This window comes from Thermobia domestica, chromosome 13 (assembly GCF_964235325.1).
Source record: "Thermobia domestica chromosome 13, izTheDome1.hap1.1, whole genome shotgun sequence".
In the NCBI taxonomy this organism is placed as follows: Eukaryota; Metazoa; Arthropoda; class Insecta; order Zygentoma; family Lepismatidae; genus Thermobia; species Thermobia domestica.
Genome location: NC_137466.1, coordinates 110,644,082 through 111,220,797, shown reverse-complemented (window position 1 = coordinate 111,220,797; position 576,716 = coordinate 110,644,082). Strand labels below are relative to the sequence as shown.

The 576,716-nt window shown below is 35.4% G+C and overlaps 4 protein-coding genes and 1 non-coding gene across 21 annotated transcripts in view; 3 read left to right on the top strand and 2 right to left on the bottom strand.

Moving 5' to 3' along the window:
• The window catches only part of LOC145668428 (beta-1,3-galactosyltransferase 1-like), a 130,993-nt gene extending 50,628 nt beyond the window's left edge, over positions 1–80,365 (top strand). The window contains exons 2-3 of the mRNA XM_081736264.1: positions 51,484–52,202; positions 79,891–80,365. Coding sequence (XP_081592390.1) covers positions 51,484–52,202; positions 79,891–80,255 — 1,084 coding nt within the window. The 3' untranslated portion in view covers positions 80,256–80,365. The remainder of the gene's footprint in view (positions 1–51,483; positions 52,203–79,890) is intronic.
• A 1,713-nt stretch (positions 80,366–82,078) lies between these two features.
• Positions 82,079–100,733, top strand: LOC145668427 (uncharacterized). Its single transcript, XM_081736263.1, has 7 exons — positions 82,079–82,518; positions 85,984–86,218; positions 87,578–87,802; positions 89,175–89,405; positions 95,274–95,570; positions 96,935–97,094; positions 98,897–100,733. Exons 1-6 carry the CDS (start codon positions 82,429–82,431, stop codon positions 97,030–97,032), a joined length of 1,176 nt encoding a protein of 391 aa, XP_081592389.1. The 5' UTR covers positions 82,079–82,428; the 3' UTR covers positions 97,033–97,094; positions 98,897–100,733.
• A 5,780-nt stretch (positions 100,734–106,513) lies between these two features.
• On the bottom strand, positions 106,514–107,062 carry LOC145667718 (protein CFDP2-like). Its single transcript, XM_081735176.1, has one exon. It carries the CDS (start codon positions 107,060–107,062, stop codon positions 106,514–106,516), a length of 549 nt encoding a protein of 182 aa, XP_081591302.1.
• Positions 107,063–124,133: 17,071 nt separating this feature from the next.
• Positions 124,134–527,365, bottom strand: LOC145668426 (bromodomain adjacent to zinc finger domain protein 2B-like). Of its 17 annotated transcripts, none has more exons than XM_081736246.1 (35): positions 527,211–527,365; positions 349,268–349,376; positions 300,308–300,410; positions 254,600–254,718; positions 240,809–240,853; positions 230,797–230,991; positions 222,997–223,161; positions 221,830–222,031; positions 218,940–218,993; positions 214,781–214,994; positions 212,690–213,008; positions 211,146–211,594; positions 208,587–208,694; positions 204,637–205,165; positions 201,870–202,048; positions 200,513–200,715; positions 198,772–198,942; positions 195,748–195,847; positions 191,044–191,109; positions 186,274–186,318; positions 179,611–179,809; positions 176,754–176,873; positions 174,554–174,811; positions 173,573–173,849; positions 171,482–171,716; positions 168,166–169,651; positions 165,775–165,920; positions 160,315–160,341; positions 154,397–154,600; positions 143,274–143,452; positions 141,724–141,925; positions 136,080–136,201; positions 132,359–132,500; positions 128,824–129,143; positions 124,134–125,775 (listed from the first exon to the last, which is right to left on the bottom strand). In XM_081736246.1, the coding sequence occupies exons 4-35, from the start codon at positions 254,700–254,702 to the stop codon at positions 125,625–125,627; spliced, it is 7,215 nt and encodes a 2,404-aa protein (XP_081592372.1). In that variant the 5' UTR covers positions 254,703–254,718; positions 300,308–300,410; positions 349,268–349,376; positions 527,211–527,365; the 3' UTR covers positions 124,134–125,624. The 17 variants fall into 17 exon arrangements, with proteins under 17 accessions (XP_081592372.1, XP_081592377.1, XP_081592374.1 ...); XM_081736251.1 differs by having other exon boundaries at positions 141,748–141,925; XM_081736248.1 differs by having other exon boundaries at positions 154,397–154,588.
• On the top strand, positions 250,432–250,505 carry TRNAQ-UUG (transfer RNA glutamine (anticodon UUG)). The gene has a single exon. It is a non-coding gene; the product is annotated as a tRNA-Gln (tRNA).
• Positions 527,366–576,716: the final 49,351 nt, after the last annotated feature.

The window sequence follows — 576,716 nt, the reverse complement described above, 5'->3', positions numbered from 1 at the left end:
ACTTTGATCATTTTTATCAACTAGTTCGAGATAAAGCTGACAAAAAACAGTTACACAATCCAGGAAGAATTGTTCGTAAGCCTGGGTTTGTCATTGTATCCAAGTCTGAAACTAAAACACATCAAAAAGTTCAAAATAAAAGACGACGATTAAATCATAACAGTATTACTGACTATAGAACATTGCCCTATGGTTATCAAAGTATTAAGTGCGTGAAATGATTGGTATTCTCTGTATATGTAAATAGTAAACTGTCTAAAGGTACTATAATGTCATAACATGGTCATAATATCATCAAATATGTCCATAAGTTTTGCTATCTGTTGGTACTTGTACGTATATATAATGTAAATATGTCAATAAGTTATTAAGAATATTCTAAGTATAGTAAATATCTTATTTAAATATATCTATATATGTATATCAATATGCCAATATTGCAAAATACAATATTGTAGAGTATATAAATAGAATAAAGCGTTACAATTTACAATACTATGTTTTATTTCTCTAAACAAATATTCATATAATACGAAGTATCTGTATTCTATATAAGATAAAGGAAGAATACCTATGCTTCATATAAGGTTATTTATACGTATTTTATGTTCATACAATAAATGACTCTAAGTTGGAAACCATAATGATGGCATAATGTCTACTATAAGGTGAACAAGCATCTTAGAAGTAAGTAAAGGTATCAATATAAGACATTAGAATACTGTAGTGAAAAGATATCTATATGTAAATGGGTTATAACACAGTGATATCCTTTATGTTTAAAATATTCGTAGAACATCTATGGCAAGCATCTACATATGTAAAAATCACAATATATACATTCTAACATAGTATTCAAGGTAATCTATATACATATGCAATCACAATATTAATATAATACAATCAGTTCATGTGTTTGCATTCACATAACATATCATCACAACAACATATACAACTCTACAATATAAATAACCCTACAATAGAAACATTTCAGGTGTTTGCATCCAGCCTAGTATAGCCCCTAAAGCTACGCAACCAACAACACATGCTTAAAACACTTACATGCAAACGAAAGATAATATGTCTACAATATGATACATATATTCCTGTCCCGATATCAAAAACCAATATACTTACATACATACATCTACCTACTTACAAACTAATCATATATACATGCAATTTGTCATTCGTCTAAGCTTCGTACACCATTAGACCCATACAGTATCCAAAACATGATATTCTATGCTAAAATCCCATATCAGCTACACATACATGTACCCCACTTACAAAGTAATCATATATACATGCAATTTGTCATTCGTCTAAGCTTCGTACACCATTAGACCCATACAGTATCCACAACATGATATTCTATGTTAAAATCCCATATCAGCTACACATACATGTACTCCACTTACAAACTAATCATATATACATGCAATTTGTCATTCGTCTAAGCTTCGTACACCCTTAGACCCATACAATATCCAAAAGATGATATTCTATGTTAAAAAATCACATATCAGCTACCCATACATGTACCCCACTTACAAACTAATCATATATACATGGAATTTGTCATTCGTCTAAGCTTCGTACACCATTAGACCCATACAGTAATCAAAACATAATATTCTATATTAAAATCACATATCAGCTACACATACATGTACCCCACTTACAAAGTAATCATATATACATGCAATTTGTCATTCGTCTAAGCTTCGTACACCCTTAGACCCATACAGTATCCAAAAGATGATATTCTATGCTAAAATCCCATATCAGCTACTGAAAATACAATATCAATACATAAAATACCCCCTCATTAATATTCATTACCATCTCATTAATATTCATTATCATCTCATTAATATTCATAAATAATTAATTCATTACTCTAGTTTTTAAAAGGATAAAATCATTTATGTGGAAATACCTACAGAAATCTTCCTTCAAAACTTCTTCCAAAAAGCACAATAGTGAAAGTTGTCTTGAGTACACATTCATTCACTCTTTTTTTCCTCTTTGCAAGTCAGGTAGGAACGCTCACTCTTTTTTTCCCCCTCTACGTATGTGGCAAGGTCTTAACAAAATGCGTAAGAAGTCAAACATCCGTTTAAAGTGATCCTTTGCTCACAAAACAAAAAACACACTTCACCCCTCCATCTTATGTGTGGTCTTTCCGTATGGGGAAGCAATACATTAACTTTTAAAAAGTGACACGTACCTATCTCATTCTTAAATTCTCTGTCGTTAGAATAATGATTCCTATTTCTTTCTTTTTTCACATATTTTTCAGTTTCCATGTAGTAGAAATCACAGTCCCCCCATTAAGCAATGTCCAGAACACAGTTCGCTCCCTAAACCTCCAAAAACCTGGAACACACACATACAAGCAGGTGTCTATGTTACGTTCGTTACTCCCTATCAATGGGTTCTCTTTCTCCTACGCCATTCCTACCTAACATATAGCTATGCTTTATCCAGAGTTTCCCATGTTTCTAAATACATGAAACTAACTTATTTGACATGTGTTTCTCACCTCCTACGGTTCAAGTATTGTGCAACATCCATATGTCACATTAAATTGACAATTTTCTTACTTCCTTAATTGACACAATGATGGAATTACGAGACACCTTCAAAAGACCATCTGTTACATATACAAGCCTTTGCTATACATTGAACAAAGGGTGTTTGTCGGCAATCCATTGTTCTAATACCTCTCCTACTTTTGAGCACAAACTTCCATAACAACTACTTTTTTATCCTTTTGTTTTCTGCTTTTCTCCTTTATTTACGTCAGCTTACGACATCCCATTCTTTTATTATATGTGCCTTCTTTCTTTAGAATTAGTTTCTTGAATACCAAGACCAACTGCGTTCAAGATTAACAAAAAAGACCTGTGTGGACATGATGTGAAGTTCCTTCAGCTATTCTTCACCACTTGAGGGAGAAATAAAAAAGGAGGAAACAAGTTTCTTAAAGGCTTGGGGGAAAAACAGTAAGTAATCAGCATAAATTGTATAAATTAATATAAAATTGTATTAAAATATATGATAAAACACTCAAGAGGAAATTTGCATCCATTTTCGTGAGAAATTTGCACTGTTGACCAATTGTTGTGAGAATGAAGGAAATTTGTACCGGTTTTCGTGAGAAATTTGCACTTTTCTCCAATTCTCGTGAAAATAAGGGAAATTTGTATCAATTTTCGTAAGAAATAAGGCGAAATTATACCAATTCTCGTGAGAAATCTGCACTTTTCTCCAATGTTCGTGAGAAAAGGACACTATTCTACTCACTGTGGTACTCTATTAACTGTTTCACCTTGACGAAGTATCCACTTTAATACCATTTATCAACTGTAGTCTTTTTTTCTCCCTCATTTTGGTTTCACCATATTGTCTGTTACGTTATATAGACTACAATTTCTGTTTAATGTCCTAACTGGTTTTATTATAACTATGTTCAATAAATCCCTCCTCTGATGGTATTTCTAATATTTCATCATTAGTTTTCCGTTCGATTTAGTTAATTTTTTCCGTTCTTTCTCATACACTTTTTCGAAAGCCTCTATCCATTTATGATATATTTCTCGTAATTTGCACATTTCTGCTCCTTAACATACAATTCAGTACTCCATATTAAACATTAGATGAACCATTAAACAACTTCTTATTCAGCTACCCACAAAATATCCTTTTCTTCTTCTTAAGGCTTCTTCCGCCATTCCTATGGTTGCTTTAATTTCATGTTCACCTCTCATATCTTCATTAACAATAATTTGCTACTTAGATACCAAATTCTATATACGTTCTCAACTTTTATTTCTCCACAGTTTTATGTGTTTCGATTTTGTTTGCTTTAATTCTTTTATTACATCTATGTAGCACCAACGGCGCCGATTTTCCAAAATTTGTGTGTGTGCATATCAATGGCGGAGCGTATAATATGTTTTCAGGGGAGTCTCGATAATCTTTGATTTCCTTTTAACTAAAGTTTTTAATGAACATTATCATAAAGGGCTGTATTTCGATTCTATTTACAATATAGTTCCGTTTTTATTGTGGGGACTGCCTTTGACTAGGCCAGACAGCCAAGGAAGGAAAAAGTGTGTTGCTTAGTTGCCTTTGGACAAATTTGAAACAAATAATTAGGTTTTAGAAGTTAGAAATTTTAACTTTCATCTTAATGTTTTAATTGCTTATTATTTTTGATAATGGCAAGTGAGAAATATTTATTTTATTTTGTTCTATCAAACTAAAAGTCTTGTGGGTGCGCCGCACTCACAAGACTATTTGTGTGGGTACTGGAGCCCCGGAGCACCCATGTAGTCGGCGCGCATATGTAGCACATGTTTTTCACAGCTCTTCTTCAATTATCTATCGCCATGTTACTTTTGTATTACGAATTTTGCAACAAGACCCGTATCAGATGCAAACTGAGTACATGTAACTCTTCTACTTCTTATACGTAAATTCTATCTTCCTCAGTCGATGCTATATTTACTATTTCTCCTAAGTCCATACATATATTTTGAGTAAAAGCACTTCTGTTAAACTCCTTGTCCTATTTATTTTTATCTGTCGTTTCCTTTACTTTTTCTTACTCTTATTTGTTGATTTTTAACTTCAATTGTTTCTTCTCAGTTTATTTTTTAAGTCGTGTAGTACATTCGAAGTAGATCTATTTTCTACATGCAATATCCTCATAACTTTTTTGCATTCAATTTCGTAGCTACTGCTGATTCTAAGGAATCTTTCGATCTTTTCGACCATTCTCTCATGCGACAGCTTCATATCAGAGGAAAATATTACATCTTTGATTCTTTTCTTTCTTCTTTCCCTATATTATTCATTATCTCAATTCCTATTTTAACTATACTGATTGCCTTTCCATTTCGTTACGTTTGATTACCAGTTCTTGGACCGTTTTCAAAATAAATGAAAGATATTTAGAAACCAAACGAAAATACTGCAATTCAATATTGCTACTTACGGTACTTACCTACACAGAAAGCTGTATTTTTTTCGTAATTGTTGGGAGATACTCCAATTTTTCTGTTGCATAAATAGTAGATTAGTAGACAAACACATAATCTAAATTGTGAAAATGCTAGTGCGAACATTATACAAGACAATAATTTTTCTTTCTGTAATTCCCGAGAAATTGAGATGCAGACATTATACGAACATAAATGGCATTTTCCCATCTGTTACCCCACCCCAGAAGTATTTTATCCAAAGACTTTCCAACTATAACTTTATAAGACTCGCTCGAATCTCCCATAGCCATACGAGCAACGTCAGCTCCTTCTCGTCTCTTTAAGTTAGTTTATAGTAACCTCTCTAGCATATTCAACTCGTATGTGACAAATAAGACTTTCTCGACAATAATAATGCCCTCCAACCAACCAACCAGACGCTTTACTCCATGCCGGACGTCTGAACGGATGCGTTACGTTAAGGATAAGAAAAAGCATTATTCTTTTTTTATGCATCTGCACGAATTGTATAAGTGGCTTCACATGGCTTGATCTAAAACTCGTATATAATATCGAGTAATGTGTGCGTGGGTAAATCACGTATCGATTAATGAATTAATCGCTGGAAATATTTTGAATGTATTATTTCGATTCATAGATTAAAAGAGATAAATAAATAGAGGGTAAAAAAATTAAAAAAAATAGAAAAATGTTTGAGAATTGCTCGATCACGAAGAGCGACAATTGTAATATTGTTTACATATCACAATGATAATGTTGTTTTAAATATAGGATTGGTACAACCAGCGCTTTCACTTTAACAAATACAATTAGCATAATTTATTATTTTATTTTATTATTATTTTAGGTTAAACATGCCCAAATATTTGACGAAAGAAGAATTATTATATTTTGAAAATTGAAATCAATTTTTTGTTTAATGTCCTACGCCTATGCCCTTTATGCCTAAGAAGACGAACGATTAATGAAAGTGAATTTTAAGTGCTCTTCCACCGGCAATTGAACTTGAAACCACATGAACCAAAAGAACAAGCGCCAGCAACTAGACCGGTGCGTAAAACATTTTTTTTGTACTTTAGCATTTCGCCCGAGTCTTCGCTCCGCTGTACACCAAGCGCTAAGTGTTTAGATTTAACAGTATTATTTATTTATTTATTTGAGTTTGCCCACCAATCACCACAAACTTTACATCATATTTATAAAATTATTCAAATACTTCGTCATGCACTCAAGTGATAGCATAGATTGCGACATCTATTAGCATCATGCAGCCAAGCGATAGCACAGGTAGCGACATCTATTAGCGTCAAACAAGCAAGCGGAAGCACAGGTAGTGACATCTATTAGCATCAAGCAGGTAAGCTATAGCACACGTAGCGACATCTATTAGTGTCACGCATTCAGGTGATAGAACAGGTAATGTCATGCAGACAAGTGATAGCACATGTAGCGACATCTATTAGCGTTATGCAGGCAAGTGATAGCACAGGTAGCAACATCTATTAGCGTCATGCAGCAAGTGATAGCATATGTAGCGACATCTATTAGCGTGATTGTTCATTACCAGGATCTTAGCATAACACATGGACTGAAACTATTGCCATATGTTATTAGGATTCGTTTCTGTTTTGTTAAATAAGGTTATATTCGTTCGCTATTTTAAAGCAGATTTCAAATTAACATTTTGGAAAAGGGAGCCAGGGAAGTTGGATTTCCACGTAGATGGTAGAACCCATGTTCTCGTGCAATGATGATTTCAGGGATAATGCAGGGGAAAATCTTCTCCCTCCTCCCCTTCATTCAAAGTTGAGAATTTTCCGTGACAAATCTGTCATTGTTCTCATTAAAAGCAAAGTAATAAACTAGCAGTAATAAGTGAAACGTATTTCTTTCATAAAAAGAAACTTTTAACTTCTATTATCCAATGTTTCTTGTTCATGCAGAATTTGAAGGAACATTATTTCTCCTCAAGGCTGCATGTTTTGTTCGTATGTAATGTCTCCTGTTTTTATACACGCGTACTGGCTGTCAATATTGTCGGAAACAGGCAGCGTAATGTTAGTTGTTTCACGTTATCTGTGTACGATGTGTTATGTTCATGGATGCATTACATGAGAGTAAGAACGAATCATGATTACAGAGTACTATTGTAGATGATTTGATACTTCCTTGTCTAAACACAGAAAGATGGATTTAAAAAAAAAAAAACAAAAAAAACTCAAGGTCGAGTTACACTATGCAAAAACTGGAAACAAAAAAAAAAAGTATTAGAAAGCTATGAACAGGTTATGAATATAGTACTTATATATATAGTAAACACTACTTGTGTCAGCCCTTGTAGTTGATCAAGTGGTTAGCCCATATGCCATTGCTTCATGAGGTCTCGGTTCGATTCCTGGTGGGAGCATTGAACATATTACAGCGTTTCTGATCACAGTTTACACTGTCCATCACACCCTATATATACCCGCTCTGCCCTATATATATTTTTTACTCTAGACCAACGTTAAAAACTGGAAGTTGTTTGTGACACTTTCGATTCAAATAGAGGGTTAAGAGAAGATGGTTTCTAATTCTTAGAACGCTAAATCGATTCCAGAAACACCGTTTATCCCTCATTCTTACCGTTTTTGCTCTATGTAGATTAACATGGAAACCGGAAGTTGTACTGGATTTCTATCACTTCCGGTTTTAGTAGAGAATTAAGCATGAAAATAAAATATACAATATTCTAAACAATTTAAGATGTCGAGTGCAGGCTTTGGACGAGATTGTAGAATTTAAGTGATTTTCTTTATTGTATAATATTCATAGTATTCATTCCTTCGATTGTATATCCGGATTATATGTAACCCGATTTAGATTTGATGAGGTCCTAAGCTATTGAGGGTAATGAGGCCCTTTATACGTCCAGCTGTACTTTATCAATGATAAATTGTCGGTTTTTGTTTTTTTTGTTTTTTGTATGTACATTAGGGTGGAGCGAAAAAATTTTTTTTCGAAATGCGAATTTGGATAGGGGGCAAAAGTTGCATCATATCATAATACTTTACCATAGAAAATTTCAGCTCTCTGAAATAATTTTTAGCCGGGGCGCAAGGGGCCTTAAGTTTGCGATTTTGTAAATCAATTTCCATTTACTATGTAACTATTTGGCAGATCTTCGCTGGAAGCAGACTAAGTTTTAGTGTAGACAGGGTGCAAAAGATGCATCCTGTATCAGTAGATAACAACAATAACTTTTAATTCACTAAAATTATTTTTAGCCGGGGCGCAATGGCCCTGAAATTTGGGAATAATTAGACGAAAAGTGATCAACTATAAGCAATTTGCTAGTTTGCCATAAAGAAGTTTTTTGCTATTTAGTAACAGTCTTTTTCTGGTATAATGAACTTGTTGGCAGTACTAAGTCACTAGTATAATAGTTTGATAGTTTGATGAGTGAAGATAAGAGGGTACAGAACGAAATCAGGGCGCGCGCTCGTGCAGGTGCTAAAGTCTTGTGCAAGTGTTTGGCAGCTTGACGATTGTTATTAGTGTGTTGTAACTGTGCTCGGGGCACGTGTCTGGTTAGCGGCCGTGTTGCTACGTTAGTGATTTGATTAGTTTTGCGCTTTTGTAGTTACTGATGGCCTTATTATCTACCACTGTATTACAGCCTAACATCTGGTGTTTTTGTTTTGTGCTATAAAGAAAAAAGATGGCAAAATCAACCAGGTAGAATATATCAAGAGCACAAGAGATGTTTCGTAGTGTCAAAGGCAAAGGTCGCGACTGGAGAACGCTTCCAACTTACGAAGACGTTATGGCATGTTATTTATTTCTGAAGGGGGCGGAAGTAAAGGACCAGCAGAGAATTTGGTTTCCACGAAGGTAGCAGAAAAGGTGGAAGACATTTGGTAACGTGTTTCAATTCCTGTTGTCTCGCTACGCTGTGTTATCAATAGTGATCAACAGTTACCACAAAAAACTGAAAATATTTTTAAAATTGCCAGTAAGAGGGAGCATGAAAGAAGAAATAAATTACAAGAATTGAAGCAGGGCAATAAACCATTTGATATAGCAGCTTGCAAGTGTTTAGATTTCACGGCGTGTCGTTGCACAGGACACTCAAAATGCCTGAATCGGAGAGAGTATTTTTATCAAACCAAAGGATAAGTAGAAAAACGGTAATCGGTGGCATTGATGTTTCTTGGACAAAGAAAAGAAGAAGAAAGGAAAGCCAAAAAGCAACTAGCGGTCAAACTTTCAACCAAAACAGTACCAGTTACATTATTGAATCTTTAGACTCCTCATCATCTTTGGAAACAAAAAACGAAGGCAATAAAGAAAACGCTAAAGCTGGAGGAGATCCTGATTTTAGTTGGAAGTATCCTTTAAAGACAAGAAAGCAATCACAGATTAGATGCATAGAAATGAGAAAATTCCTCCCAACATTACCAAAAGTGAAGGAGAAAATCGGTTTCACTGGAAGAAAAATTGCAGCTATTGCTACTGAAGTTTTCGAAGATTTTAATATTGTAAGGCCAGAGCAGCTGCAAAACAATTGATAGAAGTAAAATACAAAGAGAGATTGCGAAAAATCGTAGAAGTGTAAGAACTGAAGTAACTGTTAACAAAGAGAAACCTTGTACCATCTATTTTGATGGGAAGAAAGACCAAACACTCGCAATGTCCGGCTCCGGAAGTCATAGAGATATGAAGAGGAAAGATCATTATTGTGTCCTTGAAGAACCGGGTAATAAATTTCTCAGCCATGCTTCTTTGACCGTTTTAGCATTAGCAAAGAATACTGCTAGTTCCATCTGCCGGGAATTACAAAAAATAATGTGGACCTATGAGATATGGTAGCTCCCGGCTGCGATGGTAGTAATACTAATGTTGGGTCAAAAGGATGATGATTAGAGTGCTCGAAAACCATTTAGAGAGACCCTTGCAGTGATGTATATGTTTATTGCACATCATTGAACTATTACTTCATCATTTAGCCTACTGAAAGAAATCGATGATGTGACTACAGGTACTTTGTCTGGTCCTATTGGTAGATCATTGGTGAATTGTGAGGCGAATCCAGCTTCGGAAAGATTTCTTCAGAACTCCCTACATACCTAAACGTGCGCCATCTCAGTTATGATCAAATATATTTGTATGAAATATGTCAATCTGTCATAAGAGGAGGCTGTGATAAAAACCAAGCAGATAAGAAACCTAGGAAACTTACGTATACTCGCTGGTTAACAATGGCTTGCAGATTTTCGCGTCTATATATATCAACGCCAAATTCTTCAGAGGAGCTCTAAACTCTCGTAAAGTTCGTAGTAAAAGTATATGCACCAGTGTGGTTCAGCATAAAACAAACCTCTTGCCAAATACGGAGCTAAACATTTGTTATTGATCATAAGACTTTCGAGATGTTTGCAAGAACCATACAAGAGTTTTGTCAATAAAGTAATTTCCAGAAATGCATTCTATGCGAATTCTGAAAATATTCTTATTGCCATGATTGGTGACTAGCCTTAGATCAGCTACGCGAATCCTTGCAACCGATAAAATCCTCCAATCCAGAAAACAATGTAAACGTGCCAGTGTTAAACTTCGAGGCTATCTTCCTTCCAAGTGCCAGTGTTAAACTTCGAGGCTAGTAATTACACAGAAATGATTAACTAAAATGGGTGGAACAATAGAACAGCCAATACTGACTTATATCACAGATGACAAATTGCGAGAATTGGTTCTTGAGAAAGTACAAATATTGATATCCCTGAGTTTCCATGTTATACGCAAGCAGTGAAAAGATTAGTGAAAATACTTAGTGAAGGTTCTTCGTCAGTATGTGAGCCAGGAGAGATTTCTTTATTCGTTCCAAATTTGACAAGAAAATACATGACTATTTTCAGATAAAGTCCCAGTATTTTGCTTGAATGGATTTTATAAAACATTCAATCTAATACTGGTGGGTAAGTGGGATGGAACTCGACGGTAGCCACCTCCATGTGGTAAGTTCTGGGTTGATAACATAGAATATGAACTTCGATAGCTTTAGAAATCTACCTGGACACGACAAGAAATCATAATTACCTTCAAATTACAGTCTCCTTCAAGCGAAGAGCTGCCTAATAATTATACAATGAACAATAAACGTGCATTTATTTACAAAACCTATCAAACTTAAGGCCCATTGCACTCTTGCTAAAGAATATTTTAGAGAATTGAAATTTCCGGTGGTAAAGTACTACAATATGATGCAACTTTTGCCCTATATCCGAATTCGAATTTAAAAAACTAAAAATTTAGGCTCTTTTCACTCATTTATAAAACTTATCAAACTTAAGGCCCATTGCGCCCCGGCTAAAAATTATTTTAAAGAATTGAAATTTTACATGGTAAAGTACTACGATATGATGCAACTTTTGCCCCCTATCCAAAATCGAATTTCTAAAAAAAAATTTTTTGGCCTCTTTTCACTCCACCCTAATGTACATGTTATATTTTGTCATGCAACCAGTCAATGCAGAACATAGTCACCCTATATACAGAAATATTTTAGGGAGCAGGTTACCAGGAAGGGCCTAATTATTTATACAACAGAAAACATTGCTACTTAATTTAGATTTTTTTATTGTATTTTATTTTATATTTTGGAAATGTACATCCAGTTTTCACCTTTAAATTTTTCGAGGCAAGAGAGAGGAACCTTAAGCTATAGCTTGTTTAGACTATACGCAAACCCGGCGTTCTTGCGAGAAGTTTCTTGTTCGATCTCAGGCCACATGAGTTTTTGGAGGACAAATTCGTGTCTCTCTGCTTTCTTGGGATTCTCCCTTTCTTCCCACACTTTAATTCCACCAAATCTTTCATTATCATTCACTTTCGTCACTCATCGTCCTTCTTTAGCCTAAATACCATAATAGCGGGGTGTTAAATGAAAGATTTCTTCCTTTTCTTAACATCCTCTCTTTTCCTTTAATCACCTTTTCAAATTTTTCGTATGAAGTCGCTGCTTTTAATGAGAGTTTTCCAGATTAGTCTATCTTTGACCCATTATATATACAGATTTTTCTCTCTGATGTTCATTGTAGGTCACCTTATTAATCGCTTCTTTATATTCCCTCTATTTCCATCGCCTATTCTTTCTTTTCACGTAAAGTATGTGCTTTTCCTCCTTTCTTGTAACAGGTCAATTCATGTCATTCTGGTTGCTTTGCATCTTTGCCCTCACACGTGCAACACTTATATCCTTTATTTCCTCACTTCTAATTCTACCTTTGTTGATTACTCCACATATCCATCTTAGCATTCTAATTTCCTTTGCTACTCTCTCAGATTTTTATTCAGTAATACTGTTTTGTATATCATAGGTCTACAGCATTGCTGGTCTGATTACAGTCTTATGGACTTTTCCTTCCAGCTTAACTGTGATATTATATATATATATATATATATATATATATATATATATATATATATATATATAATTCTCTCATTTACTTCCTACTTTCCCATTCTGTTTATATCGATTATTGACTTACCAGTTTATAGCTATCATCTCCATCTACTGTACAATCGATTCTAAGGTTTCTCCATTGTTTGATTCAATACAAAGATGAGATGCGTTTTCATTTTACCTCATATAAAAAGTATATTGTTTTTCTGCTACTGTGTTCTTTTTCTGAGCGTCCTTTCTTTAATTCTTTCCAATATTTTCGTAGCAGGAGGGGTTAAGTTTATTTTTCTGTAATTCGTGCAATATTGTCTAAATTTACACAATTGTACATCTTCACTTGTCAATAATAATAATAATAATAATAATAATAATAATAATAATAATAATAATAATAATTATAATTATTATTATTATTATTATTATTATTATTATTATTATTATTATTATTATTATATTTTTAGTTTAAAAATCAGCTTCCACAGAAATTATTAAAATGTTCGTGCCTTTGGTGCGGGTGGCCAATGGTTCATTTGTTGATAGAGGTACAGGGTTTTAAGCTTTTCCCCAACATTATGAAATAATTAAAAGGATATTTGAATTAAAAGAATATAAACGCTAAAAATTTGTCTATCAAGTCTTTTGTGGGTCGTGACGCCAGGGAACAGCTATTAGCCCTATTATGAGTTAAACAAATGTGGATACGTCATCATAGAACCGAGAGAAGCATCTATACAGTATATTTTATCTGTGTAGGCTTCCTCCGAATAATTCTGGTCCATTCAGTAACCTTTGAAAATTCTTTTATTAAGAAACATGTTGTGTGTGTCAGGTAGAATCCAATCTGGTTCGATAACGCTAAGTTCGGACGCTAGAAACGAAAATTATCTACAGTGTTCAGTTAATATTACCATAGAATTCAATCAATTCTAAATATAATTCATAGAAGTTAGAACTGATGACTATACTTGTGGCATGCATACCAAAGAACATAAAGAGAGAGCTCTGTCGTGGCTATATGCTGGCATAGGCGCCTTCGGCGCTGGAACCCGGGTTCAGTTACTACCGGGAGGTCGTATGGTTCGCATACTATGTTAAGCTGTAGGTCCACATCTCATACCACCTCGGTTCTGAACGGGATGCTAAGGTTAAACTAAAAATCAACCAACAAACAAAAGGAATCAATTCAAGACGTAGAGCATATAACACTATTTGCATATTTGTATTTTTATACACTTTGGACGAGTAACTGAAGTAAAAATAGTGTGTCTTGATTTAGTATTAGAATAAATCTCAAAGACTGATGATCCAAAGTTCTTACATTAACCAATAACTTCATATTGTATTTTGCTGTTATATTCTTGCCGGGTAAAAGAACAGAAGAATGTTGTTATCTCCACAATAATAACATTGCTATTCGTGTTAACACAAGGAAGAAATTACAAATTCTTTCCAGACCTCTTTCCGCACCATCATCATTATATTATTATCGTACACTGATAAAGTATCTCCTTTCATTATAGCATGTTGATCAGTCTCACCTATCACAGGAATATTTCAACGTGCGTAAGTGCATATCAATGCAATTAAATCATTCTTCTATAATTGTTTATTCTTCAGTAAGTGATATTCCTAATTCTCAATTGAGTTTCATCAGACAATCATAACTCATTTTGGTGTCAACTTTCATTTCTCATTTTAATTATCATTCTGTAGTACAAGCAAGACTAACATTTGTTCGGCATCTAACGATAAGGGACTTATTTATTACGATATATTCTTTTATCCCGTAATGTTTGCATTATGCATGTAAACGGATATAAAACGCTCTCCTGTAAAAATCCGTTTCGTATCTTACGGATTGGTTTTGTGTTTAGCGGCCCGTTTCAGCATAAAAGTTATGTGAGAAGTGGACCTACAGTTAAAGGTGGAATCTGAACCACCGTAATGCGTTCATATTTCAATGTTTTTTTCAAAGGGAATCGAATCCAGGATCCCGTGCCCCAAAGGCACTCGCTAGCAACTAGACCGACAGGAAGGGATTTTGTAGTTTTTATGATTTATTCTTCAATTTGTCTCTTCATTCAAAGTTTCATCCCTTCCCATTGGTCTAGTGGCTTGCGTGGGTGCGTTTGGTGCACAGGTTCCCGGGTTTGATTGCTGGTGGGACAACATTGAAATTTAAACGTATTGTGGCGCTTCGGGGGTCCACATTTTATATAAATTCTGTGCTGAAAAGGACCCTAAACTCCAATGCAACGAATTAATTCCAGTTCTCTAATTTTCGGTTTTCCGTACATCCTTTTGAGGTATGGAGGAAAGGAACTGCAGGCAGAACATATATAATATATAATATATATAATACTATTATATACATATATATAATACTGTAAGGTATTTTGTCTTAACGAAATAGAAGAAATGTCATTCTTCACATATTACACAAAATTGAATTCAAATTTGTCAGTTCTCGCCGGAAGTTATTGGTAATATATATGACACTTGGTGTAACAGCCCATTTGGGGGCCTGAGCCGCTTCAACGCCATCTGTCAGCGACTGGCTGAACTACGTAGAGCCCAGTGACGAGCACGTAATCAGCGCGCTACGTCGCCCTATCACTAACCGGCATATCGGGCGCTTTCTAGACCTAGTGGCTATCACATCTTTCATTCACACGACTCCCCAGTTTGTCTCACGATGCTGGGCGGACGCCGAAAATTGGGAAGCACAGGCCGGGAATCGAACCCGAGACTCCGTGGACATAAATGGTGTTCCTTTTTGACGAAAAATCACAGTGTACGAACTATTGAGTTTATCGCCTATTAGAAGAATCTATGCACTTTGTATAATACTGTCCAAATAAGAAGTCCTACAGGAGATATATTTGATATGTAATTTATATACATATAAAACAATGTTTTGAACATGCAGTATAACATATAGAAGAGAAATTTATGAATTGTAACTATGATTTATGAATTATAACAAATGTGTACCCTTGAATTGCGTTTTACCCATATCTATATCTATATCTATATCTATATCTATATCTATATCTATATCTATATCTATATCTATATCTATCTATCTATACTATATACTGCTGAACACAAGGGCGCCGATCTTGGGGGGCCGCACCCCAAAGCGCATGTGGGCCCCCTATTGTTTTTATAAATATACAATATTGACATAATTTGAATGCAATTAGTCTTAAAATCCTCATATATATATACCTTCTGCATCTGAATGTCCCCCCCTTAAATTTACAGAGAAATCGGTGCCCTTGGCTGAACACTATCAATAGGTGTAGACTATTTTCTTCAATCTACAATAAAATAAAGAAAAAGAAAAGAAGAAGAAGAAGACAGTCGGCGATGATGACGTGAGTAGGGATAAGAATCAGATGGTTGTGACGTGTATTTTGCAGGTTTCTAAAAGGTCACTACACGGTTCAAAAGCTATTACAGTGTTGTGCTTAATAATTTTATTTGTAAAATTACTGTGATACTTTGTCCTTCAATTTTTTTTCCTTTAAAAAATGTTAAATTTTAGAATGTGTCTTATACATAGGAGCATAATTGTATATACCAGTGGTTCACAACCTTTTTTAGCTGACGATACACTTTACTAAAAGTCCAAGACATTATTATTATTATTATTATTATTATTATTATTATTATTATTATTATTATTATTATTATTATTATTAATATATATATTATAATACTGAAACCAATTAGTTTTTATAATGACTCTATGTAATACTGAGCATTATTGCTACCGCTGGAGATGTTGACTAGTACAAACTGTCTCGATTTTAATTAATTACTAGCTGAACCTGCGCTGTATACTCAGCGCAGAATATCCTTGCCACTGTGCATGTCCCCTTACTCACACAAGTAAAGAATAGGAGACTCACAAAAGAAGTGAATTGCTATGCACAGATGTTGGAGTGAGTTTGTAGCAAATTTGTAGAAATAACACGTTATCAAGTTGAAATATTTTTTTCTAATAAATCCACATCAGCCCCAGTACGCCTCATTGCGTCCCTTGAGGCTTTTGAAGTTGCCTGCATACAATAGGTTTTGCCATTAAGATTTAAAACCCTTTCCAGCCCGTTGATAACTTTTGGAATTGCGCAGTATTTATAATCATAAATCTAATAATAATTCATGCAGTTTCCCCATGTAAACATTACACTCTTCGTTCGGGTCAATCTCATACGTTGGTACCTCTACTTACTCGTGGTGAACAGGAGTGAACTCTAGGGCAACAGGAAATGCTGGAAAAAAATTTTCCATCACACACGAAAATTTGGGCTGGAGAAGGTGCAATGTCCGTCAACCTGCCATACGTAACTTCTCTACTGGTTGCCTAACACCCTTGTTTCCGCCTGCAACAATGTTAAACTTATGGGCTCAAAACGGCCAACCTAAAATGTTGAATAAAACAATAACGACCCGGTTTTTGAAAATTTGAATGAGAACCGGACAATCTACACAAAATTTGGAATCGTTCAGTGAAAACAGCACGTTTCTAGCACTTGTGATTTTCAAGATCTCATTATCGAAAACGTTGCGGGCAAACATATAAACCTAGAATTTTAATATATAAACTTGCTGAACCTGCGCTCTCTACACAGCGCATCATTCACATATGAACCTGAATTTCCTTTTCATTTCTCACAACATCTGTATATGTCCTTTTACAGACATCTTGATAAAAATCGACAAGGGATACCATAAAGTGGGGATTTTTTGATTACCTCTTCAATATCTCGCACCGTTTGCAAGATTTGAACATACTTCCGGTTGAAGTTTCTAATTTATGTATGATCAGTTTTCTTTCTTCTTGCAAGTAGTATGTAATAAACAGATACATTGCATACACAATTAATTATAATGTCAGTGATGTATGGTGTCCATTGGGCAAAACACTCCAAACAATAAAGATTCATCTTAGACTGGAGAAATGTTTATCTTTCGTTTTTCACTATCATTTGACCATAAAACAAACGCCTGAGAGATATAAGATCCCTGTATACATCTTTGTTGTGTTGGAATGTATAACTCATAGGGTATGGTGCTTTTAAAAAATTTCAGCACTTCCAGTGTACCCCTAAAAAATGTAATAAAGAAATAACGACCATGTTTTTAAATATTTAATTAGTACTGGACAATCTACACAAAATTTGGAATCGACCAGCAAAAACGGCACGTTTCTAGCACTTGTGGTTTTCGAGATCTCATTGTCAAAAGGATTGGAGACAAACATAACCTTTTCTTTGGAGATAAACATAGCATTTTAATATATAGATTATTAATTTTTTCATGATCATTAAATTCTAAAATTTCGCGACACATCTTAGGGACTGCGTGACACACCAGTGTGTCGCGACACATCGGTTGAGAACCACTGGTATATACCGGAAAATCTGGTGTGTTTAAATTAATCCGACCATTCGAAACATTCTGATAAACCCACATCTATCAGTGCGAGATGGCTTTTGTTATTGATGGTTCAACATGATTGCCATGTGGCTCTTTTTGAAAATCCAAAGGCAAAAATCGCAATCACAAAGCAAAAAATGTCCTTAATATCAACTTTCATATTGAGAAAAAATCTTAAAAAACAATCAATAAACAAAATTGTAAAAAAATCCAGATGCAGTGTACTGTAGCAGACATAACAAAAAATGCAGCAAAGCAATACAAAGAGAAAGCAAGTAATATAACATTTAAATTAAAAAAAAAACGAAATAAAATATATTTGATGCATACGTAGGTGAGGCTTGTCCTTAACAGAAACATTTCTCTTCCAAAAGTTGTTTGCTTTGTTCGGGGAGACTCATTTTATTTTCTTCTAACAGCCATGATGGGTCTTAACCTCGGAGAAACTGTGTACCATTACGTGTCACTGGACTCGTTGTCATGCTCCGAAAATTTTTAGTAAAAGAAACGGCAGACAAAGAGGAGAGAGGGGGGTAAAAGATTAGCAACTTTAAAAGAAATATATAACAGGCTGGTGAACCATTTTTTTACTTTATTTTGTAAAAGCTCTTTAATACAAAGAGAAAAATGACACAATTTAAAATCTACCAACCCAATTTTTCACCACTTGACATAATTCCATGGTTCTCACACACAATGAATGAAATGGCTAAGCAGAAAAGGACAAAGGTGAATTTTATTAAACTGAATCTGCTGACAGGAAGGAAAGTTTGCAAGCATTACGCTGCAGTTTCTCTCTGTCATTCTTTTTCGTTCTTTTATTTTGCAAGAAATGAATGTTTAAGCAGGAATTCCGCAAGTATTGTTCAACAAGGGGTGAAAATTGTGTTCCGGGAGAGTAAGAATTGGGCGTTCACTTTCAGTGTGTTTGCATTTCCTCTTTCCGATTTCTATGTATACATCAGTAATCACTTTAATGCACTTATACGCTTTCATTATTATTATTATTATTATTATTATTATTATTATTATTATTATTATTAAGTTATTATTATTATTATTATTATTATTATTATTATTATTATTATTATTATTATTATTATTATTATTATTATTATTATTATTATTATTATTATTATTATTATTATTATTATTATAGCTCTTTTCCAGAAATGCAGTAAAACTACAGAAACTATGGCTTTGGGGTCAACAAGTAAGATATTTACTTTTGAACAGTAATAAAAGTGAATAAAGTCTTGTTGTTATGATTAGCCACTTCTGGTGCAAAGATTTCCTGGTTTGATCCCAGGACATTGATTTTCTCAGGTTTCCCCTTTCTTGCACAATTCTGCAGCTCTTTCATAATTGTTCACTTACCATTTACCATCCATCTTCTTTAGCCTACAAGGGATAATTACAGAATATTCCAAGCACCACAGACAGTAGGGCCATTGGGAAATGGTGGGGTAGTCAACTGCCAAAGTTGACTCAATGTTCTAACTGTCAGCTTTGCCGAACATTGGCCAACTATCTAACTGCTAACGTATTCTGTACGAAAGAAATAACAGAAATAACATTGAAATTGGGCGTGGGAGGTAGAAATTAATGGATAAATGATGGTAAATTGTTGGGAATGCGACGTAGGATCGAAAACCTCTCAACCGTCTTATGGTCAAAATTTCAGCTCAGAAATCTACACCGGCGGGGCCTCGGGATTGCACGACATTTCGATCGCACGCTATTTCAATCGTATGCCGTTTCGGTTCTACCCTGTTGCCCTGAAAAGATTTAAGTTTTAATCATGTGCCCCCCCCCCGGAAAAATATGTTTATAATCTGTTTAATCTATGCTATCAATTATAAACTCTTGTCTATCCTATGCTTGTGTGGGTTATATGCATAGGATCATAGTACAATCGACACTGGGTAGGAGGATCGGCCAGAGCAAAGATTTCTTTCTTAAGAAAGCAACCAGAGCTCTTCCAATTGATTTTAAATTATAAGAATTATAAGATATGCACAATTTGAATACAAATAATAATAATAATAATAATAATAATAATAATAATAATAATAATAATAATAATAATAATAATAATAATAATAATAATAATAATAATAATAGTAAGTAGTAGTGGATGCAAGATACAATTTTTCGGCTGCTGGATCGAGAACATTTAATTTCATGTCTATGGATGCTTACATATTGAAATGCAGAAAAGCTGGTCTTTTTGGAATTGTTTTTTTTAATTATTAAAAAGCCGTTTCTTTAGGAAAAAACTAATTTTCGCGTTTTCATTTTTTTTTTACAATTTTCTTATATATCTTTTTTTTTGTAGTAGATTCTACAATTTTAAAAAAATGGCATTACTTGTGAGTCCTATGTTCAGTTCGAGGCTGGCTATCTTTATTAGTTTTCAAACTGGCTTTTCACTAATGGCCGGTAACCGTTAGTTATGCAAGGATCGTACGGATACAAGAATACACAAGAATTGTACGGATCACAAGGATAATATTGGTTGGCTACCCACCTTATCAAGTTCCTGAAAGTTACGCATTTTTTTTACATACTTGTGTATTGTACAGGTTACTTAAATTAAAACTGGTAGCCAAGAAAAAAAATTGTTGTAAAAAACATATACAAATCCATATTTGTTTGGTATAGAGAGTTTCGCTTACATTTCGCTCTTCGTTTATTGTGAGCTTCAGATAGTCTACTCCATTAGAACCATATAAGTTCAGTTTACAAAATTAAAGCCTTAAACGACTGTTTTGAGTACGATTTATTGTAAGGAAACAAGTTGTTTTATGAATATATCACAGAATTCTAAAAAATAACAAAGGATTTCTAGGGTGAATCCAGCTTGAAGTATTTCTGGAAATGCTTTGAGTTTGCATTCAGCATAACAATATTCTAAACAATTTAGGATGTCGTGAGCAGGCTTTGGACGAGATTTTAGATTTAAGTGATTTTCTTTACTGTATAATATTCATAGTATTCCTTCTTTTGATTATATATATATACTGTATATTTTAAAGGAGTATTTTCTGTTAAGATGTCGGAATAAAATACTATTCACAGTTCATACTAGGTCGCAAAGCTGAGGACCACATTGCTTCTGTCAAAAATTCAAAATTTCCTATTGCAAATTCTACACCTACCGTTTCTAGATTGCAATCCAAGTAATTCGTGTACTCCAATTTAGCATACATAAAAAATGATAACATTATACAATTATTACTATTTCGTCGGTATCGCAGAGCTTTAATCGACTATTAAGAATTATTTATGTTCACAAATTTTTATAGCCCTACATTCAAGGTGTGAGACACAAACAGTGTCGACCTTACGCAGTGTCGAGCGTATGTCATTCGCCCTACGCCGTTTTAATCGCACACCAGTTTTCTCCTATATATCTTCAGGAATATGAACATTACTTAATATTGCCTGCTTATAAAATATTTGTTATTGTTTCGAGCGTATGCAAGTAATTGCTTTCGATTTTATGCCGATGTCAGTCCTACGCCGTGTCGATCCTATGCATGTAACTCCTTAAAACTACGTTCGGCCTTCTGCAATCACCATATCAATCATGTAGACCACTAACTTCCATACAGCCTATCAAGTGTGCTGCTAACAATGTAACTAAAATTTTAGTTTCAAGGTTGGTTCTTTTCCTATACTTCATAGCTGGTACTTTGCTTTTGAGTAAAAAAAAAAAAAGAAAAAGAAAAGAAAAAAGAAAAAGAAAGAAGAAGAAAGAAAGAAAAGAAACAAGTTTTGAGCAATGCGTTTTAAATTTTACTAAAATAAACTACAAAAATGTAATACCTCCCTGGTTAATTGAATTTACTTTCGCTAGATTAAGAAGAGATTTTCAACTACACTGTAAAAATATTTCATAGGTAAATTTACAAAAAACGGTGGCAATCTGTTTTACAAGCCTCTATGTAAATCAATTTACACGTATAAAGTAAAATAACTCATATGAAATGGTGTAAAATTACATTTTTTATCAATAAAAATATATTTTCTTATAAATTTACTGTAAATTTGTAAAAACAGCAAATTTTGTAATTTAATGTAAAGAAATGTATATCAACTTACAAAATGAAGGATAAATGATTTTACATTGATATTTGGCAATTTAAATACATAATTTTTTTCCAGTGTAATGTTCTGTATATTTTCCTAGCTGTACCGAAAATTCTTACATTACTAAAGTAATTAAAGTTATTCCATTTTATATGGATTTTCAATATTTAATGTATCACAAGAGGATTTATTAGAAAAGTGTGACAAAAACTGAAACGTTGAAAGCCATTGATTTGTATTTTAATTTTTGAGATTTTTTGTAATTCTTTTGCAAGACGCGTCATGAAGGGCGAGTCCTATTACTAATATTGTTCCAACTACAATCGGGGTTTGAATCCGGTGTAGTTAGGGGTTGCACACCCCATCATTGAAGATCAACCCACACAGTATAGTCCGTCCGTTACCACAGTATCTTGTATCAAGGAAAGCGGAATTACAGAACCACGCTATCATCCTGGGATTGGAAATCCCGAAACACAAGGAGATCTAAAGGAATAATCAAGTTGAAAAATAAATACCCCATGAAATCTATGTGCGGCAGTTCATCACAAATTCCTCGACTCTTATATATTTTCAAGTGGAGAATCGCATATAAGATTTTTTTATTATTATTAAAGCGTACATATAAGGTAACCAAGAAAGTTCTGTCGTTTTTTCACCCACTACCTTCGAACATCCATATGCCACCTGCAGTACTTGGAAGATCAAAAATAGTCCCCATCAACATCGACGACCTTCTGTCAGCGTTCTGGAAGGCCATGGATTCCATCGCGGTAGAACTTGGTGGATCGTGAAGCGAAGAAGGTATTAAGTGCATTTAGCACCTTTACTAGAGATTTGAACTGGCCTCCTCTAAGGTGATTATCCAAGGAATGGAACAGGTTATAATCGGACGGTGCAATGTCCAGGAAATATGGCAGATGCAATAGTGTTTCCCATCCAAGGTATAGAATGGTGTTCCGGGTCATCCAAGCCACGTGGGGCTTAGCGTTCTCCTGTAAAAGGAGGACCCCTTTGCGATCCAGAAGTACTGGCTCCAGAGTCGTGAGTTTTTCTTGAACACAGCACACAGTTGCATTGATGCTCTAACTAACTGGTAGCAGTTCCCCACGCACTGTGGAGGTGCCATGTTCACTCTGTCCTTACGCAAGTTCACGGTGTAACTGAACTGCCACAACCAGGTAGTATGTTGGATATACCCACACCAACAACCTTCGCCTTATCTCCATTCGCATTCAACTCACGGTGTATGGGCCAATGGAACACAAACCTCCATAAACAGCTACAGAACTTTCTTGGTTACCATTATAAAATATGCCCTTTCTTACATTTTGCTACTGCTTTTTCAAATCTAAAATTGCATGTATGATTCCTACAAAATGTGTTCTCTTAAAAAGAGCTGCGAAGTCGATAAAGGATGAGCCTGAAGGTGAAGGCAATTTCTTATTAGCATTGAATGTATTGTTCACCGGATGTTACAACAAAGACGTGCATTTAAATTCATCACATCCATAGCAATCTATTTCTGTACGCCAATAACTATTCTATATCCACAGCATCACAATAATGCATCAATTCGGCTTCTTCCTTAGCTTTTTTTTTCCTCTTTCTTCTAAGGATAAGTGATACATTGGAAAGAACTGACAGCGTAAAGTCTCAATTTTTAACACGGAGTTCACCTGTTTCATCATGAATTTATTTATAATAATTAAAAATAAGTATTATGTATATGTTACGTTAGATACATACGTAATGCAATGCATCTGTCAGGAGACGATATAATTAACTCTTTAATTAACATGTTTTTTTCTTCTTTTTTAAAGAAATTTTTGTTGAAATTTTCTTAAGAATTTACTCTACGGATTTCTAAAATTTTGAAATAAACGATGTGGATCTATAGATTAATTAGTTTATCATCTAATAGACATGAACATGCGTGTTTCTATTTAACATTTTATAGAAAGTGCTTTAGCCTTCAATAAAGTAGCCATTTTCCGATTAAGAAAAAAGTTTTGCATTGTTCTTATTAGCAAATCTCTATTATAAATAGGTCTACATAATAGTAAAACTATTTTTGCACAAAAACTTAAGTAAGCCTAAATTACAACTTTGATGGCCCATCACTCGGAAACCAAAGGTCTACAAAGACAAATAGATAGTATATGCAATGTATACGTACTAAGTAAGTCAAGGTCTACGTACTTATTCAATATCGGAGAGGGGCGCCGGGTTTTGTAAATCAGTGGAGATACTCTACTCTTTATGTACGAATTACTAATGTGAGTCGTCGCCCAGGGCTTTAACCCTGGAGCTTGGACACCATAAGGAGCCGGAGGCTTGCCCCTGGTAAGATATAAGCTAAACCAATTGTCCCCCAGTGCCATCTTAACAGAATTATGGATACCCTAGGCAAACCAGTGTGTTGGGGCCCCTACGACTAAATTTAATACGTACATTTAGTTCAGCTCATGGGGCCCCTTCAGCAAGTGACCATTGGCCCCAAGCGTTAAGACAAGGGGCCTTGATTGTTCCTCCTCCTCCTAAAAAAAATTGTTTCAAAGCACTTTTCCGTCGTCTTTTGGTATGTTTTACAGTTGTGTCATTACAGTTATGGCTACATTTTTGAAGCGATCAAAAGAGAACTTTTAACTTTAACATCATTTGAATTTCGGTGTTTCTCTATCCCACGATTAGTTTTCGTAACATTTATCTGATTCTGATTAGGAGGAAAAAATATTCCCAAATAGGCTTATTGTTTGTAATTGACATCGGTCAAGAATTAGGTGATACAAAAAAACTTTGCTTGTTTGTACACATAACCTCATTATATGTATTAACTGATAAATAGAAACATATAGGATAATGACAGTAAATATCGAACTCCCCCTAAATATCGAACACGTTGGTCATTTCGTTAAGAAATAAGAAAACCAAAAACATTGCGTACTATCTGAAATTTGTGAACACACCCTTCCAAACCTGGCCTTATAAAAATCAATAGGTCGATACGTTTCGATATTAGCGAACGCGGGAAAGTTTCCTAGTCTTTGGTTTTGGTGGGAGATTGGAGAAATCGCTATATTTTTTTGTAAGGTGCAGCACCGCAGTAATAATCTTTTTTCATATTTGTGATGGTGTCATTATAAGGTATCCTTTTAATAATACGATGTGTTAATATCAATATATGCATATTTATTTGTTATAATGTTACTTTTCAGCTATCATCTTATTTGAAGGGAAAAGAATATAATGTTCGATATTCCAGACCCATTTCGTAATATCGAATTGCCGTTCGATAAAAGAGGTTCCTTTAAGGAAAAGTGTTCTTTTGTATCGAACATTATTGTAATTGGAAGGGCTATTGGTGATTTAAATATTAATTTAACTAAGTTGTTGATTTCTTTTGCACTGAATACCGAGTTTTACACTGAATTGTAAGCCATTCACCTTGTACCTGATAGTTCATGGGTTCAAACCGTTATAAAAATATTTAGATTTACCATTTTTAGTAATGTTTCGTCAAAGAGAGCCTATCTAATCGAGGTCTTACGTCGTGCTGATCGCATTTTTTCACACTTCTGATCCGGGCTCTTCTCCTCAATATATAGACTAGTAACCCAGTTGAAGTTAATCATACATAATTGTTTACATTTTTGTTGAGTATCCTTAACTACTGCTCAGGATTTGACAATGGGCAATATTAAGAAACCCAACAAGGAAGATGTCCCCAAAATCAGAATCAAACCTGTCAGAAAATGAAACAATTCCATTATTCGTTATCTGCCTTGACAAGCTGTACAGCAGGTAAGGTCTGGTATGATGTCCCAAAGGCAGGCATCGAGAACCTTCCAGGTTCCTATCACAACTTTAAACGATAAATTATCTGGGCGTCAGAAGACAGATTGCTCTTGGCTGGAAGCCGTTCATGAGCCCACAAGAAGAGGGAATTTCTGAATGGGTAATGAACATGGCAAAGAGAGGATTTCCGTTTAAGGAAAGTAATTTACTGGACACTGTTCAGGAAATTGTACAGTCTTTAGGAAGAAGCACATCGTTCAAGCATGGAAAACCAGGAAAAATTTGATTCAGGTGTTTTATGGGAAGACATCCTTGTCTATCTCAGAAGAAGGTTGAAACTACTAGCAAGGGCAGGGCTGCGGTTTTGGAAGATAGAATTCGCGGCTGGTTTGCTAAACTTTAGAGCTATCTTAAATTTGAGGGCTTAACTGCAATAATGGAAGACGCAAGAAGGATCCTCAACGCAGACAAAACAAACTTTCTGTTCCACATGGTTTCAGGAAAGTACCTTGGTGTGAGAGAAGTACAGCGTCAAATTACAGCAACATCTAAAGAAAAAGAGGGCATAACAGTACTTGGCAATTTCTGTGCTGACGAGCTTTGCGCCCAAACCATGATTATCTACAGCTACATACAAATTAAGCAAATTATGAAGAAGAATGTACCTGAGCTATGGATCTATGAGAAAACAGAAACTGGCTGAATGAAGACTACAACATTTTTGACTTACCTCCAACGGTTTAGTCTGTGGTTAGACACTGAGAAAATCACACTTCCTGTTATTCTCTTTCTTGATGGGCACAGGAATCATCTATGAGTTCAAGTCAGTGGATATTGTCACGATCATCGAATACTGGTGTATTGTCTTTTCCCCAATGCCACTCATCTTCTGTAACCAGCAGATGTAGGGTATTTTCACCCTTGAAACGAGCATTGATGAATGCTCTTTAGGACTAGAAAATCAAAACTCTCGGCAACGAAGGTAAATTTTGCGCCCCAATTGAAGAAAGTTTGTAATGGTGCCGTCAAGCCAGAAATTGTGAAAAGCGCATTTCGTAAGTGTGGTCTTTATCCATTGAGTCCTGCTGCTGTGGACTATACCAAGTGTGTTGACGATATTCGGAAGATCCCAGTGGGAAAACCACAGGAAGAGAGTGACTAGAGTACCCCTTCATCTTCTCAACAAAAGTTCCCTACTCCTCATCAAAAACTGAAGTTCGTGCTTGATGATCTGGAAGAATTCATACCTCCTCGTCTTCTTAATATATTCCGTGCCAACTAAGACTTGACGAAGAGGAACAGAGTGATGGTGATTCAGATTTGGATGCTTATTGGAAAAGTATTAAAACCCGGTACCGTGTGACACATGAAATTAAATTGGCTGATAAAAACTAAACAAATGATTGAAGCTCAGAAGAAAACGAAGAGTAAGAAAGTGATAATCGTGAATACACATAGCATAATGAACGCTTAAATGTGTACGCACCTTCACCCAAGAAAGATATTGTAGGTGTAATCATTTCGAAAACGAGTAAAAATTCACAAGTCAAAATATTGCATCAAGATGAGATTGCTTCGGAATTATTATGCTCGCTTTCCTCAAGTAGTAGTGACGATTTTTTAAAGTTTCTCAAACTTCCTGAAGCCACGGAAAAAAACCAACAATTTAGGCTGAAGAAAGTGTATTCAATATCTTGCGAGGAATGCCGGAAAGAACCGAATAAGAAGAAAGGCAACCAAAAAGATTAACGTAAGATTCTCCTCTCTGTGCTGAATAGTGACGATATGAAACAAACATTTTGTAGCTTAGAACATTTTAATATGTATTCCTCTTTGTGTCTGCTATCTTAGTTTATATTTTAGAGTTATTGCAATACAACGAAACTACATCCATATTATCCTTAAAGTGAACTTGTTTAAAAATAAAATATTCTGTTTCTATTTTTAAACTCCGCTCTTCAATATATAAAACAGCCTGTTCGATAATTAAAACCTCATTGATCGATATATAACACAACCCGTTCGGTACATGAAGTGATATAAGTTTGCTACTTAAATGTTCTTCAAATTTCAAAATTGTTAATTATAATTGTCATAAAGGGTTGGTTTCAACCAATAAATAACACCTTTACAGTTTTATCGCTAAAACAGTGCCCTGTTCCTCACTGATAGAAAATAAAGATTAAATATTCATAGGAATGTCCTTAAGTGTTAGATATATAGTGCCATAACCCTACACACATTTATGTCATTTCCTTTTCGATTGGCTTTCATGATTGTAGAATAACATTTGACATATTGTATCTTCCATAAGTGTCGCTCAGGCCTTTAAAAAGTCTGAGTACTTCAACATGGTTTTGATTTTATGTTTCCATTGGGGGCTTCAGTAGCTCAATAGTACGTGCCTCATCTCAGGCGCGTGGAGGTCCTTGCTTCGATCCCAGCTTCCGTCAAGTGAGCTTTGTGTTAAATAAACACTGTGTGCGTGGATTTTCTCTGTGTTCTCCCACTTTCATCATTATCATCCATCTCATCACCGTTCCTCTTTAGCTTCGGAGCATAAACATGGGATGTTAAACTTACCAAAAAAAAAAAAAAAAACATATTTCCATTCTCATCGCTGTAGAATTCTTTTCCACTACAACAGTTTGTTAGTTATTTTAAATGCGAATCCATTCAATACTAATTACTTTCGTAATTAACCTGAGATAAATTTATTTATATTATTGTGATCTTAGGCAGAAACAGTACATAATAAATATCAGCAATCAATATTTTTTATCGTTTTCGAAAACTACTAAAGATTTTGGTTCAATGCACCATACTGCGACTCAGTAAAACAGAAATCCATCGCCATCAGTGAACTGCGTCCAAAATTTTTGATTCTAGTTCTTTTTATTTTATTTCATTGGGCGTTTCACAAAGTTGCTTCTCTTGAAAGCTTTCCAAACTAGTAAATCTCACATCCAAAGTTATGCACTCTATGTGAAAGAAAAAAAAAAAGAAAAAAAAACTTTTGTTTTTGTTTTTTTCTCTTGAGGTTGAAAATTGAATCTCCTATCGGCTTGGCGCAGTTCCGCGAAAGGACGAAGTTAATTTTGAGTTGCCCATATATCATTTAACAGCTTCACACATACAGATTCATATACATACACGCTCGCACATACATTTGAGTCTTAATCGCGCCATTTCGCGTGTTATGAGCCGTTAGCCCAGAACAGCTGCAGCTGTTACAGAGTAATATGCAACATAAAAAAAGTAACTTCCTCTGACAGAAGAAAAGCATAGTACTAATAAATGTTAAAAAAAAAAAAAAAATCGACATGGTTACCAAGACATAATCGTTATTGGTTGATTGTGGCTGCCACAGAATTAAACCTCTTAAATCTAAATCTCTCTTCGTTAACTTGTAATGGAGTTCTCTACAGCACTTGTGTTCAGAGTATAAATGGCCAAATTATGCTGGAAGCTGGACTTTGCTTCTTGACTTGTTCGTTAGTTTACGACAAGCAACTCAAATTTGCTTTCCTGCTGATTAAAATATGTTATAAATGCAACTCTGAAGCATATTATTAGTCAGTGTTACCAATTCCACTACCAAGAAAAAATAACGTTACTGTATTTATGAGTGTTTGAATGTCGGTGAAACTAAATATGATACACCAGAAAATGCTATTAACGATATAAAAAATAATGTTTTTTTTTTAACTTGGTTTGGTACTCATGGTCCTGGACTAGATTTTCTATATAGAGTCATAATTATCGCTTTTGTCAAAGCATGATCAGACATTACATGAATTAACAGATAATGATCTCCAGTCCATAAACCCAAAAGCAACGCCGATGGGGCCCTGTATGCTGGACGCACGTTATCCAACTAGGAGGCTTCCTGCTGTCCATAACCCTCTAGGGACTGTAAAGCCAGAAAACTTCATTTTTCAAAAGGACTTCAGGGTGCATAGTTCTTTCATTTCGTATGGGGAGAGTAGGTAAGATGGAATACTTCAAGATTTGATTACAAATAAACCTTCATTTCTCTTTCTTTAATAATGCAAACTATTTTCCTTTTTTAAAAAAAAAATATTACTCGAACCATTGACTTTCAGATTTCTTAATAATTGGCATACTAGTAACTTATTCTTGGAAGAAGTTTTAAGAGATATTCTAACATTAAAAATTATATTTCTTCCCAAATTATTCCCTAGACGTGGCAAGGTAGAGTTTAGAATTATAACACGCCACTCTCTCTCTTTCTCTCTCTCTCTCTCTCTCTCAACGGCTGATTTCTGTAAAACTCTGGGAGAGTCCACTCAAGTAATGTATTTCATTGCAAACATTCACGCAAAGATCTAAGCAAAAATATCCAGATTCTGGAGGCCTAAGCAATTTTTTTTTTTTTTTTTTTGGTAGGTGGGGTCTCATGATCGAGGCACATGTACCCTTTCCCTCCTTTTTTTGTTAAATTTATCTCCCAAGTGAAGTGATATCATGCATAATTATGGGAAGTCTTACACAATGGCTTCGTTAGAGATTAGGGATTAGATTTCTGGGTTTTCGGCATATATGATTATGTTAGCCCGAGACGTATGTGGGATGACGTCCCTCGGCGATTACACTGCCCGGAGAGAATTAAATCAGGAAGGTACGAAGAGTCCTAGAACCATTATGTTAGATACTATTTCGGCATTTGCCTGGTGTGAAAGAGGAAAACCTCTCTCAGGATGGCTGGCCTGAAAAAAAAAATGTTACACTTTTTCGATTCAGTGTCTATAATAGCTCCATAAGTTAGTCTGTCTGTTGACAGGCATCAGAACGAAAACGGAGAAAGATAGCAGCAAACGCTTTATTAATATATATTCAACATCCTTTAAAAAAAAAAAAATCATTTTCTAGCCTTATCCATCTATTAAACTGGTTAAACATAATTATAGTAATATTAAAATGTTGGAGAAACACAAAAACCTGTAACGACTCCGAGAATTGACCCGAGATCATGCGTAGACCCTATACTAACCATGCTACTACGCGAACAATTCATTTATCAGGCCAGAACGTAGTTTGTCTGTTACTTCATCAATAGTAAGGTTTGATGGATACATAAGTTGGGATTAATTCCTTTATAGTGGTTGATAAAATTGGATAGTATTACCAAACATGTTTTCCATGTATAGCTTGATTTCTTTCTTAGTAATATAATATTCTTCAGCATGTTTCTTTTAATTTATAATGTCCTAAAGAAGTAGTCCGCTGTCCTACATTTTTGGCTTTTTGCTTTTTGAGTTGATTCTTTTTTTGTTGACTTTGCTTTCTAAATCTTTGAAGAGACATTTCCAAATAAAGTTTAACGTAAATCTGCTCCAAAACACCAGAGTGATATCGAAATCACAAGTTCTCGTGTACCGTCATCCGAAAGTGCAAAGTTGCTGCAAGGAATATTTTAGCAGGATTCGTTTCACTTATTCGATGTTTCTCTTTTCTGTTGTGTTTCACATTTCCTCAAATAATGCATGGAAAACTCAGGATTTACCTAGGGAGATGGGTAATTACGAGACATTACATCCCATATTAAACTTTTACACTTTGATGTTGAAGAATCTTCCAGGGAGTCTTCTTTTAGCTATAGTTGGAGATTTGTTTCATTCTCTTTTCATCTTTTGCTGTAATATCTTCTTTACAATGTAGTATTTATGACATTCAGTTGCATAATGAACTCAACCTCTTGTCCAAAGAAGTTAATCCGCTGGGAAATTTCATCTCGCCGTATTTCAGCTGCAGTCAAGATTTTATGTCTTCCTTCTCATGTGGTTATTGTCTTCTCCTTACTCCTATGTTTATGGCTTTTATTACATTTTGAAAAACATCCATATGTGTTGAACTTCCACATCTACGAACTAGTTGTGGGCTAACAAGACGTTCATTATCACCCATTTTAATAAGTTGGTCAGATGGCTACTTAAAAATAAGAGAAAGAGTACCTTAATGCTTAATTTAACGTACAGATATTACACCAAATCATGCATTTAAAAATAGCTTCAGTAGGCGAATGTTCATGAAATATTTTAATTGATAACGAAATCAATTGCAATAATCTACGGTACTTTAACAATAAAATTATTAAACCGTAATTAGTAATATAAATAATGGTTTTGCAACACTGTTACAAACTTGGACACAAAAGCCGGCCGCACATTGTCCAGAGGCAAGACAGCCAAACCGAACCAGAGGGAGCCAGGAGAGAAACATTAATGTGTGTCTTAATACAACAACGTTGAAGAGGTCTCTGTCTAGCATGCAAGTATGTGTTTCGAGACTTTGTTGCATTGCTCATAGTACTGAACCTCGGTTCGGCTGTCCTGTTCTGTGGTCAATGTGCGGCCGTTTAAATACTGTGGAAGTACAACCAAAACAATCGGCCTTTTTCAAAGTTTGACGTCCTACGATTATGCACTGAGACTAAGGGAGACGATAATGATGAGATGGATCATAACGGCGGAATGAAGGAAGAGGGGGGGAGGAGAGAACCCCGAGAAAACACACATACACATGGTGTTTGTTCACCACAAATTTCACTTGACATGGGCTGGGATCGAACAAAGGACCTTACGCAACAGAGATGAGCGCTTTACCACTGAGCCGAACAATAGGCTATGTGAACAAAATAAAACATTCTTTATATTTTCACAGCACCCACAAAATATATCAGAGAAGCCATTTCAGTGACTGTAATAAGCTCCACTCTACCTGTATGTTCGTAGATTTAAAATAATTACCTGCTATATACACATTTTTGATGAAGAAAAACTTTGTGTAGAACATTCTTCGTAAACATATACTTACCCATGTTTTCACCCGCTCGGCGCCAAATGATATTACATTTTCTACAGCCTTATTATGTGTAAATTCGTAATTATTCCACTTCCTTACATCGCTAGATAATAATGTGAACCTCGTCCATTACTCCCAAAGCAGTGTCAGTCTATATAAAACAACGTAAGTCCAGGAAAGATGCGTTGAAAAATATAACGCAGTTTCTTGCTCTATTAAAGGCATATAACAAAAATGGTGTCTTGTAGTTTGTGTACAGATTGCTGTATGTCTTAAGCGTTCTTTAAGTATAAGACAGTGGCGTAGGTGTGGCCCGCCTTCCTTAATTTAATCTCAAACATAACACCCTAAGCTACTAAAACTTCACTAACTCCGTCAAATTCAAAGGTAGAGGAAAGATATTGGTACCGCTGGTACTCTATTATTTTTTTTCTTCGTGTCTGTTTTCGGTATCTGTTATAGTTTCATAGTTATTTTCCATAAACTGATATAAATATAAGGAGAAAAATAAAATGTTAAAAAAAAATGGCCACCATATCTAAAAACTTGCGGCACAGTGTGTGAACACGATCAACTTTCTTACAGCATCCACTCTCTTCAAGTTTTCGCAAGAACGGTTTCTAATTTTATTATATGATGAGATATTTCTGTTTGAGAAAAAATATGACATTTTCACTTGGAGGCCATTTTGAATTTCAAATTTGACAAGTTATGCCCTAATTTCCAAATGTTTACCCGAGATTTTTTCCATTGCTTAGGCATATTTTACTTGAATCTGAAGAGAAAGCTAGTGCACCTCGAAATTCCTGTGGGTCTTACGGACTATATTAGTATCAAAAAAGTTCGTGTCGTTGTTGGGAAAAAAATTAGAGTACAAATGACTGATGTTGGTAACTCTGAAGGGATGACGCCTGATTTTGACATTTCCAATTCCATCAACAGTCAGCTAGCGCAGAGTTGTGAGGCGTGTCGATCGTGTTGAAAGCAGTTCTATACGAACTACAATTCTAAAGTACCAAAGAATGTTTTACGTTTGTGTTAACTAGGCTATATGACTTCAAATTAGGCAGCAATATTGTAGACAAGAAACTGCTCGTAAGAGGCATCAGTGAATGAGCGCACAGCACGAAGGTGGTTCAGTCGATTTGCATTGGAAGATAAGAGCCTTCAGTACAAGTCCCTAGCTTGGCATCCATCTCCTATCGACGAAGTCTTGTTCAAGGAAGACATCGAGAATAATTCACATAAGACGTACAAGGAACTTACACAAGAGTTTGCAGTATCAGAGGAAACCATTCGATTGCATGTTATAACCGTAGAAAGACATAGAAGCTCAATAAATGAGTTCCTCCCATTTTGACTGTGGAAAACAAACTCTAACGACTCACTATTTGCTCTTCATTGTAGCCACGTCACAAGAAAGCCCCATTTCTGAACCAAATGTTGATATGTGATGAGAAGTTGGTGTTACACAATAACCGCAAAAGAAGATATCATTGGTCGTTCCCTGGTTCTGTGGCATTTGCCACCAAACAAAATATTCATCAACAAAAGGTACTGCTCTATGTTTGATAGACCAACACTGGTATTGTGCATTTTGAATTGTTAGAGAGTGTCAAAAGCATTACGTCCGAGATACATTCTTTCCAGTTGCAACCGAAGCAGCCAGCACTAGTCAAAGTAAAGGAGTGATTCCTGTGTGAAAGTTTTACCTCTAACTAAACTAACTAACTCTATGACCTATATGAAACTCGGAGGTTCAATGCCGCGTTCACCAAAGCTCTCCACTGACTTCTATCCTTAGCCAACTGGATCCAGTTTCTACTTTGCATTCCTATTTCTGTGAGATCTGACTTAATATTGTCTTCCATCTGAGCCCAGGTCTTCCTAATGGTCGTTTTCCGATTGTACTTCCAGGAAGCGTTTCTATTTTCTTCCATTCTGCCAACATGACCTGTCCAACTGAGTCTCCTAGTTTTGATGACCTTAACAATGTTTAAATCATATAGTTCCTCGTTATGAAGTTTCCGCCATTTCCCATTCCCGTTCTTCGTGGGTCTGAATATGTTTTACCTCACTCTCCTTATTCCCTGGACATCGCTCCGCCCGACTATCACCTGTTTTTAGCTATCAGCTGTTACCAGGATAATAATTTGCATGAGCAACAGTTCCAAGACCGAAATTATGTCACCCAGGCTATAGTACTTTTGTTTTTCAAACGTTGGACCTTTGTAACTTGTTGGGAAGATGTACTTAAAGCTGCAGATTATTGTCGAATAAAATGCATTTAGATGAAATTACTGGGTCATTGTTTCTTACTGCAAAAATCAGTACGAGCTATTATTAATACCAGTTACCTTAAAGCTAGATAATAGTTAGCTTCAAGCATGAAGAAACTAGTTTCACTTCAAACCTAAATTGATTCTCCCCAATGTTATCTGATAGAACGATTGAAACAAATACAAAATGAGTGAAATTACATAAGTAAACATCTTGTCCTCAATCACAGTATTTTGCTTACATTCTTGAAGGACACTCATTTCAAAAGGAAGACAAACCTAGGAACCGTGAAGATTTAACCACATTATATTATGACAACAAAGAATTTGTGTTTTTTTGTAACAATTAGTTTGTTCACATGTCGTGAAAAAGGGACATAACAATAAAGATATTAAAATGTTTTTTATCTTTCTTTTATCTTTCATGCTTCTTTATTAGAAGAGTTTTTTTTTGCTTATCCCAAGTGGTTTCGTTACCTACTTTTGAAATACCAACCATCTTTAAATTGTTAGAATACTCTTTACGCGTCATACCTGCAAGAGAATACATAATATTTTCATTGTTTTCATTGTTTTCTATATACAAAGTGTTTCAAGACAACACCGACAACGTTTGGAAGGTGATTCCTGAGGCTAAAATAAGACAAAAAGTATAGACCAACCTAGGTACAGAAATTCGTCATTTCAGAGTTATAGGCTGATGAAAACATGAAAAAAATGAACGTTAAATGTCCATAACTCCAATACTATGGGACCTACCGTAGTCGGGTAAAGGCTACACTTAGGAACTAGTATGTCTCCTATCCAAAAATATGTTTCAGAATCCTGCAGTACTCACGTTACAATTTTTATAGAGGGAGTTTGGCTACGGGTATATAACTTGAAGTAGTCACCAACTACCTTCATAAAAATTATTGTGGAAGTACTACAGGATTCTGAAACATGGATATTTAGATAAGGCACATACAAGTTCCTAAGTGAAGTTTTGAACCGACTACGGTAGGTCCCATAGTTTTTGGAGCTATGGAACTTTAAAGTTTATTTTTTCATGTTTTCGGCAGCCTATAACTCCGAAAGGAAGCATTTGTACACCCAGGATGGTCTATACTTTTTTGTCTTATCTTGGTGTCAGGAATCACCTCCCAAACGTTGTCGGTGTTGTTTTGACCCCTACAATACAGTGGGACCCATTGGAATGTCCTTTCAATTAGGATCATGCCCCCGTAGCAAAATATCCTAGTTACGTCAATGATTGTCACACTCTCGCGTTCTAGGCTATACTTTGGGACCACTGAGTAAAGAAAAAGTAATATGATTTCAAATATATTTCTACTTACTGAATTTGAAGGTGTTGTTTGTTGTTGTCATGGGCGGAGTTATGGGGGGCATGGGGAGCATTGCCCCCAACTTTTTGGCAAAAAATAAAAATGCTACTTATCCTTCAATTCTCATTTGTGTTTACCATGCCCCCCAACAGACAAAAATCCTGCTCCCCCAGCAGACAATTCCTAACTCCGCCCATGGTTGTTGTTACCCATTCGGTTTTAATATGTGAAGAAAAAATGTATAATGATCGAGCTTTTAGATTTTGCTGTAAATTACAAGGACTAAATTGTCATTGACAATAGGTCGAGCACAAAGTCGCAGCTACATGATGTCTCATTGTTTCATGAATAGTCTATTATATGGCAGGATTACTCGGAAAGAAAAAAAAATATAATTCGTAACGCTAACATGGGAAATTTCTAGTACAGTAAATTAATTTATCCTGTAATACTGTGTATAAATAGGAGGAGAAGGAACCGAATGTACCGCCTAGGCTCCAGTTTTCTCAGTCTAGGCGCTAATCCAAGCCTGATTCCCTTTCTTTCCAAATGCCTCCAAAGTCCCGGCTTCACTCCAGCAGACGGTTCTGCTAAATAAAGAAATTGCAGTTAAAATACGATGTGAAACATTTTTTCGAGAAGGATGAGAGTGTGAATATAAGTAATTATTGTCAGTGCACAGCATACTGAAATGACTTTTGAGTGATGTAGTGAAAGTATTGTATCTGTAAGAGCACTCTTCCATTATCCTCGTTTATGCGTATACCTCCCCGTCGCTGATACGCCTGCTCCCTATGGATGCACCCCTCGCTGCCGCTCGGGCCTCCCTGCTGCGCTTCCATCCTGACGGTTAGTTATTATTCGTGTTTTTAGTGGGCACCTAGCACAAGTTGGTTCGTGTTTTATGCACTGTACTTTTTATGCCATACGTCCACACTGTATATATATATACTGAAGTCAATCTGCAAGTAGTAATGGAGCTCCTCATTTAGTGCATGTTGTGCTAAAAGAAATACAATGCTCTAATCTAACCTAAAAATGTAAGAAATGTGTCAAAATTTGGTAGAACCATCTGCTGGAGTAATGCCAAAGACCCTTTTTGAATGAATCCATCGTTTAATAAATCATCCTAAATGTATATAAGTAACAAACACTTAAATGTCTCCGTCGACTCCGGTGGAATCAACTTAACACTGTCGCAATGGCGTCACAGTGAATTCACGCCATCTGCACATCCATATACTAATTACTTATGAAACAAGAAGCTCGCTCAGGGTAATGACTGCTCAGCTAATAATCCCTTGTTGTAAAGTATACAGTGTTTATTCATCTACTGATGAATCTCACTACAATTTGATAAACTTGTGTTTTATAATTATTCATTTTGTAATTCGTCACCTGAAGACTAATTCCATTGAAGTTAGAATTGAGTGCATATTTGAGCTGTGGGATTTCTACTCATTGAAACTTGTTGGTTGTGTTGGGATTCAGTGTCCTGTTCAGCAGCGAGGCTATATGAGGCGTAGACCTACAGCTTAATGTAGGATCCAAACCATAGTAGCAGCTCCCGCGCCGGGAAACCGAACTTATTGAAGCGTTGATACCAGTCGTTCAAGGCGTGAATAAATCGGAGATGAGACGTCGGCTGGAGATTTAGTGGTCAGTTTCTCCTACCAATCTGTACCTTATTTAGATGTGCTAGGCATTTATACAGACGAGAGAAGAAAGTATGGTGATCGTAAAAAAAAAAAAAAAAAAAAAAAATCTAATTCGAGATTTTAACGAATTTGCGCGTTTCATGGTCAATAGATTTCGAAAAAAATTAGTTTTCGACATCTCTTCGTCTGTTCGTTCTGATGTACACTTGTCTAGAGAACATACCGGTCAACGTACCTCAACCGAATTTTAAACTCAAGGTTTTTATGCAATTCTCCAGAATAGTTTTCCAAATTTTCTTCTTACCCTAAAAATATGGGTAAAAATTAAAAGAACGTGTTTATATCTCATAAATGAATTTTTCAAATACAACTTTCTTGAGGTTTATTCCTGGGGGTGAGTTTTTTCGGACGATTTTATCAAAATGAACTCAGACAATTTCGTTAATATTTTTTAAATTAATATTTCATTAATAATATGACAATATGGCGTAACTCATTTGTCGTGAGAAAAAAATTACGGAGGGTAGTTTATTCTTGGATGTAAGTTTTTTTTTCAGACGATTTTCTCAAATACGCGTCAGGCGATTTTTGACCAAAATTTCATAAATAAATACTTCATTAATAACCTGACAGTATGACATAACACACTTGAAAAATCTACGATGGTTACTCTATTCTTAGGGGTGAGTTTTTTGGAGGGTTTTCTCAAAAGCGACTCAGGTAATTTTTTAATCGTATTTATAAATAAATATTTCATTAATAACTCTATAACGATGTAAATTTACAAAGGATAGTTTACCCTTTGGGGATGAGTTTCTACTCTCCCAAAAACAATCCAAACGATTTTGTTCGTATTTCATAAATGAATATTTCATTATTATTCCTATAAAATGTATATATCACTTCCATGAGAATATCTACAAGGGGTAGTTTAATCTTGGGGTGACTTTTTTTTTTATTTTTTTAAAGAATTTTGTAAAATACCATTAATGTGATTTTGTTATTATTTTATAAACAAATATTTCATTAAAACCCTGACATATGTTACAAGTAATTTCTTATGGAAAAATCTACAAGAGCTAGTTCACTTTTAGGATTGAGTTTTGTTTGGATAAAGTTCTCCTAAACATGGTTGCCATACATGGTTACTTATTCTGAGGGAAGATTTGATTTGATTTGATTTTGAGTTTAACGTCCCGTTCAGCAGCGAGGCTATATGAGACGTGGACCTACTGATTAACGTGGAATCCGAACCACATGAGCTCCCGCCGGGAATCGAACCCGGGTCTCCCACGCCAAAGGCGCGTACGCTAACCGCTTAGCCACGGAGGAGCTCATTCTGATGGAAGAATGCAGACAAAGTATTTGAGAATAAAATCTTGAGAGGAATATGCAGATCTAAGAGGAACGGGGATGGGGAATAGCAGAAACTTCATAACGAGAATCGGCGTAGTTTATACCGTTTACCAAACATTATTAGGGTCATCAAATCTAGGAGGATCTGTCATCATATCAGTTGGGCAGGTCATGTAGAACGTGACATGGAAGAAAATAGGAACGCTTTCAAAGTTTTAACTGAAAATCCAATTGGAAAACGACCATTAGGAAAACATAGTCGGAGATGGGATCTTACAGAAATAAGAATACGAAGTAGAAGCTGGATCCAGTTGGCTAAAGACAGAAGTCAGTGGAGAGCTTTTCTGAACATGGCATTGAACCTTCGAGTTCCGTAGGCCATAAAGTTACTTGGTTAGAAGTTTTCTGAAAACGTCTGATAATTTCGTTCATATTTCACAAGAAAACGTTTCATTAAAAACTACATACATGATTTAGCCTAAGAAATTGGAGCGAGAAAGTTTAGTGCAGTGTCCCTGCCTTTTATTCGGTGTTGATTAATGTTTAAATTAATTGGGGACTTACTTAAATTAAAATATCGTGGATCCCTGCCTGCGGTAACTTGTTGAACATGCGACATCTATTCGGCAATATTTTTTTCAGTGGGTTTTGTTTAATAATAACTTAGTGCCAACTTAGTTTAATAATAAAAAAAATTAGACTTGTATCAAGTAACCTGTTAATTTTCCATGATAGAGCCAACATTATTTTCTGTTTAATTTCGGAAACAAATAAATCTTCGAATGAAGATGCTAATTCAGGAATACGTGCATAAGATTGGGAAAGAGTTGGAAAGATTGCCAGGAAGCATATGGTTTCATTCTGTTTCTTCCGATTAGAAAAAAGGGAGAAAGAATGACATTGGAAGTGAGGAATCAAATTTTAAACCTTTTAAGATTGTAATGCATGCAAGCATGCTTCTTCCATTAATTTCAAAGGATTCCTGACAGGTGTGTTTGTTTTATTTTCCACTCACTCTGCTTCGTCTCCTTAAAAAGGTGAAATATTGAATTTTGAGCTTCAAACGCTAAAAAAAAAAAAAAAAAAAAAAAAAACTACTTTTTTTACACTTGTATATATGCGTTTTCTCTTTGTGTTGTTTTTTGTATTCCTACAATCTGACTACGAAATTCAATCCTTTACTAGAATCTCTTGAAAGAAATTTCCTTGTTATCTTTGGCAAAGCGCCATTAAAAATGATAAATCTTCTTTCTCCGTCTCTATAGAAGCTCACATAACTTGAAAAATTCAGCTTCATCTCAAGTTTAATATGTCTTGCTAGTTCCAAGAAGAATTTGTACTAGATTTTTTTTCAATGCTGTATCAGCTATGATTACCCAGTATTTGGTAGAATTGAAGTCCAGCCAATGCTGCTGGTATGCTGGAGAACTGATGTTGCAGAAAAAAGATGTCCAAATAAATTGACTTAAAATAACTCGCAAATAAGTTTTCCTGGAGAAGTGTACGTGTAAGTCTTTGTGTCTTGAGTCTTTTCTGCAACACCGTGGTTATGAAGAACAAAACCTACTATTAAGTGAGTTCCAAACTACGGTTGAGACTTGAATTCAGTGAAGTTGGTGAGTGCACAGACCATCATCCATGATCGACCTCCACATTGCTCCATGATCTAGATTGCTCTGCACTGCAAGAGAGCTAGAGTACTAGAGAATGCCATCCTGAAAAAATAATTATGTATCTTACTTGTTTCAAGCAACAGTTTCAGAGTACTAACGAAAATGTTTAATGACTCCATGCATGAACCCATTCACTCCATTAATTTTGTCTTGAGATAGTTGTTGATCATGTATTTTGCAGAGAGCAGTACACTTACTAATTTGAATGAAACTGATGGAATCAAACGTATCCATCAGATTTCTCAGGAGACAGACATTATAATCCGAATGATTGAATGTATGTATTAACGTTCCCTTTTTGTAAATTATGGGTTGTGAGATCCATACACGGAGTCACAAAACGGATTATAATAATAATATTGCACCAGGAGCTGACACGCAATCTACTGGTTAATATATTTGCGTACCTTTGATAATTGCGTGCTCCTGTGTTTGATTATCAGTTAAGGTACGAATATTTCACATTTGGTCCAGTATTCTGATGTAATTTCAAAGACAAAGGTTTTAAACAAACCGCATAACAGTGACACCTTATTAATAGCAAATTTTACCATAACTCCAACGGTATAACCATTTTTGCTTCATCATTAACCAGCACAAAATTAAATGGATCGCTCCTTACCACTACTGCTTTGACGGAATTGTTAACGACAAATGTGTCAAGTGTAACTCGATTGCCTTTGTCAGGTGTGCTCACTGTGAGCAGAGCATTTGTGCAAGTCATGCACTCTTTTCTAAACTACACATTGATTGTACTAATTGTGGACTTTTCTGGAAGAAAAACCCAAGTTCAATTAAGACTCAATTCCACTTTGGTCATTTTTGGATTTATGGTAAAATTTGCTATGAATAAGGTGTCAATGTTATGCGTTTTGTTTAAAACTTTTGTCTGATTCAAAATGGCGGATTTGAACATGGCCGCCATCAAGGCAACTCTTACCATAGACCTAATATTAATCCACTTGCTTTTTATTTAATTATTATCATTAACATAACATTTACAAGGTGGGGTAAAGGACTAATACATATGCTGCAACAATATTTAATTTCCCTGTAACTTTTTACCAATTGCGCGTAAATCAAAATTAACGTCACCATTGTTCTTCTGATTAAATTTGCGCCATAAATCATGTATCATATGACCCTATTCTCAATTTAAAAACTTAACCTTAATTCAAAATGGCGGATTTCAAGATGGCCGCCGTCAGGTATACCCTTACTATATGACTTCCCCCTAGTCCTAATATGTACCCATATATTTGTTATTCACCTTTTGTCGTTACAAGAGGTCTTACAGGGCTTTTAACTCCAACTGTATGAAGACTATTCTGTACTTCCATGTGATGTTCTGGTAGCTGTATCTCCTAACCCCTGGAGCTTCGCACCTACAACTTCACTGAAATACTGACCACATTTAGTACTACTTTCTCATATGTGTCTCAGTCAGCAACTCGATTCACCCAAACGTAAGGTTTACTTGTCAGATCTCACAGAACGTTTAGGACTACTTAAAGATTTTAATTATATTTTTGAGGGGATAATGCGGTATTTAGTGACTCTATTACCACTTTTATTTGTACTATTGGAATGGTTAATTTTTAGATGTTTTCCTGTTACGAGTTTCTGTTGTTGCTACTTTTGAGTCGTTTTCTCGTTATATATTTTAGATTTTATTTATTTCTTTATCCTTTTCTTTATTTCTGTCAAAATTTTTATTCTTTTATTTATTTGTTTATTTATTGATTAATTCGTTCTCTTAATTTGTATTCCTTATTAGCCTTTAATTAATCAATTAATCAATTTACCCTGTCTGTCTGTGTGTCCGCTCATCTGTCCGGGAGACAAAAATCTCAATAACTGCTTAAGAGTCTTCATCCCGGCGAAATTAAAATACCGCTAATTTTACAGTAATTATGTGATATCTTCAAATAGATAAAAGATAATTGAAATATGGAACAAGAGCGCCCTAGACAATATTATTTTGCGTGAGGTACCGTTATCACAAGTCATCTAGTGGCTTTCCATTTTCAGTTGTTTAGAAACGCGAAAATAAATGCCGAATTTCAAAATGGCTCGAAATCGAAAGCAGATAAGTGAGTCGTGATAACGGTTTCTTATGCAAAATAATATTGTCTAGGGCGTTCTTGTTCCACATTTCGATTATCTTTTATCTATTTGAAGATATCACATAATTACTGTAAAATTAGCGGTATTTTAATTTTGCCGGGATGAAGACTCTTAATGGATTATAATCAATTTTGGCCAGAATGTAGAGGGTCCAAAGTAAGGAATGGAGTTCCTTGATGGAGATGATCCATTCATAGATAATGTGAAGAGATTTTCTGCAATTGATTAAATGACCCAGAACATTCCTAACTATCTACTAAAACCGGAAGTGATATAAATCTACTACAACTTCCGGTTTGAATATTGATTCGCATAGAGCAAAACGATAAGAAATAGCGAGAAGCGGTGCTTTTAAAATCGGTTTAGCGTTCTAAGAAGACGTATCATCTTTTCTCTTAACTCTCTATTCAAATCGGAAGTGACAGAAATCAACCACTTCCGGTTTTAACATTGATTGCTAGTAAGTAATGCTAATAAATAATCAGGAGAAGAATATATTCCATCTTCGTGGCTGTATGGATACCCGGGTTCGATTCCCGGCAGGACCTCATGTAGTTCAAATTCCGTCTCATATAGCTTCGCTGCTGAAAGGGACGATAAACTCAAATCAAATCCCGAAACTCTATCTCCACTTTAATCTCTCTACCAGGCCTGCAACCAAAGGGGGGCTAGGGGGGCCTGGTCCCCCTAAACTTTTTGTGGCTCCTCCAAATCTTAACACAAAATGCTATTATTAATACAAAAAACACAATTCAGCTATTGATAAGAGAATGTTTAATGACTCCCCCCCCCCTAACATAGACATGGCCTCCCCAAACCTCTGTGGTTGGTTGCGGGCCTGCTCTCTACTAAAACTAAAAATGTTAGAAATCAACTTCAGGTTTCGATATTGACAAACCCTATGCAAACATAGTTACATCTTCAAGTGAGCTTCATATTAGTTAGGAGAAAAGCGATTATAATGGTAACAATAGTGTTTCTTTTAAGTGAAAAATATTAAGCACTTAAGCTCACTTATTTACTTTCAGTTTCAGATACAACCAAAAAGTCATTTCACTCTGAAAGATTAACAAGTCAAAGAAAATCTGGAGGCAAGCCGGCCAGGAAAATACCATCTTGAAAGTGAAGCACTATCATTAGTTAATCTGATACGACTGATAAAATGAGCTGGCCTAATCAGATGTATGAACTTTTCTTTCAAAAGCAATAATAATATATAACTAACTTACACAGTATATAAGAAACGTGATTTTAACGGAAAATTCGACATTCGATCAATGTAACTTGTCGTTGCCCATGTAACTTGTCTCACCTTGCAATTCTTTATTCAGCAATTCCACGTTTAAAGAATTGTTAAATCAGTATAGTAATTCCACCTTGAGATTTATTTCTAAAGAACAGTTCAGTGAATTGGTTGTAAACCAGACATTTCATACCGTACGTTCTTTAAATTAACATCAAACACGTAAATATTGTTTACAATTTTATTCAGTAAAGTATAATTTTATTTGATACCTTGCAACCCTACATAATTAGTGACAGCTTAAACAGCCAGCAGCGAAGTAGATCTACCATCCCTCCCTTTCTTGTATTACTTAAGAATTTCTTTCTTTTTTTTGGGGGGGGGGGTTAATGATCATCAGATTAAATGACACTATTTCGAACAATTGAGAAAATAGACAGTTGAGGAAATAACCCTATTTCACTATAAATATCAGTAAAAAGTTGAAAGGAAGAATCATTGGACTACACTGAGAAAGGAATCGATCCCAGAGTCCAATATTATTTCATATACTCTGGTGAGACTCAAAAGAAATCCATATGAAACATCTTTTACTAAAATTTGAGATAATAACAAATTGGAAAATAGAATAGCACGCAATTAAACGTAGCATTTCCTGCACATCCACATTGTACTTGGAATTCCCATTGTCATTCCGGGAATTTTCAAGGATTTTCTATAGCACATGGAAAAGCCCTCGATATTGCATGTAAGCATAGTTGAATTTTGTTTGTGCTAACAGATTACATCCATTACGAAGATGTATAGCAATATATATATATATATATATATATATATATATATATATATATATATATATATTTGTTTGTTGTTATTTTGTTAAAAATTCATTCATTTTATTTGCAAATAGTATGTGTAACATTGTTAGAAGAAATCAAAGAACAATCTGCTAATTTAAAAGCGTATATTTTTCATGTATAATAGATAACTAAGTAAATAATTTATCCAGCAGAACTATACTTTTAAGAGCAGTAATAATTCGTTTTTCTCTATATTCTCGAGAACGGTGCAAGAGACTTTACTTTTAAATATTTCATTTTGTTTAGATCAATGTAATCTATCGGTTGATATTTGTATTTATTATCTTTGGACAATATTATAATCATTAGCATCATCATCATCATAGGTATTCTGCCATTATTGGCACGTTACTTGCCACAACTGAGAAGTTTCCGTGCTTCACAGTCTTCCACTGACCTCTTTGTCTTCACATACAAAACTTTTCTGTTTTGATATCATCCATTAATTGTAGCCTTCTTCGCCCTTCCGCTCTCTTTCCTGCCACCATACTTTCTATAGCACGTCCCTCATGATATACGGTAGTTCCTTCTTAGCCAATGTCACAACCAGTTTCTCTTCCTCATACCAATAATATCTAAAACTGTTCTTGTTCTCCTCCACCGTTTTTAACACTCATTCGTTTTCCGCTCGACCCAACTAATTCTCTCAATTCTTCTCCACACCCACATTTCGAAAGTTTCCAGTCTATTTTCATCATTTTTGCGTAATTTTCATGTTTCTGCCTATACAGTATTCTACAATACTCCACGCAAAGCATTTTATGAATCTTTTTCTCAATTCTTTAATCAAGGTCCCACAAAACACCTTTCTTCCTCCTAAAGGCTTCTTTCGCCTAGCTTTTATCATGTTTGCACTTCATATCATCAGTAATAATATTAATATAGTTAAGTAAAATTTAAAGTTTAAGAATTAAAAATAATTTTGCGTTACATCCCAACTATACCGCATACCTTCATCTTGCTAGTGTCATAATGAAATTTGAAAAAGGTATATTTTAGTATCACTTTCATCTTAAGAGGTGAAGTTGTTGTCGAACAGCATCAAGTTTTAGGTTTCAAAAAAGATTTTACTTCGATTTTCTCGAAATCTACACGTAACAATACCATTTTACACATCTCAATTATCTCTATTGATTGCTAATTCCTTTAGAAATACTAAAGGAATTAGTAAGTACTAACACCAAGATAGCACTTACAATGTACTGACAAGGAACATGATGGTTCGGTGATTGAGTTTTTCTCGTTTGGTTCGAAAGGTCTCTAGTTTGATCCCAGTCACGACCGTAGTCGGAACACTAAGATAGTATGCAAGATATTTTTGAGGGGCTAACTTGAGCTCATCTTAAAGTTTTAACATTTTTTTAAAACATATATTTATCTAAACAAACAACTGTAAGTTTCAGGGGGGACTGAACCTCCCCTATGGCCACTCCTAGCTGGGGGGCTGGTTTCAGTGCATGTTATTTGTTGTTCTACAACATAATGGATCTTCTATTGTTCTATTTTCATTCTTAGCAAACCAAAAGAGTATCCTATTGACCCGTTAGAAGCTTTAGAAAATCGTGTATACCTATTAGAGTTACCGTATCCAATAGACCTACTACAAGATTTAGTATCTCTGGGAAAATTATTCAAAATGGCTGCAGTTAAATCTCTTGATAGTGTGCTGCAGAAAAATATCTTATTATTAATTAAGGGGGCAACAACATGAGAATCCGTTCTTGCACAAGAGTAACAAATTACATTTAATGAAGTTAGTTACCTCATTAAAAACTAACAAAAAAAATAAAGAAACAGGAAAAAATGTAGCGTACGGGGACAGGGAGAGCACGTTTTAATACTCGTCTCTCATATTAGAAGTCCTGCCGTTTGTGATTTCCTTCACACTGGAACTTGTTTCTGCATATGAAAGTAGGTGACGCTTTTCAAGAAATGCTCTTCCTTTTTCTTTACCTTGAAGGAAAACGAAGCCATCTTATGTGTAGGAGGGAGAAGTTACGTAAGAAAAAAAAAGTAAAAAAGAAAGAGGTTGGTTGCCGCATCGGTAACTACGTAATTACTCTCGACTTCTGTGTATACACTCTTCTAATCCAATAGTCTCCTTCTTCAGACTCTTCTTTTCCAGCACTGAAAAATAAACTTTCCAAGTCTCTACTACTGTACGGAAGATAGCATCACCTTTTTGGATCCTTCTTTTAGTTGGAACATTGCCGACTTTTATCTTTTACTCTTTTAATCCTCGCCCATGGCTTATATTACTTGATAAAGCTAACAAACGTCCTAGTTTTCCTTCCTTCTTTTTAATTGGTAGCTTTCTCCAGCAGTTAAAAGCCTTCTTCCATAAATCCAAGATCCTGACAGTGCCTTTTCAGTTTTGTACACGATTTTCATTGTGTATACAGAGCCGTACCAAGGGTGGGGTAAGGGCCCGCACTATGGAAGGAAAGAGTTAACTCCTTTAAGAAAAATAACAAGGATACCATTTCTTAATTTATTCTTGTGATTCAAAATACTTATGTTAGAGATTATAATCATTATTTTGTACGATAGTTTTAGGACTGTTTTAATGTTGCAAAGTGCACTTGTTGTGGGATACCACCATTACTGATACGAAAAAGACAAACTTGACATAAAATAATTTATAATATCCATATATTCATGGTGGATATGACATATTCACCTATATCATTGACAAAGGAGTGTCATATAGAAGAAAAGGCACAATGGTACCCCTTAAGTTCGATAAAACTACTCATATCGGTGGAAAATCGTGCCCCCCCCAAAAAAAAATAATCAAAAAATCTGAAATGGACGGCCTTTCATTAGCCCCACAATTTACTTTTCACCTTAGGCTCCATAACTCGACGGTACGGCCTGGTCTATGTCTATATATTCCTGCAGGTAAGACCACCATATATGCATATGCTGTTTTAATAAATATATATAAATGTTTCCTAAGTCTAATTTTGTGTTAGGTTTTATTTATATAAAGTTTTTGGTTTTCGCCTCAAGTGTATTGTATTTCAACTTTTAGTGATGGATTTTAGTAAAAGGGAAGAAAAGACCTGGGACCACATTTTCGGTATCAGCCTTTGCAAAATTAATGAAGTGAAACGCAAAATATGCAAAAAGCAATTATAACAGTTATGTCTATAACAAGCTAAAACGCGGATTTTGTATTGCATTGACGCAAACCGTTACGGAATAGGGCTCCGACCCCTCTATTGGAAGGAGCAGCGAAAAAGTTTATACATTCTCCTCAATCACCTTGTTACTTCAGTACTTTATTAAGGAAAATCTCTTTAAATTGAATAAAATATAACGGAAAAAGTGAAATTAGGAGTTAGGAGTCGAAGAACATTGTCACAGATGTGGAGCAACGTTTCACTTATAGATTAAACATAAATACTATGTTCTTTGTGTTGTAAGATTTAATAGCAATTTTTTAAAAACTTCGTCAAACGTAGATAACGATAAAACTATTCTGTCAGGCCTTGTTTCAATTTTATACTAAAACACAACACACTAAGCAAGGCTATGTGATAATATGTTAAAAAGAAACAATCACGTAACAGTTTCGACACAAATACTGTGTCTTCATCAGACTTCCACTCCTTCTGGCTGCTTGGGAGTTGGTCACCTAGTATATACTCTCCGGAGATCAACTTTCAATTAGGCTCCCCCCTTCAATTACAAGACGATAACGATAATTCATAACGATAAACATTCTGTTTTTAAGGATGAACTTTCCCATTGCTACGATAGCGCCACTCTTTCTCAATATTGTTTGATTATTCGGCTACCTGTTCCCACGCACTTTTTTGCATGTTATCGCCAGAGCAGCACTATCATCGGCTACCTTGTCACGCAAGAAGCTAATAATTAAAACGGACAGACTTTATAAACTGTGTTGTAACTAACGTGAAAAGTACTTTCTGGAACCTTGTTTAGCCTTCAAGTCCCAATTAATAACGCACTGCAGGCAAAGGCAAAATAAAAATTACGTTCAGTTGGAAACCATTTTCTTTTCCCCTCACCTCTGGGTATACGGTTCACTAAACCTACATACACATTTTCTGAATCTTTGATCTTTTGCGTATTCTGCTTCTTATTTCATATGTCTTGGACAATTAGGTCCTGAGCTAGAAACACTTGAAAGTAAGTGTATGAAAAATATTTTTCTAAAAATCGATCCTATACCAACGGCCTACCTTGCAGAATAGAGCTGAGAGCCAAAAGGTTAAAGAAAATATTTTCAAGTTAAAAGTAGTCTCGAGTCAGATATACCTTTATGGCCAGATACACTCTTTCTGTTATTTATGCAGTTAAAAGAAAAGGCAAACCATGCATATTTAATTTTTATTCGCGGGCCAGATGAAACACTCGAGGGCACGTCACCATTTAACCCAAAAGGTGGTTAGAGGTTTTATTTCGTTTGTTTCCATTGAATCCCAGTAGGCAATTGACAGATGGTAAAGTTAAATAAGCCGCATTTCTTCAGAATGTTCTTCCTAAGTTCTAGTAATGATGCATCCAAATGATTATTTAGTTGCGTCTGAAATTTCGTTAAGTCCTTATTAATATATAAAAGAACGCTTGTGTATGTATGTCTGTATGTGTGCTTATCAGATTTTTGTGTAGAAAGAAGTCACCTACAGCCACCAATTAATCACATACGGAACTTTTTTTAATTTGTGACTCGAAGGGGAATTCGGGGGTCACACGTTCTGCAGGTTCAAAAAACATCTGAAGCCCTTCAAATTAGACAACCCGCATTGCTTTCTGTATTGCACGTTGCGTAATATTCGGTCCATGTTGAGAATTAACACTTCTGCTAGTAAATAGATAGAGCTCCTTCGTCGCTAAGCGGTTGCCAAACACGCTTTTGGCGTGGAATACTCGGGTTCGATTCCTGGCGGTAATTCATGTGGTTCGGATTCCACGTTAATCAGTAGATCTCGTCTCATATAGCCTCTGCTGAAAGGGACGTTAAACTGAAAATCAACTCAACTAGTAAATAGATAAATTACTAAGCAGGGCGAAACAACGCAGGAATGAATTTTTCTAAGACCGAAATATATTAACAATAAGAATTTATGCATTAAGCACAAATACCAGTATTGCCGATCCAGTCTAGTCAATCTTGTATGTAGCAATACTGAATTTTCAAACTAAAAGAAACGTCGATTCAACAAATGTGTGAGTATTGTTTTAACAATACCAACTCATTGCATGATAAAGAAATAATGGTGAAATTATCGAAGACGTAAATGAACAAATACAATAGTTAACGGCTGCGGTTAGGTGTTTCTAATCTAACGATTGACACGTTCAGAGTTTGCTTTATTTATAAGATTGGTGCCGTTGAGTAATAATAAATACTATACAATTGAGTACTATAAATACTATAAATTTAATAATAAAAGTAGAAAAGTTCCTCGGTAGATGATAATAGTTTAGCATCCAGTCTATAAATCTATTGTACAGTTATGTAATACTTTTATTTGGAGGGGAGAGATAAAATGTACTTACTCAAAACTATAATAATAATAATAATAATAATAATAATAATAATAATAATAATAATAATAATAATAATAATAATAATAATAATAATAATAATAATAATAATAATAATAATAATAATAATAATAATAATAATAATATAATAAAAGTAAAATAAAAATTAACACCGCCACGCTACATCACATGCTCTGGAACCTTTGGCTTAGAGAACGTAAACTGTGGGAGCTACAATGACAGAAGGGAAATATTAAATACATTAGGTCACCAATCCTGCTTCTTCATATAAGCATATTAGTACTTTCATTTTTTTTTTTTTTTTTTTTGAGCGTATAATAGTTTTTTCCCAACTGAAAATACAGGTACAGTAAAACATCATTAATCCGGACTATTTAGGGAATAAGTTTTTGATTTGATTTGATTTTGAGTTTAGCGCCCCTTATCAAAAGAGAGGGTATATGAGACGTAAACCTACAGCTTAACATGGAATCCGAACTACATGAGCTCCTATCGGGAATCAATCCAGGATCTCCCATTCTTCCTCTGTTTCGATCGCAATATCTCTTGAGTGGTTCTTTTGGTCATATAAATCCTTTATGTTTTCCTCCCAGACCCAAGGGACTTCTTGATGACCAATGACTACTGGACTCCAAACGTGCGTAAACCTTTTGTTAGCTTTTCCTCCCAATTCCTATTCTTACTAATACTAATGTATACTAATTACAAAAGTATTTGCATCGTATTTTTAGTTTTACTTAATTTATTAATACTTGGAAACAAACTAATTACATTTTTGTTTTTCTTCTCTTTAAAGGAAAACTATGGGTCTGTGGAGCAATCGTACTGGGCGTCTTCCAATAGCTTGGGTAGGAGTGTGTTGTTTACTGATAATTGCCCTGTGCGTCTTATTATTTGCAAGTGATACACCATCATTAACATCTACGGATGATGTTAACTCAGAAAGTGTGTGGAACCCACAAAAAGGCATTGAGCAATTGAATGTTATGAATAAGCAAGACGACAGTGCGCCCAGTATCAATAATTATGAGCAATTAATTGCTAATATAGACAATGATAATGAAAACAGTGTTAATATTCTAAATCCACATAACTTCCCATATATCATAAATGAAAAAAATACATGTGGGAAATCTGAAAAAGTGAATTTATTTATTTTTGTAAGTTCAAATATAGAACATTTTAGTGAAAGACAAGCCATTCGTGAGACATGGGGAAGTTCAAGTGAACTCAAGCCTTTAGAAGTGAAACTCCTGTTCGTTTTGGGTGCAACGGCCAAGAAAGATGTACAATCTCGTGTATTACTAGAAAGTTCCAAATACCATGACATTATTCAGGAGGATTTTGCGGACAGTTACATGAATCTTACTTTGAAAACTATTATGGCTCTCAAGTGGGCGGCAGTTCACTGTCCTCAGTTGTCATACTTCTTCAAGACGGACGATGACATATTTGTAAACGTTCCCTTGCTTGTTTCTCATGTTTCAAAGAATGGGCAGAAACGATGGATAACAGGTATGTATATTTAACTGAATTACCATAAATCTTATATTTACAGTATTCATAAAACACTCCACGTTAGATTAGTTTCAGTTCCACGAAACATTCTGAAAACTTCCATTTGCCTTCTCAAATTACATTTGTTAAATTAAGTTTTGATCCGGGGCAGACTAAGTGAAGCTGAAGGCGAATTCTGCAACGACTCGCTTGAATTTCCTCCAAAGATGTTAAGGCCGTAAGAGCGTATTAAGTTACAAGATGATATCCCGCCGTTCCTAAGGTAGTTCAAGAAACCGGCTGTGAGATGGCACCAGCCTGTGTCTAGTCGCCATAACAAAAAGTTTTGGACGTTACTGTTGAACGCGCCTGATGTTGTACGTTCCAAGACTGGAATCAAAAGGTTTTATCCACGAGTCAGTTAACAATCGAAAGTAATTAACATTGTTACAGATCTTCATGGATTTCCAAAGAATTACGTAATCACATAAACATAAAAGAAAAAATAATTAACACAGATAAGTAAAACATTACGTAAGCAGATACAGAAGACAAAATTAATAAATGTTAATAAATAATATAAACACAAGACAGCGGTGCAAATCTGTCTTCAATATTGGGAGGGACAAGTAAGACCGTTTCTTTTTTCTTAAGCGATGCTCAAAATATTTGTGAGCATATTGTTGAAAAACAATCCTGTGAACCCTGTGGAGGATCAGGAAACAGAGTTGTCTTCAACATTGAGATGTGGGCAGATTTGAGGCTTATTCTGGGAGGGGGAGGGGAACATCAATTTCATCTCACTTTCCTTTGTTGCAATCAGGCACAAATCAACACATCTTTTCCCAAAAAACACATTTCAAATCGGATTATTGGGAGGACAGTCCCCTCCAGTTCCAAGATTGAAGGGGACATGTCCCCCTCATCCCCCCCGGATTTGCGTCAGTGACACAAGACAAACAACGATTGGAATGAAGCATAGAACGTGATGCATGGGAAGTCGCTCATTACAATCACATATGTTAGTTATAATTGTGTGAACATATTTGGGAATGAGTAACTATAGATAATTACGGTATAAGTTATTGAAGATTGTGTGAACGTAAGGCCAGATATTGGTTTATCTTCAACGTTTCTCTAATCTATGCCATATTTTAAAAATCACTGTTCAATATTACGTAACAATCAGGATCTTGAGGCCAATATCATGCAGCTAGATTGTTGGGGCCAATAAAATCTAACATGACCAAAATCCCGCCGTCCGGAACATCGCCGTCCAAAATTTCATGTAACGAAATCTCGCTAGTAGAAAACTCACCTAGGACAAAATTTCACCAGGACAAAATCTCGACATAATGATTTCCTCGATGTAGATTATTCAATATATCGCTGATATACACTAATCTCCAAAGCTTAAGCATAATGACTGTTTGAGGATATAGGCCACAAAGAACGTAAATAAATCGCATCAAAAAGAACCACTACATCGAGATACTAAACATACACTACATAGAACAGGTAACATTTGCAAATATCATAAGTAATAGGGAGTAACACATATAACGCAAAAAATAGACCAGAATTCATGTTTAAAAAAAAAAAAAAGCTGTGAAACACACTACTGGCACAGGAAACAGATTAATACAGGGTGCGGTCATCCCGAAAAGCCACACATGTCTGTCACCGACGCTCCATGTTCAAGATTAGGTTGTTGCAGTGTTGCCACAGTCCTAGCTCTGGAGTGGGCTGAAAAATAGTACCAAATTGAAACAAAAAGGGCTGAATTCATTATTTTATACCAGTGTAATACATGACTCTATAATAACACGAATCTAAAAGAGGTGAAGTTCTAGAACACTCCCCCCTCTCCCAAGAGTGCAAGTCGAGAAAATACTCTTTTTTATTTTTTTTTAAAATACTTTTTAAAAACATCCAAATAGGAGGAACCCGAACAACCTTGGAAGTAGATGAAACTTCTGTTGCGCATAGGAAGTATAACAGAGGCCGCAAATTAAAAGGGAAAACAGTTATAATCTTCGGTATGTATCATAAGGAAACGAAATTCGTTTCTATTTCAAAGTGACCAATAAACAAAAACGGTATTATGGCCATATATGAAAAAATATATAAAACGAGGAACAAATCAATCATCTCCGAGTTCGAGTGTAGACAGTACGTTATAAATAATAAAATATTAAAATATAAATTATTGCACTTTATTCTCGCCTATTTAAAACCGGAGGAGGATAATAAACTTAAGAATATAAGGTAAGTAAACAGACATTTGTAAAAATATATACAACCTGTCCAGGGTGCTAGAAGCTTCCCTGAAAGACATCAAAAGAAAGAGATGTAGAGGAAGTCTTATTGACACTTTTGAATATGTGATAAGTATTTGTTAAATGGTGCTGAATTCGGTAAAATTGTACCAAATTTTTCACAAAAGAGGCTGAAAATGCTAGTGTGGTACCAACGGGCCGATGAATGATAAAAAGGGCTGAATTTGGTACAATTGTACCAAGTGTGGCAACAGTGGGTTGTTGACAAGCTTTTGGGGCAGTTGATACCACTCTGCATGCACGAAGAGAAGTGCAGGTCTCACTATGTGTTGTGGGGTGGGCTCTAACACGTTTCTTTGTGGTCCCAACCATGTTTAATCGGGTTAAGGTCGGAAGATCACGCTGCCCATTGGATGCATTGGATGTCTTTCACCAAGTTGATACGATAAGAACAGGCAGTTTCATCCATGAAAAGAAACCATGGGTCACTTACGCCTATGAAAAGCCACATAGGCACGCAAAACATCGCCATTGTACCTCAAAGTAGTAGTGGATCCTATCTTAAAAGAAAAAAAAAATAAGAAAAGCTATTCCCAATTCCCGTTCACCAAATAATTTGATTGAAGTGTAGATTTGGTGTATAAGATATCCTTTAATTTGCTTTTATTTCACGATTGTGTATAGCCTATATTTATTTTGAAACTATCAATATTTTAATGCTTCTAATGCAGGGATGCAAATAAGCAACAAAATTTTACTCGCCCAAGAAAAAAGCTACTAGCCCACATCCCACAATAGAAATCATTTAGTTATCTTCCGTATTATATTAAATACTCGCCCGCACCGAAGAAGCACTCGCCCCGGGCGACTGGGCGAGTGGTTATTTGCGTCCCTGTTCTAATGGTTAAAATAATTTTTTGGACTTATGTTAAAAATCCTTCTTCTTCTTCTATTATTATTATTATTATTATTATTATTATTATTATTATTATTATTATTATTATTATTATTATTATTATTATTATTATTATTAAAAGTAGTAGTAGTAGTAGTAGTAGTCCCCAAGCCTTCGGTTTGTCTACGAATTATCTGAAATGTTTTTGCTTTATAAATATGTATTTAAAATCTGAAAATTAATGTAAATATTATTCTCTTTACGCACGGAGTGATAATTAATCGTGACAAAAAAATGTAGGATGATAATCTCTATATATGCCTCATTTAACATTATTATATATAGTGTGTTCATGGTACGGAGTCAACTTCACTTTTATCATTTTGAACATATTTCATTTTTAAGTTCTCTATCTGAATCTCTTTTCAGAGCTTAAAATAACTACATATTGTGTACTTTATAGTGTTAAAAAGAACAGCCTTAACTTTCCCATGTATTTAAGCGTACCTTACAAATTTCATAACTCTTTTTATCACAACTTTGGTAATTGGAATTAATTCCGTTGTACTCTGAACGCCCCATATAATTTATTAGGAGGCGAAGAATACTGCTGGGATCTATCATTTGATCCTGATAAATGGGACACCAAAGATGAAACCATGAGGGCGTTCAAATTTCCTCACGACATTTTTAAGCTTCTTCTTCTTCTTTTTGTTTGTTTATTCCAACGGAATCATCATGATTTGTTAAATAATTTTCAGACCATTCTCCAGTTTCATGCATTCCTATGAATTCTTAAGAAACTCTATGGGCATATTATTTACTCCAGTTGTTTTGTTGTTCCTCGTGTCAATGGCTTTTATTTGACTTCATCTCTCATTATTCTAACCTCCTTTTTCTTCCTTTCTTTCGATAAGTTCTCATAAGTTCAAATCTCTTTCAAAATACAAGTGAGAGTAGGTAAGAGAGAGATAATGAGATTCATTGATGAAATGGTGAGAGTGAAGTTTTTGAATACTAAAAGAGTGACATACAATATATTGAACATTTTGCCACGAACTTATGTTGTGCCAAGATTCCCTCAAGGAAGTTTCGAACTGCTAGTTTTTGTACAGGCGAGGTTTTCTCCAGGTAAGATTTGGGCACGCGAGGGTTTGAGCGGTTAGCTTTTGGGCATAGGCCCATGTGATTTATCTTATACCATTATGTTATACAGGATGATTATAAATTATTCATTGGGTTTTAAAGTGAAATATGACGAAAACTGTTAATACAATACGTTTGTGCTAATGATGAAATGAAAGAACATATTTGAAATTTTAAGTTCTCATATTTGTAATCTTGACTTGTGATGATGGATGGCAGCACAAGCCTAGTTTCCACAATGGCGTCTATGCAGCAGAAAGGATGACAGTGTTTTTCCCACAGCTTTCTAGATCTCCTGATTTAACTGTTTTTTTTCACCTTTGCGAGCATTTGAAAGACACAGTGTATATGCCTCCACTACCAACAACTTTTGTGAGCTCATGGATCGCATTTCAGGTGCATTCGCGTCCATTAATAGAGATATGGTAGTATGCGTGTGGGGCAAATTAGATTATTGCACAGAGGTGTATCGCGTGACGAAAAGAAAGCACATCGAACATTTGTAACAGTGTGTATAAAACTTGGATAATTTCTGTATATTTTCATGTATCATTCGTTATTGTATGTGTTATACATTTTTAATATAGCCTTTTGAAACCCAATGAACAATTTATAATCACTCTGTATATAAAGTGTTAAACAAAGTTTTTGGTATATACGTTGTTAACATCAATTAAGCTAATTTTGTACGGTTAATTAATGGCTTTTTACCTATTTATTCTTAGAAAAGGTGAAACGTATTTCAATCAAAAAATAAATTAAAATTAAGTTGATTTGATCTAATGTTATACAGGGTTAGTTTAAATGATTAATCGAGTTTGCATATACATTGTTTTGAAACCTGGTTAATCATTTAGGCTAATCCTGTATTTTAAACTTAAAATAAACAGTGCTCAGCGGTAGCCGAGAAGCATATCCGAGCGGTTTGTGTTTAATCAATGGCGAATCGTCGTATACTATCAAGGGTTCGAGTTTCATTGAAAACCATGGACATTATTAATTGTTCTCGATGTATTTGTGTTAGTGTTCCCATTGGATTGGTTAAAGTAAACAAGTAAACAAGGAGATAAGGTAGAAACAGAAAATATGTTAAACAGGAAACTGGAATTATGTTTTATAGTTCAGTTTTATAATATGGTAAGCGCTCATTTCTGCTGCGAAGAATCCCTGGTTCGACCCCAGATCATGTAAGCTTGTAATGAAGAATATCGTGACCGCACGTTTTCTTGTGCATTTCTCATTTTCTCTTCTTACTGCATCAATTTTTCCGTCATCATTCAATTTTAGTAATCATCTCCCTTAACCTTGAAACGTAAAACTAATGATTTAAAATTGTATTTCATTTAAATTACGTATATATACATTCATTTGCAGTAAAAGCAACTTCAAAGTAGTTTATTAAATCTTCATAAAATTATATCAGAAATTGAAAACTCTACACACATCCAGTATCTGGAATGGTGGAGGCGCTAAAATCGTAGTTTCCTTCAGGTAATAGGGATTCTGATCTATTCATGTTGGAAATAATGAGGCTTTTTACCTTCTGCTCAATCGTGGTTTAGAAAAACTAAACTAAAATAGCCCACATACGGTGGTACATTTTAGTTCCAGCCAAGAATCACCACAATTTTTAATTTTTCCGTGCAATGGAATAAGTAAAAATAGCAAATATACAGTATTTTCTTATTATTATTTCAAGAAGCAGTAAATGTATAAAATAAAATCGAGCAAAGTATTATCCCGATGTATCGAAATTCTTAGTTATACACTTGGTTAAAATTCCACTAGCTATTCCTTTTCCAACTAACTTCTGTTTAAGTCGAACAAAGACATCATCAAATATTCCTTCTTTGGTTAAATCATAACACATCTTCCTTATATGACACTTCAGTTCCTTCATAGTGTTAGCTTGGAATAAGATGTTATCGTCAGACATCTTTTGAACTACTGCATCCAAAATAGTATCCAGCTTCCCCTGCTGGGAAAGTTCCTGTGCTATGTCGTGAAGCATATTGTCGATAGTATTAGAGCAAAGGCCAGAACTGAAAAGTAAGGTTGCGCAATCTTTCATATTAGTTTTGTCAATTTTGTTATATCTTGAAAGACCCGAGGTTGTAGTGGTTGAATCTTGTACGTCTTTCGTGAAATTATGAGAACACATTATTGACTTCGTGGTATCTTCTGATTCTTTAAGAGATCCAAACAATGATTCACAGTGTAGCTTAAAATCGTAAGATTGTTCTTTAAAAGTGCTGCTGTTTAATGTTCGTGCCTTCATTAACTCTTTCAGCCTTGAAGAATTAGTTTCAGAAAATCTGTTGGTATTTCCTTCCATAACGTTATTTGGAGCTGTCGTGTTTCTTCGTTGAACTGAAGACGAAAACTTTGGTCTTTTATTTGTATGTTGTTCTAAACAGGAAGATAGTGGTCGCTTCCTTCCATTGTTTAACCTAGAACTATTCGTAGTATTTACGGTTGCTGTCCTTAACATAGTATCTTCTGCCAGAAATTGCGATTTAAAACTTGGTAAGGATCTCACATGTTTAGGAAAATCTGATAAATTTGATCCATGAAGATTGGCTTGATTTTTGTTAGTAACATCTCTACGGTCAAAGTTGAAAGTAAACTTGGGTTGTTGACTTGCCTTGTTGTTTTCGTCAGCACATGTACTATTTGAAGTGGTGGATTTGTTGCCACTTTCTAAACTAGACATCACACACATATGCACAAATTTCTTTATTATTGATTTATTAATATCAATTATGGATTTCAATGCGATATATTGAAGGCTGTTTACTTGCTGGTGATCAGTGACATTTTCTATATGGTATACGTTCAGTTCGGTCTTTTTCATCCTAACGCAATTTGGAGAACTTTTGATATTCGAGTTCCTACGTTTGAGTCGTTATTCGAAATATTCTTATCGTCAGTCTGCATTATCTTGCATAACTGTGATGGAGATTTTAAAAATAAATATATATAAAAAAGGGACCAGAGAAACCAGAGTTATGATCAACACATAAGATTTAAAATTGATAATGACGCCTTTTTATTTCCATAGGAATGAAGAGCTCTCACATTGTTGAAATTTTACTTGAAATTCGCACTTGCCAACGTATATAACAGCAATTGTTTAATACTGAGTTAACGAAATTCTACAATCAGTGGCATGCCTTGGGGGAAATAACCAGTAAAAATAAGCATTTTATCCCTATAAGCCAAGAAATTAATACACATTTTATCGCTGCGAGCCAAGAAATTAATATACATCTTATAGCTACAAGGTGTACTATTAATGCACATTTTATCGCTGTATATAATAATTAATACATATTTTGAGTTTTCTTCCCTTAGCTCAGTGGCTTCTAGCCGTTTTTCACAACGCTTAAGATACTGCAATATATATGAGACATATCGAACCAGGGGCAAATTGGAACTCCTACTTTCCCCTAAATAACGCCTCTGTTTAAGAGCCTGACATACTAAAAATAATACAAAATTTACAATTTTTCTTTTGTTTGTTTATTCTTAAGTGAAAGGAGATAATGAAATGCAACTTACCACAATCATAGATAATGTTATTCTACAACAGAAAATATGAACCTGAAAATTTTTCAGTGTTGCCATAGAAATTAAAGTGTTGCCAGAATAACAATTCCCCCCAAAGTCTAAGTTAAGGCAGCGACTAGAGGAACTAACTCAACTGTATTTGATTACGTATTGTGTTGTTTTGGTATCCTGTAAACTACTTTTTAAATAACAGTTGTATTTAGTTTGTAATAGGCCTAAACAAAATAATTTTTACATATAGTTATTAAAATTAAATAATAATGTTATTTAAAAAGTAGTTCATAGGATATGAAAACAACTTGATACGTAATCAAATGCAGTTGAGTTCGTTCCTCTAGTAGCTGGCTTAATTTAGACTTTCAGGGAATTGTTATTTTGACAACACTGTAATTTCTATGGATAGCAACGCTGAAAAAATTTCAGGTTCATATTTTCTGTTGTCGAATAACATTATCTATGATTGTGGTAAGTTGCATTTCATTATCTCCTTTCACTTATGAATAAACAAACAAAAGAAAAATAGTAAATTTTGTATTATTTTTAGCATGTCAGGCTCTTAAGTTGCTTAGTTAGGTTAGAATTGAGCTTTGTTGCTGTTGACTGGTACAGTTTTCCTCAAAATTATTGATTTTAACTGATTATTAAAGACCTCATACAGCTTAGACTTACGAAGATTGTGAAGCTTAAAGCGATACTTATGTCTTGGTGATGCATGGTTGCAAAACATGGTGGCTTACTCTGAGGGAAGAACGCAGAGTGAAAGTATTTGAAAATAAAATCTTCAGGTGAATATTCGGACCCAAGAGCGACGGGAATTGGAGATGGTGGAAACTTCATAACAAGGAAGTGCATAGTTTATACCGTTGACCTAATATTGTTCATCACATCATTTCAGGTCAGCAGGTTTGATTGGTTTGACGCAGCTTTCCACCCTTCCATATCCTGGGCCAAATTTTTTTATTTCTTTATAGTCCTTCTTCCCTATGTCTTGTATTATTTGGTCCATACATTTCAATCGTGGGCTTGTTGTAGCTATTTTTCCTTCTGCAACTCTCTCCATAACTATTAACGTGATTCCTCCATGTCCCATAATGTCCAATCATCCTATCTCATCTTTGGAAATAGTCTTCAATATATACCTTTTATTTTCTTTTGTCATTTCCAATACTCTCACAGCTGATACCTTGTCCCTTCATCTAATTTTCATAATTCTTCTGTAGCATCACATTTTAAAGGCTTTCATTCTCCGTTTTTCCTCTTTACCTAGTGTCCATATTTTACATCCATACAATGCCATACTCCACACATATGCTTTTAGCAGCCTTTTCTCAGTTCTATCCCGATGTTTCCGGTTAGAAGTTTCTGTTTTTCTTCAAATGTCTTCTTCGCCTGATCTGTTTCGGATCTTACTTCTTGTTTGGAGCTGTTATTGAAGTAATAGAATTTCTCTACTTCTTCCACCAGGTAATCTCCTATTGTGGTCTAGGAGATTACCTGGTGGAAGAAGTAGCTCTTCATTTTGCTCTTGTTGATCTTCATGTTGAATTTCCCGCTAAGTAACGGTTGCATACGTTTATACCTGCCTCTAATTTTTTCTCACTGTCTGCCAATATTACGATATTGTCTACAAATCTAAGCGTGTGTATTTTCTGCCCATGAATAGTTATCCCTGTGCTGTGAATGTTCTTGATTTTTTATTGCTTCTTCAAAATTGGTGACAATGAACGTTTTTGTCCAATCCCTTTCTGAGTTGCTGCTTCTTCTCTCTCTCTCCTGCTACCTCAATTGTTGCCTTTTGTTCTTTGTACAGGTTATGTATTCGTTTTCGCTTCTTATAGTAATTTCCTGCTTCATTCAGAATTTTGAACATTTTGTTCCAATCTATATTATCAGACGCCCATCTATTTTCCCAGGTCCACAAGTGTTGTGTAAATTGTTCTTACCACTCGAATTCTGCCTTCTAGCAGCTCTCTTAATGCAAGTATTGCTTCCCTCTTTCCTGTTTTCTTTCTGAAACCAAACTGGCCACCTGCTAGTACTTCTATCTTGGATTCCAATCTTCTATAGATTATCTTCACTAAGATTTTCGAAGGATGCGAAACTCGCTTATCGTTCTGTGATTCTCGCATTTATCAGCACCCACTGTTTTTGATATTGCCACTATCTTGCTGATCAGGAAACTGTAGGAACCTGGGTTTCTTCATAAATGCTGTTAATTAATTTATACTGTACAATGTCCTGGACTTCCTGTCCCGCACTTTGTAAGATTTCTGCTGGTATCTCAGCTACACGTGGAGCTTTTCCATGTTTTAAGTCGTGCAATGTTTTGTCGTACTCGGATCTGAATATGAAGTTTCCTCTTGCCTAGAGGTAAAAGTGGATCTGAAAAGGTAGGGAGACTACTGACGTTACAACCTCCTCCGTGCATATCTTTGTCCATTGTATTTTTTAGGAAGTGGAGGGACGCCATATATATATATATATATATTTTTTTTTTTTTGGAAGTGGAGTAATAGCGTGCCTCGCGTTCCCCCTCACTTTTACCCCTGCTCTTGCCTCTTTTTCTACTTCCTCCATGTTTTCAAATTATTTTAATTAACTGTCGCTTCCATAAAGCCTTTCTAAGTATTTCTTCCATGTTTTCATTTTATCTCCAGCTTCAGTCATGGATCTTCCTTCTTTCCTTTTTAGTGCATTGGTCTTCGGTCTCCGTAGTCTGAAGTTCATCTTAACCTTCTTATAAGTCACATCTACTCTTATATGTTCATATCCTTTTCTATATCTTTACATTGTTGTCTTATTCACTCCTCCTTGGCCGTCTGTATTTACAAATGATCTTATTTCTTATTCTTTTATACTGGTCTTAGCCTTACAGTTGTTGATATTCTTCAATTTGCTTCTCTCATCCATTAAGTTCAGAATTTCTTTCGTGATCCATTCTTTCTTTGCTATCTTTTCTTCGTGACCTAATACTTGTTAATACTTCCATGTAATTGTTAAAGTCATTAAATATAGGAGGCTCAGGTGGACAGGTCGTGTAGCCAGAATGGAACAAAGTAGAAACGCTTTCAAAATTTTACTGGAAACCCAATTGGATAGAGACCATTATGAAGACCTAGGCATAGATGAGAGATTAATATTAAGATTGATCTCGCGGAAATAGGAATACAAATTAGAAATTTGATGCAGTTGACTAAGAATAGAAGTCAATGGAGAACTAAACCATATAGTTAGATAGGTAGGTTAATAGATAATAGATGCAATTTATACTGTTAATAGATACTTGCAGATTTGGATTTAGAAAAGTGTAATTATGTGCCGTGCCATGCCGTGGAAAATCAGAGCCCGGGGTGAGAGTATACGACGGCGCCCCCGTACATATGAGTGAGGTTGACAGGCCAGCCGCAAAGCGCCACCATAGTTAGCGCGAAGCGTAAGAAAATTTTCAAAAATAACCCTGCTTTTCCTTGATTTTGGGCACTTTTTATTACTTTTTCATTCCATTTGATATATATCTTTTCTTTTTTCCGAATTTTTCTCCCTCCTTACTTCGGCGCCCTCGCCCCGCTCGCTCTCCCCCCCCCTCCCAACGGCACAGCAGTGATTATGTGTGTATATATATAAGAAAAATATTCCTCGTAAAGAAGATTTACAACAGAAATGTTTCAAGATATTAAATAATGTATTTTTTAACTTGTGGATTTTTACCACGGAAGAATAGAAAATAACGAGGAACATATTTATTTGAAAAATTTGCACAATTTATTCTGTAAACCTTACTTCAAACGATAAATAATGTTGAATTCAATTAACTGTTCCCATTACATCACATTTACTTGTTTTACTTCAACTTGAACAAACTAAAAGCAGTTTGATTAGCTACTAAATTATACTGCGCGCTTTACTTGAGTTAAAGAACACATTTCAAGATTTTATTTATTCATGATTATGCCGGCTCAGTAGGTTACAAGTTCATAATTAGCTACGGTCTATGTTAATTTCTCCGATTAATGGTCGAGGGATAAAGGAGGAATTATAATAGCATAGGACGTAAGTTTCCTTTTTCATCATTTTATAGACCTCAAGCTTTAATTAATGCTTGTTACAGAAAACAGGATTTAAAAAAAAAAAAAAAAAAAGATTCGGAAAAGTATTTCGTGACATCAGACTGAATGAAGTTCGTGCTTTTAATCAATATAATTAGGTTCGGAAAGTGCATATACTTTTCTGCATCTCATTACAGTTTAGTGCATGGCAATGACATCACTGATCTCAACCTAATGATCAGGAATGTATTTCTTTTTCTTTCTTCTTCTTTTTACTTGTCCTTCGTTTCTTTTTTTAAAAAAATCAGTCACAAGGACAGTATATATACGCATGAGTAGCTCGGGCAGACATAATGATATGTTACATTTTCGAACTTTCGAGTAAACTAGGAAAGAAGGTTTAGCATCCCGATGCATTTCACGGTAACGGCACATATCAAAAAGTTTCTTTTGTCACTTGGAGGTACATTTCCGAAATTAAACTACCTACATACTATTCTATGGTTCAATCCCAGCCCATTCCACCTAATCACTCAATTTCATTGGAAGTGTTTCTTATCATTGTGTTCGCCCGAGCCGCTCATACATACAGCGTGATTCAGGAGGAATGTCACATAATTTGTTAGGTGATTCTACATGTGAAAATAAACCGGAAATGTCCTATAAACATGTGTCCGATTTTCGATTGTTACGGAACTGGATCGGGTTGATGACTACACACATCCATGAATGATTATTAAGACAAGTATGAATATTACTCACCGAAATGCTGTGTAGGCGCTGTGGTGGACAGAAGAATGGTGGTGGGACAGAGATGATTGATCTATCCTACAAGAAGTGTTCAAGAAGTCACACCCATCTCAACGCACGTGTCAACGCGTGTAGGGTGTGTTACGTTGAACATCGAACATCATCTCGGCGGGCTTTAATGCGAGCAACAACGTTTAATGCTAGCGACAAGTACTTCAAGTATATCTACCTTCTTCAAACATCCTGCTTTAACCAGCCCCATAAAGAGAAGTCTAATGGGGTTAGGTCGGGTGATCTGGGAGGCCAGTTAATGGGTCCGCCATGGCCAATCCACCGTTGAGAAAATGTGTTATTCAGATACTGGGATACTTGTCTGGTACAGTGAATCGGTGCAACACTCAAGCACGATACGCATACGGCTTTATGACTGCTCACTGATCCAACCCACGATTGCACACTGGGCATGCTTGCAGCTGTTGCCTCGGTGCGACGTCACAGTGGTACCATCTGTTGGAGAACCCCCACAGCTCTTGTTGAATCAGTCATCTGTCCACAGCGCCTACTCAGCGTTTCAGTAAGTAATATTCACATTTGTCTTCATAGTCATTCATGGATTTGTATAGTCTTTAACCCGCTCCATTTCCGTAACGCCCGAAAATCGAAGACATGTTCATAGAACTTTTTCGGTTTATTTTCACTTGTAGAATCACCTCACAAATTATGTAACATTCCTCCTGAATCATCCTGTATATCTCACTAAAAAAAAAAAAAAAATCATTAGCTGCTGTTTAGACTAGAGGAAACATTAAGGAGAAATGCCTGGAGCAAACATGTAAAATATTAATTTGAGATATGAAAACCTGCAAAAATGTTTTAAAGAATTAGGGAAAATTCTTCTGGACCTTCTAACGCTAACCTCGAATTCTTAAAAAAAAAAAAAAAAAAAAAAAAAAAAAAAAAAAAACTAGTTAAAATCAGCGAGGAATGAGTCACCCCCTCCTCCGCTCGAATCAGAAAGTTCATAATAAAGGCTTGGATTTCTACGATCTAAAAACTTTGAAAATATGCATCATTCATTTATGTGCTTAAAAACTGACAAAATAAGACCTAAAAAGTGAGGCGTCTTTGGGAATGCGGGAGGGGAGGCAAATTCCCCTGAGCTATATATAAATCAATTCCGTCTTAATGAAAAAACACGAATCTTTACCTAGGCCCTATATCGAAGAGTCTTTTCCTCCTTCTTCCCAAGTAACTTCATATTACTAGAGCACTCGGCTTTAGCATCTTGGAACTCAGTAATGCCAAGTTATATGACAAAAATTAATCCAACGATTGTCAAATATCCTTCAAACTCAAACAATATCAGTACTTCCACTGTAAAAAAAATAAAATAAAATAAATAAATAAAAAATAAAATAAAAAAGACGGATGTTATCATAAATCAGTGATGATATCAGGAGGTGAGCCGGTAAGAAGAATTCTCTCGAGGCCATATTTCCTATCGTGCTCAATGTGGATTATCAGTATTTTCATAAGACTACTTCCGTCTCCTGTGTATTTGAAATCTTCGGATATGGATGGGACCATTTTCCACCAATACGCAACAAACAAATTGAACTCCAGGTATCTTTTACAGAGGAGAGAAACAGAGACAGAGGCCGAGGTGGCGATTTCTCCTTTGAAAGTTATTGATTGGCACATCGACCCAGGTCAATCACATCGACTCCCTTACACTGATTCCTTCAAATCCTGTTACAGAAGGCTAAATGTGTCTAAGAAAAAGTACCAAATAACCTCGTAGCCATTGCTGCCAAATATATTTCTGAGTGATAAGTGATATTTGCCTAAAATATGACTCAAAACATGTTTTGATACAACTTCGGATCTATATATGATCTAAAGCTAAAATATAGTTCAAATTTGAATTTATATGACTAATAAAATCCGCATTTTTGTTTTCACAAGAGTTAGAAGTGTGTTTATGTTTAATTAGGTATGTAGAAAATGTCAGTGTAAAAACATGGCATTCACAGAAATCCGTGCTTTGCTCATAACTAGTTACAAAATTATTCTATTCCAATTTTGCAAAAGGTATTAGGATCTGGACTTTAAAAAACTCTTGTGTACTGTAAGAAATTGTAAATAAATTATTTTAGTAAAACTATTTGACTGCAAATTCTTTGATATAAGGCTACCAAAAGAAGATAATTTTATTACAACAACTGCTAAACGCACGGCATACAAAATTGAGCTGAGTGTGTGTGAGCTTTGTTTACCATCACCACAGTGCAGTTTATGTGAAGTTATTTCCAGAGGCCGTTGGTGAATACTTCAAATTATATGCCCGTAGCCAAATTACCTCTATAAAAATTGTTACGTGTGTACCTTAGGATTCTGTAATATTGACTTTTGGATAGGGCACATACTAGTTCCTAAGTGAAGTCTTGACCCGACTTTGGTAGGTCCCATAGTTTTGGACCTATGGACCCTTAAAGTTCATTTTTTCATGTTTTCGGCAGCCTATAACTCCGAAAGGAAGCATTTGTGCACCCAGGTTGGTCTATACTTCTTGTCTTATCTTGGTGTCAAGAATCACCTCCCAAATGTTATCGGTGTTGTTTTGAAAAATTTCCCCAAGATGTCTTTCAAGAGTCAGTGCTGAATATAATGGTAATGTTTTTGTGTAATTCGCTTTTCTTTTTTTCTTTCCTTTATCTGAAGACATTTCCATCCTTGCAAACTTAGTTACTTGAAGATCCTGGGATAAAATGTAAATCTTGTAGATTTCAAATGTGTCTTGGCTCAATAGGTCTAGAGGCTATATAAACGTCAGCTTTAGTGGTGAACTATTTTTCTCATGGAATATAAAGAAACTCTTGAGAAAAGAGTTTTGGGTGCAAGATTAACTTTAAAAGTTAAAAGAAGTTTGCTGCATTCTGATTAAAAAAAAAAAAAAAACTGTCGTTCTGCACTTTTTTTTTTTTTTTTTTTTTTTTTTTTTAAGTTCAATGCCTTTGTACTTGCAGAAACTCCTCCAGAGCAAATTATATGTCTGTTCGATTACTTAGAACTCAGTCGCTGTAAAACACCAGAATGACATTGCACAATAATTTAGTAGACTGTTTACGTGCAACCTGCTTGCACTTTTTTGCTAAACAATAGGTATACTCGCTAGGGGTTAACGACAGGGAACAGTGTTGGATTCTTATGTTGTTTTGTTCTTTTCAAACCTCAATTCTTATTCAGGGATCCGCAAATCACTAAGAGAGAGAGAGAGAGAGAGAGAGAGAGAGAAAGAGAAAAAGACGCTCCCAGAAATTTTTGTTGGGAAGGATCGATTTTTTCTTTTTTTGGCTCAGTGGTAGAGCGTTCATCTCTAGTACATGGGATCCTTGGTTCGATCCCAGCTCACGCCAAGTGAGCTTTGTGGTGGATAAACACCGCATGAGTGGGTTTGCTCGGGGTTCTTCCGTTTCCTCCCACTTTCTTCATTCCACAATTTTTCATTCGTTTCTCATCATCACTGTCTCCTTTAGCCTGGCTGACAAAACCGTGGGACATAAAACTTAAAGATTTCTTTTATTTTTTTTTTGGGGGGGGGGGGGAAGAGGGTCCAATTAGTCTAGATAGTATTGAACCTGTTTTATTCTGCACCGGAAAAGACAATAAGTAATTGTTAATTATTGCCACCTATATTCTTAGGAAAAGTAGTAGAACTAGAATTTGTTTTACATGAAAAAAAAAAGTTACAGATGGTCTAAAATCAAATCTTCTGGCTACATCAATAATTTATCTGTAAAACAAGTATGGTTGTGTTTAGAATACAAATATCAGTCGAGTTACAAAGTTTTTTTTTTTTTGGGGGGGGGGGAGTGGACGGTTGTTCATCTTTTTTTTTCTTGGTTGGTTTTAATGCTTTAGTTTGCGATTCAGGGTTCTATCTGCTCTTATTCAGATAGAACCAAGGAGTTTTTGAACATCAACTCGGAACCTACTCCGGGATTCATGATTCTCGGTGAATAATCACGAGTAGAAAATCATTACAGGCAAAACCACGTAGTAATCACTAAGCCATGAGAAATGTACGTACATTAAGTTTTGACGTAATGGATTTTTTTTATGTAGTTTATATTGGAAAATTGTCTTGTTTGTGCAATGTAAACTTGTAACATGGCTGTGGAGGATCTAGCCCGGTAAGACACCCAGTTTTTTGAGTGACAAAAATAATTGAAGCTATTATTTATCTAGTTTTGAAAGTTTATAGTAAAATCATGATATACCTATCATAGTCTGGGGTCTGGCTGCCCTCCCATTTTTTACCTTCTAAATCTGCCACTGCAACATGGGATTGATTTTACCCTCTTTTAGCTCCTTATATACTTGATTGATTGTAACACCAGACAACAGAGTTATTTCCGGAAGGAAAGCACATACCAAGTTCCATCAAAATCAGACAAGTTTTACGAGAGTTATCTAATTTCAGACAGATTGAAAGACGGACAGACACACAAATGGAAATTTTGAGGCATAGCTCGGTAACCATATTGTGTAAAAAGTCTTGCTAGTGTATGAAAAGTTTGATGAAGATATACTCCAGGATCGACGAAATTTATCATCTGGAATTAGGGAGGGGTTACATGGAAAAGTTATGTTTTTTAAATAAATATTATAAAAGTTATTTACAATACTTGAATGCTATTCTTTTAAGCTGTGAAAGGAACTTCGAACAGAGATCTTAAAGAATATGCCCAAAATGACACACACACAAAAAAAAAAAGTGGACTTGGTTTCCTTGTACACTCAACGTGCCATATGTCTAACAAGTATTTTTGCCTTTTTTTTTTTTTTTTTTTTGTTACACGCTAATGATATTGTATAATTTTAGAACTAACTTAACAATGCATCTCACAAACGTACACTTTTTGATTGTGCCGTAAACATATTGTGATTTCTTTTAAATTTTGGTGAGAAATAATGAGAAAATTAAACACAAGTTTCACCCATGAACTGATAAAAATGAGCTACATATGTTCTTAAATATTGCAAGAATGTAAACTGAACAAACGAATATGTAACAACATATTACTTTGCTGTAATATTATCTGTATTTTTTTTCTTGTTTAAAATTACGCTATTTAACAGAAAGAGTAAATAATAAACCCGCTTTTGGGTTGGAAAAGAACTGCTGACAACCAGATATCTTGTTTTCTATTGAAGTACTGCTATTGCGGTAATTTTCTGAGAATTTTAGTCTAGAAATCCTTATGCATGATAAAATGATTAAGAAATTAAATGTATGAAGGAAAAGTCCTACCAATATTCTGCGATATAAAACAAAATAATAATAATAATAATAATAATAATAATAATAATAATAATAATAATAATAATAATAATAATAATAATAATAATAATAATAATAATAATAATAATAATAATAAAATCATCATCATCATCAAGTTAAATCCTGTCAATAACTTATGTTATGGTTAGCCTGTAAGTCTGTTTCTAAAAAGAAGCTCCATCCGTAACAGGCATATTTAACTGAATCTAAGAGAAGACTGGCATGTCTAACAGTGTAAGTGGTATAATAACGTTTACGATTTCGTTTTACACCATGTTAAACTTGAGCAAAACACAACATAACACATGCAGAGGGGATTTTAAACACATGTTATCTACACTGAGAAATCTTTCAAGTCGAGACTGCGTGTCGTAAAACTTCTAAGAAGAAGAGAAAGATTCTGCAAGTGCATGAAATAACATGTGACATGCAAATACTGGCTGCAGAATATTGCTTGTTGTAAATGCGATTATATGTCTCTCTGCCTTAATACATCTTTTTTTCTTCATCTTTTTTAACCGACGAGAGTTTCCACTCATGCAACGTCTATCTTTTTAGTGGCAATGTCTTTTGGTCATACGGCCCCCACCCAAAAACTATCACCAATCGGAGGGAGCCAGCGAAAGAAGAGAAGAAACAGGCTGGCCCTGAACTTGAAGGCCGTGGACGACTTACCAGACAAAAAAGAATAGACTTTGAGCATCTTCTGTAGGACGTAGAAGACTTTCTTGGAATCTCATTGACTTATTTGCAAAGCGAAATTTAAAAATTTGCATTACTACATGCGTAAGCAATAGAAATGCTGATATCTAGTTTCTGCATACAAGACCATTCTGTTTGCTAATGAAATATCTTAACTGAAATATTTTGCAAACGTTCTGCAAATAGTTGAAGAGTTTGCTGCCGGAAGAAGAACATGTGCGCAGAAATGGCAAGTTTAAGAAATTTGCAACTAAAAGATTTCAATTACATGTTAAGTGGAATGTGCTGGAATTAGTTAACGGCAGCAGGCTACAACATAATGAAAAATATCACATCCTTTATATGACAGTATGAGTAATTTTTTTTCTATTGTTTGATTTTGTTTTTGAAAGTATTTCTGAGCGTGTCTATAGGTACTTCAGGTAAATGTCAAAATCAAACTATATATAGGCTATACCGAAATATTTATGTATGCTCAGCATATGTTCCACTTGCATTTACAAGTCGCACAGATTTAATATAGGCTAAAAATTGTCACTGTCTATTGAAAATACTATTTTGTATCGCTACCTCGTGGCTTTGTGGTTAGCATACGCATCTTCGGCGCGAGAGACCCGGGTTCGATTCCCGCCCGTGGATTTCGGTTCGGATTTCCTATTAAGCTTGTAGGTCTACGTCTCATACCGTCTCAATACAGGAAGGGAAACTACAAAGTTCGAGTTTCCCAGAATCTGGATATCTTTGTTTGGATATCTGACAACGAAATATGTAATACTTGAATTCAGCCTCCCCCAAAGCAATAGGCGCCTTTAACTTATATACCACTTTAATTTACATTTTCGTATATTACGAACGTCTAGTATACACAACGAGAAAATTATCAAATAAATAATTTATGAATGAGATTAAGTAGCAGTAGATTTCATGCGGGCTCTGTAAATATCCAAGGAATATTTACCTTCTTAATTTCACCAACTTGAATTGGTGCTTGGGTATACGTCATATGTGATGTAAGCCTCTTATGGTAATCATTCGGTTCCATTAACAATCATTTTCCTTAGCCTGAAGGGCATAACCATAGGACGTTATAATAAAGATTTCATTTAGTTTGATTTCCAAACCAATTTTCGAATTTATTATCTCCTTACAGCTAATATCCAAAAATCTCTACTGCTACCCCTACAATCTTATATAAAAAGCTATACCTCAGTATCACTAAAAATATAAACACTAAAAGTTACTAAATTAATCACCAAGCGCTCGTTTCAGTTGAGTTTCAAAGAGAAAACTGTATTTTAAATTGTAATGAGGAATATGTATTTAGCTTTTGTATCGTTTGCAATTAAAATTCTGATTCTTCCAGACTTAGTTTACCCAACTAAGTAATAACGTATTGACTTTCAATTTTCTCAGATTTGCCCACTTGGCTCATTGATATAACAATTGCATCTGGTGAATGTGATTTCTGTTCGAATCTGAGCGGTCCCAGGCCATGAGTTAATGGAGGATAACACCGTGTCCATGGATTTTCCCAAGATTCGCCCATTTCTTGTCACATTCAACATTTCTTTCAAAATAATTCAGTTTCATTAAATTTGTTTCGTGTAGCCTACATGACGTAAGTAGGATACAACATATTTTTTCAGTTATAAGTTATGAGTAGCCCATCCCATTTGGTTGTACTGAATAAAACATAATAAGCTAGAATCTAGTTTCCAGTTCTCATATAATCAATTTCCTTTTCTATTAATTCACTTTTTAACTTTAAATTTCAATAAATTCTCTTAAAGACAGTAAAGAGGATAACCTCAGATTTATGAATGAATCTAAGCTGATAGTTTTTTTTTTTTTTAAGGCGGATTATTAAAGAAAGTGTAAAGGCTAAAGAAGGCGGATTATTAATAAAAGTGAACGAATGTCAAATTAAATGGTGTGTTCTCCCACCGGAAATCGAACCCAGGACCATGTGAACCAAAGAGTATACTCTCTAGCCACTAGACCAGCACTGAGGCTTGCTGATAGATGAAGCGGTCATTATCATACACCCTCTCATACTCCAAGTATGTGAGATTTAACGTCATCAATATATATAATGACCAAAACAATCTTATATTTGAGGTTAACTGATGCCATTTTTTTTTAAATAGTGAAGGGTTAGCGATTGCGTGATTTTTAAATTCATAATTTGATGTCAGGCGAGGTTCCGCTGTTGGGAATAAAATTCCTAACTATTGCCAGTAGAGGGTTACGCCCTTTCTTTGGCAACCAAACAACAATAATATTCTAGACTTTATATATCTTTCATACTTCAAAAGTATGTGACTTTTAACTTTACAAATATTTTTGAAATTTAAGCAAAATATCTGTTAATATCCTCGAAACACTTTTAATCTGAAAAGAACTTTTAACCTTAAAAAAAAAAGTATTTTACATTTTAACCTCAAACAAAATTCTAACCTCAGGACATATTTCCATGCATGGAATATAGATAGCCACTGTTTAAGGTCAATATACGGTATATATCAATGGGTTGGGCTCCATGGCCACCATAATCACTCTATACCTGTCTACTGCGAAAAACAGAATTCAAAAATTTGCTTGACGGACGAATGTACTAACATTACAATCTTATGAAGCCCGCTAAGGTGATCGTAATAAAGTGACGAAGCAAAAACTATTAGAGAAATTTTCGTGAATGTTTATAACAACGTTTAACCATTCGTAAAACAACGTGAGAGCAATTTATTGAGCATGTAAAAGAACGTGAGTGAATTGTTTATTATTGGCATCAGTGAAGCAGAATAAATGGCGAAAGAATCCATTTTTCTGTCTAATATCTAATAATAACCATTATGGTCAAGGATTTTTTTTTTTTTTTTTTGTAATAACAACGGGACGCACAACACAACGAATATAAAAATTGCAATCATAAATATGAACAATTTTCTAAAATTATTTCACTCACAAAGAAGCAACAACTTCTGCAGATGTTCTTCACAAAGAGCTTTCTTACACCCTCAAAGTTCAGATATTCAGCCAGTGTTAGCATCAACATCACAGACTATTTACTACGCTCTCTATCCCTTTTCCTGGTTTTTATAATGCTTTTATTAGGTTACTTTTTTATTCATTAGTTTGTTTGGTTGTTACAGTAGTCAAATGTTGCAACTTAAGTTTCACGCATTTCCTAAATACCTAAGGCTTCAGGTTTTTGAAATTTTATACTCGTACAGATACTCAAACCCGATTAGAATACAATATTTTCACATAATTTTTTTTTCTAGATTATCGTTTTATTGTGAAATTGATTAACTTAATGCAAATGTAGTTCGTGCAAATATCATTTAAACGTAAATAATAATAATAATAATAATAATAATAATAATAATAATAATAATAATAATAATAATAATAATAATAATACGAGGGTAAGTTAATAAGTATCTGCAATCAGTTTTTAATATTTATTACCCCAAAAGTATAAAGTTTTATTCGTATGTATTTTTCAACATAGTCACCTTGCTTTTCAATACACTTGGTCCACGAAATTAAATTCGTAATGGTATATTTGAACGAAGATGGGCAAAGGAAGGCGAAGCCAACGATGATACTTAATGTCTGGTGAGCACACAATGCCGTAGAGCCAACCCTTAAAAAAATTTAAAAAAAAATGCAGTTATTTATTGACACCCTAATGCCCTAAATAAAAATAAATGAAAACGTCGGAATAAGACTAACATCACTGCAGATGATTTAAAGTTTACAGAAACTTTAAGAAGAATGTCCAATATTTTAGTCTTAGTTCCATTTCTTTATTTTAAAAAATAAATTATTCAATACAGAAAGATAATTTTGGAAAACGTGCCATTTAACATATACGTGAAATTATTTGAGATTTGTTTGCAACACGTTTCATATTGTGTGCATGAGTGAACTTCAATTGAATCAGTATTGTTTGTTAATACAACCTCAGTCACTATTTTAAGGACTCATGTTTACTGCTTTTAAGGAAGCTGTAATGGATAGAGTTATCATATACTGATAAAAGAACATGTTTTTCTTATTCATGAATGTTATCTTGTAATATTATTCCAACAATAGCCATGTCCATACTGACTCCAGAAAGCAGAACAAATTAAAATTTTTAAAATATTGACTGACGTTTTTTTTTTTAAACAAATATCAATTCAATTATGATGTAAACTGAATTGTTGACAAATTTCTAGCATTTAAGAAAATCAATTAAAATAGTTGTTAGTCTCTTTTAAATAGCATTTTGGTTTATATAATAAGGATGACCTATTTCCTGAATTGTTCTAAAATAAAAGAGTGATGTAGAGCTTAGTGAAAAGTCCCAAGGATTTAGATGTTATCACGTTTAAACCCTTAATTGTATGCGTTCTCTTTCGTGACCAAATGCCTAATGCATGTGTGCTCCCCCCCGTTTTTTTTTTTTCTGTACATTGTTCCGGGTCCGATTTCCAGTGCAAATACAAACCTCGGACATAAATTGAGTAGTAGTTCGGCTTTTGGATTCTACTTTAAAATAGTAGGTCCCGCTCACATGACCTAGTGCTAGGGTTGCCAACTGGCCCATATTTTACCTGCAGATCGGTATTTTTTTGTCAAATACAATAATTCTTCATCTGTTTTCAACATTATGAATGAGTGCCGGTAATTTTGTCTTTCAGAGATGGCAACCTTACCTAGTGCTTAAAAAAAGCGTTAAACTCCAATTATTAAACTTATTGCACGATTTTGGTTCTCCCCGTTGGTAGATACAGATTTTCTTTGTAACAGTTGAATCAAAAGCTTGAAGAAGGAAATAAATGCCAAATTGAAATTTAACTCCATATTCTCTACAATGTGAGCAAAAACATTTTTCTATATGTTGTGTAGTTTGAAGTTTAGTATGTATTAATTCTCAAGTATCGGGGTTAACATAATTTTAAAGCATGATGTATCACAAGATGTAGAAGCAGCACCAGGCAATGATGATCCCAGGAAGCGAGCCGGAAGGATTTCGGAGCTACGAAATTCCCTTGGGGGTATTTCTTTCTATTGTTCGGTTAGCATTAAAATTTTCGCAATTGTACTTTCACCCCATTCTCCATTTATTCAAATCCCTTTCCGGAAGAAATCTTCTGAAATCATCATCTGGTACCATCGAGGTCTTTTTAGCCAGTATCAGTGGACTTCCAGTGATAGGAAACTTCTATTGTATATTTTTTATCCGTCTGATATACATGGAAATCTTTAATGTAACGTTCCAAGATTATCCTCTTTATGATAAAAAAGACGTATGATTAATGAATGTAAATGGTTATGAAAGAATTGGTGGAATGAGAATGTGGGAGGAAACGGGAGAACCCAGAGAAAACAGAGGAACACGGTGTTGTCTACTATAAACTCACATGGTCTGGGATCTAACCACGGACCCCTAGCACCAGAAGTGAGCGGTCTACCACTGAGCCACCGTGCCGTCTCCATCTATATGGAGAGTGCACTTGCATATGACTTTAGTAATAGCATTCTCCCATCTCACAAAGCTAAGTCCTCTTTTGAGAGCAACTCAGTAGCCTTGATTTAACCATTTAAAACAATGAGCAAAACGATACATCATCATAAAGATATGTTATTACTGAAAGGTCACATGTCTTGCATTCGCCACGATATCCTTTATGCGCTTAGCCTTGGCGTAAGAATTGATCCACTTTAGTTTTGTCCATCAACTGCAATCATTTTATTACTCCTATTATTTCGATCATGCCTTCCGGGATACAATTTCTTATTAATGTCGTATCTAGTTTTCGTGTAATCTTGTTTCTGCTTTCCCCTACGGTTCCTTCCTAATTTCTCAACTCTTCGCCAGATTAAAGTCACCAAAGATTCTTTTTTTCAACTTTTCACATTGCGTCCCTTTTTCTGAAGTGGAAAAATATACAGGCGAAACATTTTATTATTTTTTTAAAAACTATATCTCGTCAAAAACTCACAAACACGTTTTTCTTCATGTTAACTATCGCCATTCCTATACCCTTGTTTTTAATGACTCTTTACCATTTTGTTTTCACCTACCTCGATACTAACTAGATATAAGAAATATGCTATTTTTCTTTACTTTTGTCCCTCTCACAGTTAACATAGGTCTCTTGGCTTTTGCATTCTCAACACCTATTTTCATCTCAGAGTCTTGTCTTTCTTAGTACCTTCCAATTTTCTGTCCCGATACTCAACAAGAGCCGCTTTACGAGGGTCACTACGAAAGTTTTGAGATGTGAAATAGCTTACATACTTAAAATCAATTTAACACTTACATTTTCTCAAAGTATTCACCGTTACACTGTACACAATTTTGCATCCTCAGAAACCACTTTTGGAAGCAGTGTTGCCAGTCTTTTTCTTCAAGTGTTGAAAGTTCATTCTCGTAAGCCACTACAGCTTCTTCAGGGCTGCAAAATCTCTTCCCACGCATGCGATCTTTGATCCTGGGGAACAGAAAAAAATCACACGCGGCCAGGTCAGGGCTATACGGCGGATGAGTCATAAGTTTGACCTCCGTAGATTCTAAAAACTGAATTGTGATGTTGGCCGTGTGTGCGGACGCGTTGTCATGATGAAGCAGGATCCCACGCAATCCAGTTCTTGGACGCCGTTCCCGAAGCTTCTGGAACACTTTTGTTAGGCAAACAGTGGTGTACCATTGAGCAGTAACAGTCCTTTGTTCTTCAAGTGGAACAGTTGCAAAATGGCCAGATTTGGAGAAGAAAGTTGCGACCATCTTCACTTTCTTGGGCGGATTTTCGTCTGGGAAGATCCAAACTGTAGACTGGCGTTTATTTTAAGGGTCAAATTGATAGATCCAAGTCTCATCACCAGTAACAATGTCAGAGACGCGTCGAAAATTGCCTCCATCAAAAGTATTTATTCACACCATTCCACACGCATGCGCTTCTGCTGTTCAGTCAAAGTGTGAGGCACCCAACGAGATGAAACCTTCCTGAGCCGAAGATGATCACGAAGAAATTTTCTTACTGCTGGCGATCCAATGTTCACTGTAGATTCAATGTCCTTGAAAGTTGTTCGAGGATTTTCTCGAAACATTTGTTCCACAGCGGCAATGTTTTCATCTGACACAGCTGTTGCCGGACGTCCAGCTCTCTCTTCATCTTTAAGCGATGTCCGGCCTCTTCTAAATTCACCAAACCACCGAAAAATTGTAGCACGGGAAGGAGCAAGGTTCCCAAATGCCCCTTGCAAACGGTCAAGGCTTTGTGTCTCGTTCAAACCACTTTTGAAATCGTAAAGGATCATTGCCCGAAAATGTTCCCTTTCAAACTCCATTCTAGACAGCCTAATACTGCTGACATCAACAAACAAGTGAAGGCGATACGGCCACGCCGATAAGCGAGGCGAGTTGAAACTTGCTTCGCTTCTTCGCTCTGGATACCACTACCGAACGCAATTGTTGGAATTCAAATACTGTGCTACAACAATGCGTATCTCAAAACTTTGGTAGTGACCCTCATATCTGCAAATCTACACACTTAATCCTTTTGTCCTCTAATGACATCATTTGTAGAATATGGAGACTTTTCCCCCACTATTGTTCTAGATATTGAGTGGTGTTGAAAGGGAGAGCTTCCGATGCATTTTCCTTTATCTTCTCTTATTTTACATATTGAATTCTGATTAATATATAATTATAAATCTTCGATCAACATCTCTCCTTCGCTTACTCAATACCTAAACATTTCCAAATTGAACCCTAACTTCTGCGATAGAACCAGCCCTACCCATACCCGCGAGTTCTTCTGTATGTCAGATTAGTGGCTCTGTAATATTCATACCTTTCTGGATTCTGTATTTAGCCACTGGAATCATTTTTATTCACCAATCCATCCCAAAGAAAAATCTCTTAGTTACTTTCTTCTCATATATTATATTTCACTCATAAATAGAACTTTTCCGTCTGTCCTTTATCCCATATAATCATATTAATAAATTTTAAAACTCCCATGTTTATTAATAAACTCAGGAGATATATTGTCTACATATGTTGCTTACCTGTTCTTTATGAGAGGTATTGAAAAGCATATTTCTTATTTCCAAACTTGAGGTTCCTCTTCTTTTTGCGAAATTAGCACTTGGTGGAGCAAACTTAGTGTAAATACATTTTTAAAAATCTTTTATGATTATTGATTACAACGTTCATAATGTCTTGTTCCGCGGGACTATTATTATTATTATTATTATTATTATTATTATTATTATTATTATTATTATTATTATTATTATTATTATTATTATTATTATTATTATTATTATTATCATAGGCCCGTTACCTGAACATTTAAGGCAGGGGTCCGAGACAATTGGGGGAAGAGGTAACTTGAGATCGCTTTATGTTTTTAAGTGCTTACTTTTTGAGCATATACAGGAAACAACTGAAAGTTTCAGAGGGCTAAAAGGTAGTTACAGAAGGAAGGGGTAGCTTCCCTGATTATGTATTTACTTATTAACTATCGAAACAAATGTATTTTATTTTAAGGCATTATTGGCACTCTAAACAGTGATAATTTCAGAGGGTGGCTCAGAGGGTGGGAACTACGAATTCACCCAAGACAAATCACTGATTGTGCCCAACATGGATTATTATTATTATTGTAGTATTGTTTTCACTCCCTGTGTATTGAAAGTCCTCCCCGGAGGGAAATCTTCTGAAATCATCACTGATCTAAAAGTTGTAGCAAACTTTTCTAGCCACAAATATAGGTAAGAGAGGAAAATATACAAAGTGTCAGTCATTCGAGTGTCCCCAAAAATGTTACGAAACTCTACCATGTTGAAATATATGTTTATTCTTTTGTTACTTCATTGTTGCATTTTTTTTTTGTCTGCTTTTGAATGCTATAAAGTTGGTCAATGTTTGTATATGCTAATGAGTTAATTGCTTTTCTCTTTTTCGTTGCAGGTTGTATAAAGCAATATAATGCACCGAAACCAATTCATCCAGACGGAATAACGCCTCCAAGCGCCCATCCTTTATTCGTGGCTGGTGCTGGATATGTTGTATCAGGCGATATTGTTCCGCAACTGTATAAAATATCGAGGACTCTGAGACTGGTGAGGATAGAAGATGTGTTCGTAACAGGGCATTGTGCTCGTGCGATTGGTGTTCATCCTCCAAAGCACAATAACATGTTTAGTTGTGGATCCATCGTAAAAGACGATTGCGAACTGGTTAATAAATTTACAGGCCATAAGATTCGACCTGAAAGACAATACGCCATTTGGGAGAAATTTACCAGTGATCCTAACCCTTGTATGGATTTTTAACGTCGTTTTATAGAAGTGTTTATGTATGTATGTATGTGTGTGTGAGAGAGAAATTGTTTGTTTGTAAGTCGTGGATGTATGTGATAAATATACATTTTCTTACAAATAAACGTGTGTTTTATTTATTGGTTCACATACTTGTCTATTGATGTCTATTATAAATCTTTTCATTGTTACGAACTTTGTGAAGAAGAGTAGAAAGTAAAAGAATCTTCGTTTCATTTTTTTAATATATATTTTAATACGTTGAAAATATCATGATATTCTAAAGCATCTCAGTATAGCTATCTGTTGGAATTCCCTGTTCAAAATTAGATATAGCTAGACACCTATGTCAGAGTTATATATATATATATAAAGTAAACTAGTTCCTAGTTCCTACTATTCAAAGAATTTTATTACTAAAGGTTATCAAATTAAAGATATACATATCAAGTAAAGGAATTTTAGCATGAATAATTAATCTAAGTAAATAATTGGCAAGTTGAAACCAGCCCTGTGTTTATATATTATGCGCCCCTGTGCTCTAAATAATTTGCCGCCTCCGAAAACGACCAATATTAGAGTTGAACACAGTTTTTGTTGTCGCTGTGATGAATAGTGACAGTTGTAATCCCATTCAAGGTCATACTCCGCTCCGCAGAGAGGGGGCGAGATTTTAAAAGTAATCGAGAATGACAGATATTAGTGTTAAATTTACAGTTCTCTAGGTCGCTGTGTTTAATAGTATCATACTGTAAAAAATCGTGTTATTTCAACGACATGCCTATGTGTTAACGCGTTTGTGTTAAAATATAACACAAACAGGTGGTTAGAACAACTTGTGTAGGGCACTGATAGAGGTGAATTTAAATTTTGAACAATTTAATGTAAATAATAATAATAATAAAATGAAAATATATTAATGAAGTTAATTTGAATGCAATGTAAATAATCTTAATTATATGCAAATTTACTAGCAAAGTCGGCAGAGCTGATTTAAATGTCGGTAGAGCAAAATTTTAATTTAAATTGATAAATAGATTATGCTGAACAAAATGAACTCAAATTACTTTAGAATTTCCAGCAAAGATGAGACTCTAATTTTCAAGGTTAACGCAGTTTTAGTCCAGGTATAAGGAGTCAATACTATCTCCCACTCGCGCAACAACATATGGATGTTGGTTAACCATATCGCACAGGACTCGGACAACTCCAGGACAGCTGAAAAGAATACATAATATTGGCACAATTTCTACATACCTTAATGAACTTCCTGTGGAGAATGATGAGCACAGATTTCATTGGGATGAATAAATTTTAATACGTTGTAATCACACTGTACACTAAATTTACACCTGGTGAAAAAAATACTTTTAATTTAGAATTTTCAAGATTGTTTCGCCGAAAATGTTCGTTATACTTTTTAGGCCTATTTTTATATTTATAATGAAAGTTAGTGCACGTTGCGTCCCATATCCTGGTCCTGGTTCTGGGTGTCTCCTATGGATTCCATGTCCTCTTCTAGCATTGGCCCCACTATCTTCCGTTCCTAGTGAGACGTCGGTCCAACGATGGCCTTGTTCCTCTTCCATTGGAACAATACTTTTCTGCAACACTCCTGTTTCGCCTACGCCTTGTCAGCTCAGGGAACAATTGACATTTCCCATTCTTTGGTGCCCGCAATGTAGTTAGTTTCTGGAAGCTTCTCGTTTCGCCTAACTAGCGCGATCCAGCCCGTTAAGTGGCTATGGTGCGACCCCAGTAGCACGCCGACGTGGGACCCATATTTGTGCGACATCGGCCAATGTCGGCGTCGTGGATCTAAACTGCCCCACAATAACCCACCAAGTTCCCATATGGGTCCCACATGGGAACTTGGTGGGCTTGCCGAGGTTGATTTACTGATATGGGTCCCACGTGGGAATTTGGTGGGCTTGCCGATGTTGATTTACCGATATAGGTCCCACGTGGGATATAAATAGGCTTGCCCACCAAAAAGAAAAAAGCATGGAAACATTTCCTTTTTACAATGAATAAATTTGAAACACATGAAATTAACATTTTGATGGTTCTGTGGCAATTATTTGAAAAAGTAATTTTTCGATTCGGCCTCGATCTATGTCGAATCGATGTCGATCGGAGTACGCAGATTGTTTGTCAACTGTTCACAGTTTTAAAACCATAACACCGTATGGCGCCACAAGCGGTGCGAAGCGAGGGAAAAGCAGGAATGACTGTTGTTTGTTGTGGTTTTACCATCAATTCGTATTTATTATTGAAGGTGAGTATTAAAATTATTTTTCTTCCATTAATAGAATGCATATTTTATCTTTGATTTGCATGAACGATGTCGACTATAGATTAAGAGATCCACATAAACTGTTCCAAATAAATTTTGGTTAGTTTATAGTCCGCGCTCGATGCAACAAATCTGGTACTGGTTTTGTTGTTACAGGTGCAAACATGTGTAGATATCACTATACTTAGTCGTGAATAATTTTGATTTATAGTCTTCAGGCATAGGAGGCTCAGGCCGAGACGGCCAAATATTGGAACAAGTTTATTTACTACTTAAAAATGCGTTAAAAAGTACTTTAAATTGAGAGATTATGACAAATGGAGGTACTATCGAGTTATTCACTACCGAATTGGCACATTTTCGCATAGTTTCAGGTTAGGTTAAGATCAGCAAGATTTTACTTTGTATAAAACAGTGGTAGATGCACACGCATCACAACTGATTTGTGTTAAGTACAAGGGACACAGTGTTGATAAATATAACTTGTAACTCAATTTTAAGTAAGTTAATTTACTATTTTGCTCCTTGTACTTAATAAACTTTAGGTGAGCGCATACTTTCGCTGTTCTGCGCAACGTAAGATCTTGAACCCAGCTGTTGGTCTAGGGGAAGAGCATCCGCCTGTCACGCAGCACTTGGGTAGTTCGAACGTGGGTTGGAATCCTGCGCAGGCCTGCCTGAGGCTTTCCTCCCTCCCACAATGCGAAGTACGTTCTCTTGAAAGGCCAGGGCCACTTCCTGTCCAAATCCTAGTTTTACCTGAAGGATCGATCCCTTTTTGTCCTTCCCATGAGTAAATAAATAATCAAAATAAGGTCTTGCCGATTAGGTCATATTAGGTTAGTTTATGTCTGCCACTACGTTGGTTTGCCTGTAACCGCCATTTGAAAACTAGAATTGGCCATGAAAATACAGATTCACACGTAGGTTACTTAGCCTATGATTGTCACTCAGAAACTAGATTTGCCTAAAAACTAGCTAGGTTGGTTAGATCTCTTCTGAAATAACTTACAGGATGATGTGCCAACCATGAAACAAGTTAAGGAAACAGTACAGTGAAGTTCTGGGTAGTGACGTGTAAAACTTGGAAAAGTCATTGAATTTGATCTTGGCAAATAAGTGAGAAAACTGTTTGAATAGTGGACCATGGTAATTGAGTGTGAGTGGATTCAAGTTAACGTTTTGAACGAGTTGTTGAGCTTCCAAGGACGGGACCTACAGTTTTACGTGGGATACAAATTACCTTTATCCCCACAGGAATCTAACCCGGAATCATGGATTATAAGGTAGCAAGTGTTACCACTTATCTACGGGGAACAACCCCTGGGATCAAGCCCAGAACCTCCTGAATGCTACCCACGCTCTACCATTGAGCTACGGTGCTTCAGTGGTTACCGCAAACCTTTTATACATCATGTACAGGTACAACATATTCCAGATATTGTATGAGAGAAACAGTAGGCCGTATAAATACATTGTTAAGGTCGAAACACAGTTAATATAGTGTATAAGGGTTAGATACTAGAGATGCTATATTTTTTATGCGAATAAAAAGCGGGGCAAGTCTGGTCATAACAATTTTAGACGTTCGATGTCGTTGAATTAAAATTTACTTCATTGCCTAAGAAGGGAAGATAAGGAGTAGAGTGGATATATCACATGGATAAAAACGGAGCCTAATGACAAAAATGGTCCAAAATAAGGAAAATAGGAAATGTACTCACGAATAGACAATCAGATTATCTTAAATAATAAGCATCCTCGACGTTATGATTGGAAAATGCACATAGATGAAACAGTAGAGAAGAAAAACAAACGTGACTTTTTTTTTTTTTTTTTTTACTGTTTCATCTATGTGCATTTTCCGTCCACAACGCTGCGGATGTTTAAGCGAAAGCTACGAAGATAATATGATTGTGTCTATTCCAGGGTTGGCTGGTTTAAACCAAGGTTTAAACTAGCTGTTTTTTTTCTTTTTCAAAAAAACCAACTGGTTTAAACCAAAAAACGAAAAATGTTCGTAAAAGTGTAAGTGTTTGTAAAATCTTGGTAAACACACATTTGTGGGTTATTACGTTTCACTCCCGTATATTATTCGTATTATATTCAGACCTAAATTCCCCATTCATTACTCAAAAAGATTATACTACAAAAGCAACTTTTTTAAAGTAAGTTTATGTATGTTTGTTTTGTGATTTTTTTTGTAGTTGTTGTTATTGTTATGTAATTGCAATCAAAGAAAAATTCTAAATATTGTTTCGTTTCAATGTTTACTATTGATAAAATACATCGAAATGCCGTACTTTGTGTGTGTGTGTGGGAGGGGGGTCATACAGACCTCACGAGAGGCATTTAGTGAAATGAGAAGTATCTTTGATATCTATTTATGTATAAATGAGTCTGAGCCAAAGTGGACTCAAATAATTCGTATCTTTAATCACTTTTCTTACTGATATGCAAATTAAGTCGTTGTATTTCTTTAATTTCGACCAATAAAAGTCGTTGTTAACTAACTTGAACTAAATTACTGTACTCCGTACTACTTTGAAATTGTCCATATGTAATTCTGTATAATGGTTTCACTTGTGCAACTGTTTATCTTTTTGTTCTTCTGAAATGACTCTTGACAGTTATATTAAGAAGCATGTAAAGATCAGTACAACGTATTTTTATCAGGATTCCTTCGTGAGTGCGTCGGCAGACGTATTGCATTTGTGGCCAATTAGTCCTGGTTCCGAGTTCAAATGGAGGACAATTTCTCTCGGATGTAACTCGAGAAGCGGTTTTTATTCCGCTTTAAGCTTATGTGACCCCTTCCAGTATAACCCGGTTGTTGCATAATAACATCAAGGCGAAACAAACTTATTTCTGTCCATATATGATATGAATATATGGAGCAAATTATTTAAACCAAAAAACCTGGTTTAAATAAAAAAACTGGTTTAAACCAAAAAAAAACAGTTTTTTTTTCAATAAAAACCATGGTTTTTGCCAACCCTGATCTATTCGTGAGTTCACTTCCAGGAATACCGCAAATTAGCTTTGAAAAAACCGTATAGCGGAGGACCATATGTTTAGCGGTTGTGGGTGAAGAATATAGAGCAGTGAGTTACAGTGGATTCATGATTGGTATCTCTGTTGATAAGGACAGTTTTGTTCAAGTCACTACAGGGAAAATAGGCAAAGTTACTAATATTATTGAGACAAATAGTTCGAATGATCACCCATCCATTTGGTTGATATATTTGGATGTTCCGATAGAAGGTGACTATTATTCCTTCCCATGCAGTTCGCAGTTGGTATTTGTTTATGTGTGGCAAACTGTCGAATAAGATATCCCGTGCTTCCCTTACCTCTGTGACATCAAAATGTATTGTGTGTTTGGAAGAGAAATACGCTGCAGTGTTTTCTCATTCAGTTTTTTTTTTTTTTTTTTTTTTTTTTAAGAGCATATCTGTGGACAGAATCAACATGAGCTCAGGAAGAAAAAAGTTTTGCGTAGCAGCTTTCACTGACGAGGACGGAGCATTAGAAGTTATACCTAGTAAATGGCTTAAAAACGAAAATGAATGCCTTTGGCCTAAGACATCATCCGTTACGCGTATTCAAAATTTTATCAGGGACTGTAAGGAGCCATCTGCTGATTGGACAGTTGTGAACATAAAAATCTATGGACAATCCAGTGAGTACTATTTGTATTTTCTTTTTATCTGTCTCGTTGTGTTTTTGAGTATTTATACCTCAATTTTGAGTCAAAATGTAATATTATTTCACTATTTTCTGCATTGAATAGCAAGATCTATCATACGGAGCAGCCGTGATTCAGTTGGTAGCGCGTTATCTTAGTATTTGGTAGGTCGCAGATTTCAGCCCGGTGGCTGGCCATCCTGACTAGACACCATGTCCGCATTCTGGAAAATCAGGAAAACAAGAAATAAACATAAATGCCAGGGAAATTGCAAGAGGTTGTTTCGGATTACGTTTGTTCCTGTTTTATTCGTTTATAACGGTTACTAACGGTGAACTCACCTGTTCGACGCTCCAGCGTTACAGGTCGAAATTTGTGAGGATATTTTCGTCAAAACAAGGAAAAGTTTAAAGGTTTAATTCCATTGTAATTTGTATACTTGTGACTACAGTTCGAGAAGCTTAGTTGGTAAATAAAACTCATAAAGTAAGCTTGTTCAAATTCATAGCTTCCTGTCACCAGTTGTTTCGTGACAAATATGCTTAAAAAATGTCTTCTATTTTAATACATTGCTGGAATACAGTCTTATTGAAGAAAAAAGAAAAAATGGTGTCCTCTACATTACAAGTTGGTATGAGTTGATATATATTTGTATGACCTAAAATGAACTTTTTATGTTAGGACCTTATATACTAAATTAGCTTTTAGAATCCATGACGTTTCTTATAGGATTCCCAAAGTGCTTTTGAAATAACGTTAAATAAAGTAAATAGTATATGGAAAAAAATAAAGAAGTCAGGGAAAAGTAGCAACTCCAGTCAGAGAAATAAGAAGGATTTTTTCTTTGTGTGTGTGTGTGTGTGTGTTTGTGTTTGTGTTAACTATGCTAGAGTTTTTTCCGGGATCTTATACTCAGTCAAATCAGGCAAATGCTGAATATAGTACCTTAAAGACAAGGCCTGGATAACTCTCTCCAAATCCAGCCTTGCAGTATCTTATCGTGAGCAGGAAATGTCAAAGGTACGTTAAATAAAGTTAAAAAATAAATAAATAAAATAAAAATGCTAGTATTCTTAGGCCTTCTATTCTTAGTTCTGTTACAGGCTTTCTTACTCTCGAATTTCAGTCGTGAATAACTTTACATAAACAAGAGTATTTAGTTCGTAAACAGATTTGTTTTATTTGGGATATTCTAATATTTAATGTTTTACAGTTAGCAAAGAAATCACAACTGAGGGTAGATCCATAACCATGTTGCTTTCTTATCGTGTATGGTTTTCATGCCAAGAATAATTTCGCAGCTACTTTCCCTTATCAGTAACTGTAGAATATATGTATTTTTTAACATTTCAGATTCATTTCAAAAAGCTGCAGCAAAGGCTGACAAAGCTTTACTGACTTCAAACGTTAGTAGTGATTCTTCTGACGAAGAAATTTATTCAAGAAGATGTCGCAGAAAGCCACAAAGATATTTGTCTGAAGAGGACAGTGATGACTCATATCCAGGAACTAAGAAAAGACCATATGAAACTTTTAACGAATGTAGTGTTCCAAGTCCCCCAGCACCTATTCGGAAAGGTAATTATATTTTATATTCATGCTAAATATATTTTATATTCATAATTTCGTTCAAGAACACTGCTTGTCTCCTCATATATATATCTCTCTTGATAGTAATTTCAACGCAAATTAAAAGTTTAGCTCGTAGCTGATTTGTTTCATAGGACTATGTATTGAATCGCGTTTTAAATATATATTTTTTTAAATGTGTGAAAGTTAAAATTATCAAGATTTCGTGGGCGATTCTTTATTGCCAGAGAGTTGACCTTCTTTCGCAGTGTTTGTTTCAGAAAAAAATGTTCCGGGGGTTACTCTTAGTATTCGGAGGGACTGAAACCATATATTTCCCTCTGCTGGTTCTATTCCAGTACGTTTTAACCATTTCGTCCGGGGGGGGGGGGCAAAAAAAACAGGCCTGAAAGAAACACTGTTCTTTCGTATTACTATGCCAGTGCAGACGTTACTTAAATGTGAAACTATATACTATTTTGGAGAAAGTTTATTGCTACTTCGTCTGAAAAACATTCAAAAGTAAGGCTGGCTGAAATAGTAGACAGATAGAAGTAACCTACAATGTTTTATGAACCTCTTGAAAACAATTTATTCGTTAGATGTGCAGAGTAGTTGTTGTAATGTGTACAACAAGCTTGGAGTGAGAAGCCCTAACAACTAAAAATAAGATGTCTAGTTTGTTTATTTTTATAAACAAGTTTTTCAATTTGGCGTCCAAAATTGGCTACTTGCTATATTCAAGCAAGTCTTACGTAACAAATCATTCAGACTCAGATCTAGTCTCAAGTAATTTATTTCTATGAAAAGGCTTGCTAGTTGTTTTTGTTCTTTTTTTTTTTTTTTAACGAGGTTGTTAATACTTTCCCCTTTTATCGGATAAATGCTATCTTCTCATGATGGTTAACTACAGAAAAACCGGGCTCGTAATGCAAACTGTGTCGTTAAATTGGTTCTATTATGAGTATACATCAATAAATAAATAAATAAATGAAAAATAACGTACACATTAAATATTCATTTAATTATGATAGGGAGTCTATTTAGGACAAGATCAAACAAGCAGATAAACAGCGTTAGTATCTTTTAACGTTGTGAGTTAATGTAATCAATGTACGATTTCTGCGATTTCCGGAGAGGGGGATAAATTCGTCAATAGCTCAAAAAAGTGGGTTTTATTTCCACCATATCCAAGGTTGAGAGGTATTTCGAGAAACAGAGAGGAGGAAGTTCCAGCCATCCCCCTACAGATAGAATACTGGATGTAATCATTGTAACATTTTAAACATGCTTTTAAAACCATAAGTTGTCACCTGCTTATTGTATACCTAACAGTCTAGTAAAAACTGGATGTTTGTATAATTTCATTACTTGCTTTCAGAGTCGCTTGGAGTATCTATAGGAGGAACTGCGGAGGTAAACGTATCATCTATGGTGCACAATTCAAACGGAGGTTGCTCGTCTGCATCACATCGTAAAAGTCCAAACGGATCTTCACCATCCCACTCCCAAATCCAAACTCCATGCAGAATGTCAGCGTCGTCAGTTGCCACTACTTCATGTGCAGATACAGACAGTACCTTCACATCAGCTCGTTTAGGAATTGGCAGTAGTAAGTATCCAAAGATTAAACTGTATTGCTAAGCTTAGTTACGTGTGTCGTCATTATTAAATAACCAAACAAAATGAAGACTATATTGCTTCTTTAGAGACATTTTGAACCCTGCTAGCTCGAGAGTGTGGTAGCACGTAGTCAATGCATCGATATTCTCCGACCACTTAGTGTGGCCGCCTTGACCTAAAATCTATCTCAGACAAGTTGATAGGAACTTCTATCCCCACCACCCACCTGCTAGCTGCCTACAGTTTGAGACGGGGGTTGTGTTGCTGTTCTCTTTAGCAATACAAGCCCCCATTCGCTGCTATGTATTTGGTCTAGGAATTAATTCGTGCGGTTTTTAATAAAAATTGAAGCTTTATTTCAAAAACAAAGTAAATGAATACGTTAACAAAAATATTGTCCATCGCTAGCCACTACTTTCTCCCATCTTTCAGGCAATTTACGGATTCCGTGTCGAAAGAATTCCTCATCTTTTGACGCAATCTAATCAAAGATCCATTTTTCGATATTTTCTGAAGAAGTGAACCGCTGTCCAATCAAATCGTTATTCATGCAATCGATCAAGTAGTAGTCAGACGGAGCAGTGTCTGGTGAATATCGCGGGTGGAGTAACACTTTCCATCCGACATTTTCCAAATAGGTTTTGACCGGTTTTGCGACATGTGGTCGAGCGTTATCATCTTGATAAATAAGTTTATTATGCCTGTTATTCCATTCTGGTCGTTTTCAGGCCAGAGCTTGCTTCAAACGCATTAATTGTTGTCGATAGCGGTGTCCTTTAATAGTTTCACCAAGTTTCAGAAGTTCATAGTACACCACGTGTTTCAAATTCCACCATATATACAGCATAACCTTTGCACAATGAATATCTCGTTTCGGTTGTGAAGGACCTGGTTCACCTTGCTTCACCCAGGCCTTTTTTCGTTTAGGATTCTCGTAATGAATCCACTTCTCATCACCAGTTACAATTCGATGCAAAAATCTCTTCCTTTTCTGTCTTTGAAGCAGCAATTCGCAAACTGTTTTTCTTCTTTCAACGTCTTTCTTTTCAATTCATGTGAAACCCAATAAGACATCTTTTGAATCATTCCTATGGCTTTGAGACGTTTGGAAACTGTTGTTTGCTCAACTCCAAATGCTTCTGCAAGTTCGTCCTGCGTTTGACACGAATCCTGATCAAGCAATGCTCTCAATTCTTCATCTTCAAATTCTTTTGGCTGTCCAAATTGCTTTTGGTCTTCCAAGCTGAAATCACCACCTTTAAACCGTGCAAACCACTTCTGACACGTTCGCTCAGCTAGAGCATGGTCACCAAACACTTCCACTAAAATATGATGACTTGCGGTAGCACTTTTCTTCATGTTAAAGCAATGAAGAATAACTCCCCGCAAAAACACTTTATCAGGCACAAAATGCGCCATTTTCAGTTGAAGAATAAATGTTGTTGTTTCCGCTTCAAGCAACTGACATATACTAAACAAGATGCTCAATGACAGTAGTTTTCAACGCATGTTTGGATCAACGAAACTATGGGACAATAAGCTAGTTACGCCATCTTTTGTAAAACCGCACGAATTAATTCCTAGACCAAATAGATACTTAAAAAAAACAGTGTGTAAATAACGGATTGAAACTCTCAGGTAAACGTGTACGTACTTCTTCGTTCTTAACACATTAAACAGAGTAACCAAAACAGGTTAACAAGTAACTGTCAACTCAATTTAAGTATGCTCATTAATTTAAAAAGCGGGGGGTGTGCAGAAGCGTTGGAATAGCGGACTATGTTTGCTACTCGAGTGCGCATTACAACTGATGGCAGGGTTGGACCTTGTACACAATTTATTGTATCAGCACGATGATTTTATCAGGTTTCTTTTTTGTTAATACACCAACATATGCATGAAAAAAATGAAAGGACATATTTAGTTAACGTCTCGCACGTATGCCATATAGATTAAAGGAGACTATGATAATGGAAAATGAATGATAAGGAAGTATTGATGGAAGAGGAAAGTGGCAGCAAAGGGAGAACCCCGAGAAAACTCACTGACACAATGCCATTAGCCACGAATTTACATGACCAAGGACCGGACCGGAAGTAAATAATGTACCACTGAGCCCCCATTCCTCCGTAACATATGGCAACAATAATATAACAACATATGACAAGAAAACTAAAAAGTGTGTCGACTCCTTTTCAGGCCCGTATCAAAGGGGGTCTAGGGGCCGGCCCCCCTAAATTTTTACTGGCTTCCCTAAAATTTTCACTGTAGACTTGAAAATGAACAATAATATGTTGATGAACTATAATGTGATTGGATCCCCCCTAAATTCTACCGGACCCCCTTTACATTTTTGGACTGGCTACTGGCCTGCAGTTTTCCATGAAGATAGCGGAGATACTTTCTCCTCCAGATCACAATATCATCCCTATCAACTATGAAACCTTTCCTGTTGCGCAACGCGTATTTAAATTTAATAACTTTTAATAGTCTGTGCAAAGTTGCACGAGAGAAAAATGGAAGGTCATCATCGGTGTTTATTGCTGACAATTTTATTTAACGTATCTAACGTTGGCAACTCATTTCGGAAAAAGAACTGATGTACCTTCGATCGAATAGCCGACTTCGTAAAATCGTCGTATTTTTCAAGTAGGGAAGTGCTTTTGCGCGTCTTTTTGACTTTTCAGTTTATTTTCATTAAATTTAGCCTCCCGTCGGATTCTGTACACAGTTGCTTGTCCCACCCCTGTCTGTTTTGCAGTCATGTCGGCCAATTGTTCTACCTTTAAATGAGGATGATGTTCTCTCAAAGAATTAAACACATTCAAAACGCAGGCCTCTCACCACTTCTCAAAGCTTTTCCGCGTTTATGTTTTATCACAGAACTGGAAGAGATTCTAGAATCTTGCTTAACACGCACACTAAAAACACGTTACAAATAAATAAATAAATATATTTTTGTATGTATTACACATACATCCACTAATACAATCCCTACTATATACAAGCACAACAGTATTTTCACACACTACAGAGTTCACACACGCTAAATTCATACAATCTTCACAGCGATATTCCACGTATTCGATGTCCAATCGAATATACAACTATTTTTGTTTCTTTCTTTACAGTGGGAACATATGTCAAATAAAAGAATCAGCATAAATTTGGTTTATAAATAACTGTTATGGTCAAATCAATATTTATTAGTCCTATAAAATACATAAACAATGCTATATCCTTTTCTTAAAATAACATATTAATTGAAGTTGTGAATCATGGGTGGGTTAAGAGTAGCTAAAAGGAACAGCAAACTCCTTCACATTGACAGATAGCGCGCGCGTAGTGAAGTGGAAAATTTAGATTTTAAACAATACTGATATGAATGTCTCAAACGTTTCCTTCCCTGTCAGGGGTGGTATTCCTACTTTCCCCTCTTGCGGCGAGAAAGAGGTGGAGAGTAGGGGAGTGTTCTTGTTTTCCTATCAACTAGTCTGAGATAGCGTATAGTAGTCTCCGAGATTATCACCAATTTTTGTTAATGAAAAATGAAATTATGATAAAACTTATGCTTGGAAATTGAAATTGTTATGTTCCAAGCCGTGCGAAGGAAGGGGGGGGGGAGTCCGGACCCTTCTCTTCCTCAAAAATAGATTTTTGTGTAACTAATATAAATTTCGTACTAATTACATTTTAAAACATATATATCATAATAAGATTTACTTTTTACAGTGAAACCTTTAGTGTTTAAGATCTCCTCCGAAAGTATTTCTAGATCCGGCGTTCCTTTCGTAATGGAAGTACTTCTTGGCTTTAAAATTCAGAACATATAATCTGTAATTCTAGTTTTATCACATTTTGTTTTGCAGCGCATCCTGTTGGAATGGTTGCTTTGGAACTATTCTGTTCCATATTAGAGGAGGCTTGTGGGCAAGCGTATGTTAGGAGCGATTAAACTCCCAACCTTTTGAATGCTAAACCGACGGGCTGACGATATAAAGTTTGTACTATGAAACAGAAAAATTTATATTTTTGTACAAAACAGCGTCTTGTTAGTCATTTGTTTTTTCTTACTGCCTGTGCGCAGGTAGCAGACAAAATTGTCAAGTCGACACCGATACGCCCCAGTGTTGCCAGAGTTACTGATTTTGCAGGAGATCTCCTGCTTTTTCTACGTTCTACTGATCTACTGCGAAAGAAAATTAAAAGTGAACAATCTCCTGCTTTTTCCTTATTTCGAGAAGTTAAAGAAATATATTATTATTAATATAGAATTTTCATTTTTTTCCTTATATGAAAGGAGGAAATTTTTCTGTATGCATCCACAAAGCTCTGTACAGCATATAGTTATTGGGCTTTGCTCATCTTCTATATGCATGATGGTAGGCGTTCTTTAATTCTTACTGTAAGATTTACGAGTACGTGCTGTTTAGATTGGTACTTGGGTTGGAAGTGTTTGAACGTCGTTACTCCAATTCCAAAAAATATCTATAGCGTCCCCCCATTTCCTAAAAAAATTATAATAGGCAAAGATAGGCACAAGGGATGGTGCGTCACCCTACCTTTTCAGAACCACTTTTACCCCTGGTTGGAAAAGTAGCTTAGATCACCTCTCCACGATCGTCAGCGAAACACCGTCTTATGTTACGTTTACGTGTGACTGTATCATATAGCTATACTATAGTTAGGTGTATGATAAGACATTTTCCCACCCCACTTTGTTCTTCACTACGTCTTACTTCACACACGTTTGTATCAAACATTATTAATATATCTAAAGGGGGCATGAGGGTCTTTCTATCTCCAAAAGATTACCTTATCATTGGAAAACATTTTGAAGTAATTACAATTCATATTTATGTTTTGCATGTATTGTTTTATTTTGAAATGGAAGTAATAATGAATTCTGGACTGCTTGTTTTGACCACTGTCCCCTTAATAATGACAAAATTTTTCTCTCCCTGGATTTGAACTCAAATGCCGCCGCTTTATTTGTCTACTGCTTTCTCCTGTTTTTTATCTTCGAGTCTTCTGCTTTATCAACTGATCGGTCTGGCAACACTGATACGCCCTCTCGTGGCGCTCCTGGTTTCTTCGCTTGCTTACCAACACACACTCAAGTTTTTATTGTTGCTCTGGCTGAGATTCGAAGGAACCCAAATTAGGCAAATTCCGTTCAGGTGTCTTAATTGTCACACCACAGAGACGCGATCAACGTTCTTTGAATGTTAAGCATTCCTCGCACCCCATTTGAAACCGTTACTCTGCTAGTATCGATATTTAGACATTGTTCCATATACGGAGGCTCTGCAGAGAAACATTGGAGCATATCATTCTTATACTACATTAAGTTGAAAGTTGAAATATCAAATGTAACTGCATTCTCTCGCAACAGGAGTTTTTGCAGTAACCTTTTTCAGCAGAACTTCCGTATACGGTAGAATGCCTAGATATTGACACGAGCAGGCTATTTTATTCCATTAAGACACTTGAAATGCTCTACAGACATATAAAATTGACCCAAGTGTGGTGTAATGATTAGGAAAGCCCTCAAATAGCAATTAGTAGTTTTCTTGCAATAGACTTAAAAAAAATAAAATAAAAATAAAACTGTTTATGCATTGATTATGAAGCTTTTATCAATATGTGATTTAAAATTCATCCCGTATGTTGCTGTGGGTATCGACTTCAGGGTCAATATGAGCTATGTGCCGGTCAGAACCTAGATGACTTTTGTTAATGGTAGTTGCGGCACACACTATTTTAATGTAGAATAAAAAATATTTCAAACAATGTGTACCATTGCCTCCTTGGTCTTGTATTAATTTACTTTTTTTTCTTTCTTTTGATATTTCAGCCGTTGAAAAAATATTCCAGTTACTGCAGAGAATCCAGCTAGATATGAAACATCTCAAATGTAAAGTTGATAAAATGGAAGCCAAAATACATGAGCTGCACCAAGTTCCCTGTAGTGGTAAAGAAGCTTTGCAATCTATAGAAAATGCAAACCTGCTAGCTGACAAACTCCCTTTACGCAGTTTGTCTATGGTTCACAATTTAGAAGAAGATTTAAAAGACAGAGAGATGGCTTCAAAATTGATGAGTGGTATTCTTAAGTTCGTATTGACACGAAGTATTTGTAAATATCCTTCAGGTATTGTTTGAAAAAGAAAACTTTTATTCTTTAAAAATAGATCTCGTGGCCAGATGCTTTTTCGGATGTACAGGTTGTTAAAATTATGCGTACCAAACAATGTAGGGGTGGGTACCTGACATGGAAACAAGAAAATGCTTTGTGACATGTGCATACCGATCAATAGGTTGGGAGATGCAGGCCGTCGAAAGCGTGGGAAAATAAATTTCAGAAGCCTAAAATTCAAACACTGTCCAATCAACGTAGAGAGTGCAGCTTGATATCTCATAAAGGAAGTCGTTGGTGTTCTATTGCAAAAATGAATGTTTCAAAATTCAGCAATGCATACAAAATTAATTTTACAAGGTGATGGTAAGCCGACAATGACTTACACTTCGGCTTTTCGGTGCCTTTGAAGAGTCCTTTCGCACGCAATGCACATTCTTTTAACATGCATTTTTATATAGAACAGGTATGACTTCTTTTATGAGATATGTCATGAGCCTATAACATTGCTGCGTACATGTACGGTACATCAGCCAAACTGGATTGGAGATGACGTATTTTTTTTATTTTTATGTATTTTATTTATTTTTTAATCCAAAGCTGATTGTGACGTATTCTTAATAATACACTTTCAAATCAAATAAAATCGAATCAAGTATTTCTCTAGCGGTAGCAGTTTGGACTGTGAATTCTTAGGACTTATAATTTAGGTGTCCATATTGGATCTTAAATACTACTACTACTACCAATAATAATGCAATCCAATACTAGTTCGAAAATCTTGCTTTCACTGTATAGCACCTTCGTGTTTCAACAACAAAATCATAAGGTAGGATGGTATACGGTTTCCTCGTGTCGTAGACATGTCTACAGTTATGCCTTGTTTGGCAATACCGGTACCATCTTCTACAACCTTTCCAACCATCCGCGGGTTCTCATAAAAATTAAGTGTTGAAGGGCAACTTCCACAGGTGCATGGATTCTCCAAGCCTTCGCTTTGCAAATAATTGAGAAGTCCCTTCACTTTTCGGGAATTCGGGAAGTCCTGGATACTTTCTTTGAAGTTCTCTAGCACCCATCTCCACCTTGGTAAGTGGAATCAGTGACTATGATGATGTGACGGTTTTGCAGGAAGCGAACTTGTAACACAAACGGGCAATACGATCTCAGCAATTCTCGACTTCATCTGCAATCATTTAAAGTAGTCTTAGTGTATTTTAGTGACCTGTGCAGAAAATATAGAAGATTGTTCAGAATGGAGAACTGCATGAACGAATGTTACATAATTTTTAATGCTTGATGACAAAATAAAATTTTATTTCATATTGCTGTTGTATTTCATATGGTAATGTACTAACTGTTTTTTTTTTTTTTTTTAGTGTCATTATCTTTCCAATGGGCGTGGAGAGGACTACAAAAAACTGACATTGTCCATTCTGAAGACAGTATTTTCGAGGGACGTCGCAATGAAATTTAGCATTGACGGATTACGTGGGAAGGAAAAATTTTGTGGATTACAACTGTTCCATGTAGTTATAGGTACGTCATGTACAAATTGTATTTCATTGGGCAAAAGTCATCCAGGTCTAGTTTTAAAAGTAGTATCCCAGGATTTCTTTGTGTAAGAATAAAATCGCTGGAAAAGTCTCATTAGGAATGTGTATTTAATGAAAAGTCCTAGTCTACGTGGGCCCAGGCGTTTTTATTTATTTATTTATTTATTTATTTTTTTATTGAGAAAGTACGGTATAAGTGCCTGAATACACCACGACATGGTTATACAATGATTTAAATCAGCCTGTTCCTGTGCATTTGATTACGATTAGGGATCGAACGAGACTGACAGAAGAATTACTAAGTTTGATTTAGTTCAGTGAAACTTTTGTATAGCGGACACAAATAGGGAATATAACTGTCCTATTATTGGGAAATGTCCGCTATTAAAAAAAAATTACAGTATAAACTTAACGTACTACTCGTATAAGCAACATAACGTAGGCAAAATGTCTTTCTGTTTAATAATGAGCTAATACAGTTTTTTTTTTTTTTTTCTATAGTATTATGTTCGGACAGAATACTCTTTCTCTCTTCGAAATTAACAACTTGCAGCAAGGCAAATAGACAAAGATTAAATAAACTTTTGCTGAAAATGGATACTAAACTAAATGCATGTTGAAAACAAATAAATGGAGACATTTGCGTTCGATTATCACATCCAACAATGCGCGGTACATTAACGATCCTGCCTATTATTGCTTGAAATTCAAGAAAATAACAAAGCTTTATTTCAGGCTGTCCGTTAGTTGGAAGTTCTACATAGACGCTGGGGAATAGTTTTCAGTATCCGCGTCCGTTATTGAGAATGTCAGCTATTCAGAAGTAATTTTCACATTGCACCCAATGTATTTCTGCCAGGAAATTGAAAACTGTCCGTTATTTTGAGATGTCCGTTAGAAATTTTACTGTAAATATAATTTCTATGCGTCGTATAAAAGTCTAATGAAGTCGAAACAACACATTTATCCTTCGATTTTTGTCGTGCGACGAATATGGAATGGTTTAAACAGGTAGTAAAGTGACCTCACTTCAAGATATGTGCACTAGATTCACGCCACGATGTAGTTCGGGGCCCCTAATAATTTTAGGTCCTAGCATTCTGCCGTTCACGGATGAGACTGAGGAAAAGCCCTATTCGCGATGGTGTCGCTGATTCGCCTGTGCAGGATCTGAGTTCCTAAAGAATTTTGTTATATATATACTAGAGTCTAATTTCATCTTTCGGATGTATGGCGTTTTTTAGTATATATTTTAGGGATTTTGGAGGGGGATTACTACCAGTGAAATCCTTTGTTTAGGTGCCATTCTCGCATTATCCTAGTAAAAGTAAAGCTTGCGGTAATATCTCCCATACCCCGTCCTCGTAACTCTGGTATCATTGTTTTCCTTGTTTATGCCTCTGAAAGAAGTTGTAATTTTCTGTCAATCGCACCGTGCAAGTGAATTTTCAATTTTTGACTTGAAACGAGTGGATATTCTGAGCCATCCACATATCGTTTTCCACTCCCTACTTCCTCTGTTTGACACCGAACGACAATGTCCTGTTAGATTAGCCTTTCGAGCACGTAATAATGCGCTCATGCGTACAATGGATGTTTTTTGTGCAATGTATAAAAGGTTTCTTTCTATTTTAGGAGAAAGTTATATTTTCGTTCGAATTTTATTTATGTAACTTCAAAATTAATCTGTTATTTCTCAATGATGACATTTGCTATTTAAATGTGTAGTCCCTTCTGGTGATACAGTATTATTGCATTGAGTTTTTACCATTTTTTCTTCTTCAGGAGCAGTACAACTCCGATTTCCTGATATACAAACTAGCGACATTGTCCGACGGATTGGGAAAGTCTTAAGTGGTTCACGAGATTGGGATGGCTATAGATGTAATCGGAGAAGAGAACAGGCTCAAGACTTAGGGGAAGATGAACAGTCGTTCCGCGGGGAACCCGCAAGAGTCCAAGGACCACTTGAATTCACCTTGCAGAGTCGCCCCGGAGAGAAAGCCGTGGGGTGATCGGTCCCGCGGCTAGTTGTGGTCAACCCTCAGCAGCGTGTCCGATATAAACAAACTTATATGAACGAAATGTCTTATTGTAAATAAAATAGTAGACAATAATATGTTAAAGTACAAGAGAATTATAAACTTCATGAAAGTAACCGTTATTAATAGTTTTTTTTTTTAATTTATCACAGTAACTTTCAGTTCGCTAATTTGCAGAAATATTTCCTAGTGATACATTTTTATAAGTTTTATGTTGTATTTTACTGCAAAGAACCTATCCAAATTAAAACTTTATAGTGGCATGCATATTTTACTGAATATAATGAGCTTTCCGAACTTCCGTGCTGTCTGTGTAAGTGTAAGGGATGAGTCCACACTACAGACCAGTGTGCGAATTAACGGATATTTTACAGTGGGATTAAAAAAAAAAAAAAACTTTTGAGAAGTTAAAATTTATGGGAAACTAATAATTTACAGAAGAAAAGAACTTCCTAAATTTTCTCTAAATTATTTCAGGTTAAGTAGAAAGATAAATATTATCTGCATAGTTTCTTTAATTATATATTAGTTTCCCTAGTCGGGATGTGTAGCGGAAAAATTCAATGTTTGAAATAAATTTATTTACAGTGGCTTTTGTTGACGTAGAGTGTATATGATTTTTACGTGTTTAATTTTATTATACATATGATATATTGACATAAGGGTCAGGAAAATAGCCACTTATCAGTGAACCCTTTTTTGAATAAACTAAATAGTTTCCACACGTCGCGGAACAAGAGCTGATTCCTTCTTCAGTGGAAGGAAACAATGATGTATATGAAGAGTACGCGTTAAGAACAGTGAAGGTCACATTTTGAATATGCTCAAAAAATATTTTCTCCACACCAAAAGATGCAAAATAGTTGGTGAAAACAGGGCGTAGTCCACTCGCGAATGTACACGTGAGCGAATTACGACGTGTTTTCACCATCTTAATTATACATTTTGGTGCTGAGAAAGAATTTTCTGAGCATTTTAAAACGTGCCCTTCATAGTCCTTCCTGCGAACTCTTCATATGGAATGAAACAAAATGGTGAAGACAGTGTCAACGTTTGGTAACTATTAAGTTGATGCAAGAGAAGATTCACTCATTTTTTATGTTGTTTCTATATTAATGATAATAAGTTACGTGTTTAAAAGTATTTATTTCCATTCGTTATGTTGGAAACAGCAAAACAATTGTACAATATATACCTCTATGCAATGAGTGAAGTTCACGATAAAAAAAGAAAGTTAGGGAATATGTTTTGTGTAAATTTTATTTTAATTATTTTTTTAAAAAATAAAAATGTGAATACTTCAATCTGAAAATGTTTTTATTATATACTGTTTTGTTTAGTCTAAATACTGCATCTCTGAAACACGCTAAATGTCCGACCGCCCTCTTGGATCCGCCATAGATAGAAGTGCGGCAAAACTACTTGCACCAGTGACATTTTGAAAAAATGTCAGATGTATCCGATGTCATTTTCTATTATTTTCATTAGAAAAACATAACTTGAATCCAAAATGGTGGACAAGCATGTAGCGTGCGCCAGAGATGCAGTACATGGCCCTATTCAAATCTGATATGGTGACATATCCATCTGGTGTTAAATCTGTAAAAATTATATGGTCACATCTGGTTTACCGATGTGGGTGGGATCTCCCACCCAGATCTTCCCCATACCCACATTGTCATTTTAGCTTCCATGGTTAACCGATGTAGCTCTATATGGGTCCAACCCAGATCTACAACATGCAATACAAAAGAACATATCCGCACTCAGGTTTGAATAAAACTTTTCATATTTAATCATTTAGTGTGAAAAGAAATAGGCTGAGCTCGTACGTTTCGCAATTGTGTATAGAAGCTGGACGATCAGAAATGTCGCCTATTCTATGTTCCTTGTGAAAAGTACGGGGCGATTCAAATACATTTGAATAGCTCCGTTCTTTTTACAATGAACATATAGAGCTACATCGGTTAACCATGGGAGCTAGAACGACGATGTGGGTATGGAGGAGATCTGGGTGGTTCAACATAGATTCCACATCGGTCAACCAGGGAGCTAGAACGACGATGTGGGTATAGGGAAGGTCTAGATGGGCCGACATGGATCCCACATAGATCCACATCGATCAACTATGGGAGCTAGAACGAAGATATGGGTTCAGTGAAGATCTGGGTGGTTCAACATAGATCCCACATAGGTCAACTAGGGAGCTCGAACGACGATGTGGGTATGGGGCAGATCTAGATGGGCCGACATTGATCCCACATAGGCCGGTATTGTTCAACCAGGGACCAAGATCGATTATGTTGATATAAGGCAGATCTAGATGGGGCTACATGGATTAATGTGGGGCCAACATTGATCTCGAAGAATCCACATGGGACCCACATAGATCAACATCGACGCCGATGTCGATCGACATAGATTTGCCGATATTGGCCAATGTCGAAAAAATGTTTGCCATTCTGCATCGATCGTCATCGACAGCGACATCGATCCCACCAAAAATTCCCATGTTGATCGACATCGGCCCATCAACTGTGCTACTGGGGGACTATCTAATTTCATTACCCTAATACCAAAGGGAAGATGACACTGACTTTAAAATTTACTTTCAAAACAATAGTTCGTAATTTCCACTCATTGCAAAACGTAACAAGAAAATTACTGTTCTGTACCTACGTACACAGTTGCTATGATCAACTTTTTATACAATTTAACGATGAATAGTCCAGAAGATGACTAAGATTTCATTGCTCTTGCAATGTCTATGTAGTTGCGGATCGCACACATCACTAATACGAGCGATAAAGCACCAAAATTTAAGTTCTTTATGAAAGTCCCAGATGCATACTAAATATGCTATACGCGCGTCAAGACTAATGTTTCTTCAAAGAAGACTAAGCACAAATTCTCAAAGAGCGCGAAGAGTGATACTTCTGCCCTCACAACAAGACACGAATTCCCTTGATTCCTTCCAGCTATTCCTTTTAACAAACTCTGGTTGTTGTCAAAAGTCTGGGCTCGATTTCTACCTACTGCAAATCTTATGGCGGGGGATAGTGCGGTGCGAGAGGGTTTCCACCACAGGTCATTGCACTATCTGACCTCATTACCACACTTTGCCATGTTCTCACGTTAATTACGTGAACCTGGTAAACACTATTTAAATTCCGACACTTGCACTGTCAAGTAGAAATATCAAGTTTTCATTCAATATATATCACTTCACTGAGAATATCACTAATAAATATATAGATTAGATTTAAGCACAATGTGCATGCATTGACTTGAGCTAACCCCTTCCTCACACTTGCATTGTCCGGTGCTGCCATCTGGCCGGATTACTCGTAGTCGGTTCACCTGCATGAGGGGTTGCTGTAACTGAGATTTTCACCTATTTTTCATTGTTTTTCGGTGTTTGCACTGTTTGTCAACACACAACATATTAAAATAAATATTTACATACATTAATACACATAATATGAACATATGACATGCTGTCATATCGTAACAACGTAGTATTTCATAATTTTGTTCGACGTGGGTGCTGTTTTTCTCCCCAGGACGTCTGTTTCTCCGACAAGAACTTTGTTGCTCTTACATCAATTATGCATCTTCCTCAGGTTTAAACTGTTGGACTTGCCGTCCTGAACTGAAATAAGCCTTTCTTTAATTATTTTCTAAATCATACTATTAAGCGACTAACTTATCCTACATACTACGATATCGAAACTTCAAGAAAATTTCTACAACACTTAAAGAATTACTTGTGGAAGTATAATTATTTACAGGGGTGAAGGCTTCTACGGGAATGCTCTTTTACTTGATTTTGCTCCTCTGAGGTGAGGGGAGCCTCGAATTTCTAGGCCGGAGCTGAGCTGGCGGAAAATTCGTTGGAGATGGTGCTTCCGAGGAAAAAGGTTAAATCTGGTCAGTTTTTCATATGTCCACACATCTTTGTATTCGATAATTTCCCATGTACCTCTCAACTCCAGCAAGCGTTTTTGACAATGGCTGTTCTCGACTCGGTGTCTCCAGCTGTCAACGTATCCGACCGGAGTAACATTGTCGTCGATATCTTATGTATGCACTTAGATACATAAAATTCACCCATATGCACCTATACAATGAACAATAGAGTTAGCAACGATGTACCAGTTGCTTCAAACTCATGGGTGTTCTCTTCTTGCAAACAAAGAATCTTGTCTTTAAACTTTTCTCCATTTTTTTTTTCTGTGTGCTGGGTTTCATGCGAGCTGAGTTCCCAACTTCCTACGCTTTCTATATGGAATTTAGCTAGAGCTTCGCCTTGCAATTAAATATCATTTGCAATCAATATTAATAAAAATTCTACCTTATTTCGATCCTTCACATATATGACATGATATCAAACACGAATAATAATAATACACATAAAAATGAAATTAACTCTACACTATTACTTCCACAATTAATCCTTTACTTACTACCTAAATCTAAATAAAAATAATTATACGAAAACAACACATTTTATACGCAAATTAGGTAGAAATAATGATATGCATAAATGAGATTAAAATAATTTACATAGGGTACTGTATGTATATTACAAACTCACTCTCCATTTGGAGTTGTGTGTCAAATGCTTGTAGTTGAAATGACACACAGCCTGTGTGATAAATTAACACAAGTATGGAATCTTCGGTGTTGTTTTCTGCGTGATTGCCAAATATGTTGGGCATCTAATTATAAAGGCTTATGTACTGAAGCTACACACAAACACAGTAGAAAGAAATACTTAAAAAACAAATCCAGGTATTCATACAATTTACATATGCAAACCTCGCGATATGATCTCAATTGTTTTAGATAATATTTCTGAAGAAATATGCCAACAGCGAGAAACAACACCGTATTACTGTGTCACTTCTATACTGCACTAGAACTCACCAGTCAACAGCGGGGACTGTGTTTCAAAAATGGCAGAAAACCAGTAGAAACACGATTAAGAGACAAACATACTAACATACTATAAGGATATAGGTAAGAGTTTCCTATCATTCTTGTACAAGTTGTTGGTGAAGGTTGTGTTTCGAACCATCAAGAAATACTTCTCGGGAGGACGACCAAAAAAGTTTATGAAGATTTTCTAAATGAAGTGTTCTGTAGTTTACTATTCTTATTTTAAAATTAGAATCTTTGGTATTCGTAAGCATGCACACCACAACCTTTTCCAACACAGAAAAATGGTTACATCAACACCCCACACGGAGTTATTTCAACACCGAAATAGGTGTTGTAGTAACACAGAACTGAAGTCGAAATAACACAAAAAATGGTGTTAATCTGGTGGTCTAACCTTGAATTTTAACACAGGGAGTGTTGAATTAATACCAAAACGGTGTTACTTATACGGCTTTGACCTTGAATTATGACACAGATTGTGTGTTGAAATAATAAGAAAATGGTGTTGAAATAACACAAGGATTGTGTTATATTGATGCTTGTGATGGTGTAATATTAACACACAATAATTAACACACTACACACTGAGCTACTTTCTTTGTGTTGGTACAAGTAACAGTCAACACTATTCCCCACACTACTGACCCTGACATGGTGTCGAATCAACACCGAAAATACTAACACAGATCCGAATTTAACACCGCTCAACACCAATTGTGTGTTAAAAACATAACACACACCCTGTGTTAAAGCTAACACCGCAAGGTCTGTGTTGAATTAACACCGTATAGTGGTAGTTCCGCTGAAACCACTGCTCTATGTTAAATTTGAGTTAAATTACAACCATTTTTTACTGTGCAGTTTTCATGATATTCAAGTTCATCCTCACCCCTTGGGGTGGGGGTGGGAGAGGATGACTTTTTAAAAAGAATCAGATATGCTAGCTAATTAGTAACTACTGTAATAAGTTAAACATATTTTCTTGCTACACGGTACACGGTAAAAAATGGTTGTGTTAATTTAACTCAAATTTAACACAGGGCAGTGGTTCCAGGATGACTACCACTATACGCTGTTAATTCAACACAGGCCCTGCGGTGGTAGCTTTAACACAGGGTGTGTGTTATGTTTTTAACACACAACTGGTGTTGAGCGGTGTTAAATTCGGATCTGTGTTAGTATTTTCGGTGTTGATTCGACACCATGTCAGGGTCAGTAGTGTGGGGAATAGTGTTGAGTGTTACTTGTGATGGTGTTGTACCAACACAAAGAAAGTAACACAGTGTGTAGTGTGTTAATTATTGTGTGTTAATATTACACCATCTCAAGCATCAATATAACACAGTCCTTGTGTTATTTCAACACCATTTTCTTATTATTTCAACACACAATCTGTGTCATAATTCAAGGTCAAAGCCGTATAAGTAACACCGTTTTGGTATTAATTCAGCACTCCCTGTGTTAAAATTCAAGGTCAGACCACCAGATTAACACCGTTTTTTGTGTTATTTCGACTTCAGTTCTGTGTTACTACAACACCTATTTCGGTGTTGAAATAACTCCGTGTGCGGTGTTGATGTAACCATTCTTCTGTGTTGGAAAAGGTTGTGGTGTGCATGCTTACGAATACCAAAGATTTTAATTTTAAAATAAGAATAGCAAACTACAGAACACTTCATTTAGAAAATCTTCATAAACTTTTTTGGTCGTCCTCCCGAGAAGTATTTCTTGATGGTGAGTTCTAATGCAGTATAGAAGTGACACAGTAATACGGTGTTGTTTCTCGCTGTTGGCATATTTCTTCAGAAACATTATGTAAAACAATTGAGATCATATCGCGAGGTTTGCATGTGTAAATTTTATGAATACCTGGATTTGTTTAAGTATTTCTTTCTACTGTGTTTGTGTGTAGCTTCAGTACATAAGCCTTTATAATTAGATGCCCAACATATTTGGCAGTGTTAATTTAACACACAGGTTGTGTGTCATTTCAACTACCGGCATTTGACACACAACTCCAAATGGAGAGTGAGTTGTTCTAACCACCTGTTTGTGTTATATTTTAACACAAACGTGGTAACACATAGGCATGTGGTTGAAATAACGTAACGATTTTTTACAGTGTAGTTTTAAATATTACTTTATTGTGAATCTTTCAAAAATCCAAAATTTTGCCGCCCTGTGCTCGAGCACATAATAGCACTTACCTAGATACGGGCCTGGTTGAATCATACCCCGAATAACGCTGTATGACATATTTTTGAATTTTTTGAGTTACTAGTTCGATCATGTTGTATGAAACATGATTTATATGGACAGAAAGATTCGTTTCTCCACTGCCCAAGAAGATATGGCAGTAGTATGCTGTCAAAGTGGTCTTTTGAGTGGAACAGCAGCGGATCGTGGCAAAGATGCGTTATCTGTGAGCGATGTATATCGTATCAATGAAAGCAAGAAACGGAAAATGAACTTTATTGTTAACAGTTTTATTGTCCGGTGATTTCCATGTCCCTTTGTGTATTTCTTTTCTTTCGAAGAATGTACTGCGGATGTTCATTTTGTTTCTTTCGCAGAATTGTACAAGTCTCCATCCATTTTCGCTAGTTATATTATGAAGTGAGTTCTTCCCGGTGATATGAGTTATTTGTGGTTCTTCGCCGATTTTTGCATTGAAGTCTCCTGCTATTATTGTGATGTCATGACCGCTAATTCCTTCCCTGACTGTTTGTAGTTGCTCGTAAAATTCTTCCTTTTCTTGGTCATCGTCATCTTCTGTGGGAGCGTACACTGAAACTATTGATCTGTTCTGAAATTTCCCTTTTAATCTAGCCTTGCATATTCTTTCGCTTATTGGAGTAAACGTTAGCAACGACTTTCTACATTTTTTACTAATTATAAACCCGGTACCCTTAGCTCCTCTGTTCTCTCCCCTACTGTGAACAGGAGTGATTGTCACAGTCTGCATGACGCTAAAAGATGTCACTACCTGCGCGATTGTTATATATAATACAGCCCTTAAGAGGCTCCATCATTGCGAAATTAAAATACCGCTAATTTTACAAAAATTATGTGGTATCTTCAAATAGATAAAAGATAATCGAAAAGTGGAACAAGATTTCCCTAGACAACATTATTTTACGTGAGATATCGTTATCACGACTAACTTAGCTGCTTTCGATTTCCAGCCATTTAGAAAATCGGCATTTATTTTCGCGTTGCTAAATAACTGTAAACGGAAAGCTACTAGGTGACTCGTGATAACGGTACCTCGTGCAAAATAACATTGTCTTGTAAAATTAGCGGTATTTTAATTTTCGCAGTGATGGGGCCTCTTAAACAGAAATAACGTATAGGGATTGGTTGGGGAGGCTGTGGCAAAAATTACAGGGAACCACTGCATTAAATTCCTCTTTCTAATTCCTTAAACTTATCCTGTTATGCTGCAGTTACTAATGAAATATTTTCCTACGAACAAACTTATAAGGCGACCGTTCGAAGGAAATTTGTCCCCAAAAGTAAACTGGTTTTCATAAGAAGTGACTCATGCCATATATTAGGGTTACTACACGGTGCGGCACGTAAAACCGGCCCGTAAAGTGAACACATAAAATGAAATGTAATGTATTGAATATGATTAACTACAACACATAAATGAAATGTAATGTATTGAATATGACTACTCACCTTCACAGCAGCCTTCACAGCAGGTGCTGAAAGTGTCCTCCGCCCACTTCAACACACATGTGAGCACGATTGAGGAGATTCATATATACCCTTGTCAGTTCTTGTGTTGTAATGCTATTGGTGACATCCTGGATCCTGGTCTTGAGTTCTTCAATTGTGTGTGGATTTGTTTCGTATACTCTTCCCTTTAACAGTCCCCATAAGTAAAAGTCACACGTGGACAAGTCTGGTGACCGAGAAGGCCACAAGCCTTTGCTGATTGTCCTCCCTGGTGTAAACATCTCATGCACAAGGGACAATGATGCAGCTGATGTGTGGCATGTTGCACCGTCCTGCTGAAAGTAACATAACTAACGCTCCTCTTCGGTCAAGTGTGTATAAAACTCCTCCAGGATTCCCATATACACGTCACTGTTCACTGTCGTCTCAAAGAATATGGGCCCAATAACGCGTGTGGCGGAAATGGCACACCAAACACCAATCTTCTCATAATGCAAGGGTACCTGGTGGATTGCGTGTGGATTTTCTGTCGACCAATACCGGTTGTTTTGGGAATTTACGTACCCAGACAGGTGGAACCACGCCTCGTCACTCATGATGAGCATTAGTGGATCCAAGAAACCACTGGCAACATTGCTCAACAGCCATGAACAGAAATGCACCCTCTTCTGCAGGTCAGGCTAATTCAGTTCTTGCACAACACTTATCCGGTACGGTTTTAACTTCAGTCCCCTTAAAACACGTCTGCAACTTCTCTCACTCGCATGAACCTGTTGACTCAATCTCCTGGTTGACTTTCGAGGACTTCTTGTCATTATCTCCTCCACCTGCATCTTTAGTTCAGGTGTGCAGACAGATGGTCGTCTGTTCCTGGGAGCATTTTGAACCGATCCTGTACGCCGCCATTTTTCAATCAATTCCTGAATGGTGCTTTTTGCTGGCACAGAACGTCCTGGAAATTTCTCCCGAAACAAATTCTTTGTTTTCACAAAAGATCCAGTGAGAATGAACCCTTCAACAATGGCAACACGCTCGGGTATCGAATACGGCATTATCACACACTGACACTCACCCGGCTTAACACAACGAGGCCTTTTTCTCAATTGGTTTCGACAAGTTTCACTGGCTGCGGCTGCACGTGACTGCTGCAGGTCACGTAAGTCGACCCGACCTCGACACGCCATCTCTTGGTAGGAAGGTAGATTATTTAAGTGTTGCCAAAAACACAATATACCAGAATATTACGACGGGCCGGTTTTACGTGCCGCACCCTGTATTAATGAAATATTTGTATATAAAATATACAAAACAATCGCACGAGTTGTATTTGAGAAAATTAAAAGAAGAAAAAAAAAGAACCCCAAGACTATACATTGTGGATATTTTCATAGTAGTGATTTACAAACATTATAGGGTTATTAATGAAACATTTATTTATGAAATGTGAACACAGTAGCCTTTTTTTTTTTTTTTTTTTAGAAAATCATCTAAAAAGAAACACCCTTAAAAGCAATCCACCCCTTGTGGTTATTTTCAAGATAAATGAGTTACGTCATAGTGTCAGGTTAGTACTGAAATATGAACAAAATTGCCTGAGTCATTTCTGAACTCCTTAAGATTTTTTTTTTTTTCAGAAGAAATAAGTTATATCATATTCTCATGTTATTTACGAAATATGAACAAAATAACCTGCCATTTTGAGAAAACTATCAAAAAATCCTCCAAGAATAAACTATCCGTAGTCGATTTTTTAAGGATAAATGAGTTATATGTATTGTTAGGTTAGACTATTAATAAAATATTTATTTATGAAATATGAATAACATTGCCTGAGTTATTTTTGAGAAAATTGTCTGATACGAAAACTCCAAGAATAAACTATCCGTCGTACATTTCCTGAGACCAAATGAGATATGCTCGTGTATTGTCAGGTTATTAATAAAATATGAATAAAATCAACTGAGTAGTTTTTGAGAATATCACCCGAAGAAAAGTCACACCGAAGAATAAACTACCCTCGTAGATTTGTTCCAGAGAAATTACTATACTATAGTATAGGGTTCTTAATAAGATATTGATATATGTAATACAGGGTGACCGAAAAAGAATATACCATTTTCAAAAAATATTCTCAGACCCCAAAAGCAAGGTAATATATGAAAGTTTTTTTTTATACCTACCTTTCAAATATACAATGTAGGTGCTGACATGACAGATATCTAGTCGATAGTCTATTTTCCCCTACACTCGAATCAACATATCTCTTGTAACGGCAGCAAAGCTTTCTGTGATCCGCTCTCGCAGCTCCGTCAAATCTCGTGGCAATGGTAGTACAAAGACGCGGTCTTTGACAAAGCCGTGAAAAAGCTTTATGGGTCATGTTTTGTTGCAGAAAGAACTGTAACGGGACACTCGTATCTTGACATGCTCCAGATGTGGTTGATACCACAACCTGAAGAGGACTACGAGGTTTTATTTTCCAACAGGATGGAGCTCAACGCCACTTCCATAATGATGTGAGAGGATATTTGAATAAACATCTACAGCGGTAGATAGATCGCATGGTCTCATGTCTCGAGATCTCAGGAGCCACCTCAACAACGCTTCATCATCAGGACCACTGCGATCTATCTACCGCTGTAGATGTTTATTCAAATATCCTCTCACATCATTATGGAAGTGGCATCGAGCTCCATCCTGTTGGAAAATAAAAACTCGTGGTCCTCTTCAAGTTGTGGTATCAACCACATCTGGAGCATGTCAAGATACGAGTGTCCCGTTGCATTTCTTTCTGCAACAAAACATGACCCATAAAGCTTCGTTCTGCACATGGTAGCAAAGGTATTCAACTTTTGAGAATCTCTGACATGCTCAATGATTTGCCGAGTGTTCTGAACCCCAGATTCGAGCATTATGCCTGTTCACTTTGTCCTTAATATGGAAGATCACCTCATCACTGAAGACTACCCTGCCCTTAAAATCATCATTTTCCGGAATCTCAACATGTCTACATTGAAGAAAGTGTGAAGTTTTTTTTGTCATCTTCAATGTGCCTGGACAAGTTGCAGCTTATAAGTCTTGAATTTCAAACGCTTACGAAGAACAACCCAGACTGTTGAGCGGGACAATGCTAACTCACAGTCCGCTTTCCAAATTGACTTCCTGGGGTTGCGTTGGAAGGATTGCCAAATTCTATGTACTGTTTCCTCTGAATGCGAAGGATGGTCGGTACTGTTCAGTTTGCATAGGAAGCATGTCTCCATGAGGTGTGTATGCCAACACTTAATGGAATTCTTGCCGGGTGGATCGAACCCAAAATATTGCCGGAAGTTGCGTTGAACTGTGATAACGAACGTTGTCTTTACGTATTCCACAGTACAAAATGTCTTCTGTTATAGTGTGGGCGCCATCTTGAAAAAAATGTGGTCTTGAGAACGGCGGGTATTTCAATCAAAACTTGGATTTTCTAATAGCAATCCGTGTCAGTGTTAACCCTCTCCACACACTGGAAACCTAGGAAAGATAAAGAAAGTTAACAATCTTTTTTTTTTTCACAACAAAATAATTAGAGCAGTTTTTAATAAACTACCCTTGTTTTGGGCGGTAGGAAGAAAATTTGAAAAGCAGTTCTAAAGAATCTTATAAAAACCTTAAGTTTAAAATTTGGTCTCGATACGTTGAATGATATGACCTTTAGGTAAAAACATATTTACATGAGGGCAGACGAAAGGACAAACGGACAGGCATCCAAAAATCCGTTTTTTGTTATGTAGAGGCCATGAAACATAAATTCGTTGAAATTCTGAATTCGATTTTTTTTTTAACAATTAGCATACTTTCTTCTCTCCTATCGTCGCTTGAAAGTAAGAAATGTTACCAATTTAACTTTTTAACTAAGCATGGTTTTAACCTATAGTGTATAGCGCGCCGAAAGGCTTACGCGAAACAACTAGTTATCAGCATAGATGTCCAAACTCGCGAGCCCGACGCTCATGAGCTCGGTACTAACGCTCAACCGGGCTCGGGCTCAATAATTGAGCGCGAGCCCGAGTGAGCCCGAGCCCCAATGAAATAATTGAGCGCGAGCCCGAGCCCCAAGGAAATAAGTGATCGCGAGCCCCGTGAGATTAGTGAGCGCGAACCCAATTGAGAAAAGTGAGTGCGAGCCCGAGTGAGCTCGAGCCCAGTTAACAGAAGTGATCTCGAGCCCAGTTAAGAGAAATGAGCGCAAGCCCAGTTAAGAGAAGTGATTGCGAGCCCGAGTGAGAGCGAGCCGTTGGGAGAAATGATCGCGAGCCCAGTTAGAAGAAGTGATCGCGAGCCCAGTTAAGAGAAATGAGCGCGAGCCCAGTTCAGAGAAGTGATCGCGAGCCCGATTGAGTGCAAGCTCAGTTGAGAGAAGTGAGCGTGAGCCCGAGCGAGCGCGAGTTAAATTGAGTGCGAGCCCGCGCTCACTTAACACTCACGTGGATTCATTTGCTTTAGAGTAAAAAAAAAATAAAAAAAAATATATAAAAAAAAACTCATTTCATGTGCAGAATTGTAAAGGAAGAATGAAACAACTTTACAAAAAGAAAAAGCACACTCTTGAGGTCTGAGCTATCATTTTATTGTCCAGAGGACTTCAAACACCTTTCGATAAAGAACCGACTTTTTTATGGTTATTATAAGAGGATGGTATTTGTTTGAGGCAGGTATTTGTTTTTGTTGTTTTAGTAACAACTTTCATGACCCAAGCTTTTTTTTTTTTTTTTGGTGAGATCATAGAGTAAGGAAACTACTTGACCTTGCGAAGTAGGAAATTTATTTACTAGCAACTAATGAAGCTGTGCGTTCATAGAAAAGTCAAACGAAATAATTATGTATTATTTAATTGTAGCTTCTTTAAATCCCAATAAACAAGAGTAGCTCTTAAGAATGTTGATAACTTGCACCATAATGGTTATTCAACCCATTAATTTATATGAGGAAACATTGTTTTAATTTTTTGAAATAAAAGAATTTTAGCCTGTTAATTTTACTGACTACTACTTCTTGAGATTTTTAAATGTATTCTATACGAAATTTAACTTTGGTATTATGTAATTTTAATATATATAAATAAACACTAAAACAATATTACATTGAATATTTTTAAAGCAAGGAACTCTTAAATAGGCCAGAAAAATAAATTAGTAAAATTGAATGATTAAAATCTCGTATATTTAAAAGAAAAATACTTCCTCGTATAAGTCAATGGGCTATTAAAAAAAGAAAGATAGCAATTCAACATCCAAAAAAATAAGACACACACACACCTCCTTTCATTATAAAGTCTTTTTTCGAAAGCTACCCTGAAACGATGGCGTGCCGTTTGTTACAACCAGTGTTAAAAGTGAGGGAAAACACGAGGGACGTCATCCCCCACTTCCAAAAATATCTATGGCGTCCCTCCACTTCCTAAAAAAATATAGTGGGCAAAGATAGGCACAGGGGACGGCATAACGTCATGCGTTCCCCAACCTTTTCAGATCCATTTTTACCCTTGGTTACAATTCGATTTTGATGTTTGACACAATATTTTCATTGCAGATTTATCAAATCTTATTACCGTGAAGATTAGCACATACCTGACGAAATAGCTAAGGGTTGCCAGGCACTTATTCATATTGATTCACTGTGAATAAGTGGTAAGTATTCTCATCTTCCAGACGAGCGAGATCTCATAACCTCACTGATGAAAAAGAATATTAAGCTCCAAACAAACAAACACAAAACATTCTAAATTTCACGGTAGCTTCGTAAGTTGACATAATTACATTTCCTCTTTTAACGCAGTCCTTAATATTACCTCATTTTATATAGGTACTATTTTTCCGTTATATTACGCCATTAAAGAACCGGCTTTTAATATACATAAGGAAATGTAAAGATGAATTGAAAACTACCAATGCCATATGCTTACCATTTTCGAAAGTATTACACATAACTTCTCGATTCAAACTGATGTTATGACGTAAATTTCATTCATAAACATCTTTATTGAGCTTTCATTAACTTCTAAATACTTTCTTTGGTGTGTTTTAACAAAATACAGGCTATAATCAACGCATACTTTCAAATTTTCAGTTTTAATACTCTTAAACTTAGCTTAAATTAAGAAATATTCATATTTAATGTATTTTAGCAGGACAATATGCTTTCAAATACATAATTAAAAGTAGAGGTTGCTCCTGAGGGAAGTCACAAAGTTAAAAAATTAAAGTTTTCTTGCTTCAAAGTAAGGGGAAAAAGTAATCTAATGGACTTGGAAGATGCAGGCCCGAATGGGAACACTATTGTGGGGCTCCAGGTTCCAGAAAAATATGTAAAGAGATCGCATTAAGACTATATCATCCCGGTATTCATGGAGGTGTCATATCACTTAATAGACCTATTTTTTCATCAGAAGTTGGAAACGTAAAGAAATAAAGAAACTACTGCAGAATTAACTTTAGAAAATATTGCTTGTTTGTTAATACAAACTATTCACTCCCTCAAATTCTAGATAGAGGCCAACAGGCTATACGTTCCCTTGTTTGTCTATTTGTATGTGAGATCGTGACCGCCCATATTGTTTTATACGGAAAGTACGTACACATGAAATACTTACAGAAAGTATTATAAAACACGCGTTTTCAGCTATACGTTTGCAGTCCAAAAACTACAGGATTTACAAATGTAACATACGCCACGAACACTTTTTTCTCAGTGTATGGTTTTGAAGCATGGTCTCAGATACATAGCTATTATCTACAGAGCACGACAATGAATGAGCCTCGAGGATTGGCAATACAATAAAACTTGATTGAAGGTGAAGGTCTGTTTTTAACATACCTGGGATTTACTAATTTTGTTGTACTTACTAATTCATGCAGTTCCTGAGCACAAAATTATCATCGGCCAAGGTCGATTTCCGCTTCACTGACTCGGGGTTGGATAGTTGGTTTCTTAACAATGGGGTTTGGGACGGGGGGAGGGTTACCATTCTTCAGAGCACTAAAACTTTCACTTTGAATGCCTTGGTGACAGGGGTTCAGGAGGTGTATACTGGATTGTGGACTACACAATGATTCAATACTTGCACTATCACATTCACATATTATACTGTAATTTGGACTTCTTCGTCACGCTGACTAAACGATAAAAAAATCACCTATAATTTATTCCTAATAAAAATCATTGGACAACAGTATTACAAGCCCTTCCACTGGTCTAGTGGCTTGCACGCGCGACTTTTGTCATCGATTCCCTGTGGGAAAGTATTGAACGACAGTGGTTCAGATTCCACGTTAAGTCCATGTCTCATATAGCCTCGCTGATGAAAGGGGACGGTGAAAGATAATTAATCAATCAACAGTATTTCAAATTTCAGCTGCATAAACAACCTATGACTTGTAGGACTAGTTCATTTTATTAAAGCAGCTGTTTTAACGAAGTTTAGTATTAACGTGTCAGGTATTTCTATGAAATAAGAAAAAACATTATTTTGTAACTAAATGATAGCTCTATCCACGTAGATTCTGCACACAGAAACAATGAAAATCGATATAAAAGTGACTCACATTATTTTAACAAAAATCGATTTAGATAATAGTTTGGGCTGCCGCAAAAATAGGAAAAGTTAGAAAACTCCGATTAATTGTAACAACTCCATCAGGGGTTGAAATTGGAGGGGGCATACGCCATTAATCAGCCCATTAAGGTGTACAAGCTCGCGAGCATGGCTCTTGCGCTCAACTGGGCTCGGGCTCAATAATTGAGCCCGAGCCTCAATGAAACAAGTCAGTGCGAGCCCAATTGAGGGAACTGAGCCCGAGCACGAATGAGCGCGAGCCCAATTGAGAGAAATGAGCCCGAGCGCGAGCGCAGTCGAGAGAAGGGGGCGTGAGCCCAAGTGAGCGCGAGCCCAGTTGAGACAAGAGGGTGAGCCCGAGTGAGTGCAAGCTCAGTTGAGACAAGTGAGCGCGAGCCCGGATGAGTGCAAGCCCAGTTGGGAGAAGTGATCGCGAGTCCAGTTGAGACAAGTGAGCGCGAGCCCGAGTGAGTGAGAGCCCAGTCGAGAGAGATGAGCGCGAGCCCAGATAAGATTAGTGAGTGAGAGCGCAAGTGAGCGCGAGCCCAGTTGGGAGAAGTGATCGCGAGCCCAGTTCAGAGAGATGAGCGCGAGCCCGAGTGAGTGCGAGCTCAGTTAAGAGAAGTGAGCGCGAGCCCAGTTGATACAGGTGAGCGCGAGCCCGAGCGAGCCCAGTGGAAAATGGCCATCTATGGTTATCAGTACAAATATATACTAGGTAGACAGCCAGACTGTTTCTTTAGTTGCTGCCATGCCAACATTTAACAGGTGATAATTGCTTTTTAGCTGCAGGATGTTTCGATTTTAGTGAGAAGCATTACATATTGGACTTGTATGTTTTGTTCACATCTCTCGAAAGCATTACATACATGCCGTAGTTCTTTCAACTAATGAAAATTAACAGGAGAGCTAAGATCAAAGATCTTGAATTTCTTCTCAATATAAGTACTTGATCACACATTTCCTGCGCAAAGTAAGCACTGAATTGATGGTCCAAATGAAATTTGAACTTTGAAACAACTTCACGTAATCTCTTGTACATGTTTTACAACTTAATACACGTACTATGTAGGAACGAGAAGTTTATTCCTGCGATTTACTCCACGAAGCTAAGTTCACAGCATCGCGCATCGTAGAAATGTGTCAAGTGTGTAATTTTCGTGTAGGCCGTGCCACTGTAAATCGTATTATACGGAAATATGCGGCACAAAGTCCTAGGCCCACCTCACTGACGCGAGTAGCCAAAAATGTTTTCCAAACGGGTTCATGATTGTGGTCGGTTTCTCGTACAAGTTCAAATTGCATCTCCGCGTACTACCACTCATGTCCTGACTTAAATATATACAATGAAATCCTAGCTCTATCCATCCTGATTCTGGGACTTATTATAAGAATAACTTAAAACTTTTTTGACCAGATTATACACACTTATTAATTGAAATTAAAATACAGTGTTACGGTTTCGACAACTTAACATCATCATCAGACACCAACATGAAATCCTAGCATTGTACGAACAAGACGTGAATCAGGTTGAACCGCACCAAGACAAGACATCCAGCCACACGGCGAAAACATCGCCGGAATTTTATTGCCATATGGAACAGTGGACCATTTTGCTTTCGAAATCCTCAAGCGCCGCCTGTCCCATCGTAAGTACCCACTATCACCGGTCTGTGGAAAGCCTATAAAAGTGGAGTGGGATGCAATACCGATAGTCCAGCTGCAACACAATATTCTACAATGGAAACACCGATGCTGAGCAATAGTCAATAGAGGTGGCCTGGACATCAAACACAACCGGTGGTAGTGGCACATTTAAATTCGGTTCAATATAAGCGGATCAAATTATATATATATATATATATATATATATATATATATATATATATATATATATATATATATATATATATATATATATACTCTTTATGGATGATAATATTGGTTTTAAATTGATAAAATAACATAACTAATGGATACCTAAAATGCAATCTTAAAAAAAAAAAATCGCTTCTATCAAAATAAATATACAATAGAAGATTCAAAACAATGTCTCCACCGCCATTTTATTTCAAATAATACTTTTCCATTGCAAACTTAATTATGGAGTTTAACGTCTTTTATATCCAAGAATCACTTTTCCACATAGTCCCTCCCTCCCTCCTCTCCGCATCCAGACAGTTATGCAGCATGCGAGAAGTTCTGCAGATCTGAAAGCATCATATAGCCTTTATCTATCTTACCAGAACATAACAAAAAATCTCTTATGATCTTGCCCATGGCTATTTGGTGTGCACATGTCCCTTTGAAATTGGGAGATAGGGCTAAATTCTTGCGGGGAGTTCCTGTGATTCGGTTCCCACATTAAGATCTTTGACGAGATCCAGCTCTAACAGAACTTCGGTGCTACAAGGGACATTGAACTTCAAACCAACAAATTTCCACGTATGGCACTTCATACTTGATCAGTATCGTTCCGAGTAATACTCTGCACAGTCTGTTCTAACCGCAAATTAGGATAAGGTAGCATTTGCTGAAATGCAGTGTTTAAGCATAACTTTGCTGAAAATTGTGAATACCTGGACTCTTGTTTACTGATTCTTGATAAAATTCAAGTACGTTTAGATCTGCTTTGACTCATCATTTTTCCGCACTTGCTTGTGTAAAGAACCGCCATGGTTACTTCTGCGATAAATTTTTAACGGACTGTTTTGTACGATCGGAGAAAATTAATAAATGAGTAGAAATGAAGTAAGTAGACAGATAAACGGTAATTTCACATTCCTGTACTTCACAATATATGGAATGGAACTTTCGTTTATTTTCACAGTACTTTAAAAAAAAATTAAAAACGACCAATTAAAATTTTAATTAAAATCGGTTGTCTTCTTAAAACGAAGATTCAATGATTTACCACGCATTTCCAAATCACAATGTACAACTCAAAAATAGAAGACAGGATCTGAATACTCTGATTTGGAAATGCTTGGTAAATCATTGCCTGGTCACTGGTAAATCAAGCAAGAAACAGGAATTAATGAATCAAGAGTCTGTCTGCTATTATGTCGAACAATTTTACTTTGGAGATGTTGAAATATTACGGGCATTTGAAGGAACTATATTATTCAAGCAGTGACAAGGAAAATGATTGAGTTTTTTCACCCTTTTCGTTCATAACACAATTCTATCTTCTAGTGAAAGTATATTAACTTCCCCTTGCTATTAATACTTAACATGATGTGAGTACAATCATAAGTTACACACAAATAACTATAAAAATTGGTTTTAGTTTTTAACAAACTCAAAATTTCGCGGAGCACCCTACAAACCTGAGCACAATCAGTGTAATAAGTAAAATAAAGACAGCAACAAGAGCTTTCCTTGAATAAAAAGTTTCCCTAAACAATTAGTTCTAGTTTTTTGGAATGTCTCAATTAGTTTCTAGAAGTCCCTACAACTGCAAGGTTGCAAGTGAATGCACTTCGTTACAAAAGAACTTGTCGGTGAAAAGCAACATGGTGATTATCTAAGGACACCTCTTACAGGAACAGGAAGCTTTTATACTTATATTGAGAAATGCTTCTTCCCCAAACCGGGATATCAAATATTTTTGTTTCATTTTCAGTTTGCAACCGAAAAACATGGACATCAAAGAATACAGAAGGCTGAGTAATGAATTGAGAAGAGAAACGGACAAAGCCAAAGAAAAGTACATGAAGATATGTGAAGAAATAATAGAACTTCAACGGTGCGACAGATATGATGTACCAGAAAGCACAAGAATTAGGAGGGAAAGTTAACAAAAGTATATGAACATTTGGCATCGAAAATCAACAAGGTAATGTAATCACTGACCATCAAAGAATCCTTAGAATTTGGGAGGAATACATAAAATATCTGTATGAACAGAAGAACCATCACACAGATATTGCGATCGAAGCAGAGGAAGAAGTGGATGATAAAAAAGGATCCAGTATATTGAAAAGTGAAGTAGTACAAGCAATCAAAGACATGCGAAGGAGAAAAGCCACTGGAGACGACGGCATACCAGTAAGATTTACTCAAGGGATTAGGAGACAATGCAATGAAAGTCCTGACTTTACTTATTAACAAGACCTATCTGAGTGGAGAATGGCCAAAGGATTTTCTTGATGTTATAAGGATTGCATTGCTCAAGAAAAAGCAAGCAACGAAGTGCAGCGATCACAGAACCATTAGCCTGATTTCCCACACTTGGAAAGATTACAGTGTATTGCACGCATACTGAACAGACGGCTGGAAAGTAAGATAGATGAAAGGTTCGAAGAAGATCAATTTGGATTCCGAAAAGGAAAAGACACAAGAGATGCTATTGGATTGGAGAGAATTATATCAAAAAGAATTCTTGATGTAAAGGAAAAGTTGTGTTTGTGCTTCATCGACTGGTGAAAAGATTTCGACCGGGTCAGTTGAACGAAACTTCTGAAAATACATAAAAGAAATTGGAGTCAACTAGAGAGATCGACGACTCATTCAAAACCTGTACATAGAACAACGAGTGAAGTTGCGCTTGAATGAAGAAGAAACCAATAGTGTGGAGATTGGAAGAGGAGTCAGACAAGGATGTACTATGTCGCCTCAATTATTCAACATATACAATGAAAGTTTAATGAAAGAAGCATTAATGGGAATTGGAGATTTCACGATTGGATGGCAGATCATTAACAAGATTAGGTATGCAGATGATACGGTTATAATAGCTAAAACCAGAGGACTACTAGAGATGATTGACAAAATAGTTGATACTGGAAAACTGTATGGAATAGATATCACTATCGAAAAGTCGAAAGTCATGAGAATATCCCGTGGAAACACGCCCTTACAGATCGGAGTAGAACAAAGAGAACTTGAAGAGGTCGATAATTTCAAGTATCTGGGAAGTATTTTGGTGCGAGACGCTTACTGCAGCAACGAGATCAGGTCAAGAATTGCCATAGCTAAAGAAGCATTCAACAAGAAAAGATCACTCCTAACTAGCAGGCTCAATATTGAACTTAAAAAGTTGGTCAAGTGCTATATATGGAGCATTGGACTATATGGTTCAGAAACTTGGACATTACGGAAGTTAGAGAAGAAATATTTGGAGAGCTTCGAAATGTGGTGTTGGAGGAAAATGGAGAAGATAAAATGGACAGAGAGAGCAACAAACGAAGATGTTTTAAAACGGATAGGAGAGAAGACGACACTTCTATCATGCATCCTTGATAGGAAGGCCAATTGGATTGGACACATCTTGCGAAGAAATTTCTTCTGCACATCGCCATAGAAAGAAAGATGGAAGGGAAGCGAGGAATAGGAAGAAGAATACAGCTGATTGACGATTTGAAAAACAGAAGAAAATATTTTGAGTTAAAAGCAGCAGCAGGATAGAGAAACGCGGAAGAACCATTTCCAGGCCCAAATCTAAATTGAAAGAAAAAATCCTCATTAGTTCCAGGAGCTGCCGAAAGATAGAATACTTTAATAATAATAATAATAATAATAATAATAATAATAATAATAATAATAATATCAACATCAGCTAGTATTAAATATATATTTGCTGTAAAGCGGTCACTTGAAAGAGCGTAAAATACCTCTTCTGTAGAAGATAAATACACGAGCAATCGACTTGTCATTTTATTCAGGTTCTCAATAGACTGAAATAGTGTGACGTCACATCCTTTTCGTTGTCATAGTGATCGTCATTTTATTTTCTAAATAACAAGTAGCTTAAATGAAGAACCTAAATGCAAAGCGAAAACAGTGATGAAATATTTCAGAATTGCAAACATTAAAGTGAATGGAATATTTCTTTTTAAATATTTCTAATTAATGAAACTATAAAACATATATATAGAAAGAGAAAACAAATGTACTCATCTTGTTCATAATCAGATATTAACCTTAAATAATTCTGGAAAATTTTTGATTCAGTAGTATAAGTATCATAATATTACATACGTGATCAGGACTAATGTTTTACAGTTGTTTAGAATATATGCTAAACCATTCATAATTGGATGTTTTCTTATTGTACTGTTTCTATTTTTTTAAAAAAACAGGGAATATAAGTTGATAGGGAATATAAGAAAAGATCTGATGTATATTCACGGGTGGTCTGGATTGAAAATTTCCGAAGGCTTGCTTTTTCCCCTTTCTTTTGTAATATTGTAGACATTAATACTGTGCACTTCCATTATCAAGAGTGGACATAAGAAAAGTAAATGCCCCAATAGAAAAAACATTGTTCTAAAAGATTTTTTTCTTTTAAAAATCGTATATTTTTAGCTTTCCTTGTGCCGACAGTTTATCAATTTGCAAATTAAAGAGTTTATATTGTGTATGATTGCTTCTTAAGGTGGATTACATGATGATGACTTTAATTTATTTGATTTCTGCTTTCAGAAATAAGTTCCGTAGATATCAGTCTTTCTTTATGAATTTTCTTGTTTTTATTCGGTTTCCTAAACGCATTTCCATATTCTAAATTTGTACCCTTTCCCACGAGCTTTATTAGTCGTTAAAACATTTCATACTTGTAAATAAATTTACAGCCGTTGTCCTTGTTTGTACTAGACTTTAAAATACACCATTCGCTTCACATGTTTGCATAGAAAAAAAAACATGGTGATCACCATGGTAACGTACAGGAAATGCAACACTATCTCAGTCTATTAAGACCTGGCACCAACGGGTACTTGTTCTGAATTCATACTCGGGAAGGACGGGGGCTTACGTCTTGGACTATCAGGTTATCTAAAAATTATTGAACCTTTTGGCCACGAGATGGCGTTAGTGTTCCAAATCTTAGAGTATATCAGTAGCAGTGCGTCAAACCTGACATCTTGACAGCTGACGCTAGTAGATGTACAAAAAATGGTGGAATTATCATAGACATCAGGTGTTGCGCTGTGAATATAAGGGAACTTTTCGCAGAACTGCGTCACATTTTACAATTTTATTTCAATGACGGCGCATATGCTGCGCAGGGCCGTGAAGAAATTCGTGCTGTGTATCGGCAAGATAAGTTACCAAAAGCAACAGCCAAATGATGATTCAGTCGCTTTCATTCCGAAAATTTCGATGTTCAAGATACTCCTTGCAGTGGGCGATCAACCATAGCAAAAGCGGATGATATTCTGGTAAAAGTCGAGCAAGACTGACAATATAAGGCATTGCCAATGACCTAAACATTCATCACACGACAGTATTAAACAATTTGGAGAAAGCTAGCTACAAGAAGAAGCTGCCCTTTGAGTGCTACACAATCTGACTCAAAAGCTTTCTATCTAGGAAAATCTACTGAAATGTAACGAACTCGAACCATTTCTGAAGCGTTTGATAACGTTGGATGAAAAGTGGATAACCTAAAACAACAATGTGTGATAAGAGTCGCGGTCGAAGCGACAAGATGCTCAACAGTCTGTGGCAAAGCTACACTAATGTCCAGGAAGGTTATGCTGTGCGTTTGGTCGGATTTCAAGGGTATCACGCATCACAAGCTGCTGCCACCGGGCAGAACAACAGACTCGGACCTGTACTGTCGACAATTAGCGCGCATGTACCTAAGAATGCAAAAGAACGTCCGAAACTAGTCAACACAAAGGGTGTCGTATACAATGCTAGACCGCATATTTCTTTAACAACCCATCAGAAATTCAGGTAACTTTCCTGGGAGTTTTTAATGCATTTACCGTATAGTCCGGACCTGGTAGGTCAGGCTACCATTTGTTTTAATTCTCTGCACTCCGTGAATGTTGTTGTTAGTTTCAAAAGAGGCTTGTAAAAGCATATATAATTTTTTTGATTAGAAACCACATAAGTTTTATAGCGACTGAACTATGGTGTTTCCAGAAAAATGGCAGATCATCGAACAAAATAGTGTGTGTGGGTTTCATAATTTAGTTTCAAATCACAATAAACGAATTCTCTAAACATTCAATACTTTTCAGACAACCTGATATATGAAAGAATGTGTGTGTGTCTGTCATCAGATTTTTGCATAGAAAGGAGTCATCTAGAGCCACCAAATTTTATATACGATTTTTTCGAAGCAGTTTTTTCGATTTTTGACTCAAAATTGGGAGATTTGGGGGGATAAAAATTATGCGAAAATTATATCATCTAGTGAACATAATGGATGTAAGGTAGGCAATGTAACATTTCTTCTAGTGTTTCGGGTTATATACCTTTCAGATCTTTGAATTTATTTCATTAACCTTATTCTTCCTGTACGAAGAACGAGTACTTCTGCTAGCATCAAGAAATAGGTTTTGTTTGAATAAGCTAAAAAATGTTCATTTTTGTTTTATATGCAATTATGTATAATAAAAAAGTAAATAAAGTTAACGTACCTTAGCGCATTTTGGTACTTGCTACTCCAAGGTAAAGTTTGTCTCATTAAAGACACCAGAGGTTTGCATAGATACCGAAATCAACAGCTTTTAAATGAAAATACCAAAATACGTAAAGGTATGTTGATTTCATTTACTTTAATCATGTTCTATTTTATTTTGACTGTCAAGTTGAGTATTACGTTTAAGTATTTTAACTGATTTCTCTAAAATAAGATTATTCCTACAGTAAAATCACAGTAAACACACATCATGTTAAAGTAATTTAGAAACTTTTTTTTTTTTTGCTTTGTGTATAAATAAATTTTAAAAAACTCAGAAATACAGAAACATACGTAAGCTCATATCATGAAACATCAGAAAGGAAAGTAAACGCAACATTTCATGAAGGCCTTAAGTAATTCATATATTAAATATATTACATTATACATATACTTAGCTATAAAGTACAACAAAAAGTCGTTCTTTTTTTTTTACTACTCATTACAGTTCGTATTTACTTAAAAGAAAAAATAAATATATACATCAAATTTCAAATAGTTCTTAATATAAAAAAAGACATTCATAACTTCGCATGTTAAAACTTTTTTTGTTCCCAATGGAGTATTTTTTTTAAATTTATTTGTTATCTTTTCTTATCGCTTAATAAAGTCCACCAATATGAACCTTCCACGAAATCACACAACACTCAAAATACTTCAGGCACAAAAATCCAGGTTGCAGAGACAACTTTCACACAAGTTCTATATTTTTTAAATCTTTCCTATTATCTGGTCAATGCATACCTGTACATCGTTATGTAGTTCATTTTATTTTTAGGTTCTTAAACAACATATTTATCTTTTCAAAAAGAATCATTAAGCCGATTAAGAGAGCCTCTCATTAAGAGAGCCTCTCTCTCTGTGTATTAATTGTTTATTCAATTCACAACATTTTAAGTACTCACAGAATGTGTACTTGTTTTGTATTGATACAGCCAAACAAATTATGTATAATTATTGTTGAAAACCAAAACAGCAAACAGTAAAGGATACGGAACACTAAGTAGTGTTAAATATCATGTTTATTAATTTTTTTTAAGCACTACTTAACCTTTACTTGTGCTTCACAACGAATTTGAACTAAATTTCAATATTTTTTCCCCATATTATTTACGATTATGAAACGGAATAAATATTCGCTTTTCTAAACCACTATCTTTTCCTCGACATTTTATTTTATTTTAAACATCATACATACAAACGTCGCAGAGGATAAGAAGGTGACGCCATTGAAGGGCCGGGTAACAAGAAGGAAATATACGCAACAAAACAAATTCTCTGAAAACACGTCACATATATCATTATACCTTCTATTTCTTTTTTTTTTAAATATATATAGTCTTCATTCTATAATATAGTCTTCACTTCTGAAAATAATCTTCGGTCTCTTCGAAAATTTTTCCTTTTGTATAAACTTTTTTTTTTCTTTTTCGTTTTTGGAATGAAGAATAATCCAACAGACACAAAAGAACTTATGCTAGAGAGCATTAAACACTGGCAAAATTTAATAATTTACAAGTTCTGACGGGAACCGAGCAAGGGAGGGAGTAAAATGACACTAAACACTGGCACACATTCATTGAGTTTAAACACACTCATTCACTTTCAGACTTCACTAAACTTATATTCTTTCGATTCTTTACTGAACTCATTAGTTTCTGAATAGTTCATCACAAGTTTTGTTTTATTTTACATATACAATAATAATAATAATAATTTCACACAATTTTATTCGTATAATCCTTGAGTTGGCAAGTTGTGCGGCGAGAGATTAAAAAAAAAAATCTTTTGAGGAAATCTGAGTTGAGGGGAGGAATAATGAAACTCTTTTTAATGGCTATTCAGTTCAGTCCATCGAGTTTCGAAGAAGGACCTCATGCTGTGTCCTGCCTTTCCTACGGGAGAATCATCTTCATTGAAAGTCTCGCAGTTATTAAAGATAAGTCGGACATCGGCACAAAAGTCTTCTCTTGATTTATATCTGAAAAAGAAAAAACAAATAATAAGGTTTTTGTTTTTTACACAGAAATATTCGCTAAAATCTAACACATTACCCAGTAGCAGCAACACAAGCTTCGTCGTCCCCCCCACCTCCTCCAACGAAAAATCGGATAGAGTTTCCAATTTTATCTTCTATTGTGTGAAATTCGTCATTTATATACTACAGTCACGACCAAACAGCGGCCCACAAATCAAAACGAAAAATATGTGAGAGATTTGCTTTTCAAACTCCGAGTGTAACAGAAAGAGTTTAGCTAGCCATCATAATATAACTGAATCGAGACTTGATTTTTTAATTGTGAAAATACTTTCTTGAATTTTTAATTACCAAACCCATATCGTTGGTACCGCGCTAAGTTTTTAGAAAATTGCAGATTTCATTAAGTTACATTCAAATGTTCGCAGCTCAGGTCCTAACTGACCTAGACATATGAAGAGGGCTCCCATATTTCTACACTAAAAAACGGGACATTCTATGAAAATTTGCATCATACTCGTAGTTATGTACATAGCAAGGTTTTATTATTATTGTTAGTGGGCCAGTACAACTAAAATTTCATTCTATTATCATTATATATCGCACGAAGAATATTAACTTATCATTTTGGAGGGAAACTGGGACATTTGAAGTCTCGAATTCTTTCAGGACAGAGAACAGATTAGGTAAATTCAGGACTGTACCGCCTAAACTAGAACGTTTGGGGGTCCTACATATGAAACAAGAAGTAGGATACATAGAGTAAGACGAAGACTCAGAAAATGTATTACTTTCGCACATTTAGCGAACGGTAATCTCCGAGATGGGGACAAGGAAAATGGCCGCAAAGTTTAGTTTTTATTTTCTCCTGGTCCGCAATGGATTACAAATTGGTCGTCACTGATGTAGCACATTGATTAATCTCTGAAGCATTCGCCCTACGGAACCCCATCGCCGTCATTGGCTATACCGATCAACAGATTACACATGATATTGTGAATTTATTATTTATATATTTTTTTCTGAAGCATTTGTACTGCAGGGCCCTATACTATCACTGACTTTTGGCACAAAATTCTACACTCTAAAACACGACACACTTCCTCTATCATTAATTTTGATTCTCAACGGTTTATGCCAGGCGTATTAAACTATCTCTAAACTAATATATACTGTAAAACTGCTTCTATAAAATTAATTTAAATTGCTGTATTTTTTAATATGAAAGCAGCAAGTACTGAAAATGCAACTAATGAACGTTTATAGTTGCAATACATCCTTCATAGGGCGAATTACATTGTATCCTGAAAACGTTACGTTTTTTATAGATTTAGAAGCCAAACTACTCAACAACTAGACCTTTTTCGAAAGTATAGATTATTTTACTAGATTCTTTTTCCTCATTATTACTTCTGTTTGAAAAATTGTGTGCGTAAAATGAAAGAACAACCAAATTCACTGAATTCAAAAGGGAGAGAGTCAAATCTTTGGCTCTCTGTTATAATTCAGAGTACGTTGTCTAATTATGTCTGGACATTTTATATAATGCAAACTGCAGGTGAAGAAAGTATCAATGACGTCAAAATCCTACCTAATCAGAAATTAAAGGTCAAAAATCTAAGTATCCATTTATTATTATTATTATTATTATTATTTTAAGTATACCTAGTCTTGCGTAGCGATGTTAGGATGAGATTCGAAAAAGTATTTCTGGTTTTTGTTATATAGTATTATATCCAATCTAACACCGATTTCTTTTACTTGTACACCAACCTTCTTAACAATAAAGACTTATTTGGGGCAAACAAACTACTGAGTAAAGTAACAGCTATACAGAGATTATTCTGCAGCTGAACTCCTGGTTTACTTCGAAAGTCTTAAAGAACAGATTTCGTTACTTTCATGAAGCTATCACTTAAGGCTTCAACAACAGAACATCGTCATACAGCGCAAGTGATTGCACTTCAATTACCAAGCTATAGTTCTACATGTGGAATCAAGGAACGCAGCCTGACAACACGTGTTACGTGAGGAAATATGGAACATCAAGAAAACCCTCAGTCTACACCTTATTTAAAGCGGTATTGGATTCCTGGTAAGCAGAGAGTTTTGACAAATGTGGATTTTATGAACAGTTTTGCATTCCTGTTAGCCACAGAAAGAAAATGCAATGAAAACAGCGTTAAAGGAGTTGCAAAAAATCAGAAAATCGTTGTGACTTGATCTTTAATCTGTAATTTGTGACTGACGTTAGCTATAACCACGATGTCATTGATACTTTTGCTACCAAATTTGTACGTCAAATTAATGTTACCAGACAGTCCCCAAATTTATTAGAGAGGCTTTATTAAAGGCAAATTTCAAAAGTGATTCCTGATTCATTGACAAGAAAGAAAACCTGTTAACTTTATATCAAATGTTTTAGGTTTCATTCATGCCACACAAGGGCCCAAAATGGCCATGGTTTCTTCTTACCTAACATCTTAAAAATAAAACATCTATACACTATACAAAGCAGTTCGACTTAATCGATTTCTTTAATCTTCCCTTCCTTATTTACCAATTTCTACGTTATTCATCCTCCTATCACTCACCACCTAATTTCATTTCTCATTACTGACGATGTCTACAGAAGAAGAAAAATTCTAGTGGTGACCAAAATTTTAATTTCGAGGACCTAGTCATATATTTCGTTGATCGTCTGCATATCGTAATACATGATTGTTTAGAAGGCTAGAAGCAATACACTAAAAATTTTAGACAAACACTAAAAATTAGATTTATCCTTGGATAGCTCATTGACGATAAACAAAGACAATTATAAGAAAAATAAACGAGAAAAAGGAAGAGAGAAGTTTGGTTGTCGATTGTGACACTGTCAGCCACTGTGGCTGTTGTGCTGAAAAACATAGGGGTCAATTAGTATTTGTTGTTCATATGCTAGAGATAACAACAAAATAAAAACTCTGAAAAATCTTGCTTTACAGCAACCTTTTCAAAAACAGAAATAAAATAATATTAAATGTTATAACTAGAAAAGAAAGAACTTACACTCCATCCTGCAGTTTCTTCTTAATAGTACTGAGATCCATAGGATTTTTGATAATCTTTCGATACGTTGGGAACTGCTTTGTGTTGACTGGAAGCAAAAATGGCCACGCTTCATCATGAGCTTCTAAATCCTCTAGAATAGTTTTACACGGCGTCAGATCTTTAGCTATTTTTTTCCTCTCCTTTTTGGGAGGTGGGGAGGGAGTCACTTCTTCCTGAGCTGTTGAACCGCCTTCCGATTCGCTCATTTTGGGTCGACGACCTCTTTTCTTCGGCTGTTTTGCCTGACAACCTGGACAGATCCACTTTCCTCGAGGAACCTACAATCGAACAAGGGGATACGATACAGTACTGATACAAATACACAGAAGTAAAAATAATAAAATACTTTACCTTATTAATTATAATCCACTTCAATATTTCGTTTCCTTTTAAATCGCTGGAAACATAATCAGGCTTCCATCAAGGCAAAAATGAAACGATATACGAGGAGAATACTGAAAGTCGTGAGCAATATGTTTTTACAACTGTAACCTTTAGTTGTAAGTGAAACCAAGTATATCATCTCAATCTACAGACATTTCTTTCTTTCTTTCTTTCTTTCCTTCCAGACGTTGACGCTGTTTATTGCTAGCACGTGACCACAGGCAGGATTTCCAAAATGGCGAGCAACGATGTTTCGTTTCGATAGCGTGCTGTGATTGAATCCATTGTTAAAAAGGACCAACCTGCTTCTGAAATTCACCGCAAATTGCAGCGTGCCTATGGACGTGTGTGCATGGGTGCTAGCAGTGTTGGGAGGTGGGTGAAACATTTTAAGGATGGAAACAAGAGTATCGAATATAAGCCTCGAAGCAGGCGCACTCGAACTGCCTCCACGGAATGCAACAAGGTAAGGTTTGATGATCTGATTAGGGGAGATAGGCGTATCATTGTAAATGAAATCGCTGCAAAACTTGTGTTGGACATAGTGCGGTGCAAGAAATGATTCACAGCTTAGGTTATCGGAAAATTTGTGCTCGTTGGATCCCACGTTTATTAACCGAGGACCACAAACGTCAGAGACTAACCATTGCCCAAATCCTTCTTCAGCGATTTCGACATGAAGGTGATGACTTCTTGACGAGTATTGTGACTGGAGATGAAAGCTGGTTCCATCATTATGAACCTGAAACAAAACTACAGAGTATGGAATGGCACCACTCGAATTCGTCACCGAAGAAGAAAGCGAAGACAGTGCAATCGGTAGGGAAAGTTATGGGAAGCGTCTTCTGGGATACACAGGGTTGCATACTGGTTGACTTTCTTGAGCCTGGACAAACCATAAATTCTGCCCGCTACATCCAGACAGTTTTCAAGTTCCGTCGTGCCCAGCGTGATAAACGTCCTGGAAAGATCATCTTACAACAGGATAATGCACGTTTGCATACTGCACGTGCCACTATGGAGCAGATCAAGAGATTTGGGTGGGAAGCACTTCCACATCTTATAACCCCGACATGGCACCCTCCGACTACCATCTTTTTGGTTTTGTGAAGGAACAGATGCGAGGCCATCGCTACGAGACACTGGAGGATATTCGGCAAGCAGTGCGTCAGTGTCTACGGGCAGCTGAAACGGAATTCTATCGCAAGGGTATTTTCAAACTTGCAAAACGATGGGAAAAATGTGTGCAAAAAAGGGAGACTACGTGGAAAAGTGAAAGAAAGGTCTGTAAATTGAGATTATATATTTGGTTTCACTTACAAATAAAGATTACGGTTGTGAGAAAATGTTGCTCACGACTTTCAGTATGCTCCTCATACATATTGTAGTGCACTGTAATTAATACAATACTTCAACAGGTAAATATTCTAATATAGAAAAGCTTATAATGCATTTTTTAAAACATTTTAAGCAAATATTATGGCATTTATGTTAATATCGATATTATAGCTGTCCTTTACTGTCTAACTATCTCCTTTAGCCTGAAAGGTACAATCGTGAGACATAAAACTGGAAATCTCTTTTAATTTCTTTACTGTTTAACTGGTATATATTACACAATAATATACGCGTTCACAAGCGCATTTATTTTGGTAGTAATCGGATGACGTGACAAATTTATACGCAATGTTTTTGCTTTAAATTAAAGCACAAGGTTGCCAAGTGAACTTTGGGGTGGACAAACACCGTGTGCGTGGTTTTCCTCGGGGTTCTCCCGTTTTCTCCCACTTTCTTCATTCCACCATTTCATTCATTACTCATCATCACAGTCTCCTTTAGCCTCACCGGCATAATCGTGGGACGTAAAACTCAAAGATTTCATTTCATTTTTTTAAAGCACAAGGTTATATAAAATTGCAATTAAAGATAATAAAAGTAAAAACTTTGTACTCATTGAACCATCCAAATGTTAAAACGGTGTACCAACGCTACGTTTCGATGATCTCTTGTGATCTTTACCACGCGTATGCTCTTAGGAAGAAATTATGTTGCTAGTAGAACTACACATTTTTTTTATATATCAGTATCTTCCATTGTGCAGAAAAAAAATGCTAATGTTTCCTTGAGCCGATGATATTAATACTTCTTGTTAAAAACCACTAGTTCCACTTCTTATATTCACTTTAGAAACACTGCCAATACCTATGTTATATTAACGTACTTTATAATAATACTTCTTCTATGTTATTATATATATAACTTATAAGGTTTCGAGCCAACAAGTAGTATTACAATATAATAATAATATAAAAAAGGTAATTCTACTAGCAGCATATTCCTTCCTTAAAGAAACACATGATTACATCGTAAAAGAAGGTGAATAATATTTTAACAAATAAATGAAACAGCACGACTAAACAAGGTAAGTACACTATTTGAAGAAAGAAAGAAAAATAACCCTCCAAATTCGTGTTGTGGCATTAATTTGTTTAAACACACTTTTCTGGTATTTTAAAGAGAATATTCTATTCAGAAGAAGGTTTCTTGAATTTCTCGAGGGCAGAAGTATTAGTTAATGGATCTATAACTAGAATACAGTCTTTATTTATTCAGGTTTCAAATACTCGTCTTTCTCCCAGAGATGATGATACTTTCATTATCTTCGAAGACTGTGTATGATGCTTATTCTGCCTCAAATATTTATACGATCCTGGATCGAGGAAGAGGAATGGCATTTATTTGACAAGGAAGTATGTTAAAAAAACTAAGAATCATATTTAGAACCAATTAGAAGATGATAATTATGGAATGTCTTGAAATGTAAATTAAAGAAAAATCTTGTACACTTAATATGACAGGAAGGGAAAGTTTGACTCTTTATACAATCTTTACGCACCACTTCTAACCTACTTTTTGTCTTTTCATCTCTGATAATAAAGTTTGCAAAATATCTGAAAAATACCTAAAATAAATAAATAAATAACCTAAAGAAATTGGACTAAATCATCGGGAGACTTTACAATGGAATTCTCCCGATAATTCTTCACCTAAAACTACAAAATTCTAATAACGTTTATGTATTTAAGTACAGAAGTTTTCTCCACGTTACCTTGTTGATAGGTGGTTGTAAACAGTCTGTGTGATACGCGCGTGGACACTGATCACACAATACAAGATTTTTGCCGACCTTTTTACCACAAACAATGCAATTTCTCTCTCCTGTGGCCTTGTTCAAACATTCGTAACAATACCTAAAACAAGAGATAACACTGTTAGTAAACAAAATGTATTCTGTTTAAAAATATGTTTGCAGCATTGAGATTAAAAATAAGCAAGTTTATTTCTGTACGTTGCAATCTACGAAATCCAGCACTTCAATTGAATTTGGTAAACCACTATCTACTACATGATATTAATATACACAGAGTAATATTTACATTTTTTAAATTAATTAATTACAAAAATTCGCTTAAGTTCAACAGTTCCTAAAAAAATAAAATCATATTATCTACTGTAGCTAGTTTCTCATTATTCATTTAATCAACATAAAACATCAAATATAAGAGATCCTTATACAAAAGTTAATCGGAATATAGTCCGTTTGAATTTGTCAAAACGGTTATTATATTTGTGTTTTCACAATTTATTTTTTTCTATGATAACTCATTTAAAAATTCAAGTAAAAAATTACGTTTAATATTGTCAACCATGCACTGGATCGACTACTTTGAAACAACACATAACGATATGTACAATCCTGTTCAAGATAACCTGATCACTCACCCCTTCTTTAAAATGACCTATTCTTGCAACTGTGAGTGGGAAGTTTAAAATTCTGACTTTAAATAAAGTATTCTATTCATCAAAGATGATTCACATTTGTTTACTTCAATTCTACCTACGAATAAGAACACAATAAATGACCAATTTTCTTGAACAAGATTGTACCTAATACGCCACGCCCAAAATTCACTATGGGCAGAGTCGGATTTCCATGTTTTGCGCCCATGAGCCCTAGCGAAATTGCAGCCCCTAACCACACCAATCGCATCGCTTTCCAAAAATTCCATTCTCCTGGATCTACTTCCTAAAATATTACTTTTACATTTGCTACTAAATTATAATTATCGCTATTACTAGTTATTACCGTTCTTATTTCTTATTACTCATTTTATGTAATATATTTTAATTCCTACATCTGGCCAGCATTTGGAGTAGATTCTTTAAAACTTGCCTGGCTTCTGCCTAACCTATTCAACATTACATGGTGTAAAAGACGGAAAAATATAAAACAATCTTATGTGATATAAAGAGTATAGTATTGTACCTAAAAATTTGCAAAATAATGTTGCTGAAACTTTTGTGTATCAAAACTATTTATGTCTTACTTTGACATTGGCAAAATCATTAATAACGTCATCAAAATCAAGTTTAACAGTAAAGTCATTTTCGATGGCTAAAACAGCTAGATGAACCAGTCTCTTCTGGAAAAGAGTAGATCTCAGATAGGTTTTGATTCTTGACAGTGTGGAAAATGATCTTTCCGCTGCACAGTTAGTTGCTGGTGTACATAAAAACACTTTAAGGCAAATACTTATGTTAGGATGTAAGTCCTGAAGACTTTTCGATATGAGAAATCGGTTAAGTTGCGATAGTGACATTTCTTCAGCACTTCCCAACTTCTCTTGAGCTAAAAGTCCTTTTAAATGAAGGACTCAGCAACAAACGAAGATTCCTTGATGTCAGCTGCATATACTTTCTGTAGAGAAGTCGCTGCTGTGGTGATTTCTTCGGCACTCAAGTTGCATAGATTTAAGAAGGAAAATCTGCTGAGAAATTCATTGTAGACCGCTATTCTCTTATTCAATTCGGAAAAACCTTTTCAGTGACCGTAACAAAAGTTTCTTGAAGACGGTGATCTGGGTTTTCTATACCCTTTTCTTCTTCTGATTCAGATGATTCTAATTTATCAAAGAATTTCTTCCTTTTTCTTAATCTTTTAGGCCTCTTTCCTATGCATTCACCATCAGTTTCAAGAACAGTCTGGACTGTCTTTAGTTTTTTCTCACCATCCATCTTATAGAACTTAAACATACCTTTCAGTTCATCCACAAATGTAATGAGAGATGTGTACAGACTCACGACTGTAGCTACGGTCATATTATGAGATTGTACCTTTTCACATACAGAATTAAATCTACTGAGAATGTCTCCAAATAAAGCTGCCATAAACGAAGTTTCAGGAGAAACAAGTTTTCTTGAAAACCCTTTAGCTTTGGTCTTTGTTTTTCATTTTCATCTTGACTGAGAATCCTACACTTGAGAGTTTCTGTAATTGCCCCAAAATCTCTGTTGAAGCTTTTGCATGCATCTTCCCCGGCGGGCCATCTTGTTATGCTCAGTGGTTTGATAGAAATGTTCTTACCGTCAGGCCTGAAAAATGATTCCTTTTTAAGAGCTGTGTTTTAAATAAATGTAACTGACTTTTCTTTCCGAAGCAAAAACGGTGCTAATGTAGGCCATACTGCTTCAAACCGAGCGAAATAGCTCTGTTGGTAGAGCGTTGAGTTCGCATTTGGAAGGTTGTGGGTTGATCTTCACCGTCGACATTCTGTCATTTTTCCTATTTCTTTCCCTTGTTGTTATATATCCAGTGTAAAATGGCTGTATCTGATATTTGTTGAATAAATAAATACACGCCAATTTGCGAAAGCACGAGTGTCGAGTTGCCTATTGTCGCCCTTTTTAGCAGATCTACCATAATAACAACTGACTTACGACAATATTTGCTACGACTAATCTGCTACAATATTATTGTAGTCACGACCATAAAAAATTTTAAAAAAAATGGCTTTCGCTTATTTTATTGAGTCGTTGGTGAAATATGTATTTTAGAGTTTTATCGTTTTCTAATATATTTTTTTTTTAATTTGCTGCCCTGGTCCTGCGCCCATGTGGCCCATGCCTAAATCCGGCCCTAACTCTGGGGCATATGTATACTTAAAAAAAAAGTTTATGACATAGAATTCCACAAAGACATTTAAAAATTAGTGGTATTTTTTTTTAATTAGATGCTGCTAATATCATGCAGTATATGGAAACTTATCATTTGCGGCCAGTGTCCTGCTCGTGATGATAAAGTTCTTATGCCGATGATGAGCATCTTTGAAATAACTTCCTTTTGAAATGTTTTCTAAAACTCCACTAAACGATTTTAAAGCATCGTTCAAAGAAATCACTCTGAGAAATATTTGATGAATACAAAAAGTACAGCTGTTGTGTAGCACAGACTCGTACCTATTTATCTAGTAAATATACCAACACAAATTCACAAATTTCGGAAGAATTTTTCTTACTTTATAATCGAAGGAAAAATACATATGAAGCATCAGTAAATGGAACATACTGATGATTTTTCCAATTATGTAACTGTGAACTACCCTTATTTTAAAACCTTCATTCATGCTTTGAGCATGAAAATGAGGTTTGATTCAATACAATGATCGGATGTTTGTCCTCTATCCAAACACAGTATAAGTGCAAAAAAAATAAGCAACACAGAAATATTTGATTGCATTACTGTATTTCTGTCGTAGAGCATCCGTCTTGTAAGCTTGACACAGAATTTTCATCCTCAATATCCAGCGATCAAGCGATCATGATGTCTGCTTTTCAACTACAAGTTTACTTATTTCAAAAAAATAGAGAATGTACATGATTGCATATTCTGGAAATTGACACAAATGCCATCTTTTACCAGTGCAAAAAAGAAAAGAGCGTAACGCTATGCAAGTAGACGACTTCAAAACGAAACAAATATCAGTACTTACCAATCACCGTCTGGTATATGTTCCATCTTTGGTTTGAAACAATATGTATGATATCCTTTATCACAACCATCACATAATAATAATTTATCCTCGTTGTCTCCGCTATGGCAGAATTGGCAGTTCTACAGTACAAATCAAATTAAAATTAGCAAATTATTTATATGATATGAGATCCACACACATTTCCACTGCCAAAAGAATGTATTTTTTAAAAAATAGCATTGTTGTTTTACTCTAATTTTTTAAATATATAAAATAACATTATGGAACAATTATTATGTATATATCGATCGGAGTTTTCCCTATTAACACCAACTAATTTTGATATCAACCCAGATAAAGGAGATAGGACTCCCTTGTGGCGAGATGGTTAACGTTATCACTGTTGGAGTGGGTGGTATGATTCAATTTCCGGTAAGAGCTCATATCGTTCAAATCAAATTGAAATCAATGTTTAGGACCAATGAAAATAATTTTAGGACTTAAAATAATGTTTACTATTTTTTTCTCTGTATATTTTTAAAGAATAATTTCAAAATTGAAATTTATTAATACATTACTGCACACACGAACTGTTATTTAGATCATCCCCTTCCCTTCTCTCGTAAATACTAAAGGAATATGCTATAGTATTTGGTTACAGAGAAATATCCTGTACAACCTAACTTTTGGCATAATTGAATTTAATTTGTATTACTACTGGAAAATACTTGGACCAATCTACAATATACAGCGGCACAATTTAAAAAACAACCAAATAAATAAATCCCCAAGTTCAAACATTTTCTTAACAGGTCAAGACGAGAAAGTTTTATTCTGACTTAAAAGAAGATCGAGATTGCATGTTTCTAACATGAATGAAATCAGAAAAAATCTATTTATAATCAATTGAACGACTACAGAATGAATTTGTCACATAAACTAGAACCTTCCTTTTTAAATTTTAAAATTTTTAATATGTATCTATAAGTCCACGATTGTATATATTTTATATATTGATAATTTAGTAATGATAAATCTAATTTTGATGTAAATATGTTTGATATTTTAATTAAAATAAGCCCATATCGTAATATTCGTTATTCAAGTAATTTTAAAAACACTAGCTTCTTTCTCTGTACTTGCATCCAAGATCCACCAATATCTAACAGCGGAAGTCATTTGGTTAGAAGTTTACTCTTAGAACAGGATGGGGAAGTCAAGATCTTTATTTGATAACTACCCTAGGAATGCCATGATAGAATTATTATTATTATTATTTTTTAATGTTCTTGTTAATTGTTCCATAATTAAGGTTAGCAAATTTTCTTACTAGTCGTTCTAATATAGAGATACATTCTACTTGGCAGTTTACTGGAAATTGTGGTAATGACAGCATGGTGTTTAAATGTAATAAATGTTCAATCACTGCTAAAAGTTCAAAATTTTGTTTTCCAAGATGAGGTAATTAAACAGCTGCCTATTTTTAGTAAGTTAATCCTTTAGTTATCAATGCTCATTTTGTTTCTTTAGTGATGGCTAAATGGCGGCCAGCAAGTATGCTTCATCCGGCTCGTAGAAAAAAAATTCAACTCGACGCGAACGGAAGGACTGTAATTGGCCATCGTGTTTTAAATGTAAAAATATTTTCTTTTGGTTACCAAGCCTATTCTTTAAGGTAAAAACGTTGGTACCAGAGCTATTCTTTACAAAATTAGATTTTATAGAGCTATTAGACACATGAATTAATAATAATAATAAATAATAATAATATAAAAAATATAGGAGGATACTCAAAATACAACAAAGATTGAGAAAATCTATGACTTACGCACATTCGATGAACTGTTGCCCCAAGAAGAAAAGAAAAATGACTCCAAAGTATTGTTCTTATTTTGTTCTGACCCGAAGGATATGATAAATTGGCCATCACCGCTTTGGTACAACTGTCTTTTACCGCTTTTGTCGGTAACATCATTATCTGAATATTAGATCAAAAATGAAAATGAAATCTTTCAGTTTACGTCCCACGATTATGACCTGTACCCAAAAAGGGACCCCGATGATGAGAATGAACGAAACAGTGGAATTAAGGAAGTAAGAAAACCTTGAGAAATCCATCCACACGATGTCTGTCCACCAGAAAGCTCATCTGACACAAACTGGGATCGAACCACAAACCGAACACTAGATCAAGTTTATAATAGAAACTTCAACTATGTAGAACTCATTTTTTTTCATTCTCTCTCGCTGAAAAAACTAAATACGGACTTCCTTTAGCAAGAAGGGATGTTTTTCTTGTAGACAATATTATTTCCAGTTACACAGTTCACTATTACCCCTACAGCCGCTATACTACTAAAAGGAGTTAGTACCGTAATCTAGATCCGACCTAATTGCAGCTCATGGGGTGAGTTACATCAATAAATATTACAATTTTATCGTTATAAGTTTAGGGGATAAATTTATCTAACGTCCGTGTTTAAACATAACAGTAGGATATTAGGAAAGATTTCTTCGTAAGTTCGTAGCGATAAAACTGTAACTTTTACCAATGTGACCTTCCTCACGAACCGCCACTTTCCAAGATATTTTATTCCAATACTGACATAAAATATTTAATCCTATTCTACTATAAAGTGTCTCTTCTACGTAATAAATGAAACGGCCCTTTTTATGGAAAAGTACATCTTGCGGAAATAAATTGGAAACCAAAGTGGAAAAACAGAGCTTCTTAAGCAATGACAATGTGTAATTCAAATGTAGTGAATTGAAAAAAAAGAATCACAATGCGTTTATCTTCGCACATTTCTATTCTGCAATATGCATATTCGGACAAGAAGAATGTGAAGACTGCATTGTAAAAGTTACGCTTCCAAAATATTACGCCTCTTTCTTTGAAAATCCCTGTACTTTCATTCGTTGGTAGTACTCTATTGAACTACTCTCTCAAGGGCGTGAATACATAAACTTTTGAAAGGAAGGTCATATGAAAATGACATATAATTTCTATTCACATTTGCGGTTGTAACAACTGATTATTTTTTAAATTACATTTAACGAAAGCACCATATCAAGGCTACGGACAACAAACAGTTAATGTATGGTCAGTATTTCGGCTGTCATCCCTGCAATTTCTGGCTTTCTAGAACGGGACTGGATATCTAGAACTGTGAGCAAAAAATTAAGAGTACGCACTGAAGCACTGTTTATCTTTTTGATAGTGCGAAAAGAAAGAAAAAAAACTGAACTCTACGCTTAGATTACAAATAAGCCAATCAGAGTACAAGTCTCAGTCAGAAACATAAACGCAGTCTCGTGTAATTTATGACTGATATTACGTAATGAAAGTGTCTAATTTTTTACTGTCAGATCTATTTTAAGGTAATACACGGAGGTTACTCTTTCATCCATACAACACACACTAGGAAGAAACAGCGAAGAGTCTGTCTTTTCTTGGAGATATTGGGATTCGTCAGTTAAAACCCTTATTAGAGTTACTTACTGAAAGTTTGAAACCTAAGCCTAAGAGTTTCTGAATATCGAGAATCATGCTCTAATAATACCGACGTTGTAGCCCTAACAAGCACAATGTTCCATACTCCCCAGTTACACGAGAGTTAATTGTAAAGAATATATCATTAACAATAAAAATTCAACCCACGATTTGAAGAGTACAGGAATATCAGAATTAACTTTCGACGTAATGTTCGGCAAATGAGAACAGTATTACGAAAGAGGTTTTTGCTACTTATATCTCATAAATTGAGCATGAACATTGAAAACTACGGATTAACACTGCAACTGTTTCAAAGTCCTTGAAGTTTAACAGCACACCTGGCTACTGAAACAGCAGTATATTAGTAGAGAAAGAACTGTTGATCAGTTAACAGCTCCGGAACGGTCTTCCTACAAAAGAATTCTGCTGTTCAAAAGATGAAACTGTCTGTACTACTGACTCTATGTTAAAAGAAGGCTGTGAAATAAAGCCATTGAATTTATCATTCTTGTGTATTATTACTACTGTGCAATATATTGTTATAGTGAATAGTCTACTTAGAACATACGCATTAGTTTAAATGGCATTCAACTACTCAAATACTGTACTATATACGCATACTATATATATATATAATATTAAAATAAAAACCAAGCAACTGTCTCCTTTACGGTATTCAGTAATGATAATTTATCGCGTTTATAACGTACACATAGCGCGATATGTGCTATGAATACTCTTGTTATTTCAGTAATTTACATATAGTTATTTTTGTTAACAATTCATATATTTTTTAAAACATTTCCTTACTTCGAAAACTGGTAATAATTATCTGTACAAAACCGAAAACTTTCTTTTCTTTCCTTCTGAGTACTTGTGTTGAGTGGAACTCGAAGCTGCAATTATGACGGAGGAGACAACATAAAACATGAAATAAAAATAGTGAAATTGTTTGCCTACATATTCTGGAAATGATCAATGAGATAAAGCAACGAACATTAACTTAAAATGTGTCTAAAATTATCTATTAACTATTTTCAATTTATGTACTGACATTTTATTGTAAACTTTTAATGATTAATTACTTTATTACTTATAATGACAAGAGTAATAACTAGACCAGAATATAAAATATTTAATTTTAAGTAAATAAAAGGGATTGACGATTACTATTTGCAGAGGTATCAGAAATGACATAATAGCAAATTTATGGTGCGCAGGGAACAACATCGATAGAATACAACGCAAATAAAAACAAACATACAGAACAGAAATAAGTATTATTAATGAAAACAAATATAGACGTATATATGAATAGAAATAATAAAGAAAATTTAATGAAACGATAAAAACAATGTAAGCAACAACTAAGCTGTCTGCTCTTCTCAACGTGCTAAGGTTCATTTTAATCTTTTTTATACTGGCAAAGAAGAGAAGAAGTGGAAAACTAAGAAAGAAGAAAAAAATAAAGAAATTACGATTTCACAGTTTTAAAGTACTTTTATAAAACTTTAACATGACAAATTCAAAGTAAAATCTTACTTATAAACAGAGACAATTGCTATGATTTTTTTTCGTTTAACATTACAAATATATGCACCATGCTTCTCTGGCTTGAAAAATGTTAATTTTGTTAAAACTATATTGTAGCAAAGGGAATCATAATATTACAGCATGCCTGAGAGATTAAGGAACAAACATTAATATTAGTACTACTGAGCACTCTGTGACATTAAGATATATTTACTTAAAAGAGTATCGTAAGCAAAAGAACTAATATCCTCAAGCAAATATTATGGTGAAAAATTCAGTAGTACAAACTCATAGGATACTGTGATCTTAAAAACGTAATTCTATACAAAAATTATTGCCAGGCATTCTGTGCCATCTTTGTTTCTAAGATTTCTACTAGTAATGGATTTTTATTGTAAATTTTAAATTACAATTTACTTTTCTGTTTTTGGTTCCCAACAACCTGAAGTCTTGAAAAATTCGAACACATAAACACCATGCGATGTTCTCGTACACATTGATGTCACAATGAATACATCCACTACTTCTACACAACGCAAGAAAAAAGAGAATGGAGAAAATTAAAAAAAGATTTCAGCCTGCTGGGTGTACTGGTCAATAGAAGCATACGGAAAAGCTGAGAGCAATACCCACACAAAGAACTGAAGATGGACTCACAGCTTTCATGATACTTTTATCCCAAGCAATAGAGGCTTCCAACATATAGAAAGCCATTGCCAGTTGAGCGGCGGTTTCAGCTTTTGCAACAGCTTCTCTCCACACCATCAAACCTTTGGGAACGTCTTCCAACACACCACTGTCACCTGACAGCCCAGATAAGTTTAGGTCGGAGCTACTGCAAAGACACAAGAACAAAGTCTTTCTTTTACAACTACATGTACTCAGCATTAAACCATATAAGATAAGACAAAATGAACTAATTCAATTGAAAGATACATACGGTAGACACCAAAATTGAAAAGTAAAATGCAATTTAGCAGCTAAAAGAAAATATGGTTCCCAATACATGTACACATCTCGACTGCATGTACGGCAGCCACTATCAACAGTAAAAGGATACAGAAAATGAGCATTATACTTAAGTTACAGCAGGATAAAAGATGTGCTGTAAGCTTATATGATCATTATCAACAGTAACGTTCGAAATACTGTATTTTGGTTTTGATTTTTCTAAAAATTGTCAATGTAATTAAGGCGAGGTTTATTTATTTTTATCAGAAAACCCTGGCCTGTGTTTATTTAGTGCAATGTAGCTGAAATATCTGAGGAACCATACTGTCTTCAATACAAGAAATTTGTGTTTAGTTTTGGCTTTGAAAATAAACTTTTATTTATTAGTACCGTATTGTAGATTGAAAATTTTACTAATATTTCAAACATTCAGTGTCTTTTAATTCCTGCTGATATTTGACGACTGAATACATTAATAACGTATAATGCAGAAAAAAGAAAACCATATCTTGGATATCCTGATGACACACACAATAAATGATGCCAATAAGGCCTGATGCACTTTCGAAACGAATCCGTCACAAGGTACGATAGAGGCATTTTTCCAGTTTTCTAAATACTGAACTCAATATGTAAAAGAAATAAGCATACCGAATAGATGAGGTAGTGCTTTGCATTGTAGAATTCCCTAAATAATTAAGTCAGAACTGCACTTTTTCCCCCTATAGGATTTTCGGTTAAAGATTAACGCCCCTTTTTAAATACCACGGCTATATAATTAAAGTAAATTTCGTACCAGTCAGGTTTTTATCCATGACATTGTGTCTCCTTTGTGACTTGCATACGAAGTGGCACTCCATTTTTATGTATTATACAGAAGTAAAATAACTTTTGAACCCAGAATATACTTACTTTTAATCTAGTGACATAGAAAAAAACATTACTTTTGTTACTACTGTCTCTTGAACTCCAATAAAGTCATATGCATCGACACACTAATACTTTATCCGCTTTGACTGCTACGTATGAAGTTATTTTACCTTAAAAGTTACCGAAGTTTAACGACCCACAGAAGCTAAGGGAGATGGTGATGAGGAGATGAATAATAATAGTGGAATAAAGAAAATTGGAGGTAAATTGGAGCAGAGCATACAAGCATAATCTTTTTCTGATATTTTACAGTGTACAAGTCAAATTTCAACATGAATATCTCACATTATAATATTCCTTACCTCGTTCCCAAAGGTGCTTTGAGGTACCGCCTCTCAATTGCTGCTTCCAGACAAAGAAGCCTATCTTTGGCAAGCGTAATAGGATTCAACCTCTTATCATCTTCCCCACTTGGTGGGATACACGCTGGACGGAATGAGAGAGAATCGTCTGTAGTTGCTCGAGATGGAACTTTCCAACCCTGGAAATAAGTAAGATATGTTTATCCAAACTAAGATTTAGATAATAAAACAAAAGTGTCATTAAAAAAAAAATAATAATAATATATATATATATATATATATATCAAGTGCTCTTTATTAACTTAATTTCCTGTAATTTCAGCCTCCATCGGCTTTCCTCTTTATCAGAGCTATCAGAATTCAGTTCTGGTTAATAATAGCAAATTATACGCTGAAACTATAAACAATTAAATAATAAAAGAGCACTTGGTCATTAGAAAATTTTAAATATATGTTCTCTGCACACAGTAACACACTGTAAAATATATTCCTTATCGAAATAGTTTTCTAATATGTGCGTATCGAGTATAAATACGAGGTTCAGTCAAAAAGTTGGATGCACTGCTTGAGGAAACAAAAGAGGAATGAACTTTTACAGTACTTTTATTGGTACATCAAGATTCCACACAAAAGCTACTTTTCGACACAATCACCTCATTTATTTGAACATTTCTGGAGGTGTGGCAAATTTTTTTTCTATGCCTTCTGTGAAGGATTCCCGTTTAACATCCGATAACCATTATTGGGTTACAGTTTTCAACTTGTCATCCGAGTGATATCGTCACTTTGAAAGCTCTTCTTTTATGGGACTGAAAACATGGAAATCACAAAGTGCAAGTTCAGTTTATTAACGCGAGCAACGATATCGCATTTGTCGAAATTGATCAGGGTGTCTACTAAATGTTCACTTTCAAATTCCAGGTTTTATCAAGGTTTTCAAGGTTTATTTTTCTTTTTTTCCAGGTCTATTCAGTAGAGTGACATTTATTGTAACATGTATAAGTTAATGCAATTTTATATAGTTCTTAACAAAAACTGGTATTAATTAGAAAATGCACATGGCAAGTGATAGTTTCTTTAAGTGACAAGATGAAACTGACTGAAATGTAAGTTCTCAAAACATTTTACACAAGAAAATGTTTAATTAAAATATCCCCTACCAGAAGACCGGTTGAGAAAAATGTGCAATAGCTTTAAATATCCTAATGTAGAAATACTATACAGGGGTGAACCTTAATTAAACCGACAAACTTCGGGAAATGATTCTCGGCACCCAAACAAGAAAGAAAAAAAAATCTTTAACTCTTCTCCAGGGCGCATAGTTTCCGAGCTAAAAGGTGCCGAAAGTGTGGAAAAATGAACTTCCGACGCCTATATTTCCAAAATTATCCAAAGTAGAGAGTGCTGCTTAAAATCTCACAAAGGAAATCATATGTTCAGAACAGATAATACTTCCTTAAAGAGATATTAAGCTGCACTCTGTACGTTGGATAGGTTTGGAAATATAGGCCTCGGAAGTTCATTTTTCCACACTTTCGGCACCTTGTAGCTCCAAAACTATGTACCGTGGAGAAAAGTTAGAGGCATTTTTTCTTCTTTCGGGCTCGGGAATCACCTCCCGAAGTTTATCGGTTAAGGTTCACCTGTATAATAGTAAACTTTCGTCTAAAACATTACTTCAAATAAACTACTATTATAGTAGTAGCACGTGAGTGTTGATGAACAATGACAAAAATGGCGGGAAAATAGCTTACTCACCGCTAAGTTATGGGATAAAATACCACAAGAGTATTTTACTGCAAGCACACCCTTTAAAGTACTCTTGTGGTATTTTATGCTAAGTACTGGTAGGACTTAGCGGTGAGTAAGCTATTTTCCCGCCATTTTTGTCAAACTAGTATTAGTTTAGAAGTAAAAAGAAAATTATCATATATAATGCAAATTCTTAACGCAAAGTAGTCCATATTGTTAAACGTTACTGCACATTCTTCTTGGATGGGAACTGGCAATCAGTTATATTTTATTTAAAAATGTATTGTAACACGAAAGTTTAAAAAACTGAAAATGTTATGGAACCACGCACATAGAAGCGGTAGTAATGGACTGTCTGTCTGGTACTTAATGAGGAATTCTTCTAGTTCTACAGATACGGACTGAAGGAACCCTAATCTAGCAGGCAACAGTACATCAGAGATGTGGGCTTTTACTTTAGAGAAGTTTGATGTTTTAGGAGGTTTTGATTTCACTGCATCAACATAAACTTTTAAGGCAGGAATCATAGTTATGGCACGGTTGATAACTTTAGAATTCTCCACCCAACAGAACAAAATTTAAGAGGGAAAACTGCTGTTTCAGATGCTGCCATGAAATCTGCTCTTCTTGAAGGGAAGTCCTTGAATAAATAGTACAACGCTCTCAAAAACTCTGTCACATTCCAACCAGCTTTGATATGCACAGTTTTAGAAGCCCCATTAACAACATGTAAAGAACATGTTCCTGTCTCCAAACGCTGTGGACCTTCACCATTTTCTTCACTCAGATAGGCCTTCAAATCACTCAGAAATTTCAAATTAACGTTGGGGCCATCAAGAGAAACCTGAAGTAACTTACAAAAATCGAGACCCTTGTCCTTGAAAGTATTTATAAATGCACTTAACAAATCCTGGGCAGTAGCATGTCCGAGGAATACTGATGTTAAATAACGTGTTAAAACTTTATTTTCGTCACTGTGTCAGAAAGGAACTACGAAGTCCACTTGATTTTTCCATGAGATAGTGTTTAGGCTTTCGTCGAACGATACTGCAAAAAATTCACAATTTTGTAGTTAACGAAGTCAAGTCTGTTGGAAATATGGACCCAATCCAAAAGTGATGACATAACCTATTTTGTCTTTGTGTAACTGCATATTTTTAGCGACTTCACACTCAGAAAACATTAAAGGAAACAAATCCGTTGCACTCGCTTGGCTTCTGGCCGATACATGACTTGTAACTTTGTGTGATGTCCAGATTATTTCTGCTTTCGTCACTTGATCTTTGATAAGATAACTCTTTATTACACCACTAGTTTTTGCTGGGCTTTCATTTTTCTCCTGAACAACTGGAGTAGATGATGTGCCAGTCAGTGAACTGGAAGACGCTGTAGAATTTTTTGTACAGGAAGGCTCCTTGTTAACATTGCTTGAGAACTTTACGATCGAACATTATGCATTAAGAGCTTTAACAGCTATTTGATGTTTCTTTCCTTTTTCATGAGATTTCAATGATCCAGCTCCCATATTTGAAATGTCAAAATCAGTTCTGCAGAGTTTACAACCTGCTTTAAATAGATCGTTGGACCTAATAACCCATTTCCACTGGCCTTTTCACGAGTCCTGGAATTTAGTTTTACTTTTCCCCATTTTAATGGTTGAAAAATAAAATGTTAATTGTTAGTGTGTAACAGGATTAATTGCAAGACTAGTAAAATGTTAACCTAAATACAAAAAGTGATTCCGTTAAGATGTGGACAATTTTACTTTTTTTCCAGTGATACACCTTTCGGCTACCGGGAATGGTGCTCACTGCGACATCCGCGGGCTTGGACTCCTGTTAAAAAGCTTCGGCACAGGAGTATAAGCGGAATGTTGTTCCAGACCTGTATACTACTCTTGATACAGAAACATGTAAACCAATGTCTTCACAAAGCAGCAAATAAGCTTGATTCATACTATGCACATAAGCAGCAACTACAGAGAAAGCTTCTAGCTTGTATGCCAGTATCCCCTCAGTGTAAGACACAAACTTAATAGATCATGAAATTTAACTTTTTCAATTACCTTATTCTCATCATCGGGGACTAATTTAGTTCTTTTTGTAGTCACTGTTATTCACAACGACCATGCCAAACCAATAAAATCTTATTCAGTATCAGGGTGGATTGATTTAAATCAGTCTGATTTAAATCACGATTTTTATCAAGATTTAAATCACTTGATTTTTTTAATAAAAATCGTTGATTTAAATCAAATTCCGAAATGAATTAATTTAAAGTGAAAGTAAGTAAAATCCCGTTTCTCTTCTGTTATTCTGATTATGGAAGATAATAATCATAATACAGTGAGACTCAAATGTATGTAAGCCCAGCATGAAACGAGTATCATGTGGGAACTATCAGGGAAAATCCCATTTGAACGGGTTACGGGTGAACCTTGCTTTCTTCTCTTTGTAACACAGGGTTTTAAAATTTGTTCCAACGGGGAAATCACCATGGACATTTAAGATGAAAGCTCTTTTGTGTTCATGTCTATTTGTTTGTTTCCAGATAATAGGGGCGTATTTAGAGGGTTCGATCCCCTCTCCGAAACAAAAAAGATTTTTAAATTTTGGGCGAAATTTATGTACTAAATACATAGAAGTTCCTCGGAATCGTAATACGACAAATTTTGGATGCGTTAAAATATCGAATAATACTTTTGATAAAGTGGATGCTTGACCCCATTGCAGAACATGCCGCGATCTGCGATGTGATCGCAGAAAATTTGCCGCGCCTGTTCAGAAAAAAATGTAAGAGGAAATAAAATAGCCAACAGAAAAGTATAAAAACGTGCCTGCTATGTATAGATGTCTTAAATGCACGGACAACTCGCATTTGAACTGTTTTTCACATCACATAAAGCATATTTTTAACAATCACAAGTGTTTCTTCTTCTGGAACTGAGCATCTTGTTTATTTTGGAATTCCTGCAGGGAATTCGTGTTATTATTCAGTTCAAAATCTCTTATTATCGCGAATTGTGTCGAGGAATTTGAAGCTTTAAAATATATAAAACGATAATTATGCCTGTTGTGCTGTATGGTTGTGAAACATGGTCGCTTACGCTGAGGGAAGAACGCAGACTGAAAGTATTTGAGAATAAAATCCTGAAACGAATATTCGGAACCAAAAGGAACGGAAATGAGAAATGACGAAAACTTCATGTTGAGAAACTGCATAATTTATACCATTCACCAAACATTGTTAGGGTCATCAAATCTTGGAGGTTCAGGTGGGCAGGACTGTAGCGAGAATGGAAGAAAGTAGGAACGCTTTCAAAGTTTTAACTGGAAGTCCAATCGGAAAACGACCATTAGGAAGACCTAGTCGCACATGGGAGGGCAATATTAAGATGGATCTCGCAGAAATAAGAATACAAAATAGAAACTGGATTCAGTTGACTAAGGATAGAAGTCAGGAGAGCTTTTGTGAACATGGCATAGGTCATAGAGTGAGTTAGTTAATTTTAGGCGAAATGTATGTACTTTATATGTATTTCGTGCCGCTAGCTAGTTCCAATTGTTTAAAAATATGCCCCTGCCAAATATCAGTAACTTTCGTGAAAAGAAAAGTGTCATGTTGATATACATTGCTGTACTTTTTCCTTAATGCTTAAGAAACATTGTTTGGGATTGAAATAGGTTAACGATTGGGATTTAATTCAAGATTAAAACCCAATACTTTCACTTAAATGACATAATTAACATTTAATACTAATTCCTAATGTTTTCTCTTCAGTTCGCGACTTGTATCATACGAAGAAAAAGATTTGATTTAAATCAAAAAAATCGATTTAAATCAAAAAAATCAACAAAAATGATTTTTTTGAAAAAAATCATGATTTTTTTCCACCCTGTTCAGTATCTTCTTGTACCCTCAACATACTTTCCAAAGACATTCACCGCCTGCACTCTGTTCATGTCTGTCTGTCTTTCTCAACTACGTCTCCACTGAATAAGTTATTATTGGCTTGTAACTTATGCTATAGTACATAACTTTCTTGCATTTTACAAAAATATACTTATTCCATACCAATCCCAAAAACAATATTTTAAAAACAGTTTTAAAACTTCCAGGTTCCTCGTCCAATTCCAGGCTATTTCCAGGTTTTCCAGGTCCAAAAGCAAATTCCAGGCTAATTCCAGGTTTTCAAGGTTTTCCAGGTCAGTAGACACCCTGTTGATGATCTTACCTTGCAGTAAGCGTCGTCAATATCTGTAAGTTGCACCTTTCTGCGATAGCTTGATGCGATATTGCATTTTCACTATATAGTTCGTGCACCTGCCGATAAATTTCTGTGCACTTACCCCTTTTGAAAAAAAAAAAAAAAAAAAAAAAAAAACAACTGTAAATTTGGACGCCACTTGTAGCTCCTAATACATATTCACAACTGATTAGCACGCAAACTACAACTGCCACGTCAAAACCGCTGCCACGCGCTGCAAATAAATGCAGTGTTGCTGCCAAGTTTCAACAAAATACTTGTACCAAGAGTTTTTACGAAGGGTATAACCAACTTTCTGACTGAACTATTCGCTTTTTCACGAAGCTTTGCAGCCCTTGTAAACAATGCAGACGACAGTGGGTAAATGTTGCCAACTAACAGACTAAAAAGTTTATAGAAAACCTCGAGCTAACAAGTTAAGAAACAAACCGAAGAGTGGGAGATTGAAAATGAAATGGCATGGACTTCTGATATATTACCAAGATGCATTTTCTTTCTCCTGAATCTTTGAAGTCGCATATAAATATAGACACAGAACACTAGGAAGCATGGCTACCCGCAGTGGGGAAGGGTGAAGGGGATGTTGCCTCCCTTTGTTTTAAAAGGTTTCTGGAAGTGCATGTCAATACATACTAATTTGCTTACTTAAATGTTGTAACACTTAATATATTCATATTAAATACTATAGTATCTGGTATTATAGATTATTTACTGTAGTTAAAAATCATACGCGCGTAAATAACTGTTGTTTTACTTTATGTATTATGTGCCCTCGCGTATCAAAATATTGTGTATTCGCGACTGAGTTTGTGTGTCGGTCTTTTGTCCTCCCCTGGAATCGGTATTTTACCCCCTTGAAAAAGTCCTGCGGATGTCCATGCCTGGAAGCCGGGCTGAACAATTTCTTAAATTTTTCCTGTAACTGCAAATCATGGCTAATCGTGGTTGTCGATAAATCCTCGTCCTTTGATATCAGGGAGTTCGCATTAATGGTTCAAAATATTCAATTTATCACTACTAAATTTTATTTAGCCTGCCCATAGCGTCAAGGGATAACATGGAAAATTAGAATCAGAGCTATTGGATCTTACTATGTTCTCTAGTCTCTGTTGTCTTACTATGTTTATTAGCTTGACTAGCAGATCTACTAAAACATATGCTCTTTACTCCTGTCCATTTCAAGACTGTTTCGGATCACTACGTCACTCTCAAGTAGAGGCAAGAGAACATATGGATCAAATAATTGTTCATTTAAAAAAGCGAAAGAGTTTATTTATTGAATATTTTACAATTTTAGTATCCCTTGAAGATTTTTTCAGATATTTTGTTACTCCTGAGAACGAACAATCATTCTTGCGACTCTTAAATGTTCATTTAATCCTTACTGTACCAAGCCTAACTCGTCAACGTTGTTTACAAAGCTGGGGTCTTCTGGCGACCCCAAGTATTATTTTAATTTCTCAACATAGTATTGCAACTCAAATTATTATTATTATTTGTTTTTTGATGTCTAAAAGCTTACCTAGTTTAAATGAGCATTGTTGACATCAAATATTATGTTTACTTTAACAATATTCAGTTTTTCGTACAATTTTATACTTTTGTGTTCGTAAATCTGAAATACAAGTTTAACAATGGAGCTTTTACATTTTCAAGTATGTTTTTACTTTTTGTATTTTTTTTAACGAACGCATCGTTGATCTAATTATGTAATAGATAGTATATCCCAAACGGATGCAGGACACACATAAAAATCGAGAATAAATTGATTCTTATAGTTGCAGCAGTATCACCAAATATCACTCTCTGGGGTCCCTAGAGGGTATGTTAAGGGTTAAACCCGATCGTTTCTTTTAATCGATATGCGAATTATAACCAGGGGTAAAAGTGTGGGGGAACGCGGAAGAATGCCATCCCCGACCTAGGAAAAATATGTACGGCGTCCCCCAGTTCCTAAAAAATTAAAATGGGCAAGGATAGGCGGGAGACGGCGTGACGTCATGCCGCTTGCTACCGTCCCCCTACCTTTTCACATCCACTTTTACCCCTGATTATAACATACAGAATTAACTTCAGACGTTACGCTACTTCGAATCGGTGAAATAGCTTTTATCTTTCTTTCTTACTTATCTTTAAAATAATAGGCCTACAACTTTTTATATCCAATTATCCGAAGTATAATGCATTTAATATATTAAATAGACATTTAGTACAAGGGCTCAGTTTTTCTTTTGGGTAACATAATGGACATTTGCAGCCCAGTTAACTGAAACTAACTAAACAGTCTGACTACGATTTAAAAAAAAGAACTATAATCAGAAGTGAGCAACACTGACAATGAGCCAAATGACCATTATTCTTCCATAAGAAAATAGTCCCCAAGAAATCCCACTTGTTCAACCTAGGTAGCAATTATTGTATTTTTAAATCACACTAAGAACATTTTAGTTTCAATTAAAAGCACATCCCTACATGTGGATTGATATCTTACACAAAAATATTAAATTTAACAAGAAAACAGCCACAACCACTGACAAACACGCAGAGCGTGCGCTTTATTTGATGATGGCCATGCAGGCAGGAAGGTTACCAGTGAAGGATTACATGCACGTGCAGAAGCAGAAATATTGCGGGAAACAGACGAAGCATTTTCTCCTGCACCAATCACTGAATACTCGTGCGCGGAGTGATACAAATTGAGTTACGCGGTTTGTTTTTGAAAGGTGCAAAGGTACGTGAAAAAGCGAGTAGGTACAACAAAAACTTGAACACTACTGTCTTTTTTTATTTTTTTTTTAACTAATTTGATTAATACTGTTTCTACACGGATCTCTCATTAGTACCTTCTAGTTTCGTTAACTTTCTTATCGAAGAGAAATTTTTAACATAAAACTCAACTTATTTTCCTACCTTTCATAGAAAAGTTTGGCTTGTATATAGTTAATTAAGCACCCCGGACAAAAAATTACAAAGTGCGTACTTTATTGGTCAATAAGGTGCCACATCGCCACGGGCGCGTATTACAGCTCTGATTTTCTGTGGTATGCTGTCACTAAGAGAGGATGACATTCAAGTCTAATTTGGCCCATTTCTTGAACAACTAGTCCCACAGAGTGGCCAACATGAGGGCATGCTGATTTGTTCTTTTCACGGCCCGTTCCAACATGTCCCAAATTTTCTCGATAATGTTGAGATCAGGCGAAGTCGCGTGCCAGATGAGATATGAGATGTCCGTCTCATGTTCAACAAACCATTCCCACACAATCCTGCTCGGTGAACGATGCAGTAATAGTCTTGATACTGTGACTCTGGGATATAATATCGCAGAAACTGGACAAATGGCAACACCTCATTATACTGAATGGACACGTAATCCACAGCCTTCACGTAGTTGGGCACTCCTATCAAGGGAACCACACCAGCACCAGAAATACACCCAAGAGCATGACACTATCATTCTCCCTCCCCCCTTTTGTACAGTCCTTTACACACACACACACACACACACACACAGTTTTGTAGGCTTCTCCGGGCCGCCGCATCACTCTTAAGCGGCTGTCATTGGAATAAAGAAAGAATTGGGATTCGTTTGACCAGAGGATGCGTCATCACAGGTCTCTAGTTCAGTGGCGGTATTCCTTCTTCGCCCACGACAGGTGATTTTTCTTCTGTACGGTAGTCAGCCTGGAGTGTACCTTGTTAATGCGACTCAATATGCCTACACCATGAGTTTTCGTTGTAGGGTTCGCACCGAAACTTGACTGGGTCCTGCATTGTACTTCTGCAACAGTTTCTGCCGGGTTTGATACCGTTTAGAGGTCGATAATCATTCTAGACTATACGGTCGTGCTGGAACATGATGGGTTTCCTGCTCCGAGAGGATTAGTTTCCAGACGTCCTCCACTCTGCATGGACAGTAATGACCACGGATTCAGACAGAGATGATCCACATATTTCATGAAATATGCAATATTTTGTAGAAATATTTTTGTTAAAGTTTCTACAAATGAATTCACAAATATATTTAATTACTGAGGCCATTTCCAAATGATTCAACATAGACATGAATAAAGTTAAAATACCAAGAAACCTGTGGTACTCTTTTTCTTAACAGTCTATCTTGACACTATTTTCAAAGTAAATTGATTGTTTAGATAGTAATTAAGTAGAATTTATTTTTATATTTGTTAATTATAGGAAATTGCACTAAAATTTGTTAATATCGAATGTCAAAGTTATTACAATAAAATGCATCAGAACTTCTTTCAACGTACAGCAGTCTCTGGTCGAAACTATATCGACTAGCTCCAAAGAACTGATCAATATACTAAGCCTTTTTCGTCTTATATCTAATCAAATTAGTACAACGGGGTTGTACGCAACAATATCTTGTTGTAGGAGGTCATGTTGATTCTGGTAAAATGACCATCTTTGGAATGCACGATCCGAATTCCAACTCTGCTTTCAGGTGCAATATAGTTAGAAAAAGGCACACAGACAGCAGCCGCCATTATTCAGTTTACAGTGCTATATAGTTAAACTGTTCCATTTTGAGAAACAAACAAGCTTACAAAGCTATTAATTTTGACTTCAAGTGGTGAAGATATTATTTTCCTGCACACCAAAAGTAAAATTAGATATGAAATAGAAGCAATTCAAGAGAGCAATAATATGGTCGTCAATGTTGAAAAGAATAAATCAACGAAATATCGCAATTTTGACACAATTGTCACGAGGCAACACTTAAGTAAACAAACTTTAAACAGGCATCAAACTTTAGAACATTTGACAAATAGGCTTAAAAAGAAACTTACCAGGAACGTAAAAGAAAATATTTAATGGTTGTAAAACCTTGCCCTGGAATGACTTTATAAAGCCGAAAAGCTAGATGTTCACGTTTCTTTTTCTTTCTCTTAACATCATGACTGACTCCAACTGTACGGGAGTTTTCTCCGGATATTCCACACCTTCCCACTTTTCATTAAACTCACAAAGTCGACTTTATCTTATAAGCTGGCTGTTACATATGTCATTTCGTTTCAGCCCTCAGCAGACATAAAAAAATAAAAAAGATTGTTTCTTGAACAATTTCATACAAACTTACCTTAACTTGCATGCTTGCATTGGCTACTTTGTCTTCCAGTGCCTCAACCTGTTCCAACATCAGTACATCAACACGGAGAGCTACGCTTTCAGACCACGATTCTGGGACATCAGGCAGTGGAGCACCTCCTGGCAATGCGCTGATTTTATGGTCCATGTCAGTAATCGCCAGATCAGTGGCTGCTTTATCACCCTGCATTAAAAACTACATGTTACGTGTCACACCTGTATCTTCACTCATAGCGGTAATATTGGAAAATATCTTCAACATCGCTTTTCTTAAAAACATGAAAATAATAATAACTGACATATATATGGATTTGCTTTATTTTAGATGGCTCAATTAGGCATTTGACTAATCTATCAAGATAACATTTGGATATTTTCATACAAGATAATAACTACACAAGCCCCAACAAGACAACTTACCTTGTGTTTCTGTCTTTTTTTTTTTTTTTTTAACTGGGTATTTCCTTCCTCTTTGGGAACATCAACAACACCATTTTTACTGCATTGTCAAATTCTCTCTTTTCCATCTCCTGCTGAAGTATTTGCTATCATATAAGAACAATTTACCCAGAATATGACGTGGACTTAATTTCACAGTTTATAATATACCTAATGTTCGTCACAATATTTTAACAGTTCATTCACTGCTTTTGTGAAAGTATTATTTTTCAATCTGACGAGTTATGTGGAATTCCACCATTGTCTTTTGTTGTTACACGAACTGCTAAAACAAAGAAGACAAACGTCAGGTGATATTAAAAACCGAAATTAAGTCCACGGAATACTTTGAGTAAATTGTTCCTTATAGGATAGTAAATAATTCAATAGGAGATGAAAAGGAAAGGATCCAGTAATGCAGTTTGTGCGATGACGTTGCCAGAGAGGAAAGAAATATCCAATTAAAAGAAAATGACGGAGGCACAAGGTAAGTTGTTGCTTTGTTATGAATATGTGCCCTGCAGCTTCTATCAGTAGATACACGAACTATAGTCAAGATTTATCAAGAAGAGGCTAACTATTGAAGTGCACGTATATTAAGCTTGGGTTACATCAGTTTCCACTCTTTTTTGTTTCCCCACAGCTTCTTACAAACAAGCAAAGGAAACTTACATACAATTTTGCACATACCTTATCATTTTCAAACTATTGCTTAGCAAAATACACAGTGTTTAAAAAGTTACTAATTTTTCATTTAGTCCCTATAAGCTGTGTTACTATAATTGATTAGATGTACTTTGAAATAATGAGGAACATTACGAAAGCAATGCTTTGAGTGAAAGTACGACGACAAGCATTATAAAGATTCGGAACTACTGAAGGAACTCACTATACAGAAATTATACGCCACTGATTAGCTTATGTATTTCTCAGACGCTTGATTCGGAAAAAGACAGCATGTGGAATGGATACACGGTCTTATACCTTGATAAGGGATTTTGAAATCACAGTGATATGGATCATCTTCGGAAAAGAATAACCAATAATAGGTGTTCTGTATTCGCACATGTTGAAGAGAATTCAAAGCAGACGAGGAAATGTGTTCACAATGGTAGCGATCAAGTGAATCACAGTTTGCATTAAAGGAATGTGTTGTGCATCAGTTCTTAGTCTCGAACTTTATAGCTAGCCCATAGTAAACTATGTTGGCACGTTGTAACATCGAGGTTTCATTTTTAAAATATTCTGAAAAATACACCGCGCATTTGAGAGATGAGTGACATTATTCAAAAATTGTAGCTTATAAACTTCATATTGCAGATAATGGATGTACACACAAGTTCTTTACAGGAAAAGAACGACCTCTATCTTAAACATTTCAAAAATTATATAGTCATTGTTTCAACAAAACGATACAATGACACATATGATATCTACTTTCTAATAAATTGCTTGTATTTATGTCCTTTATCAGCAGCAAGGCTACATAGGACAAGACCTACTGTCCGCGTGTTCGATGCTCTCCCGGGAAATGAACCCAGGACACACCAAAGACACGCACTCTAGCTACTAGATTAAGTATAGGTAACTCATAACTAGATGCAACTCTTACAATTGGATCAACCAATCCACTTTATAGTATGCTTACTTTTAAGTATAAAAACATCTGAAAGATTGCCTACATTAATTTTGCCCAATAACGAAATTATCAATTTGTGGAATTAATTTGGAAATCTCAGCAGCAATTTGAAAAAAATACTGTTTTAATTCAGTAACAGAGCTATCAGTTTCACACACGTTCGCATAGACAGAAATAAAAACGAAAAAGACTTTTGGATGACGGTAGAGACATAGTTTCTGTTCTTCTTCTGAAACCAGAGAAAGAGAATTTCAGAAGTTCAAACATTATAATTTATGACTTTTGTCCACATTTTTTCTTCTTTTGATATAACATCCTCGACCTAAAGCCTTTTGTTTCTAACAATTTTCTGTTTCTTACAGCGTCTTGCTTTTCTTTCTTTGGTTTCTGATCAGGAAATTAAATCGTTACTACACTAAGAATAATCAAACATTTTTATTTATACAATATTCTCGAAACCAATACGTGTTCTTATTAGTAGTTCTAAGTAAGTATTTATGTCCCTCTCGTAGTGCTATTTTATACATATATTTACATTCTTCGATAAAGTAAAAGTTGCAATTTTTCACCTCATATTGTCGAAATACGAGACTATTGAACAGTTTAACAGTAACTACAGTACAGCAAAATCAAATTATGAATGATTTTTTTATATATACAAGCAAGATAATGAGCAAAGATAGAAAAAGCAATATAACAAATGATCATATGAAGCAACAAAATACACCGCTTAAATAATTACACAGTGTACATTTCCATGGTAAGACATGCAGTAGGGTTCATTCATGCATGGGCTCCCTTCAAATTATAAATTTTGACGGAAATTGAGTGTTCTTATTTTATTATTTTTATTAAACCACTTGCGAATTTTACGTTAAAAAAAAAAAAGAAAGAAACTGTTGTGTTTACCGATACGTTTTAAGTTCTGTAGCTACTTGAAGTGAGCCTATTAATCTCAGTACTGATATTTTTCACAGGGATCATAGCTATTTTAACACTTTCGGTTAACTAGAGAAAAAAAGAACAGTAGCGTTACGAAAATAAATACACATGACTACATTTGAAGTCACATGTGGGCAGCATACGATTTGGCATACATGTTTCACGAAGTCCACATCACTTATTACGAAATAATGTATCATTATCATGTGCGGTTAAATGATCTACAAATTTCACTGCTTATTCCACATTATCAGTATTTGAGTGCAGGAAAGTAAAATTCAATCCAGCTTTATCCCAATGACCTACTGAATGTGTCAATTCAGACTAAACAAAAGTTCATCTTGTTTCGATTACAGTATAATTAGTCCATTCAATAGACCGTTATTACTGTTTAATCAAATTTTTTAAGCACTAAGTGCGGCACTTAAACTTACGAACTAAGTACCATTTACCGCTCTACGTACAAATTAGCAACTGGTCTATGATTATAAACCGTGTTATGAGGCTACACCTAAATACATAATTCTGATGAAATATACATTAAAATACATTGTCTAACTTTGAACTAATCTAATTGAACTGCAAAATATAGTTCAATAGAAATAATATAATAAAAAGTATTACAGGGCAACCGAAAGTGTATTTTTAACTTCATATTCATTAGTTAGGAGATATTTAAGACAGAGGAAAAAGAGGAAGGAAATCGAAGTCTATTATCCATTTCATCTATTGTTCATTATATTATTATTATTATTATTATTATTATTATTATTGTCTAAAAAGTATTGAGTATTTGCAGGTCAAAATTGATAATACATTTAACATTAATTTTACATTTAATAATTAGCAAATAACATTATGAAACTACATTTGCACCATTTTGTTCGATGACCTTCTGCCCCCTTTCTGGGAACACCATTATCCTTCGCTAATTAACTTTTGTGGTTTCGTCAAAAATTTTTGACACATGGTTTGAGTTCTGCAGAGATCGAAACAAGTGATCATCTGATAGTACCAGGATCGAGCTATATACGGTGGATCCATTAAAACCTCCCAGCCATGTTCTCGCAATTTCTGACGGGTTGTTAGCGATGTGTGTGGTCTGACGTTGCTCGTATGGTATACGACACCCTTTATGTTAACCAATTTTCTTTGAATTGCTAGTCTGACTTATCGACAGTGCAGAACAGAATCTATTGTTTTCCCGGCGTCAGCTGCTCGATGATGCACGATGCCTTTCCAATCCCACCAAACGAACATCATATCCTTCCTAAGGAGTCAGTATGGACTATGTCACATACTGTGGACTATCTCCTCGCTTCAACCCCACATTTTTTGCACATTGTTGTACTTGTAGGTACTCTTCATCTCTTGTGGTCATCTGCTTCTGAAATAGCTCAATTTCATTACGTTTCAATAGAGATTAGCATATAGAAATTTGATCGAGTAAATGTTTTTAAGTGGTGTGGCACCTAAACGGCGAGCTTTTTGTAGTTATCTTTCTCTAAATGGTTTAACACTGTTTCCTGCTTACATACCGGTCTTGCTAGACATTTACCAGAATATTATCAGTTTTTCCTGTAGTTCGAAGTCTACAGCCAAAATACCTTGGATTCGAAATTACCAGAATGAAATCGACTGAACCATCTTTTGGTCAGTGCCGTAAAGAATGGAGAGTTTCGGGGTTTTAACTCCTCTCCCCCTTGAGTAAGATATACAGAAATAAATATTTATTGTAGACATGTATACAGACATCTGAAATTATATGAACTTGGAAGCTTGAACTCCCCTAGACGAACTTCTACGTATATCACTGCTTTTGGCTGTTGTTTTCGATAACGTATTTTGCCGATACAAAGCACAAATTTCTTCAAGGGCCTGCGCAATATTTGCACCTTTAATAATAAAATTATAAAATATAGTGCCGTTGTACGGGCAGTTTACTCATCTTCACGACGCAATACCCTATGTCTGATTATAACAATTCCAACACTTTATGTACATCCACTAGCTTCAGCTTGTCAGCTGTCAAATGACGTTAGGCTTAACCCGCTACGACTAATATATCCTGAGATTCAGGACATAACGTCATCTCGTGAACAAGACTCAATACTTTTTACACTACTTGATATTATTTCAATTTGTCATATAGTTTTCTTTTAATTTGCAAGCTTTTAAATGTTATACATTTTATAGAATTCAAAGTTAAACATTTAAATCTGTTTACTCAACTATTTAATTGAAACTACTTTTCTTTTATGTTACAGACTCCGATGTTAAGTTTTCCTTAGATTTTAATTACACTAGTTACACCACACCTTCGGAGACTATTTTTAATATAACATCAAAACGAAAACTGAAATTTTTGTTTGTTTTTAATCATATTTAAGTTATAATTATCATCACTCAATTCTATAATATATCCTGTTATATTCTATGATAATAATTTACGGATCTGACAACGTAAATATAGCAAAGGTAAGTCTGTCTATACCATAATCATATCGGAAATGCATATATTTTCTATCATTATCCTCAATATACGAACAGAGGAAGAAACAAAATACGACACTATTATTATACATTCCCGATTACTAAACGAGTATATTCTAGAAATATTCGTACCTGGACAGTTCATCAATAAAGCTATCCCCACCCTCAGACAGTATTTCTATAGTTTGCTTTGATCATTCAAGAAACACACAAAAGTAATGTAAGTAAAAATGCTATGACCCCTGACATAAGTAATAAAACTGTAGCACTTTCAGATTTTATACTGAGAACAAGCGTGAACGGAACAGACTGTTGGTAAATGGGGAAAACAAGAAAAACGCTAACATATCAGCGTGGATAGAAGATAACGGAAATAAATAATCTCTGTTAGTACTTACTTCAGCGAGAATATTTTTCTCTGTTTGCTATAGCAAATAAGGTAAAATAGTGTTACTCTAACATTTTCATTTTTCGTACAAACAGTTTTTATTTGTTCAGTGAAACCCGCACAAGAAGCATCGCATATTTCTTAAGATAGCGGAATTTGATAGACTAAGGCAATATACACTGATGGAGACATATTTAACGACACCCTGCATACATTGTTCGATACGAACGAAATTCGCACCGCACTCCAGAATGTGCATTTGTAGAGGACCTCCTGCTAGGAGTTGAAGGTTGTTGGACAATACGTGAGTATAGTTGTGTATGAGTAACGCCAACAAACTCCTATTGTGCAATTAAGTTGACTTCAAGCACGGTCGAATAGTGGGGCTGTGAGAGGCCATGTAGTCATTCCGCGGAACTGCCGTTCACACGATCATGGCGTGCCTGTGGTCCATCGGTGATTATGCGATTAGCGGCAGAGTCAATGCAATCAGTTACTGTGAACATTCACATCAGTGCACAAACAAACAATTATTAGAGGCAGTTTATGATCCCTAATTCCTCCTCTCTCATAATTATCCTCGACACCTATTACAGCCAAGAACATCCTTGGTGATATTGAGGGAACTAAAGTGGCATGGCGAATGGAAAGGAGTGGTTGTTCAGACATAAAAGTCTCTTTTTGTCTCGGAACAGTGATAGCCGCGTGAGTGTCCTACAGATGAAGATGAGCGGAAAAGTTCAGCGTATGATCGCACTCGCCACTCAGCTCCCTACCTGGCATTCTGATATGGGGTAATAAGGTACATATTCCGCTCGTCTTTGGTCTTTATGCAGAGGAGTATGATTAGTACGTCGGACATTCGTCAATCCTGTTTACCAACCTTATCTACACGTTTTGTGAGGCCCCAGCCTACAGCAGGACACTGAGCGACCCCATCCCGCCAGGGCAACTCAGCGTACTCAGTATACGCGCTTTATCATGAACTGCTGCGTCTCCGAACCTATTGTGCACTTGTAGGACGGCGACTGGCCATCACCCGAGCTTGGGTAGTGAGCGTGTAACATCATATCCCAGGCACTCAGTGTTTTTAAATGCGTTTCCACCAGTGTATTTTTACATATGTAAGATAAACGGCAGATATCCCTGTCTCAAAAATACTAAAGAAAGACACTATTAATGAATTAGAACCATGTCTAAAAACTATGTAAAAACCTCTCTTTTCCAGTTCTGCTAACGATATGATTTTGAACCATTATTTACGAAATCCAATCAATGTGATGGCAAATAATGTATCCCCTCCCCCTGACACGAAATTTATCTGCTTATTTACGAAGTTTAAAATAATATCCCAATAAAACAGTTAAAAGCAACTATTACAGACGTTTAAACTCTTAATTGTTTGACTACATTTTACAAACAGCAATATTATAATAGACTTAATAAATTATAATAAATTAAATCAAAAACATCTGGAATTGTTCACGCAAAAGAGTTAAGGATTTCTACCATATAACATTTTGAATTTTCGGCGTTATCTCCATTACTGATTAGTATAATCAACAATGTTACAATGAACCATGAAGATTCTACGTGTATTTTAGTTTCGCATGATGCACAGCGAACTACAAAGATTTTGACTCGTATATGACCTAGAATATGGGTGAAAAAAAAAAAAAAAACTCCCCATATTCTAGTGTATGTTTGTAAAACTGAAAAAAAGAAATCTCCAGTGTGTCTGTGAAACTGACAGAATTTCTGTGTTCAACGAAGAATAGCAGATTCTCGTACAACATAACAGCAGTATCTATATCAGAATTACTTTAGTACGAGTTGATTAAAAGAATTAGAAAGAAGTTATATGGGCACAATAAATTGTTTAATGTCGAGCTTTAACTTGAGCATACTGAATATGAACAATATAATTCTTGTCGAATTACGAAACTGACAATATCTAGTTCTAGTATATTGTATAGAAAATTAATAAGTTGACCAAAATTAATATATTATACAATACTCAAAGATAATGAAATTAATATGTTCATACAATCGTATAGTGTCCTTTGTAATTATAAAAAACAAGCCCATAAAATGTGTTTGAATTATATCTCGCATTTCCAGATGAAGAAAATTTTCTGTATATTTACGAACAAGTGGAGTTCAACCACCTTTTCGCCATAATATACGAAAATGAAAATGGAGAGGAGTAAAATAAGCCTATAGCTGAAAAATACAAATAACAAAAATGTGTCGACGAACTTGTGAAATATCAAGGTACTAGAGCTTATTTGCATCCATAATTTGTTTTATTATCCATATATTGCGAATGACGTTAGTTTTGATTTTCCAGTGTTTCTATTACATAATTTATGTAACTTCTTAGGAGGGTTTCACTACTAATCTGAAGTAATTAACAAAATATAATAATCAAAGAACTGTGTAGTTCCCTAAAGTCAAATTTATTTATTTATTCTTCAAAAAGTCATGAATATCATCACGCATCATTTAAAATATTCTAAAACCTTCCAGAGATATACCAAGTCATATTATGAAAACGTTTTCCGATAATGCACTCAATAAACATATATATATACTGAGCGACTAATATTTACGTTACACTTATTTTTGCAGCAAAAGATTACCTGACACTAAAATAGGATCGTATGGATATATATATAATTAGTTCTTATTTTTATATTAAAGTAGGATAAGTAAGTAATTTCTCGTATCGATGTCATGAATTTAAGCTATTAGTTCAATGTTTTTACTACAAAATCTCACGTGAAGGTAACTAGTTTCCAGGATCTACTTCGGTTTACTGTAGCGCCATTTTATATAACTAGAAAAAAAAAAGATAAGAATGATGTACATAGGTAATTAGTTATTTTTAATACCTACTAATACCATAAATACTGTCACAAGTTTGAATGTGAATAAAAGAGAGTATTAACACCAAGGCAATTTATTTTGATCATGTTTTATTGATATGTTGTACACCTGACGCACGAATCATTTTTCGAAATGTCTCCCCTTGGCCTTGATGCAGGCACGAAGTCTGTCCGGCCACTGGTCAATGGCATTACGCACCACGTCCATGGAAAATTGTTCACTGCTCGGGTCAAGAATTGTTTCAGACTGTCGACAGATGGATGCCGTTTATGGCAGACCTTTGCCTGAAGGGCTGCCCAAAATTTGTAGTCCAACGTGTTAAGGTCCGGGCTGCTAGAAGGCCAATCAGCGGTAGAAATGAAGTCGGGGACGTTCCATGCCAGCCAGTCCTGGGTTGTTTTCACTTTGTTGCCTGGAGCGGAATTCTGCTGGAAGGTCCACCTTTCTCCAGGGAACATGGTAGCAGACAGTGGTTTCAATATAGGTGTTAGCACTGTGTCCTGGTACACTTTCACAGATGTTTTAACACCTTGTTCGCAAAAATGCAGCTGGGTGTGCCTGAGTAGCTCACTCCACACCAAACCATTATTGAGGCAGGATGATGTGCCCTCTGAACCCTTGGAGCTGCCTGAGCAGCTGCAGTAGATGACGTGGCATACACACGGTCATTATGGGCGTGGTAGGCCTGCTCAATTGTGAACACCTTTTCGTCAGTGAACAGAATCTTTCTGTGCAGATTGTTGGCGTAACGCCGCAACAGTCTCTTTGATTTAAGGACCTTCTGCGACATTAATGTTTAGGTCAGAAAGTGACAGGGTTGGCTGGTTTAAACCTGCTGGTTAAAAAAAAAAAAAAAAAAAAAAAAAAAAAAAAGTAAAAGTAAAAGTGTAAGTGTTCATAAAATCTTGATGAACACACATTTGTGGCTTATCGCGTGTCACTCCCGCATATTATTAGTATTATATTCAGACCTAAATTCTCCATTCATTACTCAAAGAGATTATACTACAAAAGCAGCTTTTTTTTTTTTTTTTTTTTTTTTTTTTTTTTTTTTTTTTTTTTTTTTTTTAACAAGTTTATGAATGTTTCTTTTGTGATATTTTTAGTCTGTTATTATTGTTATGCAAGTGCAATCAAAGAGAAATTCTAAATATTGTTTCGCTTTAATAATGTTTACTATTGATAAAATACATCGAAATACCGTACTTTTTTTTTTTGTGTGTGTGTGGGGGGGGGGATTAAACAAACCCAACGAGAGGCATTTACTGCAATCAGAAGTATCTTTGGTATGTATTTATGTATAAATGGGTCAGAGCCAAAGTGGACTCAAATAATTCTTATCTTTATTCACTTTTCTTACTGATACGCAAATTAGGTCATTATATTTCTTTAACTTGGACTAATAAAATTCGTAGTGAACTAACTTGGACTTAATTAGTTCTTCTGTACTCTGCAATATTTTGAAATTGTCCATATGTGATTCTGTATAATGGTTTCACTTGTGCAACTGTTTCTTTTTGTCCTTCTCAAATGACTTGACAATTTGACAATTATATTAAAAGTATGTAAAGATCAGTACAACGTATCAGGAGTCCTTCGTGAGTGAGTTAGCAGACATATCACATTTGTGGCCAGTTAGTCTCGGTTTTGTGTTCAGATGGAGGACAATTTGTTTCGGATGCAAGTCGAGAAACGGTTTGGACTCCGCTTTAAGCTTATGTGACCCCTTCCAGCATAACCCGGTTGTTGCATAATAACACCAAATTGAAACAAACTTATTTCTGTCCATATGTGACACAAATGCATAGAGCCAATTATTTAAACCAATTAACCTGGTTTAAACAAACAAACAAACAAACAAACAAAAAAACAAAAAAAAGTTTAAACAGAAAAAGTGTTTTTTTTTTTTTTTCAATAAAAACCATGGTTTTTGCCAACCCTGGAAAGTAACCAGTCCGCCTCTTATACGCCCGTAGATGTAGGTCACTTTTGAACACACGACACATGGAACTTCTGCTGATGTTCATTTCAGCAGCCATTACACTTTGTGTTCGAACAGGATTTCTTCGAATTCTTGCTACGACTGCTTTCTGGACCTGCGGGGTTTGTACCGTTCGTGGTCTGCCACTCCTTGCACTGTCAGCTGCCGTTCCAGTCTCGGTGTATCACTGTATGGCGCGATATACGAATCTCTTGCTGATTTGTAGGGGTTTAAGGAGGTTGAAAATCTCACCTGCTGTCTTCCCGACCTTGTGTAGTGCAATTACTGCTACACGATTTTCGTAATCGCCCCATTCCATCAGAACTCAGTACAATCAAACATACACTACATGCATCTTCCGTTTTATACACAGATGGCAACACTGTGCCACTCCGGATGCCTACAGCGCCACTCCAAACTTTGTGACAGTACTTATGATATAACTAGGTAGTACACAAAATTATATCTTCCATTAAGGAAAAAAACAAGATTACTGCCATAAGCATGGTTCATCTTGTATTGACTCAATTCCAGAGTTTAATATCAATGGAACAGAATCAACTGTATTCATATAGAGGCAACTGTAAATCTAGCACTTACCTTTCCACATGATTCCATTGCATATTCAATATATCTGGTGATGGTTCTTTTAAGTTCTCTTTCTCGGACTCCACGAGGATGAAGATTGTTAATAATTGTCTTTAACTGATCAGGATCAGTTATTCTCCACCAGCCTCTTCGAAGTTCTGTTAACAGGCAAAAAGAAACAATTAACCGAAAACTGTACATATACATATCATCTAAAAACAACGTGGTTAAGATAAACTCTTAATGCTCATTTTTAAAATACTCTCTGGAATTGCGGTAGCTGGGTGGTAGAGCGCTCACCTCTAGTGTGTGGGATTCCTGGTTCGATCCCAGCTCGTGCCAAATGCTTGCTTTTTTCCGGAATACTCTGGATTTCTCAATTTCTTCATTTTACAATTTCGTTTATCATCATTACCGTTTCCTTGGAGCATATTAGTGGAACGTTAAACTAAAAAACTTTTAAAACATCTATATTGTTAAAATTGTGTGTGAATTAACATTTTTCATTGATAGTCTGTACGAAAAGTTTTACATTTGGTGAATAAGAAATATATTTTATTTGCCCACCATTTTAAACGAAAATACCTAGGTAATACTACATGATTATAACACTGATTTCTTTTATTTTTAATTTATACGCATAGTACAATGCAAGAAGCAAACTAAAATTAATAATAAACCATGAGAGAAATACAGAGAACAAAGCTACAGCGAAAGATAATTTACAAATTTGGGTAATTTCATTGCTGTTGGGACCAAGTTCTCGCCTTAACATCACAAATTGAAGCAGCAAAGAGAACCGAAGCCAGATGCTGTTATTATTGACTTATCCTCGAGCCTATGATAATGTCTGGTAGAAAATACTTATGTCAATATTATCAACAGAAATTGAAAGCCAAGAAAGTATCAATCTCCTGAACAACATGCTCTCAAACGAAAGATACAGGGTTCATCTTGATAAACGAATGACTAGGAAAACAATACTTAACAGCGGACTTGTACAAGGCTCAGTACTAGCTTCATTTATTTCTCCTTAACTGACATTTTCATAACATGCCCACAACTAAGTCTGATTTCCTCATCTACACAGATGACATAGCTTCAATAAACAGGTCTATAATGTAAGATTGAACTAATACGCAAATAGAGATGTACGGTACATCAGTGACAGAAGACTCACTCGTGCTACGAAAAGTCGTAGATTGGGTACCATGTTACATAGCCTTATGATTATCATAATTTTTTAATAGAACTTAATTTACACTTCTTCATTGTGCCACGTTTCCTTACATTTATCAACTGACTCCCTTAGTATTCTAGGAACACTAATGCTTTTATTTCAAGTAAAGTCTGAGCGAAACTACGAAATCACAGCAGTAATGGATCCAAAACAGCTTTTCATTGTAACATATATGGTTAACTAGTAAGAACAAGTTACGACAAGATTGGTATACTGATTACTCAATGATGTGCCAATATTACAAATCAAGTATAGTACACTGAAACTAGTAATGTTAGGGCTATATGACCTTCGTATACAGTCAAGAGAATGGGAGGCCCGGATTCGATTCCCGGTGAGAGCTCATGTGGTTCGGATTCCACGTTAATCAGTACATCCACGTCTCATATAGCCTCGCTGCTGAAAGGGACGTAAAACTCAAAATCAACTCAACTCAACAGTCAAGAGAAAAGTAAACTCTTAGTAATTTCAAGACACTAACAAACGACAGAACAAACTATCACAACTACAAAGGGAACACTGAAAAATAACAAACATTCAGAAGTGTCAGCAGATAGCCAAATGAAAGAAATTATTACAAGACTAATAGAAGGTGGAAGATTTTACGAAAATGTGAAGCACCTTATACGGATCTGAACGTACCGAGGAAAGCTAAAATGCTACTATACAGCACAATTTTGTAGTCGTAACAACCTATGCTGCAGGACTACGGATAATTACGAAAAGAGAATACAGCAATCCAAGTAACAGAGATTACATTTCTAAGAAGCAACCTCGGAAAGACAAATTAGAACAAGAAATACAATTATGAGGAAAATACTCAATAGAGAAAGGGTAGAACAAACTAGAATATGATGAACAGTAGAGAGAATAAAAGAATGCTTTCTCACGAAGTTTCTACAGATAAAAATGACAGGCCGACCACGAAGAAGACCAAAATAGATGGCAAAATAAAGTATGAAAGGATGTGGAAAACAACGGGAGTAAGATTGGAAAGAGTCCACGATGAAGAATGCCGGAGTTAAAAAAAAATCGAGAGGTTTCATGTGCACCCAGTTTCGCTAGGTACGGAAATTTATGGTTACGATGACGATGACGCCAATATGGAAACCCACTCAACAGTATCTTAATACTTAGTTATAGTTAACGTAATGTGTACATACCTCGAGGAACAGGCTTAGCCTCCCCTTCTTGGTTGATCTTCTTCAGCTCTTCAAATTGGAGTAACTCTTCCGTGGTGAATAAACACGCAGGCGATTCTGATTGACTGGGTCGGCTGGAAGGGCTTGGGCTACACTCTTGTGGCGAACCGATTTGGAATGGTTTTGGGAATGATGGTATCTTGATTTCAGTTCTTGAGGTAGTTTCGTAACTTCTCGTAGGCTTTATTATTGAATGGCTATCACAAGGTTCCTTTGGCAGAATGCTAAACCACTGTTTTTCTGAAGTAGCATACACCATACCACTGGCTGAAAATCCGCACGACGACATATTAAATGGACTAAAATTAAAGCTTCCCGTCACAGAATTTTCCATTTTAATGAAGCTACCATTTAAATCTTTACCTAAAACAGATCCATTGAATAGCACAGGAGAATTCCAACGTGAATTAAGGTACATATTGTGATTAAGAACATTAAATTTATCTCCATTGGGAACTATCACAGGGCTTTTTGTATCATCACAACTCTCGCGTTTTATTTCTTTGTCTATGGAATCACTTGTCTTTTCCGACACAGAAGCTTCTTGCGTAGTATTATTGTCATTTTCTTTCACTTTATTACTATCCACGGCATCATCCACACTTTCTTTTTTAACAACTTTACTCTCACTCACTACTACGGCATCACTCTTTTCACAGTTTTCTTCCTTTACGGTTACTGGTGAATTTAAAGTACTTCTAGACTCTAAACTTGGCGTATTCGTAGTGCTATCTTTCACTTCACTTTTCACACTCACTGGGATCGGGGTGGGTGTCTCGTTATTAACACTCTCCGTCGGGGGCTCAATTTCACTAACCATCTCCGACTTCACCTCAACCTGTTCCTCGGGTTTTTCCACTTTTTCCACCACCGGTTCTTGCGCACTACTACTTGGAGTTTCTAGCTCTTTCATATCCTCCTCACTTGTTTGAGAACTAACAGAAGGTTTTGTTGTACACGGAGGAGGAGTCGCTTCCTCTGTGACCTCTTGTTTCACAACCGGTTCCTCGGTAGTTGTAGTCAATTTTTCACTGGCACTATCATCAGCAGCGTCCTCCATATTGGTATCACCATCTACAACACCACTATCATCCACTTCAACATTTTCCTCCTTCACCGTCCTCTCAGCTTCGTTTTCCTTGCCTTCGGAATTCTCGTTACTTGTCTCTTTTTCTCCCTCTTCCCCCTCGACTTTCGGCTTTTTCTCTTCGGGTTCGTCCTCCCCGTCACTATAGATATCGGGCTCCGCGGATTCCATGGCTTCGACAAACACTCCACCTGCACAAGGCATCGCCCAGTAGCGTCTGAAGTATCGGTCCTGACCGAAACAAATGGCACGAAGCTGTTGAGCAGAGTGACTTAGCTCTTGTAATGATTGTTCACTTTGTTTTGTCAATTTCTCTATTTTCTTCATTAGTTCTTCAGGGCTTAAGTTCTTATCTTCCTCCTAAAACAAAGAAAGAAAGAAACATTAATTAAGATCATATTAATTTTGTAGCGAACTAAGGAAACACATGTAACTCTAATACACAAAAGCTTTATCTTCTATCCGAGGAATTAAAAATTCTATCAAACAATTTCGATGTTCGCTGACATCTGTATCAATTGCTTCTATTCACTGCTAAACTGTTACCATACGGATAGGTTCTTGTGGAACACCTCCGAGGAAAAAATGTCAATGAAATTTTCACTTCTCAAACTGTGATGAACTTGGCTTTTGGAAATGGTCAAGGATACAAAGTAAGATCTGTATTTGACTTATTCGTTATGTATCATATAACAACTACACGGTGCGCCAAAATTCACGAAGGGGTTACAACACGATATTTTCCACAAAAGTACGATTAATGTGAATGTTTGTGGTCGCCGTAGGAGTAAAGTGTTCTAACCACCATTTTCCTCTTATTTTGCAGACTGCATGAAGTAGACGTCCAGGAAGCGCGAGATGGGAAAATTTACAGCTACGTAGAACGAAAATTATTCAACTGTATTTTGAAAACCAGAGGTCAATTGTCTTAACTGAAAGAGCGTATCGCCGTCAGTTTTGTATCAGAGATTAATGATTTAAATCTATGATTCGTCGTTTAGTTCGACATTTCAGAGAGCATGGTTCGGTAGCTGATTGGAGAAACCACGCTTAGCAAGAACACATGCAGCAATTGAACGGGTTCGGAGGATTCCGTAAGAGACGGACTGGCCACTTCAGATTGAGTCTAACGGTACTGCGCTACATTTTAAAACATGATCTGCACTTGTATCCCTGCAAAGTGCAATTGATGCAACAACTGCAACAAATAGATTTTGGGCAACGCCTCAGATTTGCTACGCGCATTCAGAGTTGGTTCGTGAGACCGCAGATTTTCTTGACAATTTGATTTATGAGTGACTTTGATGAGTGACAAAGCATACTTCTACCTCCATGGGTACGTAAGCAAAATTGCAGGTTTTGGGGTTCAAGAATCCACAGGTTATCCACCAACGTCCGCCGTACACGATGGTACTCCAGGTGTACGATATCGTGTTATGTCCCAGAGAATCACTGGGCCTTACTTCTTCGAAGATGGTAACGTCCATGCAGTCACTGTCACTGGTGCTAGATATCGGGCGATTATTCAAGAAGTGCAGTCGTAATAACATAATATTGCGCTGTATTTGCATGAGTTGTTTGATAGCCTTGCAAGCTGAGTCATTCTAAAAGATAAAAATCTAAGCAAAATCGGTTTACGTACAATAGAAATTATAATGATTTGAAATTTTTACAACTTTTGCGGAATCAAAAGTCTGCAGAATTTCGCAAATGTCCCACATAAAAGTTTTGTTTATCGCATATACAAACTTTCCAGAGCAGATTATTTCATTATTATTTTTTAAAAAAAGTTCATATCACATGAATTCAAATACTTATCCTAAAAAGTCATTTCAAAGTATATTGTTGTCGCCGCCCTTCACACCTGGCTGAAGAAAACAGTTGTAAATGTTAAAAAGTTTCAACGAACTAAAACAAAACTGTGGAGTCATAAACAAAAACTTTATGAAAATGGAACTATTCGTTGAGAGCCAATTAAATTATACTAGGTTGGAAAATATTTGATGGTATAAGAAATTCTGTGGCGACGTTACTATGTGACCAAGAAAGAAATGTATAAAAGGATTGAATAAGTGGTGATAAGATCAAGCACGTAATCAAACATAAAAGGAAAATAGCACTGTAGTAACACCGAACACAAGATGCCTAACGTAACTGTCGAAACTGATACAAGATAGGAAAGTAACTCACCTCTTCGGCCACTTCACCTTCTTGTGTGCCTTCACTCTCATTGCCACTTTCATTCTCTTTATCGTCATCCTCTTTATCATCGTCTTCTTCCTCTTCCTCTTCTTCCTTTTCCTTCTTCTCTTCACTTGGTTTGTGATCGTCCCCTGTGTTACTCGTATCATTCGACTCTTCACAGCCTTCTTGCTTCTGGACAAGATTCGCTTGACGGAATTTGCGAGCGTGAAGCATTTTCAGCCTACGAGAAACAAAGAAACTTATTACTAAACAAGAACTGCCCCGCAGCCTATGGTTAAAGCATTTTATTTTAATGTTATTGATCGCAGGTTTAAATCCTACAAGTACAACGCTTTGAGTGCAACGTCAAGTGGTGGTTCGGATTACACTTTTGATAGTAGGTCTCGCCCTTCGCATTAGTCTTTAGTAAGGAATAAAACAAATACCACCATCACTATTTAATTATTATATGCATAACCCCAATATTATTAGAACAGCGAAAAAAATGGTCCAGACATTCACAAATCGATACATCTTAATGATCTAAACCAAGTTATATACGTAAGTGAACAAGCTCATGTGTAATTTTCAAGAAAATAAATTAAAAAAACTTCTTTGTAAACCTAACAATTGATGCTGAAGAGAACCATGCTACTTATTAAGATGAAATTGACACTAAATACATATACACTCATTAAGGTCTTCATTTTGACAGTAGGGAGATGACGGTACATAGTATAATTGTCATTAACTCCAACTTTTAACTTCTGTTTAACTAAGATATTGTCCAAATATACGAAAATATATATATCAATCGATAGATCACAACGAGCCGAACAAGGTAAAATGTTTCAGATTAAATTCTCACGTGTAGTTTTCGTAAAAATTTTAATAAAATAAAATAAATAAAATTTTGTTGCGCTAAACACTATGTCGTCCATTGTCAATAACAATTGTTTTTATTTTGCTTGAAGATATTATTATTTATGTATCGTTTGTGTAGTGCAATACAATGTTAAGTAGCAGATTGTTGTTTGTCTTTTCCTAACGATTACATGAACTCCCTTGTGACTAAGCGGTTAGCATAAGCGTCTTTGGCGTGAGAGATCCGGGTTCGATCCTGGAGGGAGCTCACGTGGTTCGGATTCCACGTTAAGCTGTAGGTCCGGGTCTCATACAGCCTCGCTGCTTAAAGGGATGCTAAACTCAAAATCAATTCAAATCAAACCTTACGGTTACACAAATACCCGTTATGCACATAATACTTGTGATTAAAATGATAAGATGAACAGATTAGTAGTTTCAGAGCCTCACACAAAGTATTATTCGTAATAGGTTTATACGTGTCGATTTCACAGAATAAATTGAATCTATAATCTCACATGCAGTACTGTGATATTTGATGAATAAGCTTCGTAATCGAAACGTAACATAAATTTCTAACACTAACACTTGCTTTTGCTTTATGCATCAAAAATCTACTAACTAACTAACTGAAAAAAAGTATCGTAAGTCATATGGTATTGTCTCTTATTCAAAAGACAAAAGCAAATCTTTAAAAAGTTATAGTTTTCTCCTTTAAAAAAAATAAAATAAAATAAAATAAATAGCCACAACATTCCAATTTAAAAACAACATAATGCCTACCATATATATAAAAAATATAATATACATCAAGATCGTTCACTAATCAGTTCTAATTCACTTAAACATAACAATTCTGCAACAATTTCAGTGATAAGTCTCGATTCTTACCTGTCTGACAGATGTAAAGAAATTCACATCTTAAATTATTTTTTTAAACTTATATTATGGATCAATTAATATAAATATAAGTTATACCGTAGTTATTATTGTAGTTAAGCTAAGAAAGGAGGTTACGAGTTTTATCGAATACCAGTAAGAAATTTATAATATTGGGTTAGATCTTTCAACAATTTGTATTCCACTACATTAATTTTCCAACACTACGACCTTAATTTTCTTAAAACCATATTCAATATTTGCAATTCTGCTTGTTGCTATCACTTGAGTTAAATTACAGTATGAGAGTATCATATAGTGTACTTGAATTGAATATTCTGTGTTAGTACTTACTTTCTTATTTTTCCTTCCATAATCCACCTATCTTTGCGAATTAAGCCCACATTTTCTATTGAGTTTTCTATTTGGCGTAGAACAGCTTTATTTTGCAGTAACTCATTGCACAAGAAGGCTAAAATAGCAGCCTTCTGTGTAGGATTCAAAGAAAGGAACGGATGTTCTTTAAGCCATTCGGACATTTTACATGTCTGATTCTCTTTCAAGCGTTCATGGAAAGCATTGTTCTTCAATGGGCTCTTTTCTCGATCTCGTTCTCGCTCGAAATATATACCTATATAAAAAAAGGTATAATTACATTCAGATTTTATATCATATGAGAATTTTACACATATGCTATCACTGTCTAAAACAAATATGCTTATTAAAAAAATAAAAAAAAAATCTTCCCATTTTAGTTATAATTCATAGATCGTATGAAAATAAAGAAGACTGAATATATACATATAATAAAGGAAACAAAAATGAAATTTAAAAAGAATCTTAATAACCGATAATACACAATGTTATATGAGTCATTAGAGAATAATTATTGTAGTTTAAAAACAAGGGAAAGAAGGTAACTCATCTCTCATTGTTTTCCATTAATAAGTACTCACAACCAGTCAATATGTTTCAACCTACTTGAAAAAATGAAAATTCAACATGATACATCAGTGAAGTTCTATTATAAGTCACCAGTTTTAAATTTCCACTTGTGTGTGCTCTTGTAACCCCCTTTTTTTACATTTATATCTTTTGTGGGTTTTAACCTTTTTGCCATTGTACTGATGATAAGCACAGTGAAGAACTTCAAATATATTAATACTGATTACTTGTTACTAAAATGCAAGAGAGAAATTTTCTTTTTTACTACCTGACTTTTCTATGCTCAAGTTGATACCAATACTTTAATTAAAAAGGGAGACAGAAGTTCACGGTCCAGTGAAGTTAGTGTACTGAACACTCATACTACGCATACTACGCCACAAAACTTACCAGTCAATGCTTTGATTTCCCCAGTAGCATTAGCATAAAGGTAGATTCGTAGTATCTCCGAAAGATTTGTATGTGTTATATCTGCTTGCTTGAGTGATTGTCCTAAGATGGTAGTGTGTCGTGCTGGATTTGGTATCCCTGGGTCCTCTATAGCGCACACAAGAAGATGAGTCATAACGGATAGCAGTTCTTCCTCGGCTTCTTCATCATTCAACAGAGCCATCTGTAAACTGTTCAGACTAGGCAGGCTGTCCATATCTGGAGGGAGAATCTTTGCGTTAATACAAAAAGAAGTTAATTATTGTCCTACAATTATTTAGATTACTTCATATGTAGTAAGTGCTTGTATGCATGAACAACGATGTACACACATCGTGACGATCAAATGGTGGCAAATGGTACTGATCAAATGGTGGCAATATGCATGAACAACTTACCCAATGTACACGCGTTGGATTAAATCTACGAACTGCCATCATTTGATCAGTAGGTTTTTGTAAAACAAAGCACACAAAACAGAGAAACTGTTGTGATGAAATGGTAATCGGAATCTGAGTTCTTTTGTTATTCCATATATCAACCGAACTTTAACCGACTGCAACAGTAAATCTTTCTGTTGATTTTAATGTATTTAACTTCTTGTTTCTCTTTCTTTTGGTTAGGTTTTTCAATCGAATGATAAATCTTGAACATCTCGAAATCATACGCTTCGACTAAACAAAATCGTTGAAACTCACGGACATGGTATTGTCTCCCACCAACTCAGATAGCTACAATAGAATTTATGAGATATTGCAAGGTTGTGATCGATCTACCACTGAGCTACAGTATCCGTTTTTAAACTGCTTACATTGTGAACATTATAAACAAATTGCGAGGATTCTTAACAATGGCATTTCTTCATTCTCAGAATTTTTAATTCTAGCTAACAACTGTACTAGTTTTGAAATAAAACAGCATGCTATTGATCCAGAATAATTGCAAATATTATGAACAACTTAAAACTGTAAACTTCAACTTTCAAAATTCCCTGAGAGTTGTGACTGGATATTTGAAATCAGAAACTAAACATGTCGTCTTCCCAAGATCTTATAGCAAGTAATTTTATTTTAATTTTCATGCCTTTCTGCCGTAATAATTTGAACTTAGTATATTGTTCCTTACAAATTTAACGAAAAACAAACTGAAATGGAATCTTTAGCTTAACGCCACATGATTATGTTGTATTTTATTTTCTCAATAAATTGAATAATAATAATAATAATAATAATAATAATAATAATAATAATAATAATAATAATAATAATATGATGATGATGATGTCATTACTGGCAGGTCATTTGCCGCAACTGACAAGTTTCCATGCACCATGGTCTTCAAGATTCCATGCCTTCCAAGCTTCAACCGTTTTTGTTTTCACGTACGATTTTTCTGTTTTAATACCGTGCATCAATTGAAATTTCTTTATCTCCTTTCCTCTTTTTCGTGCCAGTGCACCTTACACCATGTCCTTCATGGTAGGTCTCAGTTTATATTCCAACTAGTTTCTCTTCCTCCTTTACATCTATTATTGTCATTTTTTTTCCTAACATTTCCTCATTCGACAGCAGCTAATTTTTCCGTTCTTTACGCCCACATTTCGAAAGCTTCCAGTTTTATCATAGCTTTTGCGTAATGTCCATGTTTTTATCTTATAGATTACAATATTCCACACGAAACATTTTATCAGTCCAACTCTTTATTCAAGAACTCATGAACCAGGCTTTTCTTCTTAAATGCCTCTTTTGCCATTCCTATCATTGCTTTTATTTCGCGTTTGCACTTCATATTCTCACAAATAATACTATCCAAATATTGAAAACTTATCACCTGTTCCAATTTCTCCCTTCCTACTTTTAAATTTGATATCGACCGCTTCGTTCCAATCACCATACCTTTTGTCTTTCTAATGTTTACTCTCACTCCACTCTCTTCACAGATTTCCCTTTTCTAACATATTATTGTTCTTTTCAGATTCCACAACAAATGCGATATCATCTCCAAATTGTAAACACCTAATACCTCCTACAGAAATACAGTCTTCATCATAAACAGAAACACTTGTCTTTTTTAAAAAATACTACTACTTAAAATATCACTAGGAGAGTTGTTATATTTAGATATTACAACTAGCAATAAAGAAGCAAACGATATTACGTACCAAACCCAAGAGTTTCTCCGAAATTATGCAGGAATTCAAACACCATTAATGTATCGGCAAATGCCTTTCCAGAGAGCTTCAGGCCTGGTATCCTGTTTAACGTCGGAAGAGGTTGTTGATCTAAAAACAAAATAAAAACCTTTAACTGTCGGCAAACAAACATTTTAACTTACAACAAACAGCAGCATTACATTCTGAATATTAAAGTTTAAATTTCATTTTTAGTTATTAGCTCATTAATTTATTTTGAAGAACTCTGTTTTCTTTTCTTGTTTATAAATAAAATGTGTTAATGTTCTGGTTTTGTTGATTTCTTCTACATTGTTACTGTAATGTTTCTTACCTTACAAAGGTACGTGTGCTTTGGGGATGAAGAGATGTCCACGGTTTTCGAATTATGGTTTGATAAATCTCGCTAGTTTTAGTTTTTTATTGCTTTTTGAAACAACAAATTTCGTATTTCATCACATATACTTTAATTTTTTCTCTCTCTAACAAATATACAGTAGTGATATCGTACATACAACCAACAACAACAAAGAAAAAAAAATAAATTTCAGTAGGTTGCAGGATTCTACAGTATGACATTTTAACTTTATTCTTCTTTCATTCAATACCAGCATACATGAGAACAAATAAAATCGTCGCTGATATTACGAACATGTATGTGAGTGCACTAACAGCTGAAGTAGCAGTTAGTTCAATCAAAACAAGGTTGCTAATCTCCAAATCAAGGAGGGCGTAAACACCAGAAAAAATTCTTAGAAAATATTAGATTATTCTATTTCGACTTTGTACGAAAATTAGAAACATTTCGGAATAAGCAGCCTTAGCAGAAACTCAAACCTAAAGTAATTAGAACATAATTTCTATTTATTTTTATACAACAGCTACTGTGAATTTTATATGTTGACATACTAACACGAAGACGTACTCTTTCTTTAATGAAATTTGCAGCTTTGAGCAAATGTAAATTTTTCATTTTTATTATTATTAAAAAAAAAAAAGTTCTGAACACAGATTGGTAACAATATTTTGCATGATCAGAGCTCCGAAAGTCTGTGTACAAAACTATCTTCTGTTTTTATCATGAGAATTCATTATCATGAGAAACCAAATAATACTATAGAACTTCTGTCAAATTCTGCTGAGAATTAGTAGTCAATTGTTTTGTATAATTTTCCTTTGAAATTCTCAAACGATATAGTTCCAAACTTTGTTCAAGATGCCTTTGCCATTATGTTTTTTGATTCTAACTTTAATGCAAGCTGTAATGAACCCACGAGTCTCGGGCACCCAATATAGCCGTCTTTATTTTTTTAGATGATGGGCTACATGCCACCAAATTTCGTTGAGATCTAGCCAGTATTTACCCAGGAATAAAGTATGACACAAGCCGAGCCGATCTTCATAACCAAATACAGCTATCTTTATATTCTTTAGACAATGGACTATTCGCAAACTAATTTTGGTTCAGATCCAGCCAATAGTTACCGAGAAATAAAGTACCGCATTCGAGCCGAGTCTAGCCTGTTCTTGGCCGAGCCCGGTCAACAAATATAGCTATCTTTATTCCTTAAACGATCGGCTACTTGCCCACCAAATTTGGTTTAGGCCCGGCCAGTAGTTACCGAGAAATAAAGTACCACATACACACGGAATGAATGTATAAGCTCCCGTACGCTTACGCCGGGAATTAACAATGTTCAGCAATTTCTACACGCTTTTCTAAAAATATACACATATTGAAGTTAGGATATTTGAGACGCAAAAAATGATGAAACAATATAATGTTCTTGAAGTTCAGATCATCAACAGAAAGAAACACTTCCGAATTGCTTTACATACGTTTCAAGAATCCATCTCTCAATACTTACAAAAGCAACATGAGCAAAATTTGTAATGAAATCGCTGAGAATTTCAAAAAGAAGAATCACAGACAACAGTAACTATCACGCTCATTCTAATTTAAATACTTTATAATTACAAATTATTATCTGAAAACAGTATACTCATCTTACTTATTCACCACACTTGTACACATTGGAAGAAATCGTGGAAGAACTTTTCTACACTTTTTAGGTGCAAGAAATATCCTGACACTAAATCTTATAACACTATAAAACTGTTCCTATTCTATACTCAAAACCTTAATAAAAATGAGCCTATTCTACATTTAAAAGTCACAGTAACAACAGTGTTTCAAATATTACTGTTTACGAAATCAAAGTTTTCTAAAATAAAATCCAAAGAACATTTTACTAACACATTTGTCTTGTAGCATATGCTTCCGTTTTAATAAATTATTATCTATCACTTTGAAGATGCTATTAGAAAAAAAGTAAAAAATATCCGGTCAAGATCTGAAATCTGTTATGTTCAGGTTTTCTTTCAGACAATGTTGTCCGGCAACATAAAAATGTGAGGCGGCTACAGTGGAACATTACTTGCAAAAAGACGTACCCTGCATAGAGTGACATGTATCGCATCTTAATTTACCTTAGGTTCCAGAACGGGAAGAAGGACAGGAGACGAGATGGCCACCTTCAGGCTTCGAAGAAACATTGACCATGTTTCCATGGTAGACTGAGGCTCATGACAAGAGAAATTTGAATTTATTTGTTTTCTTATTTGTTCAATACCCTGCGGGCACGAGATAATCTCAAGGCTTGAAATTATGTATTTATTTTTTTTCAGTGTTTTTATCTATAAAAAACATTAAGTATTTTATATTTTTATTTTATTTCGATTTACATATACATTTCCCGGGATTATCAGAAAACGTTGTGGATTACGCTGTAAAATAACACTCAAAAAGGATATACATGTATAATAGTTCCTAGAACAAGCTGGTTACCTGTTAACTCCATATCCTCTGCAGGTTTCTTCAACTCTCGAATAAGTTCCATCTCTATTCGTCTTTTTTCCATCTTCCTTTCCTTCGTAGCTATTTTCTCTGCTTTTACCTCTTGCTTCTTCCTCTCTCTTTCTTCTTGCCTCTTTCGAGCCTCCAGAGCCTTCACAAGCAACATATGCTGCCTTCTTCGCTCTCGCTCCTATTAGATAAATACACTCAAATATTAGTATCCTCACCCACACTAATACTGATCAACAAATTTCTCCTCAACGAGCTTTAAATCAACAGTTCTACCGTGCAATAGTGCGGTTAATATTTGCTACGAACATTCAACGACTTGCACTTTTTTTTTTTTTTTTTTTTTTAAATAAATGTTTATTTATCTTTGAATTAAGCTATACACATACACGCATTTATATTTTAAAGCAAAATAACTGTACAATGCAGCTTACATAGCATATAATAGGAAAAGCACTGAATAAACTATTATCTTATAAATATTAATTTTTATTTCAGCTTTAATTTTCCAAATATATTTATTGTTAATACACAAAATTAACAAAATAAAATTAGGTAAAATAAAAACCGCAAAACATCCCAGTCACCCAAATAATTAATATACAAGTTTCAAGCAGCTATACTATAATAGTAGTTGAACATATGAAAGTAGAAATATTTTTATTAGTTGAATTATTAGGAACAAAACTATATCTGAAAATTACTTATTGGACATAAATAATCAGGATCAACTCCTTTCTATTTCTTAAATGTCAATCTTTATTGTACCATGTTATTAACGATTTCAGCACCACCTGGGTACGTAGCACCGTAAAAACGATTTCAGCACAATGCACACAACACCGCAACACCATTTAATTTCACCGTAACATAATTATATACTACTATGGAACGATTCTGTACTTCTTAACTTCATATATGTAACATTCCGTGTGAAAGAATATAAAATAGATTTCTTTTACGGTTGGTGTCTGATTTAAGCCTACTAATGTGTTACTTGCAATTGCCTTTGGGTGTTCCGTTGATTATGTTTTATATTTTTAAGTATAGTATTTAACAGACCCTTTAAAAATGAATGAATAATTTTAATGATTTTTTAAAAACTTTTTCTTAATAGTGAACATATATGCGAAGTAATGCACTACCTTAGTACGAAAATCAATCTCTATTGGAAGTTCAAGAATGGAAAATAATGCAACTTATGTTAAACGAATTTTATTCCAGCACCTAATCTTTTTAGTACAGCTTCCAGATGTCTTGAACAACTAGTACACAAAGACAAAAATGAGTGTTATTTCATGTTTAAAGAACAGTTATAATAATCCAATGTACGAGAGTCAGTAGTCACAGTCAAATGATCATAGTGAATTATCCATTACGAACTTCGCTGCTTATCACCGCTAATGCGTCTTTTAGTATAATTTTGATTATCTACGTATTGAGCATTGACTACGTAAATGACAGTTTATATTTGCTTATTCGGAAAAAAATTTCGAGATGTTTATAATCAAAAATTAATAAAACACAGACGGAACATGTTTTTTTTTTAACTTAATAAAACAATCCATATTAAATTTCATTCCCTAAAAAAATTGGCATATTTACCGCAAGTGAGTCTGATTAATTTCGTTTAAATCAAATAATGACTGCTAAATTACGTAATTAACAAGCTCACTAGGTACTTTTAACAGTTTATTTACACAGAATTCTAATTAAAAACAAAATATGACAGCATTAAGTTTTACGTCCCACGTTTATGTCGGCTAGGCTAAAGGTGACTATGATGATGAGAAATAAATAGAATGCCAGAATGAAGAAAGTGGGAGGAAACTGGAGAACCCCGAGAAAACCCACGAACACGGTGTTTGTCCACCACAATGTTCATTTGGTGCGGTCTGGGATCGAACTAAGGACCCCATGCAGCAGAGGTGAACGCTCTACCACTGAGCCACCGTGGCCCCCAATTAAAAACAATTCACTAAAATTTTCGAAATAGTTTACAGAGAGTAAACGACAAACACATGCTGCATTTTATATGACGGTACTAGCAGTCGCATGGCAATGTAATTCAAAGATCCCACCTGGAGTAATTAGTATAGCATACCCTTTAAGTGCCTTTAGATGTGCTAAGCGTAGATGTCTTTAGATGCCTGAGTTAACGTCTTTGAAATAAATAAAAGAATCATACGAATTTCTTTCGTTAGATTTATTTTACATCGAATTCGAACTTCAAAGAACAAACAAGGTGGTGGAGGAAAGGTTTTATGAACAGCTGAGAAATAAGTTATGATCATATTATGATTCGTAATAAAATCACAATTTATTTCTCAGTTGTAAAAACCATTAAAGAAAACTTTACAACTGTATTTCATAATTCAATTTTTTTTTTTTTTTTTTTTTTTCGTAGGAGACTGTGTTCTCTAAACATTAAACTTGTGCGAATTTTACGTCGAATGGTTTTAAATGCTACATTTGCGGTATTATTTTCTCCTTGAACAACTATTAACTTTGCTCCTCTTTCTGTTTTCAGAGTTCATATGTATACTGTCCTAATAGTTTGATTCTATATCACAGGATAACCCTAAAACTGACTTTAAAAAAATAAAATAAATTCTTCATCTAAAAAGAAAGGAAGAAAGAAAAAGAAAAAAGCTCTAGTTTACAAGTTTCTACGTGTATGGAAAAACGTGGTTATGTACAAGGGAACTAATTAACTTAAATAAATAAATAAATAAATAAATAAATAAATAAATAAAGACTATTTATGAGTGTCGATTAAAAGTGCTGCTCACAACTTGTATATTTTATTTTGTTCCCTCCAAAATTAAATTAACAAAACAACATTTACATGCTTTAATCAACATTCTTACCATCACCCACAAATCGTTCATGATACCATGCATAACAGACAAATATGAACAAAGAACTACAAACAAAAATATTTTTAATAATGAAAGAAAATAATTGGCAACCAACTCATGCAGCCAGTGAGAAATTGTAAGGGATAGGAAGGTAGGGTCAAAAATACAACTAACATTAATACACGAAAAAGTAAAAAGAACAACAACAACAATACAGAGAGGAACATACTTCTTGCATTTACTATGTTACAATATTATTACACTGGGAAAAGAAAAACCTAGTAAGCGTTCTGGAATTAAGGATCACTAAGTCACTCCAAGTTTTCACCCCCTTCAATAACTAGTTAATAATCTGTCTACAAAAGAACCTATTACGTAAAATGTCGACTTTCAGATGTACACAGCAATTTATGACGTAATTCATACCGAAGATCCAACAGCAAAGGTTTATACACTATTCGACTAACCACACTTAATATCTGAAGATCGAAATCTATACTGACACTCTGAATTAGCTTAGAAGAAAATCAATTAATTGTCTTTGGACAAAGTGGTTCTACAACATTTTATATTATGCAGTCTGATACCTATTCACTCACATATTTGGAAAAGAAACACTCATAAAACGTTCATATAAAAATAAAATTTAAATGTTTAGTATGCTAGCTTCCTAAATTAAATGACTAACTCAGGAAATACGCGAGTTCGGAATAAAAAAATAATCCTGACTTGAATTACAAGTCGTTCACTTCACGACTGTGCTGTTGAGAAGACAAATACAAGTTCGTAACAACTATGTTATCAGCTACATTAAAATACTTAACAACTCTCAATTATTAATTAAATAATGCATTTTGTTTTATTCTGATTGATAATCCATATAATGATCGTTTAGTTTGTTAAAATAAAAACGCTTAATTTCACTCGTACCGTAGATTATTCTAACATTCCATACTATTCAATACACACGTCATTTGTTACGTATTGCTTACTTCTTCATATTGGACTCGTAGACGAAAACGATGTATTTTCAACTACTGGCTTGATAACTATGATCTACTACTTGGAGTGACTCATGCTTAGGCTGAAAGGGATATTAATGGAGGAAAACAAAAATTAAGGCACTCCACACATACCAACTCCACTGTATACAGCATCTCCCTTTGTTTATTGAGCTCTTGCATATAGAGTTGCACAGCATGTGGAGAGGAAAAGAAAAATGGTGTTCACATCAGCTGTTCAAAATCAGCAATGGTAGTGTGATTGATATTCTTCCCCCCACAAAAACAAATACACACAAACGCCCACAAGTGCTAGGTTGCCAGTTTTCATCGAAACTTTTGTGCCAAAAGCATTGGTGTGATTTCGTTTTGAAACAACAGCACAAAAAATTAATGTAAAATATGTATATATATGTATACCTGGTTGCAAGAATTTTTTAAAAACACGAACAAACGTTACAATGCTAGTATGTAAATCAAGAATACGTACCTTTCCAATATTTGGATATATCCTTACATCTAATTTTTTATTTGGTATATTTATTTTCAGTTGATTCATAAATACACATGAAATTCTAAACTCAGGAATTTATTAGTAAGAAGGCGATGTTTCTCTTTGTCAATTTAGCTCAATATATCCATATTAATTCGAATAGTGTTGGAACCCGATACCTTGTGATCAAACATCACCCAGATCAATTTGTACCATCTAGCCTGCCACAGTTTATCCTTCGCAAGTATATATAAGTTCTTCAATTTACACCTTGCACTTAAAACCCATTTCAAAATCCTAATATTTCTTCGATTTATGTTTTTTATCCAGTCCGGCCTCTTTTCCAGCATTCGCTATTACATGACCCTATTAATTCATTCAGTCCCATGAATGTATCAGCTTCCAATTCTCATTTCCACCAGCAAATTACAAAACCGAATTTTTCCAAAATATTGCTGAAAATCCATGATATATTCAGGATTTTAGTTAACTTAATTCTAATATTGTAGAGGACATTTTTTTTTTTTTTTTTTTGGAGCCTTAGTCATAGTTAATAAAAAGATGGTGAGAAATAAAACCATCAAAGAGGTAAAACGGAACAAACTACGGATGATTCATACACGGTGACCAAGATTGCGAAAAAGGCGGAAGATATCTATTTATAAACTCTGTAGAAATTAGAGCTGAGCGTAAGTTCTTTGAATACATCTACCGGTATATATTGCGTCTACCATGCCTACATCAATAACTATCAATGTAAATATTAAAATCCTCTCTCTCTCTCTCTGATACCGGTCTTATTAAAATAGACTCGATTCAATTTCAACTAGGAAGTTAATTGTAGTAGCAACTTTATACTGAAACATGCGTTATAGCTCATCTCATTGAGAATGGCATAAATATTAGAAAATAAGCACAATGATTCATTGTGAACTGTGATAACATGAGGGACAGCAACTTCACTAAAATGCGATCTTGACATTCTCGGATTTCCATCCAAGACATTATAGGCCTGGCGAGGCTTGAACCAGCGAATATAAGCGTCGTAATCGAATGATATGATTCTTATGATAAAATCTACTTTTCTTTGGTTTGATTTAAAAATAAGACAACTTAACTTTCCTATATTTTAATATATCGCTTCTATATTAAACTAACTAATATTAAGATATATGTTTCTACTACTAAAAGATACTTCGTTTGTACCACATATAGTTTAACGTCCTTTGAAGTTTATGCATGATTAACTGCAAAAACGAGAATGCAGTTAACATGGTACCTTTACTACTACATGACCTATTTCTTGCAACCAGGCACTGAATAATACTAATAACTTCCGGTACTTCTCATTTTATTATTCTATATAATTGATACCCAAGAAAATTCAACGATATTTAAACAAAAATAACATATCTATAGATTCAATAAATAATATTTTATCTTTACTAATTACAAAATTTACACAGTATGCAAAATGACAGTTTATTACAAGTATGTTTTCAAAAATACAGGAGAGAATATTTTCTGTGCAAATTTTCAAAAGTGAACAGCTAAGAAAGAAATCGATAAAGTGAAAAAACAAAAAAAGCTAACGAAATTTGAATACGCTAAATTGCAAACAACAACAACAAACAAATAAAAAGCTAGCCTACCAGGAAAGAAGCTTGAATACAAAATTAAAAATAAAATTTTTAAAAAAATAATTAAAAAATATATATTAAAATGAAAACTAGCACCTTTAGTTTGATCAAAAGCTCACATGTACGGTTCATTAACATTTACCTCCAGACCTACTATAATCTCCCACCCCAAAATAGGAGCACCACAATACCAAGTATCAATGTAAATTTCATTACACAATAAGTATGATAATAATGATAAAATAATCACTATCACAATTTTCCTTTTACAAGGCAAATTAGTAGTATTTGCCCTCTTGTGGGCCGCAAGATTCACATGTACCCAAAACAGTCAGAAAATGAAAGAATGTTGAACATGCAGAAACTGAAATAATCTGTTAGTGTCACAGTATAACATTCGTGATTTACATTATTTTTGACTGTACAGAAAAGCGATATTAATACATTGAAGTTTATTTGGAGATTTCTTTAAAAATATATATATAGAAAGCACATATGTACTTTACTAATCAATCAATTTGGGGAATCTTTATACAAGTACTATTATTTTTTTAAAAGGCCCGTCTTCCCATTTTTATTTAAGGATTTTATTGAAAAAATGGCAGAATAGGAAAAAAAAATGAAGGGAGCAACATGCCTAAAATACTTACTTGCTCTTTAAGCATCACTGCTTGTTGTCGTTTTAGTTCCCTTTCCTAAAATACAGACAGAAAAGTGATGAAATGACTAACTGTTTATTTTTTTTTTTTCTAAAAATAAGAAATAAAATTAGAAAAAGATGCAGTGACCTCAACAGTACCACAAATATACAATGATTTAAGAAAATATTTACCTACCTCATATACGTCCCGTTTCCACAACAGAAAGGCAAGATTGTATGACACATGAGAAATCTAGGTTTGAGTTTTATTTCTACAGAGAGTTCAAGGAATAACTGTCTTCACTCGTTTTATGTAACAACATGATTTTATTTATTCATTTTTAAATACAAACAGGTGTCCAGTACATAGTAGGCTAAATTTTCACCTCATTTTCTCAAAAGACTGCAGTACGTGTTTGCTGAAAATTTAAGCAGCAGTTGTGTCATGCACTGTACACTTGGTTGTAAGTAAGACTTTTGTATTGGAGATGTGTCCATTGTGTTATATCACTAAGAATATGGTTGCTATGTTTTTTGCCTTTGATTTTCGCTGAAGTTTAACGTTTGTCTCAGAATCGAAGTTATGTGAAGCGTCGATATTTGCATCAACTATGTCCTACTAGGGAAAGTACAGTTATTAGAAAATGAAATCTAAGTTTTACGTCCCACGGTTATGCCGGTTAGGTTAAAAGAGACCATGATGATGAGAAATGAATGAAATGGTGGAATGAAGAAAGTGGGAGGAAACTGGAGAACCCCGAGAAAACCTACGAGCACGGTGTTTTGTCAACCATGAAAGCCCGTACCGTTACTCGAGTTCGGTTGCGATTTACAATGAAGTACATAAGTAATGCTGCTTTAAATAAACATGAACAAGTGCTCTTAATTGCTCTTTATTTGTTCATTTAATCTGAAACTCTTAGTTATGTTCATTGTATTTACTTTCTGAAAAGCAGCTCTTTTTTTCTTTCTTAACATCAAAACTAAGGTTTTATATGTTGGGGTACAAATCTAAGTTTAGATATAAATAATAGTTTTGTAATATAGCAATTATAATGTAAAAAAGGATGAATCGGTCCTCAATGGTCTGTCCATGTTCCTTTCTTCCTGTTCATGTGCGAGTATAGTTTTCTTTTCATTCATTCCATTTTTCATTTTTTTAAACCTCATTTTTAATTGATTAGAACTGAATATGGTTTTAAAAATTTCTCAACTTCACCGGTCATCAAACTGAAAAATATGCCGTGCTTATTCTTAAGTACTTTCCAGTTCAAGCACTTTTACACTTTCTTTTGTCTTCCGAAATTTTTCAAAACTTTATTATTAAAAAAAAAAAACTATTTCATCTGATTGATCTTTTCATTATGTACATTTCGATTTCACATTTCACTGTAAGTTGAAATTCTCGGAGAAAATAAACGGATTTAATGGACCGACGCGAAAAGAACACAAAGCGGAAGAAGAAACATAATAATGACGATGATAATAATAAGAAATGTGGGCAACTGCGATTTCGCTCGGCCGCGGCCAGTATACGTATACTAGTATTAATACTTAAACAGGTGGTGCATTGTTTGTTTTCGTTAATTCAAGAACCACCGGACCAATTTCAGTAACACTTTCACCAACGTCTATAATGATCTTGAGGTTTAATGGAGATCATCAATCATCGCGTTTAGGTTCTAGAGAGTTAACCAATGAGGCAGAAGGTAGAGTAAGTTTAAAAATTGAATAGTAACTATTACAAGCTGATCCAAGTGTGAACCGTTTGGACTACCCTGCATTTTGTTTCCATTTAATTCCTTTAATCACCTAACGCTTTTTGTGAAATTATGTGAAGTTATTGTTTTTGGAAGACACTAGGTCTAGACTTTGGGGAAAACCATTTCAATGCAACGTACGGAACTCATCACTCGTGTCTGTGATTAATATCGTGTTTTTCGGTTTACTCGCGATTCTCCCGTTTTCTCCCATATTCTCACTCCTTTAATAATTTCATTATCATCCACTTTCATTAATCAGCTAGGCTGAAGGGCATAACCATGGGAAGTAAAACTAGAAATTCAACTTAATTTCAATTCATTGCGTGGTCTTCAGGATTTTACTAACGATTTTCATTCGACTTCTATCTACGTTTTTAGGCGTAAGAGATTTAGATTTCAATTTCGTGAAAATTGTTTAAAACCACTTGAACGGAGATAAAGCGGTGCCAACAAGTTTCTTAGTTTCAGCACAGGGAACTATAGATGTTCCATATATTTTCCAATAACCTCTCATCGCACGACGAACAGCCATCTCAACTAAAGGTAAAAACACTCACCCAAGCATATCAATTGTGTACTTTCACGATACAAATTTCAAACATCAGCAAAAATCAGTCAAATATTACAACAACACAACACAAAATTCTGGGTGTATTAAGAATTACTGAGGACAATTTTCGTTGAACCCTCTTCATCTTATTACATAATTCTTATTACAGATTAAATATATATTATGTGAAAGTGGGTGGACTATTTTGTTTTCTTCTGATCGTACAGTCGCCAGCAGCAGTACATATCCATCCTATACATATTCTGTTGTAAATCATTACAAAATAAATGGATAAATTTGAACACAATTTTCAGCAACTTATATAATTTTACTATTTATAACAAAAAAGAAAATTACATAAATTGGTCCATTCTTTTCAAAAGAATTTGTACCTGGTAGTTATGATTTTGCCCCCCTGGTAATTGCCCAATTCCTACAAGGTAAAACTTGCTTATTTTTAAATTGAAAACTATATTCGGCAAGTCATCATTGTTCCTTTGTTGCGATTCATTAACGTTTCTCAATGCTACAAATATCATCCGCTCAAAATTTATGCATATAACCATTTTGATTTTGTTTTAAGCACAAAAATAATACGATTATTTTAACTTTTAGATAACTGAAAATAACTATTGGCATATATAATGCTATAGTGATTCTTACAACTATGTACATTGTAATAGTATGTCCAAAAATACAACCAATGCAGAATGTAATTACAAAGAAATTGATGATTTGTATAGTATTTAAAAAAAGTTGATACCCATTATTTTTTTTTCTGTTTTATGTATCTCTTTCCTCTCTGCACTTCGCTTTCCCTAAATTACCTTGTGAATTCAACAACAGTATTTAAACAAGATAATTTAAAGAGCTAGTGGATATCAACTTTTTAATGTAGCACTATGGAAGAGGGAGAAATATAAACAATCGAAACAATGTGAATTAAAATTAAAGCTTTTTGTTCGGTGAGAAAGTTGCTAGCCTTGGGTGAATATATATTTCGATGTAAACGAAATTTTGTAACTTATTAAGAGAATATAAAAGAGATGTAAGGCTTCCTCCAGCAAAAAAAAAGTTGGTCAGAAGGTGAATTTATATTTGTTGGTTGGAATAATCCATTTACATCTAAGTTTATCTAACGAAGAGAAGTATCATTTCCTTAAAGATATTATACACAATACACGACAAGGGTCAGCATCTTTAATGCAAACATTGTAATGCACATTATCAAAATAATCTACTGCATATTAAATTATTACTGCTGCTTATTAACTAAATATAATTATGTGCATCTACTTCTGAGAACCTCAATCACTCTACTGGAGTTTCTGGGAAATTATTACTTGCAAAATTGCACTTATTCTATAAAAAAAGATAATTTCTGATCAACAAGCATCGAATTCTTTACACACACACACACACAAAAAAAAAAAAAAAGTAAAACTAAATATTAATAATAAATAAATAGCACTTATTGTGAATAAGTATAACGTAACCTGAATATTTTTACAGGTTCCACTCAGCGATCGAGTTTCTATTTCTAAATCATTTTTTGTACCTTATGTGCAGTATTTTCTGTTTTGAATCAATCACCAGCTATACAGAGTGTTTCAAAAGAACACCGACAACATTTGGGAGGTGATTCCTGACATCAAAACAAGGCATAAAGTATAGACCATCCTGGGTGCATAAATGCTTTCTTTCGGAGTTATAGGCTACCGAAAACATGAAAAAATGAACTTTAAAGGTTCATAGCTCCAAAATTATGAGACGTACCGTAGGCGGGTCAAGACTTCACTTAGGAAATAGTATGTGCGCTATCCAAAAATACATGTTTCAGATTCCTAAGGTACTTACGCAACAATTTTTATAGGAGGAATTTGGCTACGGGTATATAATTTGAAGTACTTACCAACTACCTCTATAAAAATTGTAGTGGAAGTACCGCAGATTCTGAAACTTGGATATTTGGATAGAGCACATACTAGTTCCTAAGTGACGTCTTGACCCGACTACGGTAGGTCCCATAGTTTTGGACTTTTGTGCACTCAAGTTCGTCTATACTTTTTGTCTTATCTTGATATCAGGAATCAACTCCCAAACGTTACCGGTGGTTTTGAAACACCCTGTAGAATTTTTTTTTTGATTGCCAAACTTATTTCCCAGACAACAAAAACCGAAGAATCTGAACTTATCTCACCGAACGCAAAATTGGAAATTTCTTATATTTACATGGTACTTACAAACCTTATAATTAAAAATAAATAAATAAAATAATAATAATAACCCATATTTAAAAATTACTGCTGTTATAATACATCCCAACGAAAACGACAACTGAACGGCAGAACGTATTTACAAAATAAGAATTACACTTAATACAGCTGGCAAAAAGAACAAAATAAAAATGCTACATTTGAAATTAACATGCTACATTAAGAAAACATTTGAAAACAAAAATCTTTACCTGAGCTTTACGTATTTGTTCTTCCTGCCGCTGTTTTTCTAACTCCTCTTGCCTCTTACGGCGTGCCTGAACGTGCAAGACACCAATCAATTTAACATGCATATATTGGCATGCACAATGATTTTTTTTCGACACAAAAAGAAAGAAAAATATACATACAGCATGCATATTCTAATTCTAGAAATACCCAAGTGCAAAGTGCTTGTACAAAAAAAGTATCTACACTAGTGACACTAAGTTAAAAGAAATAGTGTGAGATGGTAATTGAGGGGGAAAATATACAATATTCTTCTCGAGCCTATTGTTGTTGAATACTAGAAGCAAGCAGACGTCTGTCTTCCAATCAGCAGAAATTATCTAATAAGCAATGGCATAAGTACAAAAGCATTGATCTTCTTAGAATGTAAGACAAAATCTATGAGAATTTGTATTTAAGTCGGCCTTATTATTCTCTGTAATACAATAAAGAGTTCCGGTTTCTCTCAATGCATTTGCAAATAATTTGCAAAAGTGCTCATGCTCCCCAAGTACAAAAGTGCTCATTAATTCGAATTTTCAGATGCACAATGTTATACTACCATTATTTATTACATGATTCATCATGTTGTCGAATTGATCTGATCTCTCAAACTGACTTTAAGAGGATTAAAAAAACTCATCATTTTGAAACTGAGAATAATCACTTAGAAATTATAAACATTGTCAAACGTACTAAAAGTCTTAATACGATAGACGTGAGCACAAAAGAATGTACTAATGGATTGTAACAAATTCGTAGTAATTTTTTCGTCAATTTCGGTAGCTAACAACAACGTACACAAATCTCTTTAAGTCCTCTATTCAAAACTATAACTATAAAAACATGTCATATAGTTTCCACATTACTTTTCTTTCTTTCTGAGTCACAAGATAGAACGCCAAGTGGAATGAAAACTGAGCCTTCCAACATTTGTTGCTATTTGCTACCTCAAGGCAAACATCGCTGATGCTCAGTTTTGCCTACATAACATTTCATCTCGAAAGTCATAAACAGGAAAATGAAATGACTAAAATTTCTAATTTTACGTTATGAAATAATTGGTGGAATAAGGAAACGGGGGAACACCGAGAAAACCCACGGACGCAATGTTGTCCACCACAATCTTAAAAGAAGAAAAGAATGAAGACCAATGATATGAACGGTCTACCACGTGATTCTACAATTAAAATCTTCTTCCAGGAAATTATTGGATAGATGTATTATGCACGTTGTTATCTACCAATATTGACGACAAAATCACTCGGAATACTAGAGAGTGGGAGAAATAAAATGTTTTTATTCGAACATACAAAACTTTAAAAGCTCAATACACAATAAGAGAAATATTAATTTTTTTGTTCTCGACAGATCGACTTTAACTGAATGCTCTTCTTAATAATGCTGAAATGACAAATAAAAATTTTCAAAACGTTTAAATGTAAATGTACAAACGCTTTGTTAAAAGAGTGCTAGAGAAATGTCATTTCTCACTTTTCGGTCCGAAGCAAGAAACACAACGAAAGACATCTCGGAATATATTCTTTTAACAATGATTATAAATTATTGACCGTAGAACCAACAAAATACAGAAAAAATTAAAATAAACCATATAATGGGAATTTGGCTCTATCTGTAAACTGATAGACAGTACACTGATAAACTGATACACAAACCGCTTGCAAAGCAGTCTTCCAAATAAAAGATACTTACCTTCTCAGCAGCAAGATTAGGCTAACACAAGTCAGCGTCAGCGAAAATTTGATATTTAATGATTTTTTAAAACAAAAACCTAACGTGATATAGAAGAACAAGTTGAGTACTTTCTGAGATTTTATTTATGAAATAAAAGACCTACACTAATAGTATTTAGTAGCGAATTATGTGCACGAAAAGAGAGCACGATTCAATGGAAGTTAAAAGTATTGCATCCTTAATTGGAGACTTAGATTCGGTCTGCAGTTATCTTAACTACTCTTGTCACACTTTACAATACACCAATTAACATTACGTAAGAGAGCACACACTGAAGATTTCACAGAAATGTTAGTAAAGAAACATTATTCTAATGAAGGAATTTCTTACAGTGGTTACCAGCATTTAATACATTTACAAAAAATGTTGGAAGCTCTTTATCTCATTCTTACGTAAGACTGCAAAGGCATATATTCTTAGTTTTTTTTTATTATTATTAATTAATTATTTACTTATTTAAATATGAATGTATAATTTGTTTTTAAAACTCGCACCCATCTTTCTATACAAGTATTCCAAGTTAGTTGCTTCGATAGGTACAAGACTCAAAATAAAGCGCGAAGAGAAATACGAAAGTTATTTTTTTTAATGGGTGGCCCAAAAGTAGGTATACAGTCCCGTACTGATCAACTCATTGCTTTTTATATAATTTCTTATTGTTATCCATCAGGTAGCCTTAGTTTCTTTATTATTTGTTAATGTGTTTTTACTTACATCTTAAGCTCGGAACAGCCGAAGCAAATAAACCTAAAAGCTAGAATGTTATACTTGATCAATTCAGGGGTGTATACCTACTTTTGGACCAAACCTATCAGGACAAGTCTTGAAATATTAGATAGTACTCAATATTATCCTACACAATAGCCACTGTCACATTTAGAAGTGGAAACATCTTGATACAATTTATTTTAAAGAACTTACCACAAATGTAATGAAAGAATTAAGACTTAAGTTTTTCATACACATTTGGTTTGAATTTATTACAATGCTAACGTTTCAAAGGCAAATTAGATCTTCCTCGTCATCTCTAACGTTGACTCGTGAAGTTTGACGAAAACTTAACTTACCTTTAACATGTTAGCATTTTCATCAAACCAAACCAAACCAAACGTTGATGGAAATCTCCATCTTATTTCTTTCATTATAAGTATTTTTGCGAAAAGACAAAAAATGACTCAAGTTTGAAAAGCTGCTCCCGCTTGAAATGACCTGAAACCGAGCTATTTACTTGAAATTTACAGTTAAAAATGATAGAGGGAATACTAATTTTTTGAACGTAAATGCTCACGGAGTTATTTATTTGAACTTTACAGAAAAAAAAAAAAAATGGTTAATAGAGAGAATACTCTTTTTGAATGTGATTACTCAGTTAAAGGAAAACACTGATCTATTTGATGAAGCTTGTATTTCTATTTCTCCCTTTTTCCTTTTCGAAAAAAAAATTTTTATTTACGATGCTACCATGACATCAAAAACCTTCAAGAATTTTGTAGGGTTGTTCCTCTTTGTAACAAATATTCATGCAAAATTTCTAATTTCTAAACTAAACAGGACAACTACTTAACACTACAAATCTAATAACGTTAAGTTTAAGTTATATTCTTGCAATCAAAACTACAAAACCATACGCTTTTTCCATTTGTCTACCTCTACCTACTAAAAACATGGCTTCTAACCTCTCTACAAGACCAACATATCTATTACTAAAATCTTCATATAACGGTTACACTTTTAGGCGAAAAGTACACAGCACCTTTACGACTAATAAAGCTCTCAGGTCAAAGGAAAGGAAATACTTCTTATTAAACCTTAATGTACCCCTCCTCTAGTTCTTCGTAATCAAGGAAAATTATAACTTTCAATTTCTTACTTCTCAAGATGATGCAAATTATTATCAAGTAAAACGTTTATGTAGAACCATCTCTGACGAGGTGCATCGTTATGGATAAAGCATGACGAATATTTTGCTGTATTTTTAAATATCTATGAATTATGCTTTTTCGGACACATGTAAGTTGAATTGTAATATAGTTTTTAGATTGAGCTAAAATAACAGTGAGAAGTGGAAGTGAGGCTTTAAAGGCTACTTCAAATAATTCTTTAATTAGTTCTGTTATTTCGTCCACTCGGAGTACCGTAATATACCTTATTAACTTAGAATATGAATAAAGGAAATTTACACAAGTTTCACACGTATTGAGTAAAAATCTAATCAAAAAATAAAATTTCTTCGCACAAACTTTTGTTTTAAATAACTTTAGGAAAAATGTATTTATCCCACAATTACGGCAAGTCTACTTCAATGTACTTATAAGTTTTAACTCTCTGTTCATTATAGTAATTACATAATATAGTGATTACAGTCTGTTCATTATAGTAGATTCGAATCTGTTGAAGATGTACGTAAGATACAAATGTTTACCATGTGGGTCTGATGGAAATACCAGTTCTGAATCCTGAACTTCCCAAATACGAAAGCTCTTCGGGAATTCATGGCAGGGGATTTCGTTTTGTTCAGTATTATTAATCATCTCTATCATAATATGAAGCATATATCAATCCGAAATATAAACAGATCATCATCTGAAAATTTAACTACATTAATTTGCGCACTGCATCAAATTTCTCGCTAGATGGTTAACACAGTACACGAAACTGTCAACTAAACTCATGAATCTAATAAGCATTTGCAAAACAGATATATAGTTTGTTCGTTTAATAACTCAACTAATATGATATACTACATACACAAAGGTCACTAATAATTTGCAGTATAATTTAACGGAAGAAAAATAAAGAAAGTAATATATACATTTTAATTTAAAGCATGCAAAAACTGGCTTCAAAAGAAGAAAAGCTTCCTAGACACGTCACAAATAGCGTACAACACATTAACATCTTACTACCAGAATGACAAAAAAACAAACGATTACCTCCATCATTTGCTGTGCCCGCAATTCTCTTTCTCTTCTCATGGCCTCTTGGCGCTCTATTTTCTCCTGCTCCTTCATCAGTCTGAAAGTACAAAACACACTTTTGTAAATCAGTTATATGAATACCACTCAGACAAAAATAAATAAAATGAATAGGTTATTGCATATATATCGTTCATGAAAGTGAGATAAATTATTACTAGAAATGTACTATACGCGTATGCGTATATAAATGCTTTTACCAAAGAATGAGGTGTACACATTATGTAATGCAAGTAATATCATACACTAAAATATATATATATCTGCATTTTAACACTGGTTCTAAATTTCAAAAGCATATCAACATGTTTTCAATACCAGTAATTTGTGAAAGTATTTGCATCAATAAACGCACAAACAATCTCATTCTTTTCACAACATTTTTGATACAGAAATAATTAACTGTCATATTTCAATTGCCAAATGTTTCCTTTCCTGGGTTAGGATCAACTTTGCAGTCATGATATGGCATGAATTCAAATTGCTTGGCAAGGGAATGAAGTTCAGAAAGTTTTTCAGAAAAGTTTTGTCAAAGAAAGATTTCCGATTTTAGGCACATTGCTTCGCGTTGTTTTAGTATTGCTTGTGTTAAGTATTCTTGCAAACTAGGGTTCAGTTTAATCACTCTAATAAAGAATAGTTGAGGTCATCAACGGGATCGGACAGCCTTAATTATTTAATGTTTATTAACATGAATGGCAAATCATTAGAGGGTATTCTCCATCTAGACCAGTGGATAATTGGTATTTAAATGCTCAAATTGCAAAACATTTATATGGGCATAAAAAAAACACTGCTGCTTTGTAAAACCTCACTTATATATTGCCTTCAAGTGGTATTATCTTCGAGCACACAATAAGGTAAGCTTGCTAGTTTTATACTACTAACTATAATGTTATAGTACTAACTAATAGTATATATACACAAAACATGTAGGCCTACGCATGAAATTGAACTTGTATTATTGTGGCGCCCAGAACAGAAGAAAATCTTTCGAGCCCTGTGTGTATTTATCTTGATACACCCTTGTAATTTTTTAAACTAATGGATAAAAAAAAGGCTGAAATTTTGTAAAATTCATATATCGGCAGGGGAACATTGTTTGGCATACTCTATGATACCACAAGGTTAACAGTGTTGCCAACACAACACAAAATTATATTTTTAAAATGGCTACAGATTATTACATATTTCAAATTTACATATAGAACAAAAACTTATAGTACCACAATTATTATGCAGTGTTGCAAACTAAGGGCACTACAGTATCACAAATTTCGAAAAACAATATGAGTTGGAAGGGTTCTACAACAGTAATAGCACAGGTTAGAAGGACTGGGTAATGCACATCCGGAGTATCTTAATGTTGAATATCACGGTTAACATATGACGTATTTAGAGCAAGTAGAAACAAAGCTACAACGAACTGAAAATTTGATATTTTTCAAAATACTTTATTTCGAAAATGTTTACATAAATATCACACCCAATTATGTACATGGTTTTCAATAGACATAGAGATTATAATGCAATTAACAGTCCTTTGATATCTCAAACTATTCGACAGATATTTAAAAATGTAAAAAAATGATATATTACTTAAAATGACGTATTTGTGGTACCTTTTTAAACTATTTTTTATTTACTTCTTGATAGGTATAGTTACAACAACAACTTCTCGGAATTACATAATTTAAGCAGTGTTGCAAACTAACAATTTTACCATATCTCCAGAACGGTCTGAGGTATCAAATTGCTGTAAACGGTATTGTAATCTTCAAACTTATCGTAAACCATCTATGCAATTGGATGAGATATATATCTAAGCAGTTTTTTGAAATAAAAGCTTTTGAGAAAAGTCAAATTTTCAATTCCTTGTAAATTTGGTCGTATTGATTCGAAATCTGTGATATTATGATAATAGCATTAAGCACTAAACTATATTCGATGTGCATCGTTGCGTTTGTCTCGCGTTATTACTGTCGTAGAGATCACCAAAATTTGGTTGTTTGTGATACTGTAGCGACCTTTATTTGCAACATCTAATAAAAAATGTAACATTGTAAGTTTTCGTTTAACATGCAGGTTTGAAATGTGTAATAACTTAGCGTAATGCCATTTGAAAAAATACAACTTTATATGGGGTTGGCAACAGTGTTGACCTTGTAGTATCACAGATTATATCAAACAATGTTTCCTACCGTTATTTGCATAATACAAAATTTAATTTCCTGTCGATTAGTTTAAAAGTTACAAGAGAGTATCAAGATAAATGTTCCACCCTTTATATGCCACGAAATTCAATTTTTTTTTTTCTTAGGCTAACTTTATAACTGATGTAACTACCTCCTCTCTTTGAGTTGAGTTGAGCTGATTTTGAGTTTAACGTCCCGTTCAGCATCGAGGCTATATGAAACGTGAACCTACTGATTAACGTGGAATCCGAACCACATGAGCTCCCGCCGGGAATCAAACCCGGGCCTCCCACGTCAAAGACGCGTACGCTAACCGCTTAGCCACGGAGGAGCTCTCTCCTCTCTTTGAGATTATGGAATCAACTATCTCTACACGCTTATAATACAAATATGAAAATATGTAGTTAGTTACCCTAAATAATACAACATCTGTACATAAACATACACAATGATGTTAAACAGTTAAACCAAACCCAAACCACTTGGAGTAACAAACTATTTTTGTGAGCCCAAGCCTATTCCAGCGCCATCTGCTAGCGACCAGCCTAGAGGCGAGCATGTGGTTAGCGCGCTGCGACGCCCTATCTCTAACAGGCGCATTAGAAGCTTCCTACACCTAGTGGCCGTCACGTCTTGATGTTGAACAGTTACGTTCAATAAAATCACAATTCTCACTAGGACTCCTTTCTCATGTAATCATCTTCATTATAAGCTAACTCTCACTTATTTATTTATTTATTTATTTATTTATTAACAGGTTAAGATAGATACTTTATAGAGATGTTACCTCATTTGTTCCTTTTGTCGTTGAGCTTCTTCTTTAGCCAATCGCTTGGCCTCCTTTGCAGCTAAGAGAGCTTTTTCCCTTTCCAACTGTTGCTGGATCTTGTGTTCATGAGCAATACGAGCCAATTCCTGGGCTTCTAGCTGTCTTCTGAGCAACTCCTCTTCCGTAACTCTGTAATATAAAATGCAGTAGTTTCATCATAATCATATTCTATGTAATAAAAATAAATTTATATGTAACTTAATAAATAATGCATGCCGAAGATAACATTGAGGCTATTTGGCAATTTGAAAATGCTTCATTATTTATTTACTTATTTTATATTTCCAGCACATTAAGACCGTGTAGATACATTTATATTTTGATTTTCATGTTTATTCTGACATTTCTTCAGTACATTCACAAATCAATATATCTAAACCCTGTATTAAAATTAATCATTAAGTAACAGTATAACAGTCATTTAGCTAAAAATTATCCAGACAGGGATACTCCGGTGCAAAGCGAATTCATAACTAAATATATTTGAAATTAAAGGAGAAAGAAACAAGACGAAGCGATGTAAACATTACTGTATATTTAAAATTCCGATGTTTCTGTTACATCATGAAGATGGAACGGTAGATTTAAAAGAAGGTGATAAGAAGATAAAAGAAGGTAGATGATGATAAAATATGATAAAAGAAGGTGAAGGAAAAGGAAACCAGACCATACGGAAAACCGACCCCATACTCAGTAAAACCCAAACCCTATCCCAGCTACAGACTAAGATGATACTTGCGCGATGTACCGAAAATTGCGTTTACAAGAAATATCAGGACATATAAGTGTAAAGTTAAATAGAACGACAATAAATAAAATAAATAAAAAAAATAGCATTGTTTATATATGACAAGTATAAAATAAAACAAGTCAAATTTAGTCTGGGCCAATAGGTATTACCAATTATGTACCAAAACCTACCAAATTAACCACTTCCATAACTTGGCTGCTCCTCAATTTGACCATGCCCGTGAAAGTGCAATCATGTTAAAATAGCCATGTGCTATTATTTCTGCATAATTTGTATACATTGGACACTTTCCACGGAACCAAACGGGGGCAAATTTAGACAAATTTCACTGTATGTGAAATACTGTAATGAGCACATTATTGAAATTATCTGAAAAGTACTCAAACATTACGTTGGCAAGGAAAAATGACATGAAATCTATAGTGTGTCTAATTCAGGGACTAAATTCTAATATGATCCGTGCAGGAGGCCTAAACCAAATGTTACCTTGATTCAAGAGGGTAGCTTACATCACGAAGTTCTATCTTAGTAATGAACCTTAATGAATATTTAAAAAAATCAACATGCTGTTAAAATTATGACTACAAAATACGTATTTCTATATGTTGACATTCGAGACACATGCCATTTAATTTTAACCGAGAGATTTGGTGGGGAGCCACGGCTCTCCTATAAAATTGGTGCAGGGGGCTCAGCCTCCTCGGAAATTAAATCCTGCATCCACAGTTACGCCCTGCAGGCTAAAGAGAAACTATTATTGAAAGTGAATAACTTACGAAATAACTGGACAATGAGAACGTGGGAGAGGAGGAAATGGGAGAAGCCCGAGAAAACCATAGACATGGTGCTGTCTCCTATAAATTCACATAGCCTGGGATCAAACCAGGAACCCCTTGCACAGGAGAGACGGAGCTCGTCTTCGGCAGAAAGTTTTCTTATTATTATTACCTTGTGTGTTTGCTTGATCTTGGTTTCCAGCCTTTTGACAACCTCAACTCATCTATTCGCTTTACAACTTCCTCCTCAGACAGACGAACATATTCTTCGCCGGTAGGGCCAGGCGTTGGCTGAAGGAAGTCGCCCATCATGACTTTTGAACTGAAGCTGAAGTTCTCTCGTGATATGTCTGAGATGTTGTGTTTCTCCAAATACTGAAATAAATAAATATACGTATTAGATACCCTGATTAGAATTATCTGCCACGAATTAGCTTTAGTAGCAAGGATTTAACTACTACTCTTAACATAAGAGAAATGTGTTTTATCAATTGGCCAACACGTATATCATACCAAACAAGATTTTCTAACAATTGTGTGCAGTTACCTTAACAAAGTTGGTTAACCAAGCCACACCAACTAATATTTACTGTTAGATCAAACAGGCTTGGATACGATACTACTTGAATGATTACTACGGTTCTCAATATTGAGAAAAGTGATTCATTTTGATGCAATATCTAGTAATTACATTTTCACTCTCGTATTTTTCAATTTATGTGAGCAAACAATACAGTGTTCTAAACGTAACCTAATGATAATTCGAAATATTTTATATATTAAACATTGTAACTAAAGCAAATACTTGAAACTCAAAAATACGCATATGAACTATCATTAAAATAACTTAATTATAAATAAAGAGTTGAGTTTTGTTTTGCACAAAGTGCTTATAAATGTGATACTTGCGGTTAACAAGTAATGAAAGTTAACCTGTGCAACTAAGAGAGAGATATAATATAGATTTGTGATAGTTTGTTTAAGATGGATTATGATTCAAGATTATAGAAGAATTATGAAGATATGAAGAAGTATTTGTTAAGATGATGATTGATACTAATGCTAGTTCTATGAATATTATAGATGGAATAGAAGTATAACAGCCATACGGCGAAGATTAATAATAAAGATATATATATAAGATATTGAGTTTCTTATTTGCGAAATAACTACTTATACGAACTGAGTATTACGATTTTAGAAGCTAACATGTTTCAGACAAAATTCTCTTGAAGAAATTTTGTTACATACATGAAACTTAAATAACTATATGTTTTCGCAGAAATAGGTTTAAACATACAAAGGACTGAAAATTATAGAGCCAAAAGCCAGGACATTTAAGGCCTTCTTAACTTGGCTAATAACCTTAAAAACCAGTTTAAGAAAAGAATGTATTTCCTAATTTTATTCTGTCTCCTTTTTACATTTCTGTTTACATTTTATGTCGATCTAAAATTCCGCATACGCTTGTAACTGAAGATTTCATCTCTGTTGTACGTAAATAAATAAAAGTATTTTTATACACTTACTCGAACAACGTCCGGGTATTGTTTAAACCGTCGTCCACATGGAGAGAAATAGCTCACTTCTCCTCTGATAACTCCAGTTCTACTCAAACCACGAATTACGGTTTCTCGCCTCCAACCGTGCTCTAGTGGGATCCTCAACTCCCGTTCATCGATCATTATTTTTCGTCTTTTCACTTGACCTAAAAATAAAAGTTATCACAATATCAAGACGTTAGCGCCAACAACAAAAACTGTTACCTTACGATTACCTAATGGAAATATAATTTAGAACATTCTGCTGGAAGTTTGATCGAAAACACTTTGAAGTTTCTAAAGCTTAAGGACAAACTGAAAACTACTTAGATATGGATCAAGGAAGCAGAAAGCAAGTATTCAGTAGTTAGAATATAGATTCTAAAGAAAGGTATTAATTGTAAGTTTTGTATAATGGTTTAATACTATGCTAAGAGAATTAGTATACTTTCTATGAAAAACTTGTTATTTTAACTCTATACAAAATTAAACAGAATACAAAGTGTGGAACTCTGAGGAGAAAAATTAAACAAACAATAAACTGAATCAATAGGTACGCCAATAAAAATGAATTCCTTAAATTTTCACTCGCTCAATTTGTTGTTTAGGTTATATAGTTCAACACATGATTTGTGTACTGCGATGTAATATCATTTTTATTTTATTTACAAATAGTAGTATTATTTTCATGATACTTTATTATTAAATGTAATTGCACAATTATTTATGGATACTGATTTAATGACAGAAATCGACACATGTTGTGAAGTGATTAGGCAAAATGAAATTTACTACTGAATGCGTCTTGATAAAACATTATTCTAGACGTTTCCAGTTACATGTTTCCTTCGAGTTACTGAAAATTTTCTCGCAAAAACAACATAATAATAATAAAAAAATAAATTAATGATATTCTGTACTTACTTACAGTTTATGAGTCGTTCTAGGATGAGATCAGTAATAGTTAACAAACAAGAACCGTTATTTTTCAAAATTTTGATGTAAAATACGGTTTCCCGCTACAATTTTAAAAATAAAAACGGCTTCCTGATGAAACACGCTGGCATCTGTACTTTCACATTTGAAAGAATTATTATTAACTAACATATCGATAACTTGACTTCTTATTCACACAGTAAAACTTTGCTTAAAAGGACAGTTAGATTTCTGTTAGTCCTAAGTTATACTACGGATGGGGATGTAAAAAATGTTCTTATTTGTCAGTGTTGCTAGGTTTTACTCTGCACAAAGTACAATTTAAAAATTTCAGAAATCTAACTACCTTTTAACGTAAATTTATGGCCTTTGTCCATAAGAAGTTGATAACTACAGTATACATCAGGAAGTTGTTGTTTACATAAGGTTAATCAAAGAAGAAAAATTACACATAAAAAAAAGAAAAAACTGAACAGCCGAGTTCTTGACCATTAAAGATTATTATTGATCTCATCCTAAAACAATTTGTAATCTGTAAATAAGTGCAATATACCATTATATATATATTTTTGTGGCGTAATTTTCAGTAACTAACTCCGACCTACCGAAGAAGACTGAAGTCTCTGTCGGAATAGTGTAGCCTAAAACAAATTTTTAGCAAAAGTTTTTTTTTTTTTTTTTTTTTTTTTCTTCCTAACCATTAATTTACTTATATAAGTCACTGGAAAGAACGAAAAGCTCCTTCCTGGATATAGTTAGTTTTTCCGCTTTATATCTAGCTCTATAGATAAAGCTATAGAGTTAGATACTTTTATCCCCCCCCCCTCTCTCTCTTTCTTAAAAACGAAAAAATTAAATTATTCGAAAGAAAATACATTCCTATAAAATTACATATATGATGTTTATTATGACGTAAAACGTATTTTAAAGTGTTTTATTTTTATTTATTTACTTTTTAAAATGTTTAAATGTACATGCAAAGAGATGCAGGAACTGTGCAAAAAAGTGGATGTTAATACTACCATAAACGTTATACCCCGTACATTTGCAAATTTGCCATCATATTTTACAATTCCTTACAAAAGAAAGACAACCAGTACGCGAATAAAGTGTCTATTAGAATAAGTTCTAAAGAAAACTACAGATTATGTTACAGCTTGAGGCTACTGAACGTTAACTCTCTTCTACAGTACATCTATCAGAGGTCAGGTTAAAAAAAAAAAAAATCTAGATTCAACCATGGCAATAAAGCAACTATGACCATCCAACAACTGAAAAGAAATTTTAACAAAATCACTTGGGATTATGCATTTAGAAATTGGTCTTTTCTGCTGAAGCTCATATTAGAACGATAGAAAATAAAAATGTGAAGCACTAAATAACAAGTTAAAATCAGAAGCTCGTTGCGGTATCGGAGCTCAAAATAAATAAATTAATTAAATATATTGTCCTTAACAGAATTTACTGTTAGATTTCGTACCATTACTGATAAGGTATACTCTTCTCATACAGGAAATTCACAATGATAGTCTTCCTTTAATGCAGATGTATTGTCTGCCATTCAGAAATGTTAATAAAATTCTGTGCTTATTACAGTGATATCTTAATAAATTCTTTACAACAATATATACATTAAGAACTTTGTAGCGAATTTATTATAATTTGTTTTTACTCCATCCAATCACACAAAAATCAGAACTCTTGGCAAATAAACATTGAAATTACTAATTTCAAAAAAAGCTAGGCGACAGACACTTGGTGCTTGGAATTTTTCGAACTTTGATTACCGTTATTATTATTATCATTATCAAATATATACCTGAACCATCATCTTCAGCTTCTCTCTTCTTTGATCTGTCACTCGAAGACACTTCATTCATTGGCTCTTCACTAGACATTTCGGAATCACTTAAGCCTTCAGAGTTACTATCACTGCTTATATCCGGTATACTACTGTCGTCACTAAAATGAAGACTGCTCCCTTCAATTGCACGGATTTTTAATTTGCCATCTTCCGTTGTCGAACTCACTAGGTGTTTCTTTGGCTTCAGATTATTTTCGTCAGTCTTTGAGTCGTTTCCGTAGCTACCTTCACTACTATGTGGGGAGGAGGATTTCTCAATGGTAAGTTTCTTCTCACCCTGCTGCAGCTGTTGAGGGGATGGTTGTTGTTGTTGTAACTGCTGTTGCTGTATCATTACATTCGATTTCAGCAGGGACACCTGGTGGTTTAAAGTGGGAACAGTCGGCTTTATGCCAAGTGCTCGACTTTGAGCAAGAAGAGAGGCAACCGTATTCTTCTTTGGTTTCGATACACCTCTCCCTAGGTTTCGCGGTCGACCGTCAGCCTGGAAAACAAATTAGATATATTAAGAAACTTTTGTTTGAAACACAATTATACACTGATTATCAGTTCTTTCTAAAACTTATTACAAGATAAATCCAACTAATAAACATCTATAGAAACCCCATTAGCTTATTACTGAAGCACGCTAACTAAAATTTCTTTCCGAACACGACATTTTAGGTTTCAAGTTCCTCTTTTTATTTGAATGAGGTTCTGAGAAGATAGAAACTAGCTGATCTTGGTTTAACGATTCAGTCCTACTTCACATTTACGAGATAGCGTGTAATACTAACCCTGAAGAAACTATTTATGTTATTTTGTTACTGCATCAATAAGTATTACTAAAAATAAGAAGTTACGGCGCAGATTAAAGAATGCATTAAGTTAGGAACTACAGTAATCTACTGACAAAATTTAGGTCAGAAATTATAAAACAAATATTTCTAAAAGAGGTGAAACACTGACGTAAGTAAATCGATAAGGTTAAGTTTGGTGCCACAGTCATTACACAACGTGAAAGCTGGAAGACTATAATCGTACTTATATAAATAGTAATTAAAATCAATTATGGAAAGGAAGAAAACGAAATCGGTTTAACGTTTAGCACTTTTATGCTTTCTAGACAAGAAATCAGGATAAGTATGAATAAATGACCACGAAACACATCATGATATTGTAAACTCAGAATACCTTGACAAAAATCACGCATATAGTATTTACCGTCGTCTCCAGTGCTCAGAAACAAACGATCTAGAATCACTAGGGTACTGTGCACTCTGTAAACGTTAACACAAAAGTAAACGTACTAAAGACTTTTAAGAAAACTGACCAATTAATCATCAACCAAAATGGGTTATGTTAAAATGGGTTATGTTCCTTGATGCTCACAGGTTGTACAATTAATTCCTATTAAAATTATTGCAGAAGTAGAAGAAAACAAGAGATGAAAACATTGTGAAAACAAGAGCTGGAAACAGCTTGAAAATAATAATAACAACCTGGTGATTATAATATGTTTTTATAGAGAATCTAGAATATTAAAGGACACATTTCAGTATACAGTGATGAATGTAAGAGGAAGTTTCTTTTAAATTTAACTGAAAGTATACGTTCTATATAAACTAGCCCCAGATACGCAGTTTGCTGTGTTAAGAAGGTTTTGAGTTTAACGTTCCACGATTATGTGCCGGGGTAAAGGAAGATTGTAATGATGAGATGGATGATATGGTGAAATGATGAAAGTGTAAGGAAACGAAAGAACCTCGAGAAAACTCAACGCACACCCACCACAAAGCCGACTTAGCACGAGATGAGATCAAACGAAGAACCCCACGCATCAGAGGTGCCACCACCATCCCTTAAAAATAATTAATCTGAGCTAGTCGATCCCATACAATGGAGAAACAAGTGAATATCGTTTCACAGTGTGAAACTAAGGCTTTCAAACTATGAGAATTTAATAGTAAGACTTGAAATAGTGAATTTACAATAGAGTAATAAGATCAAAGATAGAACCTGTTCCTAGGACACTGTATCCATACCAAAAAGCCATTATTCGCCATCCCTTACTGTTTTCGTTCTATGGCGATAAACGTTGAAACCAGGAACGGCTAATTTTAAAACTTCTGGTTTGAATGCAATTTCAACAGAAATAAAACCTATTCTTGGGACACGGAATCGATCAAAAAAAAAAAAAAAAAACTGTCCTTTGAAAATCAGTATTGAAACCGGAAGTAATAGTAAATTCGAACCACTTCCTGCTTCGCTAGTGTGTTGTGGATATCATGATATGTAGTCCTGAGATGATGAATCGTTTGAAAAAAGAAGTTTCTTGCTATTTGTTGACGTTTTCGTTCTATGGCGATAAACGTTGAAACCGGTATTGAAACCGGAAGTAATAGTAAATTAGAACCACCTCTGGCGTTTCTAGTGCATTGCGGGTAGTCTTTATATGTTGCCTTGAGACTCTGAATCGTTTGAAAGAAACCGCTTCTCGCTATTTGTTATCGTTTTAGTACCATGGTGATAAACGTTGAAACCAGAAATTGCTAATTTGAACCACTTGCGGATTCAATAGAGGGATAATGGAGAAGACACAACTTATTCTTGGGACGCTGAATCGATCGCAGAAAACGTATCTTGATATGTCCATTATAGCTCTGTGCAAATCAATATCGAACTCGGAAGTAATCTTAAATTTCAACCACTTCCGGTTTTGGTAGTGCTCTAGATGGTCGTGGTAGTTTGCCTTGAGACGCTCAAGCGTTTGCATAAAGTAACTTCTCGCTATTTTTATCGTTTTCGTTTTATACCTTGAAACAGGAAACTACTAATTTAAACCACTTTCGGTTTGAACAGAGAGCTCCTCCGTGGCTAAGTGCTTAGCGTACGCGCCTTTGGCGCGGGAGACCCGGGTTCGATTCCCGGCGGGAGCTCATGTGGTGCGGATTCCACGTTAATCTGTAGGTCCACGTCTCATATAGCCTCGCTGCTGAACGGGACGTAAAACTCAATCAATCAATCAGTTTGAACAGAGAGTTTACAAACGAGATGGAACCTACGCTAGGGACGCTGAATCGATTGCAAAAAACGCATCTCCATATTTCTTACCATTTTTGCTTTGATACCTGTCGACAGACGGACGGACAAAGCCCTTCTATAAGACTTCCGATACTTATGTATAGCATAGTTTGGAAGTCTAAAAATTAACGCATATTTCATGAACTCTGGTGATTTGGGAGTAAGTTTCGTAATAATGATGACGTCACAAAGATCACGTGTATCTAATAACTTCGTTAACAAGTAATAGTTACTGCAACATGTCATATCGACTGAGTGAAGCCAATGCACGTTAAGTACAATATTCAGAGAGGCCACATGTTTTCACTTTACCATTCTATCGAAAGTGGAAAAACTCCGGCTCTATATTCAACGAAGAATCTATCCTAACTATATTCTGCCCTAATTATATTGAATCATTATATCTCACTTGTAACTTACATCAGCGAAGATTACGTGACGAGATTTTAAATAACAACAACTTGAAATATAATGCACTCTAAATAAAAACGGTAAACTTTACAGTTCAACAATAAAAATTCTGTTTCTTACTACTCCTTCTAAATCATGTTTATTAAAAGAAAAATAACATTGTAAAGGGACACAGGTTTCTCTTTTTGAAAGATAACCATTATATTCAATAATCAGCACTACGAACCTAAACTTATATTAGAAGCTGAATATCATGAATTCACAAGCAGGCTACCTACACTAGCTGTGACTGACTAATTAATTTCAAGCTTGTTATCTACTGATGCGAACAAGGCAAGTAATAAGAGGTAATCAACACACTAGAACTGATTAGAAGTATGCATTATAAGTCTATTTTTCATCTTTTTTTTCTTCGCGGAATGTGGACTTACTCGAGGAATATTTGGAAGAATCGGATTTAAAACCACTTCTGGTTCTGCTTCCTGCTTTTTCGGAGTTTCGTCCACCTTATTAAGCAGTTTCCGCTGCAGATCCAGGGCCTATTTACAAGAAGCAAAATGGGGGCAACATAATCAATAAATGATCATATTACGTCTTTAGAAGTAAAAAGTAACAATAACAAACACAAATGTTTTGAATTCCTAGGTTTTAAATGCGAAGTAACTCTTAATTATTTCGCAATATGTAGTATTACACTAAGAAACTGCTCTATTATTAATAGTTTAACGGTTACAGGTTAAGCAGGAAATTCGTACTAACTCCACTCGTATTTAATTCTACCCTTGAAACATACGCATTTAATTTAATTTAATCACTAAACAGTATATTTAATTATGTAAGATACATTTAGCACAAGGTCACACATTTACACAAGTGCAGTGTTTGAATCACCATATTCTCATATTCTATTCAGTTAAGAAACACAAAGAATCGAGTATTAAATATCAAAATGACAGTTTAATTAATTCAATGATGCACATTATACTGTTCAACTATCAATAAGATAGGTGAACCGATTTCATTAAACATGCACCAATATCTTAATTAAAATTCCAAAATGGTTATAAGCTACCTATCATCATGCTTTCACTACATGGAACTGATCAATAGCTTAAAACGTGCAACAAGACATGCAAAAAATTATCATATAAATAATTTTATTATTATCACATTTCCTTTTAAATTACTGACCACACACAAAATTTGGTATATCAGAGAGTCTTACTACATATAACAAGAATATATCAGTGACTTGCATTCCACATGATGAATTCAAGGATAACTTTTTTTTTTTTTTTTTTTAAATCACTGAAAGTACACACACGAAGCTTGGTTCGTAAGACTCTTTCAATACATAGCGTGTATATCGGGAATTTTCAATACAAAGAATACGAACATCTCATTCGCTTGAATAATTTCAGAAATTTCACTCTAAATTTAATGATTATACTCATATGTAAATACTGGGTGGTTGTACTTATGGACTGTATAACACAAAGTCTCGAATTTTGGAATAGAAGCTGTTTAACACACGAAACATTGTGTAAACTAAATTTTCACATGCATGAACTTCGGAAACAATCTTGAAGGGTTAGAGAAAAGGAGAACTCAACTATCATTACATGCTTTTCTGAACTGCTGAACACGAAATAGGAAAAGTGTACGGGGAATTAAATATTAGGGAATTTTATTATTTCTTCTGAATAGTTGTACATTATGTCACGAAATTTGGTATAGTTGGGTTTTTCTATATACATGTTATGAATAGTGGGGTTACATTATTCATTTGCTCGGACTTCCACACTGAAGAGGGGAGAAGAAAATGGGTACGGCGATGACGGAGGTGGTTTCTGTGAACCATTGGACTGAAGGAGACTTTGGAGTTAAGTGGAAGGTTTCGAAAGTACACTTGATTCTGGAAGTAGCACCAATGATTGAGTTGGAAGTTGTCTAGGTTTCACACATTAATTTGCTCATATTCGATCATATGTTCTCTGAATGAGAATATAATACTTATCCTCTTCAGATGTATTGTGATATTTAGTCTTCTTTCAACACTGAAACTATATGGCTATATGGCACGTGAAACTACTGCTTAAAATAGAATCCAAACCACACAAGCTGTTACCGAAAATTGAACTCTGGTCTCCCATACTGAAGTGCGAAAGCTAACTATTTAGAGATTACAGAGACAACTATTGGACTAATATTAGAAATGCAGATTATCTGAACAGTTTCTGCGGTATGGGAAGAAGATACCAGTATGAAGGTGGAGGTAACGAGTATGTAACTCATAAGCATTGCAGTGGAGATATATGTATATCCGAATTCAGCCAGCACTACTACTTAAAACAATACGTAATTCTATAAAAGTAATAAAACTCACAGTTTTCGAGATTATAAGAGATACGAGTACACTGGAAGTATTGTCAAGACTTCAATTTTTACTGGAAGTCCAGTATCATAATTTTGCATACTGATAAATGCTTTTCGGTAAAGACACCTTAATCAAGAAGTTAGTATTCGGCTCGGATGTTTTCTTCTCTTTCCCTCTGTATCTCTCCCCATAGCGTCCTGAATGACTATTAATTTGAATGAATTAAATATGTTCCAAGACCATAAAGCTATTTAAATATTTAATATTTGTAAATTAAATGCTATTTTCCAATTCAAAGTTATTAGTATTTCATTTACTGGATACAAAATTAGTATTTGATTTACAAACACAAAGTTAGTATTATTTAATTTACAAACTGATACATATTTAGTATTTCATTTACAAACGGATACAAGGTTAGTAATATTTCATTTACGAATATGTATGTATTCTATATCGTACATTAGCAAATATCTGTCAATATTATTTTAACACAACATTCTAACATTCTCGTTTGTATTGGAATCTGGAATGCAATATTAAATTTTCTGCATAATATCTTTATTCTATAACAAGATAAAGCTAAGACTATAAACAAGAGTATTATACAGACCTTTGATTGAGAGTCTCCATCGTCACTTCCTCCTCCTCCTCCTCCTCCTCCTCCTCCTCCTCCCTGTTTCGATGTATCCGGTGATGCGAACAAGTGAGCCAGCGACGATCCAGGTAGACTGGAAGATGCTAAAGACGACGAGACGAGTGAGGGAGTGGTCAGAGAGGTCACAGAAAGAGAAGACGTTGCAAGCGTGGGAGGTGTTGCAGCAAGAGACGGCGTTGCTGTCAGTGAAGACGCTGCACCAAGCGACGATGTTCCCAGTGACGACGAAGGGGTCAGCGGTGAACTTGCAGCGTGCGATGAAGAACTACCGATTGATGGACTTGCTAGAGGCGAAGGGCTACCAACTGTTGGACTCATAATGGAAGAAATTGAGAGAGATGAATTGGATGTTGGCGTTGATGTCTGGATTATACGCCGTGGTTTCGGACCTGGCTTTCTTCGAGCTGAAAGGAAAGAGGGGTGTATTATTACTCAATGAAATCACAGGATGCATATCATTAACCAGAAAAAATATATTCACCAAAACACCCATACAAAAATTCCACGCATACGTTTGAACGACTAACACATACATATCTTGTCGGTATACCACTATTATAGTTGAGTACCGGTAAGGTGGAAAACAATACAGACTTCACAAACTTCGTCAAATTGATTTAGTGGAATAGTCGTACCGGCTCTTTATAGCAAGTCCATTTAATTTACAAATGTGCTGGACACAGTTATATAAGTTTCCGGCTTATATTACATTGACAAGAATTTTTAAATTCAGATAAGGTGAAAAACACACAGGTTTCAGAAGTAACCAACAGTGATCGAGTGGGATATCCGTAACGGCTCTTCGTATCAAGTGAAGTGGTATTAACAAGGTAGTATTGCACAGATACATGATGCACAGAGACAGTAATTTTACGAATTTAAAAATAGATCAATTAACACTATTTTTACATTAAAAGAAACTGATGAAAATATTCAGTTCTACAAGCAGCTTGATGTCCTAAGGAACCTGCACTGAAGATAAAGACAATTGGTCGTTGAAATGTAAGTGTTCAATTTGTGTATACTTTAGTGGTTATATTTTTCCTGGTTAGGGTCATATTACACTTACAAATTTAATAGTCATATTATATCTAATTTTAAGTGATTATATGTAATGTGATTTGTAGCATTAACAGAATAAAATAGATCAATAAAATCTTACGTACAGAATTATGTGAATATTTTTTAAAGAAAGTTAAACATTTATATAAAAAAGTATCCTAATAATCTGAGACATGACGCATTTTAATATAACAATGAGATTTTGGTCTCCCCAGCTACAATTATCAGCAGTGTAATATCAAGAATAAACAGAAAAGAAATTTGAGAACTACATTTTCTTCATTTAACATACTGATGATGGCAAGAATTTATTTCTAAAGCTGCAACTATTTTTAATGAGATACTTCAAGTGAGTATCAGATATTATTATTATTATTAAATAGTATAATAGAATGTATATTAAGTAATAACCTATAAATATGAACATATATGCTTACATATTCTCTCGGTGGAGGTAGGGGTAGATGTACACGTCGTAGACGCAGTGGTCGATGAAGACGTCGTGGTTTGAGGTTTCATAGACAAATTTAGTGGCGCATCGTCTGATGCAGACGCCGTAGCTCCTGCGGTTGACACAGACGCAGAGGCCGAGGTGGAGGAGGAGGAGAACGCGCTAAACGTAGGAATATTCAGTGACGCTAGACTATTTGTACTTCCAACGGACCCATTTGTTACGGTTGTGCTTGTGTGTGCTGGGAGTTTGATCACTTCGACTCGATCCATTGGAGATGATGTTGAGCGATCTCTTGGAGTCTCCTGTAGTGAAAAATTAAAACAAAAAAGTTCTGATAATAATACCATAATAAGAAACATACACATTTCGATGTAGTACGATTACATTAACTGCATACACAAATGTAGAGATTACACCACTTCAAGTTACCAAGCTAGAGAGAATCATGAAACAGAATTTACATAAATATGAATGAATTTTTAACCTCTCTAGATACTTGTCTTTCAGAAACGATTTAGTGATTTAGGTACTCATAATGTGTATGTAATTTGACAACAGTTTGACTAACAACTCAACGCGAGAAAAAAAATAGACAATATATGTGAATTATATTCGTGAATGAAAGACTAAGGCAATAGCTTACTTATTTGAGCAACGATTTAAATTATCGGGATAATTATTTAGATTACTTATCAGCACGCTTACCTCAGAAGGAATTACTAATGCCTTATTATGGTCTGGCAACATTATGTTTTGGAAAATAGTTTTCCAAACATGTCAGCATTTTATCAATGAAGAAGAAAGTGTAGGTTTTCTACTTTCATTGTTTAATAAGTACTAAAGTTATTTTCTTTTTTCAAAATTTTGAAGATATAAAACTACTGTGTAAATCCTGCACAATACATAAATCCTACATTGGGTCTGCAGATAGGCAACCAAAATAATTATCCCAATCAATTAAATCACTGCGCATTTTCCTAACTCTTTATTAAAGGAAGTGCATTGTACAAACTTTTAACTTAGTATATTCCTGAAATTTACGTTTTGAGTGCTCTAAGCATAGAAGCATTTGAATTAACAGCGACTGTATGATTGTTCTGCTTTACATAGCAGATCTTCCTTTCACATTATATAGTTTGACTGGAGAGTGTCAGAGCATCATCTTCAGTTCTTTAACGTTCGGAAGTAATGTGAATAGTGTTCAGTACAAAGTAAGCTAGTAATACAATCAGTGTTCAAATGCTATGAAGTAGCGTGATTCGAAGTTGTTACAAGGATTTAGTTTAAATTCAAAATTTTGCTTTTAAATGAATTATTCATAAGTAAATTTCGGAAACAAAATACAAATTTTCATTTCCGTCTTTATTTTGTCCTTCAATAATAATGATTATTCACGGCAACTAATATTACAATAAGTTTACGGTTGAACATGTGCCATAAATTAACAGAAACAATACCATTAAATCATTTAATGACTTGATAGGATACATATTAAATACTAACTAAAATTGTACTTATTAAAAAAAAAAAAGAAAAAAAAAGAATATACTTCTACTGTGAACGTTTCGACAAAAGCTTATTGTCATCAGAAAGATTTTAAATCAATGTTCACTAATTATTACTTGTTAGTGTTACAGGGTTAGTGCACAAGAATTTCGTTGAAACATCACTGTTGGAAAAGCTAAGTTTTTGTTTAATCAACAGTAATGTAGCTTATCTAGGAACATTAGTTGTCTCCAAGTATCTGTGATGAGGATGGCAATAACAGTTTGCCGAAAGGTTCACAGTAAAAGTATATTCTAGGTGTTTTTGGTAAGTGCAACTTTAGTTAGGAGCCAAATCAACTGAACAATCCCATGTTATTAAGTAGCAGAACTGAACAATCCCATGTTATTAAGTAGCAGACAGCAACTTAATCCACGATATTGATTTGGACTATTTCCTTATGTCCAAAGAAGGTAATACAAATTACATCTAAATATTGTGATATACATATTTCCTTTGTGTATACTTTATTTTATTTTTATGTTATAGGAAAATGAATTTATCAACTTAACTTTCTCCTGCTACATACCAATGGCCTTCTCTTTCTTTCAACAATAAGACCTGAGGATCCAGAGAAGCCCATCGAAGGAACAACGGTGACAGACGGCGGGTCCAGAGAGATTGTTTTCTTCCGCCCTCTGTTAGTTGTCCCAGGAACCTTTGGCCCAATGATTGAGGAAGTATACTTAATAATCTCGGTATCTGGAGGAAGACGAACACCTCCAAGAATGCTCGATGGATCACTGCAAAATGAAATTGATAAATTGGCAACAACACTTAAAATTCAAATGTATTTTGACAACTCATATAACTATTGAGAATGGTGTCCTTAAGGTAACGGATATCTCGTGAAATTAAAATGAAAATCAAATCATGGTGCTGCTCTTCCAATGATACCGTAATATATCACTAAGGTTGTTTATTATTATTATTCACTAGCTGCCTGTTTGACCTTTATTTTTCAAATAATATAGATAAATCTATTAAAACCTAACTACTCAAGACTTAAAAATTAACTACTTAAAAAGGAACAGATTATGTAAAAATGGACAATAATTATTGTCACAAGCCTGTATACAAGCACAGATTTTGAAAATAAATTAAATTTAGCAACTCTGCTACACGAGTATTCCAACAAATATCACCACCACTTAAATATGGTATTTGATTACTTCAAATCAACTGATGAGTACTTTAGAATATTTAATATTGAAGTACAATGAACAGCACGATAGAATTTCACATATTTGCAGTAACATCCCTAAAAATAATATTACATTTGATTCTAAAAAGCACTGTCCTAATTTTCGATCTTAGAAACTTATGCTACAGATTTTTTTTTTTTTTTTTTTGTTTTAATTATTATTTTTATTAAGACCTTAAATTTTTTCGCATCAAGAGTACTTTTGAGCCTGCAGATGAGATCAAACAAGAGTATGTGTAAATTCATTATACGTACATAGACTACGTCATTACTCAATTTTAAGTATTGAGTTAGAAAGTATTAAGATTTACTGCAGAGAATTACCCAGCTAACTCTTCAACTCGTGCAAGGGTACTTGTTTAATGCAATGCAATGACAGTTCCAAAGATAAGTTCACTGAACTGTGCGATCACGCTGCTCTGTGAATAGAAACTCTTGTTGCAATAAGCAAAGGTAACATATACGTGAACGCAAAAACACTGTATATATATATCCCTCTGCAGATTTCATATTAGTAAGTTAATTTAAATGTATACACAACGTTGGAAAACAATCTAAACATTTTTTTAGCATTTGACTGATTTTATGTAGACAATGTAACAATCGCTTTGTTTCAGAAAAACACGAATCATGAAATAATCAAAAATTTAGTGTTAACTCTGTGAAACCTGAAAAGGAACACGCACATTAAAATGTTATAGCAAACAGCAATCTTGTGTCCATATATGCAAAAAAATCGTGACAAAAGACAAATGACAACTACTCAAGCAACGGCCATCAACTCACAAGTTACAAAAGAAATCAGTGCAAAACTGATAATTAAAAGATACTTATTTATAATCATTGTTATTACTGTTACAAAATAATATTTAAAATAAATTCAGGGGATTTTTCCCCTTTCTGTGCATGCAGCATACATTAAGCAAAACTAGTTCCTTACAAAATAGGACTGCATTCATTGAAAATACGACAAACCTAATGTATTGGTATGCTAATCCCAATATTCCAGAAAATTATTTCTTACTCACACTATTCACTCGAAAATTAATTATCATCACCGTTCTGTATGATTATGAAAAATTCAAATGAAATTTAAAATTACACATTATGTTCTGTAGGCTAAGTGAAACACACAGATAATGCACGTGAATGATGAAAGTGAAATAACTAATAGAATCTTATTAAAATAACAGGGAGCAAAAGCATTTAAACAATATCAATAAGTAGTATTCGTATACCATTAAGTTCAATGACGGAATCGAATTTTAAAATCCCGAACACGAGAGACGAATACTCTGTGAACGAGCTTCTGTGTCTCTCAACCAATAGTTACTTAGGTTCGATTGAAAGCAAGTGCCAATTGAAAGATATGATTTTCGAGTCATTATTTCTAAAGAGATAACTAAAACTATCCAAATTATACACAAATATATCAATTTACAGTGGACATCAAATACTTAAAAGCGAGAAAGATCTTAGTTCCCCATTTTAAATTTATCAATTTTATGGGACAATTATATGAAAAATATTTCAAGTGCCAAAGCTTCCCCTCCCTCCCTTTTTTTTTTTTTTATTTATTTATTTAAAGAAATATTCTGAAAGAGATCAGTTCACTCACTAGTTTACTGACTTACCTAAATATGATACTACTTCATTCAAAAATTGAAATAATATAAAAAGAATTTCATTCGTCTGCAATGTGTTCGTTATACAAGAGAACATAGAATAGCCGGAAAGAAGACAAAATTAATTTTGTCAAAAGAAGTATTGAGTGGTACGTGAAACTTCTAAGAGCTCGACTGTATTGGTGGAAATAGACTGCTTAATAATAATATACAAAATTTAAAAACTGTAAAAAGCATAATACACAAACGGCACTAACTTTAGAATATATGTAAGCCTGTATATAATCTGTTAGCAAATTATCTTGTAAATATATCTACTATTTTATTTTCAAGCTTCAACAAGATAATTAGCAATATAATTCTTATATGTTATACCTACATTTTGTCTCATGAAGCAAACAATTTGTTATTCAAACTCTAAACCATTTGTACCTTACACGAAACGTTTTGTGATTATTCCAGAAGTTTTACACATGCTATAGCTAGCTAATGGATGCTAAAATCTTCGGAATATTGAAAGAAATTTATTGATAATTAGTAGATATTAGGAGCACCAGACATTTGAAGTGTATGAAGCTGCATTCTATTTTCGTAAGCTGATATATATCAATCTCCTACTGAATTATAAAGTTCTAGTATGTACCTTGTTTTTATTTCAGTACAATGCAATTCTAGGAGCAAAATTGCGTATTGATTAAATTACAGATCTGGTTACTATGCAGAACTGAATGAAAATTAAGATGACGTGAGAATGGTTAATCAAATCAATTCATATGTTCTATTAAATACATCAAACAGTTTCGCGAATATATTATATATATAAACAACTGTTATCTATGAAATACAATTATTGGAGTAAACGAAATATATACTAAAATAAGTTAACGAAAAAAAAAAAAAAATGAATTACGAGCATAAATGGATGATTTATCGTTGAATAACAATCATTTAATTTGAAACTGAATGATCTTCAGTAAGCAGCAAAAGCAATGTAGCTGGAAAGTCACTTATTCAAAAGCACAATATCAACTGGGACTAACCTTGGTAACTTCGTCATTTAGTAACTCCCACCTTTCTCAGTGGTGTTTTCTTAAAACATCTACTGCAAACTCACCACGTCATGTGAAATCAATCGTCATAGTATAGAAATACTAGACAAAAACATTTCTTCTAGTGATAGAAGTATATACAAAATACTTCGATATTATCAGGAACAAAAGTTGCAGCGTAAAATATTTTAGATTTCATAGAACTACTCTGATATCTATACCACAACGACTAATGCCATGTTATGAGTTCGCAGTAGACGCATTAAAAATGTCTCTTGAGGAAAATGGGAGTTTCCATTGAAAATCGGTTATAACTGAATGATGAACATATACCAAGGTTACTTCAAGTTAATATTTGAAATCATGCCTGAGTTTAGTTCCTTACATTAAGCATTATATGTTATATTCACAGTAATACCGAGAATTGGCTATGCCATTAAAATAAACCTATTACCACACTATAATGTGGTAGTAGGTTTACACCACTAGTCAATAATGTACTCCTACGAGACTATAATTCTGAATATATCAAGTAAAACTGATAAATAAAATTACTACAGGCAATATAAAGACTTTTCATCATACCTTTTCTCTCTCTTCCTTTTTGTTTTCTTAAATTATTATTTACAAAATAAGTGAAGCATAGTAACGCAACTATAAATTGAACTACATCTAACTTTGAACGATTCAACTGTGCAAGCGTACGGAAACATTCTTCAGTGCATGATGCAGCTGCACTGTGAAAAACACATAGCATAACAAAGAAATAAAACAAGAAATTAACACGTTGTCATACAAAGCACGCAATACCTTAGAATTCCATGAGACCACGAGCCAGGCCAGACTGTTTCAGAAGGTGGAAAGCTGATTTGTGTGAGACAAAAAGAGTAGGATTTTATTACAACCTAGCACTACTATTACTGTACGATGAAACGAAAAAGATCCTACCAGTAGATTCTCGCTTTTCTGTATGTATGTATGTGGGGGTGTATTTTTGAACAAAATATACATTTAGTGGCAACACTAAAAATCATCAAACGATGTAATATAAAACAGACACTAACAAACATTAGTACCAATTCGTAATTGAAAGCAAAGCACAAGAATCTATATTACTCTTAGAGTTTATATCCTGTAATGGTACTTTTTGCAACCTGCAATACAACTTCGTCTTGCACATATTTAACATTAGATCTTTACTTTAGCTTAGCTGAGCCTTTGATACGTGTGTTACTCTCTCTAGAAGCGAGAAAAAAAATATATCAGCAAAAATCCATAGAAAAGACTTTTGTACATCGCCTCAAAGCACTGCCAAATACTTTTGTATTGAGCATATAGTTCTTGTTTCCAAATTAGCGAAGCATAAGAATGAATCTTACATATAATGCAACCAGGTGTGTAATGTATATCCTTAAATGTTGATACTGAAGTTGAAGTATTTATTGTGTGAATTGATGCAAATGAACACAATTCCAATAATCTAGCGTACTAGCATGGGGTTTTGCGACAGAGTTTTAACTTTATTTTTCATATATAAGGAAGGACCAAGGAATCCCTGCGTATACATACAGAAATCAAAATAAAAATAGAAAGTATCCTACATTACAGTTACGAACAAAAATACACAAAGAAACCTAAATATAGACACACACGTTTTGAGACTGAATAACACGTCATCTGAATGTAAACATAGGTGAAAAAAGAAAAAGGAAACTCGAAACTTAAGTTCTCTGTCATTTGTCACTGTCAGACAAATTGAATGTTACGTTATGTTATGTTCGAATGTTATAACGGCGAAAGTGTGGCCAGGGCGAAGCGTCAAAAAAATGTCAAGAGAAAGGACAGGAGTTTACAGACTGCAGAAAATCACTAGGTACAGAGAAACAAAAATAAGAGCTATAATGTGGAAAGTCAGAATATGGTAACAGCGAGACAAGAAGGAAAGCTGGGATAGGAGAGTGGTAGAAAGAAACAATGAAATAAAATCTTTAAGTTTTACGTCCCACGATTATGTCGGCTAGGCTAAAGGAGACAGTGATGACAAGAAATGAATGAAATGGTGGAATGAAGAAAGTAGGGGGAAACGGGAGAAAACCCAAGCACACAGTGTTTGTCCACCACGAAGCTCACTTAGCACCCGCTGGGACCGGACTAAGGACCCAATGCACTAAAGGTGAACGCTCTACCACTGAGCCACCGTGGAGTGGTAGAAAAAGTAGAAGCAATATGGATGAAGGAATTTTGAAAAAATAAAAAGAGAAGGGAAAATATTAAAGTAAATAATCATAAATCAAATACAATGACAATATAATAATGTAGAAAATTGTGTCTTACATTCTTATATTTTCATTGTGAATAATAATAATAATAATAATAATAATAATAATTTACCGCATCATCATTATTATTATTTAAAGATGAAAAGGGAGGAAAAAGGGGAGACATGCGGAAACAATGAAAGGGCAAAAGGTTACGACCGGTTTAATCAATACTTCGCTTGGCAAACAGAATGGAAATATACATATATATTCACACTTATCTTCAGCAATACCTTATTATAAGAATTCCAACATTTTTTTACACATCTAATCGCTTCAACTGTCAGCTGTCAAATGACGTTGGGCCGGACCGGTGCGACTCATACCCTGAGATTTGGGATACCAACGCCACTTCGTGCGCAAAAACCTCACTACTTTTTAGACTACCTGATAATACTAGTCGAAGAGTAACAAATACTATTCTAAAAAAACTGAATTACACTTTGCTCGTAGAGAAAAATGTCAAGGAAGAACGATTATAGGGCCAATTATTCTATTATTCAAAATTTTCTTCCTTTTTTTAAACGAGTTCTGACAAAGGTCATTTTTCGTTGATATTGCTATTGTAGATTTCCTTTATTTTCATCTCGTGTCTCCACTGAAAGCTAACTTTATTTTCCCTCAATGAAAACAGCATACAGAAACACCACTACTATAACAGAGGAAGTGTCTTTTTCAGCTCAATATGCAATTGTCAGTGTACTTTCGTAAGTAGGAAACAGTGGTGGTGATTTGTTGAAACTGTAAAGGAAAAGGCCCATACCAAGATATTACTAAACAAAAGGACAATCTAATCTTTTTTGTATGGCTAGTTGAAAAGAATGGAAGGAAAGGTATGACGATGGGAGGGGAGGAGTATAACGTTGAGTGTGGTTTATGCAAAACTAATTTACAAATGATTGTATTGATCTTGCTTTAATTTTATCTGTCAGCCATTTTTTCAACATATTTTCATGGTCAAGAGTGTAGTTTCGTAGCTCAACAAATACATTCGCACTAACTTAACTTAAATTATGCGTGAAAGAAATAAACAAACTGTAAAGCAAGTTCTTCAGTAACCAAAGCACACTTAGATTTCTATTATCATATTCCATTTTATTCGTCCAAATCTAGTTATCAATTATATCGTTACCATGAATAATTACCTAACACCTATAATATCTTTTAAATTTAAGAAATAGAAAAATAAATATTAGTAATATGTACCAGAGAAAAAGATAACTTGCATAGAGATTGGTTAGTTCTACACCGAAAAACTTGAGCTATAGTGGTTGAAAAATTTCATGTAATCGCATCGATAAAAATACACTAGTTGCTATTGGGTTAATAGCTCATAAAGTAATTAATAATCACTTTGCATCTATGTAGTAACAACTGTTTACCTGATTACGCTTCCTGCTGTCGATGAGGTTGATGTCATTGTAGGCACTGAGCTAGTGGACATTGTTGCAGACTTGGATGAAGATGACGTAAACGTGGTTGTTGTAGTTGTTGTAGTCACAGATGATGACGATGATGAAGTACCGGATGATGATTTGGAAGTCGATGATTTACTACTACTGCTGCCGCTGATTTTCGATGAACCTGAAAAGTGCCAGGATTCAATCAGAAGTTGTTTCTCATATGTATTAAATGATTACTATTATCTTTAATTTATTATTATTTTTTATTTAGTTTGAACTTTCGCATCTATTCAACGACCACACGCTTACTAAAACAAAAACAGAAAAAAAAAACATACTCGACCATACTGTACTTGGACCTGGTGGCAGCTCTTGAGGAAGTCACATCGTTAAAAAAATATAATTATTATCGCTACAAGCTACAGGAAGTACTTACCTAATGTCGAATTAGGGCAATACGTAAGTGTTCTCTTAGTTTGAAGCGATAAAATTCTAATTTTCAACGATATGATTTTCCTCAAGAGCCCTGCTTGAACAATACTATTTCCACCTTAATAATGATATAGTAGAACTGCTAATCCACCCACAATAACCTGATTGCTAGCTAGTAAAAAAACTCAAGTTATAAATACCTGAAATAGCTGTTATAGAAGTACATTGGAATAACAGTAGTTAGAAATATTTTATACTAGATAAAGTACGTCAACGCAATACTGTATCAGTTTATAATGGTCTTTCAATTATTACAATTATTATATATTAATCGGACTATAAAATGAATAGGATTTTTAAGTTTTGAAGCTACAAATATGAATAGATCTTCAACATATTTTTTTTTTGAGTTTCAACATGCATGTATTAGTTGTACATTGCATTAAATTCTATTCCACTAGAATGTTCTACTGTCAGTTGTAGGATATCACTCCTACATACTTTCATATATTAGAACTTATGAACTAGTAAATTCCACACACATTCCTTCTTTTCTAACTAGCAGTTTGTAAATATAGGGATAATAACCAGAATTATAATCCTATTTTTCTAATTTTGCGAAACTGCAAATATAATAGGATCAGTGAAAACACTCAATGATTTTGTCTGGAAAGACAAGAAGTTTCTTTAATGTTCAAAAGGACTTCTACTTACTATGTTGACTCTGCGGTGGGGCAAGGAGTTCAAAACCTGGTACCAAGGCATCTGGTGCTAATCCTCCAAAAGGAATACCACCTGAAGCTTGCAGCCTAGCCAAATAGTCTTGTGCAGCTAAATGCGATGCCATTGTCCACCAGGCAGCACCTGGAAAATTAAATACTACTAAAAATTCTATATGTGCACTACACATATGTGTATTTGCGTAAATTTACATCTAAAGTTCTTATTAGGAAAAGTAAAGAGGCATATATTTTATTATGTACGAACAAGAACATCGCACACTTATCCGAGAACTACATTTTTGTACAGTTCAAATCATTATGTTTGAAGGTTAAGTGTATACTACATCACTACATTATGACTATTAAGATAATATTTATTCAAACATATAGTTTGTTCTTATGTAGGAATGTACGAGCACCTCGAACCTCCAATACATTACACATTTAGTTTACAAAGAATTGCTAATACATTTTTCTTTCTGAGAAAATCAGAATGAACTCTGTTTTATTACATTTTGACATCTTTTACACATCGGTACCAGTTGGCTAAGGACAGAAGTCAATGGAGAACTGTTGTGAACGCGACATTGAACCTCCGGGTTCCACAGGATATAGACTGAGTTAGTTACAAATCAGTACTAAAGTAAGAGTATTTTCTCAACTGAAGAGTTATAGGTGGTGTGCTATTTTGAATATCAAGAAATTATAATTTTATGAATGGCGATTATTGGACACTGAAATCGTTGTAGTCTTGATTCAAGTCTCCCTAAGTGCTAGATTCCACTTATTTCAACAAACTCCGCCCATTGGTTAAAACAGCTTTCAAACCACAGAACAGTGCTTTACAAAGCATTTTTTACAGTGAATCCTTAAAATACTCACTAAAATACACTTATCTAAGATTCCTTACAGCATTTGGTAATTGGCGATAATGACGTGGGAAGGAATTGATCTTAATTCTTCTTGTTTAAACATGTAAATGTTAGCACAGATTCCAGATTTTCTGTTTCAACAGTAGGATCACCTGATGCGGTAATTGATACAATGCATATATATCACGAATCCACTTCGACTGGCGTCTTCATGTCTATCGCCCGGTTCATCAGATTACTCTTAAAAACTTCGACAATGATTCTTCTTGATAACGCACGGTAGTAGTTCACTTCTTGGCTTAACAATAGAAAAGTTAACACACGCAATTTCAGTTAGCGAGTGACCCTTCAAATTACGTCTTAAGGAAGTCCTGGCTCCGACTACTATATTCATTTTATATTCAAGACAAAATAATAAATAAAATAAAAATAATAAAAATAAAAATAAAAAAGACAAGGTAAGTATTAAGAACTTGAAACAAGTCATTCAAAAATATTAATTCATGTTTAAGAGATAGTCACAACTCTTCTACATGCTCGATATTGAAGACTCACGTAAGAAATTCGTTCGACATAATCTTTGTAAACAACAACGGAATATTCTTATTTAGAATACATAACTTCATCACTATAGCAAAATTCTGGTGATTCATTTTCTCAGCTTGGCACTATACAGAACCAATGATACAGATTTAATCTAATTACTCTAGTATTTTTCGTTACTTCAGATGAAAATCTACCAATCTTACGTTTAAACAAAACGGAAGAGAAGTTAGTACTTACTTAACAAAATAAGGTTTTATGTTACTTAGCAAAAGTAATTCGCTAAAGCTCTGCATTGTATTGGATTTGGGTAACGTAGAGTTTACTATTAGAAACACTACAACAAAAACAATCTGCGAAGTATTATGAACAATTTCTCACTGTAAGAACCATAGAACTGCGTTGGTAAGCCCGAGTAACACATACGCTCGTCATCTGAAAACGAACAAACTCTATCTATAGCTGCGCTCTGTAAATGTTCGTTGATGATAAATAACTTAGATAACGTCTACCTACCCATCTTTGAAACACAGAACACGAGTTTTGCAACCTGTAAAAAAAAATGATAACCCGCTTCACGTGTCGACAGGAAGGTATTCCGAAGCAGAAGGAAAAATCACAGAGGATTATGTTTTATAAATCAAAATTCTGAGCACTGCCGTGTTTAGCGTTTTTATTCTTTTTATTTTATATATAATACATTTATTCTGTATTCAGTATTCATATGATACATACAGTAAATCCTGCATTTAACTGGCTAATTCGAGCGAAAGGAGTCCGTATAACCGGAAGTCCATTTAATGGACAATAAAATAGAATATTACACTCGAAATTGTGCTGTATAATGTAAATTTAAAGTCTTGACTGCAGATACCATATTAGAAACAAAAATTCCTTACAACTGCGTATCAGAAGGGTGAAAAACTTGCTTCAGTTGCTTTCCCACTGAATTTTATTTCTTAATAATCAAATAACTGCCATGTTATGATCTGCCGAAACTGCCAAAAATCTTATCTAAGCTTTTGCCTGTATTTATTTCTCCCATTTGCTACATTAGTCAAATTCTGTCCGCTAAATCCGAAATCCGTTAAATTGATGGTTTAGTGTACTACATTTATATATCATTTTCTAGAAGTACTTTTCTTTCTTCTCTAGGAATGAGTTTAAAAAAAGAACCAAAATAAATCAATAAAAATATCCATAAATATAATCACGACCTTTCCACTGGAAAAAATTACTTGGGTAGGCCTAAATTTGGTATTTTAGTTAAATAGTGGACACATCGCTCATTTGAATTTACTGAGCTGCGTCATAGTAAACCTAATGGGACTGAACTGGATGCAAGGGCGAATGTGTTCTGCGGTAATAAACTTCCACGTTTCTTCCATGTAATAAACGATTAAGTGAGTGAATTAACAAAGCACACAGTGATATCCATCACAATATACTGGCAAGACGCCGAAGTTTTCAGACTCGGGAAATACAAACATGAAACTAAATAGTTTCTATCTTATCTAATCGCTATTCAAAGGAAAACATGAATGTTGTGACCTCACACACTGATTCAGTTCTATCACATAATTATTGATATAGTATGTTTCACAGAACAGATTTGGGCAATTACAAATGTTAACGGAATGGCAAAAACACCGAATCATAAACCGGGACCAGTTTGGAAATAGGATATTGCTACATAATTTGAATTGACCTAGCGAGAACAGTTTCGATGCTGTTCAGACGTTCATTGTCTCAAAAGTACAGGACTTGTCCATGGAATATTCTAAAGTGAGAGAAAATTTTCTCATGGCGCCTTTTCGCTGATAATGCCATTATCTAAGCTTTATCAAACAGCTGATTAGTTTGATCTGTACTGGCGTCTCAAGTTGATGACATTCCTTGTTCTTTCAGTACATAATATTTTGATTCCAATATAGAAGAATGATTCCCTCCATTTCAAAATTGAACAATGGTGTATGTGACGAAATGTAAAATAAAAATAACTCTATTTCGAGAAATAACTGTGTTTCAGCTATGTAATGGTCTTCCCTGATATACTGTTGAGGTACATTTTCTCGTTTTCCCAGACTTCGATACCTGTTTACACTTTCCCATAATGCTAAGCAGTATGTGCATTCTCTTTCGTTTCTTCCTACTATGATATATACCTCGGAAACAACGAAAACATAACGATTTATATATATAACATGCTCTTTCGTCAAAGAAACATATTCTTCAGGCAGTTGCTCTGGAGAGAAGTCACAATCAATGAAAATTAAAATTTTATCGCTACAACTCAAGGAAGAAAACTTATCTAATATACTAGTTCTGGTATGCAAAATTAGTACACTAGGTAAATTTTCTTTCCTTAGTTGTAGTGATAAAATTTTAAGAGCTGGCATTGACCTTTTTAAACTGTCTCATTTGCATTTCATCTTGACTGTTTTCTTTTTAATTATTTTAAACTTTATCACGTATTTTCTTTAGCAAATTGGGCGTCTTTTTTTCTTGTTCGACACATTCAACTCAAGCTGTGAGGCAACACACGCTTCGCTCAATATTCTATTTCCTAACGCCTCTTCGACGCCAAGCAGTGAAATTTTATCTCACGAATGCCTCTCATCTTACTTCATACACGTTATGGGATTTTAAGACATCACTTTGCGTGCTACAGCCAAAGCATATTGTTTCCTAAATCCACCAACGAGTATAGGGAAAGGACGGGTGTTAAAAACTCTTCAAAAATGTTTATCACATTAATTATGTATTTATAAATAAATACTGTATTTTAACTTGTCTTCCATCCGTCACCAAAAACAAGTGGATCTCCTATAAGTGAATTGTTAACGGAATAGACTTCATGCTGCTTTCATATATATATATATATATATATATATATATATATATATATATGCAATTCTGCATGGATACATATGGTTATTTTTCTAGTTATCTGCTAAATTCACACATTCCAGTGAGTAACTCGTCGCTATTAATTTAAGGTTAAAAGAGAGACAATAGCGAACGAGAGCTAGAATATCTTTTGAGTTCAAGAAAAATGTAATAAATCAATTACCCTTCATAGAAAAGGGAACATTTTCTATCATCATATGACTAATTTATTAGGAGATTCCAGCTTTTATTTTTGTGATACTTTACAAATTCGTGTCTAGCACTTTATTTCAAAATTTAATTTCATGTTACAAAACAAATCTCTCAAACAATATTGCAAAGTTTAAAATTTTCAGATGTTATATGGTATTGACTGCAGCTATAAACAATCGTGACATTGTTCTTGATGTGTGTACACTTCTTTATTATCAACAATAAATGAATTCTATAGTAATACAATAAATTAGTACGAGAAACTAATTCATGGTAGGAAGATGGCGCTCAAGTAGATAAGTATAAGAGGTTTGCTCTCATTTTTTATTACTTTTTTTTACCGTTAAACATTTTTTTTTTTTTTTACTTTAGGCATTTCTAGTTTAAACAATCTTAACATAATTTATTACAATTTAAATATGCTTGACGCCGCTCAGTGCAAAACAAAAATCTTACTTTTAACCGGCTTGGACGGACTATTTTGCTTAATAAATATTAGTATTTAACAATCTTTAGTGACAAATTCGACTTGACTGCATGAGCTGCGATTCATAAATATTAATACTCCTCGTAAGAGGATACAAGACAAGTAATTCATAGAATATAATGAAATATGTTAGTAATTTTTAACTTAAAAGCATTTAATTTTCACTATTTCTTCTCCCCAACTACAGACGTCTTTAATGGTAAGATTATTTTAAGATGAAGTTGAATAACATATATTAATGAGAATATAAACTTGCGTAAAACACGCATGGATAATGTAAGTGTACTGAAATGAAACACTTCTTTTAAAACAAATTTTCGTCGTACATTTATATATTTTAATAATATTACCTAGCGATCATTTCACTGGTTTGTCCGTCAGATTTATCCAAGTTTCTAATAATGAATCGTAATGTACGAAAGAGACTGTTTTCATTTCTCTACTATGTCTCATTAATAAGTTTACTTCTTCAAATTTAACTGTTAGTTTGAAGCTCTCTTAGCTGTTCTCATGATAGTGCATGTGCTTTCGGTGCACGAAATCCCGCTTCGATTCCAGGTGGGAGCGCATCGAACACACTTCAGTGGTTCAGGTTCCAGTTTATAAGCTGTAGGCCTTGTCCTATATAGCCTCGCTGCTGACAAAGGTAAATATAAATCAATCAATTAATCAATATTAATTTAAATTTTAAAATCGCACATTGTGAATTTCCTTTTATTCTCGGTGTTAATGGACTTACGCACCCACACAGTACTCAAATTATATAATCTAAGTTATCCTTTAATTTATGGGGGAAAAAAAAAGTTCTCACTCCGGCAGTGCTTTGGAATTTTATCCTTTAATAATTTTGTTTTGATTGGAAGATTCTTTATTCTGTACAATAGTAGTAGTATTTTCAAAACGCTAATATTGTACAGTTTTTACTGCATGATCTATTGTTGCTGCTTTTCTTTATATCGATATTTAATTGCCCTACGGTGCTCCTTTAATCTCTTCTAGCCCATGTAGACTTGCTACATTTTCAATAGTCACATTTTAGTTCACATTAGCATATGGTATTCTTTGTCCAATCTTGTCTTCGTAGGTAAATAACATTATTATTATTATTATTATTATTATTATTATTATTAAATTTCACAATCTGCCTAATCTTCGCTTGACCTCTGCTATAAATTCATTAAAATACACAAGACGTGTAAAAAATGTGTTTTATTTCAATGAATACTAGTCATGAAAGCTAAATTCAAATGACGATAAGCTCATTATTTCGCAATTTTTTTTTAACATTCAAAATCGTTTTGTAAGGTTTATCATTTGTATCCTCCTCCTCTTGCTATTCATATAAAATCTTTTATTTCTTAAATTTCTTGAAGGTTGAAAGTTTGGTGTACGCATCGAGGACGAATCCAGTTTTGTCAAATTACCAAAATGACGATTTTGAAGTTCTGATGATGAGGACAATTTAAAATGTTTGTATTATTATTATAATTCATTAACTTGTCCTGCCTTATGAATATCTGGGTAATCCAGAAACTATGGCTGCCAAGAAGAAAATGATTTTTAAATAAATAAACGTTATAAGGCAATCTGGAAGAAATATATACCGAAACATTTGATTTAAAGTGTTTTCTAAGATATCTTCTTAGTTTTGAAAATGTCTGTAAGGTTGAGGGAAGAGGGAGAAAGTATTACAGTGAAAATTAAATGATTTGAAGTTGCATTATTAATATATTTCTTGTCTATCTTGTCTATCAGTAAGTGAACCAAAAGATTAGTTTCATTCAATTTTCAAGGAAACATTATAGATTTCTTTGAGAAAAAAGAAAGGTAAGGGATTATCATAGAAGTACCGGTATATGATTAAACAATTGCAACGGAACAGTTCACTGGTTATAACCTCAGGAGTTTAGTTTATTTCAATAGAAGTTCATTATTTAAGAGAATAAATTCGGATAAGCGTGTAACTACTTGCACTATATACAAACTGATCCGTCACTTGTTACTTCTAGAATATCACATTTCAAAGGCCGAATAGGAGTTATTTCTATGTTCTATTATAACACATTGTAACTTCTTTGGGTAATTTCATGACCTTTTTATAAATTTCCTGACATTTCCAGGTTTTCCACATCTTCCAGACTAGCAGACACCCTAACACCCTAAGAAGATCAATAGTTAATCTGCTTTCCCATCAGGAATACATTAGTTACTAGTCATATTTACAAAAGAAAAATGCACAGTAATCTCTATCCGTAAAAGAAATGTAAAATCACATATAATTGTTACGTAAAAGAGAAAAGAAAGAAAAAGAAAACATCTTAAAAAATCCAAATAATTGACGAAAGCTTCGCGGTTTATTGCCTCATATTTCAAACTACATGGCTATACTCAGACATTGTGTTTTATTAGAAATGACTACAGTGCATCTGAAGAAACTATATCTACTATATCTACATTCCAGAAAATTTCTGGAATACTAATAAATAACAGTTGCTAATATGAATGATTCATTGTGTCAGGAAGCTAAGTACTGGATGTCTAGTCATAATATCATTATAGCAAAACCAATGCTTTTTACTGTTGGGCTGTTCCTTAAGATAACATAACACATGTAATCGATGCTTTCTAAGAATTGTTATATTACACTCCAAAGTTAAGCCAATATGTATTATTTTCCTCAAATTCTCCTTATTTAGAACAACTGAAACTACGTAAATATAGCAGTAAAATAAAACATCATACATGTACAAACATAGTGAATAGTAATATTCAATTCAGATTTACTTACTGGCAGGATTGATTCCTAAACTTGCTGCTTGACTTGCTGCTACACTTAAAGTTCCTAAGCTGCCAAATGATCCTGCAGCAGTCGTCGGGGGAGGTACCCCGAAAGTAGGGGGTCGTCCCATCATGGCGTATGTTCCAGGAAGATGTGTTAAGTGATTTCCAAAACCTCCAGGTACTGAGCCAAAAATGGAATGGGCTATAATAACAACAACACAACTAAATATATGTACACACACAAATTATAAACAAATGGAAATAATATAAACTTCACAAAGAAGATCAATAACGTTCAAGATAAAACTACTTCTTTACTATTGTTTCAATATAAAATCACATTATTTTCTTTCGTGGTGATGACAAAGAGGATTACCATAACAAACAAGTATCACTTAAACGACTTAGCGATATGTATTACTATATCGTCTGGATTTTTGATAATGTTCTAATTATTTTTTCTTCTTCAACAGTCATGACTATTTACAATTTTGTTTGGTAATGTTCAAAATAGACACCACATGAAATCTAGCAAAATCTCTTGTGGTTGTTTGAAATGTATGTATTATTGGAGAGCTGTAATAGTTTCGAAATGTACAGACACATTTACATTAAACTAACAAGACCACAACACAGTGAGAAGGGTATCTAAACGAAATATTTCTTCAGACGTAAGGTAAGCAAATGTTTCTCCATGGAATTAGGCGTTTCTCTAATAAGAGGTTAAATCCCACAGAACAGAGCTGCTGTCATCTTTAATGGTTAGAAGTATACGCAGCATACAATTCTTTCGATGCTCGTCATACCTAAAGCGGGATTGCTGTTCGAAACAAGGAGAAAGATGTCTTTTAGGATTACGTTACTCCTTATCATCAGCATCCATGTTTTATGTTTTTAGTTATTTTATTTTTTATTATTATTATTATTATTTATTTTTTACGCGCAACCGCGTTCGAGGCGGTAATTAAGAGATTATGCAGTTTTCATGGGACTGTGACTGTAGAAACGATTCGTTCTACAAGCTGATTAAACTTTTCGAACTGTTGTGTCCAGAATTTCTTCCAGGTATATTTCCAGGCGTCTTTCTCTTTCACCCAGGGAAGCTAAAATAATTTGCGATTACATGTCACTCTTCGGCAAACGTGTCCCAGTAAAGCCCCCCTCACACTTCCCCCATGATTTTTTTTTTTTTTTTTTTTTTAAAGAAAACCTAGTTGTGTCGCATTAGCTCTATGGTTCCTTGCAATGGTGTACGCAGAAGCTGTCAAGCGGGAGAATTCAAGCTCCAAGTTCATATAATTTTAGGTGTTTGTGTATAATCTTACATTATCTTATAAACACGGTAAATTTTTATTTTCGCGTAATATTTTGCTTAAGGGGAGTTAAAACGCCGAAACTTTCTTGCGTACGCAATTAGTTCTTTATGGCAATCTCTTTAATCTGCGGTGATCCATTTCATATAGGTTGCTTGGTTTCTATCCACTGTTCCTCATCTTTGAAGATGTTTTTCTATGAGCTCTATATGCCATCATCATATTGAACACTACTGTACTGGTAAATCATCATCTTGGATCCTGTGTATTGTACTGGATACACCATACACACTGGCAGTCTTGGGCACGCTTGCTCCAACCGCTCATCCACAATTTGCCCTTCCTCAAAAATCGTAAAGGTTCACCATTATGTACCATCGATGTCTTATCTATTGCGCGCGTGCGTGCACACACACACACACACGAACACTATATATATATATATATATATATATATATCAATTCGTACTACACTTACTATTATGCAACAGCACAACTGCCAGCTCAATCAAGTCAGGGTGAGGTGGACAACATTATCTGAAGAAGTTCGCATAGCATGAATATTTGTGTTGCTAACTCACAAATATCACGTGCCTACTACATTGGAATTTCCATGATTTTGATAATTATCTTTATTTCTAATTTGCGCACATGATTTAAGAAAACCATAGAACTGTATTTGATTTATGTTTTTTTTTTTTATTTCTGAAAAAGGAAAAAATAAAATAGCGCAATTTTACTTGAAATGGCTTACAAATCGTAAAAATTCTGTTTCATTTTCGAATTTGGAGGAAAAGGGGGGCTACTATCCTTCCATTTTAAAATTCTCTGTAAATTGTCCTATTTTTCTTTTCTCATTGATCAAGCATAAACTAGATCATGTAATACAGACGCACAGCGAATAATAATACATTATTAACAATATTCATACATACTCCATGGATGAATTATTTCCTAAAAAGTTCGTTTCATACGAAAGTAGCTCTATGAATGGAGAAAGACAATGTATGTATTTGTGTAATATTCTAAAACAGTGTGGTCTTATTACGTCAGGACATTCTCGTGGTAAAGTTAACAGAGACTTAGTTCTATTAAAATTCTGTAATCAAGTGTTACCTATACAACTACTGAAAGGTTGAACAGATAGTATTTTGCAGTGTCCGTTTGATGATCCTCATATTAACACATCAATATATAATGCTGCTACTCTAAAACCAAGTGAGCTATGTAGGCCTATCATTTCAGTGAAAATATTGAAATACTAGCAAATGATCCCACGTGTTACTGTAGGCAATATTTTGTCCTTCCTTCTCCACCTTTCATATAGGATTCGTGTGAACTAGAAGTCTCTCACAAAATTCGACTGTCCTATATGGGTGTATTAGGAACGTAACATGAAGAGATTCTGAGTTATTGATTCTTATTATAATAATTGTAATCCTGAACCTTTTTCTTTCCACTTTCTTTCATTCTTTTCTAGATCAAATACGAAAAAAAAAAAAAAAAAAAAAAAAAAAAAAAAAAAAAACTGAAACACGTATTTTTTAATTATTTTAAAAGAGAATTCCAAATACCAAATTTAATGTCTTTAACCTCCAGAGATTCTCAGATACGGACATTCAAACATAATAGTTTTCATCCCCAGCCACTTCAAATTTCCTTTTAAAAAACTGTGATACCCTAGTTGCAAACCCTATGCACTGTCTACATTTCAACTATTTAGCTTCAGCGGCTTGACCTGAGCAATGATAGTCACTCGAAGGGGCAAAGGTAATCTTGACGTTGATGCTTAGTGTGTCGGGTTTAGAATGCACTAGGGTTTGGCTTGACATGGTGCCTGAGAATGCCCAAGGCGCTGGCACTTGCAGTATTGTAGAAATGACAAAACCTGATAAGGCTCAATTTTCACCTTGAAGCGTAACAGTAAATCTTCCTTGAAGATATCTGCAGCCTACGGCCTGTCCTCCGCTTACCTTGTTTGGGTACTTTGCGAGTCATCTGCTTTACAGCGATGACCGTGAACTACTTAAACGCAGTACACGAACAGTGTCCACTGGCAAAAGCCTGATAACAGCCTTTAAAGGTGGATATTTTATTCTACTTTCCGTTGCATATTCCATCTTGTTGATGTCGCAGAATGTGATTACCTGGTCTGACGCATTTAATTTTGACAAGGTCCTTCATTGAAGTAAACGAAGGCGCTTGCTGGCATTTTTGTTTGGTGAGTTGTGCTATATCTCATACTCTTGTGTGGAAGGGCAGTAGTAGATATAAAATCCACGTACATTGCCGGTTTATAGAATCCCGGGACTCCATTCATAATCAGCCAAAACTGCGAATTGATTGGAGGTCCGTACTGCTGAGGGTGATGGCCTGGGTTTAGAAATTCGTGGCTTCTCTGGTTGGAACTCCTGGACTGCTTCCCAGGCAGGAACGGCAAAAGAGTAGACTACAGGAAAATGGTGGTCCTGTAAAGGGCCGGTGGGTCCTGACGTGGAAGTTGCTGCAAAGAGTTCGGACACAACCCTTTGGTTGTCTGCAAGGTATTTTATGATATTCATTTCGCACGTCTTTTATATATATAGCGATTCGCCAGCGTAACGCACAGTTTGGGAAAAATTATTCTAAACTTAACAATTAAGATGTATCAACTTTGACGGGAAACGCTACTCAGCACGTATTCTCATTTGTATGCATCAGAGGTGGAAACAGGAGGGGATGCAAGACGGCGTCATCTTAATAAGCTGAAGTGTTTGTTCAAAAGAAGGAATATTAGTGGTTATTAGGAAAAAATGGGAAGTTAGGATGGTGATCATTATTTTGTTTGATGGCTGGTTGTTCTGGATCAAACGCTACCGTAAAGCGGGGTTACTTTGCACAAGATTTAAGCAATTTTAAAGAAACTCGCATGTAACTTACAAACGTAATTATTTAGAACACTGTATTTTAAACATATAAAAACTAGATATATATAAGGAAAACATTAGTGCAAGTGCATTAGTAAACATTCAGTATGACCATAGTTATTGAAATATCAACTTTGGTGCAAAGTAACCCCATAGTTGGGGTTACTTTGCACAATATACAAAAAAATATGTTCAACATACAAACATAAGGTTTCTATGCAAAGTTTTCCCTTCAGTATTTATACATTTTACTTTCTACACAAAATTGAATGCAGTCTACAAATATTGATATTAGAATGATGGTACCGGTATCAGTACTTAGTTTGAATTATCGATATTTGTAAAGAAAATTATGTATTTTCAGGTACCGGCATAGAACCACATTCCAATGGTTTAGTGTATGTCCCACAAAAATGCCAACTCAGGAACAGAAAAAAATTCCCGTAAACTGATTTGCCTTGGTTATTCCTTATGTCCAAGAATATCATCCCAACCGTAATCAGTGGAAGATTTACGGGGTTTGAGACTTTCAAGCTGAAGCCCATCCAAATTGCATGATTTATTTTTTTTTTTTTTTTAAAACCTAATGTTAGTAATTCCTATGCGTATAAGCTGCGAGCCCCGCCCCCCAAAGTCTAGTGATTTCTAAAAAGTCTTTGTGAGTGGAGCCCCTCTCAAAATATTTTTCTGGATCGGTCACTGTTCATAATTTATTTTCCAACAAGAAATTCATCCCGGCATCTTCCTAAATAGGAAATTTACCTAAATTTAGATTGGAGGAGGTTTCAGTAGTAATAATTTCTTATCTAGGTGGTATTTTGGACCGGTGCAAAGTAACCCCGAGTAAAGGCTGAAACCCCTTCTCCCAGTTTTACTTTTTTATGACTTTATAACGTTTCACATTTCAATTTCAACTATTGCATCAAAGTCCCATTATACACAGTAGTATTCTACGAAACTGATTTAATTTTGACGGAAAATTTTGTACGTGATATCTTTTAAATTTTAGCGGCCTTTACAGTGACTGCTTTCTATATCTCTACAACAATGAACCCTCCCGGTATTAGAACTGATGTTAACCGCCAACATTATAGCCAAAATATAGATAGATGTTCTATCTTACGATGGCAGTTGAAATTTCCTCTTTACTGTTCATAATTTTACCGACAGAGGACTGTGAAATTCTTTTCATATTTTGTGCAAAGTAACCCCGTCTTACGGTATCCTTTTAGTCGGTCACCCAGGAAAGTTTGCTTATGGGCCCGTGTTCTAGAGACGTTAACACGACCAAACTGTATCTATTAATGAGCGTTCCTTCGTTCTGGAATTCCGTTTATGGATGCCAGGAAGTGAACATCTTAAAAGATTCAACAAACACTTATGAAATAGTTATAATAAATATTTGAAATGGTGCTGATCAAGTTTAAACACACCACATTTTGGAAAATTTACAGGTAAAATTTAATATTTTGTATGAAAGCCATGTTTGTAAGAAACAAATTTCTGCCAGTGGCAGAATTAAATACGAAGTAATAAAGCTATATTTTAAGTTTACAACGGAATATTAGTATAAAATCCTATATCCACCGTCACTGACGCGCCTGCTCCCTTGGGATGAACTCTCGCGCGGCCCACCAGCTTCACCGTCCCTGACTACGTTAGATAGCATTCGTGCTTTTTAGTGGTCACCTAGTACATGTTAGCTTGTGCTTTTTGCACTATAGTCTTATGTCATACATACGGAGGCTGTGTTTATACGCAAATCGCAAAAGAACTGTAAATTTTCAGCATCTACTTCTAGTGTCCCCTTGAATTTCATCTGGGGTAATGTCATGTCCAATGCAAATCTTTTGTAGAACAATAAAAAGGAAATCAGTAAAAGAATTACAATTTTTGGTCCTTGTTCCGTTAAGGGGGTCCAGAACTACACTGGACCCCCTTAAGTTAAGTTAATCTAACTTAATCTGACCCAAGCTAAGCTAACCTAACTTAACCTAATATAATGTTATATTATGTAATCAAACGGAAATTAATAGAAAGAAGTGGTGTCAAAGACACTGGACCCCCTCAACGTAACATTGACCCAATTTTTGAACATTTATTTCCAGTGGTGTGCCAAACTTAACCTGCACGACATAAATTATTTTTATACTAGTGCTTAGCACGTTTTATCTACTACTTGCCTTACATGGTATTGACTGCTCCACATCTATACGCATACAGAATTTAAGTTAGTTCATAATAAAATCCTAACAAATACTCATGTTTCTATTATGTTCTTGTACAGAAAATATTACGAAACTTCCAGTTAAATACATTAAAAACTAATATGAATTAAAATGAAATAAAAAATCTATAGAAGTGATAATATCCGCATACCCATACAACTAACAAAACAATAAGGTACCTAAATGCAACCTATTTATTATTAAGATTAATGTCAGCAGTTAAATTGTAATTACTTTTCAATGTGGTTTCATTTTAATTCTGTAGGAAAATAGTGATGGCACATCTCCACTTTGCTACTCACCTAAATTCTAGCAAGCCGAACGGGGACTTCACAGAATAAAATAAATAATATTACGCAATATATATCGCATCGTTTATTTCAGATTTGAATCACAGACATATAAAACATCACATCTTTGACGTAACATTCAAGAAATTAGAGCACGTCTGACATAGAAGCAAAACAATTCAATGTCACATTGCGAAAACCAACAGATCATGCCGGATACATATACAAACTGTGGTATGGATACAATTGTCGTCCTAAACGCATAAGGAGGGAGGGGTGAATAAGGGTATGAACAACACACACAAAGCGAGCCAAAAAAAAAAAAAAAACGCGATACTAAACTACTTTCCAGTTATAAAATGGCGTGTTTTTTGCGTACACAAGGAACTTGCGCTTTTTAAATGTAAGGCGTTCTAATGCATGCGAGATAAATGAGGAAGCCTTTGCCACGGAAGAAATGAAAGATGTAAGAAACTAAACTCTCTTGTTTTTGTATAAATATTAACTGTTTTTATGATTGTTAAATTGGAACTCTTTCTTGCATAGCCTCAATCAAAGTTTTAGATTTTTAAGTGCACACTTCAGTTCCAGCTACTTACCTAATTTGTAATTATGCAAATTAGTAGTTCACGAAAGTCTGTTATTAGTAATTGGCCCAAATATTTTTGCTTCATATACCTAAAATATATCGGCTGCATCTAGTATTTTGTTTGTTGCCTTGGATAAATTATTAGCACCTGTCGTACTAACACTGAAGACGCTAAAGTATTTCTTTTTGAAAAACGCATAATGAAGCGAGATAACTAATGATCTGAACACTGCAAAATTACATGGGACGTTCCAACGTAAATTCAAAAGGTTAATACACTGCTCAAAAAAATTAGGGGATCAGCTGAAATATCACACAAGACCTTAAGATAGTGTATGGATAAGCTTGTGTTTGACTCATATATATCATACAAGGAATGCTTTAAGATACACTAGAAAAATGGGGCACATACTGGTGTTCGGGTACGGAAAACCTTGTTCACATGGCTGATGAAACCAGACAGTTATGTGTGCACCTCTCGAACTGCTCACAAACTCCTTAATATGGCGTATGATCACTCGAACAGCCAACACAGCCTCGCAGCACCTGCGTGGCATGGATTCAATCAGATTATCGATGAGTTCTTGTAAGATATTGTGCCACTCATCCAGAAGAGCGACTTCCAGTTCTGGAATAGTTGTTGGAGGTACTGGTCTAGCGGCAATTCGTCTGCCAAGCATATCCCAGACATGCTCAATTGGATTGAGATCTGGAGAGCATGCTGGCCATTTTATCCTAGCGATACCCTCAGCTTCCAGCATCTCATCCACTAACCGAGCTCTGTGAGGACGAGTACTGTCATCCATGACTCATCAATGGCACCAGCATAAGAAAGAACAAGAGGTTGCAGAACCTCATCCCTATTCCTGAGAGACATCAAAGAGCCATTTCGGATGATGTGGAGTTCAGTACGTTCACCACTGCTGATTTCTGCCTACACCATCAGTCCACCATGATATTGGGATCTTTCTCGCACAAACAACATGGGATTGTGACACGTTCCACATTCTCTCCAGATGAAAACACGTCGATTATCAGGCTCCATACTGAATCGAGACTCGTCAGAGAACAAAACATTGCCCCATTCATTGCGTCCCCACCGACGATGTTCCTCCGCCCACACTCTTCGATGAACACTGTGTCATGCAGTTAATGGGACACACACCATAGGCCTACGTGCGTAGATGCAACTTTCTCGAAGGTAATTTGCGGACCGTTTGCGTGGATATTGTGCGTCCTGTTGCTGTTCGGAAGACTCGCTGGTGCAGAGTTGCATTCTGACGCCGATTTCGACGAGCTGTTAACAAGAGATAACGATCGTCTCTGGCTGTGGTTGCTCGTGGACGGCCCAGTCCTGGTCTTCTTCAAGCACTTCCAGTTGTTTGAAATCGACTCCACAATCGGGAAATCACATTTTGTGCCACTCCTATGGCATTTGCCACCTCTCGCTGTGACTGATCAGCTTCGAACCTGCCAACAGCTCGCCATGCCAGCGATTCTGGCAAATCACGTTCTTGCGCCATTTCACTACGTGGATTTGTGTCGCACTAAACACTCACAATGAGAACAGAGGTATCCTGGAGCTGGAATGTGTTGGCAGCGCCACACTACAAAATGATCTCTGGTAGCGCCACGTCACCGATCACTTGCACAGGTGTTTCAAATGGTTCGTTTGCACGTTGTGCCGTCATGCTAGTCGATTTTAATCTGAACTGGACCAGATACAGTGTTGTCACATTATTTGTAAGAAGTTTTACATAAGTTTTCATCTGATCCCCTAATTTTTTTTTTGACCAGTCTACATGTTCGTGATATAAAATAACTCATGTTTGTAAGATTATGTAGTTGGAGTAATATCAAGTATTTTAGATAATAATGCATTGGAAAGATTTTAAATACACTACCATGGTACTCATTTGAATTCCGGGACCAAGCAACATTATGTGTGTTCTATTAACGTGTCAACTCTATGATAACATATTGCAACTAAAATACTTTTATTATTATTTTCCACAGCAATTCCTCAAAGCCCGTAGCCAGCCCAAAAATGTAGGGGGGAGGCGATCCAACCATATTATATTTCATTTTCAAACCTACCGTGAAAAGTTTAGAGGGGAGACAGTAAAACTTTAGGGGGTCCCCGTGCCCCACCCTCCTGTGGATACGGGCCTGCAACTCCTTGGCATGAAAAGTACGCTCATAGTCTTGAAAATTATTCTTAGTTGCACTGCATCCGTACGTGAAAAAGTATTTCATCGAGAAGTAGTAATCGTCTGATTTATTTGAATAATACACATACCTGTTAATTTGTTTTACATCTGGACATTTCACAATCATGCTCGTCATACACACAACATCCCGTGTCGCTTCCCCAGTAATATTATATTTACCTAATTTTCTTTTCATATTTACATAAAAACACGAAATTCTGTATTAAATTCAGTAAGACTGTAACTTAAAGCGTTAACCATTAAAATGACATGTTAATATATAATTTAAGTTTATATGGGACCTCGGATGTTTTCAATTATACTGTGAATGCTATTAATCAAAATATCTTTTAATCTTTATTGCTAATTAATTCAAGACAAACAAGGGAAAATCTATATGCAACAAGTTGTTCTTAAGAACTGCTAACTGCATAACATTAAAACGCCTTACGTCAGTTGCTGAACACATCCACGGAAACTTACTGCTAGTTCCGGGACCTGGTGTAGGGTCACTTCTCGGCCAGTATGCTAAACGAGAGAAAAATAAAGAAACACGTTTGTCAGCTAGTACATCTAATAAACAGGAAAAATAAGACACGTATGGTCAAAGTACAATAATAAAAACAACGTGTGTATGTAAACACGCATGACTTGACTTTGACCGTATACACTACAAAGGAGAAGCTATTATTTAACGCTAAGTTAGTGCGAAGCTCTCTAAACGTATTTAAAATGACTATGAAGTTCATTAACAATTTCATAACCAGAACAAAATTTCTGTCTTCGCTTTCTAATTTTCCACCACCAAAATTATAATTAATCAAAGTAATTAATCAAAAAAGGAATTACAAAGTACCTAATCATTTTAAGGAACTACCTACGCCATCTACTATTTATGCTATAAAATGTAAATGCCTCAGTATAAAGTGATAATGCTAGTAGTCTTACATTTCGATAAATTCAGTGGAATTTAGTGCAATGTATACCATTGATAGAGGAGAGTGATGTATTATTCGCAAAGTAAAATGTCAGATTATTTTAATAAAACTTAAAGAGAACCAAACGCATTAAAAAAAAAAAAAAACTTTCCTCTAAATAAAAACCTCGGGTGGTTTCGGGCTTTAAAATAATACCCTTGAGCAAATATATATATATATATATATATATATATATATATATATATATATATATATAAGATAAACTCCCCTTACCAACATTTCTAAGATCCACAACGATGTAGTTTCATTGAATGTGAGATAGGTATAACACATTACGCCCACGAGCGACACTTCTGGGAGTGTCACGAAGACTGCCACAATCTTGGATTCGAAATTTTTATTATGAACGAACGATAAGTGCGTAGTATGATACATGACCATGGGTTAGAATTTTCTCAGGATGTCAAATATGTAATCAGATTTCATGTAACTTAATTTGGTGAAACGTTATTGGCAACTGAAAGTTTTGTTTACCTTTTTCTTGTAGGTGTGGAACCATCCCTTAACACGTGAGCAACATCGAGATAATCAAACTATGGGGTGGAAGGAGTTCCCGTGCAGTGACTGCCAATTTCAACCAGCGTCATCTACAACGCGGCCCTATGTCACCTGTTGTAGTATCGCAGTTATTAGCCAAATCTAATACGAGTATAGTACAGAGACGGATTGACAGACCTCGTAGCAAACAAAAGCTACCGCAGTGCTGGCTTCCTTCTCGACGTCACCCCAGCAGAGCACACGTCGTTTATCAATGTAATGTGGGATGAGTTACAGTTCAGTGCACAGGGTGCTGCACAAGTACGAGTGGCATCCGTATAAGGTGCAAAAGCAGCAACATTTCTCAGAAAACGATCCTGATCGCCGAGTGTCGTTTTCTGAGTGGGCCATCGAGCTATTACGGCTAAACCATAACTTTGCTTTGCAGATATTCCATTCGGATGAAGCTCTCTTCTACGCAAATGTAAAAGTTAAAAGGTAAAATATGCGTTATTAGTCACCTAACAACCCCGCGTGAACAGATGTCTCCAAAATAACCGGTGCATAGATTATGGTATGGGCAAGCATATGCGGAACACAAATATGGGTGGGTCCCTTTTTTATTCCAGGAACTTGAACTCTGAAACGATACCTCGCGCTCTTACAGGAATAGGTACTGCAACCTACAATGTTCGAAGATTGGACATTCCTCGGTCCTTTCAACACGATCGCGCACCTCATTATGGCGTCGTGGCGCGTCACTACTTGGATGAACAATTATCTGGTACATTGATTGATCGACATGAGCCAGTTGAATGGCCTGCCCGATCACCAGACCTAACGCCAGTTGATTTATATCTTTGGCGACATGTAAAGGCTACGGCTTATCTGTGAAAATTCGTAATCTTCGTCATCTGGAACAACGTATCGTCGCTACCTGTGCGCAAATTTCACCCGACACGCTGCTTCGTGTTCACAATTGGATGAAGCGTCTGTAAACGTGCATTGCTCAGTACGGACATGTGGGACATATTGTGTAACAGGTAAAACATAATTTTCAGATGCGAATAACTTTTCACCAAATTAAGTTACATGAAACCTGACTGTACATTTGACATCTTGAGAAAGTCCCACTGTCATATATCACACTAGCCACCTATCGTTCATAATAAAAATTTCGAATCCAAGACGGAGTCCGCGTGACATACTCCCAAAAGTGTTTCTCTGGGCCTAATGAGTATTGCCCACCTCACCTTCAATGAAACTATATCCATATAGATTTAAAAAAGGCTCGTATAACGCTTGCACTAAAAGGAAATTAAATTGTTTGACAAACTTCAATTATTTTGTCAACACTTTTGGCTGAGAAGAGAAAAAGCATCTATCAGTACTGACTTCAAACAAGGAAACAAAAATGTGCTCGTTTCAGGAAACAGGAACAGAGCCCAAGGATCTAGTAAGGAAAGTGAATGGTTAATCATATTTTCTTAAACAAGCTTATACAGTACTTCTCTGTAAACATAGTTACGGAAGGATGTACATTGACAATCAGCATGGTAAGATGCAAAACTTCTCAAACACGTTCTACTTTATGCACATACCCGAAGTTAATCTAAATTAGATTTTTAGAGCATTCGAACAGTAGGACAATTGTTAAAACCGTTATAGGGCTTAATTTAGAACTACAATTCATTTCCAGAATCTTTCCAGCCCTACTCCCAGACACTCCCACGTGAATTTTCGTACCTTCTCTCAAAGACTTCCCACATTAAGTTTCTTTAAGTTATCGTGTTATCGTACCCGAAAACTATATTTCATGAAAGTTATTTTATCTGTTTGCCTGACTTTAAAATCCTTTTTTCTTTCTTTCTTTTTTTTTTTTTTTTTTTCACGTGCTTTAAGAAACGTAGACCTACGCTTTGGTTGAGGAATCTGAACTGAACATCAGTATGACAGGAAACTTTAAAGCGAAACTGTGGTGAATAATATAGGATAAACTTAAACTTTCAGTTTTAAAATATTGTGACCACGATGAAGAAGTGTGTGTTCTAATTATAGACACTGGGTAGGAGAAATCCAGCGGTGACTAAAAACAAACAAATTAATTACATGCGAACGAGAAATAGAAGCAAGCACATAAAAGTCGGAAGTATTCTTCAGGAAAAAGAACGAAAAACTAAGTCCCTGAATAAATACTTCGGGAGAAAGATAATCATGAAATGTTTCGTTTAGTGCATTTGTATTATGAGATGCAAGTATAGGTACTAGGAAAAATGGAGAACTATATTCGAAGGTATAGAAATGAATACCGTATATAAAGAAGATTCGCAAAAATTACTGAGTATGAACGGACAAATAATGAGTAATTGTTAGCAACAGTGAGGGGGGAAAGAGGAAAAAGGTACTGCTAGTGGTAAATAATAATAATAATAATAATAATAATAATAATGTAAACACGTTGATTTCCGAACACAGCGCATGGACGCAAAATGAGGGACAGGAAGATCATAATTGGTGGGAGCTATTAGTGGATTCATTTCACGATCATGGCAGAACATTTAGGATGAAGAAGATGATCATACATTTAGTAACATGTAAAATTGCAATTACTACACAAACAGTAATTTTAATATAACTGACTACTCCTTACTGAAGAATATGTAATGATTTCTGAAAACTAAACTGAGGTGACTAACATCCACTAAAAAGACAAATTATTTCCCCGTAACTACCGCTATAGTAAAAATATAATTTTATTCACGGTACTTGACCTTGGACGACGATCAAGGTCATGGTCGGGTTGAACGACTGACCTTGTTTCAGAAAACAGGTCACGTGATTTCACTAGCTACTAGACGTCTGCACGTGGAGAAACAATGACGTAACTAGAGGGGGAGGTTCGGAGAACGGAAGAGAAATAGGGTGTTAGATGCGGGAAAATGGGACGGGGGAAGGTCTCGACAATCGCCTTAGAAAATTCGCCCACCCATCCCCCCATTACTATCTCATGTGTTAGGTTTAAAGTAGATATTCTGACTACGTGCATATGTTGTTTAAGTATATGTGTGTGTGTATTCATGTATGGTATGCCGATATTCACGAGAAAATTTCTTTTCTTTTCCTCCCTCTCTTTCTACATGCATGAAAAGCGGGAAAACTGGAACGTTTTCTATAGTCTAGTCTTATTACCGTTTTAAATGAACTAAATATAATTAGACCCCGAAGTACTCAAAGCGCCACCTCCCGCGTAATCAATTAACAATAAATAAGTATTACCCAGCTTCATTAAATCATTCTATTATATCCCTACTCCTACTACTACTACTAGTACTATTACTCCAGTTAATTAACCCAACAGAAATTCTGCTAATAATACAAGATAACAACACTCAGCAACACGCACCCACGGCAAAATGTACGAGCTAATTACTAAATAAATAAAGAAATAATTTGTTTCTAAGTTGCCAAAGATTATATTTGAAAGTATCATCCCAGCAATTGCCTGGTGGAACTAAATAAAAATAAAACCTACGTCAAGACGGCGGACTGCAGGATGACGTTAAACCATTTATCTAGAGCACATATAGTCAGTTTTGGAACTTTTTAATGTTTCATACTGAAATCAACTTATGACATTTATTTCTTGCATCACTTGCAAAACAAATGTCATGAGAAACCAAAATTTTTTGACATGTCTCCTTTAAAATAGTTTACGCCAACCATCTTTATATATAAAATATAACTTTACAAAATTAATAGGAAAAACGCTAAAATACAGCTTGCTTTCTCTACTTTAGTTGCTGCTTCGGTCCACAAATTCTCCGCTACTTTTTTTTGCAAGTTCGTGAATAGTAAAAGGTTGAAAACCGTAGTTTACACAAGCCAGAAGTGTATGAAAACACACCGGCAATAATGGCATTCTTCAGCGTCGAAAATGCACTCGTTTTGTTTTGTTTTCATTTTTCATTTGAAATACACTAGACTCTCGCTAATCCGGCCATTCCTGGCACATATGGGTGCCGGATTATTGAGTGTCTGACATTTATTTTATTTATTTATCTTTTTTTATTTATTTTGAAAACATTGGGGATATAGTGTGCTGTACTTTATTAAGTCGAAGGATATAATTTTAAAACAGAGGATATACTTTATTAAATACAAATATACATTAATTTTCAAAGAAAACTTAGTCCTTAAGTAGTATCACTCACTATGAAACATGTCCCTAATTATTAACTGTCGCAATTATGATACGCGACGGTAGCATGCTTTATCTCGCAACCGAACTGTAAAGAATGCTACAATTTCGAATACGTACAGTATATAAAGCATTGTTTAACTAAGCATTGTTGCGCATGCGCACGATAATTCATTCTGCACGTATTTTGGTTGCATGTGCGCCGGACTAGCGGGAGTCTAGTGTACTGATATATCGGATGCCCATGTACGTCCCTTGTATAAACCAACATACAGTATTTCATATTTATTGGACTTCTTTTATGAATCTATTGCAAAAAATGAAATTCAAAATTTACAAAATGCGATAAAAATTGAAATCACGGTACAAAATGCGGTATCATAATTTGCTACACATGTAAATTGTAAAATAATAATAATAATAAAATCTTTGAGTTTTACTTCCCACGTTTATGCCGGTTAGGCTAAAGGAGACTGTGATGATGAGTAATGAATGAAATGGTAGAATGAAGAAAGTGGGAGGAAACCCACGCACACGGTGTTTGTCCACCACAAAGTTCACTTGGCGGGGGCTGGGATCGAACCCGGGACCCCAAGCACCAGAGGTGAACACTGTACCACTGAGCCACCGCGGCCCCATAATTGTAAAAAAAAATGCTGATTCATACACACACACACATACATATATATACGTATTTTTATATATTAAAATTAAAAGTAATATATATATCGAAAATAACTTTCAGGAAATAAGGAACATTTTACCAGATTTGAAGAAGACATCAGTAAAGCAAAGCATTATCATTCTTATTCATCCCAAAGAAAATGAAAAAAAAAAAAAAAAAACTTTCCCATAGAATTCAATGGACAGATGGTGCAGATATTCTACATCGTTAATGTGGGACGTAAAACTCCAAAATTCATTCATTCATTCATTCTACATCGTTAATAAGGAACGATAATAACTTCCTTATTATCGAATAGATAATAACGATTAATCATAGTTTTTCTGTTATAAATTAACTAAATTCATTGTGTTACGCACCGTGTTCGTGGGTTTTCTCGGGGTTCTCCCGTTTCCTCCCACTTTCTTCATTCCAGCATTTTCACTCATCTCTCATCATCACCGTCTCCTTTAGCTTAACCGGCATAACCGTGGGACGTAAAACTTAAAGATTTCATTTTTTCATTGTGTTACGCTGCACTGTAATTTAATGGTGTTTTACGGCAACATTTGTCAGTCAATCCTTCTAATTTTAACGAGCATTGTAAAGCTAGTGGCTTTTAAAATAATTTCCCAATTGTACCAATGATTTTCTTATTTCAATTCATTTCTCCGAGATCAGTACGACCATAAGGAATATTATCTTTCATTTTCTTTCTCTAATTATATGTAAGTTTCGTGAATACTAGTTCAGCAAGTATTAGATACCTTTCGAAGCAAGACACACACTACTTGCACAAAGCGACGTTCTTTTTTATTTATTTATTGTTCTTTAACTTCCTTGTCGGCATAAAGGCTATATGACAGAAGATTGCATGAGGTCTTACCAAGGGCGCCGATTTGTCTGTAAATTTGAGGGGGCCCATTCAGATGCAGAAGGTAGGTGTAGGTATATTATATATATATATATATATATATATATATATATATATATATATATATACAGGGTTTGTATGATAAGTAATGAGACCAGGTCTGGAAACATTGTTTTATTGATCTGATCTGTACAGGGACTTAAAAGCTTTCGAAGTACTCTCCTCTTGCGTCGATGCACTTCTGCAATCGATGTTTCCACGCTGCAAACGCCCCCTGGAAGTCAGCAGCCGGCATGTCCTTTAGAAATGTGGTCACGGCTGCTTGGATGGCTGTGACGTTTGCAAAACGGGTTCCTTTCAAGCGTGGCTTCAGCTTCGGGAAGAGGAAGAAGTCGGCCGGGCTCACATCTGGGCTGTAGGGTGGTTGTGGAAGGACTTCCACCCCAATCCGGGTCAAAAAGGAGGTCACTAAGAAGGCGGTGTGGGCAGGGGCATTGTCGTGATGCAACTTCCACCGGCTAGCGATCGCCGGTCTTTTCCGCTTGACGCTCCTGTGCAGTCTCTCAAGGACTTGTTTGTAGAAGGCGGCGTTGACGGCTTGTCCTTGGGGTACAAACTCCTTGTGGACCACCCCCACATTGTCAAAAAAAAACAATCAACATTGTTTTCACCTTTGACTTCGACATTCTGGCCTTCTTGGGGCGCGGGGACGCAGGAGTGTGCCACTCCGCGCTTTGACGTTTCGTTTCAGGGTCGTACTGGAACACCCACGACTCGTCATCTGTTATGACGTCATCTTCAAAGTTAGGGTCACTGTTCATGAGGTTCAACAGTTCCTGACAACAATCAACACGTCGTTGCTTTTGTTCGTCAGTCAACACTCGCGGCACCAGTTTCGCACAGATTTTTCTCATTCCCAATTGTTCCGTCACAATCTTGTGCACTGTTGTGTGGTTCATATCGAGTTCATCAGCAATCAATCTCAACGATAATCGACGGTCTGAGTTCAGGAGATCCCTCACTTTTGCCACAGTTTCGTCCGTAGTCACTGTTGTCGGGCGTCCAGCCCTCTCCAGATCCTCAACGCTTTCCCGGCCGTTCCGGAACGCACTGTGCCAACGAAACACCTGGGCTTTGGATAGGGCTTCCTCTTTGTAGGCCTCCGTGATGAGAGAAAGCGTCTGAGTAGCCGTTTTCCCCAGGCGAACGCAAAATTTGATCGCATAACGCTGTTCGATGGAACCCTCCATGTTTGTTGATTTTCCGCCGTGACAAGAATGTTCACAAGGGCTTTGTCCAAGGCTTGTCCGCGCTCCACTAAGGCTCGGAGCCAACTGACGCGCGGTGCGTTGCTTTGCTCGGACCCCCCCCTACATCCTCCATCACCGACAAACCCGCTCCAGCGACACGCGCGCCGCGGCGCGGCGAGTCTCATTACTTATCATACAGACCTTGTATATATAATGAGGATTTTACGACAAATTGCATTCAAATTATGCCAAATATTGTATATTCATAAATACAATACGGGAGCCACACGAGCTTTGGGGGCCCCGGGCCCCTCCAGGATCGGCGCCCTTGGGTCTTACCATTCAATTCAGCTCCTGCCAAGCGGGTTTTGTCGCGGACAAACACCATCTGCGTCGGTTTTCTCAGGTTTCTCCTATTTCCTCCCACTTTACTCATTGCTCCATTATAATCCATTTCATCATCATAGTCTAAGTGAGCCTTAGGAGTGGCTAATACTATTGAAAATATTAATCGAACACAGAAATTATGTTTTCTATCGGCTATAAATCTTTTTTTTTTTTTTTAAGAAGTCACGAGACGCCACAGGATATTTTTTTTATGATTGCACAGACATTTACCTAATTTTGTTAACCAAAAATTATATTATAAAAATCAAAGGATTTACTTAAGCTCGAATCTATTTGAACACTTCATAACGAAATGAAGCTCAAAGCGAAATGACATCACTATTTACCAAGATTTCAACATAGTTTTCCCTCTTATCGAACTTTTGCTTTTTAGATAAACAAACTGAAACGTTAGATCAACATAAGTTTGCAAGCTTTTTTTTCTTTTCTTTAATTTGATCAAAATACCCTGTGAGTGCATATCTTCAAATCACAGAAGAAATTTTCTTAGTATTTTATACGTTTTTTTTTAATTTAGTACAGTTTAAAGGTCATAAATTAAAAACTCGTCATAATGAGTAAGTAATAAAACTCACTTTAAACCGAATGAGTAGAGAAACGACTGTAGTGAAGACCGAAACCAGGAATAGTTTTATGATCTATCTTTCCTACACAGAAGACGAAAATTGTGTAATATGTAAAATCAAATACGACCGACTGGTCTGTGAGGTGTTAGCCTAGGATACAGCTTAGTGTAAAATACTATTTTGATAATTCGTCGGCCTACGATTTAGGCTGCAATTACACTGAATCAGAATTCGTACAGAATTTGGTCGTATGATCTATCAACAATTACACATATTACTTTATGTTCATGTATGCGGGTGCATTTACTTCCGTCTTCTCGTACGAATAAAGGTCTTCGAACATCAATTAATTTGTTTATACAAATTACTGAGAGTTAAGTTGTTGATAGTGATAATCACCTGACTTAACCTTTACAACGGTTGTAAGCGCAGGTGGTAAATCGATGACTAACAGTATATACTGACAGTCAGAATTCGTTAGGAAAAACGAGATACAAATTCTTCATCCTTCTGCACCCCACTCTCTACATACGAACTTCATTTCACAGGACTACCCCAACACTAGATTAATTACTTTTCACTACTTTAGTTTAGCGTCCCTTTCAGCATCAAGGTTATATGAGACGTAAACCTACAGCTTAGCAGTGGTGGAATCCGAATCACATGAGGTGGTCCCACGTAGCGTAGTCACTAACGCTCTCGCCTTTGGTGCGAGTGGTCCCGGGTTCGATTCCCGTCGGGGACACTCGGTTGAAAAAGTGTGAAACTTTTTTTTCAGGTCAGCCATCCTGAGTGAGGTTCTATTGGGTTTTCCTTATTCAACCAGACAAATGCTGGGATGATACCTAATATATTGGTCCCAGGGCGCTTTCTTCCCTTTCCTCGGATAGTGTGATTGCCATGGCACGTCATCCCTCATACGTGACGGAATAACATGGCCATAGATGCCGAAAGCCCAGAAATCTCATTTTTAAATCCCGAATTACATGAGCTGCCGCCGGGTCTCCTACGCCGAGTGCACGTACGCTGAACACACAGCCATGAGAGTTTTCACTACCCTTTTCACTGCAATGAAACATGTCTTATGAAGTGGAACCGTTAAGTAAACGGAAAACAATAAGTGCTTATTCTCACTTAGAGAAACTCAGGTTCGATTCTCGAGATTGATACACATATTAATCGATATTTCCTCTTGTTTCTTAGTTTCTTTTCATCTCGTATCATCGGAGATACAAAATATTTATCGCAGATAAAATCATATTTTATACTGACCTCAGTGTCTGTTATTTCTTCTCTGCTGTGAGCTGATCCATGGTATTAGACTCAGCTGCTAATGGATTTTCCTTGACATCCATCACCACTTGCAATTTGATTTAATAACGTCATTTCGTCAGCTAATTTATACAATTCTATAGACAGTATAGCAACTGATTAAAGTAAATTGAACATTTTAGTTCAGTCTAGGAAAATACCAGAGAGAAAATGGAAGACAATTTTCTCTTCTAAAAAAAGAAAACTCAAGGAACTTGTTTGTAAGATCTGTAGGTACCCTTAATGAATAGCAGATGCATCTTTTAAGGTAACTACAAGGTCTACACAGATAATAGAATCGTTTCAAACTTGGTTTATTGCACGTATAATATACATACATAGTCAAATCTTTTGAAAAAAAAATTAGAAATGCATACGTATTTACAAACTTCGGCGGAGCTAAAGGAAAACAAAAATATATTTTTCACGTAAAACTTAAACGCCTTAAAAGAACTTAATAAATGAGGCATCGATACATTCATCATAATTTCAGATAGTGATGATTTCAGGAATCCCCCCCCCCCCAAGAGCTACGAAATTTCTCGTCATAATGCTGGATGTAGATTCCAGCATTTTCGTAATACTGTACTACTATTCACCTCCCCGAAGATTGATACTCATCCTCGGAGAAAATCTTCTGAAATCACTAATTTCACAGTTAACTGGGTATATGACAATACTAAACTTTTATGTAGCGGACGCTAAACACTATGTCGTAAAACGCTAATTAGCAATGTTTACATGTCATCTAAACAGGCTGATATAATTTGACAAATGATGTTTCCTTTTTCAGTCCCACGTAAATGCTTCCACGTTACGAGAGAGGCAGAGATGCTGATGAATGAAATGGTAGATTGAAGAAAGTGAGGAAACAGCAGAACCATGAGAAAACCCACGCGCACAGTATTTGTCCATTAGAAATCCCACTAACCGCGAGCTGGGATCGAACCAGGGAACCCACTTACCAGGGGTAAATACTTTACCATTGAACCAAGCATTGTTCATTTTCACACATGTAGGAAAACTGCACGCACATTTACTATGCTGACTTGATCTCGCCTACCTCTCTAAAATGGTTCAAGTTATCTAAGTTCACCCATTTAACTTTTTTTTTTTTTTTTAATTGGTATCATGAACCGTTTCTGTGTTACATATTGAATTAACTTTTGGTCAAATAGCTTACTGTATTTCAGTCCTGGCAATAAAATGTCATTAATTCACAGCCTGTTTTTACATTACAATCTCAGAACGAAATGATAAATATCTCAATCAATCATTTTCACAATTGTGTTGATACTAGAACGACTTCGTTTGTCAATATAACAATTTGTACCCGAACACCTGTATAACTGATATAAATTTCGAAACAAGACAGCGGATGCAGAAGGGAGCAAAATAGAAGCAGAACTACGGAACGTAAAATATAATGCAATGAATTGATTTATTTATTAGTTGCGTGTTTATATGTATATATAAATATAAATGTTCTAAATCTATCACGCATGATCCATTTCTTCTTTTTTTTCCCTTTCTTCCTTTGAATAGGAAGAAGAAGAGAAGGAAGGTAATGACGAAATTCTCTCGTCTATTCTCCGTCTCTCTACTTTCCGCTTTTGTCCACTTGGGATGCGAGCTCATAAATTTCCTCAGGGCACGACGTCGACTCGTCTTCAACCCCAACCGTGTGCTGACTCAAAAGAAACGAGAGAGAGAGAGAAAGCGTGACGACCAGAAACTCTAGAAATCAATACGTGAAGGAAGAAGACACAAGACATGGGTACTTACTTCTTCTCCCGGCCACCAGATGGAAACAAAACTCACTGAATCATCCTTAAATTTAATATGGACAATATTTTGCAGTAGGTGGGATGTAATAAATATGCTGAATAAATGACTGTGTAAACGTGATGACAAAAGCAACCAAAAACAAATTTGATAAGCGGTATACAAATCTAACTGCAATTTAACCAATAAAATATATTTTTTTGTTTTCTGTATAAATATACGAGATTGCCTTTGCCTAAAGTATAAAATGATTAAATGAATGTGGCTGGGCTTCATCCCGTTGGAATATGAAGCTCTTGAAATTCCCAATCTGAGGAAACATTTTCTACGTCAGTGTTTCTAATTTTTTTCAACTAGGGGACCATTTTAATTAGTCAGAATGTTCTACAGGCAACTCAATATGTCATCTTCGAATAATAATAATAATAATAATAATAATAATAATAATAATACATTCAGAGAATATACATTCTTCCTACGATTGAATTTTTCAAACCACGTTTCGCCTAGATTACGTTCAGTTGAAGATGGAAGCCAGAACATCACAGAGGACTAACGGAAAGAGGTGTCTGATCTAAGATTCGACAATATATCGCTGAACATGAACCCTCATAACTTTGCAACCAAAGGATATATCTCACTGATGGTGAGAAGAAAATTAATACGTTAGAAAATTTGAGGAAAGTCTGCGATAAATGGGATGAAAATAAACGGTAGAAAGGCAAAAGCAACGGTGATTGGTATCGAATGTACAAGTAGAGGAGAGTGAGGAAGAGGTGACTATATTTTTTGGTACCTGGATTAGTGTTATTAGCGAAGACGAAGTGCGAGAGCAAGGATAGAAATGGCGAAAGCAAATCGGAAGAACAGAAGTATATTTTGTGGGATCTAAAATAAAGTAAGAAAGTATCTATAATGTTTCGTGTGGAGTATTGTACTCTATGGGGCGCAAACATGGTACACTACCCCAGGGCCGTGCCGTGGGGGACGAGCGGGACGGCCCCGGGCGCCGAAGTAAGGGGGCGAAAAATTCGGGAGAAAAAAGGAAAAATTGCTTGGAATATATGTATGGGGGCGCCGTCGTATACTCTCGCCCCAGGCGCTGATTTTCCATGGCACGGCCCTGCACTACCCAAAACTGACGAAAAAAGATTTGATGCTTTCGAAATGAGAGAAGGAAAATGCAGAAAATTAGTTTGGTCGAGTGAAGAAGTGTTGGTAACAGTACAAGAGAAGAATGGAATAATATTAGATGTAAAGGATAGAGGGGAAATGGCTGGAACACTGTCTGCTAAGGAGGTGACAGGAGGTACGGTATGGTGTTAGGGAAAACAGGAAAATGAGTTCCAGTTGATGAACGATATTAAAATAGAAAATTGTTACATCCAGACGAAGAAGTAAGTCAAGAATCACGTTACTTGGAAGCCTCTCAACTTGCGACAAGTAACCAGCCAATAATAGCAGGATATCTCAAGATGACGAGTGGTGGTGTGGTTGACGTAACACTTTATGTACTAATTGAGAAGAACGAGCTATACACAAACTCTTTATATATGCACTTTAGAATAACTAATTATACTCTCATTTCCTCTTGCGAAATATACTTCATGGCTTTTCCCTAAAACATTTATATCAAATGCTTCTGCTTGCAAATTAAAAAGGAAACGAAAGTTATCTGATATATCAGCGTTATGTTAATACAAACAAAGAATACGACAAAAGTAACTTTAAAAAAGAACTCACCGAAAAGACTAGCGGCGTCCAGCAGGTTGGGAGTGGGGACGGACTTGTCTTTGGCCCCTCCCTTGTCCCGATCCGCCTTACCATCACTCTCGTCCTTATCCATGGTCACTGTACGCCACCTGTCGGTACGAAAAGAAAGAAAAAAAAGAAATGAGATCACGTTAATTCATCACAAGAAACTAGACAATTCATCTTAGAAGACTTAACACTGAGAAAACATCTGGCATTCATGACACCTCTTTGGAAGAAAAAAAGGTGATCTCGTCCTCGAAATACTGTACAACCGTTCAAGAATGATATATTAATAATTTAGTTTATATCAGTTGTTACTTTTCGAAATACACAGGGTGTTAACTACAACATATAGTACAAACAGTAAAGACAGTTCTTGACAAAAATTCTCAATTTAAATATCGTGATGTTGGGTACAATAATTTTAAAATAAATTCAAGATTCTAAAATATTTGTTTCGTTAAATGATAAGAACTTCCGAGTTGAACATTAAGGAAAGAAATTAATAACATAAGGACGTATTGAAAAGTATTGTTAGGTTATTGCTGAAGAAATATGCCATAAGAGAGATGTAGTAGATAGTATAGTGGAAAGAAAAACGAACGAGGGAAGACAGACTACAACTGAATAATAATAATAATAATAATAATAATAATAATAATAATAATAATAATAATAATAATAATAATAATAATAATAAAAAATATTGTCCGAACTGACATATTACGCATTGATTTTAAAAAGTTTCGTCAAAATCAACCATTTTATGCAAATTTATGATTGATACGTGATACTTTGTTTTAAGTAGTTGTTCCGCTCAAGCCTTCGACCCGCTGTATACTGTAGATTTAAATCGTGCTTAATTCTAAACTTTATTTATGTTTACATTTAACAAATTTAAGAACACTTATTTATTTTGAATTTGTCCACCAACCACCTCAATCTCCATACCACATTTTCTATTCAATTATTGAAGGACTTCGTTACACTTCACTAGCATTGACATTAGTTAACACATTAGTGTGAGGCTCGCAATAATAGTGCACGTAGCGACATCTATTAGCGTGCATGTTTACTCTTCGGGATTGGCGTTCCGCACTAATGATAATTGCCAATTAATATAAGGGTTCTCATTGTGCGTCTTTCTACAATTTATGTATTACAAATCTCTTAAGCAAGGTTGCATAACGTTCAATGATAGCGTGATGCACAGGCTTGCAGGTTTGTTTCATAATTACGATATTTTTTCTTTCGTACGTTAAAATTGAAATATATTACAAAAAAGCATAGAATAATGGCAATAGGTACACTGTAATATTTTTACTAGCAAATATGCTACATTATATCACCGTTAAATTACAATCCAGTGTAACTGGAGAAATATGGTTGATATTATTTATTTAAGAAGAATACAACAGGTAATTCTACCCATTACAGTGTTTATATCAGAGTTACACAGAATAGCTGTAATATATTTGCGTAATCTATTCTGACTCATACCGTGTATAATAAGTAATGATTAATTGTACTAATATTAACTGTCATTTTAAAATACGAGTACTAAGACTATTATTTTAGTGTAACATTATTCTACATGTGTTACTTTGTTTTAATTTACAACGATATATTTGCCAATCATTCGTTGTAATTTTACTGAAAAATTACTGAGTAGAATTTATAAAATGCCCTATGATTTATTACGCTTTTTTTTAACATATTGTCCATTCCTTTTCAGTATGTAATGAAAATATGTCTTCCTTCAAAACAAAGAACAAAACAAGCGGCTTGAGCTCTTTGGCACATACACACGATAAGCATTTCCTGTTATTTCTTACACGGGAAGTTATTAAAAGTGTGTGTCTGTGAATGCTATTCTAATTACGAAAGTTCCATTTCGCTGAAAATTACTTTGCATAATATATTAGATGGCAAACGCTCTTTTCAGTAATTATTAACACTTTCGAAGAGCAGCATATATACGGTAATATGCCAAACCACTTTTTTTTCGAATTTAAATTTTAGAACTTTTTTTTTAACTTCACATTTGATTTTGTCCTTTTTTTCTTCGAATTTAAAGGGTGAAAATAAACGGGCGAGAAGATACTACCCGTAATTTCATTATAAACACATTGTTTAGGCGGATACTATTTTTTCACCTAAAATCTATATTATTTAAGTAAATTTACAGTTTAATGCGATTTCCTAAATCTGGATTAACTATCTCATCGAGCACGGTTTGGAAGAAAAAGTGATTAAAAAAATCTACGTAAACATTTATTAGGCATTCTTTAATGACTCTTGAGAAACTCAATAAATAATAATAATAATAATAATAATAATAATAATAATAATAATAATAATAATAATAATAATAATAATAATAATAATAATAATAATAATACAGGAATAGAACTAATCGTAGCACGTTGAAGAGTGAGTAGCGAGTAACTGTAGTTGTACGATGACAATTAGGAAATATTAACAAGCAGTGTTTCATTCAGACGTGTTAGCGGGACAAATTTCTGCCCAGTTATATCATTTCCCCCCACAATTTGAGGATACAGGTGTAGCATGTACTGTAGGTGATGAATATGGTCTTTCCCATATATCTATATCTATATCTATCTATCTATCTATCTATCTATCTATCTATATATATATATATATATATATATATATATATATATATATATATATATATTACACAGAGGACAAGATAAAAGGCTGATAAAAGAAGTAGGAGGGAGGAGAAGTAGTCAAAGGAGGATGAGAACGAGAGTGGAGAGAAGGAAAAGTAGTAAGAAGAGGAAAAGAAGAAGGAAGAGAAGGAGGAGCAGAGCAGAGGAAGGAAGAGAAGCATCAAGGGGGGAGGAGGAGGAAGGCAAGTATAGTAGTAGCAGTGGTAATAATAATAATAATAATAATAATAATAATAATAAAGAGGAGGAAAATTATCATCTCAGATTCTTACATCTCTACTATACTTTAATCAACCTCTGAAGACAGTATAATGTGAGTTTCAGCTATATATTTAGTAGTCACTATTACCTAGTTTCGCAATCTGTTAAACTGTCAGTTCATTATTATAAATCAGAAAGTATTATTTTACTACCCAATTAATAATTTTGGTTAAGTAGCCAGGTTTTGAGGCAAACTTTCTTTTTTTAAAAAAAAAAAAAAGAAAGAAAGAAAGAAAGAACGTATCGGGATATTATTAACATTAAAATTTCGTTTCACATAAACAAGTTATTTCTGTCTAAACGAAGGGGGTAGGGATTACCCATTCTAACACACAGTAACAAATCAACTGCGATCATTTTCTCATTTATGTCGCTTATAGCCTATTAACACATCTTTAACAGCGTGATTTCTTCTCTAACCAGTTTCTATTCTTCTTTTTTTGTTGTCTGCATCTGCAATATTACTTCCTTCCCTATTTCTTCTCAACACCTCCCAATCGCTTTTCCATCCCATCCAGTTAATCTTCTCCATTCTTCTCAACACCTCCCAATCGCTTTTCCATCCCATCCAGTTAATCTTCTCCACTCTTTACAATACAGACACTTCGAATGGTTCGTTCTTTATGTCGCTGTTACACACAGAACAATAAACACATATAATATACGTATTTCGGCTTTTATTTAAATATTCAAGATCTTTTAACCAGTCTTAAGGGACCCATACACGCAGACACATGCATGAAGAAACCTTCCAACATGCATGAAAAATTATAAAACCACAGGCAAGTTGATCGTGTATGGCCTTGTTCATGCATGTTGAAAGTTTTCAAAATCCTCTGTACACATGCATGATGGTTTTGCCGTTCTTCATGCATGTTTATCGTGTATGTACTCGTTCATGCAAGTCGGTTGTTTTATATTTAGGTACGCCAATCACGACAGCGGAAGAAATCACGTGACTCATCCGATTCATTCTTTTACTAAGTTGGACAGCAAATTGGTATGTGTGGGGGACAAAAACATTCTCCCACCTTGCGTGATGAAACAAATCTTTTATGCAAGTTGGTCATGCAAGTCCGTATGTCTATAGCTCGCATTATTTTTATTATTTTCTGCTTTATTTTAACTGTATTGCGTAATCTGAAACATTCTGTGTTGGAAATTATTGTACTTGCTGATTGTTCGTTCCTAACACTTTACTGTTTCCTTTTTCTCTGCGCAATCATTAACAAGTTTTGATTTTTGAGATGTTGTTCTCGGCATTTTAAGAATAATGACGGTCCCATTGCCACATAAGCAAAACCTCGACACACGATTTTACTTCGTGCAAAACCAACCAATCAGTGTTACTGTTACGTACCTAAGATCCAACTTTATATTATTTTCCCACCTTCTTCTTGATCTATCTAAGGTCACTCTACAAAATTTCTTAAGTAAATCCTATACCCCGGCGCTCATTGCCCATGCAATTATCGTGTAGATACATCGATCTCATTATTAATGTTGCTCGGGAGAAGAGACTAGAAATAAGATTTCCTTGTTTCGTTCTCGTCAAACTTTTTCTAGAAGTTTTCGATCCTCGAAGAATTATTTCTTGTCTCGTCTGAATTCTAGGGGAGCTTTTCTAGTTGTGGCTCGTTTTGTAAATTCATGTACAAAATTTAATTATACTGTATTTGTTTTCGTTGTTTAATTTCATCTAGTAGTAATGAGAATTATTCTGCGTCACGAGAGGTTGGCCAAGAATGTGATATAAGAACATTAAACCATATTTATTATTGGGGTAGACCTGGGGCTCATGAGACTAGACATTTCTCGTCTCGTCTCGTGCAATACTACTTATCAGCATATTAGTTGACAAGTACATTATTATTATTATTATTATTATTATTATTATTATTATTATTATTATTATTATTATTATTATTATTATTATTATTATTATTACTTTATTACATACACGTTACGACTTCATTACATATACGTCATCTGAAGATTATTTTTTATTGCCAGTACCAGTGCAGCTTCGTAATTTATCTTCCTCGCAAAACCACACGAAAAAGATACTTCCAAGTCCAACTCGCCAGAGCACTGCGGCTAAGGAAAACTGTGAGATAAGAGGTAATGCAGGAGTTATTCCCGTTTCCTTCTCTTGTCCCTCCCCCTCTCAACATCCGTGTGACAGAAGAACTTACTCCCTTGAAGCATTCCAAAACAAGCGGAGGAAAAGGATGTGCAGATGCCCGCCTGGGAAGATGCCAACGCAATGCTCCTGGGTTGGCTGTGTCTGCAATTCTCAATGTTTGCTGGAACGCTGCAGTATGAATTATATTTGGGCACTTTTATTTCTTTAGGATATATTCAGACATTGGGGAAAATGTTTATTGATTAATACGTGAATATTGTTTGAAAGACTGGTTTCGCAACGTAAATGATGCCAAAATTATAATATGAAAAAGAGCGCTACAAGGAAATTAAATCCTTATATAATATTTGAATTACCCTTTCTAAAAAAAAAAAAAAAAAAAAAAAACACCAATTAAAGGAAAGTAAGCTACCTAGCCTAAGTGTTAGAAGGACTATATAAACACGTTCCGGAGTGATGCGTGGTTAGCTGGTATCATTACTGCTGACTCTCTCAATCTGAGAGCGCTACTTCTTAATTCAGGTAACTCCTCAGTTTCCTGACGAGGCCGATTAATATCGAGAAATCAATGCTCCCAACGGGAAACAAAGTCGACACCACGAGAACCAAGGACGGGCGCTAAATTAAATACCAAATCAATAATGAAAACCCAACTGAAAGCAGCTGAGGATTTAGGCGCTCGCTTTTAGGAAACTCAAGTTCAAATCTCAATGTCGGTCATTTTGATCGAAGACTTTCTTAGTCCAAAGACGGAATACCATGGGCGCCGATCTTTGGGGTCTGAGGTGACCGTGCATCTCCCTCCTCCCACCACCAGTTTTCTTACCCTATGGAATCCGCAAATATTTGCTAGGATGTCTGACAATGAAACAGTCACGGTTAGGAGTACCTCACTGGGCCCTTAACCCGAAGTTATACAGCAATTGGCGCCGGCGGGAACTACTCCTAACGGTGGAAAATGCCTTTACGGACTGAATTTAGAGCTCCGCTAATAAGCAGATCATTACCGCCATGCTAGTTTGTGATTTTATGATCAAACACGTGCGAGAAAAGCAACAGCAAACTACTCGTATTGGAGAGGGATGTTGGCAGACACGTCTATGTTTAAAATCAGACATAAAAGAAAACAATATTAAAAACTTCTCTGGGTAATTTTTCTAATATGTACAAATTACTACTGAAAGAAAAAAAAAACTAGTGAATGTACGAAGTTTGTTCAAAAAGTATCCGACCTTAATTTCTTTGACGTTAAAAATGTAGTTACGGAGATGTGGTTTGATGCATGTGTGTAGGTAATGCTAATGCGATTGTTTTTTTCAACCTGCAGAAGCAGTCAGTCGTCCGCAAAACGCCGAGAAGTGGGGAGGTGTAAAGTGAGTGGCTTATCAATTTCGTTTTCGACAAAATGAACAACGTTACTGCATTAAATTTTATGTCAAGCTTAAAGAAATCCCAAATAAAAACGAACCGTAAGATCAAACAGGCTTACGCTTCGGAGATGATGCCATGAGCATCTCATGGAACATGTGTGGACAAGAGACTCAAACTTTCTTGGTTAAGTACAGTATTTCCATGGTTTGTTTGGCTATCTAATTTCCCAACATGGCTCCATGTGATTTCTTGCTTTTGCTCAAATGCTCCTGGAATGAACCAAGATTTCAGTATACAGAAAACCTGCACAACCTACTTCCAACAGTTGGGAGAAATGTGTGGCAACCGAAAGGACATTGAAATTTTAGCATAATTCTTTGATTAAGTTTATTGAAAGATAATTAATCTTTAAGTTCGGTCTTGGACTTATGAATGAGGTATATTCCAGGTCTCAACAGATGGGGAAAGCACGAACATAAAAAATTCGCTTTCCTAATATCCGTAAGTTCAGAGCTTTTATATGTTTTAAAATCAACGTTGATTTTATATTTTACAGACAATGACACACAAAGTGCAAGCATTAAGTGAAACATACAAAGAGCGAAAGAGAGAGGAATGTCTTCAAATACAATACACACTCATCCTTGGGTGTACAGTACGAGCAGGCAAAGACTTGTTTGTGGTCACGATATGCTGGACAAGTTCATATGTTCATATCCGGTAATTAAGCGAAGCACAAAGCACGGTCTGTGTGTCTTCCCGCTCTATTCAGCAGTTTACTGTTGTAAACATTAAAGCAACTTCGTTACAAGCATTCAATTATATAAAAATTGTATTTTTCTTTACATTCTGAGCGTTATACCTAGTATATGTACACACAGTGTGAATGATTCTTATTTTCGAAAGGAAGAAACTGGCAGTACAGTATTTACCGCCTGAAACTAATGGTTTAAAGATTGTAAGGTCATATAGAAGAGTGTAAATAAAAACAGAATTATAATGACTGATACTAATATATTAAGTAGAATCTGAGTCACAAAAATATATTCAAAGTTTGGGAGTATGTGTATACTTACTTAAATATATCAATCAAAACACACAGGAAAGGGTTTCGCATGAATAACTGTAGACAAAATTAATTGGTCTGGAGTTTAGCGTCCATTTTCAGTACCCAAGCTATACGATTCGATAACCTAGTTTAACATGGGATTCGAACCACATGAGCTTCCACCGGGAATCGAATCCGGGTCCCCCGCACCGAAAATGCTTACGCTAACTATATCACAACAAGGCAGCTTTGCAGATACAATGAATAGCGCAAAAACAGTGAGGGCGCTAATGTAAAAAAGATTTCACCAATGATTCTTAAAGAGGTTACTAAATATACTAGTAATTAATTTTTACTATCTCGTTAAGAGAATTTGCCGCTTCATCAACGAAAGTTACAACTGATCATATTCTCACCTTACGGAATATTTAATATTCTATAAATCATTCGACTATACCGTCTTTAACAAGTGGTGGTACGACAATCAAATATCACCACACTATTAGATCCTCTATACATTAGAATTTCTCAGGGTACTACATGACTGAAGAAAAGTTTCCCAAAATTTGTGTACCGTTTTGAACGCAATTTCCTAGTTAATTTTACAATAATTCCTCCTCATGGAATTTTCCAGCTGGAAAGAAAATTCTCATTTAAAAGCTCTTTCAAATCTTTCTCAATAAATAAATAATAAATAATAAGATGATTATGAAGAAGATAATGATGACTTGAAGAAGGAGAAGGGAACTTTTTTTGCAGGAAAACAAGTCATTTCGAATTATTTCTTTTAAATTGTATTTGGAAATTTGAAGAACATGATATTACAATGCAAGGTGATTAAAACACATGCAAAATTGCTACGGTTAGAAAAAAAGTACGGTTCAACTCAAGGAATTAATGCTGTAGTGTATATGTATTTCCCATTGTAACTGAAGTAATGGAAGACGTAACTATACCTTAAATATTCGAGAAAAATCTTGTTTGCACGCGGGATTTTTAAAAAATGAAAGAAAGAAACAAGAATTTTCGAAAAACTAAAAAACAAAAAAGGATCAAAAGATTGCAATCTTGGCCAATAATTAGTTTTTGGATCAGGAGCCACAAATTTTTTTGAACTGCCCCTAAATCGAGTTTTCGTATTTTCTACGGAGTAAGTACATCATACTGAGTTAACTGACAGTCTGGGTTCAGCTATACCATATGTAATTTTTCAGATATAAGGCCTATAAGAAAATTTTATATTGAAATGTATTGGATCTTTCGATCCAAAAAAAAAAAAAAAAATGTAGATCGAAAAATTTACATAATGCAGAAGAACTTCATTTAACCAAATACCATAAGGATAGTAAGATGGATGGGCGCCGATTCTGCGGAACCGAGGGGGCCCAGGACTCCTAGAAATGTGCTTGTTCCCCCAGGATCTGAATATATTTGCCTACATCATCCTTTGTATCAGGGGCGGATCCAGGGATGGCGATCCCCCCCAGAAGAGAAAACTTTCTTATTTTATATATTTAAATAAAACCCATCCCAAAGTTTGGAGCCGTTAAAAGTAGCAGTATGACAACCCACCGCCCCCCCCCCCGAAAAGTCGGTCCTGGATCCGCCCCTGCTTTGAATATATGGCAATCAAACACACATTACTGAAATCCCTTCCTCTCCAAAGTTATACAGAAATCGGAGTCAATGAACAAGATACTAGACAAGTCGTCCTCATGGCAAATGCTCGCTGAATGAATCAATTCTATTTGAGAAAAAAAACACTGGAAAAGACAATTTTGGGACAATAAGACGATGGAAAGATCCTGACAGAATTGGGCTGGCACGCGATAAAATCCATTACCGAGTTTCTGATTCTGTAGCGGTAAACCTTTTTGACTTGTCTTTAGTTCGCTATATCTTAAGACACAAATGAAATGGCCTGACGAAGGCAAATATAGATTTTGAGTTTCCTCGTGCTTAACTTTTTCGCCCTCTGGTTGGAATACACAGGTTCGATTTCCAGTGAGAGCTCACGTTGATCGTTTCTCACGTAAAACTGTAGAGATACGTCTCAAGTAGCCTCCGTGGCACAAAAACAAAATTATACAAGAAGATGACCAAACCTATTTTAAAATCTTTGGAACATTCTATATTAGTCACATTTTCGGGATCCATACGAGAAATTTTGGGATCTCGGAAAGAACATTTAATTTCAGTGCTCCAGAATTCTCTTCATGGTCTTAACTCCACTATTTTTGTAGTTTATTGAACGAATGCACCTAAGATTTAGAGCAATAAAATGTTTTATTTCCCGGAAACATTCCTGCGTGTTACTCAGTTTCGCTTCTGTATAAGGAAAAAAATGTTGCACGCTTGGTATCGCTTGCGCCAATGCAATGCAAGAGATTGTGACCTCACCAAATCAATAACAACTTCATTTAGATCTTTTTATTCTCCCCTCATAGGTTCACGAGAGGGCACAACGGTTTAGCTAGGTAATAAAACATTAAGATTTTAATAAATCTCATTAAGATTAACGCATTCAATGCTCTACTGAATAAATTTTATAATTCTAGTTCAAATTATTTTAAGAATTAGAACTTCGGTGAAATAAATTACCAAATGATCAGTTATTTCTTCGTTTGAAATGTCTTCTGAAGAGGTTTTAACAGTTTATATCAGTCGAATTTTATGAAAACCAACCCGATTACACCTTGATTTCGAAAGAAGAAAAATAAGTTAAACTATATAAGGTTTCTCGTTAGATAAGATTGTTGACAATAACAGCAAAAACCGATGTTTCTCGAACTGTAATCCTTAAGGTCTGTTCTTTTGGTGCACTGAGAATGAACATTAATAACAATAATAATAATAATAATAATAATAATAATAATAATAATAATAATAATAAATATATTAATTGAGAATTATACAGTATAATGAGAATCTCGAAAATAATTTAGATTAGGGATGGGCAAAACCGGTTTTTATAAAAACCGAAAACCAGTTTCTATAAAAACCGAAACCCGGAAAACCGACATTTCGGTTTTCTCCAAAACCGGTTCGGTTTTCACCGAAACTGGTTTCGGTGAAAACTTTTCGAAAACACATAAAACTATTTCTGTGGAAATGGATTCAGTTTCCGGAGAACAACGAAACACCATTCTGGTCAGAAATAGAACAAATTTTGAAAAAAAAAAAAAACGGAATCGGTTTTGAAGAAAACCGAAACCGGATCAGGTGAAAAACCGAACCGGTTTTGGAGAAAACCAATAACCGGTTTCGGAGAAAACCGAACCAGTTTCGGTGGAAAATTTTTCAAAAACCGGTTTCGGTTTTTCTAAAACCCGAAAACCGAAAATCCGGTTTTTGTGCCCACCACTAATTTAGAGATTATATAAGCAAGCGCCGTTTATTGTCTATCCCGAGACTGAAATTGTATACTATATAATACTACCTAGTCTTAAAAATACTCTCAATAGTCTTCAATTAAAAAAAACTAATATGCATATTATAATGCGATTATACCAATATAGAGGGGCGCCATGTTTCAGCGATAGAACGTTCAGTTGGGGGATGTTTGGGGTTCCTGGTTCGATATCATCTCGCCAAGTGGTACACAAATATCATATGTATGGGTTTTCTCGGGTACTCCCGTTTCCACTTATTATCTTCATTTCACCATTTCGTTCACTATCATCATCATCACTGTCCCCCTTAGCCTGAGAGCGTAATCGTGTTACTTGTGTTAAAATAAATAAATAAATAATAAACAAGGATCACGCTTCGGAGTTTTAATTTCATCCGGTAGATGTGTATTATTGATTGGTGTTTGCTGCCATCTAACAGCGCGATGTGTAACTTCTAACATTGTACAGTTACACACCTTCTTTTCCATAGTACAAGAAAATGAGATATGCATAGCTACAATTACCTGTGATGATGTTAACAAATTGACTCCATTAACAAATTCGGCCGAGACAATCGCCCTAGCTATACATACATATTATATATATATATATATATATATATATATATATATATATATATATATATATATATATATATATATATATATATATATTGTAAAAATAAATATATAAATCATAACGGAATAGTAATTTAGCTTTTAAATTATTTTAAACATAGCATATTATCAATAATATTTACCACATTCGCCTCTGACGTTTGACTGAGAAACGAAAAAAAAGGGGGGGAAGAAAAAAAGAAAAATCAGTCACCAAAATATTTAAAATACATTCATTACCTGGTATTACCACCTGGGAAGGTAAGAGCTCTGGCCGCCTTAGGTTTAACAGATTGAATGGCACTGATTTATTTGTGATTCTACAGGCCAGAATTTTCTATTTCTTCATTCAAACATTAGTCATTGTAAAATACCATCAGGGATGTTGCTGGGAATACTAATTTGCACCTGTAAATGATATTAATTTTCTTGTATCTATTACGAAAAACATGGGAGAGACTGTATGTTTGAAGCTGTTGGATTATCTATTTAGGGATGTTTATCTGTTCTTGCATTTCCTATTATGTAAAAGAGGTGGCACGCGAGACACGGTGCTTTCATGTAGTGGGTACGTATTCCGTGCAAACACATTGGTTAATCAAACAAACTTTCGTTTTATCATGATTTTACCGATAAACCAAAACAATCACTTACAATATTATCACTAATTTGTTTTACAGTTTCGACAAATCATCATTGCCTAGATGTCTCTGATGAAAGGAATAATATATTGAAACACTGGCACAGATTATTAAGAATAATGAATAAGAGTTTCCACTTAAGGCTATGCGTAGTTCCGAAGCTAAAATGAACAGGAGTCGTTCATTTACGTTACTTGGATTGAACTCATTTCAGTTTAATGATCCTTTTCAACAATAAGGTTATATGCGGCGTGATCCAAACATCCTCTTTCAAAGTTAAGCATCCCTACCGGGAATCGAATCCAGGACCACGTGTAAGGAAAGCATTTATGCTTATTGTAAAACGCTCTAGAAGTAGGAATGAGATCAGCTAAAACCAATTTCTAAATAGACATTCGCTTCCTGTGGTAACGAGAAGCCCAGGATTAAATCCGAGATCTTACCATTTAGAATACGCACTTCTTTATGTTCCATTGTTTTGACACTCGGCCACACCCTACAAATATCTGTGTAATGTAGATTAAATATGAATCATTCACGATTTACTACTGATCTGTTAATGTCAAACTGGTAATGTCACAGACAATAACAAGACGGGAAAGTGGACAAGAAGTCGTAATCATATTGCACAACGTAATAGAGAATATTCTGATTTCGACTCATCCTACTCCATTGAATTAAAAGGACAGAAGACTCCTCCAATGGATTCGGGTTAATTTTCCCAAAAAAACTGTTCAATATTCGATTCTCTCTTTATCTCATCCCTCTTTTCTAGGTGAGAAGAAAAAAAGATGAAAAGGAAGAAGGTTGAATAGGTCTTTTTCACTTGAACTGGCCGCTTTCCGTTTACGTCGCTGCATGCGTCAGATCGATGCGGAAAGCAACCTAAGATTTTTATTATTATTATTATTCTTTCACTTTTCCAAGAGAAAGCGACTGACTGGAGTGTACGTGAACGAAAAGAGTTCAAAATAGCGTGTCGTGAGCACTCAGTGTAGGACCAATGTACATTTTTTGTGTGTGTGACAGAAATTACCATAATGTCCAATTGCGTCACTTCATTCTTGTAGCCTAACTAACGGAAAACACGCAGCATATAATTAATTGTTCATTCATTATCTAATGATTGAACAACAAAGTCAGTAACACCTCGGGAAAGAATTACAATGCAAAAGAGTTACTTTTATCGTTGTATTTAAATATTATACATAAAAGTTACAATAGTATATGTATTATACACACACATTATATATATATATATATATATATATATATATATATATATATATATATATATATATATATATATATATATATATATATATATAATTATACAGGATGTTTCAAAACAACACCGACAACGTTTGGGAGGCGATTCCTGACACCAAGATAAGACTAAAAGTATAGACCATCCTGGGTGCACGAATGCTTCCTTTCGGACTTATAGGCTGCCGAAAACATGAAAAAATGAACTTTAAAGGTCCATAACTCCAAAACTATGGGACCTACCGTGGTCGGGTCAAGACTTCACTTAGGAACTAATATGTGCCCTATCCAAAAATACATGTTTCAGAATCTTAAGGTACTCACGAAGCAATTTTTATAAAGGGAGTTTGGCCCCCGTAATATAATTTGAAGTACTCTCTAACTGCCTCTATAAAAATTGTTGCAAAAGTACCGCAGGATCCTGAAACATGGATATTTGGATAGGGCACATATTAGTTCCTAAGTGAAGTCTTGACCCGACCACGGTAGGTCCCATAGTTTTGGAGCTATGGACCTTTAAAGTTTTTTTTCTGGAAATCGAACTGGAAATCGCCACTGGAAATCGAACCAAATTCGTCCACTGTGAAGACGTGTGAGCTATCCACTGGATCACCTGTTGTAACTAGATGTCAATACAGTGTTGTGTTAGTTTTTTCCTGCAATTTCAGCGTCATCACATTATTGCTTCGAGCTATATTAGTATATTTAATAAAATGACAATATTTACTATAAACATACTGAATCTAGTAACCAAATTGTAAACGGTGCATCTTTTATTATTTTTTCCCGTTCACTAATTACACAATTTCAATTAATGAAAGCACACTGCTGAGGTGTAAAATAAACTACTCTCCATAACAATTGATACAAAAAGTTTTAAAATGTTCCGCGTGTCTTTGATTTTTTAAGGTTTAGCGTTCCTTTTCAGGACCGAGGCTATATTAGACATGAATCTACGTTTAACGTGGAATCCAACCACCTATTGAATTCAATAGGAAACTGAAGCCGGAACCCCTGTACAGACGTGCACGCGCTAGACACTAGATTAAAGGCAAAGGTATCATTTGATTATATTGATTCAATCTGTCTTTGGACAATGTTTGTAATATCCACATCTTGACCTATCTTTTGATATTGACTAAGCTGTTAATATTGCCACTCCTTTGAAAATACGAACGAAGAATAAAGGTTATATGCTTCATCTAACTTAACGACAATCTTTCTTTCACACTTAAAATTAATTAGTTATAAAAAGGCTAAAATTTTTACTATCTTTGCTTCAGTTCTTCCAGAGACGATTATGTCTGTTAAAATATATATATATATATATATATATATATATATATATATATATATATATATATATATATATATATATATATATATATATATATATATATTCATGCCGATAATAGAATAGCGACTCATAAAACAATATTTCTGGTATTTAATTCGAATAACGTCCATAGCGCCTGTGTCTACAAAGTGAATGAAATCAGGTATAAGCGTCAGCAGAAGGTATATTAATGAGAATTCATTTAGGCTTACCAAGGCAATTATATATAATTATTCAAAATAATTGTCGGACATGATATCACAAACTTTACGTAGTATTATATTGAAAAAAAAAAAAAATCCGGGAGAACTTCGTAAGTAATCTGTTCTCGTTTGAAAAGTACTATACAAGTTTAATCTTGAAATATTTGCCTTATTCGTTTGCATACATATTCCTCATGCATTAAACACATAATCAATTAATATAAAAACACATGAATACTTTAAATACGCGCGCACAACACACACACATATTCACACATACATACAAACATACATACATTATATTTGTGTCGTATTTTAATATAAGATACTATAATTTTTAAATAATTTACCATTCGAATAGTGATCCTAAAATAAACTTAAAAATAAACTTTACAGAAAATGAAACTTAATTTTAAAAAATGAGCATTTTAATTGTAAACAACACCCATGAAAAGTTTCTCACATGAAGTTACTTAATTCACAATAATACTGAAGATAATCTTATAAACTTTAGACGTTAATGTAGAGAATACTGATATTATGGAAAACATTTTATTATATTAAGATATACTGTACGTACAAAAATCACACTCGGCTTTTAAGCTATAAATACGAAGGAAGTTAAAATAACAATAACCAAACTGTTCACGAATGTAACATTACATAAATCTGGCACGTGAACTTTTTGCTTTGTTATAAATATATGTATTCTATCTAAAAAAAAAAAAAAAAGTTTCGATTTATATCTAGTTACTATTTCTGTATATATCCACCAACAGCAATGTCAATTATATCTTTCTTTCAGTTTAACATCCGAAGATTATGTCCTTTAGGCTAAGGGAGACACATGATTAAGGCAAGTGAATGATGAAGGAATCGACGGAATGAGAATGTGAGAGGAATTAGATAATCCATCTATCTACAAACATGCTCGCATAATAAATACATAAATGACACCGGGTTATGAAACGTTTTAAATTTATGTTCGTCATCATTTTCCAACTCCCATTATACTCAATGCTCTGGCGCTATTACCCGAAGGTCTAGGACTGACAATATGACGTACGTTCAACTGGATGATATAGATCTATAGTCAGCACACTGATTTCCAGTGGCATTATTTCTAGCTTTCTAGAGCTTTCTCTTCATTGAGATGGCTTTACAATTAACTCACATCAGCCAACTCTGACATATTTGCGCTTAGAGCAGGTATCGATTCGATACTATCGAACCCGAGATAAACATACTAAAACTAAGCAGAGCGTTTCTTAATTCAGCTTCATGGGATCGCGTACGACATAACCTAAAACAATTGTGGTAATTAAAATTCAATATTCGTTACTTTTAATACAAATCTTCGGACTTGACGTCGAATCAAAAATATCACGTGATGGTGAATATACGTCTTCCTTACTTCATCTTGTATCTTATCTTATATCCAAGAACTATAATGGAAATTGTAAAGGATGATGATGTCCCAACATCCGTATGCAATAAACATGAAAAATACCAGTAACATTAACTTTTATTCCCCCCTTTTTTTCTAAATTCTTCCTCCAATGGTCCTTTCTCTTTCTTCTTACTATCGCACGGAGCAAGAAAGAGAATGTTTGGAGAAGAAAGGGAAAAAAGGGTTATTTTCCATTCCAGGGAATGAGGCCTCATTTCGCACGTCTAATACGAAATCGATAGAAGCATCAGTCCAACTGCAACACTCGACTTCGTAGTCCGACTCGAGATGTTGTCTCAGCATCCGGGACAATGGACCACCGGCAATCAGCGACATCCTTTAACCCAGGGTTGCCACTCAAACGCATTCTTTCTTCATTTTTTTCTTAAATGTTAGATGCGGAAATGAACCGGATATGATCTCAACGTCCACAAATATATGTACTCTGCCAATGACGTAAAATCTGAACAAGCAAGTCAATATCGACTTATTCAAAGGTGGTGAACTTTACTTAATACCGTTTGCTCAATTATAAAACGGAACTATGTCGTCTTCCGCTACGAGAAAAATGACTAAACTTCCACGAAATACTAGATAAAAGCATTTTTTTTTCCATGAACGAATTAGTTGCCCACAAGACAAAAAGTATACTCATGTCCAAAATGATTATCGCATATCTATAACTGTCTTTTTGTAAGAATATAATTTGATAATGATTTTGCAGGGTACTTTTAATACTGATACTCTATGTATAATCGGGAAATGTATATTTGTGGTAAATTTCATAGGAAAAGAATTATAAATATGAAAATTAGAATGAGTAAAACAAAATGTTGCTAAATGGACAAGAAAGTTTTATTTTCGTTTTATTGTTCTTATTTACTTCTCTTTTGACATGAAATTTGCCACATACATGTCTTTGCCGAACATTATAAGAAATACCGGCCGAATTCGTCATCAAATTATATTCCTACAACAACATATTTATAGACATGCGACAATAATTTTGAACATGAGTGTACATATTCATTTTCGAGATTAGAAGAGAAATTTCTCGAGGCTCGTGAGCAACACTAGTTCACCTAAGTCTTGCACTAGTTCAACCAAGTATTAGATCTCGAATACTGTTTTAGTATTACATGATTCAAGCCAGTAGCGTACCCATGAATTTATTTCGGGGGGGGGGGTCCAAACTAAATATGAAGGTATTTTATATTAAAATTCCTAAAATTGCCCCTAAAATTAGGCTAAATTTTAAAAAAGTCGAAATTTCGGGGGGTCCGGACCCCCAGGTCCCCCCCTGCGTACGTCCCTGACTCAAGCATAAAACTTATAAATTGGAAAAGTGGCTGTACGAACACAATAAAGATCACTTATTAATGTTTTAACGATACCCAAATCATTGCACAATACACTCCAATATGGGTTTAACACCAGTATAATAATATTTATATTTATTTTGTAATAAAAAGTACAAAATAAATAATTTTTAATTATCAATAGAATTAAAATACAAATATTATTTAAAAAGTAATTAACTAGGAACACAGACAGCATGATAGGTCATCAATTGCCGCTGAGTTCATTTTTCTAGTCGCTGCCATAACCTAGATTTTTTGGGTTATTCAAATTCTGGTCACACTGTAATTTCTATGGATAGCAACATTGAAAATTCTTCCGATTCATATTTTCGGGTGTAGAAAAACATTATCTATTATTGAGGTAAGTTACATTTCATTATCTCTTTTCACTTACGAAAAACTGGCAAAAGAAAAATTGTTATCTTTTGAAAAATATTTAGTAGTCTGACCCCTTAAATACTATGGATTTAAAAAAAATCATTATTGCATAGACAGAAGAAACTCAGTTGATGGAGGTACAGCATTCGGAAAACTCTGCACGAATAATTCAATCACGTCTTGTTAACTGTGGTCATGTAACCATCACTTTTGAAGTACGAACCGCACTTCATACTTTGATGACTTTCTATTCACTGTAATAAAATTGAAATCTTTTATAAAATCACTTCTTATAACGTCTTAACACGAACAATGCGATAATGTATTATTTATGACAGTCAGCTATTGCTATTCTAATCGACTGAGAACTGAATAACTGCCAGTACCAAGCGACTTATGGCCCACGCTGTTTACAAGCACTTTCTCCTCATTGCAATCGATACCTGATTTTCCTTTATTGCTAATTTTATTTCACAATTACATTTTATTCATTAGGTTTACTTTATAATAAACACGAGGTTAGCTGACAATCCTATTGCTAGGGATGTGTACGAGACGAGAATATACAATTTTAGTAACGAGATTCGAGAAGAGATACAGATACATTTCAATAGAAATAAATTCATCTTTTCCAATCGACAAAAACAGACACTTTTTCAAAATGAGACATCACCCTCAGGACACATTTTTTAGACAAGACAGCCACAATTCTTATTGTTGTTTGATGACATTTACCTTCCCTTCTTCAGCACCGAGGTTATATGAGTCGTGGATCTACAGTTTAAGGTGGGATCCAAGCAAAAGTAATGCGTTCAAATTTCAAGGCTCTTCTAACGGGAATCGAACGCAGGATCTCGTGTACCAAATGTGAGCGCGCGCTAGCTACTAAACCAGCGGGGACAACTAGCCTTAACGTCTCGTGTATATCTCTATCTACTGCTTTAACACCAATAACAATGACATCACGGATTAACATAGCTGAATATTCCTCAATGCAGAAACAACAGTCAGCTACAGGCCACTAGACACTACCAATGTGACAAGCTATTGCAATCAAGATTTATTTCCTCACTTCCTTACGACCACTCGATTATCAGTCAAGCAACAAATTATTCTGTCCTTTTCCTAACAAACATTAAATTTATCAGAAATCAAGTCATCATAGGCCTATATTGGTCATTTGTAAGTATATGGGCCCCAAGGGCCAACTTCAAATTTTCAAATGGGAACATGTATTGAATCGTACCTCATTCGGTAGTCCTTGAAAAACGAAACAACTTTTGTAGGAAACAATTTTCGATTTGGGCCACCGTTTTCAAGATGGCCGCAAAATATCCTGTACCAGTTTGAAGTTGGCCCCTGGGTCCCTTCACGGAGAGCCCTGAGGGTCACCACAACACCACTTGATATACTTCCCTATCTCAGTTTTAGTTTCATCTTTCTCATCGTTCCCTATCTCAGTTTTAGTTTCATCTTTCTATTCCCAGTTGTTTCTGATTTATAAGCACTGGACGTTTTATCTGATACAGGACCCACTTTTTGGCGGCCATTTTGAAAACGGTGGCCCAAATCGAAAATTGTTTCCTACAAAGGTTGTTTCGTTTTTCAAGGACTACAGAATGAGGTATGATTCAATACATGTTCCCATTTGAAAATTTGAAGTTGGCCCCTGGGCCCCCTTGAAGGAAGGCCCTGGGGGTCACCACAACAGCACCATGTGATGTGCCTTATGACATTTTCCTATCTGTTTTTGTTTCATCTTTTTATACTCAGCCGTTTCGGATTTATAAGCACTGTACGTTTTATCTGAAACACCCTATATTATATTATATTTTATATATATATATATATATATATATATATATATATATATATATATATATATATATATATATATATATATATATAAAATATACTAATGAAAAACGTGAAACTATTTATATCGGAGCCGAATCTTCTAATCTTACCTCAAGTAAAATCTTAAATGTTGCTATTGGAGTATTTTCTTCCGTATATAATTGACTCATTCAAGAGATGGCTACTACAATGTAAATACCGTTTATTAAAGTATATCTGAGTTCTCCGTTAATGACGGAACTAACAGTTATAGACTTTCTGGTTTTTAATAACAAGCATTACGATTGGGCTTTTGCGTTGTCATGTAATCACAGGTGTATCTCGCGAAAGATCATCTTTGAGAATTTCTTTAAATAGACCTATATTGTCCCTAAACAAATTTCTTCCATGTTTCATTGTTAAAATCTCCCGTATAAAATGGCTTTGGCACAGTGCTCGCGAAACTTGCTTCTCCTCCTTCTTCCGAAGAAAACCTATGCGAAAAAAAAGTACGCCCCGGGCCGCGGAGTTTGCGGAGCTGTTATCGCCGCTACTGCTCTCGCAGCTATACTGAAATGATTGTATTTTTAAACAAATAATTAAAATGGTGGCACCAATCTGTTTCTGACAATTTATATCACGTACGGGTGTTTTCGAATAAAGAAAATATTTATTATTAATTTATATGGCACGGGAACGAATCCAGTACACCTGTCATAAAAGTTTATGTAATTCACTGGGCAATAATTATTACGTACTGTCCACCTTATGTATTACGGACAAAAAGTACACCTGAAGTTTTGATAGTAAACAGTGGTAGTAACACCATTGGTTTCGGAGAGAAACAAATACATACACACTGTTTCTTTATCTCAAAGCACGATAATACGATAATTCCAATTTTAAAAAGTTAGATAGACGAAAAGAGGAAGGGGGATACAGAGCAGGAAATATAGTAACAGGAGGACAATCCAGGTGACGCCAGTTTTATCGTTCGTCCGCCAGATTGCAGGCACGTCGAGTCTGTGTGACAATTAATCATTCTAGCTCAGGGTGCGCGTGCAATCAATACGGGGGCCCAAATAGCACGAACTTCTCTTCTAACCCCCCCCCCCCTCTCTTCATCTCTCTTCGTCATCCCGACTCTTGTGTTCCGTCTCAACACAAAGATGGAAGTTTTCCTGGTCCGATTTTTTTTCTACTTTTTTTTTCCTTTTCCTTTTTGTTGCCCCGTCTCTGAGACTTTTCTCGCAAGCTCATCCTAGTATCCAGGCAACGAAACAGTGCGCAGAACCCGAAGATGGGGAGAGATGAGTGCTTTTGAAAAAAACTTCACTACCAGAGCCAAACCGATCTGAACCTAAAATAAAATACTCTACCTTGTTTCCTGCTTTCCTCATACAAGCTATGTTCGCTTTGTAAATATATATATATATAAACTCCAGTAAAAAGAGGGAAAATATCCTGTATCTTTTTTGTACTTTTTAATTTTTTTAATGCTTCCTTTTTATGGTGAAAAGCTATTTCCTACAATTCAAAATTTCTACGACTTCATTTCATGTACGCTACACGAAAAATTTCAGATTCCTGGGTCATTTATCGTTATTTTTATAGTTTTTTTTTTTTTTTTTAACTAAAATCTAGAACAGTTTCATTTTCTTTCTGACAGACATAGGCAGAGTATGAGTAGGCTGGTTGTATCGAAATTCTTAGAGCCGGATTATACTTGCTAATGCTTTTCCTTGAAGGTATGAGATTAATTTCTGTTCAGTGTCTTCATCCAAGAACCTAAAATATCTAAATTAAAATAAACTCTAAGTTATTATAGTCCACGAAACGCTATCAGACAGTGCACATTTCACTATGTTAAGCATGGTCAGTGCACTGGCTCCCATCAAAATTTTCTGGTTATGTAGGCCCAACTTCGGTAACTAATACCCGAACCCCATCTAACCAGAACCTTTAAAAAATATATATATGTTTTACTTTAATAGATTTGAAATTAAGCACAAAATGCCGAACGAGCATTGATCCAAAGCGATACAGTTTTATTGGAAAAGATGTTCAAATAGCGATGAGACGGCGCTGATATAATGCCGAATATCTCGTGAACGCGATAAGATATCGCTGTCTAGTCAAAAGATTACGAAGAAAGTCGACCCTAACAAACACAATGACGTATCGATGGTAGCGAGCGGTTTCTGTGTAACGGGGATAGCGAATAAGTGTATGAATTCTTCCTCTGTCTATGGAGATCCCTATAATTTAATAATCGTGGGATTTTAACCGTGAAGATGTTAACGGATTAACTCCACTAAAGAACTCATTCGAGATAATTGCTCTACCTATCCCCTGTAATATTAATAATAATAATAATAATAATAATAATAATGAAAAATTCGTTTGCATTTAAGTTATCGTGTGGAGTAACGTTCGTACGGACGCACTGCCATTGATTATACGACTTTATCACTTGGTTAGTTGCCATATGGAATGTGATTTTGCATACGGATTAAAATGTCAAATCAGTTAAGGCGGTGTATGTTGATCGGTCAAGATTTCCGACATTGCCGATATCGAAGTTATATCGGTGAATGCTTCAATGTATCGATCAATATAAAATCAATTAATATCACCCCGGATATCGCATAATCTGGGTACGGTGATATTTCCTGCACTCAGTATAATAAAGAAGTCATGGTGAATGAGAAAAGTATTTCTTCAAAAATGGCGACGAAACTAGCTACAAATTTAAGATCTTACGTAGCATCTTGGTTGCTTGGTAAGAGCTTAGCGTTCCTTCTGCACCGAGGCTATATGAGACTTAGACTTGCAGCTTAATCTCGGATTGAAAGTGAGCTTCCAACAGGAATAATGGTGAACCCGTATCTCCCGCAACAAAGCTTTTTTTTTTCTTCTTATTTTCCGTAAGACCATAATGTTTTATTACAGATCAAAGTGAAATTACCTTCTATCAAACAACACACATGAACATATACGCAATGCAGAATAGCATTTGGCTACTGTTCAGTTCATGCATAGCCATCTGAAATCCTGTATACGCCTACTCTTAACAGCACCACAAAAACTTGGCACGCGAACTTCTTCCACTCCAATAGAAATATAGAGTCGTTAATGAATTGGTAAGTTTGCTCTTATAAACACGTGCAAATAGTATTATAATTTTAAAGTTAAAAAAAAAAAAAAAAAAAAAAAAAAAGTTGCTGGAGACGGGACACACAGTTCTACCCAATGTCCGAATTTCGGATGCTGGAATTGCGAGATTATTGATTAATACACTATTTATGACACTATTGTTATAGAGTCCACGATCAGTTAGTGTGTAAACCAAATGTATACATTGATTCGTCTTTTACCTGGTGACCAATCGAACCCTTGTTAAAATCTCTGACTGCTTCGCAATTCGAACTGAAGTCTTCTCATTTATAATTTTGTACCCCGTTTTTTTTTTTTTCAATTATGCCAAAAAGAATGTTGTTTAATTTGACGTCCCACACTTATGTCGTTTCAAGTAGAGGTGTATAATTATTAAATAATTGGTGATATGCGAATGTGGGGCGAAACAGAAGAATTTTGAGAAAATCCACGAACACGATGCTGCTCACCATAAACTCATTTGTCTTGGGATAGAACCACGGAGCATTCGCACAAGAGGTGAACGCTCTTACAATGATGAGCTACCGTGTCCCCCGTATCAAAAAGCAAGAATTTACAACAGCATTGGTTTCTTATAGGGGGTTGGGCAAAACCGTTTTTTATAAAAACCGAAAACCGGTTTTTATAAAACCGAAACCCGAAAAACCGACATTTCTGTTTTCTGCAAAACCGGTTCGGTTTTCTGCAAAACCGGTTCGGTTTTCACCGAAACTGGTTTCGGTGAAAACTTTTCGAAAACACACAAAACTATTTCTGTGGAAATGGATTCGGTTTCCGGAGAACAACGAAACACCATTCTGGTCAGAAATAGAACAAATTTAAAAAAAAAAACCGGAATCGGTTTTGAAGAAAACCGAAACCGGACCAGGTAAAAAACCGACCCGGTTTTGGAGAAAACCGAAACCGGTTTCGGTGAAAAAACGGTTTTTTGAAAATTTTCAAACACCGAAAACCGAAAAACCGGTTTTTGTGCCCACCACTAGTTTCTTATCGCTTATAAAATAGAATTATCTTCCTTTCGATTGAATTCGGCTACAGGTGAGTGGTTTCTACGGCGTGGACATAACAAAAGCTTGTCGAACGCAATGATAAATGTTTAAATAAACATGATAACTATGTAGAAAAATAGCTTAATGTGACCACAGGAACTAACCAAAATGTATGACACTATCTTTAGTAGTTTTGTTTCTATTGACAATTGGACTTGACGTACAAAATAGTGCATGTATTTAGCCTGTACCGAAAGTCGATCAAATCATTGAAGGGACAAACAATCGCACAGAAGCAGGAATATGCTGAAAAAATGTTACCTTGTTTCTTATGTATGATAAAATTAGCAACCTCTCCAAACAAACAAAAAAAATCGTGTTGTTATACTTTTTTCCTTCCTACTAACTTGGATTTATTCCGTAGTCGGTCGAAGTCAGAACGCAAAATGTTATCACTGGAGGGGCACTTTTTATGTAGGGTCCGCTATGATACACATATTTACATATTCTATCTAAGCTTTACGTACTCCTTATTCCACGTTTGGCTACCCATATTTTAAAAAAAATACACAAAATAACATTCTTTTTTATATGGTACTATGCAGTGTTCGCGACGGCTTCATTCACCATACCCTGCCTCAACAATAGCAGGTCAGTTAGGGAGGTGAGGAGGCTTTTTTTTTTTTTTTTTTTTTTGTCAATAAGATGGTAATTTGCTAAAAGAAATGCGAAACTGCCTGTATGGTGGAATGTCTTGCCCTTCTCTCTCCCATGCAAAGTGGAAACAAATAATGTTGATTTCTTTTTTTCTTTCTTTCTTTTTTTTTTTTTTTTAATCTATTTCCTGCAAATCAAAATTTCAATGGCTTCATTTAATGGACTATAAGGTAATATTTAAAACTCCTTTGCCACTTACAATCATTTTGTAACACTATATTATATTATATTATATTATTATTATTATTATTATTATTATTACCGCAGACACAATGCAATAGAATGTTAGTAGCTTGTGTGCCTCATACTCAACGGATTCGTTAGTCGATTCTTTACTTTTTTTTAAAAAAAAAATGAAAATATTCCAAGATATCAATTTGCTGTACACATTTGTTTTGTAAAGTAGTATCTTTTCAGCGTAAATGAAACATCTTGATCTATATTAAGTATCTCTAAATATAAGAATACTTACACACGTGAAGCTAATAATTGAAATAACCCAAATAAACTCGGAATGTAAATAATTCCCTACGACACAGGAGGAAGTCTCCTCTCGAAAAAGAGTCGTGAAAAGCAATGTTTCGTCTCGGAAAATAGGTTGTTTCTATTGCAAGATTTCGTTACGAAACGTCTGTCTCGTCTCGTCTGGTAGAGAACCCTATTTTTGAACTGATTCTTCTTGGAATATCTACTTGACCAGTTTAATATTAAGTTTGAATTCAATTCAATCCTTTTTTTTTAGGATGTCAATTCAGTTTTTGATCTATTTTCTTGCGGCAATATACATACCTTGTTTACAAGCAAAGTATCACATCCAAGCTGCAAATAATACTCGATATCTAGAACCTAGTGTTCCTCCGCATGAGTCGGGAACTTCCAGTAATAGACCGACAAACCGATTACAATATGTAGTAGCACATGGTACGATTTGGAAAACAAACTAGTTACTAAGGCAGAACCGAAATAAATACCGGTTTTAAGAAAATATGTTAACAACTGAAATTTAAAATTTCAATTTCATTGTTTCTGGTACGGAAAACATTTACACATTCGAAATATCTACTACATACTGTAACAATAATACATATTTTGACAATAACTTCATTGAGTTATATTAATAATAATTCAGATTATGTATTTATGACATAATAATAAAATATACGTATTAATTACCCTTCCAACACATTTTTGTGGACCTAATTTATTTATCAAGGTAGTGGTTCTTTACAGATGTAATAAAATAACCTTTACGCATGTAATAGTCTCACTTCGAAAAAGAATGCAGAATCTCAATAAGTGTTTCATTACAAAAACTTAGAGCTTAAGTAAAAATGATGTTGTATGATACAATAAAGTTGTATTTTAACAAAAGAAACACTGACCAAAGCTTAAAACCCACTGTATTTTAAATTATAATAAAGTTGTGTTTACTTAATCTTAGTGTAGCGAAAACTAATGATAAAAATGAACAGAATAAATTTAAATGATCTTTTTTGTGTTAATTAAATTTTCAAAAGAACATGGATACGAACGCCAATTTCATTAAACTTCAATTTTCACATAGGTTTTACCAACAGATGCAAGGAAACAAGCCAGTTAATGGAGAGAAAATTTGAACATGCAAGCTTTGTAAAACGTTCGAACTTTATCCTGTATAGGGGGCAACGAAACTACCCTCATGACGATGTTAATTAAGGCCGTTAATAATTAACTACTAACTGCTGATCACATTAATGGGGGAGTCTTAGCAAAGCGATGGAAATTATCCTATCTACACCAACCAAACACACATCCACACATACTAACAAATCCCTCCCTCCTCATTTATTGCTAAAACATATGGTCATGTTTTTTCATTATAAATTAACGATCACTACAAGAGAAACTCGTGGAGATAAACTTCTAAAAGTAATCAGGAAAACAGGCAAGATAGTTACATTAAAAAAAGATTCGATTTTATTTAATCCCGATTGTCGACATAAGTGCATTGCAACTTGTTATGTACAGGGTGTTGTAAACCTTTCATTCTGGAGAGCACGGGGCTCAGTGGCTAGGTTACGTATGTTGCTTTGTAGTAATAGCATCGTGCCCGTGGGTTTTCTCCGGATTCCCCCGTTTCCTCACACATACTCGTTCCATTAATTCAATTTCATTTATAATCTGTCTCCTTTAGACTAAATGACACAACTCTAGAACGTTAAATATTTCATTTCTTTCTTTTCGTACTGCCCATTGTCGACAAAGGGCGTTTCAGCCCGTACAGTGCGTACAGACAATTCTGCCATCAGAAGTAGGTTTCAATCTACTTTGAATATCAAATAGTTTTGGTATTAAGACTAGAAATAATTATTTTAACTAATGCAAAATCAGAATCTTCAAACCAAAATCTTCCTCGTCCAATCATAAGTTACAGCTTACGAGCCATACTCTTGCGTCTTTACTACACCAAATCTGGGCAATGGCCAACCAATAAATTTGCTACTTCAATGATATATGGTATGAACAATAGTTTCTACTACTTCCATTTATGGCTTCCTTGTTCGCCGCTCGATACATTTTAGTAGCTCCTCAATCGTCTTGAAATGCTGAGTTAACACGAAAAATCTGTCCCAACCGGGAACTAAATTAGTTACCAAAAGCTACAAAGAATCCGGGGCAATCAAAATAAGTGTTTATTTAGGTAATCGGCAAAGCACTTAATTATCAGAGAAAATTAAACTGTGCTTTAGAATAGGTTTCGATTTAGTTCCATGCTTGATGGAATAATATTACAAGTATGTATGAATAAAAAAAAGTGAAATCTTTGAGTTTTACGTCCCACGATTATGCCGGTTAGGCTAAAGGAGACGGTGATTATGAGAGATGAGTGAAATGAAGAAAGTGGGAGGAAACGGGAGAACCCCGAGAAAACCCACGAGCACAGTGTTTATGTATAAATAAGATAACAGTATGGTACGGAATGAAAGAAAACCGGAACAGAATTAATTACTTTTATAAAAAATTAATTACTTTTATAGTTCTGATTACAAATAGTTATAAAAATGTGAAATTTCTTTTCTGTAGTATCATAGTGCTACTGTATTAGTTTCATGCTGCAGTTTCTTTCAACTTGGAAAAATTATAATGACATCGTTTATCCATCGCTTAGTGTTACGTATAGATATAGTAGATACCCGAAAATATATATCAAATCTATCTGTCCATTCGTTTCGCAAGATTTTCAATAAAACGGCATATTTTGCGTTTCATACAATATGTTCATATAAGAGGGGAAAAAAACAGTAGTAGATGTTACGGAATGTTAGTGTTCAGCGTATAATTTAAACTCGGTGTGAAATCAAAAGAATTCTTTCCCCTCTCCCTGCGGAGAATATCCTTTCTCATTTTGCTTCCTTTTTTTATTTTTTTTTTTTAAATTCCATTTTTGCCTTGCAGACAAATCCACGAACTCTTTACTTGAAAGAAAAATCTCGCTTGTCGGGAAGGGGGTAAGAGTGTGGGTGTCATCGTCGTATATAACCAGACTGGCTACGCTGACTCAAGCAAGGCAAGGCAAGGCAAGCAAAAGCAACCATCTACCAAATCGATATAGCTATCTGTCCCCCCTTCCCCTCACAACCAATGCCCTCTATACTTCTCTTGAATAACCCTCCCTCTATGACCCCCTCCCTCAATTTCAGCGAAAACCAGCAAGCTTTTGTTTTTTAGCGGGCACCTGGAAACTACTAACCAACCATCAACCTACTACTACCAACACATTCTCTCTTTCTTTTTAGCTACAAACACAACCCCTGCTTCCTCTCGTGCTCTTTCTTTCTCTTTTTTATTCATCCTCTTGCACCGGCAACTTGTCAGAGAAACACATGAAAGTCTCTCTCTCTCTCTCTCTCATTCGCATCCTCAAACTCTCTCTCAAGTTCATCTCTTCATCTTGCAAAACCTAGGTAGCCAGTCAGCTTCTCTCTCTTTCCCTTCAGAAGCTCTGTGACGAAGGCTGACATCTCTCCCTCTCTCTTCCAACCCTTAAGCCCTTTCTCTTTATTCATCCTTGTATGCTCAACATTTCTCCCTCTAAAATTGCCAAGTACACATTTTGATCATTATTCTGCATACAGACAGACGCTAGAGCGGCGAATATTATATATATATATATATATATATATATATATATATATATATATATATATATATATATATATATATATATATATATATGAGAGAGAGAGAGAGAGAGTGAGAGATAGGGAGTTCTTTCTTATTTGATTTCACAATATATCTACTATAACTCCATACATGCATAAAAATGAAGTTTTATAAAGCAAAAATACACGCAGTATGGTTTGCAGTAATAAACAAATGATAATCTCTAAACAAAAGGGGTATTTTGCTACCCGATCAACGAAGTATTAGTGGTTGTTGGGAGAGCAAAGAAAGAAAAACAAAGGACGAAAACAAACGCACAAGAAATGGGAAAGAAAACTTCATTTAATAACAAGAGAAAAACCACAGGGCTGTCTATGTAAACGCAACCTAAAAAAGTTTTGGGTTCCGGACACAACTTAAAATACGTGTTTTCATTAGGTGTGTCGAAATACATTTCAACATATCGGTTCTGTTTAAGGAACCAAAAACAGTAATTCAACGGCTAGCGAACAGAAACGCACTTCGACACAGTTTGTTTACAACAAAAAAAGAAGAAAAAAATAGGTATGCCAAGATGAGAACAGAAACACCCAGCCATCATTTGAGATCATCATCAGCTTAAGATCGCTACACGCTGCAAACGATCTTCAACAGTAAAATGAAAACTTGAGGGAGGAACAACCTACACAGATTGTAATTCTTCGGCGTGGGAGACCCGGATTCGATTCCTGACGTGAGCTCATGTGGTTCTGATTCTACATTAAGCTGTAGGTCCACTTCTCATATTGACTCGCTGCTGAAAGAGACGCTAAAATCAAATCAACAAGAGGTTGGAACTAAACCTATTTTCTCTTTTCTCGGTAACCTCGCATATATTTCAATATCAATTTCGATTCCAGGAAAAGAAATAATTTTTAAACCCGCTTCGGAAAATGGGTTAAGTTTTAAATAGTTTTCTTTTTTTAATCAGAAAATCTGTTTCGGTTCCGCGTCCGGAATTAATTAATTTATTTATTTACGGGAAAATTGGTTCCGTTGGAGATACAAAACCCAGTAGAACCGATTTACGCCTATCGGTTTCGTTACCGTTAACAACAAATTCCCAGGGTTTCTCGCCCATTTCAACATCATCTACCATCTGCAATCTTTCTTTCTTAATTTCTTCTCAAACAATAATATAAACAGTTTCCTTCATCTCTCTAATTACCTCCAATATTATTGTTCTTCTTTTCTCTTCTATTTTTTTTTAAATACTCATTATCTTTGAGTTCTACCCAGTTTATTTACTCCATTCGTCTCAACACCACATTTCGAAAAGCATCTATAGATATACCACATTGACTTGACGCCTAGTCTTCCGTTTCAAGCGCTGCTATCGGCTGAAGAAATTTCACTTCATTTCGTCATCTGCTCTCTCGCTTACCAACAACTGAACCCTTATTGGCTCAACGCATGGGTGTGAGCGTTAGTTCGCATTTTTGCCACAGATCAAGACATTTTGGCAGCACTATAGCTGCTTCTCACCGGTTTTGCGTTGTGTGCATGTTCCTGCGCCGTATAATCCACAATAAAAATCGAATGAGTCAAATTGTCACCTTTCCTCTTTCTCTTCCGTGCAGTTTCTTTCGATGCAATCATTGTTGCTTTAGTTTTATCAACGTTTGTCAGATGTTCTTCTAGCTTTTCCTCAAGGTATCATCACGTAGGGTTGCGCAACAGAGGAGATATCACTTTCACGTTATATTTTCGAGAAAAGCAGCCTCAAACCTATCTCGTGCGAATTCCTAACATCATATTAACTTTCGTATCAACATTTCCTATCAACAGCTATTATTATCTGCAAACCACATACACCTAACCCTTCTCCTACCATAATACTTTCCTTATGAAGAATCTTCTTCACTATTTCTTGTAATGAGAAGCAACTCCTCTTAGTCACACTTTCCTTTCTTTCACAATTAGTCTAGTTATTCTCTTTGCCTGTATTAATTCCAAATATATCTCCCTCACGGAGATCCTTAGAGGATCGACGGAGAGGAGCGATGGATATTTTATCATTTGCTCTGCGATAGACCAATGTACCGTCACCTTCAAAACCACTATTATATTTGTATTAAACTGGTAATACATATAATGATAAATACTGTACCTTAATTCATCTGCATATTGCACCAAGTTCCTATATGATTAGATGTAATATTTTAAGTAGTCTATTTCCTAACACATTATTTTAGCATTGTTTAGGAGACATAAATAGCATGCTACAATTAAAAATCCGACATTATAAGATTTCACGATTTTTCAGCTTGAGAATCTGTTCAAGCTAAATATGTAGTGAATACTTACAGACCTTTTTTAAAAAAAAAAACATAACTTCTATTCATATTCTTAGAATGCATCTCCTTCGAACTGTTTGTTCACAATACAAGTTGTATATTTTAATCTTGTTCGTAAATCAATCAACAGATGGTGTGAACGTAGATTACTCCATTGTCTATGTTCTCCAATTGGATCTTAACTTCAGGTAATTTCCTTTCAGAGCAACTTTCAAGTCCAATAACTGACTTCAAAGTTGTTTTTTTTTCTTTTAATTGGACACAACATCATACTAACTCTATGAGCTATTTGCGCGCGCACGCACACACACACACACACACACACACACACATATATATATATATATATATATATATACACCCAGTTATTAGCATGAGTCTGTTGTTAAACGCATTAAGATCACATCCGGGATAATTACAATTCAAATACTGATAAACAACGAACAAACAAACACTGCAATACGTACGACATTCTTACGTGCCAATATAGTGGGAACAACGGTTCTGGGATATGGTTAATCTCAATAAACAAATAGAACCATAAAAGCTCATTATTATGGTTCGATTAACTGATCTCACGACATTAAAATGATTCTTTTTAAGCTTCTTGTTCTCTTCGGAGCTCTCATTTCACTCTTTTATAATGTGATTAACAATTTTATTTACTGTTTAAAATACCAACTAAAGTACCAGCTGTATTAAGAAAGAAAGAAAAAAGAGCAGAATCATTATCGGAAGTCTAAAAAATTTATATATACCCTATAGCTGTTTTTTTTTATTATTATTATTTTGGTTAGGTTATCATACATTTTCATTTGTTTTTATCTAATACTATTTCCATCTGTGAATAATTTATGCAAATATCCACTCTTCGCATGGGTCAGATAAAATATCTATGAACTGACCAAACTGAACAACGAAAGGAAAAATATCGGTAATTTTCTACTACTTTTACATATTCTGGTAAACGATCCCTGAGACTCCCTGGTTTGAAATTTAAAAAAAAAAAAAAAAAGCGCCTCTGGCCCCCAACAGATGGAGGCTGTATTTGGAAGTCAACGCCTGTAGGGGTATCACCATTCATCCCGAGACCGCGAAAGCTATGGATTTGACACTAATACCGGTCACTTTGGATAATTTTTTACGTCTCGGTAACCTCCCTCCGCAGGTGACCCCAGACCCACATACAATGGTAGCTCAATTTGAAAGTCATCATTAATGGCTACTACTGATCTCAGCGACCGCGCAAACTATGGATTTGACACTAATATCGGTTATTTTGGATTACTTTTAAGTCTCGGTATATCTCCTCCCCGGTGACCCCCGGCCCTCAGCCGAATGAGGTCAATTTGGAAGTTAATGTGATTGGAGTTTCACCATTGATCTCAGCGACCGCGAAAATTGAGAATTCGACACTAATATCGATCATTTTGTACTACTTTTACATGTCCCGGTAAACGCCTCCCCTGAGACCCACCCCCTAGTTCGAATCTAAAAAAAAAAAGTTTCATCTTGATCTGGGGCCTGGACCCAGGTATCCGTGACCAAAATTTGGTAGCTTTCGGTCCACTCGTCTGGCCCCGAGCCGCACGAGACACACAAACAAACTCTTTTATTTTATTTATATTAGATAATATTCAGCGTATTGGTCATGTGTTAGTCATCGTTGATAGGTTGAAAAAGAGCTCCATAGATGTGGTCGAAACGTACAGAAAATGTATTATTAAATAATTGTCTTTAGGACGATTTATTATTAATTATTATTATTATTATTATTATTATTATTATTATTATTATTATTATTTAACGATTACCATGTTTATCTTTCTAACAAATGAGATCTGAGTAAAACATTGCCACACTTCCATCCGGGCCTGAAGTTGGACTGCCAATCAAGACATCTGTAATTTCATGTCTACAAAGCCAAGCGTGGATTGTAGAACTGATTTCTTTCAATAATTATTCATTCAATGTAGTACATTTTTAAATTGCTTGTTAATTTATCGAATTCATTAAAGAAAATAAAGTTAATTTAAACAGAAGTAATAGCCTAAATGAAACTTTTAGTCATTACAAAAACTTAGGATTAAAACTAATCTTTTACACCGCATTTTAACTGCACGAAGAAAAGCAAACAAATGTTAAGATAAATCAATCGTCTAAACAACGACCAAGGCGGCCACTGAAAATCGCGAATTTTACTGCCATCTATACGCCACACAACGTAACTACTTGGCACCAGAGAACGAAAAGATTCGTTTTCCCAAGCTAGCTTGTTCCGATGTTTTACCAGTACAGTTTCTCATCAAATCTTGTACTCTACCGCAATATTTCATAATGACAAACGACTTATGTCACGCCCAAAGTACCCAAGAACTTTTAACACCCATATTTAATTATACTTAGAGACTTGATTATTATCAAAAGATTGTGTTTATATTATATAGTTGCAAATTACTGACTGTTACAAATATGTAGATTTATTCTTTAATATTGTATGAAATGAAACGAAACTCAAGAATAGCTGATAGATAATTTACAACCTTCTCACAGAGAAACAAGATTAGAGGGAGCACTGCTGGGAAGTGTGAGGTTCCATAACAAAGCTGATCTTTGGAAACTCAATTTGGACTATAGAAAACGTAACTGGACTACTTCAACACACACCGAGTTAACTGTACGATTTAACTACTTATTTATAGGTTTGCCTACAAGACAAGAACTGAGGCTGTATCGTCTCGAAAAGGTGTCGTGGAAGTGATATCTCGTTTCGGAAAGTCTTATCATCTGTTTCTATTGGAAAAGCTGTCTCATCTCGTGAACACGCATACTTATTTACCAATTATCTACCCAAAAAAATATTTCTACTGGATAAATGAATAAACATTGTCTTTTTTTTTTATTATTCTTTCACATTACTATGAGATGACATTACAAAATAAAGGGAAACAATTATGCTCGCTTTTAGAACATTATTGAAAACAGTTAATCTATTTCAATATTTATTAATATGTAATACTTCTCAATTATGCAATACAGTAAAAATGTTTTTGTAAAGAGCTAGATCAATGCTATTTTATGAAAATATCCCGGACAACATTGTGTTTGAGTTTTCCCCGCTTCCGTCACCAATTTTCCATAAAGACTGCGTAGCGGCAGTCGCAAACGCCCTCGCCTTTAGTTCGAACGGTGCGGGTTTGATTCGAGAGATGTGGACGAAATAGTGTGTATTATGCTTTAAAAATCATGTAACTGCATTCTAACCATAATACACACTATTTTGTCCACATCTTTCGATTTCCTCTGACGAATTTGGACTTATAAAATTACACAGTTACTTTTTAAATATATTTTTAGTGAAATTATAATTAGTATAATTTTGGTAGGCAAATACCTGATGAAGCCAAGAAAAAACATGAAGTATTGATTAAAGTACAATTCAATCTCTTTGAAGTGATAAACTTTAGTCATCTGGTATTCACATGTTGTACTGACGCCTTTGCTATTAAAAAGTTGTTTAATATCGGTCGCCATGCTAACATGATCCTAATCGATTAAGTATACATTAAACATTACTATGTCTGAATCACTTTTATAATTCTACAAGAATCTTGTAAATTTTGAAGGTCTGTTCTAGCGATATCTGCACTATGAAGAATCGAATGACTTGCGTTATAAATGTACTATTCTTGGAAATTACAGTGTATTATGTAGAATTGCAAGAGTGAAACTAGCATGAATTACTGAATTTGCAAACTCAAATGAGTAATATTTGTTTGGAATGTTTTACAATTATAATTCGACTTCTAGTGTGTAAGACCGGGATACCACACTGATGGAAACACATCATTCGAATTCCACGTTACAATAAATTTGCATCTCCGCATAAACTCTCTCCTGGAAAGACATGTTAAACACTAATAATAATAATAATAATAATAATAATAATAATAATAATAATAATAATAATAATAATAATAATAATAATAATCTAAATATTAAAATGCTACGTTTATATAACTTTTGGTTAACATCTTTCGACGATGAGATCTCGGAAATAAACTCTACAAACGTACCGTGCAGTCCAAGATTTAAATTGCGCTAAGGTGTTAGGGTTGATATCCTTGTGTTAGGCAACCAGTACAGGAGTTAAGTATAGTTGGTTGACAGTCATTGCAGGTGTTTTGCTATAGTCTGAACTGCAAAAGTTACAGGATGCAAACGTTGAAGGCCTGTAGAGTCGCAATGAGACCTTCAAATGAAATACGTTCCACAGTTATGTCGGATAAGGTAAAAGAGACAGTGATTATGTGAACGAATAAAATGGTGGAATGAAGAATGTGGGAGGAAACGGAGAACCCGAGAATCTCCCCACACGGTGTTGCCCACTATAAAACTCACTTGGCGCAAGCTGGGATCGAATCAAGAACCCATACTAGAGTTGAACGCTCTACCACTGAGCCACTGTGTCCCTCGCAATGAGACCTATTCGGATGTGTGGATAAGAAAAAAAAAAAAAAAGAATCCCATTTTACATAATCTATCACCTTTTCAAGTTAACTCAACCCAACAGCTATACATTAAAATTCTATGTTTATTTGTTTGTTATAGCAATTCACTCCTTTTGTGAGTTTCCCGTTCTTTACTTGTACTTACAACCCCTTTTACACACACAAGTGAAGTGAAGAAGTGAGGGAGATGCATGCTCATATTAGAATGATGCGCTGTAGACAACACAGGTCCAGATAATAATTAATAATAATTAATAATAATAATAATAATAATAATAATAATAATAATAATAATAATAATAATGTCCTTACCTCAACATATGTAATGCAAAACATGCCTATTTTACACAGTTAAAACAAAGAACGGTTATCAACTCTCAAACTGCTTTTACTAAAACAAACAGTGCGACTGGATTTGGAGTTTTCCATTACCTTTTACGTTTAATTCAATCCACATCTACCATACCAAAACTGCAAACGTTCATTTCTCGCGAAAGACAGGCTAGGTAGTGGCACACGTTCAATTGAGTGACACGATCAGTGCGTCAGTTCCCAACAATATTTCTGATCTACAAATAAGCTACTTCTTAAGTACCCTCCAACTGTCTCTGACCTCAGTCAATAACAAAACCTGTGTTCTACCGGGTGCAGGACCCAGGACCGCAAACGCCAATCACTCAGCTTCACGTACGTGGAAGTACGATTATCCGAGCTAATGGTAACCTGACTAACCTCGGATAATACAGAATATCTGCAAAATAACGAGCCGTAGTAAAGGCGTGAGGATCAGTAAAACAACTAAATAAACCTATATTAATGGCTGTACAGAACGTTCAATCATTCTAGCTCATTCATTCTAAGTTGAAAAGTAAAATATATAAATAAAACAGAAAATTAAAAAGTGAAAAAACTCTCAGTACAGTGTTTTTCAAAATTAAATTATAAAAGAGTCCTGAAGATTAATGTTGACAACAGCATACATGGTTGCGGAGTCGATCTATTATTACGCGCAGGAGCGTGAAGCTTTATAACAGAGAAAACTAGAGAAGACATTATTAGATTTTCCGAATAGGATTGCGAAAGCGGCTCGATAGCTGTGCGTGTTAATGCGTTATGCCAGTGATCCTAGGGTCGGGTGTTTGAATCTTCTCGATTTCCTTTGAACTTTTCTTACCTCAACGCGCTCCATTTAAAACGCGAGCCATTCTCTCCGGAATCTTTTCCCTTTAGGACCACGTCGCTTAACCCAAACTCTGGTAGTCAGGGCTCGGATAAACCTGGCTCTGGCTCGACTGTAATTTGTTTATTTACTTTTTTTTTTTTTAAGAAGAAAGGAAAACGCATTAGATTAAAGAAATTGAACAATAGCATTGACTAGTGGAGACAAACTTACTGGTATTCGTAGTATATTCTTTTCTTTGATTTACAATGCATTCCTAAATCACAACACTGATCGTTCAGTCACGAATTCTCACATCCTCCTCTCCCCTTTCGACTTCCATAAGTAAAACTAGTAGCTTCAAGAAAGTGGGCTCTCCCAAGGACAAGAGCAAATCCGGCTTATGTAGTCTCTTTCTTTTAAGCTAAACAAGTCCGATTAACTAGACTCTGAGATTTTCCTGGTCGATTTGCTTTCAAATCCCCATTGACATGACAACTAAAAGTTTATCTCAGGAGTATATTATATATATATATATATATATATATATATATATATATATATATATATATATATATATATATATATATATATACTTGCATCAAGCCAATTAGTTTTTTAACCCTTGAATTTTCATGACAAACATCGATCAGTGGATGCAGTATGGAGTTCAGGCAACGGCTCTTAAGGTTGAAGCAGTGTTGCGGTTGACTATATACTAATTTTAATTTGGAGATAGAGTTGTCGATATTATTTTAATCTTTTAAGGAACAGTGATTTTATCGTGTGATTACCTTTTAGAATCATATAATTTCTGGAATAGTAACTAGTGCAACAAAGCCAACGCTCTGTCCGCACATGCTGTTGTACTTCTGTGTTCGTGTGTATATTCAGTGGCGTTCAGGCCCTCCCAAAGTGCTAGGGCGCAATCTTCCGTCTACCTTTGTCCCGAAGAAAAGAATACTAGCAGGGCAAACCGGGGTTGGATGTGACAAAGCCAAGATATCTTGTTTTGTAAACTAATTTTTATTTAATTTAACGTTCTTGAAAGCATCATTATGATATAATTAATTAAATTTCTTTTCTGCCAGTTTTAATGAAAAACTTCCCTCCCCTTATAAATCTCATAGGCGCTACCTTCCCCGTAAAACTAACTGGGGGTACCCCTATGTATGTTACTCTTTTACTGAGTGGCTATATTAGAAAACGTTTTTGATGCGTTACCCCCCGTAGCGAACGCGGCCAAGGTGGCTGGCTATTCAGTAATTTTACTTTTGCCAGAGTTGTAAATCATACTGTGAGCCAGTCAGGGTTTCCGGGTCTTTTTGCCAGGTCCAGGTCTATACTAGCAGAGTTCCAATACTCTGCACAAACCATCTTCCAAGCAGCTGTTTCTTGCTACAATCCCCTTGCCTGGCAACATGTCTTTCCTTTTGAAATCTTTTAAACAGCAGATGGTTTATTGTTCCGAAACGCACCAAATACGCTCGAGCTGACGTTTTCTCCGCATTTTTCTTGCTTTCGCGTTTGAGATTAGCCACCTAAATTTAAATACATGGTCAGTGTATTCCAAGCGTACGAATGAGCAATAAATACGCTTTGCGATCGCCTCAAATAGCCGGGTACTTAGTGCTAGTTGGTGATTGTACTCAGGGGGCAAAAGTGAAGGGGAGCCTGGGGGAACGCTCGAAAAAAAAAAATATGTGCGGAGTCCAGGCCCGCAACCAGAGTGTGGCTAGGGGAGGCCTCCCCCCTAAACTTTTCGTGGCCCCTCCAGACCTCAACACAAAAAACACAATTTAGATATATGTAAGAGAATTTTTACTGACTTGGTCCCCCCCCCAAACCTCTGTGGCTGGTTGCGGGCCTGCGCCCCCTCCCAGTTCCTAAAAAAATACAATGGGCAAAGATAGGCAAGGGGGACGGTGTGACGTCATGCCACTACCTACCGTGCACCTACCTTTTCAGATCCACTTTTACCCCTGATTATAGTAAATGCTTGTGTGCTCGAAAAGGGTACTGTCATTTCAGTACGCGAAAGAATCAAGTGATTTGATGACTAGCGTTCCGAGTTCAATTCACAATAGAGTGATTGCGGATACGGTTCCACTTCTCACAGTGTAGTTCCACTGTGTTCCACAGTTAAAGTGTAGTTCCACTTCTCACAGTCACGGTACCAAAATGCAATGTTAAACTTAAAACCTAAAGAGCGAGCGAGCGAGAGAGAGAGAGAGAATGCAACTAGAAATATGGTCATCTTTTGAAAAACTTTGGTATCTCGAGAACAGATGTCACCTATACCCAAAAAATGCTTTGGACTCTAACTTATATTTCTTTTATTGTATTTTTCTGTTCATCTATATGAAGATAATTCACTTTTTTTATTTACTGTTTTCTTATTATCAATGAATTTCATCAAATATCAATTAGCTCCTACCCTCCAGCATCTTAGCCAATCCAGTACTACGCACTGGAGAGCTTCAACAGTGTAACTTTTGGGATTATCCTCTCCCCTGACGGCAGCTTTTAAAAATCAAATTTCTTCCTTTGTAATTTGTCGATATTTAAAAAAAAAATAATGCAATACATAAATAAATAATGAATGAACTTTTTAGAAAGACTTGTTTCTTTCTAATGAAAATATATAGTTAAGGGACAAAATAATGCTACAAATATGAGAATGAACGAACAGGCATTATTCCAGGGTACTGTAACTATTTTTCAATTTGTGAATTCGGTCACAGACACACTTAATTGTTCGTGAAATTTGTTGACAGCCAATTAGAGGACGAAAATACCGAATGAATGAATGAAATAAAAATGAAGCTCGACGTATAGAAATGTAATTAAATGATTTCTATTTTTAATGGAGAGTACTCTTCTCTAAGGACGAATTTTATCTTGTTTTTGTTGTTGCACATGAATCTCGTTTCTCGGTGAACGCAGTGTTTGGTTCATTTTCCTCCTAAAGCTACACTGTTTCATGTGCTTTTTAAACCGGCTGAGATCGCAGTTCACTATTTCAGTTCCGGAGTGCTGTTTGAGGAAAATTTCTATACATCTTTGAGGATGCATGCAATACCATGATACACTTACTTTATGAAATATCTTTCATTAGAATAGTAAGGAAACTTAATGAAAATTAATCGAATAAGAGTGAGCAGATTTGTTCAATTAAATATAAGATCGAACCAAGGAAAATGTTAAAGTTTATTATTACGCACTACTGCATCACACATTTCATTGACACTGTTTAGTCTCCGCTTACTCACATTCAAACGGTTCCAGGAATTTGCCTCTGTCCGTGCGATTACAAGATTATGTGTGTTTCGTCATGCGTGGAAAACTTCTCAACTCAGTTGTTCCCGTAACCAGTTTTCACCGGAAAGTAACTCTTTTTCTTTCTTTTTTTTTTTTTTATTCGTTCCTCTGGAGGAAACAGAAATATACATTCATACCGCAGCAGAGAAACTTTCTACTATATGACTATACGTATCCATCCCTACCCTACCATCCTCCATCCACACAGAATAAAATTCTCGTACAACAAACATGCTACACCCAAAGGGACGGGAAAATTCGTGAATTTAACTTGAGTTACACACTATCATGTTTAACAAGTACAACACTCGTGACAAAAGACCTTAAATTTCTATCAAACTTTTTTTTTCCGAAATTTCTTTTCAAAACAAAGTATTTAAATAATTTAATAAAATGTAGAAAGAAGTCACTATTCACTAACATTACAATATCCGTATTTTATCCGCATTTTAAGAAAACAGAAATCATGATTTATATTATCAACTTTTCATTTTCTAATTTGAATGTAACCTTCGTTTTTTCAGCAACTAAGTTATAAGCTTATCAAATCTGATACATTTTAACCCCACCTTTTTTTTTATATATATATAGTTTAAATTATGCTCCGAAGCTAAGATAGTGATAATGAGATGGATGATAATGATGGAATATAGACGATGGGAGAACCCCGATTTAAAAAAAAAAAAAAAAAAAAAAAAAACACTCGCTGTTTGTACAGCGGGGGACACTTCTAAATGGTACAGCCATATGGAGATTTACGGCTAAGGTGTACCATTTAGAAGTGTCCCTCGCTGTACATCACAAAGTCCAATTGACACTGTTGGGATCGAATAAGGAACTCCATCCACCAAGAGATGTGTGCTCTACCACCAAGCCACTCTGGTCTCTAAACCTCTAATCCTACCTTGCTTTGCCCACGAAATTTGAGGTTATCTCGTCTCGAAAAGTCTCTCTCTATTGGAAAAGCTCTTTCTCGTCTCATATCTGAATACTGAAAATTCTGTCCCTTCTCCTCTTATAAGCAACACTAACCCGCTAGTGCTAGTATAGCATGTTCCCAAGAAGTTACAAATAACCTATTATTATTATTATTATTATTATTATTATTATTATTATTATTATTGCAATTGTTTTCTGTATGCTATTAGACAACAAATAACTCATCTCAATTATTTTGTCAAGAGTAGGAGAGTTCAATGAGTATAAAGTGGTTTTCAGATTATATTTAGTTGGAAATTCTTGCCTTTAAACATTAACTGATTACATGGAATCCTACAAATAAGTTTATGTGCAGAGGTAACATCAAATAACGTCTAAGTTCAGTGCAACAATTGTGATCGAAAGTACATGTTTATTTTCTCAAATAATTTGGAATGTATGGCCGATTAATCAGCAAAGTTTGCTGTAACTCGAAGAAAAGTATGTTCTCTTTAAACTACAGAAATATGTGGAACGATATTTTTTTAAGCACAATCTCTGGCCGAACTCTACCAACCTCCCCCCCCCCCCTCCCATATGCCATTCTTAAGCATTTCCAGTATAAAAGACTTCAAAACTCTTATCTAGTAATATGCTGAATAAAATTTTTAAAATACTTTTCAGATATATCAATTCAGAAATGTGTTCACTAAATATACTTCAGACTGAACATTTTCTTTGATGTACACGTAGGACGTCATACAGCATACCATGAGACACAGAGCATGACAATCGCAGGAAAATGTTGAAAAGATCTCAATTTCGTGTCTCCCCTGACCCCCTAAGCATAAGACCAATAAGGATAACAGACACGATCCAAGGAATGACTTCACTTTAGAAAAAAACTAAATGGAAAATAAAATCGACACTGATGTATTATACGTGTGTGGCTTCTGAACAAACGTATATATTTTTAAAAAAAATACAATAGAACTTTTGATTTTCGCATCCTCTTTTCTTTTTATTTCTAAAACACCGTTTGCTGACGTTTTAGAAAACGTGTCATGCAGAAAAGAAGAAATTTGCAGCAGACGTTGCATAGACTACAGTAGTGTTCTGCAGTTCAGCTGTTCCATAGCGATTTCCGTTTTCCCCTTTCCCGGTTTTACAAGGAAAAAGGGAATGAAAAGACAACTGGAAATGGAAGAGGGCGAGAGAAAAGTAGTAGTAGTATAAATGTGAAAGGAGAAATAGAAACGTGTTTTGAACACCCTGCGATCTATATGAAATTCGCGTCTTCCAAATTTGATGCTGAGTTAGTTCCGTACAGCACAAGCAAGAGATAGAGAATGATGCCACGACAAGACAACGAACGGAACATTATATATAGGACGAAGTAGTAATGGCGTAAGCGACACTAACGGGGAAAGGGGGTAGCGTCACATTCTGTCTGTCTCTCTCTTCTCTTGCGTTTTATGAGCAAAGACGAGCTAGTAAAACCGAAAACGATTGAACCTTCTTCATCCTTCGTCGTGCTATAGGCATATAGAGCCTGGCAGCCAGACACTGAGACAGTTTCCCAAAAAGCCTTACTTCAATTACCCAGAAGGCAAGGCAAGTCCCATTACGATTAAAACCTCTGCTTTCACCATTGTAGCTATAGAGACTGGGACTCTCTGCCCGTCCACCCGCCCCAGCGTTCTCCCTTCTATAAAAAGCGTCGCACACCAGCGACAGTAACTTTTACGATGATCATTTGCAAAGGAGAAAGTCATACAAAGGGATAAAGACACACTGACAGAGACAGAATGAAGGAAAATCAATGGCTGGCTGACTGTACGCTGGAGCAGGCAGGCCTCCTAGTCTACTCCTGACGTTCGTACGAATATATAGACCATAATGTGTGAATACATAAAAAAAATTCTCATATATATTTCCTATTTTGTTCTCACTATCGTCAACTGGTTTGTTTAACCATCAGCGAAAATGTATACACACACTTTAAACATTCTTTGGTCAATATTTTCGGACCGAGTTGATCTGTTTTTAATGCTTTCCTTTGACAGAGAGAGAACTAATTTCTCTGTAAGCATTGAAAACTGTATCCAACTGCTCAAAAATAAAATAAAAAAGAAGTACGATATGTATACGATTTGTCTTCTTAAAATTCAAACATGCCAGTACATTTTAACATCCGAACAATATATTCTTATTAATCGAAGAGATCGTTCCAAAATTTTATTCTAATTAACATGTGTGTGAATAAAACAAAACAAAAAGATCGATATCGGTGTACATCTCTTTAGTTTGACCCGAAAATTCCATAAACCATATTTGCTAGGTTTCTAAGCTCTCAAGCTAGGTTTCTTGTACTTTTCTGTGTGTAGTATACCCCTATATGTGTGCTATTTCTGAGTTTTTGTACGCGGCGATATACCTTAGAGCTGAGTCATTTTTCGAACAGCCGATATACAAGCGGTACATTTACATGCTATATATAGTAGTAGTATATAAACATTATGACAAACTCATCCGTCTTACAAAGAATGTCAATATAGCTTATGTATCGAAGCTGTACGATTCTAGGTATTGCATATACCTTCGACAGGAAAAACATTATATATATATATATATATATATATATATATATATATATATATATATATATATATATATATATATATATATATATATATATTATACACACGTCTATCAGCAGACAAAAACAATAAAAGATCATCAGGGAGTGCGTCACGTATTAAAACCAGCGAAGAATGATAACGTTTTCGTCATTGTTGACATTACCCACAACATTAGCGACTTGGAGACCTATGAATTATAAGACCACTTTGGCACGAAGATATGGGTCTAGAAAATAATGTATTGTCCCCGAGAATCGAAATATCTCCCGCGCCAAAGAAGAGGACAACAAACTTCGCCATGAAGACTCATGTAAATCCGCATATGTACGCGGTACTACTATTTTTTCAAAAGGCTAGTATAGTTTCTTCAAAATATCGATAATCCCACACCATCTTACCAAATGAATTACTTCTGACGGTCTTCTATTAATACGAGTTCCCGTATATTTTATGCTGGATAAGAAATTCAGTGACTTACACTCTCTCACTCACTCACACTCTCTCACTCTCACTCCCCCTCCCTCTCTCTCTCTCTCTCGATTCTTTATACTCTTTTGAACCAATTCTTTCACATGCAAAGTTCTCCGTATCCCCATGTGTTGACTATCCGTTTTTAGGATGCGTTCAGAATTCATAAACCAGTGAAATCAGACGGTATAAACAGTATACTTCATACTCCATTTTAATACTAGGTCCTGTTCTCCATCTCGCTTTTACTCAAGTTCCTAAAGCAAAACTGCAGTTTACTGCAAATTCTCGGATTTCAAATAATTTTTTTGAATAGAGATCTAACGTGCACGATGAGAAAAAAAAAAAAAAATAATAATCACGAATCCAGATACGCATCAAGTGCAAGTCTACTGTATCAAACATCAAAGTACAAATATAAATAAATCCTTGCCCTTGAGTCTTCACCAGTACAACCAATATTCTCTAATTCCTGTATCCTAAAAAAAATTTGAGATTCAGTTATCAGTTCATTAAAACAAATGACTTTAAAATCTTACAAGACTGTAAGCTACTTTTTTTTCTGCAATCAGCAATTTATTTCACATTATTTCCTGTCAGAATATATTATGGGCCTTATTTCAATAAACATACCAGTATTTATAGCTACCACGTAACTGTGATCAGTAAGGTTTTAAATTACCATAACTCTGGAGCCTTCCTCGAAATTTACAAATCGATAACTTTTTTAACTTACTATTTTTAAGTTAGTATTGTCTTATTTAGATTTTAAAAAAATCAAAACAATTCAATAACGAAAATGTCGACTGATCCATTGTGCAATACTAAATCTATTACTCTATTTTAAAAACAGATCCATACAGTTTTTTTTTTTTTTAATTTTATTTTTACACCAGAAGCATTAACAATATTAAGTCGAAAATCGGCCAGGACCTATAAAAACTATTCAACATTCACTTGCTAAGACGGGAAAAAAATCTGCAAAATCCTCATCTGAATGACTGGAACAACTCAAATTTCTCAATTACGACGCGAAAATATCACACGCTAGTCCCATTAAATATATGCATAAAGAATATCTGATCATTCAAGTCATTCGAGAATATTATATATCAACACGATTTGGTATCATCAAATGATTTTGCACAGGCACCGAAAAGTAACCTTTACATGGCGGTTGACAATGGCGAGATCCTTTACACTACCAAGTTTCATTACTTACATATATAAGAATGTTATTTCCTTTCCCCCTTTTTGGAATACTGGAAATGCAAGAGGTTTTAAGTATTCTAATTACGTACGGTACTTACCCTATTCAAAAGAAGACCTGCTCAATGTAACTACACGCCCAATGGCACTAAGCAGGTAGCCCATTTGCTCTTCTTTATGTAGCAAGTTCAGGAGTATTCATACCTGAAATAATAATAGCAATAAATTATACAAGATTTTGAAACTAATAAACAGATGTAAAATTCTAATTAACTATCAATACATAATTCTCTCTTTTTTTAAAAAAATATTTTTCTGCGCTTGTCTTTTCCTGCTTTTAAAGTTTCAATAGTCTCCAAAGATTAGAAATACTGCCCCATGGAAGCATAAAATTTAACGTCCCAAGCTTATAGGTTAATTAAAGCAAACATTATATTAAGTGAAGAATGGTGAAAAATGTTTGAAATACGAAAACAGAAACAAAAGAATCCTGAGAAAACCACGAATATCATGTTCATCATCCTGGGATCCAAGTCCACGTATCCTGGGATCGAACCTACGACACTTCGCACTTGCGACACTTTGTCTCCTATCTATATATGAAAATGCTACAATAGAAACTAACGCGCCTGAGTTCTAACCTATGAACTTTGATTTACGGTTATTTGTGATTTCACGTTTAACAGAAACAAATATTTTAAATTATGTGTACTTTAAATAAATTATTTAAGTAGACCTTTTTCATATAAAGTTTATTTTTAAAAAAATATTGTTCAAAGCCTTTGTATTTTAATAAGGCTTTTCCAAAATCAATGCAAATGAATTGTACTGCCATCTTTGGAGTTCTTTTAAACCATACGTTTGTGGGCGTTGATATGTTTGTGGCCAATCATTTCGACAATGAGATCACGGAAACTACAGGCTCTAGAGAAATGATGTTTTCACTCATCGATTGCAAATTTTATGTAGATTGTCCATTTCTAATTGAACATTTAACAAAACATGGCCATTATTTCTTTATTACATTTTTACGGGCACACTGAAAGTGTTGAAAATTTAAAAAAGAAAACTAAAGCAACATATCCTACGCATTATACATTCCAACACCACATAATTGTATACGGGGGTTGCATACATCTCAGGCGTGGTTCATGGCCAAATAATAATGAAAAACTAAGGGTAACCATTTCTCAACTCGAACAGTAAGTTGAATCGTTATTGTTTGGAGTGTTTTCTCCAATGAACACCATATATCACTGACATAATTAATTGTGTGTGTAATGTATTTGCTTATTACATACTGCATGCAAGAAGAAAGAAAACACTAATCAATACATGAACTAGAAACTCCAACCGGAAGTGGGCTCAAATTTTGCAAACGGTGCGAGATATTGAAAAAAAATAATCGAAAAAATATCCCCTTTATGGTACCCCTTGCCGATTTTTATCAAGACGTCTTTCACTTGTGTCTGTAAAGGGACATGTAGACATGTTGTGAGGAATGACAAGGAAATTCATGCTTAAATGTGAATGATGCGCTGTGTAGAGAGCGCAGGTTCAGCTAGTCTATATATTAAAATACAGCTAGTCTATATATTAAAATACTACGTTTGTATGTTTGTCCCCAATCCTTTCGACAATGAGATCTCGAAAATCACACGTGCTAGAAACGTGGCGTTTTCGCTGGTAGATTCCAAATTTTGTGTACATTGTCCAGTTCTCACTCAAATTTTCAAAAACCGTGTCGCTATTGTTCTATTTAACATTTTAGGGGCTGTTTTGAGCCCATATAATTAACTTTGTTACAGGCCGAAACCACGGTGATAGGCAATCAGTAGAGAAGTTACGTATACCGGTTTGACGGACATTGCAGGCGCTTTGCTTAAATCTGAATGGCAAAACCTATTGCATGCTGACAACTTTAAAGGACTCAAGAGACATAATGTGGAGAGTTCGGACTAGAAGTCTGCACCGGCCGAAATTTTTAGCCCGGGTCCGGCCCGGCCCGTAAACTTATAATGTGAAGCCCGACCCGAATCCAAAATGTTTTAGCATTTAGGCCCGAGTTTGGCCCGAGCTCGTGTGATAATCAAATGAGCCCGATATAAACCCGAATTACAGAAACTTAATAGTTAAAGTAAAATTGTATTTTTGCTTACAGCAATAAGAGGTTTGATTTTGCATTGTGCTTTAAAAGTTCTCCAAAAAGAACGGTCTAGTAAATATCAGTGTACAGTATATTTACAAAGTTAGGCCCAAAAAGCCCCAGAAATATGGTCGTATATTTAAAAATTTATGACCCGACCCCGGCCCGGACCCGAAGAGATATATACTTTGTAGGCCCGTGCCCGTGCAGACCTCAAATTCAGACGGATATGGATTTATTAGAAAAAAATCTACTCGATATCGTGTTACTTCTACAAATTTGCTACAAACTCACTCCAAGATCTATATATGTAGCAATTCACTTCCCTTGTGAGTCTCCTATCCTTTATTTGTGTGAGTAAGAGGACATGCACAATGGGAAGGAGATTCATGGTCATAACAGAACGATACGCTGAGTAGATAGCGCAGGCTCAGCTAGTAAGATTAACATTGTTACAAGCCGAAACTAGGGTGTTAGGCAACCAGTAGAGAAATTACGTATGGCGGGTTGACGGACATCGCAGGCGCTTTGCTTAAATGGCAAAACCTATTGCATGCTGGCAACTTTAAATGCCTCAAGAGACGCAATGAGGCGTATTCGGACGGATATGGATTTATTAGAAAAAATATTTCCACTTGATATCGAGTTACTTCTACATATCTGCTAAAAACTCACTCCAACATCTATACATAGCAATTCACTTGCTTTGTGAGCTTCTTATCCTTTACTTGAGTGAATAAGGAGACATGAACAGTGGGAAGGAGATTCATGGTCTTAACAGAGGGATACGCTGAGTAAAGAGCGCAGGTTCAGCTGGTATAAACAATACAGAGTAAAGTCTTCGGTGTTTCCAGTCAATATGGGTGTAATAAATAAATAAATACCTATGAGCAACACCTTTGGTTGCCCCAGTGGTGTTATTCTAATTTTCTAACATCCGGTTATATATATATATATGGTGGTCAGAAAAATGGAAACACCTGTAGTTGGCAACACGTCAGATGTATGGATTGGCAGAGGTGTCGTGGCGCCCGCAGCGCCGGACCGCTGGTGGTGGTGTTAGGTCGGTTTCCATACTACGTCAGGCGCAGTGAAACAGCAGTGTCCAGTGGCTGCAGCAGACGGAGGTAGTGTAAAATGGGAGACCTCTCAGAGTTTCAAAGAGGGCAAATTGTTGGTGCGCGGTTATGTGGAGTGAGTGTGACGGCAGTGGCTACTGTGTTAGGTGTGTCGCGTGGGACAGTGTCGAAGGTGATGATGGCCTACACAACACACAGGAAAACCACATCGGGGAAGCGGAACAGTGGGCGGAAGAAAATCATGAGTGACAGGTCACGCCGGGTATTAAAGCGCATTGTCACGCAAAACCGTCGTGCCACTGCGGAGCAAGTGACGGAGAAACTCAATCAGCACCTTTCCCACCCTATTTCGACAATCAGAGTCCGCCGCGGATTACATGACATGAACTTACGGGGTCGTGTTGCACGGGCCAAACCGCTCATCAGGGACCATAACGCTTTCGCACGCCGCAAATGGTGCCGCGACCATGCAACTTGGGCCGTTGAGGACTGGAAACGTGTGATATGGTCGGATGAGTCATCATTCACCCTATTCCCAACCACGGGCCGTGTTTATGTGTGGAGAACGCACAAAGAAGTTTATGATCTGCAGTGTCTCCGCCCAACTGTGAAACATGGCGGCAGCTCGGTGATGCTGTGGGCCGCCATATCATGGTTTTCATTGGGTCCTGTGGTCACACTTAGCGGACGAATCACTGCCAACGATTATGTTGCAATTTTAGGAGACCACTTGCATCCTATGGTCCGGATGTTGTTCCCGGACAATGACGCCATCTTCCAGGATGATAATGCACCCATTCACACAGCTGGCGTTGTTGCAGCGTGGTTTGAGGAACATCGGGATGAAGTTCAACTCCTCCCCTGACCCGCCCAATCCCCAGATCTCAACATAATTGAACATCTGTGATCCGTCTTGGAAACACGACTCCGGCGACGATTTCCACCTCCATCCTCTCTCACAGAACTGGCCGATGCCCTGCACGAGGAATGGTGTAAAATTCCACTTGCTACCATTCACGACCTCTATGCCTCCATCCCACGTCGCATCAAGGCTGTTCTGAAGGCGAAAGATGGTCCGACACCATGTTAATCTGGTAAGTTGCAATTTCGTTCAGGTGTTTCCATTTTTCTGATCACCATCTATATATATATATGAGAGAGAGAGAGAGAGAGAGAGAGAGAGAGAGATATTAGAGATAGATAGATAACCCTCTTAGGAAGCAAACCACACAAGGTAGTTTAAAGCAAAACTTTTACTGGCTACCACAAGTGACAAGAAGTGATCTACCTACACAGCATCCTAATACGAGGTGTGTGACAAAATTAGGTAGCACTGCGAATATCTTGGAAACGAATTATCCAAGATTGATGCTTGTCAAAAAGTACTGGGAAGATCTTAATGCTTGCTATGCTTTAGCTTTATAATTATAATTTGCAACTTTTTGTTTTCTATTGGGCTGCGGTGACTGAGTGGCAGAGCAGCCACATCTGGTGCATGGGGTCCTTGGTTCAAACCCAGTTCGCGTCAAGTAGGTGTTTTGGTAAACAAACACATTGTGCGTGGGTTTTCTCGAAGTTCTCCCCCCCCCCACACACACACACACTTCCTTCATTCCGCCAGTTTATTCACTCTCATCATCACAGTTTTCTTTAACATACAGAGCATAAGAGTGATACGTAAAGCAATGATTTTTTCTAGTTTTCTGTTTCTCAAAAGCAGGATTTCTTTGGAATTCTCTTCTGTAAATTATTAGTCTATTTTTATTTTCTTATTAAATATCACATACATATAAACTTGATGAAGAAATGGAACATGGTATGACGATAAGTGACGAGATAAGTATTTTATAGGTTTATATTTCCATTTCTACATTTGCTGCAATTAGGCTGGATAGTAACTTCCATTTCCCTCATGATCATAGGCCTACACGTACACACACTGATTATAATTAGAGCATTACATGATGATAATAATTATGTATAATTATGGTTCTTCACTGTGCGTATGTCACATAAAAACACGGAATATTTAGAAAATGATGCTAGTCGACGTCTTGCAATGAAAAATGAAATTTTTTGTAAAATATTTTTAGTTGTCAACAGAAGAAAAAAACATACAGACGACCCGGTAGGGAAAAGAATGGTGATTTTCTTTTTTAAAAAATAAAAAAAAAGTATGAGGAAGATAGAAAAGATGCTTTAGTTGCTCGGACGACCAGCGTCACCTAGTGACAAGTCCAATCTCACTCCTTGCCAGTGGTCGATGTCTGTACCTCTCCTCAGTCATGAAATTCTCCGCCACTGCTCTCCTCAATTCGACTGTTCATGGTCATATTTCTCTCTCTCTCTCTCTCTCTCTCTCTCTCTCACACACACACACACAAACACACATACATATATCAGACGTACGTAGTCAGTATCAGTCCCTGTCCTTTTGTATTACATGTTGGGAATGTTCTAATATTGACTGACTTCTCCATCCATCCCAACGATTCGTCGAATTGGTTCACCAACATTAGATGGCAGGAGTGAAGCTGAATCCAAGCGCGCACGCGTTCAGCGATACGGTGAAGTAAAATGCATACGTAAGCTAGTTTCATTCAAGGAAGAAGCACTAGCATATAATATATAGTCTATTTATACCGGATGATACAACAAAGAACATCACACACTCGCCCCTCTCTAGTACTTTGAGCTCTCATTATTTGGAGAATAGCTGTATAGCTTACAACCTTTCCCTTTTTAAAAGTTAGTTTAGGCTGTCAAATCTTATAGTACAATATTACCATCGCAAAGAGCCCTCGTGGCTATATGGTTAATGTACGTACCTTCGGCGCGGGAGACCTGGGTTCGATTCCTGATGGGAGTTCATGTGGTTCGGATCCTATTTCGCTGTATGTTCACGTCTCATGCCGTAAACGTCGTCAACATCTAGTGGCCCACTTGCCGATAAATGTCGATCGTCGATATAACGATGCGTCGAAGGATTGTCGCTAGTGTGCCATTAGTGGCAGGGTTTCGTCGAGTCGAAACAGATATCTATAGATTCGGGGTATGGAAGGTACTACTGTGTAGCAGCGAAGACTTCATTTTGGTCCGCGCTCTTCGATTCGTCGCGGAGAATCGCGACGGGACTATCGCTAGTCATGTGCAATATGGTTATTATTATAGTACTTTTTTCCTGACGAATTATTCCTAAAGTGAGCTCGAGGGCCAATAGCAAACTCTATATCATGAAGTGAAAAATCTTGAGATGAGTGCGAATAATTGTGTGAATTTAAATGGCAACTTTCGCCGATCATTAGATAGTGAATATGGGAGAACTATGAAATAAAGTAAATAGACGAAACAGTAAATCTCTCTTTCACGTTGAGTTTTCGGCCATCAACTAATTTTTCGATTCGCTGTCTGTTTCTTTCAAATTCACTATACTCATGTGAAACTTGTTAATAATAATCTATTAGTTTCATACCTCATGTTCCTGTCCTTCGAGGCTACAAAAGACGGATGATGAATGTAGTGAATGACTATGGAAGAATAGCTGGAATGAGGTGTCCCCGTGAAAAATATCATGGACACGATATTTCCATTACAAACTCCCATGGTCTGAAATCAAACCAAAAACTCCTCATAGTGGTGAGCGCTTTTGCTACTATCAAGCCACTATACTTTTAATATATTCTTGTCTTTAGAACCGAATAGCACTTTTCGAGTCACTGTAAACTGCCCATTTCATCACAGACGCTAGATGTGAAGTTACAACTTAACGTATAATATGATCCGAAGTATATGAACTCATGTATGGATTTCAAGACAAATCCATTGGTAACCAGTGATAATTTTAGGGGGTGACCCGGGAAGAAATTCTCTCCCCGCCGGAGCTACTAAAATCTCCCCGGAATAATTCTCCGATCGTGCTAAACCTGGGTTAACAGGATTTTTGAAATATTACTTTAGGATTTAAAATTTTAGATTTCTGGGCTTTCGGCATCTATGGCCCGTCACGTATGACGGATGACGTCCCTCGGCGAGCACACTGTCCAAGAAAAGGGAAAGAAGAAAGGATTGGGAAAGGAAGGAAGCGGCCTGGGACCTAGATATTAGGTACCACTCTCCTGGCATTTGTCTGGTGTGAATGAGGAAAACCTCATTCAGAATGACTGGCCTGAAAAAGCTTTCGACTCTTTTTCGACCGAGTGTCCTCACCGAGAATCGAACCCGAGACCGACCGCACAGAAGGCAAAAGCGTTAGCGACTACGAAGTACTACTTTCATCCTTAGTATATTCAAATCCCCCCCCCCCCGCCGGGGAAATAGGAAATCACCACTGTTGGCAGCAGTCCTTGAAATACTGGAAGTTCACATGAATATATTAAAAAAAGAAAAAGAATTAAACAGAATATCAAAGTACAGTGTGGACTATAAGTCGCTTCACGGCAGCAGTTATTCAGATCTTAATTTACAAGAGTAGCAATAGTTGATTGACATAAACAATAAGTTATAGTATGATTCGTAAAACCGAGCCTGAACTAATGATACAACAACTTGTAATAATTTCACAGTTCCGGCAAACGCCCTAATTATTTCCCTATTTAGGAGCACTTCAATTAATAACCCACATTAAAAAAGTCACTTGAATTATAAGGTTCAAAAAAGTATTGAAAAAGCAGACACCGATTTAATTAAGTAGTCGGATTCAATTGTATTAGGTACACCAAAAGTGTTTTGTTTTTCCATGTCTCATATAGTTCACTGCTGAAAGGAACGCTCAATTCTAATTAATGAATCAACCACAAGCCTTATAAAAATGGTTTAAGTGCCGGTCCGTAAACTTTGAAGATTGATACGAAATGAGGCCCTTTGTTATTTATCCACAGTTATTTTTCAGGTTTTTAAAAACAAACTTCCTGTAATCATTCTATTTTGTAACAAATTCCTCGCAAAAACAAACATAAAAAATAAAAATGGAAAGCGCGGTGGCTCAGTGGTAGAGCGTTTACCTCCGGTGCTTGGGGTTCCAGGTTCGATCCCAGCTCGAGCTGTGTGGACTTTGTCCTGGACAAACATCATGCTCGTGGGTTTTCCCGGGATTCTCCTGTTTCCTCCGAATTTCTTCATTAAACCATTTAATTAAACTCTCATCATCACCGTCTCCTTAAGCCTAACCGGCATAATCGTGGGACGCAAAACTTTCATTTTTTTCATTTTCATTTTCAAAATAAAAATGGTCCTTTTCTTCGTAGTGTTCTGGTTCTGTTTCCTCGCTACATCGCTCAGCAGAGTAAATGGAAATTGTATGCCTAATGACAACCCATTCTCCAATCGACTCCCAGACAGACCCGAAATTGTCGCTATGGCGTTACCCATATAACTTCCACTCTATCGTTCAATTACATTTCCGAAGAGGAAGGTGGGGAAATACCATGGTTCTCTATCCACACCCATGGAAGCCGATACTCTCTGAGGCGACTAGACCTGACTGCCATCCCCTTCATATACTGTAACGACGATCCACAGGGGAATATGTACAAACAACACGATTCTTGCTGCGGCCAAGCCAGCAGTGGTTTCTGCAATGATGCCACATAGGAAATCTCGAGACAGATTGCAAAGAAAGCTGGTAAGGATTGTGCCTTAATACGTATTCACATTTCCGAAATATCTAGAGAAATTTGTACCACTAACGATAATAAACTACGAACTTAATAATGCAAATTAGTTTATAAAATGTACCGCCGGTAGACTAGAAAATTCGCTACTGCAGTCGATGGAGATTATTTAGATTTTCCAACTATGCCTTACTTTGGTGCCTCTTTCCTTGTAAAACTAGTGGAAATTTGATATTTTAAAAAAAAATATCATAACTAGCGCAGCTTAATCTGAAGTATAAACATCTTTCCGACAACTTGGTAAGAAAAAGCAGTTTTCACCTATGTACTAAATTCAAACAAAAGCGAATTGTGGAAAACACCTTGAGACGTACATGACAGTCAAGTCGTTGATAATTCACATTACTAGGTTAAGCTCAAACTGGCAAATCTTTATTATTATTATTATTATTATTATTATTATTATTATTATTATTATTATTATTATTATTATTATTATTATTATATTCACATACTTGTTCTTTCTTTCCAGTTCTTGAGAAAATGTTTGCTTAAACACTACAATTCGTGCTGAGAAAACTAGACAGTACAGTAGCTAAAACGAGGGCTTCCGGAATTTTGTGACGTCACCTCCACATACCTAACTAAAAATGCTTTGTTTTTGTCTTCGCGACCGCGCACAGTAACGGTAGACAATAATCTGACACGTGTAACGTCCTCTGGAGATACATGTTTTCTAGAGTTTACTTCTAGCTATAGTGTTAGCACACGCGCGTTTGGCACAGCAGACGCGGATTCGATTCCCGAGAGGTCATGTGGTATGAATCCCACGTTAAGCTATAGGTTCACAGATCACACGCTTATTTTAGACTTGGTGGTGAAAAGAGGTGTTAAACTTCAGACCAGTCATTTTTTTTTTAATAATCTGCCTTTCAAAAAAAGGAAAAAGAAAAAAAGAGTGTCATTAACTACTGATCCAAAATATTAGATCAGTAATTTTGGACTACGTAAAGTAACGACTCGATGTTAATCGAACTATGATTAGAAATGACTGACCTGGATTTAAACTGGGATCTTTCTATTCCGTCACAAGCGTCCTTCTACTAGATTCCTAGCAAGTCACTCTATTACTTTATACGCATTAAATAGTATAATGATTGGACTGATTGGAGATTATTTCCCTTTGGAACACTAAGATTATATATAATACGGGAGCAACTACTTAAAATGGAATCCGAACTTCAGTTTCTATCCGAGGTAAGCGTCTCCCCCTTCCCCCCCAAAGAGATCGAACCCTCGACCTCGCGCACAAAGAGAAGCCATCTTACCTACTCAAGCCGAGAGAACGCACTTCATTTATTGTATTTTTGGATACGAGTAGAAGGGCTACAGGGAGAATGGAGGTGAATACTGAAGCCATTTAACCCCAGTCATTGCAAGAACCAATATTTAAATTATGTTTTCTGCGAACTGAACCGAGTGACGACTGCTGGGAGTCTCGGTCTCTCTTTTGCACATACATTCATTTAACACGCAATGTTATCGATTCTCAGGGAGAAGGATCCAGTTGAAACGCACACACAACTGTGAAAGAGAGAAATTTGTGATGTGTATGTAAAGTTAATATTTGTCTTCAAATGCTAAAACCACAGCAGAAGTTAGTACGTAGGGCTTAAAACAGATTACACTTACACACACACACACACAAAGAGACGCCAAAGATTGTATCAACAAAAAGAGTATAATTTTAAAAATTATATATTTCAAACAACTTCTAAAATGACCGATCTATCGATCTTTCTTTCATCTCAACCCCTTCCTCTCAATCAAGACATCTAAACTGAATAGGACACGTGTTTCGAATAGAAAATTATATGGGCCACAGGAAAATCCGTCTGAAAACTACTTTTGGGTAGCCCAGAAATATTCTTGAATTTATTCGAAAATTCGTATCTCATTTTTGCTGGCGTAATTTGAATATTCAAATATTGTAACAATTACTCGTTGTCATTCAAATTTTAGAAGTACCAGTCACGGGAGGACAATATAAGGATCTTATGGATGGAGGTAATCATAATACACATTTGACTTCATTGACCAGTGAACTTAAGTAGCTACATGTATTGTCTATAAGATACAATAGCAAGAATTTTGTTTCTCCTTCTGAGCATGGTTGGCAATTTTCATTTCTTATTTATTTATCTATTTATTTGCTAGTTTTACTTTCTGAAGAAGTGTCACAAAGATCTAGTCAATAATTCTTCTACAAGTTTCAAACATTCTCCCGTACTTCATTCGGGGACAGAGGGGAGAAGCAGGACAAATATTTACTAGAAAATTTACTTTTATCTATTTGTATTCTACTCTTCAAAATTCGGTGAAACGTATTCCAGGTGAGCAACATAATGTGATAAAGATTAATGAAAATAAAATGTCCGCGGACCCCGTTTAAATCTCTCGCGGCACCCTGGGAGTACGCGGACCACAAACTAGGAAACATTTATATTACAAACTAACTCTTACATCCAAAAAGATTGATGAAGAATCACTCACAGAAGACTAAAGAGCATAGAAGACTTCAAATTTATATCAAGTAATATGTTGTGATGATAATAAAACCATCAATATCTTCATTTTAATATCTTAATTCTCATATGAGTATCCGATTCTTTTGTATTAACCTTGACCAACTCCGAGTGTAGTCTAGAACAACTTTTATTTCAATTCTACTATACAAAAATGCACTCAATATGACGTATGTTTAGTTTGTCGTAGCTCTTTATCTTCTTAAATAAGAATATACATTTGTTTTTGTTGTTTGTTGAATTTTAGCATTTCTTTTTAACACCAAGACTATATATCTAGGTATGACGTGAACGTATAGTTTACGGAGGAATCAGGCCACTATAATGCGTTCAATACTCTATAATCGGGAATCGAACCCGGGATTCCGTGCACCAAAGACGTACCCGATAGCTACTAAACCATAAAGAAGGTTATTATAGATTTGTTAATTTACTTTCTTTTGTCCTTTCTTCGGGTTTCGCACTACAATGACGTTTCTTGCACATTCTTTTCTCCTATTCTGGATCAACGAATCATTTAATGCACGAAAATTCACATATTATTAAAAGAAAACGATAAAACTAATATTTCAGAAAATGAAGATTTTCCCCCGCGGTATTACAAACATCTCTTTCGCTAGTTCTCCTGGACAAATACGATGGTTATATCGATCTGAAGCCGAGGCTAATGAATCCCATATCAATCTCTGTAACGAGCGTCTGTCTGTATGCGTGTGAGTGTAGATTTCACAAAACCGTAGCACATAAATACACCAAGCTAGGCGTTCAGTCCGAATGTTCTGGAAATCACTGAAGTGCGAGTTGGACGGAGGGAGAGGGGAAGGGAACCTGGGGGTAGGCTGGGCTGTTTGGAACAACAGAAATCTAGAACACTGTTGTGATGCCAACGGAGAGGAGACAATTGCAGAGGGGCGGTAGGAGAAAAGGGAATCTAACAGACATTGGGAGAATGCATCATCATCCTTCCGCGGCTGTTTGTTAATTAAAAAGAACTGCATTGCAGATTATTAATATCCGCGAAAAAAAAAGGAAGGCAAAACACTGGAACTTGGATCATCGCTCTAACAACTATGCACAAGCAACTATTGCAGCATGGCGAATGAGGGAGAAAAAAATATGCAACTTGTTTATTTCACTGCCAAAGAATATGATTAAAAAGAGAATTCAAGGTGGGTTTTGAAATAGAGCATTATTGTAAAAATCAATAGAGAAAAAGATACAAAGCGTTACACAATATTTAATATTTAATAATCTGTTATGCAACAGGTAAGGCTTCTTCCACATACCATGGTCTTCAGCTAACCTTTTCATCTTCACGTAGGAATTTTATATATATATTCGCCCCTTCCTCTTTTATCCTGCCACCGTACCTTCTACATTGTCCTTCATGATACATTTCCTTATTAGTCAATGTCCGTCTAAGTTTCTCTTCCTTTTTTAAAAGAAAATACATCTAAAATAGTTATTTTCTCCCCTATTATTTATAACTCTTCCTTACTAGTTTTCCATTCCATCTAGCCATTTCTCTCCATTCTACTCTAGCCATTTCTCTCCATTCTACTCCACACACACATTTCGAAAGCCCTTTTTCTTTCTTCTTTTACCGCTTGGTCTTACTATCAATCCTCAAACTATCAATCTTCCCTCTACTCTAGATTCTTAATGTCCCATTTTCGATATAAATCTTACTGAACTAAAGAAGAAAATAAACTGTTCATCCTACCCGTGATCTAATGCCTTACTCACTTAACTATGTTATGTAAAAAGGCTCAAACCTACTTTTCAGCAGAAGCTCAAGAGACAAAGAAAAAAAAAAAAAAAAAAAAAAAGCACACATATATTCGTATATATACACATTATACAAATTACCACAAATACCTTCCCTATCCTAACGTATCTCACAGTAAGGTTTTTGTTATCGAAGAGATTAAAAAGAAATCTTCGATGAACACGCTTTTACTTACATGCTTTTAAGATTCAGATTTACTCCCTGAACGAAAGACTGGGAGGAGGGAATACACGAAACACAATGCTATGTGAGAACTTACTAAGATATTTTCTTAACGATAAAAAGCAGGTCAAAAAGCATGTTATCTTTCTAATTATGCAGAATGCTCCATTGTTGCAAATACAGCTTCCGGGCGGCGTTTTTTTTTTTTTTTTTTTTTTTAATTTCCTTTTCTCTGTACTCTTTTTCCCTCGTATATTTTCGTGCGACGACTAAAAATCACGCATCAGATACAAAGAGCAGACATGAGTATGTGCGTGTCCCAACGCTATGTCCAAAATGTCCTTGGGACTTTTCTAAAGAAGGAAAAAAAAAAAAAGCAATAATGAAGAATGCTACTCAAGTAAAGAAGTGGGCGGATGGTCTATGGTACACTTTCCGTTCGTTGTTGCGCTTACAATCTTAAACACACGCAAAAAATATTCATTTGCGAATTTTTCGGATATTATCTTGTATATTTTTCTACATAAAAAATCTTCCATGTTTATTGTAAATATTTGCACTACGAGTTGCAAGTTATATGATTTCGCTGTCACTAGTACTGTAAGTGTAATATAATCCATCCCTCCACCCTAGCTCCTAAAATTCCAATGAAACGATGGGAAAAGAAACAAGGCATATCTTGTTTCTGCTACAATGACTTAATAACAAAGTTATTGCGTAAGTGGGCTAGAACCTGCTATCGTGAAAAAAGAGACAAATGAGAATATTTCATTGACGTCGGTAAGTTTTACGTCCACTATAATATACTGCAAATTCCTACACAGCAGCAAATTCTTGACTAAATAACACTATGCAACACTCATTTTGTCCTTGTCTTCTAAATAGTGATTTCCTGTGTTGTTACCTTGAAAGTAACTAGAAAAGGTGTATGTTTTCCATGAAACTTCGCTTATGTAAGTAGTGGCATCGAAAATATGGAATCTGTCCTATATTAATGAATTTATATGCGCGCCTTTAAAAGTTTGATGCGTTAAGTTGCATTTAAATTTGATTGAAGAACCTGCTAACACTGAGAGATTCGTGATAGAATCAACATGCATCGGGCAGACTGTTTTAAGGCTATTTGTAAGGATTTAAAGTTATGTGTATATACAGGGTGGCCCAAAAGTAGGTATACATCCCTGCATTGATCAAGTATAACATTCTAGTTTATTGGTGTATTTGCTTCGGCTCTTCCGAGCTTAAAACACATTAAGAACAAATAATAAAGAAACTAAGTCTACCTGATGGATAAGATATAATATAAAATGCAATGAGCTAGTCAGTAATGTACTATATACCGGTACCTACTTTTGAGCGTCCCTGTATATTTATAACCCTAGAATATCCTGTTATACTGCAATTGTGTCACACCATGCCTTTCTTATTAAACATTGCAGATATGAACTACTAATAGACAACCCTACTATCCTAACCAAACAGATTTGAATGATCTTATTCGGAAAAAAAAACGAAATCTTTGAGTTTTACGTCCCACGGTTATGCCGGTTAGGCTAAAGGAGACGGTGATGATGAGTAATGAATGAAATGGTGGAATGAAGAAAGTGGGAGGAAACGGGAGAACCCCGAGAAAACCCACGCACACGGTGTTTGTCCACCACAAAGTTCACTTGGCGGGGGCTGGGATCGAACCCGGGATCCCAAGCACCAGAGGTGAACGCTCTACCACTGAGCCACCGCGGCCCCTGATCTTATTCGAGATTTAAGTCTGAGTAAAAATAGTGGAACATAGTTGATAAATCAGTAAACGCAACAGCTCAAAGGAGACGACATGAACAGTTTTCCTTTTTTTTTGGGGGGGGGAGGGGTGAAAGCTGGATTGTGCTTATAAGTGTTTATGCTTTACAGATATCCTGCATTCTGAAAGAGTGGCGTTTGTTTATAGACAGCTCGTATAGAAGTCTCAAGCCTGTGCATCTGCACAATGGGAATAGGCACCTGTCTATTCCCGTGACTCATTCTGTCTCTATGAAGGAAGATTTTAACAGCTTGAAGACCATATTGGACAATTTAGAGTATACAAAATATGAGTTGTAAGTAATAGGGGACTTCAAAATTATTGCCTTACTCATAGGTTTGCAGGGCAGTTTCACAAAATTTCCGCGTTGTCTTTGTATGTGACACAGTAGTGACACCGAGGCCCAGCACTATCGGAGAAAGTACTGGCCACAACGGGAGGAGTAAACTGTGAGGACACATAACGTAAAATACGAGCCACTTGTGGGCCCTAAAATGGTATTGTTACCACCTCTACACATTAAACTTGGCATTATTAAGCAATTTGTGAAAGAGATTCTGACACATTCAAGTTTTTACAAAACATATTTCCGCAGCTTTCTCGTGCTAAGATGGAGGCTGGAGTGTTTATAGGACCGCAAGTGATGATGATGATCCAGTCCACTGAGTTCTCCACGTTGCTAAATGAGATTGAAAAAGAAGTCTGGAGCAGCTGTGTGGCAGTCGTCCAGTGTTTCTTAGCATATTACAGTGCTGAAAATTATGTGGAACTTATGAACATGGTGACAAACTATGGTGAAACATGTTGTAGGATGCCACTTAAGTTACATGTTCTTGCCACTCATCTGAACAGTTTTAAGGAAAATATAGGTACAGGGGAGCACGGTGAACGCTTTCACCAAGACATTGTGACTTTCGAACGCGGTTATCAAGGACAATATAACGAACATCATGAGGAATTACATCTGGGGGCTAATTCATGAAAATGATTATACGCATCAACGAAAATGTAGGAAAAAGACATTTCTGAGGTATACACAGGCACACATGGTTATCTATCATGGTCGCACGAAGTGGACAGAGATGGGCCCGGGCCCCTCTGGCTCACGACAATGTATACGTAATATAGCAAACCAAGTATATTAAATATACCGAACCAGAAATATCAGACTAATGCAGCAACCATGGAGATGGCCCCCTTTAAAAGATTCTTCGGGCGCCGCTGATATCTATGTACCCAAGTCATGTATTTAAGTAGTCTACTCTTTTGATGTTATAATAGGAGTGTTGAGAAACTTACTCATTTCATAGTGTTATTTGTTTTTGCAAACAAATCGATGTTAAACTTACAAAAGCAAAGTTTCATGAGAATTATGCACATCTTCATAAATGTTCAATGAATATGACTAAGGAATCAACAATAGCAACCGAAGACGAAAAAAAAAATTTAAGTGTTGCATAGTGTAATTCATCAGCAGAGCTACATACGACTAACACAATAAAAGTGGTGAATGGGAAGAAAAATATGATACCGTAAGACAAAATGCACAGTGTGTCCACATTTTGAGACATTAAAACCCAAGAAGGCAAAAATAGAACACTTTTTTATTATTATTATTATTGGAAACAATTAACAAATAAATCTGGTTTGTTTTAGGTTTAATGTAACCTTTTCAACAACATCGAAGCTACTATATAGGACATGAATCTACTACAAACAGGGGACCTGAAGCATATCCACTTCTATCACACTACTCTACTACAACTAACAATAAGTACGGTCATAAAGACTCACTTCTTGATACATAAATAATTAAATAACAAGATATGAAAAGCACAGAACTAGTTTCGTGAGTAGCAGCACAAGATAAAAATATGTTGAATGTATTTAACTACGCGAAAGAACACTTACATGAGAAATACGAGTACGTTTGCTTACAAAAATGAAAGGCACAATGCGATGCTTTCCAGAAATTCTTGCAGATGATCACAATTACAATGTGCCAATAAGTACTAAATGCAATTGTATACACAACGTTGACAGTATTACCTAGGTCTGGCGCACACCCAATATTTTTTTTATTATTATTGGGAGGGGTCCACATTTTGTGGGGGTTCACAGGCACGCCCTTTTCATAGTCATGTCATAATTATGAAGAAAAAGTATCCTTTTTTCGTTTTCTACGGTACCTCTTATTACCGTTATTACTATTTACAATTAATTTGCTGTTAATAACTTCAACATCTAAGGGTTCGAACGCACGGCAAATAAGAAACACAGGCTACTCGAATGTCCAAGACCAAGGTTACCACATATTGGCAAGCACGAATTCCTTGACTTTTTACGATTCAAGGTCACGATTTACAAATTTCCAGGTCTATTTTCCCGACCTTATCTATTATGCATGTGTTTATGTATATAGCATGTGCATAGGTAGAGAATTTTTGCAAAACTGATTTATTTTATATATTATTAAATGTTACCTACAATCGGGTAAGGAAAACAAAGAAATGTGTTCTGAGAAATAAAAATCCGCACTTACAATTCCCTCATCCCAGGACTTTTAACGAGTAAGCTGAATTCTCTAATTTTTCCAGGTTTTCCAAATCGGTAGGAACCCTGCAAGACATACTTCTAGCATTACAAACATGATATATATGCAACTTTGAAATGTATAAGGACCTGACCATGCACTTCTGAATAAACATCCAATTTTGAAGACCTCCCACTGTCACGAATCGAATTCTAAAACAGGTGCAAACGCATGAGAAATACGTATAATCACCCCCCAAACGCGAAAACATGTCACTGACTAAACAGACATTACACTTCTCTGAAGTAATCCAATTGCTTCTTTCCATTGGTGACTCCAAGGGTGGGTCTTTGGTTAACCGCGGCCTACCCACTTGTGCAGCTAATAAAATTTGATGGTATAATTTAAGGATATTCAATTGAACTATGGCTACTAACATGATCATAACATGTTCATATTTTATGCAACACATGACATACGTGGAACTGATACATTCTGATACCATTCTGTCGTTGAGACAAGTTTGTAGTTACATTCCAGAAAGAAGTAATACTTTTATAAATTAACCAATTAAAGAGCTCTGAATATATGTTTTATTTTAACTTATGGTATTTATCACATACAACTAACTGACGTGTCCGCCATTGTTGGGAGGAGGGATAACCCTAAAACCAATTTATAGTTTGTTCAAAAAGAAACTGAACGCCCCCGCCCTTCATTTCGAGCTACCTAAAGTAAAATTCGTTCTAACGTTTCTTAGATTACAAGTTCTTTTTTATTACTTATCTCTACTCGTCAAGACAAAACTGAGAAAAATAAACTAAAATCTTTTAACATCTCACAGTTATTCCCTTTAAACATAACGAGACTGATGATTAATGAAAGTGAATGAATATGAAATAAGGAAATATGAATATGCAAAGATAATGTAGGCGGAATGGGGGAAACTCCCAGGACAACACGGGCATGATGCTCTCTACCACAAAATAATTTGTCTACCAGGAATCCCTATCACCAGACGTGATCTGTACCACTGAACCACCACTAAAAGTCCATATGCCTGATTTTCCATTATCTCGGCATAACTGAAATTTATCATACTTACGTTTTCGAATGGGTGAACAACTGCGTGCATTATGTTATGACTTTTTTTTATTTCTTTTTTCTTTTCACTTTTTTTTAAATTTGTCATTGAAATTTTAATTTTTGTAAAAATTGACATAAATACTTCCAGCAAATTACTTTCTCGAGACAGCCTCCCCCTTCATTTGTATACGTCTAAAATAAAAATTTTGTTCAGAAGTTTCTTATACACCAAATGTTTGGCTAAAAGTAATTATATAATGGTACGTTTGGTCTATTCTCACCATGAAGCTACCTTGATTTTTTTTTTTTCCTGCGACAGCTTTCCACATCTGTCTTTCTAAGTAAAACGTGTAAATTTTTAAGCTAACCATAAATTACCAAAATTTCAAATTAACATTCTCATAAAGGTAAATTTTCATAATTTTATACTGATTTTTGCAGAAGTAGAAAGGATTAATCTCGCAACTATACAACATGAACAGTTCTCATATAAGAACTTTTCATTGAAATTTCATGGCTCACCTATTGCCTACTCACGGAAAAATATTAACGCCGCATTTTTCATCCTACGAAGGAGAAGTTGGCCAATTTAATATACTTTGTTCGAAATCAACTATTAAAAAGAGTAATTAAACTTATTTACCTATAAAATTTTCAGCATAATATTGCACTAATTTGTAAACACAAAAAGGGTTCGTTTACTTCTATAATAAGCTTAAGATAGGTGAAGTAAGAAAGTATAGAATATCTCAGACAGGGAAATTCTATTACTAATTATGTCTATACTTTCAACTATTCCTATTGTTACTTATTTTAAAATCTTACTTAAGGGCAAATATATATAAACATTGCAATCACAAAGGCAATAATGAAACAAACTTGCCTGGCAACACTTGAATTTAATAATGCTAAATCAGAAGAACACATGACGTATGTCCGTGAGGACGATCTGATGGAGTAGGGGGAGGGAGAGAGGGAAGAAGAAGGGTGGAGAACGACTGATGATGGAGAAGGGATGCCAAGCACAAATGCAAACCGCGTATGAATTCTACATTGAACGCACTTATCATTATAAAACGCATGCAGCAAGTTCTCGAAGGCTATTGATGATGGTCTGTGCGTGGGTGCGTGATAGACGGCATAACCTCCTCCCTCCTCTTCTTTCCCCTCCCTTGTTATTTTTTTTAACTTCTTTTCTCTCTGTGAAAAGATCAATAACACGCAAACAAAACATGCTTTGCCATCGATCTGCAACGGTTGACAGAGTTTTTCAATGCATATAACATCGCCCCCCCCCTCCCTTTCTTCTGCCATCCCATTACATCAACCCTTCTATTCTTATCACCTCTGCAGTTTGCATCCAACACAACATAGCACATCAATCCTTCCTTCCCTTCCTCAAAACCCAGGATGCGAAAATAGTTTCTTCCTCTTGTAAATCTGCAATGAATTCTATAAATTTATTTGCCAATTCTAGTCGAAAATTAAAAGAAAAATTGCACACGTTAAAAGCGTAAAATTACACGTTTAACTATTTTGTTAAGCTAAAGTACTGCAAACATCCTTCAATGTGGACGGTGACAAATGTACAACATTAGCTGTGCATGAATATTTATTTTGGTTTAACTCCAGGTACGCTTAGCGCCCTCCTTCATACTTTTTTTTTTTTTTTTTTTTTGACAGCGCATAACTACAAAATAGGAAACTGCTCTGCTGAACGTGATTCAAATTTTCCTTTCTTTTTTGACTTATTTTCTTTCAAATTGTATTCCAGATAAATAAATTACTTCAAAGATAATATTTAATACGCTATAATATGGCATCTTTATTCATTATATATATACAGTCTCAATTTTGCAACAATGAAAACAATACTTGATAATGTTTGTACATATATTTCCATCTCACTATTCAGGTGTTTTCGCTGCAATTAATTATGTATTGCTCGCCAGTCCTCTTATAGTTCCTGACCCTGATCTTTGCAAGACTGAGAAACGTGAATCGTTTGGGGTGCACATGTTGCGTGCGAAAATAGTTAAAAGCCGTCGAAGATGCTCCTCACCAAAGATATAAATAGTGGTAGTTTGTGTCCCAAAATACTTTGCAGTGTTACTTACCGTGCGCGATTTGACAACCGCAAAAGAAAAATTACATCTTGTGTTTGAAATGCATGAGTTTGGCAACATGCGAGAACTTGTAGCTAAACACGTATATTTCGAACGCGAGATTATGCCCTGCATTTGGTTCGAGCTTGGAACAAATTATTACTGCTAACCTGTACTCTGAAAGTTTGAATGTGGGTGTGTCAAAATATGCTCTTCATTGGTAAAGAGAAAGAAAGATCTTCTGAAGCAAGACAACACGAAACCTCTCTAATGATTCGAATTTCAGGAACTTGAGAGAGAGCTGAACAGATGCTACATCCAGCATCTGGTCCAGACCTTGCGCCCTAAAATTATAACTCGCTCTGGTCCATGGCTCACTTCCTGTACTAGCAATCCTTCAACAGCCAAGACGAGGTGGAAACTGCAGTACAGGAATTGACTGCACAACAACTGGTAACGGAATGGGATTGACAAAATTGCCGAAAGATGGACCCAGACGGTTTAACGCGGTAACTTCTACATTTGAGTGCTAGGCAGCTTTCTTTGTAACTTTACGCATAAATCAAATAAATGATCAAAATATCATATTGCAAAACATTTAACTCATTCTTAAAATATTATATAGTATTGATTGCCGTTTGGTTCGAGAATGCAGTTGAAGTCTCACTCTCCTACCAAAATAACTTTAAAAATATTTTGAATTCATCTTCTATTCTATTAACGTTATATCCTTTTCGAATGCAAAAGTTTCATGAACTCGAGAACACCAGGATAAAGAAGCAATATAAGCCGAAGTTTATTTTTTCTCTGTAAATTAAATCCAGAGGAAATACAATGAGAAAAAACAACAACGTATTACTCTGCCCATTCCCGGAAGACTTCAGTTCAATTCTCAACAAACAAGCAGTCAAACGTGTCAGTTAGCCAGCACAAATCACGCAATGGCTTCTCACCTTAACATCACTGTACTTTAAACGATCGTTTCACTATTTTAACCTCAAGATATTCACAAATACTTCAAGGTACACGAACTGCTCTAGAAATATTTCACATCTCACAGTTATTCCAAGTGACGTCACAGAGTACTCGATATTTTCTTTTAAACCCAAATATTGCTCTTTTAAATATGACCAACTATTAAGTAAATCATGCAAGAAATTGCTTGTAATTCATTCACGTCGTATCTCATACTATTGTTAAACCTAAATAAATGTTTTCCAGACTTTAGATATAGCTACCTGTACGTAATAGAATCTAAATCGATAAAATACAATCTCGTAAGAATAGCATGGTCAGAGTTGGAATGATCAAGAAAGCAAAATGGTTTCCTAGGTTGTTTTTTTTTCTTTTCTTTCTTTCTTCCTAAGCAACTGTTAGTGCCTTTGTTCTCATGCAGATGACTGCCTGGTGCTGCAATACATGTTGATCTGAGAAGAAAGAGGCACAAAAACCACTTGTCGAACAGGAGCCCACCGCATTCCACAGGAAAACCTGTCCCGGTTCAGCCGGCCACGAATCTCTTCTTCCTTCCACATCTTAAACTAAGTTAAGCGACTAATGATTTCATGAAACAAGAATGAAAATACTTAATTGTGATTTTATTTCAGTAGCAACAGAGGAAATGTAAATTTGCCACGAAGGTTAAAATAAAAACAGCAAATACGCAAACATCCCGAACGCCGAAATTGAACGTAACTGAAATTACTACGCTCAGTACATCGGTAGTTTTCAACTTTTGGTTATTTCCGTTATTGTCATGAATTCAGCATTCCATGTTAAACTTTTTTTCTCTTCTTTTACAATATCAATTACTTAAACATGTCGGAAAACTCTATATTGTGCCTTTGGCCATTGCTTTGGAATTCATAATTACACAGTTATTGCTAAATTTCATATACTCAAAATTATTTCAAAATTCAAGTAGTTTTGAGAACTAAAAGAATCACACGTTGTTAACTCTTTCCGAGTTTCCATATTCAAACTAATTACAAGACAACGACATTCTTGAATACATGAAAACAGAAGCAGAAGCAATTACTGTTAAATGCCAGTCATCCTAACTTAAGAGAAATATATTTTCGTTAGGAAAGTATAAATTACAAGTAGTATTCTCCCAGCTGAAGACACACTTAGAAGTTCTGACTAACTGATATCACTGTACATTCGGAATCTTTTGACTAAATGACATGAAATTTAGTAAGAATTGTTATTCTTAAATTCATAGCAGCTGGCGAAGAAACAATGATATTTTCTTACAACGCTCAATTTCTAAAAGACTGGAAAAGGGAGTGTGATCATCCGACAATTTTAGGCGGCGAAAGTTATTTATTAATGGATCGTATCCTATCGTATCCTACAAGACAGCCCAACTAGTCACAGTGTGAAATAGGCTCCATACGTTTCAAGCATTCCTTAGCTGATTCCTCTAACACAGCGTGAGCATTAACGCGCCCCAGAGAGCGTTTTCGTTTCCAAAGGAGGGCTGGAAGAAGAAGAGGCAATTGAGGGCGATAGACTATTTAAGGGGTATTTGATGGAACGGATGCAACGGAAAAGATGGCTAATGTAAGACAAATTATAGAAACAAAATTTCCATTCCCTTTATGCATGGTGGGTCATTTATCTTGATACGTCCTTGGTTTCTAAATTGATAAAAACGCTGAAATTTTGAACCATGAAATATCGATAGAGACATGGTTTAGCATATTCTGCAATAGTACTAGATTAACAATGTTGCCAACCAAAAAAGTTGTATTTATTTTTTTAATGGCATTATGTCAGGTTATCACATAATCTAATCTACATGTAAAACAAAAACTTATAATTCGACACTTATTGTGCACCGTTGTAAATTAAAGACGCTACAGTATCACAAACATCGAAAAATGATTTTTTTTTTGGATGGTTCTACAAAAGTAATAACGCAAGTGACACGGACAGGGTAACGCATATCCATAGTACCTTAGTGTCGAATAATATGGTCATCATATGACGTATTTCGAGCAAATGGAAACAAACAGTTACAAGGAGCTGAAAATTTGACTTTTTTCAAAATACTTTATCCCAAAAAAGTCTTTACATAAATATCACATCCATTACGTAGATTATTTTCATTAGACATAAAGATCATAATGCCGTTTACAGCAAATTTGATATATTGTTTAACATGGCTCATTTGTGGAAACTTTTAAAAGGAATTTTGATATACTTTGGTTTCGTAACATTACAGCAATACTTTTTGGTAGGTGTAATTACAAGTTCTCGAAATCAAATTATTTAAGCAGTATTGCAAAATTTATCAGTATTTACAGTATCTTCAAAATAGTTTTGGATATATTAAGTTGATGTAAACGGCATTGTGGTCTCCACGTCTATTGAAAGCTGTCTATCAAACTTCATGCGGTACTTATCTAAGCAATTTTTTTTTAACAATAAACCTGAATATTTTTTTTTTGTTTCATATGTAGATCTGAAATACGCAATAACTTGACGCAGTGCCGTTTAAAAAAGTATAACTTTACGTTGGGCTGGCAACACTGTTAGCCTGAAGGTATCACAGACTACCTCAAACAATATCTTCTTGCCGATAATTACACGCTACAAAATTTCAACGCTTTTTTCCGTTAGTTTAAAAGTTAAAAGGGAGTATTAAGATAAATGATCCACTTTATGGCTCTCCTTGGTTTGCAACGCTCAATAATAAATGTGACCTTAAGTTCTCCTTTAATGTAGATTTGAAATGTGTAAGAACCTGACGTACTGCCATTTGAAAAAATATAATTTCATGTTGGGTTGGAAACACTGTTACGCTGGTAGTACCACAGAGTATGCCAAACAACGTACGCCTGCCGATAATTGAAGTGTACGAAATTTTAGAGTTTTCTGTCTACTAGTTTAAATTAATCAGAAGTTCGGCGTCATGGCCAACTCCGTTAGGAATCAAAGTACGAAAAAATGAAAAGAGAAGGTGAGGAAACAAAGAAAATCTCGAATCAGTTTCCCAATAATGCTGTATTGTTGCTACAGTGAGGGACCTAGGGAACAATCTACACAACTGTTAACACTGCTTTTTCATTTAACATGACCATCTTGCTATTCTGGAGTCCAAACGGCTGGTGATTGAAAAAAAAAAAAAAAAAACACTCAAAAATGCCTATTTCCAACAACTTCTCTCTCCTTTCCACCCTTTCTTTCCTGCCAACAAAACCAAATTCGATGCCTTTGTTCAGGGATTCAAAGTTTTCTCCGCCCCCTGTCCTCAGCTATTTTGAATTTGTGCGAGTGAATTACATATTGGTATTCGTGAAACAAATTGTATTCACATGTATCAAATATTGTCCCTTTACGTTCCAACAATGTTATATTGTAAGCCATATTGAATTTGTGCAAGATATTCGTATTCTATGACGCCGATTGTGTCTCCATGTACAAAATGTTCACTGTTAAATTATTACCCATTTTCAATTCGTGCAAGTGAATGTCTCATATCAATTTTATCCTTCACATACAGCAAGTTTCGCGCCTTTATGTCTACAACAATTCATGTATATATCACGGCGCTAAATTTCGAAGTCAGACACACTCGTCAATCCAAAAATGATGGTCGCCAGTATCTCTCACGTACAAATTATGAGAGGTACCCCCCCCTCAACGGGCTTTGGTTTACAAAGAAAGAGATTCCATGTCCGTTGTGGAGACTTTACATTCCGTGTTTTCTCTCACTCAGTGACAATTATTTTCGTGCGAAACACTGCGCAGCCCAGTGAGTTTAGGCAGAAACCATCCCTACTGAACACTGGTCGCCAGCTCTAAATTTTTAGTCGCCAATGGCGACCTAAAAGCTTGCGCCCTGATATTATATATATATATATATATATATATATATATATATGCATGTGTGTGTGTGTGATAGATAGATATAGATATATAATTGAAATATTTTCCCCTTATTGTTGAAGTTTAAAGAAAGTTATAATACATAGATTTTCATATTCGGCTTATAAGAATATCTCGAAATTCCATGATTTTCTTTTTAATTTTGAATACAATTCATAAATTAAAGATACATTCTAAAGTACCGGTATACCAGAAGGGTAAACTTTACCCACATGGTTAATACTCTTGTTCTCTTCCTAAAGCTCTTTATTGAACCAGCAACCTTCGAGTCATCCTCGACAAACAACCCGAAACACACAGACTCGTCCATAAGACTTAAGCAAACAATTTTTTGTTTGAAGTTTTCTTTTCTAAAACAAAAAAGCACAACTGTTTCACGCACACAAATTAAACATCCCATCGCTGTTTCAACATGGTCACCAGCACCATTTGTCTATTTTTTTATTATTTTTTTTTTTAAAAGTTAAGCTTATAATAGTTTCATTCTTTCAACGATTCACAAGGAATGCTTTTAACATTTATCACTGCTTGTGCTACTTATTTGGCAGAAAAACAGTATTACGATGAAACAATAGAAGATGACTGCATGTTAAGTAAATGCTGGAAAACGTGATGCATTGGTTGTAACGTATACGAATGATTTGGCTTATATTTACAGTCTCTCTTGTTTGAGTCATGCTTGAAACATAAACGACTGGAATTTACATAAAACAACCAACCTTTTGCACTGGTAGAACGCATTAACCTGTTGTATGCTAAAATGAAATAAAGACGAAGGTTTCTGAATTTTATTCCCATATCTAGTTATTCTAATTGATGTTATCGCTCTAGGTTTCATATACAAACACTGAATAGTTCCGGGCTAAAACCTTTAAATAAGGGCAAAGTCCAGTGCTGCCACATTTCTCTTCTTTCTTACCATAAAAACACAATTGATACAAAACTTTCAAAGTCCGCCTAGAATCTGCAAAAAATAATCAACATAAAAATACGGAAGCTTTTCTGATGCCAGGCAATCCTTAACATTTCAACTTTCTCCTTCCAAGGCTACATTCCTGGGAAAAGCACAATTAACTCAACAATATTAACGAACACTATTGAAGAGGATTCGTTCGTTTTGGTAGTTTTCGGGAAAGAAATCGTGTCAAAGACAGATTGTTCGTTAAAACTTGGAGAAGCTATATTAAATTAAGCTTGGAGAAGCTATAGCTCTAAGCGCCCGTCTTTGCTAGGTCTTACGTAATTCAGAACCTGGATAAAAAGGGAAGGAATACCACTTGATTGCCCGGGAATTTATTATTTTCTTACGTGCATCGTAAGCCCGCGCAATATGAACAACGAAGGGCAACACCTTCATCCTGTCCCGTTATATAATATAAGCCCGAATACCCAAAAATGTCATGTGGGGTGCATAGACGCAAGGCGTTCCGGAACATGTTAAATCCGTAAATTTTCCACCAGAAAAAAAAAAAAAAAACGAGTGTAATTTGTAACCCCACGGGCGTCTCTGACGGGGGAAAGGGGGACGCGTCCCTTCTAAATATTTTGAGTACGACATAAATGGATCACTGTTCGAAGTATTTAGATCTATGTGGAAGAAGTAAAAACATAGGGAGAACGAATTAAAATTATGTATGTTCTTAAACATTGGGTTAATGTGATTAGAATATCCGCATGACGTGTGTCACTTTCAAAGAAGGATTTTTTAAAGTCACGTTTCTTGGTTAGTCAAAGTAGTCTCGGCTGCAGGCACACAACTTTTTCATTGCTTAACCAGTAACAATTGGTTTCCATAACGAAGGGAGACTGCAGAGGGGAAGGAAAGGATGTATAGCAAGTTTATTTGAGAATTAAGAAGGAAATCTACAAAGACAGGGAAATATACAATAGAAGCGAAGGTGACAAGAAAAATTTAAAAAGATAGAAAAATTTGAATATTATATATGAGAGTAAATTTCATGCAAATACCGTAGATGGGCAGCAAGGGACAACTACCACATCAGTATAGAAACTAAAGATAGAAATGAGTGTTTAATGAGTGTTTTGAGTTTGAGGAAGATGGAAAGAATACATTAAGAAGCCGGATGACAGCAAGAATAAACTGTACATTTTAGACATTAAAACGGCAAACGAAGTAAACGAGGATGGTTCACTGGACAAGTTCAAAAACATACAGCGAAATGAAGAACAAAAAGGTAGATAATATACCTTTTGAGTTTATTAAGAATACAGAAGAAGAATGAAAATCAAAAATTCGAAATTCGCAATCAAATCAAGTGTCATTGTGAGACCTTTCAGAGAATTAAGATTTTGTTAGCTAAAAAATCGAAATATATGAGGACTATAAAACTACACTGCTGCAAATGCATTTAAGAACACTGAGCAGGGATTCATCTGTAGGAATGTCAAGAAAAAATTACTTAAGAAACATATTATATATAAATTTATTTTTTTTCTGCAAATAGTCAGTCTACCAGTGATGGAAGAAAATTGTGATGAATTGTGTTGCTAAAGATAGAAAGACCGGATGCCATTAGTAAAGTAGATTCCAGTTTACTTATAATTTTGACGTAACTTTTGCTAGGGTCTACTAGCATTCTTGTCGTCCCAGTCCCCCCCTTCCCAATTTTAACATGCCAAAGACGCCCATGTGTAACCTCCCCTGTTCCCTCCGAGTAGAAAATCAAAAAAGCAGCTTCGTACGTGATTGAGTCTGGTGAAGATCTGTGTACAAAATTTGGTCGTTCTCCATGACTCATTTCTATGCGAAAAGTGCATAACATACACAAACAACTATACACGTTATCATTATGATTAAAAGTCACAGAAGCATGGTTAAAGGAAACAAAATGTACATTTTGTCCAATTATCAAATAAATATAATATCATTAGGAAGAACAGGAATCTCTCACTAGAAACCAAAGGGAGGGGAAATAACAATAAAAAAAAATTAATCCACGGCAATAAACCACTTTTACAATGCTCGCACTATTTTCCTTCTACACTATCGTTAAAGAATTAGATTATTAGATTATTGTGACTAGTTATGTTTCTCCTTATTAACAAACGGTAATTTTATATTAGATTATTTTTAATGTTGGAAAAATTTACTGGGAAACAGGGACTGTGAGTACTAGTAACTCTTTATGTTAAGAATAACGAAGAAAGTATAACAGAATTAAGCAACCTTCTCCAACTGAATTAGACAAATAAGTCGTACGATGCCATGAACAAGGATAGAGTACTAGACTTGTTTATGAATATGTTGAATCGTTCGCAAAAATCAATCGTTTTTATCCATCATTTGTATAATCATGGAATATTATAAGAAACAATTATAACTTTTAAAAAAAAGCAATACAGCAATTATGACTTCAAGAAAACTTATTATTATTAACGGTTTATTATGGAATAAAAAATCAAATTAATGATCCTACCTACCATAAAACATCTGAAAACTTATGATAATAAAATATGAGGTGCCCGATTCTCATGTTGAAGCATACTCAAACTCCATTTCGTATTGCTATTATCCTCTGAGTGAAATTTGTACAGGATTACGTAAACGGCCGCCTTTACTTCTTATAATCTTTCAGTATTCTCATCTGGACTTCATTCCTAAATATACAGATTCTTGTATATCGGTATCATTGAATGTAGATGCTAATTAATATTTATTACTCAATTATCTGATTCAAATGTGAATAACTTAAACTGTATTATGATAATTGTTTAACAACCATTATTACAGGGTCGACAGAAAATGAATCTGAACCATGACAGTAAAACAGCTTTAAAATGTTTTCAAAATGTCAATGTCAACAGACAATATATTTTCTCCCCTCACATACAAATTACGAACACAACTTCTATATACACACAAAAATACATTAATATTTCCATATTCATGCGAGACACTGAGTAAAACAAAATATTAATTATTACGACATTTATTTGATATGCCTCCACATTTATAAATGGCATTTCATATGTTGCACATTAAGCAACTAGACGAACAAAAGATTGTATTTCAGATGGGGAGATTTGTACATTCTATATATTGATTATGCGAATAAGATATTACTTTTTGATATTACCACATATTCATTACAAGACAAAATACTTGAGAATTTAAGTTTAGTTCTAGATTTACTGTCATGAACTTCCAAGCAAATTCCAGAAAACGCAAGACACAATTTAGATAGATATGCTATAATTTCGGTTATTAGTACGGTTAAGTTTGCCCTGCTTTTAATTTAAACTTCCATGTTTATAGTTCTTTTATATGCAAATAAATAAAACTGTGCTGAATTAAGAAAATGACTTATAAGTAGCAAATACTATGTTCTTACCAGGAACACTTTTCCTGTAAATATCAAAGTAGCTAACGTTTTGAAAAGAAATCTAAAAGCACTCATAGTTGCAAACACCACTTTAAGAAAAAATAAACTTTTGTTAATAAAAATAACCTGCTTATTTCAATATTCTGTCTATATATCTCTTCAAAAGATATTAAATGGTAGTTTAACTCATTCTTATACTGAAATATTTTAAGGTAATAGTATACATGAGAACCCCCTGATCTGCGTTTCTTCTGTGTTCTATTACCACTTCTACATGAAATATCATAAATTTTCTACGTAGTGCAATAGTAAGAAGTATCCATGTGAATGGGACATGCGATATGCGTTAAATCCCCCCCACACACACACATAGTCATAGATAAAGTACAAGGGCACTACACATGCAGATATAAAGTACAGGTACGTTCTTTTTTATTTTCGTATCAGTCGATAAGTAAGTAAAAGTCGCTTTGTTACCCCCTTTGTAATTTCGCACATACTCAATGAATAATCCCTAAAAGGATGAGAGTCCTGCTCTTTCGGGAACTGATGCAGCTTCATGTATACTATATCCAATTTTAATTGTATACAGTAAAATACATGTAGTTTAATTAATTGTGAATAAATAACTGCAAAAATGTGAGACAGCAAAAATTACAATAACAATAACTAAAATTGTATTGTGGCATCATCAAAATATGTATTCTGCCATTATTGGCAGGTCACCTGCTGCAACTGGGGATCTTCCATGCTCCACGATCTTCCGCTAACCTCTTCGGCTTCACGTACGATTTCTCTGTTTTGACATTGTCCGTTAATTGTAGTCTCCATTGCCCTCTCCTCTTTCCTGCCACCATTCCCTCTAGCACATCCTTCATGATACAGTTTTTTCTTAACCAACGCCACAACAACTTTCTCTTCCTCTTCTTAATAATACCTAAAATTGTTATTTTATCCCTCACCATTGCTAACACCCTCTTATTCGTTTTCCACTCCATTGAGCTAATTCTTCTTCACTATTCGAGTAATTCCCCCCTTCATTCGAATAATAAAGCATTAGCTATTATTTGTTAATATTTTACCTGAAGATCTGTTTGAAACGTCGAGTTGGTGGAAGCTAGGAGGGGATTAATCCAATTTATATTACAGTAGAACCCCTCTAATCCGTAACCTTTGGGACTGGGAGTATGGTCGGAACGCAAAAAAGGTCGGATTATCAGAAAATACAGAAAACTATGGATTTACAGTAAAATAAACAATCTCTGAACGTAAAACCAACGATCAGTAAACACTAAAAGTTGTACAGTACAGTGCCCCCCGAAAGAAACGATAGAAGAGATGACGGAGCACTAAAGCGGACAAGCAGTAACAGCAAGTAAACAACAATGCCGCGACAGCAGTAAACGACAATGGGCCTCGTACGTCACTGACGAGTCGGGAAAAGTTCGGCTCGAGCACGGTCGGATCAACTGGAGTGGCGAACCAGCCGAGGGTGGACAAAAGAGGTTCTACTGTATTTAAAGGGGGAATAATTGTCTTAGAACTCGAACGGAGTTCTGGAATAGCTTGTTTAGATTCCAAAGTATCACAGTATACTAAGCTGTTGACTTTATGTTATACAAAATTACATTCTAGACTACTAACGACACTTATGGTTATAATAAAAAAGATATTGTTGGTATTACAATTACAAATTTATGGCAACACTGTAATTTATTCTTTGTGGTTGTTGTAACGAAAATTATGCATATATTGCTAACTACAATTTTCTGTAAATGAAACAAATTACAGATATTCCATTAATGCAAAGATATTATTTTTCTTCAGATCTCATCATGATCTGTTACGAGAAAACAGTACGTAATAATAAATTTGTTATATATATATATATATATATATATATATATATATATATATATATATATATATATATATATATATATATATATATATATATAGTGAAGTCGCTCGATGATGGAGCACTCACGTGCCGATAACGTGACGTCACTATCACCTCACGTGAATGACGTCAGCACGTGAAGGCGAGATTGAAAGAACAAGAAAGAGAACAATCACAACGTTAGCAGCGCTCTCGGTGGCGCGCTCCGCAAATAGAACACACGAAGCATGTTCAACGCTGGCTAGTAGGATGGCTGGAGTATGCTTATTTGCGGCTTGATCTCTAATATGGTGATTTCTTTGTCATTCTAAGATTTGTTTAACTATTTATTTATTTATTTATATTTGTATGTACATCATTGTGAATTGTGGAAAATTGTACTGTTGGTCCAAAAGTTATACTATGGTTTAGGTGCAGTGTTACACAATATTTATCCGTAAAACTTTTTTTTTTTTTAATCCGAATCACAACATGTATATTAAATCAGTGATCGAACCCAGACTTTTCGAACAACAAATTCACCACGCACAACTCCCGCGTGGGTAAGTGGTTAGCATACGCGCCTGTGGCGAGGGAGACTCGGGTTTGATTTCCGGCGGGAGCTCATGTGACTCAGATCCCATGTTAAGCTGTAGGTCCACGTCTTCCATAGCCTCGCTGCTGAAAAATGTACTACGTACGTATTCTTTACATAGGCTATGTCGACTAATTCCAAACGAGTTTACCCATTTAAGCACAGTTTTCACTAAATAATAGTAAAATTCTCTACATACACAAAATAATGTACTCAAGTATGTAGTTTAATTCATAGTTAATGGCCAAGACGGATGGATGTATTTTCAGTTTGGAGTCTTTCAGCAGCGAGGCTGTATCAGGCGTGGACCAACAGTTTAACGTAGAATCCGAGCCGGGTTTACCGCACTCACCATCCTAACAAGAGAACTAATTAACGTACACCAACAAAGATAGTTTTTTTCTTTTTAATTGTGAAGGCACTCGTTCGTGACTATTAAAAATAGTCACATGGAATTCAAGGCATTTTATAATGAATTTCGGCTAATATCATCAATCCTCCCCAATGAACTAGTAGTTAGCACGGTCCCATGGTTTCGGGTTAGTTATCGAGTGGAAGAACACTGAAAGCATTACAATGGTTTCCATTCCACCTTAAATTGTGGATCCATGTCTGGTGTAGCCTTGGTGTTGAAGTGGAACGTTACATTTCAACAAGTAAACAGAAGTTACTACAATCGATAATTATGAAAACTAATATAGCCTAAATAATAATAGTACATTTTCCGACTCTTTTTCACAGCACGATATTTAGTCTATCTTTCCTACTGCCGATGTTAATTTAAGTATTTACTCTTTCTATAGTTTTGGGTCTCTTTACAGCATCAAAAGTATGAGAAATGGACCTATAGATCACTTTCGATAAAGAACACGTACTCCCAATGGGCATCGAAAACCTAGGTTTTCTCCATCAAGGACGAAAATTCTGACTTTTTAGCCACAAATGTATAAAAGGTGACCCTATTCATATGCACTGCAGAACGCCGATTATACAGTACGAGGCAATGTGAACCTACGTTGCCTAAGATAACGTAGATAAGCAGCCAACCGGATCTTAGATCCCAGATACAAAATTATTCTGACTGAGATTATTTCTTTGTCTTCACTTCACCAGGTTCGGATTCCACCTCAAACTGTTATATCCACGTCTCAGAGTTGAGAAGCGACCCTACATTAAAACTAATTACTCAGTCCATCATTAATGTCAGAATAATTCTTTAAATAAACATACCCGGACAGATTTTATTCCAATTCCTTCCCACTTCCATTGCTAATGGTCCCAGTCAAAAATGCTTCAGCTTCGATTATCTGATATATTTTTTTTTTTGTTTTTTTTAACAGATTGACTGATTAATGACTTGTATGGGACATTGTTTATCTGGTAGTAGGCCTATACAGGTGTCTCGGAAGTTTAGAACAATATGATGCTAAACGGATGTTTGAAACGACGCTTCGCATTATTCGTAACAATGGCATAACTGGGCTAAATAGACGATGATCGACATGGGGACTCGATACTTATCTGATTGCGAATGTCAGATACTCCTCCAGATCAACAATATTAACCAAACTTCCGGACCACTGAATAATTCACAAGAATTTTTAATAATAATAATAATAATAATAATAATAATAATAATAATAATAATAATAATAATAATAATAATAATAATAATAATAATAATAGGAAACATCTGTTACTCCCAACTTGGAAAAAATCAAGCGTTGACACCATTTATCCTGCTTGACTTCAGCTACTCAGCATTCATTGATACACGTACTTGGCAACCCTGAATAAAAAGATGCGTGACATGGTAATAGCAAACATAGTAATGTGTCTTGCTATTGGAAGAAACAGAACAAAAACATTGAAGGCACCACGTAATGAAGCACAAACAAGGGCAAGCAACCAAGAAGGTGAGACAAAAAGTGGTTCTGCATCCTCTCCCAGCGGCCTACTCACAGCTCAACTGGAAAAGAATACAAAAGATGATTTAAAACAAAGAGGCAGGGAAAGAAGAGATCCGATCCTTTCTACAATGTTTCGAAATGACAGCAGCCACTGAAGTGCGAAAGATATGCAACCAATGGCTGACAATGTACAGGATAGAAGCGAATGTGAAGTATTACAACAATGTCCTAGAGCAACAACAACAACAACAACAAATAAAGCTTCGATCTGGCTACTAAAGCTGTATTATATGGGATTTCTGGATTGTAGTCAAATAAGAGTATGTTGCCAGATGTCCAATGCATTATGAGATCCTCCATTCAAGAATTTCTTTCTGATTGTAAAACTGACAAAAGTACTCGTATAGGCTATGTCTACTTTACCTCTAACGGTGTCAGAAATTAAAATTTAAAATACTGCCAGGAAAAACTGTGACATAGACCAGGGGTTTTCAAACTTTTTGCAGTTGAGGCTCCTCTCAACCACCAAAATGTGAACTCTCCTCCCCTGTCAAAAATGAAATGTGTCAACATAAATACACGTATCCCTAAAAGAAAGACTATCATTGTATCCCTAAAAGAAAGATTATCATTATTATAATCTATGTTTCATTTATTAATCACTAATGGAAATATCTCATTAACACAGGTGATCTACATTGTACATACTGACTGCACCTTTTAATGTTATTTACCGGTGTTAATTATTAATTGTGATAAGTCAGATATTTATGTGAAAATTGAAAAATACGAACAGAGAGGGAGTTTAAATAATAAAAACCAGCACATTTACGGTGTAAATATTCAGCAAAGTCAATAGGATAGTCCACTATGTATTATTAAAGAAGGCTGCAGACTTTAGTATGCGTGTTGTATTAAAATATGTTCTTTTGTAGGATCTTTTATTAAAACTCCTCGCACCTCCCCTGACAACTTTCGGCACCTTCCCAGGCCCGTAGCCAGCCCAAAAACTTAGAGGGGGCCCGGTAGAAGTTAGGGGGGGCCGACCCAATCATATTATACTTCATCTCCATATTATAGTTAATTTGCAAGCCTACCGTGAAATTTTATAGGGGCCAGCCAAAATTTAGGGGGGGCGGCCCCCTCTAGCCCCCCTTCCCCCCGTGGACACGGGCCTGCACCTTCCCAGGGAGGCGTGCCGCACAGTTTGAAAACCCTTGACATAGTCAATGCACAAGATAGTTAACTATAAACGATTTATCGCAGATAAATTGTTATATTACAATGTTGTGTATGATTGTAAAGAGCACTGTATTAGCGAATGTAGCACATCATACCATTTTTTTTCAACTAAATCTGGTCTTTGCGGAAAGTTGTTTGGTTACTAAATCAATGATTTAGTTGCTAGTGGAAAATCTAGTTATTTTTAAATATCACCTAGTTGAAGTCTAGTTTTTGTTTTAAATATTTAATATCAAGTTACTTTTCAGTATACGATTCCCTTTCAAAACTAAATCTTACCTTTTATTTAAATAGCTATTTTCGGGATTTCCCGCATTGAGCAAAAACACGTAGTACACTCGCAGTCTCGTACACCTAACTAGTCTATTCTACGCTATCCATTACGCGTTGGTGCATGTTTTTTGCATGAATAATCGTTTTCATGGTATATCAGTTTGCACGCATATTATCAATATGTACGCAATCATTTGAACATGCGTAATCATTTTAAACTATAAAAAATGTAACGATCTATTGTAAATCTGTATGATTATTATTATTATTAATGATCTGAATGAAAAACTACAATATGGGTCTTTTGATTCAATTTTTACTTTTTTTCTTCTCTCAGAATCAGGTTGGAAAATAAAAATTTCTGTTCCGATTATAATAAATCAAGCCTCTAAAAAAAAATAACGTTTTCTGTGTTCGTGGAGCTAATTCATACCCGAAATCATAACTAGGATAATTGTTAATTTGTTCTGCTTTCTACATATTTTCAATTCAGGATCAGAATTAAGTTTTTCACGATGTCTCTTCCTCCTCCCCCCTTCCCCCCGTCGTCAAGATCTGGCAAAACTGGCATGAGACTTTTTTTTTTTTTTTTTCATAAAAACTATATCTTGAATGTCATATGATTCTCTTATCCGTTCTTTCAAGTTATTCTGGTTGTAACACACTGTTTATATCTTTGTTATATATTATTCATCGTTAAAAGATACGAATTTATTTTTTTTCCTGGTACGTAATGATGATGAACTAACTCATTATATCAAAAAGGAAACAGTTCTTGTGAGCCGTAACGGAGATATGATTTTCCCATACTGTAAAGCAGGGCCGGATTAAGAGAGGGGCTAAGGGGGGCTATAGCCCCGGGCCCTAGGTGGATAGGGGCCTCTACTCTGATCAAAATCTCAACTGGCTATCTAAAAAGAATCATGAAGATACAATCATTATCATAAAATAAAATATGATCAAATATATGAAACATATTCCCTTAACTTTCCTACTGTATTTTCAAAGAAATGTATTAGGTGAAGTCAGCAGGGGTCACATATTTATTTTTTCCAGCCCCGGGTCTCCAGATGGGTTAATTCAACCCTGTTGTAAAGAAACAGCTAATATACAGTTACCGAAAATATGAATTATAATAATACACAATCCTAAAAGTAACTACAAGATGAATCTCCAGTTATCAGTCCATCTGACTAAAATTATTAATCCAATACAATGTGTGAGACTTCTCCGTTCACATAGAAATGACCAAGCGTTCGTTCTATGTTGTGCATAATATATTCCTAAATTCACACGACTCCAACAGTAGGTGACCAAGATCAACACGGAATGATTTTTTTTTATATAGGTAACTCTATATTGATGAGCATAATTAGGAATAGTAAGTCAGCAAATTATAGATCGCAGCAATTAAAAAAAAAATCCATTGAAGTCCCCTATATGGTATGGTGGCTATTTAGTCATCTCGTGATAAGAATGCAAAAGAACTTTTTTTTTCGGTTTATCTTATTCTTGAGAATGTCCTGTTGGCTTCTCGAAGCGTTTCACCCCCTCTACCTTCTTTTTCTCTTTATTCTTTCCTGAATGCAGGGTGTGCTCTCAACGAAGCCTGTCAAGCTAGAAGCGCTCACACACATATGTAAGTAGTTGGATTTTCTTAAGCAAAGTGGCTGGCCTTGATTTCATGCATCTGGTCCATTCTCTCTTATTCTGTCTTCTTTTTATCCGTTTTCCTCCTCCTCTTTTTCGACTTCTCTCTCTCTCTCTCTTACCTGCCAGCCACCTCTTCAACAAAATATGTCTACGACTATTGCTCCTTCCATAACCACCTCGCTCGATGCGGTTGGATTGAAACAGGAATATTAAAAAAAAAAAAAAAAAGTTAACGCACTTGTTCCTTCAGCTTTTCTACGAAAGATCATGAACAACGGTTATCAGGAAACTTAAAAAAGTCAACGCAAGTACTGCTTTCCTTATGACTAGAGACCGGATGTTAGGCAAAATGCCTATTCTTTAATATTAAAGATATGATCAAAAATAACGTTTTAAAGTTCATATGGGGGTTATAGTTTCGATTTAAGCCAATTTTATTTTGCCTATTTTGCCTATTTCGACCTTTGCTGCCTAAATAATTGCTTCAGTGCCTAATGTTGCCTATTCTATACATTTTCTTCAAATTAAGCCTTCATTGGGAAAAATGTAATTTATATAACATAAATAATACACACATATATGTGTATATTAGGTGTTTGTAAACACAAGCACGTGGTACGTTGCAATATATATATATATACAGAGTGAACTTCAAAGATATGCTCATACTTCGGGAAGTGATTAGTGATATCAAAAGAACACAAAAAGTCCTCGTGTATTTTTTCTAATTCCGTGTCTTGTACGAATGACAGAGTGCCAACTTGGAATTGAAAATCGAATACTGACAATTGGAACGAAACCGAAAGGTGTGCGCATACTTCGAGAGGTGATTCGTGACATGAAAAGAAGACAAAAATTCCTCTTGAATGTCAGGAATCACCTCCCGAAGTATGTGCACGCCTTTATGTCTCGTTCCAATTGTCAGGATTTGATTTTGGATTCCAAGTTCGCCCCCTGTCACTCCTACACGACGTGGAATTTAACAATATACGAAAGGACTTTTTGTCTTGTTTTGATATCATGAATCACCTCCTGACGTATGTGCACATCTTTCAGGTTCTCCCAGTATATATGGAATGCATAACAAGCTTCGTTTTTATATGTACAATAAAAGAAGATATTAACAAAGAAGTATGTTTCTATATTCTTTGAACATTATTTATGACTTGAATCTATTTTTTAATTGTATTGAGTATTTATCTTCATTATTTCGAGTTACATTTTAGTGCCTATTTTACTGCCTATTTCTTAAATTTTTAGTGCCTATTTGCCTGCCTATTTTCCAGGTTTTTAGTGCCTAAACATCCGGTCTCTACTTATGACTAATATAAGAAACCATGAGCATAAAAGCCCGACAGGTAACGCTAATATTCATAGACATTATACATGTTAAGCGGACATCATACACCCCGGTATTTTTCAACTTTGTGATATAATAACTTGATGCTGTCTCCCAATCCATACATTCAAATTTACAACTTAGCTGATTATATCCACTACAATTGTGGAGAGACGTTGATAAAAGAGTAAGAGGAACATTAGCATGACTTATGCCAGTCCAGTAGCATTTTTCTTCGGAAATAAAAGAATCAAAATTACCGTTTTTATCCTTTAGTGATATGACTTGTCAATCATGATCATAAATGTATTTTAAGAATAATAACTTCAAAGCGCTTCACAAAATTGATATTTTCTCTCAAATCAGAGGTTCTATGTATTACTTGTGGAACTGATTACGATGTACGTTTTCACATACTACACAAGTTTTCTATAAACATGTTTTCATCAATGTGTTTCATGTAGGTGAACGATCATTGCGATTATTTTAAGTGGCGAGAGGTTCCGGGGTCGATTCTCCGTGGGACTGATATTGGTTCAACATTGAGGAGCAACTGAAGAGACTTCGAAATCCGGGAGATAGACTGAACTCCGGCCTGGTAAGACAGAAATAATGATTATATGTACACCATTTCACATCTTCAATTTTAGTGACTTGTGAGGATAATTTAAAAAAAAAAAAAAAAAAGTCTGCTGCTCTCTTACTACCTGCATTTTACAAAAGTCTTTTATATTCTACGTCTCGATCATTAATGTCCAAATTTGCAGTTTCTACGTACAGAGATTAGCTAGTTGGTCGAAGTCACCTTACTGCCCACTTCAGTATTGCAGCCCCATGTGTTTACAAATATATAGTAGAAGAGAAAAAAAAATCGCTTTCCCAGATTTATTTTCAGTTGATACACAGAGAGGTAATGGAGATGTCAGCCATGAAGCGATTTCTCTCCTCCCATCGTCTTGGTGAGCCATGAAAACTCGGATAGATAAATGTTCATGGAAGAGGAAGATAAAGAGGAAGGAGAGGAAGATGTCTATAATACTCAAGTACAGGAACTCTCTTCCATAATAGTGTAGAGAGAGATTCAAATCTAATATAAATAAAATGAAGAGTATGTATGTGTGGGCGTGTGTGTGTCTGTCTGTGTGCTGCCTGGGGACCAGAAGAGTGGACCGAGAATTACCAAATTTTGGTCACTGATACCTTGGTCCAGGTCCCAGACCATTTTCAAAATTCGAACCAGGGGGTCTCAAGGGGTTTTTATTGGGACATGTAAAAGTAATAGAAAATGACCGATAATAGTGTCGAATTCATAGTTTTCGCGGCCGCTGAGATCAATGGTGAAACTCTGATCGCATTAACTTCCAAATTCACCTTATTCCGCTGCGGGCCGGGGATCACCGGGGGGGGGGGGGCGGAATACCGAGACACGTAAAAGTAATCCAAAATGACCGATATTAGTGTCAAATCCATAGTTTTCGCAGTTGCTGAGATCAATTGTAACATTTCCATTAGCGATGACTTGCAAATTCAGCTACCATTGTATGCGAGCCGGGAGTCAGCGGGTGGAAGGGATACCGAGACATTTAAAAGTAGTCCAAAACAACCGATATTAGTGTCAAATCCATAGTTTTAGCGGTTGCTGAAATGAATAGTGATACTCCCGCAGACGTTGACTTCCAAATACAGCCCCCATGCGAAGAATGGGTATATTCAGCTAGTAACTAATAAAAAATACACGAACTTGCTTTATTTTCGCATCCCTTAGATCATATTTGCGAAGCATGGCTTATAGAATAAACTGTTAAAGTAGAGTTCAAAAATAAAGAACTAAAATCTTTAGTTGCAATGACGATTTTAGTCCTTGTTTGCCTACAGCGCTGCTGACACTTTAAACCATTAGCTCTATTTCATCTTAAACGTAGGTGAAACACGAATTCCTATTTGGTCTATTCCTGTTTTGCCTAATCTTCCGGAAGAGGAATAAGTAATGTCCTAAGATTTTTTTCTTATAATCCCTTTCCGAACTTTTACCATTCCGAACTTTTAACAGCATCTTCCAAATGAAAAAGGAAAACAGACCACAAATTGAAAATGAAATGAACGAGATTTCTGGTTTTACGTTCCACAGTTAAAGCAGATGGATGATCAAAGATTCAATGATTATGAAAAGATTTAGAAGAACTGATCTGTGGAAGAAAACGGAAGAACCCCGAGGAAACTCATCACGGACACGATTTGTCCAACACAAACTCATATGCCTTGGGATCGAATCAAGAACCCATTGCACCAGATGTGAGCCGCTGAGCCACCGTGCGCTGTGAAAAGTGTTTGTAGAGCAGAACCGTAAATGATGAATTCTGATGTCTAGAATCTATTCGAATATTTCTCAGCCTAAACAAAATTTATTCTTCCTTACTAAGTAGGCAACAGTGGGTGATCAGTCTCATGAGGTTAAGGGTTACACTTGTGTGAAGTTGCCTAACACTTTATATTTATCCGGGTATTAATAAATTACTTATTCACAATATCAGGGTAGAATATTTCTTTTTCAAGTTATAATGATGCGTCAATGGAAATATTAACTTTAGTGTTGATATATCGGTATCGTACGCAGGATTTCATGAATAAAGAAAGGTAAAAGGGATCTCCTAAAAGTCGAGCATCAGTCTATTTTGGTTTGTGTATAATTTACGTCAAATTATTTTAATTTGCTTTATTGATACTACTACTGATATCATCAAATGATCTTTAAAATTTAAATAAGGACCACAGTGTAGAACCTCAAGAGATAAATTACAAATTCCAACAAAATAATTACGCATGAACCAAAGCAACGAAAAAACGTAGTACTGCTTTCCACTTATTTCTCATAATACTTGTTTTGTATCCCTATTTTAAAAGAAATTAACTAATGTATAATACATAGGTACCTGTTTTTTACATAACAATAATAAAACAATAGTTTTTTCCATTCAATGAACACTGAATTTAGCATAGGTTCGACTCGTTTCATATACACATTTCTACGAGACACAGAGTCTGAATAAAATATTTAAAAGGTAGTGGGAAAGAAAACAAAGCTTAAGCAAATGTAACGTTTCGCATAATACTGTCTTTCCATTTTCTCTCGCATGCTTTCATCTATATTTAATCGCTCTCCTTTGCACCCCTTTCTCTTTTGTTCAATATGTGCTTGCACTCCGTGCAGAAAATATAAGAAAAACTGAAAGAAAGAAGTAAAAAAAAAACTATATTTTTATATAAGAATAGGCAAACAACGAAAGATAAAACAAAAACTAGTCTTGATGCAAATTCACTTTCAATCTTTTTTCCCTACACAGTAGACACTATACAATGAATAAAATGATATATTTCCACAAAATGTAAATGGTTAAACTTTTTTTTTTTTTTTTTTTTTAAAGAAATGTCTGAATCTCTACAATCATTAATTGTTAGGTACGCAATATAATGTGAATAACGCAATGAAACCACAGTGGCATGTGTAAGGTCCAAAATGTATACTATATAGCTCGAACTTTATTCTTCTTGTTCATAAATATATTTTTAGCATTCATATTATGTAATGTGAATATTGGCATATGTACAGAGTGTCTCAGAAGTCCCTTGACATACGGTAACTCCGTTATTATCAGAGTTACAACAAAATGTAAGAGGGGAAAAAAGTCTCCAAATATGATGTTTTCAATCTAAAGTGAAGGAATTCTTTAAATCGGACGAGCCGTTTGGGCTGTACACTCTTTATGAGCCCAATGTTAAATGAAAATGCAACGTTGCTATTTACCGGGAGGTGGATAAATTTTATAAAAGTATGATGAATGGGGGTGTGTTTGCAATGGGGACTGGCCATCAACACGTAACGTAAAAGACAGTAATTTTATTAACTTATGTTATGGGTCCAGGTAAATGGCAACCCTGCATTTTCATTTAACACTGGGCGCATAAAGAGTGTACAACAGAAACGGCTTGTCCGGTTTTTAAAAAATCCTTCACTTTAGATTGAAAACATCATATTTGCAGACGGTTTCTCCTCTTACAATTTGTTGTAACTCTGATAACAGTTACCCTACGTCAAGTTCGAGTTCCATGTTTAGCTTAGGGCTGCCTATTTTTATTAGTTCTCAAACTGACACTGCACTGTTGCCAGCAACAGTAAGTTATGCAATCCACTATATCAAAGTGTCGTGTTATAAAAACTTCCTACATACGTTCCTGTCTATAGTATTCAAATTCCAATCCTCTATACAAAAAAAAAAAAAAAAAAAAAAAAAACAATGTGAGTATTGGTTTAAGCTTGGGGTAAGAAGTAGAGTACATAAACTCCAATTGAAATTAATCAAAAACGTGTTTCAGCCTTTTCAAAAGTTCGGCTCCTAAAGGAGACAATTTCTAGTATTGAAATTTTAATTCTTTATTCAGAAAAAGTCAATGTGAGTATTCGCCTTCAGTTGGAGGTGTGAAATTAGATGAACTAATAATCGATAAATAAGTGAACATAGGGTGCTGCGTTTTCGAAAATTCCGCTTCTAAGAGAGGAAAAAAGGTAGTTTTAAAAATAGACCCTATTCAAAAATTCCGGTTCTAACTAACTAACTTTATGGCTTATGGAGCCCGAAGGTTCAATGTCGCATTTACAAAAGCTCTTCACTGACTTCTATCCTCAGCCAACTGGATCCAGTTCTACTTTGTATTCCTATTTCTGCGAGATCCATCTTAATATTGTCCTCCCACCTGCGCCTAGATAATGGTCGTTTTCCGATTGGTTTTCCAGTCAAGATTTTGAAAGTGTTCCTACTTACTTCCATTGTGGCTACATGACCTGCCCACCTGAGCCTCCTAGATTTAATGACCCTAATAATGTCTGGTACACCGTATAAATTATGTAGTTCCTCGTTATGAAGTTTCCGCCATTCTCCATTCCCGTTCCTCTTTAGTCCGAATATTCGTCTCAGGATCTTGTTCTCAAATACTTTCAGTCTATGTTCTTCCCTCAGAGTAAGCGACCATGTTTCGCAACCATACAGAACAACAGGCATGATTGTCGTTTTATATATTTTAAGCTTAAAATTCCTCGACAGAATTCGCGACAAGAGATTTTGAACTGAATAATAAACATGAATTCTCTGCTTTTAGTAGATATTTAATTTCTTCGTGAATAGGTTTTGGTGTGTAAAATTCCGGTGTTATGTTTATTAAGTCTCGTGTGAAAAATGGGCACTTCTATTTGTTCCATTATACGAATAAGCATTCGTCACTTGCTGTGGTAAACGCGTTTAAAATAAACACGTAACAGTCGAGCTCCATTTCAGAAGCCAGGAAGTGATTTCGGAGGCCGAGCCTGAATTCGTCCCCCCATTCATGGTTACACCCCTGAACAAAATCAAATCATTAAAATTCCAGTTCACTTCAAAGAAAACTCAAAAATAGCACCCTATATAAATCGTCTATAAAAAATAAATATAGTGCAGTTACTGACCACCGTTAAGAATTAAAGTATTACATTCGTTGCATTAAATAGCGTATTCCTTTATACAGTGTGTTTCAAAACAACACCGACAACGTTTGGGGGGTGATTCCTGACACCAAGATAAGACAAAAAGTACAGACCAACCTGGATGCACAAATGCTTCCTTTCGGAGTTATAGGCTGCCGAAATCATGAAAAAAAGTGAACTTTAAAGGTCCATAGCTCCAAAACTATGGGACCTACCGTAGTTGGGTCAAGACTTCACTTAGGAACTAATATGTGCGCTATCCAAAAATACATGTTTCAGAATCCTAAGGTACTCACGAAACAATTTTTATTGATGGAGTTTGGCTAAGGGCATATAATTTGAAGTACTCACCAACTACCTCTGTAGAAACTGTTGCAAAAGTACCGTAGTATTTTGAAACACGGATATTTGGATAGGGCACATACTAGTTCCTAAATAAAGTTTTGACCCGACTAGGGTAGGTCCCATAGTATTGGAGCTATGGACCTTTAAAGTTCATTTTTCATGTTTTCGGCAGCCTATAACTCTGAAAGGAAGCACTTGTGTACCCAGGTTCGTCTGTAATTTTTGTCTTATCTTGGTGTCAGGAATCACCTCCCAAACGTTTTTTGTGTTGTTTTGAAACACCCTGTATATTGGTTGGTTCGTTTGTATTCATGTTCTTTTTTTAACCAGGGAGGTTATATAGGGCGTAACCTACAGTTTAAGGCAGAATCCGAACCACTGTAATTAGTTTAAAAAAAAATGAAATCAAATCTTTGAGTTTTACGTCCCACGGTATGCCGGTTAGGCTAAAGGAGACAGTGATGATGAATGAAATGGTGGTATGAAGGAAGTGAGAGGAAATGGGAGAATCCCGAGAAAACACACACACACGGTGTTTGTCCACCACAATGTTTACTTGGCGGGGGCTGGGATCGAACCCGGGACCCCAAGCGCCAGAGGTCAACGCTCTACCACTGAGCCACCGCGGCCCCTGTAATTCGTTCAAGTTGTATTAAAAATGTTCTAAAATAAACAAAACTTCCTGCTGCTGACTGAATAAATACAATGCATTTTAGAAAATGTGACACTTCCTTTTGTGTTCAGCTCATTTTATCTTTTTCTTTCCTACTGCCTTTATTAATTGGGGCTTGAAATTACCACAAAGCTGCACACTTCCGGTTTGTTCAGATATACATATATTCTGTACGCAAATTAGGTATATGTAATTTATGTCTAATGGCAATCATTGGACATTTTTATTTTATGCAATAAAATTACTTATGATGAGATATGGCTTGAAGTAATTGGGCAACAATAATTGCAAAATGTTGTTGCACAAGGAATTATATTCAAAGCTGTCCATTAATTGGGTAGTTATCGATGCTTTTGTATACCAAGAAATAACTGTGGCAGCCTCATACCCCTACTTCTAAGATTAGACTCATTTAACATGATAATCCATTGTAAAATGTTCGTTAAAAGTGAAACGGCCAAAATAAAATTATCAACCATTAAATTAATAAACATAACATTACACTAACTAATCCCTGAGGAGAAAAAATTGGGCATCCATTATACGGATATGGCCGTCTCTGTAATTAGATAATCAACTAATTCTCCATCAATTTTACTTTTCAGCGACAATAAGAAAAACTGATTTGCACGTTTCATGAGCGCCTGCATTCTGAAAATTAAATTTTCAGAATGTCTGTCCAGATGTAAATGCTTCAAGGCTACACAGTTCAATGTATCCGCTTCAAATTTCAATTTAAAGCTAAATGCATTCCTTTAAAGGATAGAAGTTTATGGCTCTTGAGACGAATTCTTGCACTATTTCATTACTGCACTCCATTATTCCACACACACACACAAAATCAATAACCACATAAACACATAAAAAAAAACAAATGAAATGAAATAATCTAAGTTTAACGTCCCACGTTTATGCCGGTTAGGCTAAAGGACACGGACAAAAAAAAAAAAAATAACCATAATTCTGTAAGGCTTTTGCAGAGAAACAACAAAATAAAGTTATATATATAAGATCCCCACGCAGATCCCACTTTTCTTCCTCCTCTCCCCTCCAAAATAAGGGTATTTTACCGAAGGTGATTATCAAAATTTGCTATTTTCTCGAAGGCCGCTCGAATGAGTTTGTTCAGATTCTATAAATCAATATTAGATTAACAATCCTACATGGTACGAGTCGTTTTACTATTGGAGAAAATCCAGGAGTAATTTACTATAAGGCGTTGACCCTTTTCCGGAAGATTTTCTCAAAAACGACTCTGGCGATTTTGTTCATATTTCATAAATAAATAATAACCCTATAATATGTAGAAAATCAGTTAGGCAAATAAAGAGTAGTGCACTTTTGGGGGCTGTTTTTTCTTGGATTTTTTTTTTAAGTATCACGTGTTCTTGTTCTCGTATATATTATTGAGGACACTACATTGTGACGTATAATAAATTGTTTCTCATTTTTAAGAAAAAAAAAATCCACAAGGAGTACATTATTCTAGGGTTTACCATAAGTTAGCATTTCTCAAATAGGACTCAGGCGATTTTGTTCACATTTCATAAATACGTATTTAATTATTAATATTACCAAGTGGCGTACATGACTTCACATTAAAATACCCATATAGGGTACTTTACCCTCCAGGGTGATTTTCCTTTGAAGTTTCCGAAAATTTCTATTATAATTTTCTTCATATTTCTACCTTAATGTTTCGGTGATTACCAATGCATAATTTGATTTAATTTATGAAATGGGAACGAGAAAGTTTAGTGCAGTGGTCCGTATCCTTTATTTACTTTTGAGGTTGTGTAACATTGCAATGACTATGGCGCAGTTAACTTCTTTAATTCAGGGAAATCACGACATACAATTCAGTATTTTCACACTTATTAATAAACAATATTTCCGAAGATTTACAATTTCTTACTAAATCTTGTACCTCACATTTTCCTCATATTTGAAAAGATGTTTGTTTCCCGTTCTTTTATCTTAGAAAGAACCATATGGCGGAAGCACCATTTTGAAGGGGAGAAAAAAAAAATGAGAATATGTAGTTGTGTTGGAAAGAGAAAGAAGGGGGGCAGAAGGGGAAATGGATGAAGAACGAGGCACCGAGGTCTCCGAAGCACTTTCTGTCGATGAAGCAGCAGCTGGTTCCATAGTTCTACCAAATAACCGGAACTGACGCTTTACCTGACTGGTAAAGCGCCACCTGGGCTTATGCTACTTTCATTACATTGCCCCGTCACTAGAATCGGCACGAATACATAAAAGAAAAAAAAAAGTATGTGACGGAAATCATTCTTTTAAATATTGGTATATAAGTTTCTATGCCTGTAAAATTGAGTGGTTCAATAAAATGTAGTTCAAAGTAAAAAAAAAAAAAAAAAAAAAAAAAGGTAAATTCATTTTACAAGCTCAGTATGTTTCTGAACAATGTCTTTGCCCAACTGAATACCTCTTAATGTTTGCATTATTTATGACAGGTTTTAGTATCACATTCATGTAAATTTGCTAACACCTTTCGATTTTACTCTACAATCAAAGAATACCACAATACACTATCTTCCCCTTTCCTGATACTTGAGAACCTTATGAAAAGATTACACTTTTAGGCTAAATTTCCAGATTTAATCTTCATTTTAAATAATAAGGAACGGCCAAGGATAAAGTGTGTAGATGTGCTTGAGGAGATGAAAAGGATCTTAGTCTTGTCATATTTTAGAGCAAAATAAAAACACCATTGTCCTACGTTGTGTAGTTAAAGTGCTGACTGCAGAAACAACTTTCATGCAATTTAACAAAAGTTCGTGCCAAGAAGCTCTGAAAAATTGTAGAATTAAGACATTAAGGGATTTGCCGCTATAACACCTCCACAGCCCCAAATTGAAGTCAACAACGGTTTAGGGGGGGGAAAAATGATAGAATGTAATTCGAAATTACTATTCCTTTTTCAGTAGCACCAAGACTATATAAAACGGGAGGTACTGTTTAAATTTGAATCCGAGCAAGTACTCGAATATTTGCTCGGAGCTTTTTCTGTCCCCTCAACCATGTGCGCATGAAGCAAACAAGAAGAAGGGACTATAGAGGAAAAAGTGCAATTTGAAATGACTCTATTGCTGTTGTTACAGCACTATGAAAATAACCTTGAGATTCTTCGCTCGTGACAATTTTTCGCGGTCAAATGAGTGGATATATAAATATATTAAAGTTTTGTGTTCACTGTATTTAACGTTGCGCTTCGTATACTACCAAATGATCACGAAAGCAACTTGAGTTCGCAATTATTAAAAATAATATTTGAAGCAAAGTCATCCAGTTACGCATTCACCTTTTTTTTTTTTTTTTTTTTTTAATTTGCCAATGGTCACTTCAATTGCAACCGCAATCGCAAGACTCTTTCTAGTAATGTGCTCTTCAAGGACGTAATATCTCAGACATTTTAAAGACAATCACAGTAGCTAAAATACAAAGAAAACTATGCTAATTAGGAGCAATTTGTTTTACATTGTACTTACAAAGTAATTCCAAACGTAGATGTGGATAAGCTGGAACACGAAGACAGCATCGAGCGAAGACTGCTTACACTAAACATACTTCTTCATGCTAGTTGGCTTACAGCCATACCTGAAAGAAAAAAAAATGTAATACATATAATAGGGAAGCATAAATACACACATTTATAATATTTGCCATAAACTTAACATAAATGTTCTTAATTCATACAAAAAATGTTTTATTCTTTTACGTATCAATTATTTGAGAGCCATTGACCGCTCATTTCTAAAGAAATTAATCCCAAGTAAAATAAAATTGCAAACACATAAATATTTTGCACTACTACTACTAATACTATAATTGCTGCATATTTTCAGAAACTAAACCACACAAAGCAATGAATCAACAAAACGGTCGATAACACAGTGTTGCCATCTGAGTACGTTAATGTTACATAATAAGAAGCTCAATTGTGGGTTAACAGGAATCAACCGCCATTTGATTAATTACTGTCACCTGAATCCAGATTGTTCCTAATTTTGGAGTGAATATTCTTTTCGACATGGGAAGGGAAGGTTCTGAGATTCTACATACCCCCTGGGAAAACCATCTTTCCGTATGAATTCAGGAATATCGAAGCATTTTACATAATTTCAGAACCTGAAGCTTATATTAGTTTGATTATTCGAGAGTTGTTGTTCAAATAAAAACAACTGATTCAGTATTTGAACTAGTTCACTCTGGAACCAATTGATCTTCATTTGAATGCTTGATACATCAGTAAAACTGAGGTACGCTACATACAGACAATTCTGTCACTAATCCGAATAGTTAATGAATGTTTTTTTATACATGTAGTCCTGTGTTCAATTCTCAATGGGAACTGAATTTCGAATCCTTACCCCACCTTACAAGGCGAAAGAGTGTATTTGAAGAAAGAAGTCCAATCTAAAAAGCCATATACCGATATTATTACTTTTGGGAGCAGATTTCTTCAATCCAGCGACTAGCTTCAACTTCATAGGCTGAAGTTACTTCAATACACATCTTTCGGAATTCGAGATTTATCGTTAGCCCAACAGTTAGCAAGTTCTGGGTTCGATTTCCGGCAGGTGCTCATGTGGTTCGGAACTTCTAGGTCCATCTCATAAAGCCTCGCTGCTAAAAGGGTCGCTAAATTTTGATTCAACCAACCATACGATCTGCTTTACAGAGTAATGAACAAATACACTTAAGCTGGTACTGATTGGTTTAATAGCTACAATTTCAACACCACGGATATATAAGACGTGGATCTATAGTTTAAGATGGAATCCGAACCACCGTAATACGTTCACATTTCAAGGCTATCCCACCGGTAATTGAACACGGGACCTGTGCATCAAAGGCGTGCGCGCTACTCATTAAGGCAGTGGGAAAGGGATTTAGATACACTTATGAATAAATAAAAAATTGATGAACACATGCAACTTCGCCCAAAACAATGAAAGGAATTGGACAGTTGTATGAATATATTTGCCACTTCTTCCTTTCATAATTTTCGTACACCAGTCAAGTTGCTATGAAAATTAGAAGTGCAAAATAACTTATTAAAAAGATTTCTCGCCATTGAAAATTAGAAGTGCAAAATAACTTATTAAAAAGATTTCTCGCCATTGACTATTATCATTAAATCAATTACAAAATCAGGAATATCATCAATAACAATGAAAAAAAAAGTCCTTTGACACTGAACTTATTATTTGAATGAGTAAACAACACAGTTCACTACTAAAAGTAAACGTGAAAACGTTTTCCCCAATTAGGGACAGACAATGTGATCCACGGCCAGTGTCAAAGTACGGCTCTACAGTTTCAAAACCTCGCACATAGAGGGAATAATTGTGGTCAGCAAACGCTTCGGCCGCCTCTAACACCAAGTCCCAAAATCAAACCATTCTTTAATTGGTTGAATTTATTTTGTGCTTACTAACAAATATATTGAATTTGTATATTTACAAAAAGAATAGCAGAACAATTTGTATTACCTTCGGCTTTTAAAGAAAAAAGGGGGAAGAGACAAGGAAACAAGAAGCCTTATCCCAATAAATGACAAAACACTAATTTTCATATTGCATATTTCGAATTCTAAAATTATTATGAACCTGTATCACTAGATCTCTTGTCGATCTCCCATTCTCCTAACCATGGAGTAAATATTCAACTTCAAAAAAATTATTAGATTTTTCCCTACCCATGGAGCAGACATACGGACTACTAGTATCTACAGTTGAGTCTTTCCGCCCATCAATCAAACTGTATGTTCTATACCTTTCACTTGGTTAAAAGAAAATTATTCTGTGAAGCACCAAGCAGGAAAAACGAGTTAGTAAGTCACTTGAAGTCTTCTAGAATCAACTCAACAAGATTTAATTGGCAGTGGGTGTTCCCTTCCAGCAACTAATACGTAATTTGGGACAGCTAAGCAACTTCACTTGGACTGTTACACCAACCAACAAGTATCAGCTAAAAGGAGCTTTTCTTTCAAGCTCACGACGATTTATTTCGGCCATCCTACCAATTCCACGTTAAATAAGAAATCTTCCCTCCCATTACAAACAAATAAAAGTAACTTTTTTTTCTCTTGTTCGCCCCCCTCCCCCGCGCGCTTCTTTTCAGGCATGAAATCATGTAGGTCGTGGTCTAGTTAACAATCAAGAAGATGATTCACATCTAATACAAATCAGTAATTACATCAAGATACTTGCGCTTATTTCAATGGCAAAGGTCATTCGTTTTCTTGCCTTTTATTTCATTACTATACGAATTAATAAAAATATTATTTAAGTGAACTTTTAAACAATACTTAACTTTCTTAAAAACACGTTAAGTTTCTCTTAACTGTAAGTACACTTAATGATGGATCTAACCGAACAATAAATTTAGAATTATTTCTATGTCCAGGATATTTCCCAAATGTTTGGAAATTACGGAAACACCGTTTAACGTATCGCAGTACTTTCAGCAGAATAAAACGGAAATTACTGATAAACAAAAGAACGATACACCTGCCCTGTACTTCTTTACTGATACCGGCAGTTCAACTTTTTAAGACTGCCAAAGAGAGGGTTCATGGAAGACCTGTAGCATTACACACTCTAATTATCCTTTTATTTTATTTAATCTCCATCTGGAACTCAAATTCTGAAATCAATACTTGAGAAAAAGAACAGCATTATCCTGCACACTTCTCATTAGGTTTGTGTGATTCAATTCGTTGGATTGGGTTTTAGCTGCTACGTGAGACTTGAAAGTACAATTTAAGATGGAATCCGAACCAGCATACTGCGCCCACATTTCAAGACTCTCCAACCGGGAACAGAACACGGTATCTTATAAATAAAGAACACGCGCTTGCGACTAGAACGAGGAATGCTGCTTCCTAGCATTCAACTTTTTTTTTTATTTTTTTTTTACCCCATATGGTGCACATGTGAATACTGAGTAATACTTCTAATATTAAATAATTGCATGTGTGATATTAATATCTAATGTTTTTTATAGTATATGGTAGGTTTATTATATTTTAAACGCCAAAATAACTTATGAAATGAAATGTAAGTTTTACATTCCACTGTTATGCCGGCTAGGCTAAAGGAGACGGGCAAAATAACTTATCCACTTCGTATTATATATTCAGGGAAATGCGACGACAGTACTGCATGCTCTATAAAAAGAAAGTGATTTCCAACAGCCGTTCCAAAATTGGAAGAAACATTGATAACGGTGTATTAACAGTAGAGGAAAGTGCTTTGAAGGAGATAGTGGCTGAAAAATTGTATAATGAGCAATACAGCCAAGAACAGCAAAAATTTCGTCTATTTTTAAACACACCTCGTACATAACAATTTACTATTCATTATTCAGAACATAAAGGCAGTACAAGAGCATCTTATGAACCACTTCTACACCTGTGCAGACAGTATAGTTTTGAAAGTAGGCCGACAAATTTGATGCGTCATTACAACACTCGTGAGAGTGACTTTCCAAGAAAGTTAATGATTTAAAAGATTCTAGTGCGAAACATAACTAAAGCAAATTACAAGAGTAGCATGAAACGCACACTGCAAAGAACGAAAAAAAAAAACTGTATTGCACTGATAGACTAGCACCTTCATCCAGCACCAAGACACTTAACCAGCCAAACAAATAAAATATAGTAATTTGGCGAAGCTGCAGTTCAAAAGACAACGATGTAGATCAACTTATCACCGTAACTAAAAGCTTAATTTCATACAGTTCAACCGTGATGAGTTTATTATTGGTAAGGTCAACAACTATAGTACCAAGAATAGAGAAATAGCTGTTACATAAAGCCGTAGCTAGAGGGAAGCGAGCGGGGCGGTTGTCCCGGGCGCTGATAGCAAGAGGGCACCGAGCGAACAAGAAGAAAGAAAAAGTATTGGAAATTAGTAAATGACTAGTCGCTCCGAAAACGTATTGACGTCGTATTGAATCAATACTGTCAGTTTGCAAAGAAATAAATTTGTTAAAAATTTTCTTGCTCGCTCTGCTCGTAGCCCAGACATTTCAATAAGAGTTGAGTTGAGTTGATTTTAGGTTAGCGTCCCTTTCAGCAGCGAGACTATAGGAGACGTGGACCTACTGATTAACGTGGAATCCGAATCACATGAGCTCCCACCAGGAATCGAACCCGGGTCTCTCACGCGAAACCGCTTAGCCACGAGGGAGCTCAACATTTCAATAAGAGACAAGTTTTACCTATTACCTTAAAAAGTTATAATATATAATTTGCTAATGACAATGTGATATACAACGTGCCGAGTAATGACATAGTGAATGCAGAACCGTTTTCAGAATCACAAACGGTCGAAGTCTGAAATAGTATACGTGTTCGGCGTTTTGATCGTGATGAGTTTGCTTACATAATCACGACTTCCAAACTGTCTAAGCTTCAAACTCAGAAGGTAGTTTCGCTCTTACCCTCAGTATGCGAGGACGAGAGTGAGTGAATGGAGACACCGCAGCCCTCGTACAAGTGATCACCTCTGGTCTCCAATTCTCCAGTAGGATTTTACCTGTATTTTTTTTTTTTTTTCATAAATAATGCAGACTATAAAACTATCCCAAAGAGGTACCGTACAAAATGTGCTGGGAAATATGGACGATGAATGGGTACTGTTAAACCAAACGGTAAATAAGTGCTTCATGTTCGGTGGGAGCACAGAATACTCGGTGTTGGTATGCACCTTGAAGCAACTAGGAAGCTACCTAAGGGGTAGCGAACTCAGGTCTAAAAAGCCAGAAATAATGTAATGAGATCAATGTACTTACCACACATCAACCAGCTAAAAGCTATTTTGTGACCCACAGCTCTTCACGGGCTGTATAACACCAGAGAATATTGTTTATGTCTTGCATTTGAAATTTATAATGCAACTGATTCGGGTTTCTGTAATAATTTTTCACTCCCTTCCGATGAACTGGAAACGTATGTGATGCACAGATGTATAATAAATATGCGAATCAAGTTTTGATGTTGTTTGTTGCAGTCCAGCGTTTCTTTTCAGCATCGGCCCCATATAAGACATGGATCTACAGTTTAAGGTGGGATCCGAACTTCCGTAATGTATTCAAATTTTTTGTACTCTCCCACCGAGAATCGAACCCAGGATTACATGAACCGAAGACGCACGCGTTAGCCATTAGACCAGCGGAAAAAGAGGAAAATATAGCGTTAAGTCGAATATAAAAATATTGAGACGGAAATTAACTTGAACATTTATTATCAAATATTAAAGAATAACGAACACAATTTAGTTGGTCTAGTTTAGTGTCCAGTTTAGCACCAAGGCTATATAAGACGTAAACCAACAGCTTAATCCGAGTGTCTCCCGCACCAAAAATGCATACGCTAATCAAATCACAATTTAGTAATTATAGCATTATTATTATTAATCAAATTATAAAAAATATAAAACCTCTATGAAAAAATACTTAACTCTTTTTTGACCCTGTAGGAAATCAAAGTGGCTTATATAGAAGGAATAATAACTGGCATGACTACATCTACGTATATAATGATGAAGCTCTAATAACTCAGGACTTCTATACCCGTAGGTCTACTTCTCAGTTATCCTCCACTCCAGTTCCTGAATTTTATGTGTACCAGATACCTGTTAAAATAATTGGGGAAACAAACTAGCAAGTCTATTCCTTCGTGCCCCAGTAACTTAGTCGTTCCACCTTGGGAGCACGGCTTCGTGAAGGGCACTCACGATACATGTTCATAGGCGTAACTAGAAGGGGGCCATGGCTTCCCCGTCTCTCCCGTACTAGATGACAATAATGTACTAAGTTTGCGCGAAGCGATTTTGTGTTGTATTTGCACTTGTTATTTGTTACTTCGTCTTTCCTCCTTCCCTCCCCTCTCTCATACATACTTTTTCATATTTCCTGCATACGATTTTGAAAACTGGATGTCATGGTTACTGTTACACTTTGATGGGGTATAGACACTCTCAATTTGTGCCTTTCAAAAACAAAGATGAAACTTAAAATAGGTGAAGAAGCGACTGCAAGTATAGTACAAATGGAATGAGGTGCGGGGAGGAGGTTCAGAATTCGTGCTGCTACAAAAATGAAAATGAAATGAAATCTTTCAGTTTAACGTCCCAAACTTATATGTCCTTTAGAGTAAAGGAGACGGATGATTAAGGCAAATAAATGATGATGGAATGAGAATGTGGAAAAATACGGGAGTTGCCCGAAAACATCCATGGACGAGATGCTATCTGCCACAAACTTACTTGGCCGGGGAAGAAACCAAGGACTCCAAGCACCAGAGGTAAATGTGCTCTGCCACCGTGCTGCCCACGAGAAACGAGATACTTTCTTCAATAGAAACAGTTACGCTTTTCGAGACCAAACAGTCTTAAATCTCGTCTCGTGGACATCCACTCCAGAAGCACCGAAAAACAAAATTAAAACAATATTAAAATAAGTTCTTCTGCAAGACAGGGGTAAAAGAGAATCTGACAAGGTAGGGGAACACATGACGTCATGGGCGGCGATTGGGGGGGCAAGAGGGGGAAGTTGCCCCCCCACTTTTTTGAAGTGGAGACCTAATTTATATAGTTTCATTTGGAAATGTAAAAGGGTGTCCACACAATTTGGAGAAAAGATCTCTGACTTTTCCCTGACTTTCCATGACGAAAGTTCCAGATTTCCCTGACCCCTGAATAACTTAAAAATATAGAAGAAAAAAAGAAACCCAGCCTCCACACTCCCCATAGTTAGCCTTGTTCTCTTCCGTTTCTCTTTCTTTTTTCAATTTTCTTTCCAAAGGAATTTAAATTTACAAACATGTGCATTAGGCCGATATTGATTAGGCCTACATATTACACAAAATGGAAAGTTACAAACGAAAGTGTGCAACATACAGAGTACTTAAGATATGAAAAAAAAAACTACACATTATAATGCCAATTACACAGCATTATAATACTGCCTATAGTAATAAACAGTTCATAGATGATTTTACTGATTATTTAAAAAAAAAAAAAAAACACACACACACACACACACACACTATGTAACACACACTACTTTTGCTGGTGCAGTTGTGAAATGCAACCCATTTAGAAATTTGTTTTTATACTTTCTCGCATAATTTTCTTCTCATTGATGTGAATATCCTTCTTGTCGTCTCCGCAGTTTAATTTTCTTCTCTTCTTCCTCCAGCTCCTTTAGTTATTGCTGTATCTTCAGTTTCTCTCTCCTCTTCTCGTCTCCAGCATTTATTTCTCTTTTTTCCAAATACACCTGATACTGTCTCATTGAACTTCTCACTGAATTTATCATACCTCTGAATTATTAATCCTGATTATCCACATATTCTCATCACAGAATCATATATGATTTGTTGAACAACCAGAGATTCTTCTTGTAATTTGTCAACAATGAGAATTTTATTTATTGTGAGACCACTTTCAAAAATGCGTTTCCATGAAAGAAGATAAAACACAATTTCATAACTGACCATAAGTCAACGAAGTTCTTCCCATTTCTTAAGACTAAGTAAAAAAAACTCATCAAGTCCAATACCATCTCTGTCACTGGCTATGAATTCATTCCAGTGTTCCTTAAATTCTTCAGTCTGAGCATTCACTGTGAGCTGGAGATATTTCTTTGCGTTCTCAGCCACTTGTCCAGATATCTATCCTCTTGGCACCATTCAATTCTCCTAGAACAGCGTCTACCGTTTTGAGCAAATATGCCAGGATGCAGTTAGATGTATTTCTCGCAGAAAATTAGTTTCAACAACTATATCAGAGAACACTGACTCCCTCAATATCATTATTGAGAACACTACACTTTGCACCCAGTAACAGGAAAGAAATCAACCCTATTTCATAAATTCAGTAACTGAACAATGGACCTAAATCGATTTTTTCCTGACTTTTCCTGACCAATCTGCCATTTCCCTGACTTCACCTGATACATTTTTACTTCCCTTACCTTTCCCTGACTTTCACTTATTTTCCAGAATGTGGACACCCTGGTAAAGGTTTTGTACGTATTACTGTTTCATAGAAAAAATGGTGCCGTATTATATTTGCCGTTGCGTGAGTACGTATTGGTTATTTGTCTTTCCATGGAGTTAAGAAAGCTACAGGAATTGTGTTTTAATTGCAATTCAAAGCAATTAATATTGTAATTGCATATTTCTTTAAATGTCATAGCATATGCTTGCAGTACTTACTGTATTTTATTTTCTAAGAGAAAAAACATTCCTTTAATGGCATGTGTGGAATTAAAAGTATAAGTTGTTCATTAATCCCCAGTTTCTATATAACTTCTGCAAAACAAGCCTCATTATTCATTACTATGATTAATATTATCCTTTCTATTTATTTGTTTTGCGAATTTGTTATTGAATAATCTGATCAAACAGTTTTTCAGACAGAATTTTAAGATGTTCATGAGCAAGATCTCAAGTCTCTTCTTACACTATCGATGTTTAAGAGTATAAAGGGCTAGTACCTACCTGTATTGCTCTTATGAATTTACTTAAAATAGAAATACGATATACGGCATTTTAAGCGAAAAAAGATAGTATCCTATTAGTTATACAACCTTTCATCAAACAGTGTTAGAAACAACCAGGAAATCTAATATTGATATACAATTGTTCAGATCATGTCTTGCCCCCCCCCCACTTTTAACGTCCAACCGCCGCCACTGCATGACGTCACACCGTCCCCCGCGCCTATCTTTGCCTATTGTAAATTTTAGGAAGTAGAGATATGTCAGATATTTTTTTGGAAGTAAGAGTACAGCATTTCACTACGTTCTATCACTTTTACCCCTGCTGTAAGGTACTTTCAGTTCGCAGAAGTAAGGGTCTATATCCCTCCTAGCAGCAAAATCTTCTAATACAGCAATGCTCTCATTATAGGTCTGTATAGCTCTTTTTTTATTATTCCGTCAAATGCAAGAAAATATAGTTTATTCATTATTATTTAAAGTTCGAATTACTTACATTATCTTAATGAAACAACAGATATTTACGTTGCCTCTATTTCAGACAGTTTATTTTAACTATCATTCAGTATATCTGATCATTAAAAAAGAGCTTCCTGGAAATAGTGACAATGCATTTCCTGATGTTTGTACTCCGAATTCTAGTACTTTTTTTTAAACCTACGTATACTTTTCCATATCTTGCAACACTGTTAGCATTGCCAGAAACCCTTCTTATACATATAGTGTTGCAAAATAAGCCAGTAACCAACCTAGGCTCTCTGTTCTACTAACACATAGATAAACTAGTCACTCACACATCTGAGACAAATGCAACAGTTAACACATCCCCTCGTAGTCACCAGATCACACACACATACACAGAGCGAGATGAAAAAAGAAAGAAAAAAAGAGAGAGAAGATTACGCGTGAGAGGGAAGCTGGATTTTACACCGGTGACGTAAGCAGTTAAAAGACATGCAAGCAATCATTTTGCAATACTGTGGCAGAAAACAGCACTTTTTAACAACACACAGTCAGATGCTGTCTACGATGTGTAGGTAACCACTTAGCTCCTTTTTAGAAGTACAGTTCAAAGAAATATGGAAATAGCTAAAGCAAAAATGTTGATTGCATCTGACAATAGCCATCATAAGGATAACGCTTCGTTTCGCGACTGCGTCAAGAAAAATTAAAATAAGAAAGAAGCTATTTACATATATACTCATTATTTTATCTTTTTTTTATTAAAATAATTCATGTCAAACAAATATACAATTATCATTTCCATTTTAATCCGGAATTGTTCAACTTATACATATTATGTTGATGGATGGTAATTAGATACTATGGTATTTTGATTATGAAATTTAACTTAATATCAGCACATATTAATTAACTACCAACGGCATGATTAGTCACCCCTTCATGAGCTAGCCATATGGAGTTATGAATATATCATCAATCTGGTTGCAAAAATTGGAAATACCTCTGATATCGGGGTTCGATTCCCAGTAACATTACAGTTTATAGTAATCTGCAAACAAAATAATCGAACACATACATAATTTCAATAATATAACATCTTAATTTAGCGTTTCAATACCGGAAATAGAATCGCGATTTCTAAAATACGGAATAAGCCGCTACTATTGTTCTTTTTCCAACTGAATATGTTTCCCTTTCTCTCTATGTGGTTACAAAATTTACAACTAAATCTTTATTAATATATGTATATTCAAATATTGTACAGTCAGTTACAAAAGTTCTTTCCGTTTGATGACATCAGTTTCATAAATAACTTCAGAATAGAAGGGCAATTTAAGTACAGTTTTCAGTAAATTAAAAAGAATGTAATTTTCTGTACACTCCAGCCATACCCCTTTAGTCCCAAAATAAATTTTACCAGACGTTAAGAACTTTTGCTGCTGACTGTCCATTCAATGCAAAGTTATAGAATAAACTTTCATAACATGCATCGGAAATAGAGATGCGCACGAGACGAAGATTTGAGGCTATCGCGTCTCGAAAATGTGCTGTAAAAGTAATGTCTCGACTCGAAAAATGTATATTTCTCTATTGGAAGAGCTATGTGTCGACTCGAATTTTGTCAGGAAAATTTTGTCCCGTCTCGTCTCGTGCGCATCCCTAATCGGAACATCAAATTTCCACAATAAAATCGCTTCAGAATCAGTTTCTCTTATATAAAGTAATAAATAAATAAATAAATAAATAAATACACTACAGTTTTGTTCAACAAAATCCCGATTAACACAATCGCTGAAAAATCGATGCTGAACTGCTTTTAATTAAACGTCCTAGAGAACGAGTTGCTACGAAGTCTTCATCTAATTTGTTTTTACAAGCTCCATTGGTTTAGTCGTATGGCTTTAGTTTAGCAATATTCAGTTTTAAAGGAATTATATGTTGCCAAAAACGTCTTTTCACTGCGTTGAAAATATAAGTACAATATATATCTAAAAGACCCTTATTCCGGTTTAACCGAATTTTCGTTCAGCCGACGCATCATTGGTCCCATCAAACTCGGTTAAACGGTGCTCTACTGTAATAAAACATACTTCCGAATTACGAATAGAATATTCATGTATAATTGTTTAATGATGTATCTACAGGATGACAATTTCTTGGCTCACTAGTATTTTTAGAGTAAGGGAGGTAGGGACATGAGTGACTAACTTAGAGGAACACCAAGATCATGTTTATATAAGACTTCATTATTTTTAGCCGAAGAGTTAGATTTTTATTGAAAAAAAAAAAATTCCAAATTTTACGTCCCATCGTGACTTGAACTTCAGTATTTCTGTCCTTTCAATATCATTAGCCTGAAAATTAAAATTTTACCCCCCATCTATTACCGCATTAATCCTCATATGGTTGCACACATACTAGATTTTGAAATCAAAGAGCTACTATTTCCGAAGGGATCTGGAACGAAAACTATTATCCTCTACCACGTACCTCATTAACCCTAGATCACCTGACGACCTCCTTAAACACAAAACCATATCCTATCCCTTTGTAATATAACGAAAGAACAAAGGAATCGGAAAAAATACCTCTCTCCTACAATTTATTTTCTTCTACCCCACTTTTGGATTTCTTATATTAAAAATATCGGTTCTATCAAAATCGATATATCAGATACGATTTCATGCCCAGTTGATCTACCAACCTATGTTAGGTGTCGCCTCTGCACCTATAGCTCATAAGTATTACTTGCGTACAGATATGCTAACATTTTATTACTTAATGCACGGAAACCATATGTGCATTACCTGTTGATTTATTTAGTTAACATACTTATGAAACTTACAATTAGACAAAGAGATCCTAAAGGCAATTCGCCAACATACACTGATTAAAGATAGCATTTGAAGACAATCTCTCGAAATACCGCTTGATAACAGTATTCTGTAGCAGAACCAATTTTCAGTTTGTTTCAATGTTGTTGTCTACGAGTTCGGGAAGCTAGCTTGCAAAGTGGAATAAGATCCTAGAAGCTTTACTCGAAAGTGTTCGGGCTTTACAGGGAAAACAACATGGCTGAAACTGTCTCTCCTCCATTGGCCGAAGAAGGGAGAAAACTTTTTCTGGATACTATAAAATGGACTGGCAGCTCCAGTTCACTCCAGTGCAAAAAAGAAACAACGAAGCAAAATCTTTTTGGGGATATTCGTTCTCGAACCAGGTTTGTTTGCTTGCGTTGCCTGTAAGTACAGAAAATTCAATCCTTAGCCCCTTCTCGATAACTATTTTCCTTCGTTGCAACCCATAATGCCAGTCGCTGATCCAACATAAAATCTACTTCTAAACCTCACTCCCTCTCTCGTCTCCACTCCTTGGCTTCGTTTTTTGCTCTTCCGTCTATCTACAAACCTTTTCGTCTAAAACAAAACAGGAAACTCGTTTGTCTAGTAGCTTATGTGCGTCTTGCAGTGTTGCCAACAGAGAGTGTAATTACTGAATTATATTAGTTAATCGAATGCACGGCGAATTTCCAAGTTAGAACTCAATAAAGATAAGATGGGATTTCCTATCCTGCAAGTTGTACAATCCAAAAAATTTGTTATGAGGATTGACAGTTTTAGGCAACTGTAATCATTTTCATTTACTGAATTAGCACTCCAAGAAAAACGAAATGAAATCTTTTAAGTTTTACGTCCTACGTTTACGCCGACTAGGCTAAAAGAGACGGTGATGATGAGAAATGAATGAAGTGGTGGAATGAAGAAAATGGAAGGAAACGGGAGAACCACGAGAAAACCCACACAGACGGTGTTTGTCCACCACAAAATTCACTTAGCGCGAGCTAGAACTCCAAGCATATGTATGTATTTCTTTAACAAATTTCCAGATATAGAATGTCAACGAAAAAAAAAGAGAGCTAGAAAAAGGAAAAGCAATGGGAGAATACTGAAAAATCGTTAATATCCATTCAGAACGGATACAGAAATAATCTTTTTTTACTCTAAATACATGACTGGAACACCAATTTTTCATAATGATGTATATTATAGTAGCATTGTAAATCGCAGTTCACTATGCTTTTCTATTTAATATAAGACAAAAAAAAATGTAATGCTTAATAGATTTACAAATTTGAGTTTAAGCTCACTTCTCTCAAACCTATACTTTCACTTAAATCGATACTTGGTTTCTGACAGTACTCAACAAAACCAAATAATCATGCTTACGTAAATGTTCACAACATTACATACGAGGAGCAATCAAAAAGTTCCCAGAATGTTGTAGTTGTGGCATTTGTGATGCGATCACAATGAATCTAGTATAGTACAGTCCTTAGGTTGCCTAATTATGAATTTGACAAGTGTGAACAGGTTGTAACAGGCAATGTACAAGTAGTATAGCTGAACGAAGGAGTGTGTGGTGGTCAGTTGGTGTGGTTTCACAGATGGAGTAACGTGCAAACATCAAGTTCATGAGCAAATTGGGGGAATCTGCTTCAGAGAGCTTGTTAACCTTACAAACAGGTTAACACCATCGGATGTTTGGCTCTTTCCAAAGCTATAAATAAGTCTTTTCCGTTTTGACAACGTAGAAGAGATCAAAACTAACGTGACGGCTGAGCTTCGGAAGATAGCAAAAGAGGTATTTTGTCCGTGTTTCCACCAATCGCAGTAGTGGTGGAACAAGAGTGTGTGTGTGTGTTCCGAAGATGCCAACTTTGAAGGCGATTAAGTAAATTTTTGCACTTATATTGTGGTACTAAAGAGCTACAACAGAATTCTGGGAACTAGTCTGACTGCCCCTCGTATATCGTCACGTAATTAATTATAAGCTTGTTTTGAACCTTTTGAGCAATATGGATTTAACTAGCACGCAAAGGAAAAAAATCACAAAACAATTCAAAAGAATATATAAACTGTGAACATTATTAAAAAAAAATAATTTAACACTTCTAATACGAAGACCTCTTAGTGTAAGTGACGAACACAGAAAAGTGGTAAAACTATTGAAAAGTATGCTACCCGACAAAAATGACTTGATTGCTGGGTCAATAGGAAAGCAACAGCTAGAAATTATTCATTATCGATCAACTGTTGTAAATAGATGTTCATAGAGTTTTATGTTAGTTTATGACTTCCTGCAATTCCAGTATCTCAGATTCAAGTCACTGTTACAGAGCTATATTTCATAGATCATTGGTTCCCAATCTGGGGTTGGCGCAAGGTACTAACTGAAGTAAACTGTGAAATTATTAATAAAGCACCAATTGTAATAAGCGTTCACTATTTTAGCTTGAGCAAACTTCACAGATACTACATTTTCTACATTGTCATGGGAAGGAAGGGCGGCGTGAAATATGCAAAGTTTACAAAGGGAGCGCCAAGTAAATACGGTTCGAAACCACTCTTATAGATAATGTGGTTAGCTTATTTTTTAAAGGAAAAATAAATGATTTGCTTACCTTACTGATAAAGAACATGGTTCTTTCAAAGAAGAAAATATATAGCCTCCGAAGAGAATTTAAGCTGTAATCATTAAAAGCCACAAAATTCTGGAGTGAAATGCAACACAAAACGGTCAAATTTTAATCGATAAAACGAAATATCAATTCAGGTCAAGCCACACTCAAAACTTACTCTGAACACTTTTGTTGCGTTTCAAGATCGATCGGTTCATTATCACGACAATAACGAATAATCGCCAAATATTTACGCCATGTTCCTTGTAGGCTAAAGGGAGCGGATTATACATCAAGTGAAAGATGATGGAAAAATTGCTCGAATGAAGAAAGTGGAAGTAAACAGAAAAATCCTGAAACGATTCATAGACACATGTTGCTGTTTACAACAAACTCACATAGCCACACTATAAATTTCACACACTATTGCTTAGAGTACTACCACTGAGTAACTGCACCTCTATAACAGCTGGAACAAAGCTCATCTATCAAATCTAAGTTGAGAACTATATAATTTTTGCTTGCGGATAAAAGTAATTTTTACTATGACTTTATATTTTTCGTTACAATATTAAAACTCAGAAGCAGATCAAACTGATTTTAATAGCTTGATCTGGAATAGAAAAAGAGTTGTCAAACAAAGCAGCTCCGTTCAGCTTATGCAAATTAAGTTTCTGACATGTAGAAAATGCAGTTTGCAGATACATGGAAAATTTTCACTCTTTGTATTCCTTCCAGCGACGACCATAACCCCAAGTGAGCTGTGATGGACCCCTACTGCTCAAAGGTGGAATCTGAACCACTACTTACTTGGGTTCTTGTTCCATGCTTCGCATCTATTCCCAGGATCGAAACAGGAACCATGCGTACAGAAAGCCCGCGCGTCAGCCATTTACCACAAAAGAGTACATTATTTTAGGGAATTCTGTCACCGGCTATTGTAACAATTCTTCTCAAGTTATCATGCGAATGCCAGGACCTATAAATGTAGTCTTAAACGACTTCTTTTCTCATCTATTCTAGTGTAAAGACTTCACAGTCTATATTAGAAAGTTTGTCAAGTAAATATATATCATATATTAAACATATGAATGATCAGAGGTAAAAGTGGATCTGAAAAAGTATGGGACGGTAGGTAGCGGCATAAAATCCCGCCGTCCCCCTGCCTATCTTTGCCCATTGTACCTTTTTTTAGGAACAGAGGGTACGCCGCACTCATATTTGGATGTGGGGGACGGCGTCCTCCGAGTTGCACTGTTACTCCTGTATATGATTGCCTTCATATTCAACTAGATCAAAAATATATCCAAATGCTACTAATCATTGGCGTCGAAACTTAAAATGAAGAAACATACATTCTCCTTCTTACTATTTTGCACGAAGCAACACCTCTTCCGCACTTTTTCTGCTTACAACATAAATTACATACGTGAGTGTAAAAATGGGGGCCGCGGTTGCTCACCTCTGGTACTGTGATGTCTCGTTCGATCCTAGTTCGAGCCAAATGAGCTTTGTGGTGAATAAACATCGTAAATATTTACATGGTTCTTTCGTTTCCTTCTCTTGATTCATTTCACTCATCATCATTACCCACGGTGTATAATCGTCGAACATTCAACTAAACAAGAATATACCTGAATAGAAAGAATGTGAAGGTATACTTCTAATCTCTCTTCTCAAAATTTCATTCCCGTGAGTCTGAATGGAGAAAAATCCTGCCTTAGTTACAGCATTTGTTCTCATTGTTCATACATGTAAACACGCACAAATATGCTTATACATATAAATGTAACTATACCATCATAGCTTGATTTCATTATTTTCGACCATAACTTGCCAGGATTCCTTTGCATACTAACAACTTCACCTTCTATTGCATTTTAACAACGCTATGCTGTTGACAACTAGTGTTGGTATTCGAAACGAAATTTATTTTCTTAAGTGGATATGTTAGCTTCGTACGGAATGCCATACACAGCAGCACAAGAATGCTGCAAGAAATATGAAATTGTTGATATATATGAATACGTATTGTGATTAAGCATTACGATGCTAGATCCAAATAAGACCATAAATTAACCACTTGACAAAAGTATTTCTTTCTGATACCGTAAAATTAATTGTAATACACTTGTTTACGAATGAAGTCAAGTCGACACTGACTAATCTCTTAGAAATAAGCATGTATCCGAAAGCGACGATAGTAATCTTAACGGAGCCGCTGTGAATCTCTCACCCTTGGTGCGTGGGGTCCTTGGTTCGATCCAGACCGTATGAAGTAGACTTTGTAGTGATCAAACACTGTATGCGTAGATATTATTACCTGTCTCCCTTAGCCTAGCATCATAATCATTAACGTTAACCTAAAAACGAAAGTACAAGAAAATCTGAACGGGGTTCAAGTTTTGAAAACGTCTTGATTTTTAGGCAAAAACAATATTATTATATCTTAACAATCTTTCCGAAAAGATACAAAGATAAATTTTACCAAACAAAACCGTTTCCGACTATCTTGTAAAATAAATTCATGGTTTTATCTGGTTACTAATTTTGATCAGGGTCACAAGGTATGTTCTATAGACTCAGAGGGCACGGTGGTTCAGTGATAGAGCGCTTATCTCTAGTGTATGGGGATCCCATGTTCGATCCCTGGTCAAGTAAGCTTGTGGTAGACAATATCGTGCCAGTGTTTTTTTTCGGAATACTTCCATTTCCTCCCACATTCTCATTCCATCAGACCTTCCTTTATAATTCATTTCCTCTAATTATATGTCTCCCTTAGCTTAAAGGGCATAACCGTGGAACGTTAAACTGAAAGATTTGCTTTAATTTCTCCAGACTAAAAGATAATTTCACTGTAATTTACGGCCTGAGAAAATAAAATTCCTGATATGCATCATGTATGATAACATAAGAAAGAAAATGGATCTTGGGTGCATTCTGACAGTACAGCCTTACGTTATCGGTTCAGTAATATCAAGATACATGTTAACTTGGCTACATACGCACATTTTTTTTAAAAAAAAATATTATTAATAAGGGAGTTATTTTTCTTCTCCTTTTAGATATAGAAAAAAGTTACATCTTGCCTATGGTTGGTTTCAGATAAGGCCTTTCCGGAATAAATAATAATTTAAAAAAAAAAAAACTTTTAAAACACTAATTTGTTACTTTCCTACTGTTTCACAATCCTATGCTAAGGGACAGCGCTTGTGACGTTTAAAGATGAAGCTCGAGTTCCCTTTACAAATGATAAGACTGCGATGTTGCTACGTCTTTGTCTACCTCGCTAAAGCAGAGAATGAGACGTACCTGGCCTGCTCACCTACTAGCGTTGTAGTACTCTGCTTAGTTAGAACCCTTTACCACATAGCAACGTCGCGTTACAACCTTCGTTTCATAGGTCTTTGTCCACACGTCATACCACGCTTTAGGTCAGTGTCGAAAATTCCATGCCTACGTAAGAAACTGAATTCGGGTCCACAAACGAAAAATATCTAAAATTTGATTCTCGTCTAAATTTTCAAACACTCAACATCATGCCTGGGAGTGGAAATTAAGACTCGAGACACAAACTTCATTTCATTACAAGTTACCTTTTCGAGAAACGAACTCCACAGCTCTTAGACCAAAATCAAATTAATTGTAGCCATGGAAATAGAAAATTTAATTGTGAGACTATCCATCGGTGTGCACTCTAATGCGGTTATTGTATTCATTAGGAGAATTTTGCGTTATATAATGTCAAAGGCGAATGCAAATTTTATTTGTGACAACTACTTTTCTATAAGCCCTGTAAATTAATTTTTGACTGAGAGAAGTGAAATATAATTTCAATAGCTCTCTAAAATTTTATAATGATATACGGCATCATTAACCTTAACGACTACAATAAATGTCGCCTCATAATAATTATTCAAGATCACTGCATGCTTTGATGAACACTCACCGTTATATAAAAGCTTTTTAAACAGGAAAATTATCTCCCAAAATAATTACATTTTAACACTATGTAGGGTCTATAAGCAATTTTTCTTTATCTCTTCTCGAATGAATATACAATTTTCTACTCAGAATACGAAATCTCATTCCATTCAATGCATATTAAAACTACCTTTAAGTAAACCGAAGGTTCATCTGCGCAGAAACAAAAACACGTCCTACATCTCCCAAAGACTCTATCTTATGCTATGCCGCACACAAACTTCTCAGTCCACCCAAAGGTGTTATTTTCTCTCAGGACATTCAGACATAACTCTATGTGCACTTCGTGCGAATTTTTGCATAGAACCCACGTGTCTTGTTATTCTGCACGACGATATTGAGCATGCCACGAATGTAGATATTGAATCAAGGATATCCTACTAATTTTACCGCTACAGGCCTGCTTTACTTAAGTGCATGTAATACTCCAGGAATGACTGATGAATCCTCAAGTCGTCATCATGTTAGTTCAATCATGTTTCTTAGGAGTATACATATCGTTAGTTTGATAAATATCGATAAATGTTTATTATAGACAAAAATTATCAACAGATGTTATACGCAATCCTAAAATGGACAACAAATACCAAAGCAGTCATTTAGGCTATGTCCAATGGATCTAGTAACCAATGCAGATGCCGTCTTCTTTCGTCAATGGGCGGATGATTCAAAACCCTATCCGTTCTTATAGACCCCGGGATGCTTATTGTAGAAAACATATAATTATAATGAAACGACAATGAAGTACAGAGCAGAGATGAAGTGGGTCAGTGGGTCAAGTTTTCTGAGTGGGTCAGTGGGTCAACAGCATGTGACCCACCACCCACAATGACCCACTGCGACCCACCGACTCAGTCTGATCTACCGACCCTCTGCTCACTGCATTGTAGACAGTATCTTCTAAAGACTGGTAAATTTGTCTTCGTTTTACTTTCAAGACCATTTCCCTTCCTTTTCCATTTGTTTCTGTCTACTTACCTGAGGTGAGTATACAGAAAGTTCTGGAGGCCAACAGGGAATAAGCCCGATTTCAGATTTGTTTTAAGGTGGAAAATTACGAGTTATGGAAAATGTATACTTGTATTACTAATGGCTTATTTGCGTTATTCAACGTTGTACCTAATTTTTAATAAGTCTCTTCTTTGCTTTAGGTAAACTACTTTGAATAAATATTCATAATAATTGCAATTATACATATTTGTAACATAAATTTAACGTGGTGTTCTAGTGATTACACAAATTACAATTATGAGCATACTTTATGGAGATGCTCTCACAGAGGGTACCCGAGCACCTTTATACACTATGAACAACTGATTTTTCAAGTCTTTTGTGAGAAAAATAGTGTGAACTGAGAAACCATAACCTTTTCCATATTGTATAGGGGTATTTTCCTGTGAATAGAAGTCTCTTTTGGAATGCGTTGAGAAATTAACACTTGCAAAAATACTCTCGTAGTACAAGTATATTTTAGACACACACTAATTTCCCCCCACCTCGAAGTGCTTCAATTTCCTCACTGACAAACACTTTACTATATCATATTGTAAACGTCAGATCCACCGTCATTGTAACAGAGTGGTGCTTGAGCGATTGACTAGAAATTCAAACTCCGATTAGTGACAATTTCACCGTCTTGTTTTGTTACAAGTGTAAACTCTTTAGTCAGTACGGTACAGAAGAGGCCGTGGATCGTGTTCAGAGTTGGTGATTATGGATTTTGGTGAGTGTCAGAGTAGATAACAGTGGATGAGAGTGGTTCATGGTGGATGGTGGGTCACGGTGGGTGTGGGTCTTGGTAGATGGTGGGTTGTGGGTCAGAGTGGGTAATGAGTGTGGGTCACGGTGGGTGGAGGGTCGTGTGTCAAGTTTTCATTGACCCATGCCAACTCTGATACGGAGCAGCTATTGGATTCATCCAGCAAGTTTCCAGGAAGAGGGCAACTTGCAGTGTCTTGGGTTTACGCAGATTTACTTGTCATTCGTATATGAAATAATATGTTTTTATATTGCAACAGTGTAACATGTTCTTATATTGTAACCGTGCAATAGTACTAATACTGTAAAAAAAAATGCTTATTTGAATACAGCTTTGAATATAGTAACGCAAAAATAATTACATATGTTCCTTGTACGGAAACAAATTGATCAAACAGCTACGAAGTTCTCAAGGAATGAGCATACAGATGGCGGGTATGTACTGTATTTATGTTGGCAATTGTATGCGATCACATATTGCTTGTTTGTATGTTGAAGCTTAGTGCCCATTTTCAGCACTAAGACTATATGTGACATGAACCTACGGTTTTAGGTGGAATCCAACCACCGCAATGCATTCAAATTTTAATGCTCTTCCACCGGAAATCGAACCGGAGACTGTATGCAACAGAGGCTATGTGCTAACCACCAGACAAGCAGGGAGGAAACGTGATCATAGAGAATATTCTTACTACTTAAATTCGTTAGTAACATGTGGGTATTCATTCATTTACGCATGATAACTAATCTGACAAATTGGAAGGAAAAAAAAGATGCATTGCAAATATTAAATTAAAGGGCTTTGAAATGCACGGAAAATAATCGTATAGGAAATAGATGGGACGGAAATTAGTACAAGTAAAAGGCTGTATCAGTTTCAGAACGTATATATACGTATAGAATGTGAATTATAATATAGGTTATTTGACAAAAGGTAAAACAAAATAAAAACAATCAAAGAATGACATTAACATGAATTCTTATGTCAAAACGAAAACTTTACGAAGAGACCGCATAGCACTCAAAATATGTTAGAAAATTTATGGTGATTATGAATTGTATCAAGAGATTTAAAACGCATTCACAGATTTATGAAAATTAACGACCTGGCTAACCCTTTTTTTCAATCTGGAAAATCCAACTCCTCCAGCTAGAAAAAAGATAATCAGAAAGAAAACTTAACTAAAAATGTCAATAAGATATTCAAGTGAGAGAATAAAGGGAAATTTGGGAAAACAGTAAGCCCAACGTCGCATCTACATGACTACACAGTGGTTAAAGCTTTTCCGTTTATTTCACCAACGAACTACATACATGAAAGTGTCTTCTCCATTATTACATATTTGGAACTGGGTCTGAGACACGCCCAATGAATAAACGTTACACTTAACAACGATATAGCGTATAGCCGGTAGAAGATAACAAAACACTTAATAATAAACTGACTGGTTTCTTCGCATCAAAAATACAGCGTTTCCCTGCTACTCTTGAGAAGAAAGAAGAAAAAAAAGTGGTATGGATAAGTCTGGTAAGAGCTGACTTGAAAGAAGGGTGGTGGAATCTGGAAAGGAACTTCTATAAAGTCTCTTCAAGGGAGACCAATGACTCCTAGTTTGAGGGTTCTACAGAGTTACACGCAAAGAGAAGATCCGTTGCTATACTTCAGGTTTCTCGCAGCTTGTGGTGGAATATTGTTAGGACTTCTCAAAGTGTATAGACATCTGTCGTTCAAGAAACGATGAAGGCGGGAGAGAAAAGTTGGGCCTCTCCAATACTTGAAACCTATTGCTGCTTTCTTAACAATATAAATGTCAATATGAATTTCGCATGCGTTTTAACAATAACGTTTAGAGGGAGGAGGGGGGGGGGAGAATGAAGGTACAACAATTCTCATATTTCAATTCACAACCTTTTCTTACCTTCTCAGATCAGTGTAGCGTTTTATACATATTTTCAACAAGGGGATCCCAAGTTCAGATCTTACTACTGACTATTATTGCCCTCCGACAGTGACACGCTATTCACAGACATAATGGAGATATCAGACTAAAGTAACACATGGCTCTACATGAACGAGCTATTGCTCCCCTCTCGTCATATCATGCCAGAACTTTGTAAAACAGTGTTATCATCAGTTCTCATTTCACAGAATCCATCTCCATTGTTAAACTCTACAATATTACAACTATTGCATGTGCGCCATTGTTAAGATTAGGCCTATCTGTGTCAATGTTTGCTCAAAGATGGAGATTCGAAGTTGGATTGGATCATTAGCATCCATGAAGTTGGTGAGGTATGCGGATGACACTGTTACTAGCTACCTATAGCTAGAACTGACGAAGAATTGCAAAGGATGATGGATAGAATAGATGACACTGGGAAAACAATATGAAATGGAAATCAACAACGAAAACTCTAAAGTCATAAGGGTGTCATGTGGAAACACCTCCACGAACCAGAATAGCACAGAGATAGTTTCAAGAGGTTGATCATTTCAAATATCTGGGAAGTCTTTTGACAATAGACGCTTATTGCACCAAAGAGACCAGGTCAACAACTGCCCTAGCCAAAGAAGCATTCAACGAAGAAGAAAAAAAATCACTCATAATTAGCAAAGCTTAACGTTGGACTAAGGAACAAGCTGGTTTAGTTCGGAGCCTTGGAGATTACGGACGTTAGAGAAGAAATATTCGAAACGTGGTGTTGCAGGAAGATAAAGTGAACAAAGAGAATAACAAATGAAGAGGTTTTAAACGAGTAGGAGAGGACACTTTAACCAGCATCACTCGTAGGAAGAGCAACAGGATTGGACAAATTTTGCGAAGTAATTGTATTCTTCATAACACATAGAAAGAGAAGTGGAAAGAAGCGGGGAGTAGACAAAAGAACATACCTGATTGATAGTTTGAAAAACAAGAAAAAATATCGAAAATTGAAAGACCAACTGAAGATCGAGAAATATGGAGGAAACACTTTTAAACCGAGAAACCTATCAGTCCCAGGATGATAGTGCCTAAACATCCGGTCTCTAGTTATGAGTATGTGCGCCACTGTTAGGACTATGTGCCATATAAGGAGAAATAAAATAACTATATATACACAACATGCGATTTAACAGTGACTATTTTTCATATAAAGAGCATAAACAAATTAAATGAAACTAAATTCCTAGTTTAACGTTCTACGTTCATGCTTAGCTCCGTGTCTAAGGGAAACGGTGATCATAATGATGAGAGGATGATCATGAATGAAAAAGTAGAATCAAAAATGGAAAGAAACGGGAGAACCCCAAAACCCAGACTCTTGTGTTTGTACAACCACAAAGTTTACTTGACGCGAGCTGGCATCGAACTATGGTCCCCACGCACCAGAGTTGAGCGCTCTACCATTGTGCCGCGGTGATCCCCACATAAATAAATGAACCTATTCTGTTGAATAAAAACTATTATTAACTAAATCAGATTGACTAAAAACGACATACTTCTTACAGCCATAAAAGTTGTTTTCCCCCTTCGAAAACCGCGCATGAAAATTCGCCCTCAACCACCTCATTTTGTTCTGCTCGATTTGATCTATCGATTGATATGAATTATATGTGGATATTATTATACTTAAACATTAAAATTTAAGAGATAGTCATGATTTTGAGTCATAATGAAAAGCTTTTTTAGAATTTAGTTCATTATCAGTTTCAGCTATCAGCTGCCACTCTGATCAGTTTATTTGTGTATGTAATATTTATGAAAAACAAACTACTAAGTAGTTGTTGGTATCTATTGTTTGATCTTTCTAAAGGTGACATTTTTTTTCTATATAAGTGATGGGCAAACTACGATCAGTGGGCCACATCCGATCCGCTGAACGGTTCTATCCAGCCCGCGACATAATTTCTAATCTGACGAATGAAAATAAGATTTTTTTTTCTTAGAAAGGGTTGTGTGTATATATATAATGACAGATGAGCATATTTAACTTCACTTTTGAAAATCTCAGTTGGATACAGACTATGAAAAACTTCAACTATTAGTAGTACTACTGGAATTTTATAAAATTTACTATTGTCGTTTTTAATAAACTAGCGTCAATTACCCGCTTGCCGCTTCGCTGGGATAAAATAACAATTAGTAGCATATTCCCCTAGTCAGTTACTTTCTATTGTTACTGAAGTGCTCTTTGATTTAGGTCATTTTCGATCATTTTTATATATTCCTCCTCCCCCCCTCTCAAGTTGCATCGTCAAAGTAAAGTTATAAAAACCATCCCAGGTCCGAAACTAATCTATGTTCAAAATTTGATCGAAATCGGTCAAGAGTTAAGTCACAGTCACTTTCATTTTTATATGTACAGGGTGTTTCAAAACAACACCGACAACGTTCGGGAGGTGATTCCTAACACCAAGATAAGACAGAAATTATAAACCAACCAACCTTCCTTTCTGAGTTATAGGCTGCCGAAAACATGGAAAAATGAACTTTAAAGGCCCTTAGCTCTAAAACTATGGGATTTACCGTAATCGGGTCAAGACTTCACTTAGAAATAGTATGTGGCCTATCCAAATATCCATATTTCAGAATGTTGTGGTACTTTCGCAACAATTTTTATAGAGGTAGTTGGTGGGTACTTAAATTATATGCCCGTAGCCAAACGCCTTCATAACAATTGTTGCATCAGTACCTTAGATTTCTGAAACATGTATTTTTGGATAGCACACATATAATTCCTAAGTGACGTCTTGCCTCGACTACGGTAGGCCCCACAGTATTTAAGTTATGGACCTTTAAAGTTATTTTTTCATGTTTTCGGCAGCCTGTAACTTCGAAACGAAGCGTTTGTACACTCAGGTTGGTCTATACTTTTCGTCTTACCTTGGTGTCAGGAATCACCTCCCAAACGTTGTCGGTGTTGTTTTGAAACACCTTTTATATAGATTACATTAGCCCACGTACGCTTCTTCGCTTTTTAAAAAAAAAATTCGCCTTCTCCTTAAAAAAGTTCGCTTATCACTGCTCTGAATGATGCACACGAAAACATGTTTCTTCCACCCGAAATTGGTATGTACACTAACAAACAACAAATGGTCCTAGATCAACAGTACCCGAACCGTGATTCGAGAAGGTTTAAAAAAAAAAAAAAAAAGTTCCAATGCTACGGAGCAACTTTCTCTTTAAGTTTGGAAACAGCTTTTCCCTAACAAAACTAAAGAACTGTGAACAGAATTACCATCAGGATTAATTCCTCAAAACAATACAACAAAAAGATTCTCTCTCTCTCTCTCTACATTTTGGAAATCAAGTTCTACCGAGCTATTCCAGTTCTTGGGAAAAGGCAAACCTGGCCGCAACTCTTCCGTTTCATGACAATTCATTCAATTAAGGAGAAACAAATTTTACTCTACCACTCACTGCAACCACACATAACTAATGCAGAATGTTACAGCTTAATAAAGGGAACTTTCGTTCATACATACTAAGCACAAACAACCGAGAGTAGGTCGCGCCAAAGCGAGACAGGGAGTCCACCCCTTATCCCACAGGAACGCCAAATACAAGGCAGCTGTCCACTACAACTTCTGCCTCCAGAGAGGGTCCCTTTTTTTTGTTATGTAGAGAGCATTCTACAAACGTTCAACTACTACAGGTCATCTCAAATTCTAGCTTCTGGAACAGTCCTATTAGCTAGGTTCCATGCTCTGCTTTCCTTGTCCTTGTGCTCTGTAAATACTCTCCAGATTGTAATGGTTTGTACGTAAATTCCACGTTACCGCACATTTCCAGAGACATATTCTGGACTCTCCTCTTGTTTAAAGTAATTTTTTTTTTTAACAGTTGAACTATTAAAACTCTTCTCCCCCTCTACAAAATCGTTAACATCATTAACATTCACAGAAGGGTCTTATTTCTGCATTACGATGCATATACATAGAAAAAAAAGTTCTTGAATAGCTTACTGGATACTGGTTCTTGCAGCTAAACTACCGACCTTCTTTAGTATAGATCCAGGAGAGTTTTATACTGTCTCACTCTACAACGAGGTCATTTTATACACATGAGAAGGTCCAGACACTAAAGGCGGAAACTACACACGGAGATACATTAATCGAAAAAGGTCCAGTCTAGGGCTTCTCTCTAGTTCCTGCAAAGATCCATTTTTTTTTTTTTTTCATACCGTTGCCCGCTGGTCAGAATAGTGTCGTTTTTCCGTTAACATAAACAAAAGACTTCTTCCTCTTTATACTATTTTTTTTAAACTACGAATTAAAAAAAAAAAAAAAAGTTCTCGTCAAAGACAGTCTTTCTCTTTATTTAAATATTCTCGAAGCCCAAAGGAAGGAAGGGTGCTGTTGCTGCTGCTAAGTCGTTTTCTTCATGGAGCACTCCTAGTTCCTTCCCTCCTGTTTAGCAAATCACCACCTGCGTCTAACGGTGAAAATTACTACGTACAACAGACAAAAAGACAAACCTATGCATTTATGATCTCTCCAGTTTACGAGTATTGTATATACAGTCAAGAATATTATGGAAACTGCTACCTAAAGCGGTTAATTTTAACATTACTATTTGGCACTGAGAACAGTATAATTACGTAAAATCATTTTATGAAATATTCAGAAAAAAAAAAAACTCAAAATATCTTTATTCACACTCACTTCTAGAGCCTAATCTGTTTTAGTTTGAGATAACTCGAGACCGGATGTTTACGCATTTAAACCCTGGAAAATTGGAACTTAAAAAATAGGCACTAAAATGTAACTCGTAATAATGAAGATAAATACTCAATACAATTCAAAAAAATAAATTCACAGATAATGTTCAAGGAATATAGAAACATATCTGTTAATTTTATTTTAATATTATATTATATATATATATATATATATATATATATATATATATATATATATGAAGTTTGACATGTATTTCATGTATATTTGGTAAATACATTCTCCACAGCACTTCATCCTATACATAAAAGCTCAAATTTTACACACTTTATCAGTACACACAGCAGTCTAAAGTTTTACAGAACTTTATTAGTTTACTTACTGTTAGCAGTCGAAAATTTTACATCTTGTCATTACAAACAGCACTTATCTCGGAAGACGCAGAATCCTTTCTTGAAATACTAAATTAAGTATTTTTCCCCAATAAAGTCTTATTTTGGGAACAAGACAGTTTACGATTTTGATTCAACATCATGAAACGATTTTGGCAATTTTTGAACCAACGAACTTCATAAATTAAGAAATTAATTCAGTCTAGAAACAATAGGAGTCTATATGCCCACCCCATATAATTATTTCCGTAACTTAAAATAGTTTAATTTACGAGTTTCCGCTATGATTACCCCCACTTTTTTTTCTATTTTAGTTAAAATGATCTTAGTTGCACACGTTCCCGATCATCCAACTGTTAAATGGTAAAGATTTTATCATTCAAAAGTGCATTCATTCTCTTCGACAAGAAGAAGGGGGAAACGATACTACTAGTAACATCAGAATTAAGACTTCGAAAAATATTTTAAAATCCGTTCAATAAAAATAAATTTGTAGAAGTTATTGGTCAATCCAACCTGAAATAATTCCAAAAGAATTATCACGAAACGAACAAGATTACAAACATGATTGTATTTCTTGTTTTGTTTTTACACAAAATCACTTTTTAAATCCTTATATCTTCTGGTAAAGAAAAAGTATTATTTTTAAATGAAGATCTTGTAAACAAAAAGCTATAAAACCTAATTTCTTAATTACCCGTAATAGATTCATCACTCCAGCTTGCTAATTTCCAGTTTTTCATGTATTATGTTTGAGCCATTGAGGAAACATAGGCAGTTGGTCTAATGGTTTGCGCGTGTGCCTTTGGTGTACGTAGTCCCGGTTCATTCCATTAACTATCCGACTCTTTTGAAATAAAGGGCATAATACTGGGGAGTTCAGAAAAAGATAAATAACCACGTACCCTGACTGCTGGCTTACTAGCCTCATCTATCTACAAAGTAGGTAGCCTAAATCAGAATGATCAAAAGCTCACTTGAATCGCCTTGCATACAGCAGCATACAGTAATTAGCTGGGAATTTCATCTCCAGACCTCTACATCTGCTTGACCTTGCACCTCATGTTTGCTTCCGTATGCGCTTTTGTCGTAGGAGACCCGGGTTCGATTCCCGGTAAGAGATCATGTGGTTCGGATTCCACGTTAATCAGTAGGTCCACGTCTCATATTGCCTCGCTGCTGAACGGGACGTTAAACTCAAAATCAACTCACCTCATGTTTGCTTCCGTTCTTCACACGGTAAAAATACGTTTATAGCATTATTCTTTGCGACAAATTTAAACCCCTTTAGAATGCACATTTCAGTCAAAGTGAAATGATAAAAACCCATCTCGGTCCAAGTGTTGACTGAGTTTATTTCAATTGGTTTACTAATTTCCTCGTGATGACGAGGCTGATAACCTCGGAGTTGAATAAAGTGCTTACATACCAAGTTTCATATCTCTAACATGTCTCTAATCTTAAGGGTCTTCACTACAGCGAAATTAAACTACCGCTAATTTTAGAGTTTTTCTGAAGTATCTTCAAAACGAATAAAAATATTCGAAAAGCAGAAACGTACTGAACCAGACAATATGATTTTTCATGTGATACAGTTATCAGAACTCATCTATCTGCTTTCAATTTGCAACTGTAAATAGATTTAGCATTTTTTGCGGGTTCTGTAAATAGCGGCATACCAAAAGCAGATAGGTGAATTGTAGTAAAAGTATCACATGCAAAATTATATTGTCTAGTTCACTACGTTTCTGCTTTTCGAATATTTTTGTTTTGAAGACATTACAAACAAACTAAAATTACCGGTAGTTTAATTTCGCTGTAGTGAAGACCCTTAAGGAGTTTCGAAATATGGCAATTTTATTGTAACAATCCCAACCACCGGCCTTTTTTTTCCTTCTAACGGAAACTTAAAAACAACGCTGAAACGCGTTTTAAATTATTTTAAATTAAAAGCCTAAATATCAATTTTCATGTTTGTAACAATAAGGGATTTCGAGAAATGCCATCTTATTACAGCAATTGTGACTTCCATGCTTTTCTCTTCCCACTTTCTTCATTCCTTCAAAGTGAAATATGAAAGAACTATGAAACACGTGCCTAATTATTTTAAATGGAAATTCTATATACCAAATTCCATGTTTCTACCCTTCAGAGATTCGGAGATATGGACATTTTACTGCAATAATTGCCACCCCTATTTTCCTTCTTCCTCGCTGGATTTCCGAAAAACCCTTTTTTAGTGGTACCTTGCGTCACAAATTCTATGTCCTGTCTTAAGCTGTTTGCTCTGGGCGTTCATCAATCAATCAATCAGTTAGTCAGTCACTCACTCACTCACTCAGGACTTTAACCTAAAATAATTTTATCAAATTATAGTTAATGGGTGATGTCAAAGGAGACAATTTTTGTGCCAAAAAACGGATTAGATTAGTACCATAGTGGATTGAAGAGCCTAACATACGGGAAAGTATCTTCTGATGATGGCAGAATACCTACTCATAATGATGACCACGATGCAGCTACGTGGTTTACGATCTTGAGCAACTTGATAGTATATCAAGTAACATGGATTATTATTTAAAATAATAATAATAATAATAATAATAATAATAATAATAATAATAATAATAATCGGTTCTTGTTACTCTTTATTGAACACCAAATCACACTGCAGACCTGATTTGTTGAGTGTAATTTCAGATGCCAAATCGTGGACAAATCTTGTTTTATAAGTATCCTTTGTTTGCTTTCTAGTTAGTTTTTTTTTTTCCGGCATATATGGCATTGTATGACGTAGAGTTACTGTTTAACACTACATTCGAACACAACAATTTCCATTAAAAGAAAAAAGAAAAGAAACTGATGTCCGTTTTATAAAATGAAATCTGGCTGAAGATAGTTTGTCGAGGACAGTTGTAAAGGTATGATTGATATTTTAACTAGATGCCAAGATCCATTGTGGCTGTGTTTAACGTTCTCGTCTTCTTTGCAATAGCCCGGAATTAAATTCTCTGGACAATAATATGCGGTTCGGATTCCATAGTAAATTGTAGATATTCATCACATAATACCGATGCTGAAACGAGACAAACTCCAGTCACGGGAACTGTAGATGAAGTTCAATAGATAATCTCGTTTTCATGATGTATGACAAGTGCAACACAGAAATACAAATCTGCAAGTTTTGATTAGTGAATTAGTATACGAATAGGAATGTACCACTTACACATGGGGATAATATAATCTAGACAAATGTAAACAGTATATTTACACTGAAATGTGTTTCCAATTTATCATTAAAGCAAGACAATTTTCCGAGTACACAGTGTCTCAGTGAACAAAGCAGACATCTAACTCGTGAGGTTTGATGTTCGTTCCTCTTCTCATCTTCCTCTTCCTCTCCCCGTTCTCAAGTTAAATAGAGGATAAACATTGTGAGCACGGTGTTTACTATCCTATCCATGTTAGTATTGAATTATTAGTTTCCAATCCTATTTCTTTTGGTAACGTCTCTTCTTTTGAACCGACAGACATAAATATAACTGCTTCCTACAACATTTCTTGGGTACGGTCAGATCGCACAAAACTGCCGTTGAAGTATCTTGATTCTAAAAACTACTTCCATTATATTACATGTTTTCATGTCATTTACAAGCTTATTTTCCTTTATTTCATTGAAAGTCTAAAATAACTGTATTTTCCTTTAGTTTTTACATGTAAAGGAACTGATATGGTTAAATAACAAAACTAGATTCAACTTTCCTGATTAATACATGCGTACTGGAAGATCAGTTCTTGCAATACTAGATATTTTTTTCTTTATCTTACGACTTCTTTTAGAAGAGAGAGGGGGGGAAAAGTTCAAAAGAGGAAACCAATATATTGGAATTTTTGGTGTTTTCTAGTTGGCTTCCACTGACTTTCTTCCTTCTTTCACTGCCCACAAAACTTTTTATTAGTATTTTTTTCTTCTTAATTCTTTGGGATTTTTTTAAAAAATAACATTCCCTGTTTTAGAGTCACATTTTTTCACGTGGTAACAAAGGAAAGCGTTCACAGAATACTCTCCTTAAATTACAAGATTTTTTCCCCTTCCCCTCTTTAATTTATTGTTCTTGCTGACTTTTTAATTGTCCTTTTCCGTGCATGTATGTATGTGAAGTTTGCATTAATCTCTGATCTCTCTTCCTACACAGACTTAACTAAGCTTTTAAATTGCTCCGCTAACAGACTATGACGTAACATAACTACTGTCTATGTCTGAATGTTCAACCCGATGTCCGTTTCTAGCCCACTTACCCTAAAGTAGTTGAGCGGGATCACTAAAACAAGTAGAGCAAGGATATGGTGACCATTTCCTTTTCCTGTAGTTCTAAAAGGTATATTACAAACCTATAATTAAATTTGAAATAGAGGAATAGGTTGAGATTACGATTAGGGACACTACGTATGCAAGAAATGTGTAATTATGACTTCATTTCACAAATAGTCACTTGTATAAGTCAATTAATAATCGTCAAGGTAAATATTCCCGAAGAATCAAAAGTAACAGAAAAATGAAATTAATTAGTTTCATGTTAAGAGCTTGTCATAAATCTCTGCACTGCAAGCAACTAGTGTTGCCCACGAGGCGAGACGAGAAATAAGTTTTCTTTGTCTCGTCTCGATTCTAGGATTTTTTGTCTCGTTTTGTAAATTAATTTACAGCATTTATGATCTGATTTTTTTGTTAGCTTACCTAGAAATTATCTGAAACCTTCCGCATCACGAGAGGTCCACGAAGGGTCTTATATAACAACATTTAAACTATATTTATTATTGGAGAATATTGTGTAATGTCTTACGTATCTTTAAAACGTTGATAAATGTTCTTCATTACGTTCATACAATCACTTCATCAATTTATAGTTTTATACCATGAATCATGCAACACTTTAGAACTAAGACTTGGGTGAATAAGTGTTGCTCACGAGACTCAAGAAATTTATAGTCTCGTCTCGAAAACTAGAATTGTCATGATTTCGTCTCGTCTCGAATTTTAAAAGGTATTCCTCCTATCGACTCTTGTCTCGTAAGGAACACTACACCCAACACAAATAGGCAGAAGAAGAGATCTGAACATGAATAATATCTAACATACGGAAATCAATTCATGAATTTAGGATTTTATTTACGTGAAATTTCCTGTATTTCAGCAGTCAATCATGTTAATTATTACAATATTATGCTTTCATTACAGCACTACAAGCAACTTCCGCCGCAACAAGAAGAGGAAAATATTCGAATACTCTGTATAAGATCTTTGTCAAATTGGATGCACAAAACTACATTTATTGTTGGTTTCTAATAGGTTCCTCATCTCACTCCAAAGTCTTCAGCAAATTTTACATATACTTGTAACTGAATATACGATCCACTGACCTGCCCTCATTTATCTGCCAGTTTCAATAATGTTTATTAAATTTAATTAAACGTTTGACTGAATGTGATATCTTCAAGGCTTGGTCAACTCGATAAACGCATTTAACAAGCATGAAAAAAATAAAACGAAATCTTAAGATGAGAGTAAAAGATAATCACTATTTAATGATAGTGTGTCTCCCATTGCTTTCCAATATATCTTATTTATACACAATGACAATAGATATTCACAATTATTTTAGTAACTTAGAGTTGCCTACGAGAAAAGTTGAGGCGTCTCGAAAAAGCGTAATGGAAATGATGTCCTGTCTCTCGAAACGACTCATACACCAGCATTTTTTTTAAAATTTTGTTTCGTGTATTAGTAAAAGAATTTAATCGTTGGAAGGAAGTTACTGAAGTGTAAAACGAAAACCCTACAAATAAAATCTTTATATTCTGTCCCACGATTATGCTCTGTAGGCTAAACGGGACATGAATAATCAATAACTAAGATATGCTAGAATAAGGATGAGAGATAAAGTGAGTAGAACCCTATATATTCAGCATACCACCTCGAAATCCACTTGGTAGGATAATAGTGAAACTATCGGAAACCTATCAGACTATACGATCTTGCGATTCGAACTCGCAACATCCCAAAACGAACCACTAACGTCCTAATTCGCAACAGGGATCTGTTTTCTTGATGTGTCACCATCCTCCCGACCGTTTTAAAATAATAAACGTAAATTCCGATATAACACTAAATATTATTAGAGGCCGCAGTGGCTCGTGGTAGAGCATTCACCTCTGGTGCGTGGGGTCCCTGGTTTGTGGTGGACAAATACCGTATGCGTGAGTTTTCTCGAAGTTCTCCCGTTTCCTCCCACTTCCTTCATTCCACCATTTCATTCATTTCTCATCATCACCGTCTCTTTTATCCTACAGGGCATTACCGTGGGAGTAAAACTGAAATATTTCATTTCATTTCATTTTAGTAAATATTCAATGATAATTGTAATTGTAGAGATAGGGCAGTCTCTCCCTAATATGCGCACCAAATTGAAACTTCAATAACAAGTGATCAGTATCCCCAATTCAAGGAAATGTCTAACACAAACACCTCCACTTAGCCACTGGTTTCTAAATTCATTTTTCATACTAATCCAATTTCAGCACCTATATTTTCTTTAATTGATGTCATTAAGTAGTTATGGTAAAAAAAAAAAAAAAAAAAAAGTCACTTTAAGAAACTTCATTTCTAAGCTACGCCTTCCTTCTCTCTCCTTTGATAAATTAATTTTTGAGTCCAACATTATTTCATATTTCCTATTCCCCCTGGAAATACTTTCTTGATGCATGGACTTGTCATGAAATGACATTGTTCTGGTCAATCTTGTAGTATACAGTAATTTCAAACCTGATAAATTCACTTGGAAAATACTTGAAGGAATCGAATGAAAGCAAAGATAAAACAAACTTTAACTGAAGGTCAGATGCATTTACTCTCACTTTTTCAAATATACACAATATCGGCGATTATTTAAAAAAAAAAAAAAAAAAAAAAAAAACCTATCATATCGCAATTTGCTGTTCAAAATCTTATAAATCTTAGGAATCTATTATTATAATTTACTACAGAAGCCACCGTGCTCCCGATTGTTTTTTTCAATTTCTCATTTAGGCCAGTCAATGAAGGGTCGAATAAGGAAAAAAATGGTGGAAAGCTGGAATAAATTTTATTTTCTTTATATAAGTGTCCGTAACAACATACTAATTTTGAACCACTCTACCACCCCGGTTTTGGCCGCCATCTTGAAAAAATGGCGCCAATTTTTATTTTTTATTTTTTTTTTTTCAAATATCTCGCATGGAAAGCATTTTAAAGCAAAACATGTTACTACAAAGCTAATCTACATTAAATTCTCTACAAAAAATGTTTTCATTTTTCTCTAGGATGCACCGTTTAGATGTTATAGGCGTGGCAAATTACTCATTTTTCTTTCAGCATAGCTTTATAGCAGAACCTTAACGAAAATTTTCTGATATTATTTTGTTTTAATGATTTTTCTTATATAAAATATAAATTAATATATTTTTCATTCATTACAGGTGTGACTAAGGATAAGTAATCGGTCTATTAGATCATCTATGTTCAAGATGTCAGCTAAAAAATGTTTTATCTGTGAAAAACTTCTCGGTGATGGTGTTACATATATAGTAAAGGAACATTAGTAGACTGCAGTATTAAAGTGAAAGATGGAAACGACTGTCAAATAAAGGGACTGAGAAGTATTACACTTCGTGAAAAAAGTAGAAAAGTTTACACAAAACAAGAAGTAGCAAAGCGTTGCTATTACAATGTACTTCATCACCTACGCCGATAACCCTTTCTGTCAGAAGTACTAAGATTTAATTTTCAAGAAGCCTATCTGTTTTGTAGACAATGTTAAATCAGATGAATTTTTAAAGGGAGAGGATAAAAAAATTGTGAGTGAGCGTAACAGTGTACATCGTGTCGAAACCATTCAAGTTAAAAATTTTATTATGGAAGCAGCCGACAGAAGAAATGACGACTGGGGCAAAGAAATTAGTATTAGGATTGGCAATGTTCATGATTTAGTTGCTTCTGAAGCCAGATATCATTCCTCATGCATGAAAAAGTTCTGCAAGATTTCTTCTGGGATGAGACGTGGTCGTCCGAAAGATAATGTTGTTTCAGATGTCATGGCTTATGCTTTCAAATACCTTGAAGCTCACAAAGAAGGGAGCCAATTTTCATTCAGTGAAAATTTAAGATTATAATGATACAGTGCCAACTGAAAAAGCAATAAGAACTAAACTGAAAGAAAATTGCTCAGAAGATATTTTCATATCAACAAAGAATGCAGGATGCAGAAGAGCCGAAACTTGAAAGAGAGCTTCCTCAGAATATGGTGCATACAGTCTTAACGAAGAAAGAACATTAAGAAAATGCTTACTACCATACTTTTAATTAAGATTCACCGCAAGTCCTACTTGCGATGGGGCTGAAAGATATGTTGGTGTAGCTGCTACAATTATGGCATGAGAAATTGTTTTACTTCCCCCCGCCCATTTTGTGCTACTCCCTGTCTTGTTTTTTAAAATAATAGTATGAAGAATGCATTTTAAGGAATGAATGAGTCAACGTCATTCAAAGATTATCTGCTGATGGCTATTCGTCAGTTTCATAAACCTGGGATCTGGTATCTTCAGCAATTATTTGCCCGGCTGTCACTATGATTCTCAACTTCTTTTCGACCATATACTTACGCTTTTCACGATCACACCATGCATCCGTGAGAATTTTATGCCCTGTATCACGGAAGCAAACTATGGACTTCATGTTTTCGTTTGTTGGTATAATATCATCTTCTGAGTAATTTTCTTTCAGTTTAGTTCTTATTGTATTTTTCAGTTGGTAATGCATCAATATAATCTTGAAAAATTTCATTGAATGAAAATTGGCACACTTCCTTGTTAGCTTCCATAATAGAATCTTTAACTTGACGCGATGTACACTCTCACCCTCACTCACAATTTTTTTATCCTCTCCCTTTAAAAATTCAACTGATTAACATTGTCTACAAAACAGGCTTCTTGAAAATTAAATCTTAGTACTTCTGACCTAAGGGTTATCGGTGTAGGTGATGTACGCTGTAATAGCAACGCTTTGCTACTTCTTGTTTTTGTGTAAACTTTTCTACTTTTTTCACGAAGTGTAAATACTTCTCAGTCCCTTTATTTGACAGTCGTTTCCATCTTTCACTTTAATACTGCAGTCTACTAATGTTCTTTTACTATGTAACACCATCACCGAGAAGTTTTTCACAGATAAAACATTTTTTAGCTGACATCTTGAACATAGATGATCTAATAGACCGATTACTTATCCTTAGTCACACCTGTAATGAATGAAAAATATATTAATTTATATTTTATATAAGAAAATCATTAAAACAAAATAGTATCAGAAAATTTTCGTTAAGGTTCTGCTATAAAGCTATGCTGAAAGAAAAATGAGTAATTTGCCACGCCTATAACATCTAAACGGTGCATCCTAGAGAAAAATGAAGAGAACATTTTTTGTAGAGAATTTAATGTAGATTAGCTTTTGTAATAACATGTTTTGCTCTCTAAAATGCTTTCCATGCGAGATATTTGAAAAAAAAAACTAACTTTTGGCGCCATTTTTCCAAGATGGCGGCCAAATCCGGGGCGGTAGAGTGGTGCAAGATTAGTATGTTGTTACGGACACTTATATAAAGAAAATGAAGAAAATAAAATTTATTCCAGCTTTCCACCATTTTTTCCTTATTCGACCGTAAATCATCCTTTATTGACTGGCCTAATTACAATGCGTACCCTAAGAGGGCTTCTTTTTTAATCTCAATTATTCCTGAAGTTCAGGGATGAAACTTTGTTGACTCCAACTAAGTTTCTATAAATTCACTTTCACCCCCTCCCCTCCAAAAAAAAAAAAAAAGCATTTTAAATAGGAAAAGTGATTTCAACTATAGCTTTCAAAAATTTTCTATACAAACATTACTTTTCCCGTGCGAAGAATAATCATTTCACTTAGTATTATATATCAGGTTGTCTAAAAAGTATTGAACCTTTAGAGGTTACAACTGAGAACACCTTTTTTGTGATTTGAAAACAACATTATGAAGCCACATATACACCATTCTCTTCGATGTCCTGCCATTTTCTCACCAACGCCATACATAACCCTGTCGCTATAGAAATTCTATGGTTTCTGCTTTTTTTTTTTAAAAAAAAAACTGACACTTTGTTCTCACAGGACTCTTTTAAGACTAGTTTAACGTCATTCAGGGAATTCTGCAGAGAATGAAACAAATTGTAGTCGGGCGGTACAAGGTTTGGGTTATAGAGTGGATGCATTAAAACCTCCAACCCAAGTTCTCTCAGTTTCTGACGGGTCGTTAAAGATGTATGTGGTCTGGCATTGTCAGCGTGATGTAAGATATCCTTTCTGTTGAACATTTCCGGCCATTTCTTTTGAATTGCTAGGTGTATTCGAGCTTGCCGAAAGTACAGATTTGAGTCAATCGTTCTGTCCAATGGCAACAGCTCATGATGAACGATGTCCTTCCAATGCCGCCAAATGCACAGCTCAATCTTCTTGGGTGTCAGTTTGGGCTTTGCGCCACAGACTGTAAAACATGTCGCTTCGACCACGATCTGTTTCGTGCCACTTTTCATCAATCATGATCAACAATTTCAGAAATGGTTCGAGTTGGTCATGTTTTGGTAGAGATTCGCAAATAAAAAATTCGATCGAGTCAGGTCATGTCACCAAACGCCGAGCTTCTATTTGTAGCACTCTTTCTGCAAATGGTAACTGATTATGGATGTTAGGCCATGACTGCTTATGTGCAGGCCTTCTTCGACATTCGCCACAATAGCTTCTACTTTCTTTGTGATTCATCGCCCATTGCAAGAAGCACGCTGTATATTGAAATTTCCAGAAGGAAAGCGACTGAACCATCTTTTGCCTGTTGCTTTTGATAACGTACGTCTGTAAACACCACAAATTTCTTCACGGGCCTGCGCAACATTTGCACTTTTATCGAAAAGGCGTCAAACAACGTTAAGTCCGACCCGCTGCTACTCATATACTCTGAGATTTGGAATACTAACGCCATCTCACGCACAAAAGGATCAATAATTTTTAGACTACCTAATATAAGAGACAGAGATAAAACAAGAGGCTATACCGTGCGTATACGTTGAAGAGGTTCGTAATCAGCCGAAGGAAAACATGAAAAATACATGAATTTATTTCCTTGTGGAACTGACCTTACTTCGTGGCGAAAAACTACAAGTATGACCGGTTTTTGTAACGAGTTATTCTTTTTCAAATTGCAGGAATGTATCAGTCTCACACACATGTTAAAGTACGTATATACGGCAGTATATACGTAAAACAGCCAATTTTCCCCACTTCGTTTTAGTATTCGTTTGTCCACATTTACATTCCAAGTCAGTGGTAGTGTCGTAGTCAATTCCTATCAATCTGGCTATTCTTATCACCGCAATGTACCACAAAATATAACATACAGTACATTATATTAGGAAGAAACACATTCAATTAAAGAAGACAAAATCCTTTCGAGTTTGATACCCTGAATTCACAATATTGCGTTTTATTAGATAACTCTCTCATATTTTCAGATTCCATTGCGTATATTATTGTTCCTTTTCCTTCTTCAATTATATATTGGTAGAAATTATGACAGTTTTAACGTTTCCACTTACTCGAAGATTAGCTAAAGCACACTAAAATATTTAAGTATGAAATGATATGATATGATTCCGTTCAATGGCCCACGTATCAGTATGTGTAGGGCAGAAGTGGTCAAACCCGGCACTTGAACAGTCCCATATTCTATGTCCCATGTCTCAAACGTATCACTTTAACATTATTTCCAGAGTTTAATGATACATTTTTGACCTTGCACTTTCGAACGAAAACAAGAAAGAACGGTGATTGTAAAGAAAGAAAAAATCGAATTCGAGATTTCAAGGGATTTACCCGTTTCATGGTCCCCATATGCCGATGAAATGATTTTTGAATAGCCGTTCGTTCGACCTGGTACATGTACACTCACCTAGAGACCATCCCGTTCAACCTGTCCGCACAAAATTTTAAACTTAAAACTGAAGGTGTATTTATACTTTAATATAAATCATCCGAAAGTACCTCTTTTTGTAATTTACCCATAAGTTCTCAAACCTCCGAACAGACTTGGTTGGATTGGAGGTTAGTGTTCCACCGGGAATCTAACCATGGACCCTATGCACCAAAGATGCGCGCTAATCCTTAAACCAGCCGGCACCGTATAAGGCACATTGATTTGTTCTTAGGTAATCCTTTCTTAGTTCTTTTTTTTTTTTTTATCAATAACAACTGCTTCACTTTGAAATGAAAACTGCGGTAACCTTATCGGTAATCACCTATCCCTGCCTCATAAATCCCTGCCTACACTTATCCCTGTTTCACACTTAAGCAGCATTGACCTCTAACTACGTGTTACAGAAACAAATATTTCCCCATTGCTATATGCACAAGCACTCTGCTTGGATCGTCTACTTACTTTCTGAATGTTTATCCGCGTTTTATTGTCACAGTAGCATTGCTATTAGTGCGCCAATCATGCCAAAGATTCAAATTATAATACGGGAAGGTATATTTCTTTTATTCTTCCTTCTTTTCTTTTTACTTCTAACGATTATCCCCTTTAGGCTAAAGTAGATGAATAATGAAGTGATTCATTATAAAATAATTGGAGAAATGAAAATGTAGAAGGAAACAGGAAAACCTAGAGAAAAACTTAAGACATGACGTTATCCACTAGAAACTGACTGGAATCGAACCATGGATCCTCGAGTTAGTGTCCATGCAATTATTTCTTTTAGACATCCATCACGTTTAATAGTGAGTACTTACATAAATTACGCATGTAAGTGTTACTATCGGCATTTAGCTTTGCTCTTTCGTGGATTTATGGTTTTATCATCTGCATCTTTGGTTCAGAAGACTCGGGTTCAATTTTCGGTTGGAGCACATGAGTTTCTGTTTCCATGTTAAGCTGTAGGTCCACATCTCATATACATATGGTGCTGAAGAGGAGGTTAAATTGCAAATTAGCCAACTAACATTTGGTTTCTTTTCCCGAAATGCTTTATAGCCGTACGCAGCGATTTTTTTAAATTTTAATTTAAACCAGATATTAATATCGGAAAAGGAAATACAAATGTAAAACAAATAACGATACATTAGTTTCACGCCACATCTTTTTTCCTCGGAGTGAAACCAGTTTTTTTTTTCCTGGCCATTTGTAATCAGTGACAGATAGTATCTAGAAAAGAACAAATATTTTGCAACAAACAAATCTTATCTATAATAAAAAAAAAAAAAGTTTGCGAATATCATCATCCTGGAACGTTATATAACCCGCTTAAAAGCTGTGTGATGTTGGTTGTAGAAGACCAGATACAATGAGAATTCCGCCAATTCCTGATAGTAAAGGTCATGCTAATTGATGCTGCTAAATCTGCGGCATTGTTGTGTATAAAGAGTCCTTGAATAATTCTGTAAAAATAAGGTATTGAAATGAAATTAAATTAAAATATTCAGTTTAACGTCCCACGATTATATACCTTTTTTGGCTGAGGGAGCCAAATGATTAAGGTAAGTGTATGATAATGGAATTGGCGGAATGATAATGTGAGAGGAAACGGGAATGCCACTAGAAAACCTACGGACACGATGTTGTCTACTACAAACTTACTTGGCCCGGCATCGAACCAGCGACTCCTGTACTAGCGTTAGGCGCTCTACCACTGAGTCACGGTGCCCCCAAATATGGTATTGAGTTTGAGATGGTTGGTGAGCAAACACAAATAAATACATCTGTTAAACGTAAACACTTAGAGCTTTTAATTAACCTTGATTTTAACATACTGTATATTAGGAAATCAGATATGGGAAAATCACTATGTTGCTATCTCTCAAATAAAAGTCCACCTTTTTACGTTCACTCTTACGTGACAGAATGCAGTGGCGGATCCAGGATATGATCACGGGAGGGGCTAAACCATAGTTTGCCGTTTTCTCCAGTGTAAAGCAGGATTGAAGCCCATTTTATCCAGTGTAAACCTGGGCGTCATGGAGGGGGGGGCTATTGCCCCTATAGCCCACCCCTTGGATCCGCCACTGACAGAATGGAATAATGTTTGGTAGTATCATACTTGCTACATAAAGCATACAAAAAAAATGAATCATAAGTATGTCTTGTATATACTGAAAACCATTATCATCCTCTCATTTACTGTACATGTTTCTTTGAAAAATGTTGCAATGCCTTTCCAGCAGTTTTGAAGGTTTCATGGTAAATTTACAGGATTCATTGCGCATACGGTTGGCAAGTTACTGCGATTTTATTTTACAACCCCCTTTTCCTCGACTATCGAAGTCAAAGTATCCCGATGTTTTAATTTTATCAGAATCTTCTTTAGCCTTCAGGTCATAATGAAAACGACATACTTATTTATTCTTTATGATGCAATCGGTACTTGCATTTGCTTTCCCATCTGAAAATAAGAGGGGTGGGGGGGAAGTCAACTTTCTGCTAGGAAACGGCCGGATATTTGCTTCATATTTAATACGAATGTTCAATAAGCAACCAAACTAACCTCCCGGGCGAAAAATTTCCTTCCTCCATGTCCCCTTCTCTTCCTTTCGTATTTCCTTGCACGCCTTCGAAAAGCAGCCACACATGTATGTATGCATATAAGTTATTCTTTTTCCATTTAACAATCGCTGCTTCTCCCCCCCCCTCCTCCACCCGCGGATCCGTCGTTTTGAGTCCTCTTTGAATACGAGAAGTTTTCAGTTCTTCAGTCACTTACGTGAACATGCGTGTGATTCCAAGGTCATTCGGTTCGTCTACCTGGGTGGGTGCCCCGTCCATCGTCTCACCTTGAAGCCGCTAGAGACCAGCACCTATGCTGACTGCTTTCTTCTGCTACGACTATCCACCACTTCTCTTTCCCTTTTCCTTTCGACTTACATTTCATTTCTCGGCCTACTCTACCTCTCACCACTTCGGTCTCGAACGAAAAGTCAGTCGTGACATCCATGTTGCCGGTGAGACATTAGTGAAAAAAAAAAGAAAAAAAACTTCGGAGGCTCGCATTGGGTTGGGAGAACCCAACAAACACTTCATTTGGATTGGTTCTTGAATTAAAAAAGAAAGATATCTTTACGTTCAAAGTATTCCTAAACGGTCGTCTTCATCAACAAGACCGAAAATCAGGACTCAGCTCCCAAACTAGTTTTCTGCACTTTTTTTTTTTTTTTTTTTAAGAATTGCGAAGCAAACGTTCTGCTTCTGTTTTAAAAAGTACATTTTTTTTTCCGGTATTTTCATACAAATCTACTCTTGTTCATTCATACCTTCCATAGTTAATAGAGAATACTGCATCATCTAAGTGCTGTGGCCAAAAGTGTGACATTCCAACTCATTCTGTGTAGCCAGTCGAACCATGAAGTTAGTAAAGCAGAGGTTATCAATTTATTCCCTGGACATCCAAAAACGGGTATATGGAAAACTGGCATTTAAGAAAACAAGAGTCAAGAGATTACGATTAACAATAGCACGTATAAAACAGATTACTGATTTATAGCATCCTCCTATATACTACGTCAATTACTTGTAATATTTCTTCCATGTAAAGGTATTTCTTCTACTGACAAGAAGCCAGATTCTTAAACAGAGAGGTGTAAAAATGTAAAAAGAAATTGTAGTTCTGCTTTTTCTTTCTTTCTTAACCTCAACTGAGATCTTATATATTCAGGTGCAGATCTAGGTCTCAGTCACCTATACTACTGAGTTTTGTTATGTAATCGCAGTGTGAAAACTGATTATAGATATATTTTCAAATATCTTACAATCAGACAGCAAGATGGTTGATGACTGTATGAATAAAAACGGCGGAGTTCCTTATATAATCAGCTAAGGATAATAGAAGCTACAATCTACGATGAGTATTGAAAGAACATCAACAGAATGATAATAAATATTTCTGCCTAGTGTTCTCTTGAAACAAAATGCTCAATGAGCTAGCATTCGAACTGTGAAATCGTTAGGAAATGCCTTACCTTCCACTAGTTTCCCAACCTGAGGTCTGCGGATCTATTGAGGGATCGCGAGAGGGGGTTCGCGAAACATTTTATTTTTCATTAAAATTTATCTTTTCAACCAATTGAGAACAGAATGCTAAAATATAAAATGAAGAAGTAACAAAATTAACAACCTACGGTGAAAGATGCATCATCCATCACATTAAGTGAATGTTCATTCATAATATTAAGTTTAACTGTATTATTGTACTTTTTTAAAAAATATCTTTAACAAAATAATTTTAAAAGTCTTTTTTATTATTATTATTATTTGACGGGGGACGCGGAGAATGAATAGTTGTTATAAGGGTCCGCAACATCAGAAAGATTGGAAAACACTACCCTACACAAAACGCTTAATATTCACTTCCCTTTGCAAAAAAGACTTACTATTGAAACTAGGTTAAACGAAACTCAGTTTTCCGTATCTAATTGTGAGGATTCTGGTAGCTTTTGAACGCAAGAATTGTGTTGGATTCTTGAGGTTCAAATCCCACATTAAAACTGGCATAACATCAACGCTAAAAAGGAATGAAATGATAAATTATAAAGAAATATTTTTAAAGAAATCACGTACTGTTCATATGCATATTAATTGTTGAGGCGCACTCAAGATACAGTACTTACCACACCAGTGCGATAAGGCAAGTGAAATATTGGTTGATATATTCGCATTAATTGATGTGACTTCACTCAAATGCAAAAAAGGGAACTCACCTGCAAGAAAAAAAAAGAAACAATAATCAGTAGAAAGAATAAAATAAAGCAAGCAAGTACGATATATATATACTGATGTAATATACAATGCGTATTTATAAACGCGAAAGTTAACGAAATCATGACTTCTAAATTTTCAAATGTAAGTTATTCTACACATTAAGCTGAATGTTTTTTGTACCATACAAAACTTAAACAAATGATCTGAGTTTAATAAAAGTGAAATGGGTCATTCAACAACTGGTTATGAAAAAAAAATGGCTTCCGGTTTCCAGTTTTCCGTCGTACAGTTATACCCTATAGACTACAAAGGAACGAATGATTAATGAAAGTGAATTATTGAGGAAGTATTTCTGAAATGAGAATACGGGAAGAAACGGGAAAACCCGGAGAAACCCATGGACACGATGTTATACATCACAAACGCAACCTGGGATCAACCCAGGGACACGTAACACTAAACGTGTGAGCTCTACCACTGACTGGTTGTGGTAATATCAAGGATGTTATAAAATAGAGGATCTACCCCATGTATCTTCATCCTATTAACTCAATTAAGCCCCCCCCCCCAAAAAAAAAAACGAGCATCGCCACGTCTGATTGGCTACTCTCGTTTCCGCCATGAATGTTGGCTCAAAACATTGCGATCTGAGTGGGCGAAGTACGCGGAGCGGAAGTGGCGAAACTATGACGTATGATTTCATCATTTTGTTGTATAGGTAGATCCTCTATTTTATAACATTCTTGGACAACATAGACTTTTCACTCGGTAACATACAGGCTATTGCTTCTAACTTTTGCTGGACTTCAAAAACTGCTAACTGAACTCGTTTTACTGTATAATGTTAACGGGAAGTGATTTTTTAAAGTATAGTTTAACCTTTCTAACAGTAGCATCATTCCAGATAGTCATGGACGAAGGGGGGGGCCGACATAAAAGTTTCACTTTTTCATTACTATATTAGTATACAAATATTAAAAGGTATGTTTCTCAAACTGAGACGGGGACAACTGCCCCTGCTCTCCCCAAATCATGCCCATGCTTTCCGAAAGTCTCGCGTACCCCGTAGTGAATATTTGACAAATTTATATCCTTACAAACTTTAAGGCGTTCAGTTCACTACAGTTAACTACGTGGCTACATATTGCAACGAGGGCTGAGATCCTCATTACGAGTGACTGCATGCTCATTACAATGATTTTATTAACAAATCGTTTAAACTAGAAAGTAGAATGATATTATGAATACATTTAAAATATGAATTTGACGGAACTTAACCAATATTATCAACAAGAAAGTAGGCGACATTGCTTACTGAATATGCAGAAACATGTTAATAATTTTAAAAAAATAAAATAAAATTACATAAAACCTCAGCAATAAATAACAAAAGTAACTTTATTTCAAAAGATAAAGATAATGTATTTTAAAGGTAAGCCTGCCTAAAGTTGAGAAAACGATATACTAACTTAAGCTCACATAGTTCGGAAGAGGTCAGCCGTGAAATAAAACACGCAATCTGTTGTTATTCTTTTACTTCCAGCACGCTACTTGATTCTTGCATGTTTTCCAAAGGCAATGTAACCAAGAGTTGTCACTACTTAGCGGTAAGGCAAAATAATATGCCAGAGTTGCTTTCAATGCGTCATCCTTATTGTAAATGTTAGTGACGAATACATAACAGATATACATACATATAAAAAGAAGAAATAGACTAACATTAATTTAAATTCTCATTTCGTATTGATTTACAGTCTTATGATCTTTAATTGTTACTATTTTGAAACGGTAGTCGACTAAAACAGATGGAGGAGAACAATCCGAAACAACGACCTCAGCTAACTGGGAAAAGGGTTTGGAAGGAAGATTTTGAAACTATGGCTGACTCACAGCTTTCAAGAGAAAGGTTATAGAATTACCTTGCTACCTTGAAATTTAGGCCCACGTCTAGCATATCCTCGGTACTGAGAAATGAGACTCCAACCAACCATTAGCTGGATGATATCTTAGCCAGGATATTATTATGTCTGGCCCTCAAATTTTCTCAATTCAAGAAGTGGACTCCTTGAATTCTAGATAACTAAGCACTAGGTATTTTACAGGAAATCGAATCTTTAACTGAGTAAATTACTGGCTACATTGGACCATCTCTACAGGTCAATTATCAGGGGAAGGAAAAAAGAATGTAATTCAATTATTGTATAATTCATCTCCGAATTAAGCCATTGGCGTAACTAGGATATTTTCCTAGTGGGGATACCCCTCTCACTTCTGAAAATTTCAAGAACCAGTAGCCCAACGGAATTCTAGGGGGCCAACAGTGTTCTAATGGGGGCCTTGTCCCCTCTATTTACTGCTATAAGTTCGACATTCTTTAAGACGACTCATAATAATGGTTTCTTACCTATACAATAAGCTACCACATAGTTAATATACCTAATTGATTACACCTTGATTCTTGCATACAAGTAACAATACTGGCAGCATTTCCGTTCTACATCAAACAGCAACGGCTGAGAATGAACAAGAGAAGTTGGACAAGTTTCCGGTAAAACTGAAGTAATGTAAGGTATTTGATTGTTACGTTCCATTTATGCTTGCTGACTGATAGGTATGCTGTATGCCTCTCTTCAGTCGTAATAACAGCCAAAGAACGCTAAACATTGACATAATTTAATTTGTATTAAGCTATCGTACGCATTCAACATACATATATACTGTATATGTGAGACAAACCAGCAGAAACTCTCCAATGCAACATCGTACCTCCCTTTCTGTAACCATTCCACACTAACCTTTGTTCATCAGGGAGGTAGCCCCACGGGCATTTTACATTAATACCAACTGCTTCAATTCAAGCACCAAATGCGCATAATTTGTAGAACTCGCAAGTAAAATAACTTACACTAATAAATTGGCATTCTACAGCAGCTGTCCCGCATCAAAATAAACTTTCAAGGTGGTCAGGCAAAAATAATGTATTTACATGCTCTTTTGCATATATGAAATTAAAACAGCGTATAGAAGATGGTAATGCTATTTTGCCCATTATCCAGTACCAAGGTACCAAACTAAACGATTACTTAACAGGTATATATATTGTATATAGGCATATTATTGCTCGATTTTCCTGGGATGCAAATCTGCAAAAAAAAAAAAAAAAAAAAAAAAAAAAAAAAAAAAATCTCAAGGTAATTTTTTAAAGAAAGAAACAATACATTCATATATTCGCCATATATGCTTAGCAACTATTCGAATTGGTGCTACCCACCCGGTGGGTACATCCTGAGTGAGGTTTATCAAATTGACATCAGGCAAATGCCGGGATGGTATCTAACATACAGGTCCCAGACCGCTTCGTTCCTTCCCTTTCCTCTGATAGTGTGATCGCCGAGGAACGTCATCCCTCATACGTGACGGGCTAACATGGCCATAGATGCCGAAAGTCCAGAAATCTAAATCATAATCAAAATCCTAATGCTAGTCACGGGAGAAGACGAAACAGTGCTCTTCCAATAGATACCGACATACTTTTTGAGATAGCTCGAAATCTCGTCTCGTTGGAAACATATTTGAATCATATCAATAGATATTCGCTCACGATATAATTTATCTCATTGGTGTTTTATCAATTAATTAACTGTATTATGATCAGCTTTGAATTGAAGAAAAACCATACACATTAAATCACGGAAAAATATTGACGAAACTACAAAATCGAATTTATTTTTAATTTTTGTACTGATACCCTGATCTGAATACCTGTATTTCGTACTCCAAAAAGTGTTAAATCTGAGAGAATATATTTGGGGAAAATGTATAAACACCAAATCTCCGTTTCGCTTTGTTGTAAGTCACTCCGTGAAGGGATGATAACAACTGGCTTGGTACGAAGTGTCCAGAGAACCTAGACTATGATGTATCTAAGTGAAAAGATTTGTCTTACCAGCAGATGGCAGCACATCCCTAAATCTTTGCAATGTATTTGGTAGGCAGTGGTAATATTCAATCAACAAACAAGAAAACTGCACCGCTTACTTATTCAGTTCTCTTTGGACACTGAATATTCATATTTTGAATTTGAATTATATCGGGCATTGTCGCTCCTTACAAACTTCATTGGAAAGATACGTGTTCCGATATCCATTGATTGTTAGCGCTCCTTTTACCAATGTATTTATAGGAATCTCGGAATGGTTATATGCTAGTAACCATTACGCTTAAGACTTCAACTAACCAATACAGCAAAAAATGGGCAAAGATAAAGTCTTTTGGCTTAATTATTTTGAGTGCCTAATTATCACAAAATGGCGTATATATGTCATTTCCGATGCGACAAAGGCACTCAGCAAATCGACTGTAGGAAAAGTCATTTTGAGGCGACCGTGGGAAAGAAAAGTCATTTGTATATGGGGAGGGGGTGATAAACATTTTGCTTACTGACGTGAAGCACACTAAATCTGCTTTGGAGCGCGAGCGAACATTCATTTATGTCGGAACTTTAGGAACATTTATGTAGGTGTTACTTAACGGGGAAGGGAAAATTAGGACTATAGTGAATTTGAACTTGAGCAAAGGATTTCCATAACCCAGAATTAAAAACTTTGTAATGTCTCAAGTATTTTCTTACCTTTTATCAAGCAACGAACACATATTAGAACACAATTACTGAGGGTGGCGGCCAGTGGCGTATTTAGAGGGGGGGCTTCCGGGTTTAAGCCCCCCCCCCGAAATCTTACTATAGTAAAGTATATGAAATATCTTGCTGAATTTTCACATTTTTAGGCAAAGCCCCCCTAAAGTTAGGAAAGCCCCTCCCGAAACAAAATCGTAAATACGCCACTGGTGACGGCCCACGCTTTGAACATAAAACTGACAAGTGGGATAGATCTTTTGAAGTAGTAGTGTTGTTCACGAGAAAAGAAAGCATTCGTGTCACCTTTCCGAGAAGAGATTGACCCAAATCGCGACTCGTGGGCAACACTACTTACGTGCTGAAGGAGACGGATGATGAATAGAATTAGTGGGATGAAAATGTGAAAGGAAACGAAAAACTGACGGAAACGATGTTGTCCACCACAAACTCATGTCACCTGAGATCGAACTAGGGACCCCTCACATCAAAAATGAACGCTCACTTTCTGAGTCATCGTCTCATGTATAAAATAAGACGAGAATCATGCCTCCGATGTTTCTATCATTACAAAATGCAGCATAAAATTGAATAACTCTGTGAAATAGTTATAAATATCCATATTCTATTATTTTTATATATATATATATATATATTTTATAGCACTAACAAGAAATAGAACTTCCTACATGTGAGTCTTATGGATTATAATGTTTATATTACACACTCTTTTTATGTAAGGTATGATAATTACTAATGAAAAAAAAATGTTTCAAAAGGTAAATAATGTGAAAACGAAAGAAAATAATCATAAGCTAATGATTATATCATGCTTATTCCATAGAATAAAAAGGTATAATTACAATAAATAAAAAAAAAATCATTACGCGAAAGTAGCTACAGGGTCAGGCCATAAACAATTAACTTAATTTCTAATAACTTTTTATTATTATTATTATTATTTCATTAAACAAGACTATATATAGTCTAGTTCGTCTATTTTGCGGATAACATACAGGGTTGGAAACTACAACTCCATCATTTACAACATATCAACAAGACATATTTATAATGTATATTAATACAGGTTGGTTAAATTTACGAACTGCACGTAAAGTGATCCGCAAAAGACTGATTTCTCGCTTCACGAATGAGTATTCGGTTAACAATAATAAATTGAGCCACATGTTATTCGTTTAATATTCCGATACTTATCCAGACTGTTCACAATACGATTCAAATATTAAATATTATTATTATCATTATTATTATTATTATTATTATTATTATTATTATTATTATTGCAGAATTGTGCGATTCGACTAACAATTCTTAATCTATAACGGGCACAATGAAAACAATGTGTCAACAGATATTAATAAGCAACTGCCAAGTTCTCTTCGAGAAATAATTATCACACATAAATTATTGCTATATTTGATTTGATTTTGGGTTTACGTCCCTTTCAGCATCGAGGTTATATGAGACGTGGACCTACAGCTTAACACACAATACAAACCATCTGAGCTCCCACCGGGAATCGAATCATGGTCTCCCACGCCAAAGGCGCCTATGCTAACCGCTTAGCTACGATGGAGCTGTAAATTAATGGTATATATACGAACTGTAAATATACTCTCCAATCTATGAGTATGATTACTGCAAACAAACATTCTTATCAGCCACTCAACCCAGTTTAGTGCTTTCGTGATTTTTTCAAATCACTACTTTATTTATTATGGTCAAAGTAATAAATCGTAAATAAATAAATATACTCAAAGATTGAATTTCAAATAGTTCGTAGAAAATGCATACTAAGGCTTTTGCAGGCAAAGTAATCTGGTGCAGAGGTAGGCAATCTACATTGTCTATACACTGACTTGAATTGAATGAGATGAAAGCGTAATATTGAAAATCGAAAAGGTACGGATTACGGCAAATTTCAAGGCAATGTCCGTTTCTGGTTCGACGATAAAAAATTGGCCTTCTCTACGAATGAATGGTCCGTTTTCACCACATTTGATTGCAAATGAGATACAAGTTTTTTTTTTTTTTTTTTTTTTTTTTTTTTTTTTTTTTTAAAGACAGAAAACTGAAGTGTTAGTGAACTTTATCACCAAAAAGAATTAGTTCATTTGATTAGATTTTAGTGTCCCCTCAGCCGAGGCTTTATGAATCATGAACTACTGCTTAACGTGACAATCGAACCCGCGTCTCCCGCTCCAAAGGCATTATACTTACCACATAGCCAAGAGAGAATTCAGCAGAAATGAGTTGATTTTGAGTTTAACGTCCCGTTCAGCAGCGAGGCTATATGAGACGTGGACCTACTGATTAACGTGGAATCCGAACCACATGAGCTCCCACCGGGAATCGAACCCGGGTCTCCCACGCCAAAGGTGCGTACGCTAACCGCTTAGCCACGAAGGAGCTCAATTCAGCAGAAAGTATTGGTTGGTTGGCTGTGTTGGATTTTAGCGTCCCTTTCAGCACCAACATTATATAAGACGTGGATTTAAAACCTAAAGTGGATTCCCATGAGCTCGCACAGAGAATCAAACCGGGGTCTCCAGCGCCGAAGGCACGTAACGCTTACCATACAGCCACGTGAAAGCTAAGCACAAAGTAAAAACGAAAGTTGTATATGAAGATTTAATTGAGTTGATTTTAACGTCCCTTTCAGCAGCGAGGCTATATGACACGGGACCTACTAATTAACGTGGAATCCAAACCACATGCGCTCCCGCTAGGAATAGAACCCAGGTCTCTCACGCCAAAGGCGCGTACGCTAACCGCTTAGACACGAAAAAAGTTGTATAAGGAAGATATATCTAGTTTCATATTGATACCAAATGCACTACTGACTGAAGAGATTATGGTTGTTAAGTTCACCTGCTTCATTTTGCTTCTAGAAAGTTGTCTACCGTTTTTAATTGTCACGTCTTTTATAGAAATTCCTGAAAGCCAATCATTATACATTGCCCATAAATTAGACTGCAATATAGCCACATTCTTGGATTGCTAAAAACATTGAATTGCTACTGAACTGATACAACAGAAAGTAAAGGGGAAATAAGTGACATGGCATAATATATTCCTTTATTTATACTTGTTACTGCTTATTTTGGTGCAACCCTCCACATTTTCTCTTCTTGTACCGCCCTTTGTTCTCTCTTTATTTGATCAATACAATTGTTTAAAATCAGTGTGTCGGCTTACTTCACTTAACTCAGGATACACAACCCCAATTATTAATGTTTACGCTATTCTGCATCTCTAAGCCAACTTGTCCCATGTCTCAAGGATGACGTTTTTCTTAACGTGCGCATCGTCACACAGAAGAATAAAGACCAACGAAATAATCAGGAACTAGCTGCTATGTTTAGAGTCTGTGGGATGAAACTAAGGTAATCTGTATCAGTGCTACCATACATCCAGGAATCAAACCCAATCTCTCTCTTATAAAGATGCTGCCATTATCAATCCGATAAAGTGTTTGAGCAAAAACGCTATACAGAACGAAAAACCAGATTTCATTCGATTCACTGACATAAGTTTTTAATATCGTCACTATGAATATTTAATGAAGACTACGACACACGAAATTGAAAATTGTGCACCTGACGGGACGACGAGAGATTGGCACGGTCTATTGATGAAGCGTATACACATATTTTGTAGTGATGTAACCGGATCTCATAGCGTCTTTTGTATTTCACCAGGGGCTTTCCCAGTTAAGGACATCCGCAGTGTGCACGATAGAGAAAATTCGCTGAGTCACAGAATCCTTCCTCTAGCTACAATTTATTGATGCAGATAATGGAGGCAACTGAAAATGTCTAGGACTGGATTGGCTACACGAGATGTTGAGGGGGGAAAATCTATTCGAGAATTGAATATATACTGTATATACAGTGGCGTACCGTGACGGGTTGATGAGGTCTTTCAAGAACTATTGAAATGGGAAGGATTTCAGGTTCCTTAAATCTTGGAATTACAATAAGCCAGATATGGAAGAGAGTTAATTTACACCTATGACACTGCGTCACTTTCAAATGCTTGAAAAATGTAAATGGGCTAGAGAATAGCTATATCTATCTAGGAAAGACCAGGACAATAAGGAATTATTATTATTGAAATTTAAAAGATAATTTTATGACATTTACAACGATTTGACTGTTTAATCGTGCAAACCTAACTGAAGCTTGAAAAATATATACATAAAAACGATTGCTTGGCGCAGCGGTAATTGATTCGTATAATGGAGTCCAGAGAGATCCCCGATTATAATACATACATTTCTACGGTTTCCCAGAGTGAGGTAATGTATCGCACACCGTGTCACAACTGCCAAAGGAGTAAAAGGGCGTTATATAGTCCAAAAGCTATTTTTATGAAAAAAAAAAAAAAAAAAAAAAAAAAAACTAGAAGGGAGATGGACGAATAATGGGAAGACAGAATACCAGGATCTTGCATTGCGAATCTGAAAATGAAGAAAGTAGACATATTTATGTGAACAGGGATGGTGTCAGAGAAATTGTGAATATGTATTTTACGAAAAACAATCGGATAAAGCGGTAACGCATCGCAATTTGCTACTGAAAATTACAGAAATGCGATGCGAAATAAAATTTAAACAGAAAAATGCAGTGCATCTATTTCCATAATTTATTACCTTAGTGAACTGCATTTGACAAATAACATTATACCATCATCTTCCCCAACCAACGAACGACTGACTTCAGTATCAACTTCCCGGTTGAAAGTCGTTTAGATGGTAGTCTAATTATTGTGCATCACAGTAGTGGTTCCCAACAGGTGTGTCGTGCAATCCCAGAAGGTCGCAGAATTTTAGACTTTAAACAACATGAAACATTTAATAATTAGTTAAAATTAATTTTGAGGCAGACGTAATAATCAACGCGTTGTCGGTCAAAAAATGTTGTGATCCAGTATAGGATAAAATAATATTTTACTAAATCATCGGCTGACGATTTAGACTGCATTTACACTATCAGAATTCGTTTCACCAATTAAGGAAGTTAATTAATGTTAGACGCGCTTACATTACTTCCGTCCTATTCATATGAATAAGTGTTTATGAACATCAACTAATTGGTTTAATTCATACAAATTAAGAGGTCCGCGGTGGCTCAGTGGTAGAGCGTTCGCCTCTGGTGCATGGGGTCCTTGCTTCGATCCCAGCTCGCGCCACGTGAACCTTGTGGTGGACAAACACTGTGTGCGTGGGTTTCCTCGGGGCTCTCCCACTTCCTTCATTCCGCCATTTCATTCATTTCTCATCATCACCGTCTCCTTTAGCCTAGCCGGCATATGCGTAGGACGTAACACTTAAAGATTTCATTTCATACAAATTAGTGAGAGTCTGTACGACTAAATTCCCTATGAATTCTGTTCCAATACAACTATTACCATACACAGTGGTGTATTTAGGGAGGGCTTCCTGGCTTAAGCCCCCCTTCCGAAATCTTACTTACCGGTACTATAGTAAAGTACATGAAATATCTTAGAATTTTCACATTTTCAAACAAAGCCCCCCCCCCACCGAAAGTTAACTAAGCCCCCCGCCGAAACAAAATCGTAAAAACGCCACTGGCCATACATATCATTTCACCAATAACGTTTAATATTTAATTCTGATTTTTAAAATTCTTTTTCAGTATTCTTTTCATACACTTTTCACCTTTCGTTTTTATAGTTTATTTTTATATTTATAATTTCGTACTTTTATAACCAACAGTTCACTTCTTAATCAAACACGGTCTACGTATATGTACAAATTGTTTATATTCCTATAAACTCTGTAATAACTTTTTCTATATTAGTGATTTATCTGTTTTTACTATGATATTTCTATTATTATTATTAGTCTATTATTGTTACCATTTAACCTTTTACAACAGGTCGGAAGTTGACAACTAACTGTATTATTATTACTGTGAAAGTTGCCGTATATCTTGTATTCCATTAGTGATAGAAAACTACAAATATATTGAATTATAATATTGAAGAATGATTATGGCCAAATAGCTTCTTCTATTTCTCAGACTGTTATTAATATGTTTCTAGTTATATTTTATCTTACAGTCCAACGACTCGTATTAACCAAAGCGCAGGAAAACGATAAGTACCGTACCCTGCTTAATCGGGTACACATGACAATGACAAATGATCTAAGACACACGTTATTGTAAGACGAATCCTGTATATTCGACCCGGTCATGTCCGAGCATATATTTTAAAAATATCAGTATCCAAACTGAACACACATGTATCACATTTTAAGTGCCGAATCTCGCACCCTTTTCAGTCAATAATTCTTTGTCTATGCTGAAAATCCTCTAAAAGCAGAAAACTGTTGCAGCAGGATATATCTAAAAATAAAACTAATGGATTTTTTAAAAACTGTATGAGTGACTCTCTCTCTCTCTTTACATTTTCTCTCCAAAAGCATTGCAGGTGGTAGCTACTCGTTCAACTGTGTTTTAGTCATCGTCAAAAGTTTTAGCACCAATTTTTAAGTTATGGTGCTGACACGACACAAGAGTTAACTTTTTGCCTGGTACCACCTGGATCAAGGAAGTTAAGTCAGAAGTCAAGCATGGGCAATTGCACGACAGAGTAAGGGTAGACGGGGAAATAATAGAAAGGGGAAAAGATGGATAGAACGAAAAAGGAATACAGTAATAAAAGTAATGCTACAAAGCTAGAAATGACTAAGCGACCCTCTAGTTTATGCATATAAAACAAAAGCATATAAAGTATACGCATTTATTATTAAGGAGGAGTTTGTTCTTATTTTCTTAATTCCTCTATTTTAACATGTTGAAAACAGCTCCAGATGCGATTACATCTCTACGATTTTACATCCATCCATACAGTAAAAAATTGACCTCAATTTCTGAACTACACTATATGTAATATTCAGTGGCGACTGTTAAAGGAACTCACTTCGGAAAATCTAGACATACAATCATAGTCATACGTCTTGCAAATGAAAAACAAACACTGCTGAACAAGACTGCAAGAGTGCATCAGTGTACGTCTGATGAGGATCTTGGCTATAAGATCGAAACGTCACTTGTAAACGTGTTTTTATATTAAATAAGTGCAGTCTTGTTCAGCAGTGTGTTTATTTTTCTAAATCTACAGTATATTATAAAATTGAAAGTGACTATTTTCGTGACACTTAATCTCTGAACCACCCGAGCGATCTCGATCAAATTTTTGACGTAGATGCAGTTCTGGCCTAGGATGTTTTCGTCATTGCCTTAAACCACCCGGCCTACGGTAGAACTTCGGGGAGGGGAGAGATCTATAAAAATAAATAAAACAACTCCTGAACCACCCAACCGATCTCGATCAAATTTTCAACATAGATGAGGTTCAGGTCTGGAATTTTATTTATCTATTCACTTTGACGATAGAACTTAGGGGAGGGGGAGTTTAAAAAAAACTTATCTTGAACCAAACGATTAATCTCAATGAAATTTTTAACAAATGAGGTTCGGGCCTGAGATGTTTTTTATCACTTCACCTTGACGGTAGAACTTAGGAGAGAGGGATGGGAGGGAGAGATACATATGTTAAAATAAATAAAATTTAATAACTCTTAAGCCACCGGACCGATCTACGATGAAATTTTCAACCTAGATGAAGTTTGAATCTGTGATGGTTTTTGTCATCACTTTGACGGTGTAACTTAAGGGAAGGGGAGAGACACTTGAAAATGATCGAAAATGACATATATTAGTGTCGAATCTATAGTTTTTGGGGTCGCTGAGATGAACAGTAACACTTCTGATGCCGTTTAAATCTAAATTCAGACCCGCAACTTGGGGGAGGGAGTGATATATAAAGATGATCGAAATGACCAATGTCAGTCTCGAATTCATATTTTTCGGGATCGCTGAGACGAACAATGATACTTCTGATGCCGTGCCCCGCAACATGGGGAGGGGAGAGGAATATATAAAAATCACCGAAAATGAACAATATCAAAGAGCGCTTTAGTAATAGTAAAAAGTGACTGACTAATGGAACATTACTATTGTTTTCTTGATTTAACTCACTGAAACGGGTTAAATGATGCTAGCATTATATATATACCGATGTGAACAGATTATATATACTAAGGATTTTTATATTATTTAAAATGTACGCAAATTTTTGCCTTGTGTATATATAATTTTCATTAGAGCATGGTTCACTGCTTTTGGCGTGGCTTTCGCCCTTTATTCTATTAGCTTACGAGTAAAAAAATTAAACCTTTCAGTTTTACGTCCCATGAATAAGCCGGGTAGGCTAAATGAGACGGGATGATGAAAAATGAATGAAATGGTGGAATGAATAAAATGGGAGGAAACGGAAAAATCCCGAGGAAATCCACGCACACGATGTTTGTCCACCCCAATTCCACTTGGCGCGAGCTGGGATCGACCCAGGAACCCCACGGACCAGATGTGACCTCTCTACCACTGAGCCACCGCGGCCCTAGCTTATGTGTAGTTTAACCCACTTGGTTTAAGGTTTGGTTTAACACGTTTGTGTAATTTGGTTTACTGTGTGTCCCAAATACTTCGTCATTACATGCGATCTCACAGATCACTCTTTAAATTGCTGGTTTCTATTTATTTTTTAATTTGTATAGTCTAAAGATAATTTGATGGTTTAAAAAAAAAAAACTAGAAAGCAGCACTAAATTTAAGTCATAGTTAGGTTCACAACTATTCTTAGTCCAACATATAGCTAAGAAAACATCGTTCCAGTGTACTGATGTTTAGAATCGACGAGGAAAATTGTTAAACCACCACCAAAAAAAAAAAAAAAAAAAAAAATTGTCGCGCGTAATGTGTATAACTATTTCTAGGATTATACTGACAATATGTCGGTGTGAGCCTTTAGCTTTGACCCACTATAATCTAATTTTGACAAGCCACCTAAATATATCATCAATTACTCTTGTGCCAATTTTGTCTAAATTGATCAACTTGTTCCTATAAAAGTGGCCCCGCGTAACGTAGTCACTAACGCTCTCGCCTGTGGTGCGAGCGATCCCGGGTTCGATTTCCCATGGGGCACTCGGTCGAAAAAGTGTTAAAAGCCTTTTCAGTCATCTTGAATGAGGTTTTCCTCATTCATGCCAGGCAAATGTTGGGATTATACCTAACTTATAGGTTCACCTCTGGTGTTTGGAGTTCTGAGTTCGATCCCACCCTCCGCCAAGTGAACTTTGTGGTGGACAAACACCGTGTGCGTGGGTTTTCTTGGGGTTCTCCCGTTTCCTCCCACTTTCTTCATTTCACCATTTCATTCATTACTCATCATCACCGTCTCCTTTAGCCTAACCGGCATAATCGTTGGACGTAAAACTCAAACATTTCATTTCTAACTTATAGGTCCTAAGTCGCTTCTTTGCTTCCCGAATCCTTTCTTCCTTTCCTTTCCCCAGAGAGTGCACATATCCTTCATACGTGACGGGCTAAAAAAAAAAAAAAGCCATAGATGCCGAAAGCCCAGAAATCTAAATCCTTGTTCCTATAAATAAAGTTTTGCAATAGGAGAACAATATATATTATGGCGATTTCGAATATTCAAATGGAATAATCTTAATTTCTAAATTTCAACGGAAATACAATACGGTGATTTCGCTGTACGAAGTCCCTTTGGAAGTACTACTGACGTCAGATTAGTGCAATCACGAATGTGCAAAAATGAAAAACCTACCTCACACACGTTTACTGACTGATTATTGTTTTTATTTTTTTAAATCTGAGTGAGGTAGTTATAGATAAGTGATTTTACGTCATGGACATATTATATATATATATATATATATATATATATATATATATATATATATATATATATATATATATATATATATATATATATATATATGCATAAAATTTAGCTGTTAAAGCATTAGTAGATGTTGAATTTATAAATTGGCGTGAGCATTTTTGTGCTTTCGTTTTTCAGGGTTAACAACCTTTCCCACGATTTTAGTGGTCAAATTGTTACAATGCGAAGAAACAGTTAAAAACTAATTTGTGACGGAAACAACATACATACAGGAGAGAGGCAACAAAGAAACGTTGCACTCTAGTTATTACAACATATTTTTATTACTGTTATTATTATATATTTACAGATTCCAAATATATTTACATGATGTGTCCACATCATGTAAGATGTAATTATTACGAGAAGTTTTCCATTTATAAATGGCTGACGTCGTTACTTGCAAGCTTGACTAAGATGCAAGATATAGACTACGGAGTCTGGTTCATATCGACGACTTTAAACGATATGAAGAGGACAAATCTGAGGAATGTGGATTGTAATGGTCTACTGTCTCTCTTTAGGTGTCACGGATGAAAAATTTTAACTGCGGAAGTGATCTGCCAGAATACCTATGATGATATTATGTACAGTAAAAATAGATACGTACGAAATCACCTTAGAAGGAAACTAATATTATGGAACTTCCCACCTAAAATTAACGTGCTGTTCAAAAATTGATTAATATTTTATATTATATAGATAGATAGATAGATTTCAGAAGAAAAGGCGGTATCTCTTTTTTTAATAAGATCAGTTTAATGAGATAAAAAAAATATAACACGTCACTCATACTAATGATTTTCAACGACCAAAGAAACATAGTATCATGCACTCTGTATTCCATTATTTGCATCTTTTCAAAGTTTAGTTCGATAAGCAACTCCTCCTCCCGCCTTCCGTTTACATTATCTGTTTATTCTGAATACAAGTATTCGATAAAAATGTTATCAATTTCCCATATTTGCACATATCCCTCCGCCCGTACTCTTTTAATGTCATCTAATAACTTAACTTTACCTACTCCGTCATGCTACAACTCTCTCTGCATTTGCAATGTTAAAAAAAAAAAAAAAAAAAAAACCGATAAAGAACGATATCTTTCTGAAGAGAATTGATTGATTATACACATTATTATTATTGAGGTAGGACTTCGGAAACTGAAGTGGTCAAATATCAAAGTAATATCTGAAAACCAATATACTATTACAATTGACCCGCTTTACGATACAGTATCATTCCCCATTTGCTCCACCTACAGAGATTAATTAAAGTATTTATATTACATATATATATACAAGTATGGTTCGGACATGTTTACCGTATGGGAGAAGAGAGGGTACCAAAAAAAGGTGTGGCAGGCTAGACCAGAGGGAAGGAGACCGAAAGGAAGACCCAGGCAAACATGGAAAGAAATGGTAGGAAAAATTCTGAAACAAAGAGGATTTGGGATAAATGAAGGAAAAATCCTTAGCAAAGATCGCCCCAAATGGAAAGCTCTATGTAAAACCTCTACACCTGATGGTAGAAGAGGACCGACTGAGTGAGTAAGTAAGTAAGTATATATATAAAGGTTCACCCTACTTGCCTGTGTCTGTCATTTAGTTTCATTGGATTCACAATCTGGCAAATATAAAACCCATACTCGGTATATATGCATTAAAAAAAAAAAAAATCTAGTAAATCACTATACACCAAGCAATATTCTCAAATAAAATAAACTATTGCAAATTAAAAATTCATTGGATCGGCCTGTATTCATTGTTGATGTCCAAACATACCACAAGATGAGTCCCTCAATTGTCATACTACCGTTTCCCCGGTTGCCCCATGCATTATACAGATGTATTTCAAAAACCACAAACGTGGCACTTCTATCTATTTTTCTCTTATGTAACTTCAATTCAAGCTCAGTTTTCTGACTACTTCCCCCTTTATATCTTTCCCCTCATAGCCAGTCCTATAAGTAGCGTATAGTAGTACCTCCTGTTCTTTACAACGTCTACCATAATATCATCACCAACGATTCTGCTGCTACTAACAGCAATCAGAACGATTTCACACACGCACACACCACACACACACATACATACATACATACATGGGTTCATATATATATAAAGCTCAACGAAACCTGTTTGGTCTAGAGGAAAAAAAAGAGAGAGGACCAAATACTTTTTCCTTTACATCCTTCCCTTTTCGCCCTAGGATATGTATAAGTAAATTCAACGTTAACTACACGTACATATATACACACACACACATTGAGTCGCACCCATTTTGGCATCCACATACAAGGTTTTCTCTTTTTCCTCATCCCGCCCCGCTGGCGAACTCCAAACTCATCGTTTCCCCTTTCTCTATCTACTTCTATATGTTATACACAATTTCTTAAACTGCAAAACAACGCCATTCCCTTAAAATAAAATTAAAAAAAAAAAACTGGAAGAGGTATCTCAGTATAAATATATAAAGGGGACGTTTCAGAAGTAAACTTATCAAGCATAATAACGGTTACGTACCAAATCCATTATAATACTGTATTACGAGCTTACCAATTTCTACTCACCATGTTTAACAGAAAACAAGGGAAAGTTAAAACATATTTTCCCGTCTTACTTTATCGAAATTTTCCAAAACACAAAAAAGTTCCTTTGAAAATTTCTAGAATTTGCAAAGTAATGTTTGCAAAATATAGTAGCGCGCTAATATTTAACAGTATTATTACTTGCACATATTATATTTACAGCTAATTGTTTCAAGACCTTATCAGTGGGACATAAAGGGTTGAATTCTCGGAGATATTTATTCAATTTCCGATCTTTTCCCCCTCTTATAAAAAGTGTAAAAGTTTTGGTACGAGCCGGACTTTATACATGTATATACGAGCCGTTCAGACGCCAAACCGAGTAACTCCATGAAACGAGATTTTTCAGTACTGAGCATTTTCGTAAGTTATATACAATGTATTTAAATGAGAGAGATCAGATCGTTTACGCATTTTAGTGACAAACTGTTACACTATGGAGTTAAATCGATGTTGTCTCTGAAAATAATGTATCGTTTTCAAGTAAAAAATGTGTAGAACTATATATAAAAGTTAATCGGTTTGGCTTCTGAACGCCTCAATGCCTGTATGTTTGCCGTGCTGTATGTTTGAAAAACATGATCGCTTACTTTGAGAGAACACAGATTGAAAGTATTTGAAAATAAAACCCTGAGGCGAATATTCGCACTCAAGAGGGACAAGAATGGGGAATAGTGGAAACGTCGTCAAAAGAAACTACATAATTTATGTTGTTTACCTAACATAGTAAGGAAAAGTAGAATTAAATATTTCAGATTAACGTCCCACATTTATGCCCTTTGGGCTAAGGGAAACGGATGACTACGGCTAGAGAGAGAGAGATTGACGATGGAAGAACTGGTGGAATGAGAAAGTTGGAGGAAATGGGAGTATCTCGAGAAAACCCATGCACATGATCTAGTTCACCATAAGCTTACTTAGCCGGGGATCGAACCAGGGACCCCATACATCAGAGGAAAGCGCTTTACGAGTGAGCCACCATACCCTCCTAACATAGTTATGGTCATTAAGTCTAGGAAGTTCAGCTCAGGAGGAGAAAGTACGGATGATTTCAAAATATTAACCTGAAACCCAATCCAGAAAATATCATTAGGAAGACCTACGCGCAGACAGTACAATATTAAGATGGATCTAGCAGACATAGGAACAGAAAGTAGAAACTGGATCCAGCTAGCTAATGACAGAAATCAATGGAGAACTTTTGTAAATGTAACATTAAATCTGCGGGTTCCACAGACCCAAATTGCCGCGCGAAAAAAACTAGTTATATATATATATATATATATATATATATATATATATATATATATATATATATATATATATATATATATATAGTGATTTTGTGACAATTTCTTGCTAAATGAGGGTTGAAAGTAGTAATTCAGAACAAAGAAAATTAAAAAAAAAAAGAACGGTCTCGTATATAGCTTGACGTTTTAACTTTCGTCATCACGGTTTCTTTCAATTACGAGGAATAAAGAAAAAGAAAACATCACAGGAAAAAAAAGTGTGTAGTGTACATCTAAAAATTCTAACCAAATCAACGCACAACTGGCAAAAAAAGAGATTGTAGGAATCACGGCTCAGTTATTTTCGTTTGTTACAGCTTCTTTCCTTTCCCTTCTTGAAGTGTAACTTTATATAAATTATACAGTACAAGTATAATTCCCTTTATGAATGAATCATCAGTCACGTTCTAGAAATCTGTTTGCTTTTTGCGAATTTAATACTTTTTTTCCTTCGGGGTAGTACATAGACTCAAAATTACCAAGAGTGCAATTCTGACTTAAGTATATAGTCACCAGGGGCGCACCTATGTAGGAGTCCAACGGATCCGGATTCCCCCCCCCCAAACTTCGTAACTCGGCATACATTTGTACACTTCCTTAATAATATTTTATATATATATATATATATATATATATATATATATATATATATATATGGAGAAATCACTGATATAGACCTGTAAGGTTTTACCTTAGTTATCATCAGTACTATTTCTTTTCTGATAATCAAAGGTTTATCATTTTTCATTATGTTACAGGTAGCAGTAATTAAAAATTAGTTTATTTATTTATTGCGGTTGTACAATAACACCCGTTTCATATTATGTAAGCGTGGCGCCTTGTATTATTAGAACCGCTGCTAACAAAAATTTCTGAGTGCACGTCTGACAGTCACCCAGGATTTAACGGACTACGGAAGAGCAATAGCGGTCTGTTTTTGTCGATTGGCCAAGTTTCCGACACTAAGGGGGTCATTCCACACTAATCCTCGCAAAATTCTGCGTACAACAACGTAAAAAAAAAAAAAAAAATCATAACTGCTATGCCAATTATCACGAATTTTCCTTTGCGTTGACGCAAACTGTTACGGAATGTGCTCTAAGTCTCCAATAGCTAATATTCACAACTACATTGCGAAAGAAAGAGAAATAATACAGTACTGCGTTTTTAATGAAGTGCGTTTATTATCCAATATGATAGTGTAAAATACGTGCACTATAAAAACACACTATAAGGATACCTAGGTACACTCATGTCCAAAATGATTGTCGCATATCTATAACTGTCTTTTTGTAAGAATATAATTTGATAATGATTTTGCAGGGTACTTTTAATACTGATACTATGTGTATAATCAGGAAATGGATACTTGTGGTACATTTCATAGGAAAAGAATTATAAATACGAAAATTAGAATGAGTAAAATAAAATATTGCTAAATGGACAAGAAAGTTTTATTTTCGTTTTATTGTTCTCATTTACTGCTCTTTTGATATGAAATTTGCCACATACATGTGTTTGCTGATTATAGACATCTAAAATTATAAGAAATACCGGGCGAATTCGTTATCAAATTATATTCCTACAACAAGATATTTTTTAGACATGCGACAGTAATTTTGGACATGAGTGTACACTATAATATACATTTTAAGTTAACGTAAAGGCTCAACTATCACCATTAGATGGCAGTACATGTAATACTCATTGGAACTTCGTCCAAAGCCAAGTTGAATCGGTGCAGTTAGTTCTTGTTTCTTTCATTATTGGGATAGCTTCATAACTGAGAGTTTGTTTCTCAAGAGTAAAATTAAATACTACTCTAGTGACTAGTATTATTAGTAGGATCTGAAAATTGAAAAAGACATGAAACCGAGATGGGGATACAGAAAGAATTTAGAAAAAAAAGAAAGAGGAAGAAAAAGGCTTCTTCAATTTATGGTAAATATCTGCCTGTGCCACAGTACTTGATTATAACCATAATAATTGTGATTTACCATGAATATGTAATTATTTGTGTGGTCGAAATCAAAGTTTAAATTTCAAAAATTGTGAACAAGAAGAAATCTGAATGAACCTTTCGATATTTTTTTTTTTTTTTTTTTTTTTGTCTGAAGCAAGGAGAACCCTTTTTCATAATAACTTTACACAACGCGATTTGGAAGATTTAATCTAGATACAGGAGGACTAACCATTGAAAGAATTACGGCAATTACGTCGCGGACGATATAAGTTTTATAGCAGATAACTTAGGGTCCGTGTAAGAAAATGCTAAACATCCTTTCGGCGGCCTGTATGAGAAGTGCATAGAGACAAGTCATCACAGTATTCATGGAATCATCGTACAGTACTTTAAAATACTCAATATTTAGCTCGAAAAGAAACGAAAAATAGTTAATTCAAGGAGGTTACACAGTGCAGAATTTCACAACAGTTATGGGTTACAGAATATCATGTGGATCATACAATCGAGACATCTGCGAAGGGGTATGATTATTGTTACTCAGGACGCGAGACAATCCCAAAATCAATCTTGATGGAAACACTGCGCGTGACACGTCACTCCGTTCCAGTGGCGACTCTTGAGGAAAGTCAAATCAAGAAATATAAATAACCTTTTCTCGCTAGAATATAGGGAAAGAAAGCTTATAATACGACTGCATGAATTAATTTTTGGATACAAAACTTACTACGTATTTGGTCTTCTTCCCCATGATTGTTGCGAGATTTTTTTTTTTACAGACTTGAAATGAGGAAGATTGGTAATAACAACATATTGGTTTAGCTTTCCTGTAAAAAGGGTCCAATAGATGTTCTGCTTCGTCGGCAATGAAGTTTCAAGTTCCTTAAACCACAGAGAGTAATATGTCCTGTATTAGTTCCTACATTTCTAATATATCACGTTGATCAATGCTAAGTTCGATGTTAGGTAAATTCACTGGATTCTATACAAGTTTCCTTAAAAATGATGTAAATGCAAAAAGCCCACTGAATCTGGAGCCATAAATGTATTTATTCAGAAGCAGCACCAGGAATGTAAAAATTAAAAACTGTCATACGCGACGCGAGTATTAGTCACTCTCAACTTCATAACGTTGCAAACGGATCAAACAAGGCATTCAGTCCTATCATGAACGGGTAAGGGAGGAAGGGGAAGGGAATGGAACAAGAACAGAATAGAATCCCCAGCAACGAAGCAAGCAAGCAGAGCGACACACTCATATAACTCCACCTCCTGTACCCCACCCCCTGGAGATCTCCCACATTCGAAACACCACTGGCACCAACCCTGCCTCCCTCACCTAGCCCCGTGCTCACAAATACGCACAGATGAGCACGCGATGCATTCATTTGTCTGTGCTCAAATGCAAAACGATCAATACACTAGTATAGCTACAGGAAACCGTTATCCTTCTCTTCTCTCGCAAAACCTCTTGCAACATCCACGATTCCGGTAGAAATTTCCAGCACTTTATATATATATAAAAAAAATACATGGCAATAGATCTATCTCTGCCTATAATTCATTACATCAATCAAACTCTATAGTTCACTACACGTCAAATTATGGAAAAGTGGAAAAGGAAACACTCGATACAGAAGATACTGATCTGAACTACGGAGTAAAAGTAACTATATATTTAATGACATATTAGCACGGTTAAGAAAGAAAAGAAAAATACTATTATTATGAAGTAACTGAACAAACAGAGAAGCAACATGTTCGCTTTGAGATCCGGGAAAAAAATCTACCTCTGGATTGAAAATTCACATATTTTTCTACTGGAAATGCACCTCCATTTCAGATACTGTATTTGACCATAACGCTGTTTTCTTACTTTCCATTTCTATTGCAGTGCTTCTTCCCGGTATGCTTCCGGATGGGCTAACTACCCCCCCCCCCTCCCGGAAAATGATCACACCACGTCTACGGAGCTACGATAAATTAGATTGCGATTACATGTCCTTCTTACGCAGAGCAAATCTTTTAACAGATAGTGTCTCAACGCAACCCCCTTATATTTTGATCCTCTGCGAACAAAATTTCCTGGAACAGTGCTTGCCCTATGATTTCTCTACCTATGAGAATTACCTAATTGCAACGAATTCTGACGTTATTTTCCTTACATGGTTTGGTACTGTAAGCTGATAGTACACGTATAGTCAATTTTAATAAAAACTGAAAAAGGACAAGAGAAAAACAAATCGGTCAAGTCGACCAGAAAATCTACAACAGGCTAAATATCGAATTCGCAATTTCATATTCCTGTAGAAAGTCACATTTTACAATTAAGTGAAATAAGACGTTCACATCTTCCGTTTCAAGACAGAACTCAGGTTATTTATTCGACTTAGAAAATAAATTATGAGGGATATGTTATCTGATTCCTCAACGGAGATCTTTTTTTTTTTTTTAAACTTTCATCCATATCAACACTAAGTTCACTATGGATGGGGACTCGCGTACATTCTGACCGAACCGGGACTTGACTTCCAAGTACAACTATAGTGGGTACACAGCACATTGGTGAAGTAGGTACCTGACTAGGGCAGAGCGTTTTTTTTTTTCTTTCTTTCTTTGCGGAGTTTGTAACATTAATATGGCGTACAATCATACTTTTTTTTTTTTTTTTTTTAAGTATTAAAGCTAGCTATCACATAGGTAGCAAGCCTGACTGCGTACTTGATCGAAACTCAAGTCACTTATGTTCAGGTGAGGAAGTTTTTAAGGTAAGACCCTTAAAAAGAAGATGTCAATCAGGGAGCGCCGAAATTTTTCCCACCTAGGGTGTTAAAATTCTTAAAGATCCCTGGTGCACAGATCACGATGCAGCTGGACCTGGAACGCAGCTGAAACTTCCTCATCATATCTCGGCCCCATGAGAGTCGATTATTTCCGAAAAGTATTGGCACTTGACATTTGACAAACATCCAAAATCTTCGGATGCAGCACCGAAGTTATTTAATTGTATACGATCGCATAGTCGTTGTAAAAGTATCAAATTATCTCTATCTCACATAAAGACCTTTATGAATATAGCTCAACTTCTGAGGACTTGTTTTTCTTTCTTCAAGTTTTTAAAATAACGGAAAAAACAAGACATAATATGCTATGAAAAAGTGACCAGTGTCTTTTGAGCCACTGTTTATTGCCGCGTAATTTGCCCGCTCTCTGTATGACGTCATTTTTGACGGGTGTTCATACATCACATGGTGATAAACAATACTTTAAATAAACCGACCACTTTGTTCCACCATAGCTTCTAACTACCAAAGTGATATGAAGTCCGGATGTTGTCCTTTCGAGTATAGCGAACCACAGAGAGCGGCCCGCGATTTAAGAGATCGTGATTTTGCTTCACTTCACTAGCAGATCCAGAAGGGTCATTTGGAAGGGAGGACAGCCTCCTTCCTGTACGGTGATCGTAAGATCGAAATACGGAGTTTTGTATCAAAACGTAATAGAGAAATATGCACTTATATTCAAAACAATATAACTGTATTTTTGCTACTAGCGTTTATACAGTACATCATATGCTTTAATTGTAGTGGGTCCACAGTGGATCAATGGTAGAATATTTATCTCTGGTGTTAGAGGTTCCTGATTCGATCCCAGGACAAGTGACATCGTGTTTACTGTTTTCTCCGAGTTTTCCTGTTTCCTCCCACATTCTCATTCTCCAACTCTTTCATTAAGCACCTCTGTCCTTTAAGCTACACAGCATAAGCGTGGGACATTAAATTTTATTTCATTAATTGTAGCGATGTAACGCCAAATGTAGGCTAGAACTCGAAATGGACCAAAAAGTTTCGTTCTTCGTTTACATCAGAGTACTCTTTTTCTGCACAATTTGAAAGAAAAAATACTATACAACTTGCACTTTTAAAAAATAGGTAAGCATCATTTTGTGTGCTCAGCACACGGACGTTATATCAACTTGCTATAGTCCGTTGTATAGTGTATCTAAATGATACGGGTACGTCTCAGTTTAAAGTCTTACAACAGATCAAGGTCTGTACCGTTTCCAGCGAACTTGATTAAATAACTATTACTTAGGAGGGGACTCCTAACTGACAAGGAACGGACATGAACCTGTCATCCGGACATCCGAATCAGACCTAGTCCATTCGATAAACATAACAAAAATATGTTCATGCACAAAAAAAAAAAAAAAAAAAAAAAAAAAAAAAAAAAAAAAGATGCCATGGACAACGGAGTAGGTCCCTGGGGACTACTAACTCTGTTAGTATAAAGAAAATCGTTGACTCGCAGTGAAATAGCTATTGCATCAACACTGTTCATTGGAAAGTCATGGTGTATGGTTCATTCTCTTCAGCATGAAACAAGCTTTCCAGAGGTGCTATGAATTGGAGCCCATAACGTATTTGAACAGGGAAAATTGGGAGATCGTCAGGAAATTTCCCTCCAGAAATCCTTCCCTTTAACTTTTGACCCCTCTGGACAAGGGCGCCGATTTCTCTGTAAATTTGGGGGAGAGCATTCAGATGCAGAAGGTATATATATATATAAGGATTTTAAGGCAAATTGCATTCAAATTATGCCAAATATTGTATATTCATAAATACATTAGGCCCCCTGCCCCCCCCCAGGATCGGCGCCCTTGCCTCTGGAGTGGACCTGGGTAAATGTACACAATACAAATGTATCTCGAAAAATACTATAGGGGATAAGAAACGTGTGTGTGTACTGATAAAATAGGCATGAGGGGAAAGCGTATACTGGTATACAAGTTTTTCCCTCATATCTATTCCGCCTATCAATACAAAACTTGGTACAGTCATTTTTTTTATTCCCGATAGTATTTTTCGAGACACATTTAGATTGTGTGCTTTTACCCGGGGCCACTCCAGAGGGATCCAAAGTTGATGGAAGGGATTTCTGGATGGAATTTTCCCGATATTCTCCCAATTTTTCCTTTTGAAGTACGTTATGGGGCCCCAATACATAGCACCTCTGGAAAGCTTGTTTCACGTTGAAGAGAATGAACTATACACCAATACTTTCCAATGAACAGTGTTGATGCAATAGCTATTTCACTGCGACTCTACGATTTTCTTTATACTGTACTAACAGGCTTAATGGGCCCCAGGGACTTACTCCGTTGCTCATGGCACCTAAATTTTTGTGTATGAACATACCTTTGTTATGTTCATCGAATGGACCGGGTTTGATTCGGATGTCCGGATGACAGGTTCATGTCCTTGTGAGATCAAAAGGAAGAAAAAAATATAAGACTGGGGGAATAGAGCGATAATCCACCACGTTCCTCTAGCGGAACCGCCAGGTCCCTCACACCTTATGCAACCATAGTAATGAGAACAGGGCTCTGTTGTTAATAAAAGTAGAATCAGAACTGCCACTGAGCGCGCTAGTCATGAGGATCACAGAATTTGACTCGACTATACGATGAGATAACAGACTTTTACGTTCCTTGTAATCAAATGTCTAAATTATTTATGTGTCAAACGTATGATCTATTTATTATTATTATTATTACTATTTGTAAAAACATATTTCTAGTAGGCTATAGTTGCACAGCACTGAGGTGTTACATCATACTTTGTGTAACGCAACAAGACTCGACCCACATTAATTTTATTTTTGTGACAAACAAGATTTCCTTAAATAACTCTTAGATCAAAATATTCTTTAGGCCATTTTGTTTTTGAAACTAAAAAGTTCAGACATAATAGCTATGAGGTAATGAAATCTGTGTACGTATGGTCAGTAACAATAAATAAATAAATAACTATACCTTACACACAAGAAATGCTGGAAGAAAAACATTCTGATTAATCAGAAAGCTATACGGATATTTTGAGTGAAGCAATGGAAGGCCTGCTTATGGGCAACTAAACCGGATGCTGGAATGGAATGGAAGTCAGGTGAAAGGAAAGAATCAAGCAAGCATACCACTACCTCTGCAAAAGTTCTTTTGCTCTCACACTATTTCTACTTGATCGAAGAAAAACCAACATTTTTCACGGACTCACACAACATAACCAGAGAGGAGAAGAAAAGAGAGGGGTAAAAAAAAAAAAAAAAGACAGCAGAGAACTTACACAGTTGTATGCATGTGAGTGTGATCCAATTAGGATTTCAACCTAACAGTACGGAATTTTTCGCTCACCGCTCCAAGACAAACTGCTGCAGGCTGCATTGACGAGGAGAGAGGTCATTGTCCTTGCACGGCATCGAGTGAGTGAAGTTGAGTTGTGAGTAGACGCGAGCGCACTCGCACACACGTATTACACATATTATTTGCTTGTCTCACAAAGACTTTAAAAAAATAATAAAAAAATAGGTCATACTATGTGATGCGAGAGGCTTAAAAACAAACCATGACAATTCTGCGTGATAATGGTTCATTCCTTGATCCAAAGCAAATTTCAATTAGTCAAGATGCTATTTACACATATTCTTAATTACTTACGGTTAATGAGAATAGTAATGCTAACTATGAATCAAATGACAGAGCAAATCTGTTTTCCTAGTTTATTTAATTTTATTCCAAGTTTCTATATCCTCCTAATGATCAAGATTCCTACACAATAACATGGCAGATGGAAGGCAAAATACCTTCTCTAATGAATTGCAATCATATGGAAATCATAAATGAAAACGTAACATTCGTTAACACTTTTTTTTTTTTTGGTCAGAGATGACTCAGTAACAGAAGTTTTCTCCCCCTTATTTACGAAGTAATTCTATCCTTCTTGTCGTTCGTCAAATAAGGAACCATGTGCGGCTGGATAGAACCTTTCAGGGAGCCACACATTGCCCGTGAGCCGTAGTTTGTTTACCACTGGCCTAGACTTAACACTGCCACCTACGAGAAACTTTCGTAATGAAATGGATAATAATGATGAAATGAAAGAAATAAAAGGAAACAGCAGAACATCGAGAAAACTCATATACACGGTTTAATCCATCTCAAAGGCCACTTGGCGTGAGCTGGGATCGAACCAGGAAATCCGTGCACCAGAGGTGAGCGCTCTACCAGTGAGCCACCGCGGATTATTTCCATTGTAAAGTACGAACAAGTACCATACGTGAAATTCAATTAACTGTCCACTTGCCTGAAGGGGGCTATAAACACGTTATCCCCCTTTGATCTGTACTTATATAAACTATATAGTGTTTATATATAGAATAACTGTCTGCACGAGTGCACGTTCCGAGTTTGATTGTCGATGAGAAAACAACACTATACGAACTTAGCACTGAGAGGTAGATAGAGTGCTATCTGGCTCTTAAAATGGCGAAAATCAGTACTGTAAATCAGAACCAAGGAGATACGAGACGGTGTCCTGACAATCCATCTCCTAACTTATAGACCGTTTGGCGGCTATAAATAGTCTGTAAACTATTACGCCAAACTGTTTAATGTTAGTTTAATACATCATGCCATTTTAAAGATAATTTTACTTGGCAAACATGTATCACTGACAAGCAGGACCTGTAAATTCAATAAGTTATTTAATGGTTTCGTAAATACATTTGTAGTTTAACCCACCAATGCGATTTAAAAAAAAAAAAAAACTCAGAATTCGAATAACAAATCGCTATTTTTATAATCCACATAGAAGTATATTTTTCTTGAATGTATATATACACGTAGGTACTTGGCTGTTAGGAAAGAAGACAAGGAAACAATAGAAAATTAACTATGTGAAATGCTTGGCTGATGCGTTGCATTCATAACACGGACATTCTTTATGCATGCATATATGACAACATATCATAGTGATCCATAATTGAATACTATCGCTCGAGAATGATTTAAAAAAAAAAAATGAAACAATATAAGTGCTGAACAAGCATTAAACCATGTTACGTGCGCAACTAGTTGACGAGCAGACTGTAAACATCTTGGTAGAATCTTCCCTGCTTGTTTATTCGAGCTTGGGGAACTGCAATCCAATATCTATATCTACAAAAATTGATATAATAAATTTTAACAGAAGTAATTACAATATGTAAATCAAAATAATGCTGGAGCCGACATTTCTGCATACAATATTACGTGTTTCTATACGATCTCAGCAGATATAGTATTTTGATCGTTTAGTCTCAAAATGCCATACTTTTTCATATCGAGGTTAATGAGATGTGAGTGGACCTATCATTCTACCACTAAGCCAACTTTTCCTCAGTGCTCCTTAACGGCAGCTGAGTGGTAAAGTGCTTACCTCTTGGGCGAGAGGTCACTGGTTCGAGACAAAGACCATATGAGTTCGTGGTTGACAATGTCGCGTCTGGATTTTACCGAGATTCTCCCATTTCATCCTACATTCTCATTTCGCCAAATATTTCATAATTTTTTTAATAACATTTGCATTTTTACGTTTTACGTCCTACGTTTATGCCGGTTAGGCTAAAGAAGACGGTGATGATGAGAAATGAATGAAATCATGTAACGATGAACGTGGTAGGAAACAGAATAACTCCGAGAAAATCCATGCACGCTGTGTTTGTCCACCACAAAGCTCACTTGGCGGATCGAACCAAGGACCTAAGGTGAGCACTCTACGATTGTGCCACCACGGCCGTAATAAGCTAGCATTTATGTACTAAGAAACTACGAATCACTAGCAGATCCAGAAGGGTCGTTCGGATCGGGCGGATCACTTTCTTGACAATTAATGTAGGCCTGAAATAGTGTTTTAAATCAAATCAGAATAAACTAGAGCAATAATTTATCAAAAGAGCCTATAAAAAGATAACCTGATCATGCTGGTCGCCCCTACCGGCCTCCCCATGGATCCGCCAGTGTTATGAATGCAATGGTTTCAAGTAGGTTGTTTCCTATTTTTCGTCTTCGGATACTGAAATGTCCCATAGAGCGGCAAGCTAGGTATTTATTCACTTTGAGTTTCTTTCTTTTTCTTTCTTTCTTTCTTTTTTTTTTAACAGTAAAATGTAAAACAGTTGTTGCTCTGAAATTAACCTAAAATTTTCCTAATTCACAATCCGATTTCTACCACTTGTAGCACTAACAAATTAGTACATTTGAACCCACCTTACGCACTTTTTATTTCTTGGATTCGCTAGTTATATTATACATTGCCTTAACAACAACTAGATGTCAAAACAGAAGATATAAAGCTCGTTTATTGTAGGCTATAGTTAACTAATGCAACTTTGCTTAAAATGCTATCAATAAGTAGGGTGTAACAAGAAGAGATGGTACATTTTTCTCAAATATACTTTGATTAAAAGTAAAATAAATGTTAACTTTTGGTGTAAAAACACATACACACCACCTCAAATCTTCGTTGTACTGTACGTTATTCCATGAATAATAAACGCCAACGCAACACAACAGAGAGTATTCTATACATATACGCCAGCCGAATCAATTATTCATACATCCATCGAAGTGATGTAATAATTATACTCAGGTCATGAATATATCTACGCTACGAGCAGACATTTTTGAAAACTTTTATTTCATTTTCTTCATTATGATCTGTTTCTTTCTATGGGATTAGCATATACACACATTGTATAACACACCTACCTAACACATTTATAAGCTCATTTCATTCTTTTCCAAACACTGTAGCCATTTTATTTTGCCCAAAGAAGAGACATACTAATCGATAAATCTCACTGAGTTGAAATAGATGAGTGTTTATCCTGATGCGTAGTTTCTAGAAAATCTAATTTTTGGAAATTGACGAATTATTTTCAAAAACTAAAATAAAGCAGTACGACAGGAGGTGCAGTCCAATTCCTCTTTAAGCAGAATTCTATATGAAAATGTTTCTTTGCTCTTCATCTATTGTGGTCCGCAATATTGTACATTGGATGACTACTTAGTCCCTATCCTATTCTATTCCCCTTGAGATGCAGTTCGACGTGTCTGTTGTACGACAACCACGACATCTATTTATGATGAAACTAATACTGAAGTTTATATAATAATCGAGCTTTTCACAATGACACCAGAAAGACGATAGTATATGTGATTAACTTTCGGGGACTTTTAATTTTTGCAGAGACGGCTCGTGAGGGAAGTCGTCGGTAAAAATTACACAAAGTTTTTTTCTTCACATTGAAATAAGAGAAGAAAACTTTATTAATGAATTAATTGTTGTATGAAACAACTAATACATCAGATAACCACCAAGCGATATTTTTTTTCTATTAGTCTGACTTCCCTCAAGGACCGCATGTTTCTGTTTAATTATATTGTCCAAAGATCAGTATCAATCGATAAATCACATCGAGCTGAACAAAACTGTGTTTGAGGGTACATTCTGATGTGCAGATTTCGAGAAGAAGAAACGTTAAGAAGTATAAGTTGTTACTGTAGTTGCAAATTTGATGTAGTTGATTGTTTTCATTCTGCTGCATTTATTTACTTTCTATGTATGAAAAATATACATTGTTAAGTAGAAGATTGTATATATTGTCTGACCTCCCATCACAATGAAGCACATATTACTTATTTGCGTAACTTTCCCACGCGCTTTTTCTTCTCGCGTATTCGTACTCGAACGCCTTGAAAGAATTCGAATCGCGTTTCCAATGGATTCAACATAATTTCAGGACATTGTGTACATTAACGTTATGTAAAATTCAGTATAGCAGATGCTAAACTTTATATTCTTAAAAAAAAGAAGCAAATTTTAAGAGGAACCTAAACTGCTTAATGGAATTTGATTATATATAGTTACACGGATTTCTTATACACTCATAAATGACACCACGTAGAAATCCTTATAGCAGACGCTTTATCAAATGAAATGTTTCACATTCCACGCTAAGACCCTCTAGGCTAAAAGAGACAGATGATAAATGAAAAGTAGATGACTGGAAGAATTTGTGGAATGAAAATGAGGGAGGAAATGGGATAATCCACGGACACAATGCCACTAACTATGAAAATACGAACTCAGACGACCTACTTCTTACAGTACATACAGTCTTAACGCTAGCAATAAACAAACAATAGTGTGTCCGTCGACGTTGTGAAAAGTCAGTGTTTTTACAAAAGTTCATTCATATGTAATTGTTTTTTTTATACATATTTTTATTTTTATTTTCTCTTAGGCCCGTAAGTTTTAAGTGTGACTTACAAGATCAGTGTAATTTAGTTTACGAGCAGGTTCTTCAGAAACATTAAATGTAAGTAGCTTTACGTACGGTATTGTAATTACTGTATGTACTGAATAACCACTGTATCGATAGAAGAGCATACCGTACAGTATATGTAAGCCTAAATCGCATTTTCGAAAATCCGAACTACCTGTGGCCCCAATTAGTTCGGATTTTCGACTTCCTACTGTATATATTATACACAATCACTTAAGTATGTGCATCATTTTATCTATACATAGTCAATCAAAGGAATGTATTTTATATGTTATATATAATCAAGATTGATTTGTTTCTCTCTCCTTGTATGTTTGTCGCTTGTTTATTTTAGTGCTTGTTTTATATGTAATAAGTTTCATTTTCACTTTTTATGTTTTATTTTCTTTGTATTGTTCTGTATGTATGTAACTCTTTAACGTTGCCTGTGTGTATATCTTTTTTATTCTCGTTGAAAAAAAAACTATTGAGACCCGATTGTAGAAGAAAAAATGTAAATGGTTGAGTGGAAGAAAAGGTTATGCCCTAACTCCAACATTTTAAATAATAAATAAATAAATAGTTAATGCCTTTCCCTTTGGCGCGGAAGATCCAGAATTCGATACCCGGTGCAAGATCATGGGGTGATATCACGTTGAGTGGTGAGCTCATGTATCATATCAGCTTCGGCGCTGAAGAGGGATGTTACAGCTAACTATAACATTTGAAGAAAAAATAACATTAAAAAACTATTTTTACTAAGCGTTTCCATATATATATATATATATATATATGCTTAGTAGAAAGAAATGAAACAATAAAAACGTTCAAAAGAACGGTAATTTTCAAGATGTCAAATATGATGACCCCCGGAGTCTTTTTAAATCTCAATCTTTACGCTGAAGGATTTATCTCCGGCCTGAACGAGTACGGCGCTCACATTTGCTGTGCTTGATTTTAGGTCGATTCCTGGGGAAAACGAACGTCTCCAAAATCGATCAAATACCACGCATCTGTAGACAAAACAGTCTTATTTCATAGCTTATATTCCTTCTATAATAAATAATTTATTATCCATACGCTACGGCTTACAAAAAAAAAAAAAAAAAAAACATTGCGTAACAAACGCAATGAATGAAATTGTAATTCTACACGTAATACATAAGCAGCATTAAATTATAAATTTTTACTTCAGCAACAACTATTACAGGAACAAGATAAACAACTGCACAATTTGTTTATTAAGTGAACAAGTATTTTATAACGATGACTGGATGCATAATGTCGCAGTTGATAAAAGGTAAGAGCAAGGAGAGTCCAATGAGTCAATGAATCGTTGAGAGAAAAAGACAAGAGGAAGGGGAGGCAAAGGGAAAGTGAGTTATTGCTGTTCCACATGGTTGCTAGAAATACGATGGTGCTGCCACCTTATGATAAATCTCTTTCTCCCCCTCTCACTCCTTTGACAAATGAAAATGCTAATTTTAATGTAAAATTCTCGTTTCTTTATGCTTTATGAACTGAACTGTAAGCATGGTAAACGGTGAGGAGAAAGCACGCACTGACTGTATATTAAAAGCATAAAACTTAAGTTGCATACGCAAGATCCAACAAACAAAAGACAATCTTTATATATAGGGTTATATATATCTCACGCATACATACACACAAACAAACGAATGCACAACATGTGTCTATATTAAAAAGCTAAACTGACCAAGTCAAAAATTCACAAAAAAAAGTTATTCAATGTCCAAAAACGTTTCATAAATTTTTACTTACCTTTTTTTTTTTTTAAACAAACAATGCGAAGTCAATTTCCACACAAACCATTGTTGCAAAACCGCACATTAACACACACGTAAGTTTCCAAAAAATGATTATTTAAAATCTTCAGTATGATCAATAATACATAGATGAACACAAAAACACATACACAATACACTCACCAACTAGACGGAAACAGATAAGTTGTAAAGTAACTTATGTGAATTGGAAAGAAAGACGGGATGGCGATAATACACGAAATGTATGTTGAAAGTTCACCGGCTGATAATACTGTTTGGAAGAAAGAAAAAAAAACTCCACAAGTATCTGTGTGTGTTGAATTGATAATAATTACACAAACAACAATCACTTACACAAATTACGATGCACCAGAAAACAGAACACTGTTAATGTTTTACATGTTTATATTTCAATTGATTGATTAATGATTCGCAAGTTTATTATTTTATATTACAGTACGCTTTACTGTGTACTTGCTGTGAGATACCTATAAGAATTAACGAGCAACGAATAAATCCAACTGTCGGCTTCTCACTCACACTCAGAACTGCAGCGGATCGCTCGCTGAGTAACTAAACTGAAGACGACACGACACGGCCAACAGGAAGGGGGGAAAATAAAAAGAAACGGAAAAAAATGGACGAATGATTTCGTTCGTCTACTCTTGTCTTCGTTATACACGTTTTCGCTCCCCGCGCACTAATACTCTCCCCTTTATCCCCCCCGTCTCGCGCACTCAGTCATTTTTGCCCGTTCTCTCATACCACCACTTCCACTCCATCCATGTTCGTTCCTTTTCAGAATTTGTAGCCTCTTTGCCTGTGCTCCTTTTTCGTTTTAACTTCTTGTTGCAGTCATTATTATTGAAAGCCGTGGCTCGTTCGCTTGCTATCTCTTCTCTCATGCAACGCAAAAGTTGCTTGTTTGCTGGCTTCGTCTGCCTGCCCGGCCGGATATTTAAAATATGCACACACACTCACAAGGAGGCTAGTTGTAATGTTCTTGATTCCCCCTCCTTTCCTTTCTTCCACAGAAGAACGTGGGTTGCTGCTTTGCTACAGAAGAAAAGAATAGGAGGAGGTACAGAAAAAGAACAGATACAAACAAAATACAAATTATTATTTCTTTTTACGATTGTTTTTGTTGCTGGTCCCAATACGCAACGCACCTGACTAGGATGGATTCAGTTCTGAAGACATTCAATAAAAACCTATAACTGGAAAATGTCCTGTTCACGCAATACGATCATATTTTACAGAATTTCTATCTTGAAGGTATTAAATAAAACCCTATAACTGAAAAGTGTCTTGTTTTATACAATAGATCATATTTTACAGAATTTCAGTCTTCTTTTCTTTTTGCTTTATGTTACTGTTGCCATTTTCAGATAATCAATGTCATTAGCAATCCTTACAACCCCTTTACCCCCCAAAACCTTTATTCAGTTACTAGTTTGTCACTGACTGACGCACCTTACAACCACCCGCACTTACGACCGGTTACAATGGTTAGATTTGGTTGTTTTATTATTATCTACGACCTATGCAAAAAACAACAGATATATCACTAACATAGAATAGCTATTGTTACTACGATTATAGATTTACATTTGTTAGTATAAACAATTTCTATCTCCCCCTCGAAGGTATACGACACTCTGTGACGTTTATCTAACTTTACAGGAGAACAATTTTATCATGGTGATTATTGCTTTTATTTGTTTTATGCTACTGTTTGTTGAACATAAAGAACGTAGTGGTAATGTTTTGTTACAATAGTTCAACAAACGGTGCCGACAATAAATAAAAGCAATAATCGCCATGATAAAATTGCTCTCTTGTAAACTTATATTAGACAAATGTGATAAATAGGGCCTTATGCACAGTTGTTCTGACAAGTGATTAGTATCATACTAAAAAGTTCGACTAACATATGTTTCCTGCAATAGTCAGCCCTTTAGTATGACGCTAATCATACATCAAAAAGACTGCATAAGGACCATAGTGTTCTATAGCTCCGAGGGGAAGATATGAAAACATTATGGGTCTTATGCAGATTCGTTCTGACGTGTGATTAGTGCCATACTAAAGAGTTCGACTAACATGTTTCCTGCAGTAGGCACGCCTTTAGTATGCCACTAATGATACGTGAAAATGACTCTGCATAAGGCGGTATATGTTTGCATTGTGATTTTAAATATGAATTAAATATACATAATTAAAAACAACTAACTGTTAACAACGGCCGACGATTGATCAAGATGGTATTTTATACTATACTGTACAATAAGATACTGCCTGGTCTACAGTACGTCGTAAGTCCACAACTGTTAATTTTATCAAATTCAAAACTGTTAGCTCTGCCTGAACGTAGAGATTACCAACAAGGGATTACAAAACGGACAGATGCTTTTCCAATGTCTTAGAGCTCCTTCGTGGCTAAGCGGTTAGCGTACGAGCCTTTGGCGTGGAAGATCTCTGTTCGATTCCCGACGGGAGCTCATGTGGTTTGGTTTTCACGTTAATTAGTAGACCCAAGTCTCATATAGCCTCGTTGCTGAACTAGATATTAAACTCAACTCAATAACATGAAATGAATGTGTCTTGAGAAGAAAAGGCTAAAAATTAGCTGAATCAAGTGGAAAATTAATAAAATCTTTCGGTTTAAAGTCCAACACTTAGGCTAAGGGAGACGGATAATTAAGGCAAATGAATGATAACGAAAGAATTAGTACAATGAGAAAGTGGGAGAAAACGGGAATCCCGAGAAAACCACAAACTTGCTTGGCTGCAGGGGCGGATCCAGGACCGACTTCTGGAGGGGCGGTGGGTTGTCATACTGCTTCTTTTAAAGGCTCCAAACTTTGGGATGGGTTATATATATATATATATATATATATATATATATATGTGTGTGTGTGTGTGTGTGTGTGTTTCCTCTTTTGGGGGGCGTTCGCCCCCCGGGATCAGCCCCTGCTTGGCTGGGGATTTAACCAGGGACCCTGCGCACCAGAGGTAAACACTCTACCGCTGAGTCATCGTGCTCCCGGAAAATTAATAAGAAGTGTTAGAAATAGTAAGGCAAAAAGAGCAATGTTGAAGGAAATTAAACGGAGGAACGGAACATAATACATATGGTGGAAGGAAAGGGAGGGAGGTTAGATAATACAATTGATGAATGATATTAAAATGAGTAAGTGGCTCCTGGGTCGAGGTAAAAGAGTTACACGATGACCCCGTGTATAGTTCCTACTCAATTTTGCGGCAAGTGACCTCCCAGAGATGGCAGATTATTCATGATGGTGGTTTTACAATCATATATTTTCAATCTATTTACATTATATTCAGATTTGAGAACATCATTTTAAGCATAAAGATTGAAAATGCTCTGAAATTACATTCGTCTATGACTTGCTCTTCAAGAAAGAAAAACTTAATGATATCAAACAACGATTAAATAATTTATGGAACTTTAGAAACGATAAGTGCTCTTTTAGCAAACAGAAAAAAAAAAACGTTCTGGCACCATAAAACCTATGTTATGTCCAGAGATACGAATTCACGAACCACTGAGCGTCTCCTCAAACCGTCGAGGCGTCGAATTCCTGCACTCTGTACTCGAAAACAACAACAAAAAGATAGTGCACGCAAGTATGCCCGCAAGGAAAGGAGTCCAGACGCAAAGTTGCTTCACTGACATACTATAGGTCGAATGAAAAATATAAACTACTTTTCTTATAAAATGTACACTCATGTCCAAAATTATTGTCGCATGTCTATAAATATCTTGTTGTAGGAGTATAATTTGATAACGAATTCGCCCGGTATTTCTTATAATGTTAGTACGTGTATAATCGGCAAAGACACATATGTAGCAAATTTCACGTCAAAAGAGCAGTAAATAAGAACAACAAAACGAAAATATTTTTTTTTGTCCATTTAGCAACATTTTGTTTTACTCATTCTAATTTTCGTATTTATAATTCTTTTCCTATGAAATTTACCACAAATATACAAATGCACTGTATACATATAGTACCAGTATTAAAAGTACCCTGCAAAATTATCAAATTATATTCTTACAGATATGAAGACAGTTATAGATATGCGACAATCATTTTGGACATGAGTGTACGTACCTATACAAGACTCGATTTTTTTTTTTTTTTTTTTTTTATACAAGAAATAACACTTTTATTTTTAATAGTGTCAGGTTTGCGAGAAGTCAAAAATTGGAAGTCAGAAATTTGTATTTTACGGATAACATAATCGATTCAAGAATTTGAGAGTTGGGTAATACATGAAACATGTCGATGGATACCCTTGAATGTGAATATACGTCAACGACAATGGAATTGATAGAATCCAGGGAAGATAAACAAACGGGACAACTTTAAAAAAAAAAAAAAAAAAAAAAAAACAGACAGGGATTGGGTCTGAACCACAGACACAGTTCGCACCATAGAAGCGACAGCTTTAACACTAGCCACCACGATTCCCTACTTACATAATTTGAACTATCCCTAATAGAAGAGGTGACGTTTTCTACCTCGTTGATAAACTCAAGTTAAGTTTTCAGTTTATAATGCAAGCATTTGCATACTAATTCAGGGATATTTGGGATTATCAATATCAAACGAGTTCTGTAACGAAATATTACCCTTGGCACCAAAACCTCTGGGACTAAACACATTTATTTATTTTTAAAACATGAAATCTAACTTCCCACGATTATCTCGTTTATTCTAATTTGGAGTTACTGTCCCTCTCAGCGCCGAGGTTAACGAAGAGATCCGAATCACATAAGCTTCTACAGCGAATCGAACTCGGGTCTCCTACGCCAAAGGCGTGTGCCCTATCTATTTAGCCACGACGGAACTAGCGATTCTCTCGCGTAGGAAGTGGATGTGATATAATTTGTGGAACGAATGAGAATATAGGGGGAAAACGAGAGAACCCATGATCACGAATTTACATGATTTGGGGGCGAATTAGAGATGCTGAACGTCACGAAAGCCACCATACATTCTTCCTCCAACTACAAGAAAATAGTTCTTATCTAAGAATGCAATGATCTCTCAAGATCATCTAGTGTAAAGCATGAAACCGAAGAGAATTTAATAATACAGAAAAAATATGAATGAAACAGATATTATTCCGATGTTACAAGAATTTAAGACCAGTTCAAAATAAAAAAATTAAGGGTATGAACGTTTGAAAAAAAATTAAAAAATATAGCTCTAATATCGGATCAGCTAAAATCCTCACAGCCACATTATCACGTGCTAATTTCTATTATTCAATCTTCAAACTTTCAATGCGGCACAGTGTCCGATTTCGAAACCTTCAAGAACGAAGATACTTAACTACGTACAACAGAAATGTCAAGCTAAAATTAGCTGGGAAACTAACTTAATAACAGTTCTAGAGGGGAGGTTTCTCTTATGCGTTTATGCCGAAGGCTAAGTAAAGATACAAAGTGTTAGCAATAATTATTTTAAGCATACCAGTGTAAAGTGGAAGAAACGATTAACCGAGAAAATTTATATAAAGATAACTAAGAAAGTCCTGTCGTTTTTTCACCCGCCACCTTCGCACATCGATATGTCAACTAAAACGTCCCCATCAGCATCGACGATCTTCTGCCAACGTTCTGGAAGGCCATGGATTCCATCGTGGTAGAGCTTGGTGGGCCATGAAGCGAACTAGGTATTATGTGCATTTTGCACCTCTACTAGGGATTTGAACTGGTGTCCTCTAAGGCGATTGTCCAAGGAATTGAACAGGTGATAATCGGAAAGTGCAATGTCCGGGAAGTATGGCGGATGCAATAGTTTCCATTCCAAAGCGTAGAATGGTGTCCTGGTTCATCCTCGCCACGTGGGGCTTAGTGTTGTTCTGAAACAGGAGAGCTCCTTTGCGATTCAGAAGTGTTGGCTCCAGAGTTTCGAGTTTTTCTTGAACACAGCTCAACTGCTAACAGTACACGATTGTATTGATACTTTGACCAGCTGGTAGCAGTTCCCGATGGACGATGCTGCGAGCAGTCCACCAAATACACATGAGGACCTTCTTTTGGCGGTTGGCGCAGTGCTGATTTGGGCTGTTTTGGAAACGGTTCATGGGATGCTAACCAATGACGGCGGCGACGTAGAGCTTCGTACAGGATCCACTACTCATCACATGTCTATACCCTGTCAAGAAATGGCTCCTTCCTCAGACGAGACAGAAAAAAAATGAAATCATTAAGTTTTACGTCCCACGTTATGCCGGTTAGGCTAAAGGAGACGGTGATTATCAGAAATGAATGAAATAGTAGAATGAATAAAGTGGGAGAAAACGGGAGAACTCACGAGTACGATGTTTGTCCACCACAAAGTCCACACGACACGAGCTGGGATCGAATCAGAAACCTCAAGCACCGGAGGTGAACGCTCTACCACTGAGCCACCGCTCCTCCCCGAGGAGACAGCAACGAAATACAGGTGTCTGCTCGCGTTACCTTCTGGCCCGGAGTCAAATCATATGGGACCCATCGACCCAACTTGTAATGCTTCAGAAATTGATGGAGATGCTGCCGAATAGTTTCTCCACTCACACCTAATTATAGTCCCAGTTTCTCACATGTCTGACCACTGTTCGCCTCAATTGCTGCCTCAAGATCTTCATTTTGTACATGTGTTGGTCTTCTGGCACGTGATGCGTCTTCGAGTGTTTCGTAAACTTGTTTAACCACCACTGCATTGTCCGCGTAGTCACAACACCCTCACCAAAGGCTTGGGATATCTTTCGTCCCTCTGCAGCGGCGTTTGACCCCAATTTGAACTCGTACAGCATACACGCTCTTATGACACACTGTGGAGGTCCCATGTTCACTTTGTCCTTATGCAAGTTCACGGTGTAACTGAACTGCCACAACCATCTAGTGTGCTGGATATACCCACACCAACAACTGATTTTCGCCTTATCTCCATTCTTATTCAACTTACGGTGTGAAGGTCATTGAACACAGACCTCCACAAAAAGCGACAGAACTTTCTTTGTTACCTTTATACATATGCGCAAATGCCATATATCTAGGCTCGAACTTGCGATCATGCGCAGAAAAGATGGACACAGAACGATGATTAGTTTAAACGATGTTTCTTTTATTCTCTATCTTTTGCCATTTTGTCTTTTTAAAGTTTGATATTCCCTTGTAGTTTCATAGAATGTGAAAAATACACATAGATGACAATTAAGGAAACGTAAAAATAGACGGATGGAGAATAATGAAAACAGGATGACGGTCGAGTGATCGTAGGTTGGTGGTTAGCGTTCCTGGGTTCGAATGCAGTGGCCACCCATTCTGATAGATTTCTCAAATATTTCCTCAGTTTTTCAGTTATTTCATCAGTTTGACTAGGCACACGTTTAAATTTATGTCCTGACAGACTTCGATATCCAACGTTGTTGTTATTGTTGATACTTTATTCGAAGAGCTGTCTCGTAGGATGTTTGTAAAGTTCGTTAAACAAAAAATAGTACAGGGTGTCTCTAAAGTTGTTATCCGATTTCAAAATGTTATATCTTGAAAATGACTAATCGTACTTGAAAGAAATGCCTACAGTTCGAAAGAGAAAATGTTCGAATTCATACACATATACACGTAGATTCGATTTCAAAGTACTGAATTGGCTTTTTTTTTTTTTTTTTTTTTAAATGCAGATTTGTTACAAAACGTAAAATAATTGTTTTCAAGTTTTCAATTAAATGTTCACATAACTATTTTTCAAATGGGCCGTATGAGTAAAACACTAGCAAATGCTTCAAAGCATGAGTATGAAATAAAAAGCATGTGATTCGAAGCAGGAATAAGCTCCACCTTTTACTTCATGCTTACATTTCCCACAATCGAAGCAAATTCTTCAATTTTCGTTGTCACGTAACTACACTGCAATCCTTTCATTTAGTATAAACACTACAGGGACAGCTTGCGCAGTAGAAGCTAGTGTCCCACGCGCTATCCATTAAAGCTTGGATAGCCTTTTCTATTGACATATTCATCAACATGGAGTGCATGTTTCGGAAATGGAACACGTGTGCAATCCAATACATCGATGCAACATGGAAAACTATATTGCATGCTCATTCTGCTTCGGCCTGTGATATTTCTTGAACAGACGACGGAAATTTCACCCTTTCGTATCGTTGTATGTGTTACGTATTACGATACCTTGATGAACACAGCATTTTTCACCTACACCTTTCTCATAACCTGACTCTGCCTTGCACCGCGAAAAAAAATTGCATTAATTGTTTCGTCGTGAGTGCTGCACCTCTATCTTTTTAAATATTTTCTTTTAAAAATCGATATACGAGATTCCTGTAACCCTTTTCCTTAGCGGTCACATTTTCTTTATAGCGTTTCACGCGACATAAATCTACTACTTGTGTCATCGCTGATGCAACTAATATCGAGCCTTCAAATCTCGGAAGCATTTGCTTTGAAGTACCCATATCACGGTTGGAGTACATGCTTCCATGTAAACTCTTCCAGTTTAGCAAAAGCATTTGCTCCAATTTTTAATTCATTCACTTTGCAGTATTTGCTTCAACAACCTGAGGATTTTTTTTTCTTTCTTCATCCGCCCAATATGGCCTTCTCAATTCGATAATTGAACACGGTACACAATCAAGTAGATAATCGAACTCTTCCACGGGCGTCCGAAGAAGAGGGCAGGACAGGGCCTGCCCCCACCCCTCCTGGCTCACGAAAATGTATACGTAATTTAGCAAACCACCTATATTAAATATCAGAAATACCAGTCGTATTATAGCAACCATGGAGATAACCTCTTCCCCCTAGAAAATTTTCTTCGGGCGCCCCTGAACTCTTCATCATCTTGAACAACAATGAAAGAGTTGGTGAGGTGACTGATGCTTGGCGGCAAAATGGAATTCAATTGAAAATGTCTATTTATGCGGCGAGGTTCAGCCATAGGAGTGTTGCTATTGCACACCACTGGCGTCTCCCGCCAACCAAATGAAACTTCAACACTCCATCTTTCGAACTGTACATATTTCATTCAAATATGATTAGCCGTTTTCAAGCTACAGCACTTTGAAATCACATGGAGACTTTAGAGATATCCGGTAGTCTGAAATCGAATTTGCGCCTGCAACAATTTGCGCTACAATTTCTGAAATAAAGAGCTTGAAATGCACAAAAGAAAGCAACGGGGCGTTAAAACCCGAAAGAAAATATAGAGTTAGAAACAAGTTAAAATTGTAAACATAAGTGGAAATAATATAAACGTCTAAAAACTGGATAAACAAACATGAGGAAGCAATATATACAAAAATAAATAAATAAATAAATAAATAAATATAACAGCATTTTAGTTTTTCACAATCTCCAATTTTCCCTCCCTGTTTTTGTGCAGTAAATGACAGGAAAAAGAAGATACCCCAGAATTAGAAAAAAAAAAAATCACTGAATATGTATTAAGGCCTGGGATAGTTGTTGTGCTCGCCAGCGTATTATGCCTGCGGAAAGGAGAGGGAAAGAAGGGTATTGTGACATTACACAATTTTGCTGCACATGAAGGGGAGAAGCAAACCAATGATCATGGAATAAATGCTTGCAGATCAACAACATTCATTGCAGCAAATCATCCATTTGATACGTTTCACCCGCCAACTCCCAAGTTTCATTCCACTACATGGAGAAGTTTCTGTATTTTTTAACATCAATACATTATTCACCGTTGTAATTAGTTTTGTATTGATATAGTTATTGGATGTTTGAGTATTTGTTAGATTATCGGATAGTTTTCTAAAATTATTCTGAAAAATTAGATGAATAATCGAAAATGAACATTTCGACAATGTAAAGAACTACATTAGTAAAAATCACATCTAAGAGTGAACAAGTGACGAATATTTGTATTTACAGCAATGTTACCATATCGACTTCAAAACTACAACACAACGACCAGTATTCGATCAATTCTTCGCTTCTAAACGGGATGAATAAATGTAATTAAAAAAAAAAATAAATAAATAAAAATAAATCAAAAACGGTGTTAATTATGTATATTATCGGCAGTATTGTCCAACGGGATGAATAAATGTAAGTAGTATTGATTTAGTATCATGACCGTAAAAGAGATGCCGCGCCTTGATAAGAGATAGTTTATCGCTTGTTTAATTAAGGATAAGGGGGGAGTATCGAAGGAGGTGATGCAATAGGGTTAGGAAAGGGGAAAGGTCAATTGATTGATAAAGAACACGTGATGTGTTTCACAATAATAGTTGACGAAAGGAAAGGTTGAATGACCACTACGAAGGTCACAGTGGATGGTCCCTGGAAATGACCCCTGTGCAGGACCCCAGCCCATGGCCCCTGGAAATGGTTCCTTCCATGCCTTGCAGCTTATGTAATGGCAAGCCATACTTCTTGTTAAAAAAAAAAAAGCTTATTGGTAAAAACAAGACCAATACGAACAGCATGTGAGAAGATAAAAGGAAATGACCCCTGTATAGGTACACCCTGCCCCTGTTTATTGAATTTTAAAAAATATGAAATTATATTTATGTGGATACAGGAATTGAACTCGGGAAAATAGGAAATTACTTTATTTTATTTTATTGCATTATTTAGCCATAGTTGGTGTCCGTACTAAAGACAGAGTTTTGTTCTCGCACATCCATCACCGAAGAACTTAAGACATGAACTGAGGTTTAGCGCGCTTTGAAAACCCGGATGAATTGACCTTTGTACAATTAGATAAACTTGTTGAACGACGAAACATCATGTGACGATGAGTAATTTTGACCGTTGATACATGACTAAACATCATGTGATAAGTAATTTGGGGCTACAACTGTGTGATTAAGTAACATGTGATTGATGACTAACCACATTTGATTCGGCATAAGGTGAACACGTGATGAATCTGAAAGTACTTTAAATACAAGTTCTAAGAGAGAAAATATATAAAGACAGACAATGCAGTCGTATGAGAAGAAGGACCACGGCGATATTGAAGCATCATTATCTGATGCTGAAACAGAATTATATGAATCATCTTCAGATGAAGAATTTGATATTGATGAAATAGATTCATCAGTATTAACAGTTTCAGAAACCCCGGCATCATCACCATCAAGATTTTGGAGTTTAGACTGTTCTTGTAATAGTCAAAATGTGGACCGAGAATGTATAAAGAAAGCTATTGAAAAATGGGAATTTAACGAGACGTTAATATGTGATGGTTGCAGAGAAGGATCGTATCATGTGTATGCGCATGATTGTATGAATTTACCCCCAAAATCATTGGAAGTCCGTGCTTGGAGTGTTATAGCAAGCCCTAGTGTTGAAGATGATGTGTTTTACCTGTATGCCAACACCCACATTATTGGAATACTAACAAGAGAAAAATTTTATGAAGCATATTTGGAACTATTAAATGATATAGACTATTTTCCGGAATTACTAGAGGTTCTATTAAGAAAAGACAGAAGGAAAAATGTATCCGAATAGTGTGAGAGTTTTATGTGTGTTATGTAGTGCTAAAAATATTAATGTGAATTGTGTATTAAAAACAATAAATGTATACTTACGTGAGAATAATCCTCTGGATTGCAAATCAAGTACTCTTCATGATATTGGATCATTTGCAGCAAAGTATTTATCTCTTGATAAAACTCTTGGTGAACTTTTTGAATTGTATGAACAAGAACATAGTGAAATCTCATTTATGTGTTTTATGCGTAAAACTTGTGATCTTTTAAAAAATACAGAATTTGTTGGACAAATCATACCATATTTTATTCAGCGCACAAATGAAATTTCACCTTGCGTAAATCAATACATTATTGATATTCAAGGTTTTAAAATGTCTGATAACGAATTTATTATTCGTGAGTTTTGTCTTAGCGCATGTGATGATACAGTAAATTTTCATTGCTTGGTAAAATCACCAATAGAATATAATTTATTGTCATTAGGTTGCCAAAAACAAATTGATTGGCTGACATTGAATTTACACGGATTGAACTGGGATAGTAAAACAGGATATACTGTATCATTTATACGTAACCTTGTATATCAATTATGTACAATGAATTCAACCTTTTATTGTAAAGGTTTAGAAAAATCTCTTTGGATTAAGAGAATATTTGCATTAGATAATGTTATTGATTTAGAAACGAAAGAATGTCCAGCATTAAATGATTTGTGTGGAAATACATTTAATGAATATTGTTCTTTTCACAAAAATGTTGTAAAGAAATCAGGATGTGCATATCGTAACGCACAACAGTTGAATTACTGGTGGAAATATGAAAGATCAACAGCATTAACTAATGCATTATCAAGATTGTAACGAGGATTTGTAAATTAAATGCATGAATATAGTTTAAAAATTTTTATTGTAAAAAATATATATACAATAATAAAAAAATAAAAAAATTACCTGTGTTTTCTTTTTAAAATGTTGTTTACATGTTTATAAACAATATCATCATTCTTTTTTAAATTTTTGTTGTTAAACAATTTTAAACACTTTTCAAATGATTGAGTGCGAATAATATGATGCAAAAAATATAATACAAAGTATCCGCATAACACAGAATCATCGTGCTGATATTGTTCACTGTTTGTAAAATATAATTTAGTATTTTTGGATAAAAAATTTTTTATTTCCTTGGGAATGTCCATAGCAAGACTGTCAAAATAGAATCCATGTTTTTTCTCATTAATGTACACTGCTACCCAGTGTGATCCACTTGAATTGGATGTATCAAGATTAATTACAAGTGCTGCAGGTGGTTCTACCATTACAGGAAGTTTATCAATAGGATAAATCCCGGTAACACTTGCACCAGTCACTTTATCAGTTACTAATACTTTTAACAATTCGTCACTATACATGATTATTATTTTTTAATTATAGTAGGTATGTAATTATCACTGTTTTTCACATGTAAAACATAATCATACACTTTTACATATTCACTATATAGTAATGCTTCATGAATACTGCACCTATATTGTCCAAAACGATGTTTATTATGTGCACACTTGTGAACGTGGAAACTTAATGCAGTATACTTTGGACAGTCTATTTCTTCCAAATTTGTAACATTTCTTTGCAGAATTTCTTCAAGAAAACACTTTCTAGTTAATCCATACGTGTAAATACTGGTGGTATTTGAACAATATGATTGAATTATTTCCTTAAGAAGTGAATACTCTACATCGCCTTCGTGCCAGGTAATGCCATATACATTTTCACTTAGATATTTGTTTGTATTTATGATTGGCTCAGACAGCTTATTTAATGGATATGGTGGTTTAAATATCCAATTTTGTAAAAACGGAACGTCAGGATTTACAATTGCTAGTTCCTTTACAATAAATTCCTCATCATTATTATGGAATGCGGAGAAGTGTACAACAACCCTCATTCTACTCAACTGAATAAATTAGAAGGTGTTATCAGTATAAATATTTCTATCTTTGTCTATTTGTGCTAACGAATCAAATTGCGCATAGACAATACATGTAATTGGTTCAGTTAAAGTTTCTGAAAATGATACTTTTAAATTTACAGGAGAATCACGAACTACATCCCAAGTGTTGTCATCTAAAGTTCCAGTTGGAGATAGAATAAATGCATACAGAGTATATCCATTAGGATATTCTTCAAGAGTAACAGTATGTGAATAATTTTGATAATATATACCAGTACCTGATATCAGAGTATAGTAACTTAGAAGGTATAAATCATTATTAAAATCAGGCGTAAGGGGGTTGGGAGGGAATGATTTTGATCCAACATGTAATTGCAGTTTGTTAACGTTAAAGTTTCTGAACTCATATGGATTAAGATGTGATTTACCATTGAAGGCTGTGTTGGAAATGAAACCAATAACCAGACCTTTAGGAACATTACCCAGAAAGAGATTATCAAGGTTATATGACTTGACTTGTGCAGGAATAGTATAAGATCTTGTTTCTACTCTTGTGAGAGGTAACTTGGCCGTTTCTGAAACCATTCGTGTATTTAATTGCATAGCTAAATCTGCAGCAACATCAATACGACGTACATGTAGAATAACTTCCTCAAGTGCAACTTTGTAACTTGTATTTTCAGGAGACATTAAACAAAAGTTATCTTTACTACGATGTAATTTTACACGTAAACTTACTTTATTAGGAAGCATACGATCTAAACTTACAATATCAGTATGAAGACGTCCGTACATTTCAAAAGATTTACTATTTTTTATTTTATTGGTACGCTTTTGAAAACCATCATTTGTATTATCTAATTTATTAAAATTTTTTGCCGTATCTTTATGCCACATAGCACATGCTAAATGTGTTTGAGAAGCATCATGAGAATAATTTAATAAAGTTTCAATGTATGCACGATAAGGATAAGATCCTGATGAAGAACTAATTAATTTATCATTTAACGAAATATCAATTTGACTAAATAATGAATGTAGGAAATTATTTACTGGTGCTACATCATCGTTAACTAAATTTTTACCATCATCTTTTGTAATTTTACAACGTACATAAAGATATAGATATGCTGGATGAATAAATTCTCCTGTTTCTCCAGGAATAACAAATTCAATTGGTCCTTCTGATGTTAATGTAGAAATAGGTCGATATTCAGCATTTATGGTTGCTTCAATAGCTGTTTGTGTCATTGGTATTGAAAAGAAATCAAATTCATTGGTACAGCATTCAGAACTATCGGAATTTAGGAGCGACATTATGAAAAGATATCGTTTATATGTTTACGTTTTGTTGGTGGTCCAAAATTTACAATTGTAGGAGCCTTTCTTTTGCGTGACCGTCTCTTACCACTACCAGTTAGCAACTGTCCAACTTTATTAATAGCTTTTGTCTTTAAATTATTACCAGCTTCTTTTACACGTGCACGAACCGCTTCTTTAAATGGTTTATTTTCCAATACATCACCCGCAACTTGTATACCGGTTTGCAATGCTTGACGTCCTACAGTTTTTGCACCTTGTTTAAGAAATGGTAATGCAAAACGAAATAACCCTTTAAAGAAACTCCCTATACCATGTCCCCTTTGATATACAGGTCCTGAAAAATATGGTATTCCACGTCCACGATGTAAAGTAACACGTCTAGATCTCATTTTTTTATTATTATTATTATTTAACAGGAGAGCGTTTAAAATGAAGTGTTACGGTCAGTGTCCCAGATCGGAATGGCAAATTTCGCCCTGCATGATCTTTTAATAGTATTTCAATTGTGTTAAAACAAAATTTTGCAAGTGGCATATAATGAATATCTTCAAAAGTAATTGTTTGAACTTTTCCATAATTAATATCTGAAATTGTTCCTATACGCAGTAACGGAGCTTTTGTATCACCTAAAAATTGATATTGTATAATGTCGGTATAAATAAAAATTTGATGTGGATATCCAATATCTACGTATGGCTGTTTGAATCCACGGCGTTCTTTTACAAGATCTGATTTTTCAGAAAAACCTAATTGTAAAGCTAATGTAGGTGACAATGTAACAGATTCTACACGATCATCGCATTCAACACGTACAATATTTGAAAAGCTAAATCGTATAAATCTTGATATTGTATTTAATTCATCTATTAAATGATGAATGGATGGATAATATCCAACAACAACTTTACTTTTCATAGGGTTTGCATTTTTAAATTTGTACCATACAACATTTTCGCCTTCGGTGACGTTATAACATGTTAATGGAATATGTACTTCACTTAACCCTACGTACCAATCGGATTCTGATAAACGTATATTATTTTTCAACTGATTAATAAAATGTGTTGGATTATTTGTAGGATATACATTTGTACTAGCATTTGAAACTAATGTAATGTAAAAACTATCATCAATACTTTCAGAAATCATTTTCGTTTAAAGTGAAGTGTCAAGTTTGAAGTCCCGAAACGAAATGGTAATTTTAAACCGTGTTCATCTTTTAAGTTTACTTCTATTGTATCAAAATATTTCTTTTCAACTTTAACATAATGGGGTGTATGAAACACAAAAGATTTTACATTACCGTGTTGTACATTATATACACTAAGTTTTCGAACTAACGGTCCAATATTTTGTTGATGTTTTACAATATCAACACAAACATTAATTGAATTGGGAATATTATAATCTAAATTACATGGAAATTTACCACGTGATAATAATAAATCAACATTTCTAATTTTTGTGTATACTACATTTTTAATATCGTGTGTATTTTCATTAATAAATCCAAAAATATGTTGTAATCCTGGTGTAATACCAATCATACATTGATCTTCTAATTTTAAAGAATGTTTAATTACAATTTGATTTTTATTTTGTAAATATTGTAACATACGAACATTTTCAGGAATTAACTCAAGAATAGATTCGATAGATGAATAATATCCCGGTGTAACACAAACATGATGACGTTCAACTTTATCATTGATAACAGTAGTAATTATTATTTCTTCATTTTCACCAACATTATAAAAACTCCACGGAATATTAATTTGTGTTAATGCAACACCCCATTCCCCATCACTTAAATCAATAGGTTGTGCTAATTTAACGCGAAATGAAGCTGTTGTATTATTATTAAAAAGTTTACTACTGGCATTTGAAGGAAGAGTAACGTAAAAGTCATGTGTAAGGTTTGAATTCATTTTGCAGACTGAATAGAATCGGATCTAATCCATGAATTCATACTTGACGGATATCCCAACCATTTTACATACATCCACCCATTTTTACGTTTTAATACTTTTTCAATAAGATAAGTTTTTTTTGAATTTATAATTACTTTTTGTAATTCTTGGGCGTAAAATATTCCTTTAATTTCTTCTCCATTCCAATCTTTTAATTTATAAGTCACAGGATTAGATTTAATACATTTATCAACAATAAATATTTCTTGTGACCATTTAGGTAAATATCCTTTTTCCAATACATGTTTATACTTACTAACACGAACATAATCACCCGGACTAAATTTACAACTTGTATTCTTTTTATTTATTGTATTTCCGTATAATGTTTTCCACACTTGATTCACATTGGAATCATTTACTTCTGCAGGCGCCATTTTAATACTTGAATGATATGAATGATTATAATTATTGACAATTTGATCTAGGACATTAATATAACGATAAGTATTTTTTGCAGTAAAGTAACGATACAATTTTTCTTTTATCGTTCTTATAAAACGTTCTGCTAAAGCACATTTAATTTCGGAATGAACACTATAATGATTAATTTCATATTCTTTAAACAATTGTTTTACATGACGATTATAAAATTCTGTACCTAAATCGGTTTGGACATTAAACACGGGTAACTTGAAATTTTTAAAAATTTTTCTTATTGCTTTTACCATTTCAGGACCTTTTTTTGTTTTTAAGGGGACACAATATGCATAACGTGAAAAAATATCAATACAACATAATATATACTTATAATTATTATTATACTTTGCAATGTTTTGCATATCTGCCAAATCCATTTGTAATGTTTCATTTGGTGCACTAACATAATACTTTTTCCGTTGAAAAACTTTACGAATTGGTGCATGCAATGTATATGCATCTTGAGAAGCTAACCAATTTTTAATTTTCTTTTTAGATAATTTTGTTTTACGATGTAATGTTTGTATACTTGATAAAGAATTAGGATTTGAATAATCATAATATATTTTTGATAATTTTGTCATTTTTTTTACATACTATATTCTTTCCAATGTTTAAATAAATTAGATACTGCTTTAGGACTGGATGATTTTCTTATTTTACGAATACGTTGTCTACTATTAGTATTCAGTTTTGATGCTGGTGTACCAATAAATTCTTTAGGAACATTAAGATCTTCTAATAAATTTTTAAATTCATAAATACCTATAGGATTTCTTGAATATTTTCTTGTACGAACAACATCATTTACTAAATCTATAATATTTGAACCAGGTATTGTTTTTCCTTGGATACGTACTATACCAGACTTATCCCACTGAATTTTATTAGAATTTGTTAACTGCTTTAATAATAGATCTGTTTTCCTACGTAGTGTTTTCGGTACTGAATGTAAAATGTCTGATACAAATGGTAAAATAGAAGTATTGTTATCCTGTTGCAAAGCAAGTGATGATAATTTTTCTTCTTCTTCTTTTTGTTCATCCTGAATAACAGGTAATGTAATAGGTTTATGTGAAGAAGAAGATGTATACTGTAAGTAACGATGCAAAGCTTGTTGATATAATTTCCATTTTTGTTGTACACTAATATCATGACGTTTTAAAATATTATTCATTTCTTCATCTAAACGTGATTGATGTGAATCTATTGATTTAAGATTGGACTGAATTTCATGTATTGCATTTTCAGGAACTAAAATCATTTTACGTAATTCTGACATAATTATCGACTAAAAATACTACTGCCTACTGCTGCTAGAAGTGGTCCCAAAATTAATGGTAAAAGTGCACCACCTTTTTGTAGTAACAACCTCTTCTTTTTCTTTAATGCAGTACGCTGCTGAGATAAAGCGCGCAAGATCTTTTTATGTCTACGTAATCGTTGCTTCTGACGAGGATTTAAAGGGATGTTTCCTTTTATTGTGTTTTTAGCTACTTGAGAAATTGTTCTTATTAAATCCCCTGAAGCATTTTGTAAAATTTGTTTTCGTTTTGTATTTTTGCATTTGCACAGAGCACGGAGCGTGTTGTAGTGTTGTTTTACCTTCAACATCTTGATAGCAACTAAATAAAAATTTCTGTATGCATGTCTTTTATGTTGGCGTATACATGCATAATTTCATTAGGAAAAATATTTGTACGTATTCGCAATGCATCGTTTGTTTTTTGGGTTAGGTCAAATAACAAATAAGTGTGAGGCTCACGTGTTACCTCTTCGAATACATTCACAATTTCCTTACTATATCGAGGCATAATTTGCCTTGCTAAATATTGTATTTGTAATTTATCACGAGGATTTTTAAATACTATAATATAATGTGCATTTAAACTAATATCACGTGCATGTTTTCCTTTTGGAAATAAATTTTGAATAATAAATATAACAGTTAACTTTTTATGATGTGCATACTTTGTAAATAAATTAGCAACATCGCCATTAGTTTCTGACATTAAATCATCAAGTATTAATAATGAATTTTCTTTAATTTCAAAATTATTCATGTCAGGTATTCCTTGTACAAAACGTATTTTTGCATGTGCATCGAGGTTTGGTATTACTGCACCATAACACCAAACAATATCATTAAATTTTATACTAAACATTTGATCACGTTCATTAAGTAATCGATTTACAAAACATGTTTTTCCTGCCCTTGATGGACCCGCAATTAAAATGGTAGAGGGATGTTGAAACTTTAACATGTTGTACTCAAATGAATGCATGCAATAGAGCTTTTGCTTTATATACACTTACACATTTAAAAAGAAAAGAAATAGAGGTTTGTAAGAAAACAATCAACGATTGTCCTGAACTTCTATAAGAAGCAAACAAATAAATAATTAACAATAAGCTTCTAATGAAGCGAAAGAACAATAAAATAATTAACAACGAGCTTCTATAAGAAGCGAAGGAAAAAATAATTAACAATGCACTTCTATAAGAAGCAGTCCAACAAATAATTAACGACTTTCCACTGGAAATTTTAACAGGCAGTTTCCAAAGAAACGAAAGAATATAAAAGCAGAGTTTTCATAAAAAATGAACTGGTTAAAAAAGAAAAAAAACATTCACACAACTCACATTTACTCGTTCGTGGGCCTATATCCGTAAGGTAAAGTCGCACGTTTTGTTATTGGTATATCGTCAGTCACGTCATCTTCGTCAACACGTTTACGTTTTTTATTTACCTCACGGTGTGTCTTAGTCTCTGTACGACTAAAGATGCGGAACCCTGGTTTACGCACAATACTATTTGGGTTTTCTATTACTGTGGACTCTAATTGTCCAGACACTAATTTATAGAAACTCTCAAAGTTAATTTTTTGAGAGGTCCTATCGTTTAGTGTTATCCCCCTAATTTTGAGTATGTGCCGAACATCCCCTTTGGCATTAATTAGCCTATAACAATAATTTTTTGCACCTAGACCGTAGAAGGTTGTAAATTCCCAACCTTCTGGAATTTCATCTGTTAGATCACCCAAATAGTTTCCAAGTGGTAACAAAGGTTCCTCATCTTTTTTCTGTATATACATAATACTGTCAGTGTCACAGTAAATGGCTCTGTCTGGTCCTACAGTCGTTAGTAATTTATATAGTTCAAGTCTAGCCCACGAAGTAATAAAGACAGCTAATATAACGTTTGAAAATTCCAGTGGGACATTTTCAGTTTCATTATCTCTATATGTGATAATTAAATGATCATCATTAATTGGGACCACACTTTGAATTTCATACCTTGCCGACGTTAAATACCTAAGGAACGTAACTTCGTCACTAACGATTACACTATGTGACATATCAGTGCGCTGTCCCCATTTGCCATATAATGAATTGAGGTAAAGTTTTGCACATTGCCTCAATCCCGGGTTCGTCCTAATGTTATCATAATTTAACTGTATGCCTTCATGGGCATAATAGTCCTCGATATATTTTTGCTTGTCTCCTTCATTTTTACAATAAGCAGGAAAACCAGAGGCTTCCTGCTTCATCTGAAGAAAGGAATTCACATAAGTTCCGAACAAACCACCTGAATTCCCCTCTTCAGGATCCATGAGTTCGAATTCCCATATTTCGTGTATATCGAGTATTTTGTACCCTTTTTGAAGAGCCAGGTGTAACTCTGGAGTACAAAACGTACCTGTAATAGCACACTCATTGTCACTATGAGTACAATCATCAGTGTTTTCCTCTTCCATACATGTCCGGCATAAACCAAAAAGTAATCGGCCTCCAGCCACATACGGAATAATCGGAAAATACAAGTTTTTCGGGGGCAAAATAGTGCATTTTACTACACCATGAATACTTTCCACATCTGGAAAGTCCGGCCCCGTATGTATCTTAGGTGATTTAACGGGCATAGGCTTACGTGACATCACATATGGATATAACGATGTTATATCGGCGTAACATAACTTCTCATTACCCGTACAATTCACAAAAGATTTGAACACTTCAGTGCGTCCGCCGTTGTAACAATTCTTGGGAATAAGGAAATCAGGCAGGCTAGTACAACGTTCTTTAATAAACCTTTGTACGTCCTTATCCGTCTTTACCTTTTCATCCCAAGAACATTCCCAGATTTCGTATAGGTTTATACCTAAACTTTTGAGATACTTCCGGCGGAACATTGTTTGTTCATATCTTTTTTCCATTGTATTGCATGAGTCTTGAGCGTCATGTAAAATGTCGTTACGGTTGAAAGGGTAACAACGCGGGCACGAGTGCCAGTAACAACCATAAAATTCGAAGGCAGCGTTGAGTCCCTCATGCCATCCATCAACTTGGTACCTACCAATATACTTTTCCCCACCTCTCCTAGCATGCTGGATTTCTATCCCTAATTGTTTTTCCATATACATAAGCCATTGCATAGCTTTAGTACTATACTTTGTCTTATGATGGAAACCCAACGCGGGAATTACGGGAATAGTATTTTTAGGTAAGTACAAAGTACGATATGTACGCATTGCAAGACCTGCAATGGTGGATGATGTCATGAAACATTGCAAACCATTCGTTTTCTCCTCGATAATGTCACTAAATTTGATGATCGCTTCTGCTAGAATTCTAACATCGTTTTCGCAATAAGACAGCATTTCCTTTTCGAGGTTAAACTCCTCGCCACTTGCCGCACGTTCTTGGTGCCAGGCTATTAATTCTTGTTTTTCTTCAGTGCTTCGTCCTTCAGGGTCATAGAATTCAATGGGGGGATAGGGACCAACATAATTTTGATTTTCCTCGGTGTTAAATAAATATGGGAAATCTCCCTTTCTTAAATTTCCGCGCAGGCCTAAAGTTTTGGGAAGTCTAGATAATTTACAACCAATAAATAAATAAAAATCTTTAAAGAAAATACGATTACCAATATTAATATTAAAAATTTTCTGACCCTGAATTACCACATTAGGAATAAGATGCTGCTCTTCTATTAGATTTCTAAGGCAGAAAAGACCATCATATCTGCTACCATTATGTGCAATACAAATTATACGTCTAAAGTCAGGTCGGTCTGCCAATACATGGTTAATAAAGTCCGTCATTGTCTTAAAAGAAAACGAACGATTTCCATTATTATCACCACATGTTTTACAGGACTCATCGATACCTTTATTCATACAGTTGTGGCAAATATGCTTACAGCATACAAGTACTACCACATGTTCCCTTTCACCGCGCGCATTTGGTGCCTTTAACATCGTTTCTATATCATATGCAATGTACATAAACCTATTAGTATGTACAGGCTCTTGTCGTTGTACAAAACATGTGTGAGTAATATCGACATGCTTACGACAAGTCGTGCAAAAATGTTCACCACACACATGGTTTGATTTTCGACGCCTGTTATCAAAGATGATACCACAATTAATGCAGACCTTAACATTATCACACACAGATTTCCCGCCTTTATTACATTTCTTATGATTCTGAAAACATGTACCCTCAGCAAACTCTCTATTGCACGCATTACATTTAATTTTATTAGTATTATAATTTCGTTCGTGTTTGCATTCACAAAGAGAACACTGAGTTTCACACTTATGTTTATATGCTAACCCATTATATGCTTGCAAACAATAATAGCAATACTTCAATTTACCAAGTAATTTTTTAATGTATGGAATGGGTTCAAAATGGCCAACAGTGTCACCTCTCCTATAGAAAATAAAGATTTTATTCTCTGCATACTCTCCCGGGTAACGTACTATATATTCCCGGTCATTATTTTCATCTTCCTCATACACCACAATTTGATACTCACCACTTAAATATGACTGTATCAAATCCAGGTCTTTAAAATCACATCCACCCTTTGCTTTAACGTCAACTCCTGCCATTTCGCAGAGAACTTCTGCTTTAAGAACCCATGTATCATAATCTCTTGTTTTTAATTTATATAAACTTTCGATACTTGCGGTGTGCTTTGTAATCCACCACACAATTGCCATGGGAAGGCAGTACATATTATTGTTTTCTATGCGTATTAAACGCTTTTCCAAATAATCTTGATGTTTGGAATACTTTTCAACAGCACTTGCTGCATTTCTTCCGTTTCCATGCATACTCTCCGCTACATGGAAGCGAAACAATACCTCATGCCCCAAAAGGAAATCCTCATTTGAATTTAAAACTCGTTCAACTGAGGAAAGGACAGTTTGAGCAGAAAAATTGGGTTTTCTTCTAAATGGAACATATACAGACTTGTTATTTCTACTATTGCTACTATCAATGTACAGTCCAATATAATCTGTGGGGCGAGCATTAGATAACACATGTTCTAATGCAAAATTAAATAAGCTTTCAATATAGGCCTGTGGATTATCAATACGTCTTTCATTATCCACCGGTCTAACCGCAATTTCATGGCCCGTAAGATGAAACTTACGAAACCGTTTTCTGCTCTCTCTTACTACTTCGAAGTTATTATTACTCTGATTTTTCCCCTCATTATTATTTCCACTACCACTACTACTAGTACTACCACTAGTACTACATTCAGTACTATTTGTACTTTTCCCATTAATGCTCCCATATCCAACAAACACGGGGTCAGGAGCATGTGAGGGTCCAGGTTGAGGATCAGATTGGTCCCCATAACCATGATTATCCTGTGCACAAGGGTGATTGTATACAGGATTTTGTCCCTGGACTTGTTGCGTGGGTTTAACCACAGCATCGTCCACATTTTTAACCAATCTCCTCACTTCTTGTTCTTCATCGGAATTTAGATTTACTCCATCTAAAAATGCCAAGTCTTCATCACTCAAGTTATAATTTTCTTGAGGGGTTACAGTTATGGGTGATTCAGATGGAATTAAAGATTCATCCAAAACAAATCGCGACCCAAAATCAAAAAAGTTGGATAACTCTGTATTATTTATTCTATCTATTTGCCCTTCTCCGCAAGCCATTAAATACATAAATCTGTCTTGAGCATAATTGTAAAACTCCTTATTACGAAAAAAATCATGTACAAATAACTCAAGCACATCGGCGGCTGAAACGCAATGATTTAAAAGTATAAGGTCATTACCTTCCAATGCACGAAGAGCGTGTAATAAAGCATCACATCTTACACTGGCTCGATGACCTAATCGCTGCAGCTCCATTATCGCCTTCCACGTACTAAAGACACGAGAATAGTCATCAAGCCCGCGTAAAACTTCATGCAGGAAAAGTTCATCAATCATATTGAACTCACCAGTTGAACACAGGAAATCCATCTAAAACAAAAGAAAAAGAAAAATTTTGAGTTCTATGTAATAAAAAAAATCTAGCAAAACAGGTAATAATCAATAACTTGCTTTGAAAAACTATAAAAGAAACTTGTTTATTAATTACTGGTTAAAAAACAAGCTCAACTAAAGAAATGTTCAACAACTTGGTTTTAAAAAGTCTTGTTTACTAAGTGTTGGTTAAATAATTAATGGTTAAAAAACAAGCTCAGCTAAACAAATGTTCATTAAATTGGTTTTAAAAAAGTCTTGGTTACTAACTGCTTTCAATAAATATATTAATAATAATTATGAAATACACTCACCTTCTAATTCTTAGTTGTTCTTCAAAACTGTTAAAAATGGCCTCGCTAATTTTTATATATTGCAACTGCAGGGTCCACACACACACACACACTGTAAAACAGTAATAATATTTTTTACTAAATGTTATAATTTTCAATTCAGTACTACTATTAGCACTAGTAATAAGTCAGGGGTAAACAACACGTTACGTCCAACGGCGTACAATAAAATGATATTAAAACGGAATAGAAATTATTATATATATGTCATTACATTAAACAAGTTTACGCATGTTTTGACGTAATCATGTGGTAAGTATTGCCACCTAGCGGCCTTATTCAAAAGCATTTAGTATAGTATTAAGTCGTCTGCAAACGGGTTCATAAAACAACACGTCTCTGTGCATTTTTTTTCCGATTCACATTCTATACGTGTTTCCAATAACAGTACAAATCTATGTAGCCTTGTTCCAATTGTAAAATATCCTAAAGCCCATCGCAATATTTATTCTCAAACTAAATATACCAAAACAAAAGGCCCTCATTCTGTACTGCGGCCCACCGTAAAATTTATACTTAAACTAAGTATCGCAAAACAAATGGGCCTCATTCTGTACTGCGCCCCACCGCAATATTTATTTTGTAACTATATATACCAAAACAAAAGGCCCTCATTCTGTACTGCAGCCTACAGCAATATTCATTCTCAAACTAAATATACCAAAACAAAAGGCCCTCATTCTGTACTGCGCCCCACCGCAATATTTATTCTCAAACTAAATATACCAAAACAAAAGGTCCTCATTCTGTACTGCGCCCCCACCGCAATATTTATTCTCAAACTAAGTATCGCAAAAAAAAAGTCCTCATTCAGCACTCTATAGTTAAGCTTCCCCCTAATAGTCCGTGAATATTCTTAGTATGGGGTAGCTACCCTTTAAGCATTCTTAATATCCCCTAAATGCTGATTAATTATCCTTACTATGGGATAACTACCCTTTAAATATACTCTAATAGTCCTTAAATATCCTTAGTTTGGAATAACTACCCTTTAATTATCCTCTAATAATCCTTAAATATCCTTAGTATACCCCTTGACTACCTTTAGTATCCCCTAATAGTCCTTAAATATCCTTAGTATGGGCTAGCTACCCTTTAAGTATCCCCTAATAGTCCTTGAATATTCTTACTATGGGCTAACTAGCCTTTAAGCATTCTTAATATTCCCTGATTATTCCTTGATTAACCTTACTATGGGCTAACTAGCCTTTGATTATCCCCTAAATAGTCGTTGCCCATATTTAGTATTCCGTAACTACCCCTTGATTATCTTTAGTATACCCTAAATAGTCCCTAACCATCTTTACTATCCCGTAACTAACCCTTAACTATTCTTAGTTTGCCCCCTAAATAGTCCCTGACCATCTTTAGTATCCCCCCTTGACTATCTTTAGTATACTCTAATTATTCCCTGCCTATCTTTAGTATACCCCCTTTCATTATCCACTAAATAGTCCTTGACTATTCTTAGTATGGGCTAACTACCCTTTAAGTATCCCCTAATAGTCCTTGAATATCCTTACTAAGGGGTAACTACCCTTTAATTACCCCCTAATAGTCATTGAATATCCTTAGTATGGGGTAACTACCCTTTAAGTATCCCCTAAATAGTTCTTCAATATCCTCTAAATAGTCTTTCATTAACACAATGTATCTTACTAAGTTGTCTGTTACTAACACAATGTGTCTTACATACTGTTTGCGTAAATAATCCATCGCAAAATCCATAAAATAAACAAATGTGTTACATTATAGTCTGTGGCTTGCAGTCTAAATATCATAAAGGGTAGTGAATCGGCTCATATTCCTACAGGCTACAATACAAATTGACCTAAAGCATTTTCATTTATTTTTATTTTACAAACTAGGCAACACATATACTTTTTCTGCACTTGTAATTAAAGTATACCAAAAACAATTCCCCATTTCATAATAATTGCTTATTTATTAATCTCTTTAAATCAAAAATCTTCCATTACCATTCTCTAACTAAACACAAAGTATTAAGATTTACCAACACTGCTACAGGAAGTTGAGTCACTTCCTGTCCACGCGCTTCTTAGCATACGTATACTTCAAAATGTGGTTTCGAAATGTAATTAAAAGAAGATTATATATAAAGGTAAGTTTAATATCATTTTTAGCATTAAATTATTTAGTATGTACTAGAAATGAAATATTTCAAATTGATAATCTTTTTTTCTAATATTATTTTATGAATACTTATGAAAATCGTATTCGTCACTATGTGCGTTAAGCAAATGATGGTACTCTACACTATTTAAAAGTATTTCCAACATATAAATGTTAGCCGATCGCAGGTTGTTCTTCTTTTCCGTGTTTTAAAATCAATTATATTTAGTATTTGTTATTGTAGATGTATAAAAATATAGCAGTGATTAATATAGCAATTGGTGTCCATTCGTGAAAAAAAAAACGTGCGCGAATTTATACGGAAGCATACGTATATTTATTAGTTTTAATCATGTAGCAGTAAAAGTCCATTTGGGAAAAATACTTGCATTTATACGGAAGCATTCATACAATTATTATTATTATTAATGTGTAGCAGTGCAAGTCCATTCGGGAAAAATACTTGCATTTATACGAAAGCATGCGTACAATAATTACATTTATTAGTTCTAAACATGTAGCAGTCGGTGTACATGTAAAAAACCTGCGTGCGTTTATGTGGGCGGGGCAGGATAAAGCATACGCGCAACCAAGTGGATTAGGGTAGGGTAAAACCGTCGCGCAACCATATGGTTCAGGGGAGGGCAAAGTCGGTGTGCATTTCCAAGCAATTATTCAGTATTAGCAAACGCGTAGCAACAAGTTAAAACAAAATAATAATAATTATTTTATACATTATTATCAAAGGTAAATAATGCTCCATTAAAATAAAGGCGCGTTACCGACGGTCACGATACCATAGGTGGCGTTAGCAAATATAAACAGCTTAGGTTACTTTAGTAAAAAACCATGTGGTTTTCAAGTAAAGGCGCGTTGGCGAGTATAGGCATCTTAGGTTAGTTTATTAAGGAACTATATGGTTTTCAAGTAAAGGCGCGTTAGCGACGGTTACGTTACAATAGCTTAGTAAAAAAAAATGTGGTTTTCCACTAATGCACATTAGCAAGTATAAACATCTTAGCTTACCTTAGTAAAAAACATGTGGTTTTCAAGTAAAGGCGCGTTAGCAAGTATAGCCATCTTAGCTTACCTTAATAATGGATAGGCAATTTAAATTTTGTGCTAGGCAACTAATTTGTCCGCGGAAGTTATATGATACGAACTATTTTATAATGCGTTCTTAAATGTAAGTTGGTGGGCGTACGTGCAATTGTAAAAAGTACAACCAATATGTGCTAGGTGCACACAGTAATTTTTATTTTATGTTTGCGTACGTGCAATTGTAAAAAGTGCAAGCAATATGTGCTAGGTGCACACAGTAATTTTTATTTCGCGTTCGCGTAAGTGCAATTTTAAAAGTAGAACCAACATGTGCTAGGTGAACACAGTAATTTTTTTTATTTCGCTTTCGCGTAAGTGCAATTGTAACAAAAGGCTTTGCCAACTTTTGTTAAATGGAAATGAAATTTTAAAATTATTTCCGTAAATGCTTGCTATAATTAAAAAATAAATCTTTTGTGTAAGCGTGCAACATGAATAGCATTTCAAACAAACGCGTAGCATTAATGCTAAAATATTTTACAATTAATCACTTTTTTCTCACGTTTCAATGTAAATGCATGTGGTGGTACGTTAACGAATATGTGTTATACTTTTGAAGTGAATTACAATTTTACATTTGTTCGTTAGCCCTAGGTTTAAATATTAATGTACAAAAGGCGCGTCAGTGAATATGTGTGGATATATACATCAACTACAATAATAACTTACAGTTTTCGCTGGTCGTCCAAACTTTTTAAAAATCGCAAACACACACACGTAAAATCACACAATTAATTATTATAAAAGGCACTCTCAGTAGCAACAATTATAATATATAGAAAAAGGGAGCAAGGGGATTTATATATAAGTACTTTATTTAGTATAGGCGAAACCATTTTTTTTTTACCCATAAGTCCGTGTGCTTTATTGCATATAGGCGGGGCATGGTCAATGTTCTCACTGTGAACATTGAATCCGTACAATAATAATTGTTCAGTTCGGAGCATTAATCTCTAAAGTTACAGTTTATTTTCTCGTATTAGATTCTAATAACAAAATAAATGTTTTCGACGTTCTCTGGTTATCTCTAAGTAATAACGTTTCCAAATTGTTTATATATATTTACAAATACAAGTTCAGTTTGTAATAGGGCAAGCGTTCAATAACCCATCAGTTCTCGTGATTATCGGTTTATTTTTTCTCTATCATCAATATCATTTAAACTTAAACACATAAACTCGTGATCCATCTGTGATTAACTCTGTTAGATATCACTCATGGTTGTCAATAATAAAGGTTTTTAACCTTGCACGGGATTGTTATTCAGAGTTCTTATTAAGTTCAAATCATACAAATGTTTGTAGATGATTGCAAGCAAGCGTTCAATAACCCATCAGTTCTCGTCATTATCGGTTTCTCTATCATCAGTATCAATTAAACTCGTACACATAAACTCGTGATCCATCTGTGATTAACTCTGTTAGATATCACTCATGGTTGTCAATAATAAAGGTTTTTAACCTTACACGTGATTGTTATTCAGAGTTCTCATTAAGTTCAAATCATACAAATGTTTGTAGATGATTGCCAGTAATCTGTGATTCGTGTAAATAATTAAAGTCTATAATCACTTTTATCATTCTGATACGGTACAAAGTTAATCTTGACGTCACTAAAGCCACGCCAAACGCCTTCTCGCTCCTTCATTTCAATTTCAACGGCTCTCAAGGAAGGACGTCTGTACCACTCAGTCTTCAGCTCATAAGTAAGAAAAAAAATAATTTTTAATAAATATTACCCTTTTCATAGTATACTTGTAGGAGGGGTAGGAGGGGGGGGGGGAGGGGCTTATTTTTAACTTTTCACTTTGATCAAGTCGAGGGATGCTCACATCTTTTTTAATAGGTAGCTTCTAATGAAGCGTAGGAATACATAATGTGGTTCCTGCATAGGGGCAATGGGTCCTGGGAGTCATTTCCAGGGGCCCTGCAAGGCAGGGAAGGGAACCATTTCCTTTTATCTGCTCCCACCTTTTTAACATGTAGCTTGTAATGTTCTCACATTCTGTTCGTATGGGTGCTGCATAGGGGCCATGGTTCCTGCACAGGGGGCAATCTTCAGGGAACATGGGTTGGGGTCATTTCCAGGGGCCATATTTTTACCAATTAGTAATATTTTACATATTACGAACCATTACATAAGCTGCAAGCAGGGAAGGAAACCATTTCCTTTTATTTGCTTTTTAATAGGTAGCTTCTATTGAAGCGTAGGGGCCATGGGTCCTGCATAGGGGCTATGGGTCCTGCATAGGGGCTATGGGTCCTGGGGGCCATTTCCAGGGTCATCCATTGTGGTCCTGCACAGGGACCATCCAATGTGACCTTCGTAGTGGTCATTCAACCTTTCCTTTCGTCAGCTATCTCCAGGAAAAAAAAAACTGACCCTATTTCATCACCTCCTTCGATACTCCCCCCTTATCCTTAATTAAACAAGCGATAAACTATCTCTTATCAAGGCGCGGCATCTCTTTTACGGTCATGATACTAAATCAATACTACTAATGTAGATTTAAAAAAATCAAAAACGGTGTCAATTATGTATATAATTGGCAGTATTTCTCGTCTCGTCTCGATTCTCATCACAGAAACGTGAAAAAGACTCGAGACGACAAATTTCACGTCTTTCGTGTGCAAAACTAATTCATGCAGGTCCTAGATCTCAAACATTGTTTCAGCATTAAATGATCCATAGTATAAAAACTATTTAGGTTATCAGCGTTTAAAGAGACGCAAGTCGAATAATAAATATAATTTAATTCTTATTGTATCACACATTTCGTGGACCTCTCGTAACATGTAGGGATGCGAACGAGACAAGATTTGAGGCTGTCTCGTCTCGAAATCATGTTGTAAAAGTGATGTCTCGACTCGAAAAATGTATATTTCTCTATTGAAGAGCTCTGTCTCGACTCGAATTTTGACAAGAAAATTCTGTCTCGTCTCGTCTCGTGCGCATCCTTTTCTAATAACTTTTAGATGAAATTAAGAAAATAACCAGAGCATACATTTTGTATATAAACACAAAACGAGGCGAGGCACGCTTTTCGAAAACGAAACGAGACAGAATTCTTCTATAATCAAACCGAGGCGAGACGAAAAAACCTTATTTCTACAGGGTGTTCAATATAAATACAATTCAACCCGGAGTTTGGGATAGTAGAACTTTTGAACCTGAGGAGATACACAAACAATGGTTATACCAAAGTGAAGCTTTGTTCATGCCAGGGGCGGATCCAGGGGAGGCATCGTCCCCCCCCCCCAGATGAGAAAATTTTCTTATTTTATATGTATAAATAAAACCCATCCCAAAGTTTGGATCCCTTAAAAGTAACAGCATGACAACCCACTGTTCCCCCCAGAAGTCGGTCCTGGATCCGTCCGTGGTTCATGCCCATATTTTTAAACTAGGACGCAAAGATTGAAGTACACTAGGAACCACACAGTGTTGCCAGATGTAACCGAAGGCAAAACATGTAAATTGACATAACTCGTACGAATGAATGTTCTATCGTTAATTTTCAGTTTGATTAGTTGGAGTAGCTTGTAAACTATGGAACAGAAAAAAGTTGTTTTTTTTTTTATTTCCAGCGATAATTAATCGGATGAGGCCTCTGTAAGGGGGAACTAGGAAAATCGTAGTTTTCATAAATTAATACACTGTATTGGCAACCCTGCTGATGTTTCAGTGCATAAAAGGTGTGTTAAGAATCTGTCTACATGATGTAATTCCTGAAAACAACGAAAAAGAAACTTTGAAATTATCATTATAAAACTTTTACTTACATGCACCCGGCAACACTGTAACTATTTAAGACCTGGAAACGAAAAATCGCAGTTCCATACACTTCTACTCTTCGTAAAGTTGCTGCTAACCTGGTGAAACATGTGAACCAGTGTTTGAATCAAACAGGGGATAATTCCAGCATCTGCTGTACAGCTGGTAGCTCATTTCTGATAGCATTGTTGCCAGGTGCATGAACTCGTAAGTAAAAGTTTTATCATGATAATTTCAAAGTTTCTTTTTCATTGCTTTCAGGAATCGCATAATGTAGACAGGTCCTTAACACACCTTTTGATGCACTGAAACATCAGCAGGGTTGCCAATTCAAGAGTGTTAACTTATAAAAACTACGATTTCCCTAGTTCCCCCTTACAAAAGCCTTATCCGATTAGTTATCGCTGGAAATGAAAAAAAAAAAAATTTTTTCTGCTTCATACTTTCTCAGCTACTCCAACTAAACAAACTGAAAATTAACGATAGAACATCCATAAGTATGAATTATGAGTCAAATTATAGGTTTTGCAAATAAATAAATAAATAAATAAATAAATAAAAAATAAAAAAAACTTCGGTTACATCTGGGAACACTGTGTGGTTCCTAGTGTACTTCAATCCTTGCGTCTTAGTTTAAAAAAAAAAAATGCATAAACAAAGCCTCATTTTGGTATAATCATTATTTATATTCGCTTCAGGTTCAAAAGTTCCACTATCCCAAACCCCAGGTTGCATTGAATATTAAACACCCTGTAGTTTCGTATCGTGGGCAACATTATCGGTTCCCAACCTGAGGCAAAGAGGGCGCCTAGTAGAGATATTTGGAAACCTATGGACGTTTACTACTTGATTGGTGATTGGAGTTTAAAAGTCCTCTCTGCCTGGTGCTATGTGATAAACTACTTTCGTATTTACGATGAAATCTGTCCACTACTCAAAGCCCTGTCTAGACTCCTGAGCAAATTCTACATCCGTGCGTGTATATATACATCGTCCCGTCCATCTCATATACGTCAATTCTGTTGTTGAGACTCCAAAGTTTGGATGCTTGTGATACTGTAGTCCCGATTTCATAACACTGATTCACGTGCTATTATAAATTTTAGTTTAGCATATAGAAATTTGAAATATGTAATAATCTGACGTAATGTCATTTAAACTTTAGTCTGGGTTGGCAATACTCTTAACCTGATGGCATTGCAGAGTATGAAGAGTAAAATGATCCCTTGTTGATTAAAAAGTATCGTTCAAAATTTCAATAATTTTTGTGTATGTGGAAAGAAAAATGAAATAAAATCTTTGAGTTTTACGTCCCACGTTTATGCCGGTTAGGCTAAAGGAGACGGTGATGTTGAGTAATGAATGAAATGGTGGAATGAAGAGAGTGGGAAGAAACAGAAGAACCCCGAGGAACCCATGCACACGGTGTTTGTCCACCACAAAGTTCACTTGGCAGAGGGTGGGGTGTATGTGGAAAGAGAACTTGTGCGATCGAAATGTCCATTTTTAGTCCGATAGATGTTGTTCCATCTCGGAATTTCAGTTCTAATGTGCGAGTGAAGGATTTACTTCTATTTGTAAAGAATCCGAACCATATGTATCACCTAGCCAAGATCCCCACCACCAGAGATAAACAGGCTAACTCATTTGACCACGAAGATGCTATTATATAAATAACTAATTGTCGATACCATCTCATATTGCAAAATCAAACCTATCGTCTCTATAAAAAGTAAATTCATCAAAGTTGGGGAGAGCAGCAATGTTGTATGATGTATAATACATATTCTGTTCCAATATTATTTCCAACTCTTCTTACAAAGGTTCGAAAAAAAAAAAATGAAATGTATGGGGATTGGATAAAGTTTACAAGAGCGGAAATCCTTGCAGCTGCGTACACGCACACATATTCTACTCTGACCTCTCCCTTCCCCATCTCCTTCCAACAGAACAACGATCTATATGCAAGTTAACACGTCAGGAAAAAAAAAATCCAAATTTTCGCAAGGGTCACTCTTTTTCCTTTCTATCACACGCACACATACATACATACATACGTGTACATACAAATATATCAAATACGAACTAAACCCCAACCCTCCACCTAGCAGAGAACCCCTCCTTACCTTTTGATAACAAAAGCACTCACTCTCACACACGCATGGAACTCTCGGAACAAGGCAAAAAGAGAAACAGCAGGAGACTTCCTAACAAAGCAAACGTTTTTAGAATTATACGTTTTACGAGAGACTGAAAAAAAAATCTTCCTGAGCAACCAGAATTAAACTTTAGCTATTTAGCCACAGTGTAATGCATTCTCCGAGTTTTAACAATGTGAATGTATGCAATACCCCATTTATAACTAATAAAAATAAGAGGTTTGATTATATTCAAATAATAAAAATAATAATAATAATATCCGTTTTAAAAATGCATTACTAGCTACAATGCATTTAGGACAAGTCAAACACCGACAGGCAAGATATAAGTTGTAACTATGATACTCAACTGATTTTAATCACACGAGTGCTCAACCGGAGTTAAAAATAATAGTAAAATACCCTTAAAATCGAACATCAAATGTTTCCGAAGGCTTATAAAAGTGAAAAAATACATCAATAAACACGTTATTCTGCGTATTGTAAAAAAATGAAATGAAATCTTTGAGTTTTACGTCCCACGGTTATGCCGGTTAGGCTAAAGGAGATGGTGATTATGAGAGATGAGTGAAATGATGGAATGAAGACTGTGGGAGGAAACGGGAGAACCCCGAGAAAACCCACGAGCACGGTGCTTGTCCACCACAAAGTTCACTTGGCGGGGGCTGGGATCGAACCCGGGACCCCAAGGACCAGAGGTGAACGCTCTACCACTGAGCTACCGCGCCCCCTTCTGCGAATTGTAATTGCGAGCAAGTTATTTATTAATTAATTATTTTTATTTACCAATGGCGGTCGACGATAGTCAACATACCAGCATTTGATCGTTGTTGATTAGTGTGTATTAAAATTTAGCGTCCCTTTTTACTATACAAGAACGTTAACATACAGTTTAAGATGGAATTCGAACCACCGTAATATGTTCAATGCTCTCCCACCGGAAATCGAATCCGGACCCCTTATAGCAAAGGAGCATGCGCTGGTCGCTAGACGGGTAGGAAGCGCAGTAAATGCAGTTTATCATCACATAAACACTAACATTAAAGTAACAAACCTAAATATAATTGAAATGCGAATTTTAATTAGATAGTTACACTTTTGTTAGTTACCTCGTGTATAATCTCCATGGTTATACACTGCGAAGACTATGAAACTCTTATCACTGCAAATTAGTACTATATTGTAATTTTTGAACTTCTTGTATCATTCTCGAGTACGGGAAATCCTTACAATGCAAAACATTGCAAAGCTGAATTTAGATGGAATGAAAACACTAATCCTTTCCCTTTTCCGTACGAGATCAGAGAAAAAGTTAGATTGGTGACTCATTCTCTAGGTGGTGATATTGGGAAATTCCTCTCTGGTAAATATAAAATGTTCTGAATGCAGAATGGAATGACTCAACTTACTTGAAACCCAAGCAAAGCGGTATACGAACTGTTACCGAAAAATCTTTTATAGATTTTGGGGCTTAATGAAATTAATGTATTAAGTCCTCGTCAATTCGATTCATCTGAACTGGTGAGCATTTATGTTATTCAAAGAATGTCTGTTGCTATGGAAATGACAGATAATGATGAAGAGAAAAATATTATCCTCCGAAAATACACTTAAACTTCCTTTTATTCCGTTGCCTCATACTCAGATTTCATCAAATAGTAGATATATATATTGTCACACATATTAAGTATTTCTTTGCTTTGAATGGATAGCGCCATGCAACTGCTAAGAAGCTGGGTTTACAAAAACTCATTTATACAGGGTGGCCCAAAAGTAGATATACAGTCCCGTACTGATCAGTCATAACATTTTATATCATTTACTTATTGTTAACCATACAGGTATTGATTTAGTTTCTTCCTTATTTGCTCTTAATTTATTTTCACTTATACCTTAAACTCGGAGCAAACTAAAGCAAATAAATTCATTATATTAATAAATTAAATGTAATACTTGATCGATGCTGGTCTGTATACCTACTTTTGGGCCACTCTGTATACATATTTACTCTGTCCGCGTGTCCGTCCATCTTTCGGGAGACAATAAATTTCAAGAACTATTTGATGAATCACTATCAATTCTGGCCACGATGCAGAAGGTCCAAGGTTAGGAATCGAGTTCGCTTATGGAGCTAATGCATTCACTGGAAATTGTAGAAATCAAGAGGCCGTGGTGGCTCAGTGGTAGAGCGTTCACCTCTGGTGCATGGGGTCCTGGGTTCGATCCCAGCCCACGCCAGCTGGATAAACACCGTGTGCGTGGGTTTTCTCCTGTTTCCTCCCATTTTCGTCATTCCATCATTTCATTCATTTCTCATAATCACCGTCTTCTAGCCGACATAATCGTGGGATGTAAAATTTAAGATTAAAAGATTACAGAAATCAACCTTCACGTTGATCACTATAGAGCCAAAATAGTAATAGATAGCGAAAAGCAGTTTCCTGCAATCGATTAAGTGTACCAAGAATAAATTTAATCTCTAGTCCAAGCTCTCTAGTAAAACCGGAAGTGGCAGAAATAAACTACTTTCGATTTTCACATTGCTCCTTATACTTTGGTTTTTTTGCAATCAATTAAGCGCAACAAAATAAATTTCATCTCTACTCTAATCTCTCTACTGATACCGTAAGTGATTGAAATCTACTACCACTTCTGGTTTCAGTATTAACTGAGAAAATATCACGCCATACAAACCAAACTTCTTCAAGTGGTGTACACGCGACGCTGCTTTTAAATGTCAAAGTAAAGGCAGTTAATGAACTTTGCATTGTCGAGAACAGTGTTAAATTCAGACATTTTTACCCGGGGGGAATGTGAACTCCTCGTGGGGAGGAGAGTTTGGGTAAAGTAATTTCTACATTTTGTGATTGAAATTTTGAGTTTCTCCGGGGGGCGGGAATCCCCCCGGGCTACCCCCTGATTACATCCCTGGTCGAGAATTGTTTTAATATAACGATAGAGATTGGAGGAAGGTGAGAGGATAAGAATTTTATCTTAAACAGTCCATGAACTGTATGAAGCAAAGTGACCTTCCCATACATTGTTCCAGAATAACGAATGACTTAGTGGCAGAGTGCTCACGCCTAGGATATGTGAGCACTCTATGCCGCTAAAAGATGAGAAAACATTCGCCGTCGAAAACTGGAAAATATAAATAGCTCTTCCCTAAGTTCACATTAAAAAAAAAAAAAAAAAAAAAAAAAGGAATACCTTAAAAACGATGAAGAATATAACAAATGTAGAAAGTGAAGTACATATTATATACAAAACGATATTATTTGAACTAATATCTAATTGTTTTTAATATTTCGTATAGTACATAAATTTGGATGTCTAACGATTATAACGTCATAAACTGTGAACCCAAATTTCTGGTCTATAAGAAAAGGTGTGGAAACGCTTACAAATACGTCCTTATCGTTCGCAATTGCTATAAGCTCTGAACCCTACAAGATTACGGTTTACGTGTTAACTTTGCAAATGAAATGTTGCTGCATGCCGATTAAGATATTCTGAATCGTGTCGTCTTCAGTGATTTTATCTAAGTAGTGAAGTGAACACTCATAACGTTCGCATTTGGGGATCAGCAAATTTCCACGAGATGGTACAGTTGCAACGAAATTCACGTAAATTGAATACGTTTTGTGCCATATCCCGGCAGAAAGTTTATGGGCCCTTCTCGCCTAGCGACTTGATGTAGGCCGTGTAACGAATGGTGCTCACATTGAACACTTGTACAGCAAAAACTATTTGAGTTGCTCTTTCATTTGATTTATAATTGTACGTTAAATGTAACAAATACTACAAAGCGTTAAAACTCCGATATTCATTTGAAACATCCTGTGTGTACAACCAATAGTGAAAATGCAGGGCTATAACTTAATTAAGTTGTTGTAATCACTTTGATTTATAAATGTGGCCAGCTTTGTAAACCAAACGTGCAACTGATAATAATTACAGAATGGAATTCACTGACCTGAGCAAACGAAGCTCTTATGTGATACAATGAGTTACTTCAAAAATCGTGAAAGATGTTTTTAAGCTATTAATACATTAACCAAATTCTAAACGATGATAGTGGTGTGCTTTGTTCTGGAGAAATATGATTATGATCAATTGAAAAATAATAGCTCCAAAGCTGTTCCAAACTTGAAGATCTTTCAAGACTATTCCATATAATAAGACCAAAATTTGAACTTAATAGTGGACATATGGTTTCAAAGTAATATGGCTATCATCAGTTATGTCCTTGATCAGAGTAAAGCAAAAACTGTCGTAAAATAGCAGTAGCGACTGTTCCTTTGTATTGCAACTACCGTAGTCGGAAATGATTTGAGCTATTTCAACCAAACTATCAACATTGATATTAATCATAGTTTAAAGAGGAATGGTAATTATCGATAATGTTCAGGACGAATAGTGGCCGAGAAATTGTTCCGTACAATACTACTGAAGAGATGTCTTCAAGGTGATTTGAGGCAAAGTGACTAAATTCCACTTGTTGGAAGTGGTCATGTGTCAGATGATTTTTAAACGACATCAAAACAGGTAAAGGTTACTAATTCGACCCTATCCATTTGTCTATGATCACGCATAACTTCGACATAGGTGTGCCGACTTCGATATATACATAGGGCGTCATTTAGGGGGCAGGAGAGGCAATCCCCCCCAAGAGTTTGAGGAATACATATATACTTTAATAGATTGTCTACTAATATACTAGTACAAAACGTGAAAGTTTTACGTCGGTTGTGCTCTTGCCCTCCTTAAGCGAAGTCTGAAATGACGCCCCTGCTTACGTTGGTGTAAGGCAGTAAGATATTGACATTATTATAAAAGTTGCATATATAAAACAACCATAATATTCCAATTTGCATGTGAAATATTCAGGAGAAGTTTCCGATTAACAATTATCAATCATGAATAGATTCCTCGTGTTCCTACTAATGAATAGATTGGTAGAATGATACGGGGAAACAGCGTCACACTGTACGAAATCTTAAAACTAACAAGTACAAGAAGGTGGCCACATTAAAAATACCGTGAAGTTCATTAATTCAACATTCGAATATTTTATCATCATCTATATTCTAATCCAGCTCTTTTTAATGAGCAAAAAAAATTGCCAATAAAATTATAGTACACCTATTTCATCTGTACTGAATCTGATGTTGCAACGTTGTTATGCGCCTTTGGATGAGTGATTATGTATTATTTTTCCATCACACAAGTGTGCTCTCCCAACACATGTACACATACAGGACACAGAGCTAACTAAGGTGCTACGTCATCGCGTTTCTTCACGAAAGGAATTCTTTTTTCTTGTTCACCGTTGTTATGTTGCATTGGAAGAAGCAACTTCTCTTCGTCAAACGAAGGAACGTTAAAACTCTTCTTCAAAGCCAAACCGTTCGCATTGCAACAAACACGCACGCCATATAAGGAGGGAGGGACGGGGGGTTGGAATGAGAAGAAACAAGTGAACAAAGATGCGAACGAGAGAGATTGCCAACTGGTATGCAAGTGTGGAAGAAGAGGTATTGAATAAAACCATTTCAGCGTTACTTCCTAAGCACAATTATCTTCTTACGCTCATTAAATAAGGTACGAAATCACCTTTACAAAAACATTTGAAATTATCTGTTATTTAGTATCTGAAGCACGCTGGAGATTACTGCTACAGACTGCACAGAACTTGCTGTAGTATCCTCTCTAACACACACACAAATAAATATTTCAACCAATATGTTACAATAGGCTTATACATATTCGATTCATAGCTTGGAAACTTTCAAATTTGACACAATGGTTGCAGGACAAGGGATGAAGAAATATGCGCCTTTATTTACTGCAATTCTGTTTATTTAACAATATGAACACTAAGTTCTCAAAGGGAGTTGGAATATATACTATATACGAAAATACTATTTTAGATAATGTGAAAGGAAATAAATGAATTTCTTTATCAGTATACTGACCGCAGATAACTGCAAGATGAGAGCTTATATGATTTTGTAAACCATACAAGACTAAAGTAACAATTCAAGATTCTAATTTATAAGGGCTCACTTAACACTACTCAGGATTTCAATTAACAAAAGTAATTGCATATGAGGCAGTAGGGAAGTAAGGACGAACTCAAAATTACGTAAAACCTGAAAGCTCGAAAATTATAATTGAGCTGTACAGTAGTGTCGAAAACTCAGCCTAATGTAAACCGAAGGGTGGACGAGTTTATGAAAATGCCGGGCTATCGGGAATGTGGTTAAAATGATGATAATAATAATAATAATAATAATAATAATAATAATAATAATAATAATAATAATAATAATAATAATAATAATAATAATAATAATAATAATAAAGTACGAGTGTTTCCTCAGAAAATACAGTACTGTACTTGTATATATTGGCTGCTTGAAAATGCAACAGAAAATAAACTGCCCAATTACCCTAAAACAAGGAAAAGTATGTACTTTATGAAGGCATAGAGCCTTTACTCTACATGAAAATGAAAATTAATGAATATACATTGTACAGTAATTTATCTGGTAAGATAGACCTCAGAAAAATGCCCGGCAATGATCTTGAACGGGTCTGTGCGCGTTTTTTTTTTTTCGCCCTGCCAGGATGTGGTCGAGTTATCCGGACTGCCGGGTTATCGAATACCGAGTTTTAGAGAACTCTACTGTAATGCCTAACTGCTCTGTGTGACAGCCAATTCTGTATAATTTGTGGAAGTCGTACGAATATGTACCCTTATCAAATAGAGTTTACGATTATTTTGACCATCCAGACTACATTTTCATTAAATGCCTTTCCTGAGTTCGCCGCCCTTACTATTCGGAACGCCTTGTATACAGTATATCAATACACCGAATATTCATATGTATTTGTATATCCAGTAGAAATATCCAAAGCCGCGAGTCCAATGAGTTTACTGAGCACCAATGGAGGTGCCATGAGTTTCATAAAAAACAACATGCTCGAGGTCGAGCGAGTGCGAGTTTGAACTTAATAGCGTAAGGCTCACTCAGATTAATGAACCCAAGACCCTTTGAGAATAGTGAGCCTCAGCACCCGTGAGCCTGAGTGAGCCGTGGTTCCAAAATAGCTCTTTCTGCTATCCAGTATTCCATATAATGAATGCATTATCATTAAAATAAAATACATAAATAAAACTTGTAATATATTTCAAAATCCTCGTTGTATACCGACCGACACATGTTCCCACCACCCTATTGAGATTTTCGCTAAAAAAAAAATGTAGGTTAAAGTAACAAATTTTCTGGACAATGAATAAAACCATGTATAAAATGAACATTGGTAATTAGATTAGGATTAGGGTTTAGATTTCTGGGCTCTCGACATCTATGGCCATGTTAGCCTGTCACGGCTATTCAAGGATGCGTTTCCGATGCGTTACCCTCCGCAGCGAGCGCGACCTAGGTGGCTACTTAGTAATTTTACTTTCGCCGGAGTTATAAATCATGCTGTAAGCCAGTCAGGGTTTCCAGGCCTTATTACCACATCCTCATTCTCATTCATGCGAATCACGAGAAATATCCCTAGTGGTTAAATACATTTTTCTGTGATTAGCTAATTTTTCGGAACTTCCTTGTATTTTTTGTGAATTTCCTTTTGTTATACACGCACATACTTTATAATAGCACAGTTCCAATACTCTGCACCAAGCATCTTCCAAGCAGCTGTTTCTTGCTAAAATCCCCTTACCTGGCAACACGTCTTTCATTTTTTTCCCCCTTCCTTTAGACATCTACTGATTCCGAAAGAGCATGAGGTCTACTGTTCCGGAACGCACCAAATGCGATCGATCGGACGTTTTCTGTGCATTTTTATTGCTTTCGCGTTTGCAGCGAATTGTGATTAGCCATCCATATTTAAATACATGATCAGCGTATTCCAAGCCTACACACGAACCATAAAAACGCGCTCCGAACGCATTTTAGCCGTGCATTAACGGACGACGCCCCTCGGGGATCACATTATCCGAGGAAAAGGAAGGATTAAAGCGTGCCCTTTAATAAAATAACAATATTTTAGTTTTTTTCATTTTACATGTAACTCAAATACTATGAAATTAGTTAATAGAAAGAAAGAGGTTATGGCCGGCCAGATGGTGTATATTCTACTAAATGATACGTGGTAAGTTCATTGCTTTATTTATCTTTTCTGAACCGGGAATAGCTAAATAATATTTCACATAGATCCTCAATCGCCTCACGATGGTAGGTCAACAATGGAAAACGCAAACCGAAGTCGCAAGCGTTCACACAAATGGAACATACTGCATGTGACTGGAATCCATTTCCGACCTCAAAGTACTAACCAGGAAGGGATAAAGCCGGCTCAGACCGCCCTCCATAAGCTACTGGTTTGTTATAAACTCGAAAGTGACGAAATTAAATGCTAAAACACAGATTAGTGTAAAATATACTTTTAAAAAAATAAAAATCTGCTGAACTCCCTTAAGGCACAACATGAAGGGTAATGATCAATTTGATGAAATATGTTCAACTGAATGAAGCTAGGTCAGTCAGGTCACAAGATTCTCCCAATGTTATTAGGCTCTATATCATTATCTCGACCAACAGTGTGTCAGTTCCGAATTCAAATATCTTAAGATTCCATCACAATGCTAAATAAAAACTGAAAACTTTGTCCTCACTTAGGGAATTGAAACCGAGACCGCGCAGAGAGTACTGTGGCTCAGTGGTTTAGGCTGACAATCTTGAGGTGAAACCCATTGGGAGTTCAGTCCGGTAGTCATGAACAGCGGGGGGAAAAGAGGAAATAAGGGTCACGAAGTTTTTTTTTTAAGTAATAGAGCGCTCACTTCTGATGTGAGGGGTCAATGGTTCGGTCCCAGGTCTTAAAAGTTTGTAGTGAACATCTTGACCTTGGATTTTCTCGTTGTTCTCCCGTTTCTTCTCAAGTTTTCTCATTCCACCAATCACTTCCATCATTACTCATCCATGTTTTAATCCTACAAGGTATAAGCGTGGGACGTAAAATCACAAATTTTATTTAATTTTCCGGAGCCACGCGTTACTCATTTGTCCACATGAGAGCACCCTATTATTCAATGTTTACAAACTTCATGTTTACTATGCTAATTACCTTCTTTTACAACTTGTATTTAAATGAAAATTATTTTAAAAGAAAAACGCGTATAAAGGATAAACATACAGTTATAAAAATTATTCCATAAATAATGGTCACCTCATCCCGCGTAACACACTGAGTCTTCTTTATATATATTAAAAAAAAAAAAAAACTGTAGAAAGCTATCACCTTGAAAGGCACCCTACATCACTATTCTTCAGTTAATATTTTATTTGCAATAATATCTCCCGTAAAACAGTCATTTAACAGACATACTGTCAACTTTTATGAACTGTAAAAGTTCGCGAAGCACAGTCAATTACTTGTGTTAATCGCTGGTCGAAATTAGGAACGTTTTCAGCTACGAGAATAAAAAGCAATTCATTACCAAATCATAGTTGAAAAAAAAAAAACTTTCAAGTAACCATTTTATTAGAATTCGGTTATTATTTTGGTTACTCAAAGACAAACTTTAGATCACAATACACGCGATCGTTTCCGTTCTATATTAACCTTTATGGTATACAAAACAGAGATTTTCAAACTGTGAGCCGTGGAAATCTGCTTATGGACGAATGGCGAAATGGCACTTGAAGTAAAAATTTTTAACAGCCTTTAGGACTATGCTTGTCTTTTGAACAGCATGGAAAAATCCCTGATAAATTAAAGGGGCCATGAACCGAAGGAGTTCGGGAATCACTCGAATATAACTTTCTGATTTTGTGAAAATGAAGACGACAGTTGTGACTGTTTAGTCTCGACAAAAGGTATCGTGAAAGTGATGTCTCGTCTCGGAAAGTTTATATCTGCTTCTAACCATTGGAAAGGTTCTACCTCGATTTGTCTTTCTCATGAAAATTGTTTCGACTAATCTTGTGTGCGACCATCCCTGTACCTAGAGAGTGGCAATTAAACAAGGATATTTATCTTTCTATTAAAATGCTACAACAGCAACAACAGCGCCTGACCTCCAACCTATAAATTTGAATTTCAAACTTTGATTTACGGTTATTTGTGATTTCACATTTAACAAAGACAAATATTTTAAAGAATATGTAATTTAAATAAATTATTTTAAAAGGCCTTTTTCATAAAGTTTATTTTTTAAAAATTATTGTTCAAAGCCTTTGTATTTTAAGAAGTCTTTTCCAAAATCAATGCAAATGAATTGTGCTGCCATCTTTGGAGTTTGTGAACGTTTGTATGTTTGTGGCCAATCCTTCCAACAATGAGATCTCGGAAACTACAGGCTCTAGAAAGATGAGGTTTTCACTGATCGATTGCAAATTTTGTGTAGATTGTCCAGTTCTAATCGAATATTTAAAAAAACGTGGTCATTATTTCTTTATTACATTTTTACAGGTACACTAGAAGTGTTGAAATTAGGGGGAAAAAACTAAAACATCATATCCTACGCATTATACATTCCAACACCACATAATTGTATAAATGTTGCATTCCTCTCAGACGTTTGTTTCATGGCCAAATTATGAAAAACGAAGGATAACCATTTCTCCACTCTAAGTTGAATCTTTATTGTTTGGAGTGTTTTGCCAACGAATATCATATACCACTGACATAATTAAATATGTGTGTGTAATGTATTTGCTTATTACATACTGCATGCAAGAAGAAAGAAAACACTGATCATACATGAATTAAAAATTCCAAGAGGAAGTAAGCCCAAATCTTGCAAACGGTGCGAGATATTGAAAAAGTAATCGAAAAATCCACCTTTTATAGTATCTCTTGCCAATTTTTATCAAGACGTCTTTCACTTGTGCCTGTAAAGGGACATGTACAGATGTGAAGAATAACAAGGAGATTCATGCTCATATGCGAATGATGCACTGTGTAGAGAGCGCAGGTTCAGCTAGTCTATATATTCAAATGCTAGGTTAATATGTTTGCATCCAAAGAAAAGTTTATATGTTTGTCGCCAATCCTTTCAACAATGAAATTTCAAAAACTACAAGTGCTACAAACGTGCCGTTTTTACTGGTCGATTCCAAATTTTGTGTAGATTGTCCAGTTCTAATTGAGTATTTAAGAAATGTAGAAGTTATTTCTTTATTACATCTTTAGGAGTACACTGGAAGTGTTGAAATTTAAAAAATCATATCCTACGAGTTATACATTCCAACACCATGTAGTTGTATACAGGGGTTGCATGTCTGTCAGGCGTTTGCTTCATGGCCAAATGATAATGAAAAACTAAGGATAACTACTATTTCCCCAGTCTAAGATGAATATTTATTGTTTGAAGTTTTTTTCCCCAATGAACACCATATTGGAGTGTTTTGCCCAATGAACACCATATATCACTGACATTATAAATAATTGTGTATGTAATGTATTTGCTTATTACATACTGCATACAAGAAGAAAGAAAACACTGATCATACATGAATTACAAACTCCAGTCGGAAGTAGGCTCAAATCTTACAAATGGTGCGATATTGAAGAAATAATCGAAAAATTTCTCCCCTTTATCGTACCCCTTGCCGACTTTTATCAAGACGTCCTTCACTTGTGTCTGTAAAGGGACATGTACAGATGCTGTGAGGAATGACAACGCGATTCATGCTCATATGTGAATAATGCGCTGTGTAGAGAGCGCAGGTTCAGCTAGTTTATATTTAAAAAGTGGTAGCTACGAAACAGAAAACTGTACAAGATGGATTAGAATTGATTTGATTAGGAGGTAGTTAGAAGAGAAGTAATTACCTGAACTCAAAGTTAAGCAAGTAGGACTACATTAGTAAATTCTTTGAAAGATAAACAAATACTATGTATTAACCTTGTTCCAATTCAGAAGCAATAAACTATGATGTTTTGAAATAATTAATATTCAAGAATGTTTTCCTTGCTAAAGGCGACAACAATCATAAAATGGATGTGATGAAGGCCTAACTGCCAGTCCAACCTTAATTTCAATGCAAATAGATGATAAAGTGCTATCTTGTCCAGATTTGACACTATTTTGCATCGAGTGATTTTTTCATCTTAGGTTTTAGAATACTTTTAAAAAAAAAAGAAAGAAAAATTCGGAAATGATGTAAACAGTAATAACTAATTCTATGGCCTATGAACTCGGAAGTTTAATGCCGCGGCGATCACAAACGCTTTCCATTAATTTCTATCCGTAGCCAACTGGATCCAGTTTCTACTTTGTATTCCTATTTCTGCGAGATCTATCTTAACATTGTCCTCCCCTACGCCTAGATCTTCCTAATGGTCATTTTCCGATTAGACTTCCAGTAGAAAATTTGAAATCGTTCATACTTTCTTCCGTTCTGGCTACATAACCTGTCCACTTGAGCCTCCAAGATTTAATGACCTTAACAATATTTAGTAAATGGTATAAATTCTGTAGTTCCTCGTTATGAAGTTTCCGCCATTCCCCATTCCTGTTCCTTTTGGATCCAAATATTCGTCTCAGGATCTTGTTCTAAAATATTTTCAGTTTATGTTCTTTCCTCAGAGTAAGCGACCATGTTTCGCAACCATACAGAACAACAGGCACGATTATCGTTTTATATATTTTAAGCTTCATGTTCCTCGACAATATTCACGACTACAACATAAAAGACTTAGAACTGAATAATAACACGTATTCCATTCTTTTTGTCGACATTTCATTTCTTCGTGACTATAATAATACTCTGATATATTGTTTACAGAAGATTGATTATTGGAGAATGGAATATCTCTATGATCATCGCTATTATTAAATATTCTGTTATTACTGGCCAAATACTTATGCTGATTGCTGTAAGTTGAGAAGCCTTCATGTACAAGTCTGCACAGACACAAAACATTGCATCCACATCTTTATCTGTACCCGCGTCCACAATTACTCTATTCGTACCCACATCCGCAGATAATTATATATATATATATATATATATATATATATATATATATATATATATATATATATATATATATATATATATATATATATATATATATATATATAAACTTTTTTCGTGTTCTGACAATGATGATTTCAAAATATGTTCTAACAACAATTATAAATACTGTCTCTACAGCCTTGTGTTCAATAAAATGGAAGCTAGGCATTATTTAATCTCTTCCTTTTGAAATCAACTACGCTAAATAAAATAGAATAAAACTTAAGAAGAGACAAATGGCAAAATTAATGAAAAAATACGTACTAACTTGAGGACCCTCAATTGCAGATATCTAACAAGAAAATTTCAGGTTGGTTTTTCCGTATTCCTCAATTAATTTCAACGCAAATCACATAATCCCGAGAACACAGACACACTGTTGTCACCTCAACGCGCTAAGTGGATTTTGTGGTGGACAAACACCGTGTATGTGGGTTTTCCTCGGGGTTTTCCACTTGCTTCGTTTCACCATTTCGTTCATCATTATCATTGTCCCCTTCCTTTAACCTTGGGACGTTATAGTTAACTTTAAAAAGTTGTTTTCTTTATCTCGATATTTATAAGGCATGGACGTCTTTCTTCGGAACGTAAAGGTGAACTGGAGATAAAAGGTTCCTGAGATGGAAGAACGCAAAGGTGAAATAAAGACAAAAGGTCTTTGAGAAGGAAGAACGCAAAAAAGGAAGAAAGAAAAAAATCTTTCAATTTTACCTCCCACGGATATGCCTGGTAAAACTAAAATAGACAGTGAAGATGAGAAATGAATGGAATGGTGGAATGTATAAAGTGGCAGGAAACGGGAGAATCCCCAGAAAACCCACGCACACGGTGTTTGCCCACTACAAAATCCACTTGAAAAAACCCAGAACTGAAATGGAGATTAAAGGTCCTTGAGAGGGAAGAATAAACCAACCTAGCATAAAATTACATTAGGTCAGCGTTTCCCAACCGGTGTGCCGCGGCACACTGGTGTGCCGTGAATGGGCCGCTGGTGTGCCGCGAGGAATCGAAACAAAATTATTAATTTTAGAGGAATCAAATTGTAAAAGGTAGGGAAAATATATATATATATATATTTGCATTTCACGTTACTATGGACCTCTACTATAAATCTACAATTTTAAGTTTCATACCGTGTTACTGTTCTGTACATTTCTAATGTTGAAAAAAGTATTTGTTGTCATTGTTATAACCATTATTACTTCTTTATTGTTGCAGACCATTTCGAAACTTGAAAATTTAAAATATAATTCAATCCTTTCGACAAATCACCTACATTTGTGTTTTAAAAGTAAATGAGATTTGTTTGTTCATTCGTTCGTTATTTAGTGATCTTCCTTCTTAGTAAAAGGTTGGATACAGTTTTTAAATAGAAAGCGTATTTTTAAAAACTTGAGTCCAATATTTCTTTGCAATTGTTTTCTATTTTTAAATTAGAATGAAAAATAACCATAATGATTTACTACGGGGAAAAAACAGTGTTCGAGCTCTCTTGTCTGTGAGAAGGAGGTCAATAATCACAGAAAAATGCCACTGTGTTTTATGTTTACAAATAATATCCATAAGTGTGCCGCGAGAATTCAAGTCACACCCGTAGTGTGCCGCAAGTTGAAAAAGGTTGGGAAACGCTGCATTAGGTCTTTATTAGTGATGAGAAAATGTAAAACCAAGACCAAGACCGGGGTGGACTTGGTCTTGCACATCTAATGTTGGTCTTGGTCTTGCACTCGAACATTTGGTCTTGGTCTTGGTCTTGCTTGCAAGAGTCTTGCAACTCTTGCTTATAAGAAATCTTATGCTTTTCAAAGGTAAAATTTACTCTGATATAAGGAATAATAAATTCTACAATGCTCCAATAGTAACGGAAATACAATGTTTCTAAATGTAATAAAGTTTACCTTCGTGAAAGTACCATGATAGTGTGACCAACATAGGTGATGGCCTTTTATTTTTTTAATGGGTGCCCACGCTTCACTGCTTATAAGATAAATCACAACGTTTCGTAATCTCTTTGTATTTTTTAACTGCTTCAACACTCCACTGGTTCCCAAACTGGGGAGGCTACCCCTGAGACGCATGAAAGAAAATCAAGACGGCACAGATTATTGAAATACCATGAACTGCAAAATTATTTTAACATTCTAAAGGAGTCAGATTTTTCTTTTCAACCACGATTAGGTAATCCTTGTAATAAACAAACTTCCAATTAAATATTGAGATTTTGTTTTACTGATTTCAATATGTACTCTATGGGGCAGAAACATGGACATTACGCAAAAGCGATGAAAAAAAAAATCAGACTTTCGAAACGTGGGCATGGGGGAAAAAAGGAGAGAATTAGCTGTGTTGAACGGAAAACGAATGAGAATAGTTTAGAAATATTAGTTTGACGCATTATTGACATACGCGAATATATTCACCTGATTTTAGGGAATCGTATCCTTGCCCCCCACGTACTCTTGCCCCCCTCTACTCTGGAGGTAAATACAAAGAAGACACATTAACCTTGAAACATTTATTGCCACAAATACGGAACAGGTGATGCTAGTTTCAACATATTCACCACCTAAATTTAGACACTAGTCATGTCGTGGGATTAACTTTTGCATTCCAATGTCTTAACGATCAGTCGTATGGGAGTGGACCAGTGAAAATCAGAGATAACTGTATGCAATTGTTCATCATCATCAAAATGCTTACCAGACAGGCATTGCTTAAGATATAAGACATGAAAATAGCTCGGATCAAGATCTGGGTTATACGGTACGGAGGGTGGCAACCGATCTTTTGCAATCATTCCACTGGGATGTTTAAGCATGCATCGTAAAGCCCAGATCTTGTTCTAAACAATTTACATATCATTTTACACCTAAAGAAATGCCTATCCAGTAAGCATTTTGATAGTGATGAACAATTGCAGATAGTTATACACTGGCCCATTCCGATACGACTGATCGTTACGACATCGGAATCCAAAAGTTGATCCCACAGTATGACAAGTGTTTGGATTCCGATGGGGAATATGATGGGAAAAAGTATCAACTGTCATACCTCTGGCAATAAATATTTCAAGGTCACTTCAAGGTGTCCTCTTTGTATTTACCGCCCTAAAAACTTATTTTCCGGACGTGACTTGTACATCGATTGAAGGTGATCATGTCTTTCGATATATCATTATCCATAATGATTATGTAACTATTTTTAATGACCTAACGCATAAGTTTCTCTACAAAAAATGCGTCTTGCACGTTCCTATTATATTCCAACTATTGCGGTAATCCTCTCTCATTGGCTAACTGTCCCATGCACACAATTTTCTTTATCCTTTTCTATTCATACATTTCTAGTGCTTCCACCTACTTGTTATTCCTCCATTCAACATTCACGTTTCTGCTCCGTATAGCACAATACTCCAAACAAAACTGTAGTAGTAGAGACCGCAAACGTCACGAACAGTGGTGCTAATTCCCTATGATAAAAATGATCTGTTTTATTAAATTTTTATAAATTTTATCCTATTTTGTGGTACAATTTATGGTGATTTTATACAAATTATGGTGATTTTATGATAATATTATACAGTATTTGGTGATTTTATGATAATTTTATACAGTATTTGGTGTTTTTCTCATATTTCTAGTGATTTTTAGTGTTATTATCCAATAAAAATTATTGTAAAATATTTTTGGTAATATATTTTGATATCTAAGTTGGAAACACTTGATGGAAACACACAAATGGTTGAGAATACAAAGTTAACTTCCTCAGCCTCTAAAGAAACTTGTTCCTTCCCTTTTTTTGTCCTTCCCTCAAGCGATGAAAAACAGGTGAATGAACTTAAAGAAACTACCTGGAAAGGGTGGGAGGAAGGAGACCCAGGTGCATGAAAGAATGCTAGGAATTCCTTTGTTCACGGAGTAGGGGTAGGACCAAGAAGTAGTTCTTTGTTATGCAAATTAGGGTGAGTGTTGGCAATAGGCCTTTTGTTAAGAGGAATGTGGTTTATCCTTGAGGGTTTACGTACGCAGGTGGGAACAATGGATGCCGCAGATGTGTGTATATGTAATAAATTAGGGTCAATGACATGACGGCTTCCTTTATCCTTTGTGACAGAGAAGTAGTTGGAGTGCGTACGTGACTGAGTGCATGTACACAGAAGGAATTGTTTAGGGAGCGCAGCTGTATGTTAATTTTTTACTCAGGACAGGAAAGTCGTTGGAATGACTACATGATTGGATGCACGTACGCAAGGGTTGAATGTTTTGATAGACGAAATTTTTGATAATAGGATGAAAAGGTAAAATATTTAAATCATTGTAGGTTGTGTGGGATTGCCTCTTAACAGATAGTTGAAAGAACAAAGTGTCCTTGTTGTGTAGTAGTATTGGTTATTGATATTTTTATTGATAGGTAGATAAAATATTAATATTATGTCTAGAGACCATATTGATTGAATAGAGGATGAAAATCTAATCAAGTATGTTAATTTGTATTAATTTATGTTTATATTTGCATGAATTATAAGCTGTTTTTGGTTCTTAGGAGATAGGAGAATATAGCCTGGTAAGAGGTAGTTCTTTCTGTTCTAACTTGTTTGAGCTTTGAGGCAGGAGGTGGAGCTTGTTAACTTGTATAGAAAGACTCCAGCAAATGAAAAACCAGACTTGGAGAATGGATTTACAACTTTTTATTCCAACCCAAAACTTGTAGGAACCAATAATAAAAGGAAAGAGGAGGGACTAGGCAAGAACGAAGAACGAATGATAATTTGATTACCATTGCTTGAAGGAGGTCCTTTGCGGCTTAAAGATCACTTTTCAATTGGCCTGTCCCCTGTCAACCAGCTTGTTTTATGATCCTGCCACTCGAGGATAAGGAAGATCGTCCCTTCTTTACCTGAGTTTATGTTTATTGCAGGGTGCAATAAACCTACTACCTGCCTTTAGGTTTATGAGGGGTACAATAAAATCTTTACCTGACCAGAGTCTTCTTTCCTTCTTTGCAACCAAACAAGATTTCTTTAAAATATTTTTGCATAAATTAGATTAATGAATTAATTATTCATGAATATTAATTAGTTGGTAATGAAAGGGTTAGAAAGAATGATTTTTTCGTATTTAGCGTTTATTTAGCGGTATATTATGATATGTATCGCATAGATTAGTATATATTGTACACACATATCCAGATATTGTGGGAGGAAACGGAGACAACTCTAAGAAAAGTATCTTATGCACTTATACGGTCTTTTCACTGAATGATATGGGATTTTATTGATCTTTTATTGATGTTTGGGTGTACGAAACACAGCTGAATCACAAATGACGTATGTATATAAGTACTTTTTGGTAATGGACGTATGTATACGTGTTATTGCTGATATGGACAGGTGCATGTATATTATGTTTTGTACCCATGTAAGTGTTTTATAGTCACCTTTAACATAATGTAGGGTTGCATAACTTCTTCCTTGGTGACATGTTTGGTGAATGCAAACACCTGAAGTGTTTGTATTGTATTAATATTGGATTGCATTGTAGACATGTATATAGTGACTCTTTATGCATGTACCCTTTTCTTCAACGTAATGTAGGGTTCTTTGGTGGTATGCTAGCTGAAGGCAAACACCTGAAGTGTTTGTATTGTATTAATTTTGATTTATATTGTAGACTTATATATATAGTGACTCTTTATGCATGTGCATTATTTTCAACGTAATGTTTGGTTCCATAAGCTTTACTATTGGTATAATGATGGACGCATAGCTTTTATCTTATCGATTGTACAGTAGACATATATTGTGTCTTATTATACATGTAACCTTACCTTGATACGATTGTTAGGATCTCTTGTTATGATTTTAATGCTGCTTTTCATAACCTTATCCTTTGTTTGTTTTGTATGGTTATATATTGTTGTGCTTGATGTAACTGATCTAACCATGTCTTAAATGTATAGTTGAGATATATATTTGGACTTTTTACGTATGTAAGTGCTTGTTAGACATATTCTAGTTGTATTTCAACCACATATATCATTTTTAATTTGCAAATAATTTATTTGTGCGTCCTTGTAGAAGACATTATGACGTCATCAGGGTTTGCAGTACATACTGATTTATTGTATGCTGTCACATAAATAACCTTATATGAACCATATGTATTCTTTTCCTTTATCTTATATAGAATACCATATTTATTTATAAGATACCAATATTTTGTATAAAGGTTTGAACGTCACATAAAGTATTATTAAACCATGTAAAAGTGATAGGTAAATACTTGATATGACACAGTATATGTATTCTTCCTTTATCTTATACAGAATACACATACTTCTTAATATGATACCTATTATTGGGTGTATAAAATAAAACATGGATTTGAAATTTGTGTTATTTGTTTATTACCATTAATTCTTGTTCTACAGTAGTAGGCTATTATTGATTAGAGATATTTATATATATTTGTATTTAGGTGATTGATATATTTATAAGTACTCAATATAATAATTTTGTATTTGCAATTGTGATATTTCAATTGTATATTTCCGTATTTACAATATTGATATTTTGAATGGTATATTTTCAATATTGATGTTTCATTTATATATTAGAATATTTACATATTTACATATTTACAATATTTACATTATTTACAATATGCTATATACATATTTACAATATACTATTTACATATTTACAATATTTACATTATTTACAATATGCTATTTACATATTTATAATATTTACAATATTTACATATTTACATTATTTACAATAACAATATACTATTTACGTATACACATATATACACGTAGGGAAGTGCCAATTGACGAGTGCTGTGAAAATATTTATGAAATTTGTTTCTGTCTGAGATTATTATGATCATGTCACTATGTTAGGACACATTTAACATAACAGATATACAAATATTTATCAAACACTTATACCAATAATATCAATTATACGACACACATATTACTTTGATACCCGTACGGTAATGTTCTAAACTCGGTCATACTGTGAGGATCAAGTCGACGTCTTTTATTTTCAACTTTTTGATGTGTCTTAGTTTCAGGCCTGGACACAATGACAAACCCTGGCTTTCGAACAATCCTCCCTGGATTGTTTAACTGTTTACTGTCAACTTTATCGTGAATTAGATTATAAAAATGATCAAAATTAATTTCCTGGCGCGTACGATGATTTAAAGTTATACCCCTAATTTTAAATACATAATCTACATTGTCCGTACCAACCTCTTTTAAACGGTACGCATAATTCTTTGGCCCTATTCCTATAAATGCATTAATTTCCCACCCTTCAGGAACTTCGTTAGTTAGTTCACCCAGGTAGGAACCCAAAGAAAGCGGAGGTTTTTCATTACGTGGCTGTACAAACATAATACTATCGGTGTCGCAGTACAACACACGGTCAGGCCCTACTGTTGTTAATAATTCATAAAGTTTTAGACGCGCCCACGAGGTGATGAAGGCGGCAAGGACAACATTTGAGAACTTCCATGGTTTGTTTTTGTTCTCAATGTTTTTATACGTTACAATGAGATGCCGCTCTCCAATAGGTAATACAGTTTGCACCTCGTATTGTGGTGCCCACAGATAAGTCAAAAATTTTTCCGGAGTATCGACAATTACCGATTGCGATAAATCCGTTCGCTGTCCCCATTTTCCATATAGTGAATTGAGGAATATTTTAGAAATATACCTCAATCCCGGGTTTTTCCTTATATTATCATAATTTAATTTAATGCCTTCATGGACATAATAGTCTGCAATATATTTTTGCTGGTCTTCTTCGGTTTTGCAAGAAGCAGGAAATCCCGAAGACTCCTGTTTCATTTGAAGAAAGGAATTCACATAGTCTTCAAACAGACCATTTGAATAATCCTCCTCGCCGCCAACCAGGTTAAATTCCCAGATTTCAATTACTTGCAGAATTTTGTATCCCAGCTGTAAAGCTACATGGAGTTCAGGGGTACAGTATGTGCCCGTTAAGGTTCGTTCGGAATCGCTATGCACGCAATTGTCAATACTTTTTTGTATACACGTACGGCACAACCCAAATAAAAGGCGCCCATTACATGCAAATGGTAACACCGGAAAATACAAATCATTAGGGGGTAAAACAGTGCATTTTACTAACCCACGAATACTTTCCACGTCTGGAAAGTCTGGCCCCTTGTATATTTTTGGCTTACCTACAGGCAAAGGTTTACGTGCCATCACCCAAGGGTATAACGATGTTACATCATAATATGCCACGGTTTCCTCGCTGGTACACTCGTACAAAGCATTAAAGCATTCTGTACGACCACCATGGAAACTATCTTTTGGTATTAGATGATCAACAAGATCCTTACAGTGAGTTTGAATAAACTCCTGCATGGACTTATCAGTTTTCACCCAATGATCCCATTCGCATTCCCACATTTGAACAACATTAAGATTTAATTTTTTCAGGAATGCTATTTTCGTGGTGGTTCTTTCATACCGGTCTTGTAAGGATGTACCTTGCTTAGAGGTGGAATCCAAAGACACGTGTCGAAGTGTAGGATAGCAGGTTAAACACCCGTGGAAAAAACACCCATGAAATTCGAAAACTGTATTCGTTCGAGGTTCAAACCCATCAACCTTATACCTCCCAAATCGTTTTTCCAATCCATTCCCGGAATGTTGGATTTTATTACCCCTGGTACGTTCTAAATACCGTAACCAGTACATTGCCTTAAGGCTTTGTCGGTCACGATGGTCGAACCCATAGGGTGGAATAATTGGAATAATTTCTTTAGGCAAATATAAGGTACGATAGGTCAGTATGGCCAAACTAGCAATAGTAGGCGCGACGATAAAACATTGAATGCCATTCGTTTTTTCCTCAATTAAGTTTGAAAATTTAATTACAGCTTCTGCTAAAATTTTGACATCATTTCGACAATACTCCACCATCTCCTTTTGGAGATCATACTCCTCGCCACTTGCAGCACGTTCTTGGTGCCAGGCGATTAGTTGTTGTCTTTCTTCCGTGTTTCGCGAATCAGGATCGAAATATTCAAGAGCGGGAACCGGACCTACATAATTTTGATTTTCCAAAGTGTTAAATAAATATGGGAAATCTCCCTTTTTCAAATTTCCAGATAGACCTAAAGTTGTAGGGAGTTTTGATAATTTTACTCCCATATACAAATACGTGTCACGGAAGTAAATCTTTTGTCCTAAACGCATTTCAACAATTTTTTGCCCTGACATTATTACTTCAGGTGTATGATGATGGTTCGTTATCAAAGTTTTAGCACAGAACTGCATATCATAATTACTCCCATTATGGGAAAGTACAATGATTTTTTTAAACATTGGTGGAGTTATTATTACATGATTAACAAATCCATCAATGTCTTGGAAATCAAACGAACGGATACCATTTTTATCTCCGCATACAAAGCAAGGATCATCCAGCTTTGCGTCCTTACACTTGTAACAGGCATGAATACAATTTACGAAATTCACGTAATGTTCTTGTTCTCCCTGTTCATTTTTAGAAAGTAACATTGTTTCTACATCAAAGATGATGTATAAAAAGGCCTCTACATGTTGCAAAGTAGCAGCCTGAACAAAACAAATGTGGTCATCGTTCACATACGTATAACACGTTTTACAATAACGTTCACCGCATTCGTGTTCAGACTTACGACCTCGCATGTCAATCATATCACCACATTGGACACAAATTTTCTTTGTTTCGCATAAAGTCTTTCCGCGAGCAATTACCGTTTTATGATTGGCAAAACATTCTTCTGAAGAAAACAGTCTGCGACAATCACTACATTCGCGTTTAATATCCTTATCATTATCATCAGAAACATTGTGATACTTCTCGCACATCCTACATTTGAAGTTACACTTATGATCTTCTGTATGATAATATCCTTCCAAACAATACTGACAATACCCATGTTTGTTCAATAGAGTTCTAATGTTTGTAATTAATTCATAATGTCCTTCAGTATACAAAATGAAAATTTTCTTTGATGCATGTATTCCAGGATAAATTACAGTATAGTCTCGAGTCGATCGGTTCTTTTCGTAGATGACAATTTGGTAATGAGGCGATAGCTTATTTTGGAACTTTTTCACATCAATAGTACATCCATCACGGATTTCAATGTCAACTTTAGCACTGACACACAAATCCTTTGCTTGATTTAACAATCGATTTGGATGATTTTTCAATTCATATACGTAGTTACGACGATGATCAGCCTTACCCTTCCCAAGGACAATGCTCTTGGGAAGACAATACACATCCTTTTCCATTGGGATAGTACACTGTTCCAGGTGTGTTACAAGACTGCTATATTTTGCTGAACCCATACTTCGTCCCCTACCTTTACGTGAATCAACAATATGAATTTTGAAAGTTACTTTGTCCCCAAATAAATAATTTTCGTTACTATTTAAAACATTTTCAATACTCTGAAACAAAATCTCGTGACTTAATTCTGACTTTTGACGCCATGATATGTATATTGGCTTTTTGATCGTGGAAGCAGAACTTTCTATTGTCATGCCAACGTACATGTGTTCGTCGACCTCGTTTAACGTATGGTCCTTTACAAATTCAAATAATGAATGAATGTATTTTTCAGGGTCATAAATCCCATTAGTGCGCATACGTTCAATGGTAACTTCCTTTCCTGTTAGTCCAAAATAAGTATAATGTTTGGTTGTACTATTAACAATACGAAAATATTCATCCGTTCCAGCACCATACATTACAGGTTCTGGTGCAGAATTATTGCTACGCTCAGGAAGAATACCGAGAAACTCATTGGACTCATCTGCAATTAAACCGTATGTTTTCCCTGAAGACACAAGTTCCATAAACTTTTCACGAGCTAAATTCCTCGTATTATCTTGGCGAAAGAAGCCTATATGATATAAATCAATAATATCTTTTGCAGACTTACATTTCTCCAAAACAACATGTGGATTACAGCCAAAATGCATGAACAATGCTTGCAATAGCTTGGAATAAGCTTCATTGCTTACCCTTGCACCCGTAGCATGACATTGCGTCAACACTTCCCATGTAAATAAAACGTCGTTTGGATTTTCATATCCACGCGCTTCCTGTGCTGCCAGCATGGTACAAATCACATTACGGCCATCCATTGTATCACTGTTTAAGTAAAATACTCACGTTTTAGTTTTTAATTACTATTTGTTAGAACACTATAATTACTTCTTATTTATCAAAGGTGCACTTAAAAGTTTTTTTGAAATTACAATGCCACCAACTCCTCTTGAAATGATAATGTCCCGCAACTTTTACAGTATAACGACGATTCAGCTGAAAGTTTATCGGCAATTGCACTAATACTTTCCGATAACTATACTGATAAAATTCCCGTAACTTTTGCAGTTTACCGTAGATATTCTTCTAAGATTATTCGTAAATCCTTAACTACTTTCCAGTAATTGTAATTTATAATCTAGTGTATAAATATTCTTCAAGTTAATTGATTCAAGTTACGTAAAACCAGGGATCGTCTTCAGCATACAACTTCTTCTTTTATACTAATTTGTGATGCCTCTGTTATATACATGCAGACTATTTGATATATTCCACTACGTTTTTTCTCGAAAATGACAAACTCTTGTACCTTTTTCAGTATAGAGATGATGCAGTTAAAAGTTTATTGACAAATCTTCCGATAACTGCAAATGTCAATGTCCCGTAATTTTTATCTAGCTGTTGTGTGTTTACAATTGCAACTCGTACTGTTCAATCAGAAACGTCTTCACTGCAGCAGTACTTTTTCTAAAGTGAAGCAGCGCCGATTTTGCACGCCTTATATAGACGCGAAAGGTACTCTCGTCCCCAGACGCATTCAGTTTGTAATCTCGTACCCAGGCTCATTTATTTTATAGTTTCGTACACAGATACTTTGAAATGTACGTGATTTTCTAAATTAGTATTAGTAATATTACAGACAGTGTTAATTATATTACATTATAACAAACAAAATAATTTTATGATCATTACGTAACTTATACAATATCTTGCAACACTGAATGAATCAACTTGTATTTTGACGGATCATTTGTATAGTATACATCCTAGAACAGCTAAGCTGTGAACTTGTAAATAATTCGCTTCATATTGAAACTAAACAATCTTTGATTGTGATCTTATAAGTGATATTTTGACGGTTCGCTTGTATATTATACATCCTAGAACAGTTCATAGGAATTATATTCCGAAAATACCAAAAAATTGCGAACTTGTAAATAAATCCTTTTCAAACTTTTTAAATTCGATTGTTCAAGCTCTGCTTTTGTATTTTCTCATACTTTTAATGAATCGTTTTCTACAAAAACTCCGTTTATATATTCTTTTGTGTTATTTATCATAACACTCGTTGTTAAATGATTCGAACACTTTGTGTGAGCGTACTAAAAGTGCTTCGAAAATACTAATATGCGTGCTCCTACTAAAAAGTTGATTGTTAAAAATAGTTCTGACCTGTTAACTTATTTCACTACATAGTACATCATATTCGAATGTAAGTTTATAAAACTAAAAATACAGAAAAGTAAAATGTAAAAATGCAAGTTAAGAAAACAATAATGTAAAACTGAAAATGAAATTGCAGAAAGTAAAATTCTAAAAAACAATGTTACAAACTAAAATACAAAAAAGGAAAACTGTACAACTTAAAAAGTGTAAAACAGAAAATGAAAATGCAGAAAGTATAATTTAAAACAATGTTACAAACTAAAATACAAAAGGTAAAACTTAAAACTACAAGTTAAGAAACAATAATGTAAAACTGAAAATGAAAATGCAGAAAGTCAAAATTTAAACATAGTGTTGCAACTAAAATACAGAAAGTAAAATGTAAAAGTACAAGTTAAGAAACAATAATGTAAAACAGAAAATGAAAATGCAGAAAGAAAAATTTAAAAAACAATGTTGCAAACTAAAATATAAAAAGGAAAAATGTACAACTTAAAAAATGTAAAATGAAAAATGAAAACAGAAAGTAAAATTCTAAAAAACAATGTTACAAACTAAAATACAAAAAAGAAAAACTGTACAACTTAAAAAAATGAAAATGCAAAAGTAAAATTTTAAAATCAATGTTACAAACTAAAATATAAAAAGGAAAAATGTACAACTTAAAAAATGTAAAATGAAAAATGAAAACAGAAAGTAAAATTCTAAAAAACAATGTTACAAACTAAAATACAAAAAAGAAAACTGTACAACTTAAAAAATGTAAAACAAAAAAAAATGAAAATGCAAAAGTAAAATTTAAAATACAAGTTAACAAACGAACATGTAAACTAAAAAATTAAAAAATGCATATGCAAAATTTTCAAAACAATGTTACAAACTAAAAATACAAAAAGTAAAATGAAAAATGTAAGTTAAGAAACAATAATGTAAAACTGAAAATGAAATTGCAGAAAGAAAATTTTAAACACAATGTTGCAAACTAAAGTACAAAAAGTAAAACTTAAAAACACAAATTAAAAAAAATGCACAGCTAAAATTAAAAGTGCGAAAGTAAAATTTCAAACAGTGTTGCATAGAAAATCTAGAAATTAAAAAAAATGCAAACGCATCTCGGAGTAGTTGAGAACGCATATGTCACGAAAAGTGTTGTCAACCCCTGTAAAAATTTGGAAAAGATATGCGTTCTCAACTACTCCGAGATGCGTTTGCATTTTTTTAATTTTAATTTACATTTTTTAAGTTGTACATTTTTCCTTTTTATATTTTAGTTTGCAACATTGTTTTTTAAATTTTTCTTTCTGCATTTTCATTTTCTGTTTTACATTATTGTTTCTTAACTTGTACTTTTACATTTTACTTTCTGTATTTTAGTTGCAACACTATGTTTAAATTTTGACTTTCTGCATTTTCATTTTCAGTTTTACATTATTGTTTCTTAACTTGTAGTTTTAAGTTTTACCTTTTGTATTTTAGTTTGTAACATTGTTTTAAATTATACTTTCTGCATTTTCATTTTCTGTTTTACACTTTTTAAGTTGTACAGTTTTCCTTTTTTGTATTTTAGTTTGTAACATTGTTTTTTAGAATTTTACTTTCTGCAATTTCATTTTCCGTTTTACATTATTGTTTCTTAAATTGTTCTTTTACATTTTTGCATTCTGTATTTTAGTTTGCAACATTGTTTTTTTAAATTTTTCTTTCTGCAATTTCATTTTCAGTTTTACATTATTGTTTTCTTAACTTGCATTTTTACATTTTACTTTTCTGTATTTTTAGTTTTATAAACTTACATTCGAATATGATGTACTATGTAGTGAAATAAGTTAACAGGTCAGAACTATTTTTAACAATCAACTTTTTAGTAGGAGCACGCATATTAGTATTTTCGAAGCACTTTTAGTACGCTCACACAAAGTGTTCGAATCATTTAACAACGAGTGTTATGATAAATAACACAAAAGAATATATAAACGGAGTTTTTGTAGAAAACGATTCATTAAAAGTATGAGAAAATACAAAAGCAGAGCTTGAACAATCGAATTAAAAAAGTTTGAAAAGGATTTATTTACAAGTTCGCAATTTTTTGGTATTTTCGGAATATAATTCCTATGAACTGTTCTAGGATGTATAATATACAAGCGAACCGTCAAAATATCACTTATAAGATCACAATCAAAGATTGTTTAGTTTCAATATGAAGCGAATTATTTACAAGTTCACAGCTTAGCTGTTCTAGGATGTATACTATACAAATGATCCGTCAAAATACAAGTTGATTCATTCAGTGTTGCAAGATATTGTATAAGTTACGTAATGATCATAAAATTATTTTGTTTGTTATAATGTAATATAATTAACACTGTCTGTAATATTACTAATACTAATTTAGAAAATCACGTACATTTCAAAGTATCTGTGTACGAAACTATAAAATAAATGAGCCTGGGTACGAGATTACAAACTGAATGCGTCTGGGGACGAGAGTACCTTTCGCGTCTATATAAGGCGTGCAAAATCGGCGCTGCTTCACTTTAGAAAAAGTACTGCTGCAGTGAAGACGTTTCTGATTGAACAGTACGAGTTGCAATTGTAAACACACAACAGCTAGATAAAAATTACGGGACATTGACATTTGCAGTTATCGGAAGATTTGTCAATAAACTTTTAACTGCATCATCTCTATACTGAAAAAGGTACAAGAGTTTGTCATTTTCGAGAAAAAACGTAGTGGAATATATCAAATAGTCTGCATGTATATAACAGAGGCATCACAAATTAGTATAAAAGAAGAAGTTGTATGCTGAAGACGATCCCTGGTTTTACGTAACTTGAATCAATTAACTTGAAGAATATTTATACACTAGATTATAAATTACAATTACTGGAAAGTAGTTAAGGATTTACGAATAATCTTAGAAGAATATCTACGGTAAACTGCAAAAGTTACGGGAATTTTATCAGTATAGTTATCGGAAAGTATTAGTGCAATTGCCGATAAACTTTCAGCTGAATCGTCGTTATACTGTAAAAGTTGCGGGACATTATCATTTCAAGAGGAGTTGGTGGCATTGTAATTTCAAAAAAACTTTTAAGTGCACCTTTGATAAATAAGAAGTAATTATAGTGTTCTAACAAATAGTAATTAAAAACTAAAACGTGAGTATTTTACTTAAACAGTGATACAATGGATGGCCGTAATGTGATTTGTACCATGCTGGCAGCACAGGAAGCGCGTGGATATGAAAATCCAAACGACGTTTTATTTACATGGGAAGTGTTGACGCAATGTCATGCTACGGGTGCAAGGGTAAGCAATGAAGCTTATTCCAAGCTATTGCAAGCATTGTTCATGCATTTTGGCTGTAATCCACATGTTGTTTTGGAGAAATGTAAGTCTGCAAAAGATATTATTGATTTATATCATATAGGCTTCTTTCGCCAAGATAATACGAGGAATTTAGCTCGTGAAAAGTTTATGGAACTTGTGTCTTCAGGGAAAACATACGGTTTAATTGCAGATGAGTCCAATGAGTTTCTCGGTATTCTTCCTGAGCGTAGCAATAATTCTGCACCAGAACCTGTAATGTATGGTGCTGGAACGGATGAATATTTTCGTATTGTTAATAGTACAACCAAACATTATACTTATTTTGGACTAACAGGAAAGGAAGTTACCATTGAACGTATGCGCACTAATGGGATTTATGACCCTGAAAAATACATTCATTCATTATTTGAATTTGTAAAGGACCATACGTTAAACGAGGTCGACGAACACATGTACGTTGGCATGACAATAGAAAGTTCTGCTTCCACGATCAAAAAGCCAATATACATATCATGGCGTCAAAAGTCAGAATTAAGTCACGAGATTTTGTTTCAGAGTATTGAAAATGTTTTAAATAGTAACGAAAATTATTTATTTGGGGACAAAGTAACTTTCAAAATTCATATTGTTGATTCACGTAAAGGTAGGGGACGAAGTATGGGTTCAGCAAAATATAGCAGTCTTGTAACACACCTGGAACAGTGTACTATCCCAATGGAAAAGGATGTGTATTGTCTTCCCAAGAGCATTGTCCTTGGGAAGGGTAAGGCTGATCATCGTCGTAACTACGTATATGAATTGAAAAATCATCCAAATCGATTGTTAAATCAAGCAAAGGATTTGTGTGTCAGTGCTAAAGTTGACATTGAAATCCGTGATGGATGTACTATTGATGATGTGAAAAAGTTCCAAAATAAGCTATCGCCTCATTACCAAATTGTCATCTACGAAAAGAACCGATCGACTCGAGACTATACTGTAATTTATCCTGGAATACATGCATCAAAGAAAATTTTCATTTTGTATACTGAAGGACATTATGAATTAATTACAAACATTAGAACTCTATTGAACAAACATGGGTATTGTCAGTATTGTTTGGAAGGATATTATCATACAGAAGATCATAAGTGTAACTTCAAATGTAGGATGTGCGAGAAGTATCACAATGTTTCTGATGATAATGATAAGGATATTAAACGCGAATGTAGTGATTGTCGCAGACTGTTTTCTTCAGAAGAATGTTTTGCCAATCATAAAACGGTAATTGCTCGCGGAAAGACTTTATGCGAAACAAAGAAAATTTGTGTCCAATGTGGTGATATGATTGACATGCGAGGTCGTAAGTCTGAACACGAATGCGGTGAACGTTATTGTAAAACGTGTTATACGTATGTGAACGATGACCACATTTGTTTTGTTCAGGCTGCTACTTTGCAACATGTAGAGGCCTTTTTATACATCATCTTTGATGTAGAAACAATGTTACTTCCTAAAAATGAACAGGGAGAACAAGAACATTACGTGAATTTCGTAAATTGTATTCATGCCTGTTACAAGTGTAAGGACGCAAAGCTGGATGATCCTTGCTTTGTATGCGGAGATAAAAATGGTATCCGTTCGTTTGATTTCCAAGACATTGATGGATTTGTTAATCATGTAATAATAACTCGACCAATGTTTAAAAAAATCATTGTACTTTCCCATAATGGGAGTAATTATGATATGCAGTTCTGTGCTAAAACTTTGATAACGAACCATCATCATACACCTGAAGTAATAATGTCAGGGCAAAAAATTGTTGAAATGCGTTTAGGACAAAAGATTTACTTCCGTGACACGTATTTGTATATGGGAGTAAAATTATCAAAACTCCCTACAACTTTAGGTCTATCTGGAAATTTGAAAAAGGGAGATTTCCCATATTTATTTAACACTTTGGAAAATCAAAATTATGTAGGTCCGGTTCCCGCTCTTGAATATTTCGATCCTGATTCGCGAAACACGGAAGAAAGACAACAACTAATCGCCTGGCACCAAGAACGTGCTGCAAGTGGCGAGGAGTATGATCTCCAAAAGGAGATGGTGGAGTATTGTCGAAATGATGTCAAAATTTTAGCAGAAAGCTGTAATTAAATTTTCAAACTTAATTGAGGAAAAAACGAATGGCATTCAATGTTTTATCGTCGCGCCTACTATTGCTAGTTTGGCCATACTGACCTATCGTACCTTATATTTGCCTAAAGAAATTATTCCAATTATTCCACCCTATGGGTTCGACCATCGTGACCGACAAAGCCTTAAGGCAATGTACTGGTTACGGTATTTAGAACGTACCAGGGATAATAAAATCCAACATTCCGGGAATGGATTGGAAAAACGATTTGGGAGGTATAAGGTTGATGGGTTTGAACCTCGAACGAATACAGTTTTCGAATTTCATGGGTGTTTTTTCCACGGGTGTTTAACCTGCTATCCTACACTTCGACACGTGTCTTTGGATTCCACCTCTAAGCAAGGTACATCCTTACAAGACCGGTATGAAAGAACCACCACGAAAATAGCATTCCTGAAAAAATTAAATCTTAATGTTGTTCAAATGTGGGAATGCGAATGGGATCATTGGGTGAAAACTGATAAGTCCATGCAGGAGTTTATTCAAACTCACTGTAAGGATCTTGTTGATCATCTAATACCAAAAGATAGTTTCCATGGTGGTCGTACAGAATGCTTTAATGCTTTGTACGAGTGTACCAGCGAGGAAACCGTGGCATATTATGATGTAACATCGTTATACCCTTGGGTGATGGCACGTAAACCATTGCCTGTAGGTAAGCCAAAAATATACAGGGGGCCAGACTTTCCAGACGTGGAAAGTATTCATGGGTTAGTAAAATGCACTGTTTTACCCCCTAATGATTTGTATTTTCCGGTGTTACCATTTGCATGTAATGGGCGCCTTTTATTTGGGTTGTGCCGTACGTGTATACAAAAAAGTATTGACAATTGCGTGCATAGCGATTCCGAACGAACCTTAACGGGCACATACTGTACCCCTGAACTCCATGTAGCTTTACAGCTGGGATACAAAATTCTGCAAGTAATTGAAATCTGGGAATTTAACCTGGTTGGCGGCGAGGAGGATTATTCAAATGGTCTGTTTGAAGACTATGTGAATTCCTTTCTTCAAATGAAACAGGAGTCTTCGGGATTTCCTGCTTCTTGCAAAACCGAAGAAGACCAGCAAAAATATATTGCAGACTATTATGTCCATGAAGGCATTAAATTAAATTATGATAATATAAGGAAAAACCCGGGATTGAGGTATATTTCTAAAATATTCCTCAATTCACTATATGGAAAATGGGGACAGCGAACGGATTTATCGCAATCGGTAATTGTCGATACTCCGGAAAAATTTTTGACTTATCTGTGGGCACCACAATACGAGGTGCAAACTGTATTACCTATTGGAGAGCGGCATCTCATTGTAACGTATAAAAACATTGAGAACAAAAACAAACCATGGAAGTTCTCAAATGTTGTCCTTGCCGCCTTCATCACCTCGTGGGCGCGTCTAAAACTTTATGAATTATTAACAACAGTAGGGCCTGACCGTGTGTTGTACTGCGACACCGATAGTATTATGTTTGTACAGCCACGTAATGAAAAACCTCCGCTTTCTTTGGGTTCCTACCTGGGTGAACTAACTAACGAAGTTCCTGAAGGGTGGGAAATTAATGCATTTATAGGAATAGGGCCAAAGAATTATGCGTACCGTTTAAAAGAGGTTGGTACGGACAATGTAGATTATGTATTTAAAATTAGGGGTATAACTTTAAATCATCGTACGCGCCAGGAAATTAATTTTGATCATTTTTATAATCTAATTCACGATAAAGTTGACAGTAAACAGTTAAACAATCCAGGGAGGATTGTTCGAAAGCCAGGGTTTGTCATTGTGTCCAGGCCTGAAACTAAGACACATCAAAAAGTTGAAAATAAAAGACGTCGACTTGATCCTCACAGTATGACCGAGTTTAGAACATTACCGTACGGGTATCAAAGTAATATGTGTGTCGTATAATTGATATTATTGGTATAAGTGTTTGATAAATATTTGTATATCTGTTATGTTAAATGTGTCCTAACATAGTGACATGATCATAATAATCTCAGACAGAAACAAATTTCATAAATATTTTCACAGCACTCGTCAATTGGCACTTCCCTACGTGTATATATGTGTATACGTAAATAGTATATTGTTATTGTAAATAATGTAAATATGTAAATATTGTAAATATTATAAATATGTAAATAGCATATTGTAAATAATGTAAATATTGTAAATATGTAAATAGTATATTGTAAATATGTATATAGCATATTGTAAATAATGTAAATATTGTAAATATGTAAATATGTAAATATTCTAATATATAAATGAAACATCAATATTGAAAATATACCATTCAAAATATCAATATTGTAAATACGGAAATATACAATTGAAATATCACAATTGCAAATACAAAATTATTATATTGAGTACTTATAAATATATCAATCACCTAAATACAAATATATATAAATATCTCTAATCAATAATAGCCTACTACTGTAGAACAAGAATTAATGGTAATAAACAAATAACACAAATTTCAAATCCATGTTTTATTTTATACACCCAATAATAGGTATCATATTAAGAAGTATGTGTATTCTGTATAAGATAAAGGAAGAATACATATACTGTGTCATATCAAGTATTTACCTATCACTTTTACATGGTTTAATAATACTTTATGTGACGTTCAAACCTTTATACAAAATATTGGTATCTTATAAATAAATATGGTATTCTATATAAGATAAAGGAAAAGAATACATATGGTTCATATAAGGTTATTTATGTGACAGCATACAATAAATCAGTATGTACTGCAAACCCTGATGACGTCATAATGTCTTCTACAAGGACGCACAAATAAATTATTTGCAAATTAAAAATGATATATGTGGTTGAAATACAACTAGAATATGTCTAACAAGCACTTACATACGTAAAAAGTCCAAATATATATCTCAACTATACATTTAAGACATGGTTAGATCAGTTACATCAAGCACAACAATATATAACCATACAAAACAAACAAAGGATAAGGTTATGAAAAGCAGCATTAAAATCATAACAAGAGATCCTAACAATCGTATCAAGGTAAGGTTACATGTATAATAAGACACAATATATGTCTACTGTACAATCGATAAGATAAAAGCTATGCGTCCATCATTATACCAATAGTAAAGCTTATGGAACCAAACATTACGTTGAAAATAATGCACATGCATAAAGAGTCACTATATATATAAGTCTACAATATAAATCAAAATTAATACAATACAAACACTTCAGGTGTTTGCCTTCAGCTAGCATACCACCAAAGAACCCTACATTACGTTGAAGAAAAGGGTACATGCATAAAGAGTCACTATATACATGTCTACAATGCAATCCAATATTAATACAATACAAACACTTCAGGTGTTTGCATTCACCAAACATGTCACCAAGGAAGAAGTTATGCAACCCTACATTATGTTAAAGGTGACTATAAAACACTTACATGGGTACAAAACATAATATACATGCACCTGTCCATATCAGCAATAACACGTATACATACGTCCATTACCAAAAAGTACTTATATACATACGTCATTTGTGATTCAGCTGTGTTTCGTACACCCAAACATCAATAAAAGATCAATAAAATCCCATATCATTCAGTGAAAAGACCGTATAAGTGCATAAGATACTTTTCTTAGAGTTGTCTCCGTTTCCTCCCACAATATCTGGATATGTGTGTACAATATATACTAATCTATGCGATACATATCATAATATACCGCTAAATAAACGCTAAATACGAAAAAATCATTCTTTCTAACCCTTTCATTACCAACTAATTAATATTCATGAATAATTAATTCATTAATCTAATTTATGCAAAAATATTTTAAAGAAATCTTGTTTGGTTGCAAAGAAGGAAAGAAGACTCTGGTCAGGTAAAGATTTTATTGTACCCCTCATAAACCTAAAGGCAGGTAGTAGGTTTATTGCACCCTGCAATAAACATAAACTCAGGTAAAGAAGGGACGATCTTCCTTATCCTCGAGTGGCAGGATCATAAAACAAGCTGGTTGACAGGGGACAGGCCAATTGAAAAGTGATCTTTAAGCCGCAAAGGACCTCCTTCAAGCAATGGTAATCAAATTATCATTCGTTCTTCGTTCTTGCCTAGTCCCTCCTCTTTCCTTTTATTATTGGTTCCTACAAGTTTTGGGTTGGAATAAAAAGTTGTAAATCCATTCTCCAAGTCTGGTTTTTCATTTGCTGGAGTCTTTCTATACAAGTTAACAAGCTCCACCTCCTGCCTCAAAGCTCAAACAAGTTAGAACAGAAAGAACTACCTCTTACCAGGCTATATTCTCCTATCTCCTAAGAACCAAAAACAGCTTATAATTCATGCAAATATAAACATAAATTAATACAAATTAACATACTTGATTAGATTTTCATCCTCTATTCAATCAATATGGTCTCTAGACATAATATTAATATTTTATCTACCTATCAATAAAAATATCAATAACCAATACTACTACACAACAAGGACACTTTGTTCTTTCAACTATCTGTTAAGAGGCAATCCCACACAACCTACAATGATTTAAATATTTTACCTTTTCATCCTATTATCAAAAATTTCGTCTATCAAAACATTCAACCCTTGCGTACGTGCATCCAATCATGTAGTCATTCCAACGACTTTCCTGTCCTGAGTAAAAAATTAACATACAGCTGCGCTCCCTAAACAATTCCTTCTGTGTACATGCACTCAGTCACGTACGCACTCCAACTACTTCTCTGTCACAAAGGATAAAGGAAGCCGTCATGTCATTGACCCTAATTTATTACATATACACACATCTGCGGCATCCATTGTTCCCACCTGCGTACGTAAACCCTCAAGGATAAACCACATTCCTCTTAACAAAAGGCCTATTGCCAACACTCACCCTAATTTGCATAACAAAGAACTACTTCTTGGTCCTACCCCTACTCCGTGAACAAAGGAATTCCTAGCATTCTTTCATGCACCTGGGTCTCCTTCCTCCCACCCTTTCCAGGTAGTTTCTTTAAGTTCATTCACCTGTTCTTCATCGCTTGAGGGAAGGACAAAAAAAGGGAAGGAACAAGTTTCTTTAGAGGCTGAGGAAGTTAACTTTGTATTCTCAACCATTTGTGTGTTTCCATCAAGTGTTTCCAACTTAGATATCAAAATATATTACCAAAAATATTTTACAATAATTTTTATTGGATAATAACACTAAAAATCACTAGAAATATGAGAAAAACACCAAATACTGTATAAAATTATCATAAAATCACCAAATACTGTATAATATTATCATAAAATCACCATAATTTGTATAAAATCACCATAAATTGTACCACAAAATAGGATAAAATTTATAAAAATTTAATAAAACAGATCATTTTTATCATAGGGAATTAGCACCACTGTTCGTGACGTTTGCGGTCTCTACTACTAACTGTTACTAAGTCTATCTTCGTATAATGCTATTCGTCATGCACATTTCAGATTTTCGCTAATATTACATTAGTGCCGAAAACTAGTTATCTGTTCTACAGGATATCTAAGAAGTCTCCGTGCCCCTAGATTTCAGTATCAAAGAGTGCATTTTTTTAACGTGGCAATGCATTGATGAACGCAGTATCATCTGCTCTTATGAGTACCAATTTAGTTGGAGATATCGTAACTGAACGAACGACGGCAGCACGTTTTTCCTCGCCCGTCTTCCGTTTCCGTCCACTACGCAGCCTGTGTGTGACACATCTTGAAACAAATACACGTTCTTCCCACTAAAGCAAAGTTACTTTATGAGATGGATCCTTGCCAAATCGATTTCTAAACGCAATCGTTACCTATACCATTGTCCTGTGTGTGGTCATTCATGATCTCTCACATACAGGTTACTACCGTTCCTCAAGTGTGTAACTACAACCACTTACATCAACTTGGCTTCATAACTGCAATGCTCTACGTAACATTGAATGCAGATACATCAGACAGAACTGTATGTGACATGAAAGCAGTGTTATCAATACCACAACTAACAGTACACTGACATTGTGATACTGAAGTATACGGATACGGCGACTCTTCGGACACCCTGTACACTATCCTCTCCAACTTCTTTGACACAGTTCCCTTAGTTTGAACAACCATTAAAAAAAACGGAATCTTCATAAATAATTAAAGATTCTAGTAACTATTCCAATGTGTACTTTGAGAATCAGCACAAATTTTATTGATTAGATCCATCTTTAATAACAAATCTTAAATGTATTATCAATTGAGCACTGACAACATTGTTATTTAGAAGGACGAAAGAAGTCCCATATACACCGCGCTAATTATATTTAATATTATATATATATATATATATATATATATATATATATATATATATATATATATATATATATATATATATATATATATATATATATATATAATCTTGATATGGCAGAGCCACACGTGTGGAAACAATGACATGAATTTAGTGATGAGTAAGTAATTGAAACGGATGAACAAAAAAGTGAATGGTTATATAGAGATTATTATGTTCACAAAAGGCATGGCATTTTTAAGTTATTGACTTTACATAAAACGTTAAGTTGATAAAAAGAAAAACACTGATTTGGCGTCCCAGTCGACTTTAAATTTTAAGTGTTGCTCTTGAAACTTAAGTTTCACTTTAAAGTAAATTGTCAATAATTATCAGCTGTCAACATTTCAGAAAAATATCCCGATTTTACACTCTAAAAAATATGGTAGCCTAATCAGTGACGAAACTAGACATTTGGCGTCCAGGGCATATTTTGCGATTAGCATCCCCTTCATATACATACACCAATAAACACACAGAGTAGTTTGTTGGCGCCCGGGGCAACTGCCCCGGTTGCAGCCTCTTGTTTTGATCTGCCGTAGTTCAATAAGTTTTGGTTACTTTTACCCTTGAGCTGTAAAACTGAGTAATGAATTTGCCTTTTCTTCATTAAGATGATGAAGTGAACACTCTTTGAAGCAAAAAGAGGAAATGATTTCCTTTCCCTAATATCAAATAATATCAGAACAGACATTTCAATGGGAACTCCTTACAGCAAAAGAAGTTTATGTGGCTTTTTTCTTGCTTTCGTTTGTTTATACTCACTAGGATTTTTTTTTTTTTTTTTAAATCTGACGTGAATTCAAATACACAAACACTTCATCCCCACACCGAATGGACCAAGCTCAGCGGTAGAACATCAGCTTAAGAGAAAGTTGGCGTGATCGATCTTTCGTGGGTAAATATTTCGACTGAGAAGTTTGGAAATTTTTATGGCCCTATTGACTCATTTCCCTCATTTCCATCCCCTGAGCATCGGATGTTTCAAAGCCTTAAAATAAATTCAAATGTAGTACCTTAACGCTACTATTCTGTAGTCGATACTAAATTAATATTGTTAGTTTTGAGATTAGATTTGAAGCAGAAATATTATAGTATATCCCAAGGGCGCCCATCAGGGGGGGTAAGGCGGGGCGCTCGCCCCCTAGAGAAAATTGTACTTCGGAATATCGAAAACTTAACAGAATTTTTACATTAGCAAAATTTGAACCTATATTTGAAATGTCGCGTATACTTTCCCCTTCCCCCTTGGAAACCACAATATGGGTGCCCTTGGTATATCCTGTCGAAAATTCACATCATCATTGATTTACTGTTCTGCATAATTCCGACAATGTAATTTTACTCAGAAATGCTTAATGCTTAATTTTCTCAGAAATGCATATTTTGACAAAGAACAAATATAAATCTGTCATAACTTGGAACTTGTATATGGACCAGTCCCACAAATTCCTGATATCTCTCTGATTATTAAACATCAGAACACGGGATGTACATACAACCTGGTCACGGGAGTAACTACCACTTTTACACAAAATAGCATTACTGCTGCGACCAAGTTGTATCATCTTGATACCTTACGCTTAGTAATCAGATTATAGCGCTGCTCTGTAATAAACTTCGGAATTTCTATATCGCTTGTTAACATGGCACCAGGTTTATACAGACTGTTCAACGGCCAAGAGCATTAAAAAAGAGAAGGAGAACCAGTATCAGTAGAAAAGAGTAGGTGTTGGTAGTATTATTTTCCCGAAACTTGGGATACGAACAACAGAGAGAATGGCAGAAATAAAAACTTTTGCTCTCTTCTTTTGCTGTATATTAAACAAGACGGCTCGATATTAAGATTTTTAATAATAATAATAAGAAGAATACCAAATTATTTAATGATGCATTTGTTCTATGTCGCCGTAATCAATGGAAATTAATTACTTACTTTACGAAGACTTCTTACGTCCACCACAAGTGTAATATTTTACAGCAGTGTATGCTATTTGTAAGTAAGCATCTCTTATTTTAGTGTGCCTTTCAACATTGAAACGAATGAGAATGCCGACTGATTTTGCTTCTTTTTCTGGTTCTTTGTCGAAACAAAGATGATAACCAGATAAGGGACAGAGGTTAAGGTGAATCACTAGGTGTTCTCGGTGCCATGCAAAACGCTGCTTGAATAGTGCGGCATTGCCAGATAGTGTCGAGTGTTTACTGATGCCAAATAATAAAGGGAGTAATCATGGAATTGTGCTTAGATACTTACTGGAGAAATTATCTTTCGACCCTTACCGCGATTCCTCTTCTCGAACTGCAACGCTAGAATCCAGGATTTTTTTTTTTATTGTGACTACTACAGTAAACGTACAAATTTGGCAACAACACATTATGGCATTCTGCGCAAGTTTCGTCTCAAAATCCATTTCCTTAAATGTAAATTAATATTTAAATAAAACATGAAACAACACGAAAAACGGTCAAACAATATATCTATTTCGTGATAAGATTGGTACTGTACACACACAAATAAACATTTCACGAAACGGAGCACTTCTACAGTAGTAAGACCTAACAACAAGTGGCATCTTGTGTGCTCACTGTAAAATGAATCAAGTATTTTCTTTTATTTGTTACATTTTTCGATATCAGGAGACACAACCAAATGAATCATTGTCTTGTGCTGTAGCTGAAACAATACTCATATAGTGCAATATTTATATAGTACAATAGTTTGTAATGTTTCATTGTGCAATAGTTGAGGGAATGAACTAAAGTATGTACTGACTTCCGGGTGGTGATCCACCTTAAAAGGAACGTTCAGATGGTGAGATCAATGCATACACATTACAGATTTCGATGAATTAGATCTTACTGTACTACCAACAAAAACGAGCCTGGAGGTTTTTACTCAGAACACAGACTATTGCAACATACGGTATTCTGCAGTTGGTAACTGTTTTCGAGAGATATTTCGGTAGTATTCACTTGTGGCCACTATTAACTCAGCGTGTTTCGACCTATAACAGTATCAGTCTGTGTGGGAGGGCCACTAGGGGAGCCAAGAATTTGAGCAAGGGAGCCTGCCCCCAGGCCCTCCCTTAGCTCCCCCACTGCGAACGATACAACAATTACAAGGACATGCTATGCTTCACCGCTGCAGAGATTATGGGATTCCATCAAGGGCGCCGATTTCTCTGTAAACTCAGGGGAGGGGGCATTCAGATGCAGAAGGTATATATATGAGAATTTTAAGACAAATTGCATTCAAATTATGCCAAATATTGTATATCCACAAATACAATAGGGAGCCCACATGTGCTTTGGGGGGGGGGGGCGTCTCCCCCAGGATCGGCGCCTTTGGATTTCATCAAAACAAAGAGGAGTTGAATGCTGATCAAAGGTGTCCGTATCCTTCAAGACAATGTTCCAAGTCACAAGTCACATAGAAATTGCTCGGATAGAACCATCATCCTGTGGGTATGAAATATTTCCCCATCACCGCACTCTCCTGACCTTGCACCATCTGATTTGACCTCTTCCCAACCAAATGATCTAAATTCATTTTTGAGAGAAAAACATTTCCAAGACGATAAAATGCTGATTTCTGGGGTCAAGTCATAGCTTCTGGAATACTACGCGTATTTTTACAAACAAGGTCTCCACAAGTGCATAAAACAATTAACAAAATGTGTGGTAATTGGAGGTTCCTATATAGAGAAGAACTAATGACTACCAAATTTCGTTTACCTTAGTCAACGGTACATGGTCAGGGGAAATCTTTAATGAACACTTCTCGTAAATTAATTTTATTATATTTTTCGAAAATGCTTTTTTATATTATTTAAAGACAATAACCTTCCCGGAATAACTTACTTTATTCGACTTTTACAGAAGTATTTCACTTCGAGCCTTCGGATGCTATATATCGAAAAATGTTTCTCTTCCGGTAATCTTAGACTTGATTCAGGGTATGCAAGATCTTTTAATGACTTCCCCCCCCCCCGAAAAAATGGCAGTGGTTTCATAGGCTACATCCTCGTTTCTGACATTCTATCAACTCCATACAATCTAATTTTTCGCATAAATAGAATTGATTATAATGCGTATCTTAGTTCTTAGACAAATTACTTCTCAGTGAAGCCACATAAGATGCAGACTATTTTAATATTTAAACAAAGAGGGACAAATCTAATATAATCCTGAAGGTGAAGAATTTAGCGGGGGTAGTACTCAAGGGCGCCCATCAGGGGGCAAGGGGGCGCTCGCCCCCCCAACAGGAAATTGTACTTGGGAATATCGAAAATCCAATAGAATTTTTACATTAGTTACAGCAAAATTTGAAACTATATTTGAAATGTCGCTTATACTTGCCCCCTTGGAAACCACATGGGCGCCCTTGGTAGTACTCCAAGCTTTTTTCCACGTACCATGTTCCATCAATGCTAAGCCTTGTCTACCAAGAAAATGTAAACATTTTACACGCATTTCGTTGATTTGATTTTGGCTTTAGCGACCCTGTCAGCAGCGAGGCTATATGAGATGTGGACCTACAGTTTAATATGGAATCCGTACCTCATGAGCTCCCGCCGGGAATCGAACCGGGTCTCCCACGCAAAACGTGCGCATGCTAATCACTTAGCCACAACGGAGCTCTACACGCCTTTCTTTAAATTTAATTTTTTAAAATTACAAACTACTGTATAATTACTTTTTTTTTGTTCAGTCACTGATCTGTATTTACGTCGTTTGACAGCGGTGACATAAAGGACAAGATCTATAGGATAGCGTGAGATTTGAACCCCCTGTAATACACGTTCCATCCTCACCCACCAGGAATCGAACCCGTGACCTCTTGCACCAAAGGCGTGCACTCTAGCCACTAGACTCAGGATGAGGGTAATTGCGTTATCGCTCAATATAAATCCTTATAAATTTGCTTCGTACAATTTTAAATGCGGCCACGACTGCGGTTCTGATATTTGCTGACAACGTCCTCACCAAGGGTTCCAACTAGGGTAGGAGAGAAATGAAACGGAGCAAGAGAACCACGATAGTTCGTCTATGATCATTTTGTCTCTCACAATCCCTTAGGGCTATATGCGTATAGTCAGTCGGAGAGGGCTATGCACAATACGGGGAGGCAGGGTGGAATTACCCACCTCAGATTGAGAATTAAATGTGTCTATTAATATAATAGGAAAAAAATGTGAAATTCGTATGTCGGTGGAGGATCTTACCCCCCCCCCTCCTCCAGGTAAATCTGGAATGATGCTCCTGCATACATTCGTTTAAATTTTGTAATCTCATTTCAACTTAACTGATTTCATTTTAGAAACAAATGGAAATATTCAATTTTACCTGTGTACGTTTTTACCTGAAAGAAAATGGTGAGACAAGTTGAAGCTGAATTATACTGACAGTAGTTTTAATGGCAAGAATTGGAGATGGGTGAATCGTATGTGATATGATACACACAAAAATTTAGCACTGAATCTAATCTTTTATTCTAATCACAGAAGAAAAAGGAAGCATCATCTTGGCCTACCTAATTTCCCGAGTTAGACTACTTATTTCTCCCTCGTCATTTTCTTTAATTCAATCATTTACCTTTCTTTATAACTGAACGATGTAAATATTCCTTTGCTATAATAACTAAAGTCCCGTTATGTTGATATTCGTGCAAGTTGGTGTGGAACACCAGTTTCGTTAATCTGCTCCGGTAGTTTTGGTGTTACTGACGACGGCCGATTTCAATCACAACTAACAACGGTCGAAAGTATGATAGGAAAACGAAAGAAATAACTACGAAAAAGCAACAGAAGAGTAGAATGAACAAAAGAAAGAAAAGAAAAACGCAGTTCTTATAAGAAATTAAATTAGACAAACACAATATTATTTCTGAACGTGGAAAGGGAAAAACTAACAAATTTATTTCAAGAGCGGCTTGAGCCCGATAGCCCTCCCCCTAAATACGCCACTGAGTATAGTACTTACAGTAGAATTTTACAATGGTAATCTAGACTATTAAGGTTATCTACTCCTAAACTTTTTTCCTGTTAGCTAGAGTTGGCTTTTCGGATTGGTCTCTACGTGTTTCTATCTTGTGTCAAATTCATTGTGACACTTCTTGCACACCGTTCTTCACACAATCTCCCTACTTCTTTGGTCTGTCTTGGTCTGTCCCGTGCTTGTTTCTCATTCAGTTATAACATCCACTTGGTGAGCTACGCATTCTAAAGTTCTTGTTTCATGTCCAAACCATCGAAGTCTATTTTCTCGTAGCTTATCTACTACAGGTCTAACTTTTACTGCTTCTCGGATCACTTCATTCTCAATTTTGTCCTTCCGCGTGATTCCACACATCCACCGCAGCATCATCATCTCCGCAATATGCTATTTCTGTTTCTCTCTCTTCTTTGTCGTCCAACATTCCCCTCCGTATAACAAGGTAAGTTTCACTACAGGTTTGTAAACTTTTTCTTTAAGGCGTATTGGTATCCTACGGTCATACAACACTTTAACCGCTTCTCTCCACTTTGTCCAGTGCTGTTTACATATTCTATTCCAGTATTTCCCTGTAGTACTTTAATTTCTTCGTCATTACCACCTTTTCTTCGTCGAGTCATTTGTATTCTCGATTACAACGCTCCTCTCTAAGTATCTAATTTCTCTTGCAGTGCTGCCTTGGTCTCATTCACCAGACGATATAGTCCACAAATAGCATATTTCGAGGTGCAAACTCTTGGTTATCCTTTATGGATATGAAGTTCGTACATCACAACTGCAAAAAGGAATGAGCTACGATTAAGATACCTCATGAAGCCTAACTTTAATTATTGTGAACCCTTGTTATTCATGCGTTCCTCCTCCTGCCTTACATCGATATAGATCCCTACATATCTTGAACTATACAAATGTATGTGTTCGGAACACACCTTTTCTTCAGTGGCCACCAAATAAGATCACGTGGCACTTTATGTTTTCACTAGGTCGACGAAAACCATACAGAGATCCTTATGATATTCTCTGTACTTTGCCATTAGATCCTACGTGCAAATATTGCATCCATTGTCGAACGTCTTGGCATGAAACCAAAGTGTCCATCTGTTACTTCGGTCTATTCCCTCAATCTTGCTTCTTTATTACTCTCTTCCACAGCTTCATTGAATGGCTCATAAGTTTATTTCCCCATATGTAGTGGTAATATTCTTGCACATCTCTTTTGTTTCTTAAAACCGATACAGTGTAGATGTTTCTGCATTCTTCTTTTCTTTTAATATTCTATTAAAAAGTCAAGTACACCATTGTACTCCTATTTTACCTAAAGTTTTCCATGCTTCGATAGGATATTATCCGGCTCTGTGGTTTTACCTCTTTTCATAACATTTTCCACATTTATCATAGCCAGGGGCCGAACAAGTCCCTAATTTTGCGTAGAATTTAGCATTTTTTTCTCGGGATTATTATTATTATTATTATTATTATTATTATTGCTAACTTTCTTTTCTATGTTCTCGATCCACCACTTATTTAACTTCTCACTTGTCTCAATCTTATTTTCAACGTTGATGAAGCGGACATAGGTGATATTTTCTCCTTTTTTTCTAGGTTGTTGTACACCTCATTATAAGCCTTGCCTTTTGCTACACTAACAGCCTTCTTAGCGTTCTTCTTCGCTTCCTTATAATCATTCAGACTTGTTGATTGCTAGAGTTCTGCCATTTCTTGTATCTTTCCTTCTTCACAGCTGTTTGAATTTCTTTATTCCACAACCATATTTTCTTATCAATGAGGCTTCTTCCTTTTGTTTTCCCATAAATTTTATTCTTGTTTCCCTGGGTGCAAATGATCCTTTGGTCCACTTCTGATGTGCACCTCTTGTTCTTTCATTTAGAATACTTACGATATGCTAATATTCTTTCGAATTTTTTTGCACTTGTTCCATCTAGTTTCCATCACTTTGGTCGAACAGAACATTTTGTCGTCTACTCTTTCCTTCATGCGGATATCGGCTACTACGAAATGGTGTTGCTCTGCTATTCTCATCTGCCATTACTTTGCAGTCCTTTGCGCCATGTAGGTTTTCTCTCCTTTTTAAGATAAAAGTCGATCTGAGACCTTGAGGTGCCACTCTCGTATGTAACAAGATGTCTTCTTTCTTCTTACAGATGTATTCATGATACTTCCGCCACTTGTAGTACCACCTTCCTCAATTTTGTTTTTCAATTCATATCCTCCATGTAGATCGTCTTACATGCTCATTTAGATCTCCTGCTAAGATAAACTTCTCATGAAACAAACAATTCTGCAGAGTACAATCTAACTCCATCCAAAATCCTAGATCTGTCTCAACATCACAACCAACTTTCAGGGCAAAGGCGCTGACTCTAATCAAGATTTTTCTTTCTCCTAGCATGAGGCTATCTTATTCTTATCCAAGACGATCCCAACGCCATTATTTCTGTTGTTCCGTTCCCCGTATCTATAAGGATGTATTCATTTTCTATTTTCTTTGATTTTGAACTCTATTTAGTTTCCGATAAATAGTAGGCTCCTACTCATCAAGATCCCAATGTTCTACGTTTCTATTCTGATCTTCTGCTGTTTCTTGACCTGCTTCTTCAGCCTCTTCCCTCCGTTGTGAAGGGGTAATAGCCCTTGTTCACTTCTCACAGCCTTTCGGCGATCGGTCCGGGTATCATCTCAATAAGATTAGTCCTTCATATAATCGTTACAGTCCTTCATCTGATTTTTCTTTATAATGAAAATCAATTAAAAGGATAAAACCTAGGTCTTATCGTACGCCACAGATGAAACTCATCCGATTTTGACCACACTCGAAATACTAGTTGACGAGCTTGTATGAATAAATAATATGGCGTGGAACATTCGGTTCCCGAGTCGAGGTTTGGATTTAAATAAAAGTAAAATTTGACAAAAGCAAATCACTTTTAATAGAAAGAAAAGATAAGTGTTACAGTTTAGACAATGTATAACATTATCTTTTGGAGAAAACAATTTACTGAAAAACTTAAACCGCTCTTGGAGAAAACCAATATTGCACATCCCGAGTTTCCATATCGCTGATCTTTCTCCACACACTGTTATAAGAAGTCAGAGAATCTTAATATGGAAAGAACATTAACAGGTGTACAAGTAAAGAACTGTTAGTTGGTTGGTTCTTGATTGATTTGACTTGAATGTTTCTTTCCAGGACACGGTTCTACGAGAGGGTGCTTACTGTTTAAACGATTAATCACGTCCGTATTCAACTCATATATCCTCACTGAAAATCGAACCCGAAACTATGCGCCCAGAAAACACGTGTGTTGGTCCCGAATAGTGTTATCCACGAGCAACGTCAGATCTAGTCCAGGGCCGGGAGGGCCTAGGCACCCCCAGTTTTTAGAGTAACAAAAATAATTCAAGCTATTATTTACATATTTTTGAAAGTTTATAGTAAAGTCATGATATACCTATCATAGTCTGGGTTTTGACTGCCCCCCCAGTTTTTACCTTCTGGATCGGCCTCTGTCCACAAGACGATAAGTACATTTTCAAATTCGAGAATGCGACGAGAAATCTCTCGATTCTCATGGGTAACATTAGTTCACCCAAATCTTAAATCTTCCAGTTATTATAACTATTCATAGTTATATGATTCATAGTATAAAAAAACTACACACCCTAAAAACTATAAACTACTACTACACATCTTAAGAGTCCGTATCACTGCAAAATTAAAATACCGCTAATTTTACAGTAATTATGTGATATCTTCAAATAGATAAAAGATAATCGAAAAGTGGATCAAGACCTCCCTAGACGATGTTATTTTGCATGAAGTACCGTTATCACGAATCAGCTAGTAGCTTCCCGTTTGCAGTTATTTAGAAATGCGAAAATAAATGCCGATTTTCTAAATGGCTGAAAATCGAAAGTAGATAAATGAGTCGTGATAACGGTATCTCAAGCAAAATAATATTGTCTAGGGAGGTGTTGTTCCACTTTTCGATTTTCTTTTATCTATTTGAAGATATCACATAATTACTGTAAAATTAGCGGTATTTTAATTTCATAGTGATGGAGCCTCTTAATTCATTCCTCCACTCCAGCAACCTAGTTTCATTTTCAATATTGTTCTTCAATCAGAGGGTAAAGGAACTGGCCACTATACTCCTGTCCTATTTATCATAGCTGCCCCATACGTAAGTGGGTCCTCTTTTGGCAGAACACTGTCAACACAGTCATGTCTTGTGAAAGAAACTTTTTTCAGTACATTATTTGGTGACGTTACGCTTATTAACATGTTACTGAAAGCAATAGATTATCAAATAGACCACACGTTAAATAAATATATAATAATAAGATAAAACTAGGCATATAGTTCTGTGTTGCAAGTAAGTAAAGTTCGATTTGTTAAAAAGAACTTACGATTTAAATTCGCATATTACGTATTTTGAACTTGGCAAAGTTGCTGATAATCAAATAGCCAATTTAACCTCTACCCTTCTTATCTTGTATTACAGTTATTTCCGCATATACAATAAACAAATATTCTTCATAATTTCCTTTTTCTTTTCACAAGAAAAAAAAAGGCATAAATTATTACAATCAATGTTGGTTTCGTGATTTTTCTATGATGTCACAGACTATCTCATAATCAGTCAGCTCCTCCATATGAAGTGAAAACGAAAAGATTAGTTTTTTTTTTTTTTTTTTTTTTTTTGCGCTAAAGCAGTGTAGCCAGTGCAAAGAAAAAATATTACAGTATCATAAATTTGATTCTACGCTTTTCTGGCAGATACAGGCGTAGGCCCAGAAATTTTTGTTTCAAGGGGGGGGGGGAGTCCGATACTACAAAACACTACGTCTCTGTAGTATGGAATTGGTAGAAGATAATTTGTCGGATACTTCCACCTATATTCTCAGAAAAAAAAATGACAGAACTAATTTGTTTTATGAGAAAAGAATGGGTAAAGATATAGTTTAAGATAAAGGTCTTTAGGCTACATCAATCAGTTTTCTGCTCAAGTACGTATAGGTTTACAAATGTCTAACGAGTTACTAAGACAGAACGAGTCCGAACCGGATGGCAGGATCTCAGTTCGGCGTCCGTTCAGCAGAGAGGCTATATGGATGTGGACCTACAGTTTAACGTGGGAGCCGAATCACATGAGCACCCATCAGGAATCGAAGGAGACCGGGCCGGCTGAACCCCTATGAGTGTTCGTCTAGTGCAGACAAAACGAAATTATTCAACATAAACAAAAAAAAAAAAAAGTTCGGGTTTCGAACCTGGTGGACCCCTTTGTAGGTGCGTTCTTGGACATGAAGATCATAATTTGTTACTAATTCAACAGATGTATTTTATGTTATAGTAGGAATGATTTTGTATTAATGATCAGTACTAGCTTAGATTATTATTATTATTATTATTATTATTATTATTATTATTATTATTATTATTATTATTATTATTATTATAAAGTAGTACTTGGAAGATGTGATTTTTTTTATCACGTCCGTTACCTCAACAATTATCTCTTAACCTGTTATTCGTATTATTAGTATTATTGTTATCTTGATTAAAAGTTCCACGGTTATGCTCCAAGGCTAAGGAAGTGATGATGAACGAAACGAAACGTGCTGTTCAGTACCAAGTCTATACGAAACATGGACCTACAGCTTAGCGTGGGATTCGAACCAATAAGCATCCACCGGAAACCGAACCCAGGTCTCTCAGTGCCGCAAGCATGTACGCTGACCATATAGCCAGGAGGAACTTCAGGGATGAAGAAAGTGAGGGGAAACGGGAGAATGTCGAGGAAACTTCAGCACACAGTGTTTGTCCAGCACAAAACTCACTTGATGCAAGGTGGGTCAAATCGCGGATAACCAAGGACCCTATTATTATTATTATTATTATTATTATTATTATTATTATTATTATTATTATTATTATTATTATTATTATTATTAATAATAATAATAATAATAATAATATTTTTATTATTACTATTATTATTTGTGACAGTACTGCTATAATATAATAATAGTATTGGGAATACTAATAATAGCAGAATACATTAGTAATTGTTGTGGAACTAGTTTAACGTCCCTCGATTATGCTTTAAACGCTGAACTAAACAGGCGATAATGCAAGTACATGATCCTTACAGAACTACCAGAATGAAGATAGCTATAAGCAAATAGTGAAATTCTTGCAAGACTAAGAGTATGATACGGACGAGTCTGTCCAACATAAATTCCAAGGGATCTAGAATCGAATCACGAACTATTCGATTCAAAGATGATCAGTCAATAATTCCGCCTCTTATCCCTTCCGCACTCTCCCTTCCCTAGAAAAATTAATAACTAATGTGCTGAATACTTTCAGGCACTCTTACCCACGAGAAGAGACGAGACGAAGACAGAATTTTCGTGACGAGATAAGAGTCAAAACTTTTCTAATGTAGAAACAAATATACATTTCCACGACGAGAGAGCATTTTCCCTATACTTTTTTTTTTCTTCGAGATGAGACAGCCTTAAATCTAGTCTCGTGGGCAACATTACTTTTAGGGAGAGAAATTTCACATCGAAATTTGATATTATGTCATTCACATCTGTCTTCGCCAAGCACAGTTTGGGAACCATATAATTAGGGAATACAGGCCATTAGTACAAATATTTATGGAAGATAAATTGTTTCACTGGTCGTTTGAACGATACAGTAGTGTGTAAAGTAGGGGAGACCGGGGACAATTGTAACGCGGGTCAATTGTAACATTGGTCATTACTTGTAGAAGTAAGTTTCGAAATATCGTTTGTAGACGTCATTGAAGTCACTCGTGCAAGGTGTATGTGGGAAGAAAAAAAGAGCGTCATTAGCTAAGTGTGGAAGACTGGACAAGGACAAACGTGATTTTGACAGAGATAAGTAAATTTTTAACGGACTTGTTTTTATGTTCTCTTGATAGCTATGCGTTTACTGTAAACAAATACCCTGTGCGTAGGTAATCTTTGTTCTTTCCTTAACAACGGGGATACAGTGAAACCTCTGAATAACGGACACCAATGGGACATGAATTTTTGTCCGTTATTGAGAGGTATCCGTTAGAGAGAGGTCACAGAAATTTAATTTCTCTCAACGGTAATTATGTGCTGTAATATACAGTAAATACATTGTGTATGAACGTAAGTACGTAAAATTCAATATGAAAATACTCTATTTGGTACGTACTTGAATTACTGAGAGGGATGAAGGAGAAATTCATTTCTGTTAAATAATATTATTGCTCGGGAATGTGTTAATATATTTGTATACCGGTACTGCAAAAGACAATGCATGTATGTTAATTTCCTTAAGTACATATCATCACCCTGTAAGCGTGTCTGATTTATTTCAAATTCTCAGAACCTTCTCAAAAGAGGCGTTACAAACCAATTAATCGACTAAACTCTTTTGTTTAGCGAAAACGGCATACTTTTTCCTCTACAAGGATAATAAAACTCATTAGCAAGTGTCCTCTGAGAATCCTCAGTACGGTTGCGGAAGAAACATGTGTATGTGTGTGTGCGTTTGTGTACTGGCACGGTATCTTCGTTAGCGGAATGGATGAAAATGCATATGGGAGTACATATGTTTATTGACCCAGTCCCAATCATGTCCCCGGACATGTTACAATCGTCCCAGACAAAGTTGTACTCAACCATGATGAAAACAAACTAGATATGAGCGAAGATAACACAATTGATGTAATTAATGAAACAATGTACGTATTAGGTATGCTTTTCCGTGGCCACAATTATGTAGGGGGGACCGGACAACCCACAAATCCTTGGCGGCCTACCATTATGGTTACTATAGGGAAAGATAAGACTTTCACCAAATATTTAATTATGGGTCCTCCCCTAACTTGTTTATACACTCTCAGAAACGTTTGTGGCAGGTTGCGGATCAGTGGGTTTCAATGGTGTATCAGAATAGGCTAATGTTTCAGTATGTTCCTTCCTTGTGGCTTAATACTGAATATTTATGTCTTTAAATAGCCTATAAGTTTTTAAAGACTCATTTGTTAAATAGGTTCCCTTTCTGATTCATCAAAAATAATAAACAATGTAACTTTTCACTTGTTTTATTTAATCTCTCTCGCACAGTAGTACATTCTCCGTTCGCGTCGTTGTGTGAGGGGGGTTACAAATGCAGTGTGGATGTTTATTAGTACAATGTTAGAACTTATATATTGTACTAATATACAACAGTGGCGTAATAATAGAATAGGCAGGATAGGCATTGCCTAGGGGCGCAGTGAGTTTGGGCATGCTAAGGGGTAAGGAAGGCGCCACTACAGATTTTGCCTGGGGACGCCAGACGTCATTGTACGTCACTGACTTGAATTTTTATGTTACGCCATATTTTATTCTTGGCTTGCTTATCCATGTTTAAGTTAGGCCGACGAGAAGTTATTTCGAGCTAATGTGGCAGGGTACCGGTAACAAGTAGCTCAACATTCATGTATCTTGTAGACACGTGGAAATTATATATATTTTAAATAAGTCTACTTTTAAATTTGAAGATGTAGTTATACTCTTAGTTTGTTGTCTCCATCCACTGTTGAACCTATCAGTATTTTTTTTTCTTTCACCCTACGCCCAAATTAAAAGTTCCATACATTATTATATTTCTGTTGTTTCAGAATGTCAAGATCGAGGGTTAGAACGATAAACCGAAGATAAACACCTCAAGAAGTCATGGAAGCAGTAGCCCACGCTGTTCTCAAAGATGGTAAAAGTATTCGCTCTAGTGCCAAGGAACATGGTGTTTGTCACGTAAGCCTTTACAGATTTTGTATAAAAGTCGGCAAAAATGAGCATTTTGCTTTTCCAAAGTATTTACCCACAGAACAAGAAATTATCTCACTAATTATATTAAGCTTTCTGCATATTTGTATTATGGTCTGTCTCCTAAGAAAATGAGAAAGTTAGCTTATGACTTATGATGTTTAATTTGAAAGTGCCCCAGTGATGGACTGACAAGTGAGACAGAAACTGCGGGTGCTGATTGGTTATCATCTTACATTCAGCGTCAACCAGATATTTCAATCAGAAAACCTGAACCAACAAGCCTTAACAGAACCATTAATTTTAACATCGATAAATATGCAAGTGTATTAGACAAATACGATTTGAGTCGATTTTGAGTTTAACGTCCTGTTCAGCAGCGAGGCTATATGAGACGTGGACCTACTGATTAACGTGGAATCCGAACCACATGAGCTCCCGCCGGGAATCAAACCCGGTTCTCCCACGCCGAAGGCGCGTACACTAACCGCTTAGCCACAGAGGAGCTCTAGACAAATACGAGTTTGAACTCGTAATAATATCGATGAGACTGGTGTTACTACTGTCCAAACACCCAATAAAATTATTGTTGCGACAAAAGGCAAGAAACAAGTAGGAGCCATCACAAGTGCTGCGAGGGGCAGTTTAGTTACGATGTGTTTCGCTGTGAATGCCTGTGGTAACACTGTCCCTCCAATGTTTGTGGTCCCGACGATGCATTATCGTGATTATTTCGTTAGAGTTTGTCTTCCAGATTGTTTAGGTGCAGCAACTAAATCTGGATGGATGCAAGTCATAGAGTTTCTTTTCTTAGTTCAGCATTTTGGTAAACATGTCAGACCCAGTTTGGAGAACAAAATGCTAATTTTATTAGACAATCATGAGTCACACATATTCTAGTCATTGATTTCTGTAAGGAAAATGGAATAGTGCTTCTATCGTTTCCACCTCACTGCTCTCATAAGTTACAGCCAATTGATCGTGTAATTTATGGTCCTTGAAAAAACATGCGACTTCTGCCATTGATCAATGGATGAAAAATAATCCAGGTAAAAGAATGTCAATTTACCATATCCCCGAAATTGTTTCTGTCGCTTTGTCTGTAGCTGCCACTCCTAAGAATATAATGTCTGGATTTTCTGCGACTGGAATTTGGCCATTCAACAGAATGTGTTTGATGTACGAAAATTTTTTCAGCATTAGTCACTAACAGAGATGTAGACCTAACCTCATTGCATAACTACAGCTGACGTCTTGCCAAACAATGATTATTTCACGTCTTCAGTGTATGAGATGTTGGCTACTCCCAGCGCTTCAAAGGGATTCTCACCACTTGCTGTCCGGGCTTTACTTAAAGCACCCGAACATGGTAATGAACCCCCGCATGAGAGGCAGGAGGAAGGGTAAAAGCGCTATTTTGAGAGATACTCCTGAAAAGGAGGAAATATAAAAACGAGGAAGATACAATAAGTATTCTGTTCCTCTCAAGCCACAATTCAAGCTAGAAGATTGTAAGAAAAGAAATAACATTGAAATAAGAAAGAAAAATAGGTACAATGCACGGAATCATTTATCAGATGACGAGGAGGATGAAGACAAGTTTTGTTTAGTGTATTTGGACTATTACAAAAACAGTTTACATATGAAGACATTCAAAAACACATGAAGAATGGATCTAATACATTGAATGCAAAATGTGGGCTCATTTACAATGTACAAGCAGTCTTCTTTCTACATAAGTCTTAACTATCTGTCAGAATAAATTGTACCTTACTTTTTTCACGAGTAAAATTGCAGAATATTTCATTTTCCATCATATTTCTTATAGTAATAAAGAGAAGGCAAATGTAACGATATATTCTAAATAGTTTTACTTCTCGTGCATTGTATTTGTACTTACTGTAGCTGTACTTTTTAAAAATTTTTGTTACTGAAATTTGCACATTATAATATCATATACAGTATTTATATAGCACTCTATATTGTAATACATATACATTTAACCATATAGATTGTTTTGCCATGCCATATATATTGTACTTTTCATTAAAAGCATCATGTTACTTACAATTGTCCCAAAGCTCTGTTACAATTGACCCGGGCACGTGGACGTTTGTAACAAGACAGATACTGTCATAAAATGCTTCGTAACTTTCTATATTAGATATTTTTATGAGTGAAAAAAAATGAATGGAGCAACAAAGCTTTACTTAAAATATTGTATAATTTTCAGATTTATTGGAGGATAAACATGTGAGAAAAAATAAAACGAAATTTGTTATAACTGCCCTAGGTCTCTCCTACTGTACATGATTAATGCTAACGAACACCACTGTATTGACATAAAGGCATTTTTTTCAAGTAAGACATTCTCTCCTGTAACAACCGTAGTTTGTTTCACTCAAATTTTACGACGGGTTTAAATAGGAAGACCTGTTAACACCACGTGGGATTTAATAACTTATTTATTAACAAATAAAAGTTTTTGATACATTTATGAAGGTATGGTCACTGAAAATAAATAATGAATCATAAGAATGAATCTTACAAGGAAGTCAGTCAAGGCTAGGGATGACCAATTCCGGAATTTTCTGAATTTCCTAAATTCCGGATTTTTTCCTAATTCCGGATTTTTTCCGAAATCCGAAAAGTGAAATTTCCGATTCCGGAAAATAGTTTTTCCGAAATCCGGATAATTTTGGCCATCCCTAGTCAAGGCCTATGTTTAAAGGTATTAATCCCAGTACTCACTTGGTAGAACTGAAGAAAAACCATGAATGGTCGTTCAAAAAATTCAAATTTGACTACGAAGATATAATTTGAACTTTAATTTGTGCATAGTTGACAAACGCTCAAGTGAATTATCCTTAACATGTACCGCCATGAAAAATTTTGGCATATCAACCCTTACATTGAAATATCGATATACAAAAATCGACGTACACATTTAACTCTTCAATTCAATCTAGGCAAGTGCACAATTAAAACTCAGATTTTTGTTTTTAAATTAAACTTTTGTTTAATGGACATGATATCCACACAACTGATCTATAATATTCCAAGGAATAATGATACAAAATTTCTGGGTTTTGACTACAAACTGACATCTTGGTGATAAGATAACATTGCAAAGTTCAAGTACAGCACAAAAACAAACAGTGGGGCTTGTCTCACTTTTTAATGCAATTTAGGTGGACATATGATGTTGATCAAAAGTAAATACGAAATTTAATATTCAACATTATAGTTTTTCTTAGATATAATGATTAAATTACTTCTAATTTGTTTTAGTTGCCTTTGCCCATTCTACGATTATAATAATCAGTAGACGACGATACAGCTTTTCTTTCCCGTAGGCGTTCTTGCCTGCTCCGTTCATTTCACATCTCGTTCCGGTTCTAGTGACAAAATTCTGCCCAACCTAGTCTTTCACGTTGTCATCGTATTTTTATGTTATTCTAATTTGATTAGAGAGTCTCGCTTTTACCAATCTTCCATTTATGAAAGTGCTTTACCATTTTTGGTTAAAGAAAAATCGCCAAGTTTTCAGAAAACAGAGGCAAAGAAAACTTTTCAGGAGGGGAAAATCTCCATCATTAAACCACCCTTCTCTTTACATTGAGCACTGATATTTAGTTAATGCTGACCTTGTAAACATATTGTTATAAAAATCATTTTTAATTGGATAAACCTTCATTAATGCAGCTACGAAACTACACATTTAATGAATTATGCTTATAAAAAACATTATCGGCAAACATTTAAATGTAAGAGCGTTGCGTAAACATTCATTTCCCTACAAATAACTTGCCTACATCATATTACTACTGCTGATAACTGAATTCATACACTACATACATGTATAAATAAAACCATATCCACGAAGAAATTAAATGTCGGCTGAAAGCAGGAAATTTAGTATTATTATTCAGTTCAAAATATTTTGTTGTCGCGAGTTCTGTCAAGGAATTTGAAGCTTGAAAACGATAGTCATGCCTGTTGTGCTGTATGGTTGCGAAACATGGTCGCTTACTCTGAGGGAAGAACGCTGACTGAAAGAATTTGAAAATAAAATCCTGAGACGAATATTCAGACCCAAGACGAATGGGGATGGGAAATGGTAGAAACTTCATAACGAGCAACTACATAATTTATACCATTTACCAAACGTTATTAGATCATAAAGTCTAACACGCACAGGTGAGCAGATCATGTAGCCAGAATGGAAAGAAGTAGCAATACTTTTAAAGTTTTATGGAAATCCAATCGGAAAATGACCATTAGGAAGACCTAGGCGCAAATGGGAAGACAATACTAAGATCTCTCAGAAATAGGATTACAAAGAAGAAACCGGATCCAGTTGGCTACGGACAAAAGTCAATGGAGAGCTTTTGTGAACGCGATATTGAACCTGCAGGTTCCATATGCTATATAGTTAGTTATTGCAGAAGTATTTCTTTTTCATCTTTACAACTTTTACTTGGTCTATTTGGTCATTAATAGTGTATATGTTTTTTTTTCAATGATCCCCATTTCCTCCAACATTCTCTTTCCACAATTATCACTTTCCTTTAACCTAAAGGGCATAACCACGAGATATTAAAGACTAAAATAAACCTAAAGATAAAAATGTAATCTTTATTTTATTAATCCAACTTTCTACGCTACGTTATTCAGCATTTAATTCCACTAGAAACCAATGCTGTTAAAATCATTTCCATGAATTGTTGATTATATATATATATATATATATATATATATATATACCGGGTGCGTCATTTATAATGTCAAACCTTGATGACGGAGAAACCAAAAGAGAGAGAGAAGCGAAACTTTGCACGAAGCAACTATACAAAGGGGCACATTGGTAGACGTATTATTTGACATCATCGGATGAACAGTGTTGCCAACCCAATATAAAGTTATGATTTTTTAAATGGAACGACCTAAATTGTATTTCATAATTTAATTCAGCACTAAAAAGGAAGACGAAAGATATGCCACCCGCATGTCAGTGTTGCAAACTTCTCGAGAAATAACGTTAAATATGTGTCACATTTAAACACCTTTTGCACACACAGGGAGTGAGGTACACACTAGTTTTGCACAATAATTTAAATATTGACCAGAACGGTTTAAATTGACACCAAGTTTAGATGGGTCCGTTAAACAGTGTTGACATAACAGAAAAGACAAAAGTCGAGTTTGGATATGGTGCAATAACTCGAAAAAGGCCATAAGTACATTACGGTTTAAAATTTATAGGACAATTTGTTATGTCGTAAGAAGCATTCTCACGTTTATTTGAAGTCGATAAGTGAAGTACTTGCCGAGATATTCGGAATTTTGTAAAAGCTGAGAATTTTGCGCTGTAGAAGTTGGTAACGCTGTCTCAAATTCCCACTTTTCCCCTCAACGTTGAGAAATTCGTAAAGAAGTGGTTGAAATAAAATATAAACATTAACAAACACACATACGATGAAAAAGAAACTTTTTTCAGTACTTGAAATGACTAATTAAGAGTAATTTACTGGATATGAAAAAAAAAAAACAACATAAGGAAGTAAAAGGACTTCATATGACAAGATAATACAAAGACGTAGAAGACATGTAGGTACCTAGTAGCTACTTTCGCACGATGAAAATATTTATCCTCTTATAAGTTTGGGACACCAAAATCAAAACAATCCAATACTCGCACCCTAAACGATACGACAGGTCAAGCTGCTTTACTGTGACAAATCTGGATTGAGCTACGAAGGTATGTATCATATGTTTGAAAGATTTGCACATACTGATATGTAGGGTTACAAGACCTGTTCTTTTATGAGCACATGTACTGTTTTTCAAGGTATTCACTTTTCTACCCTCTCATTTTGAAGTGGAATATTCTTTTGTACTTTTTTTTTTTTTTTTTTTTTTTTTTTTAATAATGTGTGACTCCTGACATGCTGAATACTTTTTCCATGTATCTGTTAACAGGAATTGGTAACATGCTGGTAATGTACACAGTGAGTATTGGATTGTTTTGATTTTGGTGTCCCAAACTTATAAGAGGATAAATATTTTCATCGTGCGAAAGTAGCTACTAGGTACCTACATGTCTTCTACGTCTTTGTATTATCTTGTCATATGAAGTCCTTTTACTTCCTTACGTTTTTTTTTTCATATCCAGTAAATTACTCTTAATTAGTCATTTCAAGTACTGAAAAAAGTTCCTTTTTCATCGTATGTGTGTTTATTAATGTTTATATTTTATTTCAACCACTTCTTTACGAATTTCTCAACGTTGAGGGGAAAAGTGGGAATTTGAGACAGCGTTACCAACTTCTGCAGCGCAAAATTCTCAGCTTTTACAAAATTCCGAATATCTCGGTAAGTACTTGACTTATCGACTTCAAATAAACGTGAGAATGCTTCTTACGACATAACAAATTGTCCTATAAATTTTAAACCGTAATGTACTTATGGCCTTTTTCGAGTTATTGCACCATATCCAAACTCGACTTTTGTCTTTTCTGTTATGTCAACACTGTTTAACGGACCCATCTAAACTTGGTGTCAATTTAAACCGTTCTGGTCAATATTTAAATTATTGTGCAAAACTAGTGTGTACCTCACTCCCTGTGTGTGCAAAAGGTGTTTAAATGTGACACATATTTAACGTTATTTCTCGAGAAGTTTGCAACACTGACATGCGGGTGGCATATCTTTCGTCTTCCTTTTTAGTGCTGAATTAAATTATGAAATACAATTTAGGTCGTTCCATTTAAAAAATCATAACTTTATATTGGGTTGGCAACACTGTTCATCCGATGATGTCAAATAATACGTCTACCAATGTGCCCCTTTGTATAGTTGCTTCGTGCAAAGTTTCGCTTCTCTCTCTCTTTTGGTTTCTCCGTCATCAAGGTTTGACATTATAAATGACGCACCCGGTATATATATATATATATATATATATATATATATATATATATATATATATATATATATATATATATATATATATATATAAACAATAATCATAATAATAATTCGTTTGTTTTGGAATAATTTGTTTTACAAAAATTAATTTAATCAAATACTCATCATCTGAAAAATATATTGTTTGAATATTCAAATACGTATATTAGAACTACTATTGGAATTTTCTGTCACTAGTAGGTTGCTCTCTTAGTGAAAACAATTCCCATCTATAAATAGGGTGACTAAGCTACTCGTTTAGAATTTCTTGGAACGTTATCGAACTGACAATGCATGAATGTGGTATGTGTTTTTGTTACCGTACTGATTAATAACTGTAAACATCTCATCAATGTGACAAATAGCCTACACCACCATGTTTGCATATGGAAGTGTGAGGCAAAGCGCAATACATTTTATGAGGGGGCGAAGTAAATTAAGTATTATAGCAAATCCAGTGGGTCTGCAGTGAATGAATAACGTTGCAAAGTGAGACATTGAAATTTTAAGAATGTGAGGAAAAAACAAGTAGCAACGTCACGTGTACACCATGTGAAAGAGTTTGGTATATGTCGTGTAACATTGAAAATGGAACTAGTAGTAAATTTCTGCCACTTTCGGTTTTAACACAGATTAGAATAGAAATGCAGTATATGATTGTGATGCTTAACTGACTACAAAAAACAGCTTCTTCCTGTGTATTACAGTTTTTGATTAACAATAATTAACCTTAAAACCGAAAATGGTTGACTTGTAACACTTTCGGTTTGAATAGAGAGCTGAAAGAGCCGACACTTATTTTTAAAATGTTAAACTGATTCCAAAAAACGGTTTCTCCGTCAGTTTTTGCTCTATGTAGATATTGAAACCGGAAGTTGTAGTAGATTTCTATCACTTCCGGTTTTAGTAGAGAGTTAAGAATGGAGACAAAAAGTGTTTTTGAAAAGCTTAATCGACTGTAGAAAACCGTTTCTCGCTATCTATTTTCATTTTCCTTCTATAGTAATTATGAGAGAGGTTCTGGGTTCGATTCCCGTTAGAGACATTCGGTCTTATAAAATTGTAAAAAGCCTTTTTCAGTCCAGCCATCGTGAATGAAATTTTTCTCATTCACACCAGGCAAATGCCGTGATAGTATCTAACATACAGGTCTCAGGCCGCTTCCCCGTTTTCCCGGGTGGTGTGATGGATGAGGGACGTCAGCCCTCATGTGTAACGAGCAAAAATGGCCATAGATGCCCAAAAGCCCAGAAATATAATTCCTAATCCTTATGCTATAGTAATCAACGTTAAAACTGGAAATGGTTGATTCCCCAGGCCCACATCCTGGTCAAAATTGATTCTGATCCAAGTGGTTTCTTTCTCCTCCGGTCGGAAGAAAAGGTAAATATATAAAGGAGTTTTGGTAAATCAAATTCCTTAAAAATACCTGACCCATTTAAACCATTCACCATTGATGATTTGTATGAACCTACGTATGTAGTAATTCATAAAACAATACTTTTATTAAGACTGTACCGCTGGTGAAGGACCACTGGAGGTCAGTATCATTTAGTAACAAACTAGATATAGTATAGCTCTTTGGGGTGGATCATATCAAGAATATTGACTGATATGTCAGGGACCATTAGGCATTCCTGTATCAGACATCATAAACACGTTCTTTTAAAATCATTTAACCAGGGGTAAGTCCCTGGCGCCTGACTGAAATGGTGGGAGCACCGTGGCTCAGTGGTAGAGCGCTTACCCCTGGTGCGTGCGGTTCCTGGTTTGGCCCCCACCCAAATAAGTTTGTGGTGGACAACCTCGTGCTCGTGGGTTTTCTTGGGGTACTCCCGCCTCCTCCCACTCTCTCATTCCACTATTTTTCATCATCATTTACTTGCTTTAATCATCGTCTCCCTTAGCCTAACAGGAATAATCGTGGGACGTTCAACTCAAAAATTTCATTTTCTGACTCTGAAGTTCTATTATAAACAATTCAAAAAGGTCTGAAGTGCAAACTTCTAAAACATGAAGACAACTGCTTAAGTCAGATCGGCGGTTGAGCAAACCGAATGCCCAGTTTGTCCATTTCTAATACTATTAGGGGGTGCTGTGGTTCAGTGGTAGAGCGTTCACACCTCCGGTGCTTGGGGTCCCTGGTTCGATTTCAGCTCGCGCCGTGTGGACTTTGTGGTAGAAAAATACAGTGCTCGTGGGTTTTCTCGGGGTTCTCCCGTTTCCTCCCACTTTCTTCATTCCACCATTCCATTCACTCATCATCACAGTCTCCTTTAGCCTAACCGGCATAATCGTGGGACGTAAAACTGAAAGATTTCATTTCTAATACTATTAATCAGCTTGCTTTCTAAAAGGTACTGCGATAACCTGATCTCATGCCTTCACTAGACTCTTTCTCTTGGTCCACGGAACGTTGATCTCAAAACTAGGTAGGCTATATTGGATATAAGTACCTCCTTGGTGCAGTATGCACGGACAATCTAATTGGTCATTTTGGGATACTATTCGCCCCGCATAATCAGCGCGTTTTTACCACAGATGTCATGAAAAAAAAACGTTTAAAACGTTCACACAATACCATACCCAAGAACGAATCTCGAACCACCTGCATGAAAGACTTTATATATATATATATATATATATATATATATATATATATATATATATATATATATATATATATATATATATATATATATATATATATATTAACAGTCTTGGTTGAAAAGCTGTAGCTTGTGTTTCCTTTGTAACAGTGTCAAGGTAAGGACTACTACTCTCCTCTCAAAAATTAAAATAAAATTAAAAAAAAAAAAAAACACTACACAAGTTAAGGAAGTCCTACGACCCGTTTACAGCAAGGCGTACTCAAAGCAACTTTTTTTTTTAACCATACTGTCCCATCATCCAGTCAACATATTGAAATTATCCCAACGAGAATCGAACTCAGGACATGCACATTAAAGGCATGTGTGCGAACCTTACATTCGTAACACAGCACAAATTAAGAACCTTTGCTGTTAAAATTAGAATATTTGTCATTTGGCCGACAATTCGCACTTCATATACCGAATATTTGAATATACGGTTATTTCATTGTTAACTTATTATCTAATTATCATCCAAATATTGGATATCATTTATATGGGTTTTAAAAAGTAGAAATATTTCGGCTTGATCCACATCATTCCTAGATGTAAACACTATGGTATAATAGATAAAAAGTAAATGAATTCGCGTCGCTAATTCGAGCTCATGTCACGTGTGGACTATTCGTTATGTTCCTTCATGGCTTATATTCAAAGCAAGTGCTTTCTGTGTGTTTGATCCTGCGTTCGATCCTCGGTTAGACTGACTGCCCCGACAAAACCCCGAATTTGGGTAAAGATTCAACTTTAAAAATAAATCTAATATAATCCTGGTGTTGAAAAGGAAGAATAAACTACAACCAATCAAATAAAACGTACGTTGTTCTAGCTTATAACTGTTTGCTTCTCAATTTATCAATTGCACGACACATAAATCTCAAAGATATTTTCTCAATGCACTTACAAGTTCAATCTAAAATTCCAATAAATATGTATATAGAGCGTTCTCAGATTTTTTTTCTTTCTTTTGGTAACCATGGACTTACACAATCAATAAAAGAAATTGCATCTCCATGGGCTCACCTCACAGCACGTATGATCTTCCTCGAGTTTCGTTGCCAAGGAGATAAACAAATGCGATCATTTGGTCAATATCTAAAATTTCCCTATTTCGCATTCATCTTGTATTAAGAAACGGAAAACAAAAATACGTCATGTCGCGATGCATACTTTTTTTCCATTTCATAAAACCGCTATAAATATCCTTCACCCATCAGTATTCTTGGAATCTCTTTTAAGACAAAACAGGTACATACACATTGAAAAGTTGTTTGCATTTGAATCTGCGGGTTGAGGTAGATGTTAGGTACTCAACACATCATCAAAATGGCTAAATATTTTGCTCCAGGAGATGAGCACCCCTATATAAGAAAGCAGCGGGGGCTATATATATATAATCAAAAGATACCTATTCAAGTTTTAGTTTTTTCTTTATACCAGTCCACAGATTACTAAAGCTTACTTCAAAGTGTATATTGAGAATATCAGGTCTAAATCCAGTAGCCATATCAGAGTTTGGTTGCCATTTGGCATTTGGAAAACAAAGTAAAGATCAAATCCCTGCCGCCAAATTAATATATTTGGTTGTCAATAGCTATTTGGTAATCTAAAATTTAGCGCCCTGAATAAGCCATTCAAAATTGATAACGCCCAGTGACTATTTATTTGCACAGTCAGTTCAACAATGTTAGAAAAAGAAAACTATGCAGTATTAAAACTTCGAACTAATACTTCCGGGTTAATCAGTAGGTCCATGTCTCATATAGCCTCGCTGCTGAAAGGGATGCTAAACTAAAATTAACTCAATTCAACTTTTTCATATACAAAGTATATGAGTACAAAACAGAACGAAGTTAACCCTCGAACGCATCACTTTATAATCGAAAATGTAGTCGGGCAGCCATAGTTCAGTGGTAGTCCTCATTCTACTCCCAACTCGTATCGTATATGCAATTACAAATCTGAACGCAGCGACACCGACTTCTACATAATTCGAAGGGGGGGGGGTGGATTATGGGTTTGGCTGTCAGATATCCAAGCAATTATATTCTGATCACAGAGGGTCCAAACCAAATTTGGGGGCACGAATGACCTCGTCCCCATTCCCCCCCAGGATCGGCGCCCGTGTTTGGAAAGATATACAATACTATTTCTGTTCCCAATACCTCCACGAATTATTTCATTAAAGATCCTAGAGAGCCTGAATAGTTGTAAATGTTGATGGGATTTCGGCATAAACATCTCTAATTAGATCTGGGACAGACAATGTTACTGGAAAAGAAGCGGGTAGAAGGGAATAGTTATTGCTTAGTAGAATAAACCATAATCTATTACTTTTTGCTTTCATACCTAACTACGATACTCTGGAGGGGTGACTACCTCCTATGCCCTTCTCAAGTTACACACTTTCTTCAGATTCCGGGTTCGATTTTGGATGCGTATTTTGTATGATATACGTAAGCAGAATAGTGAGGTAAAGCATGTATCTTATAACAGTTCATTCGTATTTCTCTTCTTCTACAGAACAAAAGTGTGGGACCTGATACAATTCGAAATCAAAATTTTAACACAAATGGCCAAATAGGCCAAATCCATAGTGAACATAACTTGTTAATACGCCGACAAAACATTCCTTACTATATGTACGATTGTTTTAAAATAATTCCAATATACTTTGGACAAACATAACGACACAAATTACGGTATATAACGACACAAAGAAGGTTCTACAAACACAAGCAATCACGTACTTTGTGCCAACAAGCTAAGTACAAAAAATGTAGCCCTCCAACCGAACTACTGCACTTTTATTCTACCCAAGTAGCAAAACGATCGTTCAATATTCCTATTCCACGGTGATCACCATTTTTCAATCACTACTCAGCTTATCAGACTTTAGACTTTCTTTTAGTAAAAATGTTTTAAAAATATTTAACAGTGCTTACGGAACGAACAAATCGATTCCGAGACGCGACAATTTCACGAAGTGAACAGGCCGTTCCCCTCCCCTCCAAACTTCCCCTTCATGCTATACATTAACACAGTTTCCCCTCTCATGTACCTCCCCTACCGTCGCCTAGCAGAATCGAAGAAATATAATCATAAATTTACCTTTATGAGCACTAATTTCGAATTAATATGAAATTTCACAAGGATAAAAACGATATTAAACGTGTTTTGTATATTTGAGACAATCAAAACCATGATAAATCATTTATATACGTATATATATAAAGTAATGCATTACGCAAAATAAAATCTACAGTCTGAAAATTTAAATAGCAGCATTGGTGCGAATCAAAACATTATTATTTGAATTTTAATAAATGCTTTTAAGTATAACATATTTTACCGGCAACGAAATTAAAGCGCGAAAATATTGTTAGAATTAGAAACATAGTAACCACTTCCGGTTTACTTCCGGGTGTGTTACGTATTCTATTAAACATAATGAAGCTTAGATTTTGAAAATTATTTATAGAATTTAAATAATTAAGATATGAATGTGTATAGGTTACGAAAATATTAAGAATTTTTGTAGGCTGGAGTTTTCTAAGCGCTCAAATAAAACCCGCAAAAAATGCACCGGCATAGTCGGAATGTCAAGGCCGTTCAAAGCACGTGTACCTGAAAATGCAACAAATAAATATTCTTGAAAATTTCTTCCCCGCAAACTTTCAAGCCAAAATTTCTCGCCTCGCTAAGTTACGAGAGCTAACAAGATGTCGGCCAAGCAAGGCAGCACTGGGTTGTCAGTGCAGATTATGGCCTCACAAGTCAATAATATCGCATCAAAAATGTGCGGATTACGGTGTTCTTGTTACATGTTACGTATCACTAATAGCACCAGAAAATGTCACAGATTGTGTATTTTCGGTCGGTATATTCTGTTTATTACATCTTATAGCGTATTGTATTGGTTTTTATTCCTCCCCGCAGCTGTATCGAGGAGGAAAGCGAAAACAAAAACGAGCGAGGCAGATTGTAGTAGCAGCTCGGGCAAGCTGCATCGTTGAAGCAACCCCGACAAAAGAAAAGAATCAAGTACTGTTTTGGAACAAAGTGAAGCGATTAGGCCTAACTACGAACCGGATTTGATACTAATTTACGTGTTTTAATACTGTTTTAACACAGATTTAAAACATTATGGAATTAAACAGAATATGCACTTACCTTTCTAGATGATCGATATATGACCCTCAAGCAAGTTGTTGTCCAAACATCAGCGAACAACCAGGCTAAAACGCTGAGTATACGAGCAAAATAATCACCTGCCTACTAGTGTCGCGTCGGTAGAAACCGAGACTCAAGTTCGGGGGCTCCGGCACGAGCGCTTTGAGTCATGACGTCACAGCACTCACACAAAATCCCTATCAATTCCGCTATGCGTTTTATCTGTCTGTTTTCTTTTGGACGCAAGGTTTGGTACCATGTATTTGGTATCGTTGGAAACGGGAGAAAATGGTCTGCAAGTCCGTGCGGGTATGAACGCTACACAAATTCATTACATACGCATTTACTATAAGGAAAACAAAACACCTTTGTTATCTCAAGCCAATTGACATTTTCATATTAACTACTATAGCCTACTCTGAATGAACATCATGTTACATTCATGATACAATGTACACACCACCTCTCATCTATACAATACATATATATTCCGTAATTTCAATAGTTCTATATGACGTAGTGTATCTATAAAATTACATTTTAATTTGATGTATAGTAATTAAGAAAATGATACAGTTTAAAAGTTCATTAATACGCACATGACAAAGAAAAGGTAGCACGAGTACCAAAGTATAGCTAGCCATATTTTTCTTATGTTTTATTATGTATTACTATTTTTTACTCTGTTTCCAAAGTCAACCTCATATAGTGACTGATAAATAAACGAACTTCTAATTGCTGTTAGTAATACTGTGATGGATTTAGTTTAAATATAGGCCGTAGGAGGCCGTAAGTGCCGGCGAGAGGGAAGATCTAGGGGGGGAAAGGGGTTTAAGGAGAGAAAATTGCACTGTACGCCTCTCGCTCTCCACTTCCGGGAAATGGTTCGTGTTTATTTACATTTCACGGGCCCAGAGAAAGAGAGAGGGAGGGAGAGATAGCGAGAAATATTTATAGCATGGCTAGATACAGTAAATTGAGAAAGGAGAAGAAAAAATAAGATGCTAGGAATCTATCATTCTCATTCTTCTTTTGTTAAAATAAAAAATAAATAAAATTAAGTGAATTATTCAACCTTAAAGCTGACTACGACAGTATAATTTCCAGGAATAGCCCATTAACACGTTTGTATTGATTGTTTACAACCTAGTTAAATGTCTTAATCCACCGTCAACTTGTTGCTAATAGAAAATACTATATGACATCAAAACCATCCAAATATACGGTCTTTTAAAAACAAAAGAACTTGTTTTAATTTCTTTTGCTTTTAGATTTAATAACCGTTATTGTTAATTATTCTATATTTTCATTTGCGTGGTACTTTTTGTTCATCTCTTCGCGTCAATATATATATATATATATATATATATATATATATATATATATATATATATATATATATATATATATATATATATATATATGTAGCAAATACCCCATATGTTCAAAATATAAACATTGGGACAAAAGCGCATCCCCAATCCAAGGGAGCATTTGCTTTGCTAGAGTTAGCCTATCCCAAGTGTTGCCCTTCACTACACTCATTTCTGATTTATTGATTTGCGCTTACATCCTTTATCAGCAGCGAGGCTATGCAGGACAAGACCTAGTTTGAGGCAGGATCTCAACTACTTTAGTGCGTTCGGTGCTCTCCCATCGGAAATTGAATCCAAGACCTCGTGTACGAAAGATACGCGCGCTAGCCACTGAAATAGAAATGAAGGCTAAACTCACTATTATGATCATTATAACAGGTTGCTTGTCGCAAACCGAGAAGCTTTCATTCCCTACTGTCCTATGTAAACATTTTCGTTTTGGCTATATAGAGTGTTCTAAAACTGGCGCACACGGGCCTCAGAGTACTATTCTACAAGTATATATATATATATATATATATATATATATATATATATATATATATATATATATATATATAGAGAGAGAGAGAGAGAGAGAGAGAGAGAGAGAGAGAGAGATGCAAAAGAGCCGGCTTTTTTGGGAAAAAAACGAGAATTTTGGAAATTTTGGCTTTTTTCATTTTCATGATTTTTCTATCTAAATAGCTTTCTTATAGTATATTCTATAGTTAGATAAGAATTCCATGACCTAAATGCCATATTTCGCTCTGAAATTCACCATCAAGATGGATGTAGCACATGTTTTACGAATTAAAGCTAACATGAAGAATGTAGTATTTGAGGGAAATTTTACAGGCTATTTAACTTTATTTTAACTTTTGAGTTATCGACATTTTTTTTCTTCTCTAGATCATTTTAGTTTGTCATCCGTGTTTCATTTATAAGAGCTTAGTACTCTAGCTTCTAGCACAAAAGTTAAACTTACGTTTTTCTATATATCCGTGAAAGCAAACGTTTTTCAATATGTCCGTCAATCCGTACTTCCACATTTCTGTTATACTGTAGTTGTGCAATGATTTAGCAGTAATTTTCCGGATACAACCTTGAACACCAATTTATACAAATAATCAGTAGCGGATTTAGAAAACTACTTTGGGAGGGGTTTCTCTGATTGTTTAGTTTTCTAAAAAGTCCTAATTTTATTTGGGAGGTGCTTGAAATTTATGAGTACAGGCATGGGCGGCGATTAGGGGGGGCAAAGGGGGCAGTTGCCCCCCCCACTTTTTTGAAGTAACCCATTAATGTATATAGCTTCATTTGAAAATGTTAAGTTTTGTATATATTACTGGTTCATAAAAAATGGTGCCATATAATATTTTCCGTTGCGTGAGTACATATTGGTTGTCTTCTCGTGGAGTTAAGCAAGTTACAGGAATTGCGTTTTAATTGCAATTCAAACCAATTAATATTGCAATTGCATATTTCTTTAAATTTCGTAGCATGTGCTTGTAGTATTTACTGTCTTTCATTTTCTAACAAGGTACATTCGCGAAGTGTACCTTCGGGATTCGTGTAAAATTGATTCAAATGCGAAGTTCTCCTCGTCACAATGTATAGGCCTATTGTACAAATTTTAGCGGCTCATACTGGTTTTTATGTACCTTCATATATCCAGAATTCAATCATATACTAGTATAACGCTCAGACATGAGATTGCTTTTAGTTTCTTTAGATGTAACTGGACATGAATGTGGGCATGTGCAAAACAAATTTGATCAAGTACTGCTTCTCTGACACATGCTACTAACCCGAGCTGCCATCTTGGATTCAACTTTCGGTTTTTCAAAAGGGAATAGGTGCAAGTGAGACATCAAATTCATGTATAATTTTCTCGGAAACTCACTGATATAGAAGATTTTACTGTATCTTGTACCGTTTGCAAGGTATTGCATGTTAAATCCTTCCAGGCATTTCGCGAATAGATATTACAGAGTAATATCAGTTACACATATATTTTTTATGTTGACAAATCAAAAAACAAATTCTAACTGGAAAAAATATTGTAGGTATTAACAAACTCCTTACAAACATTGGTGTCATAATCTTATTACATTTTTGTGAGTGATTGTATTAGTTCCATGATATACTACAACAGAGAAGTATTGTATAACGGTCAAAATGCTTAATGTAAATTCAGATACGACCATATTTAGGTGAAGACCATTTCCGTATTGACGTCTGTGTTTCTGTATTATGTACGCTCAGAGAATATTTCGTCAACGATAAATCACGTAAAACATTACATATACACAGCGGGCCCTGCACAACTTTCTATTTGATTCAATATTCATGAAGTGCCTGACATTTAACATGCAATAGCTACGATGAAACTCACTACATTAGTGAATTTCCGAGAAATTGTACATGAATTTGATGTCTCACTTGCACCTATTCCCTTTTGAAAAACCGAAAATTGAATCCAAGATGGCAGCTCGGGTTGGTAACATGTGTCAGAGAAGCAGTACTTGATCAAATTTGTTTTGCACATGCCCACGTTCATGTTTAGTTACATCTAAGAAACTAAAAGCAATTTTGTGTCCGAGCGTTATACTAGTGTATTATTGAATTCCGGATATATGAAGGCTCATAAATTCGCAAATTACCAGTATGGGCCGCTAAAATTAGTACAATACATATTATGGCGAGGAGAAGTTTGTATTTCAATCAATTTTACACGAATCTTGAGGGGACACTTCGCGAATGTACCTTGTAAGAGTAATAACATATATGTAATGTCATGTGTGGAATTATAAATTAAGTTGTTCATTAATCTCCAGTTTGAACATAACTTTTGCAAAACAAGCGTCATTATTCATTACTATAATTAATATTATCCTTTCTATTTACTTGTTTTGTAAATTTTTTTTATTAAATAATCTGATCACACAATTTTCCAGACAGAATTTTAAGATGTTCATGAGCAAGGAATCAAATCTCTTCTTACACCTTCGTTGTTTAAGAGTACAAAGGGCTAGTATCTACTTCCGTTGCTCTTGCCACTTTATTTAATAAAATATGAAATATGATATATGGTATTTTAACCGAAGAAGATAGTATCCTATTAGTTATACAACCTTTCGTCAAACAAAGTGTTAGAAACAACCAGATAAACTAAGATTGATATACAAATATTCAGATCATGCCTTGCCCCCCCACTTTTAACGTCCAACCGCCGCCACTGAGTACAGGCATAACTAATATTTCGTTTCGTTTATACGTTTATCAATAATCTTCCGGATACAACCTTGAAGATCATTTTATACTGAGAATCAGTGGCGAATTTAGAAAAGTATATTGGAAGGGAGTTTTCTTACTAATGTTTAGTTTTTCTAAACATTCGTAATTTTTATTTGACGGGAGCTTAAAGTTTATGAGTAAAGGCATAACTAATAGATATTTCGTTTGTTTTAGACATTCCCCAATTTGGGGAACAGGTTTCAGTACGAAAGACCGACCCCCTAACCTTCGCAAAACCGTCACTGCTGGTAATTAATAAATAATAACGATTTAAAAAGCAATAAGAAAGGAAGTCGGCCAACTCACAGTACACGCACTATTTCTACATTCACAGATGGAATGAAGGAAAGCTTTGTCAGAATGGTCGAATGCTGGGTTGAAAATGAAATGAAATGAAATCTTTGAGTTTTACGTCCCACGGTTATGCCGGTTAGGCTAAAGGAGACGGTGATGATGAGAGATGAGTGAAATGGTGGAATGAAGAAAGTGGGAGGAAACGGGAGAACCCCGAGAAAACCCACGAGCACGGTGTTTGTCCACCACAAAGTTCACTTGGCGGGGGCTGGGATCGAACCCGGGACCCCAAACACCAGAGGTGAACGCTCTACCACTGAGCCACCGCGCCCCCCAAAAATGCTGGGTTGAATCCCGGACTTCCCGATAGAAGCGCAAAAGCTAACCACTCAGTCATGTTTGTTGTGCAGTTGTATTTAGCTTAACTTAAATATATTCCGTAGTCCTTTTTTGGGGGGGAGGGGGAGTTCCGTAATGATATGTTGAATCACTCTTGTTAAAAATTCAGAAAATTTGAGGATTGGGTAAACCGTGATGGTGGTTATAAAAAATTAACTGTAGAATTTTAAGAATATACAGAACCAAAAGTTCTAGATGTGCAGTCTTTGTGTATCATATAAATTTAAGTATTTCTCTTGTTTATTTTAATTTTATTTTGTTTCAAAAAGAGGGTATGGAATATTTTTAAGTAAAAATACTACATACAATTTTGCTAGTTATTTGTATATTTTTTAAAAGAAGTTTTCACTTTTAGGGTTGGCTCATTTACACCAGCTGTTTTTTTTTTTTTTTTTTTTTTTAATAACTGGTTTAAACCAAAAAATAAAAAGAACGAAAATTGCGAATCGTGTGAACTTCATGGTGACGTTTGCACATGTCAAACCATCTGCATTAGTTTTATTTCCTTTTCACCTTTTAATCAAGGTGTCCCATATGCAATTCTCGGTCGAACCACAACCCTTCTTTCATGTGTAAACCAAGTAGTGGTTCGGATGTCACTTTAAGCGAAAGTCTTCTCCTTGATAGCCACGGTACTACGTAAGGATGTTAAGCCTAAACATACGAAACGAGACCAAATTATATATTTCTGCATGCCTGAATGCCTCTTGTTTTATAAAAAAGCCAAGGTTGCTTAAATATATTGATAGAAATTGGCAAAATTTATCGATTGCCTACGTAGCTTCCAATTAGCTTGGATTGGATTTTCAATGATATCTACATACTAAATTTGTAATTTAATACCTCAGTTTTAGCGTACTGATTATGATACGTTGACCTTTAAATTTTACATGCAAAGCAATAACAGGATTTTCCCGTTATTGTTTTACATTTAAAATAATGACGGGATTTTCCCGATGGCTAGGGCGGGAGTTCCTCAATTTAAGAAATTTACTGGCCGGACTTCTTTAGGCTTATGGGACCTCTTCCAGCATAACCCCGTTGTTGCATAATAACACCAAGGCGAAACAAACTTATTTCTGGAATATGTAATATAAATACATAAAGTAAAATATCTAAATTAAAAAAAACTGATTTAAACCCCCCAAAAAAACCTGGTTTAAATTCTCCCAAAAAACGGGTTTTTGGCATTTTCAGAAACAACCATGGTTCTTGCCAACTCTGCTTACTTTTGTATATAAGAGGTTAATTTTTTGTTATATACATTGGTTAATCCTTTGGAATTCATAATGTAAAATTGTTGAAGTAAATATCTTTTCGAAATTCATGGTTTATTTTCGAGGTGTTATATTATTATCGGCATCAACCACTAATTAAATGACTTTTTATGTTATAGAGAAGCGAAACAAAGTCTGCTTTATCAATTTAAAGCAGAATTTTGAAAAAAGTCCAAAATTTCCCAAGGAAAAAAGCGAAGCAGGAAAAAAAAGCCGGTTTTTTTCCGAGCCCTTACATATCTCTCTCTCTCTCTCTCTCTCTCTCTCTCTCTCTCTATATATATATATATATATATATATATATATATATATATATATATATATATATATATATATATAGTGTTTTATTTCTGACGGTACGCAACGGTACAACGTACCGGCACATTTTTATGTGAACGGAATTTTCCTCCTCTGTCTTAAAAAAGGGTTGATGAGAAACTTCGAAAATACCAAATAGTAAATATATAGTTTTAATGAAAATCAGAGTTTTTATTGCTTTCCTTCTTTCCTTCTAGAGAAGAAGTCGCGAATATTTGTTCCTTCTTGAAGTCAATTAATTGTATTCGGGGACTAGAAACATTTGGATCCTTCTGTCTCTCGCTCGCTGGAACATCCTCGCGCCTCCCTTGTTTTTATTCCTATTTTGCACGGTAATATAAATCATAAAGGCTCTGAACCAACCAGACTTTTTTTTTTCTGAAAAGACTGACTTCCCACAATGAAATAATTCCAACGAGTTTGAATGTCGCTGAAGTTTGACCAAACTGAAAACCAGTACAAAAATTCTGTTGGGACTCCACCTCAGTACTTTCTTTGTAGAGGAACCTTGGCTCAGTTCCTATTTTAATGTATCCAATTAATTGTTTTTATTCATTATTAGGGAGAGGATTAAGTAAAAACAAGCCTTCGATTTTTTCGCAAAGTTTATCCATTAATTTAATAGAGGTTCATAAAACATTTTGATAGCATGACTAGTAGAGCAACCCACATTATGCTTTATTTTTTTCCAAAATATTCTTTATTATGCTTTATTGTTAATTTCCATCATCGTTTTACATTAATCGTGTATAATGTATAATATTTACTATACATTAAATATTCTAAATATCTTGATCTATTTATTAATATTTTATGCAACCAGTTTCTTTCATTTTTAATTAACTTTCTACTTAATGCACTGTAAAGAGATATGCTTTACTGGAGTCAGTTTTGTCTATCACGTGTGTGCGCCTTAGAGGTGCATATATGCAGAAAGGGAAAGTAAAAGATGCCACCAAAAAGTACAGAAAGTGCTCAAGTTCAAGAGGTACACCTAACAATATACTGTGTAATTCTTGTGTACTATTCATTGTTGGCGGAAAGTTTTCTTATTTTCCTTTTTCCTTTTCTCCACATGAAAAGATTACACCGAAAAGTTTACAGAAATAAAAATAAGCATTTCATTTTTGCATTGTTATGTTCTCAATGATTTTTCATTGTAAATATTGGTTTAAAAAAAAAAATATTAATAAAGTAAGTTAAACTTGCAGCTAAACAGAATTTTCCAAGGATTGTGTTATATATTTTAAATTATGCTTTATTTTCTAAAGTTATGCTTTTAAAATTAGTTTCTTCTGGACCCTTAGACAACCACAACCATATTCAAGGTACCAACCATATGTGTAAATTGCTATTATGCTTTTTGGTTGTCCTACAAACGACTAAGAAATATTATCATTACGTTTATTGTATTATAAAATTAAGATATAAGAATTTGACATTTTAAAGCATCTTTATATTCATATACGTAAGATATTTTAGTTATGACTGCTTTGATATACTACTGGACATAATAATAATAATACCCTGAAAAGTATGCTTTTTTTTTTTTTTTACCATTATGTACCTGAGTTCCAGCGTACCGACAACTTTAGTTTTAGAAATAAAACGCTGTATATATATATATATATATATATATATATATATATATATATATATATATATATATATATATATATATATATATATATACCTTTCGGGTCCTCGTGTGAGGACGCGAATTGCACTATGTGGCAACGTCGCAGATAAAGAACCATAGATTAGATCTACCAATCCATCAAATAATTACATCGATTCTTGCCAGATGACAGTTAAAGTCAATAGATGTTGACACTAGTACCACTTACTACCTTAACAATTGATGTAACTGTCTGATGGATTTGTAGAGCAATGCTAAGGGTTCCTAATATGCGACGTTGCCACATAGTGAAATTTTGATTCCTCATAACGGCTGAAGGATGTCCCAGAGGACATTCCATTATAGAACATTTTCGCTTATTGCTTTATTGATTGTTATATATATTTTGTACTAATACACAATAACACACTGAGCAAGGCTATTTGATAATATGTAAATATATATATATATATATATATATATATATATATATATATATATATATATATATATATATATATATATATATATATATATATATATATATATATATATCACGTAACAGTTTCAACACAATAAGTGTGTCTTCATCAGACTTCCACTCTTTCTGGCTGCTTGGGAATTGGTCATCACTTATATACTCTCCGAAGATCAACTTTTAATTAGGCTCCGCCCCTTCATTAAAAAGTAAGACTTGTGTGGCTTCCACTTTCACTTTTTAGCTACACACATGTCCAATTAAAAGTTTACTTTTTTTGCTGGATACCTTCTGTCCTCTAACTATCCTTATTTTCCTTATTATTTTTTCTCTTTCTTTCTTCCTCCTTTTCATTTCTTCTTCTTTAAGCAGGATCTTCTCGCACTCTTTATTTATCGAGAATCCTGCATTCCAATTCATCACCTTGTCTCCTGCCTTCATGATCTCCCTGGTTTATTTCCATTTTCTCACCAAAGTTCTGTTCTCTACTTTTATGACCTCTGCTCCTTCCCACCCTATCCTGTGGTTTGTCTCTTTCTGATGCTTGTATATCGCGTTGTTGTCCCTTTTCAATCTTACATCATCCTGGTGCTGTTTAATCCTTTCTTGCATTTTCTCTTTTGTTTCTCCTATGTAAATTTTGTTACCCTCCGCGCATCCTACTCTATATATTACTCCCCTTTGATCTTTGTCCGCTATTGCTTTTCTCTTGGTCCTTCTGACCAGTTCAGTTATTCTGCTTCCTCCTTTCCTGTACGTCCTAATTCCTGCTTTCCGAAGCATTCTTTTTATCTTCTCTGATCCTTTGCCTAGGCTTTCTATTCCAAAGCATTTTCTGTTCTTGTCTTTTTCCTCTTTCTTTCTCTCTCTTGCTATGTTTCTTGTGACCCTATCCTATTCGTTGTATCTATTTCTCCTTAGTTGAGTCCAGAACTTCTTTAAGTCTGTTTTCGTCTGTTCTTCATTTGTGTTTAGGTCTTCTATTCTTTTTTCTTGCCCTCTTGCCTTCTTGCCATATATTATTTAATAGCATCTATCACATGAACTTTTTCTTGCCCTCGATTTATTTTCTGTCACATCCCTAACAAGACATTTTCTCTTAATCTCTTTTCATTTCATTTTTAAAACTAATTACGGTTCTGTTCTTTTCTCAATGTAAAGGAAGCACGGTGGCTCTGTGGCAAAGCGCTCACATATAGTCTCAGAAGTTAATCTCTGGTCCGATCCCATATTATATGAGTTTGAGGCAGACAGTATCATTTGCGTATGTCCGTGAGTCTTATCTGGCTCCAACACCTCTTTATGCCACCAATTCTTCTAGAATCATCTGCTTACAGTCAGGCTCATAGCCAGAACACTAACCAGGGAAGAGTATCAGCCATGAAAGAGGGTTTGAAACTACGTACATATGCAAATTTATAGCGGCTGAGGGCAACATGTCAAAGCAGGAGAGCCGGAAGAAATATGGCCGACCGTAGGGCCCATCAACACAGTAAGCTAAGGAATTACTCGTTCTACGCGTGAATGGCCAGAGAAATTAAGGTCAAATGTTTAGTAGTAGATGCATGATAAGACCTGCTGTATGTAATGAACATCATGGCACTATATTGAGTGGCCATCTTGAATTTGAATTCACAATGTAAAAGAGAAAGTGGTTTATGTGGCATATGAAATAACACTGATATTTTACCAGGAATTCATTGATATTAACCATTTTGTAGTAACTTTATTGTGAGTTGAGAAGTAACATGCAAGAAAGTCGTGAGAGAATATTTGAAAAAAAAACTTCGGAATAACCTGTCGGAATAATGTTGGCACATGATGCACATCTTGAAAAAATATTACAAAGAGCATTTGCACACGCAAAGAGCTGGTAATATGGCAGTGTTAAGAATGGATATTTTTTTGTCACGTCAAAACACCCGACACAAAGGAGGGATGGTGATTACCGGTACAATTAGGACGTGGTTCTTCTCAAAGAAAATAACTTATATCATCACATAAGCAAATATACTGATAAAGATACATACCAATCTATGAAGGACAGTTGATTTGAAGAGTATCTATAAGAGTGTGATGAAAACAGAAGAGCTATTCTCATCTGACACGCTATCATCTATCTCTAATGTTTGTTATTCTTCGACCACTGTGTCAATATTCACTAAAAACTACATTTCTGATCTGCACAGGGATTATTGTCGCAAGTCCCAAACTCATGCACTAATAATGACACAAATAGGTGAGGATTCATATTCATGCCCACAGGAAGAAATAACTTTTCCAAATGATGAATTAGAATATACCTTGTCATTTTCTAGCGCTTCCTCAACAGTGGCTCACAGATCAAGGGCACATTAACCTTCCTACCAACCACTCTATCTTACTTGACTACTTCACTGATAACGCAAATATTAACTAATGAACTTTCTCGCGTATTTTCTGTCTGCAAACAGGACACAGTAGGTGGCACGGACTCACCTTTGGTCTTTTCTTTCTCTGTCGTCAATGACCATCTTTCCCTTACTCTCAACTATTCTGCATGTAAACACACTTTTCCTTTGGTCTGTATACAAACCAGAGTTATCCGAGCTCTAGCTTTTTGCGTCATACTAGTGAGACAGTCATAGAGTTTATATACAACCTTCTTGCATGTTACTTCTCAAGTCACAATAGTTATTACAGAATGGTTAACACCAATGTATTCCTGGTAAAATTTCAGTGCTATTTCATATGCCACAGGACCCACTTTATCTTTTATACTGTGAATCCAAATTCAAGATGGCCCTTTCAATATGACTGCCATGATGTTCGTTACATATAGCAGATCTTATGCATCTACTACTAAACATTTAGCTTCATTTCTGTGATCATTCTCGAGCAGAACGAATGACTCCTGAGCTTTCTCTATTGCTGGGCCCTACGGTCTTCCATATTTCTTTCGGCTCTCATGCTTCTCCATGTAGCCCTCAGCCGCTATAAATTTGCATATGTACATAGTTTCACATCCTCTTTCATATCTGATACATGTCGTTCGGCAACTCGAGTCCCCCATTCGGACCCTTCCCTGGTAAGACAGGGGTTAGTTATTGTTTCGAGATAGAGGGAGCTGTCCCTATTACCTTAAAGTGCATATCTTCGGAACGTTCAACTAGGACTTAATTTAATCATGTCCCCAGAATTCCTTATTGGTTTTTAGTTCCACCTTACTAATTTTCTCTATTCTTCTTCATACTCAGATTTCGAATGTGAACAGTTTTTTCTTTACTTCGTTATATCTTATAATTTGTGTTCATGATGGACTGATGATACTTTCTGCATTTACCCTTAATTTTTCATACCTGGCTTGCTCCAATAATTTTTCTGTTTTATCCCTCTGGAGAAGTTAAGAGCCAAGATTAATATTTTAAAATTATTTACCTTACTTCACTATTTTTCGTAATACGCAATAAACAATACTGAAAAATACGTCCTAAAGGTTGCGAATTCTTTTAGCTGAATGGCCCTGGGTTCGATTCCCCAGTGAGGACACTGTCAAAAAGGAGTGTAAAAGCTATTTCAGGCCAGCCATCCTGAGTGAGAATTTACGTGGATTTTCCTCATTCACACCAGACAAATATCGGGGTGGTACCTAACATATAGGTCCCATGTTGCTTCCTTCCTCCTCCGATCCTTTCTTCCTTCCCTTTCCTCGGATGGTGTGATTAGTGAGGGACGTCATTCCTCATACATGACGGATAATGTGGCCGTAGATTGCCGAAAGCCTAGAAATCTAACTCCTAATCCGAATATCTTACCTCATTGTTTTTTCTTTTCTTTCCTGGCATTCAACTGAGAAAAAGATCACGGAAATACTTAAGAGGCCTCATCCCGGCGAAATTAAAATACCGCTAATTTTACAGTAATTATGTGATATCTTCAAATAGATAAAAAATATAATTGAAATATGGAACAAGAGCGCTCTAGACAATATTATTTTGCGTGAGGTACCGTTATCACAAGTCACCTAGTGGCTTTCCGCTTTCAGCTGTTTAGAAACACGAAAATAAATGCCGATATTCAAAATGGCTCGAAATCGAAAGCAGATAAGTAAGTCGTGATGACGGTATCTCATTTGAAATGATAATGTCTAGGGCGCTCTTGTTCCATATTTCGATTATCTTTTATCTATTTTAAGATATCACACAACTACTGTACAATTAGCGGTATTTTAATTTCGCCGGGATGAGGCCTTTTAACTCCAGTGAAAAGAACAGCGGGTCAGCGACAAAGCGCTCATTAAGTTTAAAATATATAAAACGATAATTATGCTTGTTGTGCTGTATGGTTGCGAAACTTGGACACTTACTTCGAGACATGGAAGAACGCAGACTACAAGTATTTGAAAATAAAGTCATAAAGTCCTGAAGCAAATAATCAGACCCAAGAGGGATGGGAGTGGGGAATAGTGGAAACTTCATAATGAAAAATTATATAATTTATACCGTTTGCCTAACATTGTTAGGGGCATCAAGGCTAAAGTGGGCAGGTCATATAGGCAGAATGGAAGTACGTAAGCAAGAATGCTTTTAAAATTTCTAACTGGAAATCCAATCGGAAAAAGACTGTTAGAAAAACACAGGTGAAATAGAATATGAATATTAAGATGGATCTCGCACAAATAGGAATGCGAAGTAGAAAGTGGATTCGGTTAGCTAAGGACAGAAGTCAATGGAGAATTTTCGTAAACGATGGCTCTTATATTGATCCCTTTTTAGCATCAATGTTATGTGAGACGTCACGAGTTGCAACATTAAGGTTATATGAGACGAGGAGGCTATGTGAAATAGCATCTACTTCTGAATGTGAGTTCTAAACACTAGTCGCGTTTGTATCCATAAACTGAGTACGTGCTTCTACCCTGAACTGAACCTAAAACTACATGGACAGGGAGCTCACGCCTTAGCTACTAGGCACAAGGGTCTTGACAATGTGTTCAGGAATGCGAGATTCGAGTCGACACTAAAAGTACATTTTTAAATTCGAGATACGAAACGAAACGAGGAACATTAAAATTTATCGTCTTATTTTTAATACGAGATGAGAAATTTCACGAGTCAAGGTTTAAATGTTGTTATCTCACATCTTTTATGGACCTTTCGTGACGCGGAAGAATTATCATACCTTAGAGGTTAAAAAAAAAAAAGCTAAGAAAAAACAGCCCCAAAATTTTGTACATAAATTTACAAAACTAGACTAGAAAACTTTTGGAGAAGAGACGAGATTTTTTTTTTTTTTTTAAGAATTGAGACGAAATGAAAAAGAATTTCTCGAGAATCCATGTAAAATGAGAAAAAAAATGTTCGAAATCAAGACGTGATAAGACTCCTGCAAAGTTTACTACACTAGACGAGAAAATCTTATTTCTCTTATCGTCTCGTCTCGTTGGCAACGATATATTTAGCAATGATTTATTCATAGATTTCTCCTTTCCCGAAGAATTCTCTTCAACACCGAGGGTATGTGATACGTGATCCTACAATTTAAGATAGGATTCGAACTGTGTGTATCCATTAGGTATAGAACCTACGGCCAGTTTAACAGAAATGAGAATATATATGCTACACCGACTACTAACTTGGCTATTTTAAGATTGAAAACTGTTAAACTGTTGTCCCACTGCCATACCGTCTAGTTGGGTCCGTCTCCTTTAGCCTAACCGGAATAACCGTGGGACGTTAAACTTAAAGATTTCATTTTATTTTTTCACCGTCTAGTTGGAAACATAATCACTGGAAAATAACATACCGACATTGAGAAATAGACATGCATGTATGTGAGATTGAAGCAGTCATACCTCATTGAAATTACAGTCCAAGTCCTCTACAGTCAAGTTATGGCTAGTCAAACACCATTTGCATTAAGTGATGTGTGATCAGAACATCATTTTCTATTGCTGTTAATTATGTTCTCTACACCGGAATTCATTCTCTTTGAGGTACTCCTCCTGTTGTTTCAAAATATTATCACTGAATAACTCTCTACAGCAGCCGGGAATCGAACCGGGAGCTTTGCGCACCATAACACACGAAGCACTGACCATTCTTTGGAAATAAAATGAAAATTTTCAGTTTTACGTCCCATGGTTATGTCGGTTAGGCTAAAGAAGACGGTGATGATGAGAATGGAATGAAATGGTAGAATGAACAAAGTGGGAGGAAACGGGAGAACGCTGAAATAACCAAGGACACGGTGTTTGTCCACCACAAAGACCACTGGGAGCGAGCTGGGACCATTCTTTTGAAAGTTTATAAAATGTAACTCTATAGATTTAGTTCAAATAATCTAATTGATACATTCAATATGTACTTGCCTATTGTAGCATTTTGTAGAAAATTATTATTATTAATAATAATAATGCCTATTTCTGATGCTGTTCTCTCCGCTGTTGTTTGTTATTAGGTAGGATCACCTTAGTGGGGCCTCATAAGATTGTAATGTTCCATGCGTATGTTCGTCCGTGAACTCCCCACGATGACTCTTGAACGAAATTAATTGTTGACTTCTCTCTCTCTCTCTCTTTTCAGCAGGTAGCACCATTGATTATCTTGACTGAGTTCGTTAATATAGTCAATCCGTTAACATCTTCATGGTAACGGCGACTTTAAGGTGGCTATCCATATCCCATTTCCTAATAGTAAAACAAAGATGTACAATATTGTAAAAGTGCTTGAAGTTACACACCACGCAGCTAGATGACAGGAAATATCCTCTAGCGGTTGACATCTACCGGACGAAATTGAAACTTCTAGGTAGTGTTACCCACGACGCACAGTGATCGGAAACTTGAAAAAAGCGGACAAAAATTGTTTATTCCGAAACAATGGAAGTTGAACGTCTGTCTATCGTTCTATGCGTAATTGTCCTTTCTAAATCGATTGCAATTACTGCGAAAGTGATTCGAAGAACCCCTGCTGCAATACGTGCAGTTATATATACAGGGTGGTCCAAAAGTGTGGAAACCCCTCGCGTAAATGTCAAATACTGCAAAATATAATCAAAGGAACAATGTAGGGGAGTAATAAAGGTGAGGAGAAATTGGGGAAGACAGAACAATAAAAGCTGTCATCTTGAAATCCACCATCGTGAATCATACATACAGTTTATAAATTGAAAACATAACATGTTGACGCCTTATGTGAATTAAACACCACTACCCAGTATGAAGTTATGACAGATGTTAATATGCATCCAAGAAGCGGTTACAGGTTTAGTGTGCTCTCCCTCTAATTATATGTGTAGCTAATAAAAATATGGTGTAAAACAAATGTGTGTTTGGCTTTAAGATACAAAATTAAAGTTCGCGGTTTTGCACTCGCACCATCTTCGAAGGAACACTTATACTTACTGGAATGTAATTTAGTTCAGAATTACGTAGTTTCGGTACAATTAAAAGATTTCAGTATATACTACTGCACTGACGTGTAATATACAGCAGCTCTACATGACTGATAGTTTATCACTTCAATATGTATGGGGCTTTCGCTACAACTTTGATTCACGGACGAAGAGCAATCCAAAATACGGAAAAGACAATATGCCTTTTCTCCTTGTAAGACTCAGATAACGGATCTTGATTGCGACAACATTACTCATCACGCATTTCCAATTAGATGGGGCTGAGTCCTTCAGCTGCGCTTGGCAGCAGCCAAAGGCGGCGATCCTGGGGGTGCCGAGGGGCCCGGGGCCCCCAAAGCTCATGTGGCCCCCCATGTTGTATTTATAAATATACAATATTTTGCATAATTTGAATGCAATTTGTCTTAAAATCCTCATATAGATATATACCTTCTGTATCTGAATGGGCCCCCCAAATTTACAAAGAAATCGGCGCCCTTGGCTGCAGCTACTTCCAATGCTCAACCTTTGTACTACTCATGGTCAACTCAATAAACCTTATTTTGCAGGTAAGCAAGGATAAGCTTAGACTGCAGAGCTACATCAGCATTTATATGTAACTTTTCGGTAACACTAACAAATCTATCATATAAATGATATTACAATGGGTAACATCCTTGTTTGTTACTTTCCCTGTCCATTTTATCTTCTCCAACGCTACATTTCAAAACCTTCTAAATATTTCTTCTCTAACTTTTGTAATATCAAGTTTCCGAACTATACTGTCCAATAATACTATTTAATACTTAGATAGCACTTGGCCAATTTGTTTCTAAGTCTAATATTAAGCCAGCCAGTTAAGAGTGTGCTTTTCTTGTACCTACATCTTTGGTACACTTAGGTAGAATACATCTCTGGATACGGCAAGTCTTGACCTTATGTCTTTGGTGCATTAAACGTCTCTCGTCAAAATACTTCCCTGATGTTAGAAATGATCTACCTCTTCAATTTTTATTTGTTCTACTCTGACCTATAAGGTTGTGTTTCCATGGGATATTTTTATGACTTTCTATTTTCCGATGTTGATTTCCATTCCATGTTGTTTTCCAGAGTCAACTATTTGGTCCATCATTTGTAGTTCTTCCTCCGTTCTGTGTAATCCGCATAACTGACCGTGTTAATGATCTATCCTCTGATCTTAGTCTCCAACTTTCATTAATGCTTCCTTCATTAAACATCCACTGTAAATATTGAAAATTCTACTTCTTTGACTCCTCTCCCAAACCCAACACTACTATTCCTCCTTAGTTCAAGCTCAACTTCACTCTTTGTCCTATGTACGGTTTGTAAATGAGTTGTCGGTATTTCCAGTAGACCCCTCTTTAAGTATTTTCACAAGCTTCGTCCATTGACTAGGTCAATAGCTTTCCGCCAATCGATGAAGCACAAACACTTTTTCCTTACGTCAAGAACTCGTAATCCAATAGCATTTCTGGTGTCTTTTCATTTCCGGAATTCAAATTGATCTTCCTCTAACATCTCCTCTTCTATCTTACTTTTCAGCCATCTGTTCACTACGCGCGCGATATTTCCAGTATGTGAATAACATTAATGGTTCTGTGGTCATTGCACTTACTTGCCAGAGCTCCTCCGTGGCTAAGCGGTTAGCGTACGCGTCTTTGGCGCGGGAGACCCGGGTTCGATTCCCGGCGGGAGCTCATGTGGTTCGGATTCCACGTTAATCAGTAGGTCCACGTCTCATATAGCCTCGCTGCTGAACGGGACGTAAAACTCAAAAACCAAAACCAAACCATTTACTTGCCTGCTTTTTCTTAGGTAATGCAACCATTGTAACACCAAGAAAATCCTTTGGCCATTCTCCATTTAGGTACATTTTGTTAATAAATGAAGTCAGCACTTTTATTGGATTGTCTCCTAATCCCTTGAGCAAATCCTCTGGTATGTTGTCGCCTCCAATAGCCTTCTTCTTTCGCATGTCTTTGATCCCTTGTACTACTAACTTTTCAATATATTGGGTCGTTTTTCTTCATGATCAACCTCTTCCTATGCTTCGATTGCAATATCTTTTGGGTGGTTCTTCTGGTCATAAAGATGCTTTATATATTCCTCCAGATTCTAATGATTCTTTGATGGTCAGTGACTACATAACCTTGTTGATCTTCGATTCCAAACGTGCGTATACTTTTGTTAGCTTTTCCTCCTAATTCTTGTGGTCTCTGAAACTCAGATCGTATATGCCGCGCTGTTGGAAGTTTCACTATTTCTTCACATATTTGTACTATGTACATCTGACTTCGCATACAACTGAAGAAGTAGAGGAAAATTATGAGAAAATAGAAGTTATAGACATGGAGAAGAGGGATGCATGTGTATTTGTAATGGGAGATTTCAATGCAGTTGTGGGATAAAACAGGAAGGTAGTGTTGTAGGCAACTATGGTTTAGACAATATTATACTTAATGCTTAACGCGACGTGATTGGTTGCTGCCTCGAAAGCTGGAGTTACACTCCCCGAACCAAGAGGTTCAAGATACGAACTGTGTTGGTGCATTCGCAGTTCATTCTTAAAAGCACTCAGGTTAAATGACCTGCATGTACATACAAACAGAATATGGAAAAGAATTTATGTTAATTTTAGCCCACTGGCCACGAAGCACATGAATAACTCGGGTGTGTGAAAGTACAGATAACGAACTGGAAAAGCGATGTGGTTGGTGCCATTCAGTCGCTTCTGCACCTGATGTGCCCCAAATCGCAGTATTTTCATAAACGATTAAAGAAAGTACTTAATTCAGTTCCAAATAACTGTAGAATATATACTATGCATATTAATAGGTCAGGGAGAAACACTGAGAAGGTTCGTCACTCACTGAAACGTTCTTACCACAAAAACTATATATATGAAAAAACTATAAAAGACTTCATTGTTCAATTGCGTGGGAAAGAAGCAATTCCCACCGATGAAAAAACTTATTTGTGTTGCAGAATAAAGTATAAATCGAAGAAATAATCACTATCTTTATGAAATATACAGAGCGTCCACAAAAAGTACTTCTATAACCTGGTGGCGGTTATAATTTCTCAACTTTACAACCTCATATCTCCCTTAATTGGCAACACTGATAACCCACCTTTTGCTTAATTTCTTTCACATTTATGCCAATTGTTTTAAGGCGGTCTCTAACCCTTGGAGCGCGCTGAGATTCTCCCTATCTAAAAACATGTAAAATTTGGTCATGATTATTTCAGGAACTACTGTACTTAGAACATTGTAATTTTGGATAAGTGTTTTAATGACCAATCTCAAGAAAATGACTGAGCAATTTTATAGATATCCCGTTTTGTTTTGCAGTTGATTTTCATCGATTAAATTTGACAATCATGCAATGAAACTCGTCGCTGCTAGCCCAAGCAGACACATTCTTTTTTCCTCTTTGGTCACGTTCATTGTAACTCAAGAAACATTTCAACGCTCTGCGCTATACGTCCGCTTTCCTGGTATACAGTTACTGTACGATGCCGACACACCACGGGTAGCGGACGATGTCACCAAACTCAGTATGAGGACTTTTTATGGCTGGTCGAGGGAAAGTTGGTGAGGGTAACAGATCTGTTGTTGCCGCATTTCCATTTTGTGTTATTTCTATATATACTTCTCAACACTTTTGTTCCATGCTTTTATGCTGTAGAACTCACCCACGCCAGTTATTGCTGTAGGTTTTGGTTTCAAAAATGCGGTTCCTAAAACAATCGACTGTAAAAAAAAAAAAAAGTCATTTATTTCTTTCATAAAACAGCTCGACTGAATTTTGTTGTTTTGCTGTGTGTTGTGAGGAGGTATGAGTTTGAAATACTAACATACTAACATTGGGTCTTTGAGACAATCTGTCGCCTTTTGTTGTGCTGTGATATTTTCTTTTTTTTTCTTTTTATTATTATGTATAATTCTGAGCGATTGTACTGGTTGTTTTTAGAGTGCGTGGACAAGTTTTCATTGTTACACCCGTATTGTTTTGTAAGCTCTGAGTTTCGGAGTAAAGAAAACAACGTACCTAGTATTGACTTTTGTGCATATTTACGTAAATACTAACCCATATTTGGCAAGATGAGCGACACAGAAGATTCGAAAGTAAGAAGACGAAGGAGATGCTACTCTCGCCTTCCGAAAAAACGATCCCGTCAGGGATATTTTCTGAAGAAGTACTGGGAAAATCGACGAGAATCTGAAATAGACAGGTAATCAAAACGAATGTCTGCTTCTTTCAAGTATTGGATTGGTGCGATTGAAATGTCTATTGTCACTTTCAATGGCAGTAAAACCAAATAGAAAGTATAATTACTAATTAGTTATTCAAACTAGTCTGCGGTTGCAGCCACATACTTTGCGTTCTCTCTGCCAATAATTAGATTCCATCAAGAAAAAGTCTGAAATCTGCAGTGTCGGAAATCAGGCCCGTATAAATGAGGGGTCTGGGGGACCTGTCCCCCAAATTTTTACTGACCCTCCTAAAGTTTTCACGGTATTCTTGCAAATGAACTATAATATGGTGATGAACTATAATATGGTTGGATCGCCCCTCCTAATTTCTACCGGCCCCCCTACCTGCCTGGTAGAAACGTAGGGAGATCAGGCCTCCCTTCTCAGTAGCGACCATGTTATTGTTTACTAAAATATTGAAAAACTTGTACAGGTCGGGTAAATACTTTTTTGCTAACAAACATTCAAATGCAATACAAACTTCTGATAACCCTAAAGTACCACTAGAAAAATATCAGTAGTTTTTAGTTGTCCACAATAAAAATATAATAAGTGTAAGCCATATATAAGAGTTTCGAACCCAGACATACCTAATGCTGAATCAACGAAGTGATAAGCAGTGAATCAGTGGCTGCTTATATATATATATATATATATATATATATATATATATATATATATATATATATATATATATATATATATATATATATATATATATATATATAGATATATATAGATATATATATATATATACTTGTGTGTGTGTGTGTGTGTCGTTGCTAGTCTTGTTCTACGACGTCCCTGGGAATCAACATAATTAAAAGAAACGGACACCTCATTTCTCATTCCAGCTTCTCAAATTAGATAACAAACATGTCACACTGAAATATTTTTTATTAAACTAGCCTTCGGCTAGCTGGGAGCTTGTCGTCCCCAGAGGCCCATATTGGCTTGACCTACTATCTTGCACTTCATAGACCTGCAAGCATACCGAATTTCCCTTCCAATATCAGGTTTCATGTCTCTGACCTTCCGAGATTCTGGGATACATCGAATTTCAGTTCAAGTACCAGGGGCTTCGCTCCCAGACCTCCTAGTTTGCTCGGCCTGCGGGCTCGCACTTCATAAACTGCCAAGTACACCAAATTCCAATTTCAACACCAAGTTTCGTGTCTCTAACCCTTCAGGATCCCGAGATATGAACATATAATCATTGTAATCCCCATCCATATTTCTTCCCGTCCTTTTTCTTACCTTATAGACCATATATAAAAATACCGCTTATTGAGAAGTCGAAATAGGAAATTGCATGTTTCTAATTTTCAGAGATTCTGAGATAACAATATCTTTATAATTGCAATCCTCACCCCTCATTTTCCTTTCTATCTCTTTTCTTATCCTTTTTATTAAAATGCTGAAACTATTTTAAATGTGAAGTCCAAATACCAAGTTTCTTGAAGTCTGTAAGGGTTTGTAATAATGATTGTAATTCCCACTCATTTTTCTTTCCGCAGCTTTTCTTCCCTTCAAGACCATATTATGAGGGGGGGGGGGGCAAGCTGAAAACACGTATCTAATATGAGTTCAAATACCAAATTCCATGTTTCTCAAATCTATGTATTGTCCAAATTTCAAATTTCTGGTTGTGGATTAGCCTTTGCTTAGTGTCAGCCAGTCACTTAGGACTTCAATATTTTATTTACTGAGATTCGAATAGTCTGTCTAATTAAAAAGTTTACATCTAGTGTGGCCGAAATTGTCGAAGAATTATTTCTCGTCTCGATTCCATTTTTCCCATCTCGTCTCGAAAACTTCCTGGTTTTTTTCTGTATAATGACTTGAACATCTTTAAACGTTAATAAGTTCTCTTCATTTTGTTCGTACAATAACTTTGTAAACTTATAGGATTATATTATTCATCATTGAGATCTAAAAATTGGCTAAAATACTGTTTCCCACAGGACTCGAGAAATTTCTCGTTTTGTGTAGATTGTCATGTGGAAAACAAGGTGAGAATTGTCATGTTTCTCGTCTTGTCTCGAATTTAAAAATTACTTGTTGCCTCAATTTAGAGACGAGGCAAGACATCTCGTCTAGTGACAACACTACTTACCTCACCAGTGTAATATCCTTTCTGGGTCCTTCACAAAAAGAAAAAAATGTACCATATTACAGGGTCAATTATGAAATACTATATTTATTCTAAAAATTCAATTTCTATAGCATTTATTCACAAAATTATAAGAATCATTCCTAACAGAATCACTAGAAAAGTCACTCAAATTCCGCTGATTCTATTTTGACAGAAATTATGCTATATTCTAGATTTACTAATGAAATAAACTCTGGAAACGACAGTATAGAGTATCAAGTGATATTTTCTAAATAATTATTGAAACCGAAAGTTATATTAGATTTATGCCGCTTCCGGTTTTAGTAGAGAGATTAGAGTGGACAATGTATTTTTTTCTTGATTACAGAAAACCGTTTCTATCTAGGTAATTATCTATTAAAGTTTTTTGTCTACAGTGATCAACATTAAAATGTCAACATCAACATGAACTATGTAACATATGTATACATATGTAATATACGGAACACTGTTAGATGTCAGACATCCTGCAGCGAAATGATGTGATATCTAAGCGGAGAAAAGACAGTACGTATGTAGCATATGGATAATGTGTGCTCCGTACAGATTTACATAGTAAACATATGGATTCCGTATATTTGTACAATATACCGATGTCCGGATAACGGATTTTTCTCTGTGTATTGTGACTAGAAAAGACTGGCCACCCACTAGTCATTCAAAAGTCATATTTAATCAATCGTATGCATGAAATTATGATGCGACAGCTTGAAGAAACATCTCAGTTGTCCTAAAGAGATGTTTTCGTGTTACTCATGATGAATAAAATCGATGGATGTCAAAGAGTTAGGAAAGTGACCAGACATTTTTTTAACCTGACTGTACAAGACTAAATTAGTGATGGAACAAATGAATTCAGACCCAATAATATTGTATCCTACAGTGCTTAGATTGAACACATTCTTCACTTGCTTTTACTGTGAACGGACTTAGCCTCAAACTTGAATATATATATATATATATATATATATATATATATATATATATATATATATATATATATATATATATATATATATATATATATATATATATATATATATATATATATATATATAATATAAAGTTTCAAAAAGGAGTGTGGTTCAGTACAATCTTATTCACTATAATTCTGAATATTAAAAATATTTTACGTTTTGCATTTTAAAAAGATATGTGAAAATTAGTAAAGAGACAATTTTGTTCTTTTTCCAATCACTTGACTGTTATGCTTCTGCTGTAAGAAAAGTTACATTATCTGTGCCTCAGCCTATTTTCAGATTCGAGGGAGAAAATGACTGAGTAATAATAGTACTCCAATAAGCTGTAAAGAAAATGAAACTTCTTATAAGCATTTCGTGTAGGGAGACAGGGCAACGCGAGGAAGAGGAAAGAGAAAAACTGGTCGATTGTTGTTTTCCGTGCGAGCAGCAGCCAGTCTTATTGCGCGGTTGTCAAATTTAAATGATCAAAGTCCACTGCAAAATGAAACGGGATATCTATAAAATTGTTCAGTCATTTTCTTGAGATTGGTCATTGAAACATTTATCCAAAATTTCAATGTTCTAAGTACAGTAGTTCCTGAAATAATCGTGACCAAATTTTACATGCTTTTAGATAGGGAGAATCTCAGCGCGCTCCAAGGGTTAGAGACCGCCTTAATACCAAAAATCAGTGGTTCTCAGACTTCTCAATAACGCGTACCCCCTGTTCATTCGGGAAGCCATCTGCGGACTCCCTTGCAATACTATCTGAAATTTCACATGGTATTAAAAAATATACTAATTAGATTTATCACTGACAAGAAAAAGACCAAGAAAAATAATGCAATAAGTAATTTATTCTAAAGATACATGATTGTTTCCTAGTGAGTGAAATTTCAATTGAAAATACCGTAACTTTCACGATATTCTCAAATGTGGGGTCACTAATGTGAGGAATGATTTTTGTGTGTGTGTATGTTTTTTTTTCATAATTACATTGAAATATGGAATATTTTTTTCGCCATCAATCTTAGGTCCGATTCCACATTAAGATGATTCTCTTTGAGGTTTTAATACTGGAAAGAGCAGAAAAGGTCTGCTCACACAAGCAAGTCGTAGGGAAAGGCATGAAATGTTACAATGTCTTTTCAGACAACTCTTCGTACTCACAGTGCACGCGGAAACCAATTTGAGTTAAGAGTTACTCGCAGTGGCGGATATAGGAAAATTTTTGGGAGGGGTTTCTCGTCGTCATTTTAGAAATCCCAAAATTGGGGGTGGGGGAGGCTTGATGTTTATAAGTACAGGAATAATTAACATTTGCTTCTTTTAAAAACTATGGAATTAGTGGTAGTGGTGGGAGCTTTCCGCCACTTGAAGATGAAATCCATGACATTCTGAGGCGTCGTACAGTTAATGTACAACTGTTTTTGAAAAAGTGTCCTAACAAAGAAGAAATTTCTCTCACTTGAAGTAGTCCTATGTAACGGTTGACCAACTTCAGGGCAGAAATTTAGTAAAGTAGGAAATCATTTATTTTTACAAACGTAGGTATAATTTCTAATTGCTTTCTCTTTAGTAACTGAAAAAATACTTCTTGCGTAACAGCTGTGAGTTCCATTTTACTACAACAGATTTCAATGTTTAGGCTTCACGGACCCTCTGGCTAGGTCCCACGGACCCCACTTTGAGAACTACTGTCATAAATGGTATATGTTCTATTTGAAAAATCTATGTTTGTATTAGGATAGCAACACTGATTGTGTGACACTACTGCCATGTTTTTGGTCACGTCTCCTCCTTTGGGAACCTGCATATATTTTTCATTTTCTGGCTATTCCCTGCGTTTTGGGGGTATAACTCGGCACAGCCTCACCCGGTCGCTGCTTGGTATAATATGTATTGGGTTGGCAACTAAGTTCCCGCCGTTTTTTAAATTAGAAATATCTGTATGACATTAAATACTTTTGGCACGAAGTTGTACATTATTCGAAAGAGAATATATTGTTCTACCTAAATATATGTTTCGTTGTTACTAAGATACATTTTCTTATTACGTATAGATCATTAACATGGAATGTCAAGTTGAGAAGAATGAGCATTTTCGACACCTCCTTCTTTTTGCCTTTAATCAAGGTTCTGAGGCCGCAGAAGATGCTCACAATATTTGTGCTGTGTATGGAGTGGGTGCTATAGCTGAAAGAACCGCCCGTGATTGGTATGCAAAGCTCAAAAAAGGAAATTTTGACCTCAAAGACGCACCTCGTTCTGGTCGTCCAGCTGAGTTCGATGAAGAGCGATTGAACCACCTTTTGTATGAAAATCCGCGTCAAACAACAAGGGAACTGGCAGAGACATGGATTGCTCCCACACTACTGTAGAGAAGCATCTTCACTCAATGGGCAAAGTTCAGAAGTGTGGAGCATGGGTGCCTTACACCAAAAACGGCGGGTACTTAGTTGCCAACCCAATATTAATATAGTGGGTAAACAAGGCATTTCCCACCGGGTAATTATCACCACGATAATTAGCGATCTACAATTAATCAGGATACCAATTTTCGTTGCATAGGTCCCTTGTAAGCAGGGTTGTCAGGTTCAGTTTAACAGACTTCCCGCTCCAAGTCCTAAAATTTCACGATCGGTTGCAAAATTTCCCGCCAAGAAAGCATATAAATGATTAAGTAATTAATTAATCATTAAAGATTAATTAATTAATCATTAAAGATTAATTAATTAATCAATATATTAATAACTTCAAATTAAAATCAAATAATTCTGAACAATCAATCAGAAGCACATCCTTTCTGCGGGAGGAGAAATCTATTATAGGGCCAAGCTTCTATTTTTTATCTGTATGTACTCGTATAAGAATACATATTTGTGTTGTGTGCTACTTCAAAGTATTGTATTCTTCCCCTCACTTCACCCTAACATTTCGTCAATGACTGGCCATAACAAATGTAATAAGCAAAGGGCCATAAACCCTCCCCCCCTTCTATCTTCTCGCAGAAAATTGATATAAGTGCGATTAACAATCAGTTCCATTTGGTTCTGTTTGGTTCGGAGCCAGGAGGGATGAAAAATTTCCCCATGTTATTTAAATTTTTTTTTTTGGACCTATAATCTCATATTTTAGCTACTTGGAATTGAAATAAAAACTTGGAGTGGTTCGGTTTATAAACTTATCTTGCTGATCTGGTTCTTTTGACCTTCAAAGAAGCTTCCAATCCATGTACAGTATTATTCCATGTTCAAAGAGATAAAGATAAGGAGTGAGAAAGAGACGACACGAAAAGGAAGAAAAGTTGACAAAGTTTCACATTTTAAACCAGAATTTCCCACATTCCCGCCAATGTTAAGAATTTTCCGTTTTGCGGGAAATTTCCCGCCATCTGACAACACTATTTGTAAGTGTTGGAAATTGTCCAATATTAAAGGTGAAATAGTGTACAAATGGTGCGATGTAATAAGGAAGATTAACCCCTCACTAGCTTCTAAACATTTATATCTAAAATATTTAACAGTGCATGAATTGCAAGAATTTTCTTCCTAAAACTGAGGAATGTGGTACCGATAAAGTTCTCTACCGCAATGAAGAATATGGTTCTCTTATTTTTGGATGTTAAATATTCATTCACTTAGAGAATTTTCATTAAACGATATCTATATCTATATCATCTATATCTATATCTATATCTATATCTATATCTATATCTATATCTATATCTATATCTATATCTATATCTATATCTATATCTATATCTTAACTATATATAAAACTACATGAGCTGACATAAATTAAACGGGTACTTGCGGTTGACATAGAAAGTTAAAATTTGGCATGATTTTATATTTCCGAGACTAACCGACAGAAAAATTGCCAAGAGTGAATATTTTTAATTTTTAGAGGGCCTAAAGGAGGGATGAAAAATTTCCCTAAGTTATTTAAATGTTTTTTTTTTTTTAACCTATAATCTCATGTTTACGATAATTGGAATTGGAATAAAAACTTGAAATTCGGTATGCTTGTACGTTTTCGTTACCGTTAACTAAATAAATAAGTAAAAGTAAAAATTTTCAACTGTAAAGTGGTTTTATGGAGAACTGAAAAATCTTTTCCATGTTATTTACATGGGACACCTTTTACATCCCCATATCATTGGGCACTTCCTGTAGGGATACAATGATTAAATTTAACATGATTGTAGCCTTTTGGGACTTACTGACAGAAAAATTGCCAAAAGTGAATATTTTTAATTTTCAGGTGGTCTAAAGGGGAGTTAAAGAAATTCCCCATGTTATTTAAATGGACCTTTTTTTTGGACATATAATCTCATATTTTAGGTACTTGGAATTGGAATAAAAACTTGAAATTCTGTATGCTTATACGTTTTCGTTAGCGTTAACTAAGTAAATCGCTAAAAATAAAAATTTTCAACTGTAGTGGTTTTATGGGGAACTGAAAAATATTTCCCATGTTATTCATACGGGACATCTTCTAAATCCCAACCGAGACTAACCGACAGGAAAATTGCCAAAAGTGAATATTTTTAGTTTTTAAGGGGTCTAAAGGGACGATGAAGAAATTCCCATGTTATTTAAGTGGGCGTATTCTTGGGATACAAAATCTTATCTTTTAGATAGTTGAAATAGGAAAAAAAATCTTGAAATTTGGTAGAATGTTGGATTCAAGAGGTGCGAGGCCATAGGCCCAGTAAACGTGAGGGTCAGGGGGCGAAGCCGCCAACTGTGCCAAATTCAGGAAATGTAATTAAAGAGCAAATGCACAAAATTCACTCTTGATGCAAAGGCAAATATCTAAGAAATTGCGAGGCGGTAGGCCGAGCAAACGCGGGGGTCTGGGGGTGGAGTCTCCATCTAGCCAAAGGCTAGTCCATATCTATATCTATATCTATATCTATATCTATATCTATATCTATATCTATATCTATATCTATATCTACATCTATATCTAAATCTATATCTATCTATCTATCTATCTATCTATCTATCTATCTATCTATCTATCTATCTATCTATATCTATCTATCTATCTATCTATCTATATATATATATATATATATATATATATATATATATATATATATATATATATATATATATATATATATACAGGACCGGATTCAGGATTTTCTAGGAGGGTGCACCAATAAGTATCAGTACATTTGAATCAAATTTATTTTTTTTAATGCCTTTAGGCATCTGTGATGTGCATGAGGAACTGACTTCATTGTGTTTAGCAAAACCGCTTTCTTTTAAGCCCGAAACGGAAAGATGACATGAAATTTTAGGAAAGTATTGCTATTTCCACTGTCAGTTTCTCACTTTAGATAGTGTATATTGAGAACGGAAGGGGGGTGCACGTGCTCCGGTTCACCCCTCTAAATCCGACCCTGTATCTGTATATATATATATATATATATATATATATATATATATATATATATGCAGGGTGTCTCAAAAGTCCCTTACCACCCCTATTAAAATCCAAATGGATGTACTTTCAGCGAATTTGATGTGGTAGGTGAACTTGAGGGTTAGGGGAACACTTTCTGGCGTAGGGTACGCGGATGGCCGCCATCTTAAATTTAACTTTTTTATTACAAACGCTACGTGGGTCATGTGATACATGACCATAGGCTAGAATTTTACCAGAAAACCGAATCTGAAGTCAAAATGCATTTATCTTTATCTGGTAAACAGTTATCAACAATTGCAGGTGTGACTTTCGTATTACATAATGTGCTCAACGTGTTGTCCTTGCTGGGCAATGCACGTGTTCAGACGCTTCTCCCAATTGCTATGGACACGTATTAAGGTTTCTGGAGATATTAGCTCACAGGCAGCCATGATACATTGTTCCAGATGGCGAACATCACGAATTTTCACAGCATACACCATAGCCTTCACATGTCCTCACAGGTAGAAATCAAGGGAGGTTAAGTCTGGTATCGGGCAGGCCATTCCACTGGTCCACGTCGACCAATCCATGTCCCATGGAATTGTTCATCCAGGAGGTGACGCACCTGGATGCCATAATTTGGAGATGCACCATCTTGTTGGAAGAACTTGAGGAAGGTACCATCCTCGGACATCAGAGCCGGCATTATGTTCTCCTTCAACAACGCAAGGTATCGGTCTGCATTTAACGTTCCTAGAATGAAAAACGGACCGACAATCTTTGTTCCCCATATGACTCCCCATACCATAGTTTTCCCTGCACTGCTCATTTTCGAGGGATCTGTCCAAGCGGGGTTATCACGGGACCAATAGTGCATTGGAACGGCACTACATTGTCACGGGACTGCGTTTCTTTTGCCTATTGACCTCACCATTTACGTAGAAATGGGCTTCATCCGAAAAAAGTATCTGCATAGCGAACTGCGGATTTACCCTCAATTGCTCAATAGCCCACTCGCAAAACTAGACGGGACTGTCGGGCTCGTCCTCCAACAAATGTTGCTGCAATTGCATCTTATATGGATGCCACTTATACCTTTGGAGCATCCTGTGCTCTGAACTGTAACTTACGGCACACTGCATTGCTAAACGACGTGTGCTTCGCTGCGGCAACTTCGAGAAGGAGGCCAGCACGCCAGTAACTGTTTCTTCGCCCGTGGCTGTCCTTGGCCATCCACTACGGGGTCTATCCACAACTGTTCCCGTTTCCTCGAAATTGGCCAATAACCGTCTCACTGCAACATGCGATACAGGGGCTCGTTGTGGATGACGAGCATTGAAATCGACAGCCACTGCGCGGGCACTCCTCCCGCCCCATATTTTGATGATCTGGATGCGTTCGTCCCTCGTTAACGGCATGATTTACAACCTGCAAGACAAAAGAAACGCAATCAAATTCACAACTTCAATTGTGGATAACTGTTTACCACATAAAGATAAATGCATTTTGACTTCAGAATCGGTTTTTTGGTGAAATTCTAGCCTATGATCATGTATCACATGACCCACGTAGCGTTTGTAATTAAAAAGTTAAATTCAAGATGGCGGCCATCTGCGTAACCTACGCCAGAAAGTGTCCCCCTAACCCTCAAGTTCACCTACCACATCAAATTCGCTGAAAGTACATCCATTTGGATTTTAATAGGGGTGGTAAGGAACTTTTGAGACACCCTATATATATATATATATATATATATATATATATATATATATATATATATATATATATATATATATATACATGTGTGTGTGTGTGTGTGTGTGTGTGTTTTGCCTCTAAATTGAACAAAGTGATTATTTAACCCATAAGTTTGTAATACCTGTATTTGAAGTAAAGTACTCCAAATTTGTAGCGTTCTATTATAGATGTTTCTTATTCACCCAAGTAGAATATACAAATGTTCATTGACCGATATTTCTCGTTCGATTGAAATTGTGTAAAAATATTGATAATTTCCCAAATGTGTTTATAATAGCCTATTCTTCTATCCTGTTTCTTAAATACAGTGTTACAATAATACTTTCGTTTATTAATTTTTCATTCTGACAAATGGGGTAAAGTTACCCTAAACATGAAAAATCTTACATGGCATCAAAAAATTGAAGCTATAATCATCATTTTTGGTCACATTGATTATTTACTGCTTTCAAAAGAAAGCCAAAGGTTTGCAACTTAAAAATGAGAAATGTCATTAAATTACATTCCTAATCTTAGGAGATATTAGGATGGAAATTCTGAAAATAATAATAATAATAAAAAATGGGCCAAAGTATACCTAGCTTATGGTATATGAAACAGGAGAGTGGCCAAAAGACTTCATGAAGACGATCATGATAACAACACCTAAGAAATCGGACTCAGAGGATTATAGTACTATTTGTCTCATATCTCATGCATAAAAAATTTTAGTTCGAATTCTGAACACAAAGCTATATGGAAGAATAAATTAAAAAGCTGATGAGGAACAGTTCAGGTTCTGGAGAGGTAAGGACACAAGAGATGCAATTGGATTATAAAGGGTGATCGGTGAAAGGTTCATAGAAAAGGGAAAAGAGGTGTATGTGGTATTTATTGATCTAGAAAAGGCTTTTGATCGCGTGAATAGGGAATTGTTGTTGGAAGTACTAAAGGAGGTTGGGTTGGAATGGAAAGATCGAAGACTCATAAAACACTTACAATTGAACCAACAAGTATGTATTAGAATAGGGGAGGAAATTACAGAGAAGAGTGCAATTGGAAGGGGAGTACGATAGGGATGCTGTCTCTTTCCAACAATATTTAATATCTATCTAGAAGTGATAGTGAAAATAAGCCTACAAAATGAACACGACATTTCAGTAGGAGGTAGAATGATTAGATGTATACGATTTGCAGATGATATAGCGTTTGTTGCGAAATCTGAAGAGAAAATCAATAAGATGTTAGAAAACTTGTGGAAGGGCTGTGAAGAATATGAGATGAAAATTAATGTTAGAAAGACAAAAACCATGGAGATTGGAACGAAGTGGTCGGGTCAACTATAGAATTAGGAGGGTGAAAATAGAACAGGTGACTAGTTTTTGATATCTGAGCAGTATTATTAATGGTGTTATGAAGTGCGAACATGCAATAAAAGCAAGGATAAGAATGGCGAAAGAAACCTTTAGGAGGAAGAAAATACTATAAAAGTAACCAAGAAAGTTCTGTGGCTTTTTGTGGAGGTCTGTGTTCCATTGGCTCTCACACCGTGAGTTGAATGCGAATGGTGATAAGGCGAAGGTCAGTTGTTGGTGTGGTTATATCCAACATACTACCTGGTTGTGGTAGTTCAGTTACACCATGAACTTGCTTAAGGATAGAGTGAACATGGGATCTCCACAGAGCGTTAACAGGGCGTGTATACTATACTAGTTCAATCTGTAGTCAAACGCTGCTGTAGCGGGGCGGAAGATATGCCAGGCCTTTGGTGAGCGTTTCGTGACTACGTGGACAGTGCAGCGGTGATTTAACAAGTTTAAGGACGGTGACGAAACACTCGAAGACGCACCATGTACCAGAAGACCAATAAATGTACAAAATGAAGATCTTCAGGCAGCAATTGAGGCAAACAGTGGCCAGACATGTGAAGAACTGGGACTACAATTCAGTGCGAGTGAAAAAAAAAATTCGGCAGCACCTCCATCAACTTGGCAAGCACTATAAGTTTAGTTGATGGGTCCCACATGATTTGACTCCGGGCCAGAAGGCAACGCGAGCAGACACCTGTGTTTCTTTGCAGTCTCGTCTGAGGAAGGAGCCATTTCTGACAGGGTGTTGACATGTGATGAGTAGTGGATCCTGTACGAAGCTCCACGGAGCCGTCATCATTGATTAGCATTCCATGAACCGTTTCCGAAACAATCGAAACCTGCACTGCACGATGAGAAGGTCCTCCTTTATGTTTGGTGGACTACTCGCGGCATCGTGCATCGGGAACTGCTACCAGCTGATCAGAGCATCAATGCAACTGTGTACTGTCAGCAGTTGAGTCGTGTTCAAGAAAAACCCAAAACTCTGGAGCCAGCACTTCTGAATCGCAAAGGGATCCTACTGTTACAGAACAACGCTAAGAACTACGTGACTAGGATGACCCTAAACACTATTCTACGCGTTGGATTGGACACACTATTACATCTGTCATTCTCCCCGGACATTGCATCGTCCGATTATCACCTGTTCCATTCCTTGGACAATTACCATAGAGGACGCCAGCTCAAATCCCTAGTAGAAGTGCAAAATGTACTTGATACCTTTTTCGCCTCACGGCCCACCAAGTTCTACCGCGATGGAATCCATGCCTTCCAGAACGTTGGCATAAGATCGTCGATGCTGATGGGAACTATTTTTGATCTTCCATGTACGTCTTAAGTGACATATGGATGTTCGATGGTGGTGAGTGAAAAAACGACAGAACTTTCTTGGTTACCTTTATATTTTGTGGGACCTTGAATAAAGAGTGGAGAACAAGGCTCATAAAATGCTTCCTGTGAGGTATAGCACTGTATGGGTCAGAATGATGACATTACGCAAAAAATATTAAAAATGACTGGAAACTTTCGAAATGTGGGTATGAAGAAGGATGGAGTGAATTAGCTGGATCGAATGGAATAGAAATGGTCGGGGAGAACAGAACAATTTTAGATGTTATTAAGAAGAGGAAGGGAAACTAGTTGGGATATTGGCTAAGAAGGAACTGTTGAGGGACGTGCTAGAGGGTATGGTGGCAAGATCGAGAGGGAGAGGGCGGAGAAGACTACAATTAATGGACACTATGGAAACAGAAAAATCCTACGTGAAGACAAAGACGTTAGCTGAAGACCGTGGAGCATGGAAGCATGTCAATTTCAACAAGTGACGTGCCAATAATGGAATATTATCTATGATGATGATGGTGATTGAAAACTACCAGATCAATTTCAAAAGAGCGTCAACGTCTTTAGTGGAATCTAAGGATGAGTATAGAGAGTAGGATCGTAGCTTGAATTGGGAAGGTGAAATTGGGGAGAGGGGCGAGGTTGGCCAGAGTTCTTCCTGCACATGTACCAAAATTTATTTTAATTAGTATAAATCGCATAATATACCAGGTTACGCCCTAGCTACAGATATATTTTCATGCTTATCCAGTGAAATAGAGTGAAAGAAAAAGGTGTGGGAAAAATTGAATAGCAACTGTTTTATTTTCCTTTAATTATTTTGATTGTCTAACCCGTAACATTCTGTACACTAACATGAATTTTAATGGTTTTCCAGTAGGAGAATGCGGTTTAACTAGATTTTGATGTTCAGAAATTTGAGAGGGATTTGAACGGGAGTGGGAGCAGGCCGTTACCGAGAAGACTAACAGACAGAAGGGGGATAATTTTGGCAGGCTTACTTAAGTTCGCATTGATAATTTTTTGGTATGTAACGATATCTAACGATAGTTTATTGTGAATTTGACAGTATTCTGAAAGTTGTATGTTGGTTACAAAATGAATACATAATTCTATCAAGTGAATATACAGCAAGCCCGCCTGCAGAAGATAAAACCAATTGGAACTTTCATGAAAATAAATAAATAAATAAATAAATAATAATAATAATAATAATAATAATAATAATAATAATAATAATAATAATAATAATAATAAGTAGTAGTAGTAGTAGTAGTAGTAGAAGAAAAAGAAAAAGAAGAAGAAGAAGAAGAAGAAGAAGAAGAAAGGAACTACAGGAGGAGCCAAATTAACATAATAAATGATTTGCTGCTTCCGACAAAATCTGAACTTCTGGAAATAAGAAGTGACCAAATCCATTTCCTCTTCAGCGATAGAAGGATCGTTGTCTAATCAATAAGGACATACACCCCATACTATAGGGCCCATTTGGTTTGGATTCCACATTAATCAATAGGTCCCGTCTCATATAGCCTCGCTGCTGAGAGGGACGTTAAACTGTAACTCAACTCAACCAACTCTATGGCCTATAGAACCCGGATGTTCAATTCCGCTTTCATAAAAGCTCTCTATTGTCGTCTATCCTTAGCCAAGTGGATCCAGTTTCTACTTTGTATTCCTATTTCTATGAGATTCATCTTAATATTGTCCTCCCATCTGCGCCTAGGTCTTCCTAATGGTTGTTTTCTGATTGAATTTCCAGTTAAAATTTTGAAAGCGTTCCTACTTTCTTTCATTCTGGCTATATGGCTTTTCCATCTGAGTCTCCTAGACTTGATGACACTGACAATATTTAGTAAACGGTATAAATTATGCAGTTCCTCATTATAAAGTTTCCATTTCTCATTCCCGTTCCTCCTGAATCCGAATATTAGTCTCAGCATTTTATTCGAATGTTCTCCGAATATTCGTCTCAGGATTGTTGTGTACACGGTGGGAGGCAGATGATTCCATAGCCGGCATATTCTCTTCAGTGTCTTCGCGAGATACCGAAGTACCGTTAAAAGAAAGGTAATTCGGTTCGCCCTTATTGGCAGAACTGCAACCGCCAATGTAATCACAGCCACCATGGTTTCCGGAACCCTAAACAGTGAGACCACAAGTACTAAACAACCGATTGTTGAATATTGATCTACTATCCTGTGTTACTTTTCGCACGATTACTCCTGATATCTGGTGATCGCCAAGAACGTTATATGTGGCATTGGAAGAGACTGCAGTGGTAGAGCGAGAGATTATGTAAACTTACAGGTGATAGGGAAAATCCAACGTGTTTTCATTAGTCATATAGGATCTACTCTTCACTTTCTGCTACTTGATAAGAGAAAGAAAAATAAGCTAAATATCTCGCTCTCTTCTGGCCATCATTCAGGGGAGTATGACTAGTAGCATTCGTAATGTTGTCAATCTTCTCCTCTGACCTTATTTTCTTTCTGGAACCCCAATTTTTAGCAGAATATCACGCGTGCCTATACCTCCAAGTGAATCAGCATGCCCTATCCGGTATACGCCTTCTAATCTAGCCTACTAGGTCTCCGGATCTACGCCGTATCGATCAGGTGTGGGGCATGATGGTACCAGATTGAAATCGACAATCTCTCAAGATAGACATAGCCTACCTGACCAGATACGCGTCCCGCTTAGAGTAGTTACACATTCTATTAAAAAGAAAATTTATCTTTTATATATTTGTAATATTCTTTTACAGGTTTGTCCGTTTTTTGTAAAAAAGGAAAATAATAATAATAAAAATGAAATAAAAAAATAAAAAAGGTACATTAAAGGGCATGGTTTAAAGTATTAGATGCCATGCTAGTAAAATATGCCTCACCTCAACCTGCTGAGGAATAATAGCCGAAAAAAAAGAGAGATACACGAAAATAAAAGTAAAGAGAGAAGATAAAGGCAGAGGCAAAGTTGCGACTGCCCTATAATAAGTCCAAAAGTAATTGGCAACGGCAGGGGAATGTGGAGGCCTTAAAATAAAAAAATAAATAAATAAATTCTATTAAGATGACTATCTCAACATATTAAGGATGTGTCATTTTGGGAACAGTGCACTTATCATCAGCTTCTTCTTTTATGCCAAGTTTAGGTCTGATCCATAAACTGCAGTTGCAGTCGTAGATATGGCTACACCACTGTAGCTCTACAGTCGTATATTTTATTCAATTTTTCAGCTAATCAAGTCTTAACTCTCAATAAGAAGTTTTATGACAACTCTCTCGCCACTTGATTCCAAATTGGAATACTTTTCTTTTCTTCTTCTTGTATATTATTTTAAAACGTGAGAAATACATTATATTTTCAGTCTACATGTAATTGAACTTATCTTTTAATATCACAATTTCTTTGCTATTCTCGTTTACTTAGTTTTCTTTTAAATGGCCAAAATACACTGTTTATTCTTTTTTTCATAACAAGTTAATGATTCTTTCATTTTCTCATGCTGAATTTCTTTCCTTAAAGACTTATTTTCATCCTTATCTTCTATAATGTCCTAATAGATTTTCGCCGCTACCTCTTTATTGACATTGCATTTACTACTACATATATTATTTAAATTTTTAAATTTCTTTATTATTATTCTTGTCATCTTTACGTCTAATGCATATTTCCTCTCTTTGTCGATTTCTTCTCTTAATTCGCAGCTCAATTTTCTACATATTTTAGATTATTCAGTGTAATTTTGGTTCCATACCTTTCTTTACGTGGCTTTCTGAAGTTTCTTTCATAATCGACGTACCATTAGTCGCCAAGTTCGAAATGGTCGCTCATCTAGTTAGTTCCTGTATTTTATTTCTTTCAACCTTGTACTTTTCTATGAAATTTTAAGTTTTTTTTTTTTTTATTCCCCATCTTTATACTTTTCACTATATAACTTGTTATACCACAAGATATATATTTTTCAGTGAAGTTCTATCTCAGTCAACATAAAATTGTGATTTAACATTTTTTTCTTCTTACTATTGGCGTCCAAGATCTTTACCTTGTCAGTGTAATTACTTGCTTTATACTATCCATTGTTTGTAGTCTCTCTTTCTCTCTCTCTCTCTTGCTTACTTAAATTATATCACGACACTCAAAAAATAATTTCTCACAAGACAGGTTTCATATAAGTAGATACATAATACAATACTACTACTTAACAACAAGTATTCACGTGTTCCTCCTATTTATTTATTCCTTCCAAACACGTAGTTTCAGACTTCATTCATTTCCTATTCTACACAAAAAGTTTTCGGGGGACACATCCCCCCCCGTTGGAGAATACGCATAGTTCCAAATATTTCAAATTAATATTACTTGTGGAGTAAAAAATGGAGCCTTAAGCTAGTTAGAAGTAGTTTTTTTCTGTAGGAAAGGGCTATAAGATTGTGTAATTAACCACCATATATATTTTCCAGCAGTTTGAAGTTATAGGATAGCGGAATGTATTTTTAAATATGCGTATAATGTTAAGCCTATACTATGAACATTAAGCTAATATTAATGTGTTCAATGAATATAACGAAAGACAATATACCACGAGCGTACTGTACGACTTTTTAACAAGCATGATTTAAAGGTAATTTTGGTCCTTCCTGGCAACCATTCACGTTTCCCTTCCCCTTAGTTGGTATTTAACATAGGTCAATGGCTTCACTCGAATGTTGCATTCATAAAACATTTGTTTTCTTTTTCAAAGACGAAGAAATGGTTAAAGAAACAATAATTGAAACGTGATTCCAACACTTGATACACTATGTTAATTTATGCTCGCCTTTCTAAAGAATTTAGTATGTAATTTATCATGAATGGAAGTGAAAGAATAATATTGTAAGAAAATATTTAGCTAGAGTACCGTAGTATTTGCTTCTTGGCACAGATAAAAGAAAACAGCCGAACAAGTTACGATGGTAAGAAGAGGACGCAAGAGACATCTGTTAAATAAAACGCTTACTAATTGCACTCTTATAAAATGATAACTGTTACAACCCTAACTGCAGTCATAAGATGTCCTTGATTATTAACTAGATTAGTTTATAGCCAAACATATCATTAATAGATGATTGGTATAAAGAGGGGTTTATTTCGTAAAAGAAATAGAAATACGTTATTAATTTCATTTAGAGGCACCGTATAGAGAAGCTGAACGAACATCTAACTACATCCATGATACGCTGTGTTAATCAAGTAAATTTTCTTGTAAATTGTTATCGCATTATTTATAATTGATTAGAAAGCATAGATTGCACCCTATGAGGGATAAAATAAGTAATCATAATTAAGATAAGATGGAAGATCTGAAAACAAACGGAAAAATTTTGTGAGATTTTCTCCAGATATCAGACAGGATTTCTGCAACTGCAGAAGGATTCCAGATCCAGGTTGGGTTTAGTTTTGAGACAGACGCCAACGCCACATTGCAAAAGAGGAACAGAGAACGGAACGGTAGGGCCAGCAGAATCGATGAAGCAGTAGTGAGAAATGCGGCGTGGGGGAGGTGGGGGGAGGGAACGACAGGAAAGCGCGGGAGGGGGCACAAGCAAGCAAACGGGTAAAGGCAAAAGGGGGGTCGGGGGCACACGCTCACTCACACAGACAGTATTTTCCCCTCTCTCTCTCTCTTCTCTTCCAAAAGAGAGAGAGAAAGAGAGAAGTTCCTGGCAACCATCGCGCGCCCCCGTTATACCCCGCACCCCCAACACTTGCTTTTATTCCGGGGCCAACTTGGCCAGGGAGATTGTGCCGTTGTAGCAAATGGCGGCGGATATGTGTCGAGCAAAAATAAGGGGAAATGGCGGTCGGTCGAGTTGTCTGCGCGACGTTTAGTTAGAGAAGGGACGTGCCACGCACGGGGGCCTCCGAACCGAAAACAACAAAACGAACGTCAATATGCAATGCGAGTCGCCTTTTCCTCCTGTAGCTATGATGATGACATCTCTACTAATATTACTAACACCAGTAGTTGTAGCTGATTTAGTTTATGGAGCATCTTTTTCTTCATCTAGACATAATAACAATAACTGGAAAATCCTGAGTACTCTGTAATTTAATTACCTGGCTGCGGACGTAATTAAAGCCCCGCGACATAATTGCACATTACATTAGTAGACAATTCATACTCCCTGTAAATTGCGCGGCCGGATTGTTGAAACATCACCTAAGAACTAAGACAAAACAATCTGTGTTTGGTCGGGTACAAGAATTGCTAAACTGGAAAATCGAAGAGAATTTATGTATAAAATAGATGAGAGTTGCTGACGCATAAATGAATAGCGCACATGAACTGAAATGCTAAATCTGAAAACTTCTAGTAAGTCAAGCTGACTTACTGACTCAAACTGGACTCTGTAGATACAGAAAGAAAAGTGAAAAGAAACAAATCTGTCAAGATCAAGGGGGTATCGCGGTACCCAAATAAACACTCAGAAGATTGATGAAGAATCTGAGCAGTAGAATAGGTATTAGAGTAGATTAGAGTAAGATAGGTACATAATAAGCAAGGGTTAGAGAAGGTTCGGCCCCCATCCTGTCCCCTATATGGGCGCTAATGCGAATGGGCAGTAATCTTATTGCCACTGTCACCCTTCTTGCTAACTCCTACGTGATATGTCTATTACAGCCATTACCAATAATTGTGAACTTATCCTTTAAGACGATATCTATTCGCCCCCTTATAGTCTATAATTGACTACAAAATTATCCAAAGTACTCATTCCATTTAAAAATAGACTCTCATCTTCACTCCCACCTCACATCTAGCGACAGCTTGATTTATTAAGTATATATAGAGTGGGGCATGGCTCCTTGTAAATTATAGAAATACCTGTGGTGTGGTCCAACGAAATTCTGAAGTACGGGGGCAACAGTGTTCTAAAGGATCTAGGTCCTGGCCAGAGATCGCGTGAGTCAATGAACACTTGACTCATGACCCACTATCGAACGTGACCCACTCTGACTCACCACTCACCAAAACCTATCGTCATCAACTCTGACCCATGATCCACGCCCTCCTCTGCTCTGATAAAGAAGTTTACACTTGTAACAAAACAAGGATATGAAACTATCACTAATCGGAATTTGAATTTCTATGGTCAATTGCTAAAGCACCACCGCTCTGTTACAATAACGGTGGATCTGTCTGTTACGATATAAAATGGTAGTGTTTGTCATGGGTTATGTATTCATATTACGATGAATTTTAATTTAATTAACATATATAATTAATTCCTTGTTGAATTACAAATACTTTTCAGTGGAAAATAGGATGAAATTTGAAAGTATCAAATCAAAGTAGGCTAACGTAAAAGGGGTTAAAAAAAAAGTGTGTCTCGAAAGCCAAGTAGTGAGTGTGAGTCCTATTGCTTTTATTACAATTACAAACATCAATATCCGAAAGTGTGTGAATTTTTTTTTTTACTTAGATATCTCATGTAAGTAAATAGAAACAAATAAAAAAGAAAGAAAATGGAGGCCTTGAAAATAAAACATATACAAATTCACCAGTGTTCAGAAGATGCTGTCTACAATGCACTGAGCAAAGTGGGTCGCAGTGGATCACGGTGGGTGGTGGGTAGCAGTAGATCTCGTCCTGTTGACTCACGATCTACCACTAACCCACTCACAAATCTTGACCCACTTTATCCACGATCCACTGACCCACTCCATCTTTGCCCCTGACCCCTCTAGACATGCCTACGGTTATGATATGTACTCAATGTCCCACATGTATCCACAAAATGACATAGAAAGTCTTTAGGGAATTAGATATATTGTTGGAAAGTAAATACATTTCAGCAGACTGTGTAGATCGCACGATCAAGCAGGCTGCTTAGTAGGCGAATAATCCGGTTGTAAGTTCAGATCATCAACGAATGGTGAGTGTTTGATACAATTTGAAACTTTTTCTTGATTTTTCGGCTTTTATTTATTCATTTTGATTTGAGAACTTGCGCAATATCCTTACGAATGTACAAAGTCTCAAGCTCATTTATTTTCACCAGCTGCATCTTTTGACAGCATGGAGGGTACATAAATCAGACTATTATCTCGAATTTAACAGATGGCCATAAATTACACGTAAGGGTGTCACCCATTAAAAGGGAAACATACTTAAAAGAAACCTAAAATAAAGTAAAATGAAATAAAATTTAAAAGATAGAAATACAGTAGTATTAAACTTTTCTAATTAAAATTTAATTTATAATTACAATTAATAAGGTCCTGCAACCTGCAAATAATTTCTTTGTATGATGAAGAGTAATTTGGACTTTTGAAAGTTCATCATTTTAATTTCCAGAGTCATGGAAAAAAAAATTATTAAACTCAACAATATTTATCTATTTGGTTCAATACTCTAAATAGCATTTTTCTTTCTTGTGTGAAATTATTTTTAATGACTTTTCAAACTATTATTAGCTGTCCCCTATTCGTCTCTGTCACGAATTTGAAAAACAAGGAAAAAAAAAAACATGCTAAAGATTTGAACACTTCAAAGCTCGATCCATTTCCTAAGTGTACACTTTAGGTCCTCGAGAGAAACCGGAAGTGAGACCTGATAATGTGGATAAACCTATTTTAAACCTATAGGTTCGTAATTTACACGCTGAAAATGATTGAGAATGAAGTTTCCTAGGAACTTTAGTTGGGTTTGACGTCAATAGAGGTTCTTATAAGAATGTTAACTTTACAGCAGATTTCATAGTATGTGTATTAATGTTAAGTTCATATATTTGTTTGTACTGTAATTTCAAATAAGATTACAATGAACCATTGTCAAATAAGCTATCGAAACATTGATAATAAACATCAATTACAATAGTGCCACATGCGGAATAAGATCTATATCAAAGTAAACGAGTATTCAAACTGACGCCCCCCGAGATTTAGCATCGGAACATAAATGTGGAACGTTAAACCAAAAATAAATAAATAAATAAATCGAGTAAGTTTCTTTGACAGAAACAAACCATAAAACCCTCATCTACATATCTAATTTGATTCACACCGTGCATCAATTAACAGAGCTGGAACTCAGGGGTTGGGCACCTTTGATGGTAGGAGGGCAGGTGTCTGTAGTTAACAAATGAAGTTGGCGGGGTGAAATAAAGGGGAATAATGCTCTAGTGACACAGAATCGATCAAGCGTCTTGTGATTTCACTCTAAATAGGTGAAATCTCACATGTCTCTCATGGAGGATCGAACCTAGTGCCACGTAAACAGAAAGCACGTGTGGTAGTATTAGCCCATAAGGGGCTCAGCCTCCCTGCGAGCAATTTCAGCACCCCTGAAGCTTTCAGTTCTTTGCTGGTATGTACGAATAAATGTAAGGTATACTTAAGTCAGTCCCCCTAAAATATCAGCCCCCCGTCTTAGTGTTTTGGCAACGGTCCTACGGACCTGGGCAGGAGCATCATTTCAGACTTCACTTGAGGGGGCAAGAGCACCACCGACATAAGACTTTTACGTTTTGTACTAGTATATTAGTAGACAATCAATTAAAGCATATGTATTCCTCAATCTCTTAGGGGGGGGGGGCAATTGCCCCCTCCATTCCCCCTAAATGACGCCCCTGGACCTGGGAATAATGAAGTCATTTAAAATACGATATAAATTGTGACGTAAATGAAGCACAAAACTACCAAAGCGTTGAATTAACTATTTTATATAGTGAGTGCAAAAAACAAATTAGAAATAATAATATTCTAGCCTAACAGTAATAACACTAATTTTCTTTAATAATGACCTTCACATACTTACGGCACGGTTACCTCACACATGCGTTTAGAAGATTAGAAAAACAATGTTAAACTTTCATAAACAAATAATCATTCAAATACCTAATATATATGGGAAGAAAAGAAATATAAATCAATTTTAATGGCGTTTGAATTAGATGGCTATTTCGCGTGGAAAGGGGGTTTCGGAGTACGGGATGATATATTAATAGTTACAGGGTTGCCAGTACTATTAAAATATTTCACGAGTAAAATAAGGTGTTAAGCATGGATACATGATTCAAGTTATATAGAGTGGTAAACTACAGTATAAATTTAGAAGCTTCCAGACTACAATATTTTTGGATTGCTCCAGAAAAAAGATTTATTAACTGGAGAGAGTACGTAAAGGTCAAGGGAATGTAAAATAAAATTGAACTAAAACAGAATCAAGAGAAAATATACTTTTTTTAAAAAAAAAAAAAAAGTCTATGTCCACCCACACTTACTCTTGTGTAAATACAAGACTTCTACCACTTAGATTTGTTTCCAATTAACTATTTCCAGTGTGACGTTATTGATATTTGGGATTAAATTGTCCCTTTCAATGTAAGTTTAAAGTGGTTTCTGGCCGAGAAAGAAGCAGCAATTTATGTTAAAATTCTTCGGAGTTGTTAGGTCGCTCTCAGAAGTTCCCCGATACTATCACATTTATACAAGATAATTTGTCCGAAATAACTAACTAATTATATATATATATATATATATATATATATATATATATATATATATATATATATATATATATATATATATATATATATATATATATATATATATTAAAGACATCCTCCACTCCGATTTTTCTGAGTATTCCTTTGAATATGCTTATTTATATGGAATATTGCGATAATACTTACATAAATAATTTATACGCATTATTTATTTATAATAATGTATACTCATGTTCAAAATTATTGTCGCGTGTCTATAAATGGGCTACGTTGTTGTAGGAATATATTTGATAACGAATTCGCCCCGTATTTCTTATAATGTTAGGATGTGTATAATCGGCAAAGACATATATGTGGCAAATTTTACGTCAAAAGAGCAGTAAATAAGAACAATAAAACGAAAACAAAACTTTCTTCTCCATTTAACATCATTTTGTTTTACTCATTCTAACTTTCGTATTTATAATTCTTTTCCTATGAAATTTATCATAAATATACTGTACATTTCTCGATTATACACATAGTATCAGCATTAAAAGTACCATGTAAAATCATTATTAAATTGTATTCTTACAAGAAGACAGTTATAGATATGCGACAATCATTTTGGACATGAGTGGACTTATATTATATTATACGAGGGGTTTGAATAATTTTTGATCTAAGAAGAAAAGTATGTTGTATATTTAACGTAGTCTAACAGCAGGCTCTCACACTTATGCATCGATACTTTTTATCCCCTCCCCCCAAAAAAAATTGCTAATCAAAAAGCTATTCACGGCAGGCATAAATAGGTAACGTCACTGTTGTCATGAAAACGAACTCCCTATTATTTTTTCTGAAGTTAGGGAACAAATAATAGTGAGAGAGAGCTTAGTCTGATGAATAGAATGGATTTTCTAATAATTCATACCACGACCCATAAACATTTTGCAGTGTTAATCTTTGATTTGTGACAATCTGTGTCTTAAAGTTTTGGACCACCAGCTCTGCAGAATTGCTTTGCTGTACAAATCATAGACTATTGGCCGTTAGAGTGTTCATCGTGCACAATGGTACGGCGGGCTGTGAATTATCTGCATCATCTTCTTCACTCATGACATCACTCCACATAACTGCCGGTTATAGATTTCTGACAGCAACATCTTTTTAGCATGGACAAACCTCATTGACACGCATACCTCGCATTCGGCGGACACCAACAGTAGGACTTGTAGAGAGATACGAGTAAAGTTAGTATTTTTCCTTGAGATGTTGAATCGATTAACAAAAATATAAAACAGTTTACCACTATTGCCCCACTTTTGTCTTATGGTTATCAACGTTTAAACCGGAAGTAATTTCATTTTTGACACGCGGAACTGATTCCAAAAATATCACTTTTCGATACTTCTTACCGTCTTAGGTTTGACACTTTTCGACAGACGGACACAGCAATTCTATAAGAGTTCCAATACTTTTGCAGTTTGCAAGTCTAATAGGTGTATGATAGTACAAAGACTATCTTAGGAAGGTGCTAACAACAACCCCAATTAGATTGATTTCATATATGTATCCAACCTCGAGGCTTGTTTATGCGACAGTGAACCTTCAGATTTCTTTCCCTCTGTATTTTTATTTCTTTTTCTCCATATTATTAAGGCTATTGATCCAGTTTGTCTTCTTTGGAAATATTTTTATCTTTCTTCGCTGCGTTCATCTCAAAATTTTTGAATTTTAGTAAATGACATCAGAAACTTAGGAAATAGACCAGATAGTATCCGCAAAATTCAATTAAAGAAACTAATAGCTGCTTTGAAGGCCTTTCGTATACCCTACGAGCCATCGGTTGTACAGGTAGACGATTTTTATTAAACAATAAAAATAAAATAGCTCGTGATAGAGCGAGTGCAAAAGAAAAAGAGTGGCTTGTGCAAGCAGAAATAATGCTAAATCTGCCGTATGGACAAGCACTTAATTACACGTTATACTAAATAATATTGTACGCTATTTACTAGAAAAACGTTGTAATTACAACCAACAATTCAAACAAGTCTATATTGTTTCAACAAGAAGATGATATATCTATATCTATCTATCTATATACATAGTGGCGGATCCAGGACATGATGAAGGGAGGGGCTAAACCATAATTTGCCGCTTTACCTAGTGTAAAGCAGAATTGAAGCTCATTTTACCTAGTGTATACATGAGCGTCAGGGTGCCCCCTTGGATCCGCTCCCAAGGTCCGTCGACCCTATTGTTCCGCGTCGACGGACCTTGATCCGCACCTATATATATATACAGGGTGTTTCAAAACAACACCGACAACGTTGGGGAGGTGATTCCTGACACCAAGATAAGACGAAAAGTATAGACCAACCTGGGTGCACAAATGCCTTCTTTCGGAGTTATAGGCCGCCGAAAACATGAAAAAATGAAGTTTAAATGTTCATAGCTCCAAAATTATAGGACCTATCGTAGTCGGGTCAAACTTCACTTAAGAACTAGTGTGTGCCCTATCCAAAAATACATATTTCAGAATCCTGCGGGAGTTTCGTAACAATTTTTATAGAGGTAGTTGGTGAGTACTTCAAATTATATGCCCGTAGCCAAACACCCTCTACAAAAATCGTTGCGTGAGTATCTTAGGATTTTGAAACATGGATTTTTGTATAGGGCACATATTAGTTCCTAAGTGAAGTCTTGACCCGACTACGATAGATCCCATAGTTCGGAGCTATGAACCTTTGAAGTTCATTTTTTCATGTTTTCGGCAGCCCATAACTCCGAAAGCAAGCATTTGTGCACCCAGGTTCGTCTATACTTTTTGTGTTATCTTGGTGTCAGGAATCACCTCCCAAACGTTGTCGGTGTTGTTTTGAAACCCTATATATATATATATATATATATATATATATATATATATATATATATATATATATATATATATATATATATATATATATATATATATATATATATATATATATATATATGTGTGTGTGTGTGTGTGTGTGTTTGTGTGTATATACACATTATGGAAAATTTCAGGTAAGTTAACAATTCTTGTACGCCCCTCAATTCATTATCTCGGAGGCTCCTATTAATTTTCTAGCAATTTAACGAATTACTTTTAACTGACAATGGCCAACTGAACAAATACATTGAAACTAATCGCCTCTCTTTGGGTAAATTACACGGTTCATGGGGTTAGGAAAGAGAGAGACTTTCGAAGGAAGGGAAAGGGAAGCGCCATATAAACGTTTAGAGACAGAAGTGTAATTAATTGAAAAAGATATAAAGGAACATATATTATTTTGATTCTATTTTTATCTACTCAGGAAACAATATGAAAAAGTGAATATTGTAATTTGAACCTAATATTTTATACTGTATTACAAACAGCAGCGCAAATCTGTCTTCAACTTGGGAGGGGGAGGGGCGGGGTATGACCGTTCACATAATCTTTTTTCTTCTTTTTTTTAACGATGTTAAAAATATTTATGAAGTTGAAAAACAATGTTCTGGAGGATCAGAGGAGAAGAGTTGTCTTCAACGTTGGGAGACGGGCAGATTTAAGGCTTATTCTGGGAGAGACCAATTTCATCTCACGTTATTTTGTGGCAATCGGACACAATTCATCACTTCTCCTCAAAAAACACATTTCAAATCGAATGTACTGAATGTACAGGTTTATTAGGTTTGTGAAACATGCAAATTTTGGAGACTTTCCAATCTGAAAGGTAGAAACCAGTTTTAAGAATGAAATTGTATATCGTTGCTAGGAGTAGCAGGAGTGATGGCGGGGCTTCTTTGATATGTCGATTACACTATCAGAGGAAAGGGAAGGAAGGAAGCGATCTGGGACCTGTATGTTAGATACCATCCCGGCATTTGTCTGGTGTGAATGAGGAAAACCTCACTCAAGATGCCTGGCCTAAAAAAGCGTTTATACTTTTTCGACTGAGTGTTCCCACTGGGAACCGAACCCTGGACCACTCGCACCTGCCAATTAAGTTTGTGGTGGACAACATCGTGTTCGTGAATTTTCACCGGATACTCCCGATTCCCCCCACACTTCCATTTCACCAATTTTTCCATCATCATTCACTTGCCTTTATCGTCATCTCCCTAAAGGGCATAATCGTGAGACGTTAAACTGAAAGATTTGCAGTGCTCGGAAACTGATACAGTTCTTCTGAACACAATCTTGTTCTTATTTGTATATGTATACGTTATCGATAATTTTCATTAAAGTATTCATTGTCCTACACCCTGTAAAGACTATTCTCTGTTTGTATATAATCGTCATCACTATCATCATCATCAACATTAACAACAACAGAAAACTGAGACCAGTGCGATGGTCCTGTAATCAGATCTCTTGGAGGCAAGATAATGCGGTGGGATATGTCATATATTATGCCGGTTGATGTTGCATGATGGCATATGCATCCACCAGCTTAATCGGATTCAAACCTCGGCCGTGGTTCAGAGCCCACTTTAACAGTAAGTCACATTCTTCAGAACCTCGGTATTGCATAAGGAGTGAAACACGAAACTCAATTAACATAAATACTATTTGTCATCACTGACATCTGCCATCATTGAGGGTCACTAGTCAGATGTTTGATGTAGGAATTGTTTACTTTAAGATCACCCTCTAATTTTTAGTCTTATTCTTCCTCTTCGCCTCTTACTTTCTACCATACATTCTATCACATATCAAATAAGACGATTTATTCTGAAATAGTGGTGTATCCAGTTTTTTTCTTCTATCTATCCATTTTCAATGTAGCTCTTCTTTCTACTACTTTATAATTACCTTCTCACTGGAGTTTAATTCTACCAATCTTGTATATTCTTCTCCAACCCCACATTTCGAATACTCACAGTAGATTTTCAGGCCCTTATTCATAATGTCTGTTTCCATACCATACTAGAGGAAACCGGGCCATTCACGAATACTTAAGTTTGAAATGTAAATAACTCTTATGTTTACAGAGATGAAATTGAAATATTTTGTCTAAGAAAAGTGGAGAATGTTTATAACTATATTCCCCTCTAAACTATAAAAAAAATAAATAAAACAAAGGTAACTCTTTTCAACCAAAAATTGTTCTAGAAAATATATCTTTATTCGAGATTGCCCCAATAGTCGGAGTATCCAGAACACACTTTTCAGGACAAACTTCCCTTTTTCAAAAACACGAAATTGGATGAAAATGCCTTAGAATTCAATTTTGTTATTTATAACTTTAATAAAAATAATATTTCATATAGAACTTACCATAATGAGGAATATGAACGAACTCCTTTATTATATTTTAATTTATTCTAATAT

Coding starts and splice junctions, on each gene's coding strand:
- LOC145668426 (XM_081736246.1), bottom strand. CDS start 254,702: ATGGATAAGGACGAGAGTGATGGTAAGGCGGATCGGGACAAGGGAGGG. Junction 200,716..201,869: donor AATACCCGGACGTTGTTCGA/GTAAGTGTATAA, acceptor TATTTATTTCAG/TATTTGGAGAAACACAACAT. Junction 173,850..174,553: donor GGAAATCAAAGCATTGACTG/GTAAGTTTTGTG, acceptor TTTTTTATATAG/GTATATATTTCGAGCGAGAA.
- LOC145668427 (XM_081736263.1), top strand. CDS start 82,429: ATGGCGCCACAAGCGGTGCGAAGCGAGGGAAAAGCAGGAATGACTGTT. Junction 87,803..89,174: donor CCCAGCACCTATTCGGAAAG/GTAATTATATTT, acceptor ACTTGCTTTCAG/AGTCGCTTGGAGTATCTATA. Junction 89,406..95,273: donor TCGTTTAGGAATTGGCAGTA/GTAAGTATCCAA, acceptor TTGATATTTCAG/CCGTTGAAAAAATATTCCAG.
- LOC145667718 (XM_081735176.1), bottom strand. CDS start 107,062: ATGCAGACTGTGACAATCACTCCTGTTCACAGTAGGGGAGAGAACAGA.